The sequence below is a fragment of the Amyelois transitella genome, chromosome 8 (genome assembly GCF_032362555.1).
Source record: "Amyelois transitella isolate CPQ chromosome 8, ilAmyTran1.1, whole genome shotgun sequence".
NCBI classification, from domain to species: domain Eukaryota; kingdom Metazoa; phylum Arthropoda; class Insecta; order Lepidoptera; family Pyralidae; genus Amyelois; species Amyelois transitella.
Genome location: NC_083511.1, coordinates 7,823,514 through 8,276,272, shown reverse-complemented (window position 1 = coordinate 8,276,272; position 452,759 = coordinate 7,823,514). Strand labels below are relative to the sequence as shown.

The 452,759-nt window shown below is 34.4% G+C and overlaps 16 protein-coding genes and 1 long non-coding RNA gene across 29 annotated transcripts; 7 read left to right on the top strand and 10 right to left on the bottom strand.

Annotated features, from left to right (window-relative positions):
• Window positions 1-5,160: 5,160 nt before the first annotated feature.
• Window positions 5,161-40,188, bottom strand: LOC106136640 (monocarboxylate transporter 13). 6 transcript variants are annotated; one of them, XM_060945505.1, is made up of 15 exons: window positions 39,902-40,187; window positions 39,680-39,783; window positions 27,292-27,574; window positions 24,445-24,588; window positions 17,331-17,578; window positions 16,277-16,405; window positions 15,114-15,272; window positions 14,555-14,719; window positions 13,637-13,708; window positions 11,983-12,199; window positions 11,350-11,528; window positions 10,421-10,564; window positions 9,915-9,993; window positions 9,479-9,710; window positions 5,161-8,982 (listed from the first exon to the last, which is right to left on the bottom strand). In XM_060945505.1, exons 2-15 carry the CDS (start codon window positions 39,746-39,748, stop codon window positions 8,730-8,732), a joined length of 2,373 nt encoding a protein of 790 aa, XP_060801488.1. In that variant the 5' UTR covers window positions 39,749-39,783; window positions 39,902-40,187; the 3' UTR covers window positions 5,161-8,729. The 6 variants fall into 6 exon arrangements, with proteins under 6 accessions (XP_060801488.1, XP_060801489.1, XP_060801492.1 ...); XM_060945506.1 differs by having other exon boundaries at window positions 15,114-15,269; window positions 39,680-40,188; XM_060945509.1 differs by having other exon boundaries at window positions 13,637-13,706; window positions 14,568-14,719; window positions 15,114-15,269; window positions 39,680-40,188.
• A 3,688-nt stretch (window positions 40,189-43,876) lies between these two features.
• On the top strand, window positions 43,877-45,151 carry LOC106135203 (uncharacterized). Its single transcript, XM_013335443.2, has one exon. It carries the CDS (start codon window positions 43,877-43,879, stop codon window positions 45,149-45,151), a length of 1,275 nt encoding a protein of 424 aa, XP_013190897.2.
• Window positions 45,152-45,367: 216 nt separating this feature from the next.
• On the bottom strand, window positions 45,368-47,697 carry LOC106135195 (uncharacterized). Its single transcript, XM_013335431.2, has 5 exons — window positions 47,634-47,697; window positions 47,081-47,303; window positions 46,670-46,794; window positions 45,968-46,123; window positions 45,368-45,525 (listed from the first exon to the last, which is right to left on the bottom strand). Exons 1-5 carry the CDS (start codon window positions 47,695-47,697, stop codon window positions 45,368-45,370), a joined length of 726 nt encoding a protein of 241 aa, XP_013190885.2.
• Window positions 47,698-48,502: 805 nt separating this feature from the next.
• LOC106135184 (uncharacterized) lies at window positions 48,503-51,739 on the bottom strand. Its single transcript, XM_013335419.2, has 5 exons — window positions 51,650-51,739; window positions 50,294-50,492; window positions 49,714-49,940; window positions 49,019-49,237; window positions 48,503-48,804 (listed from the first exon to the last, which is right to left on the bottom strand). Exons 1-5 carry the CDS (start codon window positions 51,669-51,671, stop codon window positions 48,503-48,505), a joined length of 969 nt encoding a protein of 322 aa, XP_013190873.2. The 5' UTR covers window positions 51,672-51,739.
• A 2,315-nt stretch (window positions 51,740-54,054) lies between these two features.
• LOC132901997 (bifunctional endo-1,4-beta-xylanase XylA-like) lies at window positions 54,055-57,446 on the bottom strand. The gene is made up of 4 exons (XM_060945465.1): window positions 57,316-57,446; window positions 55,998-56,346; window positions 55,498-55,628; window positions 54,055-54,294 (listed from the first exon to the last, which is right to left on the bottom strand). The coding sequence occupies exons 1-4, from the start codon at window positions 57,344-57,346 to the stop codon at window positions 54,230-54,232; spliced, it is 576 nt and encodes a 191-aa protein (XP_060801448.1). The 5' UTR covers window positions 57,347-57,446; the 3' UTR covers window positions 54,055-54,229.
• Window positions 57,447-60,548: 3,102 nt separating this feature from the next.
• LOC132901985 (uncharacterized) lies at window positions 60,549-62,405 on the bottom strand. Its single transcript, XR_009656967.1, has 3 exons — window positions 62,280-62,405; window positions 60,918-60,978; window positions 60,549-60,635 (listed from the first exon to the last, which is right to left on the bottom strand). It is a non-coding gene; the product is annotated as an uncharacterized LOC132901985 (long non-coding RNA).
• Window positions 62,406-64,404: 1,999 nt separating this feature from the next.
• Window positions 64,405-74,696, top strand: LOC106135489 (uncharacterized). Its single transcript, XM_013335804.2, has 3 exons — window positions 64,405-64,657; window positions 72,758-73,024; window positions 73,518-74,696. Exons 1-3 carry the CDS (start codon window positions 64,615-64,617, stop codon window positions 73,547-73,549), a joined length of 342 nt encoding a protein of 113 aa, XP_013191258.1. The 5' UTR covers window positions 64,405-64,614; the 3' UTR covers window positions 73,550-74,696.
• A 1,204-nt stretch (window positions 74,697-75,900) lies between these two features.
• LOC106135847 (uncharacterized) lies at window positions 75,901-78,992 on the bottom strand. The gene is made up of 3 exons (XM_013336243.2): window positions 78,853-78,992; window positions 77,185-77,388; window positions 75,901-76,389 (listed from the first exon to the last, which is right to left on the bottom strand). Exons 1-3 carry the CDS (start codon window positions 78,875-78,877, stop codon window positions 76,331-76,333), a joined length of 288 nt encoding a protein of 95 aa, XP_013191697.2. The 5' UTR covers window positions 78,878-78,992; the 3' UTR covers window positions 75,901-76,330.
• A 1,669-nt stretch (window positions 78,993-80,661) lies between these two features.
• On the bottom strand, window positions 80,662-231,741 carry LOC106136502 (lysine-specific demethylase 3B). Of its 2 annotated transcripts, XM_013337073.2 has the most exons (17): window positions 231,475-231,741; window positions 200,981-201,130; window positions 199,476-199,589; window positions 190,607-190,828; window positions 187,692-187,776; window positions 186,053-186,120; window positions 162,796-162,904; window positions 125,187-125,228; window positions 97,851-98,325; window positions 89,112-89,313; window positions 86,326-88,470; window positions 85,909-86,056; window positions 85,042-85,172; window positions 84,389-84,474; window positions 83,507-83,720; window positions 82,720-83,241; window positions 80,662-82,330 (listed from the first exon to the last, which is right to left on the bottom strand). In XM_013337073.2, the coding sequence occupies exons 1-17, from the start codon at window positions 231,628-231,630 to the stop codon at window positions 81,293-81,295; spliced, it is 5,907 nt and encodes a 1,968-aa protein (XP_013192527.2). In that variant the 5' UTR covers window positions 231,631-231,741; the 3' UTR covers window positions 80,662-81,292. The 2 variants fall into 2 exon arrangements, with proteins under 2 accessions (XP_013192527.2, XP_060801625.1); XM_060945642.1 differs by lacking the exons at window positions 186,053-186,120; window positions 187,692-187,776; window positions 190,607-190,828; ... (1 more) ...; window positions 200,981-201,130; window positions 231,475-231,741 and adding an exon at window positions 177,856-177,888.
• LOC132902041 (putative nuclease HARBI1) lies at window positions 166,379-168,687 on the top strand. Its single transcript, XM_060945643.1, has 5 exons — window positions 166,379-166,982; window positions 167,064-167,260; window positions 167,339-167,471; window positions 167,640-167,772; window positions 168,269-168,687. The coding sequence occupies exons 1-5, from the start codon at window positions 166,752-166,754 to the stop codon at window positions 168,685-168,687; spliced, it is 1,113 nt and encodes a 370-aa protein (XP_060801626.1). The 5' UTR covers window positions 166,379-166,751.
• Window positions 168,212-171,092, bottom strand: LOC132902042 (myb-related transcription factor, partner of profilin-like). Of its 3 annotated transcripts, none has more exons than XM_060945646.1 (4): window positions 169,764-171,092; window positions 169,593-169,649; window positions 168,961-169,367; window positions 168,212-168,683 (listed from the first exon to the last, which is right to left on the bottom strand). In XM_060945646.1, the coding sequence occupies exons 1-4, from the start codon at window positions 170,037-170,039 to the stop codon at window positions 168,653-168,655; spliced, it is 771 nt and encodes a 256-aa protein (XP_060801629.1). In that variant the 5' UTR covers window positions 170,040-171,092; the 3' UTR covers window positions 168,212-168,652. The 3 variants fall into 3 exon arrangements, with proteins under 3 accessions (XP_060801629.1, XP_060801628.1, XP_060801627.1); XM_060945645.1 differs by having other exon boundaries at window positions 168,212-169,367; window positions 169,764-169,952; window positions 170,168-171,092; XM_060945644.1 differs by having other exon boundaries at window positions 168,212-169,367.
• Window positions 231,742-232,459: 718 nt separating the features above from the next.
• LOC106136746 (uncharacterized) lies at window positions 232,460-250,463 on the top strand. Of its 3 annotated transcripts, XM_060945378.1 has the most exons (8): window positions 232,460-232,626; window positions 240,081-240,153; window positions 240,820-241,017; window positions 241,783-241,896; window positions 244,366-244,508; window positions 245,040-245,153; window positions 245,691-245,844; window positions 247,315-250,463. In XM_060945378.1, exons 1-8 carry the CDS (start codon window positions 232,595-232,597, stop codon window positions 248,632-248,634), a joined length of 2,148 nt encoding a protein of 715 aa, XP_060801361.1. In that variant the 5' UTR covers window positions 232,460-232,594; the 3' UTR covers window positions 248,635-250,463. The 3 variants fall into 3 exon arrangements, with proteins under 3 accessions (XP_060801361.1, XP_060801360.1, XP_060801359.1); XM_060945377.1 differs by lacking the exons at window positions 232,460-232,626; window positions 240,081-240,153; window positions 240,820-241,017; window positions 241,783-241,896 and adding an exon at window positions 242,953-243,998 and having other exon boundaries at window positions 247,315-248,683; window positions 249,261-250,463; XM_060945376.1 differs by lacking the exons at window positions 232,460-232,626; window positions 240,081-240,153; window positions 240,820-241,017; window positions 241,783-241,896 and adding an exon at window positions 242,953-243,998.
• On the bottom strand, window positions 250,455-252,918 carry LOC106136738 (testis-expressed protein 10 homolog). Its single transcript, XM_013337379.2, has 2 exons — window positions 252,351-252,918; window positions 250,455-252,064 (listed from the first exon to the last, which is right to left on the bottom strand). Exons 1-2 carry the CDS (start codon window positions 252,708-252,710, stop codon window positions 250,490-250,492), a joined length of 1,935 nt encoding a protein of 644 aa, XP_013192833.2. The 5' UTR covers window positions 252,711-252,918; the 3' UTR covers window positions 250,455-250,489.
• Window positions 252,919-253,422: 504 nt separating this feature from the next.
• On the top strand, window positions 253,423-255,331 carry LOC106135409 (nucleolar protein 16). The gene is made up of 3 exons (XM_013335702.2): window positions 253,423-253,647; window positions 253,924-254,181; window positions 255,045-255,331. The coding sequence occupies exons 1-3, from the start codon at window positions 253,550-253,552 to the stop codon at window positions 255,286-255,288; spliced, it is 600 nt and encodes a 199-aa protein (XP_013191156.2). The 5' UTR covers window positions 253,423-253,549; the 3' UTR covers window positions 255,289-255,331.
• Window positions 255,332-255,769: 438 nt separating this feature from the next.
• Window positions 255,770-258,360, bottom strand: LOC106135395 (protein DPCD). Of its 2 annotated transcripts, none has more exons than XM_013335691.2 (4): window positions 258,095-258,360; window positions 257,623-257,911; window positions 257,153-257,389; window positions 255,770-255,890 (listed from the first exon to the last, which is right to left on the bottom strand). In XM_013335691.2, exons 2-4 carry the CDS (start codon window positions 257,893-257,895, stop codon window positions 255,786-255,788), a joined length of 615 nt encoding a protein of 204 aa, XP_013191145.2. In that variant the 5' UTR covers window positions 257,896-257,911; window positions 258,095-258,360; the 3' UTR covers window positions 255,770-255,785. The 2 variants fall into 2 exon arrangements, with proteins under 2 accessions (XP_013191145.2, XP_013191136.2); XM_013335682.2 differs by having other exon boundaries at window positions 257,623-257,998; window positions 258,095-258,358.
• A 301-nt stretch (window positions 258,361-258,661) lies between these two features.
• Window positions 258,662-320,151, top strand: LOC106135707 (RNA/RNP complex-1-interacting phosphatase). The gene is made up of 8 exons (XM_013336077.2): window positions 258,662-258,811; window positions 258,902-258,977; window positions 288,538-288,572; window positions 289,395-289,482; window positions 291,784-291,863; window positions 308,950-308,990; window positions 318,900-319,007; window positions 319,337-320,151. Exons 1-8 carry the CDS (start codon window positions 258,789-258,791, stop codon window positions 319,612-319,614), a joined length of 729 nt encoding a protein of 242 aa, XP_013191531.2. The 5' UTR covers window positions 258,662-258,788; the 3' UTR covers window positions 319,615-320,151.
• A 40,517-nt stretch (window positions 320,152-360,668) lies between these two features.
• LOC106137572 (uncharacterized) lies at window positions 360,669-452,062 on the top strand. Of its 2 annotated transcripts, XM_060945563.1 has the most exons (6): window positions 360,669-361,005; window positions 371,324-371,735; window positions 427,312-427,357; window positions 435,279-435,405; window positions 449,685-449,794; window positions 450,117-452,062. In XM_060945563.1, exons 2-6 carry the CDS (start codon window positions 371,632-371,634, stop codon window positions 450,483-450,485), a joined length of 756 nt encoding a protein of 251 aa, XP_060801546.1. In that variant the 5' UTR covers window positions 360,669-361,005; window positions 371,324-371,631; the 3' UTR covers window positions 450,486-452,062. The 2 variants fall into 2 exon arrangements, with proteins under 2 accessions (XP_060801546.1, XP_013193874.2); XM_013338420.2 differs by lacking the exons at window positions 360,669-361,005; window positions 371,324-371,735 and adding an exon at window positions 423,012-423,466.
• The last annotated feature ends 697 nt before the right edge of the window (window positions 452,063-452,759 follow it).

Below are 452,759 nucleotides of genomic sequence, written 5' to 3'. Positions count from 1 at the left end.
ATTGCGAAATATATAACTATTTGTGATTTATTATACGAATTAAGTATTTTACTCGGTATAAATGCAGTTTACTTTATCATTATAAAAGTATTTCTTTTAAAATCTCAGTTAATTGCTTCCTTTATTATGACTGATTTAATTCTAGGCTTTCAATATTATGAACAATCACTGCAGTGTTATACAAAAACGAAGGTTAATTATAGGCGAATAACTTTTAGTTAACGGGTTTTTCAAACGTTTCAGGAATTCGTCTGATGTAATACATTAACATGTTACATCACACATATGCGTCAGCGCAGCATCGTATGTCAATTAAGCAAATTTTATGCGAATTCATTGCTGTGTTAGTTGGATTTAGTGTATGGAATCAGTGTGTGGTTAATCAATGGAATGCGTGCGATGTGATGCGTCGGAGTTGGTCGCTCCGCGCGTGCGCATGCTCAGTTTCTTATTTCACCGACGACTGGTCGGTGCATTTTATCGGATGTGGAAGTGACACGCTTTATTGATGATATGAGATGTTATTTCGTAAATAAATTTTTATTTATTGCTTATATTATGATGATTTATTATGATAAGAACTGGTCGTAAACCTACTAGCGGACCCAAGGCTCCGATTGTAATGGCAGAGGGTGCAACTCTTAACACGGAAAGTTTTATATTTTCTTTTCAATGCTTAATGTGGAAAAATATTCTATAGGTACTGGAAAGCCAGCATTAATATATGGTACCAGTATTTTGAAGGACCACGGGTCACCAGTCCTTGTTTTTTGACTTGCCTGACCACATTAAACCTGAATGGTGTTCCGATATCCAAGCTGGTTTAAAATTCCAGTCAATAATATCTGATGCAGAATCTTATCCTCTGTAAATAAACTGCAAACTTTAATATCTAGTTTATCATATACAATAGTAAGTAATAAAGACAATAAGTATCTATTACTTTCAATCGAAAATACTTTAGTCAGATCAGGTCATCAGTATCCGAAACCGAAAGGAGTATAATAAGTATGCAGTGATCGTGACAAGTGGAAAGATGTAGTCTCTGCCTACCACTCCGGGAAAAAGGCGGAATTTGATGTATATATGTAAATACCCTTGTAAATGTGTGCAACAAGATTTGTCACTTTGGCTTAGTTAGTATTATAGAAGACAAAGCATAATCCCTGTGCTACTTCAGCATCGTTCACTTTAATCTTTCAAACCACCCCATTATTAAGTGCGATTATGCCATAATCGCCTTTCTTTGTGAACAATAATTATAGACCACATTTCTAACCTTTTTTTTTAATTTACTGCTCCAGACACCGAAGCAGTTGACGTAATTTCCAGCTTAAATTGCGAATTTTAGTATCATTGAATTTCGAGGAACAAAAAACTTAACCGTGGTTTTTGTAGCAGGAAACTTTATAATTAGTTGCGCTACAGTGATGACCGCGAATTCTCATGAATGCATAATATTACTTGCCTACCTACATTCCCACTACAATTATTTTGGTTTTTTCTCATATTATTTTCAAACAAACTTTCGCGTTTCTAATTGTAGTTCAGCCGCTAGGGTTTTTTATTTACTTATCTTCACAATTTGCCCGCTCTTTGACATTCTTAGTTGTCAGTCAGCATCATCCATAAATGTTAAGTCGTCCTTTTTTCAGGCATCCGTTTTCTGCTCGGGGCAGTAGGATTTATATTCTTATAATAAAGTATAAATATGCCGTGTGGTTCCCGCACTTTAGAATAGAATAATATCGTTCCCATGGATGTGACATAATGTCCAAGCAGCATGGGTCCAAGGCGACTAAGGGATAGGCTTATGAACTAAGTACGTGATGGGCTAGCATTAGCAATCTGTCACTATTTGAATCTCAATTCCATCATAAAGCCATACAGCTGAACGTAGCCTTTCAGTCTATCCGAAACTGTTGGCTCTGTCTGTCCCGCAAGGGATATAGACGTAACTATATGTATGTAATAAGACATATTTCAAACGTGTACCTATAGGTTAGGTATAGGTAGACTGGCATGTTTTAGTCGACATTTGCCATTGTGCTCGTGGTTTTTCCATGAATTAAGTTTGTTGATTTATCCTTTCCTCATCTCTAGTGTTGGGACTTAATCTTTATCGAAAACTAAAAACAATTTCTCGTATTTCAAAGAAATAATTAACACTGATATGATTTCTATGTATGTAATTTATTTTGAGGTTTCCTACTTTCCACAGATAGTTACGCCATATCCGTCTCCGTGTTCAATCTGGTACTATAAATTAGCTAAAATAAAGATAAGTAAAAATTATTATACATCGTTAAAAAACTAAGTAATTAAATTTTAAAAAAAGGAACTGTAGACTTTAACACCACAAGCTGTGACAAAAACTGTACGGAACTACACTGTTCAAACATGTTTTCCGGCCTGCCTTTGATTTGTTTTTAATCTTTTTTATATTTGACTGACAGATTTCCATCTAAAACTATCGAAAATATATGTGTGATACAGTTCGCACGAACACAAAATGCTTTGATTTGTTCGCCGTTCGTCATTGTTCCGTGACGGGCAAGGTCGGCTGATGTAATGCCGGCGCATGTTGCACCAGTACGGTCAACGACCTTGCATTAACGCGTGAACTATCGATATCGACATATAGTTCGTGCACATCACTAGACGTGAAAGATAGTTATTTAAAAAAAATAAATTAAATAAATTTTAAAGTTTATTTAGTTTGATCTTTACTTGGTATTTACGTAATGCCAGATAAGAGGCCACTGGAAAATGGAAAATCTCCGTAAATAGGCACCCATAGAATAGAAGCCTCCAATAATTGGTTAGCCCTAGTTCAAATTCATAAAACTTACTATTAAAGCAGTAGCATACAAAATCTCTATCGACATACACACAAATGATAAAAAGAAAATATTTGTAAGTATTTTTGTAAGATTGTATCGAATAAACATAAAAATTTCACGAAATTTGGCACAGATATAGAATATTTACCTTGGGAAGTGACATTTTTCTAGAATTACTTACGGGAGCGAAGCCCCGCGTAAAAGCTAGTACATGATAATTTTGCAAGCCACAGAACGAGCTCTTAAAAGGCATCGATAAATAAGTAATTATATCTTACTTCAACATCCTTCAATTGAGCACGTAACTATTTAGACTAAATATCCAATTAGAAGAACTACATTTAACGTTGACACTAATTCTATGTAGATATTTCGCTAATGCAGTGTGAAATCCCATACACGCAAATGATTACACCGTAGAAGGTACGTGCTATCCTATGAAAAATACTCGTTTTTAACCGCCCTAAAAAAGGTTTTCCGTTTAACAAGTATGTGTGTATGAAAGGATGTTTGTCCGCGACTATCTCGCATTTAGCTGAACCGATTTTGATGCGTTTTTCAGGCAAATGTTTGTTACACAAAGGAAAACAGGTTTAAAACATTTAAACGAAACTTCATTAAAAGACAATATCGATTGAACGCGGTTCTCTTTTTACAAAAGTTATCAATTCTCTTTTTACAATAGTTAGGTAGTAAATCAGTTTCAACATCCAATTCCTAATAAGCACAATGCTTAAAGGACCGAGTCTGCTTTCTGACTTTTCTACCTCCACTTTGTGCGACCTTCAGCATCCTCAGTAGGTTCCTAATAACCAATAAATATTTTACTAATGTTATGGACGCGAAAATTGTTGTCTCTTCACACTTTATCTGGCAATCTTAAAATTTCGTCATCGTCATACCTTTTACATAGCAAGGAGTAGGGGGAGTACGTAATATAAAGATAAAGATATACTCTTTCATTTCGGAAATAGCTTTGCAATAAAAGTCTTTTACTCGAGCATAGTTCCAGGTAAGTAAAATATAAATTAGTTTTCTTTCTTTTGCACTTTAAAATAAAAAAATGTTAACGTTTATGTTTTTTAAACTATTCAAGTAGGTATTTCAAGGTAGGAATGGCTAGACTTAGAGCTTCATAGTTAAGATTTCAAGGATAAAGAGCCACTGTGTTATTTATGACTAATCACCACATATTTTCAGACATTGAGACTATTAATTGAACTGCTGAACTTCTGATGTAACCCATATATTGCCAGGCGGATGCTATGACTTAAACTAGGGTCAATTTTTTTACGATATATATGTGACACTATAGCACAATCATTGTTCGTAAGTATATGCGCAAGCGCAACAATGAATTTGTTAATGAATAAAATATTTAATACTGACTTTTAGCCCGGTCTATACTACTACTACTATAATACTAATATATATATTTATATGTTTACGTTTAGACATATATATAATTTACGTGTATACATATATATACGTAAATATATAATTAACGTCTCTGTTCCCCACTAACCCATAATTTAGGGCTTTTCAAGGCAAGAGTGATTAGGCATTATTAGAGCTTACGAGCACCACCTTAGATTCAATCTTGCTCACCGTCCGGTAGATTAAGGCTACTGAAATTCCCAATAAAATGATTATCCTACCATTTCTCAAGGGTTTTAGTAGTTGTGTTGTTAAAAAGTCTTAATCTTTTCTTTTCAATCCAAAGTACTAACGAGGTAGGTAAGTAAATTGTCCTTTAAAAAAATTTGGACTGGAGGCAGGGCACGACATAGGCCAAGAAATACTATTCTAGTAAGTACTCGTCAATATAAACAATGTGCATTAATTAGTTCACATTTTTTATTTAAAATTTTTATTTTTTAATTGACGTCCAGTAAAAATGCTTCGGTGAAGTTTGTTCCGCCGCTTTTTATAACCTGCGCTTTGGAAGCGGTTCTTATTTTATGTAAGTACTCTTTTTTGAAAATAAATCTACCTATTTCTATTTGATGGCATCAAATTGTACTACGGGCGCTACCGTAAGTAACGTAGTAACCAGGTATAGCATGAGTAGCCTTTGCAGTGCAGTGACATCTAGCAGCGAATAGCAAAAATATAAATATGATTTCATTGTATTTAGACTAAAGTGAACAAAGTAAAAATGTTAACATAACTATTTACATTAAAATATTTTTTTGGAAATATTATATTAGGTCCTTAACTGGATAAACATGTAAATTTTCTGCTTTTATATTATGATGTATATACTGCACAATCTTATAAACTGTATGTGGTCGTGTCAAGAAAATAAAACCATTGATTTCAGTCATGATTATTTAATAAAATCTGTTATTTACAAAGTAATTTTCGGTGGACATGTTCAACATAAGCTTTCTTTGAGCGCAAGCGTTGCGTGCGCCGTGCGCTAGCGCATACCATGGAAAACTTCTAAATTACTAATTATTTTACACATTGCCTAATTATTTAAACAGCAACCTAAAAACTTAGGCCCCATAGACAAAAAGAAGAACAGAAAAATTAATTACTTAAAAACAAGATAGATACAAAAACAATACAGTAAATCCTTTCTTTTCAAGTATTTCAGTGAAATTATTTGTACTCATATTTGCGTGCTCATAAATCTTTAGGCAATGGAAAACAGCATTCATAATTCTTGTACAAACAAAAAATAAAAACAATACTTTGAGCCAATACTGAATACATAAAACCTTCATTTAGATCAAAGCGTATTTAATTTTTCGTTTTTAAAACAAATATACTTTAAAAAATTTAAGACCATCGCGGTCAGTTTGTTAAGATTAAATTATAATAATGATACATGATTCTCAAACCATTTTGAACTTTAATATTAACAATTAAACGTCCTGATTACATTGTATATAATCTGTTACAAATTCGCCACTCTCTTCGATATTTTAAACCTTAAAACATAATAACACGTTTGGTTTTTACATAAAGCTATAACAACAGTAACATTCATCCATAAGTTTTTGAATATTCTTAATACATTTCATAATTTTATACTGTTTACATGTAAACTTAATGAATACAATAATAATAGGCATATCATTATTAATAATAAAATACGAGTTGTTACAAACGAAATATTTTTAACGGTTTTTATTATCACATAATTCTCTTCTATCCTCACTTCATCTATACATTCATTATTTAAGCTTAAAACTAAATTATGCTTTTTATTGACAAAAATATCTATGACAAAAATATATTATTACCTATATTCTAAGTTTGTATATATACACCCTACCTGGCAAGTACAAGCCTAGATTTTCTACATAAAGGTGTTTTTGGTATTGAATGATGCACGTAAAATTGACTGCGTTGCATTACTCACATGTGTTTTTTTAACTTATTCAATATATTTACAAGTTGTTCATAGACGATGGCACACAAAGATTGGACCAAGGAAATATAACCAACCTGGAAACAGCAACCAACCACAAATGATCCATGACCACGACCACTCCGGCAGAAGTGTGTAAATGTTTTGAATGTGTCTAATACTGTGATACTGTCTAATGTTATTACATATCACACATTGTTTTACTCCACTTATCTTGGAAAGGGAGGCTGGTGTAACTGAGATGCAAGCGCTGCTCAGACACCAGTCTCTCATAATCTTAGTAAAAAATCATCGTACCATGTATACCTCAATGTATTAACATGATAAAATAATAATAATTATTATATTATTATACCTGAACCTCATTCTAATGATGTTATTAGGGACAGAATAGAAAATTTCTGTCTTTTTCTCAGTGGCCTATTTTGAAAGTTATGGAAAAAATAGGGTTGTTTTAGTCGTATTTTTTATTCTGATCTTGTTTTCTTGGTCTTGCAAGTTGGATATACTTCCGTGGGTTGAACGGTATGCCATTGCAGTTTGCCTAGTGAGACAAAAGTCTCAACAAATATTGATAAAACATCGAAAAGCAAACTATCATGACATACAACGTTATAATATATTTATCTCTCTCAAAACTGCAAGTAAAGCCAAGCTCGAGAAATTGATTCTGGAAAGATTTAAAAGGCTAAAGTACTACCGCTTGTCTAACTGATAAAACACAGTACAGATTGTTAAGAACGCAAGAGTTGACGTAAGTACAACATAAATTCTCTTTTCTATAAATTGTCATTTTAATAAAAGTAGAATGAAAATAAAACATTAATTAAGATAATAACTTTTGTGAAATCGGCTACTTAATTTTTTTTATTTATATAACAGTACACTCCAAGGAGCATAAGCTTTGACCTTATTTATCATTAATTTGAGGATATGGTTCTCACATCTCTCTTATAACAAGTTAAAAATGCCGATAGATGACATACTGAGGCACGTCTAATCGATGAAAATAGTTCAGGCCAAGAAAGCTTCTTGAAAAGGCAAAGGTCTAATTTATAACCGACGTCAAAACTTCAAATCCTATCTATTTATTCATTGTTTATTTACATCTGTGCAGTTATTATTAATTATTTACATAATTGATCGTAATTACAATAGAATTCTGGATTAGTTAAGTGTTAATTAAAATAAGTTCTCGTGAGTAAAATGTTAGTATACTTATTAAAAAGATAAATAGCTTAGTAGTCGTGTAGTAATACGGGCAATAAAGAATTGTGGTACTGGAAACCCAATACAAGAAACAGAAAACAATTAGAAATCAAAACGATCCTTGTTATTTTTGCATCTAAGTACTTACAGCCTATAAGTACTACAATTATTGCTAGATGTTTGGACATATTTGTATGTGTTACTTTCATTGAGTATATTAGCATTGAGTTGACACTAGCACCTCAACTATATATGGCACGTTAGAATCTTAACATTCCATTAGAAATGCAACGTGTGCTTATTGCTTGCAGTCAATTCCAAGACATTCCTATTTTAACTCATCACATTACGATCCTATGGTAACCTCCAGTCGTTTACTTTTAAAACTAAGTATTTATTATAGTTACCAAAAAGAGTAGGATTTTTACAAGTTCTGTACATTTCCATCAGAAAATATAATTTGTCATTTCCACGAAAAAATGCGTCTAAATGAGAAGTATAATAATTTCCGAGAAACCTTTGGAATATCGCTATCAAACTAATGAGATCGTGTTATTTATTTACTTTTTTGATAGCCAGTAATTATAAAGAGTTGTCGGAAATATTATAATTGTAAGGCTAAGCCACATTGGAAGATCATAGACATTCAGTGATAGAAACCGTTTGAGTACAAAATTGTATCATAGCAGAGGGTTAATAAATAAAACTACTTAAAATTAATTAATACAAATGTATACAATATACTTATAATTTTTATAGAGTACATTAGCAAAATCGCAGCATAGAAAGATTTTTTAAAAGGTCCATATATCAAAATGGTGGACTTTAATTAAAATTGTCACTTGTAAAACTAATTCAGTTTTTTCCTATTTTAAAAGTGAGCGATATTCGTGTTCTAGTTAAATAAAAGTGTAGCAAGACATGGCTGTTAAAGGCCGGTCAGCTTTTTGGGGTTTTTGCCTTTAAATATTTATTGGCATTTATTTTTACAATAAATTTAAAATCAAAATTAAAGAAAATGTCATACTAATACGGAGTTACATACTCCGCGCGGGCAAACATTGTACTTATTTTCAGATGTCCGATGTGTTTTGCATGTTAATTTGACATCATATCCTACCAATTGGGTATATTGTAAAATTTTTAAGAGTAACCGTCGGAGAGTGAGGGCTGCCACATTGATCTTACGATCCCAAAATACAACAACTCAACAGGGCATTATGGAAAGAATAAAGAGACTTACTTCTTGCTACTTTTAGAGCGCACTCTCCTCAAGACCCCACTGGTTCCCCCGCTCACAGCACGCTCTCCCTCTGCGACAGCTCGGCGGGCGAGGCGGGCGAGGCGGGGGAGGCGGACGAGGCGGGCGAGGCGGGCGAGGGCGGGTCGGAGGGCGAGGGCGCGGTGCGCACGATGGCGGGCGCGCGCGAGGCCAGGCGCGCGCCCATGGTGATGGGCGTGTCGTCGGGGTCCTCCTCCTCGCCCTCCTCCAGGTCCTCGTCGATGGGCGTCAGCACGTCCAGCGGCTGCTGGACCTCTTCCTGTTTCCTGTTGGGGTTCAACTTACGTTTACCACATAATATATTATATTTGTCTTATTATTGGTAGTGTGCTTATATGTGACACCGGAGGTCCCGAGTTCGAAACTCAGCTAGGGCATGATGAGAAACAATTTTTTTGGCTTCTAATTAACTTGAGTTTTAAATGTTCGTCTATATAAGTATTTATTGTAAAACCATATTCTAAACATTCGTGCAAAATATCTAATGACGTATCCATATGTGTAACATTTGTTTTATTTTATTAATGTTAAGTTTATACATTCAACACAAACTTTTTAATCACTAATCTTTTAAACATAAGCACTATAAGGGGCGTAATTGTAGCTGCTAAAAAGAAAGCCACAGCCATTAAAAGGAACAGGCGTATATTCTACTTCACATCACGCCTGCTAAACGCGTGCACACTATGGCGGCTGCGGTACAAAACAAGGTGAGAAAACAAAAGATATTAGTTAATTTATAAACACTGAAGATAAACTTACCTCTTAAACATAGGCGCTGCGAAAGACGTCAATGTGGCCGCCAAAAAGAAGGCAGCTGCCATATAAAACGAAGGGGCGTATGTTTTGGTTGCGTCGTACACCGCGCCCGCTAGAGGCGTGCCCACTATGGCGGCCGCGCCACGGAATAATATGAGAAGACCGAACGCGTTCGTTAATTTGTCTAGTCCTAGTAGGTCCACTAGAATGATGGACGTTAGAGAGATATAGCCGGCTGAAAAAGATATATAATCATCATTAATTCAATGAGAAAAAAAAACGGTAGCATGATTTCATGTTTTATCTGCGTATGTTTTTATATGCTAGGAACAAAGAATTCCAAACGATTTAATTTTTGTTTTTTTTTTCAAGTTTACAACTTAAGACGAGAAAATTAAATGTACATAATTACAAAGAGTTGAAGAATAAAAATACTTACAAATAGCTAATCCAAAGGCAATAGCCATTAACACGTAACAGGCATACGAAAAACAGAAAGGAGTAGACGCCACCGCTATCTGAAACGAGAAGCAAACACCAATAAGAACCAGAAATACGAAATAGACTTTGAGCCTATTTGTGAAATGTTTTAAAGATAAATTATAAATTGTATCAACTCATTCATATTACGTCTTTATTGATTTAGAAACCACGCATTACTAGAAGCTATTTTCCAACCTCCCAAAATTACAACAGTGCTCTGATTAGTAAGTTAACTATAATAACAAAAAGTTTGTGGAAATATTTCGACTAGAGACGACGAACTTTTTGTTAAAATACTATTTCAAACTTATTAATGAAGAAGTCCCGAAGCCGTCTTCAAATAGCCAGAGTGGCAAAATTGTACTAAGATGGCCCTAGTAGAAAGTTGGCGAAGACATAAAGAGGCTTATGCCTAACAGTGGATCGCAAGTGGTTGTTAATGACAAATGTAAGAGTACTAACCGTAGCGATAACCAGGCAAATATTGTTGAGCAGCAGTGTATCCATCCAAGGGAAGTCTGCGACCCATCCGCACGCGATTCTGCCCACCGTGTTGGTTATACCGATGATGGAGATCAGGAACGATGCTTGGCCCTGTTCAATTCCCTGTAAATACGAGATCAGGCACTTTATAAATAACAGTTCAAATCGAGAAAAATCAGGGCTTGATGTTGCCTGGCTATCACACAGTGAATGGACGCTACTAACTTACATTAAGGTTTTTCGATTAAGTGTGTTTAATCGCCTATTAGGTACGACATCTACAAGATATTGAGTAGACAACAAGTCGCTAGTAACTTTACCAAATACAAGTTAACTGACTCATTGATCAGCTCACAACCGAAACCATACTAAGGAAATTTTTTTAATAATCCCCACTAGAAGAGACAAGCCTTAACATTCATTTTGCAAAAAGTTATGGTAAATTCTTATAGTTCACTATCACTACATAGTAATAAAGCAAAATCGGTTCACGCGTCGGTTCGTCTGTATGCATGTATTTATACTTAGATTTTTAAAACTACACAACGGATTTTGATGCAGTTTTTTTTTATAGATGCTTAAGAGTAATTCAAGAAGACGGTTTATATGTATAAATTCTACCCGTGCGAAGCCGGGGCGGGTGGCTAGTTCAAAATACTGCCGTGGTATAACTAAAATGCCGTTATCTGACATCAAGATTTACACCTTTTTTACCAGTAAAATAAGAAAAAAAAATCTCTTTCGATCTGTATATACGACTTTTTGGTACCTTTAAGTCATAAATAGGCGTTCTTATTGATGAATGGAATCAATTTAAATTTTTACCGCAGTTTTTGACGTTTTACTTAAAACAAGGATTTGGTAGATAACGGCATTTTAGTTACACCAGGGCAGAATATAGATCTCACGTTAGCTTTAGCAGCGTCCACGAGGTACACGAACGGCACGTAGAGGCCGGCCATGCCGAACACGTTGGACACGCCGATCAGCATGAAGGCCGGGTCCCGCAGCAGGCTCACGTCCAACATCGAGGCCAGCGCGGACTTGAACGAGTTGGGGAGAGCGAGGCACGGGCAGAGGTCGTATTCTGAAGTTAGAAGAAAGCAATTATATTCTATGAACTAGGCAATGTATGAGCAGTGTTGTTTTGGTAAGTGTAAAGTGACTCCAATTCAGGTTTTGCTGGAGATGAATACAGGTAAAAAAGCATTAAGAAAGCATGCAGATTACTTAAAAACTACATGCAGACTGCGTTCTAAAATAACGAAAACTGTAATAATCATAGAAAGAAAGTAAGAGAAAATAAATATAGGTACATGCAAAGAGATTTTTAAGTACCCAAAAAGGTTTGACATCAATCTAAACTATACACATCGTTTAGTAGTTTTCTTTGAATATTTCATACTAACATTCCTATTCTCTCCAATATGCTTGCTCTATGGCAAGCTAAGCATGGAGTCCTGTTTCCTACCGGAACTTTTAACTCTTGTATTAAGGTAGATTTAGCACAAATCCTGGATAGGAGATAACTCAATACTCACGTTCCTGTCTCTCCAAGTCTCCCGTTTGCCTGCTCTGTGGCAAGCTAAGCACAGAGTTTCTGTATCCTTGTAAAGACTTCTGGCTCTGGTATTGAGGTAGATTTAGCACGGATCCCGAATAGAAGATGTCTTTCCTTGACATCGGCCGCACCATGCGCGGCGGCTCGCGGGGGCCGGCCACGGACAGTTTTGACGTCATCATACTTTCTGTGTCGCCCTGAAATTAAATATATATCGTAAATTAGAAGAAATTATGGGAGTTTTCGGAATACTTATTCGAGTATTTAAAGAAGGTGCAGGTTTGGGGAAAATAGCTTTAACTATAGTAAGTTTGCCTTCTCCATTTACATAATAACGACGTCCAACGAACTGTAGTGTATATCTTTTATAGGTTGACAACTCAGATTTCAAAACTTTCCAGTAACAGACTTTTTTTGTTGTTTACATAAACACAAAACATGTGTTGGCAAGCGCAGTACACTTTAGTATAAAAATACATTTCCTGTAAAAAAATATATCTTCTTTTCAAATCTACTAATTATTATCAGAAAAGACCTTGCACTAACATATTTAGATGTTAATTCCTTGAACAGATCAATATAGCACATTGCATTATGATCGCATTCGTGACAATTATTGGCGTTGAGCCCAGGGGAACCCTCACCAAAGTACGTGCTATATATTATAATAGAAAGTATATAAATTTAGCCCACATCTTTTAAGATCGTAAGCAGACAACTAACCGTAAAAATGTCAATATCATTCAATTTTCTCTTTAGGTCACTATGAGAGCTTTAAAGCCAGCGGTTTAAGATGTAAACGGTAATGCTGGATGAAGAGCTAATACTTTATACTAGATAGCCAGCATATATAATTAAAAAAATCATTTGTCTATCAGAAATACATAAAAATGTTTATATCATAATATTTAAATATTCTAAAAGATGAGATTAAATCATTTCCTTAAATAAAGGCCCGACTCTCAATCATTTATACCTAAACCGTGAGTCATCGCCAGCACAAAGCGTTAACAGCCGGTATAATGTGAAAAAATTTTAAATAACTGTGTCAGTGTCAGTGCACTGTTCAATTACATTATTCGCATAGTTTGTGTAAACAGGAACACGACAATCGCATTGGATATGAGCCAAATGGCCATTTGGCAGTTGATAGGGGTTCAAGGTGCCGGACACTTTTGCTTGTGGAATTACAATTAATTCATACAGAGTATACATAGGTACTACGTATATCACAGATTAGGTACAGTCAACTGTCTCTTATAGATTCGATAGCCTTATTCTAGAGTACCCCAAGTTAAGCAGATTGACCCTAGATTGATTTTTACAATCTGCGCGGGGAGAGAAACAGCAAGCACACTTAATTTTTACATCGCTGAACTAGTATTATTTCGATGTGTTGAGATTTTTTTGTTGTTCAATAATTTTATCTACGGAATGTAACATTCGATAAGTATTTTAATAGGTTACTGATATAACATGTCATTATAAACATCTATATTGAAACGGTAAGAAGTCATTAACAACGGGTAGTATCGCCACGCTGTCTGGTTTAAGACAAAGTACAATTTATCATTCCTTATTTATATCACTGTGGATTTCGTTAAAGACAGTTAAAGGACGAAACTGCTACTTACATCATTTCTAGCTTGACTATGTACTGATGTTTTGGACGTAGCTCTAATCGCTGCCAGGGACGGTTTAAATCTGTAAAAGAAATAGAAATAACAATATTATTACATGATGTACATACAAAACAAATTACAATAAATATTACATTACATCAATACCACGAGCAGCACCCAGGAAGCATGACTAGCATACAATCTCAGGAACGTACTTGTATTTTGTTTATAAATTAACTATCATTCATACTGGTGGCCAAATTGTGTGACTACGGATAGGTCGCCCATTTTACACATCAGTAGATATACATAAATATAGCCCACATCTTTTAGGGTTTAAGATACAGGTTCCGGCCTAGTTTGAGTCTCCAGGACTCAAGTTTTTGTAATTGTTTTCTCTTTTTTACTATTAATGTGTTATCTACTGTGTAACTTGTGGAGTTAAATAAAATATATTTGAATTTTGCAAATTTTGAATTGAATTTTAGATTGAGTTCAATACGCAAAACCCGTAATCCCGCGATTACCATAGAACAAACTTTATAAATGTTTTACTACGTTGCTTTACGAAGAACGGTACGGAAACATTTTTGGCAGCCCAGAAGCTTACTCTCTGAATCCAAAGGCTAAATAAAATATTCACAACCGTGACCTGACCATGCAGTATTACCACCACCTTACCAATCCCGCCATCACCAATATCAACCTATAAAGAAAACATTTCCACATATCACTGGCTGACCCATCTCCGGCGCTTTGTTCACGTATTCTATCGAAGAACGGAACAGTTCCATTCTTCAGCAGACCGGACTTACGCACAAAGCTGCAGACAAAATAGGATATTCTCAACCAAAGACCATGCAAAGATACCACCACCTTGCCAACCCCTGCATCACCATTGAAAATCCTGTAAAGAAAACATTTCTAACTATCATTGGCTGACCTATCTCCGGTGCTCTGTTTTCTTTGTCTGTCGAAGAACGGAACGGATCCATTCTTTGGCAGTCCAGGGGCTTGCGCGCTGAACGCCGGAGACGAAACGTTACGGGAAATATGCTGAGCCTGGGCTGCCGTCACTGCTGATCCGTTTTCACCCTGGAAAATGACAAATTGATTTGAATTCATCTTTCTGGATGAGCTGGGTCTTTTGGTAGAATTATGACGAGAAATATCCACTTGTTTCTTCTACAGTCTGTATTTTGATTTTTTTTTCGTGATTTTACATATGTATTCTTTCCACTCGTTTGTAAACACCACTAAGTAACTGAACCTTTGTAAAATGATATCTTTGTGGCAATGAGGTTATTTTTGTAGGTAGAAGAAGAAACAAAGCTTCAAATTGAGCGATTATCACATTTCCAGAGCGGATGGACCTAAAGATTCATGAGAACATGTATATTAGGACTAAATCTCATCACAAGTGAAACCAGTATCAAAAAACCCCAAGTTACAAACGAAAAATGTAGTGTAGTATCTGTAATAATCTTACCTTTTTGTGTCCATTCTCCTCCGGGATTTTAGCCTCTGTGATGGTGGGGAGTGTAGGCACGGTGGGTACGCCGTGCATGTTGGGTTGCGTGGGCACGCGGGCCAGGGCTTCGAGGTTCAGGGACGAGTGGACCCCAGGGTCTATGTTGAGCGGCGCCTGCTTAGAGTATTACTTGTTGGATTAGTGAAAAATATCTTCTCTACGGTGCTTAAGCAAGGCAGTGGTGTAACAATGAAAGGATAAATAAGTCTACAACAAAGCATAACTACAAAAAGCAAATTATAAAAAAAAATGACTATTAAAAACATATAATCTAAAAATCTATATCAACGTTAATAGGGGTAATTCCCACTAACAACTGTTTAATGTAGGTAAAATCTAATGGTGTAAATTGATATTATGGTAATTACCTTTGTAATTAATCAAAACCTTAGTACATTAGAAATATTAAAGTGTTCAATCTTTTAATATAAATAAAAAATACTGCAAGGCTTACAAAACCAAAATCTAACTAGCTTAAACTGTCCTACCTACGACTACAACTGACAAAGGGGTTATTTTTGTCGCATTCAAAACCACGTTAACATTACATAATAAGCCAATAAGCTATTCAAGTGCGACCGACATCGGATATTTCATCAGTAGCATATCTCTCCGATTTCCTACACAGATATAATGCCACAAGAAGCAGCTTCCATGAATCAGCCAAGCTTGGTTAAGTGTCTTAAGTGTTCATATCTATAGAAGCATAATGAGCGCGCATGATTGAGATTGTATAAATTAATCGACTGTAAATAAAGTGATTTACTTGAATTGAAAGATATTGACAGGGCGTTCAGTGTTAAACCAAGAAACTAAGTCACCCTGGTTTATCATCTACTCATTAAGACTAAACATTCTTGTAAACAAACGGACAACTTAAATTGCCTATAACGGTTCATCTCATAATAAATTAGAGATAGATTAAAAAAAAGTACTAACGTAGTAAAAGGCAAAGTCGCGAACATTGTTTGTCGTTTCACGAACACATATTACAGAAAATCAATACTACTTCGGAATTATAAATGAGTAGTCCCAACCATAGCAGATGAATGTGGTCTTGTAACATGCAGGACAAGTGCAAGAACTTTGAAACTTATAAATATCGGTACTCTATTTCTTACCTTCATTCTCTTCTCCATAGTGCCATCAGGTAATTGTACAACAAAGTAGGACCCGCCGATTGATCCCCTTTCCATTTGCAGTCTCTTTTCTTCAGCCATACGTTGCAGCAAAGGTTTTTCTCCTGACGTCTGAAAATTTGTTTAGTTAACTTCCAATTCTCTTAAAAGTTTATAAAATTTAAGAACCAAAATTCAAAGCATTTTGAGCAATATTAGTACACTAGCTGTGCCCGCGACTTCGTCCGCGTGGAAGTCGGGGGGACGGTCAGGCGGTCACGCGTACCTATTAGAAAGAACGCTGGTTTCGCCGTATTAAATGTTTCGCTGCAAATTGCTTATAACGACTATATCTCAAAACCTATTCGTCTGATTTATATACTGTGAATGGCAATTTTAGTCTACATGAAAAGCCGAAAGTAATAAACATATTTATTTGGATAAGGATTAATACTGAATTAAAGAAAATTGGTTTCAAAATAACTTATGTTTATAATGAAAAAATAATCTTAAAAAATGAACATAAAAGTGGTTATTGTAAGTAAACCTTAAGAGATAGATATATGCTCTCGCGGACTTTTTTGTGGCAAAAAATGAGTACTTCACATCTTTAGTACATTGTTTTACTATATCTTTGTTGGTTTGCGCAGCGTTCGCGTGGAAAGCTCGCAGATGGCCGACTCATTCAACTTTCACCTGCATTGTTGACGATTCCCGTAGGAAATCCGGGATAAAATGTAGCCTATAGCCTTCCTCGATAAATAGACTATCTAACAGTGAAAGAATTATTCAAATCGGTTCAGTAGTTTCTGAGATTAGCGCGTTTAAACAAACAAACAAACAAAACAAACTCTTCAGCTTTATAATATTAGTATAGATACATACATATAATCACGTCTATATCCCTTGCGGGGTAGATGTAGCCAACAGTCTCGAAAGTAAAATGAATATTTATCTTATTGTGTATAAAAGATAAACAAAAAATTTGAGCCGAAAATATCCTTAATTCACAATTTTAACACACATATGACTGATTAATACTATGTTCAAAACCCACCTTTGGATAGACCAATGGTCTCATAAGCGCTCCAAATATGACGCAGTTCAGAATCAGGCCGGCAAGAAGCAGATTTGCGCCTTGCCACGATCCGAACTGCTCTAAGAGATAAGAAGCCAGGGGCGCGAAGGTAAATGTGCCCACTCCTGACCCGCAGACGGCTATGCCGGTGGCGAGGGACCGGCGGGTCTCGAAGTAGTAACCCACAGCCACCACTGAAGGCAAATAGATCATACCGAACCCGATACCTGGAAAGATGTTCGTGATTGTAAATGCTGGTACAATAATCTGAATAGCGCATCTTTAAGGAGCAGCGAAAATATTTTTTTTCTCGAAAAACGAGGCAATTAGCTCCTATAGTTTTGTTTATATGAATAGGGGGTTATGTTGCTCTGCGATTATAAATAGAATACGTCTTCGATAGCACAGTAGTACTAGTTGTATCTGGTTAGGTGAAAACGTGTGGAAGTTTCCCACTAAGACGGTATTTTTTCATTAAATTTTTAACCAACAACGTTCAACTAAATTAATATCACGAAAAAATATTTAATGGATTTCAAATCCTAAACAAAAGGAAAATTGGATAACTTGTTTAAACCCAGTATGACTGCAGGTTAACCCTTCTCAATTTGCAAATGATTGGTATCGGACACGGGTTCATCCACCCCGGTCGATACGATCTGAATAAATCATATTACTGGGAAAACAATTACCTTCACAGTGGGTTTTTCCCAAATAAAAGTAAAATTGTTGAAAAGGTGAATTCCTTGTAAAATTGAGTAGAAAATACTCGTTTATACATTATCAAACGTTAATCGAATTGAAAATTCAAGAAAACACAAATTAGGAGCCCCAGTTCAATAGATCAAGCAGAGTTCTGATGCGGTGATAAGTCAATTTCTGAAATGCATAGGTCCTATTTCAGAAGCATATTTTTACTGGAAAGTCTATTTTATGCAAATACATATTATAACGTCTTACGGGGTAGATAGAGCCAACGGTCTTAAAATGACCAACAGGCCACGTATAGCTGTTTGGCTCTATAATGGAATTGATATTAAAATGGTGACAGGTTGCTAGTCCATCGCCTACAAGAAGAAGCCCAAGTTTATAACCCTATTCTTTACGAAAATTCATCTTTAATTAATAAAAAAAAAAATTGTTGTTACAGGAATTAGGCTTTACATATTAAATAGGATTTCACAACGAAATTGACACAGACACAGCGCCCCTCAGTCCCTATCATTTCGGAAGCATATCAAACGAGACTAAATTAGAGACATTTGGACAATGGCGGCCAATTCCGAAATATGTGTTAGAGTAGGTACACATCTAATAAGCGTAATTACATATTGTCACAATTCTATTCGCGGCCTCGGCATCAATCGCGGGCAAATTGCTGAAATCTTGTATGTACAATATTGTTATTACTCTGATCATGTCTATCAATCGTGAATACATCATTGAACTACGTAGTCGAATGCAAATCAATTTCTATATCAAAATATTTTCCATTATCGTAATAGGTGTCAATGTTTTGATAGCAATAAGTACCTGTGGCAATAACCTGTTCTCAAACCAATGTCATTTTAAGAATTAAGTACATAAGTATCTCTATAAACATACGTACTTTTATGAGTTATGTTATGCTATACTGTTTACCATCCACGTATCCACGTAAAATTTTGTTGTTTTTGATTATTTTTATGTTTTTGACGCAAATCTTTTTTTAAAACAACATTTACATTCTTGTTTACTTTGATTTCTTGAATATTTTTATCACCTTTTTTGTGATCATTTTGTAAACAAAAAGTTATGTATGAACTCCATGTAAAATAAACTAGCGCATATCAGACTATTTAAAATATAGTCACGTTTCATATTTGTTTTGTATACAAAACCTTACAAACATACACCACTGTAGGCGCACCTAAGCGCATCATATCGATTACAATACATGAACATACAACAAATTATGCGAAACTTGATATAGCGTGACTCAGTGTTTATAGGCGGCCCACAATCGGCATTTTGAACCACAAAGGAGCATATGCTGCTGGGTCATCGCACGACAAACAACTCATGCGTCATTTTCCGGCACATACTCCAATTCCAATTTTCTCTACAAACATTTAATCATAATACAATAACCCTAATAAATACATAAAATTTTGGCGCTAAGGAAATGAGTTTAGGTTCACGCGGTGATGAATGATAAAAAAAATCTGTTTAGTTTTCATTGATATTATCAATCAATCAATGAATGTGCTCCGAATCAATTAAAAAAAAAGTTACAAAAACAAAAGGCAATTTATCGTTAACAATATAATCAAACGAAATTAAATAAAACAAGGAAAACGTGAAACCGCCGCTGAAAAAGACAGCGTGACGATATTAGAACAATTTTTCTTTTTCAGTGGCAACATTTTTCGATGATTCAAATTATTCAAGAGGACGCAAATTGACCTAAATTCGGAAACAAAAGAATATTTCAATTACGATCGGAAGAATAGCTCCACAAGAGGTTAGCGTAATTCAAATCAATTATCCAGTATAATTTAAATATATTTGATGAGTAAGGAATCTATGAAAGAAAATTATAAAGATTAATTCAATTGAAAGTTAACTAAAACAAAAGTTTTCAGTAGGTAACCAAACCCCCGCCATGGCGCCGGCATACCGCATACACTTTAGAAGCAACCAAGCAAAATAAATATTCATACACGAATGAATACCCTTTACAAAGGCTGTGGCCCTCGAATATTTGACACGTGAAGGCACAAAATTTTTATGCATAATTATTTAACTTGGGTGTAAGTAATTTAGAAAGAATAATTATTTTAGTATGTATATAATTTAATTAAAAAAGAGAGTGATATTTCACAAATTTCATTTAATTAGATACGACTTAAATGATATTTGTGAAATATACTATTAAACATCAAATGTTTCACTATAATTTTCCTTATTGCGCGAAATGCTATTGCACCAAAACCATGAAGTTTTATGGAAGTTAAGTTTACAAAAACAAAATAGGTACCTAACAAGAACATACAACCGGCATCACAGTGCCCTATACAATTATTGTAAGTATTCGATTTCGACGCATAACATTTACAAAACATTGATATTAGTAATTTAAACAAATCGCTAATTCTCTATACGATGAGGTTCGTTGGTAAGTAATTAATTTGATTTTCGTATTTTGATTATTTTTAAATATTACTTAAGGTGAGAAAACCATATTCTGGCGTCCTTAGTGATTAATTATTTTCATCTGTGTCCGATCTGATATTTATAAAAAAGCTTTGTCAAATATTTAATCCAGATGCATATTCCTCTACAGCCAAGTGATTAAATCATTTGTATTAGTAATTTACAGTCAGGGAATAAAACAGAAATAGTCCATTTCTTCAAGCTAACGGGGGCGTAACGAACTAGCGTTCACGATTCGTCGACAACGACATTGAGAGTCTGTGATCTCAACTCCGCTGCCAAGTGGGATCAGTCAACAATCGGCCGACTCGCTAAACGATTGAGACATTTCAAATATTATGTAAACCACCGGAAACATAATTACATTACCTATGTCAGGATCTTTGAAATAAATAAAGACCGCGGTCTTTTTAAAGATACTTTGTTTCGGATCGGTCGCAGTTGTCCTTTTTCAGGGATATTAATAATCCTGTGGTAAAAGGCCAACAGAATTGTGGCTCTGAAAGAATTTATCAAACAGAGTCATCATTATGATATGACAGATCTAATACGGTTCTTTATAAGTCGGCAACCATCCTGAATGGCGCCGTAACGTCTGCAATCACTGGCAACCCGCCAGCCGTCCTGACTCCCCACGACCTTCGTGTCAACTTACACGGACAAAAAAACTTGGTAGCCAACTTAAGTGTCAAGGTGCTTACAATCTGAGCACTACCTACACCACATCGTCATCGTCATCAGATTAATCGTGTAATGTGTTTTTAAAATATATCATAAAAGTAAAATTGAAGACTGGACAATACAATATAGATGTTTTTGATAAGGAGAAAAGCTATTCTATTTATCCGGTAGACGGACAGATAATGTACTCCAAAAATACAATACAGTGAAAAATACTAATTTTAATGGATTTCATTATTTGAACTAAAACCTATGTTAGCATCAAATAATTTTGTATCCATTTGCAGAACGCATCCATTTCAAGGATGGATCAAACCCCAAAAAGAACAATAGACAATATACATACGTAAAGTTTAATCTCAGTTACATAAACTGCCTCTTGAATAGAGCGTGGAAACGTGAAGTAGAAAGCCCTTTATACTTCGTTCGCTATCATGGAAGGTCTATACCTTTTATAAGTGTCGTGTAGCTTCGTTTGCACGGTTGATTGTTGGCAAATATCCAATTTCACGCGAGGTTTGTTGCCACTGTTTCAAGGTTCACAAGAATATATAGGCGTCAATTATTACGAAGAGAACCACTTGCACTTTCTCTCTTCTTCTTATAGTGTCATCTTCTTACTAAGGTCTGCGATCGTCAATAAAACTGCACTCTCGAGATCGCTGCTCGGATTAAGGATGTACTGATGAGGAAACATGGGCGAAGATCAGGAAGCCAAGATCTCCCTCTACAGCCTGGTTTGCACTTTTTTTATATCTTTATTTTTTTAATCGTTTGATAAACATTCAGTCAACAGTTATTTTCCGATGATAAAACATACATTTGGATATTTATATGTCTGATAATTAAAACCATATGCCTTATTCATTCTTGATTTTTGTTACACAGAAGTAAAGCACAGCTATGTGTCTATTTTGTGGAACACCAAACGACGATATTAACAACATTCCTATTAAACTGTCGACACAACGCCAGGAATAGTTTTCACGCATGATTTGAAGGGCGCCGGCAAAAATATCACTTGTCCGGCTTTAATTGCTCCAAATGAAGCAATTACTGTAATAAATTAAACTGTGGTTGTACAATTAAGATGGAACACTAAAAAAGAGTATGAGATAACGCAATGTTTTTGTATTTTGCTTTTAAACTAAGTACATATGAAAAAATAAAGATCCGTCCTGGCCAAAAGTCAGGTCAAGAGTATAGGTAGGGTAAGAAGAGAATGATACTCGTAAATGTGGCTGAAGCGAAAGAAGTATCGTATTCAATAATCGTGGCAAGTGAAGGTCTCTGCTTACTGATAGGACTAACTTATAACTCTTAAAGAAAGTAATTTTGATTAGAAAATTCCTTCTACTACAATCTATTGAAGACAATGACTTTAATTAGTCTACATAGCACCAAGCACATGGTGCATACGTGCCCATAATGCTAATGCTACGACTATGAACCGAAGGACATAGTCACGGCGCCAAGCAGCCAATCCACATCTGTGCCATTGTGCCAAGGCCATTGCCAGACAGAACATTAACATACCGTACGCTGGCTCCTAGTTTTATGTGCCATGAGAATACCAAGCCAATTGACGTAGTTGCATACAATATTTATAATCATACAAAACTATGTCATACTGATACTGTAATAGTGTACTAGATCGTTGCATTTGTTGCAATAATACGGAGTATAAGCAAACATTAGATAAGTATTCTAACAAGTAAATAACTTCTTTGTTTAAAGAATAAACTTGAGAAATGTGCACTATAATGCTTGTAGCTTATTCCGTGGCAAGAAATACGATATCAATATAAAGTTGCATAATATACCAAGGAAAGCTGATAATCACAAGGTGAAAATGCTTACAATTCTGTTACCGCTGCGTTTTGCAATTATGTAACTAAATTAAAAGCAGCTTCTAACCCGTTACCAGAATTGATCAATAAAACCAAATCAAGGCGGAAATAACGAGTAAAATCGAGTTGTTTACACACTATAAATTGGGTCAGGGTATCCCAGCCAAGTTGAATTGACAGGCCACGTAAATACACACAGTTTTCACCAATGACATATTGTCGTGGGCTTGGGCTGGATACAGGCCAGTAAGAAAATTTCGTTTAAAAATCCATATCATCACTTGGCGACCGTATGTTTACACCGATGAATCAGAGTTGTTATTTATATGTAAGTATATTGGTTTCCAAACGATTCTCGGAAATATGTTCTAACACAAGCAGTAAACAAGAAATCTCAGGATCAATAATGGTTGTTTTCATATAAAACATACGATTTTCATACTCAATACTATGTCGAATTGCAGCCGTCTATATTTTTATATATTTACAGACTAGAACAATCTCCAACAAATTCCTACATGATACTTCACACAAGTTTACAATCTTATTCGAGGCGATGAGCTATTTGAATCTGAATTCTATCACATAAGACTGAAGCTGAATGAGCCTTTTCAGTCTTTTCGTGACTGTTGGCTCTGTCTACCTCGTAAAAGATTAAGGCATGATTATAGTATGTACTTAAGTTACAAACCCGTTAAAATGCTCAATTAAAATAGCACCAAGTTAATTATTAGTCGTATTAGTGCCCCAGAACGTAGTACGGATATATTCAATTGTATCGCTGGAATGCAAATAGAAGGGTAAATTGAACGATGTGGCGATTATTCCACTATTCGAGCAACATCATATGACCTCAATTCTCATGGTTATGTCCATCATGTTATGGTTATACTGGCTAATCCGACGACTGTTTGGAGAATCCGACATTGTCTCGCTCATTCTGTGACTCTGACATGTGACATCATTGGACAAATTAAACTGACAAATGAAAATTAAAATCGTTAAAACGACATTAACTAACTTTTATAGTTTGATATCACATACGTAAATATACATAAAATTTCATACACACGAATATCTTGAGAGGTAGACAAATCCAACAGTCACACAAAAGATGCGAAAGCGAAGTTCAGCTATCCATTGAATTAGATAAACAGTTTTTCAACAACAAAAAAATTAAACAGGAAAAGGTTAAAAATGAGTTCGGCGCACCCCAAGCCCCGAAACTTTGCAGTGGAGGTTGCAACCGGGTACACGCAAAGATAAGACAGAGGAAAAATTTATATATTATATTATTACACATTGACAGAGGCACAGATTGAGGTAGCCGCAAAGTAAGAATGTGAGAGAAATAAGGGTGTATTTACCTCCAAGCAGTCCATAAGTGATCATCATCATCGTAACGCTTTTGCTGTAAGACGACAGCACGAAAGCCACCGTCGCTATTATAGAACCGGCGATGCAGACCGCGCGACACCCAAACTTGTTGCATAGCGCCGACACTATTGGACCTGAAAACAAATTGTTAAGAATTAGGATAACAAAAACATTTAAACTGTCAAACTTGATAGTACCAAGCTTTATGTCCTTTCCCATAAAACTTTTAGTACTTAAGGATACAAAATTATTTTTAAAAAATCTTGGCCAAGGAGACGGACCAAATTTTAAAACAAACATTAAATATTGTGCAATGCTTAGATCCTTCTGAGAGTCGAAGGTAACTCAGTTCATAAAATACTAATTTATTATATTATTGATGCTCAATAACATGATTTCAAATAAGGTTTATGAATAGGCTATAACTTGATATATAATTAAAAACAATACCGTCGGCAACTGCCGACACAAAACAAACACAAACGCATCTTGGAAATATTTGATTTCTTAGTTCGGCTTCTCATCATAAGTTTTCAATCGTTCAGTACGAGTTCAGTACCGGGACTCAAGTCGAGTTCAGTAAGAGACCTTGTACTTAACTCAAATGAAAACCAGTCTTGTACTTGGTAACATTTGAATACTTGGTAACCAGCTCAAGGAGTCGTCCCATATCGGCATGCAAAATAACCTTAGAATATAATAATCATCTGAGTGTAATCAACATAGCGTGTTACACAACATTTATTTATTGTATGTTTTTAAATAATTTATTGATTTATGTGTAATTGTTCTATGTATAACTCTTAGCAAGAATAGTTGTATGGTTTATATGGTAAGTATTTATTGATTTATTTTCAAGCAATAAATTGTACTTCCAATGTTTGTTTTACCAAAATTTTCACGTTAGAAAATAGACAAAGAAAATTAAAAGCAACAGTTTTTTCATTAAAAAGAAATTTTTCTATACTAATTACAATAATTAAAGCATTTCTAAATATAAGGTTATTGTGTCGGGTCCCGTCCGGCATAGACTTGTGATAACATAGGGCTTTCTATGTATACGTACTCACTACATACATACCTAGTATCATGAAATAGTACTAGAAAGAAGCTAAAATCATTCCGTCAGAAACTTTTGCAACTCTTAGTTCTTTTTTTCGGTTCATTCCTACGGATTGACTTGGTGTTAATTACACTTGGAAATGAATTCTTTTAATATCAATATTATGGCGAAAATCTAAATTATTTCATGTGATTGTAGAAAACGTAACGAGCTATGGGAAATGCAAATATAAGTATAACAATGTAATCGTCGTGTAAATAAATTAGATTCAACTAATGGATAATTATTACATTTTCTGGTAATTAAAACGCAAATAAATGATAAGAAGGATTTATGAGATAATATTTTCCTTAGCAATACGATTTCTTATCACACTGAATACATATTTGAATCTTAATTCCATTCTTATCGCTATGGAAATCCAAAACAACTTGATTAAATTATTAGATAAAAACAATAAGCTTATATGTATAGAGTTTAAATATAACATACTAAAAATTATGAATGAAAGCATTTTAAGTCTCTTGAAAAGTTTTGCAAGTCACACATAAGATTTTACGTCTTTATCCTACGGTGTAAACATAACAAGGCTTGATTGTTGCCTTTATGATGAAATTGAATGAGAAAGTTCAATCCTGACATCTAGGCTCCCCATTGATTGCGCCTCCCTGAATACCGAAAACTAGATTGTTGTAAGATAAAAATATATAAATCAATATAATATTTTTTAGACGCCTGATTAAGCCGACAGTTTTTTTACTTTTTTACGATATAGAGTTAACAGGCGCAGTAGATAAATAAAAGCACATGAACCTTTTTTTTAATAAAAATTCCTACAGCGAGGTTACAATCTGCTAATATTGAGGCAGCAGGTAGATAAGCATTTATCTAGCAATACATTGTACTTGTATTCTACAATACTGGGCGTGATTTAATTCAAATTGAGTACCGATAATACATCATCCTACTCGTAATAACAACATAGGTATCATGTGTAGCATAATACGTCTATAAATTTTAGAACTAAATATCTATTTTTACATTATATTTCCTAATACTGTCAGTGCTTATTAATTTCGTTATACTGATTTCGTATAGTGTATCTTCTAATTTTTTTTATACTTGGTCTTTGTGCAGCAATGAACTTAGCACCTCTATTAATTACGCCCACTGCATGCTAGTTTTTACGACCTCATCAGATATTAATTTTCGCTTCATTGTTTCCCAGAACGAATATGCACAGCACAGTAAACATATGCAGTACATGCTAGTGACACATGACTATGTGCACAGGAGTAGACCACACGGCAACGTGACCTGAATTGACAGGAAATAGCCGTGTCCGATTAAGTCCGAAAACGTCAACCTGTTGCATCACGATCTTCATCAATACAACGTTAGCGGAACTGCACCATTTAGTTTGCTCATATTGGATAGGATCGTTATAAGCTGTTCAGCTATTGAGAAATTAGAATTGTAATTTTTTTTGTCGGGACGGTCTTATAAAGGTTTTCCGGTAAATAAGCTTGGGAAAAAATCCCAACTCGCCCTGACTACAGTGAGATACCTATTCTAAAACTAATGAATCTGCACTAATCAAATTATGATGTAAGTATATAGTATGTATTAACAAACTTTACGCTTTTAGTACATAAACTGATTTTATTTCGTTTGGGAAGTACAAATGTTTAGAAAAGTTCTTAAAACTTAAATCTAAACTGCCAGAATTTAACTGACAAAACAACAAAACAAATCATTAAAAAATTTCACTTACCAGCCGCCAAATACACTCCTGAAAGCAAACTGCCGACCCACGCAACAGTTCCTTTTCCCGCTCCAAAGTACACGACCAGTTCTGGCAGAAATATGCCAAAGGTGTACGCTATGCCGTCCACCACCAAGTTGCACATAAAGGAGGCGAAGACCACGACCCAACCATACCCTCCGTCGGGGGGTGGGGGCAGAGCCGTGTAGTCGTAAGCCTCGTCATCATCAGCGTCTCCTGCCCCTTCCGCTGTTAGTCTTGCTGCCTCTTCACATGATGTTTCGCTTTCGGTCTGAAACAATAAATATTGTTGAGTTAAAGGAAAACTTCCTCATGTACCTATACATAATCACGTCTTTATCCCATATGAGAGAGCTAACTTTTGAAAAGACGTGCAGATGTATGGTTAGATGTAAACAGATTCAATTCATCCATCTAACATTAAATTGATTTTAATAAAACCGTTTCTTCTCTTTCGTACCACCAACGTATCATCATTACTCATTTTAGCAAACTCGAACATCAGTCACTCTGGTAAACATGTCAACCAGACAAATGATATATCACGGTAACCCAATAGAATTTTCTTCGGAATGAAAATCAATACGTTTTTCATTATTCTCCTATCCCATAACTTGCTACACTCAATGCAAAATCTACTATGTAAATCAATCAATGTATGTATTACCACAAATATTATTTTGATCCAAATATAGTCTATCCGAATCATGGCCTCATTAAAACACAAACAGTAGCTCGGATTTATACCTCCATCAAAATTAACGTATCGTAAATTTAAAAGCGTTACGTCATCTGGTCATCTCGTTATTGTTTTTGCTATTTGACTGACTTTATCGTTACCATCGTAAAGTGTATTAATGTGTTCGATATTTTCCCTCTTAAGGACACTCAAGATATTATGACCATAAACCATGACAATTTCGGAGTATGCAATGTAATTATAAATAGTTTATGTGCATAATCAATCACGTGTAAACAAAATGATAGCTGCCGCGTTGACTGTATCATTTTTGAGACTTGTGACTCCTTGACCACTAAATCATTTATTCAAGTTATGAATTCGATATTAGATATTTGTCAAAAATTCGGTTGTCGTCGCGTAGACAGTAGAAATATTTCTGGCAGGTTTGTTGTGGAAAATAACAATCCACGATGTTTGTTTGCATTATAATATTCACGTGTCGCGGCATTAAATAACTACATTCTTACGTAAGCACTAGAACATTGTTTTATTTATGTGAAAGTTCCGAGTGCTAGGATATTTCGTAGTATATTTCCGTTTTAAACTAAACAGTCAAACTAAATATAAAAAGAAAATTCAGCATGTATTTAAACACAATAATTCTGCAAATTTCGAAACGAAATACATCCGTTTCTATGGTGCTATAAGTAATTTTTTTTTCAAATCCGGCCCAATCCAAAATCACGACAGACGTGTGGCTGTGCCTACGGTCGATTAAAGATTCAAACTATCTTGCGAACATTAAATTTCATGGTCATTGTCAAAGTCATTTGCGTCTGCTTGTACATAAATATACTATTGTATATTATTGTCAGATTAAATGATTCCAAGGTCGGGGTAACCAATTCTAAAGCACAATATTGTTTTATTATAGCGCATATTATGTGGTTAATTTATAACAATCAATTTTTGAAGACCTATCGAGACTAATTATTCTAATTTCATAAAACAACTTCATCTTCAGTTTGTTTGCCCCAAATATAAAATTGGCCGGTAGACACTTCGGACTTCTCATGCTTTTATTGTGTTAAATCATCTTTATTATGAGTAATAGTTAAATAGTAAGTAATTGTACTGTACGTGCATTAGTTAATTCTTTATTCAGGTGCCTATCTATTGCCAACATTTACATTTATATATGCCAGCATTTTGTGGAACACCCTTTGTTAGTATGCGCATACGCAACTCATTCATTTATCATCGCGTTTGCGTGGTGCATTTCTTTGTTTCCGTCATATGTCAATTGCCACGATATCAAACGCTCGCATTGTCGGCTCCACAATGAAATGTTCTATCATAGTGATATGCATGAACAAATTCTAAGGTTATCTATGAGTGCACCTAGTTACACAGACAATAGCATTATCAGACTTCTTGTAAGACATAAGTAACGAAAGTTATTTTATAGCATGACGTATAGTTAATTTTGAATATCAAGAAGACTTCTAAGTTGAAAGAGAACTTAAGTTTTTGTCAAAATATGTTTGAATTACTTGTGTTTGCACTAGCGGTTCACCCACGAACCTAAAATGGTTTGAAATTTTTATCCTCCGTTTAATTTCATGTTAACTAATGTACCAATAGTATATACCTAATGATGGAGACATCATAAACATTTTACATACATATTTATACATTTTACGTGCATAAAGTTTAAATAAATAAAACTTGCACTGCACAACCTCATATCGATCATATTATCTGATCTAGGGCAAGGTACCGATAATTCCGTTAATCTTAACAATATATGTGTTATCGACATAGTTACAACTTTTAATTCAACTTCAAATAAAATTATCTTCAAGGTCATTTTAACAAATGTTTGGCAGTCATTAATATGTAAGCTTTTTATTTATTTTTAATGCGGTTGGCACACAAACAGAAGTGCTAAAATGAGTGAAAATAATTGTGAATATTTATTTAGGTAACTAAGTCGAGAATTACAATATTAATTTTAAAGAGCTTAAATAATAATCTAATCAATTTCTATGAATGTAACTGAATCAGGGACTGGCTTCAAAATTACCTCAGGCTTGAATGTAAAATGAATCTGCGTCGGACTTCGGCCTAACATCGGCTTGTATCTGGGACAAGGTACCGATAATCCTATCAATTTACCTCTTATTCTTAATAGATATCGATGTAGCTAAATCTTTTGATTCGAAGCTCTTCGCATAATTGGACAATAATTTAATGTCTGCTTCAGATTTTGTACACTAAAATGTTCATATAACGAACTTAAATATTATACTATATTTACAGAGAATTTACTGACTACTCTTATATATAACTAAATAGACCCCAGGCCCCGGAGCATCACCTACAATGGAAGGTGAAAGATGGTCCGAAAAACTACTATTCTTTGGCAAAATTTCATCAAAATCAATGTATCATTTTGTTAACAAATGCGAAACGAGGTACTTTGTCCGTGATTAACGCGAAAAAATTCATTAAATTCTTGTTTCGTATAGAAAAACGAATTCGTGCTCAGGATCCTAAATTCACTTTGTACAAGAGGCGACCTTGCCACTGTTTACACTACAACAGCTCGCGCATAGTGATTTATTTTGTTAGCATAGTTTGTGTGCATAAAAATAACTTCCTTACTTCCCATCAACTAACTGTGATAAGATTTAGGAGCAGGTGATATGAGAAGATTTTATGTCTGTCTCTTTATGACATACTTTAAATATTACCGAAAGGAGGACGAAATCTTTGTAGATATTTCAACATCATAGCCAGTACTTTAATGTTCCGAGTGAAGTACAAAGGAACATTATAACAAGGAAACCTTTACTGACCTCAAATTAAACGGAATAATAAATTGAAACCTTAGAGAATTCTTAGTAAATACATTTTATGTTCTGTAAGCAATTTTACACGACGTTCCGCGTTATTGAATTACATTATGTATAGGAAATATTAACGTAGGAATGTCTACATGTATATATAAAATATGCTATAATAATTTCAAAAAGATTTCATATAAATGCTATCTTTAGAAGCAGCAGCACCAGCCAAGAAACGTGACAAAGAAAGCCGTTCAGTGAACTTTTGGTGTTGATTCATTTAAATAAATACACTTAAGGATATGCTGCGAAAAGACTGAAAAATAAAACGAAGTATGCCTTTATAACAACCGCAGGGTTATTGCCGCAGGGCGCAGGGTAACGACTTCTGTACGTACAAGACTTCTTTCCTGTCTGTCTGTTGCTCTTCGTCTGCCGAAGCGAGTAAGACCAAGAGCAGCAACAACCACAATCAGACAAATGTAGGTTGGTGAATAGTGACTATGAGGAGTAATCTGATGATTTTCGAAACGTTTTGTAAAAAAAATTAATATGAAGTACTACTTGATTTAAAAGCTCAACTGCCTTTTCAAAGTAGTTTTCACAATTTGACTCTCAATTCTATCATTAAGCCAAAAACTGATCGACGGCCTATCAGTCTTTTCAAGACTGAAGAGCTAATAGCTCTGTCTACCTCGCAAGAAATACAGACGTGATAATATGTATGTATGTAGTTTGCACAAAGGAAAGGGTCAGAGGCAAATATTTATTAGCCAAATGGTAACATCAGGACAACGTGGTGGCCTCGTGGTGCTCCGCACGTGATCTCGATTGCTGCTAATTGATTGGTGTCGCATGCTTCGGCGCTGTTTAAACTCTTGACTATGAATTTTTATATAGCCCTAAGATACCAATTGGTGTTTAAAACCAAATTTAGACACAAAACCCAACCAATAAACGTATAAAGAAAAGAAATCGAATACATACCGCCATGTGAAGATGTCTTTAAATAGACAGCACAGAAATACAGCCACTAAACTCGCAAAACGAACTATCAATGATAAAGCCAGTCAAAGACTTGAAGGTGCCAATTTGATAACATTATATCTTAATCTACTCTTGATACTCATTATTACATACTGAAGTGATAATGAAATCGATATATTAATTTTTATTATTCGATGCCTAATGCACGTACATAACTCCCATGTTGTACTGTCACAACGCACAGCATACTTGCTTATAACCACATATTAGTTACCAGTAAAAACCAAAACTGCCTGATATAACCATATCTTCACCACCAAAACTTTTCGTATATATAACAATGAATAAATGTTACTCCAGCAATAACTGTTAATGAAAATAAAATAAACCATTTATTTATTTAAAACGTGTAAAATTAGTAGTCTCACGTGTCCAGCAACGTTTACATAGAATAATGATTTACAACAGTTTGTTAAGGATTATAATTATGACTTGATCGAGACTATATAGTAGAGAATGGTATAAGATCGTCTTTTGATATTGTTCATAATGATGAAAAATTATTAGCGGAGTACATGCGTGGTGGTCAAATTTTCCCCGTGTCCCTTGTCATTATTTATTTTAGAAAATTAGCAGAAATGAATTAAAAAAAGAGGAACCAATCAAAAATATAAAAGATAATACAAATCTTCAAAACATTTCGAATTTTGTTAAAAAATTTCCTCCATTTAATGCGCACAACATAGAAAAAATTAAATAAATTAGTTACATTACATATAACCAACTAATTTATTCGTTTCATAAAATAATGATTAATAATATGATTTGCAAATAACTCTATAGGTAAGTATCGAACGAGGATAACGTTGCATAATGAAATTGCAATGAACATTGGCGTGATGCCCAATGTTATACGTTCGCTATTGAACGAATAGATTGTTGATATTACTAGGTTGAAATTTGCATTAAGAATAAAATTGTTAGCATGATCGGTCAAGTGCAATGTTATGTGCTTAGATTACCAATAAACTAAGACTTAATAAACCGCAACTTATTAGCTTATTCTTTTCGAGTAGAATTTTATTACGAAACTAGCTTTCCGCCCGCGGCTTCGCCCACGTGTAATTCGGTTATATATAGCGTTTTTTAATGATCTCGACAGGGCTTTTTCTTCCACAGGCTGAAATCTTGTTACAACTGGAATTAAATATAGCCTGTGTTACTCAGGGATGATGTAGCTTTCTAATGGTGAATGTTTGAAATCGATTCAAACATTCATTAGTTTCGAAGTTTATCGATTACATGTGTAAACAAACAAACATATAAAAAAATAGATTGTTCCTCTTTATAATATTAGTATACATACAAATCTATATAGAAAAAGTAAAGCGAGACAAAATCATAGCACGATCTATCTCGATGCCAACGCCATCTATCGAGCATCGAGACAACTCAACAAGAAAATAAAATTCGGGTGTTTTATTTATGCATACCGATTACGCCGAGATTTATGGACCGATTTACGTGATTCTTTTTTTGTTCGGTAGAGTATACTTTCAAGTTGGTCCCGTTGTTACCTAGTCAGGATCTGATGATGGTATTCCAGGGAAATCAAGGGCAAACCTCAAATTTACAGGCAATTACGTTTTTGACAATTTCATAGATCTGTTTAAGTATTTGCGTCTGATAGTCATCATCCCATGTGAATGAGCTGATGATGGAAGGTACAACTCCTCAACGGTTAGGAGTTGAAAGAAAATTCTTACGAAGTTATACGTACATGTGAGGCTATTAGGTTGACCTGATAATAAAAAGTAAATCTCATTAACGTTAAGAATTTAGGTGAAAATGGATGCAGACAAATTTCGTCTCTTCACTTGTTTCCTTTTAGCTGTTTGTATGGGTAGTGTTAACACAAAATAGGGATTTAAAGGCGTGATGTTATTAATGTTATGCATGTATGTACATAATTATGTATGTTATTATGTATGTTAAAGAGACGACTGAAAGTTGTCATACAAAATCTTTTTTTTAAAGATGGGAAATCATCAAATACCTCTCCCGCTCTGGGTGGAACGGAAGGGAGTGTCAGACTTTTACTGACTAAAACCCACCTCGTTCCTTCAGTTGCCCTTTGCGTTCCGGGGCCACGGTATCTCGTTAGAACTTTTCCGCAGCCCCGGCTCAGTTTATCCCGTTTCCCCCCCTTGGGGGTTGACATTTCAAAAATCCCTTCTTAGTGCTCACTTATGTTACTAAAGGAACCTCTGTTCAAAATCTCAGACTCCTATACCGAGCGGTTTCGGCTGTGCGTTAATAAATCAGTCACCCAATCGCACCCCTAAATCGCGATTGGAGGGTAGTTTGAAAAAACTTATAATGTCAAACATATTTACTTGCCTATGTACGTGTTCATGCCAAGTTTCAAGTTTATAAACCCAGGGAATAAGATTTTTCATAGAAACGTTTTTACCCCTTTTCCCCCCCTTGGGGGTTGAATTTCCAAAAATCCTTTCTTAGTGCTCCCCTACATATCCCAAGGAACCTACATTCCAAATTTCAGCTGTCTACGACCAGTAGTTTCGACTGTGCGTTGTCTGTCAGTCAGTCACTCAGTAACGGAAGAGTTTTATATATATAGATACACGAACAAAAGGTGTGCCATTTGGTTATGTTGTTATTGTTATGGATCTTTAAAGAGTAATCTATTCAAATAGATATAAATAAAAGATTGGTCACCTTATCAGTGTTATATTTTTAACGTATAATAGAAATAACCTAATTATTAAATTAAGATGCTTAATAGTTAACAAATAGGAAAAAAAAGGCAAAAAATATAAAATTTGCTAAAGATAATTTCATTGAATTTGAATCTGCGCTAAAAAAACATTTGATTAATTTATTATATTTATTTATTTTTTCAAGGGAACCAACACTACTGATACCGATTTAATTAGAATGCAAATAAGAGATGACATGATGACATCAGGTTCCCATGATTGTTATACGAGGCTTTGACACGTGCAAAATATTTACAGGCTTAGACACGTACAAAGGACCTTGGTATTATCTGGCGATGAATATTATACGGCAACCATATCCTTCCAAAGTTTTATTGATGCTATTATTACATCAAAATAATTTACTTCATTTTTGCTCAATAAATTCGTTGTCTCTGGTAATTTCACTATTCATTATTTAAGTGTCAATAATAAATATAGATAAATCTTCTTCTATTCCTTGTAGCAGCAACGATGATGTCGCCGCATGCCAATTTTATCTAGCATGTCAAATTAAAATTAAAAGCGACCGCAATCATAACAAATATTCACGAAATTTCATAAACAGTATCTGATGTTCAACACTTATCAGTCTAATCGTTCGTTTCAATATTTTCTTTAAGTTTGACTGTTCACTTTTCCATCTTTCTCCTTCGCATTATTTTTTTATTTGATCTTACTAGTATACTGAACTGACATCGTTCATTGTTATGATTATTCAGTGTTAGTATCTTATTTAAATGCTTTTAACCTTTTGTACTCGTATAGTGCTCTACGTATTGAGACCTCATCAAATATTTATCAAAATGTAATTATGCAGTGCAATGTGACATATTTAGTCGTGTCCTATTTTGCTGTTACCCAACAAACATTTGCAATTACATACATTTACACACTCACGTATACGGTACACGGAATACCCACGTAGACGGTATAATCACGTCTATATCCCTTGCGGGGTAGACAGAGCCAACAGTCCCGAAAGACTGAAAGACCACGCTCAGCTGTTGCAATTGCAATAAACTGAAAAATATACCTAATTAGTGCTAGGTACTGCTGTTGTCGTTACCTACTTAGACAAGTAGTTTTTATCATTATCAACACTCGATTTCTTTTAATCTCTTTACAGTTGCGCAATGAAAAATATTGCTGGGACACTCAAACAAACAAAATAAGTATCTTTGTACATTTTATCAAATACCTGAACAAAGTACCAGTCGTTATAAAGATAATTTATTATTTAAAACATTAGTAATAATAAACAATTTCCATACGAAACTAACATTTTTAAAGGTACAATTAATAAGCATCTATGCTGTATACAAGTTACGTACAACTTATTCCACAAAGAAAACCATTTAACTATCCTTTGGTTTTATATGGTGGTCAGAAGAAATCATAGGATCGGACAACCATATTCTCAGCAGACTTAAAAATGCTGTTTGGCAACCGCAAGTTCAGCTTATATTATTAAGGAGAGGGATGCTGATGATGTTTTTACATAGATGACAAATAAAAACCAAGCAAAAGAACAAAACAATCGTTTTTGTTTACATGACGAAATGACCACATTGGGAAACCACAAGAATTAACTATTTTTAACAGTTCAAATAGATGAATACTACATCCTTATACATAGTTGTTTATGTTTTGATGCATAATACTTGCAAATGACGCCGTATATTTTGATCCAATAAATTATGGTAGCTACTTGAATAAGGAAATAACAAAAGCAAGTAACTACCTTAGATTATTCGCGGTTACTTCCTGATAGAAAAAAAAACCCTTCGTACATAAAGTCAATGACACATATCCAATTTTAGCATCGATTTTGTTTAATAATTCAAACCCTATCGTGACTAAGTATAGCTATATCTACACGTACATTGTGTATCAATCATGCAATTAGGAACTATATACAATTGAAATAAAGTTAATATTCCGATGTTTACGGTCGAAAGAACCTTGAATATCAGTCCTCCACGAAGGTTCCAATACAGCCTTGTGCAGGACGGCCATTGTCAAAGACACTCCTATCTATTTGGAGTTGACGTGTTTTTGAAATATTCATTCTATCTCAGTGTTTATCACAACTGTAAGGGGCTTAGGAGATGCCAAGGTTGTCACTTCCATTTAATTACCTATCACACAAATGACAAAATGTGTTTACCTATCTAATAATCGTGTAACGTACGAAGTTACATTGATTGACAGGTATAAAAAAAAATAATACAACTTTCACTTTCGACGTTTCTTGTTCGAAAAACCATCAAAAGCAACCCATCGGCAGCTACCTACGTAAAATTTTTTTCACCATGATCAAAAAGTACCTACACCAACATTTTCAGTTTTTTTTAAAAAGAACTTATTTTGTACTTGGATTCACTAAAGAAAGGGAATCTTGTTACTTTACATACTATCCTAAGACTTAGCAAAGTTTTACGGTCGTGCTAATGAATGTAAAAAATACTCAATTTCTGACTGTTACCTACCTGTTCATTGCTTAATTACGTACCCTGAAAACTTCCATTCGGTATATATACATCTTGTCCTAAAATTTAATATTTACGATAATCTTATAAAAGAAGCGAATTTGAATAACTGGTTTTTATATTAATTCAGTACATTTTACGTAACAGTAAATTCTATAGGATAATGGTAACTGACTAACTTAATTCAGAATTATGTGTAAACATCAACTTCCTCATCAAGCCAGAGCCTACATACCTACTCTACTTTAATAGGCACTGTCAGGAAAAAGACCAATGACACTCATGATCAGAATATTTTGTATTGGTATTTACTCATAGTTTTAGCCGCTTTAAATTTTAATTCGTATTTAATACCAATTTGCTATTTAAAAAGATTTATTCATATTTTTCATTTTTTTTAACATTTGTTATTATGTGAATTTTAAAATGAAATAAAGAAACAGTAAGAAAATAATGCAGAACAATACAACTCATTTCAAAGGAAAAGAATTTGTAAACTTTCATGAGGAACACACATACCTAACTTCAAAATTAAAGCTAGAAGAGCTAAAGTCAATGTCAGGTCAATGATTCCTAATTATAAGAGATTTTAACCTAAATAATGGAATTTTCTTTTTTATTAGACAGACCTGTCAAAACGGCACTCGATACATTATGGTAATAATGTACATTGGTCTAAACTCTGTTGCAACTGGAGCAGAGGTCATTGATATCTAATTAGGTTCTAGTTTACTGTCGGCTCCTAAATATTACAGTTACTAAATAGTCTGCTAAACACATATTCATCAAATATTTATCCTCTGAGTAGACAAAGACTCGAAACTCATGAACAGAGCATGTAATTTCTTAAAAATTGTGGTTGTTTGCTCATTCCATTAATTAATTTTAGAATAGTTAGGGAACGAGCAAACCAACTTATCTAATGTTAATAAAGTAATTAATCTAATGTCAATAAATTAATTAATCTAATGTTAATAAATTAATTAATCTAATATTAATAAACTAATTAATCTAATGGTAATAAAGTGTGTGTGCCGTGGGGTTTCCAGCATTTTAGAATAGAACCACTCTTCAGGATGTTGTATGCCATACAACTGAATGTGGCCCTACACCCTTTGAGACTGTCAGCTTTGTCTACCCCAAAAGGGATATAGAGATGTATGTATGTATGTTAATAAAGTTTGTTGGGCCACAAGTCCAATATGGTTTTCCTTAATATTTATACAATAGGGGTACTATTATATGTAGGTCACATGCAATTTAAATTTACTTTAATTGTTTATTAAAATTAAACATAAATAAAATTACGTGCTAACATGATTAACAGAGCTTAATTTTTAAATAATAAAAGAAAGCACCAGCAGTAGGCACAATGAGTCAGATCCAGAATAAGTAGCTACCAAGGCATGTTTGTCACTTGTGTTGAAATACTGTCATCAAATGTTGACCACCAAACAGTTTGTGCCAATTATGGGGCTCGGAATATCTACTAGAGTAGATTGTTATGTTGGGAAATAATTTATCACTGTAGTACATATCTTGTACCTAATTTTAATGTTTTTTTTTGATGTTACGAGATTATAAAAAAAATATTAAGTTAGTGCTTATAAGAACCTACAAGAGAAATTATATTTTTTTATTTATATTTAGAATGTTCAGACAGGTAGTTCGCTATCTCAATATAACATTATATATCATACTGTTTATGGGTACAGATAAGACAGATTTATCAAACAAAATACTAGCACCAGATTATCATACCATAAAAGAATACTTGTTTTATCCTAAGTGTAAACTTTTTAAATATTTTTTTAAAGAACTAGTTTATTTCTGATGAAATAGTACTCTATACAAGATTTTCTTCATATACAATTTCTAATTTCCAAACATTTTGCATTTTGATGGCAAACAAATGAAAACAAGTGGATTCTGGATCAAAGTGATGTCACATCCTTATTTCAGTGACAATGGGATAATAAGGGTTTGTCATTAAACAATTGTTAAAAAGTTTATTCATCATCATGCTTCTTTTCCGAAGTGATAGACAGAGATTACATCTTTCCACTTGCAACCCTGCATACTCTTTTGCTTTATCTTTAAGAACTCAAAGCTCTTGACCTGACCTTTGTCAGGACAATTCCAAATTTCTCTAGGCTTTCTTTTCCAACATTCACTTAATTGGGTCTGATTGGTAAAAGGATGAGTCCACTTATTTTTGCATTGCTATTACTCTACTAGGGTAAAACAAAGGTGAGTTGTTGTTAATTATATACCCTTTGTTTACAAGAGTTAACTTTTATTTTAAGTTATTGTAGGTAGGAAGCTTTAGGTTAGTTTTCATAGATTTATATTTATTTTATTCATATATATTTTATTTATTAAAAATTAAATGTTCTTCTTTAATTGCAAGTTGCAGATACGTAATGTAAGACTAGGTTAACGAAATTAAAAGTAGGTACTTTTTGTTATATATATAAATCTACATAAGAACTAATTTTAAAGTTACTTGTACATAACCTCAAAATCATAAATTTTTTATTTTACATTATACATTTTCAGAAACAAATTTATCATATTTTTTCTTACCCGAGAATATGTTCTCAGACGACTTATCCGTGGATTAGAAGGAATATTATTCAGAGACACCTTCGACATCTTGAGTTTTTCACCACAGCTTTCAGAAGTTCACTCTAAACAAAATATAAATGTTTGTCACTGCACAGAAACTCATTCGAAAAAATATAATAAAATAAAACGACAATTTAGTTCTCGAAAAATATAATCGACAACTAAAATTTAAGAACTCACTTTATAGGACACTTTCAGCTAACAAAACAAAAGTTTAATTTTGTGAGTGCCCCAGAACTGTAATTTAACTATCCCATTTAACACCATGCATTGAAAATTATTAAAAACAATTGCAAAACAAGAGAATTTCCATAGGAAAAACTATTGCACACGAAGAAAAACTCTTTGTTATTTTTAATTTGACAGATGTTTCTGCAAAGCTGTGACGTTTTGTTTTACACACCGCGCACGCACGAAACAAACCACCCGTCGTGTTGTCAGACCGACAACTGAACAAACGCAACAAACCGGCAACGAAACGCACGCACGCAACCAATCAACGCTAAAGTTAGTCATTCACAAAAAAACGCAAAATGCGCGAAAATCAAATTGTTTGAAATTTTCGCAGCACGTCGCCTGATTGTTAGTTGCTTTTTTAGGACAAGCGGCAATACGGAATGTAGATGTAGTCTCCACATGGAGGAATTCTCGGGAAGATGTACTTACTATATATATATTTAGTCTGTATACTTTTAAATTGAAAACGACTAAACGACTCGACAAATAGTAAATAACATCAATACAGGAAATCGTGTTTTTTTTATTTCCACATTGCTAAACTGTCCATCCTGTTTTGAGAGGGATAGTGACAGTAATTTTATAGATATTAATAAAAAAGCCGACAGCGTCAATTTTCGAACTGATAAGGTCGCAGAATAAAAGCATGACGCACGCTCAGGGTTACACGGGTTCAAATCTTACCGGGGCCAAGTACGCACCAATGACTTTTCTGAGTTTGTTCGTTTGATTGCGAACTGCTACTCTTACGGTGAGGGAAAACATTATGTACCATATACAACTTAAATAATAATGTGCCGTGTGGTTCCCGGCTCAAATACAAAAAAGAATAGGACCACCATCCATCTCTTTCCCATGGATGTCGTAAAAGGCGACTAAGCGATAGGCTTACAAACTTGGGATTCTTTTTTAGGCGATGGGCATATGGGATAGCAACCTATCACTATTTGAATCTCAATTCTATCATTCCACCCTCTAGGCTCTGGCTCTGTCTACCCCGCAAGGGATATAGACGTGACCATATGTATGTATGTATAATAATGTTTTGAATCTTCGAAAAGGGTAGATGATAATAATGCCCGGACCTCAGTAGGTTAGATACAGTCAGATAGGTATATGCAGATCTTTCGTGGTTTTCTTATGACAAAACTGGATCAATACTTAAAAGTTTCCTTAATAATTATGAGTAAGCCAGAAGTGTTTTCTTTCAATCTAATTCGCAGAGAAATCAAATTTCAATCGAAGAACACAAGATATACCTCTTACTATATTGAAAATAAAATGTTATGTAATAAAACTATATCCTTTTTAAATTTCGAAGTAAGGGAACGACGGTTTACTTATTTAAAGCTATCAGTGTCCATCTTTCTGCACAAGCTCCTCATTTTCACATCGCTACATACTCGTCTCATTCAACTTACAAGAAATAAAACAAGTTCTTTGAATAAAACATCAAACCTGTTTAAAAAGAGAACATTCATTGAAACCGCTCACCAATGATCTTTCTGTAGGGTTGGTACGAATACGGGGTTCTTCGTCGTCGTCCGGGGTACACTCGGCGCCAGAAGTTTGGCCCATGGTGTCTCGTGGCCCGGTCGGCGAGGGCCGCCGTGAGCAGGCCGCGCAACGGTCGCGCGTCCACTGCTATCTACGCCAACGCAGCAACGGCACTTTCTTCAAACCTACGGCAATAGGGCTGCGACGATTGGGCTCGATAATGTCTTATTTGAAGCTGTCATAAACAACATCCTTTTCACTGTTTTGGTTTTGCTTCCAATTTAGTTAGTCTCAAATCACGGGTATACGGTAGGTTTCTCTTGAGTCGCGAGGGTATTTAATACCTATAAGCCTTTTCACTCATTTCGGTTATCGCTGCACCTATTAATTTATGTATATTGTTTATTTATTGTAGTTTTTATGTATCTTACTCACTATTATTTTATACGAGTATTATATATTTTGTGTAGATATAAATATATTTATTTAGTTTGACCCCACATAAAGCTCTCTGTCAGGCCCAATGGTTGACTGGTAGATAATCTTCTAGCATTAAGTCTGCCAATTGTGCTATACATTTGTATTTTGTACAATGAAGTTTAAATAAATAAATAAACATTTTAAATTACAGTTGAATTCGCTTCTTGACATGAAAGTAGTTGAATGAAGGCTGAAAGTTAAGTAGGTACACTATTTAGAGATTTATTAAAGATATCTTAATGTTTAAGTTTACTTGCTCATTGGCCCATTGATAAGTAGTAGATTGTAAGATTATCTCTCGTTCTCATTCCCCTAGTATAATGTTTTAAAAAAGTATCGACAATGCAAAATAGTAAGTTACGTACATCCCTAAAACAAATGGCGGTCGATACAACCCGGTATATACCAGGAGCGCAGGTCCGCTCCGCCGGCAGTCAGCTGGGACCGCTGACAGATGGTATCAAAACGAGGTCTCCACAAAGAGGGAGTAATCACCTGTATTGTTGAGTTGACAAACGTTGACCCTCGTAAGATATATGATAAGTGGTAGAATAATAATATATTATAATATTAATATTATTATTAATTAATATTAATATTAGTACCTACCTTATTCACTTTAACAAAGACTTTCAGTGAAAATGCAACGCGAAAGTTTAAAATCAGTCATGCCTTTCAGTATTAGACTTATAATGAAACAGTAGGAAAAGTTTGTCTATACATTGAAATAAAAACAATCGAGGTGATTAAGTAGGTAATTAGTAGGAATAAAATTTGAAAAGAAAAAATGCCTGTTTTGTTCTGTATCCTATCCTACTAATATTATAAATGCGAAAGTTTGTGAGTATGTCAGGATGTCAGTATGGATGTTTGTTGCTCTTTCCGCAAAAACTACTGAAGCGATTACGATGAGGTATGTATAAAGTGACCATACGTCCCGCTTTCGGCGGGATTGTCCCGCTTTCATGCTGTCTGTCCCGCTGTCCCCAGCGAGAGCAAAAATGTCCCGCTTTTGCAAGCAAACCAAATTTTTATACTTATTTTACATCAACATTGCACTCAAATCTCGCTGACGAGAACAGTCAGTCAAAAATACTAAATGTACAGACAAAATATTTTTACTGTTTTATTATATGTATAGATAATTATTTATAAATAACTTATATATTAAGTATATAGTACTTATATTTTTTTATTTACTTATATACAAAATTACCGCAAGGACGCTTTGCGCTCTGACGCAAAAAAAAAATGGTCACGTTAGGTGTGTAGCTAGCTGAAGACCCAGAATAACATATAGTATACTTATGTATACTTTTTATCCCGGAGTTCCGATGCGGACGAAGTCGCGGGCGGCCTCTATTTTTTTTATAAATGCAAATCTAAAAATAATATTATTTGTTCTAGGTATAGCTGTTATGCCTGCAAACCTTAGCTGGGAATCCAAGGCAACATGTTTATTTCGATATATACTCTTATTATTGTATTTATTAACTAACAATTTCTCTATTTTTAAAATAATTAAGACAGCATTATGTTAATGTGCATGGTTTCCAGAATAACTCCTGTGAATGTCGTGGAAGGCGTATAAGGGGCAATATACCTGAAGATCTTTTATTCGAGACCTGAATCTATATCTACTTATATCTAAATGATTCACCTTACAAACAAAAAATTAAAGAAAAAATTATCGGTTCACCGCCAAAATGACAGTATGTAAGTAGCAATAGTAGTTTCAAATAATACAATTTCGTTAGAGTGAATAACTAGGCCAAAGCTACAAATAAAAATACCTTATCAATATTTATATTCAAGTCAGCAGTGACATTTCATTCCAATAATGAATAATTAGAGTGATGGATTGTAATTCATTTATGTAATTGTCTAATCCAGTAAAGTGAACACAGTATTGACAATGTTCTTGTGCTGAAGTCAGCTACCATGTCTTCGATGATTATGACGAAGAACAAAGAAGAATCCGACAAAGTGTCAGCGAAGTCTGAGGACTCTGAAGAAAACGAAAATAAAAATAATAACAAAATTAATGACTTAATCCACACCATGCAACCAGTTTTGAGAGTAGAAAACTTTTTTGGAATATTTCGATTCAGAATAACTGCCGAAGAATTACTGCCAACGAACAAAAAAATGAAACTCATTAGCATATTAATGACGGTTGGGTATATTGCAATATTCTCCTTTCTCTTAAAACTACCTGCAGCTATTACAGGAACTGGAAAACTCGTTGATACTGTAGATGAAGTGCCGTCAATAGTGATATTGATTCAATACGTCACATCAGCAATCACCACATGTTTCCTTCTAACCAATAACAGTATTAACATCTTTACAGCATTCGCAAATATAGATTCTGCGCTGCATATTAATACTAGCGAAGATTTCTACAAAAATGCGCGTAAGAGGTCAGTCAGATACCTTGGTGCATTTACAGTGTATCATTTCTTTGTGACTCCTAGCGATCTTTCCACGGATGAAGAAATCACGTTCAGCAAACTAATTGTGATGCCGCTATACTACGAAGAGAATCTTGAAATTCTAGTTTTCTGCTTGATGATCAATATGCTAAAGTGCAGACTAACAGTTATAAATAATTATTTAGCTAAGTTTATAGATGAAAAAGAGAATACCAGAGCTGCAGTTTTCGTCGTCGGTGAACGCAAAACTAACGCTGATAATTGTTTTAATTTGATAGGCCGAATGTCTACAAAAAATATGAAGATACGCGATTTAGCTGCAACGTACGATATAATTGGCGAAACATGTTCGCTAATTAACCAAGTCTTTAACTACCAAATCTTCATGACACTGGTATCTACGTTCACTTACATAGTCATAACCATCTGGTCTTCTCTATATTACTTCCGAAGTAACGAAGCCATTTCAGGATCTATGATAACCATCATCATTTGGTGCATTACTGCGATTCTCAAAGTAGCTGTAATGTCTTTAGTATGTGAGAGGTTGCTTCTAACAAGAAATGACACTAAGATCTTGGTCAACAAAGTCATAATGGACTACGATCTCCCCAAGACGATGCGAGTTCAGGCCAAAGCATTCATGGACTTGATAGAGGCATGGCCGCTTCGTGTGTTTATCTACGACATGTTTTCAGTCGACATTACTCTAATGCTGAAATATATAAGTGTTGCAACTACGTATTTGATCGTAATAATTCAAGTCTCTCATTTCGCTTAAGATAGCAGTCTATACAGGACCTTAATCATATTAGGTAATTAAAATGTATAGTACTGAAGAAGCCTTCAGCTACACGTGTATTGTCGAGATATCATTATTTGCACATTAAATAAAAATGTCTTAATTTACATTGGTGTCAAAATTTTATTTAATAATCGTATAATATCGTATTATATTATGTGTACATAAAATCAAAATAAATAACATTTACATTTGTTAAAAATTTGCTTCAAGCAACTGGTCTTTAGGCACCACATTTAATAATCTTTCTACATTCGTAACGAACTTGGATACTCCAAATTGAACGAACGGGTCTCCGAATTCTTCAGCTACGACTCGCCAATTCTCATTCATAAATTGAAGAACAGCTTTTCCTGTAGACAGGACCATTTTTTGTAAGACTTATTTATAATAATATCGATGACTGATGAAATTATGTTGGTATATAAAGTGTTAACTTTTCCTATGTCCAGCAGCGGATTGCTTGCTGCCAAGAGAACAACTAGGTACGTATTTTTACCAAAAAGTAAAGAGTCAAATAGATAAGTTGCAAAACCCCAACGACTATAAAATGCGAGAGCTAGGTTGATAAAAAGGCGCACCTTGGGAGATACGCATGGAGATATAGGTTGAACTTTTCCCTAGTTAGGTGTTAGTGCCAAAGTTGCGGAGGCCAGATAGGAGTCGCTTCATGTAAAAACGTGACTTATCCAACACAAGATCATCGTAAAAAAGCGCACTCAGAAAGTTAGGGATGTAACCGGGACTAAAGTCAGGCATAAGGGAAGAATTCGAACCAAAAAATTAAATCCTTACCAGCTAAAGGGCTTCCTTTAAGCAAGTTTGTAAGGCTGTACGTGACGCGACCATCGTAGCTATGGTCCGTGGTAGAATTCTTCATCACGTAGAATTTGCGGCCGTTTGCATCTTCTCTGGTTCCCAGGGTCATGATGTTGTGGATTTTCAGATTCACTGAAATTAAAGACGGGCGTAAGATATGTATGTATGAATGTTGATGAAGCCAAAAAGAGTGCAAGAATTGTGGCAAGTCTCTGCATCCGGGAAAGTAGCGCGATTATGTATGTAAGATGTGGTGTGCCAATTGGTTCTCAGCAGTTTGAAATCTAAAAAATCTAAAAAAGGCAACCAAGGAAATGGCACATTCATAAATATAATTAAAGGGCGCTCAGGTGCTCCTCTCTAGAGTGTTGAGAATGTTACCGTAATGCTAGGAATACTCGTAAGACAAAGAGTTGTACGTATGTAAGATATGTACCTGTCAGGTAAATCGAAAACCAAATTAGTAACTACGTAAACCACATCATTGTGGCCAGACGTAGTGTTATAATTAATTCGACTTACAAAATTGGCGTTTCCTATTCTTTTCAAATTTGTTACGTAAAGCATGACAGTATTTAGATAAAGAGTGGACATTGCACGTTTCCATTGAATAAAATGTACTAAAAAAATTATATACCTACCTACTATATATAATGTCTGAGAAAATGTTCCACTTACTGCATTTGACCAACGCATCTCCATCTCCATCGAAAGAAAACATGAGCAAACGGCCTGTTGACTTGTATTTCCCTCTAAAGCTAATATTACAATGAAATTGTGTTTCTAAGGTATCGTCCACCATCCTGAAAATGAGTAATTTCGACTATTTTGTTGAATTACATTTACAAAATAAGTTTATCTCCTCCCTAAAAACTGAAGATATATCTTAAGTTTTTTTCTTAATTATATTGGCAGAATATGTTTTAATATCATCTACCCTCTATTGTATCGTATCTCTATCTTAACCTTAAACATTTATAGAAAAGTGTAATTAATTAATTCAAAAAGCCAGGGACAAATGTGGTTCATGTCATTAATGCTTCAATCCTCAATAACGCATAATCCTGGTTACTTAGGGTATTCCCTTACCTTGCATAATCGACGACGCATTTTCTGAGGCCCTTGGCGTGGCCTCGCTTTATATGGATTTGGGGCCCTCCTGCCAACAAAACCTCAAAATTTTCCATCGAGTAGGGATCTAGTATGTCCAGTCCATATTCATAGGATCCTTTAGTGAAGACTGGCATGGCGGCTTGGATGTGGGTAGCTAGACAATTTGCCGATTTGTCTTCGCATGGTCTATTGTCAAAAACTGGAAAAATAAAAGAAGATAAAAATGAGCAATGGAAATCATCCTTAATTTCGAATATAAAAATATAAAATTAATCAGTTACCCAATGTTTAATTAATAATATATGTAGTGGTAGTCAACCACTAAAAATCAATAGAACAAAATAAATTTAAAACGCTTGTCCTAATTATTATATAAACTTGTTTTTTTATTAAAATTGCAATAATAAAAGTTTCCATCCACAGTGGATATTTTTAGGACGGGTACTTATATACTACTAACTGAACCGAAAACAAACTAGAACAAAAGTTAGAATAAAATAATAATAAACATATACAATACAATACTTACATTTAGCATTTACACACGAACTTAAAACCTGTAGCATTGCAAGGGAAATTATAATTTTCGACATTTTGAACAGGGTGACGATACCTCTAACAGCCAACACTGAGAAGAAATGATGATCTGACAGTTAACGCACTAATGTTGTAATTATAAGGTACATAGGTACCTACCCTACACTTAAAGTAAAAAAAAATATCACTTTTTTTTATATATACGTATGGTATCTAATTATTATGCATTATGCAGAGCTATGTTGGTTTCAATAATAATACATACATACATATGGTCACGTCTATATCCCTTGCGGGGTAGACAGAGCCAACAGTCTTGAACAGACTGAATGGCCACGTTCAGCTATTTGGCTTAACGATAGAATCGAGATTCAACTAGTGACAGGTTGCTAGCCCATCGCCTAAAAAAGGATCCCAAATATGTAGCCTATCCCTTAGTCGCCTTTTACGACTTCCATGGGAAAGAGATGGAGTGGTCCTATTCTTTTTTGATATTGGTGCCGGGAACCACACGGCACTGCCGGGAACCACACGGCTTCAATAATAATTGATATTAATAAAAACAGTCTTGTCATTACCGTAGTGAATAATATCATAACACCTTATTTTCAGACTTGGCCTGACTATACTTAGATTTATTTTTGCATACCCTCTCAAATATTGTTAATTAACGGTACTTACGAACACAGTCATTTCTGTGCTTACGAACCTTGTGATATTTTCAGAGTAAAAACTGCTACTTCTTGTCCTGCTGTGGTAGGAGGAAATAAAAGGACTTACAAACAACTGTTTTTTGTTATTTTTAAAAAATTATGCAGATAAAATTTGTTAAAAATATTTATTAAAATGATACTAAGTAAATTAAACTATGACATCGATCATATCCTCAAATCGTTCATCTAAGCTAAAGTCGGGAATATTTTCAGTTGTTGTTGAACTGTTGTCCCCATTAAAAACTGCGGCCAAAAGGTCGGGATCAATAGTGTACTCTGTTGTTCTTCTGGATGAAGTGACAATTGGGTCTAAGGTAGAACTGATGACATTATTTGGTCTTTCAGTAGAAGTAGTGGTAGATGTTGAAGAACTGGCAGTAGCTGGTGTAATAGAAGAAGTAAAGATTTGGTCAGGAGGTGGACAACGCGATGCAAGCCGCTGTGACACAGCTGAAATAAATAAAAAATAACTTACACTCAATAAATATAAACTTATCAAAATTTGAAAATTGTTTTCATTGAGATGAGAAGGAGAAAAAAAAATATATTTTAAGACTTTTAAAACATTAATTCAATGTCTATGGTTAAAAATAATTGATTTTATGTTCTTTTGTACATGATACAATTCACAACCTATAAATAAAGAAGGTACACTACAACTTACGTTTGCCACAACTCTTTGCACATTCCAAACGCGATGGATTATTGTAAGTTATGTTATCTGTGCCACAAATAGGGTTGTACTCTGACGTCACGGGACAGGACCTCATGCACGTCGCCACAATCTGCGGCGACGGTGTCGGATTGGCTGCAGAAAGAGTTGGGACCGACGAGGATTCTGAATTGCTAGTAGGACATATTGATGGAATTTTTAATCCCACATCTGAAAAGTTAAATTATGATAATCATTTGTTCCGCCGCTTCTTCTACACATGCGCTTTGGAAGCGGTAGTAGTTATAATTAGATTTAAGTTATGTGACGTCAATAAGTGATACCTTGTATCCAATTTTGAAAATAAATCTATTCTATTCTATTGTTTTTTCATGCATTATGTTTTCTTAGCAGGAGAATATCGTGTGGTATGATTAATCGTTTGTATTGAATTGGAATAATTTTGATATTTCTTATAAAATTACATGTACATATCTTATAAGTTCATATATTATATACTTATCGAGTAAACAAAACAGATCTTGTCTATTTATTTCCAAGCTTTGCAACTATAAATATTAGATTCTCTAATGAAATATCGTTGATCTGAAGAGAGAACGACTTAACGCAAGAGAATCGTTTGAGCTATCATATGTCATCATCAGTTCATATCATTTAACTTTAAGCATCAAAGAAAAATTACCCACCAACTCCACAGGTCACAGCGCACTGTAAACGACCCGGGTTCCAATACGTGATACCATCTGTGCCGCACACAGGATTGTATTCTTGAGTGATTGGACACATTTTTAGGCAAAGGAGGACTTCAAGCGGAGAAGGAGTACTGCCAGAAGACGCTGCTCGGATAGACAGAGTAGATGTCCCTTGAGATTGGATTTTGGTGATGACCACGCTTCTTTCTGTTGTTGTCGATCTGTAATTAATTTAAATTATGTGACTTGAATAGATTTCCTCCCAATTTGCGGATTACCAGTAGTAGAAGTTACTTCAGATGCTAGATTTTTATTAACTTCGATCCATTACTAAATGATTTGGAAAAATGAAAAGAATAATTAGCTGGGTTTTATTGAGTGTAGCACATTTATTTGGTTATAGTTTGTATTGTTCAGAAAGAGCGTGATTCTGGTAAGATACAAAAGTAGATATCTACTAGATACTACCTTAACTACATATCAAACGTAAGATATACCTATGAGATCCATAAAGCAGATAAGCAAATAGTTAAAACGATCGTTAAGAACGCAAATATAAAGAATGTGTCCAAACCTTGTTAATCTGTCCTTATCATTCCACCCCATGCTTTCTTCAGAGCTACTATCTTCCCAGGAGTCCTTATCCCACCCTCCAGCACTGTGGCACCAGGTATTGTAGTTGAAGTTGTGGTGATTTCCCACGGGATAGTCGTAATCGTAGCCGCGCCATGTCCTGGCGGATCCTGTGTCTGTGTGACTGAGCGCGGCAACTACTATAAAAATCGTATCAAAATATTAGAAAATATGGAAAAATCCAACACAATAAGTTATGTCGCCTTCAGCTACAATAAAATGATAGAGTAGGTACGTCGAAAGACATAGGGTACTTTTCATCAATTAATATAAAACACGTACCTATATCCCGTTGGTTAATTGAATTTTAATTGCAATTATTGTTCTAGCTCGTGTCAAATCTTTTTATTAGCGAAAAATCTGATAAAATCTATCCTGAGGATTTAATAAAAGTACAGTAAATGTACAAATTTAGATAAAAATAATTACCTAATAGTACAAAAAAAATGTATGCATACAAAAGTAAACCTATCTAAGGCTTTGTTCTGGTCTAGTCTTTGACCTGCGGAGGCGACAATGGCTCTGGTTAAAAATCCGTAACCTTGTCAAATCACCTTCTTAGGTGGTCAAGTCTGGGATTATTTGAAAATTAAGTTCTCACAAACACCCCTGTTACAATTAAATTAATTCTTAATCATAAGGTGTGGTCATAAAAAATTAAATATTCCATCACGTTTCCTCAAGCACAGCACATTATTATGTTGGTTAGGTTAGAACATAGTTGATAAAACTCGTACGGTTGGTAATAAGTACTAAATAAAAATGATACGATTATGGGGATGATAATATTCAAGGAATGAATTTTTGATCTTTGACATTTTACTGTCGCCAAGAGATCATAAGGGTTAGATTCCTGGATCATAAATTAACTCCAGGTCCTCTGCATTTCTGAAACTTGACGCGCCACCAGTTCAAATTTCAGAGTAGTTAAGATGATGACTTATAAGAATATTCAATATTTGAACCTTACTGTTCAATCATATAGTCAAAGCGTTGGATTCGAGTGTCGCCCTCCTAGGAACCTTGAGGTCTATTTTTTACTACTTAGTGATTACTTACTTTTAGCAGATTGACAATATATTTTTATGCTTTTTTGCCACTAATCTAATTTTAAAAATCACATACGTTTTTTGGCTAAATTCTACTTAAGCTTTCACCCCAACTGATTGTGAATATAACCTTACTGCCTGATTTTATATATTGTTATTATTCCAAGAAAAAGTACAAACTTGGATGGTTTATCTGGCCTACTACAATATACGGCAATATACGGATCACTATTTAAGTAAGCACTTACCGACAAGCGCTAAATAATCCATATCTCGCTTTGAGTTGAACAACACAAACTTGTATGATAAAGGAAAACGCTACGTCTTAACCACCTCAGACCACATAAGGACACAAAATGACCAATATGTATACTAGCATCTCGAATATGTTTACAAAAATCTCCCCCCTCCTTGTTAACCCCGCAAATAACCCGTTTATTCTCGAGATGAATCAGATATATCAGTTTTATACCGTAATATGAATTTCTATGCAAAAATTTCGTGTGCAACATCAAAAAATAAAAGTGAAGACCTGAATTTCAGAAGGATGATACATACATATAATCACATCTATATACCTTACGGTGAAGACAGAGCCAACAGTCTCGCAAAGACTGAAAGACCATGTTTAACTGTATGGTAGAAGGATAATAATTACTTAACATATACATGTATTCATACACTCTCGCTTTCATAGCTATATATATATACTATGCTATATATCATACCTAATTTTACTATACAAGCATTCACAATTAAGTTTTATTAGATACTTATATTTTGTATTCTAATTATACGAGTACATTTAACTAATTGCTGAAAAAATAAACGAAAGCCCTACAATTTTTTACGGTGAATCCTCAAAATCTACCTTCTACTAACATTTATAAATTTATTCTTACAGGATAATAAGAAGTAAAAAAATAATCAATGGCCTATCCATTATGATTTTAAATGTGAAAATTATTCGAATTTACAAACTAATTATAATTAGTTTCAAATTTAGAGGTGGTTTCGTGAATCAGCGAATTGTATAAAATTTCGTAGAGCTTGTAATACAAGGAAATTTCGGAAACGATTAAAATCAAGAATCTTAAAATTATAAATATAAATGCGAAAGTACGTTTGTCTTTGTCTTTTCAAGCATTATCAACTGAACCAATATTCTTGATATTTCGTGAATATATAATTAAGAGTTTGAATAGAGACATATATCCTTACCTACCTACCTTACCTTTACCTTACGGTACCTTTAATTCCAATAAATACTATAGTTTCCATGGGATATACGAAAAATTTGTTTTGCAGGTGGCGCTAAAAAAGCACGGGGAAAGCTGCGGGTAAAAGCTAATTAAATTATGAAATTATTATGGACCGAAGTACAGGCAACAAATTACTCATCCTTTTTCCTTTATGTGTAGGTATGTTTATAAAAAAAATAAATAAATAGATACTTAGACCGATCGTTAAAGACAGGAATAACTAAGTTAATATCAGTTGCGAAACCTGTCTTCCACACACGCACACCCTTGAGAATTCCCACCGCTACTAGTTTATATCGTGTAAAAAATGAAACTGCATTTTAATTATCTACCTTGTTGAGTCAGAATGGTTCATGATGATTCAGAATGCTTCATGAAGTTCCATTTAGAACGGGTACTGTTTTAAATTTTGCACGATGAACAAATACATACATATCATCACGTCTTTAGCCCTTACAGGGAAGACAGAGCCAGCAGTCTTTTCAAGACTGGAATGCCACGTCTGTGTTACAGGTTGCTAGCCCACTGCCTTAATGAAGAATCCCTAGCTTGTAAGCCTTTCCTTGATTGACTTTTAAAATCTGCCCGGGAATTTAAATTTTAAAACAAATTAAAACTGAATTTGTTCACGTTATTATCGTTATAACATTTCTCTTACTTGATCAATTTTTTTAAAACTAAAACAGTTAATTAAATTTACTAAAATTGCATTCAGTGAAGCGATTCATATTAAGGAAATATTTATATTTAAATTTACAACTGACTAATTTTTGACCATTCGACTTAACTGATCTTCATTAGTATTATTAAAATCATCGCTTTTTTAAAAGAAATAGTTAAGAGTTTGATATACGAACAAAGTTGATATCCGCGCGTCATTGCTTGACTCTAGTTATGATAATAAAATGAAGTTTTTATTTGAGGAAAACGGTTTTAAAATTGAATAATAATCACGAAGTAAGGAATCATCAGTAAATATATGAAACTGAATGAATTAAGACTTATATTTATAGTAAGTCTGAATTAAGACTTATATTTATAATAAATCAAATTGAATAGTAAGTATGATTTAGTAAAATATACTTACGAATTAGAAAATAATGAAATTGAAGATATTTGAATTATATATAACGGTATGTTTGACGCAATGGTCATATCTTATATAGGTATAAACTTCTCGTGTCACCTATACAGTAATAAGGGTTGTCCACACTTAACATTTTTTTAACTAGAAATTACTTAAATGAATGAATGAAATGAATTAATTATTTATATGGCAAAACAACGTTTGCCGGGACAGCTAGTAATATATTATATATTTTTATTCTGATGTGGTAGTAATATTAGTCCGCTTCTGAGAGACATAAGGTTCAATTTTAAATAAATTTTAAAGCTATGCAAAACCAGCCGGCGCACAAATAATAAATAATTATCTCTTTTAAAACAAATGTTATATAAAAATAGAAAACCTTTCATTTACTCAGTCACATGTTTTATACAGTTTTTTTATATAAAAATTTACATTGCTCGAAGGACTTAATTAATTTAATTGACAAAGTTGATATTTCAGCTAGCAGGCGCCTGCGTGGTAGTAGTGGTGGGACAAGGTGATGACCGCAGGAGCGACACATCTGAAAATCATAAATTATATGTATTGTTACCAGTAGTTGTTAAAAATTGTTGGCCATGTATTGGTGGCCTAGGATCGTTTACTTTTTTAATACTTCATTCAGTATACAGTGAAGGGATAAACTTTTAAGATTCTATTAATTTCTATTATTCTAAATAAATAATACGTGAAACTGGAATCTCGCAGGATATGGTTCCTACGAATTGCTACTATTACGTTGTTACGTCTTATTGCCCAGGATCAAGGCTTTTTATAAAATAATTCTCTATTATACCAAATAACTGATCAAAACGGTATAAAGGCATCGGTGACGTCTATCCTTAAAAAAATTTGTAACATTAAATTTCATCGGGCATGTAATGTCTAAGTTTAATTTATGTACGGAAAACAGCACAGTAAAACTGTACATACATTAGAATTTAAACACTATTATTACGATATTAAGATCCAAGGTATTATCTTCGATTTGTTGTATGAAAATCAATAGCTTCTGCTTATGTTTATTAGCAAATTACAGGTTCCGCAAATGGGTTTATTTATTGCCAAGTCGTTCACATTGTGCCGCTGGCGTAGGTTTGCCCAGGAATTTTCCTTATATTTCAGAATTGTTTTATTTGTAGGTATATAATAATAAACAGATAAACTCTAGCGTTGTTTTTCTGTGATGTCATTACAAAACTAAATTTGAATGTAACTTAAAACTACCCGCATTGTTTTCATGAATAATCCCATGACCCAAACCATGCTGACTAACATATTTAGTCAAAACCTATCAACTGTCTTCTTTGATGTAATTTGGCAAAGACGGTTTATTACGTCCGCCAATGAAATATTTTGGATATTACCATGAAAGTGAGGCCCTGTACAAAGGCTTGTTTTCATTCTGCATGAGTTAGCCCCGGTTAAATACTCATATCTCTAGAGAGAAGGTCGAGGTGCGCCTTTTATCACGAAGCGATTCCCATCTGATCTCTGCAACCTTGAGAGGGAACCTTACTCATGTTAGATCATAGTACACAACCAGTTAGTTGCCTGAATGTGCAGGTGTCCTCACCATGTTATTTCGCACCGTAAGAGCAATGGTTTGTATTACTTTGCATTCAAACAAATGTACATGAATATCTCGGAAAAGAGTCTTTGGTACATGGCCAAGGTAAGCCCTATTACTAAGGTACTAAAGCTAGTATTTAAGGGTAATACTCACTGACACCGCACGCTTGCGCACACCCCAGCCGCCCAGGGTTGGTATATGTGACATTGTCAGTACCGCACACTGGATTATATTCTGGTGTCACCGGGCAGTTCCGCATGCACTCCTGCGCATTTGAACTTCCCCTGAAATTATGTTAAAAACATTTATATGAATTTTATGTTATGGAAGATTAAAAGTCCGTGACTTACTTACTGAGAATAAAAAGGAAAATATTTCAGACAAGTTAAATATAACTATTAGCAAATAAATGATAGAGTTGATGCGTTCTTGGATTTTCAGAAGCTGAAAATTTGTCGTTGTTTGTTGGAGATCTTATCGCAGTACAGGCATAATCTAATACTATTTCGTCACATTTAGTCTTAGACCGATTGTATTATATGTATTACTTGAATCATGCTATTAGGTAAATTAATCTTATTTAGGAATTAATCAAGCAAAAAGGGGCATTGTAATAACATATTCAAGTAAGAAGTGCTACGTAAATATGTTACCCATTTCCATTAGGCGCTTGAGTTGTAGTACTTTGAATCTGGTTTTGCCACGGGAACTGTCCCTGACCACCATTTTGATTTTGCCAAGGAAATTGTCCCTGTCCGCCGTTTTGGTTCTGACCACCATTTTGGTTTTGCCAAGGAAATTGACCACCACCATTTTGGTTCTGGTTTTGCCAGGGAAACCGCCCTCCACCGTTTTGATTTTGCCGAGGAAATTGGTTTTGGTTCTGCCACGGTCGTTGGTTTTGGCTGTCCCATCCATACCTATCATCTAGAGTGTCTTCGTTATTGTTTGATTGTCTTTTGTGCCTAAAAACCATTGCAAAGGCTGGACAGGCCACCGCCACTGTAAAAATAAAAATATTTTTTGTAAAAACAGTAATGATGAGGTATTCACAAAAACGTACCGTGAATGTCATTATGCGTCACCTTACTTAACCGGTTTATGATATTTACGATCAAGATCATATTGTACCAGACAAATGCATTATTTATTTCCTTCTTAACTAACTTCATTAACCTATGTTTAAGTTGTAAGGTTGTGGTTAACACGTAAGTGTGTAACGGGATTCCCAATTCCCAGTAGTTTGTTATTCGGTCATGGCCTATAAGGTCAAGATTCAAAGATAATAATTGTCTAGTTGTGTTTGTCACTTTTTTAAATAGATTCGATAATATTTATTTTAATGTGATCAGCATATATAGCTTTTTTTGCAGAATATATAACAAAGCTATTACATTGAGTTGTATAAGTCTTCCAAATGGGGTTCGGCTTCTAGTTGCATGATACTCGTATTTTAGATACTTCATTATTCTTCTTATAGATAAGTACTCTTCCTCCATGCTTTAGTCCCGATTGTATCCTCATCACACTGGAGAGGAACCCGGTATATGCCTTTGACCATGGATCCATGGTAAAGGTCAAGGTTTTTACACGAAGCGACTCCCATATGATCACCGCAACCTTTGCAGGTAACACGGATCCACCAAGGTAACACATCCAGAACTACGAAAATAGTCAATGGTACATAGCCGAGGTGGGATTCCAAAAAAAATCCGGTTAAAATACGTCATTCGACCACCGACGCTGTCTTTTTTATAGAAAAGTACGTAATCGTCTGAAAAACAACAATTAGTCTATAACGTTAAGCTAGTTTACCCTGGCACTACTCTCCACCAACGTTATTACCCGCGATCTCGGCTCCCGAAAACCCTGCTTAAAGGGATATATATTTGAAAATTATTTCGGTGAAATCCGCTCAATATCATCCGCATAGTATGAGTACCTAACCGTAAATAATGATAAACTACTCACCGACAAGAAACACTATGAATAATTTATTCATTGTTTACTAATAAATTAACTAAAAAAATATACAAAGTGAACACGCCGTGGTGTAGCTGTCAACTGGCCGGCCTCTGCTGCGTTTACGCTTTATAAACTCAATTCATGTGTCATTTTATCTTTTTTCGCCTCAATCGCAGACGTATATAGGGTTGTGTATTTACTTTTAATCATTCTTGTAAATCCCGCTGATCAATACTAAACGTAGAATAGAAGTCGTTAACCTTTTGCAATTAGCAACATCATTTTGATGTATCATAGTCGACGAGTTACAAGAACTGTCATGTTAAGAAAACCGGAGAAGTGCGAGCAGAGTCTCGCATGAAGTTCCGTAACATTTTATTTTTATTGAAATTTTTCCACATGTCATATACTAAATACTTGACCATCATCAAAACCAACACTCGTTTGAACTTTAATCAAATAACTGTTTAAGTCACCACTGTATCATTTAAATACCTCAATTTTTCAAAGAAAAAAGCATTTTAAAACGCTAGCAAAATAAGCAATAATAATAATGAATTATAATGAGTAAAGTCTATTTCTTTTATTCAACACTGACTTGAGTGTTTAAATTATATCTATAATTTAACTCCTCGATCATTAGGTATAACCAATTTTTTACCGATAGTTTGAGTTATGAGCTTATTTCAAGATCATCGCTGTAATAAGAATATTTATATACCCACCCAAATATTTATATGATAACATGTAGCTACACCCCTAATATTGCGTCGATAGTTTCCTTCCAACGGGATACAAATGGGATTCCCTACTTTATCTCGGAAATTTATTTATGAATTCTACTTATAAGCTAATTAAGTAAGCTTTGAACATACACACATACATATAGTCACGTCTATATCCCTTACGGGGTAGACAGAGCCAATAGTCCCGAAAAGACTGAATAGCCACGTTCAGCTGCTCGGCTTAATGATGGAATTCAGATCCAAATAGTGACAGGTTGCTAGCCCATCGCCTAAAAAAAGGATCGCAATTTTATAAGCCTATCCCTTAGTCGCCTTTTACGACATCCATGGGAAAGAGATAGAGTGGTCCTATTCTTTTTTGTTATGGTGCCGGGAACCACACGGCACCAATACAAAAAAAGCAAGTAAGCTTTATTTTTTTTTAATTAATTTACCTACTAACAATTTGTCTTTTTCTCTAGGCGATTATTACTACGTCACAAAGTATTAAGAACCAGAACACATAAAGCGGTCGTATTATGCCCTGCCGGAAACCACAAGAACTGCCGTATATTATCTATACTTCTTACTATTTAATATATAAATGTGAATGTTTATTTGTTAGAATATTTGTATTATTTGTTATGTACTCTTCGGCGCAAAAAATGGAACGGGTTGAAATAAAACCCTATAAGGCTCGTAGTTTTAATGACGCTCGAAGACCATGTATAACTGAATAGCGTTATTAAAATTCAGAAGACAGATTGCTAGCTCGCCTGAAGATTCCCTTTATAAGCCCTTCACTTGATTGACTTTAAAAATCTGCGCTTGAAGAGAAGCAGCTGACACTAACAATGTTTTTTATCGCTACCATAACAGCACAGAAGCTAGTTTATCACGTTATTTAATTAATCTTGTCTAGATTAACTGGACCTGAACTTGTTCCGATGTCGTCGTCCTCAAAGAACAGGTTCTTAAAGAAGACTTGTCAGGCTGGCTTTAGTCATAAATGTCGTCAATAATATGAGGGGAAAGATGCAAGACTAATTAAGGTTATGAAAAAGAAGGTATACCTAATACATTCATTATTCATGCAAGCTCGTCAGTTAAGGGTTCTCTTAACCTAACTTTGGCCAGGCGGTTTAATTAAGCCATATATCAGGTATACGGCTGATATATGGCTTAATCAAACCGCTTATTACACAAACTTGTATTAAAATAATATATGGATTTTTTGTCCTATTATAAAGGGATCTCCTTATACAGATTAATTGCAAATAATCCCAGATTATTTCAAAAAGTTGTGGGATTATTTTTTCAAGCAGACTTATTCCTCTCTGTCATTGCTTGTTGTCGAAAGATTAAATTTAGGTCACAATCGATCCAAAAATCAAACTATCTCTTACAGCGCCAGTTAATCCATTGCCATCAAAATTGGACTAAATATATTATTCAGATTTATATGTCCACCTCATTGCTTTTCTAAAACGTCCGTCATAGGAATGATGATCGCTGCCTGAGAAATAAGGCATAGCAAATAATGATATATGATACTTTGCCACTTTAAATAGGTTTATGTTCATTTTATTGAGTTCTTAGAATGAATAATACCTTAGTATTCTTTTTCTTATTATGTTCACAAATTTAAATGTTAAGATACGCTGGAACGGGGAAGTATTCGATGAAGGAACATGATCAAATAGAGGATGTCAAGAGTTTTTTTTTTACCAAATCTACATAGGTACCTATACAGTTTACTTACCTACATATGCTAACTAGAAGTACCTACACCCGCGGTCCTGACGTCAGGATGGCGTGTGTACCTATTTTATTTAAAATCTTTACTTAGAAGGAGGTACACGGATTTTTGGGAGAGGTACACTGAGGTACACATCAAGTACGTTTTTAATCCAAAAAAGATATTTAAATCCGTGAGGTACACCCGCGATTCTGACACACGCAAAAATTTGGCTTAAAAGGTGGATATTAACGTACCCCGTTTACTGCTTTTTGTAGCTTTTATATAAGTTATAAAAAAATCAAGCTAAAATTAATAGATTCTGCTATTTCTAAAATCATTTCGAAATTAAGAAACCCGATGAAAAATAAAAATGCACAATTATTTACTGTATATAATTATTATTTTTCTTATTCTCCTGGGCACGGGGGATCATGCAGATACTGCACATCTGAAATTAAAAAATGTGTATGTGCTAAAGAAATAACTACCTAATCGTCTGTCTATTAACTCTTTACTTTTTAGCCACTGATTTTAGTCGTCAAGTCTTTTTTTTTTTTTTGATGCTACTGATAAAAGTCTCCACTTATCTCCGCAACCTTTGCAGGGAAACCTACCCCTTATAGTACTGTGCCACCTTGTGGACGTCCCAAATTACTACATTGAAACTTCAGTTTTGACGAAAATATTTTGTGTCAAAACTTGAGCCAGCAATACGTCAACCGTATTGATACTGACCTACTCCACATATTTGAGCACACCGCAAGTGCCCAGCGCTCCAGTACCTCTTGTTGTCTGTGCCGCAAACTGGGTTGTATTCAGGGGTTCTTGGGCATATGCGAATACATCTTTCCAATTCGGTTCTACAATGACATAAGAATAATTGCATTAAGAACATTGACGGATATTTATAATCTGGTTTGGTGCATGCTTGTTTCGCAACTTAGTTGGTTCCCTTGTAAACATTCGGAAAAATATATTGCATGATTTGTCCTTCTAAATTTAATCCCAAATCGATCCAGAAGCTTTGAGTTTAAAGCAAATATAAATTTCACTTTACAAAATATATTAGATATTTAGAATTCCGAAAAGATATTCTTACGAGTCCCTTTTTATGAAAAAAAAATTGGAATATACAAACTTACTCGGAAAAAATTTAATTTTGTTCATTTATTTCAATTTGTGATTGTGCAATTCCACATACAGCTGTAAGGAAAATACATGATTTTAATTTGAAATCAAGTTTTATGTATAGTTTTAAAAACTACAAAACCTTTGTAGAGAGAGTAGATTGTGCCCTTGCGTTTCGTTTGGCTCTGGACTGCCCTGAACAGCAAATAATAGGCACGGGAGTGCCCACGGATCTATTAATGAAAATAATAATAGTTAATTTCCAAAATCCAATTACTTGTTCCAAAGAACAATTTTACAAAGTATTTGTAACCTTAAATTAAGTGTTAATAACTACTTGAAGTAGGTACTTCATAACATACGCATTAATAAAATCTAAGTAAGCACTTACCGAAAATCACAGTTATCATAATCAAGTAATTTTCCATTTCGCCGAGAAATTTGTAAAACGTATTATTTCTTTATACTATTTTATACAACTTACTTAAACTTAGTTAAGAATTACTACACATATTTTATTGTAAGAAAAGGTAGTACTGAATGTACTGTAGCTAAACTGGTTTATATATATACCTTTGGTTATAGATTCGAAAGCATTAAAATTGAAATATTATTACCATTTTCTTTGAAGGGTGATACATTACCAACGTACATGAGTCATTTAAATTTCCCTGTACTTATTTAATGGTTTTTATATGATTACGTATACTCGTGTAAGTGCGAAACAACTACTACAACGATGGAAAATGCTTGAATATCTACATTGAAATAAATGCAAATACTTTTTGTTTATGTTACTGAAAATCATTATTCTCCTAAAGATTTCCCGATTGCGTTGTCATGCCCGCGAAGGACCAAAATCCAGGACTGGGTAAATCAGATAATTAGGCGGAACAGCCCGAACAGGGGAATCTAATCTAGCATGGGTCATATTACGTTTCTAACTCGAGCGGCAGGACAAACTGAAGCTAGATTGCTAAAGCCTCCACCAAAGAAAGTCGAAATCGAAAGGTCAAGTGGCACCTGTATAAAAAATTGCAAGGTACCGTTCAAGTCCTATTACACCGATTAATACTTTTCTGAGTTTCAATTTCTAACGGTGGTAATCATCGTGAGGAGACCTGCACTAAGGTAACTAGATGTTCTGAAACTCTCTGCTTTTGCAGACCTTTCTAGGTGAGAACACAACCGGGATTAACGCCAAGAGGAAGTGGTTAAGTGCTCCAGCAGCTAATCTTCTGCAAATGAAGTAGTTACTTAACTACCTAAGTAGTTCTTCTTCTTCACCAATTCACACTTAAAACATTTATTTTACTGGAATAATTAATGTTGAAAAAGGGCAAACATACTTAAAATGGCCAAATACAAATACTTACATACGTACAAATACGTAAACACGCCTCTTTCTCGGAGGGGTAGGCACAGGCTACATTTTTCTTTCGTTTCAATCAAATTCATCCACTCTTCATTCAATTTCGACAGTTTAGTGTAATCTTATCCAGTTCATTCAATTTTGTCCCCGATTAAATTAAGGCACGTTCGTGTAGGCATAAATGCAAGATATTTAAACCATTTGCCCATTAACTACCAAAACTTATGAAAAATATTTTCATTTAACGTAGCAATCAGTATAGATAACAAGAGAATAACGACAATCAACACGATTTATCTCTTTTCGGTTCACATCAATGAAAACAATATCAGTTTTGTTATTAAAAGTTTATCTGGCTTCTTTCAAAATAAATGTGCATACCTATTGCACGTATCCATTTTGAATATAACGTTTAGTGAACATTGACTGATAGTATCTTTTTATTGATATATCTCTTTATCATCTTAACGTGTTAGGAAACATCCTCCACCACAATACTTCGGAATCCAAGCTCCGCCCTCACATCATTACTGTTAAAAAAACTAATTAATGTTAAAAAGCCTATTAGGGCCCCGTGTTTTTTATATCAACATATTTTTTTTAATCTGTCAAATTTTATAGTAGCACCTGATTACAGCGATATAACCAAATAATAAAAAATCAAAGATTGTGTACATTGCACACGCCACTTGAGGTAGCCATTAAATTACTAGTATCACATCGAAAATCAAATTTTTTACTATAGATTGCTACACACAGTAGCTTGCCGTAACTATGAAAATACTAATCGTAGCCATGTCGTAGCTTATTTCTAACTATAGGCGGCTACACACAGTAGGTCGTCGTAGCCATAAATACTAGTCGTAGCCACGTCGTAGCTAACTTCTGGCCATGCACTGCTACGCGCGATAGCGGTCGTAGCTATGAAAATACTAGTCATAGCCATGTCGTAGTTATATTTTTTTAAACATAGACTCATACTCACGGTAGCTAATCATAGGCATTAAATTCTAATCGTAGCTCTAAATTTTCAACCCTACTAGCATTATACACGATAGCTCGTTGTTTTAACTTTTTGGCGACATCGTTGCTCTTATTCACATATATACAGAGCAACTATACTATTATAAACTAATTTCTGACCATAGAGTGCTAAACACGATAGTTGGCGTAACCCTAATATATTGACTAGCACATTGACTGCATACTTAAATCATATAAGTTTAAACAGGCAAAATATTATTATTAGAAATTGTTAACAAACAATTACCTTGTTTCTATAACCAAATACATTTCTGTTAAATGTATTTATATTTCGGCTATCATATATGTGCGAAATCGTTATATAACTGGGTGGCGGTACATAGTTCACATCACTATCGCATCAGCCAGTAATAAAATCATGCTTTGTCTGTTAGTTATTTGTGGGTATAATGAGGCGATAGGTGTCCTGATTGCTATTCATAGATTTCTCATAATAACTAGGATAATGACCCCTGATAGTTTTATCTTCATTTAACATCTCCTGAGTGCGTTGCCGGTTGCAACTTTTTCTTCATAGATAGTTTTTTACTGTTGTCTGATGGGAAATGACGAAATCATATCTATTCAGCAGATTAGATTCAATACTTTTGGTTCTTATTTTTATGTTGACTGTTGCATTGCAACTTTTGGTACAAAAGAGAAAGTACTTTTTTAGTTTAATATCACTAATTATAACAAGTAAAGTTAACATTAATAAAAATAAAAATTAAAAATAGTTTAGTATATTGACTACAACATCGAATAGTACGAGGAAAGTATTATTACAAACAATTAGAATTAAAATTCGTTTTACTAGCCATAAAACTTTTTGAAAGATTATCTTCTTTAACTTTTATCATAGTTCGTTCAAACCAAATATTGAAATATTATATCACTATCATAATTCGGCATTTGATTCATATAATCAAAGGCAGTTAAATTTTAAGAAATCTGTTTTAATATCTGTGAAGCGAAAGAATAGCCGCTCTCATTTGAAAGTCGATGCTGTTATCACTATCGTCCTCCGGCCAAGTCAGAGGTTATCACTGCCTCCACCACACCACCCCTCCCCCGCGCCCCTCCCCTCGCTCTGGAGCACGCTCCAACCGTTTATGATGCACCAGTAAAACGATAAGCACAATACAATTAACATCAATTACAATATTAAAATTAAAAAATTGATTTGATTCGCTCGCCCGTTTCAAACGAAGAACAGATTGAAAATTATTATAGAGTAACAAACAGACTATAAAAACAGCTGTGAGTGGAAACAATTTTAGTGAATAAGTTTCGCATTTGGACTCAATTATTTGGAAATGTTAAGCGGGAAGATACTTTTGTGCGTTGTTATTTTAGCTGGTAAGCAATTATACTCATACCATCCTTATTAATATACTCATACCATCCTTATTAATATACTCATACCATCCTTATTAATATTTACAATTTATAATCAAAACTTTTTGGTCGGTTTAAATTGAAGCAACATTTAAAATTCGAGTTGAAAAGAAATGAAGCTTGAAATTTGGAGCGAGTTGAACTGTGAAATGCTCATTTTTTAAATTCGTTCTTGTAGCATTTTTATACGAAATATAATGTTATATGACAAATGTAAAGTTTATTTGTGCAGAGCTTTTAAGTCATGGTGAACTTAGAATAGGGAACGTTTAAGGAACGTCTAGTTATTTATTCTGTGGTGGAACGGAGGTCCACTTCGTCTACCATCAGGAATAAATTTTATTTTTTTATTTTATGGACATGCTAATAAACTATAATTTAATTAAATCATCTTAATCTTAACCTTTTTGAAAGACGTTAATAAATCAAATTTTTGGTCCTTGTGTGAGACATGTGGTCTATAATTCACTTTTAATTTTCTTTGAAAACTCAATCGGCACCATTTAGCGTTTATGATAAGTTATTACACTTAATTTTCATCTCCTAGAGAAGAAATACTTGCATGGCTTTCTCAGAAGCAAAATACATAATATCAAGGTGTATATGTCTTGGCACTCAGACTGTGATCTTCATCACACGTCCACCGACAAAATAGACAGTGCTTCTTGAAACAAACTTGATTATGATTTTTCTTACATACACATCACGTCTTTGTTTCTCGCATGGTGGACATTGCCTACATCGAAATGTCAAAGAGCCACGTGAAGCTGGATAGCTAAAACGTTTATTTTTTCTCTGTATGAAATTGAAAGCCTATGAAAAATTTACATAGGATACTATCACTACTAACTAACTAGTACACATCTCTAATAGATGTAATTCATACTCTCGACGAATCTTACCTGTGCCACAAACGTACATTACTCTGTTTACAAACCCTACCAGAAGATTTATGTACATACATAACGTCACCCTTGCGGGGTAGACAAAGCCAACAGTCTCAATAAACGACAACGTTTAGCTGCATGGTTTTATGATGAAATTGAGATTTATCATTCATTCATCAAATTAGTGACAGGTTGCCAGCCCATCATCTACAAGAAGAATTCCAAGTGTTTAAATCCCGCTCTTATTCGCCTTTTACGACATCCATAGGAAAGATTACATACTATTCTTAAGTGCCGAGAACTACCCACCTCCAGAGGATTTACACACAATAAAGTGCACAATTCTTATGCATGCAGACGGAACTCATATAAAATGTTGAAAAGCTGCAATTGTTATACAAAAACCATCTCACCTGATTTATTCAGTTTAATACAAATAAAATTTCGAAGAGCAAACACTTAATATTTATATTAAGATATTTGCATCTCCAATTGTTCAATAAGATAATGCCGTGCGTCACAAAAGTTGAAAACAAAGGCAGCAGGAGCAGGCCAAGAGTCCAGTCGTAAAATAAAGTGAATACAGATATAGATCTCCTATTTCACAGAAAGTGCGTTTTCTTAGACATACCTTAGTATCTGTTTAAGAGACTGAGTAATTGTTAGAACACTATCTGGATATAAACGTAAAAAAGAAAGAAAGAAAAATTATTTATTTGGCACATTTTAAAAAAACACATTGAAAATATGACAATTTACAATTATAAATGTACCAAAAAGGGTAAACCATAACTACTTACTCGTCAACGTGTTACAGATTTTAATTCCAATACCTTCTTATTAAATTAAATTATAATGATAAGTGATGAGCCCCTTCAGCGCATATTTTAAAATCATTTTACATCATTTACAAGGACCTCTTAACAAATTAACAGCACGTAAGTGAATAAAACTGTCATTCTGGCCTGGTCGCACTCTGTCTATATTTTATACAATTCTACTCAGCTGAATATCTGGAACATCAACACATTTAGCTTTCTGAGAGCTTGTAGACAGAATTAGTATTTCCGAGCTGGGGCACCTATTTTAATAAGAGTCTCTTACGCAGTCTCTCTTCTCTTGATTTAACTTTTGATCAATATGGTATTGCTTTCGGACCAGCTTAGAAACCAAATAAGAAAATTAAATTATAACTAATTAACTGGAAGTTGTAAAAAAATCACTTCTGTTCTAAGAAGAATCACTTCTGTAGTCTCATTGTTTGGTGGTTCAGCACATTAGACCGTTTGGCGTCTTGATCTGTGGGTTATCATCACACGCCCACTGCCGCGTATTTATAGCGGTGAGTAATCGATAGGACGGACAGACACCAAGACGACGATTCAATGAAGTTTCTCGATACACTTCGTTAGCTATGAAGAGAAAAAAAAGAAAGTTAAAGAGTTGAAACTGTGTTATATTTGAAGTTTGAAATAATAGTTCGTAATAGTCCAAATAGTTATGGATTGATTTAATGAAAATGAAAATATAATTCTCCTTAAACTTTTGACGATGACTTTCTTTGATGTACGGTCGCGTTCATAATTGCAGTCATAGTTCGCAAAACTTTATAGCTTGCACCGCTGCTATCACTCACACATTCACACAAATAACGCAATAAACAACAAGCGGTGAAACGTTGGGTAACGCGCCATCAAGAAGAGGGTAGTGTAAAAAGTCGACCGCGCAGCGACCGTCGTCCGCTAATAAATAATCAACACAGCGACAGCCACACAGTGGAGATCCATGGTGGAACAGTACGAAAATAATGGCTTCATACCGACCAGAATATTTGCGGAACAGTTCGACACATTAGTGGTTACTGTTCGTTGAGTTTGCATCGTGAGGGACTACACCACAGACAGCCAGCAAGAAAGCCGTATTTATCCGAAATAAATAAGCAAAGACGTTTAGAATTTGCTGGGCAGTATTTGGATTTTACCTGGAAAGAAGCGATATTTACGGACGAAAAGTTCGTTTATGTCATCACTACACGGTAGGCTTCATTTATGGCGAAGAAATGCAACTCGGTTGAAGAAAAAAATATTGTGCCAAATATGGAGTCTGGACACATATCTGTAAATATGTGGGGCTGGATGAGTGCTGCTGGACCTGGGGAACAGGTGTGGATAGCAGGACGCGCTACAGCTGCTCATTATGTGCAAGTGCTGGAAGAAACCATGTTACCAACTGTGCGGTATATTTATCCGATTGATGATATGCCAACAATATCATTTGTGTCCTGTGCATCGAGTCCATATAGTGCGTGAAAGATTCTGCCAGTTTATATTAAAACTACTAATTACTTAGATAGTATTTAAGGACAGCTTCAATATCTTTTCTTTATGAAAACGAATAATTAAGCTGTAACCTTAATAACAGGAGATAAGTAGATGATACAATTAGTGTAATATGCTGTATGTATAGCTTTATATAATCATCAATATGTAAACAAAACTACAGGTAAACTGTTTCAATAAAATTTACTAATTTTAATTATTGAATGTTTTATTTTCTCCCTCTTGTTTAATATTTCTTGCTGATTTCCGTGTTTGAAGACAACTTTCCGTGTTTGTAATTCTTAGATATCAGTTAGTTAGTCAGTCAGTTACTTAGTTCAAATGGCACCTTGAAACATTAAAAATTGTCAGTAACACAATTTTTTTTTTAATAGGCAGAAAAAATCCTTGAATAACTTCGAAATCCAAGTAACGCTAGTAACTAGAACAAGCGAGTGTGAGCAAGCGAGATTATCTAATATATCTTAGATCTCACTTGCTCACACAAGTAATAAAATTGCTACCCAATAACTTTCAAAGGAACCACTACCTATGTTAGGGTCGTGTGCAGATAAACTTTCAACCTTATTGAAATGTCATAAGTCTGGCAGTCGCAGGCTTCCCTCTATAGGCAAATGTTATGCAAATAATGAGAGACGACGATATCTCGATCGACAATTATCGGGCCCAGTTCGGCCATCGTTGATTACCGTCTCTTTCTGTTTTGTTATGTTATATGTCATAGAATAATAAACTGTTTTACTTGGTAATCATTGGTATTAAAGACCGTATTCATTTGATGGAATATTTATTCTTTTTAAATATGCATGTGTGTGTGTATCTATTGGATCCACAGTGCACGCTATTTTAACCCGTAAGAATTTTAAAACTATGACTGCAGATATGAACGCGATCGTACCTGTATTTAAAAAGCTAAGGCTGTCATAGCTGCTGCTGTCATCTCAGGCTGTATAGGGTTATTGGGACCAAATATGGCATTCATAAATCAAAATATGTAAAACTTGATTGCTACTTACTCAATTGACTGTTGCTTCATGTAAACGTCAGCCAAAACCCCTGAGCGTAGAAGTTGGAATTTGCCGTGTATATGTATACCTTGTTAAGGGTAGGGATAAGAGAACATTTTGAAATTCGCATGGAAACTGAAAAAAGCGGTATATTACGCGCACAAAGCGATGGTAAAAACTTATTATATATAACTATAAAACTCCTTACTACGGTACTTCAGAACCGTCTTGACATTTTATTCAGAAAAATAGAAAATTAATACTTAATTCTTTTTGATTCATTTGTCTTTCTCCGGATCTTTGCTTGACCCAAATATAACCTACATTTACATGTACAATTTCCACCAATCATTAGAATAAACATAGGAACGTGAACTAACAGAATATTATCACAAAACTAATATTATTTCGTAATATAGTCCAAATAGTTATGCACCATTTTGAAGCGTGGGAATACAATATGAATCATGGGATGTACGCTGATCTGACTTTTCTAGAAATAGGGCCAAATGACGCATTGGATGATAAAAAATAATATTATTTTATAACTGTGCTACTGCGCAGTTGGTAAGGTCAGCAGTCACTGCATTTGGTTCATCGTTAACATTATTTATAATAAAGTCAGCTAAGTGAACTACTTTATGATAGATAATTTCTTACAAGTACCTAGGTACAATGTATTTAATATTATCCATTCCAGAACTGAATAATAAATATATATTTACAAGCTTAGCCAAAAAAAGTAAAAAACCTCAAGGCACACGCCTAGGCATACGGTATTGTAGAAGAATTATTACTTCGGCCCTTTACCCAACTATAAAAGTTTAATAGATAGTTAATTTTCTGCTACCTCTGAAAATAATTAATGGTCTTCATGTTCTCTTCAAAGGGCAGACCGAGAATTGGCTTTATATTGCTTAAAGATAATATGAGTGATAAATTTTCTGAAAACGCCACAGGCCAGACAATGTGAAAAGACACAGACAAGACCCCAGGTCCCGAAGCACTGTGGTGGAAGTGGAAGGTGCGACTGGAAATGCGGGAAAGAGCGGGAGGGATTTCACTCTCCTCTCGGTTAGAGTTCAGAGGTCGAAGTTATGTAAAAGCCACATTTTGGTTTCTTGATGTTGGTTTTAGTAGATAATAATAAGTGATAGATATCAACGCCACACGATTTTCGTTCATTTTTCACAAGTTTTTTTAGACTTATCAACTTTATATTTATAATGTAAAAAGTAAACCTAAAAACATAACCCTGCCTAGTATACGTTGAGACAGACGAACACACCTACTACGTTGCAAATGTGTCCTACATCCGCCCTATGAATCTGATAGGTTAGGTAGGTATGCAATTTCAACATCAGGTCTGAATGTTTCGAATTAAATTAAATTTACATTCTAACATTCATATTCACAACTACATACAAGCACGTCACTTTCCCAAAAGAAAAATTAAGTATTAAATGGTAGACTTTCCGACTTGCCACGATCCGTATAGGTATACTTTTTTTCAGTTCAAATTTATTTCAAGATTTGAATATAAATATATTTTTCTTAATAATTCGTAATTTGCATGACCTTTAAAAGAACTCTCAAGTTTGCTTTACAACTTTAATTTAAAAAATAACTTTTATGAAAACTTTTTTCTTTGAAGATTCTCTTTCTTTCTAGCCAGCATTTTTAAATAAAAACATCACGCATCTTACACGTACATGTTCCAACGTATGTAAGGGAAATGAATGAGGTAGCATGCATTTATTTGTTTACAAACTAACTGTAGATACGATTGCAAATGCGTAATAAGGATGAGATCACAGGAAAATTTTAGGAAAATAAATAATACTGATTAGATTATAAGGGGTCGCGCACAGTGTCACAGAGTAATCTTGGTCTTGGTCAAAACAATAATGGAATAAAACAAGAAACAATTAAGCTACGTTTATGACCCCATTAATTAGCTTGGAGAATTTTATCAGGCGAAAGTGTCAAAGCGCATTGTTTTATCCGAAGGACTATATTTGCGATACTTTCTCCTCTATGACAATGTTTGTACTTACATAATTAAAAAATTATAACTGTGCGTAAAAATATGTGACAGACAGCCTACGTTGGTACTTTGGTTTTTACGAAAGCCTCCGCCGGGCCTAGTTAGTGTTGCCCAGTTAGTTGGGCAGGCCGGAGAAATCCTGGCTAGATGTCAAAGTTGAGAGATATTTAATGAAAAATGACCTATGAAAATTAACTATCTAATATAAATAAATAAATAATATAACTATCTGTTAAACTTTTATAGTTAGGTTAGGGGCCGAAGGAATATTTCTTCTACGTTTCATCTACCGTATACCTACCTAGGCGTGTGCCTTGGGGATTTTTTGTTTTTTTTTAGCTAAGCTTATAAATATGCACAATGCTTAAAAAGTCGTTTGTGTGTTGAAATATCTTTTTTCTCGTGCATTAAACATCTCCACATAACATATTATATACGAGTACCAAATAGTTCTTTAAAAAACTTGTTAAGTATTTCTCCATAAGTATCACCATAACCTTCTCTCATTTTGTAAGAGGACTAAAACAAATTTTTCAGCTATAACTTAGTATTATTAAACGAAGCGTCATTGAGAATTTTCAGGCCTTAAAACCAGTTCAAATCAGTACCACAAAGAAATTCATATAAAAATAATATTTATGTGTTATGTCTCGGTGATAAGATTTACAATCAATAAATTTTTTCGTAACTTCCGCCTAGAGATAGAGACCGTTCGTGTTTAAAACCAAGTAGCTTTAGACTACCTTTTTGGCCCGATTCCTCCTCTTGTTTCTTTCTGTGTTTTACTTACTTATATCTCTTATTCATAACTTTTGCCCAGAGTTCAAACAATTTTTTTTGTTTTTCGCGTAGGCAAATTAAGGCGTCATCAGTAAAAGTATCCTTTTATTTGAATACGGATAATAAACTGTAACTATTCAAAAAAACATCAAAATCTAGCAGTTCAAACAAGAAAACATAACAGACAGTCAGACTTTCGCAGTTTTTAATGGATATGCATTATTTCTTTATGTTTTTATATATATAATAAACTCAATAAGAAGCATCTAGATCCGCCACAGATGTGTTTTATTTACTGATCATTACCGCTGTAGATAATATCTTCAAGTGAAATTCATTAGATCATGACTGTTTAGAGTAATTTGCAGAATAACAAGTAACAAGCCGATTAATTTATTGTGATTATGGACTTATCTCTCGACCTTTGATATGCATCACGTGCTAACTAGCGTGGTGATCTTATACCAGTTATTCTTAAAATGCGTTTAAGTAAAATTAATTAATAAGCATTTTGATAACAACTACATAATCATAAAAATCGTCTGCTAATTTAGCTGTTGACACAGTTACACAAATGTAATTATTAAGTTTTATAGGAAATGAATCAAGATAACCGCTTTATTGGTCAGATTGATAAAATGTGATGTGTTAAGAGACTAATTAGACGTTAAAATAAAAGATGATTATGTTTAAAGTTAAATATAAATTTGAAACACATACGTTATTTGCGTCAGATATAGAGCATACAGATATCGCTAAATGCCATGTGATCTGAAAATTAAGACCTTTACTAAAACCCTATACTCCAACAATGAATATACTGTCCTAAGAATCTCCATCTTTTACTCAAGATTTAGAAATGCAGTAGGCAATGTACGTACCTACTACCAATGAGCCAGAGACATATCTCCTTCCCTGACTTACATACATATACATATATATATACATACTTACGCAGCCAAAAAAAACAAAAACAAAAAGAAAGCTTTTTTTAATTCCAGCGTTGCGGCATTCGCAGTCAGCCAGTATCCCGCTAATACCTTTCCAAGTGGGCGATGACAATGAGATCAGACACACTCCCCCCGAGATCAGGATACCGGTGGAGCTGATGAGGGCCCGGGTGCGGGAGGGGGTGCCCCTCCCCCTGTGCGTGGGGAGGTGTGTCTCTCCCCCCACAGGACCAGTCTGTGCGTTTGATGCGACGGGAACGGCCAGGACTTTCGCTACGTTGTGCGAGTTGGAAGCGGCATCGTGTCGTGAGAGCACATGTAAGTTCATGTGATTTTTTTTTCTTATCCTTTTTTAATATGAGGAAGTTTGCTACCCATCATGCAGCACCAGCAAGAATCAACGAAAGCTAGCGCAACTCATTCAGTGTGAACGCAGCTTAAAGGAAAAACCAAAGCAGCACCGGCTAGATACCTACTCGTGTTAATACTCGTTGTAGTTAGTACCAAGGTAGCAAAAATCATTCTGTGTTAATAACACGAAATCCCTATACTCACAGATCGAAGAGAAAATGCAAATAGAACAACACAATGATCATGAATACTTCCCGTGGAACATTTGAACAAAGCTATGAACGTGATATTGATATTTATTTAGGGTATTAGGTGTATTTTGGGGGTGGTGTATGAGTAAAGGAGAGCTCACCCATTCAGCAAATCAGGATCTTAGCAAAATTAGCAAAATTTTCTTCGTCACCATCTTAAGTTATTCAAAAATAACATTATAAAACAAATTTTGTTCTGCATTTTCCAGATTACGCCATCACGAGCTTGGGCGAATGCTGACTGCCAAGAAATTGAAGTAACTTATAAAATGCCTTAACAATAGTGTTAATAGGTACTCCCTAGTACAGGAAAATATGATCAACATTACTCGTAAATAACTTACAATTAATCTGAGCAATACATTAAACTCAAAGTCATTAGAACGACCTGCAAAGTTTAGAAAATTCAACCATATGCATTATTTTTCTACTGAGTATAAATAAATTCTAATTTTACTATATAAGTACGGATAGCAGCTTAGAAACCTGACCCTTGCATCATTTACTCATAGGTCAGTTTTAATGTTAACTGTATCTTAACTAAATGTAGGTAATAACTAAAACGAAATACCTAAGTACTAGACCGTAAGTACCTATAAACTATCGAAATTGTGTAAGAAAAAGTTTTTATTTAGTTTTAATGGTTCGGTAAAACAGTTCCTAAATTCCAAATTTTTTTCATAAAGTATGAACCGGATTTTCTTATTTATTTATGTTTCATTTCGGCACGTTTAAGTTGAAATTTGGTCCCGGGAAATTACAATAATTAAAGGAAATCACTCTCAATCATGTAAATATTCATAAAATCAATCGAGTAGTACTCGTAAACCTTTTCAATTTACTAAATGTTCAATTGTTTCGACAAGTTACAAAAATCTTTGCTTACTTAATAATCAAACTAAATAAATATTAAGAAAACTAAATATTTAACCATTTTGGGTTATTTTCACCAGTTAAACCCATTCGGATTACAAATACATTATTTTAAAGTAGGTAGTTATATAAAACCCCCTAATCAAAAACATATCAACATACCCAGTGTCATTCTCGCAATTATAAAAATAATTTGACGAAATTTTTGTCTACAAATACTGCTTCTGACGCAGTTGATTCAAAATTAGTTTCACGCAACCAACATTGCTGATCTTAAAAATGTCAATAAAAGCCAGGACTCAGTAATACATCTAATTTAGTGATTATTATTATTGTAGTTATGTCAATACGTAAAGGTAGTTGCGCAAACTTCTAACAATGTTAATTAAGTTTTCTGCTAAGTTTTAATCTTATTTATTGTACAAAGTACGAAAATTTTCATACCAGCTAATGGTATTGCTGTTGTTGTCATTATAAAGGACAAAATAGCTTAATAAAATATATTTTAAAACTTCTGAAGTTTTTTTATTGTTTCATTTTGTAAGACCTTTAGATATTATTTTGAATAATGCCCACCAACAGAGTGACGAGCGAATATTCATATTTCATGCAGTGAAATTATATACATTTCACATACAGTAACACATGTACTAATTCTGAATTATTTTTGAAATAAACTTATTATACTCAGCGATTAAAAATATATGTATGTTTACATACATTACTTTTATTTTTTTATTATTACTAAAACATGTGTCTTATCATCGGATTCCTTCTCGTTTAAGGTCTACTTTTAACTATTTTGTCAACGAAACCAGAGGATTTGGCCTACAATAACCCAGTATTAGAAGCACAACTTAGCTTATTATATTACATAGTACTAATATAACATATTACGTAACTCATTGCCTATTACAATACTCTTTCAATTGGCAGTGTCCGTTTTCTGCAGTTCTTCAACAAAGGCTTACTATAAACCACCGATGAAATAAAGTGTTTTGTCACACTATGCTTTCCAATAGAAACAATTGTATATCTATATCACTATCTTTGTCAAACACGTTAACTAGTTATTATCGTTCTACTACAACAATAATAGAGTAAGTTATCAACGTAGTAACATGTCATATACTTAGTAAATATAAATATTGTTAATAAATTCTAAATAGGACAACGAGAGCACTAAACGGACTTTAAATTGGGTTGGAGAGCATAGGTACTATGTAGGTATACTTTAATGTAGTATGTATTTATATCAGGTTCAGGTATATTTATGCTTTGTATTTTATTTTATACGTACTGCGCCAATCGCATTTCTATTCTTTAGTTTCCTCCCACCCTAAGATTAAATGGAAGAGATTGCTTTAGCGATAAGTCCGCCTTTGTAGCTCATAACTTGTATTTCTTTTATCTGTTTTTCTTTTTCTTTTGGTGCAATATAGAGTTTATCTATCTATCTACTTCGGCTCATTTTATAAAAAATACAATAATTTAAAATATGATTTGTTTGTACATATATGATTCATAAAGCATTATATACTTGGAATAATCCTTCTTTTAGACAATGGCTAGCAACATGTCACTGTTTTAATCTTAGAATTCAGCTAAACTTCCAACCTTTCGAAAGTTTTGGCTCTGTCTACTCCGTAAGGCATAGCATGATTCAGCAGACAGGAAACCTGTTAAAGCAAAAAAGGAAGTTAGGGAATATAAAAAGTAGACATAGCAAGCAGTTGTATTTCATATTAGGTAAATACACAAAGTTTGTAAACACAATAAAATTCCTATGGTAATGCTTACAGAAATATATTAAATGCAGTTTAATGCGATGTTGATGTCTAATAAATCACAGCATCTTTAAATGAGACATCCATTTAAAAGGCAAAAATTTTAGCTGTCCAAATTATTCGAATAATTAAAACTTATCTAACGAAATAATTGAAATTTATCTAACGAAAAAGCTTTGTTTGAAATGGAATACTTGTCTCAGTTCTATCATTAAGCTGAACTTTGCTTACCAATCTTTTTAAATTGTTAGCTCTAAAGTGTTTGTGTGTGTAAAGCTTTACAAGCAGTTTTATTTCAGGACAAAGATAAGTTTTATTAACATAAATGGACGAAATAAAAATGTCTTAAAATGTATATTTATTTAAGACAGACGAATGCCTTCCGCCCCTGGGCACTGGCCACTGCTGATCTTGTGGAGCGCTGAAAAATATAAAAGAAAAACATACGTATTTACAGTAAACACCTAAGTAGAAAATCGTACCTACTTAAGGTAAGTTTAACAGCCGCGTAGTTTACGGCAGTTAAGAATAAAGTCAGTATCTATTTTTGTGAATTCGAAGAAAACTAAAGGCGCAACAAAATATTCTAGTAACTCTAGTCTTAGGCTGTGTGCCTAGATTTCTTCATATCAGTAAGAAATTTATCCTCAAAAACACTCGTGTCTGCCTGTTTTGGTCATAGATATTATTACTAAACTCATATATAGTTTTTATGCCGCTTTGTTATGCACAAAAACAGTGAATTAGCACGCTTAAGTCAGTGTCCGGTTGAAACTACTCGTAGGAACAATGGAGGTCTGACTTGCGTCATGGCGTCACGCTGCCTGCTTTTACATAAATATTTTATAACTAAATTTGTTTCGTAGAATCATAGCCTTTTTTTATTGTCAGGTTTCCCCATTATATCACCGTGGTAATGGCTGTCGTCACACTCTCAATTAAATGTGAATGTTACAAAACTGGCGGTGGCATTCACGTGGCATTACTAAGAAATGATGTAAGTACATTCTTATTATGATAACTGTTTTATCTGTTATATTTCCATAATTTACTAAATGATTAAGTTATGAGACGGAATTTGCAAAAGTTCCCAGGTTATTCGATACTAAGTTGCTATAAACGCCAACAATGTCACCTGGATTTTCTCATATACTCGTAAGTAACTTCTGAGATGTTTCGTGCCGGTAAATGAAAATTGTTTAAAAATTTAACTCACAATCCTTATGTTCGCAGTTGTGGTTCTGCAAAACGCACTCATTGCCGAAAGACTTGGGTTTCTCTCCTTGCTTGCCGGCGCAGATCGGGTCCACCTTAATGTTGGCACAGTCCTTCATGCAGGCCTTCTTGCGAGCGAACTCGGCCTTCGCCTTCGCTATGTCGGACTTCTCTGGCCGGCAGGATACCGCCACAATCAATACAGCTGAAAATTGTAGAAAATTTCTTAACATTCTAAAAGCCACTATGCTTTACTGTAGAAAGACACCTGTAGAGAGCTATGACTCTAACAGCCGATAAAGATAAATTGAAATTCGGGATATGCAATGAGGAGAACGAAAAAAAAAGGAAAATTCCTGTTTTTCGAAACTTCTCAGCTTTATAATTGTTTTCATGAGAGCTATGGATAGAATTTGTTCATGAGTAGGACTATTCCCGCTATACATATATCATGGATATTAGTTATAAAAATGATGCTATCGATCGTCGAAATACATTTTTACGGTAGTTGCATGGAGGTTAATACAATGGACTGATATTCGATCTCATCGTAAGTACCTTGTTAGATACTGTTGCAGCTTTGGGTCTTCTTTGTAATAAAGACTGCCACAAAATTACATATTGCGTCTTATACATGCATAGCGTCAGCTTTGACGCTATGCATGTATAAGGTACGAACATTAAGTAGTATAAATCCGTGCTACAAGAGGTTTTTTTTTTAAATTTTAATATTCTTATAGTTACGCCGTTTAAATACATGTCAGTATAAAAAGTTATCCTTTAAATAATTCATTCCATATTTTCAATGATCAAAAAGCAGAGGTCACAAATCGTAGACTAGACTTCACCTAAGTCATATAACGGATGATGATTTTCCACTTAACTAGCCTTATCATATCTCATAAACAGTTTACGGAGCATTTACACAATAAAACCGCTCAAGCTAAGTGGCAATCCCACGTTATGGCCTTTACATAGGACATTAAGGCCTGAGACCTTACGAGGTAATTGCAGGAAGATGTAAACGGTGATTCATCATCATCTTATTTTTGTCACCGCTGTTTAATTTTCGGGGACAAGTTTTACTTTATATTGCTGGAGGCATTTCAGTTTAATTTTAACTTATTTAAAAGTACTTATATTGACCTTATTTTGTGAGACAATAAAAATATTTGCGTCTAAGTCTTCTTCTTCATTTAGCTAATAAAATCTGCAAATAGTAATACCGTTACCTAAACCTGTTTTGCTGTCTGCATACCTACTATCAATAAATGTTTTCTTTCTTATTTGTTATTTACTTTATTGCATTAATTTTCACATCCTTTACTTAATAGGATAGGCACATTGAGGTCATGTATTTATATAAGTAAACAATACTTGCATAGTTTCCTCAAAGGAAATATTATCTTATTGTTTCGCAGTAAATAAATAAGTTTTATACCTTGTGTACTCACCTCCAGTACCTACTTTCCTGGATTTAACTATCACGTTGCAATTATTTACTAACAAAGTTACATAAACACATCACTAATGATTCATCCATCATATTTTATCCTGTTTACTTCAAATTTGTGATCATTGGGTTGGTTTGGTTACTCATTTATTAATAAATATTGCAAAGGCAAATATTACTTATGTTTTTTTTTTAATAAATAAAACCTTAGCTTACCAAACAAAAATAACGTCGCCTTCATTATTTTAATTTTCACACAACGCGCGCACAATACAAGGCTGAATGGAGACTGGCAGTGAATATGGACACTGAACCTCTTTATAACGATGGAGTGGGGAGATCACAAGAGGATAATGGTCCAGATAGAACGTGTTTTATTTTTTATAACTTGCACTTTATTAAATCAAATAGGTAGGTTTTAATACGTACCTATACCAAAGTAAAAATTCCGTTGATAGAAGCTATGTTGGGTTCCGGCACGTAAGAAAAGGACCGCTCCTTTCTTTCCCATGGATTTCGTAAAAGGCGACTAAGGGAAAGGCTTGTAAACTTGTGATTCTTCTTTTAGGCGATGGGCTAGCAACCTGTCACTATTTGAATCTCATTTCATATTAATCCGAACAGCTGAACGTAGCCTTTCAGTCTTTTCTAGATTGTAGGCTCTGTCTACTCCACAAGGGGTATTAGACGTGATTATATGTATTTATGTATGTTATGAAAATACGTATGTAAGCAAGTATATACATATACTTTGGCACTAAATCGATAAAGTTTTATCTGCAGGTCATAACTCAACTGTTCAGGTCATTACTTCTGCAAGAATCAGCCCACTTTATCGTCACCAGAATAAATATTTCTTCAAATTATGCCTATTATACGTATAGCTTTTGACCGTAAAAGTTTAACCAAATCATTACCCACGTCATTTACGGTGTCACTTAGGTACATGATATGTATATTTATATAGCTCTGTATTTGGACATAGATATTTATCAGAAATTAATCACATTTACTTGAGACCGACAGAGCATATTTTTAAACTTTTATTAAAGTGTTACTCATTACCTAATGCTGAGTGATTTAATTTAAGGCTAAACCAGGTATTCCATACCTTATAATATTAATGTTTCCAACAAAATATTTTTATATCTGCTGAAAGCTTTTTAATGGCAAAAAAAATGGTTGACTATCGGAGAAAAGCAGTGAAGTTCTAATGGTTATTATTTTATTTAAGTCTACCTTGACCTGTTATATAGGTACTAAGTTCAACTCGAATATATCGAAAAACGGTCTAGACGCACTCTTTGATCCTCAGACCTTGATCAAATAGAGAACTTCCTGACGAGCAGACGAATTTACATTAATATGGAAGAAGGAGAAGCTATGGAAGTATGTAGGAATCGTGGTTGGTGTGAAGATGTAGTTTCTGCCTACCAGGAAAGAGGCGTGATTAATCTTTTTTAAATGAATTAATTTTGTGGTGAAAATTTTACTCAATTGTAACGCCACCTATCGTCTAGTAGCGAAACTTTTTTGTAAATACTTTACTAAAAATATCACAAACGGTAGGCTAGATGGCGTTAAGACACCATGGTTGATTAGCAACTGTTCGAATATATAAAAAGGCATCTATTAAATTAAGAGCTTTTTATTGTAGAAATTCAATTATTTTAGTATGGTCATATGGGTCTCTTTGAAGCCTGTCTGACTGCGGCCATGATACCTCACCGCCGGTGGTGATAGCTCTGTATGTGGGGTCAGATATACTCTATTGCAGGGTCAAACTGATCGAGTGGATTCGTTCGAGTTAACCAACCTAATAGAATCCACTAAGCATTCTTTTGTTATTACATTGACTTGACAGATCACCAACCCACTTTATATAGGATTGCTCGCAACGCAACGCATGCTATTTGCATTATCGACTGTATTTTTGTAGAATTTCACTAGTCTTCTAGAATTTCATTAAAAAATATTTGTTTGACCCAAATACCTACAGGGAAGGTAATTAATTAAAACCACAACTAATATAAACATCTTTTTTTATTCCAACTTATAACCATACATAATATACACAGTACAAAAAAAACTTGCTTTCATCTAATACAGCAATAAGGACAAAATTAAATTGTCACATATTTCAACTATCATTTGTAACATACTAACCAAATTGAGAAATCTAATATAGGAAAAACTTATCTACACGCCGTGTTTAATGTACAATGCTTCGAGCGAATACAATTTACTCAATACAATAACTTAAAGGTATACACTTCTTATTATATACTCGATGGAATTCGAATTAAAAATTTACACAATACATACATATCGCTATAACTACAGTAAGCTTTAAATAACCAGAAGAGTTTTTGTATCAATTAAGGAACATAAAACATATCCACATCTCAACGATATCACCATAATCAGACTAATTTACATTGCACATACTCCGATCGCGACCATCGGACCAAATCACATTTTGAGTACATTTACACACATAACTGGTACACAATCCACTCGGACGCTTAAAAATGGCATCTTATACACGAAACGGCGCACAGCGCGTATCACACTCGCTCTCAATCTTACGTTAAATGCGGAACTTAGCGAATAAGGTTACGTCGAGGTTGAGATCAAACGCCGGGAGAGGCTCTGCCTACTGAGGAGCGTCCAGCGCCTCCTCGAGGCAGCACAGGGAGTCCTTCACCGCGTGGTACACGATGTTCTTGATCTGCAGCTTGTCCTCCTTGTTGGAGTGCTGCCGCGACAGCCGCCGGAACTGCTGCGCCAGCTCAAAGCAGCGCGACACGTTCTCGGGCGACACGAAGTCCTCCGCCACCTTGATGCAGTCCAGCAGATTGCGCACCTGGTGCGGCGCGCCGGCCGGCACGAACACGGCGTCGCCCGGGCACTGCACGATGGCGTAGCCCTCCACGCCGTACTCGCGGTACAGGCGCTCGCGCAGCGCCGCGTCCAGGTACCACGTCTGGTCGTGCACGGGGTCGTGCTGCGCGCGCGGGCGGGCGCCGCGCTCCAGCTCGGCGCGCACGAGGAAGTCGCGGATCTTGTCCGCGTCCCGCGCCGCGTAGATGTGCCACAGCGCGGCCGGCGGCTTGACGCGCGCGCGCCGCCGCGACAGCACGTCCACGCCCGCCTCCTCCGCGGCGCGGGCGGCCTCGCGCGCGCGCTCGGGCGCGTCGCTGGGCGCGCTGGCGTGCACCATGACGTTGACGGCGTCGCTGACGTCGAGGTGCAGGTTGGTGGTGCCGCCCGCGCCGCCGTACGCGGTGTACATCTTGGGCCCGAGGTCGGGGCGCACGAAGCACTCGGGCAGGCGCGCGGCGAGGTTGAGCTTGCCGTTGCGCGAGGTGTACTCGCCGAGCGGGAGCGCGCGCATGAGATCCTCGAACCTCGCGGGAAGGAGTTCCGCGAAGTCTTCCCCGGGGGGCCAGTCTTTCAGTTTGAGCACCATGGGCGCGCCGCGCTCGTCGCGCAGCCGCTGCGCCGCGAGCTGGAAGCCGTCCCAGAACTTCCTGGCGGGCTGGTTGGGCACGACGAGGCCGGACGCGCAGTTCACCAGGTCCACTCGCGTGTCGCCGAAGTCGCGCGAAAAGCTCTCGGGACTCCAGAGGTCCTTATCTAAGATACTTGAAACATCTGAGACTAGAACTGGTTGGCCGCGTTTCCACTGGTCCTGTAACAACAGAAATAAACTGTTATATTTCCAATATTTCGACGCAGTTTGTTTAAATTTTGAATGTAGGCAACCTTCTTTAGGTACGCCATTGCAACTGTTGCCATGGTTTGTTGAGTTTTGGAAAAAATGTCAGAGATTGTATTTATTGTCAAATATCTTTCATTTCATTTCCATAATATAGTTCATTAAATTTCATTATTACTCTCCTCTGTTCTCCTTCTGTCTTCTGTAGTGAATAACTAACTTTGCAACTATACTTCCTACATTAAACATCTAAAAATTGTCAACGAGTTTTGAACATCGACAGATTTTTTTAAAATACAACTAAAGGTAATCTATAGGTAAAATACAAATAAAGATTTTTTTTAAATAAAACATATATTTACCTGGAATGGCTTATAGTTTCCAGGGTGGACGGGGTCAGTGAGATGCAACAGCTTGCCATCACACAGCCAGGCGTGGGGCACGTCTGGATACAACAACTTCGACTCCGTTAACGTCATAATTCTCACAGGAAGATCATCTCTTCCACTCCTGTCGTACCGCTTCACAACATTTGATAACGCAAACGGTTTCACATCCCCATCTTCGTCTTTCTTCTCATCAACTACACTTGAGATGACATCACTTAGGAAATCATTTCTACTCTTCTTTTGCTTTTTCTTAGGTTGCGTTTCACCTCCCTCAGGTGCTGGTCTTATTAATAATTCTCTTAGCGTAGAGAAAGATCCACCTTCTTCGGAATCTGAGGAACTGGAGTCGGTCTTGTCCTCCTTGGTATCGGTTTTGATCGGGACGTCCGTCAGCCAGCTAACGACAGAACTGGCAGTCTTGCCGTTCTCAGATTTGACGGGCGATGACCCATTCGTGGAGACGTTTTCTTCTTTGACGTCCTCTTTTTTGATATTCTGTAAAATAAATTAGATAAATTTTCACTGTAAATATTATCTTCTTCAAGGTTCTTTATAGTACTATATGACGGTCTCTGTGAACTTGGTTAACTGAATAGTCTTTATTTTTATAGAAAGTTATAGCAACATCTATAAAAGTGAAGGGGCGTGGATCAATCACGTAACAGTTCGGACCTTGGCTTTTAGCCAACAGAAGCTAGAGAGCTCGCGTTTTCTTTTTCTAACAGCGCACGTAACCGGAAGACTGATGGTGGAAATGTACCTTTTGCAAGAGCCTCTGAAGCAGATCCCGCGCCTTGCCCTTCATCGCGTCGTCCACCTTGGGCGCGGCGCCGCACGAGCACGCCGGCAGTTGCCAGACGGCGCGCGCGGCGTGCGCACGCGTCGCGGCGGCCGCGAGCGCGCCGCCCGCGGCTATCTGCGTGAGGAGTAGCCGCCGGGCGGGGTGGGCGCCGCCGGCCGTGCAAGTCAGCCAACTGAGGATATACAAAACATCAAAAAATTAATTAATTTTAGAATAAAATAAAACTCATAGGTACTACGTGGAGAAGAGATTTCCCAAAATGTTCGTTTCATAGCGTTGACAAACTCGAATGTAATTTATTGGAATATATTTATCAGTCTCCATATTCATATGTTTCTACTTCGCTATTTTAGATCCTCAAAACCATAATACGTAATCAAAAGTATAGATTTACACTACAGTAATAGGTAACTGTTAAATAAATTTCATAAAAATAGGATAGATCCTCTGTTTATTTAATGAATGACATATGTATTTCTACATTATCATTGTTTCTATGCTACATATAGTATAAATTCCAAGCGAAATGATATGATAACACATGATCCGGATCAATACACGTTTATCAGATTTCAAAACATAATCCTTCAAATAACACGCTATTTGCATTCACCTATCATACATAGTCCATGTGTCATCGATAAATCAAGTCATGACATAACTTATGAAAGAAAATATTATAAGTCTTTGTAGTATAGAAAAAACGTGAGCCAAACTATGGTATAAAACCTGAAATACCCACTACAGAATCGTTGTCATTGCTGTTCTAAGGAGTCTTCCCTGTGTGGGAACGCTACAGAGACCAAAACTAGGAAGATTTAATTTCAACACCAAACTCACCCAAACGAGTCCCTTTCGCCATTGGATGTGGAGTTGGTGTTACTCGTCTCGTTCGTAGAATTGGCCGACTCGCCGGACGTCCGCGACTGCAAACAAAGCACGGATTAGACATCAATATTCAACGCTCGCACTACCGCAAACTATTCCGAATTAAATATGTGCATAATATTTGCATTCGATAACAATGTAATAACAACAGCTGACAGGAATATTTAAGGTGAAAATTATAAATCAAATTTCCTTATTGTCTTATTGGAAAATATGAATCACAGCATAATCCTGGGAGTCATTTACTGAACTTTCCAGGAATCAAGCATTAATTATTCAGTGCAACGGCTTAACAAAAACAGTGAACAAAACTATGCAATCAGTAATATGAGTAACAAAAGAAATGCTTTATTTAAAACAGTAATGTTATCATGTAACTAGGCATCCAATTAGAAAAGGAATTTCTGGGAAGCCTCAGAGATCAACAAGTGCCTAATAAAACAAAGTGAGTGGGGACTTTGTTTTGCTTTGTCCGTCCATTTCAATCAACTCTCAAAACATTTAATGTATTTTCTAGCAGAACAATTTCGGAACCGTATAGAAATGGTGTATAGGGTTGTAAAGCTAAAGTGCTGAATAAATGAAAAATAGTGTTGGAAACATACCTTATAGCAATCCAAACAGACGACGAAGCCACACTTTCCACACGTCCAGTGGAAGTTGAAGAGCGTGGTCTCGCACACGTCGCAGATCTCTCGCACGCCTTGTACGACGCGTTTCCACGCGATCGTCTTATCTGTTCGGACAAAACGGCATTTAGTTTTCATCGTCTAGACTTGTTTATTGGGTAATAATTGGCAAATTGCGACATCTTTTGCACGGCCAAGAGAAGCACTACCAGCCTCGTCTTATCTGTTCGGACAATACGATACTTGTTTATCGACTAGTGTCTAGACTTGTTTATTGGGAATTAATAGGCGACTTTTGACACAAAGTAACGTGTGAGGGAAACTTTACAATGTTAAATAAACACTTTTGTGATAACTTTGCTGTTGATTTTAATAGTTGAATACTTAATACTTATTATTGATTAAATTTAATAAAAAATATTGATTCCTTTGTTTTTCAAGTATACAAAACAAAGTAATCGAAATGAGATTTCATATACATATTAAATGTATGTATTAACATTTTCGGCACGCCACATTTCAAAAATAAATTGTGACGCTTCCAATGCTAAGTCGATATACCCCCTCTATGCAGCTGATCAAACCTATTGAGGTTACCAACGGGAATCGGGGGTGAATTATTTATTAACATTGCCCTGTACACTCAAGTTTTCAAACAAATTTCCAAATGATGCATAAAAGAAAAGTATAACAATAAAGAGTGTGTTACGCTTACTTCTTATATCAGAAAATAAATTTTACAGTTTGTCATGCAGATTGTGAACTATTGGGCAAGCATCTGTCTCTTAAAAATTACTATTAAACAACAATTACTAATAAAAGAGCAATGATTATGAATCTTACCGTCATTTAAATGGTGTGACTCGGCGTCTTTCTCCTGTTGTAGCAGTTCACAGAACTGGTCCCCAATCTCCCTCAGTAGGAAGCAACTCATCTCTATATCTAACTCCGCCGCGCCGGCGGATGAAGACAGCCACAATTTTTTATCCTCCTGTAGACAAAACAGAACACCATTTTATATTTTAGGCGAAATCATATTATGTTGGAAGATGGATTTAAATCAATGGACTTACGAATATTTTACTACAAAATTTAGCCAATTGTATGCTGTGTTGGTCTTTCCAACTAACATAACAAATTACAGACTATAATCTTAGCTATTGGTGCCTAACCTACAACATCTACTGCAAGAGATGTAGTAACTCTACACTCCATAGAACTGAAACCAAGTAAAACTATAGATAAAAAAGTAGTACACACCTCATCAGCATCCTTATAAGGGTCCGAAAACCCGGCTAAAGCTAATTGCCTATTCTTGGCGTACTTCAGTCTTCGGAAAGCGTAGAAACGGCAGAAAATGTTGGGCATGTCCTTGTCGCGCTGCGCGGGAGACCAGCGGCACTCGCGGCATTTGGCCAGCCGCGGCGCCACCTCGAAGCACGGCCCGTTCTGCAGGAACGACTCGCTGGTGACGCGGGGCTGCGTGGCGGCCGGCGTTCTTCTGGGGGGATCCTCTTTCCGCCGCCCCCCGCGCCCGCCGCCGCCCCCGCGCGACCGGCGGCCTCGCGCGCGTCCTCCTGCACCGCGCTTACTTGACGTGCTGCCGCTCCCGCTGCCGCTACCTCCCGAATCAGAGTCTTTGTCGTCACTTTCTTTATCACTTTCACTACCGCTCTCTGACGCTTTTTTCTTCTTCGGCTCGTCGCCGGCTTTTCGCGCGACTATCCCCTTTTTCCGCTTAGCTTTAGGTGGTTTCCGCTTGGGTGGCGTCGCAGTTTCTCTATCCGAACTCGAGCTATCTTCTTCCGCGTCGTCGACTCGTCCATTCTCTTTGGGTTTTCGCGGTTTTGACGTCTTACGGGCGCCGCGCTGGATCGACTTGGCCGCCACGGGGACTACTATGTTCGAACTCGAATCGTCTGGTTCAGATACACGTGTTATCGTCATTGGAAGAGTAATGCAAGTTCCGCCACCCCCCGAACAGTCTCCTTCACCGATTGGCGCTGTCTCGTGTCTTTGTAGCCACGCTTTTTTGCCTAAATGTCTAACGGGCGCGGAGCCATCTCTCGGCGGCGTCGTTTTGGCAGGAGTTTCCCCGTCGGCCAGGGGCGTGACAGGCGGCGTGGCGGGCGGCGCGGGTGGCGTGGGCGCGGCGGGCACGGCGGCCGGGGACGGCGCCAGCGCGGGCGCAGGCGTGGCGGGCGCGGGGCTGGCGGCGGGCGTCACGTGCGGCGCGGGGGACGCGCCGGCCGCGCGCTCCGGCGTCTCCACGCTGCCGTCGGCCGAGGGCACGCGCACATCGCAGGGCGGGCCCGGCGCTTGCGGCGCGGGCTCGGAGCCGTGCGGCGTCCGGCCGACGCTGGCCGCGGCGGCTATGAGCGGCTCGGGCGCGGGCAGCTCCTCGAGCCGCCGCCGCTTGGCGTCCGCGTCGGCGGGCTCGAAGGGGTACCGGCGGCGCGGCGACAGGCGGTCGGGGTCGTCGCGCGCCACGCCGAGGTCCAGCGGCTGCGTCTGGCACGGCGAGGGCGCACCGGTGTCGCCGTGAGCGCGCGGCGGCGGTCGCGGCTCCGGCGTCCGGCAGTGCGCGACTGGCGGCGGCCTCGTCCTCGGCGCGGGCGAGTACGCGGACGGCGGAGGGTATGGCACCGGCGGCGGTTCCGTCTTTGGCATCTGCAGTTGGGGTTCGACGGCGACCGCGTAGTGCGCGGGACTAGGAGAATTGTTCGGTTTCCCGTAGAACTGCTGAGGCGCCGGGCTGGACACTTTCGGTTTGGCTTGCGGCGCGGCTTGGTAATACGCGGGCGAACGCTGCGGCGGTGGTGGTTGGTAGAGCCGCCTGTTGTTTTTGTCTTGAGCGGGCAGGGCGGCGTGCGGCGACGTCTGCAGTGCGGGGTGCGGGTGTGGGGGAGCGTGGGGAGACAATCCCGTCCGGTACGGCCGCGACGGAAGGTAATGGGGGGACGGTTCGCTCCTGGGTTTGCTAGGATAAGGATGCTTCTGCTCTAGGTGGATCTGTTTGGCGTCGTGTTTGACTATCACAGAATTTTTTTCGGGCACCAATGGCGGGGGAGCCGGGAGGTGTTGACCGTCTTTGAGTTTATCGTAAGATCTATAAGAATAGCCGCTGTATGGTGCGAAGTTGGGCTCGCCCTTTGGCAGAGAGGGATGTGAAGTCGGTTTATCGGATTTGGAAGAAATAGATAGCCGAGCATGAGGAGGGCAGTAGTCCGCAGATGAAGGCGCGGGCGCGCGGGGGGAGGGATGCGAGGGGTGCGCGGAGGGGTGTCCGGGGGGAGAGTAGTACGCGCGGTCCGGGGGCGGAGCGCGTAACCGCTCGTGCTCCGGGCCCGCGCTTCGACTAGGAGGTATGCTGTTCAGCAGGGACCATGATAAACTCCTCTCCCTCTGTAACAAAAAATAAACAGTTAAAGTATAATATTGAGTAAACATTTCATCAGTTGTTTTGGCTTCTATTTCTTGTTTACATCCATTAAGTTAAGGTTGACCACAAAACATAATTTTTCTGTGATTTCATTCTCATTTATGAATTATAAGTTTCTGAACGCAATTATAATTTTAATAACCATCATTAATTTTAGAATAATTTAATGCCCTGCTGAATGCCATTTTAATTCTAATTAAAAACGCCTTCATCCGCTGAATTATATAACAAGGTAAAAAATGGAGGAAATGACGTAATGTTATCAAAAATTAGTGATCATGAATGCATATTAAGCAACATCGTAACTTAAATTAATGGACTAATTTTGCACAACTAAAGAATTTTAAAAAGAAATTCCGACCAATCATAAATTGTCAATTTGTTGCTCAAGTCGAGTCAATCTCATTTCATTCATAGCGTAAGCTACGTCTTCGGAGCTATCTGTCGTTACTATTACGTATGGGATAATTAACTTGATTTGTATTTGTCTGTGTTTATTATATACATACATAAATCACGTCTTTATCCCCTACTGGGTAGACACAGCCAACATAAAATATTATGAATAAAGTTACTACTTATTATATAACGAATAAATATTAACCTTTTGGTTGGCAAGCCTAAACGACTCCTCGAAATGCCTCGACACTAGTTTGGACGCCGCATTCTCCTGTTCTCTCCTTTCCTTGTCTTCCCTCTCTTGCTTTTCCCTCTCCCTTTCTCTCTCTTGCTCTATCCGTTCTCTCTCCTTTCTTTCTTTTTGCTGTTTCTCCAGCATATCTCGTTGCTCCTGTTCCCTTCGTTCTCTGTAACAAAAAGAGACGCAAAACTAAGTTTAAATTTGAAATAAAGAATGTAACAATCATGAAAAACAGTGAAACGAAAATGAATGTTGTGTTTTAAATGAAGTAGTTAGGACTACATGGAGAACAGGGCAAAATTCGCAATATAATGACATAAAGAACGGATAAAAGCAGAAATTACATTAAAAAAATTAGATTAAAAGTCATTAATATTAATAGTCTCAAAAAAATCTAAGTGATGTTAATCAAAGAAAAATATGAATAAAACGTGTGGGAGGCAATTGCAAAGTCTTTGGAATGCGGATAAATTGGGTCAAGGCCATTGATTGCAAACATGAATAAATTGATGCTGGATCTGACCTTGTTTATGAATAAAAAAACCACATGCTTATGGAAAACTTGTGTTGGTAATTTTCCTTATTATTCAGGGCTACGTAGGTATATGGCTCCGATTCGATACAATTTTGAGACGTTCTATACATTCTCAAATAGAAAACAATGTATTCACAATGTATCAAAATGTTCAAACATATATATAGTTTAAATAATATGAAGACGCTATATATAAACATGTTTTAATAATCGAATAGGCGTGACCTGCTAATCAAAGTGCCAGTCACTATTAAATGTGAATAAACACACACGCTTATCTATCAGTCATGTTTCTAGAATACGGCGCAATATAAATTACGGAGATAAGTAATAAAACTATTATGCAGTATCAGCAGATAAGATTGTGAGTGAAAAACCAAGAACTCAAACAAAATTAAGATAAAGAAATATCTAAATACCTTTAAATAGATTAAACATCTGCAAGGATAATATAATTCTATGTTATCGTTGCAACATAAACCTAGCATTAAGGTCACGAACTATTATTGCAAAATTGTTAGTAGGTAATTATTATGAATCCACAAAACGTAGATTGTTACTGGATTACTGTTATAATAGTATAGTAATTACATATTACATTTTGTAAAACTATGTGCGATCAGGAAAAAAGGCGTGCGAGATCATATACATAAATTGTTTATATTACTAATGTAAATAATCCACAGAGTCATTAATTTCTGCAAAATAAAATTAAATTTCTGAACAGAACATAATATAGAAATAATTTAAAAACATAAAACAGTTCAGTACGTATACGTTTGACACTGCACAAAACATAGTAACACCAAGGACGCCGTTGTCACATAATTTCCAAAATTACAAACAAAATTACCTACCCAATATAATATCAATTTTGATGTCGTAATAGAAGTAACATTATGTAAAATTTTAACTTATACACGGGTTTAAAATCTTAATTATTAATACGTCAATCGATGTAAAATTGTTTCTCACTTGGCAAATATTTGACATGGTGTATCATAAACAGTAGAGTATGAAGAAAGAAAGATATAATGTATATTAGGCAAAGATCAACGCAGTAAATACAAAGTTTACTTGGATTAAAAAGAAACATTTAATGTATAGATACTTCAGAATAGGACCACTCGCACAGCATACTTTTGTTATAAATAAACTTAATGCATAATTGGTCAGCAGAGTAAAAGAAACCTACATTGAAATAAGAGGTAGTATAGTAAGTAGGTAGTCAAAGAACCAAATGGGTGGTACTGAGAGAAAATAGATTTTGAGACGGCAGGTGGATAAGGATTCAGAAATGAGAATAAAAAATAAGTTAATGGTTCTTGTCTGTTATCATTTAAATATGTCAAAAAATGTCAATAACTTTGAAAAAAAACTAAGGCAAGAAAAAAGTAAGAGTTTGACGTGTACAAATAAAAAGTAATAATAATTTCTCAAACAATAGACATAGAAAAGAAGACAGACGAAGTTTTACAATATTGTAAAATGAAGCACCAACAGTATATCTATACGCCTCATGCACATAATTTTGCCGATAGTGTGACAGTCGGCCACCATTACGTCATCGATACGTCATAGATTCCAAGTATCTGTCACTCACACATGCGTACAAAGCCGCCATTACTATGCTTTCGCTTTTTTTAAGCCGCACTCTGTCCAGCTTTTTTTGTACGTTTATTTATGCCTGCTGGAGGACAGGTTAACAAAAAAAAGATTTTCACTGTCAAGAATAACATATTTGGGAATAAAAAAAATTGTATTGTGTTAAGAAATCAATTGTCACTATTGTTATGCATACAATGGCTGCACGGCTTGGTCGCAGTGTTAATAATAACAACGACGTTTTGCATTTTATATGTAATAATAGTAATTTTTTGCCTGGTCTGGCTAGTAATAATAATGGTTATTTTACGTGTTGGATGTTGCACTGCCATTAATCTTTCCTACTGTTAAGATGCTTAACAATATGAATCATCTTCTTAATCTGTAGAGATTAAGATGATTCATGAAAATATGTTCTTGGTTTGCTTACATTCAATTCTCCGTAAACACTTTTTCGTACTACAACAATGACACAACACGATAACTTATCCACCAGCCTAGCACACTAATGAACTAAGCCAATAAAGGAAACTAGTTTATGTATTTTGATGGAATGTTGGCTTCATCCCGGTGAAACCGATAAAGTAATGTTGACTTTATCTTATCTATTCCGTAACTGTCAATTTTACTGTGTCATTTTACCAAACTGTTCACTGTTTAGTTTTTTTACAATGAAATCATCCATCATTGTATGTATGGGTAGGTACCCATACACACCAATAGGTATTGGTACAAACCTATATACGACCTACTAAATCAGAAAGAGTTCTAACTCAATGCTCTGTATAAATAAATAATTGGTTATGAAAGTGAAATTCAATATAATGTTATTCAGACATTTTCGCAATAGTATTTGATTCATACAAAGATTGTCGGTCAGCACTGTTGGCAATTTTCAGCACATTTTTGCTTTGTTGTGATCAAATTATTATTTACGTAATATTTCTGATGAACAAGCGCTTAGCATACTTTTGTTATAAATAAACTTGATGAATATGTATTTTAAAATCATTCTTTGATAGTAAGATCTTGATGGTCAGCCAAGTGAAGGAAGCAAAGCTCGTTTTTATTCCAAAATGGTGCGATATGTTCAGTACCTAAATTGAAATAAGAGGTAGTATGTTGTATTGGATTTCCCTATTTAGGATTGAGGTGAGTGGTACAAGTGTATTTCGATTTTCAGTCGAAAGGTGGAGGATTCAAAAATGAGATTGTTAAATTAAGTTAAAAGTACTGTTATCATTTAAACACGGAAAAAAATGACAACTTAGATCATAAAAAAAAGAACAAAGCATAAGTAACTGTTTGACGTGTAAAAATAATTTAATAATAATGACTCAAACCTGCTGGAGGACAGTTTAACAAAAATAGATTTTCACTGTCAAGAATAACATATTTTTGATTTAAAATATGTTTTGTTTAGAAATCTATTGTCACCATTGTTATGCATACAATGGCTGGCAGACAAACAGTGTTAATAATAACTACAAATTTTCGAAGTTTCTTCTACAGTGACTACACTAAGTTTTTAAGCACATCTAAGAATTAGAACTATGCAATATAAAGTAGTTTATTATCGTACTCTGAAATAAGTGTAAATAATACAAGTCAATTCATACCAAATAAAGCAATTACAAATGCTTTATGAATACTTAGACTTCTGTGACATTTAGGTCCAAAGTTTAAATATACTCGTAAAGTATCGTAGAAGACTACGAAGTTTTAAAACTATGCTGAATATTTTTTGAACGTATTAAATTCTGTAGGACTTTCAATTGATACTGTGATAAAATAATTGGATGTACCACATGATGTATACCCTACACTTGGCATAAACATCATTATTTTATGTCTTATGTCCCAGGGTCCTTCAAGATCGACCCAAAAATAATAGAACTGCCAGTTGGGCTTCATTTGTTCACATTATCCGTCACTTAAGAAGTTTTATATTCTTCTTAATTGCAAACCGAATAAAATAATTATTACAACAACAGGTATGTCCACAGCTGTTCGCGTTGAAATGGTTTTGTTTACAAGTCTGCAACCTCGTTATAGCCGGGTGGAATTAGGGTTACCAGGTGTATGCATAAAACCAGGCATAGTTCGGCTTTGATGGTTGGTTCTAAGTAAGACTCAACGTTGCTTTTTGATTATCTGTCCGGCCAAAATTTACTACTTGGCTCCAATTTTAGTAGTAAACCCTTTCAACCCTCATTTAAACATAGATTCGCAGATTTTTTTAAATAAAAGGCACCCAATAAAAAAAATCGTTCCGTCAAAGAAGACACTAAATGCATCCACTATTTCAAACAACGTTGGTTCTGTTTTCGAAGGACTTATACAATAACATGGTGGGTTTCGGGTTTTGGCGAGACTTTATTATACAAATGTTAAGCCATCTCGCAGGTATGTCCGACCATTGGGTATGGCAACCCTAGGTGGAATTGTGTCAGTAAAGCATGATACATTATGCCGGCCCATACCCGGTAGAACCAGTGGGCACCACATTATGAGGACTTAAAAGGAAGCCCACATACTATTAGCGTTAACAAACCGGTTCCAATAGAATGGGCATAATAGATCATCTGTCAGTGTGTTCAAACTGCTTTTCAAAATGTAATCGTTTCATAAATTTAATAAGATTAATTAAAATAGGTTGATTTTTGTGTCTGGTCATCACAAAATAAATACATATAACCATAAAGAAAATATATAAGTCATATGCATTCAAGGAAAAATTTACTAACAAGTCAGCTTATTATTTTTAGCATCATAATAATATGAATACCTAGTGCGTTAACATTATATTAACAATACCATTTTGCCTCTGTTTTACATAAAATTATCCTAATTATTATTAAAACCAGATAAAAATCGACATAATTAAGCAACTCAAATTAGCATTTAAAATAAGTGTGGATCTTGGGTATGGATTTGAATAGTATGAAATACATATTAATAAACTACGTGACCTTTGGTTCAGTCAAGGTCATATGATTATTCGGAATTTAAATTATGTAAAATGTCAGAATAGGTAGACTTTTGACAATTACAAACCTACTGACTGTGAAAAGTACATACATACATACATACATATAATCACGTCTATATCTCTTACGGGGTAGACAGAGCCAACAGTCCTGAGCGGACTGATAGGCCACGTTCAGCTATTTGGCTTTAAGATAGAATTGAGATTCGAATAGTGACAAGTTGCTAGCCTATCGCCTAAAAAAGAATCTCAAGTTTGTAAGCCTATCCCTTAGTCGCCTTTTACGACATCCATGGGAAAGAGATGGAGTGGTCCTATTCTTTTTTGTATTGGTGCCGGAAACCACACGGCACTGTGAAAAGTATGAAAGCAAAAAAGAAAAGTTAATCTAAAAGCAAGCAAAATAGCCAGTGAAAGTAAAAGCATCAATAAAACATTTAGCCAAGTGTACAAATAGGTAAGGAAAAAAAGTATGCAGGGATCTTGGCAAGTAGAAAGATGTTGTCTCTGCCTCCATCGGGATAGATGTGCGATTTTATGATTGTATACATCTATGTACAAAAAGGTAGCCTTGACGTCTGATGCATATTTGCCTAATTTAAAAAGTTGAAAAGCGAGCATTACTTGAGATCTGGATGTGGACAAAAGAGGCGTGATTTATGAATGTATTAAGTACCTTTTTATAAAAGAATAATAAATTTTAAGATAGTAGATATAGTAATATTACTTTGTTATTTAAAATTTATTGAAAGACTCGTGTTGATTCTGCAACACTATCACTAACGGAAAATGGTAAACGTAAAATAGTTATTTTTTAATATCTATAAAAGAAAAAAAAACAACTGATAGTAGTACGAAAATTGCTCTTCTAAATCATTCTTTTTACGAAAAAATTACGGTAATAAAATTTCAGAAAGTTGTAACCAATAAAGTAATTACGTAAAAATAACTATAAATAACTTTAATGATACTTAGCCTATATCGTTCAACTTTAATAGCCAATTATGAAGGTTAATTAATAGCCGCATTTATGTGTACTGTTAACTATGGCTTTTAATTATTATCATGATTAATAAGGAAATATTGTTTACATTTATAAACTTAGTTTAGTTTCTATCCTTTAAACTTTTGTTACACATACATATAATAGCAAATTATCTTAGAGTTATCAACAAAACAATATTCCTTAATGGCGAAAAATAATAATAAAATTTTTGAATTAATTAATTAAGTATTCAAGTGTCTGGCCACTTACATATCTAGTTGTATCTAAATTCAATAAAAAAACCTAAATATGCTTTTTATTTATGAGAACAATGTGATTTAGTGATTATACCCAACTAATTGAAACGATCAACAAAGAATAAACAATAAACATTCCACAAGACCTTAAACGTGGATGACCTTGAAGTGACATTTACTTCTTCAGACATATTAATCGCATCAATTTAAATGTAAATCGTTTTGAATCAACTTCCTACAAGATCCACATGACTCGAGGCTTGCACACAGACATCAAAGCGATGTGGATGTGACCTTGACCTGAACACGTGAAGTTGTTGGCGACCTCCGACTGTTTCTAACGTCGTGGACGGACGGTTATAAGGATAAATAGGATTTAGCAACTTGTCCAATTTTTACAAGATTTATTGGATATTTGGTTTTTATTGTTAGCTGTATACAGACAGAACAAAACAGTGTTCAATAGACTTCAAAACATTACTTAATACGTAAAATTAATAGAACTTTTTAGTTATCAAGGGGTAAGCCTGTAAAAAAAAATGTATCTAACCAATCGTTTGTATATGTATATGGAGTTATTTTTGACATAACACTACGTATTATAAAGTTAAGTTTACCTTTTTTATCTGTCTGTTTGTATGCGCTAATTTAAAAAAGAGGGTTTTCTGAGGAAAGATTTTATTTAAATGCTACCCGTGCGAAGCCAGGGCGGGTCGCTAGTTTTATACATATACATATATACAATGTTGCAGTAGACTCCAAACGATTCCACCGAGACTACCAACACACTATTGGCACATTTATATTTAACAGAATTGACTCCCAGATAATAAGATTTGTTTTTTATTTCATTGAAGTTTTAACGAGACCCGGGTATGACCTTTGTCCTGGAAATTAAAGGAAAAGGTGAGCACTAAAATATCATCAATATTGATCTGTTTTCGGCTTAATTCCCTCCGCCCACTTGATTCGCCCACGTGAAACAAAATTGGTGTACTTATTCTTGTAAATTAATACGTTCTTCTTCAAGGATTCTAATTCAAATGGAAATTATATGTCACTAGATGACAAAACTTGAATATTCATATACGTTATCCAATATTTATACATTAACCCAACTTATGAAAGGCAATGACATGTCAATTAATTAATCCGTAGCGAGATAAGAAGAAAATATAAGGGTAATAAATAAGAGGAAGTCTCTAATATGGTTTTTCGGGGTAAAGTTTAAAAGATATTTGGTTCCTTGGGCGTTGTTTCTAAAGCGTCATATTTCTAGCAATTCAGCAACACACTGCAAAGAAGTTTCGGATGGGCATGCCATACAATATTCGTAATCGATTCGTATACGAGTATAACTACTTTAATTGACTACCTACCATTTTCAACAAAGTACCTACATTATTTGTAAAGGGTACTTAACTATATTTACGCTCGGCTAATTTGGTTCGTGACCACTTTGGTCCCATGAATGGGAACGGTAAATGGATATTGTATTCAATTCAGTAGGTTTTTGTTCTGAGTAGTCACGCTATGGTCAAGGTCAGAAGAGATTCTCATATTTACGATATTAAAACATAATTACTTAACTAGTTATGTAAAAATATTATTTTACCACATTTAGATAAATACATTTCTGAATGACTTCTGAACATGCCAATCCAATAATTAATTCACGTTTGCATTTTCGATCGTTAAATAAATTGCATATATGTATGCCAACATATATAATGATATGTATAAATTTATTATTCAATCAATGCCCACTTACTACAAAGTGGTACGGTAAGAAATGTTTTTTTTAAATAATATTTTAATTAGGTATCGAACTAACGCTAATTATACATTGACATTACATATTTCATTAACGTTGTAATGAAACACGTTTTACGAAACTGTATTATTTATTATAACCAGTTTTTGCAAGTCAGTGGTTAACACTTAATTCGCTAATGGCATGTCATTACAGGCCCCTTTCAACGGAATTACATGACTCATTTTGTTTACTAACCAGTCTCTAAACTATGAGTCATAGTGGTATATAAATAGTTTGATTGAACATTTAAGACTCAAGTTTCCCTAAAACACATTAACAAAATAGTGCATTCTGTATCGGCTCGCCGTTCATAAAAAAACCGTATCATAACCGACATTTCCGAGTAAATAACTTATACGTTGGCCGAATCCCTGGTACTGAAACATGGTTGCGGAGGACTCAACTGAGAATTAAGAGAAGAAGAAACTTAGGTACAGATTTGATACCATCCTAATCAATAACTTAACAATTAACAAATGAATGAAAATCGGGCCGAAATTAATGATTTAGACTCACCGTAGCAGTCTTTCATGTCTCTCTCTATCGTAGGTCGCCGCCAGATAGTCATCGGCGATGGGATGATGCAAGGGCGCATGTAGCTGCGGTTGGTACCGCTGCTTCCACAGCAGCTCGTTGGCGTACAACGAGGGCGGCGGCGGGGGCAGGTGCAGCAGGGGCGGAGGGGGACCGCCGCCATACCCGTGCGCCATGCCGCGCCAATCGCGCTCTTCCACCGAACTCGCCGACCCGCCTGAGCGGACACCGCTCACTCCAGAATCGGACCTCTCGTCCGCATCGCGCGCGCACACTATCACACAGTCGTCCTCCTCGGAGGCCACGGCGCTGGCAACACCATCCGCGCCTGCACTCACTTCACTGCGCACTTCACCTTCACTGGCACACACTTCTGGCTTCACTTCCTCTTTTTTTACACACTTATTTTCGTCACTAACTTCGACATCACCACTCGCACTCACAACTACAGCAGCACCTGTAACAAAAGAGAAAGATTTTTATTTTTGGGATCAAAAACTGTAGTAGACGAATTTAACGTCTTGTAACAATCTATAAAATTAAAAAATACCCAATTCAGGGGCCTTCCCGAGGCTAGCCATTGATTTAAAGCAATCCCTCTGCCAGCTGAATATTACGAAGCTGACATCATTATTCAGACAGTATGCACGTTTGGGCTGATGCCAAGTTATAAGCTCATTCACACGGTGCCCCCGCTGCGTAAAAATATAAGTATGTATGTATACATAATATATATGGACGCTCCGCAGTCAGCTTTAAACAAGTCATCCAAGACCATTTAACACTGTCACTCACAATAAAACGACGTGAATTATGTGTTACATTATTGGAACAATACCAGCTTTAATCAACAAAACGAGAATAAAGCAAGATGTCACCAGCAATAAAGACGGCGGGTTTTGTTTTTTGACCTTGGCATTAATTAATGTTATCAGACTTTCGTGAGACGAAACTTAGGTATTAAGACGAAACTATTGCTTAGGCGGTGTGGTGTTAAATTGATTACCGCCAAAAATGGTTAGGAGTCAGAAAATAAATGTTAAAAAAATGTGTGTATGGGATCTGTAATGGTAAAGGTGTACTCTACCATCGTTGTGAATGACGTGTTGGACATTTTCCAACAACTCATCGCCAACACCGGATGATCGAGAATTTGGCGCGAAACCAGAAAAGAGGGCAATGCGACAAGCACACAAATATTGCGCGATTAATTTATTTATTTTTTGGAATATCTACTTCTTTATGGTCACAATCAAAATTACACTAAAATGATATATAAATAAGTCGTAAGACGTAGTAAAAGGATATGACGAATGAATTTTTCACAATGTTTATCAAGAGACCTTGTAACTCTGAAATTCGCAGTATGCGTAACCGTATCGATTTGGTAATCGATTGTTACACACTTTGGCGTTTAAAAGTACTTACCAATGCAGTACTAAAATACAGTAATGCTTCATTATCACTTTATGAATCGTTTATGGAGTTAAGACGCTGTAAGCACTTACATTTTAATTTGATATTGTTAAAGGAACGTCTACTTATAAACATAAAAATTAAGAAGCATTGGTAGACAAAGTAAAAATAATGATCTCGCTTAAATTGAGAATTGGAGACGACAATGACGCCTACACAAACGAGCGGGTCTGCGTGACAGACAAACAACAATGGAATTTTAATGTGCGGCCTGTTAACGAGGAGCATATTAACATAATTGCATAAATTATTATTCATATCATTATAAACTCAAAACAACGATTGCGAGCGACCGTTGTTCACCTGCGGGTTATTTATTTATTTGCGATATGCGATAAGTATCTTATTAGTGTTGCGATTGCGAAATAGTAAGTCAACTCAAAAAAATTTTTTTATGAGTTATGTTTCAGCGTTGGGATCATTTTTCTGGTTTGGTTAAGAAAAAATACCTAAAATAGTTATTTTATTTTGGGTCAAAAACGATGACACACCTTGTGAAAGTCAAATTTGTATGTTTGGTCTGACGATCTATAAATAATTTATGAAAGTATACAAAACAATATTGTCTACATGTACCCAAATAATTGCAAGTGAATCAAATGTAATGTATTGTAAACATTAGCAAAGGTTGTGAGTTGTAAGTTGAGATAAATACAAAATTTTCCGATACATTTCAGTAAACTGTACAGTAACTAGAAATTCAACAGGCTTTATCTCTAGATACAATGTTCAAAGAATACGTCCACGAAGAGAAAACAAACTCGTATCTCACAAACAAACGAGTATTGAGCGAATGTAAACAAAAGCCGCGAGACAATGCGACAGTGATCAGCGGGCGGGCACAATGGGGCAACAAATAACTCCATGGGGAAGTGCGGCAACAGCGTAGCCGTGACAGCGCTGATTGACAAGACAAACGTCGAGACGGAACCGGTGAGAGAGGTTTTCATTAGATAGAAAGGAAGGGAGGGCAAAAAGTTGACACGGAGAGTCGGCGAAGCGCGACGGGTGCTCCGCACGCCGAGCCCCGTAAATCCTGACCGAGACTGTCAGCTGCTGAATTATTCATAAAGGGCGGGCCGCCAGTAGCCGTTTCTGATGCTATGCGGTATGCGCCGACTGCACTCGCTCCGATCGAGTTAACACAGTCTATGTAAATTCCTGACGCAACTGTTAGTGGGTGAGTATTGTAGACGAATTACTAATTCGTAGAAACGATCCCTCGGCCAACTGTGCCAACAACCTTACTTATCGTGTGGAATATAAAACTGCAAACGCGTTGTTTTCAATATTTCATAGCAGCGAAATACTTTTTGTAAAGACGATCATTACGTGCGTTTAACAGACTGTTTTTTGTTGGAATATGGAATCGTCTGTTTAATGGGCGAGTCTTCGGATAACTATGTTAATCTCAAAAACTACATTTACTGAATCAATCTTAAATGTAATAAGTTCAGCAGTTACCTTAAAACAACAATGTGTCCGTTATATTGTGCTCCATTACTAAAGTCGGGGGTCAAGAGGTCGAAATAATCAAACCCATTTTGTTTGCTCAAAGAACTGGCTTTCGAAAGGAAGTGTAGTGTGCGCGTGACTAAAATCGATCAATCAGGGCATTCGAATATTCAACAAACTCACGAATATCGAGTGGTTTGTGCAGTAAAGCTTTGATAGGCCTTTTCGGCTTTCTCAAAATTATTTAATGGTAAGGAATAAATAAACTATTTCATAAAGAAATCGAAACAAATTATAATTTTATGAATAACCAGTTAACATTGTCCAAACGCGTTTGTCCACTGCTTATCTCGTTATAGCCAGTAGAGCGTGCCAAGCAACTCGCCAAGCGTGTAATGAAACACTTCCACTCCGACAATAACCGTTAATCGTTAAACCATTTAGCAATGACAAAGCTTTCTCTGTACAAGTTATAATCATCTCGTACGAGTCATGTGACGGCAACTAGTATCCGCTTGCGATTAATTGTATTGCGCAATGAAAGCCAGTACCACTGACAGTAATTAGGTACTGAAAACTGAACAGGTAGGTTTGCCACAAAACCGCACGCCTCGCTTTCTAGAGCGAGAAAATATTTTGCGAAATAAATTCACTTTTAAGTATATGAACATTGACAGATTCGCTTAGTAGGTAGGTATCTGCTACTTATTAGAAGAACATTATCTCATTTTAAGTTTCACTTTGACTTCTACATTACATAAATTATCAGAAAGTAATTAGTTGGGCAGGTAGATTAGGTAGGTACCTACTAATCTACGCACAATTCAAACCCGATTAGGTTACAGAAAATTCAATCCAATTAGGTACTATTAATATTCAATTTGTAAGAATTTCTATTAAGAACGTTCAAACTACATCGCTCGATCGAAACTACCTAGGTAGGTACTTACTTTAAAACCACACCCGTATTTTTTTTTTCCATTAAGGTAGGTAATACCTATTTAGCCTAAAGTAGCTGTATTTTACCTATATAGAAGATATCGATTATATAACCTTGTAAAATTGAATGGACTCTGACAAAAGATGATCAAATTGTTACAAGAACATTAGAAAACTACACGGGCGTCTTGAATAAAACAATGGACCCATAATTGTCATGTAGGTATGAAGACTGAATAACAAGGTAGCAATAGCATTGTTTGTTTCAAAGAGCTCATAGCAATCTTCCGATAACGGCTAATATTCTTATACGTAAGGAGATGTAAGGTCGGACAGTGCATTACATAAATTCAAATTCATGCAGAGCTAATTAGGTAGGTAAATTATTTTTTTATTACTTAGTTTAGTCTGCTTAACTAAAACTTTGTTTTATTTATAGTTAAACAATGTACATTATATATATTATACCTTAGATCACTTAGGTTTATACCTTTTTGTCTAGTACAAAAAGGTATAAACCTAAGTCAAATTTCCAATTATTAAGTGGGTCGGTTAAAATCACCAATTAAGAACTTGATAATAAATTGAATCTCGCTCACCTGCCTATCAGTTGCAATAATATTTCTTGGTACTTTACAACAACAGCATGGAGGAAACTTTCAACCACTTCTCACAAAAACTGCTTCGACACAATAAACTTCAACGTCGTATAAATGCACTATCACAGATCACAGGAAACTCCGGAGATCCACTTCAGTTTCAAATCCGATAGATGGTGTTCTTGACTGGCTTCGGGATAAATCGTATAATATTCACACACACGCCACACCAGTGGGCTATGATAATGTTGGTAGTATGATTTACGATTATATCAAATAGTTATGTCGCACCGACGAGGTGACGTGCGAAAGGTTCAATAACGCACAAAGAACTGAACGGCTGCGGGGAGTGAAGAGGCGGTCGAACGAAGGGGGGCGGGGGGAGGGGTGTTCCAGTCTCGCTACTCGCGAGCTCGACGACGACGACGCTGCAGCAACGTAGCAACAAGTGAACGGCAGCGCGGGGTTGAAGATAGCGGGAAGGGGGAATCAAAAAGACTTCCCCGTGTATAGAATTGAATAAGGCACCTGATGGCGAAGCAATCAAACCAACTAACTTCGACCCTCGTCTACCTACTCCTCAAACACGGCAGGATTGTTATTAAATTACAACAGGAAGGGCAGATGGTAATATCAATGTGACCGACACGCCATGCCGGTTACCATTACAATTAGGTACAACATCGATTGAATAAATTAATGTAAAATAGCGGGAGTGCTAAAAGTTTGCCGATACGATGTGATTGGCACATAAAAATCAATCATTAATTTTCATTAGTAGATAGAATATTTCCATAAATTAGTAAAACCTACTATCAAACGTAAAATTATGTTCCAATTTCTTATCCCAATTTTGTCTATGAATAGAAAAAATAAACAAATGCCGATCGTTGACCAACATACCAAAGCGGATACAACACGCTAACGATTTGGCACTGTGCCAACTATTCCGTGACAAGAGATTCGTTCTCAGTACAGCTTTATAAATAACACAAAGAATCATACAGCAAGTTTGCAGATCAGACATTCTGCATTTCGGAATCAATACGCAAAACGCTCGAAACTTAACGAGCATAAAAATGTGTAAAATGTACTTATATAGAGCATTGATGTAATGATTAGACAATCTTTACAAACTTTCAAAATCTTTTAGTTTGTTGTTTGCATAAAAACAATTAAGTCTGTGATAAAAATACTTTTAGTTATACGTGTACTCCTACAAAAGAGTACGACGAACGAATGCAAAAAAAAAAAACGAATTGTTCTTTTTTGTGAATTAGTTAAAGTACCTATTTCACAACGAGTAGATATCAGGTTTTTTGCATTGCTCCAACATGCGGGCGGATACCAACATAGACAAATAGACAGAACCGTGACAAAACCTGTTTGTGTTTTTTGTAAAAACAACCAAAGAGGTCACATACCTCGTTTTGGCCTTGTGCTAATCGAATTAGCGTTTACACGCCAATGAATAATGCTACGTAATTTGCTAATGCAAAACTAGGTAGCGGTTAGCAGTGCCTGCATTATTTTAACATCTTTAATTGTTTGAATAAAACTAAACGTATTAAAACAGTCTATTTCCATCACGCCAATCACAGAACACCGGTATGTATACTGTTAATAATCCCAAATATAACTGTACAAACAATGGAGCTCGTTATACTTGAAGATAAGGTAGATAGTGAAAGGTGGGGTTTTCTGATAAGGTGAGCAAACAGCAGTCGATAACCTGGTTGCAGGGTGATAACAGTGTTATCCGTCGGTTTGTTTAAACGATACACTAGTCATTCACGCAGTAGATAAATGGTAGGTATTTCGCCAGGAAATACAAAGTTTACACATTCCAACGATTTTTCATTGCTTTCACAGAAAAACGTTGTTCCGCGAATTCGGTGCCAACTATTTACAAACAAATATTTGTCTGAAATATCACCGCCCACAATGAATAAATTCACGTGGTACTTTAAGCCGTGTAATTATTTTTAAAGATATTGATGTTGATATCAGATTTATTACTGAAAGACTCAAAAGAATTCTTATACATTTATCAGCTTCCGTGTAATCTCAATTTCAATCATATCGAAGTATTGGACTGTTATGCCAGAAAGTTGAAAAATCCTGCAGAGAAGAAAGTGACCGAATAATTACACTAATGAACATAAAAAACTTGTTTTATTAATGAAATTACCTTAATGGAAACTATTAAATTAACGTTAATTAAATTAAAGCAAGAAATGGAATTAATATCAATAAAACAAAGATCACGGACATTGAAAATGAATAAACAGACAACATGAGCGGAGCGTAAGAGTACTTACCTTTGTGTGACACTGATAAGTTATCAAGCCGTTATCTCATCAACGAAACGCATTGTAGAAGTTGAAGATAAGATTTCAAGAGTGAAACGGACGGGATGGTATTTGCTTATACTCGTAGATACTTTAATGTTCTTGTGATTTCCGGAAAACGTGCCTCAAGGTACGTGGGAGAAAATTTATGTGAGGAGAAATACTGCCGCCTGGGGAAGGTATAACCCATATAAACGTCGTTCCATCTATATGGATGTGTTGACCTTGTGAAGTGATACAAATAAAGTTATTTGTACAAATGTTAATACGACTGTTAGGAGAAACTATTGCTGCATGTTTACTGGCTTTTGTCATTCTTCATGTCTGTATTATCAGTTGTTCGGTTTTCTGACGTCTTCAATGAAACCTTGTAGCTAAACATAATAATAATATTATAGGTTACATTGCTGTCGGCAGAGCAGTACCACTCGCTGAGAACAATGAGTTATTCATTCCTCGTTATCGATAGCTTACACAGCTGCGGCCGCGGGCCTCGCTCCTCGACAGCCTCAGATATTATTTATTACGATTAAATTAATTCGTCGTCCGGCCTGATGCAATAACTATGAATCATTGTGATATTTATGACGACGATGCGATAAAATTTTACAAGCAATCGTCATTCAAAACAGGTTTTCGAACGACAAAACATACACTTTCGTCTACTTCCTAAACAAGACCTCTCAAGATGATCAGATTGATAGAAAGAACATTGGCGCCGAACAGATTGCCGACTCGGGATGAGGCCGGGCAGCCGATCGCGATAGACTGTCAAAAACCACACGACGCAATAAATTGTCGTTTCTCGTAGAGCAAACATCGCCGTTTAGTCGCATTCATGCATAATTGATGAGGGTTCAGTTTAGAGCGAGCGCGTGGATTCCTGGCGGTCACGACTCGGTCGAGCCGAGCGCCTCCGGCAGCCATTTTGTGTAGCCTGCCTGCTCCGGGCGAGGCGCATCGTGAATATTAATTCAAACTTATGATATTACACTACTCCGAAACTCTCAGATAATAGCCTCAATTTACAAGACCTTCTTTTCTTTGCTGTACTCGCTTCCGCCGCGCTCGATCGACTGCACGTAACGATCGTGACACGATAACCATGCGGTCTTTGGTTCGGCACGCAACGCTCAATTAATGCAGAATGATCATCATTATTAGTTTCTATTGTTACCGCCCGAGTAAATAGAGCATTGCGGCGGTGTAATACATAATAAATTTAATAGTACAGTACAACGGTAACTCTCACGCACGTCTATTGTACCGTGTAAACGCAATCAAAGCCTTTTCTCTCGGAACGAGCGACTCATCGTTAATAAAGACGTTTCACAACAATTAGTAATGAGAGTACACCTCTTGAAAACAGAAATCTTGCATGATAAATTTCATAACATTTGCTTTGTATGTAATTAACCACATTTTAAAATTAATAAGGAGCCATTCATACCAAGCCGTAAATTATTATCGGAGCTAGAAAATAATCAAATACTGACAATTCGATTCACAACTAGCAAAATCGAATTTCAACTCTAATCGATAATGCGAAACTTCGTCAAAGTTCATTACGTTATAGTACGTTACTTAACGTTGCATTGCGTGGCATTTCATTCTTATTTACGGTGATAGGTTGCGGTCGGGGCCTACCCTAGGGCGGAGTGCTCATTATCGATGAAAGTCTACCGCCAGCGAATCGTAATAATGTGAAATGAAATACCGCACCCGTCTGCCGTAACCGCAGCTGAAATACCACTTACATGCTAACTCACTAGTAACCGTGAACTAATAAACCTTCCAAGACCGCAAAAGGTTTACAGGTTTTTAGAATAAAACAGGCACATATTTTTCTGCAGACAATTATTAAAAATATGTTGGTATCTAAACATTGTGTAACAACATTTCATGTTATTCTAATCAAGCTTATTCCCCAAGTAAGTTTTTTTTTTAAATTCATGTAAAATGTCAGTTTAAAACACAAGCTGTTCTAAGTAAGATCTGTTTAGTCGTAAGTGCAGACAGCTGCTAACGTCAGCCGTACTTCCTGTTCAGACACCCATTGTTACCAACCAACACTTTTTGTGTAATATTCACCTCGCGTGAATATTTGCTCAAACGCTTATATCCTATGACATAAAACCCACATGAATTCATACTCATGAGTTGTGTACTAAGGTTTTTTGTGACGCGTTGAGATCACAACTCTGCCAAATTTTAAGATGATTGACGTGACAGATAAAAGTGTAGTGTGTTTTAGACGTGATCTGATATTCTTGGCAACATTTCATGTTCAATAGTTTACAGATAGAGGCCAGATAAATGGATCGTCTCTTTACAATACTCGCAGTAGTAAAAATATCAACTTGGAGCGCTAAGCCCAAAAATTCCGTTAATTTTAGTAAGTTCATGTAAGTACCTACACAAAGATTAAGCAAAAACATTGTTCGTTTGAAAGTATCAGATTATCATGCTACAGATAAACATAACTCAGATCCTTGAAATAAAAACGCACACGTAAGTGAGAACGCGAGCATTCTTCATACTCAGTTTTTGCACATGTCCGATGATTAGCTCGAAACGCTGGGAACCCTGCGCCGTGAGATCGGAAAATCGTGCTTGCTCGCCACGAAGCTGCCGCCCCCTAGCGGTTAATTCGCTAATCAAATAGCACAATGACTCCATTGTTACCCAGGCATTTTTCACTTGTACTGTTTTCGATTGAATAGCAAACAATGACTTCCTGCCTCGCGACACAGCCTGGGAAACTCTTTCGCGCACACTATAGGAAAAGTTGGGTAAACATTGCGATTCATGTTTGACGGGAGAAATTACACAAACTCAAACTTTTCTTCTTCATTTTGTTTTATTAGTAAATAGTGACCAGACCCGACTTTACACGGGTAGCATTTATAGATATAAACTTTCCGCAGAACAACTTCCAACATTTTTAAAAGGAACAAAATCTGTCCGCTACTTACAGGGACAATAGGGGGACTTTATAATATATAGATTTAATTAAGAAATCACTGGTTAATCAAACTATCACACGAAAATTATCTCAGATAATGTGGAGTAGAAAATAGAAAGTGATAGTTACAGGTTTTGTTACACATGAATTTCCTTCGGAATCCATGATTCCTTTTTCATTATCATTTATTCTTTTCTTCCAATGAAACAGACAGATTTCTTTCAATAAAAGAGGGAACAACAAATAACACCACATGAAAGGATTTAGATTCACAAAATAGAAGATATATCGACAACCTATAAACGACGAAAGGCCGAATTCCCATTAACTACCTTCAATAAACATATATCAATATCAAACAAAAACTAATGTCATTATGTCGGCACACAGTCGTCCATCACGGTCCGACCGACCAAATCTCCCGTCCATATATAACGGGGGCTGTGGACCACCCTACCCACCCTGGCTTATTCAAAACAGGAGCATTAAGCCCTCACACCCATTAACGATCACATTCACAACAGGTTATCAAGTGTTCCTTGGAAAACCCTTGGGCATGTGCCAAATGCTTGCACTGGAACGGTACTATCTTACTTTCAAATCTATAACTTACTAGGTTACAAAATCTTTGACTATGATCTTCTTCGATTGTTTTTAAAAGAAACTGGAGCATTAAGCCCTCATACCCATTAACATTCACAACCGGTTGTCAAGTGTTCGGCAAACGAGTATTATCTGCCAAATGCTTGCATTGAAACTATCCTGCTTTCAAAGTTATAGATTTAGTGAAGTAGTAGCTAGATCACCAAATCTTTTACTATGATCATCTTTAATTCGTTTTAAAAAGATGGTGGTAAGCAAGGACTGTCTAGTCTAGGGCATATCTTTTGATAATATTGGACGAATGAGACTGAATTGAGATCGATTTCAATAAAAAATTCTACGTTCAAATTGCTGTTGTAGAATCTTCATCGTATATGTAGAGGCTAAAACTTACAAATAAATTAGGACCACAACCCTAGTTCTCAGAAGCGAATTTGTCATTGCATTATTCATTTATATTATGCAAATAAATGCACCAGACTACAGCGGAGATATACAAATCTTCTTAAAAAAACAAATCAATGGTCAAGTAGAATACTTAGAATAAGTTCCAACCCTAAACCTTGAATTGTAAAAGTATAAGAACTGTTTTAGTTATATTATTACCGTGTGAATTGATTGATTGATATAAAATACAAATAAACAATTGAGCGGCGGATGACCTCCAGACATTCTTAAAGGATCTAAATCATATCTTCATTAAATAATTGACGTATTTAAAAAATAATAGTTTATTAATTAGGTATGATCAGTCTTATGAGAGATATAATTCTACTTTACCGAAATAACTAATGCAGTATTGCCTAATGACCCGCACGATCTTAAATATGGAAGTGTACGAGACGGTAGGTAATAAAGCATAATGATACAATAAAAATATGCGTAAAAACAAAAGAAATTCCGGAACGTAGGGCGTTTAATTTTTCGAATTTCGAGCCTTTGAAAGATTATTGAACTGCGAGGAGTAGAGGGTGACAAGAGGAAAATGTCACAATTCAGGCGCATTCGAAAACGGGCGACGGGGTGGAAAGGGGTGGCCCCCACAAACCGCTCACAGCTTGTTTACGTTGTCACCCATGAATCGAGGTGAATCCGGGGGCGAAACTTTGATTAGTTATTCTTTTATTTATGATGACAAGAGGCTATTTATTGGAAAAGTCCAAGGGTGCAATCTACCCAAAACTTAACTTTGGAAGTTTCAACTTTACTTTCCGCGATAAATACTGTTCATGCTGCTGTAATAATGTCTTATCTACTATGGCCTACATAAAGGACAATGTTAGTTTGACAAGTTAAAACAGATAAGTTATCATAGTCGCAGCCGCCTTTATATCTTGTTAAGTGTTATCTCATAATTTATAGCACTGTCAAGGTATGTATAATATGTATTGCTATACGATTATTCTATTTTTAATTATTCAGTCACCGGATTTGTCTTATGTCGGATATTAAAGTCGGTATCGGTAATATAATAAGAGAATACATCTAATCCCGTTTGTAATTTAGCTCTCTTGATAGCGGTAAGGACTTCCGGGCCCGGGCGGTTGCCATGGCAGCGATAAATGAATAGGTACCGAGAAAAACATCCCTCATTTTATTTATTCCCACAGGGAGCACCCCAACAAGCAGCTGATTTCATTGAGCAATGAATTTGTTTGGCTTTGTAAGCGTGTCCTTTCATGGAACATCAAGGTGAAATTATTTATTTACAATATAAATGTCGTTGGCGAAGTTTCCACATTTCTGAGCTGTTTGAAATGATTCATTAAATATTATTTCAGTCTACATATGACTTATTTGAGATTATTTTAAATAATAATAAAACTAAACTTAACGTGTATTATTACAGTGTGTGTGTAGGTAATTTAACTAAAAGTCTATCAATAACAATTCTATGTCGACCATTTATTCCCGAAAATAAGGATTAAGCTTAAATAAATTTTGCTCGAAGTATATAAACAAACATTAATAATAAAAATATAAAGACGAGAATACAATTTAAACAAGCCTTTCGCAAAGTCGAGGGCTCACAAATGTTTTCGACAACCCTCCGTTATTATAGAAAGGAGGAAAAGACATTGATGTATATTACCAGGCGCTTCCGAGGAGGGGTATTACTCATGTTACTTGTATTCTTTGATTAATTAAATTGACCTATGTTAACAAATTTTGGATTTTCAGTGTCTAATTAACAGAGCCTTGAACACCTGAAGTCAAATTATTAAGTCAAACTTTTTAACTCTTTGTGGCGATTCGGTGTAGTGGAAAAAAATTCTCGCAGGCAATTTCTCTTTTTAGTATAGCACGGAATTTCATAATTATCTAAATGCGAAGCATACAAATACACAACCAAAAGCGCTAGTTACTTATATGGTTGGATAAAACTATCCGAATCTCGAATCGAATCCACGTTTTCATGTCAACATCACGTTTGGACGTTCCATTATCATCTACAATCACACACTTTGATTAAATAGACGTTTAATGTTGCTGAATTAGTTTTATATAGATTCATGTAAGAAAACCAATGTAAGCTACAAAAATTTATCGCGTAAGTGAACGCAGGATAAGCGTGACTCATTCCCCTAACGATATCGATAATCGACTGTTGAATTAAATTCATTATTTACGAACCAGTTACGTAAAATAATTGAACGGCTTAAATTCGATGTATGCCAATTTAAATGCCAGTGCAGTTAACGGCAAGGCCAGCGTTATCCGAGCTAAAATCGACACGTTTTATGTAGGCCAGCGAGGTAGCATAATAGCATTCCTTTAAATTTCCAGTAGCGCGATTTATCGTGATAGTTTCGTTTTCACGTTCGAATGGCTCCGTTGTTCGCGCTTTTATTCGACAATTCTGTTGTAATGGCGTCGCGTCGTGACCAGGAGATTTTTGATAGTTTAATAGGTCGCTTCCCATTGGATTCGCTGTCATGAATGCGGGAACGAGGTTTTGTATGTTTATCATGTTCGTGACTGCGTAACGTCCGCACACTAATCATCGGCGGGCGATCTATTGCGCAAGCCCCTGACAAACTTGAGCCACTTGGTTATTCAGACGTCGTCCGGCCTTTACTTTCTCAAACGCCACATCAATGTAATCGCAATCGCCACTTCGGACGTCGTGTTAGGTGAAACTAATATGGTCATTATAGATTAAGAACAGTTTGTATCAGTTACGTTATTCGCATCGGTAATTTTACCTATTTTTACTTTTGACACGAGGAAAGAGGTTTCTTTTATTTGTATATCAAACAAGGCCGAATAAAATGAAAAATGAATTGTTACAAGTATGTAAATAAAATGACATGAGTCGTCCCAAAAAGAAAACAAGTCATGTGAATATTGTTTGTGATTTCTTGGGTATAATACGATAAAAAAAGATTATATTGCTCAACCCGTAGAGAAATGGGAGATAGCTTTGACAAAATATAAATGCTGTGCCCCATACAATGTACAATGAAAACTGATTAAAGACCAGGCATTCGTGATGATCGTTGTAAATATCTACATAATTATACGGCAAAATACAATGTAGGTCGTTTATAACAATCGTCAGTTTACAAAATCGACGTTCCGAAAGCAAATTATATGAGTTAGTTTGCTGTTGGCCAATCGGTTCTAAATAAACCTACTGACATTTCGATGACCTCTGAACAGTTACTACTGTAGGTCTGGAATATTTAGATTTCTTGTTTAACATCTTTAATCATATTGTTATCAATTCCGAGGCATTAATTATTGCATTTATTGTAACTGAATTAAAAATATTGCTTATCTGTGGCAAACATTTAAAAAAAGTCTAATATTGGAGTTTCTAGAGGCACCAATCTAGTATTTTTCCATGACCTAAATGAAAACCAGTTTCATATACCTACATGTGGTATATTGCGTATTCCTAACATATAACAGCGTGTAATTACTAAGATTTATGACGTCAATATAAAGTAAGATTAAATGAATCAGAAGTAATATTATGAGGAAAATGGAGAAGCCACATCGCCTCGTTTGTCATTTTGCATTAAATGACATGACAAAAACAGGAAATCCAGTTCAGCTGGTCTGTCCTGTTAAAAGACGATTTGTCCTTTTTTCTTTTTTATGGTGTTAAGGATGAAAATATTTCCTGTTCAATGTATTCATTTCATCTGATTTTAATAAATTCTTTACAAATAATAAATACTAGCTTCGCTCCCATATGAAATCCCTGATAAAAGTCTATTCTATATCTGTACCTACCAAATTTCATGAAAATTAACTCAGTACTTTTTGTATTTATAATCTTTTCTCTTTATTATTAGTGTGGATCCAATTACTTTCGGATGCAACTATACTACGCGAAATAACTACCTACTCGTATCTCAACGCTATATAACATCCAGTCGCAAACGTAGTGCACATTTTACTAAGAACTTATCACATAGCATTGTTTTAAATAATGTATAGGTATAATAATACCAATCTGTAATTGTTTAAAATGTATTATCATCTATTGTTTTCATTGTTTGGACGTGAACGCGTTTATGTATGGTACACAAAGAATATAAATATTTAATTGTAGTACCATAACAATCAATTCTCTCTTCCGTAAGGTTATGTGTGTTATTATAACTGAGATTAAGTTTATGTTTTCGATTTGTGCCATAAAGAGAAGTTCTTATGACGACGTATTAATAAGTTTCAGTACTTAGTTATTCATTTTACAACGTTCTCTATCTCAAAGCCTGCCACACGATATTCTTCTTTTTCAACAAACTTTAAAGGTTTTGTAATTTATTATGCTTCTTGGAAAATCCAACTTCAACGATATCAGTGTTGCCAATTTTGATGCGATTATTCTTAAATTTATGTTAACGTCAAAAGTGGGTATCACGTTTCCTTAGACATCACATTAATTCGAACCGTGAGAAATCATACTTATACGGAGAAAAACTTTGCATAATTAATACGACATTTAAGAGTCTGCCCCTGCTTAGATGTCGTTTAATAATTCTGATATACAAGCAGTTTAGTTTACGATCCTGGTAGACTGGTTTTAGTTGCAGTGTTACCAGTTAGGACAGTTTTAATTAACGTACATCCGGCCAATCAGACTGAAATGTTCATATACTATACCGTTGTGATCGAAAGCAGGAGATACTAGTTTTTATGAGGTAACAACTATTTTAGATGTGATTTTTTTTTTGGATTTTCCTCAGCAGGTACTCGATTATTTTTTCTTGAAAATATATAAAATAATCAAAACGTATGGAATAACTCAGGAGTAAGTATTAACGTTAAATTACTCGGCACTCAGCAAACAATTGCATTATTACAAAATCCAATAATGTATCAAGTTTACGTTAAAATTGTTTACGGTGTAACAAGTTGAAGGAAATAGTTCGTGTCTGTTAATTTCATATTGCAAAACTTGATGTGTGTATTTATGAAACAACATCGAACCGTGTAATTGCATGCTAATGAATCAAAAGCCAGAAGTCATTGCCTTAGCAGCCGTGGGCGTTCGTAACTCATGCCTAATTAAATGTTGAGGTTCTTGACTCTAAGAAGGTGTTTACTAAGCTTATCTGTCAAAAAACTACAAACGTTTAAGGTATTTTCTACCCTAATAAAAGTCTTCTAAGGTTCTTCTTAATTTTTGTTATCATTTTCAGTTTTAAAGTCAGTTGGTAACTATATCTTGGCAATGCCTAGATAGTAATAGGACGTTGGCACACTTTCCACGAGCGTGGGTCGCTCATTATGTGCATGCCGCATTAGAGAGGATACAGTTACGTGCAATGAACGTTTCCTATACACCCGCATTGTCTTTATATTAATTATTGTTGTATTACGCAAGAGGGCATCATCACGAATCTATTTTGTCGGCCGGCACTCACTTGCCAAAAGCTATTAATTACGACCGAATAATAGAATATCTCGACGGCTAATCCCCCGGAGACGGTTACGGTTACCGACAACGTTGATTAATGTCTGCAGCGTTCGTTTAACTCTTTCTTTGTATGCGCTCTTCGGTTGTGTAAACGTGTACGCGAATAACCTTCTTTCGGGTCGCTCGACGGATTTAAATAGACTCGCATCCGTTGTACAAATAAATAAATTATACGCCTGTGATACGGCACAGATGCGCTCCGCTTGGGGCCTTGACGACTACGTGGCTGCTAAATGAAATGATCGTTTCAAGTGAAGCAATAACTTTAGCTGACCTTTAGCTTGAACTATTTAATATTGTAATACGGAAATTTTCGCCAATCAAAGTGGAACTTTCTTATCTTATCTTGCACTTGGTAATCGTTAGGCAAGGCGTACACAATAGAAAATGGAGATGGGGTCGTTCTGTTCTCACTGACATTGTGGTTTGTGAGTGGCGGCGGGCGTGCGAAGAATGCCAATGGAAACAACTGTTGGTTTCCTCGAACCGACACGCGTGACGAACCGAGAACCGGTTACACGACACCGCACAGAAACAATGCATTAGCAATGCTTTTCATTAATTTAGACTCGCATATTTTCGTCCGTAAAACACTGCAGTCTTGCGGCAGGTAACCCTGAGAAATGTGACCCGTCGGAAAACAATGAGACGTGCGGTGTACATGATAATTAACACTTTGCAGTCGTTATTGTAACCTGACATACATACTAATAAGTTTGTAACATCGTCGCTATTGCCTTGGAAGTGCATTGCATCCTGTTGGTTTTTACAAATTACGATATCGCACAGTGAGAAAGAAATCAATCTTTACGTGCGATAATATTAACTGTGAAAGCTATGTGAACAGCCGCGGCCTACAAAGTGTAGCATGAAAGGAAACTTGTTCAACAACACCACTCTTATTCAAATATACTAATACATAAATAACTTTACTCAAAGCTAAATAATGAAATTCAATTGGCAATATTAGCATCACATAGTTTTCGAACACTGCCCCGCATAGGTTGCGTGTATACAAATGTTTATAGGTCTATAACTTTATATATGACATCTACCTACTCGTATATACATTTACAGGCTTCAGTAGCTACAATAATTAAGTTATCTTATGGATGTTCTTACAAAGAGAATACTCATATGAATAGCCAATCTCCGCTTGTGTTAGAAATTCTTCATTGTAAGTCCAAAGGTGATAAAAATAGAAAAATAGTTCCCATATTGTTGGTTTGACAGATATAACAACTGGGAGTTATCTTGTGTGGAATAAACCGGTGCTCTATATGTTTATGTGAAATCAGAATAAAATATTGCAAGATATTGGCTTAAAGTAGAATGGGGTATCTTTTAACGAAAGAGAAGCGAAGGTCAACTAGGTAATTTAAGATAATCGATCGCTGACATTTAAATTATCATTATAAAGAGGAAATGATACTTTAATTGAATAAGTATTTTTCATGACGCATTTTGTATTGTTGAAATATGATAGCAGTGTGTTATTTCAATTATAAATATTTGTCATGGCAACAATGCCGGCTTGCGAAGTGCTAGGTTTGCTTTGCGAGTGTCACAGTCAATTGAGCAAACATTATTACGCAATGTATCGGCTCTGTACTGTCGACATTATCCACACACGCATGGTTAATCACATCAGGTCAGATGGAAAGATTTATTTAGGTAATTCTAATATACGTCCTAAAATTTACAAATCTAAACCCTTATATACTATAAACTGTCATTTTGAATTGTTGTTAATTTCGGAAAGTCTGTGCTACGGGCACTACATTAAAATATTAGGTCCATATTTAACACAAAATTCTGCCGTTGATAATAAACTTTAAAGTAATTATGTCATAACAGACTTTTGTAGGATAAATTAATGTACCGTATCATCAGCATTCGTGAAACGTTTCTTGTGCGTCACAAGCAGATTATTACAATTGGCATGAGCGAGGTTGGCGATTGTTTATTTGTAATCACCTCCGCGTCACCTCGGCCGGTCGGACACGCCGTCGCAGAGTTATAAATTAAGCGGACATAAAAGACATATGAGCGGGAATAAAATGAGATGTCGTATAGTGAAAAGTTTACGAGGGTCTCGCGAGCCGCCGTCTACGCACACCAGTTGGCGCGGGTTCAATTCCTGTTTGAAGTATTTTCGGAGCCACGCACGGTGCGCCAGTCGGCCTGTTTACAAATACTAGCGCACACTCGATTCGATTCCAAGGGATTTTGTAAATGCAGTGCCAAAATTATTTTGGCTCGTTCGTTGGATAGACCTACGACACTATTTCTCTGTCTTATTATCACAGAGCAGTGCTGTAATCATAAACATTCAAATTGAATGTTTATGATTACAGCACTGCTCTGTCCTTAAAATTTGTATTTCCTTAAAATTGTTATAATTTAATGACACGTGCTATTGGTTTGAAAATTATCAAGTTCATAACAAGTCTCGTTGAAAAACCTACTGAAGAAAAACACACACCAATATCGTATATTCAACATCAATAAATGTTAATCTTAGAATAGTAAAGCGTATACATATTACAGGTTCATATGTATAATAAATAATGTGATATGGAATGCGAATATGACACCAGATTTACATTACAGTTATGTTGATGCAAATAAAACAGTACATAAGCAGGAACGATTTAAAATTCAAACAGATATAAATAATTGATGAATCAGTTTCCTGTGCGATCGAGTTACGCGGAAGAAATTGAGCGAGACCACGGCAGGGTGCAACATCGATCGGTATCGATAAACAGACCGGTTCCAAGCCCATCACTATAGTCGTGGGAGACTAGAATTGAACAAAATACGGCGTGCAACCTCGCTCAAACAACTTCGACTGCGAGTATTTACGAGGAATGAAGAAAGGAATAAATTATGCTGTAGTATGGAGGATGAAAGGGCAAACACATGAAGCGACTCTACCTGCGCCGAAACGATCCTTTGAGCCGGCCGACCCGGGCGAGATCGCTAACAGGTTCCCGGAATGTGCTCAGGTTGTTAATAAAATTCCCGGCGTTGATATTATTCCGACGAACTGCTTCTTGGTATAACCAGTTTTTAATTATGTAATTCCATTAGACCAAATATTATCGGAGATAATGATACTTTGTCAAAATACAAAATATTCTTTAACTCGATACGATAAATCGATTACGAAATAGTCGACAAATGATACAAAAAATGTAAAACCTGTTTTGACCACATAAGCCATGTTTTAAATTAAATTTATGACCTGGCATTTAATAAATAATTACAGTCAAAATTACAGAGGAGAAAGAACGTGAGGCAGGCAAAAAAGAAAAGCAAAACCACAATACAAGTTTTACTAGTTCCTTTATAGCTTCGGCAAACACGTTTCACGAAGAGGCACGATTTGGTTCGTCGAATTGTGCTGTTGTTTTGTAGGAAAATAATAACTGCCATAATGAGGTTCAGGCTAAATTTGAATCAAATCGATCGTTTTAGAGTAGAAAGTCGCTTGATGAAGTTTTGCACAGTACGCATCTAAATATAGAAGTGAAGCAAAAAGACTTGAATCTCGTAAATATTTCGACATTTTTGCCTCAGGTTATGTTGCGTTTATTGAGTCTGCTCTTGATTGCTACGCTGAACGATTACCGGAGCATTGAACTTGGCAATTTAGACATTATAGAATTATGTTCTGATATTGTGCTGAATTTTTAGGTGGTGATATGATTTAGTTTCGGTTAGGTGACATTCAATATCCGGGTAATTATTGCTAGTAAGAAAAAAATATTTGTGAATAGTTCTGAAAAAAACATAATATCTATTAAATCATTATTTAAAACAACATCTTTATCGTCATTTGACTAAACACCACATTGTAGTTAGTCAATGGCAAACAGCTGTGGCTTTTTTTAACCTTGGAACCTGTATTCTAAGTGGCGACGATGATAACCCTCCACGGGTCGAGACATGTGTGCGATCAACGCAAAGCTCTATTTATAGCCAAGGACTCTAATATAAATCACACATGTTTATTATCAGGGCAGCGACCAAATTAAGCAGCAATTTTAGTGGTGGCTTGGGAATAGGAGGAGAAATAGAAGTGGCAATAAGGAGAAACAGGTCGAAAACAAAGTTACTAGTGTCGTGTCACAAAGAGGTCAGTGACTGCTCAGTGGGGTGGCGTGGTGGCGGGGGCGGAGGGTATAATAACAATTTTGAAAAGGAGCCCCAAACATCTGCCCCACATGTGCATTCCGTTTCATACAGAATAATGCAACTCGAGCGAGCAACCGCACCGATATGGCCGCTTTTTATGCCAGTAGCTTTTTGTTGCTTCACGCTTTGTGCTCGCGAGCTTTCAAACGGACAATAGCTTTTTTATTAGAAAGGAAATCAATACATTTGTGACGTTTAGATTTGAAGAGAACAATTCGGACGTGCACGGAGAGATTTACGATCGTGTTCCCTCATGCTTTCAGTATAAAACATCGCGTTTCTAATTGCACTTTCTCAATAAAGATCATCTGGTTATATTGGCAGAATATTATTTAAACACCTAAAGGTGACAAACTGTTTTTTTTTTGTTTATTATGAATTTAAGATACTTAATCCCCTTAGCTGTATTAGAAGCATCTTTTTTTATTAATTTAAGAAAAAGCTGTTCAACATTTGTTATTTATCGTAACATTTCTCGAAATTCTATTGAAATTCTGTGTCCCACTATTAGTCTAACTGTGACGTTTAAAATTAACAAGTTGGCGCGAAGTCACACAAATAGTCGAGTGGCAATCGATGCGGTTCTAGGAAGATCTGCAAACGTTGGCCGGACGCCAGAATCTCCACCTCCCGTGAGGGGGCACTTGTAACTTTGACGTCCGGTCAAAGCGAATGCTGACCGTGAATCATGTTGAGATTCACTCCGTTGGAGTTTTATTTTCATTTATAATTCGGACTGTTATCTGAACACGACCGTTTTTAGAAAATCTTTATGAGAATTTTCACTGACTAAAGATCGTAAATAATTATTCAAATCCGTGCCGAGATTTTCTTACACCCTCAAGATTTTCATTGCTTAGAAATTCGACTTAAATATGAACACAGATAGACACAGTCAAAATAAATACAATCCTCATGATTAAAACTAGCAACGTTGGGGCAGCACTACATGAGAGAAACACAGTCTACTCAAGAAACAGGTTCTCGTGTTAGTAAATCAGACATGAACATAGCAACGTTGACGTCGATAGTGCACCGCAGTGCTGGAAAGGCAAAGATCGTGTCTTCTGACCTTTGACTGACTACGCTCGGGGCCACAAACTCGTTCGAAGAACCCGTCATTATGGGACATGGTATTGGAAATTATGACCGTAGTTCTTATATCTCGATGGAAATTATCAAGTGTGAGCAAGTGTATGTTTACAAAACTGAGAGAAGAAAGAATTATTTATCATTGCATGTAAGTTGCTATGCTAATAATAAACTATTAATAAAAAATACTTTCATTAGTTGAATCTCAGTTCCATCATTGACGAACGTGGCCATTCTGTCCTTTAACTGTAATTGTATGTACATTTCGATGATTTGGACGCAGTACATAGATTTCGACATATCATGCCGTATTCAAAAATATATTACTCACAAAAGAACCTGTTTTCTTTGCGAAATATAATAATAGCAATAAAGGTAATCATATCAAAACCTGCAAGTAAACAACAAATATTATTTCAGAATTGTGATATCGTGATATCATCATCGTGATTTTGCAGATAATAAAATTCTAAATGGATGTCGTAATCATAAATCGGCGTCTGCGCAGACAGGGGTATCCGCGGGGTCACGGGGGACGAGGCGAAATCCCGTTAGGAGAAAGTAGCCGCCTACGCGAGCCTCACAGATCGTGACGGCTCGCCGGTCCAATGCGGCCATCTTGGACCATTCGATTTTATCGAACCACCCAACCTAATATGGGATCAACTAATGATGAAACAAACTCTAGTCCTCGTGCCTTTAAAGCGACGGGTAATACGAACGAGTATTTTAAAAGGATTTATTTTGGACGACTCAATGCCTCTCAAAACAAAATGATAAGGAAATCGAATGCCTAAGATGATAAAGAGACGATATCCTACTACTATTATAAAGGCGAAAGTTTGTATGGATGTATGGATGTTTGTTACTCTTTCACGTAAAAACTACTGAACCGATTACCATGAAATTTGGTATGTAGGTAGCTGAAGACCCAGAATAACACATAGGCTACTTTTTATCCCAGAGTTCCCGCGGGATTGATAGGGTTTCCATGCGGACGAAGTCGCGGGCGGCCTCTAGTATTACATAATCAATAAATTAACCTCGGATTGGGGTTTAAATTTATGGATTGGATAAAACTTTTGCAGTAAAAGACTAAAAAAAATAAGGTTCCTGAACATATTTTTACAAGTTTTTGAAGCAATACCTACACGATTTCTTATTTACACGACTGTGTTTGTTGACAGGTCGGAAAGTAAAGCTAAATAATTTATTCAATGTTTCTGGAGTAACTTTCACTTGTAGGTATCTCTGAAAATCAGCCATTTGTAAATGCGACTTGACAGCTTGTGTCAATCAATTTTCGTCACTGATTCTCGAGAAAGGTTATGTTAAAGAGATTACATAATTAAATTATAATAGACATGATAACAATAAGAAATATCACAATAAAAATTCGGTGATGTGTTGGTTACCTATTAAATTATGTGGTCAGTTGCATAAAAAAAGCGCATTTTGATACGAAACTTTATCTACGACGAATGATCGTACCAAGGGGTGGAAGACGTGTTCCGTCCCCCGTCGATCTGTGAATAATAACATAAATTTTAAAATCAATATAATAACGGCGTCAAAAAATGAATGTTTCATAACTAAATTACACGAGCCGACACTGGATGGAAAACGGAGAGCAGTCAAACCGGTCGTGGTCGGGGTTTGCAGGTGGCGCGCGCTTCACACCTAACTGACACTTCGAGAGGTGACCCTGAACAACTGCGTAAGGATCGTACACTCAAAAATGAATGTTACAATTCGACAGCTTACAATATAATACCTATAATAACTGAAAAGGTCACGCCAATTATCTCAGAAGTCAATAAGAACCCAAGAGATTAATCGACTGCCGCTTTCAATACGATTGAAGATATTATTCAATCGAATGTGCGTCAATGAATTACATTGGACGCTAATGTATTACTTCTTCTTGAGACAAAGACGACTGTTGCATAATTGCCTCAAAAATAACCTGTGTTAACTGAGGCATTAATTCAAAAACACGAGATGGTGTTTTTCCCTTATGTTTATCATTAAATATTCAATTCGACTCACAACACAAGGCATTATCATATAATCATTATTCAGTCACATGTACGATATCATATACTTGGCTCTTTTGTTTCGATTGACTATTCTGAATTGTTTGATTCTTTCGTTGGTATTCTTTCAGCTTCGATGTTATTCGTATGTCAGTTGAGTACTTATATATGCTTAATATATTGACGTCAAAGTTATAAAACTACATTTACATATTTGTGTAAATAATGCCGCATTATCGCAGTACACGTGTCTCACGAATGTTTCATCCGTTCTACTGTTATCAGTAGAACGCACAGTAATTTCAATATGTTCAACTAAAATTATTTTGTAACACGATTTAAGTGTTTGAGTGTTCACAAGGCAAGATTGTATGATAGAAAGTCGTGCAGAGTTGCAGTGGATTTGCGAACCGGTTGCCAGGGCCGCAGCATGTGAAACTTGGCCACGTTTTGCTATATCTACAAATATAATGTTATCTGTTTTTTGAAATATTACTTCAACAAAACGCCACATTTTATAATACGCCATACAAACCACATAGTTTACATATCTATGGTATCTCTCTATCAAACACATTTCTTAAACTCAGTATTCAAAATAACTATAGTTAGTCACTGATTAATATAATCACCAATGACGGAATTGATAAACACATTTTTAAAATATTTCTTGTTTTTGTCAACGCAAAATAATGTCTTGGAAAAATCAGAAGGTCATAACTACTTACTACTGTAGATTGCGAAGTTATTTTATCACTTGTATAATGTAAACAAAACTTCACTAATCGTTACTGTTTATCAACAGTCATTGAGACTAACGTAAGAATTTGTCCGGCTATTTATATCTATACAAATATGAAGAAACAATTTACATATTCAAGTCAGTGTTAAAATTAATAATCTTTTTTCAGATAAGAATGTAGTTCAAAGATAAACTTATCCAAACAATAACTTTATAAAATATAAACACAAATATCTTAAGGCAATTAAAATATTAATCCTCAAAGACACAACGTAAAATATACTAAACGTGTTCCCCAGGGATAACAGATTCTTTATATATTCAGTCAAATAGCTAATATAAAGAAAACGCAAAAGCGTTCAAAGCGGGACGTGGCCGAAATCTATTTAGAAACATAATGGCCGACCCAGACCCTTGTCCCAATGGGTCGAGATAACAAAAGGCAAGTTCGCTACAGATCCCACATACATTACCTCCATTATTATTACGTTTTATGGTAAAAAGATAACTATCAGAACCGGTTTTGTTACGAGGCGTTATGAAACGTTTCTAATGAATCCGCTGGCGAATAAGAAAAGTTGTCGGTGATCGAGCCGCGGTACTTTCACCGGAGTATCGTGCTCTTCACTGAACTGGTTGCGTCGAGACAAACACCGTATTACATTGGCTTCGTTCGATGATCGATATCACGGGCCTTTTGTTTTGTTTGTTTTTCTTGTTTAAGTTCATTTCTATGTAATATGCGGACTTTAAGTCTTTTCTAACAGGCAACCAAGCCACCTAGTGTAGTGATTTCTATAAGTATGAAATCATATTTTTAGTATAAGATTGTGCGAGGGCGTTTGCACTACGATGTCAAACAGTTTACATAGGTAGTAGTGACAAAAGCATTGTGTATTGGTATTATTTAATTAATTGTTGATTATTACATCTATTTACAGTACTGTTTTAATTAACCTTATTTTCTATAAATGTAAATTGAGTACAAGTAGATTAATAACCTGAATTCATCGTTAGTCAGGTTATGGATATAAATAATCGCTATGATACCGATGAGCGATGGCTCATAGCAATAAATATCTCGTAATTCTTGTTCTAGATTAATCATATCCGTTGGGCGATCATACTTTACGAGTATGTGTAAAGCAGATGTTTATATGAATACTGGTCGTAACAGCCGGCAATCACACGGAAAGCTAAACATGGAGGTATATCAAAGACCGGTCTGATATTAAAATGGTTTCGGGACATTATTATTTGCATTAATTACACATGTATGATGATGACGCACGCGCTACTCGCCCAGCTCTACCGGTTACTAATTCTGTAACGTTTTCCTTTTATTTATAGCTAAGATCAATATATTTTATTATGTTGTTGTTTGCGCAAGGCAAATCTTCAATGGCTTCATATAGACATATTTAGGTAAATAGTTCTGTCTTACTCTTAGAGCTCGGACTCTTTATTTGAACCAAGTTTCAAGTGGAACATTTTTGGGTTTGTGTATAAAGTCCTACTAATATTGACGGTCTGATTTGATTTTATATTATGTAACCCTATATGTTACCAGTTTCTAATAAATAATAATGAAGTAAAATAATTAACTTTGAAGCTAACTGAGACTTTGCAGCTAATAAGTTGAACGAAGCCCATTAGTTAGTCATTAGGCGTACAATGAAATATAAAAAGCAAAAACAACAAGTTATGATGCTAAAAATAAAGTGAATCATAAGGTTTCAAGTATAAACGTCTGTTGCGAACGAAAGTTTTAGCACGGTTTCGATTCCCCTCCTCCTTATAAAATCAAGAACAGAGATTTCTGTAGGTATTAAATTACTAAAGAAAATAAAGTCTTGCATCAATGGCAACTTAGTTATTTTAAGACCTCTCCATTGCGCTGTTAGTGTCAGAAGCTGAAACCTAAAGATAGGTATTATGTCTAACTAGAACATCAACAATTATTGCAGGACAGAATGATACGATTAATACATTCACATTTATCATAACGATTTTATTTATAACCGCAATAAGTGGACGGTTATTAATTAGGTTTGTGTAGACTCATACAAGGTCGCATTTTGCGCAGTTGTTGACAGAACAGACCTGAGCTATATATGAGTGAAAAAATATGATCAAAAATATAAATAAAAATCGGAAAACGGTATGTTTGACAGTCTACATACATGAGCTTTGAATAGGGATTTATGCAGAAACATCTATCGAAAACGATGTGACCCCGTTACATGTTGCCTAATTGAAATTCAGAGTAGCCAATGATAATAACAAATATATTGTCGTTCGCAGCGACCTCTGCCTTTTAAATCGAATGGTGTGATGCATAAACAGTAGTTATACATACACAGATGAGGGCTCGACAAACAAACATGCCTATTTGAATGTGAAATGAGAGGCGGTGATCTCAATTTTTCAATATAAACAAGTTTTAAGTAAGTACTTGTGGTGAAGCCTAAACTTTATTTAATGTAACGTCAGGTTACTCTTTAAACTTTTATTCACAAATACAATAGCCGTAACTTAAAGAAGCAATACCGTAACTGTTATAAGTATATTCTTTTTGATGTGTTTGTTATTGCACGATATAGTTCCTTCATAATATAAAATCGATTATTTGTTCATAATTGTGATATTTTCAGGAATAAATGGATTAACAGTTAAATACGATTCGTTCGTATATTCTTGTTCATCAAAATAAAATGATTAAAATACGAGTAAAGTATTTTAAATTCACCAGTGTATCCGAGTCCTTAGCAAAAGAAAATAAAAAAAAATCCGTTGCGTTAAAGATGGGGACAGGGGTACGCCCCAGTTATTTGGTATTGAAATATAGTACCGCGTTCAATATGAAACACAAACTGAATACATATCGAACGACAGGCAGGACGAATTGTAAAAACATTTTACCTTTTTTGTTAATCTCGCTGGATTCACGGCCGGGGGGTGAGCCTGTAACAACATACAGAGTTCGATTAATAAAAGCGTAGTGGATGAAAAAAATATCACGTTTCGTTTTTCATCAAAGGCATTTTAAAACATATTCTACTAGTTTTTGCACGGGACTACGCTCCCGTTTTACCCAAGAAGTGTTTGAGTTTATCTATCACAAAAAAAAAAGGATCTAAAATACTTAATTTGTCATTCGTATAAATATGGAAGAAATACCAATCGCTTGAATAACAGACCATATAAATAGACATCAAGTTGGCCACAAAAAAACTGGTTCAGCGATAATGGAAACCTCTGTCAAATTAAAGGTCAAATATATTGGGTGAATATTTTTAAAGCCGACGAGAATAGCAGGCCTGACCGGACCGAACTTATACTTACCCGTTCGTAAAAGGCATTCTGTATAAACAACATTTTTCTACTTGCGCGCCGTTTTCAACTAGTATAATTTTTTACTTGTTTTCATGCCTGACATTTTTTTATTAAGGACGATCAATTATTGTTGTCTAAAGTCCGTTATTCTACCAAAACAGTTATATAAGGCTCGTTTAATATTTTTGAAGATTTTTTAGCTGATGCTTCGTCATCGAACTGCATTATCTTTGTTTTTTTTATTCTTTATGCAAATATTATGATAGAGAAAAATAAAAAACAATTTTAATAGAGAAAGTTATCAAGTATATAATAATATAAAAGTAGGTGGACGTAATGCGGCTGTTAAATGCAACTGCAATGGCTGAATGCAGTCTGATACGGGATCGGTGTATCAATGCGGCAGGTGGGCTGTTCCCACCCGCATAGCAGCAGCTGGGGCAAGGAGGTTCACTAACCCTTCATACGAAGAAAATTATGGGGACTTGAAATGGCCACATTTATGAAAGCGTCAAATCGATTTATCGATAAAAGGTGATTCGAACACGTGTATTAGATGTAGATATTAATTATAAACCACATGATTCATCAAATATTTACCGGTAGATACGTAGGTATTAGTTCCAATTAAGTGCTAATAGTAAAAGACAATGTTTTTCGTTTCATAATTTTTGTTGGAAACGGAATTTACAGATCCGCGATTTATATGGATTATTATGTGTTAATACGCCACATAGGTAGTTTATATCGAGGTTGTTAACGTCAGTTTTATGCCCTTTCAGATTAGAACACCATATTTGGACGACAGATTTGCAATCTAAAATTTGCATTATACGTTATGTGGGGTTGAACAGTTAAGCTCGTATGATTATTATCATTGTGACATGTGTACACACACATTCACAATGATAATAATTGTTGCACACGCAACAGAACACAATAATGTTTAATTAAGTGAGGATTTAACCATTGCTAATTATTGATGGAATGTCTCATAATACAAATATATGTTTTGAAATCGTAAACATAACCTAATAATTATTAATTCTTCTTGCTTCGCATAGCAAACTACTGTAATGAACAAATTGTGAATGTCACAATAATTAATTAATAAAAAAATGTAGGTAAAACGAGGTAGTTATTAAAGTTACATAATAAAGATAAAAACAGATAAAACTAAAGAAAATTACTCAATACTTGTCGTAAAATCTACAACTTAGAAATCTTAAACAGCTTACTCTTTTACAACGATAATTACATCATAAACACCAACACCAAAATAGATTATCTAATAAAAAGCCCACAACAAAAGAAAACCAGTAGCAAAACTCTATTGTTTTTTTTAACTACAACACTCCGAAAAATTATAGCAGGCATTCCAGTTGTCATAAAAGTAGACGATCAAGTACAGGCAGTTCCCAAAGGGCGCAGGTGGAGGCTGGGTTATTAAGGGATTTCGTCTGTCACCTATCCAAATTATAAGGCGCATACAATGCACTGGCGTCATAATAAAACCATACGTATGACTATTACTATAGCCAGTCATCCCCTCATTTCCATGAATGTAAAAAAAAGTTTTTTTTCATGGGGACCGTGTGTATAAACTAGTTGACCTAAAATTTCAAGTGTGATTCATTAATTGTTATAAATTTATGTAGAAGGCGCTGGCAACAAGTCATATTTAATAATAAATGACATAGTCATGAACAATAACACCTTATTGGAAGCAAAACTAGCACGTCACTAATAAAATGAGCAAACGAGATGAATTTCTGAGTACAGTACTGACAATTTACAGCGTACACAAAGTAGGTAATGTAAAAATTCCGACGCCAGTCGTGAAGCATGTGAAAACCTGGATAAATAGGCTTAATAACCTAATCGCCTTTGCGGCCGTTGCACGCACGGTCTAATGACCACAGACTTAAACAAAAAGCCAGTCTTTCCTCTTGGAGTCCTTTCGTGGCAGGCATGCGGCCTAACCAGTTTCAGGCCCGTTTGGTCGTGAGAAATGAGGACTTGGGTGCCCGACATATGTTGCTCTAATGAGAAATATATTTTCATTAGAGACGCTCTAGGATTGCGATCTATTTACACCAACAAAACAACCTTATGACTAACACTTATATATATTTAGTCAGCGTAAACATCATCCATCCAATCACAAGGAAAATTTATTAACACGGTATTATGTAACGAAACGTACTTACATTTTTAGATTGGTATTCTTTACGACGATAAACCTTCACAGATAACTCTTTATCGCATCGGTCGTTTCCATTCAGATTCAAAGTACGTAAGATATCTCCCCAAGTGTAAAAATCAATTTAACATATAAATAACACGATTTTATCTACATTTTTTTAATCTTTGCTTATTTGACATTGCTATTATTATATTAAAGAAAGTAGGTATCAATTACTGATTTTCATATTAAACTTGTTTAATGTTTCGCTGACAAGTAATCAACCTGTATTGTCCAACTCTCCACAGCTTCCTCATCGACATGGGAGCCAATCAAGTATCGTTCATGTAAGTTGACTGATGTAACACCGGACAAAGACCAATCTCCTGCCATACACATACAATACATGGTGATTTGGAGAATATATTTTACCCGAGAAACAAGTAAGCCTTTTGATTCAAAAAGTTCTTTTCCACAAATGCTTGCGAATTACATAACACGAAACACCCGTGTAAAATGTAACACGCTCGAGTTACACGAGCGTGTAACCAAAGTCTGGAATGTAGCTGCATTGCAGAGATAAACGAAGGTATTCAATTGTAAACCCGAGTAAGTTCACACAACTACAACGTCATTACTGGGAACAACGGAGTCTGTATATCATCGCCCGGTCTATGTCATGTTTATCGTACTTCGGAAAATGAGCCGCATTTGGCACAGGTTGATGCTGTAAAACAAACAAATAATAAGTTGGAGCGGTCTGCGCCTTCATATGTTCTCTAAAAATAGGTGTGTTTTCATAAACCCGATATGAGAGTTTACGCAGAACTAGTCTCGGAATGAGGTCGGCGAGTTGGCATGCGATATTCCCCACAGCCGAATGTATGGAAGGTAATAAACAATGTGCTGGCTTGTTTACCGTGTAACAACGTATATCTACGTCAAAAACTACATTATTCAATTTTGAAAGCGATGGAAACACGAGGAATTATAAATTGATTTTGAACGGTTGATAATAAGTTAAAACAATAAAATCACTTAAGATAAATTCACTGTTATCCTACTCGATAATGAAGATAAGTGTGATAATGATAACAATAGTGACTGCAATGCAATAGGGTAACGTTACCCATAAAAGAACTTCTCCAGGAAAACTATATTTATCAAAATAATGTAAACATTACATTTTAAAGTTTAAACGACTAACTGACGGTAAAAAATACGACATGACGGATTAAAAAAGAAAATAGTCATTTTCTTTTCTTGACTTCACGAATTCAATGTTTGGATAAATTCTTTTCGAGCTATTAAACACAGCATAAGAAGTGAGGTCTCATTCACTAGAAAATAATTGATACCTCGTCGTATAATCGCGTTCACCAGTAGAACAGAAACCTTCACGGACGGTTGAGCAAAGAAGGAAACTATTGCAACTGAAACGAATTCGCAATTTTTTTATCGATCGTAAAAAGTAGCATAAAACATTAATCGATTGCAAGTATCCAGTTGAGAGATTCCTCTTTCGTACGGCGAATAAAAAACACATTAGAACGACAACTGTTGCGTCGCGGTCGTGGGATGAATAAAAAAGTTGAAATCGAGGTCACATTACTCTGTGTTAGTAAGCAGGGAGCGTGGCCGATACTCTCTTCATTAACACTGTGTTGTGGACGGTACAAGTGCAGTTTTAAGTTCTGAAATAACCAAGAGTTTCTTTATTCAGCTTACAATGTGACATTATTGTCATAAGGGAGTATCAGATTCTTTGCAATATGTATAGGTTTACATTTAGTTTTTCGGTGTAAAAACAATAGTTCAGTTGGTAAAATTTTCCTGACAGTAGTCCTGATTAATTATTTATTTTTCAAAATTGAGTTCCAATTAAAAGCCATCAATTATGTAGTAGAAGTTTGGTTTTCTGATACTTAATCTTTAAGTGATTCAGATTTATCTACGGGGAGAGAAACAGAACAAGACATTGAGAATCTATTACAATTGATAATATGGTCGGATCTTGACTGAATAATCCAGTATTGGCGTCAATTGTTCATTTCAAATTCATTGTATAAAACATAACGTGCTTGACGTCACATCTCATCACCAACCCGCTTGTATTTTGCTGTTGATAAACAGTTTGTACTAAAGAAACCCATAACAATGCCAATCTTCGCTGATTGTTTATAATTGCGAAACACACCGCAACCTGCGTCACGAACATGACCGGAATAATGTCATGAACTTGAACTGAAAACAAAAATCCAATTCTGTGCCCCGTCTCGGCAATGGAGGTCGTTAAAACCCACGCATTCTCTGCGTTCCCATGGCCATCGGAAACAATACCAAGATCGCGAGTGTCGAGCGCATAAAGCCGAGAACAATCGGCGTACTGGAAACAAGAGAACGATATAAATCAAGTTGAGCATTGCGTGCAACGGCCTGCTATAGATCCTCGCGTTTCTGCTCGCCTGCCCGAGCCGCTGTATAATTACCGAGTACTTTCGCCAACCAACGGCCCGACGACGCCATCTTGCTATTTATATTGCAAAATGGCCGACGGCGGGCACAGTCAGTTCCCATTTCTTTTATTATTAAAAAGGTCGATGCACGTGCTTTGAAACTGATGACAGACGTTGAAATCTAATAAAACCTGTCGTTTGCATTAATGAACCTAAGCAATGAACATGATCTTCGGAACCTGATATCCAAATGATTATAGACTGAAATAACATGCAAAACTAAGCGTTGTATAACATACATACATATAATCACGTCTATATCCTTTGCGGGGTAGACATAGCCAACAGTCTTGATAAATAAAATAATTTTAAAGAATTTCGGTATAGTATATGTACACATTTATCAATGTCAAATAAGGCGGATGGTTACTTCGGGGTCTAAACAATGTAGAAATAAGAATGTTAATCGATGAGCTGAGGTTGAGATTGGGATCTTTCAATTCGTGAGCGAGGCCTGTTTAATTTGCATTGAATAGCGGTAGCAGTTGGTTGCAATGTGTGTGAGCATTCGTGGAGGTCACCTTGACCACTCAAGTGGAGTTGTGTTTTTTTTAAATAGGACAACATAATACTATTAATTAAACATTAATAAAGAAATGATGAATAAAATCAGATGACTTAATAAGACAAAAATTTAATCAAGTTTGATGAAAAAAGAACGTCTACAAATGTTATTGTTATTAGTGTTTTCATAAATATTGAACTTGAATTACGACGCAATATTGTAAGTAGATGCAATGACTAGTAGCCAAATACATCAAAAACATATAAATTGCACAACGAATCATAGCACTAGAAACAAGCTGATAGCTTATCTCAGACAAGTGGGTCAAATGAATACGGCTGTTATAAATATGATATAGATAGATGGTATCATATCAACATAGGCATGCCAAAGCATTTGTCGCCGCGCCAGCGATAAACGCGCTTCGAATAATCCGTCAGTGATAACGTCACGTATAAAAATAGTAATTTAAAAATTCGTTGGAACTTCACTCGACTCGATTTCCTGTTCACACTTAAGTGATTCTACACAGGAAACCGAATTCGAGGATAATTTCAATGCAGATCTTGCAGGAGCGACGTTTAGTATTCAGATAGTTTTGCGGGCCAATGGCGAGCGGTTAGCATTCGGCTTAACGCCTTGAATATGTATGAAATGAGTACATAGTGCGAATTTTGAATGTGTGAGCCATGACACATATAAAATAAAAATATGGTAACATGTGAAAATTACCTATTTCATTCTACAATTTTATATAAATTGATATCCAAAATTTTCGTAAATTAAAGTTCTCTTCTAGACATTGATGTGCTGCATAGTTACCTACAGAAAAAATTGACAAACACGAGAAACATTCTACTCGAGCTATTATTACGCATCGTTAGTTGAACAGCAGTGAGCCATTTTCGTAATTTCCGCTCGGTAAATGTCCTCTAACATCAATGATTACCGCTGAGGCAATGGCCTCATTTCTAAGCACACTATTGACTAAAGACAATTAAATGAAGAATTCAGTAGACAATACCACGTTTTTGTTTGTAAACGATGACAAAAAAAGCAAATTATTAGGAATAACACGACGTTCCAAGAAAAGAGCATGACATCATAGCGTGCGAGTAGAATACAATGTGAATAGCCGTATTAATGGCTAATGGCGGAGAACAATGGTTTGATAACAAAAAAATGTATAAGATGTACGGCATAGATTAAATTAACTTGAGACATTGTGTCGCAGTAACGGTGTAAAAAGTAGAACTTAAGAGAAATTATAATGTGGTTGATGAATCATTAGCACTTGTACAAACAGATGTCGTGCAGGCATTGATTGGCTCATAAGTCTGGTTGCCCGCATGTCGTGTTCACGGATGCGTTGTTAACACATGTTATCTAATGGCTCCAACCCGACACGAGTGTGTTTAACGCCTATTAGGCATGCACAAAAATAACAAATAACAATAAAAAAATGGCTGCTAGAATGCTTAGTAGTCTAAATAATAATTAAATCCTTTGCTTTGATGTCATATCATAAACAACCATTTATTTAATTATCTATAGACAAACATAAAATTGACTTCAACCGGTTGTCGATTTATATATAAAATTCCATCGAAGAAATAAATTCTCAGAATTCGTTTAATAGCTGTTTCTCACATTTACACGTTTATTAACCTGTTGATGTTCTTGGAATTCATTCTTAATAAAAACAAGGTACTGTTTCTTTATAGATCTCTAATAATATAATAAAGGATAGGAAGGAATATCTTTTGATACCTTTTTATTTGTTATCGATAAACTAGAGTAGGTTCTTAATTCTGTAATTTGGTAAGAATTAAGAATCGTTTCAGCTTTCAATTTTCTGTAAGTACGAGTACCTACTTAGTTACACTTCTCTTTATGTGGTGTTTCATCCCTTTGCCCCCATTCATTTATCTCCAACTATAAGATAAACTGCAACAAAATCAGCTTAAAAATTGGCAAGGATATGATATTGCGAGTTCCATTTCGCAACATAGACGAAGCGAATGTCAGTTGGTATCATGTCGGCCGCCATCTTGTCCGCATGTGTGCGTGGCGCGGCGTGTCCGGGCGGCAACGCGCACGCCGCCGAGCGGAACCACTCATGCACACCACGTGGCATTCTGTTTGTGCAAGATTCCATTCCCAACGAGTATTGATTGCTCCGCACACCCTTCCATTGAATCCGCCCGTAAATCCAGGACAATAAAGTGGAGTATTTCATACAGAAAGTAGAAGTTATTAATTTATTTCGACTTAATACATAATTACATATTTTTTTTTAGTGGTGTGTAAACAAAGCATCAGTAGTAACTTTTCTAAGGAATATATAAGAAGTACCTATCCTATAAATGATAAAACAGTATATTAATACTACCTATTCAGACGACTACGTTATGTCGATTCACGTAATCTGAGAATAACATATATCTAATAGTCTGTTCTCCAGTTTCTCACAATTTCCTAGTATTCTATTGTTGACTTACTTCATAAATTCTCACATGCTATTCAGTTTTCGAAAGGACAACAGCTACACAACACATGTGTCTTACAATAAGCACCAATAAGTTTATATAATCAAACCATCAATCAATCAATACATTGTATGTAAATGTTACATCATTTATCGTATGATACTTAAAATACAACAAAAGTATTTGTTGCAAAGCAATACTGACTATATTGCAAATGATGAGAGTTAAGAGTATCAAAGTATTTGTTATTGGCAACCATAAAACGTTGCATGTGGGAGTAACTTGTAAAATTACTGTATTTTCGTGACAAACGTTTCCTCGCAGACCCATCACGCCATGCGTGACTCACAATTATACCTACATATTTCTTGCTTGTTATTATTACGTTACGCGTTGTTGCCTTGCCAGCTCTACGCACATCAGTGATTTTTGTCTCATCCGTAACAATCTATATTAATTTATTTTCCCTGCCTTCACAGAGACATTTTAATAAAGTTTTGACGGTTTAAATGAGGCTACGCCTTTAGACATTTGCTTCATACTCATGCAAATCCACTTAATCCGGGACTTCATACACAGCTTCTTCATTAACTTTAGGCCCTTTGCTTGTGAACATTAGTATGTGCGCCCTGTCTCGACAGCTAATAGGGTGGGGCGGGCTTCGGCATCAATCTCGTCGAGGCGAACCTAAAAAGGTGGGTTGCCGTTATGTAACTCACATAAACAGGCCCTCGGGCGAGCATACATAATGCAAAGAGTTTTTATCTCGACGTCTCGGTTCAGGCACGCATCAAGGTAGTTATTCTGTAGCCTTGCATGCAAATGTGGTTAACGACTCGGCTGCGTCCGTTAAATACTAATTATATCCAGCTTAAGCATTCCCTAAATTATGGCAAACGTAACTGCCACTTAGTTTTAAACTCATTGACGTAGTCTGGAAAGGTTATTAGTAAAAATGGTAATTTATATTCGCAGTTATAATAACATGAGTTTAAAAATAAAATAGAATATGTAAGATATAGCCAAAGCTATCGTTGCCATCACGTAATTCGTGAAATTTAAAGACAAAAAGTGTGTAAAAACTGTTTGGGCTGGCAAAAAATTAACGGCTACAAAACCTAGTAGAGTGAGATGGATGCATATAAATTTGCATTCAGTGATGTGAGATAGATAGATGTGCACGCCGTCCAGCCCGCCTTGCCTCTTTAGTCACGCGCGGTAAACCAGCGTTTCCATTTTTCGCGCTCTCGTCTGACCTCGTTGGTTTATCGCTATCATGTGGCTCAATAAATTGAATGGATTTGACTGGTCGAGTGGCGAATATGACACAGTTAGCAAACAAAACAACGAAAGATAAACTTTGAGCGTAATCGTAACATCGAAAGTAATAACTAATTTTTGCAACATATTTAAACTTTATTTGAGACGACTAATATAATACAAAGTTAGCACAGGGATATCACGAAGACAATTTGATATGTTTTAACTATTGCTTTTTTTGTCACTATAATGTTTATGCTTTTGATCAACTGCAGTCTATTTGACCTGGTTAATAATAAAGTTCGTAGTCAATTAACGAGGCAATAGTTTTGAACTTTCGACAGATGTGTGTAAACGAGCACAATTGCTCATGTGATGCTCACATAATAAGACGCTATTTTTAGACGTTAAAAGTGTACCATCACGATAGTCGTGACTGCGAGATGAAGAGCATAAATATTGATGGTTCAATTAGTACAAAAATGTTAAACAAATTTATCTTCAAAAGCTGTAAGATAATTGGAACAATTTCAAGGTCTATTGTATGCTGATATTTCAGAAAATTAGTTTCTCATGAAATGAAACTAAGTAGACGTTTCCGAGGCGAGTCAAGGTCGACAAAAACACGAACGATCCCAATAAAACTGCGATCACGATCCGTGACTTAGCTGCTCCGTGTTTCGTGTTCTCATGAACATTTTTACAATATACAAATTTTATTTGTAACTCCCTTTATTAGTAACATACCAATTACGATCCAAGTAATACGCGTAGACTATTGCTAAAAATGGTTCTTACTTCTTTTCTAATTAAGTTGGCCTAAATAAGCGAGAAAATAAAGTTCCGCACTTAATGTAACTACATCAAAAAATACATTTTTACTGAAACTTTTGTTAGTAGAACTAACTTCATATTTACCTTATTATGATACACACACAGAACTTCTGTGAACTCAGGTCGTTTGGAAAACAAAACTAACTTAAAGCAATGAATAAGAAGACACTATAAATTAACTCGGGTAATGTAATACAAAGTTTATTCGCAGCCAGACAGCAATTACGTCGAGAAGTTTAAGCGGTATTCACGAACACCAAAGAGATGGGAGGCTTCCCTCACCCCGCCCCCTCCCACAGCTTTCACCCCTTTGAAACGGTTCAAACTCGCGGCAGGGGGTAAAATTGACAAAGTTCTACCACCCTCGAGCTTCTATCCGATTATTTTGGAATCTTTCAGGGCTGCTAAACTTTCTTTGACACTCGAGCCTGAGATAAAAAAGTTTAATCTGTCAAGAGACTAATTGAATCTAATCCGAACTCATTACTCACTGTTTCAGAATTGTTTAAGTTGTTTAATAGTTTTCAATGTTGATTCAGCTAATTTTAAATTTTTATTGGCTGGTTATCATCGCGGATAGATGATGATTAAAATTGGTTTATTACAAGGACAGAATAATAAAATCATAAAGAAATATAGAGTCAAGTGTGTGCAATGCGAAATATATATTCTCATCTTAATACGTCCTTAATAATCCTATTTGGTCTATTATCTGAAATGTTAATATCAAAACAATTATAAGCGAACTGTTATTCGTTTATAACGCTATAAAGCAAAGATACCACTAACATAACTATTTTATATGATACTTAGTAGAAAAAGTCGCAGAGTATAGGCGAAAGTTATCCGAAGTCAGATACTTCCACAAACTTGGGAGTTCCGAAGTAGTGTCGGCAGAAACTTGGCTGCTTCAAAACTGTAATGGCTGAAGGAGATTATCTACAAGTTTGTCACTATTCGCAAGCTCCAGTAATGCGATCCTTAATTACTTTACCAACTTCATATTATCCGATTCAGGCGACGAATGAGTTAAATAATCGGTACTTTAGGTAAAATAAATAATAACAACCCTAATTAATTTAAACAACCGAGTTTGCTTTAATTTCGATCTCCAGAGAAATACCATAACAAACCGAATTACACAATTTTAAAAGTAAATTAAAAATAACTAAATGAAATATTTACAGAAATGATTGACGAGTAAAAATAACACCATTTAATTGGCAGCTGAAGTTGGCAGCGCGAACAATAGAGTGTAGGAACAAAGGAAAGTTCCGCAACAAGAAAGTTGAAACTTGAGAAAGGCTTGCAGCTCCTTGTGAAATTTAGGGTGTTACAAAAATATTTAACTTTGCAACAAAGGAAAAACTTCAGGTATGTTTAATGGAATTGCTAAATTTTTAAGCAACTAAAAAAAAGGTAATTTTTCTATTTCACGTCACGAAAATCACAACTCTTCTCTCTCGGATATAGGATTAAAAAAGATAATGGGATAAGTTATTTAGTACCCACTAGCACAAAAGTAAATTATAGTTTAAAAGTTTAAATAGTATTGAATTTTCTAAATAAATTCATGTAAAGTTCAACGCAACTGAGGAGAAAACATGATTTGCAATTGTTCAGACACTATATTAGAGCGTGAAGGTTAAATCGTTTGATATTATTGGACTGGAACATAATTTGGTGACAACAATGTTTAAAGAACAATTAATTCATTTATAGCAGACACGAGTCACAAATGAGAATGTACAGCAAAGATTAAATCGCCAAATAGTCTGTGTGTCATGTCATTTTGATCAGATAGACCTTTGACCTCTTAATAATCCACGTCGATCACGAAAAAGAACGTGACTAAAGTTTACAAACTAAATTCGGAATTCCGGAGATGTAGTCCGAGGGTCGAGGGTGAAACAATAACTGTAAATTAAGGCTGAAACTCATTACCCCAGGTCTCGCGTTGTTAGCATATAGGGCGCCACACGATCGAACTTTAATTGGTTCCGAGAAACTTCGGCTAAGGATAATATTATAAACTCAGACTTGTTTGAAGTTATTTCAGTTAACATAGCGAATTCGGTTTCCTTTCTGGTTTATATAGTAACATTACCACACTGTATTTATTCAGCTTGTTTGCACAAAAGTATATAACTTATTTTCTACTTACCTAAGTTTAAAAATCAAGAACTTAAATTTACTTCATTGTTAGTTTCTTGGTATTCAAATTGCCATTATAATCGTTATATATTCCAAATAATATTGATATTCAAGCTAACCGCTCGTGTAAGGTCAGCTCCAATGTATACATAATGTATCGGGGAAGTCATCAATCAATATTTGAATCAAACACTCAGAATTCGATTATGCGATTTATCGCATTACCGATTCTGGCGCGATTCCAATACAAATCAATGCAACTACGTGCTACATTCATTGTTATAATTTCAACGATAACTATAATGTTTGTACCTATCATTGTTTAATCGTATGCTTATCGGCGAGCATATTGGGAAATTTGATTGTGAAATAAAAACAAGAATTTTATCTTAATAAAATAACCGTTCAATGATAGCAATTAGTCATTTTAAAATCCGAGAAACAATATTTTAAAAATATTTTAGGACAAAACAATCATCATAAGATATTTAATATGAAGCATAAAACCTTTATGAGAAATTCTCATAAAATTATAAATTTCTGGAGTTCGTACGCCCTTGAAATGATGAACGAACATATTGCGAGTGTTTGGAAAGCGGCCAACCAATTTGCGAAGGCGCCTTCATTCGCTTGTACTTTAGAAGGTATAGCTATTATCAGTTGTAAAGTAGCACAATTATTGGGAAAAATATAAATGAGAGTGGCACTATACAGTATTGAGTCTCTTACTAATTTAAGGCCATCTAGCTCTGCTCATGAAAGAGATAAATACACCTACTGTCACTTACAAACGAGTCATATTAAAAACTGTTTTGATATTTAAATTTAGTTTGTAAACTCCAAACACAAGATATTTATACCATTTCGGTTAATTAACAACCACTCTTTAAAAATAGAAGAGTTCTCATAAACATAATAAAAAAAAATATTTAAAAAATTATTACGTACTTGTACTATACGGTCACCAGCCTCGATTGCCTCGCCTTGACCAATTTTGTGCCTTGAAAGATCGACGACATCCAAAGACGTCCCATGAACGAGCGACGGTAAACTACTTCATTTGCATAATGACTGTAACGAGACAGCGCAAAAAATACCATGTAAGCCTCGAATCCACCACTGTAGCAAGCTACGGCGGGATATGCCACGTACGGCTCCGGCTCAGTCTTGATGGAAATCAAAAAATGAATAAAATGAAAGTTAAGACATTCATATACATACATACACTTCACTGTATGCTAAATATCCCAAAAATTAAACATAACCAGATAGTATATTTAGGAAATGAACATCTACGAAAGTCACGAATAAAAAAGTATTTATCTAAGTTAAATGCGAAGAATATTTTTTCTTTATCTATCCATAAGCAAAAGCAACGGTTGCTTGAACAATTGATACAATACATTATAATTTTATTTATAAACTAAGCAGTCTCTTTTACTTCAGTTATGAACAAAATGCATACTAAATAGCTGGCTCCATGCTCGCAATGTGTTTCCAACTTTATACCTGCTATAAGATACCGCAAAAAACGATAATTTACTGCATCGTGGACGATAAATCATTGTGATAATGTGGACGTATTATGGGATTTGCGCAAACTTAAGATAATGCATTTCTTACTCACTGGTAATTACATATTTGACTATACTAACTAGATACTCCAATATTGGTAGAAGTCGATGGCTTGATAATAATAAACTATCAGCTTTCTTTCTTTGATTACAGTAAATCTTACTGTTTTAAGGTTGTATACACATAGGTCTACTCCTCGAGCTCTTTAATTTAAATCAACAATTTATTAACACGTTAATCCTAGCGAAGTTTACTGGGTCGAAACTCAAATACCATTGGAATATTATTATACCAGACAAACTGTCATTTGGCTCAGTTCCCACAATACCGAACTTGTATGCAAAGCAATCATTACATTTCTCAACACAAAATAGCATACTGTTAAGTTCTCAATTAATAGTGATGTAAATATTACAGGTTATAATATTTCCTTAAGAAGTGAAAGAATCTTTGTATTAAACAATTACTCAATATATACTCGTATAACACTTGAAATGTAGGTAGTCTCAAAGTTGTACATTTTCTAAATTTCACTACAAATGAGGACTCAAGGGAAGCCTTTAGCTTTTGAAGGGTAGAGATTAAAATACTCAAAACGGCTCAATCCAAGATAATATGACATGTTTCACGAATCGCGATATACTTTATAGCCAGGCTTTATTTTCTTATCGGTACTTTGTGATAATGTGTAAAATACTTTGTCTGCGGCGACTGTTATCATACTCTTGTTATCTCTAATGAAATTTTAAGTACATTCGTGTAATAATGTAAGTATGTGCTCAAGTAAACTATCAAAATTCCGTAACCTATATACGGCGCATTCTATTTTGATCTGAAATGAAATATTTCTAAAACAGTTTTTTTAGTTTCTTGGGCAAAAAATTAGTTAAGAGTATTTACAGTGAGGTCCATAGATTGTTGGCACAGAAAAATAAATACATATATCTTTATGTACTGAAATCGTAGAAAAGTAAAAGTCTTTAGGCAATAAATATAAATCAATTTTTAGTACAATGTCTTCCTCGACTTTGTTTGAAAAGCATGATTATACAATATGTTTATTATAAGATAAGATTACAGTATGTATAGGGTTCTGTTTCTGATGTTTTTTTAGATATCAAGGTATTTCAAATCCTGCGAACTACCTTGAGATAAGTGATATAGAATGGTAGTTGTTTCGACGAAAAAAAAATTAATTTCATTGCTATCTTATCTGCAGATTGTACGATTTGCAGACATCAATAAATTTTTGTGATAACATAATAAGGTGCAAACAAAGTATGTATTTATTTCTAAAACTGACAAAAACACTTTTGCTGTGCCACACGACAGAAGGTAAACTTGGCAAGAGTGATTAATAGAGATTAGAAAGACGGGCCATGAGAATTGACATTATGAATTTAAGGACTCTTCACGTTAAAAGACATTCTAGTTTTCTACTCTGCTTTTTCTCTTGATAAAGAAGTTCAAAGCTCCCCGTAAACAATCAACAAATTTAAGTAACTTTAAAAATACCTACGAGTTTAGTTCAAATGTGTGTTAAGTAAATGTTTATGTGATTGAAAATAATCATGTTTTTAATAGGCTTTATTTAAAGCTAATGAAATTATGGTTTTAAGTTATTACAAGAGTAATTGAAAATAATAAGACACTTTCAAAGTTACAGCTGCACCTGTTAATATGAAAAATACCCTATTACCGGCGTCGGTAAACTGGCGTAAATTTATTATTACATTGCTTCATTTCTTGGAAATATCGTTTAAGGCAAGGTAAATATATCGTGAACAAAATTAATGCAGAGTTCCTTTGAGGAAACAATGATATATTGTTGGTTAAGTGCTACATTACCATACATTTACATTGCATACAGCTTTGACCTTAGTGACCTTCCGTAACAGGTCAAGAATCATGTTGTTGCGGTAGATCCTGATTTATTTTTATAAAAAATACAAGGATCGTGGCAAGTGGAAAGATGTAATCTCTGCCTACCCTCTAGGAAAGAGGCGTGATTTTATGTAAGTATGATATGTAAGAAAATGCGCGTTTATCACGTTGCTCTAAACATGCGGTAGTAATCGGCCAACTGCGGTTAAAATTATATTCCACTGAATGTGCTTAAAATTTATAATTGTCGGTTTAGGCAAACGTAGGTGGCTGACACACATGGCTCACATTCATAAGTAGGCCTTAAAGACCTTCTAGGTGCAATATTACCCGAAGTAGCACATCTTTCAAATTCCAGAGTAGACGGTGATGTCATAATATACCAGTTAACCATGATCAGGTCATATGCCTCGATGGATAAGGCAGCCCCATGGGAAATCATGACCAGTTCGATTAACAACGAGAATACACCAGTGCTTATAGCACTTAAGTCATAAAAACACAATTATTGCTCATAATAAAACTATTTTATAGACAAATAATCATGCCTGTTTATGGGGATCAATGGGAGCCAAGAGTAGGTATTTTACTTGCTACAATTCTTACATTTCTCACTTTTACATGATGAGGAAAGCGTTTTAGATATACTTAGTAGATTTCTACAACTCGTTTTTTCCTTTCGGAGGAAATTTTCCAGAAAAATACCTTGGATAATTAACTTAATTAATTAACTTCAGTTTTCTATTCGACAGTCTTGATCGAGTCATCTTCCTTAAAACGATACCTACGATTGTATGACGCACTCGCTTACATAATGTATAGAATATCACGAGTTGCGAATCAGTGTTACTGTGCATAGTAAACATGCGCTTGTGGTAACAGCGTTGTTTTATAAACAGACTACATTTGTTGATAACGATTGTTGACTTTTAGTTTGTTATTTGCATTTTTAGTTACGGCTACTGTTGTATGGTATTACTTTTTTTTTCATTTTAAACTTTTTCCAATTCATCTGACGAGCTTTGTGTAAGATTCTTACTTGCATTGAAAGAACGCAGTAAAATATCATAAACGTAAATTTAAAACATCTGAGGTTTTGTTTACTACTTTGGACTGCTTATTTTCGTTTCCTCTTCATTTGTAAATAAAAACACAGGCAGTTATTCATCACCTTTCACCTGATTTGAAGCCGATGAACAGCAAGATCGTACATACCTGGAATAAAAGAGAAAAGAATTAGTATATAAAAAACCAAGACCCTTTGCACATACCTCTTATGACCACAATCTACCTATAAAGATGAGATATGTTACATATATTTACGACTTCCTACTTAACATACCTAGTGATAAACAAGAATCAAATGAGGAAAAATTTCTGGAATATTCCAAAAACATATACCGAAATTAATTTAAGATAACCTTTTAATAAGATAACCCTCGATATAAACAAGTAAAACTTTATTATTATTCACAGCATGAAGGTCGTAATTAATTTCAATTTCATTACATTCCTCATAATTTATTTTAGGTTTTATTACAAAGATAGCATGTTTATTATTAAATGCAAACAAATAAGACATACATATTATAATTCTGATAAATTATTTAAAAGGAGAATAAAGTAGGTACACGGCTTAGCAAAGATAAATAAAGCTATGGGAATATAAAGTTGAAGATTCCATGGTATCTTGGTTGAATTACTTGCACTGAAACTTATAGTACTATAGCAATTTTAACACATTCATGTCTTGATAAAAACGAAATTGAACACGGTACAAAACTGCGATAAAGACACAATGTCAACAGAAAAACAGCTGATAAAATTGTTCGAGTAAAAATATATCAGTTACGTGCATTATCTTAAACATCTGCTGGTGTCGTGACGATAAAATTACAAACACACTATACATACATACATGCCCTCATAATGTAACATATCAATATGGATATTTCTTATCTATTTACCTACGTGGGCGATATCTTTTATCAGACATATTTGCAACATTTATAGCAATATCGAATAAAGTACGCCTACTTATATTTCCTAAAATGGTTACATTGATATGATAAGAGTTATAACACACGCATGATGATGTTCATGTTATAAATGATTCCTTATTAATATGTGGCAAGTAGACATTGTCAACGAGTCGAACCAAGGGCGCGGAAGTCATACGTAATGCGACATTTACAAGAATATGTTCGCAGTTCTCACGAACGACATAAGACATTAATGATATAAACTGTAGGATATACCTATAAATCACAAATTGAAAGTTTACATAATGAGAAACATAAATTAATAGGTTGGTAAATCAGTGGCACTTTCATATGATCAACTTTCAAGTCAAATATATCGAGTAGGTACATATATTTTCAAAAGTTGTCATTTCAAGAAAAAATGTTGAAAGGAAACCAAAACGTAACTTTTATGAAAAAATCAAAATCTCAAAGATGTTCATTTTTAAATCGGAGAACCGCTAGGTACTAACATATAAAATACAGTGAACTCTCGTGGTATTTTTATGTGATAGATAGCCCTATTGTATCGAGCTGTGGAGATTGATGGTGTAATAATAGAAAGCATGTGTTACGCGCATTCTCCAAGTCTCGACGTGAACTTAATTGTTCTCGAAAATGCACACTCATCTCATATAACACCGGGGTATTTTGGCCCTTCAGCCGAACATAAAGAAAATACTCGACTTGCATGAAGTTTTTCAATTTAATAGATTGTCAAACGTTACCTATTTTTTTTTTCAGTATGGACATGTTCACAAAGCACCATTTTCTCAGAAATCGTTATAACTTGGCATATCTCTATATACTCTTTTGAATTATTAAATTGTACTCTAGTTACGCAATGAAAAGATTTCATATTTTTAGAACAAGGTGTGACGAGGGTACGACCTATCGATACGTTATTGTTCTGCTCTTTTCTCCTTAGAAACCATTTCTCGTTGTTGAGACCTTTCCCACTTTATAAATAAATTATTATTATTATTAACGGCTTTTTATTTTTCATGTGTTCAGTTACAAAAGTTAAAAAGAACTTGAAGTTGGTTAAATACTAGGGATAATCTGAAACATGGAATAAAACAATTTTGAAGCAAGTATTTTATAAAAATACGACCTCTCGAAGCAGAACCAGTTCCAACATAAAGAATGATTAACATACAAGGAATTGCAGTATAACGGGCAATTAATTAACGCGATGGCCGTCGGGTAAGTGACCCAGGAGCGGTCTTATTAGCCCACACAGCGGCCCACGATTTATGCGCCATTAGTATTCAAATTAGCGAAAGTTAATTCATTGTGTGCTCCGCCGATCTAACATGAAGACCGACATAAAGGTCGATCAGAATAAGGAAATCATTCTTCTTATTCTAAATCCATTATGGCAAAGATACATTTTCAATTTAATTTAATGACCTTTCTCGTACTAAAATGAGACATCTGCTGATTTAATGCGTGATACCTGGAATCCTTCGATTATATGTTTATACGAAATGGTGCCACGTATGTAAACAAAAACCGGAACTTGACGTGTTGCCAAATAAGCCGTTTGTTAACGCAATGTCTGCCATTTATAGAAATAGCAATGTAACAAAAACGTGTTATACCATTTAAGTTGAGAATACATTGACGTCGTTTGTAAAAACATTTACAAACGAGACGGGTGAAGAATTAAAAATAAACTTAAATCGGGCTTCCAGCTGTGTACGGGATCAAATGTCAGAATTCTTTATAAGATAAAGGTCGGGTGAGTGGAGTCAAAACAAGGTTTATCTTACTGGTCGCTGGAAGTCGGCCATCTGATCCGAGCTCTGCGGCGGCCACGACCTGGCGATCGTGCTATCACTCTGACAGGATGGCAAGGGTTCACTCGGGCCATGTTACTAAACAAACGTTTATAATACGAGCAATTAGAAAGACGAAACTGGAACACGCCTGTTGTCTTTCTAAGGATCGCGTTACATACTTCACGTCGTTAAGAAACCGGACGCTATGCTAATGTTCATTTTAATGGATTAGTGCCATTTTCTAACTAAATAATTAACATACTTATGAGCTAAATATAACTTTGATATACGACCGAAACTGGTTTTATAAAAACAAGATCCTTCATACATTATTATTTATTTTATTCATACTTAGTTTTGAGAAACAGAATATTTGTATTATGAGGTAATCATATAAGCATCCATTTACATAATATAGCGTGAGACTAATATAAAACAGGATAATTTATTCTAATTTTATGCCTATTATCTAATGTATTATCTTATTCTTCGAAAGAATTTGTTGTCATTTATCTAGATATTAAATATAGATTTCAGTATCGTACAAATTCTGATTTTGAATTCAATTTAACCAGAACCATTAAAAAAACAACAAAACACCGCAAAATTAATGGATCAACTTAACAATACCGGTGCTATAGACATAAATATCTTTTTATAAGTGCCTAAAGTTTCACCCTCCTATATTAGAATCCGAGGAAATAGCATTAAAAGTTGGCATTTCTTCAGAGGAGTTGGTCAAACTTGGCAGAGCCAGTTGTGGCAATATCGAACTAACTGAGATTTATATCCGCTTACAACTTTAACAACTGTCTCTGATGTTTTACTTGATTGGGAAACTTTTTAAATCTTCATTCAAAGAAGTTCAATCGGATGAATTTTACTTCTGTTCTGAAAAACTTAATTTCTAAACTCTAGCAATAACGTACTATAAATTTATTATTGCCTGTCATTAAATTTTTGCTACTTTATTTATTATAAACAGACAGACAACAATGCAAGTTACTAAGACTAAAAAGAGTCTAACTAAATGCTCAAGAGATACTGAAGCATGAGCAATTCATTTACACAGCTAACCCCACCATTGCTTAACCGTTACAATTTAATTATGTGACAAGTTAATTAGTTTCCTACACGTTAAGACTACTTTGTATTAACTTATGCAATTTTGTAACTTACTGAAATTTATGCTTATGTATTCCACGATTCTCACAAAATGGATTTAAAATAGCACATTACAGTCACGAATATACTTAACCACAAATGAATTGAAATACGTCATTGTTGCATTCTGACGTAGTTTTTGCTGATATTTCATAATTTCACACCAATACCCTGTATTTGTAAAAGTCTTATGTTTCATATTGGCTTATATTTCCCTTTATTTAACGTTCTAAACATTATTTTACCATCACGAAAATATAAATACATAATACATAAAATCATGCCACTTTCCTGGAGAAGTAGGCAGAAGCGACATCTTTCCACGTTAAAATACTTCTGTTGGTTTAGGGAAGATGAAAATAAATAAATTGAACCACAAATAACATAAGTAGGTAATATATCTATAAATTATATTAATTGATTCGGTCTAAGATTAGTATCACTTCCACACTAACAAATTGTCAACGAAACAGGTTATTCTGAACTCCGGTACCTCGAAACGAGGTCTGCGAAAGGCGATCGTTACTTATACATAAAACAATAAATATTATAACGGCTTCTTCCGACATTAAATAACGGTTATATTCTTGTTATATTCACATTAATGCGAGATTACGTCATAGTTTTAATGAGGTCAAGCGGAGTCGGAGGTCGCATGTTTTATCGAAAGCAGTTTATCAAGTTTGTGATATGCGTTTATGTTGAACATTATTCAATAGAAGCAATTGTTTGTTTATTTATCGCGTACTACTTGAATAACAATGGTATTTGTAGTGTAGGAGGAGGTGTGGTATTTAATCCCAATGCTCCATTTAATTTAAATCTGATAATAATTATAGTAACGCGCAACACTCTTTTATAAGAGCATATTCATTTTTATATTCTCAGCTAAGAATTTATAATTCAGGTTCTCTACAATGAGCATGTGTGAAGGTAATACTTAACGGCTGAAGTCAGGTGAATTTATCATATCCGTTACTACACAAAGTCATATCAAAATTACAACTGATACCCCATAGGCAGATCAGCAGGCTTTCATGTTCTTAATATTGGAGATTCAAATATTCTGAGGGCTCTTTCACACGCTCTGCTGACCTATAACTTTCAAACTAGAGTTACGTAAACTCCAGACAAAATAATAATAGATTTCCGATTCCAATTCTGTCGCACCCCGGCCATTTTCATCCATTGCCGTCCCATATTTCAACGACAGCCGGGATAAACAAAGACACATCGATTTCACAGAACCCTGTGATCCCGTAAGAGAACGAATTGTTTACATTTTTTTCGCAAATACAAAAACGCAGGTAGACACATGTGAGGGTCATATAAAAACGTTTCCAAAGAATTAAGGGGAATATTTTTTGTGAATCGACAAAAACTGTGCTCTCTGCCACGAAATGCTTTGTGAAGCATAATTATGAGCAAGAATAACTTCGGGAATATCTTTTGTTGCAAGAGGGGAGTTTTTCTAAGCGGGTAACGACCGCGGCAGGTGGTATATAAAATGGCGACTGATAAAACTGGAAAAAACTACAGCAAAAACGAAGCGGAGCCTCGGAGACGGTTGGCTCCCGGCAATGTCAAATAGAGGTCATACGAACGGCCAGAGAAACGTTTGATAGCTTTAAACATACACGTGTTTTGCTGCCTTTTCATTATTATAAACTATTCATGTTATGTATGTATATTACACCTTCAAGGTGAATGATAACAACTTATTTTATTGCACCATTAACGCAGTTTTCCTTCAGATACTCATTGCCAAAAGCAAACAAATAAAACAAAGTATTTTAATTGCCTCGTTTAATATACAGACTGTACAAAGCCTGGTCTTAAATGTGTGTCTCTAATCAATAATATCATGCAACATAATTGATGAATGTGTTCCTATGAAGAGTCGTACAACTAGGAGTACTTAAACATATTGATTTGAATAACAAAGATATAATCCATTAAACGCAGTTCCTGTAACGCTTGTTGAATGCTTCATGTTGGCGTGCATGTATTCCATTTGATAAATCGAGCGTGAACAATTACATCCATTATGGAATCTCACAGGAAAGTAAACGCGAGTTTCCAAGATCACTATCATATTCATAAATCGGATTTCACGCCACGTATGCCGGAGACACGTCCATACCCCGCACGCAATAAAGTTTAAAGGCCCCGGTCTTTGTATTCATCCGGTTGAGTCCATTAATATAATGAAGCCACAGCGCCAGCACATCACGTTCGTAACCGTGCCCACGTCCGCATGTGCTACAAAAGGAATGCTCAGTATTATTATTACGAGAAAAAACACTATATTTTTTTACATAGCCCGTCCAGGTAGCGCAACAAAAACAGGGGAGAGGCGGGGAAACCGGTCTGTTTGGAAAAAAACGCGTTGTAAAGACGAAGGCATAATTCATGCGGAGTCACGACCGCGAGCGGGCAGTGCGTGGTCTCGTCTAATGAGCCTTCAATCAAGGTCGACTCGGAGCATCGCGCCCACTAAAATAGATGCCATTAATCTCAACATAAATACTTTTACGATTGTAATTAAAACACCAAGACCGGAGCTATTTATGTGAATGTCGGTGATGTAATCAAGTTGAATAACCGAACAACATGGAAATGGTTATACCTGTGTAATGTTATGCTTATAATTTATTGAAACAAGTCAACTTGATAGCATTATAAAATAGGATTAAGATCGGGGTTCACATTTTAAGTTCTTGACATTTCGAGCCGTTTTTAATTTGATAACCCCATTTCATAGTTGAAAAATATGAACCGGGTTAGTATACACGTACTCAAATATCGGTTAGTCATTTTTGTAGCTACTAATCCTACGGACACTTTGGTTTTTACGTATACCTATGTCCTTCTTCAGTTTCTTATTATACTACTCTGTCAAGAAAGTAGCAGGAAAAGATCAATAATACACAAACTGTTTGTTATTCATCCAAATTTATTTTATCACCTTCAAAATATGCTCCTTTAGAAACGATACACTTACGCCAACGAATAATCCAATCATCAAAACATTTTTTAAACGCTGTTTCCGGAATTGATGTCAGTTCTCGCCGCGAATTCTCTTTTATGTCTTCTACCGATTGAAAACGGGTGCCACGAAGTGGTAATTTTAGTTTAGGAAAAAGAAAAAAGTCGGCTGGAGCCATATCTGGTGAATATGGTGGTTGCTCGATGGTATTTGTTGAGTGTTTGGTTAAAAATTCGTTCACAATGATGGCCTTGTGCGAAGGTGCATTATCATGGTGCAAAATCCAAGAATTTTCTTTCCACAAATCTGGCCTTTTTCGTCGGATTTGCTCTCTTAAACGCCGCATAACACTCAAATAATATTCCTTATTTACCGTTTGACCTTCCGGCAAGAATTCCGAGTGCACAACACCGCGATAGTCAAAGAAAACAGTCAACATGACTTTGACTTTTGAACGACTTTGGCGTGGTTTTTTCGGTTTCGGTTCAGTTGGAAGGCGCCACTCCGAAGCTTGTTGACTAGTTTGCATGTCAAACTCGTAAACCCACGTCTCGTCACCAGTAACAATGCGTTTCATGAATGTTGGGTCGGAATTGACTCGTTCTAGCATGTCCTCAGCGACTCTCATGCGATTGAGTTTTTGAAAAAAATTCAGGTCTTTTGGGACTAGCCGAGCGGCAACATGTTTCATACCCAAATTATTAGTTAAAATGGTACGGATCGACTCGTGAGATACAGAAAGTTCGGTGGCTATCTCTCTCAAAGTTGAATGAGGATTTTCAGTCACTATTTCCTTCACTTTTGCGATGTTAACTTCAGTTGCAGACGTTGATGGCCTACCAGAGCGAGGCAAATCTTCCATCACATCTCGACCGCTTTTGAACGCTTTGTACCACTCATAAGCACGAGTTTTTGATAAAGTCGATTCACCGTAAGCCTTCTGTAACATTTTCAGTGACTCCGAACACGATATTCCATTGGCAATGCAAAATTTAAGACAAACTCTTTGTTCGATGTTTTTATCCATTATGAAATTAGCAATACACACTAGATATGATATAACTAAAAATAGCACTGTATTTAATGTAAACAACAGATGCAACTCAAACTCCGCGTCAAAATGGAAAACAGTTGTGCCAATCTAACAACAACAAAAAAAAACAAAAATTTGAATTTGGAACCATAAATAAATAATCCATTCCCGATACTTTTCTGACTGAATGTATACATTTCAAGAAGATTGGTAGATAAGATACGAGACGAGAAACAAACAAACTTGAAAGTAAGTTTAATAGTATTAGGAGATTAATAATACCATAAGATAGAGACATAAAACTAATTCATTTGAATCAGGTATAAAATGCCACATACACAATTAGAACAATTGTGAAGAAGTAACGACACCAGTAGCTGAACTAGGTGGACTGTTAAGTAAAACCAGAAGTCTTAAAAGATAGTTATCACTTTTGAAGTTAGTAGTGCAATGGAAGATAATAACAATAAAGGCACATCGTGAGCAAAAGCTATTGTGTAAAGCTGAAAAACAAACATTTCTCATTAGGCGAGTAGCGCGAAGCAGCCATTGTTCTCTGAGAGGACATAACGGCCCGTGTCGGATTTACGTCAACGCTGGCATGGCGACCGGCGACCCCGGGAATACTGGCCGAAGAAACATTTTAGTTTCCGTTAAAAATTAAAGCAATCAGTCCTTGTAAAAAGAAGTATTGTTGAAATCCAAAATGTGTTTCATCAAACACCAGACAGATAAAAAAATTACAATGAAAAGAAATATCTGATACCCATCTTCAACAACTACACACCTAATTGGAATTTCATTGCACAAAAAGTGATTGACAGCTTAAAATTACACACCTACGTTATGTAATTTAATCTATCAGCCTACGGGCATAATGTTAACAACGAATGGAGTGGAACGGAGTCAACGGCCGGTGGACCTCGGACTAATTCGCGACATGAGATTGAATAATAAGTTGATTGCGAGCACGGCCCAAGGCCGGTCGCCATTGCGGCGCGTTGAGCGAGCGGCAGCCATTTTGCGTACCCACCCGACCCGCATTTACTGCAAAACGTATCCGTCTAATTTCATGGCAATTCATCATTTGTTTTACACTGTAGTGAGATTGCACCATCTGAACTTAATCCCCTTTAAATGTTCTAGCTTGATCCGTGCGCAATGTTAATGCAATACCAATTACTTAAATTATAAGATTCCATTTCAACTATGTACTACTATATTTATATCTATGTGCATAACATAACAATTAACTCGACCCGCTACGCATACTTTATAAATTTGCTGATATAGATACGAAATTTTATGAAAACGATTGCCATAAAATGGTAATTTGGTTCATTAGAAACAATTTACTGAGATAATGTGGTTTTATCTGTTTCTGACCATTTAGAGAGACATATTTTATTATATTTATAGAACTCCTAATAAAAATGCTGGCGACGACTCAAATAGTAATGAGAACTGTACGTGCAAGAACAATATTCTTATTTGACTTTTTTTGTGTTCTATAACTTTGCTACACGTCGCTTTTCATACAAGACTAACGCATGCAATAGTATGTGAGTAACGTAGTTAATCAGAAAATTATCATACGCCTGGGAGGCAACTTGTCACATAATTCATGGGTATAACTGTAAGAGCTAATGCTTGTAGCTAATATCGTCAAAAAAAAAAATAAGATTTAAATAAAGAAAGTTAAAGATTTAAAAAAATTATAAGAAGAATTTACTTATACCTTGAATAGATGCAATTGGTAGATGATTGATATGCTAGCATCAGATGCAGATGATTAATTGCCTTTTTATAAAAATAAAAATTGATATCATTCAAAATGTTTCCCAGATACTTGAAAAGTTGGAAATAATCATAATACAAAGCAATATTTTACCAAAATAGTAGTAGATACATGGTAATCAACATAATATAGGTAAGTAATTAAGAAATTGTATTCGTGCCGCTACAAAGTATTCCTTATTTCGACACTCAATATAGCCGATATGTTTACAACTATTAACAATTCTAATGCGCCCTTGTTCGAGTTTTCCCATTCACATTCAGTTTATAAATTAATGTAAATAGGTACTTACATCTTTCGTAACTTCTCGTGTTTGCCCCATGCGACTAGATAATAAGGTACCATATCTCTTGGATATTAACATGGTTGAATTAGCATAAAAATATTAATCATTCCGCCAACAGTGAGGCATATTAATGTTTAAATATTTTTAAAATCGAACTACCACTAAAACAAAATATTTCATGAAGAATAAGAATAACTCAAAGAATGGGACAGTCCTCAATTCATGTACTGCGATTAGTTAATAGGTACCTATTAACTAATCGCAAAAAACACACAAAACAAGATCAATACAGAAGTGAGAACTTCATAGAAGGTGATGTAACCAAAGCAGCCAAAATACAGATATTTAATTTGATTCTAATATCAGAAGTCTAAAGTATTATACTACGAAACTTATCCACGCGTGCTTCCACTTGTTAATAATCCCGGCAAAGGCGATTGAAGACAATGCGAGCCTAGTTTCCGCCGCTATTGTCCTCGTTTGTAACTTGATAGCCTTTGTAATTCGACACTGTTTTTGTTGCCCAGCGGATGTCTGTGTAGCGCGGTTAAGGAATTAAACATTACTCGTAGTATGGCAGATATTTAAAGAAGTTCATTGTTATTAAAACGTCAAAACAAATAAATTCAAGAATAATGTACTTACATACCTAATAATTTGTTTTGACAAAAGAAACAAATTCAAGGGCATCTATCTAGTAAACAAATATTATAAAGTAGTACATAAGATAATGGAGTAGTTAACATATTCACAAACAGAATCGTTAATAGCTGTGGCGCAAATGCATACGTCACAACTTGCAAAGTTTATTATCTCCGGTTTCTCAGACACCACACATAATAATCATGTGAATTGTAGGAACACAGCTATTTATTTATTTACTAGAGTAGTGCATAACAGACCATGAGCCTCAATCAACGCAACGATCAATTTAGCTACTGCTGATGTAACTGCCACGGTCTTTCAAATGAATGTATAACCGATCCTTTATGTAGCCCTTAACTGGTGCTGACATATTATCTACATTTTTTATTTGATATCAAATTAATAAAGCTCAAAATGAAGACGGATCAAAAAACCTTTAAAGACATTTAATCGCTTCGAAAATTACCGGTTCCGCCGCCAGGTTCTGGCAACGATCTCGATAAATTCTTCTAGGAACCGATTACACATCGACGGCAAAATTCCCTTTACGGACACCATGAATCTTCCCATTTACGGCGATTAGAAAGAGACGAATGCACGCGAGATTATCCAGATAGGGCCTGCCGCCTGCATGCCTCACCCTACTCGTATTTTATGGAGCTGCAGAACCGGTTTGAAGTGGAACCTGCCTACAGAGGGCAAACAAATGTCATAAACGAGAGTAGCAATCGATCTTTCAGTAAGCATCGCGTAGATATAACTACATATATAGTAACATCAATAAAGAAGCTAATACTTATTTACAATTTTCAGTGATTCTGGTGCAATTTTTTAATTAATTTTGAATATATGAATGTAAAGTAAATTAAAATTTGTAGTTTGACTGAATTTTCAAGCTTTTAAGACCTTTACGACTGCAAATGAGGTATACTAAAGATATTATTCTTACATAAACAAAATAATTACAATTTGCGCAACGATCAGCAATAAAGACAACGTGAAAGGCTTCTGAAATGAGTGAAAAAACAGTTAACATGAAACGTTAACAGTTAACGCCTTGAATAATAAAACACTGTGAATTTAAGTACATAGTTACTAAAAACTTCGTATTACATACAAACTCAAATGCAAGTAAAAAAGAAAGTGTTGCTAAATAAACATAGGTTAATGAAATGCGTACTTTAGGCCAAACTATCTTGTGTAGGACATAAAATTTCACATGGTGTCAAACGCGTGTCACCACCCACAGTTGATAAAAACAAGTTTGTCATTACCTAATCCGACAGAAAAACGAAGTTGAGAATGAATTATATTCAGATTTTATCCCGGAACCGTTCCTTTCTATGCTTCCTTTCAATAGTTGTTCAACTGGTCGTGTCCCTTTCTCAATAAACTTATAAATCGTTTACTATCTGTTCAATAAATTTCAAAAGAGGGCAAGATAAAGACGGATAGAATAGAGGCTATTACGACCGGCTGAGGTAATCGAGATTGTGGCACACGAGCGGGATGCAAGAACTCTGCACAAATTTAGAGAGATGAGATCTGTAGCTCTATGAAACGTTCTTTAAATAAGTTATAGGCTGCTCTTTGTGAATTTTAAACATAATTAAGCTAGCTAAATAAGAAATCAGACTCAATTTTTAGAAAAGCTCGATATTTCATTCCTAGGTCAAAAATTTCATGACTTGTTTTTTATATTTTCAATAGAATTTCTGCAGCGATCGAGAAGGAAGCAACACGGGGAATGGGAATGACTTTAATAATTTTCGAGTAGGTCTAAAAGAATAAAAACAGATTGGTTTTCACTGACAAGGATAAAAAAGATACTATTTTATGGGGAAAATTATTTAAATGAGGTATATAAATAGATGTTATAATATTTAAATTGCTTTGGGTTTGACTAAATCATCACTCAATTCAGGGCTCAATTATCGTAGTATTTCTCCGTACTTTAGTTATTTTGTAAGCAGTAGTTCAGATAACGGTACTCCGGGGTGAAAGTACACATAATAACGTAACGTCTCAAGTAAGTAAAAGATTTAATTTTGCTTTATGGTTACGACTCTTCTACTCTAGAATTACAGTAATTTGGTCGGCCACATAATTACATTGCTTTGATTGGTTAGGAGTGTTAGGATAGAGGATGTATTTATTATTTGATAATTATTTCACTTATTTTATTTATTTTGCCATATTGTGCATTAAGTAACATATTTTTATATAGAAATATCTTCTTTTTACGATTCTTAAATGGTTGATTAATTCACTATCATGTTCAGGATAAGAGAAAAGGTAAGAAATAAGTAAAAATAATAAACTTACTATATGAAATTTGTATCTCCTGCAGTGATGCTAATTAAAATCAAATAAAATGCAAAGCTCTCTAAATCATTTTTTATCGAATTTTAAATGACACAAATTAAGTAAATTTAGAACAAATAAAATATTCTAAACTAAAACATCTCATTGTAAACTTGAATTCATTTTAAAATTCTGAATACAAACAAAACGAAAACGTGTACAAGATCTCATAGAACAGGAAAAACAGGTTTGGCTAGTTTTAGACATTCACGTTTTCATACAAAATGGTCGAAAATATGCTAATTTCTGTTTATGCAGAGGATGAAAACGGTACCGTCGGCCATTTGCAATTCTACGCCGATGTTGTATAAAATAGAGACGATGCTATGAATATATAAATATCAGGCTTTGAATAGAAAATTTATTCGTGTCGCGTCTACGTAAAGTAAGCTGCAATAAGAACCTTTAGAAAATTGACCCGTGAATTACAATTTTAATCAATTTTACGTAATTACCACAATGAAAACTTTGCTCCTTTTTAAAAGACGTACCTTATGTTTAGAAATGATATTGTTCACACTTAACGGAAAAATGGAAAATGAAGATTAAAGTTAAAGTTTTTATATATGCATGGGAGCGAATCAATGATAATATTCTATTCATGCCATAGCAGGGCAAAACGTTTATTAAAATGTAGGTAAAAGATGACGTTAAAGACTGACCTCATAATTCAGGTCGCACTGACATAAAAATTACGAGAATGCGGTGGCAGTCGGTGCGCCTTGAAATATTTTAGTGAGAGCTCAATTAAAAATACGTGCATTATTTTAAGAATTACACAAGTTTATGTAGGTAGCTCCAGTGTTAGTGTTTTTTTAAGAAAGTAAAATCGGAATTTCTGATTTTACTTTATACGTAATTGCAAGCAAAACATAATTAAGTATATTATAACAAGCATAACGTTTAACATCTATAAGTAATTGTGTCTTTACTATCACGTCTTTACGAGCACGCGGTCTCGCCACAAAGTTCCACGCCCATTGTTCTTTACGTAACGTCGTACGTGGCAACGAGTTGTTGTGCTCACAGGTGTCGATTTCCCTGACTAATGGGAATGACTATTGTTTTTGTAATCTCGGTCGCTTGTGCTGTTCATTAAAATACTAATAAAATTATGAAAAATATTAGAATTTTTAAACATTTGTAAGTACAAAATAAACGTGACAAACATAAGTATTTTTACATATTTTACCATAGAATCTAAATAATAAAAGTCATGAAGAAGTGTTTACTTTTAATCCATCTACCACCACTCTTTTTAACTAGCAGGAAACTTACTTTCAGACACGTGTTCTTTAGTCGTAATACTGATTAGATATTAATACGAAGCACGTAACGCCATCTATCGACTGAACGTGCAATTAATTTACCACAATGATTAAAGTTTTTGAATAATTCAGTACAGTTACTTTAATCTTTTCATAAAGAGCAAGCCATAGAAGGCTATAAGACGGATGGACGATTATGTCAGTAAAAAAACAGACAAGGAAATTAATGGAAGCGATTAATCGTGAATCGTGATCAAGGTTACCGATGAAGTACACTCTATTCCAAATAAATGAACTTAAATAACAATCAGTCGTAAGGTTGCTTAATTAATTTGACGTGATTCACGCTCACGTTCATGTGTCACTGACCTTCACGATTACGGCACATGCACAAGATAATGAGGGCATAGAATAGATGATGATTTTTAAAAATCTTGTCTGCTCGTATAAATACTTTTTAACATACTATTGAATAAAATATAAGGCTATTTATATGATAAAATATAAAAAATATAACGTAAATCTAATAATATCGTCTGTGGCAGTAGGTGTGTATGTGTAATTGGCGATCAAATTCATAGGCAAAAAAGAGAATGATGTTTAAAATCTCTTTATACTTCTTAGACTTCTTAGACTTAGAATTTTCTCCTGTGTGATAATAACATAGCGTTAACCTTCTGCATTATCTGTATTTTTTGCACCCGGATACGAAGCATCACGTGTCAGTTGCAATTTTTCCACATCAAAACAAAGCTTGACTATTAAACTAATAAGAAAAACCAAATTAAAATGCTATATTTCCCCAAACAAAGTAATTAAAGGTAAACGTGTGTTACCGAGCCAAAGATTGGGGGGACATTAGTGCATTCCTGCACGATACTAAATGTGCTGTGTGCCGGCTGTGCGCCACGTTTCCCCAACCTCCCACGTTCCCCCTCCAAGCCCCGGGTGGCTCGGGGAATTCAGTTGCGTGCGTCGTCTTTCGTCGGCATGCAAATTTAATATTGTTATTTTTATTCCGACTTTACAAGGGCAGTGGGGAAATAAAGTATGATAAAGGTGCTTGATGTGTATAAATGAGCCTTTGCTTCCTGTGCACGTAGGTACATATATTTTGTACATACGTCTCATTTGCTTATGATCCCCTTTTTCTATGAATTTGCAGGTGTTGCGTTCAACAGGTGGGATAATAAAGATAATTTATAAATCGGTTTAATATTAAGTAGGTATTAATATTAAACAGATTAACAGATTAATATTGAACTCTTAAATGTATTTGTTTGTTTGTTTGGTGATTGTTTCTATTTTGTATTACCTTGATGTTGACGAAGCTGTTGTGAATATTTTGTAATATTTTGATAAATAAATGCTTTGTAGTAGGTATACAATATTGTCAACCAACTTAAAAAATTTGATTCTAATACGACGGACTTTGTATATGTTTTCAAATCAGAATTTTACGTTAACTTCAACGTTTTTTCTTGAGTAAAAAAGTGTAGCTATCGTACTATTTCAATGAGCTTAAATAAAATAAAAGTCTCATAACATGCGAAATGTATTATTCCTACTAGAAAAATATTTAACAAACACAAATAACTTTTACTGATCTTATTAGAATTCCTCTTATAAAAAAAGAAATTTATTTCCATCAATGTTCATTCTCTTTGACAAAACATGTATATCGAATGACAATGGAACTAAAATAAGAGCAATAAGGAAAACAGTGTCGAGTTCTTCTTGAACAGAAGACAGTCCTTGATGTCAGATTCGCTCACAATCACAACATACTGTATATTCATCGTGATTCTTAGAATTGGTACTTATTTAGAAAATTTTGACATAAATAGGACAATGAGAACAGTTTTGATTTTCTTCTGATTTTTGTCTTATATACTGAAGGCTGTCTCGTAAGCGAGGTGCCTTGACATTTGCTTCCATATCATTCAAACCACAGCCAAAGAATAGCACTGAGTCCGGGAATCAGGTCAGTCTTAAAACTTTTAACGAACACAATTTCTTTCGCATTTGTCTCTTACTCAGTTCCATACAATTTTAGTTAAATATTTTTTTATTGATCAAGTTATTATATTATTTTGCTGTCAGGTTGAAACACACCGATCTGAATATAACATTTCACAGTTCTGCTTCGATACTTTCATGGCAAACGACAAAGCTGTTAAATGATTACACTAGACCAAAAAATTCGAATGAAAATGCCATTCCACCTGATAAGATTCGCAATATCATTTTATCACCTAAGCAGGCCATATGTATGCACATAACTGGCGTTCAGTGCAGCATACATTTAGTAGTGAATATGTAAAGTTATGCTAACAACATGACGAGCAAGCAGAATTTGTGACGACCGTAACACAGGCAGTCGAAAGTTGGAATGAAGGATGGAAATTAGTTCAATTTAGATAAAAGGTTTTATTCCGATTTTATCGGTAATGAGAAATGTAATTTGTTGATGTTGACTTGTAAACTAGAATCTATTTAATTTTGTAGATTAATCACTAGCGACTTACTCATTCTACCTACTATTTAAAACTAAGTACTGTATAAAAGGTGGCACTTAGGTATTCGTCGAAGTATTTTGTGTGTACTAATAATATAAGAATACACACACTAGGTATAAATAAAACATATGAAGTAATAAAACATTTATATGAGGATAAATGGGATACGTAAAATTCTTTAAATTGAAATAAAGTGTGCCTAATCAGCTTATGCCTCAGACAAATAAAATCACGAGCACAGTATCTCAACATAGATTTTTTTTATCATAGACTAGATTTTTCACAATACGACCAATACAGAACATTTTAAGATATCTAAATGTTGCGTCATATACCTACATAAAAATCATAATAAGACAACATCATTCCGATTTCTATAGTCAAGACAAGTGAAAATACATGTCCACTACAAATGGTTTTAGAATCGAGCGATGGTAAACGCGAAACTAATTAAAAGCAAATTGTTAGGTAAACAGCGTCCGCGTCGCTTGCTGATCCAATATCCAAATACCGTTTGAACACAAAGGACTGTCGGCGCCACTCGCTTTGAGTAATACTACTGCCGACACTTCACCGACTACACCGAAACCACACCGACTACGCTGCTGTCGTGACGCTTTGTTAACCAGACGAGACCAGACGTTTCATAGTCGACAGTAATTGTAATAGGAAGTGCAGTTAAAGTGCGATTAAGAGGATAGACGATATATCCACTTACATGATTATGCAGTACATTATTAAGAATTATTAGTCTACGTCATATGTGAAACCATAATTTTCCAAGACAAATGAAATGCGTCTAGTTAATAAAGCAAATAATTTAGTGCGTTCGATAACAAGACACTTAAATTTATCAAGAGGTATACTTACTTCCGGGATTCTTTATAAGTAAATTAACATAAATACCAGAGTAATTGGGCAAAGATAATTAATGGGTTAAATGCTAAGCACAAATGTAGCAATTATACTCTTTGACCTTTAAACTTTCATACCCTACATGGCTTCTAAACGTGACTGCTAAAACAGTATTTGTAAAGAGTACAAAGCGGAAGAAAACATTTCCAATTACGTTAAACGGTATTGTTTACTGAAGAGTTACCAACCTTGGCAATAACTAGTTATGTATTCAAAAGTTGGTCCCACGCCGGCGCCGGGTCACCGGGTATTCAACGAAAGTGACCAAACTTCTAGCGATGAACAACAATGTTAAAGTTTCGACGATCCCAGCAATATTTGTTCCGAGCACTTCGGAGTGCTTGTTGGGAACTTCGAGCCAATATAAACTTATATAATCCTCAAATACATACACAATATTCACATACTTCGGGAAAAAGACGAGTACGAAAATATTTGTTTCTAAAAATAAAGTCGTCCCTCCCAACCCGAATTGTAATTCGAATGACGTGCAATTGCTGACACAAATTTTCACATAAGCAATAAATTTATTCAATATTTTATAGATATAAATATCCTAACTCAAAAATCAAGCCCTGAAGAAGCTAGCCAACATCGACCTTCAATCATAAATACATAACGGCAAAATATTAGATACCCAACAAGGAGACATTGAAGAAACCACAAATCTCGTTAGACAAAATTATGCAAACCGACCGGTGACTTGCTACTGTTTACAATTACAATATGAGATGCGAAAGTCGCCTCTTTTTCATGTAAATGTATTGGTGCCGGGGCCACGAAATTTAATATATTTAAGTATTTTGAATTATTCAGGGAATAATCAACTGCTATCTCATTCATAAAATAAGAGGAGAATACCTATTTAAATATGTATAGGGGTCGGGGAGCGCCAACGAAATTGGAAAATCGAAGCGGTTGAATGTAATTACGAATACGGTCCAAACGTGACCGTTTTCGAATATAATTTAAAGTGAAATACCAGCTAGTAACAGGCGACAAACAAGCAATATTTTATTTTCAAGGCATTCATCGATCAATTGATATTTTTCAAGAAAAAGACCTATGAGAGCAGTTAATATATCTTGTATGTCAAGGACATTAAATCGATGGATAGTGTTAGACGCTGGTGTTTATAAAAAATAAATTCTTACATTCTTCGTTTACAAATCAAAATTGCTGAAAGAAATAAAAGATAAAGGAAAACTTGGCAGCAACATTAAATATTAAAATTCATTTAAAGCATATATACACTTGCGGGTAGTATTTTACAAAAAGTACTTGCACAGTGTAGTTTTCTGTGATTTATATGACATGTATTTGAACGTGTGCTCGCCTACCCCCTACCACCCCGGTGGGGCCCGACCATTCCGTGACGTCACAATGCTGTCACATGCAGCTTCGCACGAAATGAAACCACGTTTTATCAGCTTTTATCGCAGACCTATTATTTCAGTCAAAGGGCTATAATACTATTTCTACAGCAGGAGCAGAAGTTTCTAGTGCGAATATGTATGAAATATTTTAATCAAGGCTGTAAGAAACTATATTGAACTTGTAACGTGAAGGATTCTCAAAGAAACATGAACTTGATCTGATTTAATCCTTGCCGAGAACGAGACATAATAAGTTCTTGGCGAACGAATTTTAAAATCCTCGACTTCACATCTAATAAAATAAACAAACATATTTAGAAATGTTATTATGAAAAAGCTAACAAAACTAACAAGGAGATCTCTATTTTTGTATCAAGTTTTACCCGCACAAAGCATACTTTATAAGCCAACATTCACAATATTGACCAAGGAAGGTCAAATATTTACATATTGCAGGGAATGTTATTGAACAATACGTTGAAAGCAGTCTCTTGAGATATAAATGAAACTGCGAGAAGACGTTACAGGAGCGTATAGGATCAGTTTTAACTCGTTTATGTAAAACTGGCTTTGTTCCAGCATTTCCAACTCAGTGGGCTATAGTACTGGGTTATGCACATCCGCAAGGCTATAAAAATTTAGTAACATGCACGTGGTATGATGTAAATCTCTCGACTCGCTTCAAGCGGGTGTTTGTACTAAACAGATTTACATATCATGCATAACAAGTGGAGATTTGGCACGTTCCGTACTGATAACAACATGTATCGATTCTGACAATATTCCACTCGTTTGATCAGATAATAAACCTATTGATACAAATTGTTGTATATAGTATGTTGCTTCAGAACACAATGTGGCGTAATGGAAATAACTTATAGAAGATAACTAAGTATAATGACAAATTATCTTTGAATGCAATGTAAAATTGGTTTTAAGTAGATGAAGTTGGTGTAGGGAATGGTTAAATGAAAATGTTTTCAATTTAATCTCACTGTAGAGACCGAACGTATTACCTGAATGCCTAGATCCTGAATCCCATCCCATTTAGCCGAAAGCCGAAACGACCCCGGCGGGCTTTAGACACTAATTCAAGTAAGTACTACGTACATTGGATTCCATCTCCGTTATAAACAGTAGATGGAACTAAGCGGGCGAGTAACATTCACGACTCGGAGGAAATTCTTCTGTATCAATCTAGAAGGTACGTCTATTCTAATGTCTTTTACTGCCAAGGGTAACTCATAGCTTTATACCAAAACCGGTGTATATTTTTACGAAGGACAAATATTTTGCAAGTTACTTTGTTTTAATTTTTCATCATCCTCCTTGAACCTCGTTTCGTCTTTAGCTATTTAAAGTAGACCCCGAAATATGCCTATGGCCACATAAAAAACACAACAAAGTTAACATCAGAAGAGATTACCACAAAAAAACGGATATTTCTTTAAGACGATGGGTTTGCAACCTTGAATCTCAATTCTATAATAAAGCCACACAGCTAAACGTGGCCTTTCAGTCTTTTCGAATCTGTCAGCACTGTCTATCCCGTAAGGGATCAAGACGTGATCATATGTATGTAATGCATAAATATTTCCTTCAGGGATCTGATGATTTGCTGCTTGACTTACCTTGTGGTTGTGGTGGTGGTTCTGCTGACGTGATCTGCCCGTTGCTTCTCACTGCTGCCTTCTTCCTGCCGGTGGTCGCTGGACTCTTGGTGCTCTCTCGCTCGACCCTCTGAAAGAAAAAAACAAATTATAATCAATACCTACAACTAAAGAAATTAGGCGACTAAAATATTAGGCAACGACATCACAGGATCATCAAGTTTGGCCAAAAAATTATCCCTAAAATATCTGTAACGATAACTTAATATCACCTGATAAATTCAGCCATCATTAATGCTACCTTATTCATTGCTATACTTAATATACATAATTATGATAAGCCAGTTCATAAAACAAGCAACATTTATATTTATGGAGGAAAAATAAAAGAGCATGATAACACGGAATCATTAAAAAGTAATTTAGGTCAGCGTCTAATCTTCGTCTCATTTTTGGGCGTAATCGGTGCAATAACCTCTTAAAGGCTAAACAGCGTTAATCGGGAGGATATTCGAACGTTAGAAGTAATCGTGTTACAAAGTGATCTTTGAAATGGGATTATTCAGTCGTGAAGCACTTAGGGTTACCAAACGTCAGACACAGTTTAGCTATATGGATTGCATGTCCCATCAAAATTTATGGTGCCGGTTCGTACGTCTTTTCATATTGCGGATTAAGAATCATGAGTGCCAATGGTTTAAGTTACAGCTGAAGAGTTTCATGTAAGAGATAAACAAATAAAACCTTCATTCCGTCAATTGAGTTTTTGCCATAAAATATCAACGTTCGAAAACGACAAAAACTCAACCGCATTGTAGTTCGGCCGTTTTACCCAAATGATTTTATTTATTTTCTATGGCATTTTTTCGCCATCGATTTTTCAATCGGCATGCGAGGTGGGAAATATTAGGCTAATCTCGCAGATTTATCCGGGCAATACGTTTAGCGACCTGACAACCCTATATCCACTTATTTCGGCTGACGAGGGCGATGGTCGATCCGAAAACGATGAGTCACGGCCGATCGTGGCCTGTGCTGAGTCACGTCTGCGTCGGCACGGTGCGGAGCGCGGACTCAGCAGCTCCCAGCTTACCTAGGATTGCCAGAACATTCGGAAATTTTGTAGACGATGCGTTTTTCTTTTTGATTATGCTGACTTATATGTACTTGGAATGTAAGAATATGATTCGCTTTGAGTAAAGTAAAATGTTCTTTAAACAAATATTTGGTAATTTTTTTCATCTTTGTAGGGACACCTGAAATTATTTGCATTTTCTTATTTTGTACGATATTCAGAATTCTCTTGATACACAATACACTTAATTGAATTTGAAAAATATTGTTTTATTTCTTGGATTTGCAAACTTAGTAACTCAAAACGTTACCATACCTAGGGCAATTGAAACCTTTACTGATTGATATTGGATAATGACAGGGCAGCTTTACCAACCATTTCTTATTCATTACCTTTGCCTTTCATTAGCGTCAGTTACAGCCGCGCGTGCAAAAACTTGATTCCATTTCGATTGATATATATTTTTACTACCTACTTAACTATGAAGAAAACTTTAATATTTCTGAAGAAATACTATGAGCGATTTGTCAATTTGGAATCAACAAAATTTTGCGGAAGATTTTTTTAAGAACAGCTAACGTCAATCAGCGGTGAAATATTAAGTATGAAAAGATTGTAAACAAAACATAATTGAAAATCGGACTTTTATTTAACATCACTTCGAGTATCTTTGATCTCAGTGAATGTGAGAAAATGTTGGCTCAGCTGACCGAATGTTGTCATAACACAAATTTACAGCAAAAACACGCGAAAGGGTGGGAGGGTTGAGGGTGTGGGGCGCAACTGGCAACACACTAAGTACTCGTGAAAAATGGGGCAATCGGGGAGCCGGGGGGTCTATTCGGGTGGAAAGTGGGGTCGGAGGGCCCATCGGTCTCGTGAACTGTTTAAATGTGCAGTATGCTGCGACAGCGTGCTGCGTCATCTTAGACTTAAAAATCGCCTCCAACAAAACTTACATAACGCATTGTTTAGAAATTTATTATTTTCGTGTGGCGCCGGCAATCAATTGGAAATGATTAACATTCACCAAAACAAACGTAAGTGTAGGAGTCGATAATAACCCTCGGTTCGGTTTAACTTTTATTTACTAAATATGAATAGAAAGTTCCAAAACGTTAATTAAAACTTTACATTTGTATTGCTCAGAATGAGGGAAAGCGGCGAGGCGGTGACTCACCGAGCAGGTTCACTTTGTTATTGACTTTGTTCTGCTCCGTTTCTGGTTTTATGTAATTTTAACGACGTTTCAAATTAAAACGATTATTTTTTGTATATTGCTACTGCCATATTTGACTACTACCATTCTGCTAGTGGATATAAGTTAAACACATATCGAAATACTTATTTAATTTATTTATTTCGTCCCTTTTGTTTGAATATACCAATATATCAAGAGATATCAACTAAAAGTTTTATTTTTAAGGGCTTACGCAGCACAATAACCTTATTAAGTTTCAGTCTATCGCTGGTCCTTGGAAACGTGGTAGGCAGATATTTTTTTTTAATTTATCCATTCCCTTTTATCTATAGAAATAAAATGTCTCCCCAGTAGTACGAGGTGACCACCAAAACTTTTTGTTTACATTACTGTTATTTACATTTCATTACGAATTCGTATAAATAAATTTTTCTGCGCATTGCAGCGTAAATATCATTATTGATATTGCCTTTTACAATTTCAATACATGTGTGATTCGCTGAAATTCTCTCTTTGTTTTTATTATTACACACAGACCGGAAATTGAAATGGCTGTACGTTAAAACTTTACATTTAATGAAATATTTGGAATATAATTAAACGTACACTGGAGCTTTAATTAAAATTAAATTGATAAGAAATACCCTTAACATTATGGTTTCGTTAAAAGTAAGAATGCTTTTAAGCGGTCATTAACAATCGCAAATAGAAAGTGTTATTGTGGAGAAAGTGCATGTGACCCCGCCGTGGAGATCTGGGCCACGGCTTCTTGCGCAAGAAGTGCACGCTTTGCATAGCCGTGCCGCTGCAACGCGTTATCATACAGCACGTGGAGGGAATACGAAGTGCGTCAAACGGTCCACTGCGCGTCTAATCGCTAATTGTGCGTTATTAGTAAACGCGTCTGTGGTGCGTCGGTTTTTGAACATCGGCAGCTAGTGGTGAGTACTTTTAATGTGAGTAAATTAGGTCTGTCTCTTCAGATTCAGAAAGTATTCGTTTGTAATACTAATAGTTTTCAAATTTTCTTCCCGAAAAGATACTACTCAAATCATGTCACTAGAGACTTTAGAGCCACCTCACTAATGTTTAAGGAGTAAAACAAAAAAGAGTACCACAAAAGGTTAACGAGTTTCCAACGATTAAATTCGTAAACAAGAAAAAGTTCAATCTAGAAAAATGTAAGACAACAGCAATGAGATAATACATGTAACATATAAGAAAAATCAAGAAAGAAAAGATCAGATCAAAGAGGTTATACCCGTAATAGGCGTTCCGAGATAGAGGTTCATTAAAGAAGACAGCAGGCTTACTATCATCTTTAAATGCGAGCCAGTTTAGGGCCTAAACTGATCTGCATCGCAAATTCGTACCACCACGTTAATTAAACGATCCAGTTTAGGTCTTCACCAAAACTGAGTCGCAATCCGATATCATTCACTCATTTTTGTATACAAAACCGTACCATAACGTGTGTTGAAAACCTAAACTGATACGCTTAGCTGTCAAAGTAAGCGATTCAAAAAAAGTTACTATTTCAGCAAGTCCAGTGGCTTATTGAAGTTATAAAATTGGGTAAAAAAATTGAAATACAGCTTTTTAAGGCGGAAATTATTCTTGATGTGTTATACAAGTGATATGTGAAGTAATTTTTGGCAATTAATATAGATTTTACGTACCTATTCATTTTATTATTTCAAGATGTGTGATGACGAGCTTGTGTTATTTGAGTTCCTAGAAAGCGATTATAATACTTCTTTGCGAAGACGAAGGCTCTTAGCTCGAAATCAGTTTAACCCCTTTGATTGGGAAGATACGGAGTTTATGAAACGATATCGACTGTCAAAAAATTTGGTAACGAAACTTTGTGAAGAGATTCGGCCTATGATGAACGTCCCTAAAAGAGCTACCGATTTATCTGTAGAGACAAAAGTAAGTGCCTGCTTATACCTTTACTTCGTAATTTACTTTTTGCAAGCAAATCAATAACAAAGGTAATCTATTTTGTTTTAGGTTTTAACTGCTTTATCTTTTTTTGCAACTGGTTCTTACCAGAGACCTATAGGTGATATAAGTGGGCATTCCTTGGCTCAACAAACTGTTTCAAAAGCAATTGCTCAGGTGACTGCATGCATTAACTCCATGGAAATGAGAGAAAAATATATAGTTTTCCCAAGAAGCCATGAAGACCGAAATAAAATAAGGGCAAGGTGACAAAACAGTATCCATATTTTTAATTTATTGATATTGGCAGATTCATACTATAATACATTTTTAAAATTTTCTAGATTTTATCAAAAATTTGGCATTCCTGGGGTTCTAGGGTGCATAGACTGCACACAAATAGCTATTATAAGACCTACAGAAAATGAAGAACGATATTTCTGTAGAAAACATTACCATTCATTGAATGTTCAGCTTGTAAGTACCTTTACAATCATCTGTTAATCATTTATTATACATACATACATTTAATCACATCTTTATCCCTAGTGGGGAAGTCAGAGCGACCAATATACCACCCTATAAATTCCATAAATTATTTTAAGCTTATTATTTAGTTGTAAGAATTGGCAATTGAAATTCTAGATTTGTGATGCAGATATGCAAATAACAAGCGTGGATGCTAGTTTTGGAGGGGCCACACATGATTCCTTCATATGGAATTCCCATCCCATTAAAAATCATTTGGAAAATTTGGATGAAACAACATGGTTATTAGGTAAGATGGTACATTGGTGTAAACTTAAATATATTTATTTTTCTATCATAAGCTTTAAAAGCACAGCCTTTGTATCAATGGTACGCTATAGCATACCATTATACAAAATGTATTATAATACATTTGCAATTTATTATTAAAATTAGATTGATTTTGATACTCAAGAAACTTTATTATTTGTCAGCTTTATTTTCCCCGATTGCAACATATTTATATACATTTCGAATTTTATATATGTACATGATATTAATAATAAAACTACTTTAGTGTAAAGTTTTAATTTATAAGCAAAAGACTTGCACAAAAGATGATTATAATAATATAAATTCATAATATGAATTCATATATTAAAATATCACATCTTTATCCTTTACGAAGCAGATAGTCTCCTTCCGAAAGGCTACATTTAACTGGGTGATTCGAAATTAAATAAATAAACAAAAGTAATAAAAATATATTATGAAGTATATTTATTACAAAAAAAATATTTTTACAGGTGATTCTGGCTATCCACTGAGGAAGTTTCTTATGACACCAGTGGTAAATGCTCTTCCTGAAACTCCGGAAGGCCACTACACTAATGTACATGTTCGAGCCAGGAATGTAATTGAGAGAACTATTGGCCTTCTAAAGTCACGCTTTCGTTGCCTCTTGGCCCACAGAGTTCTACACTATAAACCCCAAGTTGCTGCATCTATTGTTAATGCTTGTGTCATTTTACACAATATTTGCAATAAAGCAAACCTTCCAGCACCAGAAATAAGTGATGCAGACAGCTCTCAAGAAGCTCAAATGCAGCCTGCCAATCTTGCTGAAGATACTGTGAGTAGCAGCCAAAACAACCAAGCACTTCAACAGGGTGTAGCTATTCGAAATGATCTCATTCGTCGACTGTGGGATGTCCGGCGTTCCTGAAATGAAAGTTATTAAGTAAAAATTATAAATTATAATGTATATTAATGTTAATTAAAATTAATTAATACATAAGGTTTTAAGTCCACTTTTATTTTATTATTAGGATAAATTTTATGTTTCATTAGATTAAAATTTGTTAACTTTATATAGCATTGTTATAAAATTTAATTACATTTATAGTTTAGTACCCAATTTAGTAACTATTTAATTTCTGTTATTAAAGTGTGTTTTAGATTTAAATAAATACTGCAGTTAAAATATAAATATAAAAACCTAGATAGTAATATTTGTTTGATTTCTCGGATCTCCGCCACCAGTTGTCCCAAGAGATTAGTATTTCTTTCCTCTATTTCGGCTCTGCGGCTCGAGATTTCTATGAGAGATCGGCGAGCCGCCTCCTGGGACACGGGCGGGTCCCGTCGCAGCGCGCGGCGTGGGCGGCGGCGGCGCGGCGTAGAGCCGGCAGCCCGCGGAGAGCGGCGCGGCGTGCGCGGTGACCGCGCGGCAGGAGGCTGCACTTCCGTAGCCTGCGGCGCTGGCGGGGGCGTTAACATCCTCGACGGACCGGGCTGAGGTTCATTTCCTCCCCAGTATTCTAAAACACTTAGAGATCCTCCATCCTGCGCCTCGTCTTCATTGGGGAGATTCCGTTTGTCTTGTCCAAACTCTTGGGTAGCTTCCTGTAAGAAATATACTTAATTTATTTATTTTTAACTTAAAAATATATGTAACTAAATTCACATTAATTTATAAAAAGACAAATATATAATACCTTTTTTGTTTTTATGAATAAATTTAAACCTTTCAATGAAATTCATATTCATAAATCTAAAAAACGATGACTATATAAGACTTCATAATATGAAAATAAAATAATAATTAATTGAACAGTAAAAAGAACTTACTTCTATTGTTGGGGTTAAAATTCTATTCGAGGCAACTGGCTGAGGTTCTATTGGTTCCTGAAACGAAATTAAGTATTTTTAATTTTCATTTAGTTTTGACATTAAAAAAATTTATACATGCATAATTTACATAATATTTTTTATTAATTAGGACATTTTTATTGATCTTACCCTTTCAAAATTTGGTTGCACTCTAATTCCTGGCAGACCAGTGCCAAAATCCTGACCCACAATAAGCAAAAACTTCTCTTCTATTTCAGTAAGAGGCCTCACATTTGAAGGGCCCCCTCCAGTCAGTTGATGCGACGCTCTGACTAACGCAACATTCTTTTTTAATTTAGATTTATAATCATTCCAATACTGTAAAATACAAAAACTTAAGTAAAATTCCAATACAAATACAAAAATTTGAAAGTTGATGAAGTTATTAGGCTTTGTTACATGCATACGAGTACATATAACCGCGACTTTATCCCTTGTTTATAGGCAGAACCATGATATGATGTATGGATCAATAACAGAACGAAATTCAAATAATGATTACGTCTACAACATAAAAAGAAATGTTTACGTACTTTGCACCATCCTTTCCAATCTTTTGTTGCTCCATCACCGTGCGAGTTTAAATGCTGCGCTATCTCTTCCCACATTCTTTTTGAAAACTCCCTTGCTTGGGACGTTTTATTAAAGCCTGTAGCTAAGCACCTATTTTTATTTAAAAACTCCCATAGCTGCTCAAGCTGGCTGAAAGTAACTCTTCGAGTGTGGGAGACGCTATAAAAAAACAACCACTTAAAATAGTTTTGTTGAAAGAATAAGGTCCCATTCAAATTGACTAACACACTTGTTTATATTTAAAATGTATTCTAGACGATTAAAGTAGTAAAATAATTTACTTACGACATTATGATTTTGTAAAAATTATCCTTTTTTCACTTAAATAATATTCAAAAACACGCACATAAACAAACGAATCTGCCGCTACAGGTACTTATTACGAACCACTTAACTCGAAATCAAAGTACGTTCCGTTCCGAATTTGTGTACACATCATATTGCTTTAAACGTTTTAGTTAAAAACAGTCGTACATACTATTTAAATAAAATTTAGCTGTATTTTGAAGTTTTCACATAAACTTGGTAAATTGGTGCTAGTTTAGAATATATATTTTTGTATAAGTAACAAATAAATAAACATTCTTTGGCACAATATAATGAGAATTTCGTATAAGGGAACGCAAATCTAGTGACATTACCGAGCGAGATAAAATATTGAGAGATCGTATAGCTTGTTCTCTTTCTTTCGTCTGCCAGCAGCTGTCACCGGGGAGTGCGACTCAGAGACAACTTTTATTTTTTATTTGATTTCATTCGTTCACTAACGATTCAATTACGACTTTGTTTTAGTAAGGTGGTGGTATGAATTGAACGCGATTGATTTTAGGTTCCTAAACTGGATAGGTCTGTATTTGAATCGTTTTGTAATAGTTGATGGTAGGCCTGCAGTTTGATCTGTCACGCACAGACAACGATAAGGGTAAAAGGAAAGGGCTTGGGTAAACCCATGGAGGGTGAACAAACAACCCCGGTTTCATGATTGTTGTTCTTTTACGAGGATGTACACAGTATGGGACTATAAAATTGATAACAGTAGCACGAGAAATTATACTGAAGATAATAAAAGTTGAACATGAAAGAAAACTCAATAGTATTTTTCGAGTGTGTTTTTAAAGGCTCATTTCGCTTCTATAACATATACTTACAAACACGTAAATATGTAATGATCCTTCGAGACGGATCTACTAAAATTCAAGAAAATTTTATAGTTATGTCTAATAAAATGTGGGCGCTGTTTCTGAACTGATATACCCAAAGCTACGGTAAACTCAATCTCAGAGTTTTTAACTTTGTAGTGAAGTAACTGCCAAGTGCTTATTTTCGATCTGCTTACTACATGATTCACAAGCTCATACTGTTGACATTTCCCCATTAATTAAACGCCTACGCCGTCATCTCAATTTGACGACTAAGCTTATGTGTTCACAAGTCATCCATTTAGCTCGACGAAGCATAGTTAATTTTATTATGTTAACTTAACAACTTGTATAATAATTCATAACTTTACTCTTATAACATTATTGTATAACCTTGTAAATAGAGTGAAGATTGTGAGTAAAAATATAGGTATACCGGGACCAATTGGATTACGTGAATTTATGTTTTCTTAAATGATCCGGAAAAGACAATTCACACACTAGAATATTCTGCCAACCTTATAGTATGTTAAACCTAATAAGTGATTCCATAGAACACGCCACAATAGGTTTGTGTATCGAAGGCAGTACAAAGGACGACATCCAATGCTACCAGCCGCCTTGTTTGCGTAGTGAATAGTGTATCGATTCACCGCTAAATGCCTACTCTGTGTACAACTGCATATCATGTGCGACCACCGCCGTTCCATTTTGTCTGATTAATAGCGTATTCGTGTTTATTGGTTAATTAATTATGAGTTATTATTATCGGTAGTATTGACACAGATCTATATTCGGTTAATATTGAAATAAGCGTCATGAAATCCAAAACATAACTGATCTTTTCTTAATTTTATACTTGTTTGTTTTTGAAAAACATACAGTAATAATAAGTTGGAGTACGGTATATAATAAAATCACTTCATTTAAGGAAATATAATTGTTTTTATTAGAAAGAGAATCCCCGAGATAGAACTTATATTATAACCTAATAAAATTATCACATTACTCATATTACCGCAAAATAAACAACGAACAAGGAAACTGCTCATGTTATAGTTATAAATACAAAGTAACATCGAAGATAGAGTAGCTGCACATTAATTAGGTCAGCTTTTATCTCTGACCTCACAGGACTCGGTCTAATCTTTCCGTTATTTATCGTTACGACACATAATTAATATTATAGTATTTGTGTGTAACTAAAAACTATTTCGCGAGTTTTTGATCCTCTCAAGCCCATGGGAGCTTTCATAATTACCCATATGAACAAATATACATAAGTACATGTCCGCGGTAGGATTAGTACTATTAAGATTAGCAGGATCCTGTGCCTACCTTTATATCACGATCACGATTTACCGATGCTCGACTTTCGCTAAGGGACATTCGTTAATAAAAGTTACTATAGCTGAAAAAAAGTAACCAACAAGCAATACAACAGTTATTAACCTTTGATCTTTGGAACAAAATGTAATTTTATGTATTAGAGACATTCTATCTTAAGATGTCTCGAGTCTTTGGAATGAATATTTAATAAGAGTTTACCCAGTTACCTTAAAATAATATGTTCTATAAATAATAACTTTATGTATAATGTACATTATGTATGTATCTTATACATACAAAATTGTTTACATAGCCTAGAAACATCAAAGGAAATGGATCCTTTGAATTGGAATTAAAAGTACTTTTATTCCAAGAATTGAAAAGTAATTTTATTTCCTAAATGACAGTTTCTTAAAGAAGTAGAGATATTTTCTTGTTTCAGTGGAATTTATAAACAACATTTATACCTTTAAAATAATTTTACTTTTTATACTTTAATAATATTTTTAAGCCAGTTTCATTAAACATGTTGAACATTAACAAATATGTTTTAATTTGAACAATGTCTATGTAAAATTGTTAACGCATTTATAGGAATATTTAGGATTCACATAATTCTTTTGAAACAGCATTAACTCACTGACTAAACTATCTGACTGGTGCCTATCATGCATGACTGAATCAGTCAAGACTATAGCAATATGAAATAGAGCTCTATATTCATTTATGATTTTTTTACTGAGATTCAGATAAACACAGGTTGTTAGCAAATCGCCTAAAATTGGAATACCAAGTTCATTATAATAAACATCAAAGCGCTAATAGAAGTCATCAGTTGTCAATTACAACCCTAAACACAATTTTGCACAAGTTTCTATAATAAACGCGAACAGCGATAAATCTCCAAGGGCCGACGAGTGCCAATACTGAACTCATCAATTCCTGCCACGGGTAATGTATTACTAACATTATTGGTCGATCCGGAACTCCGGGGTGAATGGCCCATTCAGTGTAAGGGCTGATTTATTTAGATAGCGGCACTGGACTTGGCAAATAATGGGAATGTTTGCAGAGTCCTTCTCATGTCTAAACGTGAGTATTTTCTGTCTCAGAATCAAATACTTCGAAAATTAATCACAACAAATGTGTATACCAAACATGAGGCTGATAAAAATGATTTGTTTTAATTTTTTATTTTAACATTCATACTGGCATTTCATATCCAAGCCGCGCCTATTTTGGTATAATTATTTGTTCTAGATGGATGTTGACTTATTATGACCCAGTTATGCCCAAATAACTCAATGCCCAAAACATAGATATAAAATATTTAAAAGTACCTATGAAATTAAAAACACAAAATAATTACAAAGTGTTCGCGTGAATCTAAACTAAAAAAATACGATAAAATTTAAGTTTTAACTTTTTTATTCGCTGGCATTTCTATAGAACAAAGAGAGAGACATTAAAAACTATAAAAACGGCCCCAGAATATAATTGTAAAGGTGCTTTCATATCAGACAGCCGCCTTCCACAGGCCGATGCGTGCGCCGTGCACCGCGCACCATGCAGTTACGCAAGATAATGCATCGTTATGCAACTCGTTAGTGCACTGCAGGTAAATGCTAGCAGCCGTGAGCAGACGGGTTTTACTTACTATAGAACACTGCATGTCAAGCGCCGGGATTCGTTTTAATGTAAACTGCATATATGTATATCGAGCGAAGTAAAGTCACCTAAGGCGGCATAGTAAAGCATCGAGCGAGCATAATTATAATAACGGTTAAAATGTATGTTTTGATTACTGTCACCACGGTTAATCAACTTTCTTTGTTTAAATCTTCGAGTCTAGACTAAAATATGATTTCATATCATGCCAAACTTTCATAGGAAGGCTATAACACCTGTCAAAAAGCGGTCATTATAATCGTTACAAAATCAAAGTGATACAAAAGAACGGGTTGTTTTGTTATGCAGGCATCTGTACTTCGGTTCGCAGTTATCATGTATTCAGAGTTCGGTGCCTATACTAGTAAGACCGGTGCCTCTCCCAGCGACCGGTGGGAAACTGGTTGGTCAGCCTAGCCTATGCTGAGTACCGATATAACTAGATAAGGTATTACTGTAAGTATACTGCAACTAACGAGTGAGCCGATGTGATCTGCTGCAATTATAAGGTCTTATCGTGTGTGAAATGTTTAGAAATACATTTAAAATACCGAAAACTGGTCAGTGTGTAGTGATAAATCCAAAACAAAGCACAATGGCTACGGCTGCAACTGCCAACTACTAAGCAATAGGCAGTTACTCCTTCCTTTCTTCTTTCCTTGCAGTATCCACTTTTATCCCTCTGTTCATGCAAGCTCATAGGATGCTAGGATATATTACAATATTGTTACCTTATTCTTAACATTCGTTAGAATTATAAAAACGGGAACTTCACAAATTAGTCAAAAATAAAGAAAATTTAACAAATAAGAATAACGCGAATAAGCAATAAAATAGTTTCGGCAAATACACGAACGAGCGTCAAAATATAATAAAACTGGAATTTTTGGCCTAACGCCACAAGTCTTACAGAATTGGGTTTATAACATTTTTAAAGGTTTGTAATTGCCAAATGCATTAACCAATTAATTGCATTTCCTTTACATAAATTGTTACTTCCATTAACACCGATTTAAATGAAATGGGAATTCCTAATTAAGAGAAGTTATTAAGGTATTATCGTGTACGTTATACGATTAAATATTTTATTGTGAATTCAGTCAAGGATAGTGAAAAACGTTTCCCAATAACCGTTTTCAAGAGGTTAAAAACATTTGCTTTTGGCATACATGTGTGTATGTGTGTGTAATAATCATACCTATCTGTCAAATACTTGATTGAAAAATTTGTCATGGTATTGTTGGCGGAAAATTGACTTATATTTTACTTTATATAAAAAAATAGCATTTCAAGTATTCGCTGCCAACCCAACCCTTATACCTAATACTTGTATTTTATAAAGCACCATAGTTCATAAACACAGATTTGACGCAATGCACCATCATTATGTGTGTCCTTTTAGTCTTCAAATACATCGTTTCTAATAAAGTGGTTCGCATTGACCTTATCACACATAAGCGAGGCGATAATTAAAATTATACAAACCGCAAACAGGTACTTATAAGAGGTGTGTATTCATCATTAATAACTCCCACTGCACGCGTGACGTCAATAAGACGAGTTATTAAATCAAAACAAGTTGATTTGCATGATACCGCATCTCGATTGCATGCGATTATCGTAAATCGATCGTAATGGTACAGTACTGTACAAGACACGACCGCCGGAACTACGGGTATAGCTGCCTTAAAGCATAAATAAAAACCTGTCATAGATAATTATGATACTAGATATAAGTTGCAATGTAGTAACGCACACAAAAGAATTCACGTATCGATATCTAAAGTAACATATTCTATTGATCAGATCAGTTGCTTCATTCATTTAAAAGTTGAGCGATGACAAACAATAAAAACAAAGTAAGCTAAACTTGATCATCGTGAACCAGAGATTCTTTCTGTGCTAAAGTAATTTTGTGATCATAGTAAATTTATTCCGTCTCACGCTTTGACCCGGCGAACTGATGACTAAGGCATTTTACGAGTTCCTTTGTAAAAGAACAATTGAATTGAGATAATCTTCGCATTGTACTAACTCTTTCCGGAATCCATTGTCCAGCTATTATGACGCCTAACGTAATGTTGCGATAACAATATAAACAAGCCAAAACGCTGAACATAGGTAACAATACTTACCTATTCAATTTTATATGCAGATTAAATATTAGAGAATTAACATCTTACTATTGTAAGCTGTACTTACACTCGTGTGCTCTGAACATTTAAATGAAAGCATCCTCTCAATATTACGAGAGAACTCGGGCCAAAACGGTTCACGTAAACCTATCCTTCCGTGCTATATTTATTTGTTGTGGCCGGCCAGGTGAGATTTATTCACGTTTAGCTGCAACATGGTGCGGTGGGCGTACGTGGGCCGCCGCCCGGCTCAGAGGTAACTAACTATACGTGCGAGCCGCCTTTATGTTGTCGCGACTAGCATTCAAGTCCATATAGGGGAGTTTATTGCCATTTACGTATATAATTTCAAAAGGAATGCACAAATAACAATGCCTTGTATTGTATACGAGCACCTGCCGACTGCGGAGATTTACGAAAGAGTTAGGGCCTTTTGTGACACTGAAACTTTAGAAATGCATCATTGCGATTGTGAATTTGAAAAGAATGGTTAATCTGATGTTTATATCTCTATCGCACGAAACAATGGTCGAACAAAGAAGTTAAAAAAAATAAAAGCAAACAGTTTTGAGTCCAATGAGCTGTTTCCTTCCAAAGCGAAATAATAACAATAACAGCATGGCGGCGAGTACTACGTGTGGTGTTCGTCGATTAGTGATGCGCGCAACGCAACTGATCTAATTCCGGAGTTACGATTTCGTTTATCTGTCAGCGTTCTCCGAAAGAATCATAAACAGCTCGGAATTAACGGTCTGGTAAGCAACGTTGCATGTTCGGAGAGAAGGCAATGTATTCCACGCAGGTGAGACAGAGAGCTCTTATCGGGGTGTGGCTATCGCTACTTTATATGCACTGCCTGGATAGTTGCATGCGAGGGCATCTGCATATATATACGTGTATGTTAAGCTCGTGCTCATGCCATTATATGCTAATTAGCTTTCCGATGCATTATCACTGTTGCAGATCAGAACGTAATACTCTGATAAGACATAGATTAGACTTCCAATTAAATGCAACCAAATAGCTTTCATTACTTTATATAGACGATTTATCGATATTAGGCTTAGAACCGAAGTAGATTTATACTTTATTTATTCATTAAAAATACTGAGTACCAAGACGATTAAATGCTACTGAAGATATCATATACCACATTTTACCAAAGAAAAGAAAACAAAACACGAACAAAGCCTAATGCTATTTAGATACATGTAAGTAAGTAAGAATATTAGCTTTTTTATAAATAGGGAAGAAATAAATAAACAAAATCCATTAACCCAAAAGATATATAATTAAGAATAAAACATTAGGCAGGTGTCTCAAATAGAAAGGGTAAATAACGAAGCGTACTAATTAAGACTAATCATACGACAGTACCGGTGACGCTGAAGCCGGCGTCCGGTGCTCCACCGTGCACAATGGCCACAATCCACCAAAATCACTTCACGACGTCCGCGTACTAAGTACAATTCGAAAGAACATGTGACGCTAGTGCGGTGAAAGGTAAGATGCGTTCCGTAAACGGTTCCGAGTAACAAGTAACCGAGCGTTGTGTTGGCCGGCGCGGGAGAATGGCGCAAACTGGCGGCTGCGGGAGGGGCTCCCCTGCAGCCCCCGCCGCCCCCCTCGCCTCCGAGCATGGCATGGCCCGGCCACCAGACACGAGCTTGCATAATTAATTATACTTCACACACTGCGCCTTCCTTACATGCAAGGTCATTGTTTTTATGTTGCATATATATATTTGGAATGTCCGGTCCGATAAGTTGTTTATGAAGCTGTTATTGTGGTAAGGTCAAGATGATTATCATTAATTTGCTTAAACAATAGAGTGGATGTCAATCAAGTATTTTGAAAACTAATTTTCGTGAAACTAAAACAACGACAAAAAGTAAATGTTATGATTCAACTGTAGAAAATTATATATTCAAATTAATCTGTAATTTCGGTCAAAATGAATATTAACCTTCAAACAAAACAAGAATAAAGTAGTGAGTAGCACGTTAATATAGACCCTTTTGACGGTTGTAGGGTGGTGGGAGGGGTCGAGTGAGGGTGTTCGGTTTCCCGGGCGTGCCAGACGAATCCCGGTCCCGGACTTGTCGCGATCGATAACCGTATCCGCTGCACGGGAACTCACATTAACTAACTTGCTGGATAGAGGTGGAAAGTCGGCCGATGTTGTTACAAACTTTACCGATTACAGTTGCCCGAGAAACTCTCTTGTTATTCTAAATGAATCAACAACTCGGTATGGGGGGAGAGAAACAAACAATATTGACGCCCTTTCCGCTACTGCTTCCGAGAATGTTATCAACACAAGTCTGAGTTTGTCGAATACGTTTAAGGAATAATTAAAAGACATAGGATAAATACAAAGTAATTAAAAGTAAACTGATTGTATAGTTTGATCTTGTTACTGCTATTATATGTTGTGTCTATTCTTTTGTTGTAAAAAGAACTTAGGAAAAGCGAATCAAATTCAAGGTTAGCCTTGTCGAAGGCCAAGGTCTTCTTATGCGCTTCAATATGAGTTTCAATTGTACTCTGACTTTATCTTACAAAAGATTTATCCGACAGTGTAATAACAAGGCCTCGAACATTAATACCTTGAGTAATAATCTTGTTACAACATAGAAAGTAATTACGATTTGAAACTAAGAATTTTGGCGTAAGATCAAAAGATATTTCATGCTCGCGTAATACATAATTAATTTGCACAATAATATATTTTGTTTATATATATGAAACAGGAGTTCTACTTCGTATTTGGATTTAATTAAAATATCGATTTACTTAGAAATTACAATGCTTTTAATGAAAAAGATGATAGTAAAATTATAAATAATAAAACAGAGGTTTATCTGTATATAGTTCTAAAATTAGAAGTCTCTATTGATCACAACGAAGATACGATTACGAGTAGGTTACATAACAGTAGTCAGTAACAGTCGGCCTCTTGATTACTCAACTACGGCTATAACTCATAGATGACGTCTACGCGCGTGTGATAAGGAAACAAATGGCAGATGACGAGCATTAATCATCATTACATTGTCAACGGGGTGACCCCGATCATGTGTTCCCGACCGAAATGCACGAATTCAGTTGGAGACCTCAATTTCAGCTCTTATGTGAGCTGAATAATTTTTAAGTGAGTATTATTAATTTATCGTGGTTTGGTAAGACATATTTGAAGAATTGTTATGCTAATTCTGGTAAACTTGTAGTCTTACTTAATCTTCTATCTCAGAGATTTGTAATTGTAAGGCATATTTTTTTGTTTTCATAAGATTTAAAGGAACTACCGAATATTTCATGTCGTTCAAAAAAATTCTTTCCTTTTCTGGAATGTCTATGATCTGAAAAAGAAATTTTGTTTGAATGTTTAGGTGGAATTCATAAAAAGTGTGACGCTGCAGCAAATCCCACCGTAATAGGAAAAGTTTCAATCGATTCACTGGCACGAGCAACTCTCACGGCGAAATAGGCACTATTATGAGAACCTGATTCGCTTCTTGAATTTTCTATCACATGCTCGGATCCGCTTGTCTCCGAGGATTTTTTTTTAAGTTAGATGATGTATTTTTTCAATATCGGGCGTTTCGGTTTAAGGTTTATTTCACAATCTTTGCCTTTACTATAATTTAAAAAACAACGTAATTGACTGACTGATCTTTGAACACAGTTTAATTGTTTAAAAATTACTATTTGAAACACACCTTAAGCTAGACAATTATATACATATATCTTAATATGTGCTTCAGCGGTTTATTATATAGATATAAAATTATGAAAACCTATAACAATTTACTAGAATATTTCGAGAAGCTTTTATGTTTATAAACAGCGAGTCTAAAAATGCTAGTTTATATGAATTGGTCAGAGGTGGCGAGTTCCCGCTGGCAGCCAGCCAACGCGAATGGTTCTGAATGTTACCCAAACTATGCAATGCGATACGTTGCATTGCTCATGTTTCAGTTTCAAAGTTATTTAGATGATGTTGGTTATTTTCAGATAAGTTATCATTGCATTATCATAAAAAATCTATCACGGCAGATAAATTTGAATAATCTTACTATTTTGACTTTTTTGATCAATATAGACAAAGCTATCGATTGAAATACAAATTCTGCCTTTACTTTGTAAGCCAGACCATCAAGTCACCCACCAAATTCGTTCTTGACTTAAAAATTAAAGTAGCTTTTGAGCGATAATTTTTATACAAAATAAATCGCTTTGCTTCAACGCATTTCATACGCGTACACTCATTACGTAACGTACGTAATAACAGTAGGATTTATGAGAATTGTGAAGACGTTCTCGAGATTTCCCATCTCCTTTAATTTCCTTGCTTTGCATGTAATCTTCAATCTCCCAACCACAAACTCCATTATGGAGGTCTGTGTATTCAAATAAATTCCGTAGAATGATATGCTGTTAGTATAGCAATGTTTACAAAATAGGCCACCCTGACTCGTGAGTCCTATGTAGACGTACTTAGGAACTATAGACTTTGTTCTGGTTGTAGGTATTAATCCTTGCCTCACAACAAAGTAATGCAGAGTCGCAGAACCAAGCAAAGGAGTCAAAATAATACATACTACACTTGCTATAAGCGGACGTTAGAAGATTCCGACGATCATGGAATAGTCAATTACGAGCAGCACAGTTATTAATGAGCAATTACAGAATTTTAGGAGTACACCTTATTTGCATTTGAGCCTAAAAAGGATTTAAGTTGGTCAACAAGCCATGGATGATGCATGGTGTATTGTTTTCATGATCACACTCAACTCTTGATGAGTTTCTTTCGAGACGATTATTTAGTTAGTAATAAATGATTCTCAATCTCTAAGAATTACATTACGTGCATTAAAATAAATTTTATGATTCTATTATTACTTCCCATTTTATGGAACCGTTAAAGAGTTTATATTTCAAGAAATACGAGTGGGCGCCTAAACAAATTAAATATGTCACATTAAACATAAATAATGTCGTTGACTTAATAATAATAATCGTTATCTGAGAACAGATATTTATTACTCATAAACATCCGTTTTAATCGGGTTTTATAATAGACGCAAGTTCTATTAACACAGATTTAAGTGTGGAAATCAGGAAATCAATTCGGATAATAGTACGAATTACACACATTAACTTGAGTGTTAAGTAGTTAAATGTTTTATGATCCTATGATTTATTCATTGGATAATAATTGATTTTTAGTTACACAATATGTTTCGTCACATTATTCTTGAAAAGGTATCCCCAACTTATGAGCTTCATTAAAATGTTATAAGAAAGTATCCAAAACACGTTTCGTCCAAAAACACCTAATGTATGCCGTATCATTATGCCGTGTGGATCCCAGCACCAATAGAAAAAAAGAATACGATTACTTCATCTCTTTCCCAAAGATGTCGTAAAAGGCGACTAAGTGATAAGCATCCTGTCACATGTCACTGTTATATTATATTATATCATACAATTATAATAATTGAAGAAACAATTACTACGGAACAAATTAAACTTTCTGCAATTACTGTTTTTATTATTGACAACGCAATCTAATTTTGGAACTAGACGTAAAACCACTTTAAATAAAATGACCGTTCACTTTACTAAAGTCAATATAACATATAAAAAGCAGCTTAGTAATAACAGTTTCACGATCACAGTGCACCTGCACGCTATGACCGCTCTAGCAATCTGAATCCAATTCTAAGTGCAGTTTGTAAAGTCTCATTTAGAACTACTTCAGCATGTTAGTTGGGGACACGAGTAAGGACTACAGTTTAGCATTCCACTCACAGACCGACAGAGAAGGGGCTATGACGGCACAGCCGGAGGGAAAAGCGAGGATAGTACCGGGGTATACTTTTCGAATCGATAGTCTAAGAGCATTCATAATGCTTCTGATATCCTCGTGGCACGCGTGGATTCCATAAGATGAATTGTTTATGGATTCTAAAAACTCAACTGAATAGGGTCTGGGAATCAGACAAATTACTAAAGAGAAAATTTGCTCCCCTCAACTCTGTCAAATCGACGAAGTGTTCGCGTAATAGCATTACTTGCAGGATTTGCATGGAGTCGGGTGTTCGTTCATTTATAATTGGTAGAGGTAGAGGAATGCGCTTTAATGGAGCACAATTTGCGTCTTTATGTATCTCAAACTTGATTTCCGTTGGCTATGCAAATCCGCTATTGTTTTGAACATTGTAGACGGGCAAAGTAGACGTGACTTGAATAATTTACGTCATAATGTTGAAATACAATACTTTTAGACTCAAATAATGGTGGCATCTTTGCTAAAAAAATATGTTGTGAACAAAATGTGTTCTTTCTGTCATGTCAAAATATATTTTGGCATCTAAATCTTTATTTCAAGCCTTAGTATATAATATCTAAATGTCCTTTATTATTTCCTCCTTATTCTTTCTCCGCAATATCACTTGATGAAAGCTAGTATTCAATAAAGACAATGCAAATACCGCAGCTTATCAACGATCTTAACTCTATCGCAGCAATTAATATCACTGAACAGAAGATGGGGTGTTCATTAATGAGCAGAATTTCCTAACAAAGCCCAATTGATTTACGAGTTGCGTGTCCAGATTGGAGCAGCAAACATGGCCATCTGAGTTATAGGCGAGGGTGCCGCGCGCATACGTATGAGGGCAGCAGCGGCCATTTCATGCCGGCGCGTGACAAACATGACCAATGGCCTGTGCGCCGCTAAATCTTTGGCTGCCACAGCAAAAATGCACACGACAGTTATTTCAATGGATGTACTCGTTTTTATTATTTACGACCATAAAAAGTGGTTAAAAGGGTAGGGTTAAATCTATGTGAAAGTAAGTATTAAAGTAATGTAGAAACATAGATAGTTATTAAGATCAGCCAAAATGTTATCATCTTTACTTTCGAATCCTATAAATATGTTTCCTTAAATCTATTCCTATTGACCTAAATAACTCTTAGCTTTCGTTGAGGACTCCACACTTCCCATTTAAATACAACAAAATCTTTTAAATTTCATACACGTTACGAAAATTGGTAGTGACATCACAAAGAGCCAGGGAAAATACACGTGGAACGTACTTTAAAACCTTGACTAACGTCCAATTTAAGAGGACCTACTGTTCACCCCTAGTTAATACTAGATCTTAAAATATGCGGTCGTTTGCGAGATACCCAGAGTTCTTGTATAATTGGCTGTGAAAGCATTACATCACCCTAGGGCCATCATGGGCAGTAACGACGTTCTACTTTCTTTGTCTTCGTTTTGCGTAGAATGGTATAATCTACAACCTTTGTTCTTGTTATAATTGGGTCGTTAGACATTTTTGACCTATATTAAGTATCAAAGATTATAAAAAATACAGATGTTTTTCTGCTAATTGTAATGTAATTTTGATAATAATGCTTTTAAGATTATACAATATCTTAAATAATCTTATTGAGACGCAAAATATCTACTTATACTATCTTATTTAAATTAAAAAGATTATGTCACTTATAGCTTTGTTCTCATGTTTCTAATCTTAAACAGATAAGATTAAAAATAATTTCACTATTATGATAATGCAACATTCTCTAGTGTTGACAAATGACAAAGATAATTAATAAACGCCCGCCGTAACAGCGTTGCGGCGTTAAAAGCTTGACGTATATTTATTCTTGTGCCTGTCATTTGTCTTGTTATAAAGAAAAATTAATAAAAAAAGGAAGCGGCGGAGCTCATCTAAGTATTTAAAAAAATTTATGAATCGTTGTAAGAATTATTTCTTAAAATTTGTTTTTCTAGTTTATTTTAATACAAGACCGATATTATAAGAACACTTAAGTAGCAAAGCTCTTTAATAATCCCTATTACTCGTATTGGGAATTATTTTGCTTCTAAAGTGTAATTTTGTAATAAGATATTCAAGAGTAATTTCATCTTCTAAGATTCAAGGTTCTTACGAAGCCTTGAGCCGTAGCCTTTAGACAAAAGTTCTAAAATAGACTATTTAATTTATTTTTTCGTTCCAGAGCTTCAGGCTTTAAGAGCAAAAAAAGCCCTTTAAAGATTTACCCCTCGAGAAATAGAACATAATATAAAATACATTTTTATGTTATACATCGCTCCCACGGGATAAGGCGCCCTTTGAAATATAGACAACACGGAGATCTACTATGTCTTAGTAATATCTTCATAAAAAAGTAAAAAAATTTAATGTAAATTTCATTTATCCGTTAGAATAAGAAGATATGGAAATAATAACTAAATAAACGTTAGTATTAAACTTTATATTGTCACATCAAAGTTCACTGCTACACCTCCTACAAAACAGGACTGAATGAAAGCGGGTTTGTACAAAACATCATAAATTATATTTATCTCAACCGATTTTTTTATCGTTATGGTCTCGACCAAGTTTCTGGTAATTGCCTTTTATCTGAGCACGATCGCAGTAGCACTTGTGTGTTTAATGGGCTAAAACTAAAAGCTAATTATCTCCCACACTTGTAACTTTGCCGATCTAAATTAGAATTGCGGGTGAAGTTGTGAAGCTATGTATGTATATGTTGGGAAGGAACGCTCCGACTGCGTCCAACTCAAACATCCCACGATTAACATTAGTTTAAAACAATGCCGGTGGATCCAAACTAAGTTCATAGTGTTTCTATTCCAATATTCAAATGAGTTCAGTGGCACAGAAACTCTAACGTTTAGTTAGCAGCACGTGAAACCTTAATAGAGAAGCTAGAGAGAAAATAAGTGACTTCGTTTACATATTCGGATTTTTTAAGTAACTTTTGACATCTATGCGAAAACAGGGAAACCTTTGTTTTCTTTTGATCTGGGTTTTTTAAGGAAAATTTTCTTCAGTCTCAAAAAACATACATGTAAAATTACAGTAAACCAAGAAAGTGCCTTCAGAATTTCATGAAATTTTCTTTAGTTGCTATCCCAATTACTGTTTAACGTTAGACACAATTTTTATCCGACATAGGTACTTAGTAAAGTTTTTGTTTTTATTTGTTCAACTCGTTTCAGGCAAAACAAGCGTTCATATTTTCTTATAGAATAATAGTTTATGGCAAGTTCAGTGTAGACTTGATCCTTTAGCACTAAAATAATGAATCCTCTATTAGTCATTGCCGTATTTAGCTGAACCCGGGCTGGGTTCAGGATAAAGTTGGCGTATGCGTCAACAGGCGCCGCGTCCGTCGCGACATGGCCAGGAATAGACAAACTAAAAAAGTATTACCAGGTACTTACACAACTTTAATGTATTGTAATGAATGAAGCAATATCCATACTTATATTGTACTTACATGTGAAAGTGTGTATGTTTGTCCGTCTTTCACGTCAAAACTACTAGATAAAGACTACTATCTTCTTGGTTAGGGCAAAAGTATGTTTTTAAGTTAATAAGTAGTAAAAATACCGTTATTATTTATAAAGACTTTATACAATATCATTTCCTTATAAAGTCCTTTGAAATATGGAATTCATTAAATAAGTCATCCATAAACTTAGAGAAAATGTTTATGTTAAATTAAAAGGTAAACTTACTTGAAGGTTCGAGCGAGATCGTCGCGGCATCACGCCCACCACTTCTCCCCTCATTATAGATTCAATAACTGTAAAAAGAAACAAGAAATAAGTTGAATTCACCTTTGGCATATTCTTAATTTCTAAAATAAAGAATAATAAGTTGGAAATATGTAAAAATAGGTAAAACACGGGCTTACGAGTGGTTATTACCGCCATGAATTAACTACAGCATAACTTGCCCTTTTTTTAGTTCCTACAATTACCGATCAGAACATGTTTGCTCGCGGAAAAAGGACAAAACGTCATGCTACGGAAAATCTAAGTATTATCATTATCGGAGAAGAAGGAGACTTGCATTGCCACAGTGCGTATGAAGTTGATCTCAAGTTAGTTTCAAAGGTATACAAAAGTGAAACCTTTTTAATTTGAGCTTCTAATATAAAAATAACACTTTGTAATGAGAAAAATAAAAAGAAGCAAGTAGGCGTAATCTTGACTTCCTTTCTTTGGAAATTACGCGGGCGTAAACATGATATAGCCAACAAAAGAAATTTATTCTTTTATTGAAAAATATTGTAGCTACAACACATTCATATTTTGTTCTCTCTGAGTAGGATATTTTTCTAAGAATCACTGTATGATGTATATAAGAATATGTAAATTAGGTACGTCGCTAGGGATTTTTCCTTTGTAGTGACGTAATCATATGGCTTCAATCCAATTACTGGTAAGGTGGCGGCCGTTATCCGCTATCATTATAATTATATTATAACGTTATTTATAATGTATTGTAGATATTACATAATAGCTATGATATCGACACAATAGATCTATTATACTTTCACATCAAAGAACAACTGATTGCCCCGGGCGAATCAATACGGGCTGAATAGCTGAGGGCTTCAACGTTTTGTTGAATTGCTATTGGCTTCAACAATTAATTGATGAGTTTTATATTCAGCTTTATATTATGATGAGAAAATAAAAAAAAATCGTTGGAATGACATCTAAACATCATGAAGAAGGATCAATAACAATTATTTTATTATGTACCTGCAGTCAATTTAAAATGCCATATGCACCTATTCTAAACGATTTCATAAAATATTTAAACACACCGGGCTGCAAATTTACAAGACACAAAATTTGATCAACACACTGATATTTTATTAAAAATAATTTTCTTTATCATAATTATGTAGCTTAACCTGATAACAGACTATTTATAACAAAGATACACCCGCAGATGGGCATAGTATGATAACCCGTGCATTACATAAGTCCATTGTTCGCGTACTGCTATCGTAATTAATCATACCCCTTTGTTTGGTTGTATAACCAGCGGCCGAGACGCGATTGCTATAACTGGATAAATTATGAATGCTAACAATACACAATAACTAAACTGAACCCAATTGATGTCCGTAGTACCTAATATATCTCTATTTTTAGTTCATTTGAATAAACGGTCAATACTCAAGGACAGTTGGTTACATGGTCAAACTATCGAAAAAATATTGGCGCGCTGGGAATTGAACACAAAACCTTCAAAGAAGTGAGTAAAGTAAGTAAGCGTGCTTATAATTACGCTTCAAATCTAAAGTAGTTACAACAATTGACTATTAATATATTTGAAGTAGTTTAAAACAACAATTACCTCCATCTCCGAGGAGCCTCATCTGCACCAGGGAGGGATCCTCGCTATGTTCCTCCAGTACAGTGTCATCCGTCACTGTCAGTTCCTGCGAAGAAAATATTTTGTTAAGATATCGCAACAAATCCCACAGTATTAAGTGATTTAACAAAGTTGAGTCTCATTTTCAAAATTTCGACGAAACACGTGTTCATGCAGACGAAAATAGCAGAGCCTCTCGATAACAAACAAATGTTAATAAATTGAATGAGTCGCAAAAATTCAAATATTCTCCATTCAGAAGCAACAAAAAGATAAATTATAAATGAGTTTCGCGAACAACAAAGTCCAATTAAGTTACCAATTCCTTCAAGGAGAAATAACATTCTGGCAGGTGTTTTATATTCCGTAACAAACAGGATTCCGTAAATTCTCATCTAAACTTTCTCACGACCGCTTATAGAACGGTAAACAGCCGTATCTGTTTTATGTTGTTCGCGCGGAAAATGCCTATGAATTTAAAACACGTCAGCCGCAATGTTGATATACAAAGAAGCATTAGATTGGGAAGAATTTCGATCATGGCCGGTTGATTTTTTTTATTTGTTGATTTAATGACTGACATAACTTTAGTAGGTTAATAAACGTTAATACATTTAATCGTTAAATTACATTTGCCAGACTGCTTATAAATCAAACCACAATTTGATACAAATATAATAGTTTCACCACATGATGTATATATTTAACGATGCATGCGACCATGACCTAATTGGAACAAACACCGCGAACGTGGAACAAACAACTCTTTCTGACAACTTCGTCTAAGCGTCTATAAACATGTCGCCGAGCAAGACGAAGTTGCGAACTTGCAAGAAACAAAGAGGAAACTTTAAGAAAGTTGGCAAAACCAGGAAAGGAGGGGTTACTCAAAACTTTGACGTCTAGTAATACGAACCTCAAGTTTTCCACTCGCTAATTCGCAGTATAAATTTGTTTAACGTCTCAACTTTTTAACTGTAATTACTTAGCAAAGTTCCGGATAGATTGGAGCACTCAACTCTGATGAAGTTTGATGAGTAATTGAAATTATTCTTGTTGCGAAGTGGCTTATACGTTCGGCAACGTTATCTGAAAGGGCAGTGTATTTAAGCCGTGTATATCTGAAATTACGTCTAGTCAGACTTCATTGTGAATATCTCGACAACTTCTGGACCGTTTTGATGCACTACGAACTGAACAATTATATTGACAAATTCCACTTACATTTTAAATTTCATTAAAATCAGACCAAAGAAAGTTTTCGCGTTACATAAATAACGTTTTATATAAATACAAAAATGTATTAATTGCCCTAAATTGATTATGAGACCTCACTTGCTTCTCTAGCTCGGTCAATTATTTCCTAATTAACTATAGTAAGTAGTTTTTTACAGAAACCCAAAATAATTAAATGATTTATCCAATCAATAAAGTAAGAATGTGTTTTAATTCATAATTTTAGTTAAAAATCTTGGCTTCTTCAAACTGAGCTTATAAACTTCAATACAATTCACTGAAAGTGCAAATGGCACGTCAAAAGCAATTCGAAATTTCGTTGTTTCATTGTACCTTTCGATACAAAACGTCGCAACAGGCGTTCTCAAAGGAAAAGATGAAAGAAAAACAATAAACTGTTTCAATAACGAAAAACAACAAAGTTTGTTTAGACGAGTTGGCGGGGTGTAGACTGCAAGGGTGGCGGCGCTTGGGGAGATATAACTTTAACGTTATCGGCATAATGTTAAGTCAACATTTGCTTGTTAATACGAAAATTTTATAGTCTGTCTACATATGTATATTAAGACTAGGCCATATTGAGAATTTTTGGTATTCATAATAATTTAAGCATAAATATTCCTTATCAAGACATATGTAGGTGACATAACTAATTTCACCACAACAAATCTACAGTATTTTGTTATGAGAGCAAAAAATTAATGACCACTGGCAATACAGGCACAGGACACCAACCAAAACCGGGCCTATTCAATATAATTTCGATTCGAGAACTGGTCCCATAAACATAAATCGACTGAGCCATTACGCTTTTTAGGATACAATTAATAAAATCGACGACAGGTGGAAAGTTCAGAATTCCTTTTTGGTTACACGCCGTGTGTAGCGTCGTCTGACAAGTTTCCATGTGAGATCAGTGCGAGCTATTAACAAGACTGGTACATGCCCTTATAAATCCCTTCGTTACCGCGTCGGATGCCAAAGCGTTCAATACACCAAACAGGTTTTCTCCAGAACTTCCCGCTTCGGAACGATGTTGTAGAATGCCTGTACAGTTATTTGTTACGCCCCATCGTTTTTAATGGACACTATGATAATCTCTTGGAACTGTTGAAAGCTTGATATATAAAGTAGCTCATTCTAGAAACGTCGATCTATAATAAGGGAATAAATTCGCGGATGAGAAAGAATAGGTTGGTAAAAAATAATTTCATGGTTATGGCATCAACTGAGTAATATGTCATCGCAATAAAAAAATTGAAATCAGACATTGAATACGTATTTACATTACGGATTCATTTATTCATTCAATGCAACTTATTCCATTATTATAAAAACTTACTCATTAAACTTACATACTTAAAGATTCTATTTCTATTTCCGGTTGGACTGAAGTTCTCTTCGTCAAGTTCAACTAAACTTAAACCGAACAAGACCATTTAACAAAGTAAGCCAAATGTTCTTAACTTCAAAGTTGGTCATCAATATAGAGTATTTATTTCAGTACGAGATTTACTCTTGCATCTACATAGCTGCTCGATCATTATATAAAACTAGTTACATATTTCCCTACTTAAGTTATTTTCCTATGAAATTTCTTCAGTTTGAGGCGGTCAGAGCGTGGGCGTACTCTAGTTATATTAGTTTTTTCTTGCACTTACACCAGTATGTTCATTGACGCCGACGATGACAGCCGTGTACCATTGTGTGGCGCCAGCTGCCCGGTACACCTGGGCGCGGCACCCCCCCAGCACAGAAGGTGTGGTGGTCAGGATCCGCTGCCCGTCCTGGACGCTCCGCCATTCCCCAGCCTCGGTGGACAGCGCTGTCAGCGTCGCAGGATCGGCTCCCGCGTCAGCACCAGCGAGGCGGCCATCCCATTCCTGAAACAAAATTATTAAGTGACTTTTAGTGTTACCCACATGAAATAGTATTTAGGCAACATACGTTTTCCGAAATAAATTATGACAGTTGATGAATATAATGTAGGTGACGAGGTACGGAGGGATCATGGCAAAGGAAAAGTACGTCTTTGCATGTTTGTGAATTATGCAGATAGCTTCCTTTATCTGTTATAGCCCTTGCTCTCCTTCATAGAAGATTAACAACATGGATTCATCTGAGCAGACCCTTTTCAAACAGCAATCTAATTTGAATCGTCAGCATGAGAAACCTAAAAAACTAAACAAGTATTTAAAATTGCTGCAGTAGCAGAGAATCAATATGGATAGTTACTAAAACTGTTTCTCCCAAAGTTTTGACAGCAAACGTTTATGCAAATATTTGTGTCTGCTTTCGGTTAAATATTTTTCACGTTGAGATTGGAAATAAATCGATTCTTTTTGCAAGCCAGAAAAGAAGACGCAGTAGGTAACGAAGTCATTGAACCAGATAGGACTGAAAGTTTTTGTAAACGTTAAGCATTAGTGACAGCTGTTCTCGATTCAACAATTTTCAGGCTCGATTTAAACATAATAGACAAGGCAACCGTTAAAATATAACGATATTCTTTACTTGAAAACCAAAACATTTCTTAAATCTCTCTTTAACCTTGTCTTATCAAATCAAATCATCGCATAATGTTGCATCTTACTTTTTCTACTTCTAAAACATCAGAGTCGTAGTACATGCAAATCATAAATTCCCAGCCAATATTTCTACACCGTCCAGTCAGAATTCAACTCAATTATTATTTTTAAGACTTCAACTTCAGAAACATCTGCAACACGATCATTAATTTACTTGCAAGAGAACGCATCTTCATCATTTGTTGGTGAATTCAAGTACACCATAATCATAAATACTGCAATTAAAACAGTGCTCGATCGTTAGCTTTACGGCCTCGTATCGTATCACGTGTAAACACACGCCCTACATACTCAAACACCACCACAAATCTAAATTAGCAGTACGGGCACGTATATCGTATTAAGTGTAGTAATAACTCACTAACTATACATACATATATGTGGGTATGCACGGTGCATGCACACGAATGCACTAGTTTATATGTCAATGTTACAGCCGCGCACACATAGGCTGTGTATACATGTGCACACACCTGTGCTCTCATGCATACGGGCTTTGCCCAGCGAGCGACAGACGGTATCCGGTGCGTTGAACCCGCCCCCTCTCCCTTCTTACCCCCACTTGCTATACAATAGCTATTGCTGTAGTATCCGCCTATTTGCCAAACGCTATTGGATCATTCAGGGTCACCAGCTTGTTTGAACAACTGGTTTTTGCAATGGAACACGCCACTTACAAATAATTAAAACAGAAGTAACAGACGTTAAACAAATTGCGTCTAAAAGATTCCAAAAGGAAATATTATTAAACAGAAAGTAGAGCGTAAATCATTTAAACAGAAAACGCTTAATTAGAAAGCTATAAAGTAGCGTAAGTAAATGCCTAAGCAGTCTGGAAGTCTATAAATAGCCGAGTAAGGATCCGTATAAAATAAGTTTACAAAGAAATATGATAATGTTAAAAGTTCTCCAACGAATTAAGTAAGAATGGTACAGAAAAAAAGGACGACCTTAATGCTTAAAAAAATGCAATTTGTAATAAATCTCATCAGTTACAAGGCTTCTGATAAGATACCATCATAAACAGACACGTATTTCTTTGTATTGCGGATACACTGTCATTGAATTATATTACAAAGCGCAAAGCATAATTCAACGTTGACTGTTTGCCGTTCTTGAAGCATGAATCATAATCTCACAGCGACTATTCGTATGATAAATATGACCCCTTCTGCGCTCCAAATACCAATGAATTTATCGTTTATCAAGTTGAAGACATGGCAAATTTGCAAGACTCCTAAATCAAATCGGAATTAACTGCGATTTGCGACTTGAAAAAGCACACAAGTGACAATCGCCTCAGACATATACTGCATTTTTCAAATAAAATACACTTGGATAGTAGAAACAAAAATTTTCTTAAGTCTTGGTGTTGCAGAAGTAGCGAAACAAGGAAACAAAGATTGCGTTTTGCCCTTTTACAATATTTCACGGCCAGACAATTTTCTGTAGGCGTGAATCGTAATCGCTAGTCCACATTTGTTAGAAGTCACGCTCCGTTGAGCGGAGAGAAGACTCACAGTGACTCAGCCCAACGTTACGCAACGTGGCTTACTCTGTACTGTTTATACCGTCTGGTTGCTCTATTTGGTGAGATTACGACGTGATTAATACGAGGTCGTGGCCTAAAGAGAAGCGCGCGGATCACGAGATTATATTCGGAGTGATGGATATGCCTGAGTCGCTTTGACGTTTACAATTTCTCAGATCCAGCTCTATTTCGCAATAGGACGCGGTCGTAAACTGTCAATTACTAACGTGTTTACGATTGGACGGCGTCGTAAAGAGGATTGCGTTTTTGTAATGTCCATTTGGAGCGTAAAGATAGATAGGGGCATAGCCCGGCAGCCCCGACAGAACTTTGTGAGAAAAGTTATTACAGAATAGATAGGATGATAGTATCGTAGTGCGCAGTGGTGGTAGTGCACCAGCTAGCAACCAGGAAACCATTAAGGCTGGCACACATTCGCTCTCACCACTCTCATTCAATTTCCTGTCGCCGCCGGCTCGTTGCCGATTAGATACTGACAACCAACACAGGTCTATCATGAACTTTTGCCTTTGTTTAACTGAGTTTCAGTTTTGATCTCTAGTGTTTATGGATGATATTGTTTGAACACGCGGACCGCGGACGATCATCGACATTACTCAATGAAGGTTAACAGAATTAAAACTAAGATTGTTCAACCTTCAGTTTCACAAACTAAAATGACAATTATAAAAAGATAAGACGAGTTCTCATTGTCCAAAAAAAAATGAAACCACTGAACATTTTTTAATTTAAACTTTACATATAAAACGAACTCGTACTTAGACAAACTCTGGGACTAATACAATTAAAATTAAAATGAACAATGATATATATGTATATATATATATAACATAAACGCGATTGAAACTTATATCAAACAATGGTCAAGATTTTCACATAGTTAAAGTGTTTAACACAACCTGAGTGTTTAATATGTAAATATATTTATTTATGTATTGTATTCATTGTGAAACCTATTTTAGCTGAACATGTCTTTAAAGTAAGCAAAACAAGTGCAGATCCTTCGCGAGTTGCAAACAACAAGTCGGAATTACGAGATTACGAGACGAGAGTAATAAAACTAAAAAGAAGAGTTAAAAAATCAGCTAGAAACGGTAGCTTTATGGCTTATGGCTGAGAGGTAGAAAGCGATAAACAAAGGGATTTAAAATCCCTAGACAATGCAGTGGAGCCCTATCCATCAGATATGAAAGGTCTGGCTGAACGCCCCCGGGAAGAAAATGCCAACGCGTAAATAGCGGGCATAAATTGGGCTTTTGTTGGTGGCTACGAGTTACAATCTACCGCAACAGAGATATATTGCTAGGGAATGGAAACTATGTAGCAGGAGGAAATTTTTGATAAGAACAATGTTATACTTGATATAAAATCCTTGTTATTTCCATATACATATTTGTAATTGCTCTTTACCATTGACCAAGATTTAGTTTATGTGGGAATTTTAGTAAGATTGCTTTGAAAAACATTGTATTTCCGTAAAATTCCGTTCACGAACATTTTAAAACTTTAAAGAAAAATGAGCCACAAAACCAAATTTATTGTTAACAATTTTATGACCACTGGTTAGTGGACCACTAGATATTGCATTGTTAATGTAATGTATATAGTAATGTAAATGCAATGTATATAACTTTACGATAGACAAACATACTCAACCAGAACAAAAATCACAAAGTACTGTCTCTCATAGCTCAACCTAGTATTGTTTGTTGTATCTGTTTTCATTTAAAAATAAATATAGTAAGCATACCATATTTTCAAATAACTAGAAACAATAGCAGCTCTTAACTTCATAATAACTAACAGCAGCTGCTAGGAATTGTTCTTCAGTTTTCCTCCTAAAAGCAAAGTTATTAAAATGTTGTTGTAAATAACGTTTATTTACTCAAGCTTTATACCAAATTCGGCACAATAAAACACAGGGCGTAAACAAAACGAATAATATCTCTATCGTTATGACGGTCCGTGTACTCATAAGTATAAATAACTTTCCCCGTGGGAGACAAGGGTTAAAATAGGTATTTGAGTCCCTATATAATTTGGGATGGAAAGTCAACTCTGTTTTAGCACCGAGGAAAGTGCTATTAAAAACAATTTTCACAGCCCAGACCTGAAATTCACGATAGATTACTTCGAACTTAAAATTCTATCAGTAATTTAGGTAGTAACAGTGTAGATGACATAATACAATTTGTTCACGAATTGCACGTCAATAATAGGTAGGTTACCACTTAACCACATATTTCAACAACGTTTCCGCCACTCCAGTCAAAATTGGCGGTCCTTCACTTTCCAGTCCAACAGAGTCCATTGCATCATCGGCTCATGTAAATGACAATCGGTTCGCTCAAAGGGCCGCTGACTCAAAGGATGGAAACATACGTTCCTATACACGGAATGCTGTTTCAGTCGTTCCTTTGATTAAACACAAACCATGCATTGCTTTGGCTGCAGGATATTGAACGCTGTTTTCGGCAAAGTGCTTAGATAGCGTCTATGACGAGAATATGTATGTATTTACACACATGCGTATGAACACGATATGACAAATGTGATGATGAAAAACATAAACTTTCTCTAGTTAAAGTTACTTTCTAATATTATGATCGATCTCATGACGCTAGGTTTAAAGCAATTCATATCTGAAACTTGATCTCTACCTGTACTCCCTTGTTTGGAACACATATTTTCACATATATCTATATATTAAAAATTCACATATGTGCCTATATATTAAAAATTTCAAAGGACTCAATGACAAAAGAATGAATACCTATAAATTCATTGATTTTGTTCTGCCCATGAGGGTTTTATTCATAACGGGGAAAGGCCTTTATATTGTTAAAATATTACATGCGTTGAAACATGTTCAGTACGAGATCCCTAAGGAATACGAATTCATGAATTCCCGGCACGTTCATATTCAATCTATGTCAGAGCAAGACGCGGCACTCAAGATAAAATTTAAAGGAATCTTCCAGCCACTAAGGAAATGTTTTAAAACTATGTTCGCAAAAACCACTAGGGATTTCAGCAGTTTCAAAGTTTGAAATGCATATTTCATAAGGATATTTTTTGTTGCTTATTTTATAATATAGTAGTAGTTTACTCATAGAGCTTTGCTTAACTGGTAACGAGCAAAGAGTAAAAACTTACTTGCCAATGTTGCCAAATATTCTACCATCGAGCTCGAAAATAACTTAATAAATTGGGTTGGGCTATTTCAATGTGAACTATAAATAGTGTTTCCAACTTTCGCAGTACACCCGGGAGATCCCGGAAACAATATTTATTCTCTCTACTTCACGTCCCGACCCGCAATAAGTGAACACACACTAAAACAATGTCTTACTTAAGAAAAATAAATAAAATTACGGTATTATCTTATTTCTAACATTAGACCTTTCCATAAATATAATATAATATAATATAATTCTTCCTTCGATTATCAACAAAACCGTCCAAATGACTTTGAACGTTACCTTTGCCTTTACATACAGCAAAACACGCACACAATACTTTCAACTGATAAAAGATGAATTTGATAAGAACAAAATCAAACAAACAAACCCAAACAAAAGATCCGTACGGTTCATAGATCAATAGGGGAGACATAAAAGCGACAGTCCACACATTTCAGTGTCCCTGAAATAAAGAGCCGATCAAAGGAACATTGTTGGAACACGCGCCTATCAACCCATCCCGGGGGAGGCCGGGGTGGGCCGGACAGAGTAACCGACTGAAACAAACTTTACTCGTTTAAATTTTGCGGCAACAACTCGGTTGCGTACCGCGATAGAGTTAAGAAATTTAAGTCATATTGCCGGTTAGTTGATTCTGTTTTTATAAAACTGTTTGCACTTAAAGTGGTTTCTGACTCGTGCTCGTGCTTTAGTTTGGCTAGACTCTTTTCTATGCACTGGCGTATACAATCATACACAGTTTAAACTTTTTGTAAATTAATTTAATTAATTAAAAGAGGAAACTAAATAACTGTCATAATCATAACTTGCGGAATGACGTACCTACTAACAACTTGTTTGCGAATAATATATTTTATCTTATCATTCTTTCTTTATCTAAACCAGAAAACATTAACATTAACAACTCAAATTTCAAAGAGCATATCTAATTGCCGACCCGCCAACGCAGGCTACAAGGTTATTTAAAATTGAATGAAATATTGGGTGCTCATTATCATAATTGTTTAAATGTATGTTAATATGATAAACAAAGTTCTTAGATACTTAGTCAAAACAAAGGACACGTGTATACAAAGTCTGTTTTAATAGTGAACCGTGTTATAAAATGTAATTCACAACATATTCCTTTAAATTTTCCATATCATACCATCCAAAAAATATTTGACACAAAGTCGAACCAACAACCTTGAGGTGTCCCAAGAGTACCTATCTACTAATATAAAAGAAATAATCAAAATCAAAAGATTTATTTTCATACGAAAAGCATAATTAAATCTTAAAATTGACGAGCGATTCGAAAATCAAATCTATATAGTCGAATTGCGATCATAAAAGCGGCTTTGAGCGGTTGGCAATCAATCATGTTTCCACGAGGTGGCCGGGCTAACCGAAAATAGCACGACACTACCACCAGCCACCACCTGTCTCGGAATATGTATATAATGTAGGGGGAGTGGGGGGCGAGCGAGGAAAATCAATAAAGCGGGCGCGAGCATCAAAACATACCGCGTCCCGCTCCCGCCCCGTCTCCCGGGGAAACCCACCCTTGTTTGGCAGACGCCGGCCTTGATATCCCCATCTCTCCTCCCTGGCATTTGGATAAACACTAGCATCGTTAAATTCCAAATTGGGTCGCGTATGTCTTCTTTTCGCGAACTTCTTTCCAATATTTGAGACTTCTTTTGAAGTAACTTAAAATTGTATTACTTTCTCTACCACAGTAGGTATGGTAACTAAGTTCTTCGACTTGCTATAACTTATTTTAATATTAATGAATGTTATTTTTTAGCAAGCCTAGCCCTTTGTAATGGAGGAGCTGACGGTATTGCAAATTTCCTTTGTGTAGTTCTATGTAGCTCTTCAGCTACAAAAATACCTATTGAGTTTAATCAGAATTTTATTATTAGAAGTTATTCACTTTACATTAATGACATATTTAACCCTTATTAGTTTCAAACGGCTGGTGATGGAATTTAGATTCACATTCACATAACATCAGTCAAAAGTTACTATAAGCTGAATATTTAAAGAATAAACCCTAGTTTATAGCCTTTTCCTTGATTAATAGAGTGTTTTTTTTTGGTAAATTATGGTGGTTTCCTCGCAAATTGTGCACGATTCGGTGAACAGAGCCCGGCGCGTCACGTTCGCAGCGTCATGTTGCCTTCATTTCTCGTATCAAAGGCAAGATTTCTGAACATAAAGTGCCAGTCACGTTCAGAATAGACTGTTAATATTAGAGAATATTTGGGCATTTACAACTTTTAACATGCTTAGAGAGAATACAGACATTTTTAAGCTTCGCAAATCTTTCTTCTGGTCTTTTCTTATTTTGAAAATCCCTGAACGTGCTTTCAACAGACGTAAGTTCAAATAGCAGTGATAAAAGAAGTTCTACGTACGAATAACAGTAAAAGAATATTTTCATGACCCAATCCATTTTTCAGAAGATAACAAATAAACAAACAATCGAAGTTAAATAAAATTACCTTATTTATGATATTGATATAGGTAAAGAGACAAGAGATTTCATAGCTGAGCAAACGATCATTCTACAATTAACTTTTTTGCTACTCGTAAGAAATAACAGTAGCAATTAAAATCATCATCACGTGATCACAAAGAAACAACTATTACAACATAACCGCGTGTTAATGAATACAACGGAAGTATTTACATATACATATTTAATTAAATGTATAATATTATTTAACGAAATGTTTTAAAAGAGTTTCACAGAAAATTTACGTGAAGTATTACCTGTTAGGTATAAAAAATTCACATTTTTTTAAGACAAATTTACAGATATTTTTCTGTAGAGCGTTGCTGGCACTTATATGCGCACGGGTTTGAATCTTAAATGCGTTTAAATAACCAGAAGTTACAAGTGACAGGTAATAATTATACCTATCTTTCAAATTCATCTTCGTCGGTATAGGGTTTCTTTGACCAGCCCCAGCCCAACGCAATTTTTATCACGCAAAAAACTATTGCTGTCCCGTTTCACGTCATAATGAAAAGCGAAACAGTTATAACTTTCATAAACGCGCGATAACAACGGCGTCGCGCGAGCCATGCTACGGGGGTTAAACGTCTCAAGGTCACAATTTCAACTTCATCCACTTTTTTCCTTCTCCCTGAATACGAAAATGCCTACCAGGAGAAATTTAATCTGAAATAGCCTCACCTGAAACGGCTGAAGGTTGGCGTAGTCCATGAACTGCAGCTGCTTGTCGTGAAGGAATTCCACAGGCTGGGCGTCCGCCGGCAGCGTCAGGTCGGCTGCCAGCGGGGAAAACGTCTGCGGAAACATTATCACATAATTTATAGCAACAACAACCAAGTTGTAAAGGTGGCAACCTATCGCTTTAAATAAGAATAGTCTAGTCGCTATTTGAATCTAAATACTACCATTGAGCCATAGAGCTGACCGTGGCCTCCCATTCTTTTTGAGATTGTTGGCTCCGTCTACCCCGTAATGGATAATGACGTGATGTGAGTGTGTGTGTGTGTATAATTTTACTATACCCCTAAGCTCGTACAGAAGACTTTGACAATATTTGACACTCGATATTTTAGGTCTCCCAGGAGACAACGCCGTGCGATTGAGATTCGAACATGAGGTAGTTAGAGCATAAAGTTTTAGGCATGAGATGAGAAGCTGAAATTTGACATTTAAATATAGAGTCGTAAACCGTTCACAAGTAGCAGGCATGCTTGAATAATCCGTTGTCACATGTCAACGGCTGCTTTTTTATGAATTTCATTATTCGGAGCTAGAGATGTAATAGTTGTTGCAAACTTAATTTGCTGGTAGAATCAGTAAATAGTCAGTCATCTTTGCCATTGAATAATTAAAAAGAGGGGCATTGCACCCGTAAAGATAAACCAAACACGAAAATAAAACTTTTCTTATTGTGCAGTATAAAAGTCGTCCCACGTGCCTTCTCTGACCTCTTTGCCCGTGTGTGCACGCCAGTATCTTTTGCATTCAGGTCACGTTTTGTCCCAACTGAGGTCGCATAGCAATTTTGCCATGATATATGTGATGAGACCTGAGAGATATGTGTCATGCTGCGAAAGCCAGTTTACGAAAATGCGTCTCAATCATCGTGGGATTGACGCGATGACAAAGCGGATAAAAGGATCGCGTAGTCAGCCTTATTGCCATGAAGATCCCAAGTATAGTATGAGGAAATAACATTGGTGTTAATGATATGGATTCATTGCATGCTTAATACCATCCGTGGCGGGGATGCCTGTATTGCTTATGCATCATGTAAAAAGATTTGTGTTTGATATCGTTAAAGTACCCACAAGGATCTGATACATACATACTTATAATCACGTCTTTATACCTTGCGAGGTAGGCAGAGCCAACAGTTTTGTAAGACTGATAGGCCACCTTCAGATGTTTGGCTTAATGATAGTTGTGAAGTAATTTTTGAAACGATAAGTATTACTGTTATACATTATAGGCATCGCTTTTGTACTAAGTTTACTAAGTAATTATAATACTGCTGATTTTATACTTCCTTGAGTAATAACATAGATACCATGAAATTGCTCGAGATCATGTCTCGAGCAACCCTCTAATATTCTTATTCTTTCATTTTGAACCTACTAGCGCCATCTCTTAATATCTTTAAAAAATACCCAAATATAAAGACAATCGAAATGATTATAACTTACCAATGCAGGCCATTTTACTTCTTTCCCCTCATGCGTTCTAGGAGCCCACACTAAAGTTCTTTCCACCAAAAACACACGAAACGTCCGACGCGAATATACTGCCACCCATTCACGACGCTGCCAGTCAACACCATCGTATTCTACTAAAACCTGAAACAACAGAAATTAATGTTAAATTTCATCTAAACAACCAAATAAATAAGCTACATAATATTATTCAATTTATTTAGTTTTTATTTTCAGAAAAGATGTTATGATAATACTAGCGCCATCTATGGGGCAATAGCTGAACTTTTTCTTATACTTCAGAACGAGATATCACAATACAATGATTTCGGACTTCCACCGCTAGATGGCGGAACTTGTATTACAGCACGATAGTAAATAATGCGGAAGCCCCGCCCGAAGTAAAATGTACCTATTACCTACTATGTTTTCGTCCTTCACCACTAGTGTAGAAAAGAGACGAGCATATATGAAAAAAAGAGAAGACAACAATAACAAATGGCTTTCCTTCTCGTAAAATACTCGGTATCTGTATCACAGAAAAACGCATACATACGTAACCTACGTAGTAAGTTAAGAGTAGGAAATAATGAAAATGTACCTTTACAATGTGGTGGATGTGTCTAATAACATCAAGGTAGATTACTTGGACAACATTGTTAAAAGAACAACGAAAATAATGTGCCTACATCAGTACGAAGGTACTTACTACGTTAGGTACGAAAATCAGAAATTATCCAAAACATCCATTCGATAATATCTGATTGTCTAACATGACACTCTGGTAAAGTTATTTATTGAGCAGTTAGTGTCAAAGGTATTATTTTAAATAACATTTTGGTAGAAATTGGCTGCGATATGTGAACATTCCTTTTCTGTACAGCTAAGGACATCACAGCCGTTCCATGAACAGATGAAGTTTTATATAAGAAGAGTTTAGATCTTAGATAAAGGTATAAACAAGTTTAAGGATGTAATTCATTATAAGTTTATCAGTATTCATTCATACACTCAAACTTTCGAATAAGTTTACACTACGGAAAAAACAGGGACCATCTTTTGATGATTACCTATTTTGTGACGACATTTTCCTACAAATTATGATCAACGAGCAAATTTAAATGGAACAAGCAGTAAATACTCATTACTCCGAGCCTATATGAGTACAATTAGCCTAAGGCCTAGCGTGCGTGTCCCACTTTCGGTGAAGCCCTACCGCCATCGCCGGCCTTCGCTCTCAACACATACTGCACGGTAAGATGTGTGTCGCTGTTTCCATTATTCTGTTGTCTAACTTTTTTTAATTACTACAAGGTCAGTTAAATAGTCAGTTAGAAAATGCCAGCTAAGTATCTGTTCAAGATAAGTGGGATACAGCTTCGTGGGAGAAAGTGTTGCACGTCTTAGTACATGCCTGACCACGACTACTCGTCGTCTTTGTTGTATGCTCTTGGCAAATCAAGAACTGATTGTCTTATCGTAAATTAATATATTGCATGCAATTGCCTAAATACGCATTGCTTTCAATTCAATGTATATGACACATATAGACGATTCTACGTTCACTTACCAGAGTAATTATACAATACAATAAGTAAAATAATTTAAATAAAAATTACTAAATAATTTAAATAAAAAATACAAAAAAATTTAAAAGTACCTACCAAATTACTAGAACGCTTTTACAAATAATTAAGCTCTTTTAAAGTTGGTTCTTTACTTTCCTACATTTTTACGAGTAAAGTAGTAGTATCCTAGTATCGTGCAGTAGGTACTGCACTAACCTTACATGTACTTGAGGTTGTACACACGAGATAAATGCTTCTGCAAATTATCTACATAACATACAACATGTTTATACATATAGTTAACATTCTTAACATGTAATGCACTAATGGGTTGGATGGTTGCCATGGCATAAACAATCTTATTTATCTAGCCATTTTGTTTGCATCAATCATGACTACCGGTTTGTACATACATCTAATTTGGTACTTTTAGTTGTATGACTGTGACTGACCATACTTGTTGCAAAACTAAATATCGTGCAATAAAATTTCCCGCCGAGTGCGTCTGCCTGTTCATAGAAGCTCAAAAACTTCAGGATAATTTTTGCCAAAGATAATTAAGTTCATTTATTAATGCGAATAATAAATTATGTAATTCCGACATCACGATAGGTAAGCATATGTACTGTACTATACAAACTGTATTGTAAAATGGTCGATTCTGATATTGTCATAATCATAAGTTAATGATATGATTACGCCGGTTTTGGAAGCGGTTCATTAATTTTAAGGTAAAACGGCTATGAAAATGTTTAGTAAACTAGGTTTAAATTTAATTTTAAATTAACACACATACATACACGTATCACGGGTATTTGTCTTATGCAGTAGACGGATACAATAGGTTTAAAAGACTCGAAGACGACGTTCAGCAATCAAACTAAATGGAATAGAAATTCAAATAGGTTTCTATAGCCCATCGCCTCAAAGAAAAGTTCATATAGCCCTAAAATGTATTAATCCATACAAAAATTTGCAGAACCAACTTCTCGTTTTATATCAGTCTGCACGTCTGCATGTAAATCAGATGCAATGAAAATAGCATCGAAAGTTTACGAGTGGCGATCATGCAGTAGAGCATAAACAAACACAGCTTCAACCTGCATTTCGAGTGCAATGCAAAGCTGCACTGTCTGTATGTATGTTTTGTGTACACCGTAAACAATGTGTGTAGCGATTTCCAAACTGTTGAGATGTGGATAGCCGCAGGGAACGCTAGAATGGCTGCAGCAAAAATAACAATGAAGTTATGTACGACATTTGTCTCGTCTTCTCTTTCTCTCTCGTTGATACTGCATATATTTTGCCTTTTTTATCTTTTTACCCGACCGCGACATAAGAAGGTTTTCCTCTGCTAATAACCTCGTAGAAAGAAATAGATGAATTCCTATTATTCCCTTATTCCTATGTCAAAAATTCAGTTTAAAGGTACACCTTAACCTATGAGATGTGGAAGCTATCTGCCTAATGCTTCGTAAAATTGGCGTGGTTTTATGTATACTTATGTCTTGTCATGTCCAATGGGCAAAAATATCAAAGACGAGTACGTTAAATCGATATTCTGTTTGGCAAATAAAGCTTTAAAATAAATAAAAAGTAATGATGCTTAAAATCTCTCAAAAGAATAGATCTCGAATCGAGTGGGAAGAGAGACGCGGGAAACGAGTGCTTTATTATTAGACGAGTACCTTCGTCAAGGTTGCGAAACTAGGGCGAACTCGAAAGATTATACTATGCTTACGTAGCTAGTTACAATTGCATCTGTTAAATAATTATGCTGCCATTTAGGTTATATAAACTGCATATTGTGTTGTTGTATTCAATACGATGAGAAGCAATACTGAAATAAAATCCAGGGGAACATAGGTAGTGGCATTTTCCCGCGATATTGGTACAAATGGAATCTTGAATGGATGGGCAAGTAATTAGGTATTTCAGTTGGAAACAGCAGCGTTTCAGGATGAAAATAGCCATTACCTAGAAATCCGGCTTTTCTAGCCAAGACAAAAAATTAGACGTCATCAAATTATTTCACTATTACTTTCAAAGACATCAGATAGGCATTTTAAATTAAATTTTTGAGATCTTTTATTTTGTGCAACACTTTCGTCGCTTTCGGCAGGAGGCATGTACATATATTGTATAACTAATCAAAGCACGTGAAACTATGACTGTGTTCTATGCCTTTGTTATACGAGAAATTTTTTTCGTTCCTTTATAACGGAACCATAAAAAGAATAAGAATCCGACATGAAACTGGCAGCCGACAAACTTATTTCCCGCCAAATAAAAAAGTATAGCAAGCACGCGCGTACCGGAGCACTCCCCAGCGAGAGAACCCTCGCAGCAGCCGCCGGGTTCAGTAGGTCAATGAACGCAAAGACAGACGCGGCCAGGCGGCCGGACCTGTCGCGCGATCAGTTGCAAAACCAACGACCTTGGCGCATGCCACGAGCGAAAGAGGGGAATCGCCGAATTGTATGCGTCGAGTGAAGCACACTTAAGCATAAAGGGATAGTTTATATATTCATGTTGTCTTTATAGAATTCTTAAGCTACTACAGGGGAGAGAGAAGAAATACAATAAAATTTTTGCTCCTACTTCTGTTAACCGACAATTGACGGTGTAACTTTTATGTGATCAAGGAGAAAGCGTCCATTACAAATGCAAATTGGCCTTGCTGATTCTGAAAGATCAATCTAAGTATAGCCTATACGAGGTGTTAAACAGCCAGTATGGAAATTGAGGTTTCATTGAAAATATTGTACTAGTTAACGATTAGACACCTATTTTTATGTTATTATGATAATTAATTACTTTTAAGTTCATTGTCAAATATGTATATGATTAACAACGAAAGAAGATTAATGGATTAGATATGTTTTAAGATCAGGTTGGATAGAAATTTCTATTTCAAATTTAATTTTTTTCTGATTAAAATGTGGTTAGATAACAATAACGATCTAAATTTGCCATATTGGATTCGTTTCAAAACCAAATACGGACCTACTTATAACTACAAGATATCATATAAATAATCTATACTAATATTATAAAGCTGAAGAGTTTGTTTGTTTGAACGCGCTAATCTCAGGAACTACTGGTTCGAATTGAAATATTCTTTTTGGGTTGAATAGACCATTTATCGAAGAAGGATTTAGGCTTTTATTACACCACGCTGCAACATTTAGGAGCGAAAAAATAATGGAAAATGTTAAAAAAAAACGGGGAAAATATTTATCCTTGAGGGCTTGAATGATGCTCAAAATAACTATTCCACGCGGACGAAGTCACGGGCACAGCTAGTATAAATAATATCGAAGACTGCGCACAGTACGTTCCTGACCTTTGTAATCGCTGCCAGTTTATCACATAATAGGTCTACGACTCCTAATCATCGAATGAATGACATTTCATGGACATTTCGTTGGTCATGTTTGGTACAATGCGTAGACATAGGCACATGAAATTACTGTTGAAACTACTGTGAGTGAGCACACTATACCTACGGTAATATCAAAAGATACGCAATATAGATATAAAAAGAAGCAACACAAATATCTAAATGTATAACAGAAGACACTGACTGATTGAATGACTGACATATCAACGTACAGCCCAAAACATAGGGTCTAGAGAATTGAAATTTCGCATGCAACCTACCTGCCTACCTACCTTATGTAGCTAGGGGTGCACTTAAAGAGGATTTCCCGACAATACCGCGGAAATGGAAATAAGCGGGACTTTCGTAGGCGGGCGTAGTCTAAGTGAATAATCTGTATCATTCTTCTTAAAAATTTATTGTTTTTCAGAACTTTCAATAAACAACTGCAATGATAAAATTTTACCGAATAAAAATTATATTATAACTGATTATGCTAAAAACATGTATCATTTTTATTACGCAAGAAGAAATATCAACCTGTGAAAACCACGTAATCAACATTCACAAAAGACAGGTTTCACAAACTTTCATACTGTCATAGGATGTGCCAAGCTGTACAATAATTATTTTACAAAGCAAGGTAGATCGCACCCGGTTTCAGTTGATCGTTCAGTGTTCTGTGGTTGTTCATCACAGTCGTATTTATATTAAGGCCCGGGGCTTCGCAATTTGAAATTAACGCTACTATTCCTCTGAGATAATAAAATGACGACGGGAATATTATAATGAATGCCTCTCTAGTAACGTTGGTGCTTCCATGATACTCTGTTTCTTGTTAACTTTGAAGTGTGTTGCTAAATGCTTATTTAATGACGGGTTTCATTCGTAAGTAAAAGGGAAGAAATTAATACTTATTCTACGACATTCATTATGGTATTCATCGAAAGATTCTCGTAAAAACGTCGTATCTTATAAGCACCACACCATCACAATTAGGTAATCTTCGCTTAAATGATATCTAAACGCATATTTGGCGAAAATTACACGCGGTCGTAATCTCCGCATAGCGTGAGAAGATCAGATAAAATTTACATCACAATATCGCAAAAATCGCGGTTTCACGGCCATGACCTTGCTCATAGTGTACCAGAAGATTGTACAAGACTACGTTATGAAACGTAGGCGGAATGTGATTATAGGCTTGCTAATTACGCTGCTAAGAGCCACATTTGTTATTTAGAACATAATTATTCGTAGAACGTAACTTGATGTGTAAAGGCGCTGACTGAGAAGTTAGTCTTTATAGGTCACTAGCTGTGCCCGCGACTTCGTCCGCGTGGAATAGTTATTTTGGGCATCATATTTATTTTTGCAAACATCCTCCTCGGCTTTATCAATTATAGCTGCTAATTGTTATGCGACTTGGCGACGACTTGGCCCACATCATTACCCGCGACGGAACGGAGATCGTATAGTGAGATGAGAGGCCTTTGCCCAGTAGTGGGATCTTACAGGCTGATACTTTAAAATAGTCAGGCGGTCACGCGTATTAGAAAGAACGCTGGTTCGCCGTATTAAATGTTTCGCTGCAAATTGCTTATAACGACTATATCTCAAAACCTATTCGTCTGATTTATATACTGTAAATGGCAATTTTAGTCTACATGAAAAGCCGAAAGTAATAAACATATTTATTTGGATAAGGATTAATACTGAATTAAAGAAAATTGGTTTCAAAATAACTTATGTTTATAATGAAAAAATAATCTTCAAAAATGAACATAAAAGTGGTTATTGTAAGTAAACCTTAAGAGATAGACATATGCTCTCGCGGACTTTTTTGTGGCAAAAAATGAGTACTTCACATCTTTAGTACATTGTTTTACTATATCTTTGTTGGTTTGCGCAGCGTTCGCGTGGAAAGCTCGCAGATGGCCGACTCATTCAACTTTTACCTGCATTGTTGACGTTTCCCGTAGGAAATCCGGGATAAAATGTAGCCTATAGCCTTCCTCGATAAATAGACTATCTAACAGTGAAAGAATTATTCAAATCGGTTCAGTAGTTTCTGAGATTAGCGCGTTTAAACAAACAAACAAAACAAACTCTTCAGCTTTATAATAGTATAGTATAGATTGAAAAATCATAATTAGCTGGTACCTGATGCATTGAGAAAATGGGAAGTCAAGATTTGTCTGGTATATTTATATTCTGTGTCTGTACGTCGAATAACATATGTATGATAATGGTAAAAATAACTAAGTAAAAATCAACTATTACAATGAGAGCAGTTCGTGAATTTGTTGTACATAAAATCCTTAGATTTATTTCGCTTCTTACTTGCCAGTATGACACAAGAACACATCCTTTAATTATTCAGAATCTCAACCAGGTAAACCAATGACAATAAATCTTCTTGTGACTGTGATGAATACATTTTATTATGAGTGATACCAGAAACCGCATTTGCTGACGTTGCATGTAACATAAAATCATGCTTCTTTCCGCTGCCTACCAGAAAACATCCTCCCACTGGCCTCGATCCCTGCATACTCTACATTCATAACTTTCTGCATTCAAGTTTGGTAATTTACGTTGCAACTGCAAATAAATATAGCGTCATGTACTAAGAATGAGACACGTGAGACCGCGATTTATAATTTGGATCGGCTTCAAAAATATCACAATTGTGAAGGACTACTTTAACGTCAGCCAATACGAGGAACTCGTACATATAGGTATTATTGTTTTATTTATATACTTACACAGAAAATACAAGTAAATAAATTCACAGCCTTGTCTTCAGAGGACGCCGTCTCGCCAATAAGTTTTCATGAAAAGATTGATGTATTGTGATGAAACAAAAGAATGCAGGGATTGAGACAAGTTGAAAGGTGTAGTCTCTGCCTACTCCTCCGGGAAAGAGGCGTGATTTTATTCATGTAGTTGGTGCGTACAAGGTCTGACTGAATCTAACCTTGCTGGCACTGACCGACCTTCCATCGATCCATATTCAATGAACACATGCGAGCCGAGACGCAGAATGTCAAAACAAACCGGATATATCAGGTTTTTCATTTCACACCTATTTATTTGCATTACTATACTTTTTTGTTTTAATTTATAGTACTATGTATAATGTGACATCTGTGCCGTGATATTCATACATACATATGAACACCTCTATATCCCTTGCGGGGTAGACAGAGCCAACAGTCTTGAAATGACTGATAGGCCACGAAGAGATGGAATATTCCTATTCTAGTTTCTATTGGTTCATTCATATGAAGTAAACATAAACTCTTATCTCATTTTTATGTTGTTCATAGTACGGCTTACGTGGTAAATATAAAGTGGATTTTGGCGGCGATATCAGAATAATGGCATGGGTCAGATGACTGGCGTAGAAATAGGGTGGTCAAAATGTCAAAAAAACGAGGTGGTGTGACGATGTGGCAAGAGCCCAGGAAAACTGTAAGAATTTGACCTTGGTTCTCTATCCAGGGCCTTTGCCCAGCAGTGGGATAGCATTATATCAATTTTATTACTAAGAAAAATACGTAACTAAATAGAAGTGGGTTAGGTTTAATATATAATAACGCTGGCCCAAACTGACATAAAAGTTTGGATCTGGCAATTTTTTCGCCAACTCAAACTTTCTCAAACAACAACGTTGAGGAGACAACAAAAGAATATGTTTGTAATCAATTCGTCTCATTCCGCATAATAAAACTTTTCTTCAAAATCGTCTACGTAAAGCATTCATCCGCTAATGGCTGCAGACGGCAATCGGTCTGCGAGACAACGACATTATCTTGGAATCCTACAGCTTACGAGCTTCTTCTGTTTTAAGGTTTCGTGTAAAAAAAAAGAAAGGAATTCAGTTGTCTCTATCGACATACATTGTGTCTAAAAAGGTAAGTTATACCCGAAAAAAATCTTAAGCTGCTATATAGAACAAGATTATTTATTTGGTTGTTTAAGTAGTATGCCTGGATACCCATATCTAAATTGTTGGTATAGAATCAATCATCAAAATTAATGTGATTTCTTATACGTCATCTAATGCGAGTGGCTTTAAATTTGGTTGTCATATAAAATTTAATTTGTTCTGTCACTTGTCGTCTTTTTGGTATCACAGCAATGTAAATTTACTGCTTAGCTGACTTCGATCATTAATAGAAGTATCGCATCGAAACGACTGTGTCTGTAAAAATTTAATACAGAATTATCAGGAAACCAGCACTTATCCAGTTTGTTCGTCGAAATAGCAAGACCCCACTTATAATACGCCTTCTGATGTAGTTCATAAAGCGGACTGATAATGCAAAGTCCTGTGGGATAGGGGTCGGGGAGGAACGGGGGAACATATACAAGAAGTTGCAAACATTACTCGCGAAACTCACTCAGGGTGAAGGAATTATTGTTAACAAGCATAATGAACTAAAATTTAAATACCTACAGGGTTTTACATTATACATTTTCAATAGTGATTTTGTTAATGGTAACACGGTTTTGCTGACATTGCTGACGAATCTGGTCCGCCTATTTGAGCCACAGAACTCTTTAATTATTCTTCTTCTAAAGAGAGTGTTCCTCTCTTTTCAGATCTTTCACTATCATTTTGATACACAATTAGTTGTGTAATGCCAAATAAATTTAGCTCAACTTACATACCGATTCCCTTTGCATGTTTTAACACTCAAGATAAAAATAATGAATTTCCGTCCGATCCACATTCAGGAAAATAATTTCAATATTCCTTAAACTCCCGGGACGCTAAAACACTTCTTGCCACCCTCCGCTCCCGGCTATCCGGGCTTCACTTCCTTACGGTCGTTCCCTTTAATGCCTATCCCTAAAACCCCGGTAGACGCCACGGTGTTACGCTATTCTCCACAGGATAAATTAGTTCCGGAGACGCAGATACCGTGAAAATACCTTACAGAGGAGCTGTACTGTTTTGGTATATAATGTTTTTGTTCAGCACTGCTTTCTTTTAAACTTTAAACCATAAAAATATTCCTTCTATTTTAATAACATAAGATTTTAATATCATGTAGGTACCTTTATCAACATCTGAATGAGATTTCAAGTGCATCAAATACTTTCAAATACCCATACATACAGGTAATATTCGTATCAAAGCAACAAAATGTTTTTACCTTCCCTTGGAACTGTAAATAAGATCCATTTACGAAATATTTAAGACTAATCTTCCAAATAAACGAAGTGGCATCAGAGCTTGGCGAAGTGAGGCTTTTCTTAGTCTGTTTTACTACAAATTTATGAAATATCCTACATTCCCAACTCGACGAACCAACCGGTTCACACAAAAAATATACGACAAATAAAAGGAGACGAACGCTAAAATCTATTTAGTTCAAAAAAGACTGAAACGTTGAAAATTGTATTGTACAATGTCCAGACGACAGCAGCATAGCAATTAGAAAACTGAGACTCCAACTTCAGAATTCTTTGAAAAGGCGTTAATTTGCAGACACGGTTAATTAGTGGTCCGGTTGAAACAGAATAGATATTTAGTCTAGATAGGTCCATTGACGTATATTTTAAAACAAAGGCGTTAAAATACCATCGGTTTGACCAATTATATTCACAATGAATGAATGAATGCTCTGAATTTGAGAAAGTAATCATAACTCAGAACAAAACTGCCTACCCCTTCAGGAACGAGGCGTGATTTTATGAGTACGTATATGAACGAGGGAATTGTGTATGTATACATTTTACCACAAAATAAAAAGTCCTTGGATCGATTCTAAATTTCTGAATAAACAAACCATTCGAAGTTCTGAAGCCTCAAGACCTTTGTATATTTCAGCATCTTACTGAAGTGAAATTAAAGCAAATATTATGTCATGGCGTAAGGAGGCTGGTTGGCTAATGAATTATTCACTCGGAGTTACTCCGAATGAAAAATGACCGGAATACTAAAGTTCCAAACTATTTACATAGGATAATTATAATCTTGTTTGAGGTGAAGCATTGCGACTGCTAGGTAACACGAGGTAACCAAAAATGAAAATTTACGATGACTCAGTGACAATGTTCTCACCAATATTGGTCTTTTGAAGATTTTTTTTTCTATCATAATGTCAATGTCCACATAACAAATGTATAAAAATACTGTTACACCATATTGTTGTGACACTACCTGACCTCAAAATCGCACATGAATAGACGTGCATTGACTTTTTTGTATTACATATTCATTGTCTGTGAAGGCGCTATTAAATTTTATAGATCACTTTTCTAATGCCAAATGGCATTGTTAACATGTTCACGAAGTCTGCATGAACATTATAATTTGCGTACATGTGTGTCGGCCAGAGCTATATCTTTCAACACGAAAGGTGTTGTAGGTGTAAAATTTCATACAACGTAGTTTTGCTTTTATTTCCATAGAAAACAATGGATTTTGACGAAATTCAAATTTAAGAAAATAACGTGGCTGCAATAAAGTGAAATACGAGTAAAAGTGTCACACACTTAAAAAGACCGAAAGATTCACATCACAAAATATGGAATAAATACACTGAACTTTGCCTATATTTACAAAAACTTAGATTCTCTCCCAAACATGTTATACGAAAAAAGTTGAAATTATTTTTAATCTGAATATGACCGACCATTCATTAAAATTTTACAAGCCTTGAACGAAACCATTATCACGAACGAAAGTAAGCATATGTAATCAATTAAACGACATCGTATCTAAGAAAGCCTTGATCTCCTCTTATCTTGGTTCGCTTTTCATCATGACTAAACTCGACCCAATAGTACAAAGCCAGCGCAGTCTCCCCTAGGGCTCGTCCCAATTTCATCCCTCCGCATTTTGACCTAGTTTTGACAGCGGCTCTCATTTGCCACCGTAGTAGGTTTAAAATGGGGTTGCATGTAATCGCCTTCTAGCCCCATATTTGGAGGAGTTCAATCCGCTGAAAATGTTCCATCTCCCTCCCACGGTTACGGTGAACTGTGAATAGAATTCACCTGACCTAAATACTTGTTCATGAGTTAGACGCTGGGAGAGATTTGGTAAATGAGATGATTTGTATGGTACTATTGCGATGTGATCTGTGCTGTGAATGCTAACGACCGGATTGGGGGAGCACTGGTCTTCTTATCAATCTTACTTATGTATTGTAGAGTGACTTATATAAGTCTATGGACTACAGTTATATATTATATCCGTACAGCTGAATGTGGACTGTCCACATTCAAGTGAGATTATTGGCTCTTTCTTCCCCACAAGAGAAAAGAGATGATATTGTATGAAGGATATATTATTAAGTATATTCATATATATTTTTCTCAGACAAACAGTCTAATGGCGTGTTTTATTACTACCATTCACAGAAATGGCTGTGGTTGGCAGGTGACGTTTGAAAAGGGTTACTTGTGGGGAAAATAAATATGTAAATTATTCAACAGTGCTTAAGAAAAACATTTTCACATGGGTGCTATCAGTTAAACATTTTTGGTAAATTATCTATACAGATATAAAGTAGAATTTTTTTATCGAATAAGAACAAAACATGAACACTTGTGGGTATATCTTCCCACACAGTTACGCAACACAGAATACAAGAATTTACGTCATTTAATGGATACGACGAATACAAATACGGAGACTCATTTGAATTTCGGGGCTAACTATATCTGGACACGGTCACTGTTACTATTTCTATTTTTACTAAATTTAATACACTAAATACGGAATAAACGATAAGAAAATTATTATCATAACAAAATTTTTGTACATTGTTTACAATTAATGACATACTTTAATTCAATATAGGGTCATAGTCATAGCACAAAATACTAATTTTGGCAGGGATATCTAATCTAGGCCTGCTTTATCCAGGTTCAGGCCCTTCATAATTTTATCAATATTTTTTTTTGTATAAAAATCATTCAAATCTCGATTTTTTTTCCTAAGTACGTGGTTATATGTAACAGGTACATTTTTCTAATGTGACAAACATTCGAGGTCCTTGCAGGTTCAACGACCGCGTAACAGCAAAACTTGTCAATGTCGATGTCGCAAGTCTGAACAAGGCCACGCTGTTTTGGAGATAGATAGTTGAACAAGAGCAAATTATACAATTACAGCCACAAGTTTCATAAAAAGTGTAGCTTTTTATGAACGAGAACGAAAATGATATTCATTTTTCATAGTTTAACAATTTAGTTACGATAAACGACGATTGTAGTTTATTGAATAGTGGAATATAGTAAAACTTGAAAAAAGAATTGCGTAATAATATTGTCAAACGAAATAGCAAGGCGAAATGTAAAATAATTTTGACAGATCTCACGCCAGCTACTTCAAAACGATATAATTGTTCACTTCGCACAACTTGGGTAATTGTACATTCATTACTAACTAGACGGCTCACCTTTGAAGAGAGCTGTCTCAAAATCAAAATAAATTATATATTCGCGGAGGATAGCCAAGTTTCTACATTCTAGAAAGATTTGCAACTTTGTTGACAGATTAATGTAAAACGTGTCGCAATGGCTGAAACACCGTTATTCCCTATATTTATAACATTATAGCGCAAAAAACAATGTTAACAAATAGGGAGCTAGTGAATTTTTAATTAGATGAGTGATGAGAGAGAGAGAGGCTCTTAAGAAGTGTAGTGTGTATGTAGTAGGCACTTTTAGTTACAAACAACTCTCTTATCCAAATCATCCCCCTGGTCTTCAACCAGGTTTTATTAACTGGGACCTTATAACTGACGAGTCAAATACATTTGACATTTGATAGCTTGTTTGAGACTAAATTGGCGTTGTTCTAAAAGCCTGTTCTACAACAATTTTCCTTGTATACTGACCATTCCTTGACCTCGATGTCCGTTCGTGGCAAGGAGCATTGTAGACTATACTTAAAGTAAGAAGGTAATGGCAATTATTTTAATCTCGCATATCGTTAGAATGCAGTTAAGTATGTATGCGGGAATATAGGTAGAATAATCTTATCAATTTCATATAAACAATATTAGATATGGGCGTAATAGTACACTTGCTTAGTAAAAAAAAAAAATCAGTTCATGAATGAGGTGACAATAAGTGACAATTACACAAAAGCAAGCTGATTAAACCTTCTTATTTATGAACTCGATCAAAAGTAGCTTAGTAGCTTTTATTACGATAATTGTGCTTTTCTACCACAAATTCCGATTTGAACTATAGTTTTTACATAACGGAAATAAAACGATAAATTGTGAAAGTGAAGCCCTATTTCGGAGGACGGAGCGCGACCACTCCGACCGGTTTCGGTAGTTGAACTCGGCACCGGCTGTGTTTCACAACACTACCACCGTGGTACCAAGAGATGTTTATGCCAGTTTTGTACAACAAACTGGTATTGCTTACTACAATCTACCTTGCATTTTTAGTAACAAAACACCGCTTTGTTGGCCCTAGTGCGTTATGGATGCGATTTCTCGAAAGCCTTAAATATTTTAAAATATTTGTACAAAATATAACAACTACTACTAGAGTTTGAATGAAAATATTCCTAGATCTTATAAAAATTCAATCAAGAGACATAATAATACATAACAGTGCGGAGTTTTAGCAAGGCAACTGAAAGAAATGTCAGTTATTATCATAATCTAACCAACTGAACTATTGATAAACTAGGGTTAATTTCATTGTTAAATGTCCTTCCAAGCTCCGGCATTTCGTTTAGACAGCCCATGGTACGAGTATTTTTAATTAAAACAATTATTTACAGTTTAACAATGCCCTTTAAGTTTATTGCAATTTACCACTTACCATTCGTCATTATTATTATCATTGGCAATTCTTAGTGATAAACATAATTGACCTTTATATACGTAACGGATATAATTATTTACAGTTGTAATTTGAAATAGTTATTTTAATACTTTCTCTTTATGAGGTAAGTAGAACATACATATTTTAATGAAAAATTTTAACTGAAAATTTTCTGCAACGCTTCCAGAAGAGTAGAATTAAATAATTAATATTTTTAATAAAGAACTAACCAGTGAATGTAAAATCCCCTAAGTTGATTTGTGTAACTGGTAATGTTTATTCTAATTTGTAGTCCATGTAAGATTTATGAAAAACATGACACTTGAATTTGAGACAATCAACAATCCGATATGATTGGAAAGCTGTTAAGCTATTAATCGTCAATTAATAGACTATTACGAGTATTATTTCCTAGCTCAATCTATAACAGATAAAAGTTGTGTCCGATTAATTTAATAGCTAACATTAATAATAGTTTACTCGGAATCACAATTACTGAAAAAAATGAATGTTTCGTATTGAGAAAAGGTTAAGCTTATAAAAATACCCGAAATTTATGATCAAAGAAAAAGACATATTTTGTGCCATTGTGAAAACATTTAAGTTATATTTAGTGCCAGTTACTCCTCTGACAAACAGTTCTATTGTTTGTTGAAATAAGAGGTTGATAAAAACACACACAATCAAACATAGAATGCGACATAAATATCATCTTATAATAGCACTAGAGATGCCTTGTCGTTGTCATAAATACGTAACATTATTTGCCACATAGTGATAGACCGAAGGTGGACAGAGGTTAAAATGCAATAGGAAAATAATTACAGGATATTGTCATGTCTGGGTCACCACAAGGAGGCAACTGGGACAAGCCACGAAATGAAGATTGGCATGAATGAAAAGTATTTTGTAATCATATAAAACTTTGAATTTTGCACACACAAACGTGATTAACGAAATATGGATGACACTGGTTTTATTAAGTATTACACGTCAGCTCTAGCCAGAGTCATTTCAAGGTTAGAATTATCGTTCGAGAATCTGTGAATGAATTATGTACTAAGGCTGTCATGGCTTTGTAGAAAAACTCAATGACTCAGTTAGTGATGAAATATCTCAACTGTAAAAACAAAAAAAAAAAAAGTTTAATACCGGTGTTCACGAATACTATTAAACTTTAATGTCAATGCTTAAATAATGAGTTACCGATAAGTATAATCTTGAACTCGCTCACGATATAGTTCTTCCATTTTATGCAACTAAAGATTATTGATAAAATTTTGTTATGATCATGAATTATTTACCTTAATTTTGTTATAGATAAATGGTGTTATTGTCCAATTTATCTCAACCATTTGTAAAAAAAGGCCCTGTTATAAGAGGTCCGTGCATGCCAGTGAAAGATGTCGACTTTATGACGAGGATTCGAAGCACGTCTAAAGGCACGTCGTGAATCCTCAAAGGCTCGTGTCGGTCAGCAAATTTAATTAGTCTGAGGTTAGCCCAGCCGAACATTGCCGTTATTTTCGTCATCAGACACACGCGGTGCCTGGTGCTAGTATGAATCTGAGAGTGGTTTCGCTTCTGGTAATGTCAACAGATTAAAACTTTTATTGGGAACGTAAAGTTACAAATTAAATTATAATAATATCATGGGAAAAATAATAAAGAAAAACTTAACCGGATTTTAATATATATAAATTCAGGTTCTTTTCTCAAGGACACATTTGGTAGGTGGCCGGTAATTTTAATAAATTTAACATTTTTTAATAAAGACTTACATTCACACGTTTTATTAAAAAAATAATTGTTTAATCATAGAAAATCATAATCAGTGATGATGGTATTATCTTAACTGATATAATATATTACAAATAATAAGTGCCACTGTGAAGACCTATGATAAGATAAAATCATTTATACTTATTGCTTTAAGATTTATAACATTATACTGGTTATAATTGTTTAAAATATTATTGTTTGTAAATACGATTCAACATTTAATTAATTTACCGTTTTCTAAGAGAGTTATTTTGATAATTAAAAAACTTCCCATAAAGGTCTAAACTACATTTTGAAATGTCAATGACTAAATACAATGAACAAAATGAACATGACCGCAAATTAGATAATATTATTTTTGTTGGCAATTCAAAAACCAGAATCTAACTGCGCAGAGTGTTGTGAAACAAAGTCGAGACACGAGAAACCTTTGGCTGCCTTCGTGAACCACTCACCAGCCAAGGCTATCGGTCACGGCTGGTCATGGTGCTATATTGTTTACAATTTTGGGCGAAATAATCTAAAGGCAATAAGGAAAATATCACCAATCGCATATGCTACTTAAACAGTGGATTCATTAGGGCTAAGAATTTTGAGAGCAACGTCAATGCCAAGTTATCATACTCTCATAATGTTCCAAAATGTATGGAAAAAAGTTCTTTTCTAGCCTTGGATCGGACTATCTTGATTACTTTTTCTCTCATTAGTGGTTGAAAAACTTTTCCAATGATAAGCTCAAATGCGATTCGTATTTATTATTAATCGTTTCTAATATTTCAGAACCACAACCACACACCAAATATAGGTATTGGAGACCTAAATTTGACCTGAAACTTAAATAAATCGGCTAATATTTCAGAAACACGGGAGTTTGCAAGTTTCGAAACTCTAATCCCCTGAAGAACGATGGATCAATATGCCGCAGTTAATAATTAAACATGACGACCCTGCTACCTGAAACGAAGAGTTTATGTTCATGTTTAACATTTTCCGTCCGAAATGAGTACACCTACGTAAAAATAGAGTGAAAACGAAATGCTTTCGTCAATGCTAACAGGTTGTTCGACGCATCGCTGGTATAAATAACAGTTAATTTCTCGTGACACGCTCCGTTACTCCGGCTCGCGTGCGTTGGCCACCGTCTTCCTGGTTAACGTCCATAGATTCTTCGCGTTCCGTTTTACGATCCTAAATATTGTGTTGCTTATTTGAAACAATGGCTATATAAATCCGCACGCCGCCGTCTCCGACAATATTACTGCTATACACAATGAAAAACATCAAAGATGTTTAATCTAATCTTCTACTTGTGTTTTACCGTCTTGTTTCTTTGGTTTATAACATCACACATTCATGTTGAACTACAGATTCCTGTTAAACTCCTATCACTAAAGCATATTATCACATAATTTTAGACGGAACAATTTGCGACATAAATGTCTTCTTGTTTTGGTATTGGCTTGATATATTTTTAGACTATAGCGTTCAAAGTCCACAACATACTGTGGTAGAAACCATTAACTTATTTAAAAAAAAATGCCAATAACAAAAATAGCTTTACACGAACAAGGGCTGAGATGAATATTGATACCAATATTCTTGTAGATATTACGCAACCACACAACATGAATGCAGGGCGAACTAGGCACGAACGGAAGAACCGCGGTGCGTGACCGGCCGACGGGCTGTCCTCGCTCCGTTCTCCTGAATATAAAGTAAATCGATTGCCTCAGTGACTTCATTTATCAGGGATTGGCTTCAAATCATTTACCATTCAATGATTTAATTACAATGATTTTTAACAGAATAATGCATCTTGACAAAGTTACCATTACTAACAGCAGTTAAGAAAACTAGCTATCTACTGAATTATTCAATGTTTCCAGCTATGTTAAAGGCACCGTTTTTGTTAACCGTACTAACCGCATTGGCAGAAAAAATATCAATGATGAAGAATCTGTTGGACCTAACACAATTTGTTCCTACAGCTATTTATAGATACACAATCAATACATGCACAGGGCACAGGATATACTGACATGATACGAAATAATCATTATGCGTAGTTCAAAGTACACTGTTGCAATGCAAATAAGAAGAAGAAAAATGGTGTACGTTTGCGTTGTATTGTAGTACCTACGGGCTAAAACAAGACAGGTACAAAGAACAATGGAACTATGACTACGTAAAATAACTAAAAATTTAAATAGAAAAGAGTTATGGTTATTCGTGTAGGGTTTATTTGGCAATGTGTATCTGCTGAGAGCGAATTATCCAGGCCAGTGCAATTTGGGCGTAAGCTATTTTCAATCTTCCTCGTGCTGCAGATTCCTGACGCGTGAGACGCTCCGAGAAACATCTGTCCAACTCACTCACACATTCCATTATAAATACATTCCAGTGAGCATTGATTTCAAGTTAATTTTATAATGCGGTATGTTTAAATTTGTATACTTGAAGGTGGACATTAAGAAAAACTTATTTAAATCAAATTATAGTTATCATGATGTTATACAACGTTTGTGTGATTAAAATTTTCACTCTGATGTGTAACAAACAATTAATAATAAAATGTCTTTGAGGTATGCCTAAAATTAGAAAACCGCTTGGAATTGAAAACAGATAGATTTTATAGATTATTGTAAAACAATGTACTAAATGACGGTGTATATTATTACTGTACTCAATATGACTCACAAGTGGGACTTATAATATACAGGCTTATGCAGGCTTGCAAAAATATATTCCTGGTAACAAAGAAAACAGCACATTCAAGCAAATTAACGACTTCACTACAACCGCAATTTCATAAAAGCCATTTTGGATAATTTCAAAATACAAATGCTGCTATAAATGTACCCACAAGTGTTGCACTTAAGACAATTGGTTATATAAAACAGGGTGCAAGTTTGTACGAGTGATAACGACGAGGAGCGGGAAAAATTAATTAATCTTGATGATGATTCTCCGTAACGTCGAAACTAGTTTGTCGTGTCTTGAGTAACACAATGGAATTGTAAAGTGAACTCATTAACTGATATTGAACAATGCTTGCTATTTGTCTTCTTATAAATTTAAAGCAAAATTTTGTTTGATAACTAAACAGCCTTTCTGAACTTTACCAAGATTACCCCATCAATCCTTCTTTGTTCTACCACGACTGATTAAAATAAATCAAGGAAATGGTATAAAGAAGAGCCGGATTAGAATAGTAGGTACAACTTACGATATTGGAATATTGCCAGATAGAAATGTCGTACTTTATCGCGACTTGATAATCTCAATAAAGATAAGACTATATCACAGGCTCGTAACCTAATATAACAAACCAAAGATACCTAACAACTATTTACTTACATAACTAAACGAGTAGGTAAATAGTACAAAGATAAATAAGAGTAAATAACTTAAGTGGTGGAACAATGCTCTTATGATGTATTATTGAATTTATGTAAAATTATGGCAAAATTGTGTTTCTTTTTTATATGTTTTATAATAAAATTTGTAATTTTATTTTTATTAATCAAAATAAATACAACCTCGTCCTAAAAATTGTAATAAACACGGCCGTAACTGCAACCGAATCATATCAGATTTTCGATACATAAATCTATGGTAATGGTAATTTAAGCAGACATATGAGAGAAAGTGTTTCCTTAGCTATTTCCTCATCCATTTACTAGTTTTCCATATCCGTTTCACTCGTAGCTACCAGAGTCGAACAAATAATCTCGAATATCACGAATAATATTTAAAAAACTAAAAATACAACTTGCAGTTGACAATACAAAAGAACAAAATACAGAGCTTATACCAAGTAAAAACAGAAGTGCACCATCAATAAGTTATGAGAACGGGTTTATTATTTTGGTCGATGGCACTGAGGGGCCGCGCAGGTTGCGAAGGGCCGAGGTCGAGCCTACAGCCTTAGTTGTTGTCATTGTAATTGATTGTAGTGATGGCGGCAATAAAAATGTTGATCTTACTGACTATGCAATGTATGATTATTGTATCTCTTTTTTCAACACCACCCTTAACTTTTATTTACGTTCGAATCGACAGGTTAACAACAGTTAACGCTACTTATGTGCCATTCAGAAATGGTTAATTTCAATTCAGTAGACTAACTGAAGCTAGATAATATTAAAATGGACTTGCAAAATCAGGTTTTGTTGATGTCTTGAAAAGTTTAGCTTTTTTGACAGAATTTTCGAGAAATGCTGAATATACTATGGTATATTATTAGTTTATATATCTTTACAAATGCTGCTTTTGTACCTAATTAGGTACGATAAATTATCAAGATCAAATGTGAATGATACTATAACTTCATTTAAACTGCTTATGTAGCAACAGTTATTACTTTTTGTTATCAATTAATTGACTTACTTATGTAAATTTATCTTAATAAGTAGTATTTATCAAGTTTTACTTTTATATAATTTTACTAATGGATAAAATAAAGTTATCCCGTTACTAATGTTCTATCCTTGATCCTCATCCTTGCTTGTGGTGTGGTGTGAAAAGGATCACTTTATCCCCTTCTTTGGACGTCTTAACAGGGGTTAAAGAAAAAAACAATAAAAAATGTTCTTATGCTTAGAAAATATCCTAAGGAATTCAGTGTCAGGCATTCGATAGGTACCTCCGTAGTAATTCTAAATGTTTTGCAATAATGTTAAGTCTAAGGACTTAGTTTAACTTTACCACATTAGATCTTATGTCGTTAACTTATGAAAATGGTTAAACTGGTGAAGAGAAGAGCTTGTCGTCTGCTTATAGTAGACGAAATCTTATGGATTCAACATCAAATAATATAACTCTTTAGTACAGTTTAGTACAGTAAGATACGAAATTTACATGAGAATAAGGTTATAACTGAGAGTAAAGTGTTATAGTAATCTCGCAAGTGCGCCCATGGACGCCTGAGGCGAAAACATTAATCGTCTAGGTAAACTCGTTCCATGGTGGTTTCTAGAAGTAGATAAACTGGTCGCAGGGCAGATGGAAAGCATCCTACGCACTGGTCATTTTCACCGTCAAGTAGATAAAACTGTTACACAAGTCAGAAACATTTGTTAGAAAGTGTTGAATAAAAAATACCAATAAGAAGTCTGTCTGTATTGGCCCGATATCGAAGACTTTTTACTTACGTAAAAAAAGATTTCGTAATAACAATTTTTAATAACGTATTAATTAATGAACAATCCTTGATTAATCTATCGCTATCACACTATTGATGATAACGATAAAGGACAAGCAATCAAAAAATAAATAGACTTGTCATTAGTAATTAATAGGCAAGTCGTAAAGATATTCCAAAGGCTAGTATTTTTTTATTGTTTCTCGTATATGGAATAACGAAAGCAGTCATCAATAGGTTAAAACCAAACCTACAAAAATTTCACGATCCCGCTTTCTCGCGGCCCTGCGCGTTGATAAGTGGCCTAAGGGCTCCCCCCGCGCGCCGCCGACCTACTTACACCCCGCTAGCGATCTTTGTGCTGTGCTCTGTGCTACATGGTGCTTGCACAACTGTAATATCAGCTGTACGATAGGAAAGATTTCAACGCCTCCAACTAGGTATTTACTCCATTTTTATACAATACAACCAGTTTAAATTACGCAGTTGGCCACGATTAATTACATGTCTTTGAAGTCGAAATCGACGTAAAATACTTTAGCTGGTATCATAAATCTTTATCATCCAGTATATGTCATAAAACATCTAAACAAATATATTTTATTTAGATTTATGGGACTATCTTATCTAATAAAAAAACATAACGACCTACCGAGTCACCTGACGGCACGATTGGACCTTATAATGATTACTAAATAATTCCATGAATATTCAAGGTTATTATGGTTACATTCATTAACAACTCCAGCGTTAACTAGTTCGAATTAATTTTGAAAGATTTTATTAGAAGGTTTTTGGTCCAATTTTAGGCCGCTCCTGCCATAAGAACTAACTAGATGGTGTGGCTGATTAGACTATGCTTGTATAACTAGATTTTCCATTTACACTGTAACAATAACCCCTAAAATCTACCTAGCTAGTACTGTGGAAAGTGTAGACTTTACGAGATAAATAGTGTAACAGTATGTCTCATGCCACATTACGTGTTTTACAATACACTCAGTAATTGCGGCGTAAATTGAACGAGCTCGGAGTTACGCCACGAATATTCTCAGGCCCAAAGACCTTCGCAAGGTCGTTCTCTAATGGATATTTTAGTACCCAACTTTTTCCCCGCGGGTTACCTTCCGCTTCCTAGTTATCTTTTGATTGCGCAGTCACGAAGCTGCCATGTGCACAATTAAACCATTAAATCGAGGTAGTAGATTGTATTTGAGAATCTGTTAAACTGCACTTTGAAATTGACAAAAACAAATTAAAGATTTAGTTAATCTCAGTGTAAGTGAATCTTTCATAAAAAATACTATAAAAATTCGTTAATTCAAGCCAGTGTGTAGGTTAAAGGCACAGTTAATAATATTGTTGTAATTTTACTATATTATATTTCATTTCTACTTAATTTTAAGTAACGGTCTAATCTAGTGGAGAGCTTAAGACTTCTTAGAAATGTTCTTAATTAACTTTTTTTTGTTATCTCAATACCATTCATTTCATCCCAAAGAACCGCTAAGTCGAACCGGTCTCAGTTCAATTTATCATCGAATGACCTATTAATCGAACATCTGCAGTCCAATTGCCCTGTTTACCAGCACTTGAGTCTAGCCATTTAATTGAGTTGTAAGTAATAATCGATTAACATATTTACAACAAGATTACATGAAAGTACGAAGGAGGTATTTGTTGCATAGTATGCAAGGCAAGGCAAGTCAAAATCCTACAAATACAAATATCGTTTATTCAGAATGTGTTTACAAAAGTTTGTTGTGCTGACCCCCTTTAAAAGTTTCCCTGTGGTATGGGAGTCAGGCTTCTTCCGATTGTCAGTTCGGAAGAACAACTTGGTAGAACATTTTTGTTCTACCATAGCTACAGGAAGACTTGAAATAACTAGTGGCTGAACCGTCAATACATGACAATGTGTTATAGTTCTTTTTGAAGCAGGATTCGGAACCATGTGAGCCAATTTATTGAAGTCGGAAGAAAAGGGTGAAATAAACACACGGTGCCAAAAAGGAATAGGATGTTTCGGGAGATTTATGGTTGTGGACGAGGCGAATAAAGTGTTAAAGCCAAGGACGAGGAAATTGTATCCTCGACATATCTTTGCGGAAGTACGCCATTTGATACATGGTAAAAATGAACTAGATTATGCGGTTTTTAAAATAAAGAGTCAAAGAAACTTTTTGAGTTAATAAAACCATGGCCGGGTTAAAGAGTATGGCGAGTGGGATAGACCAGACCAAAATACTATGGTCTATATGGATGTCATGTTTGTGAAAGGCAAAACTGCAAAATTTCGTTCCAAATATAATTGGAAGCGAAATTAGAATGTGCATTTAAGACGGAAACGTTTGCATGCTAAACACAGCAACATTTGGAGCTGTGAACAAAAGTAATTAAATAGCACACATCCTTACTTCGGCACCCAGTACATGTCAATCTCGATTAGTTATATCGATATTGAGTTATACTTGCACGAATAATTCGGGCATGTCGGTCGTCACACCGGTTTGGTAAGTTGCCATGAGTTTGGATTCAATATTATAAATTGAAGCTAATTTATCATTGTTAAATACTGACCGAATCTGAAGCTGGACAGTGTATTTTTGCTGCGAATCCAGCCCATTAAAAGAACTCAGACGTTTGGAAGAATTTCATCAGTTTTAAAATGAAATAAGTAAACTGGAACAAATATGTGTACACTATTCAGACGCTTCAAGTCTCTGGCACTCAGTGGGAGAGGTGTACAGCCCAAAGATACGTCATCTATTTATAAACCAGCTATGTTGCGAAGCGCATCGCCGAGCCGCGAGTCTTTGTTGCAGGGCTCGATTTTTTTTGTTCTTATTGCATTATAATGGCCAGTTCCGTGATTACGTTTGATTCTATGGATTTGTTTATCACCATTCATTCACTCATCTTGTCTCGTGGAAAAGTTATCACATAACGATTACAATGAAAAATAAAAATTGAATACGCCGATAGTTACTTCTGTCTAATTCAGCATACTAAACAATGGTATATTTTTAGTCACTAAACGATTCAGCTTGGCCTCGTATTGATTATCGAATCTATGAATTTAGAATAAGGTAAAAGCGAAAAGCTTAGTTCTAAAATAGATCACATTTCTATTCATACCAAGCTCCAAATTTGACTTCATGCCAATCAAAATAGTTCTTATACAGAAAAGCACCTCAGTTTAAAAATGTGCAAGGACACAAATTTCAACAGAAATTTCCATTGGCATTGATTACTGCATTGAATTTGTCATCAAGTGAAGTGAGTGAAGTGTAATTTTAAGTGCTTACGATGCAATGCGGAATTTTGTAGCTCTGCAGTTCACAAATAGCTATTACCAGCAGCCTCAGCACAAAACTTTGCCCCGATAGATGTAATAACTAACTAAGTACTTATAGGAATATTGGAAACATTCCAACCGGAGCGAAAATAAACGTCATTGAGGTGTCGGGACACCTCTTGATTTCAAATCAAAATTGCTGTTTGCGTAATCAACTGATTCTTTGGACCACGTAAAGGTTAAATTACAAATAGTTATTAAAGACATAATTCATAACGCGTTACATATGATTAGTATTTTGAATCAACATAAATGTATAAAAATAACCCACCACACACCAAGATGAGATATAAATCATTCTGTCGAACACATACGGAACCTTTCACGTACATGCAGAATATGCATAAGATTAGAGAAAGTTAGTTCTCTAGAATAACGTTGCAATCGCCGCTGACACCATTTTACAGCTGTTGTTTTAACTATTCATTTGGCCTACAACAGTTAACAATAAAATGAAAAAGTTCAAAGTGCCTCTAACACTGAGAAATGATGAGGTTTCACTATTATTGAATGTTACATGTGGAATGTAAAGGAATTAGGGCTACATGTCCTCATGTTAAGTTAAGTTGCAGTTATTATTTTATTCGGTGGACTCGAATGTTTTAAGACAAATTCAGGAAATAAACATGAACTCTGGCACGTAAGCCCATGAGTTCACTACCAAGATTATTATCTATTTACCAACGGCGATTGTCTTAAAACAGGTACAAAACCAACCGCAGTCAACAGTCAGAGCCGGTTTTTTAATGTCCACCTGTTTTATGAGGCTATGACGAAATAGGTAACATATTTTTTTAATGCTTGTATTGCAATTGATCCCTTCCTTTGAATTAAGAATAAATAGTAGGTACTATACGCCGCACTCCTCGGTTCTCCTTTTTTAGAACCGAATTTTGTGTTATGTCTTTAGTATATTTAGTGTGTTTAATTTATGTTGTCCTATAATATTTCGAGGAAAGGAACAGAAAATCAAAAGGAATCATTTTCTTTTTACTGCAGAATATTCTTACATTTTCATAAATTTATTAGTTATTCTCCTAATGAATTTGTGTCAATCAACTGCAAATTTATGTAAAAGATAATACTTGTACTTTGTAAATATTACTTGACTTAGTTAGAATAAATTTATTCAGGAGGCGCATAGTAGAATAATTTATGAAATGTTAACAACCTACTTGGTAACCGCCCCGTAGGAAGACCAACAAATGGCCACAGTAATGTAATCTAACTATGGTGGCCCACCTCCAGGCGGGAATATATTGGACGCCAGCGGCTTCCAAATTTAACAAGACTATGTGAGACTTTAGCGAATGACCTTTAAACTAAAGAGAAACCCGGAAGTAGTGACAATCTCTGAAGGCGAACCCTGAGCCTAAAGTCGGAGGGTGGAACTGGAAATTCAGAAAGATAGACAATGTGTGTAGCCCTTATGTGTGAGACGACAGCCAGCGTACTGACTCTGTTCTGTATTATTAGATGTGAGTTATCTAGTTTAAGTGCTAACTGCTGCTTTTAAGGTGAGGGAAAACATCGTGAGGAAACCTGCACATTGAGGCAACTGAATGTGTAACCATTATCTAAAACGAGTTAGGTTCCCCTGCAAAGGATGCGGAGTTCAGATTGGAGAAGAATAGTGTAAAAACCTGAGTCACCAGCTTCAGCACCTCAGGCTTCTTTCCAGAAAGGTGAGGATTTAACCGGGACTAACAAGCAATAGGAAGGATGGTCACGTACAACAGAAGTGAGTCACTGAGCGCAATAACTTACCCAATCCAGGCTAGACCAAATGTGTTTCCAAGGCTCCTCCATCATCTTGGCGTCCGAAATTCCTGATTGGGACAAATTTCGGACGCCAAGATGATGACAATCCTATGGCAATCAAAACTTACTAACTCGATACATTATTTGTCTGTTTAGTTTGGGGCAAAGCCCGCTTTCGGAAACGATGCGTACGGCGGCGGCGTCAGTCGGTGCATCGAACGCGGTGAGAGCGCGGTCGTTCACCCGAGCCGCCATGTGCACTGTTCACTTTTGTACTAATCGCAATAGATTTCATAAACTAGCTTTGTGCCGTGGTTCTTCATGCCATGAGTACGACCAGGCACAGCTACAACCGGTGGCTACCCACAAGAATTAGGATACAAATAAGATTTTTGTCTCGAACTTATTAACTCGCTTATCGCAATAACTCATAGCCCGAACTTTGATATGGTTACCTACAAAATAATAATTTTGAGTTTTGACTATTTATTTGCGACATCATATCGACACACTACTTATTGATAATTTTTTTCCTGAGCTCATGTTCCTTACGTTTTCTGTTTGGTTTGTGCCTACCTTAGAGATATTAACAATTTTATCAGTTGTCAAAAGTGGATATATATATTCTTGATCTTTATATACTATTTGTCGGAACTAATACCACTACCTTTCTAATATATTATTATATTCTTGGAGGTTTATTTATATAATAAATACTTATAAAAATAAACCTCCAAGACCCAGGCCAATCAGAAAAAGTTATTTTCTCATCATGCCCTGAACGGGATTCGAACCCGGATACCCGAACCCGGAACATATACGAAATTGATTATAGAAATAATACCAGCTTAATCGTTCGCATATAAATAAAGTACCTATTTTAAAATAATTAACTGATCACAGTTCGTTCGTGTTGATGTTAACTTTTTTGTCTGTCGATCAAATAAAAAGGTAATTTCTTGCCAAGGCAGTCATTGTTTTGCAGAAATTCAATTGGCTAGGCTAGCAGACTAGATCTAGCCTTGGCACGACTAGTCCTAGGTAAACTGAGTTGGTATGTACTTAGCACGGTCTGTACATTTTCTAGGCATTGTTCGAGACAATGTACAAAGGGAATTATTATTAGGTAATGCAGAGGAATAGTTAAGTACCTTCTCATAAACTTAACTGACTAAAAAAACAGAACATGAATTTAAGTCCTTTCTGGTGTTAAAGTTTGGTATTACTTACGTTTCACATTTTAATTAAAATCAGTTTACAATAACTTCGTCTCGAGAAAAGGTACTGTGGACTGCGAGGAGTGTAAGAGGTTATCATACCTAGATATAATAACAAAAACAACTGAATATCTTGTAACAATAACGTCATCTTATGTAATCAGTCACATGCATTGTTTGATAGATAGCAGAGAGTGAGCACATAGATTTCACTGTACTTTTCCTCATATAGAGAGTACGCGGTGCATTTTCTCTAAAATTGTGATGAGTAAAAATAAAGCGGGAAGAAATGATCCTTAGCAGGATGGATACGGAACACCATTGGCTTACAGAAAGAGAAATGAATATTATGGTATACGCAAGTTACTTGGACGGCTCACGAAGATAATTAAAATAGAGTAATATAGCATCTTTATCAAAAATACAGTAGAAATTTTTACTTTTTAAGGAAGTGTTACCGTAGTAGTGTTTTTCCTCAACTTGTTTCTCCTGTACTTCACCTTTGAGACAACATACCATGTATCTAAGTACCATTTTTTGCAAGTAATATTAATTAGTATGAACCACACGTTTTGTCCTTGTCTACCAACAATGACCTATAAAGACGAAATTGGGCTGAACCCGTGCCCGAAATTCATATCTAGAGAGCAAGGGACTGTAAGGATGCAAATCCATAGCTGCGTTTAGATGCAAATCCATAACGGCATAGCTACGTCAGATGATGTCAAAATATCAAGTGGATGTTATTGTGAATATTATTTTACTAAACGGAGGTAGAAAACGTGCAGTTTAAGACGGGCGGAGCAAAAAGGAACATTGGCAAAGAAATCTTAACAATATAACGACAGTAGTCTTCTTTATCCAAGTCGAATAGTACCTTCTTTTTATTGATTGCGAGTTATGACTGTTTTACTTTGTTGTATTTGTTTTCAATGTAGAAACGCATAGTTATCCGTGGGAGTCGTAGTAGATGTTTCCGCCTACATTTTCATAGTCGAGTATTATTAGTAAACATAACGCAAGTGCGCAGCATTGGATTGGCACCTTAAATAGGCCCCAGGCTACGAGCCGTTTTCACTGCCCGGATTTCTCACCCCCTCACGTCCCTCCCTACTGTTTTTTGTACGTTATAATTATGTATGTTCGTCAGGGCACAATAACGAGGCGGTGCTTTTTATTTTTACCACCTGCTTTAAAATAACTTGATAGGTAATTTTAGTAAGTTTAACGAAGTCATTAATTTCTTTGCTTCTGTTTCCTCTTGATAGTAACAGAATCCCGGACCTCTTATTGATTTAGAAGATTTCTTCAACCAATATTTTCCCATTTGCTTACAGACATAACAGAGAGTGAGAACTTACTCACTTGTAGGAAATGGAAGATATTTAGGCAAGCTGAAGGAAGAGTTGCGATAATCTGTAGGTAGGTCTACCTTACTATACTATAGCAAAGATTACTCATTAGTTCATATAAGCATATCAATAAATCTTATATCTTACGGTAGGAAACAACGGACCTCCCTAGGCCCCAGTGCAACTCTGTAACTGTGCACACGCAAATTGAGAAGGAGAGATTCATATAAAATAAACAAAAGAGAATATACCACAGAAAGAAGGTAGGTATAACAAGTGTAACTATTGCTTACAATAACTACCTACCTATAGGTGCGAGTAATACATCGTTAGGTGTGTTTGTAGGTAGCTAATTACGTATCGATTACGTTTCCAAAAAGGTAGGTAAGTTATTATTAAATAATGTCTATGATGATTATGATGATTTCTTTTTTACGTTTTTATAAAAGTAGGTACCATTTGATTAGTGATGATTTTCCCAAGACTGGTGAGTGTCGGTTGTCGAATCGGTAAGGTTCAAATGGCACCTCGGCCATGTACCAATGACTATTTTAGAACTTATGTACATACATTAGTTTCATTACTAACACTAACCGATGTTCTTACGATGAGGGATAACATCTTGAGATCATCGGGAATTTGCACATTCAGGCAACTGGGTGTGTAACCATGATCGATCCAATACGGGTTAGGTTCCCCTGCAAAGGTTGCGAAGGTCAGATGGGAGTCGCTTCGTGTAAAAATGTGACTTACCCAATCCAGGATCCATGGTTAAAGGTAGCATTGCCGGGCGTCCGGATTCTTTCGAACATAGGTAGGCTTTTGATTGCGTGTCCGGCCAAAAAACTGGTGTTCGGCTTTTCTGGAGTTTCTTAGGCTTTTAACATTTTCCGAACGAGCCTTTTTATCCGACCAAAAGCAGGCGACGAAATAAAAAAAGTTTGATATAACATACAATTTTCTTATCATACCTACCTTTAAATAAAATATAAAAAGTTTTAAAGTTTTATTAAGGTAAAGGAACGTCACCTGCCACCCACTTTAAGTAAAATACGTATTTGAATAAATAAGTAAAATAAGATAAATTATGTTTAACTATTTAGAATTACCTGAAGCTCCTTATTCTTGTTATCTTTGAGCGAGGCTGCCCTGATAACACCAGCTTTCCATCCCCATTCGGAAACTTTATTCACGTTAATTTTAGTTACACCACTCACAGAGAGAAATCGTTTGCCAACTAAATCTTCACGGTATTTATATGCCATAACGAACTACACAATCACATTATTCACTTCAAAAACTACACAAACGTCAAAAAACTCTGCGCTCGAACGCAATACACGTCACACTCGCTGTTGAGCGAAGGGAAACTACGTGGAAAACAAAAACACAACCACGGAACGTATTTCATATCCAGCCGATTTAAGTAGTCGTTTGCAACCAAACGTCAAACAAGTCCAAGTAGCCTTTTAAAATCTGCAGCCTAACAGAGTACATAGTTATTATAGTACCAAATTTAAGAGCGTACTTGATACAGCCAGTAGAAGCAGGTTGTTAGGTATTCCGAAATAGACGTATTTCTATGCTTTCAATGGATAACGTGAACAACGTAGACGTAGATTGCGTAAAAGATTCTTATTAGTTACTTTATAAACTCATAGATGGCAGTACAAAATCATAACATTCTAGGTCCTCGTTACGAAACTAATTTTGAGAATCTTGATGAATAGTGCGACAAATTACGAACTATGATAGGTAAATTAATAAATAAAATGCAAATGGAAACAATTCGTCTTTATTTACATTTTCGTATGTTGCAAGAAGTTCCTTACATTGATTACAGAATCTTATCCAACGTGCAAACGAAGGTCAGCATTTTTACAAATTATCTTGTGTCTGTATTTTAAAATATTTTTTTCACATCTTACATTTATTTTTACATCTTGAAGTTTAATAAATTAAGTACCTAGGTATTACTTTTTAAAATACAATCGTGACACTGAAAATAATTCAGCTATTCGACAATAGATGGCGCTTTTCCTTTTCTTTTCATGCCACATGCCATACCACAGTTGACATTGACAGGTTGGCCATATTGATTTCAAGGGTCACGTGATCAAAACATCAGTTTTATTCAATATGGCGGTCAAGACTTTTTGCTGAACGGTTGTGTTTTGTCATGTTTACTTTTGTGATTATTTGAAGTGGATTTTTCATGTGAATACTAATATGATATCGGCGATTATCTCGCGGTTGGTTATGTGAGTTTTGCACTGGTTTCTTTTTTGCACTAAGTTCAATTAATTTTATTGTGACGTTTCAGCCAATTTATTTTTACATCTATTCGATCCTTCCTTTGTTCAGATCTGAACAATATTCGAGGCAATATGCAATTACATAAAAATGGCGTGCTAAATAATAAAATTTAATTATTTCTGCTCTTACATCAAGCTCCTTGCATTGTATCTTGCTTAAATTTTTTTGTTGACATTTACGTCTACTTTCATCATCACCAAATCCAATCCACTCATCGTACTTTGTTTGTCCTTGGTTTTGAAACGTAGCAATTTCACGTTTTAATAATTGCTGTGTTTGATCCTTTTTAGGACATTTTCCATCCATTCCTCCATTTCTTCTCACTAGAATCTACAATTCGTCCGTAACTACCCAAGAGATTCCACAATAATTTTGTTGGTATGTCTATGTACCTATCTGAAATAATATTTGTTGCATTAATTATATTAATAATTTAGGTAAACTCAGAGCTGTGAAAGACTGGTTGTGATCAATAAAATAAATTAGATAAGCACTAAGAAGTGACTTTGTCTTTAAAAACCAGTAACACTTCATAACATCCAGTTTTACAAATGGCTACTAGTATTTTAGTAACAATCAAATAAGGTATTCTCCCTTATTCTTCTCCGTCATATGCCATATCATTAATTGTAAACTCTGCAGATCTCTCGAATTATCTTTCTTTGACATAAAGTTTAGCGCTGCTGTATCCTTAAACTTTCAGCTAATAATTGGATTGTAGTTTATCCAATAAACTTACAATACCGTTCAATGCCCCCGTCCCGGCCCGCCCCAGCTTCGCATGGATAGCATTCATAGATATAAACCTACCTCAGAAAACCTTTCCAACATTTTAAACAAGAACAAAATCCGTCTTTACAGATTAGCACATACATACAGACAGAAAATGTTTGTTTTTTATAATATAATATTTAGTGATTAAGTTAGTTGTCATATTTTATTACAAAATGGTTTACATAAAGTAAAAAATAAAACAAATGAAAGGGACCAGTGAGAAACATTTCAAACAAAAGAAAAAAAATTGGATGGGCTTACATTTGTGATGATTTCTAGGAAGAAATGTGTTAGTTATTTGTCAAAGAAATGTTAGGTTGTTATTTGTGCTAAATCATTGAGTTCTTAAAGTTTGTTATTTTATTATGTGATAGTTGTTGTGTAGTATGAGATTTTGAGTTTATTATTATATTTTATTTTTGTTTTTAGTACAGAGAATTAGACTCTACTTTGCATCTACCTTTAGAAATAGAAATTCATAAAAATTGTGGAAAATATCTATTTGCAAGAGCAAAGCCATGGGGAAAGCTATAATAATTTACATAAATAATTTTAGGTGCTTGTGTCTTCTAGTCAAACATTTTTATTCACACTTCTAATGCTGGCACATTTCCAATCATTTTTGACTTTGGGATGTTCCATTCTAATATTTGGCACACCAGCAATTATTCTTTTATTCACTCTCAGACAGTTTCCAACTTTCTTGAAGAGCAGATTGTTCTTGTATAATTTATAATTAAACATTGACTAGTGAAAAATTAGAAATAATACAAAATCATATTCCCTGGCGCTACCAAGATCGCTAAGCACAAGTATTCCAACAAGAATACATGAGTGCAGTCATATTTTGAAACATCTCCAGTGGCGTATCTAACAAAGCAACTTGTTAGCCGCGGAATTCGTCATCATCTGTGTCAGGGCATCCCTGTACTGCCGGGTGCTATTTCGGTAAGCCTCGGCCGTTCGCCTCTGGGGTGCAGCAAGCTTTAGTCGAACTCAGAAGCGCTTTCCGCCTGCGCCCGCGACGTTTTCTATGCAACAAGTGAAGTGCGTTGACACCTAACTGTAGTGTGATTCATTTACGGACTTTTTTTATTGGACCTCGTTTATCGAAGTGATAAGTTCCGAGTGCGCTATATCTACCAGCTACACGTGTGTGCGCTTGTATACCTTGACTCCGACACATTATGGTCTTATTGAAATCACTCGTCTTGCCTTTTTAAGCGCAGCCTTGCCTGCATTACGTGTACCTTTACCCAGTTTTACGGGTGACATTGTTAATATTTAAAATGTCTTATCGTACGAAAATCGATATTCGAATAACGATATATTACGAAGATCATGTTGTAGTTATTTATATATAAGTGGTATGTAATTTTTTTGCCGTTGCTTTATTATTATAGAAAAGTCTATTCATGCAATTGTCTTATTTTATTTAACCTTTAACCAGAATCATAAATGAGCATGTCGAATATCACCAAACAAAATATTTATATAAAATACAAAACCACTTTTTAGAATTTAAGTCTATTCAAGGTTAGTAGGTACCTACCTTTATCTAATTCAGCAATATGAATCATGTTTAGTTTTTGAAAGTTGTAATGATGTAGCAGCACGGGCAGCAATGTAGGGTACACAATACGAAAATAACTATGGCATAATTAGCGCAATGGCTACTGAACGTGTGAACTGGATGTACAGTGGCATGCATTATATTCCCTTGATAAACAAGGGTCTCCGTCATACCAAACCCACGAATTTTGAACATTGCGGTGCAAAGTCATACCCAAGTTCTTTGTCTTGTAAACTGTTCAAGTTCCGGTGATTAATCTGTCAAACTTGCTGAGACTGTTTCCGCCGAGACGCTCCCATATTTGTCTATCTATATGGCTGTGGGCGGACAATTTGATCCTATCTTCTATTTGTTTGTCTTAGAAACATCATTTGCACTTCACGGTTACGTTCACCGAGACTAAAGACAATCAAGGGCCTTGACGAATTCGTTTTACCCCGATTTCTAATGGCCTCACTGTGCAGTAACAGTAGTTAGGGTAGGTTAAACTTTAACAAATTTGCTGTTTCTTGCTTGTCTTTTTCTCTAGAATAAATATTACCTTCATCACTATCCCCCTGACTCTTTCCCGAACGAATTTTCTCTGAGGAGTCGGGATACCATCTGATATCTTCGGTCCAGAAGTACGAAATACTGAGTGACTACCGTCACGTCTGAACTTTGCCTAACCCAGTTTGGATCATTGGCAGTAAATATAATATTATCAAGGATGTTAAATAAGTGAACGCCTTGCTATAAAAACCACGTCTATTTGTGCGTCTGCTTTGAAATTTAAATGAGCAGTTGGATGCACGCTTGACCGCATATTGCAATGTGTTGAATAGGAAGTAACGTTTTGTTGTTTGGCTAGTTATAGTTATTGGTATCAATAGTTTTATGTGTATGATGCATTATTACTCTTCGCCGTGGGACGTGTGCTTTAACCTAACTTGTCAAGTAATGTGAATACTATATGAAAAGTGATATTTTCATTTGAAAGTCTTACTGATTTGCGTGTTTGTGCCATATTAAGAAAATCCCAAAATGTCTATATGTGTATGACCCTTCATCTCTATAAATATTCTTTTATTGTTTACGGTCACTTTGCTGGTCTTATTCATATTTAATTCATCTATTCTGAATTTCGTTTTAAGACTAAACAGGTAATTAATTTCTATACATGTTCTGCTGCTCGTTTCATCGACCTTAAGGATAGAGAATGAAGAGGCGGCACGATGCACGCTTCGGGCCATATTTGGCGTGTAGCAGTACTCAGTCGTTCAGAATGAATCCATAATGTTCATTGTCGGTGAAGCCGGATGCCTCAGTAACGTACACGGAATTTAGGTTAATTTTATATATTTATAAATAAGAATATTTAATAATATGTACTATATAGATTTTGGTTTGACTTCTACAGCAATTTTTATACCCTTTTCATTTTGGGCGCCCATTGCATAAAGAATGATTTATTCTGATAAGTTCCTTTAAACTCCTCAAAACATTTCAATTAGAAAACTCGTTACGTAGTCATTAGAAATAATCGCACTCGTAGTTGTTTTGACATGTGCGTGACTCATGCAAGATCACAATGGTTATCCTTTTGAAGCTCATCCCGAGATGGTTTAAATTTTATTCCTAGATGCCCAATTAAACATTAATGAGCATTTTAATTAAAAAAAAAAAACATTAAAGTTCTAAATCATACTACATAGCTACCACCTGTGTATGTTTTCATTTATAAGTTTGATTTACCTAAAAAAACGCCACATGACGCATTAAGCAATTGTGTAAAGTGACATTGTGAACAGATGAACAAAATGTGCCTGACCCCAATAACAGCTGGTAGGTCATCTACTATGCATTAGCTCTCAACTCCAAAACAAAGGATTCTTGGATGAGTCTTCAGGATGCACAATGCAAATGCATGAACTGTATGCAGGTACTTGACCTACACGATATGCTATCGCCGCGGGGGAGATATGTATTTTTGTAATGTAAGCCTACATGCGTCTATAGTTATAAGAAACCATTTTATGAGCCTATGATTTATTTGCTTTGGCAGCAAGAACATCGGATGGGATATCGACCCCAAAAAAAAAATCACTAAAGGTGTAGAACGTGGCAATAAATTTTGTTACTCACGAAGTAAGGATAGTCTTAAGTTTCATTCCTTCGTGCTTACATTTTACCATTTTCTACGTATGGTAGACAAGCTATTACTGTCGTCATATAAAGGCATATTTTTCATTGGTGGTTTTAAATTTCGACGTAAATGACATCATTTGCTCAACCCACGTAACATTTATGAATTCGTTGTAAAAGTTTCGAAGTATTTTTGACTTGATAAATTATGGCCATTATTTAGAAAGTGGGTTATGTTGAAAGGAAATCAGTAATATTTTTATACTAAGTATTGATCCTGGTGTTAAATGATTGAAGTTGGTAAATCAATACACTGAACTTTGTTTACGGTCCGATGAGTTTTACGCCTCATTTCACATTAGTAACTTGCGTCACTATACCGGTACTTGTAATAATTGTTTATCATTGTGTGTTTTAAAATAATGATCTCCGGAGGGTTTCATAATTTTGGCGCTTAATTGTTGACCTCTAAAATTTTTGTTTTCATAAAATACGTGTGGCGTTCTTCTCAAGGTAGTCCTTGATCCCTTCCTTTGTCCTTCCAACTAGAACCTGTAAAAGTCACGTTCTACATTACCCTTTACGACCGGACTGACGTCATTGCTGAAATTTTCATAAACAAATGTCTAATCTGGGACCATTTCACTTATTTGGAGCATATGGATCGTGTTTCTTTGCCTATTTATTTTGAGATTTGGCTATAGGCGGTTGTGAAATCAACGTACACGCATGTTCGTTCCGCAAGATGTTCTCATTTCGTGTCCAGGCGTTCCACTTGGCGTGATATTAAGCAGGTATCGTCACTGATATTCCGGTTAATTGATTTTAAGTCGCAAAGTCGGCGAAATATGGTTAGGCTGGGTCTTAGAAGATACTGATAGAATGACCAAGTCCACCAAATCTTCAGTACTCTAAATATGGGGGAAACGAGTATGTAGAGCAATTCAAAAGATTTACATACATATAAATTGCCTTAGCAATTGAAGTTGTAATAATTTCGATAAGGTTATATTAATAACTATCATATATGGGCATTCTTTTTCAATTATTCGTAAAGCGATTTTACAAGCAGTACCTTCACCTGTAGCAAAGCAAAACGCAACTGTTAAAATAAACAAGTTATTGACAAAGCTAATAATATATTTCTCTTTTATGAAGACAATGTCCATTCGTCCACGATTTAAGAGATCTATATTTGTAAATTGACGTCCGGTGAAAATGCTATCTAATGTCTATATGCAAAAAAAATCTATTCTATCTCTACTAATCAAAAAATCTTTATTGTTCGAAAGTAACCATTTTCCTCGTGGACCAACTGGTCGTCTATGCAGCCTTTTTGTTTCTGTATAGTACATACCTAGAATAGATATACATACAATAAGAATGCAATTGGCTTGTTTATTTTTAAAGTCGTCCAGCGTAGCTAGATTCCATGTCTGGGCAGCTGTTGCTGTCTGTATAACTAGATTCAAGGAGAGGGGTAGAGCATTTTAAATTGGCGATGGTTAAACGATGTCGTCTGCCATTTATAATTTATCATTCGTTGAAGAACTGCTTTGGTTGTTTCTTACTTCAGGATTTAAAAAGAATAACAAACGTATTTGGCGTTCGTCTATTCCTCATCACTTTATATTGAGGAATCTTCAATCGATAAATTTATATTTCATATACGACAAAAAATTTCATTTTTTCGACTGTAGTTTCACGCTTGTATTCTGTATCTAATTCCACCTTCTATTTGGAAAAGCCGGAATAGAGCATTCCATTTTTTCTTTTGTTGTCCGATTCAGTATTTAGTGGTAACTCGTTATATTGTCACGGACTCTTGCACTTTACCGGACTGTGCACATATAGAATGAAATTTATCGGATAATATTATTTTCCAGACTGAATTGTCGGCTACCAGGTTAGCTTAATGCTTTGTTGAGGCATTTATGCAGTTTCTAAATACTTATCAAACTGAGAATCAATCTTCTTCCTCCTGGCTTTAGTCCCGGTTGCATCCTCACAACTCTGAAGAGGAGCCCGGGGTACGCCTTTGACCATGGATCCTGGATTCCGTGAGTCAGGTTTTTACACAAAGCAATTTCCATCTGACTTCCGCAACCTTTGCAGATAAACCTAACCCGCATTGGATCGATCATGGTTACAGATCCAGTTGCCTGAATGTACTGGTTTCCTCACGATATTTTCCCTCACTGTAGGAGCATCTAATATAATATAATTTTCGTAACTATTCAGAATTGATTTAGCGATAGTCCAGTGATCATTAGCATGTAAAACAATAAGTAGTTTGTTATTCAAATGTGTATATCTCTAATGTGTTAATAGCCACGTATCTAATCGCAACAATCAGTGTGCTCACTGAACACCGTTATTGATTCACAATTTAGAATACAGAATCACGCCAATCATCCAGATACATCTTAACTCAGTCTCATCAATTATACTACAAGCGAGTGCACGTGTATGCAAAACAATACAGCGCACTTGGACGGACAATGTTATGAGTAGTTAAACAAATCGCCAAATCTCATGATGTTCCGTATCCATGGAGTCGGGTCGCAAGCGTTACCGTGACGACAACTATCGCCTACCACCGCTTAGTCTCAGCTTGTCCAGCGTCCGACTCATTGTCAACCAGTTGGAGGCTGAATACGCACGTGTCTCTAACAAAATCCAAGAAACCAGCGGCAGCGAAATCGTCAAATACGATCCTAACATCGATGAAGGCTACGACGATTACGATGACTCCCTTCTTGAACACCCGAGAGGACGAGTCTGGAATCGGTTCGCAGTGAATATATGGATCGCCCTTAGCAAATGCATCCCCAGTGTTAGCTTGGGGAACTTTGGTGTCCTAGCCGTGACGACTGGAATATTCGCCCCCAGAATGATCTCTTATTTGGTCGTGTATCCGTTTTGCAGATTGGTATTCGGGACCCTCTACCCGGCTTACGCATCATACAAAGCTGTACGGACGAAGAACTTGAAAGAATACGTGAGTGTTTATTCCTTTATTTGTATTTGTTGGGTGAAAGGAATGTTTTCAATGTCATATTGAATTGGATTTAAAAGTAATGGTCAGTTAGATTAGATGTGGCCTTGTTACGGGTGCATGCTCAAGTTGTTTGAAACGCTTCAGTTCCCGTGTGTCCTTTACCTTGTTCCCGACTTCCTACGGCTAATTGGTGGAGCGTGCTTCGTGCTCGTGCTCATATTGTTTTGTGCTCATCTTTTGTTTCATGTGTAAATGAATGTACTTACAATTGTTCATTGTTATTGTTGAATACTTACGGTATTTCCTCCTCCAAAGCATAGAGGTTTTCTATTTCGAGGCGTTTTACTGCATTTAGATTTTGCGTTTTTATTTTTTATTTACATTTACATACATTATCCTGTTATCGTTATCTTTATGTCAATAGACTTGTCTGACTCACATTTTTTTAACTCAATATATTATAAGTAACTCAGAAAATATATAATTTGGTTCCTCTTTCATAATCTGGTAAATACAAATAAAACCTACTTTACCAATTTAATGACTGGAACGCCATTGAAATTTAGTATGCACCTACATTACCCACCTTATTATGATTCAAAGACTTTAAAGAAGTAGATATGTAACAGAATATATATTATAATTTATGTTTAATACAATTTCCAGGTAAAATGGATGATGTACTGGATAGTTTTCGCCCTGTTCACATGCACAGAGACGTTCACCGACGTGTTTCTGTCGTGGTTCCCCTTCTACTACGAAGTAAAGATAGTGCTAGTCCTGTGGCTCCTGTCGCCTGCTACGAAGGGATCTTCCATTTTGTACAGGAAGTTTGTGCATCCAGCTTTATGCAGAAGGGAACAGGTATGTATTGGCTTGATATAACTGTTATCTGCGAATTGCTACGTGTAAGAGTCGTCATGGTATTACATCAGGTGTTATAGTTACAAAAAAAAAAAACATATTGTATCAAGGAAAGGGAAGGTAGAGATATCTTGCCACTTGCCACGATCACTGCATACTTCTTTTGCTTCATCTACTTCAAAACATGATTGATGAATAATCGTCTATTGAGTATTGAGGTATGAATGTGAAGTAACTTCACTCGCCTACAAGAAAGGTTAAACAAGAGTTTATATTTAGTGGATGAAACTCTATGCAACGTATGCAAATGCCATTTATTGAAATCACACACACCCACATTCTACATAATATGTCTATTATTTGTTTTTCGGAAAATTTGGTTCAGTCTTTATACATAGCGAAATTTATCTTTGGCGTTGTTTTGGCGACGTACCAAAATGATCTTATGTCACTACTGTTACAATGTGTGACGGTTTGTTTTAACAGGAGATTAATGTGTTGAGAGACAGATATGTATTCAAATTGCTGGGTTTTAAATACATTGATGATGCTTTGTGTGGACAGAAAGACAAAAATGAAAACAATAACTTAATGAAAACAATTACTTTTTTCTACTACCAGAACGCGGTTTAATGTAATCAAGTGTTAGTAAATAAGGTTAGATTAGAACCTGTTAGATTTAAGTAATTCGACCAATATTTTTAAATACCTACTTAATCATAAAGAAATATATTGATATTAACATAATGTTTTTGCAAATTTCAGGAAATAGATGAGTACATAGCGAAGGCCAAAGACCAGGGTTATCACACTGTGCTGAATTTGGGCACGAAAGGAGTCAACTATGCTACCACCGTCATTATGCAGACTGCCATAAAGGTAAGCAGATACAACTCTATATGGACCAAACCTTTAATAGCATGCACAGTTAAAATAATACAAATAAAGACTTTATGTTTAGCCTTTTAATATATTAAAGGTTTTCGTGGAAACAGTTTTAAAATTGGAATTTGGATGGTTTTTGGCATATAACATTTAACAAAATACAAATTCACGAGTTCCATATTTTAATTAGATTTATATCATGTGTTAATGAGTCAACGAATGAACTAAGTATATTTTTATCAGTATTCCATGTAAATACTCAAGTAAATGATGAATTTTCGTTGTCTCGTTATTTTTTTGTTGTCGTTTTATGATTTATTTTTGGCATTGTTTACCGAACACTAAGACGAAGGTGTGGCATGTTTGATCACAAAACCTGTTTATAACAAGTGCGTATTTTTTTGCAAATATCTGCTTTCACAAAGTGCTAATTTTTCACCGCTTTGTATCCATAGCAAATCTGTTAGAAACAGTCTAAAAGCACTTATCACAAACAAGCGAACAAACAAAACCATCCGCTATGTTTTGTCAACAAGCATGGCCACGTCGGAGAACATTTTGAAATTCCTCACATTTTTTTACACCGCCGCTAATTTATTTTCTTTTTAATTTTATTAACACGCTTTTTTAATTTCTCCCCTTCCCCACCTGTCTTTTCCAAAATATCCTTTCTTGAACCACGCAGAACCTCAATTTGCCAACGCCCGAGCAAGACAAGAACGTTCGGGGCAGACGAGCCATAGCCGATCGTGACGTCACGGATGGCTATCAAGACATGTACGACGATTTGGAATACCAGCAAGGTGGAGAGAACCTCCCAGGAATCGTAGAGATAGTCGAACTAGACAACGATGCTCCTATTCAAGATGTCAGTGGCGATGGTGATGTCAATGACCCCGATTTCGTACCCGGCGCGGCTCGTAGCCGAGGCCAGGTCTTGAGAAAGCGTAATGTTGGGAAGGAAAAAGAAAAGAAGCCCCGTAGCAGGTCTAGGGGGCGCAAGACCAGAAGTCAATCTGCCAAAAGCAAAGAAGTGATGGTCGACTAATAGGCGATTTCAATAATTAAACTGTGATCTTTAGATGGTTTAGGGAAACTACTTTCGCATTGGACTCGTAATTTTCAGTATATCCGTAATTTCCGACGGTTTTATTTTTTATGTTTTGTACTTTCTTGCCATAATACTGGCTATATATATCTTTTGATACCAAAGTTTTCTTACCTTTTTCGATTTAAATCCATCCATATGCATCACATTTAAAAATATATCTTAATATCATATCCTCTTTGTTTTGCTGTTTGTTCCTGAAACGCGCACAATCTTAGTATTGTAATATTCCTGTAAAATATGAAAGTATTTTTGCACTTGTAAGTCAAGGTTTCTAGACAGCGGGCGAAAAAGGTTAGATTTTTTAGTTGCGAAACAATACAACGACTAACTATTTCGCTTGAATTTTCGTCCATTTTTAGAATTTGTGTCATTACAATACATTTAGGTACTAATGTGTTATTTAGGTACTTTATTTTTGTCCAATATTTGTTGCAATCGTATGAGTTGCTCAACGAGCAATTTCAATTAAAAAAAGTGATCACGTCTTTGATTTATTTTTTTCCTCGCCTATTTATTTATTTAAACTTGTGCACGTTAAATGTGCAAAAGATGGATTTTATGCCATAAGGCATTTTCTGCCAGTGGAACCTACACTGATATCTTCGCGTGCTTTTAGGAAATGTATACTATCAGAACATTTATTTTTTGCCTTTATCAATATTTTTTATCTTTCAATTATTTTACTGATCACAACTTGATTTACAAGTGTGCGAACCTTCACATAGCATGACGTGTTATTCAAAGATTTAGTAAATGTTTAGATATAAATATTGTGAGCTTGTATGTTTTGTGAAGCGCGTTAGGCGCTTTAGTTTTAAACGTGTGACTGACTTAGCTTAATTCATTTTGTATTTTAAAATAAACAGTAAAAATAATGCGTACATTTTCATTTATAAATAGTGCAGCTTAAGCGACAGGCTTAGGTGTCTAATGCATGCTTTACCTGACAAAGCTTATTGTAACAGTCACAAAACTGCTGATTTGTGTAAGTATATATTTCTTTTAATTTTTATTTTAGTTTCGTTTTATGACTCTATAGAGAAAGTGGTCTACTACGTAGTAACGCCGTATCTAAGTGTGACCGAAGGAAATATTAATTTAAAGAAAATTTTGTTTAAAAGCTATTTCTCATTAGATGTATATTCTCAACACGTTGCGACCGTTTTAATTATCAACTAAGTCTATTACGATTTGATTATTCATCGTAATTGAACGTTTTTTTGCCAGATTACGGTCAAAATCATTAACGCTTAGCAAGTTTATAAAATTACATTTCTTTCTGTGATGTCTATTCAAATAATTATTCAAACATCGAACGAATAGGTATTTTAATTATTTGAAACTCTATACAGGGCGGCGGAGGTCTAGTCCAACAGTTGCGCAAGAGTTACAGTCTGTCAGACCTGACGGAGTGCGATCCAAGAGAGGAGAGAGGAACAGACGAGGCTGATGACGTGTTGGGAGAACCAAGACTTGTACGACGGGGCGTTAAGAGGTACTTACATATATATATATATAATCCGCGTCTTTATGCCTTTAGGGGTAGACAGAGTAGAAACAGCCTGTTTTACTTTGTTACCAGATCCTTAGAAGCTTGCACTAGATGAATATGTCTATTCCCTTAGTCGCCTTTTACGACTTCGGGACCGATATTGACTAAAAATTTAACATGGAGATAAAAAGACCTTCAAGGAAAAATGGGAATTTACCGTGGAGCTGCGGTTTACAGTTTGTGTATACAGTACCTGGTTCAATTTTAAATTCTTGTCTACATGATGGGCGATTCGCGAGTAAATAAAAAGAAAGGGTTTTTTTGTTATCGAAGGGCAAATCCTCTTTATGGACAACCTCCCGGTCTTCAGCCGGAAGAGTGTAGGACTCCCGGCACCATATATGCCAGCCTACTAAAACCCCTACGTTGCGCCCTTCCTTTAAAGGGCATCATTGAAGACTTGTACATGCTATCTCTTTCCAAGCTTCGTCCGGTCCAAATTCAGTTATAAATAAGATAACATTTTCTTTACAGTGGGCCCCGTCGCAGTGCTTCTGAATCCAATAGCCGTTCACCAATGTACTTCCCGGAGGTGGATGTGGACGTAAGGACCACCAGGTCCAGTAGAACTGATGAGCCAGATTTCAGGTATGCACCAAATTTTGATTATTATTTTATATCTACGTGGGTAGGAAGTAGGTATCACCTAATAATCGTAAACGAAGTGAAGACAGCAATATGAATCCTTGAAAAAATCTGCTAGATTTTTGTCTGAGGCTTGGGAGCGACCCAAGAAAATATATTGGTAAAAGTAGACTTTGAAGTAAGATAACAGTCCATCTCTTTACAAAATTTTATCATAATTCCTTTCGTAGTTCCAAAGTTTTTCTCTTTGCAATACTTATATGGAAATATTGTCAAAATTTTAATCTCGTCTCGAAAAAAAAATCGTGACAAAACCTGCACATTCAGGCAACTGGATGTGTAACAATGAATCTAATACGGGTAAGGTTTATCTGCAAATGTTGCGGAGGTGAGATGGAAGTCGCTTCGAGTAAAAACTTGTCTCACCCAATCTAGGATCCATGATAAAGGCATACCCCGGGCTCCTCTCCAGAGAGGTGAGAATGCAAAGAGACTAAAAACAGAGGGACGAAGTAATTGAGGACAATAATTGTATTCCAGCCACATAAAATCCAGCGAAGACATAAGCTCCGGGTACTCGAGCGCCGACAACTCGGCGTCGCTGACTCGCGCGGGCTCGGTCGGCGCGGCGCGAGCTCGCTCCCGCACCGCCCGCACCACGGTCACCACGATCAAACGACCGCAAGCCGCAGAGGTCTGGTAACTTTGTATTGTTTGGGAGCGTTATCATCATTATCATAGCTAGTTTTTCAATAGGTGGTACAGTATTTATGATACTACTAGTATACTGAAGTCTAATTTTTGTATGGCGCGAAAATATTTGAGCATATCAGCCTATCGGAGCGCGCCATTTGAACCCGTGAAAAGAAACTGTCCGCAACGTGCGAGATAGCAAGATTTTGTTTGCTTTTAATTAACTTGTAATAAGGTCGTTTTTTATTGAGTTTAATTCGGCAGTAGGTTGCGCTATTCTGTGCTGTCGAATATTGTCGATGCCGGTGTATGCAGTGTAGGCAGCCAACAATTTTGAAAATACTGATAGGCCTCGTTCAGCTGTATCCAGTGTAGCAGCAAAAATCCACCATTGACACTACTTTTGTCTTTGGCCCTATTTTTTTTTTTCTTTCGAATATATTTATTTATTTATCATTCTTACACTATCATTACAGGATAGCCCAGTGCTATAGTATAGCTTTATAAACTTAAATCTGGTAACTAATTATCGTTAATGATATAAGTATGAATTCACTAAGAGTGCAAAAAAAAAAGTTTATCTCCACCAGCGTACGCGCCAGTTGCGACTCCCGCAGCAAATTATTTGCCTATTGAAAAACTAGCTCTTACAGACGTCTGAAAAAGATTAAACCTGTCACAAACTACAGCCTGTAAAATATAATTTCATTTGTATGTTAATCAGTTTTGAAAAATATGTAACATGACAGTAATTTTTTTTATGATTTCACCAAGTGCTATTTTGTAGTATAGGTACCTACTATTTAAATGAATATAATATAGATATACCAACAATGATTTAAAACATTACAACTTCAGATTATAACGTTAAATATTTACACTAAATTATAATTATAAGCATTTTATGCTCGTAGAAATATAGAATCATTATTTTCTGACGGGATTGAAATTCTATAAGGAAATGATGTGGTGTTAATGCTTGCAGAAAGTTATTTAATTGTTTCATATATTCAATATTATATATAAGACGATATGTTGGGTTGATCAAAATATATATTGTCGGTGGTATAAAGATGTTTCAGGGTAAGATTGGTGCTGGATTGGATGAAAAATCATAAAAAAGAATAAAAGAATTTTTACAAAATTTAAGAAAAGGAAAGTAGCGTATTGTTGGAATGGAGTGCTCAATTAAAAAAATAAGTTATTTCTTGTAACTCTATAACAGTGCAAAATTTTAGTATTCACATTTATAATAATCAGTTTCTTTATAATCATAAACAATATTGGTGGTGGTAAAACATCTTACTGATATATTTGCAATGTGTAGAATTTGTATTTATAAATCACTCACAAAATCTTATTGCTAGGTTTCCTAGTGCATTTAAATTTTATATTGCATTTATTAGGTTATTTTCTTTTTAATAGGTAGGTTACCTTTTCTGATTTAGACTTAAGCCGTTTTTATTTAAAGGATGACGAAGTTATCATCGAGGAGCTACACGACGACGATACTTTTGAATTTGCGAATATGCCCCCGCTCGTAAATGTCCCTTCTCCTCTCTTTCTATCCCACTCTGATCCCCCTTTCTTATACCAATATATAGGAGATCAAATTAAAATAATTCAAGTGCTAGGTGATTTACCTCTTAGTTTGAATTCTAACAAACAAACTAACAATACAGATCAGTGGGACCAAAATGTCGCGGCGCATGAAACTACGACTCAACGAGAATCAATAGAAAAAGAAAATATTAAGATTGATAATGTACAGAAAGAACCAAAACAGGATGTTGAAATCACTGCAACTATTATTCAAACAGAACATTTAAAAGAAGATATTAATATTGCTAATATTATTGAAAGCCCAGTACTTGAAGTTACAGATAGAGAGATAGAAATTCAAATGGTCAAAAATAATGACAAATTTGTTGAAGCAACGAAAACACATGATCTTGGTAAAAAAAGTGAAAAAAATTCAACTTGTTCGATTGATGAAGAGAAGATATCACAGCTCCCCAATGCTAAAAAAGAAGAATCATTAGAAACTACGAGTCTAGATACGTCAATTAATGAAAATGATTCCGCGGAAAGTGATGACGAAGCTTCATTCGGAACACCAGATAATTCTCCAAAGAGCAAAAGAAAAGCAACTAAGGGTAAATATGGTAAGGCTAAGGCACCTCCTCCACCGCCTCAAATAGAAGAACATAATGAGATTAAAGAGGGCGAAGAGAAAATTCCTATAAGTACAACTTCTCAAGAAAGTTTGATTGATATAATTAACAGGCTACCTGAAAATGCTTTAATGGAATCGGGAATGTCTAAAAGCCTTCAAGTAATTAATCCAATAGCAGAAAAGAAAAGGCGACACAAAGCGAAATCGCCAGCTAGGATACCTAAAGCGCAGAGTTCTGGTATCGGAAAATTATTGCAGTTGCCGACTAAATTAGCTTTTTGGCAAAAATCTGATGAGAAGGCAAAGTCCGATGGGTTATCAACGTCATCTGAAGATCATAGCAGAAGATCTTCGACTGTTGATCGAATAGCTAAGGATGAGTTTCAAAGTTGTTATGATATCAATAAAATTGTAAAAACAGATCATATTGAAGATGACCAAATAAGTTTCAAAGACGCAACAGATTTTGATAACGAGACGATATCACAAAATATAATTGAAAAGAGTGATGCACTGCAGAAACTTATTGAAGCAAAGTTAGAAAGTCATCCAGAATATAAATTTGTCCCATTGCATGAGGAAATACCGACCACTTCGAAAAGCACAGACGTGTGAAGCCTTTCCATAGTCCCGAGTCCTTTTATAGAAAGCAGAAGGCGAAATAGTATGTTGATGGTTTCTATTACTTGTGCTGTCCTTTTGTAATTTGATGAAGCTCTTCCATTATAATCGCAATGCCGCTGTACTGTTACTTACAAATTAATATTGTTATTGCTGATTTATATTTTCCCTATTTATAACCCTATTAACATTTTGTAATATTTGATACTTTGTTTACTAATTTTGTTAATATTATTTATTTGTAGTGTGATGTGTGCTATTTGTGTTATATATATAATAGTCGATTTGTTATTTATTGATTTTTATTTCCTTGATATTTTTTTCAATTTAATAACTAAATAAATATGCTGACTACTAAAAATAAAACTCGTACCGTGCTGTCCTTTACTATATAAAATATAACACTACTTATATAAATGCATGGACAAAACCATGAAATAAGCCATATCAGTCACGATATTTCTTTGAAAATCCTTGTTTACTACTTAATGAAATTAGTTTAAAACAGCGGGTCGGCTAGTGTTTGCTATTTAAAATGCGTGGCAGTTAGTGATATGTCTGATATAGATGCTTATGCTTTTTTTTTCAATTAGTTTTCAACTTTTTAATTTTATTTTCAGGCTATGCTGTCGGCCTCGGCTACAATACCGCGCGCAAAAAAATCTAATAAACGGAAAACACAATAAACATAAATGACTATGTAAATATCATAATAAAAATTCTGCATGCCTACCCATTCCATGTAACAATGCTTAAAACTTTTCTATCGTTATAAATCAATTTGAACTTAAAACGTGGTTATTTTAAATTTATCAAAGTGTGTACAGCTGTACCTATCTATCTACGCCATTCTAAATTCTATTTGACGGGAATATCGAAGAAATTTGTGTTTATTTTATGAATCGTATCAATTCGACGTTATTATTTGAGCCAAAATTTGCCAAAAGTGCGACTGCACAACGTTAGATGAAATATTTTTATTGATAAGTAGTTGTATTTGTTAAACTTAGTTGGAAGAAGAAACTAGTCCCTAATACTTAGTTACTATGAATATATAGCTTCAATGAGGCTTCATATCGAATTTGAAAGAATGGAATGCATGGTCTGATTCAGTATGATAATAATGTAGACTGCATTGTAAGTGTTGTACATAAACGCGCATTGGTCATAAGAAGCAATACTAAATTGAATTTGTTCAACTTCAGATAAAAAAATATTTGTTATCCACTTATTGAATTTATATGAAATGTAACTATAATAATGGTTTTATGAAAACTTGTATGGATATCGTTTTATCTATAAAAAATCCATTATTACATACAATTTGCTCATGCTTAATATTTATACCATAAGTTATATTAGACTAAAAATGTTATGGTATAATTTCTATAGTAGCTTGAATGCTGCTTTGAACTTAGTTCATTCGTTTGTGGTTAAATTATTGCAATGTTAGTAGCCATTAAATTGTGATAATGTTACCAAACTCACAAAATGTAGGGTAATTAAAGAATATCAAGAAGGCAGAAGTGAACATATTATATTGATGTTGTGTTAGATAAAATCTCCTTCATGTCGTCTGGTTCCTCAATTTAAGTTCCTTGACGTTTTATACTTTGAAAAACATAATAATTATTATTAATTTGGTGCATACAGTATATGCAGTAGATACACTTCTTAATTATATATATAATGGGATGTAATAGCATTTTATACTGATTTGAAGTTACCCTTTGTGTACCTATTGTTTCATACATTTACTGCTTGGGTTACATTTGTATCTACTTTGTGTTTGAGTTTATTGAAACAAATAAATATTTAAATTATGACATGTTTTTATTTACAATAACTTTTACAAAATACCTCCAGTTCTTAACCTTAATGTATCAAAGATATACTTGCCGTAATCACTTTTGTACTTGTTATCTAGTAATTGTTTTTCCAATAAAGTAAGTGATTCATCATCCCAACATTTAATCCAATAAAGTATGGAAAAAAGTTTATGATAGCTACTTGTATCATTTGTGTAATCAGAAACCTTAATTAAAGGTAGATTTTCAATAATTTGAACCAACTTTGACTTAACAACTGCATTAAATATTTTGTTATTACGTATTGAAAACAAGTGAATTATATTAATTGTCTGAATTGAAATAGATTCTTCCAATAAAATAGCAGGCAAATTCTTGAGCCATGTTTCATAAGAATCACAAGAATGAAAATGGGTCAATTTTTCATTTAGAGCTATCTTACACAACAGTGTGAAAATGTTCTGTTTGAAATTATGGGATACATTTTGACTGAAATAAGTTGCTATTAATTTCTCGAAAAGAACACCTAAAATAGAAAAGTTTTTAGCCCAGCCATCACAGGTAAATATGGTTTCCAAAATCATAACTACATAATTATGTATCAAATCGTTGGTATTGTGGCTGAAAGTCTTCTCAATGTAATTTAAAGTTGACAAGATATCATTTTTTTGATTTTTCACATGAATACTTGGATTCAAAACCACAAATAAATAACAAATTTCTAAATTTTGAGCCACTAGCTTTGGGTCAGATATTTCATCTTCAAAGGGTAGATCATTATTAGCTTTCTTTTGTTTAGATCTTATATTAGTAACATATGGAAACGCCTCCATAAAATTTTGGTTAAATTGGTGCTTGTATTTTTGAATAAAATAAAATTGAAATTTAGAGCTAGGATTCTTTTTGTTTTGGTACTGTACAAGATCCCAAATCAATGAAAACACATTCAAAACATGTTTTAATAAAGAAGCAGCATCTTCATTGATTATTGTCTCAATGTTTTTCTCAGAATTAGCTTTTGGGCAAACCTCCAGCCAAGTTTCAAAGAGCAGCGGTACTAATGTATCTATATATTCTTTGAATTTCTCAACTTCGTCCACAACAAGCACATTTTCTGAATGTTTTGCAGAAAAGCATGAAATGCAGCAAACAGAAATGTAGTTAGGGTTAAATAGTGAAAAGTTGTTTTGTGTATTGCTATCATATGTTTTTGTTATTTCAATTTGCGACTTATCCTTTTTACCAGTGGTGTTATGATTTATAAATATTTTAAGATAGTCTTTTAAGCGATGTAGGACTTTAACTCTCCATTTAACACTTGTGATCTTGCTACCAAGGTTAACTGTCAATGTTCTTCCAGGCTTAGAATCAACTCTTAACTTTGATATCATATCTAGGAAATTGGGCACAATTTTATGGAAGTCTTCTGCCACCTTTTGTGGTGTATATTGAACAAGTAAATCAAGGAACAACAATGAATCTTCCTGTATCCTGTTATCTATATGGGTCATAGCACTTCTGAGGTATGTTGACATGATGTCAAAGAAAGGCTCAATTTTTTCTATATTTGTCTTCATCAATATTGAATGAAGAACCTTGAAGGATTCATGTCTTATCTGAAATCAATAAATAATATTAAAATCTATTCTTTTAAGCTACAAACTAAATAACTCTTAATATATTTATAATGACAGTTATCCAGTTGAACTGGCTCAATTGGGGTGAGGATGTGATAAATATATAAAGTATCCAATTTCTTGGAATAAATAATATAGCTCCTTTACATTTAAAGCATTTTACTGGCACTATTGTCATAGCTAACCAATCAGACAGGTATTATAGAAGCATGTAATCATTCCACCTCCTTTATTAAATTTATTTTAATAAATGAAGTTCACATACCACTTTTTCTATATTCAGAACCAATGGAGATACTCCTAGAACAAGTTGTCCAAGGTTTTGGTCCAATACTTCAGGGTGTATAGTTACAAGCTCTTTTAGTCCATCCAAGGCATCTGTACGAGAATTAGTGTTGAAATGATTTAAGCGAGATAAGAGTTCTTTTATATTAAGCTTTCTAGCGGACAGTGCTTCAGATACGCCATGCTTTTTCAATTGTTCCTTAATAACAATCTTTTTAATCTTGAAATTTGTTTTTGTTACATTTGTGCCTTTCGGTAAATCCTTTTTAGCTTTTAGTTTTGTTTTGCTTTTCTCGGATTTTAAGAATTTTTGATGTCTAGTGGCTCCTGTTTTAGGCATGGTTAACAATGCTTTATTTGAGGTGGCTCTTACTAATATTAAACCTACAATTTACGGATCTCGGAAGTGAACAATTATTTACATAAGGTAGTTTATTTAATTAATTTATTATTACTCCTTAACATAATTAAAAAAAATAGCAGAGCCATCAAAAACAACATAACCTATAAGGGAGAAAGACACACCGGCCAAGCAAGGCCAACAGTTCAGCCGACATGGCAGTGACACTTGACAATGACAGCAATATACATCCCATCATTTTATTACGGCCCTGGATGCCATCAATACTTGCCAAATTAATTTGTGGCCTATCAATGTAATATTACCATAGAAATAATAATTAGCCCGCGTGCCAATGTTAAGACTTATGTCTCTTAACTTGGCATAGTATAACTACGCTGAAACTGCTTTTATATTGCAATGAGATCTCAATCTTTAATAAAAATTAAAAATATTTTGAATTGCTTCTTATGTCTTCTTCTTATTCATCTGATAAAATTCTATCTTTTTTTAATTAAATTGATAAATTGTTGCCTTCGACAACTTTTTATGTACATATTACACCCAGAAAGACTCAGGAGTTTTAAGTTTGGCACGCTGGCCACCCCTATAGCCTTAATCCATCATCATGAGCGAGCAACTTTAATCTTTGATACTGCCTACCCTAACCAAACGATGAATAATAAATTACATACAATAGGAATTTTGTTTGCTTTCCGTTTCCGCGTGGAAAAAAAAACAAGAACTTCATAATTTCACGTGTTTTGGTAGTGCTTATTTTGCACAGCACAGAATTAAACTGAATTAATATTTTTCTACAAATATCAGAGTAAAACAATATGAAAATTAAAAAGCAACATCGTAAAAAGAAATATCTTCATAAGTTAAATCGTAAAAGAATGCATAAAAAGCAGGAGAATACGGGTGAAGTACTATGGTAAATTTCTCATATTCCCGATTTTATTTCCTCTTCTCGTGTTTGTTTATAGTCTAGCTGGTTACTTCATGATATAGGTGTGGTAATAATCACAGTGTCTTTCGATTATTACTCATTGCACACAATATTGCTTTTGTTATTTTATATTGATTTAATGAAGCGAAAGAAGTATGTTGGGACTGTGGCGAGTGGCAAGATGTAGTCTCTGCCTACCCTTCCGCGAAAGATGCGTGATTTTACGTATATTGTAACTAAACAGACATTTTATCTTTTCAGTAAAGTTATTAAAGAATCATGGGATCACAGAAAGTCTTCTTATCGCAATCTCAGAGACATGGGACTAGCAACAGATCCAAACAAAACAATAAAGATACCAAACTTTAAGCAACAACAACTTAAAAGAGCCAAGCAAATGGTCAACGAAGGGGAATCAGAATCCGAAGAGGAACAGAATATTGAAGAACAACCAATTAAGGGCCATGTTGTTGGATTATTAGAGAAGGAGTCAAAAGCACCTAGAAAACGGAGATTTATGTAAGTATAATAATGAGGATGGAGCGAAAGAAATATGCAGGGATTGTGGCAAGCAGAAAGACGTAGTCTTTGCTTACCTCTAGGAAAGAGCCATGATTTTTGTATGATGATAAAATAAGTTTTCATGTAGATAACCATTACAATTCTCACTACTTCATTCAGTGACTTGTTTCTTGTGTATATTTTTCTGAAAAGTATGCTTTTGAATATGTTTTGAGATTCGTGGTTTAAAGCATTTTAGAATGGGACCACTCCCAAGATCCTCCTTCTTTCCCATGGACTTCAGTAATAAGCACATTCAGTATTGTGCTGAGTTATGTGGGAAAGCAATTACTGGCATCCCCATGCAGATTTTTTCTTTAGAGGCCGAATTTCAAAGGCTAATGCCTTTGACTAGCTTTTCCAATCTGCATGCAAATAAGTCACATTCTGAACTCTATTTGGGTTTGAAACTTGGCTAGGACATGATGAGGATGGCCTGGGTTTTGGATGTTTATATAATAAGTATTTATTATATAGTATCGTTGAGTTAGTATGTCTTTACACAAGTCTCGAACTTACTTCGAGGCTAACTCAATCTGTGAAATTTGTCATGTATATATTTATTAATTTCATCATTAAGTCATCCAGTTTAACATGGCAGTGCAGTCTTTTTGAGACTAGGCTCTGACTACCCCATATACTTTGTTTGGGCTGTGCTGTACTGTGATTCGGTATAGATCTGCAATATTACAGCTGTTTAAGTTAACTGCAATCTATTAAAATCCAAGATTTAGTAAAAAGAAAAAGTTGCCTGAGCAAAATTTTTAAATATTGTTTTATACCAAGTACCTATGAAAATTTTATTTTTATATAAATTACAGGTTACCAAAGGGTCAAGTAGAATTTATAACATATTTATTAGACAAATATGGTCATGACTACAAAGCCATGGAGAGGGACAAAAAGAACTACTATCAGGAAACTTGGAAACAACTGAGACAAAAAATCAAGACATTTATGGGCATACCTAAACAATATGGTGAATATTTACAATCCAGAGGGAAGTTAGAGGAAGATGAAGAAGAATTAAAGAAACAAGCTAAAGCATTAGTTATGGATGATTGATGTGAATGGTTTTTATAGTTATAAGTTTTAAATAAATGATTAAGAAAAATATGTCTTTTGATTTCTGCAAGGAAGGAAATGGTTTTTGAAAATAGTCATTTCCTTGTAATATTATAAAGATTATGGGAGTATAGTTAAATATAATATTTTTGCACCACCTTTAAAACAAAGAATGCGGGGTTCAACTGTATTAAAGATTTATAGCTGTATATCAGATGAATTATGATTCAAATGTCATATAACTTTGTTATTCGAATTTGTATTGTTATATTATGTTGCAAAGTTGAAAAACAATGACAGATAATGTAGACATACACAAAGTTATAAAAATTGTTACATAATCTTTATGCACCTGAATGCACCAAAAACTACTGAATGGATGTCCATGAAACTTTACCATAATATAGCTTAGACATAAGAATGCACACATTAGAACAGTATTTTGATAATAAGAAGTTGAATTAATTTCTAAACCAAACTCTTTAAAGTAAACATATTTATTGTGCTTTGCAATCATTAGGTACATCTTTGATAGGTTTCACCTTCTTGAGTTCCTCAAACCATTCCTTATCCATGTCTAGTAGTTGCTGTGGCTTCTTATACTGAAACATACAAAAAAAAATTAAAGTTAATTTATTTTTTTAAAAGTATATAGGCAATAATGGAGAAAGAAATGACAGCATGTAATATTTTGATTGGAGGAGAAAAAGTGGAGCAAGTGAAAGAGTTTGTATATCTAGGATCAAAGTTTACATCAGATGGCAAGTATGATAGTGATATTGAAAGGAGAGTGAACGCGGGGAACATGGTGAATGGAGCTTTGCATGCCTTTATGAGCAGTCAGAAACTATCCAAAAAGGCTCGACTGGCTGTGCACAGGGGCGTGTTGGTCCCGACATTAATGTATGGGAGTGAAAGTTGGGTATGGCAAAAGAAGCATGAAAGCAGAATAAATGCAGTGGAAATGAGAGCGTTAAGGAGTATGATGGGTGTGAAATTGAGTGACAGGATAAGGAACAGCGTGATAAGGGAATGTTGTGATGTGAAAGAAGATGTAGTTACAGGAATAGAAAAGGGTATGTTAAGATGGTTCGGTCATGTGGAGAGGATGAATGAAAGCAGGTTGACTAAGCAGATATACAAGGAGAGTGTGGAGGGAAAGGTCGAAGTGGGAAGACCTAGACGAACGTATCTTGATCAAATTAAGGACGTCCTGGTAAAGGGTCAGGTCAAAAGTACCCGAAACCGCCGAGCTTGTATGAAGAGAGTTATGAATGTGGACGAAGCGAAAGAAGTATGCAGAGATCGTGGCAAGTGGAAAGAGGTAGTCTCTGCCTACCCCTCCGGGAAAGAGGCGTGATTTTATGTATGTATGTATATAGGCAATTCAATTTTTGTTGAACCCAGCACTTCAGTATATGTTGACCGGACATATACTTCTCTCAATACCATGGATGTCACGTGATTAAATATCTGGTTATCTGTTAATGGTTAATATAATGTATATTAACCATTAACATACATACATACATAAAATACACCTCTTTCCTGAAGGTGTACACATAGACCACATCCTTCCACTTGTCATGATCCCTGCTGCTTTCTTTTGCTTCATTCATAACTCTCTTCATGCAAGGTCATCAGTTTTGGTATTAACAATTTAGGTATGTACTATTAACATTAAAATCTAGTTAAAACTGTTCCTTTGTTCAGATTGGATATTGTGTTTTCAGACAACCAACAGTAACTTTTCTACAATAACATGATGTTTTAGAGAAATCAAAGCTTTGATGTCATCAACTAAGGTATGCAATACTATTTATTTTATTGAAGAATTTTAAAAAGTTCTAAAGCAAATTCATACCATAATAATTAATGTGTTAAACTGATGTGTAGACTGAATATTGGCCTGCTCTAAAGGCTGGCCCAATCTTGCTATTTCAGGCACTTGAAGCTTTTTGAAATATTTTTTGTTGGTAGTCCTTACAATGATGCACTTCTCATCGTTGTTTGCGCTTATGGAATATGTTTCTAAAGGATATGGCAGATTTCGTATCCTCCATTCTAGGTTTACTCTTGTGTTTCTTCTTGTTAAAATTGGCTGAAATAAATTAATTTTGGACTAAATGTTTTTTTTTTTATTGGATTCAATTCAGTAGTGGATTAATTGAAAAATAGAAAGGATAAAAAAAATAATAAAAGGAATAAGGGGCAAGATAATAAACCCTTATAAATTAGCAGTAATGTTTTTATTAAATAATTTAACCAGTTAAAACTTGTAATAAAAATAATTATTAAAGAAATCAATGATTAGATTATACATATATATTGTACCTGATCTTGACTTTCAATGATTTCTGCTGTTTCTGTATTAGGTGTTGCATCAGGAATAGGATCTCCAACTTCCACCTCCCACTTTCCTTCACCACCAAGCTTGCCTTTAACTTTCCAAGCTCTTCGTAGTAACACTTCAGTGTCAGTATTATATTCCTCTACCATTTCTCTACCATCCTCAAACTTGTAATGAACCTTCTTTATCTTGTCTTCTTTTAGGCAGGATTTCTCTGCCCCCATAAGAGATTTGTACCAAATCGTGTTTTTGAACATTTTGCACTCGCCGATACTGTTTAAAGTCGATATTTTTTTACTCACAAATATGTTGCTAATATCTACGGATTCGATCAAACTCGATCTTCTTTTCATTCCGTTGCTATGGATACAAATAAATAGAAAACTGAATGTGAAACTAATTTTTACGAGAAAATTAACTCTAAGCAGGAAATATACGAAACCATGATGAACTTACTTGCTTCAGTATGATTTCTAGGTTTCTTTCTTAATTACTTTTTTATTCTAAAATTTATTTTTATTTTGTATCAATGTAATTTACAATTTTTAAGTTATTTGTAGGTATGTATTTTTTAGGATAACCTTAGCAAAGTTTGTTTGTTGCATAAACTAAATAGATAGATAAACTACGGTTTGTTTACTATCGATGGTTTACTAGGTATAAGTTATGTAGGTAGTTAGTTTTATTTGAAAAATTAATTTAAATGTTCTATTTTTTATATTGTCAGAGTTATAAAACCTTCATTGATAAAACCGTAGTATATATACGAAGCATTATATCCCAAGATTCAAACTAACATGTGCTTGCTAATAAAAACATAAAACCGTATAAACATAACTATAATTAATTTTATGAGCACAATTTAATAAGTTTAATGTAAATTAAAATTAAAGTACATAAGTTAGACCATAAATCAAGTATCTAAAGAAACATCGTAATTACAGCTGTACAACTACTTCTTTTCCTTGCTCCATGATCCAAAGATACTATAATAGTGAGACTATCACTGTCACTTAGATTGGACAGTTGACGTTTGCATGTAAATAAAATATATTTGAGGTTATTACAAATTGAAAATCTATATTTTTCACACATTATTCCATTTGTTTCGCATTATTGATCATTTAATTTTATATCGAGGTTTTACATTATGCCACCGAGCATACCTGATAGGTATTTCCGAAATTAAATTTATTATAACAATCGTATTAGTGTACATATATTGTTTACATTATAAATCTAATGTTTTATTTTGCTTTTCAGGTGGATTCCATACAAACCATGTGGGAACGTAATCAACGGTACTAGAATAATATGCTTCAAAGTCCCCTTACGAAAGGTCTGTCTCTTATAATACTTTGAGCAAATTATATCATAAAATCATACTTACTGAAGTCTTTAGGCAATAGAGAATCTCTAAGTTTATTTTTGCGTATTTCTGCGATTTTGGCAAAATTTTAATTGCTCATGAAAATTGAAAGAAAGAAAGAAAGAAAAATCTTTATTTGGCGCAAGATGTAACATAACATTAATTGGTTCAGTGATTAAACTGTGCAGAGGTAACAAACTGAATTATGTACTTTAACATTTATGATATGGAATAATATACCGATGTATTAAAATGTGTAAAGAAATATTAATGCAGTAATTATCATTTCTAATTTTGATTTGATAAATTACTGAGCCTAGGTTGGGGTAAGTCTATATATTTGAACACATTAACCCAGAACAATGGCAACACAACCTGGACTACTTACTATGATCAAGAAATGGTCATAGATTGTGATATCTGGAAGATATAGTACCTTTATGAGTATATTATTTTTTAATTTAGGTGCCTTAATTTAAACTCAATAGCAAGGCCAAAGCACTGGCAGAGCTGTATTTTTTTATTATTTTCAATCATCTATTTCTTTGATTAAAATCATGCAATGTTGCAAAGAAACAACAAAAACCTGTGTATGGAATGCTACCCTTAATTTATTTTTAAGGAACTCCTAATATTTATAATTACTCCTAACTCCATCTATAATATTTTTCACGGCATTGAAACATCTGTAGATCTTAAAAAAGAAGGTGATAAATGTTTTGGTCTGACGCCCATAGATGTCACTACTCATAGCTTAAATCTACTGTAAAGTTATTTGGCTCTTTTAAGTTCTCTCTAGTTTCGAGTTTCTGAATTCAATTATGCTTAAGATTAAATAGATTAAGTTTAAATAGATTTTTGATAGAACTTTTTACTAAACCACGTAAAATCTTCCCTACTCCTGGATCCTGGATCCGTCACCTCCCAGATAGATTTGGAGCAAACGCCTGAAGGACGACCAGCCTCTTTTTACTTTCTTCCGCCCCCGTAGCATGGCAAGCGCGACGCTGTTTTTATCGCGCGAAAAACATTGCTGTTTCGCTTTTTATTATGACTTGAAACGGGACAGTTAGTTTTTCACGCGATAAAAACGGCGTAGTGCGTGCAATGCATGGCTTAGTACCGCACCTCTCTGGAACCATACGGAAAAAAGTTCGATTTGTGTATCCATCATGTCAGCATATAAACTTGCCATTGATGAAATACGTAGGCATATGTTTTTAATGCAGACGCATTTGCACCTGCACAGCAAACGCTGAGCCGACAATGAAATGCATTATTGGTCCACAAGTGTAGGCACAATGCATGTTTGTATAACTGTGCGTGGCCTGGGCGTTCACTTGGCACACAGTTAGAAGGTAAACAGTCCTCACGATTTGTGTTAATTTGTTCTTCGTCTGCGACTTGCATGGACCGATATCAGAAGTGGGATATTAAGTAATGATTTCATTGACAAGTGGGTTGGTAGCCAATTAGATGCACGGAGAGACCCCCAGCGGATAAAGCGCACTCTTTTTACTGGAGTTTGTAAGATTTACCCGATTGCATAAAGAGGGACGTATAATAGAACGAACTATAACTATGTTCGTATGTATTAAAGTATCATTCTTATAATAATAATATAATACTTCTGTTGTTATTCTTATGGGTTTGTCTGAATTAAAACCTGGCCTGAGAATTTCATTAAGAAGCGATTAATTAAGAGGCTGTATTTGAAGCTCCGCGTTCATGAATTGCAATGCTAGTCGAGTATTCCATCCAAATGTCAAGAATACTCTACGTGCCTTAGCCTTCAGCGCTTTCGGATTACCCCTACTATTTGATAGATCCCATTAAATAGATTTTGAAATATTTAAAAACAGTATGTGTTTCCCGGTATTTCAAAAATATTCGGTCTAAGTTACTTTTACAAAGAAGGCTATGTGCGGGTTACGCATTGGTTTATTAACTTTATTATTCGTAGCTTAGACCCCATTGCTGATTAAGGATAAATATTTACTGAGCAGTTCTTGAAGATTTAAAATTCGTCTAGCAGTTTTTGCTCATAGGAGGAACACAGATACTTATAAATTTTCCCATTTATTATAATTTTTGCCCGAGTTTTCGCCCTCATAGAAATTTTATAGTACATTTTTGACGGTTTGCCTGGGGTAATTAACCATACTTATTATGACAGATTTCTGCATTTTAAATATAAGATAGAATGATGAAGATAATGAACTTCACGTTATTAAGTAAAACTTAGCTTCCAATAAGTTGGTTTGCGTATCTATTAAGAATATTTTAGAGTAAAAGTCGGCACTTTTCATTTTATCACAAAATTTTCACCACGACAATTATTCAAAGCTTAACGCTTAACTTTAAAAGCTCTTTAAAATTGTCACGTAATAAACAATTGCGTTTGCATATAAACGTTAAGGTTTATCTACTAAACGTTCTATGTGTTTCAAGCTTTTGGTCAGTTAATCGCCTTTATTTATTTTTTCTTGTGCCTCAAAGGCACTGTTTCATGTAAAGGATGACTATGTATATCAATCGTGTAAAGGTTCCGTTTTTTTATTCTGAATTCCAAAAAGATAAACTGGCGCCTGTCTTATAAACAAGCCTAAAGATAATTCAAGTATATAGCAACTTAGAACGTAATTGTTCTTAAAGTGGCGACCTTAATCGCTCACAAGTATACCCTTTATTTGCTCAGCCGCGTGTCAAAATATTTGTTCTATATGAAAAGAACAGTCCCGACTTCGAATAGGCTAATCCCGTATTTGATAAAGCAGCGGGTGCCACAGTACGGCTTATTCGTTTTATCTGTACATCTTTTCATTTTTTCTTCATAAACCGCTCCTTTTATACGGTTTCTGGTTTGATTCAAATTTTTTATTCAACGGGATTTGACCATAAATTTGGATAGTTTTGTTCTGTTTGAATTATAAAGGGATATTACCTTAATGGCAGTCGGTAGGTGTAATTTGATACATCTCGTAGCTCAGTATTTTCTTTATTATGATCGAGTATTGGGCTTTGCTTCTGAGTTTTTTTTTATCACGCTCATTCCTTTCCCAAGTTTAATCTCTATATATGTCCTTAGGCTTTTCGGCAACTGTTTTTATCCTTTTCAATACCTTATTGTTCAATATTTTAGGGTTTTATTATAATTATGATGAATGTTGACAGTTTAGAGGGCGGTGGGCCAGGCCAGGTGGCATGGCAGTTTTTGCGCGTCGTCTCGTCCGTTTCTTTGTAAGCTCATTGTGATATTTGTCCATGGTGACTATAACATCCCACGTGCCAATGTAACTTATCCACTTAATATGAAACGGAAATTTGAATTCCAAGTGTGTTACGTGTCTTCAGTATTGCGCATCAAGTACACGTTTGAACGTAAGTACATACTTTGTAACAATAAACCTTTTTCTTGATGTTTTGACTTTCATCGGCGAAAGCGATGTGTTTCACAGATGCCAGATATATCGAGTTAACATATCAATCGGTTAAACCCTTCGAAGAAATAACAATATTTTCATTTGGCACGGCATTTTTACCACGTCACCTCTAGTTGATCGCAATTGGTGTAATGACTGTGATATATGTTTTCATTATGCACACACACGCGGACATTCTTATTATTTCCCATACATAATGTTACAAACGACAGACATTTCTTATTGTGCTTGATATTTTTATTTGTTGTGACCCCTTTAAAAGCTTAACCAGTGACAAACGATGCTGCGATTCTTTAGCTTTTATTTGTACGACGACAAAGACATCTAGTGTCTTCGGGTTTATGAATGTGTGACATTACAACATCTCGCCGGCGAAGGACCTCCATAATGCTTTTAATACCCCGAGTCCTCTAGAAAATACGAAGGCAACAGTTTTTAGAGTTTAATGTTATCGAAAGAAATTTAAGTGTAATTGTTTAGACTTTTAGATTATATTATAGCTTATACGGATACGTTATCGATTCGTCTCAAATTTAAATATGTAATGTGTGGTCTTAAATATTTGAAGGAATGTTATGGGTTTTTTCTTTTTCTACAGCAAGATCGGTTAAAATAAAGGAATATCGTGTGAAAAGGATCCTGTATTGTCTTTCATTCTCACTATTATGACAGGATGCCATAACCAGACATGATTATTACAAAGGATCGATTACACCTTCGAATTATGTATTTTTTCTGTGTCATTGGTAAAATGTGGTATAACCACAATTTTTTTGAGACATCGGAGGAATTCATACTGGCTGCTCCTTTTATCTTAAATTTTGAAGTTGAATGAAATTTTGTCTAGTTCAAAGTGTTTAACCCAGTTTATAGCCCTGTGATTGGATTAAAACGCTTCATTTATACATTTTATAGCGCAATGCACTTCAGTATCGGCGTGGAAATCTGAAGCGGGAGTGGTATTGCATTTCTCTGGCCATAAGGCTGAATAAAAAAGTCATAAACTGATGACAGGCTTGGGAATACGGGGTTGTTATGTAGGTCGATATCGGGCAGACATTTTATTGAGCCGACAACAGCGACCGCCCCAACATTGCACTTATCGTTTATCGGCTTGTAATGATATAATGTTACATGGTCGTAAAATTCAAAATAAAATCTAGTCGGAACTTGCGCGCCCTATTCGAATAACCTCGTTCTCGCATCGTGTTTGAATATTCATTAAGGCGTAAAGGATCCCGTAATTAATAAAAAACCCGATTGACCGTCAGTAACGTTGAATCGGACCGACTTTTATCATTCAGCGTCGGTCTGATGGACATCTTATAACGGTATCCTTTGAAAACTCGTTCACTATGGGCCTTTTGTTAAAAATATCGAAAGATGTCAAGGAACTGGCCCTTCAGTTCTCAGCTACGTCTGTATGACTACTGCTTAGATTGACGTAAATCATGAGCATCACAAGGCCTTGTGGACAAAAGGACTTTCTAATTCAGCTTGCTGCCATTGTCCGATGGTATCGTTAGGTCGCGTTGCACCGGTATGCTTGGACCGCACAATCGCTTGGCATTGTACGCGAAATTACACCTCAATTATCCGCAGAAACTTACAAAAAACCCCAGACTTATCCTTTGTATTCTAGCAAAGGGAGGGTAATAATTTATTCGCTGTCTGGCTTCCGCGTGGCGTCAAACGGTGGGTTTGGAGGGTAGAAACCATCTGTTTAGCGTAATGTTATTAGAAATTTAAAATTTATTGCGATGCGATGGCCACAAATTTTCATTGATGACTTCTTGTTCGAGTTTCTGCGTGGAGTCTTCCGATTAAAATTATGTCTATATTTTAATAGTAACAAGACATTTGTTCTATCAAAATTAGGAACGTTACTAAAATTCCAAGAAGAGTTTCCACATAGTAAATAATAATATATGTGGTGGTAGTCTGTCCAGTGTAGGACCCACCTAACAAATATCTATTGCGCCTCGTGGTAATTGGTAATTAGTGTCGATGTGTTAAAATCGAGTTCGCCGCTGAGTCGATTAACATCGTATTGATTGCGTCTCTGATACCGGTGGGCAGTGTTAATGTCCGCCCGTTTAGCAAACTGTTTGATCTTATAATAGCCATTTCAATTTGGGAACACTTTGTTTTTATGCTATATGCATTTTCGGTGTGATAATTCGTAAGCTAAACACAAGTCCCTAGATGCGACTCCGTCACGCTTGCTATCGCGTCAAACGTGTTTTATTGTTTGGTGAAGTGTTGTCATCGTTTCATTTTTGTTCCTTGTGTTGTATTATTTTTTTTCTTGAATGGAATCATTACGGTGATGTCACCGACGGTTTCTGGACACGATAATCGTGATGGTAACGCCCGTCTGCTATTACCATGTTAAGTTATGAGCTCACTTAATTTTTTGAGATGATTATTAGTCATTGTAAAGTAGGGGTTGACATTAAGCCGTCTGTGATAAATTGATATATGATTATTAGTTTAATTAATTGACAGTGTGGCCACGAATTATCATTTCGCTGATGGTTTATGAAGAGGGAGAACTCCGGCGGTGTTCGGAGGCTGTCTGATCAATGCCAGTTGATTGCCAATTTGCCCCGTGATATATCGCCGATTGCTGCGTTTAATTGTCTCCTCTCGCAACGAAGGGTGCGAGATTGCACGGTTTATATATTACTTCATTTCTTCTGATAAACCCAGTAAGTTTAAAGGAGTTCATTCTTTTAGAATTCTTGCTTAATTTTTTTAATATAGATAGATTCAGCGTTAAAAATATTTTAGCTGAGTTATTATACCATGAAAATAGACAAAAGGTCAACCACGTGAAGAAGTAGTAAAGACGCTAGTTCATTACTCTTGCGATCAGATTACCAACTCTCTAAAAACTTATCTAAGACGGAATGTTTTTTATTTAAAAATTTACTTTATTAGTTAATTAATGCAGGAAAAGAACAGGCTTTCAAGAACCAGAAAAATCAGAAACCAATTTTCTATAATGCCAATTTTAAAAACCTAATAACATACAGTATCTTCAAATCCATTATGTTTATTATTATCTCTTACGTTTATTTATCACTCAAAACTTGATTTCACAGTTTTCTTAACCTTTTGAATCAAACCAGTAATTTTAACACAATGAATCATTTACATTGGTAAAAAATATGGTCAGTTCAATCGAAGTTATCGTTTGCCGCTACGTTCGTCTTCATAGCCGCAACTGCATTTATTATATCTATCCATATTCCTAATACATATTCCAATCCAAGTTCTTAATTTTGTCCAAATTCTTAATTTTATTCATTTTTTTTTATTAATATTGCTCATAATGCAGCCGTGGGCTGCGGGTGGCGCATTTTATGCGCCTCTCAATCAGTGATGGTAGTGCGCACGCGCTACGAATTATTATTGACGCTATTTGTCGCAATATCTCGCCTCGAAGTATATTCTACTGCGCCTGGGCAGCTTTTTAGACCACCGAAGATGACCCATTTCACTGAATAGCTTTAATTTTATGCTTGCCATATTAGGGTTAATAAAAAAGAGAGTTAAGTAACGTTTTAGGAAGCATGTGCGGTATTTTTAAGTAGGTACTTGTAATTGAATGATTTTTATGAGCACTTCAAGGAAAAATTATCATGCGTATTAAAAAAGCCTATTTTTGGACTTTTAAGATAACAAACATCAATATAGAAGCTAAAAAATGTTTTCTTCATTTTGTATGTATGTACAATTATACTCGTATATAATGTACTGTAATGATGTATAATGTACAACATGACTATTTTACATCTTGTGTTATAATTCGTAAAAAACTATAGCCCGCGACAGTGGCGCCTTCAGTCCCTTGATTTCACCCGTATCAATTACGCAGATCAAGCGATAAGCCTGCGATAAATTATCGTGAGTTTACGATAACATCTACACCCGATTGGGCACCCGGCCCTATGGAATTTTCGTTTATTGTCGATGATTTACTGAAGGGTCATGAAGACTTGAGGCTACGGTTTATGAAAGGGCTCATATTAAAAGAATAATGTTAATTCCAACAAAATTCTGATCAGTATATAGGTATCATACCTTAAAACTGCAATAATATTTAGTGTTTTTTTTTATTTTTTAGAATTTTTGATCTTAATGGTTTAGTAGGTTTCGAAACCGGAACCCTTCTGTCACAAGATAAGCACTCAATCGCTACGGCTGCTATGTATATGTAGAAAGTTACGAAATTAAATATGGCCTCGTAAAATTTTTAAATCATCACCAACATGAACCAAACCATGTTAAATCCCGTTCGTAAACCACTAATTCTAATAAAAATTCGTGGTTGAAACCATAATTAGCAAATACGGAAAAACCAATACCCTAATTACTGAAGCAAAATTATGTTACATCATGAATCCTCGATCCCACTACTAATCTAAAGGCAGATGGGCATGGACACGTGTGTCTGTTGAGAGTACAGCTTATTTGTTTATAAAGCCGAGACCACACAGTAAGCAGGCAATCATACGAGCATCGCTCACCCCGTTTCCACTCTGTAATCACGGCATCATTACCTGTAATGACGTGTTAACGCTGCTTTATGGGAATGCCAAACATGACGTTCACATTTCGGTCATTTACATTTGTTTGTCTACTATCTTCGTCTTGTTTGCTCTCTCCTAAAACAGAGGGCGGCGTTCCGGCCAGCCACCGCGCCGGTGTGCTTGCTTTTTAAGTGCAACTTGATTTTGGGTCATGTTTGGAATTTGTACTGTCGCTTCTGCCTTTGTCTTCAAATTACCCGTAAGTGCCTGTTCTGAACTAGATATCATTCAAATCCCAAGTTGATTGAGGTTGAATAATTTATTATGTGTATTATCAACATCATAAATAGTTATCTTGAATCAATGTAGAATTTAACAACTTTTGTGCTTTGTTTAATTAAAAACTGTGATTAATATGAGACACTTTTTCTCAGATGAAAATATTTTGAGATTGGTCTTAGTAGAACAATCTGTAGGGGTATACCTAAAACACTATTCTACAAAATGCCATGATGATGATGAAATTCATAGAATCAATTAACTTGGGAAACTAAACCAATATCTCGAGGGTGCTACAGAGGTTTCTACGTTACGACAACAATTATAGTTTATCTTTGTTAAATAAATAAGGTTATTGATGTGTTTATAACGCTAAATAAATAAGTTTATTTTTGCTTATTGCCCTCATTATCTCTTGCTCGAATATGATTATTGGCATTTAATAAGTTTTATAAATCTTAAACTCGCAAATCAAAAGTGTATGTACCGTTAGTTACGCTACATCATTTTGCTAGATGTAATTTTTAGCTAGGTATTTCTTGCTTTTAATTATTTTTAGTAACACAGTATTTACAGTTTTTTATTGGGACATAGAAGTTTCAATTTATACGTGTTTAAAATACTTCCAATTACTAAATATATTTTTGGTACTTAGTTAATGTGTACAAAAATAAGACTAGTTTGGAACACCCACGGTTCTATACCTTCTTACTGGTGTTAATATGTTCCTGTTGATTTTATACTTTTACCAATTTCTTATAATTCCAAAACTAGCAATTATGTTCTCTATTTCTTAACATGTAAGAGTGGATTCGATAGCAAAAAATTATGTATACAGAAGTACGTCCGCAAGCCGAGTCTAATTCACACTATGTATTTAGCTGAACTTTGTGAAACACAACAAAGATGTAATGATGACTGTGGTAATGCATTTTTTTCGTGTACTTAAAGACAGTCGCCACAATGCACATGTTAATCAAATTATCAGTGCAGACTTCCGCGTTATTATTTAAAACTGGTTTATGTGTGCCCAAGATACTACAACTATAATCTCTACTGTAGAGAAAATATTATCAAAATAAAGATGTTAAAATAAAAAATCACAGTAACGAATTCATGAAGAAACGTCGGCGGCTTCGTAAAACAGTATAGTCACGCGGCAAATATCTTTAGAGCTGATAATAGTCAGTGGTCACGAACATGCTGCATTTTGTCCGAGGCGCCGGCAGTTATTCTTTCCCGCTGTGACTTGATACCCCTTCCAGTTTATGTTGGCGCGTTTAAACTACCTCAGTGGTTGGAATCACAACCGAGATCAACAGTTTTGATTAATTTGCAGAGATCCTTTGAAATGGTCGCGTATGCCTTAGGATGTAAAGGTTCGCCGATTTAATTCACACCCGCGGTTTCTCTGTCCCCTTCTCGTTATAAATCAAACGCAGGTATGACTGCGTCTGGTGCAGTCATGTGTGTATGCTGCGGGGGAGATTTGCAGACTCCTTTCGTTTCTACTGATTTTAGCCTTGTCATATACAGCAATAAGCTTGCTGACATGATATTTGTTGCATAATGTATTGAAACAAAAATTATATTAACCCTTCGTGGGATTTTTATATCGTAAATAACTATTGATATTATTTATAGACAACAGAAATGGTATAGCTAATGATCTAGGCAACGCGACAAACTATAAATAAAAGATTAAATGTAATAAAGATTTCATTTCTTTACATTTTATAAAATACCGTGACAAATTTTCAATAGTTTGTTTTCATAAGCACACGTTTGATTATTTTTTATGAAGAACTGAATTACATATGACACTCGGATAATAAATTATTGGATTAACGAATACCGTTACTAGTTATAATAGTTCAAAAACTTTTTATTTGTGTTAGTTTTGTAAGTTGCATTGATGGTGATAGTTTGCAATAGATTAAGCAATAGCTTAGAATATTCAGACTATATAAGAGTACCCTCAGGGTCTTTCAAGTGTCGGACGAACGAGCTCTGATTTGACAATGATGTCGCTAGTCAGTCATAGGTTGTGCCTTCTATCTGTCAAATTATGAACCCTTCTCACGTGTGACACCAGCATTTGTTTAGCCGCAGCTGCGGTGCCGACAACATATTTATTGTGCTCATTAACCTTCAAGAACGCTATTTAATTGTCGGCCGTTTTTTATTCACTTCACCTCTGACCCGACCGGGACTTATTGCTCCCCGGCGTCGCTTTGAAAGCGAGAATGGGCTGTTATTTATTATGCCGAGACGGGGATGCGTGTCGCTTCTATCTTTGTGGCGCTTGTGGTCGTCGCTATGATTTATAAGATGACTGCAACTCGGCCAGCCTTGGCCCTCGTATTGTTCGCAGAAACCAGTTGAGATCAAAGCTTGGTGAATAAGGAACATCGCCTAGAAGAAATGTCTTTGAGCGCTTTGACTCATTAAAACGCAGTACTTTAGAAATCGGTGTCAAAAAAATTTTGGTATTCAAAGTACAGCAGTCTTTTTTAAAGTATACCTGTTTAAAGTTGATTATGATGATGAAAGTAATTTTAAGCTTATAAGTACAAAATCATTTTACAAATTTCTAAATTTTGTATTCCAATGTAGAGGAAGCGGTTTATTCATACCAACTGATGTTTGTATTCAGATAATCAAATCCGAGTATTATAATGCGATGGATTATTGCTCTGGTAATATGAAATAAATTTGTATTAACGATGTTGTCAAATGGCTTACAATTTCTCACGCAGTGAGAGTCTGTACTCGTGGGGGTCTAATATCTGTTTCTAATAATCGGTACCGTTTATAAAAAAATGTACAACTCGTTTATTGAATAAGCCCTTTACGCTATTTTCAATTTACGTTTATTACGGTGTATAACGATTTATACTCACAAGTACAAGTAAAGTTTTTAAATTATGCCTATTCAAAAATTCATGAAGATTTTAGTACCTTAATTTTTGGCTCTGAAAGCTTACCGCTATATTTTAACTGCTTCACTGTCCAGATGAATAACTGCAATCGTGAAGGCGCAACCGGATGACAAATGATCTATCGTTCGCTTAACATTGTATTACGAGGCATTCCTATCGCAATGAAAATGTCGCTACTATTGTTCCGAGGCTTTCTATCAGAGTAGTTTGAGTGCGCTTTTGACATCTTCATACGGTGTATCAGCAACAGTAAATTGTGGTATCATGTCGGTACCGTCCACGTCGTCGTCGGTATGGAACCGTTTATTGATTGGTATCGTAGTTTGTCCGCTGTTCACTTTGAATAAAATTCGAATTATAATTAATCACAGTTGGTCTGCGTGGGAGTGCGTCGCGCCGCCGCCGTCGATCTATCATATTTTGTGATAACGCCACTGGGACGCGTCTTGTAAACGTATTGAGACGATCGGATATTCGAGTTTGGGGCTCAGCTATGCGACAATAGTTTGATGCAATGGAATTCAGCTTTATGTATGCATTATGCCATTTCATATGCACTCCTTAATCATATACGAGATATTAATTATATTGGAATGATTTATAAGAAGCTATAGCCGTTTGTTATTTAAATAATCTGTGTTGATGTACATTACAAAACATACATGCTAATGAGATCTATTTAGTTAAACCTTAACAATAGTGAAAACGTAGTTGTGAGCACGTTCGGTAAGAGAGAAAGGTGTCAACTTAGCAAGCAGTAGAATAGTTATTGCTTGAAATACATTAACTGTAGAATTAGCTTAGATTCTTATTGAATAAAACAATTGATTTTAGAGGATATAAACTCAATGTTAAATTTCTTTCAATTTTCCAGTCGTCGGCGTTTACCTTTATAAGACGACACTCTTGATGTCAACAATAAAATTTGATCATAAACTTTCGATCGCACCCTTTGAGAGGTCCTATGCAATCTCGCCGCTCAATTTTATTTCCAACTAGCTTTTGCCCGCGGCTTCGCCTACGTTAATTTCGCTTCCATAAAAAGATTGCTTAGATTAAGAGCCTTGCATTGACATAAACTAATATTATGCAAAAAAATAGATGTGCCTACGTGAGTGCGTGTTTGAGGATGCTATTCAATCATGCAAATTCAACTGGATAGATTTTGATGAAACTTACGTACACGGGAAGAATAATGCCTGGAATAGAACATAACTTATTTTTCCTACAAAAGCAAAGTCCCGGGGGCGCAGCTGTTAAAAAACGAATAAATTCTAAAGACAAAAAAAGGTAAGTATAATAATGGAAGTAAGTACTGGCGAAACTAAAATTACTTAATTAAAACTTAATTAATTAAAAATTTTGCCGGCGGCTACAATCGTGTTATTTCTTAAATTCTCATGAGGCGCCATCTCGTATCGGGTGGTCAAAAAATAAATACCTAAACCACTGGAACTAAATCAATAAACAAAGCATAATGAATTAAATCAATAAAATGCTATTTTTTTTAATCATTATCATCATTTTTCATTATAATAAACATAAGAATTAATTATTTATGGTGCCGTGTGGTTCCCGGCACCAACACAAAAAAGAATAGGACCACTCCAGCTCTTTTCCATGGATGTCGTAAAAGGCGACTAAGGGATAGGCTTACAAACTTGGGATTCTTTTTTAGGCGTTGGGTTAACAACCTGTCACTATTTGAATCTCAATTCTATCATTAAGCCAAATAGCTGAACGTGGCCATTCAGCCTTTTTAAGACTGTTGGCTCTGTCTACCCCGCAAGGGATATAGACGTGACCATATGTATGTATGTATGTATAATTATTTATAGCTTTTTATATCGATTCAAATCAAAAATGACGAAGTTCCATACAAACTTGCACCCCCTATTTCATCCCCTTGGGATAGAATTTCAGGATAAAAAGTAGCCTATATTCTAATCCAGGTTACTAACTATATCTGTGCCGAATTTCGTTCAGATCCGTTCGGTAGATTTTGCGTGATGCGCGTACAAACATACAGACAGACAGACGGACAGACAGACAGACAGACAGACAGACAAAAATTCTAAAAAAAATTGTTTTGGCTTCTATTGACCCTAAAAAGACCCCTTATAATTTTTTTTCTTAAATATCTTCAATGTACAGACAAAGTTGAGTTACAGTTTTATTATATGTATGGATAGCAGCGTAAATAGACAGGCGGGTAGATGTAAACGAGAGACACCCCACGGCTCTCTAGGAGGCTCCTGTCAATTGAATTTGTCTGCAAGCGCGCCGTGCATTAATAGCGTACTAAACTACCTTCAATACTATTATTGATATTTTCATAAAGCCAGATATCCATTGTGTAGTGAAGACGCTTAGTACGTATCTAGTTTTACTTGATTCTGGTTATGGTATTTGATATTTTATGCCGTCTCTGGGCGTGACGGCAATACCGTCTGAGTTTTATTACTGCTGTAAGATTTGATCATTTAAATCTTTTGGCTTCCGGTGTTAATATAGTGACTCTTTACTGGTGTACGTTTCATGAAATTTCTTTTTATTAAGATTTATAACACTTTCACGTTCTTGATCGATATCGAATGCGTTGCGTCATATCATGAATGATACACAGGTGAGTTAGACGTAATATCAATTGAATTCCGTATTAATAGGAGAGAGAAAGTGATGACACATAGTCGTGTAATCTTATAGATTACTAGAGGCCGCCCGCGACTTCGTCCGCATGGAAACCCTATCAATCCCGCGGGAACTCTGGGATAAAAAGTAGCCTATGTGTTATTCTGGGTCTTCAGCTACCTACATACCAAATTTCATGGTAATCGGTTCAGTAGTTTTTGCGTGAAAGAGTAACAAACATCCATACATCCATACAAACTTTCGCCTTTATAATAGTAGTAGGATAGGATTAAAACTCGATCAATTTCACGATGTGTGCGAGTTACTTTAATATTATTCCTACTAATATTATAAACGCAAAAGTAAATTTATTTGTTTGTAACCTATTCACGGGTCATATCTTCTGAATTAATCTTTATGAAATATCATGTACTTATATTTCACTTACATTTAAGAGTCTGGAGAAGGACATAGGGTACTCTTTATCCCGGTAAAAACTATAGTTCCCGTGGGATGTGGCGACTAATTCGTTGATTTTTGTAAAAGGCGCTAATTTCGTCGCTTTTTCATAGATAGCGTTAAATTCGTCGCTTTTTGCAGATGGCGCTAAATTTACTCGAGCGAAGCTGCGAGTAAAACCTTGTAGATTATATTTTTAAATGTCAATGGGAGCAGACGGCTGACCAGACCAACTTGTGTCTTTATCATAATTTCTTAAATTATCTGCAAAGTGCTACAAAAAGCTTGTACGTTTAAAAACCCGACGTTCTGTTTAACTCTACATCTTTGTCAAAATGCATTCAATATAAATTTTGTATACACATCATTATTTTGCAGTGTACCAGGCTTTTTCTTCGTCAGTTCCCACGTTTGTGTCGCTTAATCATGTCGTCTGCGCCTAATATTACACTGTAATGTGTTTATTAATTCCATTTAATGGCGCACCATTTAACATACAATCTTCATACAATGTGCAGCGCTGTCCGTTTTGCGTGCTAGCGTCTCGTGGATCTTACTTATAAACGCTTTAAGCTCTTTGAAATGTACGACTGTATTCAAAGTAGTAAAACTTAATTGCCATAGACAAAATGCATGTTCAGTTTGTTTTACCACTGCTTAGTATAAAGACATTCAAAGTCAAAGCAAAAGTAAAAGGCTACTAAGGGAAATGCAAATAAACCTTAAATTTTTCTTGTGGGCGATGGGCAACCTGTTACTATTTGAATCTCAATTTAATATGACAAAAAACGACACGAATTCAAAATGCATATCCAAAACCAATTAAAGAATTACAAGTGATAATTAGAAGTATTTCTAGATATAAGGTTACATTGCTACCATTACATAGTATAAAACATAGTCAGTTAACGCTTCCTGTTCCTATATAAAACGCGCTTTAAACTACCAAATGTATTTTTTGGGGGTTCCTATAATAGATGACGTGGTTCAGTGCAGGGGTACTCGTTCCAGGTTGATCATGGTTACATGGTTACATCCCACTTTTCAGAATTTGCAGATTTCTCACGATGTTAACCCCCACTATCTTAATTTTTTACTTATTATATTTCCAAATCATTCTAAAATATTGGCTACATAGATCGAAAATGTGAAAATATTTCTATTAATTTTAACTGTCGGCTGTCTGTTTTGCTCCGATCCGCGTTTTTGTGTACTCACTTTTGTTTTGTTGATTCAGCGAAGGATGTTCTCCACCAGAACCAAGAAATTTTCATAATAAATATTATGCTAAAAATACACTTCCACTCTACCTCTAATACTCATTGAACATGACAACTGAAGGCGCTTAGCTCTATAATAGTCTTGTTCTCCAGTGGATGGCGTCTTTAAGGACAATTATTGGTTTGCACACGTTTTAACACGATATCGTTTCCTCTCAGCATTAACATTTGTTAATGCTGAGAGGAAACGATATCGTGTTAAGTACGTAATAGACGGTTTAAGAGATCCAGTGAGTTGTTATTGTAATGAGTTTATTTGCATTCGTTTTATTGTTAGGAATTTGATTATCTTGTATCTAGATGCCAGGTAGGCAATATAAATTATTTTTTCAAATAAATTATTAATATTTAATCAATATTTGTATTGGTATCGCTCTTTTCATTAATAATGTCATCTTTTCATGTGCTTTCTTTGAATTTTATATGTATTTTTATACCTCTATGGTATATGCAATATTAATAACTACATAAAATAATATGTATATGATTAATTGCTATCATTTTCTTAAAATCCTAATAAGAAAACGAAGCGTTTAACTGCGTTTATGCTGCTATTATGTCAACACGGTTCTCTTAAACACCTTCCATAACTTTTGGATCGAAAGTGTTTGATAAATCTACCCATGTCTTCATTACCAAATGTGATCTACGTCCCTCATTAGCTACCTCTAAATAAGATATCATCTGGTGATTAACGGCATCATTGCTCGATTATTTTATTACATTCCAACATTAATGGCCTACACATTTAACGTTCCCATTTAAAACGTTATTGTACGGAAACAGTTATGCACTTGCTATTCCTGTTATTACACTATTGACGAATCCGTTAAAATGTTGTTAGCAGTTGTTCGCGAGATACCTAGTAATAATAGAAGCGTTTCCTAGCATATGAAAATTAATAAGGCTAAAGAATGTTAACTTGTAAATGTGAACATTTTCTGTCCGTAAATTATTTTCTAATTGAAAATTAATGGAGAGCGTTTGGAACACGTATTAAATAACCTGCGAGTGCTTGTTGGGATTTTAATGGCGCTTTTGGGGACACAAAAATTGATAGTTCCATTTGGTTGTTTTCGTTAGTGAGTCGTTAGTGTCACTGGCTTGCAGCGATGCAAATTAAGATGTTCTTTCGGAATCCGCTTTTGATTTACGACCTTATAATGCGAATGTACGAGGTGGGTCTACTTGCTAACGTATGCGTATTACGTTGTATTAATGGAATAGACTTAAGAACTATCAATGTTTGTACAATTTTACTGTGTGTGATGTTTTTTGATGGTTGTAATTAGGTATGAATATGATTCCCATCAACATGGGGCGTTAATACATTTTGTATGTATTTAGTTTTTGCGACATTCACCATTTCGCAAAAAAAGTATTCGCGGCGAATATCTAGTTAGTATATAAAATACATTTATTAAAATTTTATACCCCCGTTGTAAACCCCCGTTATTTTTATCCTGGCTGAGGGTGCTTTTAATGTAGGTACCTACCTAATAATTCCTTAACCTGTATTTTATGTTAACTTATTCCAAGTTTACGATTACAGCAAGGCTAAACATTTTGCCGATTGCTCAACTCCGAATATTACAAAAGTTTTATTATCACTATAATTTACCGATTTAACAATCTTTATATATGCCATATCGTAAAATTACTGCGTGTTTCGGAATGTGAATAAAGAATTTTTTCGAATATTAATTGTAATTTGGCAGCTAATGTTTAACCTTTGCGTTGATTGAACATCGTCGTCACATAATTAATTAATTTACGAATATTTTATGGCACTAATATATTATTTGATGCTATTTATTTTATTGCTTTATTCATACTTACAGTTTTAGTAAGGTTGGAAAAGCTTTAGCTGTATAAATCATAGATACTGACTTAAATTATGTTCACAGTAAGGCGTTATTGCTTAATCATTTAAATAAGGCTAATGATGTTTCTTGTTCCACGTCGGAAAGATTCATAAGCTGATCGATGGAAACATGTGAATTCGTTCATGATGAGAATTCCAAATTTTTGTATCGCGAAGGTTATCATTAAATCTTCATATAGATGTCATGATATCTTAATTGCATTAGGCACGTTGCTGTATGTAGTATATTTTATCTTTAGGTTTGACTTTATAGAGGTCTCTCTATATCTCGAAGGGTCAAAGCATCTTATTAATCGTTCACGCGAATGCTTTTCCTTCGACACTTATCTTTTAATTCAATTTACACACGTACACGCTTGTTGATCGGCAATTTATCGCCAGTATCATACAAAGATCTTAATATCTCCATTGTCGGTCCCAATATACATTAAAGCGCGTGTTTATTATTCTCTCTATAAATAAATTTTAAATTATTTTACTCTCTTTATCTGTTGTTTTTTTTTATTCATTGACATCAACTATTGTACTGTTTAAAAATACTCGTAGTATTTGCTTTTTTGCTGGTTTGGTAAATAGTGTATGCAAACTCGTTAATTTCCCTCCCCGCGGGAATTGAGGGTTATTGTCTCTTAAGTGTACCCCTAGACACATGCCTAATTTGTAACCTCTCCCAGCGGTTTGAGCTGTTCGTTGATATGTATTCAATCAGCGAGTCAATGTCCTCTTTTTATTGTTGTTTTAGATTGTTTATTTATCTATTTATCATAGAAAAGCTTTAATACCAACACTAGCTGGTCTTGGAGGGCTACGTTAATAGAGAGGTGTGTCGGCACGCCCAGAAGGCGACGTGCGACTGCGCAACCCGCTGTTGGTCTGCGCTCAAGTACAGTTTCATTATAATGAGATTAAACTTTACTTACCAACACGAATGTTCGACTTTATGTGCGAAATCTGATAATGGTTAGTTCTGTATTCAATGTTGAATGTTATTTCTTTGTTCAACAGTCAGGGCTAAAAGCAGTACAATGCGTTTTTATACCTAAATGGGATTTCTTTCTCGTTACTTTTAATACTTTATGGATTAAAATTTAATTTTGGTATGTTTGACTTACATATACATATAATAGTTGTTTATTATATTACCATCAATTTTGCTGCACATTGTCACAATACTTAACCACCTACATAATTTTTAATTGATATTATCTTGTAGCAGTTTCCACAATGATGTATTAATGTTAAGCCTTTTTGATAAGTAAAATACATCACATATTTAAGGTGATATATTTAAATCAATCAAATTGAAATTAAATATTTTTTTATAGTTTTCAATTAGCATTCCGTCTTTCCGAGACTTGTCTTCAGAGACTCCTTGTATTCTTCGGCCACATAATATTATCTCGGTGCGACATTGATCTGAAAAGCTTATTTTGTTCGGTCATGTTTGACAAGGTGGACGGACATGTCAGGACGGTGACGCGTACCCACTTCTAGAAGGCCAAGGAACACGCGCAAGAAAGAACGACCTGGAGTGCCTTCGTATGAAGAGAAGTTTATGGTAGTCACGACCCTCAGTCGTAGAGAATCAACACAGAAGAGAAGAATTAGCATTCCACTTAAGATGATATCTACGCGTCACAAACTATAAAAGAAAGTCCAATTGTTAACCTCCTTAATTTTTGAAGACAGTTAAAAGTCGCTATGATTTTATTGAAAAAATAGACCTTAAATAAAAACAATCAGAGAGTACAAAATATCTGCGGCTATAGTTTGAAGTCTTATAGAGAAAATGATTTTTATTTTAGTGCAATATCCATTTACCATCGGATTACGAATCGCCAGTGTCAGAGCGGCTCTTCTCACGAATTTCGCGGCGCCTCGCGTGGGCGGCCTATCGTACTTCGCCATCGCACGTCTCACGAAACACCTTACCACCACAAACAAATCGTCCCCAAACTCTTATTGATTCCCACATAAAGCTCAAAATCATAAAACTCACCCGAAATTTACCGTTGTCATAACAATACTACGGCCCTTTGTTGCCTAGTGCGTCTAATTAGTCAGACTGTTTAGTACTTTACTCGCCGCAGGCCTACATTAACTACGGACCATTCAGTGTGAAATGATGTGATTTGTTGAGCTATGTTAAGCGCATTATGAACACTTTACTAAATTAATTTTGAAATTCCGTTAAACTTTTGTCTACCATAACAAGGACTTTGACATTGCGATTATGATTTCAGCAAATCAGTGAAGGTTTGTTATGGATGAAGTGTTTATATCATTATAATATTTTACTTCGATATGGTTTGTCTGGAATAGCACATATAGTAGTGAGTGAGGCGCCATCAATACGCCTACAGTATATATTCGCGTTACATTAGCCGTCTGGTCCGAAGAGATGTCGTATTTCAAGAGTCGTGTCCAGATTCATCTCTACTTATTCATACCAATATCACATATTCTTGGGCGACATTAAAACTCTTTGTACAATGTTTTTGTGCATAACCACATTGTCAGCAGATATGAAAGCGAATATTTTTCTGAATTTATTATACAACTTCGGTTTTGTCTTCCAATAGCTGTCTATATGATATATTTTCCTTAAAGCGTCCTTTCAAGTCTTTACTTGGTAAACAGAGTCGCGTCTCTTGTTTGTCGACTGTTTGGTATTGGTTGGATATTGGCGTCGTTGGTGTTTAGACTGTGTAATATTATCTGCTTTTATAAAACACTTAAAATGTGAATCAACAGTCATATTAACAATGGAATGGCCGCCGGCTCACCAACTAAAGGCATCGGAGAGATACTGAATCAAAAAAGTGACCTATATGACTTGGCGTCTGTTTGGCGCCACTGGTGAAAATCTGAATCATGCAACCGTTACTTCGATTTCAATTTCAGAATATTTTGGTCGCTCGAGCACTTTTTTTTTGAGGAAAAGGGTTTAGGTAGGTATCATATATCACTGTTGAATTGTATTGTGCTACCGTTTTGTCGCTATGAGCGATTTATCTCCAATAAATTTATCGCTCAATCAACGTCGACGTTCGCGCACGCCGCGCCGCCGCTGATTGGATTTCTTCATAATTACATCTTTTGACATGTACGCGCCAAGTTTCGTACCTTACAAGCCGCCAGGCCATGAGATCGTGGGAGCACCGTGTAATCAGCTTTCTTAGCAGTCTTGTTTTGATTTGGGCTTACAGAATTAAACCAAAAAAGAGCATTTTGCTCACACCAAATGCAAATAGACCGACCTAGCTTTTATTTTCTAAGTTATACTCTACTTCTCTTTGGGTAAGCCTCACTCTCTCACTAAATCGAACTGAAATTATTGGCAGATAACTCGTAATACCTACCAAAATTAGCGTATCGAAAATGCAGTTTATTTTTGGAAAAGCACTTAAATCATGCATACCGTGAATAACAAGCGTAATGAAGGATGAATATTCCGAGGCTCGCATTTAAACGTCCAGTTGTCATACATTTTGGTAAATCACGCTGCTCGCTGACATAATCACATTACGCACTTATCAGCGAAACGTGGAACAGGACATAAAGTTTCTGAATGCAGTGACCCTCCACTGAACGTAGGTAACAATAATTGTGAAGATAGCCATATATGCCGCAGTAGCGATATTTGTCAGTTCTTTTTAACTTTTAAAAGGTCGGCAAAAATGTATTGGAATTCCACACAGCATTCCAATCAAAAAGATATAGGATGATTTTAATCTTATTAATTGCAAAAAAACTCCTTTAGAAGCTATTTAATATTTAATTAAGATTAAATATGCAAAGACAACATATTTTCACTTGCTAGTTAAGTGCTCTTACAAATCAGGGAAGAGGTTTAATTGGGGAAGGCTTATATCTATAAACGCTACCCGTGCGAAGCCGGGGCAGGTCGCTCGTTTACAAAATTTCTATTATTACCTATAATGTTCTGCTTCGATTTGACATTTGATACAAATATTTATATTTTATAATTGTTCTGTTATATTAGTTACATAAATTTATAACCATTTCAATGCTATTAAGAGCACGTCGTCCACGGTGGGCATCAGAAATAGTTTTGAATTTCTGACGCAGACAGGGACGCGCTATCATCGCTTGTAATTGCTGTAATAACGAGTATGATTCAGTAGGAAATTGTTCCTCAGTTCGTCCGGTCTGGCTGGTTTGGGTTCATACGTTAGGGCACTAAGCGGAGCGAATTCGGGATATTTTGGCAATATAATATGTACCCACTGATAGGTTTTGAAGAAGAAACGAAGATGATATAAATTAAGGCTTTTATAGATTTGATATTTATTAAGTTGAACTACATTTAACTGATATCAGTTAACAGCAATACATGGAAAGTTTAGATTTATATTACTTTTATTTAAAATGATATTATAGCACACCAGACATTGGCCGTTCATGGCTGTTTTCCTGAAAACACCGCTGGTCGCAACTTAGAAGAGATTTGATTGGAAAAATTTTCGTTTTTTTTACACGAGTGGCATTTATTATATTAGTTGGATCATTTTTTCTTATTGATCAAGCCTTGCATCAAATTTCTCATCACCATAACCGAGGTCTTAGATTTTTATGATTGCGCCGTCAGCGTCATAGCGAACAAACAGGTGTAATTTCTCGACTAACACCGCCACACCCCCTAGATGAGGTGCGACAACGCATTCAATAATAAATCTTAGAACAGCGATGTGTTATTGAAATAAAGAATTTTTATTTTGTTTAAACTCATTGAACAATAATGACATAAAAATAGTAATCAAAAGTATAAACTTGAAATAGATAACTATTTCAAGCATCGATTTCAAGCACCTGTTAAAGTAGGTAGTCTGCACAATGTTCTCGTTCCTCTTAGCTTTAGTCCCTGACATACGCCTCACCATTCTGGACACAACGAGGCCGGAGTGCACGTTTTGACAATGAGCCTGGATTGGGCAATCCAGATTTTGACATAACACAATTAAACGGAAAGTTACTGTTACACGTTATGTTGTATCGTGATAGGAACTAGGTATCTTAAATTATTATAATAGATACATAATATTTTCAAAAATAGTATTGTGATTAGTGATGACTAGTATAATTCAAGATTGGAAATAAATAATCAATAAAGCAGAGTCTGATTGTTTTCCATTCAATTTACCAAATTATAATTCGCACCTCAGTGTGATCGACGTCTTTCACGAATAGGATATAATGGAACCTACAAATATTAATAAAGTGTGAAGTTCTATATATTACGATAGCATTATTTAAAGTTAAAGCACTTTAAAAGCCATCATAAATAGTAAATTAAACATCCGTTACAACTTTTTAGAATGTAAAAATAGATATAGTTTCATGATTATATTGATAGAATATTTCAGGAAACTAGTTTTTACGCACTCCTTCGCCCGCGCAATTTTAACGCCACTTACAAAAGGTTTTTTGCAATTTCCATGGCAACTTTAATTTTTACCGGGATGAAAAATACCTTATGTCCTTCTCCATATTACTCTTAATTATTTCAAGAAGATTGGTAAGTACAGTAGATAACGTGTGAAGAGAACTTATTTTCACATTTATAAGTTGGCATACGCGCAAAAGTAAATTGTACGTTTTCTGGAAAGTGTTGAAATCTCATATAAGTATACATAAATTAATAATAGTAATTATATTTAGTAAAACTTAAGTATACCTTCTTCGTCTTGTAAGGGAGCAGCCCGGTGTCTCCCGATGATGTCAATCCAGGAGTCAGGTTATCATATGTTGCGACACACGTTTACGTCTATGACGATGCTAACAGCCAAATCTAATCCAGGTTAGATCACGGTTGTTAGTGAAAGTTGCTTGTTTCTTTGGGTGCCGCTGGGAAGAGATGGAAGTGTCTCAAGTGAAATGGTTTAACGAAAAAATATTCTGATCTAATGAGAGAAAAGTCGACATCAAATAATTGTTTATTATTGACAGAAAAAAATATTTTATTGCAACAAAGCCTAAAACCTCCTTCTTGCAGTGCAGATGCAGATGTGCCACTACAGTACTCCCTCACCAGCGAAGCGTAACGCAGGTTTGGAAACGCTTCATTTCTGAAAATAGTATTTTACAGTCCCAGTCCCACATTTATATTTTTATATCTTTGTCTGTATTCAAATTATAAACGGACCCAAAATTAAGCTCGACCCAAAAAAAGTTTAATTTCGCAACACCTGAAAGCGATATGAGTGGGTGACCATCAAGTATTTTCTTGAAATTCAGTTATTGTTAAATTGGATGCGATTGCGATCGCATAAATTATTGTTTAATTTTAAGTAAAAAATATTTAATTGGGTGTTTAATTTTGGTTAGAAGTACATTTTATTTAAACAGTATATTTCTTTGGTGATACAGCCTGTTACTATTTGAATCTCAATGCCCATCATTGTGCCATAAAGCTGAACGTGGCCTTTCAGTATTTTAGAGACTATTTATATGCCTCTGTTTACCCGTAAGAGATTAAGACGTGATTATATTTATGGAAATGTCCAATCTAGTTTTATAGATTTTACCATTGGCATTGTTACTGAGATTTCTTAACTGGGACCTTCAATTGCTTTCAAATATTGATAATAGTAGACACTTGCTTACTTTTTGTCCTACCAAGTCCTGAGCAAGTTGTCACCCCAGCTATCAGCAGCACCCATCAAACCACCCAGCTCGGGCCGAGCTGTATTTCGGTGGTGGTCGCAATTAGACGCGATAAATGCTACCCGACATTCGATACATCGGATCCCAGTCGATTAAACGAAACACTCACGGAATCCGATTTTAACAGGCAGTTTCTTTTACTTGTTTATGTAACACCTTCAATGGTATCTCGATGTGATTACATGCGATTCATTCGTATACCTATCAGTTAAGCTTACGGAATTGAGTTACGGTTAACGAAAGCGTTAATTGGCCATTAAATGCAATTTATGTTCATGGTTGTTTAAGAAGATATCTTGTGTACCTTTGTCAATGTCCAGGTTTTTTGTGTTTTTACCACACGTATATTTATGTTTTTGATAACTGCTCTGATTTTTGTTGTTCTTTCAATCTGCAGTTTCAAGCTTTTCCAAACACACCCGTATGGTAGGAACGAATAAAACAAACAAAACTTTTAATGTTGACAAAACCCGCATAATTTAACCAACCAGCCATATTTTAACTATTTTGACATCAGTGCCATAGTCGTTAATCAATTACAACGTGTTAGTTTTATGTCTCACTTACAATAGCCAATCAAAGCCCTTAGGATCTTGGTTAATACTGCAGCAGAGATCAATAAGAAAGGGCTAGAGGCACTTAAATATTAAATTTTCATGGGTTATTGTTTGATTAGAACTAAATAAGTGAAAAATGGGGATATTATAATACTATATGCTTGTGCATCGCTTAATACATTTTTTTTTCAAATTTCCAAATGTAAATCCTTGGTCAACAAAGAAATCGAAATAATATAAGTTCGATTCTATTAGTCCGATTTTTTGATTCAGAAAGTGTCACCAATTAAAGGTCACAAGGGGGATAAAAATCCGGAACATCCCGTTTACGGTTCGGATGCCTTTACTAGCCAGTAACCGACGCTCTAAGTTTTATCTAAAACTGCTATGTGGAAATAATAGAATGTTCGTTAAGAGGTAACAAATTTGAATGAGAAACTCCACCCTTTTTGGATCTACCTTGGCAGTGGCGCGATGTCACAACCGTTGGAGATTGCTTGTTACGATCGCGATAACAATACGAAGAGCTCCACCATTACAAGGCGACAAAACCCTAATATCAATAGAACACAATAGGAACAATAGTTGCCCTCTGTCAATTATGCCATCATTACCATTGGAATAAACGACGTAACGGATCAAATGATTGTCGAAAAACAACACGATGACAATGCAAAGCATCACATAGCATAGCTTAAAAATCCAGAGAAAAATAAATCTTAATCTCAAAAGAATAAAATCCCAAATTTACTTTAAAATGCCTAAGTGATCTTGCATATTTGACTTGTCGAAACAGTTACCCTATAAATGATTTATTAGACCGGCGGTGCCGTTTAAAATTTTGTCACTTAACAATGTACAATGAATCGGAATAATTAAAATGTTGCACGCCCGTTAATATTCTATATGAATATTTTAGAATATTATCAAAGGTAATTATTACTTCTTATGAAATCTGTTAGGAATCTAGTTTAAGCTGTCATACCGGTTTGATGCATTTAAAGTTTAAAGAGGTAAGTTTTATAAATAAATACACAGATATCATATGTTTTATCTTCATAAATAGTTATAAGTAATTCATTGTGAAATGCTAACAAATTATTTTTTACCATTTGTTCCGGTTCAATCGTTTTTTGGGTATAATTATTATAGTAAACAGTTTTGGTATAAGATGCTCGAATGACTATGGGTCATTTGGAGAAAGTGACCAAAGTTATTTGGTGTTGTGATCTCGATAAGCGGTTACAAGACCATTTCTGTAGACTCGTAAATTCTATTCCTCTCGACCAGATTTGTTCTCACAACACAAAATGTAATTTAATACTCGAAACATGACGTTGACTCACCAATACATTCGATTTGCGTAACACCCTTGTCTAGTTTGTTAAGACAAGGCTTATTCAGTTGAACTTATTTGTCTCGAAAATGTTTCTATAGTCAGTTTATCTTTAAGTGTGAGGTTTGCTATTTACTAGACGGTCTTCATCATTATTTTACATATTTAGATCTTTATCGCATGATATGCGAATGTACTCGTTATATTAATTGAATCCTTATTGATTGTAACAATCGGTTCAATATCGCTAAACTGCTGGTGGAATCCGATTTGCGATTATTTGATCCCAGCATTTGTCAAATATGATCGGGGCGTGCAAAGGTGTTATTCGTTTTGTCGACACGCGATCGTGCGATAACTCAGAAGCTTGCCACTTGTAATTTGATGGGAGGTCCAGAGCTTTACCGATTCGTTTTTTATGCGCTTCGCTTTTTGTATAACCGAGCTAAACTGATTTAAATCCTTTAGTCGTTTTATTATTTTTTACATCTCGTTTAAATTGATATCGCAGATTATACATGTAACAGTCTCTTTTTATGCAGATGTCACTTGGAGATATCTTTTTATGTATGACAGATTTTGATTTATCTGGTCTTTAAGAATTTCACATGATCGTTTATGTAATTAATGATCGTTAAACGATTCACTCAGCCGTCCTTGTACGTACATAATATGATGATGAAAATGCAACAGCATCCTTACAGGTGATATATAACCCTGAGTTTGCTCATACTTGCGTCGTAAAAATGACAATCTTACATTTATTGTTGTGTACGACACGTGTAAATAATGTGACGTTTCATTTCGCTTGTATGGATTTTGTCAGCAGGCAATCGACGATTTATTAAATCGCTTTGTTGATTATTTTATTGACGATTTCTTCCTTGTACGATAAAAACTGTCAACGCAGAGAAATTTCAATAAATATGGAATTAAAAAAAAAATATTCTGTATAAGCGGTGTATAATTTAGCTGATTCCCGGATCAGGTGATTTTGAAAGATGCTTTGGTTGGCAGAGAGCAGAGACTTTTGTTTTCACTGTACCTAGTCTACAAAGCGTGTACCTACCATAATCTAAAAGAAAATGAGAATGACAAAAGGTCTACAATGAAACTACAATCAAATATGTAATAAAACATATATGTGCTATTGATAGCCTAATTTGTTCGACAATATCGATAAACTTCGACTATTACATCTAGACTGTTACTGTTTCATTCGGGATTAATAAGGAGCGTCGATATGATCCCCGTAGGCTATTATTTGTTTCACCTACTGCAACAAATGAAAATTTTGTAGGGATAGCAAAAATGTTATATGTCGATGCTTACTTCAGCTTTACGTTAGTGCTTTCCTTTTAACTTCAGTTGTTTTTTTAATAGGGTGTATTTATTAATGTGGTAATGTGGTGGTGGGTTTTAATGCGACTTGGTTGCCTGTCACTGGCGTAGGCCTTATATGTTTATATATTTATAAAATATAGTATCGTTGGGATAGGATCCCACACCACAAGTCACTTAACTTACTTTGGTGCTAGCTCTATCTGTGTGATTTGTCCCGTCTAAATATTATTTATTATTTTTTTAAAAATTATGGGTTTTATTTTTGTTGGCGGTTCTTCTGTCCTATCATCTTTTATCAAATCCCAGAGTAACTACTACCTTTAATTTCACCTTGGAACTGACATACATATGTCGTGAAAATATTCTTTTATTTTGTTGGCTTTACGCAGTTGGAGTACCAATAATATTGGCGCGTATCAGTGTGTGCAGTTTCGACTTGTGATTGAGAGTTACGATTGTCATTAATATCGTAATGGAATCGATTTATGATCACGGTTCAACTCCTTTGGTTTTATTGCATCGTCCAATATGTATTTAATACCAGATATATTTGAAAAGCATGCCAATTTGTTGTGTAGTTACATACTTACTAGGATTAAGTATCGCTTTAAGATTTTTTTTTAATGAATATAGTTTTTTAACGCTTATTGTAAGTAAATTATGTTTGTTGGAATGAAATAATAATAAGGAAAATTTTATTGCGGATGGTCCGAACTCATTCCGTCGTTTTTTTTTTTCATTCATTACTAATTTTGTTTCATGTCCCAAACATTTTTAATTTTTTTAGAACTCCATGTTCCATTAAATTTTGATGATAAGATAACATTTCGGAATATTACATATAAACATAAAATATATAAAATCACGTATTTATCCCTTAACAAAAATATTGTACTCATAAAACCGTCATTGCTTTAAAAGTCGTCGGTGTGCCTGCTTGCAACTTTTTTCATTTCTCTCCTTAATTTTAATTGGTTATATGAAACGTTAATCAAAGAGATATCAAGTAGCAAGTCCTGATATTTATGCACATTTCTCAGTATCATAACTGCAGGTATTTATTTAAATCGGTCTTTTAAGTTATAAAGGCCACCGGCGAATCCAAATTGAAAATTAACCCCCTTTAGACACACCTCCTGGCGCTCCAATATTTCGTTTTATCTTTTTTTACCATGTCAACACCGTCGATAAATTACGGCCAATCTAACAACCTATTATTATGGGGACTGACATTTTTATTTAGTGTAATTTTTGGAAATTGAAAATTTCACCCAAATTCTTGGCCTGCGGTGAAACGAAATGGCTTTTTGAGATTTATGTTTTAGCGATTTCAAATATTATATTCAAACACTTATTCATTGTTAAATCTGGTTGTTATAATTATAAGTTATTCATCTTGATGTTGTCGTAATTCCTGAACTTGTTTAATTTTCATGTCACATTAAAAATGGTTTTCCGATCATGTTCCTTCCTGAGAAGTGACCCTGCATTCAAAGATGTTACATTATGGTGTCGGTAGCCTTTACCATAATATTTTGTCTACGTCGGCAATTTTTTTCAATAAATCAAACAAAATAATCTAATGAAAGGCACATCGGCGTGTTCAAAACTTGATCATGTCAGATGACTTCGAGGTCGTTGACACCGGTCAGGTAGGCCTGTAATGATTGATCTGTCCCCTTATCACTGCACTGTCGCCTGCCGGCTTTCTCAAAGACGCATTGTCTCTGACCACAGGTCCGTATACTAATGGTACAACCAATTTACCCCAGCTTTGGTACCACATGGTAAATTAATTTTGCCTCGATTAACATTTACCTAATCGTGGACTTTATGAAGTACCTAATAAAATCTTTGAGGTTAAAGGAAGTAGTACTTACATAAATGTTAGTTTAGGTTGAGAGATTGCTTTTCTTTAGGATTAAGAGTAGTCAGAAGTTGAAGAAAAAGGCTTGACTTGTGCACACTCGGGTATATATATTTTAAAGAGTACAATCTGTGTTAAATTGAAGATTCAGCAAAGAAAGTACGCAAGGTGCAGGGATCGTAGAAAGTTGAGAGATGTATCAGTTAGAATAAAACACACTATACCTACGAACGAATGACAACTAGTTGATACTGATTTTATGATACTTTTCTCTTGTTTCAGGATGTTCAGGTTGGCAATCGAGATATAACTGAAATGTAAGTTCTATATGAGACTACTAATCACTACATAGTATAAAACAAAGTCGCTATTTTAGTCTGTTTGTCTGTATGCTTAAATCTTTAAAATTACGCAACGGATTTTGATGCGTTTTTTTGTATCAGGTAGAGTGATTCAAGAGGAATGTTTTTATGTATAATAACATTTATAATTTTGCACCCGTGCGAAGCCGGGGCGGGTCGCTAGTATTTAATAAAATTAAGAAAGTTTATAAGGATGGTGACGTACGGATGTATAGACTAGACAGTTACTTCAGCTTAATGAGCGCACGGAATTTGATACCTACGTAAGAAATATATTCCACATTAGGTATATGGAAATTATTGACCGGAAATTCCCATGGTAGTGAAACTCCGGGTAAAAACTAGTATGACGATGTATTTTATTTGGGCATAATAATGCTCATATTTCATTCTTTTGAGTAAGCATTAGTGAAAGTGTGGGTGAAATAAACAGTACCTATAAGTAAGCGGCTGTTGTAAAGGAAGGATCAATTTTACGCATATCTGCTTATACAATGTAGTGATTCAATTCAATTTTAATCTTAATGCCTATTGTAAAAAAACATAACTTTGAAAATGAGGTTTTTAAAGTCTTGAGTGATCTCAGGACATATTTTAATTTAAAACCTGACAGTGCACTATGACCCGGCGACCTCCCATCTTCTCAGTGAATATGGCATTGCAATTGATATGGATGCGAATAAGAATAATTATTTTACTAAATCCAGTCATTGCCATTGTTGAGTGTTCTTTTTTATGGATTTTGGTTTATTGTTTGATTGTTCTTGTTGCTTTCAGATGGGATGTCCCAGCTTTGTTACAAACTGTGCCTAATTTGGGAGCGGTGATCGACCTCACTAATACAAGCCGCTATTACAATCCAAGGGTAAGTATGATTGCTATTTTTCTTTTGTTTGTTCATATAGAGTTAAAAAGCGTGACGTCTGGCTTTTCGTACCAACAAAAATTTGCCTATACGCAATAGATTTTTATTTGATTTGTATTGCTCTTGTTATGTTATGGTTTATAAGTTCATACAAATTTTACAAATATATATTGCTTAACCACGACAACAAATCTTAGTGTAATTATGGGATGTAAGAAAACGTCAGTCAGAATATTTCTTGCAAGCGTTTCAGACAATGTGAATGGTTTTTCTCACTAGCTGTTAGAAATACATTCACATACCAAAGTCACATACCAAAACACGCGTCTCAGACTCGTAAATATTCCTCGGAGGTTTGTTACTAATAATGAAAACTACAAAACATATGTTGAAACTAAGGTTGAGTCGAAGATAGTGTTGTAATCACAAGTTATTTTGACTATTCATAAGAGAAGATAACAGATATTTTTAAAGTCCATGTGACGGTGAATAGAATATCAGCAATTTGAAGCTTTCAGATACTAATTATAATACATTTTGCATCGAAAATTTTTGTGCATTAACCAGTTTAACATTAGCCTTGCCATGACCTAATGCCTAGTTGATCAAAAACGATATGAGCATACGAAACCAATAGAAATTTCATGACACGTGTGGTACGGCGGTACATCACTAGTAAAGATCGGTATAATTCTTAGTTGTAGGGATAACGTCTTTAGGATACTCAGCTAGTGCGTTGGAAAGCAATAAAGTTACGCTTAGTTTTACGATTCAAAGTCACATTTTCCAGTACGATGCTTTGTTCGTGCGTACGTCTGATTGCCTTGCATTCATCTTGAAGCATAATCCGATCGTAAAATTAGGTTTTCATGGAGAGCCGCGACCGCGCGCCGGCGCAGAGAATAGGCCGATGCCGATTCGGCTGCTGAATTTATCAATTTCATTTTGTATAACTATTGCAATATTGTTACATTATTTCGTTCATAAGAGTCTAGGAAGTTCTAAGGCGTATTTGTTAACCTGTAAAATTGAATATCAATATACAATAAATACTCTATAGCTTTTCTTAATACCTACTTATTTTAGTAAGGTTTATCAAACAATCGAATGTAAAAATAAAATAATCGATATATTTTATAGTGCACGTAAAAGGAGGCGCCACCAAACTTTATGCTTATGTAAATGATTTAATGTATAGGTTATAAAGTATGTGAACATGGATTAAAAAAATTAACGTTTGAACAGTTAAATTATTATCGTGTTGATATTTCTATCACATGATTATTTGATCAATCTGACAAGACGCCAGTTTCTGTGACAGCTAGTGACGTACGTGACACGCGCTCGTGTCAACGCCACGTCGATATGTCGACATCAATGTCGATGATATTACTACAATGCTTGTATTAAAATACTCTTAATATATACCTATACAAAAAAAAATAAGTTTTATGTTCAGTATTCGTTTTTGCAGAAAAAACTTATTTAAAGAAAACATTAAATATCTAAATAAATAAGGGTATCAGTATTCGTTTTTGCAGAAAAAACTTATTTAAAGAAAACATTAAATATCTAAATAAATAAGGGTTGATAATTTTTCTTATATTTCAATTAAAATTTAGTATGTTAATATTTGCAACCGGAACAAATGTGTCTCATCCAACTGTAAAAAGCAAAAAATAAACCCACAATGTCGACGTTGTAGTGCTGCTGCGTCAGAATTAAACCGATTAACAAAATTTATAATCTACTATCAAATGCAGCGGTTCAATGATTTGTTCAATGATTTCACCACCTCGTGTTCCGTACATAATCTTATTGAGACTTGTCATCGCCCGACATCGGGATTACCACTCAATTATTTCGTTTACTCTTCACTATTTCACGCTCTAATTATTCTCGATCTCAAATAAAATAACATTATCATTAATAACTCGTTTTGATATAGATGTTGAATTATTTGAAGTACTTTGAAGTATCTGTTACTTCTAAATTTAAATCTTGTTTCGCTTTCTTTTGTGAACTGTCAAAGATGTTGCTTCGTAATATAACGTACTGGTTTTGGGAGTTATTCAGCTATAAGCTGAATTTTCTTACTTAGTTTTTATATAAATTAAATTTAGTCGTTTAAAGGAAATCTGTGTTTTAATATTTGGCATCTATATTGTCCGCAAACTTCAGTATTTAAACACTGTCAATGTCAATGTCTTGATGGCCACTACGTTAGATTTATTTAGATAGAAATTATACACTCATTTTTGTAGTATGCTTACACTACTACGTCTCGTTTTATTGTTATAGGAGTTGCAGGCAGCCGGAGTGCTCTACAAGAAAATTTTAATGCCAGGACGAATAATACCGCCGGAAAATAAAGTATATGAGTAAGTTATAGTTGAAATTATATTTTCTTAAAAATATACTCAGCAAAGTATGCAACCAAATGAAAATGTATGGAAATACTACTGAAGTATACAATTTAAATATATACCATTCAATGTTTGAAAATGAACATGCTACAGATCTTCTGCTCGGGCGAGCAAAGACGCGTAGTGGTATTCACATGGGCAGGCAATTAATCGCACGTGAACTTGATGAACAATGTGTATCATTTGGGCATATAAAGGCTTAGTCAAATTTAAACAACCCATTTCAAGGCTATAAAACATACATAATTAAATATGAATTGTTAAATGATCGGAAAGAATAATTTTGCGTCCAATTGTTTATTTTTAGCCATTTTGTCAATTTGTTAAATCCGAAGTGACGATTATTCCCCATATTGAGTTTAAGTTAAGGAAAAACTAACATACGACCTCACGTAGAAAGTGCCATAATCATGAATACGTGATTATTATGTGGCAGGTGGTGACTCGCCACTCACTAAATGGGCCCCTCAAATCAGTCACCATGATTGGCAACAAAGGGGCAACATCGGCGTGGGTGGCTAAGGATGTCGAGAGGTGAGACTGCGGGGCGTGAAATCCTGGTGATCCAGTCAGGCACCCCCGGCGTTATGACATTTTACACTTCCATCCTTCGAGCGTATAGCTCTCGCGACTCCACTCTGACCGGCCGGTTAAGGCAAGCCAGAGGTAGGGGTCCTGTCCCTCATCGGTTTCCACTCCGACCTTGGCGAAGGAAGATCGGAGGCGAGGAACAGGGGCCTCCCCTGGGAGCACTCAGGTCCGTGGGGTCGCTACTCCCCAACAGCTCGCCACAAGCTGCCCTGCGGAGTATTATTATTATTATTATGTTGGTACATGTAAAATGTGCACGGGCCCATAGGGACCCGGTCATTTGGGAGGCGTTCATGGGGCCGAAGCCAACATGAAGAGGCCCTTTGGTACCTTTTGTTCTAGAGTGAGATGGCTGCAGCTGTGGAGATCTGTCCCTTGATGAACCATTGGGATACACCAACGGACAGCCCTCCCCAACTGCCAAACTATTGCCAGGTAGGGATTTACTTAGTCTGGGTCATGCGGATGGGATGCTAGTGGATTGGATTACTGGGCTATGGAGTGAGATACGGACATCTGCCTCGAAAATCTCTCACGAAATTTTGATTAGGCAGATGGTGACTCGCTGCTCATTGGCTATACAGCAGCCTGTGGGCACCCTAAATAAGCCACCATGCGGCGGCCAGGGCGCAACACGTTAAAAGCAGCTATAGGATGCCGAGAGGTGCGGCCCCGGTTTCACGAGCACGAGGTATGACCCCGTGCTGGTTTCCCCGCTATTACGCCATTACGTGCAATACACTTCCATCCTGGAGCATAGGATCTGCTCTTGCGACTCCACTCTGGCCGGCCGACTAAGACAAGCCAGAGGCGGGGAAAGTGTTACTGTGTGTATGTGTGTGTATGGCGCATGTCTGTATGTTCCCCAGGAGGTAGGGTCCGTGGTGTCGCCACTCACCAACGGCTTCGCCACAAGCCGCCTCGCGGAGACTGACTGCACTGGGAAGGAAACCCTTCCACAGAGGGCGATGGGGTCGTCACGTCCCTACGCCTTTATTATTATTATTATTTCTTATTTTATTTGTTTTTCTCCTAAAGATAATTTTAGGGATTTTACTGTTAACGCGGGCTTGTGGCCAAACGCAAACAGTTCAAGTTTAGAAGAATTTTTTTTTTTTTTTTAAGATTCGGAAGAGAGAAATTTACGGACAGTGCGGCACGTATTTAGTATTACTGCTTTTTGCATGAGAATGAAGGTGAGTGGGTGTATATCTAGTGTTTTTAAGCTAGCGTGTAAAGATTGAGGTATGACTCCTGTAGAAGAAATGACGATAGGGACTGTTTTTACTGTATCTACACGCCACTGACTTTTAAGTTCTATAGCAAGGTCTGTATATTTTGTTATTTTTTCTGTATGAGTAGATGAAAGATTGTGTGTGTTTGGAATTGCTACATCAATTAAATATACTATTTTCTTAGTTTTATCATAAAGTGTTATGTCTGGTCTATTATGATGTACGGTCTTGTCTGTTAGTATGGTCCTGTCCCAATACAGCTTGCACTCAGGGGAATCCAGAATAACTTGAGGTTTGTATTTATAGTAAGCAGTTTTTTGTGTGATCAGTTTATGCTTATCTGCAAGGTATTGATGGATAATGGCTGCAACCTGATCATGGCGATGTTTGTAATCCGTTTGTGAAATCGATCTACATGCGCTAGTGATATGCTGGATTGTTTCTGGACTACTATGACAGTGGCGGCAAAAGTCATTTTGTAAATCTTTTATAATATATTTCCTGTAATTTTTTGTATCTATCACTTGATCCTGTATAGCCAACATAAATCCTTCCGTTTCAGGGAACAGCTCTCCTCGCTTGAGCCAGGCGTTTGACGCAGCTTTGTCAACATTTGGGTGGATCAAGTCAAGGCGATGTCTACCATGAAGGGATTTTTGGCTCCAACATTCTATTTTTTGTTGAGTTGTGGTTATGGATTCGTTTTTCTGTTTTGTAGGATCTGTCAAATTGAGGGGTGTATATTTTTTATCTGCCTGAACGATTGACATATGTAAAGACGATTGTTGTGAGTGGTGAAAGAAGAACGACCGTAATGATGTAATTTGTTTGTTATGTAAGTTTTGTATGTCAATTAATCCTCTTCCTCCTTCGTGTTTGGGTAAAGTCAGTCTTTGAATACATGATCTAGGATGATGTTTTCGGTACTTAGTCATGAGTGTATTGATGGTACGTTGAAGATTTTTGAGGTCACTTTGTGACCAATTTATAATTCCAAAGGAATAGGTAAGAATCGGTACAGCGAATGTGTTTATTGCTTTGATTGTGTTGCGTGCGTTAAGGTGTGTGTTAAGTATTTTATGCAATCGTGTTCTAAATTCATTCATTAGTTTCTGTTTTGTTTCTTTTTGATGTATCTGGCGACTTTGTTGGTATCCTAAATATTTATAGCCTACTATTTGATCTAAAGGTTCTATAAGTTCGTTATTCTGCAGTGTATATGAATTATTTTCAATTTTCCCTTTGTTAACAGATTGAATTGAACATTTATCTATACCAAATTCCATACAAATATCACATGAAAATTTTTCTGTAATATCAGTCAAAGTGTTTAGTTCTTCTAGTGATTGGCCAAAAAGTTTAATGTCATCCATATACATTAAGTGGGAAAGAATGTGGTGATCGCTATCAGTTTGAATTTTAAACCCTTTTTCAGAATTTTTAAGCAAATTAGAAAGAGGATTAAGTGCCAGGCAAAACCACAAGGGACTCAGCGCATCTCCTTGGAATATCCCTCTACGTATGTGATTATTATTATAGTAAATTTTTTATGTAATAGACATAAGTATTTTTTAATTAGGTTATTCGCGGAAGGATATAAACATATGTACCTGTAGTGCTTATAAATATATATGTATATATACTAGATTAATTCCAATCCATAAGAATTTGATCGATCTTGAATTGAATTTTTTTAACAGCTCTACCCTAATTTCAACGATTTGTATAGTACAATTTTATATAGTTTCGCGTCATCAGAAACAGCCCGGCTATCTATCAGAGACGCGAGCGGCGTGTTATCGTTTTGCACTAGCGGCTGATTTTAATTTGAATCGTCGAATTGGCGCCATTCGTAGGCCGAATATGGGTAATGTTATAAATCTTGCGGCGAGGCGTGGGTGAGGCGCGCCTCGGGCCGCGGCGCTGCTGTGCTGGGCTCAAGCCGGGTACACGAGTGTCTGTTCTGTGTGTGGTATTTGATTCAGCTATTTATTGCTTGCTCTCAATGGTCTTTAATACTTAGGTTTGTCATAAATAGTCCGAAAATACAAGTAACCTGTTAGTACACTATTCTGCAGTCTCAATTTACAAATATAGGTAGTCTCCATTTTCAACTGTTCCAGTTAACTTTCGACTCGGTAATTTTTTTTTTTCTGAATTCAAAGTTTCGGTTACAATTTGTAAGCGTGAATTTTGTCCAAATTAACTTAAAACATTTAATTAAATAATAAACAGTGACCATTGTACTTATAATTGGTGAAACACAAATTATGATAATAAAGTATTTGACGACTTATCAGGATTTGTCACTGTCATTTGGTGCAACCCACTCTTAGTCTCAGTTTAAATTGAATTATTATTGCTCGAAAAGTAAAATAAAATTTGTTAGAAATTAACTGTTTGAACTTAATGTCGCTTTATTTGGCTGACTACAAAATTTTAGATTAAGTGGCAATTGTGTACGTAACTCCATATTCTGGTAATCGAAAGTCGACATTCAATTGAACTCTGTCGCATGCGCTCGCGCATCTACGGGCTTGCTTGCGACTGCCCAGCGGCGGCGTGTTGAACAGAAATTATCGATAATATCGAGTGTACAGAAGGTTTATTGCAAGGTCTATGCGAGGTGACTTATAAGTGTTAATATTAATTTCTTAACATGGCTGGTTTCCAGAAAGAACTGGATTCACTTCTCTGTCGTTAGACGAGCCGAATCAGGGTCGGGGTGCATCCTTTCTTGACTTCCTAAAAAATCTTTTAAATGTCCCTTTACATCTGTATAACATTTTTGTTGTGTACCTGTACACTATATATTTTGTAGCAAATGTCATTTCTGTAAAGAAAATTTATTTTATAATCCGACGGTTTAAACAGTGCCGCTGTGAGCCCACGCACTCTTTCGGAATTCGAAAGGCATTTGTCGCTTGATTCGTGTTCTCGTGTGTAACAGTTGTTGCGACGAAAACAGACTAAACTTTATTAAGTCATAAATTCTGAATTTTCGAACTCTATAAAACTTAACTGTAACACGTGAAAGAAATAATATAAATTAAAGAAAATTATCATGTTGTAAGCACACAGATAAAAATGTGAACATTTTGACTATTTAACAGGTTGACTTAGCCAATATATTGTGGATTGGAAATGTTCGAAGGGAAGATCTTAATGTATAACCAGGGATGTTCTGGCCAAGGGAAAAATCTAAGAGTGCATGAAAAGAGTGACGAATGTGGATGAAGTGAAATATTTATGCAGGGATCGTGGCAAGTGGAACAGTAGTCTCTGCCTACTTTCGAGAAAAAGCGTTATTTTTATGTTTAAAATCTATTCAGACTTACTAACTTGTAAGTAGAAGCGTATCGTATCGTTCATCACATCGCATATTAGTTACACAGATTAGACGATATTGTAGTCCGAGAGCTAACAACGAGATTATCTCGATCATTTGTCTGGGCTTTTGTTGCGATGCGTCCGTCCGCTGTCTTCGCCATAAATAACCATCGGCATTGCTGACATTGCTCGCTCCTGTTACAGAATAAATAATGTACGGAAGGATGGCTTTCGGTTTTTATTAGTTCCGTTCAAGATACATTTGTAAAATTAGAAATTATATCTTGATGCTTTTAATGGCCCGAGTCTAATTTAGAGTATTTTTCTTCTTTAAATTGTCCAACAGAACTATTATTAACAGAACCTAGTTTTTAGCAGGCAATTTCTATTCGTTTTTAAACGTGAACAAATTTGAATAGGCGCGGTTAATAATTTTGATGCAATTCACGCCTTTTTCACCTTGAATAGTAATAACAATGTTTTTACTCAATCATTGTAATTGAAGATTGGCACACCTATTCCTGTAGAGTTGTAGGGCTAGTTTTATATTAATTTAATAGATTTATTCATTTAAAAGGTTTTCTCTGTATCCTTGTTATTTTACGAACCAGTTATCGCGGCCGGCTCTCGCATCTGTTTGACAGTGGGGTTAGACAAATGAACCACCCGGATTGCTACTTAGAACTGTGGAATTAATGACAGGTATACGTTTAGTATGGCTTTACTAATTGGAGAACACGACTATTCATTTATACGATTGATCTGTGGGGAAATTCTAAGAAATAGAGAAGTACTTATATAAAATGGTAAATACATACACAAACACGTATTTATCCCCTAACGGGGTATAGAGGGCCGAGGGGTCTCGAAAAGGTTGTAAGGCCACGTTTAACTAAATGGCTTAATGACAGAATTGAGATGATATTGACAGCGTGTGTTAGTCCGTCGCTCAAAAGAGCTTTTGAAATTAAATGGAAGCCCAAACAAATACCTTACATTTACGTTTCGTGCCTCCTCCCTGAGAAGTAGGAAGGAACGACATATTCTCATCACGATCCCTGCTCTACAATCTTTCGTTTCATTCACATTCATCAGCCATTTTATGCGAGCTTACTTTAACATAAGGGTATTCTTGCTTTTGCTTAATTATTTGTACTCTACTTGCAATTGAAATTATTGTTTATACTTATACGATTATCACATCATTTGTTACCTGTTACAATCGTTTACGTGTATGGTCAACTCTGACCTTAGAGATGAAGATCAGAGCCAATAACAACATACGCGTGCCTGCACGTCCATTTATCACATTTTAGAGTTCCGTATCATCCTTACTAATATGCTTAAGAGAGATTCGTATATTTAAATTTCTGTTTATTACTGATTTCATGCTCGTCTGGTAGTCAATAAAAATATATAGCTGCTTCTTTTCCTGCTCAGATTTTAAAAGTCCATCTAGGCGAATGCTTATAAATTCGCAATTATTAATTTACTTTCTTTTAATCTCAATTTCATCACTAGATTTCTTACAAAGGTGTCTGTCGAGTCTTGTTACGTTTGGCTTTGTGTAAGGAATGAAGACGTCAAAAACTCTGCGTCAAAGTACCAACTATACTTTGAAATTACTATTCTTTCTAAAAAAATTTTTTATTTTTTTCACTGTGAAATATATTAAATAGCTACTTTTATTTTAACAGAATCCACCCTCATGGGGTGGCGCTCGCACTTGACCAACTTTTTCTTGTAATCATGTTAACAATCATGTCATTACAATGCTCGTGTAGGGACCTCCACGTCAATAAATTGTGACCACCGCCGTGTCAGGATTAATAGACTTTTACTGTTCAAGCTCAAAAGGATTTTATTTTGTTGTCAACTAGTTTTTTAGTCTCGCATGCTTGAAATATGTCGATAGGATTGGCTAAGTAAACTTTTTCAGTACAATCTTGCTATTTACTGAAATAAAAATAATGGTGAAATAATTTTCACTAAGTTTTAATCATATAACTTAAATTATATTTTTTAGCAGCACTGCTATTATATAAATCACTGTCCTACGATATGACTTTAACACTGAGTTAATGTTTTATTTTTAGAAAATACCATACTATATATGTAATTATAGCATTCTTACATTATGCGATGCAGCTTGCTTCTATGGTCTCGGATCTAATGTCAGATGTATTCAAATAAAAATGAAATCGAGGATTACGAAACGGTTTTGAATTTGTCAGAAAAACATTAGCGTAGTAATCGTCTTATTGATACTCAGTAAATTCCTTTTTTGACAAAATATTGATGTGATGGATTCCGTAACATACAGACTTGCCAAATCCGCTTTTGAGTGTTTTTTTACATCATTTTTTGTTTGTGATTATATTAGCGCATGATTGAGAGTTATCTCGAGACAATTTGACATTGTATTAAGTCATTTCTTATTTTAAGGCATTTATTCAGTGTTTAGACGCCGGGAAAACCTTAAAAAAACGTTGTTTTGACTTTGAGACGGCCTAATTGCCAGTAGTGACGTCACCGTTGCGTGACTACTTGAAACTTCGTACCTCAAAGGTATTTTTCTACGGACATACTTATTCAGCAAATATACGGAGCTGGTTAAAAAAATATTCGAAAGATCTAAACGTATGCATAGATATAGTCACGTCTATATCTCTTGTAGACTCGACAGAGCCAATAGTCTTGAAAAGACTGATAGGCCACGTTTAGCTACTTGGCTTAATGATAGAATTGACATTCAAATAGTGACAGGTTGTTAGCCCATCGCCTGAAAGAAGAATGCCAAGTTTATAAGCCTATCCCTTAGTCGCCTTTTACGACATCCATGGGAACGAAATAGAGTGGTCCTATTATTTTATTTATTGGTGCCGGAAACCATACGGCACGTAAACGTATTGCAGTACTTTTTAACACATTCCTGTTAAAGCCAATAACATACCTTTAAGAATGTGTTGACATTCAAGTAACATTAAACCCATCTTCAAACAAGCACTTAAAGGATCTCTGCTTCTTAAATTTATTGATCCGCCTGCTGCATTAGTATCTATTGTTAATCCTTTATCTATCGGAGGTGTAAAACTTTTGTTTGTCCAACGAGTAAATCGTTAGATAGGATAGTTCCGAGTGATAACAAACACATAAATAGCCCGATCTCCGGCCATTGTCCTAATATACTGTCAGAAAGCCATCCTACTTATATTCTCTCCGGATATTTTTCCCAACTTCGGCACTGTGATGTATAATGTTGGCCTAAAAGGTTCTAACAATTTAGGATTTAGTAGGTCTTAATTTACCGCCTAAGTTATTAGGCTTCTTGAGTTAGTGTGTACTAATCGAAGTTTGGACATTTTGGAGGATAAAACTAGAAAAGTTTTCAAGATAGGTTGGTATCAGGCCTTCGATCGTAGTAGATTAACAGCAGTAGGCCAGCTGTTAATTTACTGTGTGTGATAAATAAAGATACACATTTGCATCAAAATATGATAAGTTGTACATTTAATGGCATACGATTGTTAACAATATCATAAATAAATTAAAATGAAGATGTTATTTGATCAGAGATAATAACCCACTTGCGTTATTGCAAAAGAAATATATTTTCTATGTGTAATAAAATAATCATAATCGTGCCTATTATGATATTTATGAAGTATTCTGTTTCGTTGTATAAGTTAATAATATGAATTCTGTCGAACAACGAAATAAATTGTTGGTTTCCGATAATGTTCGTAATAACATGCCTATTACCAGTTGTTCTACCAATTTATTTGATGTAATAGCTTATGTACCCGATAATACAGTTTTATTTCATCAAAACTGAATTAAAATCATCGTTGGACCACCAGGGTATAATTGAGACATTGGAGCTGGTGCAACTCTCAGTACATTTAGGTATTATTATGTCTAGTACTATCATTATAATGACTTTTACTTATCGCATAATTTGCTTTCGAAATTTGGTTGCGGACTTAATTAAATTCGGTTACGAAACAAGAGCATAGGCATGATATGATTAGAGCATGATCTTTGTAATAAACCTGTCTAATTACTGGCTTACGGCATTTCGGTAACTGGTTTCTAGTCTCTTAGAAATTATGTTCACTTTGCATATTACAGCAAGTTACTATGTGAGTTACTAACATTGATCAAGAAGAAATAATTTCTTTGTAGTAATCGTATATTGTGATGTACGATTACAAAGTAATATAAGCATTACTTCATAAGCATACTAATACTATTATATTTCAGGGGCTAGTTAATAATTTTTGTGTCCTCGTTATTTGTCTTGGAATATTTATGAAAGCATTCAATATAGGTGCAATTAAATTATATTTACATGCATAGACTGTAGATTATCTTGATGGTCATTACTCTTTATATATTTATACCAAAAAATAACTGATTCATAACGATGATGCGGTGATGTTGACTGTTTTTATCGTTCTGAACATATAACCGAGTACTACGGACATGGAGGGCAAATTGATTGTAATTATCTCTATTTACAGTTTCCACGGAAAATATTAAGCCTTTTAGGAGATGACTCTCTTAGTCAGAGCATAGTCATTGTTTCTATAAAATCCGCCATTCGTGTGTCACAGGCGTCATTTAATGTTAATTAAAATTAACACGAAGTGCCACCTGCGCGACAATAAAATCATTAGTACACATATATAATAGCCTTCATTATTTAAAATGATTTCTTTTTATGAATCTTTTATTGTAAAATTCTCTTTACAGATCTCTTTGGAGATAAGAATGGGAGAAGTTCAGTTGATCTTAGCGTAGTCCAAGTACAGTGTCCGCCGCTAAGCACCGGCCCGGGTTCGCTTTTCTTTCATACATATATACATTTAAACACATCTATATCCCTAGACAGAGCCAACAGTCTTAAAAATACTGATATGCCACGTTCAGCTGTTTGGCTTAACGAAATAATTCAGTTTCAAAAAGTGACAGGTTGATAGCCCATCGCCTAAAAGAAGAATCCCAAGTTTATAAGCCTATGCCTTAGTCGCTTTTGACGACATCCATGAGAACGAGATGGTGTGGTCTTATTCTTTTTTTTATTGGTGCCGGGAGCCACACGGTACGCTGTTCTTTCATAATGTATAAAATATTAATCCATGTAGGTTTTGTGTGTAATATTGATGTATTATTGAAATGCTGGTTACAAACATTTGGTACTCCTAATATCACACTTCCGCGGTTGTTTATATTTAGTAGTTATGAGTAATTTGTTTTTCACACTAAGTTTTTGAGGGGCACGTGTTGTCTAGACGTTTCGAAAATAATCTATTTGACATATGTTCCCTGTGATCCATATTGGTTTCAAAATTGTAAATCACAAAATTATTTTATTAAACCTGTAGCAACAGCGACATTTTCCGAATTCAACAAGAGTGGAGTATTGGTTTCGTAATTTAAAACGGGTTGATTTTTTCTTATTTCTTTTTATTTGTTTAAAAAGCAGTTTATATTCGTCAAGTTTTACACTTAATTTATTTTAAATTATTTTAAAACAATATAATTTGTTGATGTGTCTTCCCGACACTAATATATAAAATAATAGGACGACGTAAAAGGCGGCTAAGGTATAGGCTGATATAGGTATATCTAGATTTGTCAAGTTAAACACTTTCCTGATATTCCACTAAGTAGACAAATTCAACTACTTTTCTGATATTCCACTAAATGTGAAAAAGAAAATTTTAGGTTAATTTCTATAAGGAGCACGTGTTTTGATCCAAAATGAATGTGTACTTACTCATACGTATATGAGTCATCGGTATGGGAGTCGGTCTAGTACCATTATAAATGGGATGTCTGGCATAGGTACTCAAATTTCATAGATGGTATTAGTTGTTCCATGAATTAAAATAAGTAATTGGTATGACTAATGTCGTTGTTATTTTACTGAGTAATGCTAAAAGGTATTTAAAACTTTCGCAGTGCTCCAGTATTAGGCCTTTATAATTACGAGTACATATATTGTATCACACAAAGAAAAAAAATTTAGTATTTATTTAAAAACTATCCTTTTGTATAACTACGTAAGGTTTTGATTTGCTTATCTTTCTTTTGAAGAATCTTGAATTTTCTTCCTTGCCTCGAATTCTACATAAATACTCGTATACAGCCAAAGATAATTTGATGGTCAGACCGGGTGACATCCCGAAAACTTTTCCGACGTAAACATTGAGAGAATGGGGTGAGATAGCTTTCTGTTGATTGAATGAGTGTAGTTTTAACATTCGGGTGGTAAGGAATACCGTTTCTACATTATTGGCGCAGGGTCACAAGTGAATTTATTAGCCTCTTTACTGTAACTAGAGCATCGTGTTCTTCTTTTGCCGAAGTCATGTACATTAGTTTGAAAAATGTATAAGTTTGTATGTCTACTAATACATAATAAATGTTTGCAACATCCGAAAGGGTAAATATGAAGATCTGTTATACATAATATTTAAGACCTTGTTGTACTCATATTATGCAAATAAAAGTTTGAAATTGAATTATGTACTAACGATGCTTTGACGATGAGGGAAAATATCGTGAGGATACCTTTGATAACCATGATCCAATACGGTTTAGATTCTCCTGCAAAGGTTGCGGAGGTCAGATGGGAGTCGCTTCGTGTAAAAACTTTTATTTACGTAAAAAATGACATATATTTTGTGGCTCTGTTACAGTCTGTTAAAGATTTTACGTTGTAAATTCTCGTTGTCGATTAAACTCGAAGGGTTCCAGAAATATTTTCTTTGCCTATATCGCAATCTTTTCCCACTCTTTACGTGGGGCCGATACTTTTGTTAGATTTTCACCAATCGCTTCTGTCACTTGCCATCTCACTAGTGATTTCTCTGTGTCTAAACACCGTCGCCTAGGATGACCTGATGAGAGTCACCGCTGAAGCTGTTAAAATGGCATGCTTTTAATATTATAGTGGAAACATTCGATTATCGTGGGAGGGATTGTCGACACGCTTATAATAAGACTAGTCATTCCAGAAATGTTATCATTATCTTAATATTATATTTTTTTATTGATCGATATGTAGTCGAACTCTCATTTACAAAAAAATATTCCGATGCTAGAAATCTGTAAAGTCGTATAATTGTAGCAATATCTCGACATAACATCTCTTCATATCGCATGAATTTGTATCTGTCGTCCATAAAGTCTAAGTAACTAGCGGTTTCTAATTCACAGCGACAGTTCCCCAGCTCCCAGACTATAAAACAACTGGAACAGTTCATTTGCTATGTCATAACTAGGTTTAATACACCCGATGACTTGTTATGTCGCCAGGAATTGCCCGTAAATTATAGGTGAAGTTGATGTGTTCAATTATGGTCGTAACTACGGAGATTACATTTGAATATATTGATTTATTAGATAATTGTGCAATTTTTTGTCCGATAAACCGGCATAATATTTTTTAAGTTTATCTAGACTTTGTTGAATTTTAAATTTAGTAAAATTATAGTACTGTGCTTATCTGAAAGAAAACTTGGTGGATTCTATTTTAATAAGCGTTGATTATATGTTACCCTTTGTAAATTATTTGTCACTCTGTTTCATTGTGTTGAATAATATTTATGAAAAAAAGAAAGTGGAGTGTGGAGTAAGAATAACTAATACAAAATGTTTATGTGAAGTATTAATTAATTTAGCAATATGAAGAAACCAGATTGTCTCTATTCATGTAATGTAAGAATACATTCCATATACAGTTATCCTGCCACACAACAAAGAAGATAAAACTTTTTTTATAGGATATATTTTTCAAAGAGGTATTTTGTCCACGTTTAACCTTCTGACCCGCGGATGTGTCGACACGTGACGGTCCTACGATCCTGCGCCATGGGAAACTCCTCAGCCCTTATCTGTGGTTGTATCAAAGTGTCGCCTATTATCTCTGCCTGGAGTTTCGGTGCTTGTAGGGTACGTAACGAGCCCTCCATGATGGATGCGCTTGCGTCCACTATGTGAGGTCCGTATTGTGAAAGCGTGTACCTTAAATTCAAGTTTGATCGAGACTCAATTCATATATAATATTGTGATATTGGTATTTATAGTATTTATTTAACCGATTTAACTTAGTATTTCATTAATCTTATTATAATTAATATTCATAGTCTCATAATCGATATAGTTCCATTTAGATTACCTACTTTTTTAAATAAGGATCCAATCTTTATATATAGATCGAGAACTACATCGAGAATCAGAAAAGTTCAAACTTGAAATTAAATAATAAGCCATTACTGTTAAGTACATAGTTAAAGTTAAATAAATGTCGGAATTAATTTGCAAACAGATAATTTCACGTTTTATATGCACATTTTATAGTCGTACATCGTCAAGCTCAATAATGGTCTTGTAAATTTGATATTTTATGAACGACAAAGTTATGAGCTTACTCCTTCAACATTGAAAATCATTGACGGTATCAACCATATTTTTTTTGTTGTAAATATTTTTTTCTCCTCCTGGCCTTCATTCCGTTCACATCTTTGTGTCCAGGGTGCGTCTTTTGACCATGATAATAGATTGGGCAAGTTAGGTTTTACGCAAAACGAGTACCGTCTAACCTCCGCAACCTTCGTAGGAAACCTAAGCGATATTGGATCATAGTAAAAAGCTGCACTGCGGGAATGTTTATTCCCTTAGTTGCCTTTTTTGTATTTTTTTTTATGTTATATAAAGAAGTATTCTAAGCATATTATACTTAGAAAACATCGGTTCAACGGTAGCATTTTCTGTAACTATGAGGAAGGATAGAAATAATTGCAGCTTTAACTCCTAGCTATAAATTAGGGATCATACAGAGAAATTAATGTTTAAAATATCTTTTCCATATTTAAACAACACAAATAGTATAAAATTTATGAAAGACTGAAACAGAACGTTAATTTAAAAAAATATATTTCCAAGCAAAATAAAGGTAAATGAGAATTTTGATGGTGAGATTGAAATGTTAAAGACGTTTTATGAAAAAACATTAATAATCAGCTATTTCTGTCTAACTGCTAAACTCCAGAAATAAATAATCAAATAGAGTTGTTTCTGTGCTTTCCGTGTTATGTGGAAGGTCTATAATAATTGCGGCTATAGGTCCTTCCCTATAAATATTGCCGTACTTTAAGGCCGCCGCACGCAGCACGGCACGGCTCTCGGTGCCGCATGAAAAATATCCGGATTATAACTACGGAGCGGGGCGATCCAACGCGGCGATAACGTTCCATATAAATTATCGTACAAACGCAAGACGCTACTAATATTAAATAAGAAAGCATGTAATTCACGTCCCCCGATACGCCGCCGGAGCAATAAAATACACAATTTTGACAGATTTTAAATAATGACGTCCGTGTGTCCAGGAAATGCTTAGAAAGTTTGACCGGAGCCTGTTCCAAACTCGACCGGTGCTCATGTTGACCTTGCGAATGATATATTCGAGTTGTTTGTGCATTCCGTGTACAATTTACAAGTTATCAAAGAAAACTATACATGGGAAAATTATGCTGGACGGCGACTAGAAAGTTTGCAACGTAAAAATGTATTTCATAAATTATACTGGTAAAATTGTTGCTGGCCATTATTTACCGTACACTATGTTATAATTTTGATGATATTTCTAAATATCTATTAACAAAAGGAAATTATAGAAAGACATGCGTGTGGCCTACAAATGTTATGTTAAGCTGTTTGGATGAAATGTTCTTTTATTTTAAATAACCGGGAGAAGAAAGCCATAAAAGGTGAGAATGTAATCGCAAATATGCTATGATGAGAAATGTGTGTATTTTAACTATATTCTTCTTCTTCCTCCTGGCTTTAGTCCTGGTTGCATCCTTACCTCTCACCTCACGCGGTTCCCTGAATCTGACAAAATAGTCATTGGTACATGGCCGCGGTGAGATTTGAACCTGTGCCTTTCTGCGCATCACGCATTTTAACCGAGCACCCTACAGATTCGACCACTGATGCTCATTTTAACTATATTCTATTTATTCTTAACAGCATATGTACTCAATGATACATTTAAATCAAAGAACAGCTACCTCTCCAACATTCGTGACAATATACAATACTTATTCTAATAAAACCAATTCCTATATATGTCCTTTAACAAAAATTTGTTTAAAATTGATTCTGTCGTAAGATTAATAAGTTACGTGTAAAACGTATAATTGTATAAGCGGCAAATTTATGATCACAATGACATAGAGACCTACAAATTATTCAGTATTCATAATATACAATATTTTTATAGGTTTTGTGATGAACCCAATTTCGATATAATGGAACTTCCATAAATTTTATATGACTCGATTGAGTATTTTATTTGGGAAAGTAGTAGATCGTCACGCTATGGTTTTACAGTAAGAAAGCGATAAAGTAAAAATTTATGGAGCTCCTTTCATAGCCATTTAATGTTTAAGTACTAACAGTGAATTGATATATTGGCTGTCCTTCAATCACCTGTCGTCGACATCTGATTTATAACACTTTTAACTAACTTATTTTATTTCCAACTAATGTAAAAGAACTTAAACAAAGCTAACAAGCGGAATTGCGTAATACAGCATGGTGAAATAAGAACACAGTTTCACAATTTTGTGAATTTAAATTTTATCGTTTGTAGATTAATTGACGTTTGTGGAAAACCCAAAAGACTATGGCCTTAAAAAAAAGCCATTGAGATATTCCATGAATTTGGTGAATCGTGACTTTATGCATAATTAAAATGTTTACACGCTGGCGCCACACGTCGTCGCGTACAGTTTCACAAACTTTGTTAGAATAACGTACAAGTTCCTAGGAAACACTTAGATGCATCTTCTATTTGTCTTAAATAGCTGCTTTTGTTGAAATACCTTGACGTCTTTAATTTTAAATTACTAAAAAAAACCTTTTTCTGTCCTACTGCACCTTGACGTTTACGATCGTGTTGGTTTTTATGGGAGTCGTATTGAAATCACATTTACTGCCACTGTTTTCTATAAATCAAATCTTCAATGGAGATTATTGGTTAAGATTTGAATAATTTACTAAAACCGCTCTAAGCAAAGTCTCATTTGCACCGTTTTAGATGCTAATATAAATGATGATGATGGACTGAATTGTAAATTTTGTTTGAATACAACTGGTTACGTTGCCCGCAGGAGGCGACCTACTATGGTGCTGGCGCCTAGTGACAGCTAAATGACCATATTTTACATGACAAGTGTTGATCATACCTCAAAGCAGCCCCTCTTTAATATTGAAAGTTTAGAATTCCGTCTTTTTGATAACAAACATTTACAATAGAGATCGTTAGACCACCCTTGCAAGTTATTTAAGAAGATATTCCGAAGACGCCGCCGGCGCTCCCTCGCGGTGGATATTAAAAGGCACCTGTTATGATGGAAACAAACATATTTCACGAACTGTAGGCCGCTAGTCGGCAGAAACTCCTTGTTATTTTAAGACGCCCACAAAATCCACAGATCATGCGGTTTTAGGTGTAAAAAAATCGATTAAAGTATGGCGACATGCTGCGATCGACACATGATAATATTTCATCTCCAACGTGACGGGTGCCGTAGATTTTTGTAAAATTCAATTTATGGCGAGATAACTGTTCCTATCTTTTATATCGTCTTTAAACTTTTTATGAATTCAGAGCTATGCACCGGATATATCGGAATGTTATAACACGATCAAAGTTAATAAATAAATTTATTGTTAATAAGTATAGGTTTATTTTCAGGAATATTTAATTATTTAATAGAATTTTTCAAATAACTTTTTGTTGAAGTGGCGTCAGCGTACGTGGGCCTAAATAAACGGTTTTATTGATTCATTTTGTTTATTTCCAGATTTATGGACACCATTGACGAGTTCCTGGGAAAAAATCGCGGTGAGTCAAAAATCATATTTGCCTGTTGTGTTAACGCTCTTGATTGACTCTTCTGCCAAGTCTTATGACGGATCAAAGACAAAATTCACATCGTACTGCCACTATACAGTATAGGGCAAACTTACGTATATAGTAATTGGCGCATACCTGTTTCGTTTGTTTATCCAAATGAATGGTGTTTTCGTCTTGGTGAAGACAAGTATGGGTGTGCTATTAGTTTATGCTCTCGTCTCACTGTAGACCAAGATAAGTAGGTCACATTCATCGTGTCGTTGGAGCTTTTAAAGTCGCATCGCGTGGGCGGACTTATGGCGAGGTGTTAATGCACACACACATTGCCTAATTGTATTACTTTACGAGGCAACCATAAAAGTATCATTACTGTGTCTCAGACTCTAATCGCTATTCTTTTGTGTTAGACGCAATAAATTATAGAAAAGCGCAGGCGCCGGTGAAAATACCTTTGTGCAATTAAAGAGTTGTAAATGAGGACTTTAAAATCATTTTGACAAGCAGTGTAAAAGATATAAGATAATTTAAGTCAAATGCATCTCAATTTGCAGTAACTATATAAGTAGATGCATCAATAGAAAGGTGCATTCTTATCAGGGACGTTGGATACAACATACGATTTCAATTAAAGACCGCTTCGATTTTAACGAGGAATGTGTGATGTGACCGTTTATATAAGATCTACCGCTATTTGCTTCAATTGGTTCAAAAGCTTAAATAATTTAGTATTAAAAGGGTCAGGATATAATGGTTCATCAATAACTCATAGCAGTCAAAACTAGTAAGTTGAGTCCACACGCCCGACATTATCGGCAGCTACACATTTAATTACATTGACACAAATCGTGGTTATCGTTGAACTTCTCACGGTATCCAACTCAATATACGAATGTTCATTAAGTTCTAATTACGAATGGGCGCGCTTGTTTGTCTTGATCACCAAAACTTGCTTTATTAGATTACGTGGGCAGTTTCAATTAATTGTCAGTATAGAATCATTTGATTACTTAACAAATTAAGTATGGAAGGAATTCACCTTCTCACAACAGATGATTGTAAACAAAAGTAAAACTTTTATTTACTATGAATTTGGGCTGTTTTTATACAATAAAATTTGTTGCCAAAATGTATTGTAAATGCTGGAAGCTATGTCCAGCCGACTTAGCTTGGGGAAACTGTAAGCGTACATAATACTATTAGATTTTTTTTCTTAAATCATGGCATACGAGGACGGCCGGATGATATTTAGATAAATAAGTATAAATATTTGTTAAGTACACATGCTCAATTTTTTATTCAGTAGACCAGTGGCGGGAAAGTAGCAAAAAAGACATGTACATAGAGAAAAACCCTAAACTTACCCACAAAAACGTCAAGTTTTTGTGGGTAAGTTTTTATAATTACAATAATTTTTATTTTCTTGACTTTCTGCTTGTATAGTTTCTATGATTTGAAGCATGCTTCTTGTATATTAGTCGGCGTTTTCATCAGTAACGGGCGGTTATCAGTGTCCATAAGTAGATTTGAGGAGTTAATGACTGGTTCGCCATAGTTAGTACCGGACCTTTGGAAATAGGTCGTTAGAAGTAGAAGAATCCGCTGCAAATAAATGCGAATGTTGTTGTTAAGATCTTGTAATTTTTTGGCTTTTTAAGTGTTCCGATTTGAAAAACAATGGTTCTGACAATATCAACTAATGGATAATTATTTTTGTGTCACAGTATCGCTAAACAAATAATAAGACGACTATTATGAATTATTATATTATTTTTGATATAATATATAAAAATCGACGTATAATTAATAGTTTATTTAAAATTACAGAAAGCGGTTTTAACTCCTTTTCGAATAGATAAATTGATAAAGTATGATATAATGATCAGGTATAAGCGGAAGATGTGAAGGCGTCCTTTTATCCCTCGCAATGCTGCATGGGTAAAGAGGTTTACTTTCTTTGAAATATCTTTACAAGATAACATATAAGCTTTCAGTCAACTTCAAACTACGCGAGTGGTTTCCAGATGACAATGACTACTTAAAATATAAACTGTTTAAGTTAATTTTTCTTTCTACAATGTACCAGAGGATGTAGAATCCAGAAGTATGTCGTAATTTGTGCGACAAAGAAAATCCTTAGTTTTATGGTGTTTTGTAATGAAATTATATTTCTTAAAAGCGTTGTAAAATCCTCAGCAATTGATGTCTTGTTGTTGAACTTGTTGTAAGTACTTTGAAATATTTGCATTTGTCAGCACAAGTCTACAATATTTTAACACGTATTCATATACTATTTCATAAACTGTCTAGCTTTAGCTACTTGGTCATAAAATGACAAACCTATTATTGGCGCAGGGTTTTTGTTTTGAAATATCGTAGTATGTAGCGAGCAACATACTATCTTCACTAAGTTTATTCATTGTATGCAAAAATAGATACGAAAATTACTGTTTTATTATTTTACTTCTTTTATTCACAGATTATATATTTTTTTCGTTAATAATAATTGCATAATCTGTATATGCATAATATATAACTTTGTAATTTTCTTTAAAACACATATGATATTATAAATACAATTTCTGCAAACGTGATATTCAAAATTTTAAATATATTTTTGTACGATTTGTCTATAAAGCTAATAAAAAGTTTATTTCAGAAGTACCGGTAAATACTAGTACTTCTACAATGCACTGTTAGACCGAACTATAGTCGGCTAATTTCACAAGACAGTCGGCTAATGTCAAAAGATTGTTGTCTGATAATGACATCCATAAATGTATTCAAACTTGGTGTTCCCTTGTCAAGCTTATTGAAGAATTTCTACTCAAGCAAAATACTTGGCTAATTTTATTCTCATTACAATTTAATTGCTACCACATCAATATGAACATACACGTCTTGTAAGTCCGAGTATTTGAAGGTTTTGAAATAACTCGTGCGAATCTTTAGCAATGTACTTTACAACCATGCTGGCGATCAAGCTATGCATATGTATAAATTTTGTAAAGATAAGGTATATTGCTTCTAAATCTAATTTGATTTTTTTTTTAAAAGAATATCGTTTTTGAATTCCAATATTTGAAAATGCGTGTAGATTTCCTTATGTGGTCTATGGGTATACTAACATTGGATTTCACAAAATTCCCGCGAGAACGGTAGTAAACGGGATTTTTCGTTTACATGGATGAAAATCGTTACGTCAATATAATCGTACCTAACTATAGTTACTATATTTTGGACAAATCTCAGTTTAACTTTAAGCAAAGTTCTGTTGTTACGAATTTTCAAATTGCTGTATTTATTTCTAGTGTTGCCAGCATTTTATTTATATATTTATAGTGAATAGGGTAACTCGTACTGAATGATGCTTTCAGCTTAAACATGATACTTTTATTTAATCTGTGGTTATGGGAGTAAAGAGGTTCCATTCGTAGCACTGCATTCTCTTGGAAATGTAAAGAAATTTACTATCAAAAGTGGACGTTTTTGTATTTCTCACACATAACCTTTACCAAAAAATGGTTAAGAGAAATAACTTTGTTAGATCATAATTTGTGTTGCGAAACTTTCAATTAATTGTTGAGGTGGGGTCGTCTGGTAGTCACAGAAGATGTCGCATCATCATTCCTCGATGTTATTTGTGTTGATTGATTGTTCTCCGGTCACAGACAGATGACTTGCCACTTGTGTGATTTATTGATTTTAACACTATGTAATTAATTTTGAGAAATCAATACAATAATTGTTGAAAAAGGCACATCAGAAATGAAGATATTTTACAAATTGTTTAATTACTGCCTTGGTAATTTAAAAGCAGTACATACTTATAAATATACGTTCGTTTTTAATAGTTATTTTAGGTTAAAATAATTCTTGGACTTAGACTGTAAAACAAAACAGTAAATTTTTATATAGCTCTTCTTATTACTTGTATATGACATTCATATATATGACTCAAAGTTTAAACTTCAAAGGCAACCCAATAGAAGTCACAATCTTTGAAATTATTTAGCTGACGTCAAAGAAATGACTTTGTTCAAATTTAGTTCTCAAGTTGTTCCTAATGTAGTCTCGAAATAAAATTCAGAAGGGTAACTTCAGCATACGATATCACATGGTGGTGATTTTTTTTCTTTCCAAATCGTAAGCAGGTAAAGTGTGAACAGGTTAAATAAATATACTTAAAAATAAACCCATGTTTAATATAAGTTGGAACATGGTTTTTAGGTTAAACAAGTGAATTTGGTTGTGGTTTATGACACAAATTATACCGCATAGACTCTAGAGAATACTCATAGAGAATGCGACTCGTATTAAAGAATTCTATTTGAAAGAATTGATCAGTTAGATATCAATTCTTTCAAATAGAATTTTTTCATTATGCGACACAGTTAGAAGTCAAAATTCTTTTTTTTTTTTATAAAATATATAATTGAGTTAGCCTCGAAGTAAGTTCGAAACTTGTGTTACGAGATACTAACACAACGATACTATATTAATTTTATAATAAATACTTATATATATAAACATCCAAGACCCAGGCCAATCAGAAAAAGTTCTTTTCTCATCATGCCCTGGCTGGGATTCGAACCCGGGACCTCCGGTGTCACAGACAAGCGTACAACCGCTGCGCCACAGAGGCCGTCTTTGTTTGCAACTTTCACATTATGTTTAAAAGTATGAAGTTGAGCTTCTGTGTTTATTATGTGTTGTGAGTACTAGTGCCTCCACTGCAGTTTTCATCTGAGTACAGATAGTAAACAAAGTTGCACTTTTGAACTTTCGGACATTCCCAGTGACTAATGCCTTTAGATGTCTGACATTGTATTTATGAAGTGATAACGTTTTTAGTTCTAAATAATGGCTTTTATTGTTGATATTGTCTGTTAACTTTTGTCGCAAATTATCTTCTTCAAAAGTTGTGAGTTTAGAAATTATTGCTCTGTTTGTGTGGCTATTAAATTTTATTTTTCAGCTTTCTATTTTTATCTCAAACTGATCTTCCTACAATTGATGATTCTGATACCTATAGTGAAGATCTTAAATTCTTATCTATATAATGCTCAAACAGGTGTAACATATTAGAAATTCTTGAGCTGCTAACATTCAGAGGTTATAAAAATACCAGACGGTGCGGTGGAACTCGCGATTGCAACAATTAATAATCCTAAACATACTAATCAGTCATTTGATCATTTAACTCGGCCCACGCATGGCGCCGCACTGATGCAACATACGCTAAGTGATGTGAACAATGTAGATCTACTCCATCTCATAGTCATTGTTGTGTGTCTGTGTACTGATAAGTAATTTTGAAGGATTTGAATTATCTGCGAAAAGTTCTAATTTGTAGTGCACTTTTTCAGATAAAAACTAGCTTAAGAAGTAGATCGCGACTTTTCTCAGTTTTGTTATAATTGTTTTGAACATGTATTGTTTGTTCGTGAATTTTATTAACTCAATCATACTAATACGAATTTAAAGGCCAAAAAAAGAAATGGACTCTTTTTCTTTGGGAAGAACTGCTCTTAGAATTATTGTCTGGAGAAGAGATACCCAAGTCATCACCCAGCTTGCTTTCAATATAGCTTCCTTCTGGTATTGTTCTTTAAATGTGCGCCATTTTTTAATTTCTATTGCTTTTCTAGTTTTGGCTCGTCATTGAACTGACGATTGTGTGTGGCTATCTCCATATAAACCGATTACGATGTAAAGGGGTCGGGCGTAGGCGAATGTATCGATATCGAGTGTTGTGCACAATGAGGCGACTATCGACAATCGATCCGCTGGCAACACGATGTGCGTGCATCTATTGAGCTATGCGACCTGCGTGACGTAGCGTAGTGCAATGTGTAGAGTTAATTATTCTTTAGACAATCCCATTTTTATTATAACAAGTCAATTTGTTTTTGCAAAATCGTTATCATTAAGATGAAATTTAATTAAATAAAATGAGAGGCATCTTTTTATTAGAAGAAATATCTATTTAAGTAAATTTAATTGAAATAACGTAATCTTTAACGTGAATTAAGATTAGACACGTGATATGTTAAACGCGCTTGTAAAACATCTTTTAGAGATCAAACCACTTTAGTACACAAAAACGTTTTAGCATTAATTTACGTCATGGCGTTTAAGATATTTAAACATTTTTTTCATATCAACTTGTCAAAATAATACAAATAGATCACAACAATCGTGACTAAACTGTAAGGTGTTCACATCATATCCAGAATTAACCACCAATTCTGAGTAAATAAATATGATAACACAAAATTATATAGTTTATTGATTTAATTTCTATTCTACACATATGTGACTTCTACGAATTTATAGATCTGTTTAGAGCCCTTGTATTACGCAATGATATTATTCATCACGCATATCACTATTACAATTATGTAACGCCTTCTTTTGATACCTTTTGTCTGTTTGTCTGGGCTTGCTGGTTCAGTTACCAGTGTTATGTTTATTTTCTATCTAGTTTATTACATGAAGTTACTCGTACATTGACGCACGCTAGCTATGCTAATAACTTGTGAGTAGGGTAACCAGAAGCAGAAAAATACTCGAAACCGACGAGCATTGCGACTTGCATGAATATACTTATGAATGTGAATGAAGCGAAAGAAGTATGGATTATATTATATATCGATTATATAAGCAGGTATTATGGCAAGTGGAAATATGTAGTCTCTGCCTACCCCTCCCGAAAAGAGGCGTGATTTTATGATGTGAAAAATTATCAAGATAAAAATTAAAGTAATTTGTTTTAAAAATAAATAATATGAAAATGCTAATTTCTAAGTCTCTGCGAGATGAGACAAAAAATTTGAGAAAACAGCATTTATATGTAAACAAAAAATTTGTCATATTGTTACCCTACATATGTAAAGTTGCGAGAGTATTAACTTATTGTATTCTTGAATTTCCATTTGAAATAGAATGTTTCGACGTAGATACTTTAGTGCCGTACTTAGAAATCGTAATTTTGTCATTCGGTGAAGTTTACATCGATATGCGTTGCGGGTGAAATCTATTAGCGAACGTTTAGGCCACATACATTTACGTTTGAATAGCGGAACATGAGTTTTGAATGTTGTAATCGGATCGGATAATCCAATGAGAATCGGCTAGACTTGCTGAAGGTATGCAGCAATGGCCAAACCTATGCTGGGGATTTAATAAAAAAATTCTTGATACTTCAAAGCTGGCATCTTTCCCGGAAGGTAAGGCGGAGATTTTCCACTTGCCATGATTCTGTAATAGTTCTTTCGTTTCATCCACATTCACAGATCTGTTTTTGGGTATAATTGACCTGGCCAGGACTTTCCCGATTTACATATATACTTATATCAAATCACGTCTATCCCTAAGTATCCCTTGCGGGGTAGACAGAGCTAACAGGCTTGAAAATACTGATAAGCCACGTTCAGCTGTTTGACTTAATGATAGAATTGAGATTCAAACAGTGACAAGTTACTAGCCCATCGCCTAAAAGAAGAATCCTAATATATATCCTATCCCTTAGTCGCCTTTCCCGATTTAATTCTTAATGAATTTAAAATTGAAATAAATCCACTGTAGAACAAAACAAATCAAACACATTGCTTAGGTTCTATTAAGCTAACATTATATTAAAAAAAAAATTAAACGAAATAAAAGCCCTAAAGCCATCATCGACCGAAGTTCTACTTAATTTTAATATTAAGTTAACGATAAAGGTTAAAAAGTAACAGTTGTCACGACCGGCCAGATGAATGAGTTCAATCATTCAAAACTACATACAAACACATACAATTATCTTCGTATTGTTTGTTTCTGTAATTGAAAGCTCGCTCACTCGTTAATGAAGTTGCAACAGAGCCTCATTTGATGGATTATTGTAAAGGTATACTCACATGGAGATGCTTGCTCTCATATGAAGAGTATCTAGAGCTTTTCTTTTGAGTGGCACAAGATTAACGCGAAAATAGGGTAGTAAAAGTTTTTTGCCAGTTTCGTTCGTCTTTTATTATTTAGTTTACTTAAAATGTATGAAAAAAATTAAACCAACAGAACCACGCAGGGATCGTGGCACGTGCTCTTCCTACCCCTGTTGGAAAAAGTACATTTATTATGTAGAAAGTAAAGATTTTATGCCGATTAAGAATAAATATTATTATTCATTCATATGAATGAATCACGTCTATATCCCTTGCGGGGTTGACAGAGCCCGCAGTCTTGAAAGACTGATAGAAAACGTTTAGCTGTTAAGCCTATCCCTTAGTCGCCTTTTACGAGATCCATGGGAAAGAGATAAAGTGGTCCTATTCTTTTTTATATTGGTGCCAGGAACCACGTGGCACGAATATCATATATAAATATATGATAAATAATTTAATCAATGCCAATGATGGGCTCCGTGTAAGTTATCTGTAAATTAATTTTTTTTTGTCCATCGCAGCATGTTGCTATGAATTTGCATGGATAATGCCTTGAACACCATTACCTCTCGCTTTAGACTCTGTGGGAATTTCGTGTCGACAGTGTACTTTTATTTTATTTGGTTTTTTGTCTCGTGCTTAAGAATTGATGTTCGTAGCATTTACTATAATAATTTCATGAGTCATCGTTTGTGTTAGTTTGTAAAATTAACAATTCAGTCTAGAAACAAATAAGTTGGTGCAAGAAAGTAGATTTAGGAGATTATTCTTCCCGCGCGATCCTTTTAGGGGATGTGTCCCTAAGCTAACAGTGCCTTTCGTGTTTCTTGTGATTATTAGTTCTGTCCATCATTTAAGGGATGAAGCAATGATATGTATGACTGTAGGTACTTAAGTCGTGCGGTTACGTAGTTTTAAAAGACCCCACACGTGCCTTTACTGCCTCAAAGGTCTTCCTGAGGAAGTGTCAAACCGCGGCCACGACTTCCTCCACCCCGCCGCCCCCTCTAGGGGGTGAAGGGTGGGAGTCAACGACCTAAAGTCGATGTTTGTGATGCTTTGAGGACACAAACATAATTTTTCATTAATTTTTTGCGTACCGTTTCATTTGCAACATTCGTTTTTATAAATGTTTGTCAAGTTCTTGAATTCATTATTATCAACGTTGAATGTTGTAACCATAGAAAAATTCTAATCAATGTAGGATTATTGGAATGCGTTCAATTTATATTAGGTACACGGAAGTTTGTTACTTGTGCATGATTATTTTAATTTTTTAATACTCTGGGGAAGGTCCTTTGATCATGTCACTTGTTTATCCTGAATGAATAAGTGATATTTTAATTTCTTTTCCATTCATTCATAGGCATAGCTTTTGTATGGCAAGTACATAATAGTAGTTATTACCGTTGACCGTTCTTAGAATTTAAGCAGGTTTAAGTAGATGTGTTGTCTTCTGGAAACAATATCTTATGTGGTATAAAATACAGTTATGCAATTTTGTGTTACTAAATCAAATAGATATAGGAATCGTAAAAGATGTCGTATAGAATGAATTGTCTCATATATCGGTTATTAAACTGAACATAATATTTTTATGTTTAATTAAAACGAATAACCATCTATTCTCCGAAAGTAATCTTACTTTAGGTAATAACTTTCTCAAAGACATTGGCAGCGACTACGTCTTTCCTCTCTACTCGATCGTTTCACAATTATTTTCCTTCATCCATGTTAATATTTAAACTTTATAGAACATAAAATAAAGGACTAGCAAAAGGTGGACTTGATGCCATAAGGCATTTTCGGCCAGTGGAACCTTTAGACCCATGCATTATTATGTTTCTCAATAGAATTAATATTTTAACATATACAAGATCCTTATAATAACGAATTATGCCTAAAATGTACTGTATTTAAGCAAATTAATGATTTAACGTAAACCTATAAACAACCATGTTGTTTGTTTCAGATTTCGTGGTCGGCGTGCACTGCACTCACGGACTGAACCGCACGGGGTACATGGTGTGTCGGTATATGCGCGATCGCCTACATATTGCCGCCAAAAAAGCTATAAAAGGTAAGTAAAGCAAATTAAAACACGGATTTAGGATCATTTAGGAAATTATGAACAACGTTGGCTAGATAGAATACCTAAGGGAAAAATGCAATGTGATGCTTTCATATTGATGATGTTTGAATAAACAGCTTTGATTTAATTTACGCTCTTTACAGTAAAAAGAAAATAATATGGAACATGTATGGGTGTATTTATATGGAAAGTCCTTATTTCATCGTTCCTATTGTCTCTTATACCCTTGCGAGGTTAAGTTGTACTTATCATTAAATAAAGGAAAGTTGTTCATGTCATGGGTCTTTATAAATTACAGAATATTTACTTTATTTCAGATTTCGAAAAAGCTCGCGGGTATCAAATTGAAAGAGACAACTATATAGCAGACCTCCTGGGGAAAACGCCTCCTCAGCCAGACATAGGGAATGAAACCACAATAAGACCGCATAATGATAGAAGAGACAGTATGACTTATAGATCTCCACTAGCAGAATATGAACACGGTGAGAGTAGTAGAGGCTACGGTAAAAATAGTTCAAGATACGGACGAAGTAGTAGAAGAGACGAAAGGCGCGGCTCAGAAAGTTCATATGATTATAAGTACGATTATTAATTTATTAATATTTGCAAAGACTGAGACATTTACTGAGTGTTTAAGAAGTGACATAATAAAATTATAATGACGTTTCACAAAATGTGAATACAACAGTAAAGACATACGCTCAGCGGTAAATTTCGTTCTTGTGAATAGATAAATCTGACCGATAGTATTTTTTGATAATTTTTGTTTATTTATTTTACTTTTTTTTGACAACACATGTGGTATTAATTTTAGAATAGCGTTTACCGAAATCTTCGGCTGTTATTATCTGACTCTTTAAGACAACTTGTTTTGGTATATTACTTTTTTTCTGTCCTTTGTTGCATCATATTATTTTTTTCAATGTCTTCGTTAAAATTCTCTCAGTGTTTAAATATTGAATAGCTTAATGTGGCCTTCTTTTGGGACTTTTGTGACTTACGGCTCTGTCTAAAAAGTAAGGGATAAAGATGTATATTTGTGAAAAAAATATTGTTATTTATTATACATATTATAAAATAACAGACGACGTGTGTTCCAAATAATATTGCATGTAATAAAAATTTTCAATTTTTAAATGTTTTTATTACTTTACCCATAATAAACATCTTCCCATAAAAAACCCTTACTAATATTTCAAACATTCAAGTTCCTCTAGTACTTCCGCGTCAGTCGTATAATTGATTTGTATGAAAATTGCAGAGATAGACTAGTCATTTCGAAAAAAGGATGAAAGTTTTCCATTCGGGCTAAGCTAAAAGCAATATCGAATCACAACTATCAAGTGATCATAAAATCAAAACAAAAGAAGGCCTTTTTCCCAGGCCAGGGGTAGGCAGATACTACATCTTTCAACTTCAATTAGATTAGTGATATGGTTTCAGAAATTCAAGTTTCAGTGTGACACGGGGCACCTAAACATTACATGCTGGAAATCGTTAAAAAGCTCTACGTATTCCGTAAGTCACAAGACAGTGAACATATGAGGTATGTAAGACTCCCAGGGTTCATCATACGTCTGCCCTAGCATGTACTTTCGGTTTTTTATTATCATAGATTCATCTTCATGTTCTTCAGACGCAAGAATGATCTACTGCCCGGTGGCACCATGTGAACAGGTCTAATTATGGTGAAATTGGTAGGGTCACGTAGGAGACGCCGCGTGTCTGATGTTATCACCTTAGGTTGATTTCAGAATGACGCCGCCGAGACGCACCGTTTTTGGTGCAAAGTCGAATAAGTTATAAGCGTGCCGACAGGGTTTGGTTTTTTGGTAACTATAAGTACATTTGTGGGGGTTACAATTTTTTGTCTTTAACCCATGGTTATTATTAATAATAATGAATATTTCGGACCGTTGATATGCTGTTGAGGTACAGGCGCTTCGTAACGTCGCATTGAAACTGTATTACTACGAAGCGCGGCTATCAATCGTAGTGTTAGAAATGCGCGCGCGTCTGTACAGCGCGGTTCAAACGCTTGTTTGTGAAATCAGCCTTATGATCGGTGCGATGACTGACGCATAGATGCGCCGGTTTTCACGTGACGCATAGGATTTTAGAGGAATTTTGCCCACAAATAGCTTTTGAGATACAACGTGCTGGTATATTGTCTTTATTTCTAAAAATACCAAAGCTTAACTGGAAGACAATTGTAAACGTACCTATAAGTTTTGAGCGCAAAGCCAAAGATTGAGTTTTTACTGGTACATTTGTGGTTTTACAATTTTAGTTCTTCACTCTCTATTACTATAAATGCACTGAATTTGTAAGAAGTAACTAAACAGATAACGTGATAGATAAAAACTTGTATAATAACTTAGGTTATTATAGGCCCGATGAAGACTAATGCAGATAACGTCGAGAGCAATGCATTCCACCTATTATTCTATGTAGACTCTTAGTACTGAAACTTTGGTAGACCCATGGGTTAATGGAAGACTAGCTTATCAATGTAAGTAGGTGGAAAAGTAAATAAAAAAATAATTCGTCTTTAAACTATCAAATCACATTCATTAGTAATCAGCCTCATTAGTTCCGTTTTACGACAACATACTCTTACTCGTAAACACGATATAATCAAAACAATTTGTGTACTTGTTTTTTGTGCAATAAAATTTATTTCTCTTCATGAGAATGCCCTTAAGATTTATCTGAGTTTACGAAACCATTCGTGCAGGAATCTGGATTACGCATTATGATAATTTGTCGTAAATTAGATATAAAATTAAATTGGCCTGATTTTTGTATACGTGAGTGAGAGATCTTTAGCTACATATCTAGATAGAACAATTTTGTTGGCTGCATCCGACGAAACTAATTTAACGCTTATAGGTGTAGGGTTACACTACCAACAATGTTCAGAGAGAGAGAGAGAGAGAGAAAGAGAGAGCAATAAATGGGCAGACAAGCAGTTTTCCAAGAGTCTAGACTCTAGAGTCGAGAGAGAATAGATGAGAGAGCTACAGGATTTCTGTCAACACCGTATAGATAAAAACCGGCGTTAAAATCATAAAATTTGAAAAAGAAATCGATAGTGTAAATGAAAGTTTTATTCCAAATTTCTATGTTAACTTCTATAGTGTCTTTCCAAGGAAGTGTTTGCATTTTCGATATATCCCGGGAGTCGCGGTTGTACCGCCTCGGGTAGTATCTGATTTATTCGTCGATACGTTCGGTAGCTTTCTCGAGGCGTCGACTATATTACGCTATTGTTTGCCTCCGGCGAAGATTGCAAGTGCTTGGTATAATTTACTTGTAACCATCGTGTATTTTGTGAGTATTCGTTTATAGGTGTCGCACGCGAGACGTCCTGCTGTTATATTTCGCTGAGCGGTAAAAATTACGCGATTTAGTTTAAATAAATGTATATGGCAATTCAGCTTATAAATTGAAAGAAAATGGCGTTGATGTTTCAAAAACAAGAAAAGAAAAAAAAGACGGGTAGTCTTTGCCGGAAAAAAGGCGTGATTATATGAATGTATCTATGTGTTTCAAAATCTATGCGACTAAGTGAAACGATACTCGTATCTTTATAAGAAGAGTGTGTCGGTATGTTAAGTATCAAAAAGCTTTTTTTTTGGTGAAAACAGTTCGAATCTCAACAATTTTTGGAAACAGTTAAATGACTCCAGGAACAAACGAGATTGATGAGTAACAAAGTTATCTGTTACGACGTAAATTAAGTCCGCTTTGTTACCTCCTAATAAAAATTAACATCTTAACCGTATTATCTCATATTTTTGTTTCGGATCTTAACTACCTGGCTTCCGTCAAGGCGTATATCTTAAGGTCCTTTTGAGTGACGTGGACGATTTAATTTATGTCCATTACTTTGGTTTTAATGCGATCGTTTCGGGTGCTAGTCGGTGACGCTTCGGGCGCCACTTTGATCCTTATCTGAATTGGCTGCAGAGTATAAGAATCTGTCTTATATGTCTTCTCTAGAGTTATTGACGAGGATAATACTTACTATATTATTAGTATTATTTATTTATGTTCATCAAGGGAAAAAATAAGAGTAGAACTTAAACTATAGAGAAATTTAGTACAACGGCACTACTTATTTCTAGAAAAATTTCTTCCAGTAGACTCACGACTGACAGACATTGCTTGTTGTACACACATGTTCTTCGACATAAAAGAAATTTGAATACTAATTATTTGGATTTCTGAGGGTGTAGAGAGGATATTTAGTGTATACTTATACGAAGGTAACCTAAATGTTTCAGTGCAGTAGAGAGCTAATATAATAATTTATTACAATAATTATATATAAAGATTTGTCCATATGTCCAAAAGTATATTTATAAAATTTCTTATAAGACACAAGGAAGTATATTTAACTACGAAACAGATTATTCAAGATGATACAGCGGCGGCGTCTGTAGGTCAGTTACATTGTAAACATTTTGGTGATCTGTGAAATTGATATAAGTGTACAATGTTGAATGAATTATTACGAAAAAAGTTCCGCTATGTTCTTCGTTATATTTAATGTGATGTTTTTATTTGATTGCTGTAGTTTTTCACGAAATTATGCTTAAGGAGATAAGGTGTTGAATATAAATTGAATAATATGTATACAAATAAAAATTATAATTTTTAAGTTCAAATCAGAGCTATCTACAATCAATATGCTTAATATTAAGTTACATTTGCTTATTTATCTTTAATTGTTAATTTAGTCTTTTTGATTTTTTTGCGATAAGTATACTAATTAAAAAGTTTTGGGAAGGACTAGAAGATTTCGGAATGTTAGAATGCGAGACACCATAAATATTCATACAAATATAGAACGAATTTGCTTCCCTTCTATGGAAACCAACTGTTCTATATAAAAGCAAATACCGTTAGAGCCTAAAGGGATACGCATTCAAATATAAAAAAAAAGTTATAACAGGTTTATTTTTGGTAGGTTGTTGGTACAATAATTAAAGGTTTCATTCAAACTGCAATAAAACCATTAAATAAGAACGTTTGTGATGAATAAATGATACTGAGTTATAATTAAAGTATCCCATACAATATATAGGAGCATTACTCTCGGGGTCCTATTATCGAAACGATAATTCAATCGAGCGATATCGTCCGCCTCAGGCTCTGCTTCTGAGGTCGTACCCGCATTTGAGTAACGTGTAATATGATTGTACCCTTTTATGCGAACATGCCATTGACATGAAGTAGTTTTGGAACGAAATTTGTATTATTGATTCACTTAATATCATTAACATATTTTTGCACGAAATTTTAAGACCAAGTTTTTAAAACTGTAAGAAACAGATGTTTCTGTGATTTTTGGGACTTGGTTCGCAATTTATCGCGTGTTTACGGGAGCGAGCGGGTATAAGTTAACCCAATGGAAATAAGAGATCAGAATTAATTAAACAGAGCTTGATATGCCGTTTTACATCACAACAAGTTTGTAAGTTTTTTAGCTTGTTAGAAAGCTTTTCAGTTCGAATCTCCACCGACCTGTCAAAGCTTTCATAATAAAATCAAATGAGACAATTTGATTAATTTTATGAAGTCGCCGCCGAGAGCCATTAATTACCGACTACTAATTAAGAGATCTTTACGATGCCTGCTTTGATATTTAGATAAGAGAAATTCTGAATTATCACAGTTTTACTGCCGACTTATGTGGCCTAAGTTGTGTCTATGTAAGGTCGTAAATTACGACCAGAATGATTAATGTTTTGAGCAAATTTTCCATACGTACCGTTCTTTGAGATATTTTCGGCGGTAAGTTTAGATGGGGTTCTTTACATTTTTCATTATTTATTTTAATTGATGCAGGTTCATTGTTTAGTGAGGGAAAATATCGTGAGGAACCTGCACATTCAGCAACTAGATGTGTAACCATGGATCCAATACGGGTTAGGTTTACTTGCAAGGGTCGCGGAGGTCGGATATGGGAGTCGCTTCGTGTAAAACCCTGACTTACCCAATCTAGGATCCATGGTCAACGCATACCCCGGGCTCCTCTCCAGAGAGGTGAGAATGCAACCGGTTCTATAGCCAGGTGGAAGCACACTCGGTCTGCGTTTTATATCTAAAATTTTCTACCTGGAAATGTCAAAAATAAATATTTGGACTCGGTATCAATAACCCACATAAAATTTCTGCTTAATTCAAATTTTTACTTACTGAGTTTAGGGGAAAAGCAATGGGCGCTAAAGTATCAATTATTCGCACACTATAGTACCTTCTACTTACTACGGTAAGCAAAACTAATGGCCGTCGTACAGATACCAGCAACAATGTAGAAGTAATTAGTAACTAAAGTATGTTTTCGAACATGGCGTCTCCTTGTTTGTCCTGCCCATAGAGCAGAGGACGAATTCTTCGAGACACTTGTCTCAAGAGCCCTTAAGCTGTAGTCTCTATAAGCAGAAATAGAATACTAATGGTCTAGCGTAAGTGTTGTTTGGGATTGTTTACTACGACACTGTGGTGTCATTTAAAAGACTTTTTATGATTTAAGATTGAGCTAGCCCCAAAGTAAGTAACAGACTTGTAATATGGGAAAGTATCTCAACGATATTATACAAGTCTGTCAAACGCGCCAAACAGGCCGTCGTCATTTGGAAATATTGAATCCTTTGTAAAGATGATAAAGTACACTATTATTAAAAAGAGCCTTAGTTTTCGTATCAAATTATTCAAGGACTTTATCGATAGTACGGCAGGAAGCGATTTATTAAAGTTTGATCGTTCGATTACAGTTCGTATAAAAAATATCGAACGCATGCTCATTGGTAGACAGTACCAATTTTATTCTTATTTTTATTAAAACATGTCACTTTCTTAGTCGTTTCTTAGTGAGAGTGTCCATCGGAGATTACGGAAAATGATAGCCAGGCAGGTGTGATGTTTTGTTATCGCAGCAAGTACATAAGTGAAAAAATTCTAAGTCTAATATAAAAATTTAAATATCCATTTTCTTTTTATAGTGATTGTTTCTGTTGTCAATTAACTCATTGATGCAATTAAGAAAATTATTTGCTCTATACAGTAAAAAATCGAATACTTTTATAGAACAAAATAGGCAGACCACCAAGTAAGTTGCATAAGGTATTTAAGCTGTTAGGATTGTAAATCAACAATCAATATAAATGTGAATAAAACGCTTGAATTTCAATTCACCAACAGTAACGGATCGTTCAAATCAATATTATAGTAGTAATAAAACGCTAATCTTTTAAGCCGGTTCTTTTACGGTAATCTTATTAATAGACTTGTAAATACGTTACAAATATGGTATCCATATCAACGGTCAAATAAAACATATCTCATACAGAGCTGCGGCAAATTAATAACGATTCTACAGAAGTATAGCTTATGGCCAATACGCACGTACTTACCTTGTGCCAGTCGAGGACATTCTGGGGAACGGTCAGGCCAAAAATAATCTAAGCCTAGAAGAAAAAAATGAAGGTGAAAGAATTAAGAGAATGTATGCAGGCACTGTGTTTTTAGTATTTGATTTAAAATTAAGGTGTTACTGGCTATAAAAGTATCTCGTTCTTTCGTTAAGTTTCTGTTCTTTGTTAAATCTTTATACACGGTGAAAATAAATAAATAATTTCGTTTTTGAAGTGTTTAAGTATAAGTCAAAAAAAATCTGGCGAAAATTGTTTTATTTAGGAATCGATGGCGCCTTATGAATTTCAATAAAAAGGATGAAAGTATCAGCCATAAATTTCATTTGCAGACAACGAAATCCAATTTAATATTTCTATACACTCCATACTTTTTATTCTATGTTGTTGGGGATTCACGATAAGTATAATGTATAGGTAATTATGCTGTAATATATTAAGCATCGATGTATTCTGTGGCTCATTAATGGGTCATCTTTCTTACTTTTCGGATTTGTTGGGCCCCGTTTTTATTTATATGGGAGAGATTAGTGTAAGGGGTACACACGCATATTGTTGAAACGTTCAGGTTTCCGTTCAGCTTTCTGTGTGTCATTTATAAAAATTTTGGAATTTGCATTTGATAATCCGAGAAAATATTTTGATTATACCAGTTGAATATTTTGACCTTCCTCAAATACCAAAAGATTTTTAAACAACAACATCGATTTCAACACTTTTGTTGCTGTTTGATTGAATTTTTAAGTAATAATCACCTTTTGTTAATTCTCAGTTTCAATCAATTGGAATTATGATTCGAACGATCCGTTACTGTTGGTGAATTGAAATTCAAGCGTTTTATTCACATTTATATTGATTGTTGATTTACAATCCTAACAGCTTAAATACCTTATGCAACTTACTTGGTGGTCTGCCTATTTTGTTCTATAAAAAGTATTCGAGTTTTTCTCGACATCGATTTCAACACTTTTGTTGCTGTTTGATTAAATTTTTAGGTAATAATCACCTTTTGTTAATTCTCAGTTTCAATCAATTGGAATTATGATTCCAATTGATTGAAACTGAGAATTAACAAAAGGTGATTATTACCTAAAAATTCAATCAAACAGCATATAACGAAACCTTAGTTTATCTACTTTGACTCTTACCATTTCTTGTTTGGTTACGTATATCCATTGAGAAGAGAAATTCCCACGATAATTTTTCTTTAAAATTACAAATATATTTATTTCGCCTACAGATTCATCTAAAACTTTAAGATTATGCGCATACGAGATAGTTTCGATCGATTGTTGTCAAGAAGTGTGGTACAAAGTTGTGGTATTAAACAGTTTGTGGTGTTTTCGAATCAAAGTGATCGGTTGCGTCTCTGACCGCAAGTTTACGAGTTGCCGGAATTGCTTGGCGAAACTGCAAGCGGATTTTGACATCAATGCCGCCCTGAACTGACTGATATCCTATTCGTGATGCCATAAAACAATGATGACTTCTGGCGTAATGGTCATCGCGAGTTGGCTACTTTGGAGGTCCTGTGGATCGGGTCCCTAAAAAATCGTAGTGTGCTGATATGGTGTCGATAGAATATCAGTGGAATAATTTGTCGTTTGGCAGTAAGTAATGGTAATTCTACACCAAATGTAAAAAAATATACCACTGGAACTTTATTGAGACTATATACCATATCAATCATATAATCTTATGATATCTAAACACTATCATTAAATTTATTTTTAAACTTATTAAAAAAAAGTAAATCTAAGACACACAGCCTCAGCCTTTTCAAGACTGTTGACTCTGTCTACCTCGCAAGGAATATAGATATCTCCTTGAATATTACTGACCATTTAGATTTAATTTTCCTTACTTATCCTTATTTATTTATTATATTCTAGCTATGTTATGAAAATTGCGGGTGGTAATATTACTATCTCTGTATCCACTTGACACTTGATGATTTGACATTAAATCATAATTAAATTATTGAACTTAGTCTCAAGCTACAATCCCTCGCCAAGATACTTTTTGACTTTATTTTGACAATATAAAGATATATTTTTTACAGCATATGGACAGAGGATCAATTTAAAGTTGGCAATTAGCAGACTCCAACAATAATGTTGAAATATGCCTGTGTCTACTTAACTTCTTCATTTGAGAATTGGATCCCTGCCATATTGCTTTTACAGAGCCCGTATTAAATATTGGAGTGTTCGATATGGAATGCTTTTCCGATTCATATCCCTCGGTATTTGTTTTAAATCGTGCGTGGATAATGTTTGCGTAAAGTAGAGGTTATTATTGTCTGAGCTCGAGGTAAAAGGCACAACCAAAAATTATGTATTTTGATTTCATATGACTTTCTATATTATTTTTGTCAAGTATAAGCTATATGAAAAATCATTATGCAATATTACTTGCATTTTGACTATAACTAAATACACAAGAAAAAAGGTAAAATGATGAAAATTTTGAAAGTTGACGTTAGGTGGACTGTCGTAAAAACTATGTCAAAATAGTTTCAGATATGTAATCAAGATGTAAAGTTTACATATATACATATAATCACGTTCATATCCCTTGCGGGATAGACAGAATCAATAGTCTGAAAAGACATATTCGTTTGGCTTAATGATAGAATTAAAATTCAAATAGTGACAGGTTTCTAGCCTAAAAGAAGAATCTCAGGTTTATAAGCCTATCCTATATCTTAGTCGTCTTTTACGACATCCATGGGAATGTGATTGACTGGTCCTTTTTTTTTGTTAAAGCCGAGAAGCACACTGCACATTTTCTTATATCCAGTTATTTAGTCATACGTTATACCTCTGCGACCCACTCGATCGAGATAAAGAGTAAAACTATTTCGATTTTAAACTGAATTTCATTTGTCAAATATGTGTCAAGTTTGCGTCACGGATGAAATGAAAAGAAGCAACTCGTTATATAAGCCGTTAATCCAGCCTTCTGGCGGCGGGAGCGGAAGACGACGTTGGCACAGCCTCCCCGCGAGACGGGCACATGCACCAGGAACACGGAATTGCATCGCGACGGTCGTTACTCATTTCAGTCTGAGGCAAGTTGCGGCTAATTTGGGAATCGGCAATTCAACATTTCAAAATTCTAATCTTTACATTACGTGATTTATTTTTTGGGTTAACAATATTGGCTGACGTTGAAGATATTTATTACTTTAAACTAAGTTTAGTGTCGCTTGCAGAAATGAAACCGTCGTCTTCCTGGCGTCAAACCTGGTAACATCCTCATCTCTATAGAGAGGAGTAAGGAGTGCTTTTGACCATGATCCTGTATTGGGTAAATTAGGTTCTTAAATGAAGATATGACCTCTCGTACATGAACTCTGCAACCTTTGCAGGGGGGAACTTCACACATATCAGATCATAGTAAATTCACTATATGAATGCGCCTACGTACTACTAAGGACTTACATCCATGAAAAAGAGATGGAGTAGTCTTATTCTAAAGTACCATAAACCATACGGTACAAAATTGTTTTGCACAAGTTTTTAATAATAATTTATGAAAATATGGGCATAAAGGTGTACAAATTTCAAAAATGTACTAAATTCTCAATAGTATATCAAAATGTCAATATATATCGAAAGATTTCAAAGTGAGAACTTGGGAATCGTCCCAGACGAAATTCATAAAAAGTGACTTACTCGAATTTCGCTCTAATCCCGAAGATCCAGCGGCTTCCATTTGACGCTTCAGCGAAATCATATATAGTAGGTACTATGTACTAACTTGCCACTTCATAAATTCTTCCACCATTTATAAGTCCAAAAAATTGTAGCTATAAACCTGAGTAACAAACAAAATGATTTTCAGAACACTAAATTAATGGTTAAGTATTGAACAAAATTATCATTGTTTTCAACCAACCGTGGTTGAAAACAATGATAATCTTGTTCAATACTTTGTATTAATATCTTGTTCTATATCTTAAAATTTTAATTGCTTAACGTTTATATAAATACTTACCTGACTTGATTAATACACCTTAGTAAGTTGTGGTTTCGGGATTAGAATGTATAATATTCACTATCACATGAGAGTAAAGCTTGTTTTACATCCGCTCTTCTATATATCTGAACGGTAGATGGGTAGACAGAGCCAATGGTCACAAAAACTGAATATGATGGTGCTGTGATTCAGATTTGGTAGCAGGTTAAATAATTTCACATGAATCAACATTTTTATTCTCTTTTGGATATTTCTAAAATATCCGCGATTCCCATACAACTGCAACACACCAAACATTAAATGTAATTGTCGTATACCGCAACATATTCCCAAGTTTTATTGCCCATATCAAGTTTGTTTTGTATTGTCATCCACATTACAGAGCTATATGAACTACATTTAGATAGCTGAGAGTTTGTGGTTATTAATTTTGTATTGTGCTGTAGCAAGTTAAGTGTATAGTGTCCCAAATTATGTGTCATAATGTCATAAAATATCATTTTGGCATTCAAAGCTAGACCTTTAAGACCTTTGGTATAATGATGTTGTATAAAAGGCTATTAGGTATTTTGTATTTATTACTACAGAGTAAAGAAAAAAAAATTAGAAATACTTATTACCACATAATAAAAAGAGTTTTAACGATTAAGTTCGGTGCGGCGATTCACAACACTTTGAAAAGACATGTTTCATAAAGGCTTTCCACAAGTACTATGTCGGAACCGTAGAAATCTGAATAATATATGATTATATTATTCCTATAAATTTCTGTGGTCGTTTGCAAACGAATTTCGGGAAAGATGGTTAAAATAATAAAATAGAAAGACATATGCCATCAAAGTTCGGGAATTGCCCCATAGTTCTGGGGCCAGATTTACTGCCGCGAAATGTATTTAATGTAAGAAAAACTTTGTTCCAACATTCCTGCTTGCCTTTCGAGTGAGCTGCTAATCGTTGTGCGTATGCGCCATCACGAAGTTAAAATTCGGGCGACTAAAACTACGCTTCTGGATGACATGATGTGACGCGTTAAGTGATCAATAGATATCAATTCGGATTCGTAGATAGAATAATGTACGACCTTATAAACTGGATCTACCTAAATCGAGAGAGATTTTTTCCCTTGCCTTCCCTTTTTTAAGGTACGCATAAGTAGGTACTTGCGTGCTGTAAATGCAGCCATTTCTAAATGAAAACTCTTAATTTTTAATATTGTAGATGTGTTGTGGGCTGATGATTTAAGATCAAATCTTTTCATTATAATAATCCTCTCATATTTATAAAATATAGCAAAATAAATTATTTTCCATATCACGACATTTTAGTCAGCTGACGTTTTGTACTCATTCGTGGAGAACGCTAAGATGAATCTGTGGAGAATCGGCCCCGTGTCATTTGCATACATTCCATTTTACGACTCCCGCAAATAATTAGCATAACGCGCTTTATTGCGAAAATGGGCGTTTCGCGAATTACTCCGGGATATTTGCTGTGTGCTAAGTGTGATCAATCGTATGTGAATGGAATTTAATTAACGGTGAAAGGCAGATTCCATGGGATTTTGTTTATTTATGTACTTACACAAAAGAACATACAGGAGCATTAAAACATGAAGTATAAAAGAGCTACCTATTTCAAAATAAATCTCTTTCAGTAAACCCTAAGAGCAGAGATAAATATTAGAGCAGTTTGGCGTGTGCATACATATGAAGAATAAGAGAATAAGAAGTTGGTTTTATCTACTAAATATCCATGATCTTTTAAATTTACCTATAAATTTAAAAAATGTTCTTATCAAATCAGTAAATAGCAGCACGTGAGCAATGGTATGGTACCATCCTTCGAATTTGCAATATCTTATACGATGCTTGAAAATACTCGTACCCCGAAGCCATTATCTATTTACGAATTTTTGTAATCAATTTTAATTGGATTACTTTTGTCAATTATTATTTTAGCTGACGACAAAAATTTAAGACATAGTAAAATTTTCAAAGACCAGAAATTACACGATTAAATAGGCCGATTTTGTAAATGTTCCAACCTGTATTACAGTGTCGGTGTAGTTTTGCGAGCTAGAACAATCCGAAGAGCGACTTTCTACTAGTTTGTCTGTCTCGAGTGATGAAACGTAGATTTATAATCTGTTTTCACCATAAAGTACGTCAGCGCCATTTTATGTGTTTTCACATCGGTTCTTTGAATGCGGAAATTTAATATTTGCCATGTCAACTTCTGTCTGGGAAGAAATATCAAAGAACATTTCTCAATACAAATTATTCGATTTCATCAAAATAAGACTATTTTTTAATACGTATTTTCGAAATAGCTTTTGTCATTGAAAATGTAGTGAAATCTATTCTATTACATTTGTACTGAATAAACTTTACGACTTCGCGGGTAAGTACATAATATATGTATGTATATTATTTCGCAGTAGAACTTACATTTATAACAATTCTAACTACCAATTTCTATAATCTTTTAAATATTAGAATAATGTAATATTTCTACTATGCTATAGATCTTGAAAGAGTTATGCTATGCTACAGAACTTCGAGTCTTGTGGCGTGTCTTGGTATGTCTAAGTGATAAATATGTAATGTGTTTAAGTAACAAAATACCTGACTTTATAAAATCTTATTTAACTTTATGGTATACAGAACCAAGAGAATGAAGTCGTTATTCCACAGTCTAAATAAAAGATCTCGAAGTGTTTGGTCATTGTCGGTGGGTGCGCCCGCGCCGTCAAAGCGCATAAAAAAAGACCTTACCTGCTGGACACCTTCCGAGAATGTGAAATTGTAAACTCAAACACGCAAGTAGCCGACATTTGAAATTATATGAGGCTAAATAAACGTCCATATAGTGTTATCTTACTTCATAAGGCGTCGCTAGTTGAACGGTTAAGGTGCCCATGTAAGTGTTCGATATAAAGGTTCAAATGATATTGCCGCCATATACAAACGGTTCTTTGATTAGTTTCATTGCTGACTGCTGTGCCTACGCGGAGAGAAACCAGCACAATTTGGCAACTATAGGTATATTACATACATGTGTAATGTAACCATAAGTAGATAATGGATGTCACATATTTTTTACAGATTGCTGTGGTCTATTACCACACTTGCCTACTCCTTATTTTAATTTAATTCCTATTTTAGGTACCACAGTTTTAAAGACAAATAATTTAATTTCATATTAATTTAAGTTCAGACACACTTACAACATTGAGGTCATTTATTTCTAGCTTAAAAATGGACTGTTTTATTCTTTTACTAATAGTCATCATCACTTTTTTTTAAATCCGGTTCTATTCAAGTCATCACGTCAATGACGTCACAGCGTGGCTAATCCTGCGCAAGTGGACATCTCAACAAAGGATCCCAAAGGATTTGAATATAATGGGCGCCAAAAACCGGTAGAGTATGAATGAATCTTTGGGGCCCGTTATTTGGCAGGTTGTCCATTTAGACCGTTGGTTTACTACTAGAGAGATAAGTTAATACTGTAAGTACAGTTCATCTGTGTTAATATAGAAGGCATTGTGCGTGGCCAGACAATTGAAAATTATTCGTGTAACAGCGCACCCAAACTATAAACTATGTTCAGTTAGTTTAGTTAGTTATAAAGATTCAAATTTTAGTAGTGACCTACCGCAGAAATTCGCATAACTTTTGTGAACTTATCTATGCAAATGCAAACATTGATTACTTTTTTAAATAATTGTTTATAAAAAAAGAGAAGGATTCCTTTTGATCCTAACTCATGGTCTATACTTATTAAATAAATGATAATAAGCCAATTGTATGGATGATGATTAAGGGATTTTCATTGTAAGGCAGAGTATATCATGTAAAAAGGTCTTGTATATGTTGAACTACCGATGCGAAACCGGGGCATATCACTACTGTTAGAAAAAAATTGTACAAGAAACCTAATCAATTAATCATACTATAAATAACCTCCTTTGTAGTCTAATCAGATGCGTTATGTGATTACTTAGCTTATTATAACTTGCCCGAAAATAGTGGGGGTGGAACTGGGATGGTGGGGGTAAGTGGGGGGTTAGTGCCGTCAATGGAAAGTGTGGCAAGACTAGCAGCCAAGCCGACGCCACGGCGCCGAGCTACGTCATACGTATACAGCGTGGGCGGGAAAAACAATATGAAATAGTTTCAGATTATTTTTGAGTTTCTGTAAGATTTGTTTGAGGTTGTATGTTCAGTTGAATACGACTTAGTAAAGGTGTGATAAAGGAAGATTATTTAATACCTTACCTTGTAGGTTTCCTTCTGTTAAGATTGGGGTTGGGAAAGCCGGGCGACGTATACGTTATTAATATCAAGAATGTTACGTACACTTCTCCAAGAACCAATTATTAAAATTACAATATGAACTTATACAATATCAACTAAACGTAGAATACCTATTTAAAGAATTTTTTATTTTGCCTATTGCTTAAACTAAATAATTTAAACGAAATACAAATAGGATTTTACCAAAATGAATTACTCCCGAAAATTTTACATTAACTAACATTTCAAATTTACCAACTAGATATTTGGTTATTTACTGAATTATTCTTGAAATTCTATTAAGTAACACTGCCAAATCCAATTGTAAAGATTCACGGAAAATATTGCTCCCAAAAACTAAAATATTATCCAATGACCTTTAAACAACAAAACGCAAAATATCTGGTCACCGAAGATAATTCCTTAAAGCTTTTAAAATTGCTATACAAATAAAGATTCACCCGAAAACTAACATACCAAGATGACCTTTAACCTACTGAATGCAGGATATCTGGTCAAATGTGACATGAAGGAGATAAAACACAACACGCTGTAGAAGCTTGCCAAGATACGCCCACGCGCGTGGGCGGTTGTGGTAGTTCGTAGTGTATTAATTCAGCTTAGTCACTGAAAGTATGAAGACGCTGGAGCGACCTTGATGACGTATTACTTTATATAACAGTTTTATTCTAATACAGTAACCTAAGTTATTAAAACAACGTGATGTCTGGACTGGCAGGAGACGTTTGCTAAGCAGTAGCAAAAAAAAAATATTTAGAGAAGAATTTTCATTATAAACCTGGCTTGCGCCAGTCATTTTCGTGATATTTTATATATTACGATTATATTAAAAAATCACGACACAACTTTGTAACTTTTAGAAGTTAGACGATGACGAGAAGATATCATAGCAGGACTCCGTGGTCTCTTATTGCTTAAAACTTTTCAGGAGGGTCACTATAAACTTATGCTAATTAAGCATTAATTATATTTTGTACATCATAAATTGGTACCGTTAAAAATTAAATCTTTTTCATTTTGTTAGTTAACAATAAACCACCAGTATAAATTGAATTCTTTAAATTTGTGATTGCATAAGAAAAAATAAAATAAATTAATTTTATTATTAAGTACTTTACTTTGTATTTGAGTGGCCTTGACTTTTGCCTTTATTTTACGACATACGCGTGGTTATACTACTAACATATTATGATATTTTTTCCAAAGATTTATAGTGATTACGCGTATGTCGGCTCGTAAACTGCTAGTTGTACATTATTAATGAAATACTCTGTGATTTTATTGTTCAATAAACATTTTACTGATGTGTTCGCATCTTTTTCTTGTATGTATCCGCCATCTTGCGCGCAAGCTACATGGGCTAATGAAATCGTATGTAGGTTCGTTGATTTATGTGAGGAAACCACTGCCAAATAACTTTATTATTTTTGCGGTGTAGGCCGTTCTATCTATCCGAAATTTCTCGCCGTGCACGTGTAAATATAGCAATTTTGTCCGCCGAAGATTTACAGCTGGTTCTACTGGAAACATGTTAAAATTTTTATGATTGTACGGGGTTATAGGATGCATTTAAGTTTACCAGTTGTCTTTTTGTTGTTACTAAATTATCGCTACCATATTGTGACCAAACCGGACACACACAGCGCCAAACATACCCGTTCCATTCTCCCATTTTTTTTCAAGTTTTAGGCTGATTTTTATATGAACCTCATTGCATCAAAATCAATAGCCTATTTCGCACGCATTTTATAATTCATTTTATAAAATGCGTGCCTTGCCACCTTACATCGATTAAAATAACATACCTACTTATTCCCGAAAAAAAACAATTTTATATCAAAGAAATAACATAAAAGTAACTAATGTCAGAATGACGAGACAAAGAACATCTGGTAGAAATATACGTCAGTAATGCTCATAACAGTATACAGTGAGTTGTAACGTTATTTTTTTCACCCTTAACCTTTGATGATTGGGCTTAAATCGGCCCACGCGTCTACAGATCTTTGGCCGCCATCCAGAAGCTTCCCGTTCATGTTTTTAACATTAATGGTATCTTAATATTGAGAAATTTTCATTAAGTTATTTGTTTCAAAGTTCATTCAAATTGAATAGAAGAAGATGAGGTGTCAGCGTGGTATAGTTTATTCTTTTATGCCCACCTTTTGGTACAAATATCGTGCCATGATTTTACTTAGCGGTTTCATCGTATCGTCATAATATTATACATATATTCAAGTGGAAGAAACATTCACACGTATCGGATCTTTATGGCTGCGTTCCTTACGGGCTAGAGACAACCAATAGTCATAATAGTGTAATAGAAAGTCATGTCTAGTTGGAGGGTTTAATGATGGAATTGTAATCTTATGAGGTCACTACCGCAATGCCTTAAAAATGAATCTCAATTAGATAAGCCTTTCTTTGCTTATGTCAAATGAAGTCTTGCTTTAAACAATCATTTTCAAGAGGATTTGTTCCAAATAGAACAACGATGGTAAATAACCCAAGTAATGCCTTACTACTACCACTTTGTTACTACTTTACTACGCTATGAAGAATATTACATTGTGTGGGTAAAATCTCATTTTCAATTCCGTGACCTAAATATTTGCTATAACAGCAAATATTGCTTTTATACTCGTATGAAATTTTTCATGTTTATCAAACTTTTTCAGAGGACGGAGTGATTAAAACTTAATACTTGCACCAAACACAGGTTTTTTGTAAACTTAGATCCTGGTAACCCTTAGGTTCATGAAAAATATTGTAAATTTTTTTTAAATTTTTGACTCAGATTTAGAACTTCTTTTAAGTAAGAGTAATTTTAATTTTGATGGTTTAGAAAGAAAGAAAGCATAAAAAGAACACTCTTACTCTAGCCGATTTTGGCTCTAGAAATAAAGAGCTTGCAAATGAGATGACTGAATTTAATTTCACCTTTGACCTTTTGGAGCAGTTTTTCGCGCCACATTTTTGGCGTGTTGCCAAGTTTTCTGACGCAAACACGGTTCTCTAGTGATATTTTAATTTTCATCTAAGTAACATAAGGTTAAGATTTACCTACTGACCCCGTAGCATGGCACGCGCGACTCCGTTTTTATCGCGCGAAAAGCTATTGCTGTCTCGTTTCCTGTCATAATTAAAACTGAAATCCCTGTGTGTAGTCAGAGCGTAAAAACTAAAAGCCCCTACATATATATTGTGTGTGTGTGTTACGTTATAACATATTTATTTTTAACCATAGTAAATAAGTCAAAGAAAAATCAAATTAAATTGGGATTCGTTTTTAGGCTATAGGCTAGCGGTCTGTAAGTATTTGAATTTCAATTTCATCATTAAACTACACAGCTGAACGTGGCCTTCCAGTCTTTTCGAGATGATTTTCGCTCTCTAACCCGTATGGGGTAAATATATGAATTCATAAATAAAAGACAACAGCAAAAGTCCCAGTTAGCAAATGAACCGGTGAGTTGCGAACTCATCGGCCGCGAATTCAATTATTATTCCTCGCCGTCGGGAAATGAGAACTGTATCGAAACGACTTTTATTACTTTTTGAAAGAAATCAGTGACTATGCACTTTTCCTTCATAACGTTCATTCAGACGATTCATAACAGTGGTATGTTGGAACCTCTTTGTTTTTAAAAACTGACCCTAATGAGGTTTTAATTTCATTTAGCTTTTGTTTGTTACTGGTATTATTTGAAAAGAAATCTAATAACGAATTGGTTTGATTTATTATTTTTGTTATTTGCTGAATTCTGTATTATATTAATTCCGATTTCGTGTTCTATCCTGATCTGATTACTTATTGAACTAGGACCTTTAGTTCAGAGTATAAAAGTAACTACAGAGTCAAATAGTCGTTAAAGGTTACCTATATTATCTTCTGCTTTTTCTTCGGCATATATTCGCCCACTGCTGGGCACATGCCCCTCCAATATCTTTCAACCTAGATCTATCAAAGGTTTTTCTGGTCGATGTTATTCCGGCATGGTTTTTAAGGCGTGGGACCAGCGGGCTATAAGCACCAATACTATATTCATATCTAAACCACCAAAATTGTAAGAACCGCATATTTTACAACCAAACTTTCGCAGTATTTTCACAGTGACATATCAAAAATAAATTTATGGGAAATGCTGTTTTATCACCTCTAGCACAAACAAGCATTTGTTGTGAAAGTTTCCTTACTCGAGTCCTGGGAATCCTGTTATTGAACAAGAAAGTGGCTTTTTAGGATTATAAATTGTAGCAATCCCATTTTTAAACTCTGAAAGTATATTGTGTGTCATGAGCTTTATGTTTACAGCGATTTCAATGAATTATAGTATCCAATATGAGATCACTGGGGGTATGTTGAATAGTAAATACATAGATAGCGGCTTTTATGTATGTTTTATTTATAAACTGCTTCTCTTCATGCATATTGTAAAAGTCAATTAAGGGAAAAGTTAATAAACTTGGTATTCTTTTGGGCGATGGGCTAGCAACCTGTCACTGTTTGGGTTTGGCCTTTGAGTCTCTTCTTGTTGACTCTGTCTATTCCGTAAGGGATAAAGACGTGATTAAATGTATGTTTATTTTTCCGATCGATTATATAAATTTGTACCGGCTGCTGCTCTTACCTCTAAATCTCCCAAACTAAATCTACTTCAGAGGTCCACCTTTGACCAAAATTCAGGGACATGGAGAGGTCATGTAAAGACAAGAAAGCTAATGCGGTGTAAAATATCTACGTTTCTATCCCCTCACTTATTTGCCTCATTGTGGAATTGTGCAGGTTTCACAAAATATTTTTCGTCACCATAAGCGAGTCGGTATTTCCTTTAATAAAGTGATTCATTCGCCATAAATCCCATTGATTTACTTTTTTGACCTTCAATAGTATCTGTATAAAACAACTACATAATTCAAATTAAAAGTTACCGTTATAATGATATTCATCGAAATTTCCGTAAAGATGTTAAATTAGTGAAGAGGTTAAGAGATTAACAAGTTATCGATTAAAATTTTCATCAAACCTTATTATGTATTCATTGTTATTCAAATCGATATGGTATGCATTATTAGATTAATGATTATTTTATTACGAGATATCATGTGTTGGAATATATCGACAGTTTTAAGTAGGGTCAGCTTATTTTATTCCTTTAATGATTTTGATTGGAAGTCATTTGAATTTTTTGTCATAATTGTTTGGGGAGAAATGGTATAATTTCTTTAATTTATTTTTACCTTCATATCTTTATAGATAAACTGTAAAATTGTCTGCATTTTTTCGATGCAAAATTCAGAATCAGAAGAAATAAATCTGCCAACGACCGACAAAAGCGATTGGATCTCAAGTTCAGAAGCCATAACATATGTACATATGTGTATAATCACTTCGATATTCCTTGTGATAATGACTTCGATACCCCTTGCGGGGTAGACAAAGACAATAGTTTTGAAAACACTGATAAACCACGTTCAGTTGTTTAGCTTAATGATAGAGTTGAGAGATTAAAATGGTGACAGGTTGCTAGATCATCGCCTAAGAGTAGAATCCCAAGTCTTAAATCCTATTCTTTAATCGCCTTTTACGACTTCCATGGGAAAGAGATGAAATGGTCCTATTCTTTTTTCTATTGGTACCGGAAACGTCACGCCAATAATGTTTCCACTATATCAAAGTGCTAGTTAATCATCACTTTATAAATCAATATATTAAAACAATTGCGTTACTACAGGACGTAGGAAGATAACATTTGCCACCTTGAGAAGATATTCCATACTTCCTACAGGGACAGGAATGAAACAAGATTTCCGTAATGAACGCCGAGCATAAACTAGTATTGACATAACTAATTTTTTTCTAACACTTTTTAAGCGTTCAACTAACCCTTCTTTCGGCGGTCACGTTAAAAAAAAGTGAAAACCACATTTCAGTACAAGTCGTGTAGTCTGCCGCAACGTGTAAGTTGAAAGGCGGCCGCGTTTTCATCACCTCGCATCAAATTGTCGAGGAAACAGATTGATACCTTCCAGCGAAGAAAAGCAAAGTACGCGTAGTAAACTTACTACAGTGTTTCAGAACTATGGAAATTACTTTTTTATTCATTTATTTGCATATTGATATGCAAATAAAATTTAAATTGGAACCTAACTCATTTAGTGGTTACCCATTCAGTTGTCTAAATGTGCAGGTTTTCGTACGATATTTTCCCTCAACATAAAGCGTCAGTTGGCAATTAAACGAATGTACTACAGTAATATACCAATTTAATGAAAATGAAGGATCAAAGCATCAACGACGCAAAACTGGCTGTCCTCTTTTATGTGGACTTATATACATTATTATTATCTACTGATTTTACCTAAACTTTGGCGTTGCATTATACAGGTATTAAACGCGCACTTACCGTACCTTTACTTTATCTCGGATGTTTCGAATCATGTTATGACTCGGTGACCACGGATACGTAGATATAGTCAACAGTCTTGACAAGAATGAAAGGCCACGTTGTGCTGTATGTGTAACAATTTATATCAGAAAAGAGGCATTAACCGCAGTAGGTATTTAACAGGTGTTTCTGTTTCCATTTTATTTTGCGACCCCACATACCAGCCCGACTTCTTTGATTGATCTCTGCGGTCGCCGCGTTAAATTTTTATGTCGCCAATCAATCAATTTTAATTCAACACTGTTCGCGTGTTTACATGCGGACTGTTATCATTTACAGTATTTGTTAATTGGGACATTTTATAGGCGGGTCCAGGATGTGTTTTCTCTAGACGATGAGCTAGGCTGTCAATATCTCTAAATATCAAGTCTTGAGACTTTAAGCTATATCTATTTAGAGTCTAGTGAAGAATATACTTTTAATAATAAAACTATAGTTCCTGTGGTATTTGCGAAAATCCTGTATTCTTTTGTAGGTGGCGCTAAATTTACGCGGGCGAAGTTGCGTAAAAGCTAGTTGTAATATATTGCTTAGTGTTTTAATATACTAAGCAGTACCTTAAACGAAGAAATTTAACTGTTATGTTACTGCAATTGTATAGTTTAAAATTCAAATTAAATGCCTAATAATAGTAAAGAGACTGCGATTATTTGGCAAATAAACGAGTCATAAATCTAACAAATAACTGTAGTTGTCAAGGAAGTTGATCCAGTTTGACTACTCATTAGTTTTTGTCAATCTTTTTTGTCGGTTTCATGTTTGCATTTAAATTTTTTGCCCTCAATGATCTTTAATGATATTGAAATAATGGTTTATTAGTTTTTTATAGCCTTCAGCTCGGTTTCCTCAGTTCCCAGACCTTGATTTGTCCAGATGTTCAGTTTGAAAAGGAGTTACGATTGAGTAATTATTTTGGAGTAGATTTATATTTGAAAACGTACAAATATTTACAATGTATGTATATTTGTGGAAGCTTTATCTAAAAGGTATAAATGTAATTTGTACCAGGTGAAATTGTGGGTTTAAAAATAATCTCATTAATTTTAGAACATTCATTATTATTTTTAAAATATTTAAGTTGATTTCGATACATACGAAATAAAAATAATAGAATTTCCAACAATTACTCTGAAATAATTGCAGAAGATACTTGATAACAGGCAAAAGTCAAAGGCAAACCCCAAGTTCCTCTCCAGAGTGGTGAGGATGCGATCAGGACTAAAGCTAGGAGGCAGAAGGAGTTGATATCAGGCAAGCAGTTGACCGCAAAAATTTTAAAACCTTTACATACTCGTATGCCATGCAATATTCTGATACATTGTTTAACAGTATATACGTATGTAAAGTATTATTGTGCAATTTTTGTATGCTTTAAATCCAAGCGCTGTGAATGCAATGAAAACAATATCTTCAGTACCTGTAGTGTAGGTAGGTACCTATATTTATTTGTGATAAATCTCTCATTACGCCGTAGTTTTGATTTATATGTATTTAGGTTACTAAAGTTCAGTTAAATCACCTGCTTAAGTTTTCGTAGCTCAGTGTTACAGATTAGCCAGTAACGCAGCGGCACGCTGTCTGGCGAATTAGTTTTTTTTATATGATTACAGTACAATGTGCCAGATTTTTTGCCAGCCAGTACAAAGACGGTAATTGATGGACCATAAGATGACTAACCTGCGAATAATTAATTATATGAATACTTTTGTTTGTATTGTGTCAGTTTTTTTTTGTATAACGCTGAGTCGCTGACAATTAAGGCGGTGTTGGTTAGTTGTCTAGAGAGTAACGATGCAATTAGCATCGACTCCTAGAGGTTAAATTGTTCTCGATTATAACATTCATTCAATGTTATCACTATCAAACCGTAACAAGTTGGTAAATTTCCGGTTATGCTAAAAAAGCGTTGTACCACTTAATAATTTTTACCTGTTATTGTTTACACAGATATTGTTACGTTAAGTAAGGCTATTGTGCGATTCTGTGCTAGACATTCTCAAGTGCAAGAAGAAGGAATTATTTATCAAATTTATCAACATTCTGTAGTTGATATGGTTGGTATTACTTAAGTGATATGACGATTAGAAAAAACGTTTAATCAATTGAAAAAAGTTCCTTTTGATGAATTATTTTAAACTTTTGTTCGCAAAACTGAATTTTATGTTTATTAGTTTACGTTATAAATTGACTTAACTAACAAATATACGTCAGAAATGTAGGTAGAAATGGCAACGGGCACTTCAAGTTTCCTTGCCTTTGCTAATTGATGGCTAATTTTGTTTTACAACCACATTTACGGCAGTACATTATTTTGTGTGTTTTGTTCGCTCGTCTGAGAACACCTTGAAATATGCAGAAATTAATGTTACTTAATGTGTATTTTGTAGAGAAAATTATGTATTTAGCCATTTCTTTTAAGTAAAGTGATGTATCCATGTACTTTAAATAGTATAACTTAATAAAATGAATACGTAATAAAAAAAAACATTCTTAAAAATGTTTATAAAAACATTTTTTTAGCTTCATAAGCATGTATACTTTAATTAATAATTAATAAGAATAATGGGCCTAACTCGGGTGTTTCTCTGAAAAGAAAAAGATGATAAGCTTAATTTATCATTGCATCATTGTAATTGTATGGGAATAGCGGATTTTGTAGGAAAAAACCTGTCACTAATTCTTAATCTCAGTCCATCATATTAAGCTAAAAGTTCTCTTGGACTTTTGCGACTATTGGCTCTGCTATTGACCCCGCAAGCAATAAAGATGATAAGTCATTCACTCATGCAGCAAATTTAGTTATACGCGGTAACTGTAGCAGAAGCTCGGTTTTTCAAAAAATCATTAATTATCCTTCAACCAATAACTATTATTGATTAATGTCATTTAATTAACACGAAAATATAAATAAATGATGACAGACGGCAAAGAATAGCCATAAATAATAGTTATAGAATATCTTTAACGAATAAACTATTCAGTTGGAAAATTTAATAAATTGGATATGGACGGGCAGTAGATTGACCACAATAAAATGCGAGTTACTATAGCTTTGACACCTTTTGTGGAAATAATCGATGGTAATACGATTTATGACGCGATCTCATGGACACGTGGCAAAAAAAATCCCTTTCAAATATCAAGGCAGATGGTGAAAGTCGAATTACTTATCAAATAAATTTGTTGTAATTCACAATGGGTCTCTCTCCCTTTATCCCTTATTTTGGTATTTAGTTTTGTAATAATGGTTGGCAACTGTCGTATTATATGAATGATCTTTTTATAATGAAACTTATTTGCAAACGAAAACAGATTATATGTCCTGAGTGTTAAGTGCTAGTTTGGATTGTCTCCTAAAAGTATGATTTACACATTCACGTGAAATTTTGTCCATTCCGTGTCAAATTAAGTCGTCGATTCTGGACGGAAATGGAGCAATTCAATGTGAATTTATACGCTTCCTATTTATTTAGGGTGTTTGGTCATTTAGTTGATGACGGTTTATCGCGGGGAGTGAGTGATGGATATATCGATGTAGGTAAATCGATTCGCTATACATTCGCGGATTTGTCGGTCTGGGAGGTCTGATCGTACCCTAACGGTAATTGGCTAAGTAAACCTTTTTTCTAATCTTTAATTTAGCTTTTTGTATTATATTTCCTAAAAGATACAATAATAACAGTTTTAATATAACTTTCGGAGGAAAATAAACTAATTAAAACGAAGCCGCGCAAAAGTTATATACTTCAAACCCGCCTAAAGCCTTAAGCAGTACTGAAAAATACATAACCTTTCTTCTCGGAAAAGTGGACTACCTGTATGACTTGTGAGGTACGAGCGAAACGACGGGAAAACCTAGTTAAAAATAAAAACATTGTTTTGTATTAAATAAACAAATGCCTGAAACATTTCAGACTAAACATAACCATATCAGATTCTCCTACTCCAATAAGCAGATAATATCATTTGCGTAGTTCACTGAATACATTCCGAGATATCGATCTAATTATGTTCGATTAACACGTATTTGATAACCATAATGACTGCTCAGGGGATTACCTGAACTTTGATTGTCTATAATTGGGTCAGTCAAGGGCCACTTATGTAAAATATGCGATTGGAATGAGGACATAGATATTGAATATCTATGAATTGCATTATTTCATGTTTTGTGATGTTACATCACAGGCAAACCTCAAAAGTTGATATAAGTATATAAATTTATTAGTAAGTACTAATGCCGTGTGGTTCCCGGCAGTGCCGGCACCTATATAAAAAATAATAGGACCACTCCATCTCTTTCCCATGGTTGTCGTAAAAGGCGACTAAGGGATAGGCTTACAAACTTGGGATTCTTTTTTAGGCAATGGCTAGCAACCTGTCACTATTTGAATATCAATTCTAACATTAAGCCAAATAGCTGAACGTGGCTATTCAAGACTATTGGGATATAGACGTGACCATACTGACCATATGTATGTATGTAGTAAGTACTAGCTTAGTTTTTAGTAATCTGAATAGAATAGTCCCTGAAAGTATGAATTTTTCTATAGACCCTGGTCCTTCAAGGCATTCTCTATAAAATGACGAATTTAATACATTTCCGGTAACATACATATATGTATATCACGTCTTTATTTCTTACGGCGTAGACAAAGCTAAAAGCTTCAAATAAATAGCCATATTCAGCTGAATTGTTTTATGGTGGAATTGAGATTCAGTTACAGGTTGCAAGCAAAGTAGGATCCTAAGTTCATTACTCTTTCCCTTATTTGGCTTTTACAATTTGCACGAAATAAGAAGCTTCTGGCATACACTATGTTTTTTTCTTGCAAGCCAACCAGCATGGAAGCTGTATTTTTTACTTACACATATATATGTGTGTGTATGTATATACATAGAGCCAACAGTCTTAAAAATATTAATAGGCCCCGTTCAGCTCTGTGGCTTAATAATAGAATTGAGATTCAAATAGTCACAGGTTGCTAGCCTATCGCCTAAAAAAGAATCCCAAGTTTTATAAACTAATCCTTAGTCGCCTTTCGACATCCTTAGGAAAGAGATGGTGTGATCTTATTCTTTTTTGTATAGGTGTCAGAATACTAACACGCCCACATAAAACAACTTTCCTTGCACAGTGAATGAATGTTCAGGCCTTTTTCACCTTAGTCTAATAATACAAACTTAGACGAACATTGGCGGGTCAGAAGTGCCCTCTAGTGAACACAACGAGCTTTTAAATACAATATAGTGATGTGACTGCTCCGTTGGACACTTGAGGTTAGGTTACCGTGACTATGGAGTATAGGAGTATTGTTAAATTTAAATATTAGTTATATTTTTATAGTAGTATAGTAATAGTATATATTATAGCAAAAATAAAAAATGCGTGCTTATTTTGAATTTGATATTAAATTCATATTTTTAATTGAAATTAAAACAAAGATGGTTTAAGTTAGATTATCTACATTAAATTTAACGACATTAAACCTATGAGTTTTATTTTAAGTACTAGTTACGTGCCTAGAACTGCATAAATTTCAAGGATATATTTCTCGTACAAAATAAATACCTATACTTATTTTTAGCCAAGCAAGGATAGTTTAATTAATTAATGAGGATCTAGACCCTTGCACAGGCTACTATCCAAAGGTGTGAGAATGATGAGATGGGATGATTTATCATCGAACCACAATATTGTCATGTGAACTTACGAGCATTAAATAAATCTCGTGACATCGATATCAATTAACGTCACTGTTTTATATTAAAAAAAATTAAGTCTAAAGTTTAGGTGGTTGCCCTCGGTGAAGACGGCGTACTAGACATTCTTTGTCGGTTAAGGGTTTTCCAGAGAAACAGCTTCGGCGCCATTTCCGAGGACAATTTGTAAGGAAATGTGTGAACATCGCGATAAACACCGTATGCGATTGTGTGGAAATGAATATTTTATGGCCTCTTTGATGGAATTGTAATAACAGTATCGAAAGTAGCAACATGGCTGTTCTATTCGTCGTTTTTGTAATCTTCTATTCAGTTGAATCTTTCGAGTTATACTTGATATTTTTGATAACGCAAAGTTTTGGCGCAATTAAGCTTATTCAATGTTAATTGATTAACAATGTTTTGTTTTATTTTTAGTTATTTTATCAAATATATAATAAATAAATATATAATAGCCGAAGAAATCAATTTATTAAAATTAGGAACTTAATGTCTTAACATATTTTGCATTGATGTTTAACTATATGCTCAGATTTAAAGGAAAAATATAAGTGCTACTTTATACGTCGCAAAATTTTTCGACGTTGGTTCTGCGTTAACCCCGACTCGCTTTACAAATGTTTAAAGGCACTTCTACACTAAACACTAGTTTAGTGCCTAGTGTAGAGCCATGGACATTATAAGGTTGAGGCAGGACGGGCCATGGCCGTCGCAATTGAATCGGTAGGTCGCTGTCTATGATTTTAATAATATATGTTTTATAATTGGTTATAAAAAGTGATTGAAAACCATACATCATAGGCAATCCATGTACTTTTGAATCCGAACCGTACATAATCCTTTCTACGCCCTTGTGTAGTTCTTGCTTTTGTTGCTTCCTACGAATTTTACGTTGCCGGAAACTATGCAGCTTAATTAAATTAATTGAAGTATGTATAACTTATGATTACGATTGCAAAATAGGAAGTTTGCTTTGTGATAACGACGCAGTATGTAATAAACTATTTAAAGTAATGCAGCGGCTATCAAAATAAACAGATTATGTGATAATCGCGTCGATATGAATCGAGGACATTTCCTTTTTTTCTTTTATCATGAAGCGAGGAAAATTTATTGACGTATTAGCGGAAGTGGATTAATACAGTAATATTTGCTAAGTAAAAGGATTATTACTTATCAATAAGGCTCAGTTTCAAATGTGGATTATCAAAATGCTTTAGGAGTGTTATGTTTTTAAACAATACAATAAATATAACTTTTTTATATAAAAAAAAACAAAGTATGAAAAAGTATTAAGTACCTTAACATATTTAAGGAACTTACATATTTAAGAAACTTACCTTCAAGCATTAAATGCAAAAAGCATTCTTGAAATGTATCGATATGACTCGATCTTTTTGCGAAGCTTCAAAATTAATGAAACTATTTTGTACAACACAATTGCGATGGAAAGTAAAGAAATCAGATTACTTCTATTTCGTCAAGATTAAAGACATTCGGTTAAATTTTGTAGATAAAACATAGAATTTGGACTTTGGCTTTGGACAAGCAAGAAGATTGCGTATAATATTTTCGATTCTATAACTTATGTCCCAATGTTTCTTAAAAGCTTTTTCATTTTATCAGCCAAGAAACATAACCATTATCAGTTGTTAAGTACTTCTTTGATTTCGTAAACATTGTTTTACCTTCCGGTTCATACAACCTTAACGCGACTTTATATATTTATAGTAAACAAACATGGCCGCAAAATAAACAATATAAAATTTTCACCTTCGTAGGTTAAACGCCCAGAAATAAAAATATTTAATGTGTCGTGTCAAGGCTTATCGAAAACTGAGAAGATTTTGGTGTTTAATTATCTTAACAGAGTTGATTCGCTTATGGAGCTGACATTGCAATTCGGACACTATGGACAGGAATCTGTCAAGCCTTGGTGTATATGTGGTACCGACAGCATGGGCTCCTTCGGCCTTCGAAACAGAAAAACGAAGTCACATCAAATTTAGTTACTAGTTAGGTAAAGATTTCATTTCTAAAATAGAGGATTTTCCTGCAACATCTTTTCTCCAATAGGTTTTGATCGGGAGAAATCAGATGGAAAAAGAGAAAAATTTAAAAAAATCGTGGTACCATGGCGCGCAAATGAGATTAAAATAATTAATTTAATCATATCTACATATTAATTCCTTGCGTAAAATTCTCTGACATTTTATTTGTATACAATTAGTGTGTGCAACTGTTATGTGACTTTGTCGAAGCAAACACTGAGAGTCAACACTTGATGGAGCGATGACTTGGCGTGGACGCCGCGTGGACGTCGCCTTGAACTGGACAGACAGACATACCTGTTTTGTTATTTTGTTATGTTTGACTTTTGTGCTGGTGTCGGTGGAATTTTTTGTAGAAATCGAAAGTTTCGATTTGATATTGTATTTGTAAGTGGCTTTGGGATTAGCGACCACGCTTTGGGTGGATTGGCGATATGCGATATGATATTGGTTTACAATTTTTCAAATTGTATTTAATTTTGATAAATAACTTGCAAGGCTCAATGGCTCAATCAATCAAATATACTTCAGGTGAAGAAGGATCTAAGCGGAAAACTAGGTATGTTTAAAAATACGGCTAGCATTTTACAGCTATTTTAGTGAATTAATATGTTGTTATTTACTATTTCATAAATAAATATTATAAAACAGTAAATAACAACACACGCATATCTAATTTAACAAATTCGACATGTTTATGTGATAACGGTTATATTTGACAACACAAAAAATATATTTCAAGACGAATTTCCCACAAAAAAATCTAATAAATCCACCGCGCCGATATCTTACTGAAATAAGCCAATATTATTCATCGGTATCTGTATCTATAGGAATATATCACGAGATAAACGTAAACAAATATGAATAAAGTTAAAGCAAATTACATATTTATTGAAAAATTATGTGCGTTTGTTTGGTACCGTGGTGATAATGCTCTTGTAATCAGTAGATTACGCCCACTGGCGTCCCATCGGTTTGATTCTCCACATCAGATATTTTGGGGACACTTGACATGCGTCTATGAAGTACATAAAAATAATATAGCGTCAGTTTATGGAGTCATTAAATGGGTAAATGGGAGTTTAAGTCAAAAATACTAGAGTGTTTCATAATGGTAGTAAGTGAATGTTTTTAATTTATATATTCGGCGCGAAATTTATATATTTAATTTATATTCCTACGAAAAATTAATGAATTAGTAACGTCAAGCTTATTTTTGTTTTTAGACGTAGATTTTAAAGATGTTCGTTTTACTAGCACCGATTATGAAAACCTAGATTTATTTTTGAAGTACCCATAGACACCCCAAAATAGTTAAATGTTTCTTCACATTACAGAAGCAAGTATAGTGTGAAGACAACTCATATCTTGTATCATGAATCTTTTACGATGATACTAGATACGAGTCATAGTTATCTTTGTATTCCATCCACTGATTTCGAAACTTCTTTATTTCTCGTATAAATTGTGAAAGTAATTAAATAACAATTCAAATTACATTGATAAACGATTTATTCAGCACTAAATCGTGGGCCTGCTTCGGTGCGACAGCCACCATAGAATAAATTATTGTATATATATTATACATTTTATATTGTTTTATTGGTACGAAAGTTCGTGAGTTTCCTATATTACCATTATATTGGTGGTCGAAGGCGATCGGTGGCGCAATGTGTGACGGCAATCGGCTTAAAATTTATGTCAATAATTACCAGTCAAGATTATGTGGTTAGAAATTAATAATAAAATGAGCGTTACAAAAATTATGTTTAATCATTGCTTGTCGAACACTGCTGCTTGTGACTTGAGACAACTACCTGTGTGTACCAAATTTAAGCGAAATGTTATTATTTAGAAAGTTTTCATCTGATATGATTATAACTAACGAGAGTCAGGAAAAAGATGATTTATTTTCTATAACGAAATGTTACATCATTCTTTATGATTCATCCTTATGTTTTCGTTCAATATTTCTCTTTAGGCGGATAACTACTATAATTATATAGGAAGACCAACCGTAACATTAACTACACTTGCAGTATTGGACTCGATTACAATGTAAAATCATTTAATTTTTTAATCTTATAATAACCATGACACCGAATTTCTATACGATCATTGTTACAATATCGTTTCCCAATCGATGCGCTTGCAGCTTTTCGTTTTGAGATTTTATTTACAAACGCTATAAATATATAATTTACTGCCTGATAAGTATTACTATCGTTCATTTGCTCTATTCGAACAGAAATTTATTTCCAATGCCCGTTTGTAATATGATTTGAATGGACATTAAATTAAATAATGATTAAAATTTTATTGTTCATAATAAAATAATGAAGAATTTGGGAATATTTGTGTTGTAAGGCAGCGTGTGCGTGAATGGTGTTCGTTTTCAAACTCTTCTAGTGTCACATTTATGTAATTGTGTTTGTATTTTTCTTTTTAATTTTAAAATATGATTAGGCATTGGTTAGGACTAAGTGTTGTAACAGTTTCAGAAAGTATCATTGTTTAACCAAAACACTCGTACAAGATTTCGTTATCATTAAAAAATTCACTAAAACAAACATTTCCGTAGTTATTCATAATAAAGTAAATCGTTCAAGAAAAAACAAGCAAATATTTCCATAGTCATGTGAAATATCATACTGGAACAATGTATGTTATGTGAAGATTAAACAAAATTACAAGGTGTTTGCAAAAAGATTCCCCGTACGTCAGGTGTCATGTACATTTGATGGCCGTAATACAACTCCTCCCACCTAGAATTAAGGGGATTCCATATAAAAATACTTTAAAATGAGCGACTCATTGGAATTTCTTTTATGTCGTTGTTTCACGGCCGCGTCGTTTGGTCAATCAACGCTTGTGTAAGAAGTGTGAGAAAGTTGACATTCCGTTTTATGTACTGATATTGATAAGATATAAAAACGTTGTGACGAATGCTTAAGTTATACTGAGTAGTTTACAGTAGAGAAGAATAAGACAACTCAAGGCCTTCCCGGAGTAGTTTGACAAATCGTGCAAAAATACCATGAGATTTATTTCTCCTGCGGAAATCTCTTGCTTCTCTACCCTCATTGCTTTTGTTACAGATTTTGGACTTAACTCTTTTCATGCATGCAAGGAATCTTTAGTAGCGGCTACCACCTAACAATTTCAGATAGGGAATATTTTTGTTGTAAGAAAAAGTTTTAAATTATTAAAGTACATACAGGGATTTTACACACTATTTTTGGTTCCAAATATTGTATTTATTATTCCCATAACAATATGAAACTTTTCAAAAAACGCAATTTGGCTTGAAACTGTCTTTTAAATATTGACTACAAAATTAATGACATAAAACTACATCGAATCAAAAGGGCACAAAAAATATTATACTTAAATAAATAAGTAAAACTAGCAATGAGTAAAAAAAAGTTGCCAATTCATGTTTTCTAATACAGGGAGTCGCAACTTGGTATTCAAATTGTGACCCCTGGCTTATGTTAATCCAATGTTAATGCCAATTAGATGGTTAACAATGGCCGTTGTAAAAACGTTATGGCTCCATCTCAGACCGGTTCTAGGCCACAATGTGTTTTCTCATTTCGTACGAGGGTGCCGCGCTTTTTAATTAAATTTTAATCAAAGTATATTTACCATTTTGCCATTCGTGCAATTTTAGAGAACAATTGAAAACGTGGTTATGTTAAAAAATCGTGACTTAGTAATTATATTTTTTTATTTTATTAAACGGTGGCATCGCAGAAGTCAATTTCATAAAACATCCAATCAACAATGTGGAATCAGTATCAATCAACCCATTCATGATTGTCAAAATAAAGAGCTTTAAAATATTAAAAAAAGAAAACATTATTGGCATGGAATACAATAGCGCGAAAGTTCAATAATTTGTAGGTATTCTTTAGAAAAAAAAGTGTAAAATGTTTTCAATACAAACTTGCGACATGGGGGGTGACATCAATCAAAATTGTTCAATAATGCCCCTATTGTGGTGAATTCTGTTGAATCGATAGATATCGTGGGGAGGAAACAAAAACCGGTGTAGCTTCCGATTGTACCCTTCGGCTTCCGCGACTTCTTTGAATTTTGTTGCAAAATTTTTTACTGTGAATGTGGACGAAGGGAAAAAAGTATGCAGGAATCGTGGCAAGTGGAAAGACGTTACCTCTTCGGGAAAGAGGCGTGATTTTATGTTATGTTAAATTTTTTAGAAGAATATAGACTTTTGCAACTGATAGCAATTTGCAAGATGTTAAAACACTGTATTAAACAAGTATTAAATTTTCCCGCTTTAGTTATATACGACAAACATAAATAAATATTTTTTATAATGATGTTTTATTTAATAAATGTATGAGTTTATAATTAGTGATTGATTTTATTCCGTAAAAACGGAGCTATTTATTATGAGCAAATGATATATTATTTTTAAAAACTACATACATACATCATATAATCACGTCTTCATTCCTTACGGGGATTGAAAGACCTTGTTCAGCTATATGGTATAAACATAGAGTATACGCGAAAAAAGTATAGCTGACGTACCGAAATAAAATTTAAATTTGTAAAAAAATATAGAACATAGATAAAGATAAACACCGATCATTCAATATTCTTTAAGCTATTATTTAAATTAATGCACCGCAACATGATACGTCTTTAATCAGCTGTTTAATCGAAGAAGCCACATTCAAATTGAAAATGCGGTCCAATAAAATATTTTACATAATTATCCTCTCCGACTGATTGGGAAATGTACATATTAATTGCTTTACATACAAATTCATTTATAATTCCATTTGTTAACTCCAGCTCGGTCGTTTGTCCGATGATACCGGTAAATGACATGTTTCCACCATCAGACTCGAGATCACAATCTTCAATTAATTAAACAGATAACATCAAATATCTTGTAATTACGAGGTGCACTACAAAAAGGATAAAAAACAAAGCCATTTCGTATAACTAGTATGGCTTGTCAACATCTTTAACTACTCGAATAAAAATATTCTAATAAAAATACCAATTAAAATGTTTTCCGTTCTTACTAGTGTTTAAAACTACTTCGGGAAAATGACTGAACTTCTGTGGTATTCTTTTATTCTGTCTGGTAATGACATCTATAGAAAATTAAGATGATTCTGTCTCGCCTCGGTTACCTGCGGCACATACTAAATCTGATATAATCTGAAAATATTTTTTTAGTTCATTCATTGTGTTTGCAATAATTTAAGTATTCCTTGATTGTATTGTATGTCTATGTTTTTTAGTTGTTTTTACAAAAATATCTAATTATAATTTCAATCAATTTGGCAATAATTTGTAAATAGATATACTTATATATGGGCTCTGTCTAGCCGACAAAGACGTGATATAATAAAGTGTTAAATTGCATACCAATCCGTATCTGTAACCTAATAACAATACTAAAGAAGCAGCTGTAAATCATTTTTTATTCGTCGATTCTCGATAATGACACGATATTCGCATGAGTTTAGTAATCGATTTGTTTTGCATCGTGTCACGAGGGATGGGTCGGCGCACGCGCACGTCACCCTTTCGCTAAGGGATTTGGGGCGTGAATTGAAGATGAATAAATTAATATTGGGCTTAGAATTTGTAAGTACGCAGCTGCCAGTGTAGCTATGGCACAGAATTAACAAAATAATTCCTCCTCCTCCTGGCTAGTTAGTAGCTAATCCCGGTAACATCTACACCAATTTGGAGCACAAAATGTTTTTCGCGTATAGGAAATTTGTTTATACTCAGACTGATTGCAAGATCAGCATATAAAAACAAGTACTAAAAGTTCAAATAGAATTAATGTAAGAATGCTAATAAAGCCGGATCAAAAACTCTGCTCGACTATGGATGATATTGTGCTTATTAAATGTACTCATATGTATAATATATTATATATACATGCATCATAAACCTGTCACTATTTGAATCTCAATTCTATCATTAAGCCAAATAGCTGAGCGTGGCCTATCGGTATTTTCAAGACTGTTGGCTCTGTCTACCCCACAAGGGATATAGACGTGACCATATTGTGTTGTTTTGTATGTTTTAATCTTATGGTGCAATAAAGAGTTTTATGTATCTATCTATATATGTATGTTTGTATGTATGTATGCATCATACCTCAAATCGGGGTAGCCAGAGACTAAAAATTTCCAAGATATCTGCATAATTGTATGTGGAATAATGTGGATAGTTCAGAATAATAAAGGTATATACCTAAACTAACTGCGCTGGTTTGAGAAATAAGATGGTACTTATGTATGACGTGACGTTAACCAAAGCAATAATTGTTTGCAAAATAGCACTATTAGAGGTTTAAAGTCAACTGGCAGTTGTAAACAAAACAAAAGATCGTTAACATTAGACAATTATTTTGTACATATTTTAAAGTTATATTAGTACAGAAACAAAATAGGTAATTTAGTTGTCGGCTCTGCAGAGAAATTACTCATATTTTGTACACTTCTACAGCAAAGATTTATTTTCCATGAGTTTGTCATGACAATGACGAAACTAAGTGAAATAGAATAATTTCTAATAGCTTCCTAAACCACAAACGGCCATATGTAATTTATGCAATACTTAAGCATTATTTTACAGTTAGTCTTCGGCTGGATAAGAGTTTTGTGATAACAGTAATTGTACAATATTTATTAAGATTTCAGTCTTTATAATTAAGTATACGTGAAAAGAGTAAATTATCTTAAAAGGCTTAGGACACTTTAATTTGCAAATTATTTTAATTATTCATCATTTCCTTGGTTTACTTAAAGATAAATATTACATTCATAGTAGATAAAACACCCAAACCATAGAGCAAAATTTATTTATACTACATCACTGAGGCAGCAAATTCCAATGTTTAACTATTTAAAGATTAAATCAAATCGCTGTCCGCTTGTGTTTTATTCCCTTAGCCCTATTAAACTATGCAATATTTTTTGTTCAAATATTTGCCAAAGCCGTAACTTATAACTTTATTGGCCATATAAAATGCAGTTGATTTTGGCGCAAGGGACAACCGTGAACAGGTTGTAAATAATAAGCGAATGATCTTTATCGGAAAGATCTGTAAACGGCTGCCGTTGGCCGGGTATCGGATTTCTGTTTATCGCCGACTCTAGTACTCAGAAGCTATCACTAGGGCTACTACTTTCAAGTTATTTAGTAGATTTAAGGAAAGATTTGAGACAAATTCCAACGACAAAGTTGTTAGTTTTGCATTTTGTAAATGTAATGTTTAATAAAATTCATAAAAGAATTTTTAAGCTTTCATAAAATTGTGTATAAATAAATGAAATCAATCAAGTTTGTCATGCTTCTACGAGGTGTAAATAAAAAATTGGCTTGGAGTAGCTACTAATAAAAAATTCTGAGATTTTTTATTGTCCTTCATACCATACGTATATTTCATATTTTATACCTACAGCTTATTTAACTTACTTTGTTCTGATACGGTATCTTCATAACTATTACACTTACATTGACTGAAGGGAATCAAACTAAGGAAATTTAACTTAAAGTAGGCAGGCGCCAGCAACGGCCCTTTTTGCCCACTGTGGGTAATACTGTGGGTAATAAAGCAAACGAATGAATGAAAGATTTATGCGAATGAACTCAACGTACACAAGCTTTTAAAATACATAACGGTCCCTTAGCTATTTTTTGTACGTTTATTTTTCAGCCAGGAGATGCGTCGCTGTCCAGACTTCTTGCTGCACAGGTCATTCCATTTTTTTTAAACTGTTTTAGCAACCCTGACTCCAAGTGAGATGTCCGTGAGATCAGGCGATAGTCACGATAACCAGTAGGTATTCCGACCTTAGCTTCATTATCAAACTTGTCTGTTTAGAAATAGCATTTGTAGCACGGTCTATTCAAAAATGCATATTCACAGGTTTTAAACTGGTTTAAGAATGTTTTATTTCCTTCTTAATCAGGTACTGAAGATAAGGAAATCATTTCATTCTATAGTTATCATCCTGTATATATATATCTATCCTGAATATTATATTATATTCCGCGTTTTATCATAGTTTAGTTTATTTTGAAAATCAGTATGAAGTTAATAAATTGCCCTTTTAAAGATAGTATTTGCACCAGTTCTCATAAATCTAATCTAAGCTATCTGAAAGTATTTTTTCATAATTTGCTTGTCTGCATAAATAAATGTCTTTATTATTATTTTTTATTCCAATTTGATTTGGAAATTACTCAATATTTTATTTATGATTAACGTTGCCATTTAATGGCGTAATTTATTAATTGATACCTATTAAGATTAATGCAAACCACAAAAGTATAGCACCATAAAAATATCATTGCGTAGAACATTCCACTATTTGATGAAACCGCTTCTTGCGCATCATTCGATTGGAAATTTCTGTAAAAAATTCACTTTAAAGTTTGATGAATTGTCCATTACGATCTTATTATGAAATAAAACTAAAAAAAAAACAAAGGAAACACGAAAAGTTTGCTCGCAGAAGTTCGCGCAGAATGTAGAAAGTAAAGAAGTTAAAGCCTATTTACCTCGATGTTAGTTCCAACAAAGGAAGTATAAAAATTTATTTTTTGTACAAAGTAGCGAGGCGTGCAGTGGATTGACATCAAAACAGGAGGTCTCCTGTACCTTTTCAAGGCCAACTATTGACTTAAGACAGAATTCTATTGTGTGTGTGCTTAAGTTTTATTCAAAGAACTGTCCATTCATGTTGTTTGAAGCTACGGGGGAAAGTTAAAATATTGCATTGAGTTATTTGCGTTTTGAGGAAAATATAACTTTTTGAACAATTATATGAAACTGATATTATGCCAAATATTGACTTACTATAACACATTATGTCAGCTGTAAAATTCCATTAATATTCTTATATATGCGATTATTATAATGCGAAAGTTTGCATTTTTGTTACTTTTAATAGTAGATAGATTTGGGTGAAGCTGAATTTTATAGTTTTATCAGTATAACTCAAAGGCTACAATTTTCACGCTACTAAGTTAAAATAAATACAAAATTTGAAATAGTACATTCGTTAAATATACTTTGAAACAATTTTATTATGACTAAAAACTGACAGCAGGGAAAAGACGGATTTGGCAAAGTAATCTATTTAAGGGTACAATAGAAAATATAGATGTTTGAGTCTGATATGATTAATCAGCTAGGGTGAAAATGTACCAGATTAAATAAGAGATTTAGCCCCGCCTGGGGGCTGAATGTAATATTTAAGGGTGAAACTTAGTACCGCAAAAAACAATTTTAGCCATTACTTGTGTTTTAAAATTTTTAATTTTGTTTTGTACGAGATAAAACTATTTGCGCAGAACAAAATATACATTCATAATATTATAAATGTTTGTTTGTCTATATGTCTGTGACCCTTCATGGACTTAAACGCTAGATCTATTTTTTATAAAAACGTGTTAGTTTATTTGCCGAAGTTTAAAATAGTCTTCATTTTGAAATAAAAATCTGGTAATTTCTCTAGTAAATTTTTTGAACTCTGTAAAAAACCCAGTTTTGACCTTGGCTTCTTTGGTATCGAATTTTGTTTCTTTGATATCAACAGAAAAAGATAATTCAGTCCTATTCTATCTTGTTTATGACGTTTGACATGTTCGTGAATGCATCTTTATTATTGGGGCTTGGAGATATCTAAATTACTAGTAAGAATAGTATTAGTTCGACCTCAAACATTGTTTTCACCTATTTCGTGAGTTTCGTTACACCTGATTTATAGATTTTATATTCTCAATCGCTGAAATGATACCATTACACGACCATTGCAGCTTTAAACACGAGTCCTGGCTATTTCATTTTATTAACCATAAATAAACAGTCGTGTTATCGGGCCGCAATAACCCAGTTGCGGAACTTCCAGGAGACAGGATCCGGCAGGAACAGGACTACAGGATAGTTTACAACTGTTCACTGTGTGTCAGGGCTTTATAGTACTCTATATTTATTGTTAGGGTGCGGTCACATGTAGGAGTAACTGTGATACGACAACTTTTGTCTAAGGAGATGGTTATCTATCCGAATTTCATTGAATTAAAATCAAAATGTAATGAAAAATTTTTTTCCCAAAATCGTTTCCCAAATATTTTTGTCTTTATACTCAATTGTAAATAAAAAAATTAATATTTTGAACTAGGAAAAGAGCTGAATAACCACTCCATATATTTCCGATGGATGTCGTAAAAGACAACTAGGCTAATAAACTTGGGATTATTGTATGCGATGGGCTAGCAAACTGTCGCTATTTTAATCTCTATTAACTAAGTAAACCATACAGCTGAACGTTCCTTTCGGTCTTTTCAAGACAGTCGGTTCTGTCTATCCCGCTATAGATAGATATAGTCGTAATAATATGTATGTATGTATAAAAATAAGTACCTTAATCCTAGTAAATATTTGTTGAATTTTTTGTATGAAAAACAATTTTAATCATATGTAATATAAATGAAAAATACAATGTAGACTTTAAACTAATTGGTGACGGGCCGACAAGGACGCGCTTTGATTAGCCCAATTATTCATCAATTAATTTATTTGTAAAATAGTCGAGGCAGTTAATAATTATTATCTCCTGCGGTTTGCGGCTTATTCATACGAATTCAGGGAAACCGCTAAAATAAACTATTGTTTCTCATTTCAACAACTAAGTACGTATTTAAAGAAATTAGTTGTTTAGTTGCGGCTTATTTAATTTAAAACAATGAATAATACAAACCCTATGTTCTTTAATTTGTAAGGTTGACTTTTGTTGATTCATTTTCCGTACGGATTCTTTTGACTTTGTGGTCCAGTAAAATCTTAGTTTATTTTGTTTTTATTATTCGCATTAAAAAAATGAGGCTTTCAATCTCTTGTCAGATAAGATAATTGCAGGCTTAGGTAGGAATGTTTAACCTAGATTCCTATTTGCAGATCCGTTAATTTGATTAAAAGTAAAAAGTTCTTAATTTTAAGCAAATATAATTTGTATTAATGATTAAGTTTGTAGTTGATTTATAATGTCAGTTTATTAAAAGCTTTTATTTTGTAAAAAAAAATATATTAAATATTTTACTTTTGTTTTTTTGTTGTAAATAGTTTGTAGTAATCTAACTTATCTCTAGTTTTTTTGCTAATGTGCATACCTACTTACTACATTAACCTATCAATTTTGAATAGAGTCACTGAATCTGCCATGCAATTTTGCAAGTGTAACCAATCCATTTCGATGACAACGCACTTCCGATTCCAACAGTAAATTTGAATATATGTATTTGTAATAACAATACACTAACGTTTACGGTTCAACAATAGAAATACGATCGAGCAAAAATTTCCGTGTCAACAATATTCATTCATTCATTCTTGCAACCCTATAATAACAACTAGTTTGTCGACTAATCTAAAACATGATAGAAAATTTATTTTTTTTGATCATTGTCAGTACAAAATGCTGGCCAGTACAGTCGGATGACTAAAAAAAATTTTTAATAGATTTAAAAATATAGTGTATATTAACAATGTTCCTGGATGCGTCACTCGTCGCCAGAGCTGTAGGGCGACCGGTCGGGGCGAAAGTCGGTATCGGCCACACAGTTGGACCGCCGCGCCACCACGCCACAGTCTCATCTAAGCCACAGCTATGCGCACATCCTCCCCATAATAGCCGAAATTTCACATTCGAATTCCCGAATCTCGCGCGACTACGCGACGCGAACTTTATATTTCGTACACGTAATACATTCGATTTTTAAACCTTAGAACAATTATTTTTTGAAATTTGAAACTGTTCTGGAAAACTTGCAGTTGGCGGCAAACGGTAAAGTTGTGTGTTGGTGTCTTAAAAGTGCGTTTAGACTTTGAGAGCTTTTTTAATTTTTATTTGTGTTTATCGGTGTACCGAAACATTATGTGAAGTGTTATTTATTTTGTGCTCATTTTCATTTGGATTTTTATTTGCTCCGGAATTTTGGTTGGTTATTTTACATGACTTTTTGTTATTTTTTTTTGTTTTTAGGCTTAGAAATTATTTAGTTCTTTTTTGATTATGCTGATTATAATATTTTTATTTTTAAGTATTTAGATGTGTGTTTAATTGTCCAAGAATTTACTTAAATAATAGCAACTAAACTACCTATTAATACAGAATCGTCATAATTTTTTTAAACTATGATTATGTCAACGTGTCAAAATATCGAGTCTTCTCGATAGTTAATCCCGTCGACTATAATCGAGCAAGTGATCTTTCGGTCAATCAATTCCGTCGTCAATCTGAGCATTAACGGTGCGCGGCGGCACTTAGAAAATGTTTACTGCGCTCACCTAATGATTGATTTCTAATACTCTGCACGTAATAAAATTAATCTTATAATCGAAAATTTTACATTGAAGTCGAAATTTAATCTATTTTATTGGACTACACTTTGTCTTTATAATAAGATAAACGTATTTACAATCTTTTAGGAAGCACATTTGGTTAAATTTTTAAGATTTGTTTTCACTTTTGATGGTTGATTTTAATACCCTTGAATAAGCGCGTTAAATAATTTTATTTACTACTTTGAAATAACTTTATATATATTTGTAGTTTAGTTAGTATTCGTAAAATAAATTGTCACTTTTTATTGCGCACGACATCGGCACCTTAAAAAAAATGAAATATTTGAAGCTTTTTAAAAATTGTGCACGTAACAGAATTAAGATTTTTTTTTGGTAATCTTACTAAATGTATTATACAAAATATATTAGCTTATGTTTAAATTTAAATTACCAGATACACATTTTTTAGGTACGAGGTATATTAAGGTATTATTTAGGTACGAGTAAATTTATTATCGATTATAGTTGTTTTCTGCGTAACTCTTCTTTTTTTTTTGGTTGAATATTTCGAAAGTACGAAGATATTCTATTTAGCATCTGTTGCCTGCCATTTAAATTGGTCCCTCTAGTACAGGCTCTTCTTCTACCGATCCCTCGTTTTGTCAGTTGATCTTCTCTTGTCATCACCCCACATACACATCAACTTCAACATAATTTAGATACGCATTGCGGATTAAATAATGAAATTTTGCCATGAAAAATTCAAAAAGTTTAGTTATGATTAAAAATTACAAGACATATGTACATAATGATAAATCACGTCTTTAACCGTTGCGGGGTGGACAGAGCCAAAGGTCTTGAAATGATTGTAAGGCGGCGTTCGCCAAGATATGGCGTAATGATGGAATTGAGTTTTAAAAAGTGACTGGTTGCAATAGCCCGTCTGCAAGAAGAATCCCAAATTTATTAGCTTTTCTTCTACTCGCCTTCTTCGACATCCATGGAAAAGATTTGAAGTAGTCCAATAATAAAGTGCTAGGAATCACACGGCACTAACTGGAACAAAATGACAAACTTAATTTTTTTTTTAAATTAATTATTCAGCTTTAATTTCGTTCTAGCTTTTGCTTGAGACTTCTTGAATTTCAGGGAACATATGCATTACTTCACGTAGGTAACCCATATTTCAACAAAATTTCATTCAAAACAATTTAAAAGCGATAATTAAATTTTCAAAACAGATTGTGTCACAAACAGTTAGTTAAAACATGCGCATATCGAGTTCACAGTAAACAGATATATTCGATTTGTGAGCAAGTAATCGGCCACTCGGTAGGCCTGATAATAATAATGTCAAACAGAGCCGCGGTATAAGTGCAGTTGTTCGATATCGAGCTTTTAGCGATACATGTTTCTGTCGAAAAATATAATAACAAAATTAACTTTATAGCATATGTATTTATGTAACTTGAGATTTAATTGGGATGAAAAATAACTTTTTATTTTAATCCGAATTGTGTCATAGGTTTAACAAATAAATTTGGCCTGCGAGTCTTTTTTCCTAGTTCAATTATGAGTTCATTTTACTAGTTTTACCCAATTCTATCATCAAGCCAAAAAACTGAACTTGGCCTATCAGTCTTTTCAAGAGTGCTGGCTTTGTCTACCCCGCAAGGGATATAGACGTGAATATATGTATGTATTTAACTCGTTGGAACTATGGTTTCATGAACTAAAAAATATTGTTTCGTTGATTGATTTTAAAAACTTCTCCTTTTATCTCTTCCATGTCGATATGGTTAACTTTTTATTTATGTAATAAAACTATCTAAAAAACTAAATTAATACAAGTGGATGTGTGCCACGCAACAAAAAAAAAATCTATTCAAGTAGACTAAAAGTAGAGAATTATTTATTGTCATTTTCATAATTTAAAACATTTCATTAATTGATTCGCATTATCACTTTTTCACTCACCGAAATATTACTGTATCATTAAAATTAAATGATTTCGATCCCACTCCAAAATCTGTCTACCAATTACTAAATGACGTTTACGTTATAACGCACTCGACATATTTTTTATCCTGACAGTATCCCGAAATGCTGCGCAGGGAAAATCCCGTTTTGGAACGTCCTTTTTATAAGTCACAGAAAGACAGACGTTACATTTTATATATGTGGAATTGTGGAGACAGTCGTTTAGGACTTGCGTACTCAACAGTTCTGTATACGTAGGGATGTCCCTTATTCCTATGCTTTTTTTAAATATGTGATATGTTTATGGTATATATTATAAAATTTGTAAAAAAAAACCAGATAAAGAATTAAATGTGGAATCATAACTTTTAATTCATTGTCATAAGGTCAACATTTTTTTTTGCTTTTAATAAACAGATGTTCATTCATCCAATGCTAAAATATAAATAGAAGACGTAATGAATTTTGTCATTTAAAACTGATATTTCTTTGAACGAAAAGTAGAAGAAATATACATATTTATGCACAATGCCTGGTCCAAAACTGCCGAGCTTGAATGTGGATGAAGCGAAGGTAGAATGCAGAGATCGTGGCAAGTGGAAAGATGTAGTCTCTACCTACCCCTCCGGGAAAAAGGCGTGATTTTATGTATGTATGTATGACATACATACATAAGTATGCCTGGTCTATCACTCACTTGAAATCGTCATTATATTGTCTTACGAAATCATGAAAGTTTGCGAAAGTAATAACAATATTGCCACTAAATCTGTACAATCTAACCAAAAGTTCTCAGCAAACACTGAAATTCTACGAGTCATCATACAATATCAAAGTAAGCCAGTGTTTGTATGCGACATAAAGTTTCCACAATCGGCAACCCTGTCTGGCGCCGCAGACAAATGTTTTGATCGGGAAGTTTCCCGGAAATATTCCCGGGCTATTTTTAACCGTCGTTACGTTAAGTGTTCAAAGTTTGACACATTGTTTTGAGTCAGCCACGGAGACATTTTAACAATGGCTGTTTTGGTAGATAACGTGATGAAAAATATATTTTTCTCGATTTTCGATATTTCTCTTAGAAACTGGTCGAGATAAAAATAATTGGGTGTTTCGAAACTTGTATGGGTTGGTATACTTATTTTAAACATTGACTGCGTCATACCAAGGATATTTTTCCTGTTATGATATCAATAAATAAAAACCATAAGATTTTGTAAAAAGACAAGTAAAAAGATAACATATTTATAGTGACTCGCATCGTATTTGCCAAACGCAAGAATTCCAAGAAAAATAACGTGAATTCACTTTTATTAGTTTAGTAACACGCTACTAAAACCATAAAACTGATTTCAACTATAAAATTTATTCCCCAAATTGATGACGTAATAAATTTAAGTTAAAAATGTCTGCACAGATACTAGCATTAAACATGTTTGCACATATATCCCTGGAATGGTGTTATTGACTTAGAATAACTTGGGAATAACAACCTCTACTGCACTTTGGGAATGCAACTTGCGAAGTAAGGGTATAAACAGTCTTGCATAATATGAGCGCTTCCGAATCGCAGGAACCGTTTTAGTGAAATTTTGTTGACTAAGATTTCACCGTTTTTCAATGTTTTCGCAAATGTGGTTAAACTGATATTCCTTTTTTATCTACGATTAAATGTAATGCCTTTTCACGTTAAACGATTATCATCCCCTCACTTTTAATTGAAAATTAAAAATTATGCCAGAATATAAATGAATTTCCGATTCACGCGATGCGATGATTAAATTACATTGTTGGTTGGTTGCGTTTTACCGTGAGACTGTATAAGGACTCTTTAGAAAGATAGGGTTAGATTAATAAACTTAAATTATGTAAATTGACATCACAATTCATGTCTTGCCATGATGTAGTATCCTGAAGTCTGATGGCAATCGACCATAATTCGATAATTCATAATCTTGCCAATACATTATGTCCTAATTCAGCAGGGAATGCCGGGATCAGCGCTTTGTATGTAAACCTTATTTATTACATTGAATTGACTGAATACCACTAAACTAGCTTCCTGCTAGAAAATTTATGTGACCAGTCCGTAGACTAGGTTAAGGGTCTTCCATCTTTGGAAGTTTACAAATCAAGTCTTATTTAACTTTCGCGTGTGTAATTCTCTCTCTTATCTCTACGTGTTCCCGGTTGCATTCTTCTCTCTGTTTGCTGACTTTTCTCTCTCCACTTGGTCCGGTATTCCTGAGTAAAGTACAATGTCTCGCATATTATCTTTTGCGTCGTCCAGCCATCTCTTCGGCCTGCCCCTTTTACCTGGGCCCGGCGGAGGCGGCATGATCAGGCATCTGTTCCCCAAGTATTCTACAGGTTTCCGCAAAACGTGTGCAATTATTTCCTTTTAATGTTGGTCTGACAGCGGAGAACAGTATCTTGCTCTAAAATATTCTTTTCTCTTGTTTTTCATAAATTTATATAAGGGAACCAAGATCATCTGCATTATCTTCAACCACTTTACAATTTTCATCTTGACTACTTTTCTAGAGCCTTAATTATGGGTATGTTTCATGATAACATACTCTAAGTTAATTCCATCTTTGAGCCGTTCATCTGAACGTGGCCTTTCAGTCTTTTCAAGTCTTTGGAATCTGTCTACCCCGCAAGGGATATTTATATAGGGATATACCGATAGGGACTATAGTATGTATGTATGTCAGTAAGTTACTCGTAATATTTCTTTACATTTTATATTCGCATTATAAAATGCCTTAATACGTATATTGAAATAAATTTCGTTGAAATCAAACACAATAAGTATTATAGTATATTATTTTGTATTGTGACAGTTCTACGTAAACGCAGGAAGTCCTGGTTAGGGGTCCATCGTTTTGGGTTATGTATTTATTGTTTGTTTCCTCTTGGTATTTTGGTTGATACTTTTTTCACACAAAAGATATTCCTCGAGTTTTTAATAAATGTATTCCACAAGATATAATTTTAATATTATAATTTATTGTACAACAAAAACACAAAATGAAAATACGTATATATAAATAAGAGAACAAATTTATTTCCCCCTTCAAATACTAAGCCTGTATGCCATTTAAGTTTTACAAGTGCTTAAATATTTTAATGAATCGATCATTTGGATTAAATTAGTTACTCATCAAATAATAATGTCGACTGTTGAGCTGTCGAAAATTTTATGAATATTTTAAGTGATATATATAAACAAGCAACAACATATCACCAAGACGGGCAGTACGGATTAATACTTTTTAACCGTAAACAACAAACCCATAAAATTTTTACAGAAGTAACATCTTTTACAGTCCACTGTAATATTAGTTTTTTAGTAAACAGCTAACGTTAAAGAAATGTTACATTTTATAGTCTCTTAGTAAACATATCTAATTGTCTCAGCTTGCTTGCCCCACATGTTATTTTTCTGTATGAATCAAGGTTTTATAAATCCTCCTTTCTTTGTCAAAGGGAAGGCAAATTTCAAAGTAAAATACGCGATCTATGCTTTTGCCTTCATAGTAAAAAGCAAAGTCGCTTCCCATGGTTATATTTTTAAAACGACACATCGGATTTTAATGCAATTTTTGTTATAGATAGTGTGATCAAGAGGAGGTTTTGTATTTGTATTGATGCTACCCTAGCGAAGCCAGGGCGGGTCGCTAGTATTTTTATAATTTAGAAAAGGGATCAATCGCTGTCTATTTTCCTGTGCATACATATCGCTGTAATATAAAGTTCTAGAATAAGTCAACAAGTTGTCTCCTTCACGACGTATTCTTCTGTATTTTTTTTATTCTGTGCAACAAGTTTTCGTCGCGATCTCTCTAGTGCAAAATGTTCACGAGCTCTGATTTACGTTCAGTTAGAAAATTTTCGAATAACTAAATGGATGGTTGTTTTCAGTATTTTCGACGTAACGTTCTATGATGTTAGGAAGCATTATCGAAATGTGAACTGTCTAGACATTGTTTAACCGAATTGTATCTTAATACTATTTGATTGAATTAACGATATGGTATATATTTTATTTAGGTCTTGTTATTTTTGTATTATAAATGAAATTTTATCGAATAAACGTCCACCGCGCAATATTTGTTTGTTATATGTATTTTTATTATATTTTGTTTTGAAAAATTGAGTTACAACAACAACGAAATTTTTTTCATGGCTATCAATGTATTTAATATATCTAATATTTATGACGAAAAAGAAAATATGTATGTGTAATTTATTTGTGTCTTTTCCATAATTTTATAAACTTGATAATCTTGCAGTTAGTAAACAGTTCTTCCAGCTTGAAAACTAAGAATTGAAACGACAAAATTTTATTTTAAAGGATGACCTGTTAAAAACTTTAAAGGTACTGTAGAAACTGAAGGTATAGTTATTACAACATTTTGTTATAAAATGTGTACCTATTGCATATGATTGGAAAATTTTTGCAAAACATGCAAGAAATTTTCCTACAACAATATTTAAATAACATTATGATTCGCGACCTTACCTTCAATATTATTGGAGGGTTATATGTCCTTATGTTGAATCAATACCAACCTTGAGGTAAGCCTGCTAATTAGAGACTGCTATATAATATACTATGTCAAGTTTGTTTTGAACAGATTTATTATATTTTTTATTAATTTTTTATTATTTATTAACCGTTATATCAGGGTTTCTGGTTTTTTAAGTATTTATAATGAACATTTTGGCGGCAATGTTTGTTCAACGTAAGCAATATCAAAAATGAATGCCCTTGATCAATGAATTAGGTACTTTCTTACTGTCCGTCAAATCGTATAAAAAAATTGTGTAGAAAATTGTGTTGTATAAAAAAACAAGCGAGTTTGTTATCATGATAGTATTGAATAATTTAAATAATTCCTATTTTGGTAATATAACGCTATTTCACCATAAGTTATTGTTTTATTAGTAAGTTGATCATTTTGTACAAAATACAATAATAACATTTTAAATTAAGAAGTAAAGGTATTTTCATAGGTCAAAAGCCAACTAGGCTTTTCCATCCTTTTTATGTTTATTTGGGTTGTTGGTAATGAGGTCATAATTTGAAATAGTTGTCAAATTAAAACTACATATTTTTACCTAAAAAATATGTGAGTCATATTTTGTCATGAACCCAAATATTTATTCAATCATATTTTAAATTCGGCAATAAAATAAACATAAAAGTTACCACCCGCTGTTAGTTTAAATATTGGCGAATTTAACCAATGATGAGTTGGGGTCTATTCTTGAACAAAAATCGCCTCACAATTTGACCATCATTAAAATCAGGATATTTCTCTCCACTTGTTAAAAGAAATTTACACCAATTTATGTTAAACCTAGTATTATCAAAGATATATTATGAAAGAAAATACTCGTAATTAACGTATGAAAGCCAATTAATTAAAGAGGGGCCATTCCATTTTTGAAGAAAAATATTAAGAAATCATTTATAACCTAATACTATCATCAAGTTTTAGCAGTAAAAAATAACAATAAATTTGTTTTTAATGAAGATCACTTCAAATTAAAACAAACGCGTGAAGTGAGTTCGCTTCTAACGAAATGTGAAATTTGAATCAGAATCTGACACCACTTACAAATATCAGTCTGTTACGTAACCATGGGTGGTAAAACAGTGGCATTTTGCTAATATAAGCAAATTGTATTATAAATACCTTAATACTACATGTAATATTTATATTTAATTTATTTATATTAATTTGACGGTTTTACGATGTTGTATTCCACGTTCTTTACTACGTTTCAATGCCACGGATTGAAGAAATAATGAGCCGCAAAACATTTGTTTTAAGCTCTTAAAATATAAGATACTCGTATAAAAAATTAATGAGAAATTAGCTAAACAGGGAATAGTAACGTTACGATATTTTTAAGAAAAACATATTTATTTATGATGAAAGACATTGCAGTTCATCCATTACATATTATATGTGTAATAAATGTATCTGTATATTTAATTATAAATTATTATCATGTTGTATTTGTCTTCCTATATACTTAACATGCGTCACGTGTTAAATGTCTTTTCGAGTCATTTAAATTAGCTTTAATATAACCTAGTGCTTACCGACGTTTTCAAATAAGCAAACATTAAAGATCGCAACAACTAAATAAACGCAACAACAATACGAAAGAAAGTAACTATGTTGCTTCGTAGACCGCTACGCGCGTAGTAATCGTTAGCAAACAACGAGAAACTCAAACCGTGTGGTCTACAGCACTGGTGTGGCGCGCACACGATATTGAATTCACTAGATGTGATAAATAGAGAACTGGCTGGTTAGAACTTTATATTACGCGCGTAGTAATTGTAAACGACAAATGTTTCTGTAAAAGCCGTGAAATTTTTAAAAAAGCAGTGAAATCTTTAAAAAGCAGTGACGTACTGTTATAGCCTTCTTCCTTACCGTAGCAACGTACGTACCTTATGTTTTTATTTGATTAGCGAAGGAACATCCCGTTAGATATTTTCTTTTTTTATACATGATATGTAGTAATATGGTAGTACACCTACCATATTGCTTAGTGTGACCTTTTTGCGCGTAAAAAGAAATGGATTCCGAAATAAAATGTGTCAGTATGGTAAGCATGCTACCTTAGGCCATCAGTCATTATACTATTAATGATTCCGAGTATTCACACACAACGTGAGAACAGCCTTAATTGATTTTAATACAAAAACCATCAACCTTCCTTGCAGACAGAATAAGGCTATGTTTTCTAACTCATCAGTCTTGGATATATCAAAAATAATCAAGTAAGGTCTTGTGAGTAAGTGTAGTTAAACATGTCGATTGGACATTTAACAGATTTATATCTAATAGAAGAAATAAAAACATACAATTTTAACTGCATACGTAGAAAATATGTAATACAAATAACATAACGTATTAAAGCTGCGTGTGGCTGTTATTCCTCTTCTAGTTAAACAATTTTTGTGGTTTCAACTTCAAACCGAAGTCAGGTACTTGGGATCCGCACACAGGACCTTCACCTTTATTTATGCACACTCAGACAGAAATCACCCTTTGCGTCGCCCGCTCGATGCATGGGAACCAAGAAAGCATTCAAAATGATTTATTGTAAATGGTTTTCTACTTTGTTGGCTAAAATAATAACCCCTGCGCCCGGATTGGTGTTCTAAATTCGACGTTTTATTGTTCCTCCATTCCTTTTGCTCGCCGATACTCACATTCCGAAAAATTTAATTTGTAATCTTTTGTTGGCCATTAGCTGGTGTGATTGAATGAGTCAGCGATATGCTAACTACTATGAGAAAAGATATACGATGTTTAATTAGTGCAAAACCTTTACGGCAAAACGTCAGTTGTAAAAGTTTCGAAATGAATGAGACATTGACGATGCAAATAAAAACGTTAAATGCACAGTAGAGTTGCGGGTGGCTTTGTGTGCGTGTACAATAGCCCTTCCAAGCAATTGACGCTTAACTTCGGAGGTGTCATGAGAATTAGTGGACCATTATAGCTCCATAGAAAACGTTATGGTCAAGCAGAAAGCAGATAACAATAATTAGTTCGGACGCAACAAAAAGTGACATAAATCCCGCATAATAAGTTGTGAGCAGTGCAAAAAAAGCAGTTTACCTGAACGGGTGCTTTTTTGCAGAGTGACGGAGCGAGCGTGGACCGATATAATAAACACCTCAATTCCTGGCACGGCATTGTTTAATGATTTTTCTGTTGTGATATTGCACAATCCCCTCTTGGCTCGTTTTTTCGTCCACAACTTGCGAGAAAAATAAAAGTTTTTGTATGTCCTGGTAGCATTTAAACAAAAGGGACTGGGGTCGTGTGAAGGTGTGATTTATTTATGACTTTAAGAGCCTTCTCATGACCGACTTTGGGTGGTTTCTACGGCGTTTGAGTTAATCTTATTTGTGTTATCAAATATTTAACGTTATATTTCTTTTGTTTCAGGAAAAATATGGGAACGAAGTGTTTGAGCGGCACGTCGTTAAACTTTTGAACTAAATTTTTGATACGACTGCTTTTTATAAACCGTTATATGAACGAAGATGCTGGGGTGTGCTCTAAGGAGAGTTGCCTCAGTCGTCTATACGCTAAAGGTCATCAGTTTTAGCTCGGCTGTCGACAGCCGGTGCTTAGATAAGTAGATTAGATTACAATCGGCCATCTTTCAAAAACTTTGCAACTAGTCAAGACAATTTAGTTACCATAGTAAAAGAGCGCGGGTCTAGGAGTCCTGGAAGAGCCACTGCGGTGGTATGCTTTATATTGCCTCTTGGATCGACTGTGCGCTGACTGGTCGCTACGTCACGTGGCTTCCCGGCGCGCGACTGCAGTGCTGGATGCTACTAACTGTATACACGTAAGTAACATTTTTATATAAATTTATCAAATTGGAATATTGTAATCTATTAATCCGATTTTCATTTACGACTTCGTCCGCCAAAAATGAGGAACCACTTTTAAATTCTGGTGGGAATTTTAGGAAATTCTCTTTTAACGCTTTCTTTGACCATATAATTTTTAACCCAGATATAATTTTTTAGTCACTCAGTTTTTATTTTACGCGAATGGAGTCGCGGGTATATTCATGTCGTGTAATAATCTATATTGTCCGTAACTTAGTATCTGATGTAATTTTAAATCTGAGATCAAAATTATAAACCACACCATATCGTTGATAATTAGGTGATGTAGTAAGTAATTATAATATAATTAGGACATATTCATGATATTGAATTTCATTTCAAATTACTGTCAAATTTATAAGCTTTATCTTTATTTAAATTAAAGTTATGATACTTTGTTTTTTACTAATATTAAAAACGCAGCATTCAAGTAAATTGAATTACGGTACATTGCGATAAAATAAAAAAAAAAATGTAATTTAATCGTGATGTGTTTATGGGACATTTGTTAAATTTCGTTGCAATTTCGTTTTAAAATTCCAATCATATATGAAGAAGAATTGTTGCCCTTTTTGATAAAAGGTCGCGTCTTATTGTAGGCAGAAGAAGAAGCATGAAAGAGTAAGCACAATACTGGACCAGTTACCTATACATCATGATCAGAATGAGATGAGGTAGTTTCAAAAACATACATTTCGAGAATGCATATATTAAGAAGCAGACAGAGCGAGCAGTCTAGTAGGAATTGAGATTCAGATAGTGACAGGTTGCTTGCCCATCACCTGATAGAAGAATATCAAATTTACGAGCTCTTTAATGAGTTTTAGTTTTACAAAATTGGCAGGCATAACTTAAAATTTCTCTTCGCTACAAGATGGGAAACTTGCATTAGACGAATATGTTTATTCCCTTCGAATTAGCTTCAAATAGGTTGGAAATATTTGAGGACACGACCTTTTCCACTTCATGCTCATCAACAACATCAATGTAAAGGACATAAAACGTTGTTCCGTTAAATTCTTCAAGTAGCCTGGGAGTGGCAGTTAGCATTCGATTTACGACGCAGTTTTCATTACCTGTTTCTATGTATTACTTTTTACAATTGAACTGAAAAACTTGGTGATGGATGTTGTTAACTACTTTTGAATTTGGTGTGTTATATTGTGTTGCGGTTCATTGTCTTAATATTTTGTCGATGATTTTTTTCGGTTCGACATGTTACCAATGTTATAGAGTTTTAATGAAGTTCAGTAAGTACTACTAGAACTTTAAAAAGAAGAATATGACATTCGTAAAGAACCACTGTCACTTTATATAAATCTCAATTCTATTAAGCCAAGCAGCTGAAAGTGACCTGTCAGTATTTTGAAGACTGTTGGCTGTGTCTACCCCGCAAGGTATATAGACATGATTATACGTATGTATGTAAAAAACCAGCGAGCAATCTGCGAACACGCAAAGAGGAAAGAAATATTCGTATAGTTAGTTTATTTCAAAGTTATAATATAATGTAGTTATGTACTTAAACAAATTTTCTAAATGAGTTCAGGCGAAAATTTCCTTGTTAAATTAAACATTCTATGGTTATAACTTGTAACCTATAAGTATTGAATTTGTGTGAATTCTTTAGATCAATTTGAACTAATTATTTCTTTCGGTTACACTGTTCCGCTGTTTGATAAAATATAAATTAAACTGGGAGATATCGAAACGTTCATAAATTTTCATCGACAGATTAGAGTAAGTGCTTTTAGATAATAGAAGATAACAAGTTCGTTGACACACGTGTTGACTTCATTTCATGGAAATTGAGCTACTTTTTCTAATTATTTTTTTAACCAGCTTCTGTGGGCTTCACTCCAATAAGAATAAATGTATCTCGGTTTTCATACAATAAATACGATCCACGATGAGCTAGTAACCTGTCACTGTTTGAATCTCAATTCCATCATACAGCTGTACGTGGTATTTTATCTTTTCGAGAGTGTTGGCCCCGTCTACCCCGTAAGGGATAAAGAAATGATTATATGTATGTATTCACGATAAAAACGAACGTTTATAGTAAAGAATTTAAGGCAGGCAGCTGAACAGTAAAGTGTTACTAAGTATTTTCACCGCATGTAGTAGATGCATTTTTTGCAGAAAATATAAGGTTTTAATTTAGCTGTTTTAATGCTTACAGCAAAAAGTTTTAATGCTTACGGCAACACATTCGGTTGAATAGATTTGTAATTTAATACAATAAATGACAGTTTCCTTACCATTTAACAAAGGGGTTTCATTTGGTTAAATTCATTACTTACATTTGCTTTTCAAGTTAGTTCATTTAATATGTCTAATTAATACTTTGACTGTACTGAGATTTCAAGGAAACTGCGTTATAAATTCATTCCATAGTCAAAAAATAAGCCCAACGTGATATACCAGTTAATTAAGTGTACATTTAGTCTGGCAACAACATGAAATATTTGCGAAGTTAGTTTGTCAAAAAACCTCACGACGATGTGTTAAATTGCTCGGAATGTCACATTATTTGATGTTAAACAGATAATTGCTTTTATATTACGTTTTATTACATTTGTATATGTCATTTGTTTTATTACTATTGAGACAGGGCTCTTGATTGATGTATTCATAAAATAATTAATTAAGGATTTTGGGCTTGGAATTCTGCTTTTAGTCAATGACTAGCAAATTCTGTGAACTATGCAGCTAAACATTACCTTCGAATTTTCTGATTATTCGTTCAGCTTTGCCGTTACAGATTGACACGTGTATGTATGTAAAAAGCTTCGTATAATTAATTTAGAATTCAGCATTTTATCTAAAGAGGAGCAATATAGACGACTATATTACCCTTGGCCAATCTGATATTACGCCCACCAGATATATTCAACTTGCGCCAAATTTGGAGACAATAGTTAATTAATAAGGCTTGTCTGGGTCGATGCATTGCTAATTCATAAAGCACGCCTTTTATTATGTTAATTATGAGATTTACATACATTTAGAGTTTTTTTGGACTCTCTAAAAACAACAGTTTATATAGATATAAAATGTTCTACAGTTATAAAGTACTAGCTTTGATAAACGATTCTGTAATTCCGATTATTCACACGTCGAATTGTTTTATTTTGATTTTTCGAGCTGTGTACAAACAAAGACATTATTATTTATTTATTTTTATAGATTTATGTACACCAAGGAAAAAGAAGAGCATAGAATAGAGAAATACTTTACACTACTTACTTCTAAAGAAACTTCTTCCAGTAGGCCCACGACAGGAAAATAGATTAGATACTAAGGTAGCTGTCTTTATTAGGTATTTCATAAATAATCTTTTTCCATTGGGTAACCTACATCTTAAAAGATTTGGTAATATACTGTTGAAGCAATGATATTGCGTACTGCAATTATGCATAACTTTTGTCAGTGTAGTGCAACCATGACATGTGTTTAGTAAGAGTATCGTTAGTTCGCGAATTGCATGTAAAATATAGTTTTTTTTTTCGTAACATAAACATTCTAAATAATTATTGGCTTAAACTCCCGACATTATTTGTTAAAAAAATATAGGCATTCAATTCGGGCTTCCCCGTTGCCAAACGATTTTAATATTATTGATTTATTTTTCTCATAATAAAGCTACCATCAGCACTTATTTTTAATACATACAAATAGGCAAATCTGTGAAAATAAATAAATATTCTTTGCTCTAGAAATTTAAGCCCAGGAAGTGTGGATCACTCTGGAACAAATATTGCCATTTTTAAATGAACAACGTAAACGTGACTTTAAGTTTCTATTATTTTCTTTAATTAATGAAACTTTAGTTCAAAAAATAACGTTAGAAACTTTGTATAAATTAAATATATATATAATTTTTATAGTTTATAAAAAAATAAAACTTTGAATTAATATTACATGAATTGTAAAAAATATAGCCCTCGGGAAGTGTCAACAGCCATTCAGCCAACCCTTGCGATGATCGAGGACCCTCACTTCCACAGCATGATAGCTCACACTTGACCGTTTCAACGGCATAAATATTCGCATTTTTAATTTTTATGTGACCTAGTTCCTTTATATTACATATAGCGGAAAATACTCTTAAAAGTAGAGAGGTTTCAGTTCTGTTATGAAGAGAGTTATATCGTCGCAAGTAGAAAGATGTAGTCTCTGCCTACCCCTTCGGGAAAGAGGCGTATATTTATGTATGTTTGTACTTTTGCCGTTTTTATAGTTTTTTAGTTTTACTCAGTCTGCTTGCTTCTAACTAAAGATTCCGATTTCTGATTATATTTAATTGATCCATTCTCAAAGAATTAAATTGAAATATCGAGTGGATTAACCACGAAGCGTTAAAATAATTTTCGCACTTAAATAATTAAAAAAATCAAAAAATAACTTATTTGAAAGACTTAAAATATTATATTCTTTGCAGTGTGTCAATAGCCTTACGTACCAAAACAGTAGTGTGTGGGCTGTTATTGTTTGTATCAGATTCAGGGGCCAGCCTCGTGTTACCTATATGTTACAACACGTCTAGACGTCGAAAGGCAGACATTTTTTATTTCAGCTACTGTGGGAGTTAGACTTAAAGGCCTATTCAGATGTAAGCAGAAAGTTATCACTAGGCGAGTTGTGGGTTGGCAGACATGGCATATTGTGCAACGAAATTGTTTGAATTCTTCATAATGACATCTAACTAATTTTTTATTTTATTTTCTAAAGGATGTTAATATTTTCAGGAAATTGATAAATTATTCGATCTGAAAAAAGCAATTATTGTGTTAGTTTTGAAGTTTGGCTGTCGGAATAAAGCCAACTAAGTATCGTAAAGTTTTTAAAAATAATAAATTTCTTCATATTTCTGAAGGAGTAATGTATGTACTCGTATATCTAAATAGGCCTTAAAAATATTAATTAATTCAGTGTTAGCAAATTGTACAAGTGTTCGACGTATTTATTTTTGTTCAAAGGAGTGACAAAAACTATGTATGTTTAATTCAATCAATCGCCATTTTTAAGAGGTATCCTTATTTTTTTATACGAGTTTATTTTTACACTAGTACAAGTTACAAGTTGCAAGCAAAAGTACTCTTGCCTTTTTATAACATAACATTTGTTGCAACACTTTAATCATGTGAACTGGACTTAGAAACCTTAACTGATAAAACAGATACAGAGTATCTCATGAATACTATTATTATAAAAAAAATCACCTATTATCAAACGGTACAGATCTGCTCATTCGGTTGAATGCCATTGACACTGCTCCTTTTGTGAGTGGTATCAACACGTGCTGCTCAAATATGGATACCAATTATAAAAGCGTTAAGGCAAAGAATATATACTAAAGTGAGGTACGAATGATAGATATTTTCTGTTTAAGAAGTAAAAAGTATAACTATATACTTAGTAATGAGAAATATGCCCCTTGCACAAAGGAAGAAAATGAATAATAAAAGAGGTATTTTTTGAAAGATAAAGTATTAGCTAGGAGTTAACGAAGAATGTTTTTTGGATGTTAAGAGTCTATGAAAGCCAGTTTGAGATTGGTATGAACGAAGTGTCGATTATTTTGTACCTACCAAGTTTTTTCTAAGAAAAGACGTAAGACGTGAATATACTTCACGTATAAAAATTTTGTTGAGAATAATTAGCATATGTGAGTATGCCATATAAAATTATTATATAAAAAGTCAGTACAAATGTAAAATGTTATACTAATGCGATTGTAAGTACGTGTTAAAAGTTATAAACAGTTATTAAATGGAACTTTAGAAAAAAAAAAACGTATAGGTAAGTCAATTACGAAAACACGTTACAAAAAATATATGTAAGTTTTCCTTATTGAACTCAAATGATTGCCCAATGCCAAGCACTTCACCTTAACAAGTATCTTCAATTGAATCTTTTCGAGTGTCACTATGGTTCTATAATACTAATGGGTGGATTAGTTTTCTTTGCTGATTGTGATCAAAGACGTTTATAGTACAGCCGTTAGCTATGTGCGTGTTTCCATGATTCATTATTAATTCTTCCTCTTAAGTTTACAGGTTAAATTTTTTTTATATATAGTTTTATTAAGATTCGATGGGATAAAAGAAATAAAGAAATCTCAGCCATTCCCATTATTGCAAACCTTTTTGTAATATTTCCTTTTTGCTGAATTGAATAGAATATTACAAAAACGAAGTCTCTTTTGTAAATCAAAAAGAAAAGTAATGTAACAATAAATATGGAGCGTAAATAGGTTTCTTTGTAAGATAGAATCTCGAAACAATAAAATATTTTAATTTCACTATATAGGTACTATTTTATCAGGTGCCAAATTTAAAATTTGCAATGGAAACGTTCTCTACATTAACATTACAGTGGCGCGCGTAGACACTGAATACATTCATACTATTAAAATTCATAATGGAGCTCTGATTATTGTAGTGCTAATGTATTTAATTATGATTTGTTTGGTCTAATACGCCTCGTGGGTAGAAAGTTGTCTTCATTATAACACCTATGAGAGTAAGATGTAACAATGCAAGGATTTTACCCACTAGTGGGGTTGACATGACAAAGACATTATAGAGCAATGATGATAGATTGAATAGAGTTATGTTAATTTAAATAGAAAGTGTTTTAGGAAATAGGGGCATTCTGGTCGATATCACTATGATTGTTTTTGTTAACTTTGTAAAATGAAAATGTAAGTGATATTTATTTATGTGTGTTATTGTTGCGGATTTACTTACTTTAAAACTTCCCTTTTATTTAAAAGTAAATCGGCAGCTAAACTGATATGTTTGAATTAAAATAGCTGTACTATTAAAAGTAAGTTTGACAGTGATCGTTCAAGAATATTCATAATTGTTATTGTAACTTTAAATAGAATACTAGTACCTACCACCAAACCAACCGCATAGCGCATAAATTATAAACATAGGCAACTGGAGTACTCTTTGTTAAGTTGTCAAAGTATAGGTGCAGTCCAATATTATTTTCACGTACCAAACAATTGCCACCCGTACGGCCATACAGTTAAGAATACTAGGAAATGGACAGTATAAATTAACAATTGCGTTAGGAAAGCGACTTTTACTTCGATTCGGGCGTGGGAGGCTTTATTTGGAACGAGAAGGACTGAATTTTTTAAACCATACTTGCTTGATGTATGGCTTTAAGTATTTTTAAAGTAACTATTTTTTAAATAAAATGTTGATATATGAGTTTCCTGATAAAAGTTTTGATTCAAATCGTGTTATGTTGTTATGACTGGGCCGCCTTCGGAGCATAAAATAATTTGTGCTCTTTTTTGGTTGCAATTTAAATTTGTAATTTCTGACTTGTGCCCTTAAGATCATGTTCTCTTTAGAGTAGAAACCAAAAACGTTAGAATGAAGAAAAGAAAATATTTCTAGTTGCAATTCCCTGCTGTTGTTTGATTGAGGCTACTGAATAAAGTTTCATGACTGCGCCGGGGTAAATCTGGAGGTCAACGATCTGGCGAGGGCAAGCAAATTTAGTTCGACCTAATTTCCTTTTCGGAACTTAAAATAACTGAAGTAAATGAATTTATAACGTCTGGTTAAAAAGATGATGATGAAGGGAAAGAGATTTAACTAGACATTATAAATTTAAACTTTATGGATCATTTGAATTACTTCATTAGATTATTATAAGTAGTGAAAATAAACTTTGTATTGTGTAACTTAACTTATTGACTGAAGGTGACAAAAATAACTTTTTTATTTATTTTTTATGCCACAAACTTTTATTTTACTGATTAATTAAACAATCTTGTACTTATTTGATCACGGTTCCTAATTTCGCAATACATAAAAAGAAATATGATGCGGCGCTTCTTCTTTCTGGTTAAAACGCCACCTATATAGTAACTAATTATGTCACTCGAACCTTACTTCCTTACAAGTAGCAACTTCCTGGAAATACAGATAAAAAATCAATAGATTTGAACCCTTCAATGGCTTCCCCACTCGAACACGTGAGGGGTCCACCTGACCCCAAAAACTTGGGGTCGAAACCGGATCGTCGCTAATTAATTTACAGTCACGCATTCGTATTTGATTCGTATGTAAATTTTAGGGACACTACAAACTGTACAAACTGGTACACGTTGAGCTTGGATGCTCGTAGATCTGGCTTGTTCAACGTAGAAAACATGCCTCTTTTTTAAGAGAGACTACTTTTTTAAATTTACCACGACTACTGCATTCTTATTAACTTAACAAACATACATCAAACTTTTAATGCGATGTCTTAGTGAATTGTAACATAATTTTCCGTCTTCCTAGTATCTGGTATTGCTGCTCTTGATGCCACTTACGCTCGCCAAGTCTGTGCTAACTCTAATGTATGCTGATTCCCAGAAACATCGTTGTATATTTCAGAGATCATAGTTTGTTGACTGACAAATATTTAATTTTAACCGTGGCTAGGCTTGCGTGCGGTCGCTAGTTACATATTACGGCTGTGCGGGAAATGACCCACCGCATAAATTATTTAAGAACCCTTCAAATCTTAAAATTTGCCACAGTGTTAGGCCTCATGATATTTAAAACTTACCGCTAGTTGTATTATATATTAACAATGACTGCTTTCTTTAGTCATTTACTTTTCGTGGTCTCATTTACTCATTTTTCTTAAACTCGATCGCATGCTTAATTAGAATAACTAGCGCCTTTTAAATTACAGAGTAGTCTAAAGACTTCTTATCTTCCATCTCTTGATAACACTTTCCGTAATATGTACTAACCTTAATGGCGAAATCGTTTGGTTTTAATTTCGTGTACGCGTCAGAATAGCTCCATGTCGGTGCTTTTGATGCGCTCGTCCAATATGCGTAATTGTGGGTTCACTGCTTAAATGTCTGGCGTAAGTTAGAAGCGGTTACCAAAAATATATTTATCTACGAAATGAGATTACTGATGATTTAAAAAAAATGTTTGTATTAAGTTACATCGTCGCATTCAGACAGTCAGTGAAATGGAATATTGCTGTATCCTTAATCTTCATTATCATTAGAAAATACGGCTTTAAAGTACGTTTTTCGATTTATTAATACTCAGCTTGTTACGGAAAGGAATTTCTCTAGAAATAAGTAATGCCTTTGTAAAAAGTTTATCCCTGGCTTTAGAATAGTTTTTTCTTGTTGTTTACAAAAATACAAGATACTGTGGTACTATTTGAAACAATTACTGACCTTTAAAGCAGAAAACCTCTGTACTCGTATGATTGATCAAACAATTTCCAGACTATTTAATATGTTTCCCCTTCAATACCCATAGCGAGGAAACGAAATAGCCATCTTTTTCCGAGAATTATGCGAACCGGGCCGTAAAGCGTCTCATGCAATTTTGATACACGAATGATATTGTAATAGGTCACGATATTCTATTTGCCATTACTTTAAATAAGTCTAAGATTTTTTTGACATCGTCAAGCTAGGTATTGTTAAACGATGAAAACTTTAGATTTTTTAAAATAAATATTTAACCAGTATCTTTCTTAGTTGACCGACCAGCAGTGTGTGTTGTTTATATGAAAAATAAAGATTTATTATTGGCAAGTTAATTTAAATGCTGTAGCCCAAATGTAGCTGAACGACGCGTCAGGTTTAGATTTGGACCATTATTAATGCTCATATTTTACTTGGCTCAAGTGTTTTTAATGAATAGGTATTACATTAACTCGGAGGCTGGATTTTATACCTTAAACTGTTGATGTCTTATTACGCCGTCGATGTGGCGTCTCGATTATGCGTAAAATATATTCAGTGTAAAAAATTTTAATTACTTCTCTTTTATATCATTTTTCTGAAAACAAAGTAGACAAAGCATAAAATATTCTTTTCTGTTATGTTCCTTTTTTGATGCTGTCATTTTGAAAGTACATATTAATAGTGCGCCTTATTGATAAATAAATAAACCAGCGTGGTGCTGTCGCCCATGTAAATTAACATTCAGAAAATTATAACTTCAACGTACCAAGGAAGTGAGAGGCAGGTTGAAAAAATAAAAAATAAAGTTCTAGGCGTATCGTATTCTTTGTAGTTTTTTATATGTTTACATTTTTATTGATAAATCTCTCACAATAGAGGCATTGTCGGTCCAATAAAAAGAAGTGATCGATTGAGAGGCGTACATCCGTTTTTATTTTTAATAAAATCCAAGTGGCCAGTTTTTTGGGGCGTAAAGAATGCGATTCATAAATTACTTACCGATTAAGGTAACACGTTATTAGTTGTCAAGGGATAGTTAGAATCAGGAAAAATGGTCGATAGAAAGCTTTATGAACATGTGAAACATAATTATAGAGTGTTGTATTCGATTAATTGATTAATTTCAAAGGCGGCTTCTATACTTTCGGCTTTTACGAAATATGACACAATTTATGGCCTTTGTAATAATCTAGCATTAGGTTTTCGGAGCATAACGATTGGTCCTGATTTTCCATATATCATATTACTGGATGACGTTACATATTTTACTGGTTTTATATAAGCATTGCTTATTAATCATGCGGGAAACACTATTTTTCTTTTGTCTTCTCTCCCGTGGGAGTTTCTTAAAGATTTTCCGTCCCCGACCAACATTACTACGTCGATTCGCTACAAGTTCTCTTCAGTGTTACTTAAGTTCTTTATTATTGTAAATGTGAAAAAAGTAAACGTTACACCATTTATTTATTAAGTATTTTATTAGAAGATGGAAAGCTAGATTTTTTTATTTATCTGTTGCCGATATGCTTTTCATGTAAATCAACCCTTAGTTTATAAACTAATGCAGTTTATTACTACGTGTTAATATTAAATTCTACTTTTATTACCTACGTCTCAGTTTAACTAACGTAATATGTCCATCGTAAAACATGGCCAATGAGCATCTAAATTTTTAGATAAACAACATGTGTAATTGCCACTTAAAAGCTATAAAACCAATATCTGCATATTGATGTGTCATACATATGGGAATCACAGCGTGTATTTATCTTTTTAATGAAATAGAAGTACTGACGTCCGTCATACCTATATGTGGTGTAAAAGCTTAGAAAGTAAACATTAAAATAATAAAACATTTAGTGTATTCATAAATCGATTCGGCTTATTAATAAAGGATGTAACATAGGGTCACAAAAAAATGAACGTCCATATTCAGTGCGCATCAGACAGGACAAGTGCTGAGTAGATCAAAAAACATTTTACGATTATTAAACCTTACGATTGACAACCGGGAAGGCATTCTTGTCGTTCCCATATTTTTATTGCGTGTAAACCCGTCGGCGCTTTTTTATATCATCTCTTCTAAGTGACATAAATTCTAATACAAAGTCCATTTGTGTATCTCGGACGTCTTAAAAGGTATGGGGATAATCGTTTTTCTGCTTTTTACAAGGAACTCATTTCAATTATCGGTCGATTTGATGGGTATAAAACGAATGGTATGTGTCGTGAAGACGGCGCCCAGCCGGGTCGGTAGGGCGTCACGTGTGTTCTTCCTCAATATATATTTTTTTTCATATCGACGACGCTAATTTAATTATGGAATCTCATGCTTTTTTATTTTTAATGTCTCACGCACCTGTGTCCTGCCAGTATTCATAATTTTCATTGCATTGTAACGGCGCTTTGTCGGAATCCTATTAATTAATAGAAATACGGGCTGTTTTGAAGTAATCTTCTTGTTTCTCTTTCTGACATATGCGTATAAATTATACATATCCTGATAAAATAACTTAGTGTTTTTCAAAATGTATCTATTTCCGAATTTGGTAAACTTGTATTAATGAACTAAAATATCAAGCTTTAGACTTTATTCTTTAGACTTCTAAGAATAGAGAGAAAAGAAATAAAAATATCAATAAAATCGAATTCCTCTCATTAAAATCTAATTTATCTGTAATGAAATACAAACCTATCAGTCATTTAATACTTAGAAAGTTTTATCTCGGACTCTATCAATGAATGGTACAGATGAAGGTATTTTAAATCTACGTGTAGGTGTAGCTTTGACGTAGGTTCTGGAGATATTAAATTAGTGGAAGGACTTTGACGAGTTGACAAATGAACCGTATTTATACTAATGCCGCCCAAGGAGGTGTTAAATGATAGAGTTGATTATTAGGATTGTATCTTTTTTATTACGGGTCATTACAGGAGCGAAAGATTTTTATGAGAAAAAGTAATAATGTATGACATGTTTAGTTTTAAATATTTTTTTGGTTTTTTCCTTAAAATCTAATTGTAATACTGTATCGGTGCTAAAACGTATAATATTCACAGTAACCTACTAAATTCAAGTATATGGAAGGAAAGCAATTTGCTTATTTTATATGATTTCTACATTAAAGTCTAACGTAGCCAGTAATAATAGGGAAAATACTTTTTATTTCAAAAATGTATTCCAAGAACTAGATAAAAATATCAGTTGCCACCTCCAAAATAATCCTCACTTGTGAAAAGCCATGACAAATGTCGGAGTGACAGTCATAGATAGGCGATGGGGACAGGACTTTTTTACTTGATTGTATTTTATTTAGAGGCGCAATGTCTTGTTGCACCATGAATCTTACTCGACCACTGATTAACTAAGTACAGAACGGATATAGGACCTCACGCCAGATGTAGATTTATTTAAAAACTAGCTTTTGCCCGCGGCTTCGCCTACGTTAATTTCGCTTCCATAAAAAGATTGCTTAGATTAAGAGCCTTGCATTGACATAAACTAATATTATGCAAAAAAATAGATGTGCCTACGTGAGTGCGTGTTTGAGGATGCTATTCAATCATGCAAATTCAACTGGATAGATTTTGATGAAACTTACGTACACGGGAAGAATAATGCCTGGAATAGAACATAATTTATTTTTCCTACAAAAGCAAAGTCCCGGGGGCGCAGCTGTTAAAAAACGAATAAATTCTAAAGACAAAAAAAGGTAAGTATAATAATGGAAGTAAGTACTGGCGAAACTAAAATTACTCAATTAAAACTTAATTAATTAAAAATTTTGCCGGCGGCTACAATCGTGTTATTTCTTAAATTCTCATGAGGCGCCATCTCGTATCGGATGGTCAAAAAATAAATACCTAAACCACGGGAACTAAATCAATAAACAAAGCATAATGAATTAAATCAATAAAATGCTATTTTTTTAATCATTATCATCATTTTTCATTATAATAAACATAAGAATTAATTATTTATGGTGCCGTGTGGTTCCCGGCACCAACACAAAAAAGAATAGGACCACTCCAGTCCTTTTCCATGGATGTCGTAAAAGGCGACTAAGGGATAGGCTTACAAACTTGGGATTCTTTTTTAGGCGTTGGGTTAGCAACCTGTCACTATTTGAATCTCAATTCTATCATTAAGCCAAATAGCTGAACGTGGCCATTCAGCCTTTTTAAGACTGTTGGCTCTGTCTACCCCGCAAGGGATATAGACGTGACCATATGTATGTATGTATGTATGTATAATTATTTATAGCTTTTTATATCGATTCAAATCAAAAATGACGAAGTTCCATACAAACTTGCACCACCTATTTCATCCCCTTGGGATAGAATTTCAGGATAAAAAGTAGCCTATATTCTAATCCAGGTTACTAACTATATCTGTGCCGAATTTCGTTCAGATCCGTTCGGTAGATTTTGCGTGATGCGCGTACAAACATACAGACAGACAGACGGACAGACAGACAGACAAAAATTCTAAAAAAATTTGTTTTGGCTTCTATTAACCCTAAAAAGACCCCTTATAATTTTTTTTCTTAAATATCTTCAATGTACAGACAAAGTTGAGTTACAGTTTTATTATATGTATGGAAAAATATATAAAATTGTGGATATTCTCACAGCAGCAAAAACCCTTACATAAGTGAAGTTGCTTTTAACCGACTTCGCGCGAAGAAAACCAGCTTTTTTCTCAAGAATCAACCAATATAGTTACGGGATTTTGTTTGTGTGTTGCAATTACCTTTGCCTTTTTAAAAAGAAGGAAAGTTATTGTCACGCAAATTTTTTTAACTTTACACAAAAATAATGCGCTCTGTATTGCGATGAAATATTATTCGCAACGGAAATTTCATATCTCTTAAATAAAACAGTGGACAGACTAGAAACAAATAAAATAAATCAAGAGAAAGCACGTGAATCCAATATATCACTCAAAGATTCACCATCAAATTGGGACTTTCGAGTGGAATGCAAGATGGATGGCACCTCCTAATATTATAACAAGGCGATTCATCAAGAATGTGTCAATTACGTTCTAGAAGCGATCTTGGAGAATGTCCAATTTAATTAGAATTTATTCAGCGTCTCTTTGAACTGGATTACACGTTTGTTCCGTTCGAAAGTTCCGAGTGTAGGCCGTGACGATTATATCAAAACATCGGTAATTAGCAGTAATAAAAATCAGGTTTTGACATTCAATATCTCTATTAGATAAGGTGTGTAATTGTAATGAAATAAAATAAAAGGATTTTTTTTCTGCTTTAAAGAATATCCTAAGTATTGACTAATTAACTGAGTGACAAATTAACGCACAGCCCGGAAATATACATATGTCAAAAGATATGCAATTTGCCATGAGAGTAGGTTCTTTATAGAGTTCACTATGGGTGAATTTCACAAAATTCCTGCGGAAAGGATAATTGATAGAATTTCACATTTACTCGGGAGGAGCCGCGGACTTCATTAGTTGATCTATAGTAATTTATCGTCGAAAAAAAATTTCGAACAAATTGTTTTTGGTGCGGATGCTCACTATTAAATAATCAAATTTGTAAATATTCTTTGCAATCTCGATGATCCTCTCGTTGATCTAAAGTGTAACCAATGATGCTGGCATTTCAACAGTGTTCCGCAATCTCCATCCTGTTATCATCAATTTAATTACTCGTATTTACAAGCCATCATTTGGCAAATTATGTAAACTACAGAAACTACACTTCAAGTAGTTTAAATAAGTAAACTTATGACTTGTAAAGTTTGCGTCGCTGCGATTATGTGAAATTTGAATTAGCAATTAGATTAAAATATAGTAAGCGTTTGTTTATTTACGTATATTGTTTGTTTGTAATATCTTTATTTCATACTAGCTGTGCCTGCGACTTCGTCCGCGTGGAATAGTTATTTTGGGCATCATTGAAGCCCTCAAGGATGCTCCTTCCACGATTTTTTTCACATTTTCCAATATTTCTTCGCTCCTAATAGTTTAATAGTTGCATCTAGACGTTATATAGCCTAAAGCCTTCCTCGATAAATGGTCTATTCTATACAAAAATAATCTTTCAAATCGAACCAGTAGTTCTTGAGATTAGCACATTAAAAAAAACAAACAAACTCTTCAGTTTTATAATATTAGTATAGTCCGTCAAGTAGTTTTTGTTTCTATAAAGAACATACAGACAGACAGACAGACAGACAGACAGACAGACAGACAAAAATTTTACTGATTGCATTTTTGGCATCAGTATCGATCACTTATCACCCCCTGATAGTTATTTTGAAAATATATTCCATGTACAGAATTGACCTCTCTACAGATTTATTATAAGTATAGATAGATAAATTTACACAATAACAAGAAAATAGTACATAGTCATAAAAAAAAACAATTTTTTAGTCTTCAGCGAAAAGGATTTTACATACATACATATCATCACGGCTATATCCCTAGCGGGGTAGACGTTTTAGCTTAATGATAGAATTGAGATTCAAATTGTGACAGGTTGATAGCCAATCGCCTAAAAGAAGAGTCCCGAGTTTATGAACCAATCCCTTAGTCGCCTTTTATGACATCCACGGGGAAGAGATGGAGTATTCCTGTTATTTTTTCTAATAGTGCCGGAAACCACACGGCACGGCACGGAAAAGGATTTCGATAAGAATATAAGTTTGTTGAATGCTAAGCTTGAGTTTTGATAATTACTTTGCAATTTTCATTCTGTAAAACGCTTTATGATATAACGAAAAAAGTTATTTGTTATATAAATAAAAAAAAACTTAAAAATCAGTCAATTTTCGTGATTTTTTTTGTGTAGGTAGCTATTAAGCCTATATAGCAACATGCAGAGTACAATTACAATTAATGACGGCCTCTGTGGCGCAGCGGTAGTGCGCTTGCCTGTGACATCGGAGGTCCCGAGTTCGAATCCCGGCCAGGGCATGATGAGAAACGAACTTTCTCTGATTGGCCTGGGTCTTGGATGTTAATCTATATAAGTATTTATTATAATATATAGTATCGTTGAGTTAGTATTTCGTAACACAACTTACTTACTACGAGGCTAACTCAATCTGTGTAATTTGTCCCGTATTTATTTAATTTATACAATAACAAGATAACTTTTTGTATCACCATGAGAAACTCGCGAACTCTAACTATTTTTAACATACACGTGGTAACTATCTGTACCCTGGTTATTCTACAAATTTGGTTAGTTACTTAAAATTAACCACCGAGTAATTATTACTTTCATCAATACACTTCCATATGACTGTTATTTAACTGTCAGTGTGAAGTTGTAACTTGTAACTGGGTGTAATTTAGGGTGAGACCGTGAAGTATTAGGTGATTTAATCGTAAAAAGTGTTATTTGCATACGATAGTAGTATTTATTATGTATATTGAAATCTGGATACGTTGTGCATCCGTGCAATTAAATTTAAGTATTTTGTTTTCTAAGCTAAAGCCTTAAATTTTCAAATTTGAGACGTTCTAGCAAAATGTCAGGTCAAGAGTACCCACCCGAAACCGGCGAGCTAACATGAAGAGAGTTATGAATGTAGATGAAGCAAAATAAGAATGCATGGATCGTGGCAAGTGGAAAGATTCTGATGTGGTCTCTGTCTACCCCTCCGGGAAAGAGACGTGATTTATGCATGTATGTATGTAAAAGTTTTAAGCCTATATTTTTGCTGATGCTAAAGCGTTCGAATAAAAATCTTGATTTAAAGTTCCTGTTGGAGCTTGTGTTTGATCTCGGGATATTATGGGGTTTTTATATCCATTCACAACATACAAAAATAACGCACAGACAACGCATTTAAGTTAGTTTAGATATACATATAATGTTTATATTAATTTACATAGTTCATTAATAATCATATAATTATATTTACATTAATTATATAATGGAACTAATTCCACCAGCAAGAGTTAGCTCTTAAATTTAAGACGAAGAAGAAACAGTATTGAAGCATGGTTATCGTAACATTCCCTTAAATACGTGACGAATTGAAAATCCTTTGAAAGCTTTCTCATTAGCTCCGGCTCTGCCAAGTTTACTTATTCACATTCTTTTCTTCCGCACACCTGTTGCACTGTTTGCTTAACCTTTTGATTGTTCATTACATTTGAATATTGCATTATTAATACCCTTGCTTCACGTAACTTGTAACTACCTCATCGCCGGTAAGTCAATAAAACACAAATAATGTAGAAAGTTACTTCAGGTACCTTTATTACAATGTAATAACACCATTTTTCTATGTTAGTCGGTTACAGAAGAGAGAATATAGCAGACTATGGCACATATGCTAACTTCTCTTCCCGCACAGAATGTGGAAGTCAATCAAGGGAGACGCTTTTATACTTGGAATTTGCAGTTTTCATTTTTAAGAAACGAAACTAAATATAAATAAAAACGTGTTTATTTTTTTAACAACTGTCCCATACAAATTAATTGATCATGTGATTGGTATTAAGTTTGAGAAAGTAATTAACCCTATAGATAAACATGTTCAAGGCACATTAGAAAAAGTTCGTTTTCATCCTGAACTGACTGACTGATGACCGAAGATCGAACCCAGATCCATGGTTCACAGGCAACATTACCTCTGCGCTAAACAGGCTGACAGAAGTATTACCTGTGCGTGTTGTACTTTAATTTGTATTAAGGTTATTTTCCAGGCTATACTAAAACCCTGACCTGGTTTTAGGACTCACGTTTCTATTTATCTAGATTCTTGATCTAACTACAGCTAGGCTTTATCGCAGCGGTGGATCTCTAAGGCTTTACGTAACTTCAAGTTCAGGCGGTTTTCATCGATTTTCGTAACTGTAAAAATTACCTTGTTCAGATAATTAATATATTTAACTTGTTACTACTGAAGGTGTTGTCTTTGACTCCGCTCGATTTTCAATCGGGCAGACTTCAGTAACGCAGTTTAACAAAATACAAAAAATTGTCACAAAAAAATAGATATTTTACACTATATCTTATTTGCGTGGTAGTAAATATCTTTAGATCTTTGAATAACTCAACTGATGTTAAGCTATATATGTATCTTATTTATAACAGCAATTTGATTAAATATAACATAAATCGATGATGCAATATAAATAAATGGCTTATTTATATTACCAGATTCAGATAAGTAACAAGACCACCTAGGAAATATATATATTGAACATCGTACTCACTTAAAAGAGATTAGGCATTCTACTACCTTCTGAATAAAGTCAGTTGCAAAATAATATGATACGAGTTTACGTATCTATTAATTAGTTCTACACTATCGCTTAAGTAAAAGAACATGCATTTGCATGTCTGTTTTAATAATCAGTATCAGTTGGCAATATTATCTTATCTTACAGGGAAAAAATACGAGCAAGTTACGTCTCACTTAACCTGTAAGACTAGAAACCAATTAGTAAGGACCATAGATGTCGTGTAGCGAAGATAATGCATAAATTCTTTTGTACAAATAGCATCGCATTATGTATTTGACCTTCTATTTATTTTTAGTGTCACGAGACCTGCATGTTTTATATCACTTTGTCCATGTTCACTTTTTTAATTTTACTACACGAACACTTTTCCCATTCGACCTATGGGTTAGTTAATTTAAATGAATGCTCATAACTTGCAAAAAATTCTAAGGATGTTTTTAAGCTAATATCCACCATTAACTTTTTCACTTTCCCTTAAGGACCCTGGGATGAAAACTAAAAAAAAAGTATTATTTGATGTATAATGTACTACTTAACAATTAACTTATACCATGTATGTGACGGAGAATTAGAATAAGCGAGCTTGAATACCGTATCTATATTTTAGGTGTTCTCTGTCAGTACTCGCTTTCTTAACGACATAATATTGTCAATACTTAATTTGTAATCGGAATGCAAGCAAAAGTGTCGCATTGAATGATAATAAAATACTTGGTTTATTGTCTTGGAGCCTACAATTAAAGCGAGTGAGCAGGCTTTTTGTCGATTATAAAAAATAATTGTAAAAATTTGTGCAAGTATTAACTTTATGATGTTAATGTTTAAATGTCTGCATTGAGTTTTTATTTCAATAATTTCTGCCTTAATTGCTTTTTAAAGTTTTAATGTATGTATTATGAAATATTTCCACAATATAAAGACTTTTTTTAAATTACATAGTGTAGAAATGAGTATTCCCATTTTCAATAAAACATAAGAAAAAAATATGGGACGTTCTGGCGAAATGTCAGGTCAAGAGTACTCGAAACCAACAAGCTTGTATTAGGAGACATAATAATACGAGTATAATGTGGATGAAGCAAAATACTTAAGTACGCAGGGATCGTGGAAAGTGAAAAGATCTCTATTCTATCATAACACAATAGACTATTTCAAAACGTCTATTTTAACGGTCCTCATACGCTACAAATAAAAATATAACAGATTAATTATTTGTCACTACACTAGTAGGTATAAGTGACGATGTAAAACTATTCATCTAGATGTTACACTGTAGCAAAATGGATTGCAATGAAAAGGAAAGGAGTCAGGATATAACACCAATCAAATTAATATCGCAACGATGGTAGTAAATTGATAACGCACAATTTGAAAGCTTAAACGCACCTGCGACACGACGCGATGCGACTATCGATAATGTTGAATTTATTGCTAATAAACATAAATAGTAGTTGCAATTTTGAGACGTGAGACAATGTGCGGTTTTTGTCGAGCACGGTGTAAATTTTCTTTATTCAAATCCAGTTGTAAAGCATCATCCATCCTACTTATAAGAGTGTCTGTTCTTTTTCTTCCTCGTGGCTTTAGTCTCGATGAGATTCGAACCGTAGCCTTTATGCGCAACCGCGTTTTAACCAGGCACATTACCGATACGGCCAATGATGCTCTAAATAAACGTATGTTTTCTCTATTTCCCTTTTTTAACTTGGTCTAGTATAATGTTATTGCGACTGGTTAGGTCGCGTCACAAGTGCATTTAAAGCTTCTTCCGTCATAATTTAGGAAGTTTACAGAAACAGATTAAAGCGTCCTATTCCTGGAGCAGGACCTATATGAGACAGACCGAAGAAGATATTCAAATTTCCGTCCCAAGTCATTAAAAATCATGTTGCCATTAAAAGCATATTAGCATCTCGCTGGGCGGTTGACGGGCCAACAAATGATCGTAGTAATGAAGAATCATGGACCGCTATTATGGTAGCATTCAATTTGTTATAACAAATCAACCGTTCGATTGTCTAAGAAGCCATTAATGATATTAATACAGTAACAGTTCCTTGTACTGAGATACCGATATACAAGGCTTTGTTAAGTTAAAACAAATGCCACGGTCCCATCGAGGCAGTATGTGTTAATCTATAAAAATTTAAAAACAAATGTGCTCTTGACCTGATGAGGATAAATTAAAAAAACTGATAAAGAAAAGCGATAAGTGAAAAGGCCACAAACGAGATGAAAGACGACATGAAGAGAAAGGCGGGCGTAAATTTGACCTTAACTGCCCAATCTAGGAAAGAGTATCGGGAACTGAAGGAGACACTAGATATCTGGGCAAACAACTCATTAGATGATTTTTTTTTTCATTGGAATGAAGTGGAGAATTAATATTTTTTATTTTTTATACAGATAGTTATAGAAACTGAGTTTTCATTGGTGGGATACTAACACAACGTTGACATAGAAAGCTGTTTCACGTGACTTTGCTCTGGATCAAATAATTTTATGTTTGTACGTGCCGCCATCTACGATAAACATCTAATACCGCTTCGTTACAAAGCTGAACGATTTACACAGCTTTACCTAATTTTACGATTATATCGTGCTTTCGCGTTTTCAATTCTAATATTTATGGTACTGCCAGTATTTCTGTGACAATTCTTCCGATAAAAAAGTCTCGAACTAGATAATCGATTGCTATTATTTATGGGCGACGGAAGATCACAAACATTGATTTTAATTTCAGCGTTTCATGTCGCATAAAACAGAAATAGAATGTTAATATAAAAGTTTTAAAGAGCAGAACGTCTTTTCTAACTATACCTCACTATTTATTTTTTTAATGTATTTAAGGTAGCTTTCGTCGTTCGTACTTGTGAATCACGAACACGATTGTCAGCTGAATTTCTTACGAAATACATATTCATGATAATTTTCAGTCTGAAAATATACTTAAGCATTATTTTGATGTGGATTAATAGGATATTCGGGAAAGTATTTTAATTTCATAAGAACATCGAATTAAAAAAAATCTATTAGGAATGGTAATTTTTTATTGATTTAGAAACAAAGGTTAAACAAATTTGAGTACCTACTAGAAATATGCGGAAATAAGCAATCAATATTGAAATCGATAATGATCACGCGTCAAACAAATGATTATGAAACTAATATGAGCATAGAGTTAAGATAGCTTTCTGTGTATGGAAGAGCGCGTGTAATTGAGTGAGAATTTACCATTAGGTGTTTTAATAGCTTTGATCGCTAATCTTACAAACGTTAGATCTAAATAGACCATTGACAATATATCGGTGTCGATCTATTTTTACTGACAAAGAAGTCATCATTATAGTTAATAAGTAATTTGGGCGACTAAACCCAACAATTCATAAAACCGCTTATATTCAAGAAGGAAATCCCTTGGGGGTCGAACTTAATTGATGTCTGGTTTATGTAAAATCAAAGAAATTTATAATATTCGTGCTTGATCGATTGATCACACCAATTGATCTTACGCTTTTCCTATTATGCGCGCTCTAGAAAATAGTCACTCAAACAAAGTGAGTTCCTTTGGCATCGGTCACGATTTGACAGACAGGGTACTCATTACTATTATTTATTTTATTTTAAACTGTTTTACCTTTAGAGGCGCCAGACCTGCCAATATTGATGCTATTACGTAACTTGAAACAATATAAAACGTGTAAGGTTTTTTCATAGGTAGTTCTATACGGAAATATAGTATGAGTGCTTTATATCGATTATTGTGGGGTGGGCTCTAGTTTGGTCATAGAGATTAATGAAAGTAGTTTGACTCAGAAAATATACGAGTTTAGTGTAAAAGGTACCCTAATCCTACGATCCTGCATGAACAAAGTTATGAATGTGTATGAAACGAAAGAATTATGCGGGGATCGTGGCAAGTAAGAAGATGTAGTCTTTGCTTACCCCTCCAGGAAAGAGGTGAGATTTTATGTTTGTATGTTTGTATATATATGTAAATAATAACGATGAAAGGGGAAGCCGAAGATCTAAGGTCAAGAGTGCTCTAAACTGAGGAGCTTTCATGATGAATGTGGATGTAGTAAAATCAGTATACTAATCCCCCTGCAAATGTTGCTGAGATCAATTGCTTCGTGTAAAAACTTCATTTACCCTGTCCAGGATTCTAGTGATAGACGCACCGCGGGTTCCTCTCCAGAGCGGTGAAGACTAATCTGAGGGGTTAGTGCAAGTTTAATCCATAAACGAGTCGAATTTGTATGTGATTTAATCAGCGCCTCTAGTGGTAACGCGATATCACTAATACTACACCATACAAATTCGCGATTACTTACTAGACGCGTTTGATCGAAGAATCACACACTGATCTACGGAGGATAATGTATGTATCAACAATGGTTCATAGGTTTTTGTTAATGTGCATACTAATACAAATCAAAACAAAAAATCTTTCAAGAGAATTTATAGTAACATTACGTGATGCGTTTTCTCCAATTCTATATTAGAAATAATTAGTCAGCTTTCATCATCGATTTCCATTATCGATTATTATTTGAGTTATAATAAGAAATTTGAAATCAGCACCTGTAGAGATAAGCAATTTATATTTAAATTTGAAATTTCACATTTTGCCGTTGTTGTTCAAACACAAAATAATAGTTTGAAGTTAAACTTATTAATTACCTTTTAATTTTATCAATCTTATATCCTTATCGATTGTAAGGGACTTCAAATTATTATAAGTGACATCGCCAAATTTTGTCACACCAATACGTTATTAAAAATATTATTCCATCGATTAACTTTGTGCTCGTAGAAATCTACTTGACATATCCATTTGTTTTGGTTCTCCACAATGAAACACTCCGCATATTCACATTATAATTGGCGTCCTTTAAAAGAGTAAATACATGTAATTTATCTTTTTACAAGGAGGTTAAAAGAAGGCTTGAAAGGGAGATTATCCTGGTACAATAGCTTATAATAAGATGTTGGACGTTTTACTTTCACAATAAATCTCTTTTGTGCATTTCAAGAAACGGTTATTGCTTCCGAAGAAAGAAGTTATTGAGACCATAATGAAGATATTTTGAAATGCAATACGTATTTCTAAAGGATATTGCTGTGAGACTTGGTGCCAAAATTTTAAAACACATTTCATTTTAAACCTATTGCTAAGGACGGAGCGATCGAAATTGCTTGATATAAAATATAATTTTAAAATATGTATGCAAGTAATGAGTACACTCAATTACACTTATTTATTGATGTCTCTATATGTTAAATGGAAAGTTGGCAATAATTGTGAGAATGTAAAGGAGTTGTAATATAAATAAGCAAATTGTAACATTACAACCAGGAATATTGGTTTTAAAGTAGTAAACTCACTTTGTTTCGTGTATTTGAGCATTATTTTCTATGATATATTGGCGCACACTAGACCCTGTGTAACTGAGAATATGCAAAGACGTGAAGGAAAAATTTGACACTTACCAGAAAAAAAAGACACGCGAGATGGCATTTCAAGTGTAAACAATTTTAAGCCTTTTTCACAAAGAGCAATGACTTAGATCTTTGACTATTATGTTAAGCCAGTTCCCAGCCTAGAATTGAAACGTCTGCGCTTACCATACCATTATGTGATCCTAACTGTCGAGTTTCTGTGAAAATAGCCGTCACAGTGGCTTTGAAATGTGTATAGAGCGAACCTATTCTTACGCAGAAGTAAATAAGCCTCGACCACAGAATTAAAAGCCATATTCTAACCATTGAAATCGAAATAATTTAAGTTATATTATTCCATGTTACTTATGTATAAAATTGACTTTTATCTAAAAGCTTAAAGGCTCCTCTGCCGAACTATTTTCAGATAGGGTTAATACAAAGTATACTTACAGTAAGCATGTTATATAGTTTTTGGTTACGAAACAGTAGTACCTAAAGTCATCGTATAATTTCATGATTGCGAAATTTAGTCTGTTCATGTTATATAAAGGTTTCAATTAGAAACGTGAGTCTTTAGTATTGCGTTACTTCTCTAGTATTTCGCGTGTGTGCAGATTGCTAATTATTTCACTTATAACTGTTTTCGTATTGTTCTTAATTAATACGAAGATGTTTATCGATGAAAAGTTTATATAACTTAAAATTCTTCTTTTGGACGATAAGTACCTGCCACTATCTCAGAATTTTAATCAATTCAATCGAAAGTACCCTCGAGATTTACTTTTCGCTTTGTCTACTCCGTAACTTCGACCATTCAATGCGCCAGCGCAATTCTATATAATCTTGGGCTAGTCTTACTCCCTCGCTTTAACCTCTCAGAGAAATAGTTCCCAGCAATAACCACCAGTGTGGCTCCAAATAAACGGTTTCTCATGCTAAAGTATTTAGAGGTAGCGGTGGGCGTTCACACCATCATAACATTTTGGCCATAAATCGTGTGGTTCGGCGCCGCTCCTACCGACATTAAATCTTCATTCAAAGATTTTTATCGTTCGCGAAAACTTTATTACTCCAACTATTCCGACTGCACACAGGGTATTCATATTATCTTGACAGGATAATAATTTTCTAAGTAGGTTCAGTTATGTCCATTTTGTTGCAAGGAATATATGTGGAAACATAAATTTAAGGAGATTCTTTGTTGGGCACCGTATTCTTCTTTTGAGATGAAGGCATTTTTGTCATTGCTAGTTTTAATAATTCTCAACCATTATGTAGACATAAATTTTGGTTAAAGCTAAAAATAAAGATATTATAAGGTTGTCAATCACCATACCCCATAAATGTTGAAATTTGTTGCCGTAACTTTACGATAATATTCGATGCACATCTTCATCGCATCGATTAATCAGCCCTAGTTCATCGTCGTTGGCTCGTCTAATGATACAGCCTCAAAAGTGTCCTCTTATCATAATGAAATCTTAATCGATCTGACTATGAAGCAATTTTAATTGTAATGTTTTGCATAAAACGATTTAGGGTAAGCTCACAGTTATTCTTGTCACAAAGTGAAGAATATAAATCGTAGCTTTAGCTAGACTATAGTCTATGTTGATTTTGTTCTTTATTTAAAGAGGTCGATTCCGTTATTAAGCTACAAAAATGATTACCATTCTAAATTACAACAAATGCACAATGCAACACAGTATAGGTACTTATAAATACCTATACATTAAGTAGAGCGCGATTCGTCTCGGCTCGATCAGAGGTGCCTTAGTATAAATTGTAAGCGTAGTGGCGACGATGGTTGTGCTCAGCGCAACAGACACAAAATGTCACTTGGCAACTTCTTGAACAATATTTATTCAATGGCACGTCTTGAAAAGACGTTCTTGAACCTCTCACGCCAGGAAATGGTTAATGGCATTCAGTTCTAACACTCACAATCAACTGCCCAGTACAATTGATGAGTACGTTAATTTCCCCTTATGTTTATGTTACGGTGATCAATTAACTATACAAAAAAACGCGGACAAATTATTGCGGCGTCTGGCAAAGACGTTGGATAAAAAACTCGATACAGTTAAAGTGTGATTGATGGTCGCCCTGTTCGCGGACGGCCGTAATTGAATTATGATACCAAATTAATTTTTTGTTCGCACTGTCACCCGTAGTGCAGTTTTAGCTAGCCACATTGAAGGCGCGGAAGCGATTGTGAACTTCGAAGGTGACTGCTTCATAGGTTCGACTGGTTGGACTGCAAGTTATGACTATACGACAGATTTTTATAACCTTAACGTATTCCCTGTTTGCAATTTTTAATGTAATTGTCTCTTTTAAGTTAGGCTAAGGCTTCATCTTCTTTTGACATCTCTAAGTAAAAAGAGAGTTGTGTCTCGTTAACTTTATTTCTCTAAATGGAATCTCTAGTTAAGTCTCGTTGGATTCCTTCCTGCTTTATGAGTCGAAATCAAGAATTAATACTTATATAAAAATCGCTATCGTTACTGAAAATTTGTAAGAGTCAGACTAAAATTTGATATATAGATTTTATAGGAAGTAAATGATAAGTAAAAATTAATTATTATTTATTTCCTTTTTCATATTAGGGAAATAAATAATTATGGCGCGACCGAAATCGCTCCGCACTTCCAATGTGAGCTGCTGCTGAATGGCTTGAAGTTGAATTTGAAGGAATTTCGTATCGCGTCTCCCTCGTTGACGTCGGAAGTTTGAAAGGGCGGATTCCATTTGATCATTAATTTGCCCCGCATCAGTACCGAACCGGCCGATATGCAAAACAATCGAGATAGCGCCAAGACTGCTCAGACGTCTGAGACACACAGGGAGAAATGGGATGTGCCGCGTGGTTTCGGGGACTATAGAATAGAACTCCATTTCTTTCCCATGCATGTCTTGAAAGGCGACTAAGGGACGGATAACAAACTTGGGGTTTTCTTGTAGGCGGTAAGCTAGCAACCTGGCATTATTTGAATCTCAATTCTATCATAAAGCATACAGCTGAAGCTTTTCTCTTTCCAAACTGTCTACCCTGCAAGGGATAAAAAATGATTATATGTATGTATTAAACAATCAGTGTGAGGGCCCTTTGCCGCCTACATTAGTCGCCTCGGCTGCCCACGGCGCAGTCGAGTGCACTTGTGTTCTTATTAAAAACAATTCCATTCTCGTGCTGTCGTATTAATTATACCTACAAAGTGAAAAGTACCGTATTACTTATTATTTCTACCAAATTATATATTACCTATTATATTATTTAAAAGGGGGCACTGAATGAAATATTAACATAGTCTAAATCGCTGGGTCTAGAGATAGGCATTAAGAATTCTTATGTACTACCTAGGGATGCAGATTAAGAGTGTTTATGGGTGTACTTTGTCAAAAAATAAATAATAAAGAAACGAGATTGCACATCACAGCACAGCATGTTAAAATAAATAAGAAAGATAGCCAAAGTACGTGATTGCACATCGCACTATGTTTCAAGTCTGGGTGTCTATTGAATGTCATGTAGGTAATTAATTACTTGGATATCAATATACGAGTAGTAAGTATAGTGCAATGTTTACATCATATTTCGTCGCTTTTGCAACGTACTGCGTGTTCATGGAAATTTGACTTCGGAAAATCGATACTTTATAAGTATGTACTGCACTATGTTTGTCTATGAGATATTTTGCTGATTATAAATGTATTTACTAACAATTTATTTATGTGAGTACAGGGGTTCCCCGATCACTCTGTTTTTATATGTCATCGATTGAATCTATTAAATTATCGTCCTATGAACTGATTACAATATTATCGTATGCTGAAATCAAATTATTTTATTATTTATATCGTAACAAATTGAGTTTTAAGGCATCGTAAACTTTATTTAGCGATGTTTTTTCCAGTAATGTACGCGTACTATAATTTCACACCTTTTTACCGACTTGGATAAATTGTATGATACAAGAATAGAAATTCTTTAAGAAGTCAATCAAATTTTAGAGGCAGATTGGCGTATCGCAGACAATGTAAACTATTTGCTACGACTTTTCCCGGTATTAGAGTAAATATTTTTACAAAGAGTTTTTCATGCACTTCAAATGTCACTTACAAACATGATCTTTCCTCAGACCCCTAGCTAGTATGAAGCCAGCTGAGAATGCAAGTAGAAACATGTATTATTCAGATTCTGATAGTGATAGGATGCAAGACCATCGGCGAAAAGAACAACTCCAAGATTTCTAGTATAAAAGCCCTTTCCTTGACGGATCTTGATACAATCTACGCGGGAAGAGAAACTATCACCCAGTATGTTTTTTATTTATTTATTTGAATCTTTATTGAGCCTACATGAGTAAGTATATTTTCTACCAGTTCCGCATACAAATTTTCACTAGTTGATTGTGTTTAATTCTATATTTAAAAATAGTTGCCCTATGTGCCCTAACCCTAAGCCAAAAAGCGGCGATATTCAAAGCATTGAAGCCACCAGTGGCGCCGCACTATTTAAGCTATAAACAAGAAGCACTGAATTATGTACTAGGCTAGATCCGTGTATTTTATCGCAGTATTTATGAGTTTGATGATACCTTGGTTACGTTGTAAACGTGACTATAAGCGGTAATGAATATATTAAGTTTTTACTCGAATTTAATACGATGTGGCTGGTATTATGATGTAAAATGCCAGTTAGTTGACTATGCTTTAACATTGTGTTGTAAAGCTGATATATGAAACTATTAATTTTAATGAAGATATCACCATACAGGAGGAATGTAGTTCCTTGTCATAAGCTGACTTGATAGATTTATATCTAAGGATTGCCATGTTAATTTTTCCATTTACATAGTAAAAAATACAAACATATATGGGGTCTATAGCCCTTACGGGTAGGCAGAGCTACAGTCTCGAAAATATAAGTAAATTAATGGGATCGTTATTGGTCTTGGTATACCCGAAGTCGCATGAAAAATATTAGCTATCACGATATTTTTTGATTTATACCGAAAAAAGTTTACCATTAAAAATAGGCTCATTGGTATTCACAATGATACGAGAATTGTATTCACATCGGTATGCCCGCGACGCTGTATCGATTTAGAACAGATATCAATTTGTAGTTAACGATGCGTATAGAATGATAATGTACACAATCGTGGTATTGGAAGAATTGAAATGTCGTTTCTTGCCAAAATTTAATTACAAATTCAGATTATTCATTTTAAATGTTATCTATCACATAAACAATTCTTCTTAATTCAAAATGCTTTACTAGCTGCCGGTTCGAAAGTGCCAAATGAATTTCTAAACTATTCATTTTGGTTTTTATTGGTCAATCTGAATAATAACAATGTAATTTCTATATTATATTTGGCAAGTGAATATGCAATGTACCTGTAGAAATTATGTTTGAAAATATAAAAAAAAACCTTTTTTGAAATCGACTGTTGCAAAAAACGTGACGATATTAAATAAATTAACATACATATATTTCAAAACCATATTGTTTGCTGGCGCCTACATTTTTGATTTCACAACACGCGTAGCGTGATAGTTCATGCAAACAGTTTGGATTTTCCAAATATCACCAAAGTAATACTACTACGTGACTCAGGGAGTTTTATTGGACAATTACGGCTTTTTGGTAATTTGAAAAGCGATTGTTTTTTTTTACAAAACATTGTCTTTGAAATGAAATGAATTTCCTTATCATATGTCAGTCATTTTGTTATTATATTTCAGTTATCTTTATTTTTATCTGTACTGGATAACTACTTATACACAAACAAACTTTCATCAGCACAGCACAGAACAAAATAGTAAGCACATAACTTTTTGCACAATGTAACACAACTCAGTTTCCTTATTTTTCTGACAAACTATATCAAAATATAAACATCTAAATTGGTATCAACTATTTTAATAATCAGTACTTGTTTCAAATTTCAAGGAAATGCATATTTTCAGCTTTGTTTAAATAGACAAGTCAATCAAACTTTTCCTTATTATTCATAAACTACTTGTATAATACCAGATTGTACTTTGATGTGCTATGAAGCTCAACCCAGGGTTTCGAGCACATTAAATCCTACGCAGTTATAGAGCGACCTTATACCGCCTCGTGTCCCAGTTCATAAAAATCTCAAAAAAAATAATAAACTTATAATAAATGCAAACGAGTATATAAATTATACAAAATAATATTAAACCGTATTTAGAGAATCAATAACAATATAGAACAAGAACAACACCACTAAAATGGAAGTTACGGAACGCTTTTATTTTTTGAAAAAAATTTCACAATATGCGATATTCTTTTGCACGCTTCATCGAAAAATATGTAATATTTATATTTTAAAGAAAATATATCCTCCAATATGGTGTAGTGTATTCATATAATATTCAATTCTGACTTTAATCATTATATTAAATGAAAAACTTTGCAGAAAAATGATAATTTATGCATTGTATCAGCCAATGCAACGAAATACTGGGTATCCACAACACAGGGAATCTTGTATGAAGCTCAGAGAAATTAGTTTTTCGATTTTTCTATAATTATTAAAAAAATATCGTACATGAACTTATTAAAGCTGTTGCTCTGTCTCAAAAATCAATTACTATACAACTAACGTAAATCTTGACGAGGATTCACATAAAATCAATATAATTGAGCGGAACGATATAAAGTATAGGTTGTAAATTTGCCAATTTACATACATTTTCGTCTATACTGCTTTGATTGTCTACGATTTTTTGCCACCCATACAGGTACAACTTGGCGTCAACGATGAAGTAGACGTCATAAATTGTTTGGGTGTTTGAAAATTTGAATTTATGGCCCTAAAATCAATTGTGTATATATTAGTTCCGTCATGTAAACACGAGGTCATTGAGAGGTGTGTTTTCCAAGTATTTTCTTGTGTGGGCTGTGGGCGTCATATTTTCCAGAGAATTTGATTCTGAGTTGTTAGTATCACGTAACCATGTTTTCTGTATAAATGTGGTTTGTCAGATCAAAAATAAATTATTTTTCTTTAATAAATTATCAACTTTTTTTATACATATAAATGATCATCACGTTGTTGATTTGAAAAAACTATATATAATCACAATTTGTTTGTGATTGACGTGCAGTATTCGTATACCTTTAAAGAACTATGTCTCGCCCCTGCAATGCGAATGTTTTCTACATAACCAGTAAAGGTTTTGCTAGTGCCTTGATCTAAGAATATTTTCGATCAGTACTAGCAATGTTAGTAAATTTTGTTCTTAGTTTTTTTACTCGAAATTTCAAAGGTCACATATAAACTAGTATTATCTCGAAATACCGAAATAAAACAATAAAGAAACTAATGAAAATTCCATAAAACTAGCTTATGTCGCCTACTAGTCTTGCCATTAACATAAATAAACAGTAAATTATTGTTTCGACAAATAGTTATTAGGTATACTAGATAAACATCTTGGGAATTTGCGGTAATATGTCAAATAAAATGTAATTAATTGTCTACACCTTTATTTCTCTCACGGATTAGCAATTTTAATGAGATCTCGCTTTGGTTCGGTGACACTGTTTTTGGTAATAACTTCTTAATTACACCATAGAATTGTAACTACAAATCGGGTTTGGTTTCAAAGCTTTAAGATGTGTGTATAGAGTGAATCTACATTTAAATGTCGAAACTAGTGCCGTGATACAGTTCCATAATAGAGCTATTGTGGTCTAAGGGTGCACAGAGCAATTCCCCAAATGCTCGTGTGAACAGCGTTTTACGCGGGAAAAGTTGCTCTAGTACAGTATAAATTGAAGGTTGATTTATTGAATTGGTAAGTTTCATAGATAAGATTAAAGTTTTCATTGATTATTTTGATTCAAAGTTTTATTGAGCGCTGCAGTAAGGTTTCCGAGGAAGAAGAATATTCTATAACTTCAAGTTTCAGTAGTTAAATTTGATGTAATGCAAATGTGCATTCTATCACGTATTTTTGAAATTTTAACTAATCTTGTTCAAAATGAAACAATACTTGACGAATAAACAATCTTTGTGAGACACAAGCGCTGTGATGACAATGATTGCAAAACGTATGTATGGCACTCACTAAAATGACCATCACACACTTGTTGGTGAAAATATAAAAGCATAAACAATGTTCCCAAACAATATGCTTTCTCACAATAGACAATAACTTTTTAAGACTAAGAATGGTGCTAACAGAAAGCGCATCTTAGCTGCGCAGGCGTAAATTCGACATAATATTTATCTTTTTTCTTTTTCAACTAAAACTAGTTCGTTGACACATATTTGAGACCAAATCTAGGTTGAGGCCAAAGAAAGTGACATCGAAGGGCTTCGATGTGAAATTTATTTTGTAACGCATTGTTGCATTTCTGTTTGGAAATTGAAATTTGCATTAAGTTACGATATCTAATTCTTTTGTAGTTAATATATGGCAGAGACGTGTTGAGAAACTGATGAAAATTAAATTTATGAGATTTATCAATGTTGTTTTGACTATGACAAATAACTATTACAAAGGTAATCAATTAACCATAAAAGACATTGTATTTATATTTGTCACTCAATTTCTATAAGCATTAAAGAAAATACATGTCATGTTCTTCTATCCAACGGTATTTCCCGACAAATGTGCAGTTTCCTTCAGGTGAAATTGAATTACCATATACGCGTGGACACGTCATGTCGCCAAGACAAGTCACCAACACAGACAAGTCTATTGGTCAAGGTTTCCAATGAATATTCAATTCGTTGCTTCAACAACATTCTTCTAATCAAAGGTGCACCGAGTTTGCGCATAGCCTACGGTGTTATAAGTGCTATAATATCTTGTTGTATTGTAATAAGTAATGAGGTAAATAAAGGGTCATTTGACATTGGCTCGGCTTTAGCTTGCTTTAAGATTTTCATTTCATTAGGACTTTTCTTTTAAAGTTTCCAGTATCACTTATATAGCTCTTCAACAGGATTTGCGTTTATTAACACCGATGACATAATATTTAAAGTAAAAAGATGGTTTAATACATAATTCTAATCTTGTATGAATTCTGATTAAAATTAATCTATCGATCACCTTTAATCTCAAATCTAGCAAATTCCTAGAAATACTAGGTCAGCGAGTAAAAGTTGACGTCAAGCGGTCTGCGCAAAATTTACTATATACTTCAAATTCTACGAAGCATGATCCATCATGATACGAGATTATCTTACATTATTATGTTGATATTAGCTGGAGTCTGATAATTTGATCGAAACGTTTGGTATCTCTAAAAATAAACGGAAAATGGATTTCTTGTCTTTCGTCTTATGTTTTTATTGCCTAAGTATTGTGATATAAATACAATATTTTATTTATTTAATTATACAACCTTTGCCGTGCATACTTTACAAGACATGACGTAGTGCATTAAGTCATTCAGAAAATGAAGTGAAAAATTAAATATTTTGTTTTGTAAAGTCAACTGAATAAATACGAATTAATTAGTGAAGAGCCCGTGACACAGATGTGGGTGATCTGGGTTGTGGTAACTCGATGTGGTCACTCGATTAATCCAATTAATTGAAGCCATTGTAAAGTTGGACGATCAAATCGATAGTATCGATACCTGATTGTTATCGCCCATTTGTATTCATAAGTATTTATATGCAAATGGAAAAGTGAATTATTTGATAGTGAAGTGATTTGATTGAAAGTAGATTTTATTTTTTTATAGTACTGAGATAGTTAAAACTCGCAAAATTTGTTAAATAAAAGTAGATTTTTTAAAAAGAAAAGATTTCTGTTATTGTTTGAAACAAATGAAGTTAAAAACTATTGGACAAAAATTTCAGGAGTAATATAGCGGTTACTATTTTCTTTTTAATAGGAGCGAACATCAATTTTTTAAAACATAAACGTATTATTTTTCTACTGTGAAAGTGCCTATTTAAACCATTTTTGAGTGATAGAGATCAATAGAATTGGACTCCATAATGTATTCTGAAACTGAATTGTCCCATCATTGACCCGTATGAACAATATGTACTAGATTTGAACGTAATCTTCAACGTTTTTGCCCATTTATTAGAGCTACTTATAGATCTAAATACATTGTAATCAAATACTTTATGTTAAATTGATTTTTAATATAAAAATACAGTTACTTATTATTTTGATGTTCAAATGAATTTATTTTTCTTTATTTAAAGTATAGCTCTATTTCTTTATTTGTATCTTTAACTCCCTAATGGACAAAAACTTCCCCTTTGATCGTCTACAAATGACCATCGAAAATATAATTTTATCATTCACTGAGAAAGATAACATAAATAATATTAAGATAAAAGAAGTAAGTAACTAGTTTTTGTTTATAATTTTTTATGTAGAATGCTTTTTGAGACATATTTAAATTTTTTCACCTATAGGCAGTCCAGCATAGGTACTGTTACAAGTCCTTACCATCTACGAACTCAAGTGTCGTGATTGTATATGCACCCCAGAAATGTTTCTGTCACTAATTGATGGTTTTCCTCTAAACAATTATCTGCTGAATTAATGATCGGTTTCTCCTCACTTTGAAAAATTTTCGTATTTTTTGTTATTATTTTTCTTTGTCTGTGTTGGTTTTGTCTTTGTCTTGTTACTGCAGTATGTGGTTATCCTTATTTTGACTATTGATCAAAATAGATTCTAGATATGTATTTTGTGTGTCGTTTTTCTTTTCTGGTAATCCATATAGAAGAAAAATATAAGTAATAGTTAAAGAAGTTCACTTCTTTAACTATTACTTATATTTTTCTTGGGATTAGTCCTAGTGGCATACTAATTTCTCTAGAGAGGAGCCGGTGTCCAACTATGGCCTAGATCCTTCGTGATTCCTACAGATCCATGAGGATTGGGTAAGTCAGGTCATTGGTACATGACCTACCTATACATTACGAATTGATATAACGCTTGTTTGTCCATTATTTTTAAGACTGTAATGTATTCAAATTTGTTTTGATGTATCTAGGTAATATACGTCACAGTTTAAAAATAAGTGACCTACATATATTACGTAGAATTCAGTGAATTACAAAGGATGAACGACATAATGACAAACATAGTTGTAATCAATGGGACAAAAACTTCATTTGTGGCAGTTCCCCGAAGCTTATCGCGACAGAAAGTTTGATGCCCGTTTTCTAAGTAATTTTTGATGATTATTCTTATTCTAGGCCATGAGATTTTAAATTAAAGCTTCTTGTTGATTTTAAATGTTTCGATTGTAATTTCAATAAGGTAACATTGTTTTGAAAACAAACAAAATAACGTGATACTGAAATTCATTCTTTAGCATAATTTGTATAACATCCATTACCTAAATTATATATGGTATCTTATGTAGTGTATCACATATATTTCAATGTAGGTAATCATTATTAAAAATACATGAACGAGTACATCAACCAACTCTATGAGTATTTGCTTATTGTAATATGTACATTTTAGTAGGCCATATACGGTGAACTGGAATGTGCGGTATACGGTTAATCCCCAATGAGATTTGACCTGTTGGTTTTGGTGTAAACATTAGTATATTATACTTAAACATAAAGGATTTGCAATTCTGGTTTGAATTGAAAAACATTGCCAAACCTATTTATTTTGGATGAAACAAAAGAAGTATGCAGGGATCGTGGAAGTGGATAGATGCATTCTCTGCTAACCCTTCCGGTTAAGGGGAAATTACGTAAATTAATTTTCTATATGTCCAAAAGGCACAGAGACAAACAGTTATTTTATGTAGGTAGGCATTGACGGTATATGAAGGTATTCCAGGTAGTTTATGATCATTAGGACATAGATAAGCTAGACACAGAGACAAAGGGAAGAAGATTTAATTAGAACGGAATAGAAAATACTCGTACTTCAGTTGACTGACTTAATTCACGTCAGTCATACTTTGACCGAGCCGTGTGGTTTCCGGCACCAATAAAAAAAAGAATAGGACCACTCCATCTCGTTCCCATGGAGGTCGTAAAAGGCGACTAAGGGATAGGCTTGTAGACTTGGGATTCTTCTTTTAGGGCGACAGGCTAACAACCTGTCACTATTTGAATCTCAATTCCATCATAGAGCCGAGCAGCTGAGCGTGGCCTATAAGTCTTTTCAGGACTGTTGGCTCTGTCTGCCCCGCAAGGGACGTGATTTTATGTATGTATGTATACTTCGACAGGCCACAACGACGAAGTCATAATCTTGAAGAATTTAATGGTATGCATGCGTTTGACCTTTGTGAAATGAGGCAAGAAATTCAATTCTTAGAACATAACCAATAATCGTATTGATTTTAAATACAAGTAGTACCAGTTGTGATTCTAGTTTAAACTCAATTTCAAATAATCTAAGACTGTATATAATATACTAGCTTTTGCCCGCGGCTTCGCCCGCGAAAATGTATTTATATTATAAGGATACGCCATAAAATTTCACCCATTTTTTTATCCCGTATCGTGCGGGGCTGTTTTATGTTTATATTTGGTTTAAATTCATATGGCTTCTCCCGTCTTTTCCCGTCTCTTCTCGTTCTGTTCCGTCCCGTCCCAACCTGTTGTGTCCCGTCCTGCCCCGTCCAGTCCTATCCTGTCCCATCCCATCCTATTTAGTGCCATCCTGCTTTCCGCAACTGATACGTATTTTTTACTAACCAATATTTAAGACTTCTCGCACTTCGACACCTATCACTATCAAATCTAATCAACAAATCAAAAATTAACTGAAATAGAGAGTAAAATAAGTTAAATAAGTCAAGTTAAAAGTTAATGAATCAAACGAATAATAATTTCAAATCAAAATATTTGTAGTGTGTAATATGTAGTTTCGCGTATGTCCGCTAGGGGCGCTGCTAAAATTATACGATAAATTAAAATATTTTACGCTACCTAGCTAAAGGACGGTAACGAAACCATAGCGCGATCTATCTCGATGCCAACGCCATCTATCGAGCATCGAGACAACTCGTGATAGTTAATAGAAAATAAAATTCGGGTGTTTTATTTATGCATACCGATTACGCCGAGATTTATGGACCGATTTACGTGATTCTTTTTTTGTTCGGTAGAGTATACTTTCAAGTTGGTCCCGTTGTTACCTAGTTAGGATCTGATGATGGTATTCCAGGGAAATCAAGGGCAAACCTCAAATTTACAGGCAATTACGTTTTTGACAATTTCATAGATCTGTTTAAGTATTTGCGTCTGATAGTCATCATCCCATGTGAATGAGCTGATGATGGAAGGTACAACTCCTCAACGGTTAGGAGTTGAAAGAAAATTCTTACGAAGTTATGTGAGGCTATTAGGTTGACCTGATAATAAAAAGTAAATCTCATTAACGTTAAGAATTTAGGTGAAAATGGATGCGGACAAATTTCGTAGCTGTTTGTATGGGTAGTGTTAACACAAAATAGGGATTTAAAGGCGTGATGTTATTAATGTTATGCATGTATGTACATAATTATGTATGTTATTATGTATGTTAAAGAGACGACTGAAAGTTGTCATACAAAGTCTTTTTTTTTAAGGATGGGAAATCATCAAATGACCTCTCCCGCTCTGGGTGGAACGGAAGGGAGTGTCAGACTTTTACTGACTAAAACCCACCTCGTTCCTTCAGTTGCCCTTTGCGTTCCGGGGCCACGGTATCTCGTTAGAACTTTCCCGCAGCCCCGGCTCAGTTTATCCCGTTTCCCCCCCTTGGGGGTTGACATTTCAAAAATCCCTTCTTAGTGCTCACTTATGTTACTAAAGGAACCTCTGTTCAAAATCTCAGACTCCTATACCGAGCGGTTTCGGCTGTGCGTTAATAAATCAGTCACCCAATCGCACCCCCTAAATCACGATTGGAGGGTAGTTTGAAAAAACTTATAATGTCAAACATATTTACTTGCCTATGTACGTGTTCATGCCAAGTTTCAAGTTTATAAACCCAAGGAATAAGATTTTTCATAGAAACGTTTTTACCCCTTTTCCCCCCCTTGGGGGTTGAATTTCCAAAAATCCTTTCTTAGTGCTCCCCTACATATCCCAAGGAACCTACATTCCAAATTTCAGCTGTCTACGACCAGTAGTTTCGACTGTGCGTTGTCTGTCAGTCAGTCACTCAGTAACGGAAGAGTTTTATATATATAGATTCCTAATTCAGATCTATCATATTCCTTGTAATCATATAATTGTAAGCTATTAAAGTTAAGGGTTAATGAAAAGTTCCTTGAGATTTTCTATCTTAATTCCATGCTATCTAGTGACTATGGGCTCAATGACTATGTTTGTTGTTAAGAAAACCATACTTTTTTGATTTCTTTTACTGTTAGTTGTGTAATTCGTAAAGCACGTGTTTTTAACAAATTTAACGGAGCAATTTCGTCTTAAGCTAGTAGTTATGTCATGTGCCTGTTAAAATATTATAAAGTTTCAATTAAGTAACGTGCTTATAAACTTAAGTCATATTTTAAGGAGTATCCGAGTAGGTACACTTTATGCCCCTTTTAAAAAATAGTTTCATCAATCTTACATCGTAATAAGACCCAGTTTTTACAATTCCATGTTATATAGCGTTTGTAGACAAGCTCTTACACATGAGTAGTGTACACACATAACTGTTTCCTCATATAAGATTCATCTCCTCTGCGGTTTTCATTAGAGATCTCATTGTAATCGCGCTGGCGTGCGGTCGTCGTTGTCATCATAATAACCATATTTTCTACTTTTGATATTCCGAGCCTTGATGCTGTCAGTTGAACGGTCTTTGCACACACGTTCCTGCGTTGCCTAGAAGGTTTGATGTATCTAAATGTCCTTGATATGCACTTTATTCACGTTAAACTGTTTAACTTTTATTCAAATTACTTAAAATACAAATTATTCACGTTAAACTGTTTTACTTTTATTCATATTATTAAAATTAAAAATCAAATAAAAGCCCTCCTAGAAATGCCAATGTTTATTCGTTTTGGAAAGGATCATACCTAAAAATAATTTCATTTCATTTACTTCTTAATAAATTTACAGTAAAAAAGTAACATTATAAATTACAATTATGCTTCGGCTTTCTATAAATAAAATTTGACAAACGTGACATAGAAACAGAATATTCATAACCTATATTTTCTGTATAGAACAAAAATCCAATAGAAGTTGAACAGGCGTGCGGCTGCATTAATTACTTCACTTCTAAATATTTTCTAAGAATTCAAGCCTACATATTTTTCATAAGCTTGACATCAATGCGAGTATGATTACTCGATTTGATTTAAAATATGTATGACTTTATCATGCAACTGTGCTAAAGCATTTGATCAAAGAATTTTACGATGAAGTCTTACTCATAGACGTGATTATTAGCTGGAATCGATTTGTGTGATAATTTATCGCCCGTTGATTTAGAAATCTTCATCAAACAGATTAAACATTGTAAATTTCCGATATTAAAGGAGGTTTTTGTTATAAGACACAAAATCTATTAAAAAATACGAGACATCTAAACTTCTTAAATTGCAAAGTGTGTTTTTGAATAAATGTTTGCAGAATTATCGTGTTTGACTTTAAACGTTTTACTTGAATGCCAACGGACTTTAAGATTAAAAGGTGCTAATGCAATTTATAAAGGATTTCCATTATTGTTTTTTTTTTAACTTTAACACCTCAGTAGAATGCATTTTTAAGTGATATTTAATTTTGCATGCTTTTTATGATTAGTTACGTTTATTGTGTTTTGCTTATTAATTAATGTAGTGCCCACGATGTGACCCTTGTTGTTATGGTGGTGTTTATAACACAAGACACATAAAAACCTGACTTCATTAGAAAAAAGTATTATAAAATTAGTTTGTTTGGATTTATTCATAAAAGTTCATCAAAATCAGTCCAGATATTAAGCCGTTATTGTAGACCAGATATACATACAGACAGAATTTCGTAATTATAACTTTGAGTATAAAATCGGGTCACCTTCCTAAGATTTGACTGGAACAATTGTCAAATCAAAAGTATATTTTGAGTATATGCAAGTTTTGAATGACTCTTGATGATCAGCCGTGAAGGAAAACTATGAACACGGAAACAACTAAATTTGTATAGCACTTTGCATAATTGGCTTCCTAGCAGCAGCATCTTGTGGTTTTCCACGAAATCCTGTTAAATATATAGTGTTTTATCTAATCTTAAAATTATTTTTGTAAATAGAACGATTCTATTTCTTTGTTCTTCGTAAGTAAGCTTTAATTTCCTCATGATCTTTGCCGTTTTCTTGGTTCCATGTTCTTTGCTTTAACAGCATTTGTAATTGACAGATCTGACGATTTTCAATAACTTCTGAACTCTAACAACATTTATTTCTTTTATTCCTGGTTAGTATTATACCTCATAAGTGAAAGTCACTTCAGAAAAGCCCGGGTCTTTTATATGGCCTAAAGTATTTGCATCACAGAGTAGTCAAAACACAGACTATACCAGTCAGAGCCGATTTTTAAGAAAATCACATACTTACATTTAATCACGTCTATATCCCTTGAGGGGTAGACGGAGCTAACAGTCTTCAATAGACCACGTTTAGCTGTTTGGCTTAATGATAGAATTAAGAGCTCATCGCCTAGAAGACGAATCACAAGTATATATGCCTAAGGAAAGAGAAAGAGTGGTCCTATTCTTTTCCCATAAGTGAAAAAAACCATAAATGGCAATGAGAAAACAACAGAGAATGCAAAATAAAAGTAAACAAGTTCGGAAGAACAGTTGAAATACTAGAAGATGGATAAATTAATAGAAAGAAAAGAAGGAAGTAACCTTAAGTATACCCACTAACACAATTAAGTATTTATAATAAGTCTTTTACTTCCTGATGAGTCCGCCATTGCGTTCCGTTAGATACAAAATTCTTTTTTTGTACAATAAAATTTAAAATTGTAATAAAATTTGATTTTATATAATTTTTTAAAATTGTACATGCATTTAAAGTATTTAATACTGTTAAGACAGCTTTGCCTCCGTTCTCCTTTACTGCACAATTTGCACAGTCTTGCGTGGCACGCAGTCCACAAACATTGGTTAGCGGTCAGCACCCAACACGGAATTTGACTTAGCACTGATCTAAGGGACCTGTGTCAATATGGCGAAAAAGGAAGACTGCTTCTTCTCAAAATCTGCTAATTTAAACTATTTACTTTGTGTACAATTACATTGTGGGATGTATTTGTATTAAGTTTAAGTAATTTAGGTGTCTAAATATTATCGGTAAATTTTAAATTAAGAACATAATGTAAAATTAAAAAGAAATATATGCTGACATAAAGTTTTTCTAAATTTGCTTGTTGTGTATAGACCCTTATAACAAAAACTTGCCTTTAAAACTGGCCAGTACGCTAATACAGAGTTTCTTTTAAAACCCCGGAAACCTTTCTTAACTACTTTTTCAAGATCATGTTAACATTGTTTTTGTCAATGGCCTTGTTAGTTTGTTGACTAATGTATTAACCAAACTTCATAAGTGTTTTTGTGGTTCAGAATCCGCTCTTGACCGAGTGAGGGGTTCGGTTATTTCATTAACCTCAAAAGCTAATGAAGTTATCATCTAGCGAATAGCAATGAGAATGAGCCATTGCTGTGACTAATCCAGTTTGTAGCTGTATTCGAATTACTATTTTGAGGTTTCAATTATGGAGTTTGAGATGAAAATTATTGATGAAAAGAATAATGTTAGAAACAACAAGCTCTAGATAAGGGCTTTATATAATCACCTTCTATTAGTCACGAATACATCATCTCTTGGAAGAAGGTAGGGGATAGTCTGAGCCCACAATCCTGGAGTGGATGAGTAAGATTATTATGACCCTGCAGTGGAATTAAACCAATCACGGTTACACATCCAGTTGCATCTTGGAGTCTTAACTAATAGTAACTCATATCCTTAAAAAGATTCGACGACATAATTTTTTGTCATCGGGAGATCACGCTACGCGAATTTTCGCGAACGCTTGAGAGCAATAGATTATGTAGTCAACAGTTTCGGACTATGAATATACAAGGTTTTCCACGACATTTTTCCTCACCATCGATGACATCTTTTTATCGTCCCACATTAATTGTTGGCTGATATTGGTCTTAACGATAAATCAGACTGCTTATTTCAGCACACTAATCCTATGACTAAATCTAGCTTAGGTAATGCATTCGTCAGTGTTCGATAACGATTCACGTTTCGTAATTTTTTGTGCCTACAGAACTTTTTTAGGGATCCTTATATTTTTAGTCTCACTAATATACGATATAGGGTTAGGTGGAAAAATAAATAAATAAGTAAAACGTTTCGCTCTCGCAATAGGGAGAGTAATAATTTATTTAAACTTTGATGAGATTTTTTTATTCCTACAGACTTTAATTTCATATACTGCATCATGGTATCCTATAATCCTATCTACAGGCCACATACAGTATTGTTAAAAAACTGTTTTTAATTCAATTTATTGTAGGAACCCTTTAATGTCTTTGTTACCTTTAAAATGTGGATGATTAATGGAAAAAGCATTTTCCCATTGCATCGCAATTATTAAAGTGGTTGGTTCGTGCACTATCTTATCAACCGGTGTTCTCTGTCTGAACTCAAAGTTATCTTTTATCGATGTATTGATTAATTTCTTATCGGTAATCATATCAATATGCTCATTTATACCTGGCGCCAATGGAGCATTATCTGTCTTTAGCATACTTTTAAATAAATATAATAAATTTATAAAATTTATTGGAAGGATTTATTAATTTTTAATATTAAGCTTATAAGAATATTTCATTTTCATTTTTAATAAGTAAAAACATATTTTAAATAAGCTTTTGTAAGTAGTAATCAAAACAAATAAAGCAGTAAATACAATAAGTATCCGTAAATGTATCAACTACTGGTCCTACAGTATCTTCATTAAGGACCCGTTATGATAACAGAATGAAAATAAACCACTTGAACATGACTTTTAAAAGTATCAATTTATTATTGCATAAACTCTTTCATAGCATAATAAACAGCACAGCCTATTAAATTACATTCGAAAACGTTTGTACTACTGAAGAGTGGAACTGACTTATATATGAAAATTAATTCAGCTATGGCATAGAGAAGTGCATTTGACAAGATGTAGCGTGATGTCACCTATTGACAAGTCAATGAACCTGATCTCATTTAACTTGATGATTGCTCTACTGAAATCTGTGATTCTTTGTTCTTTCTGAAATTGAATATAACGAAGATTTTTTTTTACTTTTTATATAAATTTTACCTAGTTTGTTGCCAGATAGATATAATGAGAACATGTTCTTAAAATAAGGCACAAGCCCACTTTTTACTTTAGTTAATCTTTTTTTGAGCTACAATAACGTTTGAAAAATTGTCATTTTGTCTAAAACTCCTCTTTTTTTATACATAGTTTTAAATTACACCCCTCAGCCTAAAACCCTATAACGTTTGGAAACTAAATATTCCCTTAAAATTATTTGTAAGGATTCCGTACGCTTTATTCCAATTTGCATCAACTGCGTTGCCTTTGCATTTTTGTAATTTTTATTGTATTGGGATTAGGCTAAAAGCTGGTTTCAGTTATTGGTCTTATTATTAGTATTCACATATGTTTATGAGTTGTATTCTGCTTCAAGATTAGTGTCAAAGAGGTTATAATCACTACATTTTAGTTTGTGTTAGCAAAGGCCATCATATCATATATACTACAATATATTTATATAACACGGATACACCAAATTTATTTATAGTTTAAGTATGTAAAATAAGACACAGAAATGTCACTAAGAAAAACAAAATTGCATAAAAAATCTCCACTGTCACTAATATTTTGTTTGATATATATCTATTTTGGCAGGATGTTCCATTGAAAATTGATATTAAACATGTCAATAAAATAAGCTTTAAAACTTGAGAATCTTCTTAATCGATAGATTAGCAACCTGGCACAACTGAACATTATTGTGGCTTTTGACTCTCTCTAACCCGTAAGGGGAACTGTCTAATATATATTTAAGATTTATAAGATAGTTCATTAAATAGATATTGTGAAAAGTCATGAAAAATATAAGAAACATGAAATGTCAGATGTATCTAAAAACATGCTAAATATGATTATGTACGGCTAGTCTACCGTCAACATTCCATTAATATGTACATATAAAGTTTACTTGTGCTGTTTGTCGATTGGCGCCTCTGATATGTAACTGTACGATGGACAAACAAGATGCCTATACGTTCATGTAGCTAGTTTTAGCACTTACAACACGGATAATCCACACTCTATCGTTATTTTGGGGCTATTTATTTACCGCTCATTTAGATTTTCTTAGTTTTTTATTTTCATCATGCGTCAATTTATACTGATGTGGCTTTTGACAATTCGTGATCTCGTATCGGTATACATTAACTAATACATCCTTCGTAGCTTTGCTTCGGGGCCTGGGGTCGGCCGCCTATATTAGGATTAGAAAAGTCAAGTCTTTAAATTTGTATTAAATGCATAGTTCGTTTAAAATTAATAATAAATTATTAAGTACTTTACTACTTTTTTATTTATTGTACCTACAAGAACAAGTTTCAATATATTCTTAATAGTATACAAAAACTAACTACGTCATATTTACGATCTAAAACCCCCGTTCTTTAACTAATCTCATAAAATTTCATTATACTGCAACTTTTAAGTAAATGTATAAGAGATTGCGAAGATAACATATTTTTTTTTACCGCAAACCATCTTTTTTTTGTGTAAGATCAATATTTCTCTAGACATGATGCAAATAATATCAAAGGCGTGAAGATACGTTAGTGATCTTTGTAGAATTAAGTCGATTCTTGTCACTAATCAGAAGTGCATATATTTCATTTCGAATACCATAGGTGGTCTGCATGCTCGATTAGTACTCTGAAGAATTCATTACTCTTTTCAAAAAATTCTTTATTTAGAAGCACACAGATTTAAAGAAAAGTTTTTATTCTTTTAAATTTTTTCGGTTATTATAATAATATCTATCGATTTTGCCTAGAAGGGCATTTTACAAAATTCAAAATATTTGAAAAAACATTTGGGAATTATGTGCAGAATTTCAAGTTCTTTACCATATTACAGCCTACTTACAGTCTTACAATAATTGCATTTGTATTCTACAGGAAAAAAATAACTTATTTAGATTACCTCATAATGAAAAGAGAAAATGATTATTTTAATCCACCACTATTCCTTGTAACTCTGACATCACCCCGATGTCACGGTTTAATAATTACATTTTATCTTAATTTCCGATTTCGGCGAATTATTTAAAAGGAAAACGTGAATAAGTGAGTTTCCGGATAAAACCAAAAGGTCGATTTCTAAATTGCCACATTGGGTTCTCAGAAAAATTTAAACATCACTTTGAATATTAAAAGCAATAACAAAGATATACAACAATTAAAAAAAATACCTTTATTTTCTTAAGATCTATTTTTTTTGTGATTTTTTTTTCTACTGCGTTAAATAAATGTTAAGTGGTTAATGAAAAACCACTATTGATTTTCATCAGCAACGGTTTATATGTACATTTGTAGGTAGTGAATAAGAATGAGGATTAAGCCATAACGGTAAAGAAGATTACAATGTACTCGTATTAGACTGGAAATAAAATCGATAATATTAACTATGGATTAACATGTGAGACCTGAGTAGCGTAACTCGTTTGAGTTTTCAATGAATTATAACGATTAACGATTTTTGACAGTTAAATAATAGTCACTATTAATTGGTGTTTATAGTACAAAGTTCATTAAGCAGAAGTATGACACTTCTTTTATTATTTATTTACTTTACACACGTGCCTACGCATTGACAAACACAGACTAATATCACCTAAGATGGATTGTATGTCTTACGCCAATAAAAATATAATACAAAATTGAGTGCAATATTCTTGAAAATTTTTCCAAAGTTCGTAGTGCGGTCTTGACCTAAGAGCTACGAAAGGCGTGATCAAATCAATCACACCGTTGCGTCACTAATACAATATTGTTGTAAAAAATATCAAGAATTTCCGCATTCACAAATTTGAGGATGTCACTTGGAGATGTTTTTTGCGTAATATTCTAAAGGTTATTTGTATTTTAGTCAATACCTGAGACGAGTATAATATCTACCAAATTGACATTGATATAAGTATTCTGATATTTTACGCTTAAAAACATAATTCGTATAAAATAAACAATTTAAATTATTTATAGGAGTTAAATACTAAAATATTTTCATTTATAAAAGATGCATTTAAATAATAAAGGGTTCGTCGTTACTTCAACTGTATAGTTAGTGGAAAATTCTAAAGAAATTTTGTAAAGATACTTCCTTACATACCTATAACTTTCCACAATGGATTTCATAATAAATCAACCTTTATTTGACTAAATAATACCTTACGTAAACTGACAGGTCCATAACTTACACTTTGCGGGCAATAAAGATACACAAACAAAATATAGAAGCAATATTAAATCATCTGGAATAATGAAGTAATCACCATAACACAATATATGAGACATCACAATAGCTATTGTCATATGGACGTCGAAAATGTCACCTCTAAAACGCCTCGTTTCCTAACTCGATGTTATTTAAGGCATGATGACCACGGCTTCGAACAAAGTACTATAGTCATCAATATTTATGCTAACATTACTTAGTTTCCTAATATTTTGTTGTAAACACTTGCAACTATAATTTGAAACTAGGTATTCAGCAATATAGTTGTGGCACTCAGCGTCGATGATTTAAGTGTTATAACTTAGGTGTTAAATCAATACACATTGTTATCTATGCTAAATGTACTTGATTTGTCATTGTCTGCGTTGATTCGTTGAGTCTAGTTCATTGAATTACAAAGTAGTTATGTTAAAAAAAAAGTATAAGCATCATGTTAAAATTATTTTTTTCATATAGATGCTACATTTCATTTCTTTTTTTCTTCTTAATACTATACCTACCTAGTGAGGATATTCTGTAGGGTTCAAAATATAGCCAGAATATTTTAGGCAACGTTCGGAACATAAATTTTCAGAATAGACGGTTGTCTCTTCAAAAACTTTGTTGGGGCAGTAAAAGTGGAATGAGACATAAGGTCTGGCCCGAGGTCCCGTCCATTTTATTAGTAAAACACCCGCTAAGTTAGGTTAGGTTAAGTACCAAGGTGTCTTCGTATGCTTATTTACTGCATGTTCTCTGATTATACCTTGTTGTAAGTTTACGGTCTGATACGGTTGTTAGGTGTCGATATGTTTTTATTTTTCCTACTTTTATAGGCTTTAGAATTTTTTTAAAGAAAACATTACTTTTTGATTTTTTTTTTGTAGTTTTTCGTGACGGGTCGACTGGAGGAGATTTCTATTGAAATAAGTTGCTTGCTTCTGTATATAGTTTTGTGTACATAAATAAATAAGTCAGTAAATATTTTTTAAATTCTTTTTCCTAAAGGTAACTTTAATAAAAGTGAGATTTTTTTTGAGAATTCTACTTGCGGTATTATTTCTTACAAAAGGTTATTAAAAAAATCTTCTTATTCTTTAACTTTTTACTATGTTAAATAAACCTAGCCGCATATATACTAGATATTACTGTATTTTATAAGACGATCTTCGCTTACACCAACATAATACGACGTCCATTGTTTATGAAGCTGTATTTTTTGCCGTTGAAAGTTAATAACAAATTCAAACATGTCCGTTGAAAGTTGTCGCCATAAATGTCCGGTGTCCACATATAATGGAGTTGCATATTCCTCGCCTCGCTAAGTGTTTTTTTGCGAGTCTATTCAAGAATTTTCAAAGGAGAGAGCGGTGGCAATTCTGCCAAAACAATAATGAACATAGTTTTAACCGTACCTGCTAATTAATTATATTGTGTGTAAGTATCCAGAAACGTCACATGTATTATTATATACATAGTTCGACGTAATAAAAGTTGAATTTGTTAAATAATGTATTAAAAAATACTTGTATTTCAAGCATGTTGGTTGCGATCTCAACTGGCAACACCCAATTAAGGCTAAACACGATGAAATTGTTAATGAAAGGTTAATTCAAATTGAGATATTTCTGAATTAATTCGAATTAGATTTTTTTTTCATAATAAATATGATATAAAAATGAATGTTGCAGAATCGCCCAGCCGCCCCCTGAGTACTTATCGTTACAGTAAATAAAGGAAATTGTCGAGCATAAAAAGGTCACCATTTGTGGAGACGATCAAGCGGTCACTCTTAAGTGGTCAAGGCTGAATGACAAAAACAATAGGTACTTTTGTACCGCGGCTTTGTCCTATAAGAAGGAAATAGGAAATTCCTACAACTAGAAGCTATTGAAGTAGGTCAATACAGTTCAATGGTCATTATACGTGATGGAACTATGGAATGGTTTATATTTTACTCTACGAGTTTCGTAAAGTATACACATAGGTACTTATACTTACAGACTACACAATGTACATACATATACATATATATATGTATGTACAGTGTGGGGTAGACAGATCCAACAGTCTTGAAAAGATTGATAGGCCACGTTCAGCTTTTTGGCTCGATAGTAGAATTGACATTCGAATAGTGACAGATTGCTAGCCCATCGCCTAAAAGAACAATCCCAAGTTTATAAACCTATCCCTTAGTAACTATCTTTTTTTATAAGTGCCGGGAACCACACGGCACATACAGACAGACAGTGTCCTTATAGAAAATTAGATTTTTTTCATGTTAGTACATACATTTGGTGATTCCGCCATTATTTTAATCTGGCGAATCATTATTTTTTCATTCATTTACGAACCGTACCGTACCCGTGAATATACATACAAACAAACGCCTTCCGGAGATATACAACACAGACAGACACTACATTTTTCCAGTTACTACGATCCCTGCAATGCATACGTTTATAGCTTAATCCAATTTGTGTTCGCTTAAATTTACATTATTAAGCCATAGTTTCGACTTAGACAAGTCTATCAAAACTTCGGGAATATAAATTTAAACTTTGTCAATAAAAATTTGTGGAATGTTATATAGTACAATACGTACCTATATTGTCTCACGAATGACATTCAAAAATATAATCTAGGGGCCTACAAGGGAAATAAGCTACTGGGCTAGCTTCGGTTTTTCCCCAAGTTTATATCGAATGTTTATTCACTTAATTCTCTATTTAAATTATGGCTGTGGTTTTGGGAAACAGTCTTTTGTCTCATATCTATTGAAAGAAAATGACAATAACTTGCTTGATCGTACTTTTATAAGGTAAAAAAAGTCCCGTGAATATGCATAACGAAATGCACGTATAAATGTACGTAGTTTTGGTGAAGTTGAAATGTAAATTTAAAGGTTATTTTTCTCATATTTAATTTGTATAGCTTTCAAAGTAATATTTTGATAAATCTTAGCATGGTCTTATAATTTTTCGAAAAAGCGACGAGTGAACCTATTATATTTTTTAGTCTTGATGCTCAATAAAGTCTTGCGCTATGGCAAATTTCATTAAACTCAGTCTTTATATTTTCTAGTTTATTCAATACACCTAAATGAAAGCTAAATATTTATACTTTATAATTTAATTATTAACAAAAATTTTCATCACTATTTTTGATTATCATAAAACTCTCAATATACACGTTACACCTATATCACTACTTTAAGGGTTGCCTATACATTTTCAAGTTAAGTTCATTTCATTTGATCTTCAGTCTAGACATACAATGTCCAAGTTTTATCTAAGTAACTATGCAAACATGAATATAATCATGTCAATTAAACAATGACATAATTTTGACCATCCAACACCAGCTCGGTAGGTATGCAAAACGCAAATAAAAACACATTTACAAGGTAAGTTAATGTTATACACGAAATGCGGAATGTACGTCATATTAACATTTTGTCAATTAATGTACTGCAATAGAGTAGGATACTTTATTCGTTGGAATTTATGTCGATTGCATATTGACTTTATATTGATTTGAATACATTGATTTTTAACCTTTTACCCATAGAATTATTGCACTATGGTCTTATGGTGGTACGTGGTGATACTTTTGTTTATTAATTAGTGTAGTAATTTAAAAGTATTATAGCCTATTTAATAATTGTAAGTATTTTGGTAAAAAAAATGTTATTACAACATTGAAAATTATACTTACAACTCAGATTATATTTTAATAAATAATATAACTTCCCTAAGAAATAACAATAACACTTTCAATATATACTTTCTTTTCAAAATGCTTTTTCACCTTTCTTTATTTTATATAGATTATATAGATGCGTCTAACAATAGGTCGTATTTAACACAAAACGTTTATTAAATAATTTTAGTTGAGTAAATAATAGTTGTTGTTACATATGCTACGTATAAAATAAAATAAATAATTATTGAATATTTGAATTAAAATCAAGTTAAAATCTGTTTAAGGTTCGGATATTTAAATTAATTAGTCTATCCTTCTTAACAAGACACAAAAGGAGTATGTGGCTAGCTGAGAAATAAATATTGATTTTGAAAGTTCGTACTTACAATCTCATAGGTAACTTATGATCTTTCATTTGTGACAACTCTATATAAGCATTTATTTTTAAAAAACTTATAAATTATAAGAATGTGATTACTTTAAAAGAAAATTATTCCCACTTAATGCATGGGAGTACGCAGGTGTACAATTCTCAATAATGCATAGTACAAAAGAAATATTATGCAAAATGACTCCTATTATGGCGCGCTAACGAAGGACTGTTGGTAAGCAAAAATGAGTACGGCAGGTACAACTGCAATGACCTATTTTGATAAAGCCATGCACAGATTACGCACAGGTTGTAAAACATTACTCAGGCGATAATGTGATGGCCGTCTTAGCATTTTCAGGGTGACGATTGGAGTCTTTAATAACATCAATTAAAAATCTTGTTAATTAAGAAGTTAAGAAAAATTAAGGATCTTTGCATAAAAATATGCAAAAAATTGCGTTCAAACTCCGCCGAAACAAATTCTCTCTGCAAATATTGCACATTCGTATTGACACCTTTAAGAACCCTAGCAATGTTCTTTTTCAAATAGTACCTAACCCATAAAAATACCTACGTAAGTGAAAACTTTGTAAGGTCACCGACAAAGCATCGCGTGCACACCCGCTCAGCTCACTCACACGAACAAAAAAGTTTAGCTTATAAGTTTATAATCAAACGAGGTTTTTATCTCGTAGTCGTTGCCCGCACGTCGCGCGGTGAGCATGTCCCACAGCGCTGAAACCTCACGAGTACGCGCGTAAAAAACATCCAGGACAACGAGACATGAATTTTAAAAATAAAACAAGGAAACCTCCTAAGTTCAAAGGGTTCTAAATAAAAAGAGTTCCGTTCTAAAATTATGCGCGGGCATCGTCGTTTCTATTCGGAAAATTATGAAAGTGATGTGAAAATATTGGTGTTTGTACATTCTGAGTTTTCATGGCTTTTTTTTTCTAGTGACTACAAAAGCGATTGTTAGCGTTAGAGCTGCATTCAAGCATATTTTCAGTGTTTTGTTCCTTTGAATGCGGTGTGTTTTGAAAATTTATTACATAAAAGTGGATTGTTCAGTTTTTGTAAAGGAAAAGCGGCAGGGAAATTCAGTTAGATGTGTGTTCAACATTATATACAACGGGACACAACATGACGGCAAAGTTCGGCTATGTAAGTTCTACATGGTTATTTTAATAGATTTATTACATTTATTGACAACAATGAATTATAAAAGTTATCGACACGCGTTACAACTTCATTAACTTTAATAAAAAAAGGGGTTCTTAGTTTGTCGTATATATATCCAAGCTATTATCTTAGTGCTATAAATGGTAGATATATTTGTTATGAATGGAAATTTATATTTTGAAGTATTTAGATATATGATTACAAAGATAAAGTAAGTCTTAAGATATAGGTAGTGTTGGTCTCTATGTACTGATATTTACAATGATCTATAGTGAAATTGTAATTTGTTTGGTGTCTGGAAAATAAGGTAATGATATTAAATTAAAAACAATTTATAATGTAATCATCACAATAAACTTAAATTAAAATTAAATCAAAATTGAATATTTTCTTGCTTTCCGTATAAAGTAGGTACGCATGTATATATATTAAGATGTGTACGCATGTACACATCTTAATATATATTTTACAGATATGACCGAATTTTTTTATTGTTTTATTTCTTTATTTTTTAATCGTCTTATATTTTTCTATGTGTATTTAAAAATTTTGAAAGAAACTTAATTATTTTTAGATATTTTCCTTTTTTACATAGATACATTATGAAATTGAACTTAAAATAAAATTTTTGTGTATGTATGGTAAAACAGTCAAGATTTATGAAATACATTGACAGGCAGTACATATAGCAGTGGTTAATGAACCTATATCCACACGAACTTCTTTTATAACCTAAAGAAAAAATATATTATATATGGACACCGAAAATAAAAAAATTTACTTAATCTCAATTTCATTACTTTCATTAAGTTATTAAGCGAAAATGTGGCCTTCTTCTAGTTTTGTAAGACACTAGGCTCTGTCTACCTCATATAGAATAAGAAGTGATATCTATAAATTATGTATGTAATATAATTTTACCATCATTATAATTTTTTTTCATACAAATAATTTGATATTTAATAGAAATATTATATAATGCGTTCTTTATATTTTTATTAATCGATATTGTGACTTCAATAATGTTATTTCATAACAAGGTTATTGGGAAAGTTCCCATTGCTTAAACATTATATCTATTTGCTTAACACATCAGCACTTTATGTATTTGCGAAGTATTATTACTAATAAACATATTTTCATGTTTTCCTTTAAGTATATACATGTATTGATTAGGTAAAGTTCTAAATATAAGGTAGCCTTGAAATGAAAATAACAAATAGTTTCTTTGGCTGGACTTAATGGAATAATTACTGGATGTAATTTCTGCATATCCCTCCGAGAAAAAGCTGTAATTTTATGTATGTCGGTATTCTTTAACTACACAAATATAAAAAAATTATGATCTTGTACTCGCAACGAAAATAATGATTGTTTTAGCTATGCTAAGTAGATGCACTTCAATTCTCAATCTATATATTTTTGTCGCGTATATATTTATTCATATTTACCTTAGGTTTAATTAATGCCACACGTATTTATCATTATTGTTCCTTTATGTGTTTAATCACTTGACTAGCGATAACATCGGACTTTGATATCGAATGTCCTACCACCGTCTAGCCTGCAATAAGTTGATAAATTAGCATCGAGATGGTCATGATTGGAATTCGATATTGTGACACTCTTCATAAACATTCTAAAACATAGTATGCGTCAGTTGCACCCCTTCCGCGCAGATTGTAAAAGTTACATCCATATACTACCCTCCATATGCTAACTACTACCCTTGCAGGGTAGACAGAGCTAACAGTCTTGGGAAGACTGAAAGGCCACGTTCAGCTGTATGGCTTAATAATGGAATAAGATTCAAATAGTGACAGGTTACTAGCCTATAGCCCACAAGAAACATATTTAAATTATAACACACGTACATTACATCCCATCTATACCCCTTGCTAGGTAGACAGAGCCGACAGACTTGAAAAGACTGTGGCAGGTTACTTAAAATTGTTATCATTACATTTATTCAGTTTTATCTACAAAAACATACTTATTTGTTGAAAAGACGTAGGTTTATTGTGTGAGGAGTACTCAGTATAGCCAAATTCGATCAGTACTCATATTCGTGATCACTAGGATCACATTAGCATAAAAAAACTATAATTATCTTCAAATCCTATGAATTATAGTGGAATAAATCTATGATTATGTCTTAATATTGAAACGTTTCTTCATTACCTTTGGCTTAGTTTCGAAATGAAATAATAGATGTTTTGTAAACGTTTGATTATAAATATTAGAGAATTATTTATGTATGCAAAGTACTTACTATTTAGCAGGGAAATTTGAGGACTATTTTACAAGTTACTAAGATCATAATTGCTTGGTGTCTAAAATCACGCATGTCATATCAAATACTTAGCATTACATCTGCGATTACTATTGATTATACAATAATCAAATGGTCTTAAAAGTCTTTTTTGTTCGTGGCATGACATAATTCTGTGATAATACTTAATTGTCAAAAAAAAAAATTTTGAATTTTATTTTATTAAGTACATAACTTAATTGGCAAGTACTGTATGAAGTTACCCCAGAGATGTTTATCCCTTTGTTGCTGACTCAAATGTTCTCATTATATTTTTATTATTACCAATTTAATAAATTTTTAGGATGGGATTATGTTTACCTGCCCAGTAAACCGGAAGAAAAAAGTATAAAAGCAAACTTTGTTACATAAAAATAATCACGTCTATATGCCTTTCGGGGTAGACAGAGCCAACAGTCTTGAGAAGAGATGTTTGGCTTAATGATAGAATTGAGATTCAAATAGTGACAGCTTGCTAGCCCATCGCCTAAAAGGAGAATCCGAAGTTAATAAGCCTATCCCTTGGTCGCTATTTGTGACATCCATGGGTACCAGATGGAGTGGTTTTACTCTTTTTTTATTGGTGCCGGGAACCATACGGCACTATTTATACTCGTAAAGGCACTATTTATTTCTGAAGATGTTTTTAACAGAAACCCGCGTCATTGGGATGATACACATAGTAAAAAATATATTATCCTACAATAAGATGAAATAACGATGTAATATTTTTATAATATTAATTAATTTTATTTCTAAAGCTCTCAAGATAAGTGAACAACGCCAAATGTAAATGTAAACAGTCCAGATTTTTTTATTTATTAACTACTTATTAAGCTGACAAACTGGTATGCGGTTCTCGTGATGGAAAGAATACAACAGTTTTGACGTGAGCAAATATTTATCATTGTTCTATTAAACACACACTAGTTCCAGGTTTCTTAACATATTTAATAAAAAATGTCATATTCAACTTTAATGATTAAAATATAAAGTGGAAATTTGAAGAAGATGCAAAAGATGCGATATTTGTCTTGCTTTATAGTTAGTTGATCGTACAATATTGGTGTGGTCAATCAACTATGTTTTCATACAACATAAATGAACTTAAGCATATTGACGCTTTCCATTTTAAAGAAATCATATCGAACTCAAGGAGATTTAGTATTTTCTTTTTATATAGTTTTGTAAACATTTTGGAGACTTAGCATTCGACTTTTGAAACTTTCAATCATTTTTCATTACCTACCTTATCGAATATGCATAAAAAGAGTAATGAGTGTGAAGGAAGCAGGATAGGTCTGTAAAGATCGTAGCAAATTAAAATCCATAGTCTCTGCCATTGGGAAACAGACGTGATGTGTTTATGTATGTACCTTATACCCGTTATTACTATTAACTCGGAGCAAGAAAAATTGATCGCGACAGACCGAAGAATAATGTTAGGTGCATAAATTTAATAATTATATTAATTGAATTTTATCAGTACAATATATAATTTTTTTTTTCTTTTCAGGTTACCACAGCTTGCCGTCTCTGCAAAGATATTGTGCCTCCTGATGGTAAGTATTATTATTATTTTTGAAAAAAAACACATACTCAGAATTATTTTAAGTGATTACCGACCCCTCACCGTCTGAATTTCAATGCCATCCAGCTGGCCATGGCGTATTGGAATTTTCTTGAATGTTGGCTCTGTCTACCCCAAAAGTCATTAAGATGTAAAATATCGACGAGCTTGCACGAAGAGAGCTGTGAGTGCGCATGAAGGTGAATAAACGAATTGTGCACAATTCACGACCATGACAAGTGGAAACTGCTTGCTCTTAAGAGGCGTGATTTTTAGGTATAGGTATGAAAATATTGGGAACTTAAATATTTGCTCTAAAAATATTTCGAAAATATTAACTTTTTATGGACTTTTAATCCATAGTACTTAAGATAACACATCTGGCGTTTCTTCCATTTTTTTATTTATATACTTGAAATGAGGTAATGCAACATAACATATATGTACATTTACTTCCGCTCAGGTCGCTGGAAAATAATAGGCTTATTTTATCATGGCGTTAATTAACGATTTAAGGTTTAGAAAATGTAAAAAAATAAAACCAAATAGACAGAAAACGACATTTATGCAACACCACTGTTATTAATGATTTCAACTGTATACCTACTAGCGAATCGCCAGGAAGAATCACAATACATTGTAACTATTATATGTAAGGGTTATATAATATATACCTACTATATATTACTAACAAAATTCTTGCACATCATATATCAAACATTTTTACGATCTTATTTTATGTTTGTATGCTGATATAATTTATCAGCACGAGAAAAAAAAACAGACAATTACTTCCACATATCAACTGAAATTTAGTATTTATTTTATCTTTGTAATATCACTTGATACTTCGTGACGTGTTTTTGTAGAGTCATTATATTATATCTTCAAGAAACGCGTAATATATTTTTGAATTAATATATTTTTTTATAAATAAATATTCTGACTAAAATCAGTACATCATCTATTTCAAGTTACTTTTGTATAATTTATTTTAGTCACTTGACGACGTTACAATTTTATATAATTTTGTATATTATTTATCATACACCCTTCGAATGTGTTAGTTTATGTACTAGTTTTTAGGTGAAGGTGAATGACTTATGTAATATATATATTAACGCACAGCCGATAATATCCAACACCGCCGAAAGAAGGAATACAGAAAGCTAATAATGTATGAAAACTAAAATGAAGTCTCTATTAGTGATTCAAAGAAGACATTAAAAATCATAGAATAGAATTTTATTAAAAACAATCAACTTCTGAAGAAACACAATATATTTTTTAATCAAAGGTTAAAATATATATTTTTTATAGAAGTCAAAAAAATAAGATAATGTATATTTGAATTTAATTACAAATTATCGGCAACATTAGAAGATTTTAAAGCTAATAAAATATTTCCTGTTCATTTTAAGATTGAAAAGTATGGTTATAATGCTAATGTTACAAAAGGGAAAAATATTTGTTTTTTGGTGTTAAATCGGAGTATTCTTTAAAGGCAAAAAATAAAAACGAGTATATTTTCTTACATACATACATACATAAAAGTCGTCTAGGTCTTCCCACTCCGACCATTCCCTCCACACTCTCTTTTCTTAGAAACTGAAAAAATATAAATTTTTACGTCTTTCTGCTGAAAAATATATTTTTAAATTAATTTATATCTATAAGAACATAAAGCAAATGAAATAACAGATGTCTTTATCAATTAGTTTTAATATTATCCATTTAAAACTTATTTTTTTTTAATGTATTTTCTAGACATATTTTAAAATTATTTCCATTAATTTCAGTACCTAAAGAAATATACTAAACTTACATATATCTTGTTACAGGGTTTGCATATAATATATTATTTGCCATAAGATTTCAGTAAAAAAAAACCCAACAAAATGTCGTCTGACAGGTCGACGCGATTATCGTTATGTTGTACGAGACATGTCATTTAGCACTTTTTGCCAACATGCCACCCATAACGTTTCAATTATGTGTATGTTTTTTGTTATATTCGGCACAATTTCTAGACGAGGCCATGTATATAATGTTATAAAAAATCGTTGGTAACCTCTATTTAGTCAAAAGTTTACAAAATAAACTAAACACCTATAGCAAATCAGTCTGTTTTAGCACTTGATCAGAGTGCAACATACATATGCAGACAAGTATGTCTGCAAGTAGCACTAGCTTTTTCGCATGTAGCTAGAATGAACCTCTTGATTTTTTAAAGTGTATGTGTGAATGAATGTGAATTGAAAACGATGCTACAATTTCGATGCGTGTAATAATCAAAAACCTACTTTATTAGCATGACCATTGGCTCCTATTATCTTGACGGGTGTTATCAGCCGCGTGTGTGGCCAGCCTAATCCGTCGAAGGTAAACTGATAAGGCTACTGTTAACTGGACGTCAAGATCGCAGTAAAATTAGGCTATCTCACACTGACATAATTATGAGGAAGTTGATATGCGGTGTCTCTTATAATTGACATTGTTTATGTGTATTTGTTTATTGTGCCAAAATGCTGCGATTATTGAACGGTTTTAATGAGAAAAGTAAAAGAAACAACGAGTTTAGTTTTTAACCGAAGCTACTTCAGTGGAGGAATTTTGAAATAAAAGGTATCATGTGTTATGCTAGAATTGAATTGGCCAGGTAAATGACAAACATGGATTTTGTAGGAGTTTCTGAGAGACAGCAGTCTTTCTAGTAGCAAACTATAACTACGAATCCATGATTTGAAACCAAAAATATGAGAGTGTAATCGTGAAGTCGCTGTAATTAAAGTGATAGCATTATGATAAGAAAATTAGCAATGCTAAAACAAATATAAGTACAAATTCTATTTGCTATAATACTTCAAACTGATAACCGAATAACAAAATCGCATAAGCAGCGGGCGCCGATCTAATTGAATCGATAGCGATGTTTAAGTGGTGTGAAAATTTCCAACACGCTTCACATGCTTTTGATATGGGCCAAATACCTTAATCCTTTGTACCTTTTTGTAACTAAATAAATATATGTATAAATTATATTGGTCCTCTTCTTTTGTGCGTAAATATTGTAAAGGATATATTTGTGACTGATACTACGCCATCATACTAAAATGATTTCGTTGTTTTACTCATAGTTCACGGATTCTGTTAGCATTCGTTATACAGTTTTTTTTTTACTTTTTTTCATAATGTCACGTTCTTATCCCTAACGACGTATACAGACTTCATAGTATCGCAAATAATTTATTCACTACTTCATCGCTCAGTGATATAATTGAGATCCTGATATCAAGATCGTGGTTACAGGCGGACCCCGGACCCCTTGACTTCGAAAAAGAGAGACTAATCTCAGGAGCCTGATTACCCACAGTTGAAAAAAATCGAAATAAAACTTAACATAAATATACGAAATACGATATCGATTGCATCGGTGAGGCCTCTCAAGAATACGTCAAAAATTATAGACTGGTCCATTAATGAAATCAGCATTTCAAATTGATATTTATTTGTTAGTAAGTAGTCCTCCGGGAAAGAGGCGTGATTTTATGTATGTATGTAAAAAGTAGGCAAAAAAATTTTACTATAAAATTTTAGGTATGATGATAACATTACGGATAAACCGTATTGTTGGAGATATATGTTGAATGTCAAATGAGTTTGCTTGGATTCAAAGAGATAAGTTGATGACACGAGGAATTCTGACCTCCAAACGCCAGATAATAGCAATTATAAAAAATATTTAATAAATTACAAAGAATAATTGTTTCTGATTACAATGTCGTCCAATTCCGGATAACTGAAATGTTCTTGATTTCCATTTGATATCGTTAATCATAATATACCACCCCAAAAATATTTTTTTTTATCACATCCTTAAAACTTTAAAATATATGGCTTTCAAAACTTAGTAGGTACTTATTTCATAAATTTGTGAAGCCAGCGGACATCAAACCAATTTCTTAAAAAAACCAGACAGGCGCACTACTAACTAGGGAGTAATTTTAATTGAAAAAGTATTGATACGGGCTCATAGAAATCAAAATATTTTAATTTTTCTGTAGCCATAATTATATCCGCTGAAAACATAACATACATACATACATAAAATCACGCCGTTTTTCCGGAGGGATATGCAGAGACTACCTCTTTCCACTTGCCACGATCTCTAACAAACATAACATACTTTTATATTAATTTGCTGTGGACGACCCTTTATCTCCTTAATGTGTTATTGATACTACAACCTGATCTGGGATGTGCAGTGCAAGGTATAAAACTAACTAGAAGATTATTATAATTATACTTGAACTAATTGAGATAATGTTCAAGATTTTAATTCAATAGAGTAAGTTATAAATAATGTTTATATTATTTATGTATCTGACTAGTTGTAAATATTTGCATATTTTACCATTTCATTTAAAACAAATAGCCTTTACACCGAAAATATAAAAGAGAAAGAATGTTCATTAGCATAATTAAGTTGGTTTCGTAAGCGCCATCTCATTTTGTGTATCACTTGTTTTGACATGCAATAATATTTATCAAGTTTTATATTATCTTAATTGTATATTACGAAACATGCGGCGTTCTGACTGCTACATTGGGTGAATTTATGATAATGGCGTTTGGGAACATTAAGGTGACCTCTGTACTTAACAATCAGAGTCTCTGTTAACCCTTATACGGGTAAAGACGTGACAATATTGACACTGTGGAAAAACAGGTTTCTGAAAATTTTTAAATAACTGTAGTGGTGATAACAGATAATTGTCAAAAAAGAAAAATTGTTATTTTGGTACAAAATACAAAGAACATTAAAAATATGACAATTTACACATTTAAAGATCACAGTTCTAGTGAAGATGGGTTGCAAGGCGGTAAACAGTAACTCGTTAACGCTTTGATGAGTGAAGAGAATTGATAAAAATTTATAAGTAGGAACCAGGACGATGTAAAGTAAATTTTTTATCCCGAAGTTACTTCACCGGCAAAAAGCCGCAAAAACAAGTTTGTAATAAAAGATAATATATTGATTAAATTAAACAAATGATAGATACGTGTATAAAGACTATAATTATAACAGTGCCAATGATAAATATCGGGCAGTTTTAAACAAATAAATGCAATAATGTCCCTCAATCACAAGGCAAAATCGTATTGTTTACAAAAAGTTGTCGTGAAATGCAATATGGCTGAATAGTGACCACGTCGCGGTAGCCTATGCTTTCCCACCTGAATATGACACCGGCCATCCAGCTACAGTAAGTCCTACAACAATCACAGATAAATATTAAAAATTAACTTTTGTTGACAACGTTATAGGATTTAAAATGGACTACACAGTAGCCCGAACCCTCAGTCTGATGGATTAGCTGAGCACGGCTGACCCATTAAAACGATCGATTGTTTCCTTATTGTGGTGCTTGTAGCGTTTGTTCTAACAATTACAAAAGTCAATATTGCGAAAAATTTCTTAGAAGACGTAATGTTGGTATTGTAAATCAAAAAAAATGTGATTGCTGTCAAATTAATTTCTACTAATGAATCTGTCGAGTCTATTAAGTAATCCTTTAATGTGTGTATTAAGGTTAATGAATAAATCCACAGTCGTGAAGTTCATAGGGTCATTGTAGATAGGGTGTTGATCAATATCTGCGTAATGAGGTGTCGGTATACAACTGGCGCCATTAAAACCTCGGTGAAAGTACGGTAATAGAATAAGGAAACTAATTTAAAGTATTCAACATAGCCGGGGTGAGATAGAATTTCACTGATATAGACCACACAAAAGCTACATGAAATGTTGTGGCATTTTAGGGCTCTGATTGTAAAAGAGAACTAATACGGCGTACTTGATGAATGATGCAATATATGAGTAAGTCGTTAAAACTAAAATCGTTAGTCTTTCATGTTTAAACATTAAAAAAGTAGACAGAGAAGTGAAATATTTTAACCAAGCAGTGTTCAAACATAATTGAAATTATAATAAAAGATTTTGAGCGCCTCTATGATCTGCTTAGCTTTCCTGAAAAGGGATGAAGCAAATGAAGTATGCTTGAATCGCATTAAATAGTAAGCATACATACACACATACATACATATGATCACGTCTATATCCCTTGCGGGGTAGACAGAGCCAACAGTCTTGAAAAGACTGAATGGCCACGTTCAGCTATTTGGCTTAATGATAGAACCGAGATTCAAATAGTGACAGGTTGCTAGCCCATCGCCTAAAAGAGGAATCCTAAGTTTATAAGCCTATCCCTTAGTCGCCTTTTACGACATCCATGGGAAAGAGATGGAGTGGTCCTATTCTTTTTTGTAATAGTGCCGGGAACCACACGGCACAAAATTAAATAGTAAGATGAAATATTAATCAAATTTGAAATTCCTGTTTCTTTAAAACACTTCCTAATAATCGTGAACCATGTCTTTTGAATTTTACACATTCAATTAATAAGTATTTGAAATATTTTGTTCAACATTTAGAATGTAAGTGTGATCGTAAAATTAACTAATGAAATTGACGGACATGAGGTCGTATCCTGAACTTTGTGTTTTATGAATCAGTTTTCTTTAAACTTAACGGTTTTATGGTTTTTGAGATATGGTGTTTATTTAAAAACATTTTCCGTTATCGTACATATACGTAATATATACGTAAGTAAAGTTATTTTTAAATTCACCGTATGATTGAGTACTGACGACGTACAGCCAATACTTCTGGGTTTATGAGCCTGAAGATTGGCAGAAGATGATCTTTAGAAGATATTATGGAGCACTCGTGGAGGATATACTACAAATTCTTAAGGGGACCTCCCTCTTAGAGAAACTGTGGGATAATTTATAGATAACCATATCCGTCGTTCACACGTATTTTCGTAATAAACATTATTAAATTTGCATTGGAAATCCATTTAAGACTTTAATTTTAACACTTGTCAAGTAATCTAAGCGATAAGAGGCACCGGAAGAGTGCTATCAAAACGTTTTCCAATGACTTACTACTTTTTGGCGCGAAATGTGTATTCGTCGTATTATAAACAGTCGCACGTTTTCTAAAAAGTTCACTAGTAACGTATGAATGGTTTCGAACTGTCGGCATTCAGGCTTTTGTTCGTGTCAAAAAAAGAAATCCTTGGTAATAAGCCGTGATGACATTCGAACCTGTAATATTATTTATTTAGTTATATCCAGTAAAAAGGTAAACTTTTTGAGTCGTATACCTATAAAAACCACTCGGCGACCGATATGTACTAGTAAAGAATACTGTGATGTTAAGATCAATTTCTTTAACACTCAAAGCTGAATTTACAAAATCATTAGACCAATATCAGCTCATCAAGGATATTAGGCCGCCGGTATAGCCAAGACTGATCGAGTACATCTTGATAAGTTTTCAAGCGATAACGATATATTTGGACTCAAATTTGAAGAAAGTGATTTCTTGATATGTTACTCGTATAATTTATATTTTTGTCTCCGTTGCGCCATTTACAGCAATGATTTGGCCCCGTAATTCGTCTTTCGACATTTCTCTCCATTTTGTCTGGTTTTCGATAAAAATTGGTTGGCATGTCTATGGCATGTCCTTATCTGAAGATGCAGATTTTTCGATATTCCCACGAAAGCGGAGTTTAACGGAATATTTGAGATTTTCTTTTAATTTTTCTTAAATTCCCTCACCGTATCTCTCTTCCCCGATACATACTCGTACAACTTAGGGATTTTCAAGCAAAAATTAAATAGGCACTATTTGAACTTGCGTGCACCACCTTTGGCCTCATCTTGCTTACTTCCAGGTAGATTGAGGACAAACGCATTCAAATATATTATAAAAATCAAAATTAAAGGGCATAGCCTTGGGGTACTCTAGTTAGATACTAAATATTGAATCCTTATTTCAGGTGGTGATCTGCGGTGCGGTGCCATCGATGGTCCGGTCGGTTCGCCTCTACAGCCAGTGTTCACACCTGTACGTCAACGTGTTCCCAAACGGCACTGTCATGGCTCGCTCCGGTGGAAACGAACAGCGTAAGTTTTCTATTATATTGTTTAATTTTGACTTTACTAAATGGTGCATAGCACATGAAGAATTATATTCTCTCATCATGTTCGCATATTTTACTTACTACTTTTCTCAAATGAAGAAGAGAAGTAACTGGCGAACATTCCGTTATTTCATGCTCTCCGACGATTTTTTCAATATAATGAGATTCTATCGGCCATTGGTTGAACCACAATCCAAAATAGTCTGGCATAGGTTGTGAAGGTCGTGAAGGTGTGAAGCATGTGGTCTAAATATGTGGTCTCTGATGTGATCATGAAAGATCTATTACGAAAATTGTGAAAACTCTGGAGTTTTAAGCTATAACTGTTGGACTTATCAACCTTCACGAAACTTACGCAATGTTGGTAGTAATCCAGAACTCCTTACAAACGTAGTACAACATACCATACAGTAATCGCTGGCTGGTAGCTAAACGTGAGAAACTATAGGAATATGTCAATACTTGAAGGGTCAACGGCCAGTGGCAACAGGTAATGTTGACCGGTGTAGGAACGAGCAGGGTCAACATTAGTGACGAAGTCGGGAACTGATGCGAAGTGAGCCGTTATTAATTTGATTAGAAGCGCATATATATTTTTTTTTTAAATCTATTATTATTATATATCTTTTATTTCGATCTTTGTAAAATCTTTTTTGATAAATTATAATTTTAACTAATTTATGACATTTTGATATCAAGGCAAAACATATAATTTTTTTTATAAATAAAGCTACCTAATTCACTTTAGATTTCATCTATTTTTTGCAGTTTTATTATAACAATTTTATTATAGTTCTACGAAAATTATTTAAATTTTCAATGAAATCTTTTCTAAAAGGTACAGAAATAATCGAAGCGCAATTATTGCGGTAATATTATTGCCATAACATACGACCGCATATTATAATTAAATTAGTTCTAGCCTTGCACATATGATTGATTGCACAAATAAAATGTATTGACCGTGCGGCGCTCTTCGGCGTGATTAGGCGTTTTGGTGAGTGTTTGATAATGTAAGTCGCATCACACAATGTCAACACGGTACACTATTTTTGTCGAGAAGCTAATAGAAAAAAAGCTGTTACTAAAAAAATGAGTTAATTGTCAAGGAAACGAAGATATTTTGCAAGGGAACTAGCTACTAGTAAGCTCAGGGTAATTCCAATTTAATATAATTCGTTCATTTTAGTATCATTAAATCAGCACTCAATATCAGTAAATTCGTTTAGAAACACAAATAGCATTTAACGGTTTGATCTTAGGAAAGCGTAACTTAAAAAAAGGCTGCCTGACTGATAAGCTAAAACTCCTTTGCATTTAGTTAGCTACAATTCTAATAACGCCATTCAATGTATGTCAACTTGGAGTGGTACAATAACACCGACGTCTGCCGTCCAAACAGTGATAATACTTGAGATAGACCCTGTCAACTGGTTTATTTTTATTCAACAGTGTGCACAAGTACATGCTTATTTGCGGCTACGATAAATCCTAAGGTTTTTGCTCGTTTTGTGACAAGACTTTGCTATTAACTCATTGTGTCCATTTTTTTGTCTTATATCGAAAATCCGAGATATTTCGAGAAATCACGAATCTGCTGGTCCTACTTATTTTAGAAGTGAGCAAATTTATCTAAAAGAAACATTTTTAATTATTTAGATACAACTTTATTTTACAAAAATATCACACAACTGTAACTGAATTTGGCTTAGGTTCGATTACCAAATAGAAAGTTAATAGATGAGTTCAGCTTTATTTGCAGTTAAATCAGTCGAATGTCACAAAAAGAAGTTAAGTAAGTCTTGCTTTATGAATATTTATATCTAGCTGCTGGCAAAAGTACCTCTTAATCTATTATTGGATTTGCCTTCCAATATTTGTCACATCCGACTTTCTAATTTAATTACCTAGGATTTAATTCAGAAGAGCAAATACAGTCAGAAACTCTTATGAAATTTTTATAGCGCCACTTTTTTCCGCGAATATTACGTGAGCGAAAGCTAATCTATTCGCGAATATGTAATAACATTCTTACTGTCAAATTACTCAATATTTGTTTTCTTGTAAAAGCACGCAAGTGCGCAACTTTAGCGCAGTCACTTGTTTAAATAAAGCGGACTTTCGCCTTTCTTTTTGCGGACGTTTGTAGATCAAATAGAGTACAGAAGTTTGCCTTCTTATGCCAACGTAAATATAATGTGTAGTTCCTAAAACAGCTTGGCGTAATTATTAGTGTAACTGCGATAAACGTGCAAAAATTCATAGAACAAAAAAATTACTGATTGAAGTGTATGCTGACTAACAAATGCCATGCCGGTTAGAATGACTGTAGTTGGTAATTTAATAAGAAAGCTTAAGATATTCTGGCCCAATCTTATCTTCTCCTGGTGTTTATCCCGTTCACATCCACCAACATACTAGGGACAAAGAAATAAATATCTTATTTATCTGTTTATTTTATACATGTTGTACAGATTTGGTAAAAAAGTAGCAAACTCAGGCTTATACTTACTCATTTAATTGAAAAATACAAAAGATGTTCTTCATCTTTAAATATTTAACGTTTATTTCTACACTTTCGTTGTTTTCAGTTGTGGTTTACTCAAGAATTATCGCGTGTACTTTTACGAGTGCAAAGACCAAGCGCATATCAACATATATGCGATTTAAAAACTGCGTTTGTGTTTTTCTTTATTAACAAAAATACTTGGGATGAGTACACTGACTTTACTAAATAAAATTGACAGCTGACGCAAAATACTACGTTTCACGATTTCTTAAAAAATAATACTGATTCAGCTTTACTTTGAGAGTGTGTTACGAATCGAAATCATTTGTCATATTTTTACAGTGAAATAATCCATTCAATTGTTCTCTTCCTTAAATTCCATGTATATCTTAGTTATATGAATTAGGACCTTATTTTGTACGATAAAAGATATATCTTTATAAAAATTAAGCTGCATACGTGCGAATCAATATTGAGATTCATATTACGTCTAACACGTTTCGTCTTATGACCCAGTAAAGTGAACTGTGCGTATCAGCATTAGGACACGTAATTAATTACTAAGATACAGTAATTTACATACATTATTGCGCTAAATTGTTGAAATAATTTATTATACCTATCTTTTTGCTACAAGTTAACGATATTAATAATTACCTAGATGAGGGCTACGGATATTAGATTTCCTGATTGCATTATTATTAGATATGGTTTTAAATCCATTCAAAAACTGCATTCGTTTGTGTTTACAATAACAATAAAATTCTTTTTAAAAAGTAATAACGACAATTTCTATAATCGACGAGTTTCACTTTATCTCTGTATATTCCCAAAAACAAAAAATACATATTATAGACACTTTCTATAAATAAATTAACATTGAACGGGAAGCCATTAATCGAATAAGAACAATAATCGCGTGAGAATAAACATTTATTTGTTACGAGAAAAATAATCACTTGACCCGTGTTAGCACACGTGTTAGTTGGGAAGCAATAAAAGAAACTTACACGGCCAATATTAAATTTAACGATTTAATATTGCATCACCAATCAAACGTGATCTCTAGTACACATACCGATATTACTACATACTTAACATGCTACAGCTCTTTCTAATTTGGTAAGATAATATATCTTCGGTCTTGTTGCTCCGCCTACCACCGAATAACGTGAAATATGTGACGCTTTTTAATTAAAATTAGATTTAAAAGTGCTGATAACCAAAATTTAATTATTTACAACTTAGAAATATTACTGGTTGAAAATAACGGGAGCGATGCAAGCCGCAGGGTTATTATTTAAAAATGGTCTTCATATTTCATGCTAATCGAATTCCAAAATGGAGACATCATACATACCTATATTCCTTAAAAAAAATTGTATAATAAATCTTGGTAATCTAATCAATCACGGGACGATCTAGTTTGAAATTTTAGATTTAACTTTTGTGCTGAAACAATTTTTTTACTTAATATTTCGTAAGCATGTGACTTCTGCCAATAAAAACACAACACACTTGAGTTAAACTTTTCGTAAATTTTGTTTTTGTACAAATTCAATGGAAGAGCGTTTGTCGGAACGAAAATTATATAGAATAAAATGACGTAGGCGGTGCGGCGCCTTCCTAAATTAAGTTGTTATGCCTTAAACACAATAATGATGACCCACAAGGCCCTCCGATTCGCAAAAAACGGTATACCACACGCATTCACCCTTATTAATTTAATTTAATAGGTTATAAAAGTAATAGAGCAATTTGTGGAATGAAATTCCCGTTTTTTGTTTGATCCTTGGAATAAAATTCGATTGTTTGTCAAGGAGTATAGATTTTTCGAAATTCTTCAAACTGTTTACGATTGATTTTGTAGCTTTTTTGCTTCTTATTGATATAAGTGACAGGTATTTATAAAACGACGGCGTGATGACATTTTTGTTTTGAGATTTATTTTATAAACATGACCTGCAGATTTTTAGGAGTGTTGTTTTTTTGTATGTATGTCTAGTAAAAACGTGCTTTAATAATTTAGCAAGTTTTATATCATCAGAATTAGCAAATATTTATAGTTGTTTATAGGATTGTTTGACTCAATACCAATAAAACAAACAACATTTCATTGAGTCGTAAATTCCAATACAAGATTAAAATCTGCGTCAAATTAAAACATTCCATTACATTGTATTCACAATAACACAAAAATCATGATAGCTAAACAAACAGACAAATGTTTTATCAATTTAATTGTTATTATTTTAACATCTGTTTCGCTAGTTGGGTGGTCTAACTTGTCGCGAATAAAAAATACGCACGTTTAGCAAACACTCCTTTTACTTTGTAGCTCAGCGATTTTGTTTATATAAACAGAGTCTTAACACATTTCTTTTGTGACTTCGAAAGGCTACAGGTATTTTTCTTTGTACTGTTGGCTTAAATATTTCATTTAAACACCTTCATAAATGTGGATTGTAAGAAACACTGTGCTATTGTAGAACATTATTCCAGCGGTGCTATTCACTTTCAAGAAATTTCTCTCATCGTCTCTATTAGGGTTGACCGTAACGATAGAGAAAGAGGGAATATTCCGTCCCAAGTAATTGTGATTTTATGTTCATATGTAGGTTACATGAAGTACTAACTTTTACAATTGTTTATTAAATATCTGTTTATCACGTAAAACAATTCCATTGGTCATTTTATCTTTATTATCTCACAATGATGTCCGCGTTTTATCGACGCATTTGACCCTATTTCGATCGACGAATTTCTTAATCATATCACCCGATAAGCGACGAATACATAGCTCCTATTTCTAATATTATTAGAACTCAATATCGGCTGGCTGGGATGTGACACAGTTTTAGTACTTCACCTACTTTAGGCCTGAAAACGCATCTTTGAATGGTAATCTAGACACGTGTCTCTTGAGTTATCGCGAAACTATTCGTTTTTCGACCGAGTTTCTTCATCAAAGGTATGAGGAAATAATAAAAGGACTTGAATTTTCCCGAAGCTTTTTCAATACATTTTTTTGGTATATAATATTGGATGCATTATATTTACAAATAATCCTTTAGACACTATTAACGATGATGCATTGTTTTGTCTTCTACTTTATTCTGAGAACCATACCGTGGTTTTTATAGCTAAATTTAGATCTATCTTTCTAATAACTAAACTGTCGTTGCATAGGAATCGTACTTTACACGCGCATTTATATTGACAAAGTTCCTCCGTAGCGTTACAGCGGCCGTGGTCACAGAATGATTACTATAGGAAACATAAGAATGATTACTATAGGAAACATACCTTGTAAAAGCTAGATTCCTGAGTTCTATTAATTTATTGAATATTAGGTATTCAGATGAGCAATAATATTGACTAGCGTCAGGAAACCGTGTCAATGCCACAGTCTGTGGTCATTGCAGTAACTCGATACCGCACTATACGAGTACATCTCATGATGTGATGGATCAAGGAACACTATGCTTTGGTTACCTTGTTGTTGAATAGTTACGTAATTATAGGAGGCTTAAACTAATTCACACAATGTCAACTAACGTCTGTGTTTCATCTTTGCGTGTTTCCGGCTGCACTCTCCACTGCTACGCTTCGGAGCCCGGGGTTCGAAATAAATAGAAATTTACGCTGACAATTACCATAAATGCTAGCTCTTAAGTTCGAGGTTTGTGATAATACCTCACAATGTCTAACTGAAGTTCAACTCAAGGATACTATTTTAATAAAACGAGATATAAATACAATTAATTTCCCAAAGTGTCATACGGATGCAGAAATAATATTATTCGGATATATTTTTATACGACGCAAATAAAATTTCGTGTTAAAAATTAAAATGGTTTACATCAACACACTTCCGCACTTAAATTGAAATTGTTTAACACGAGTGTAGTATTTTATTTAACCAACACTGCCTCTCGAAGCTGTCACATCACCGTGTATGCAAGCAACATTGATAAGGAAAAGATGAGCCTTAGGTACTAGGAACACATAAAACATCTAGAATGCTAACCGGCAATAATAAAGAAACATGCACTTGATGGAGCCATCCTATTTTATGACGATAATTTTATTGACTTCATTGTTAGAAATGAGTTTTATTTAATAATATTGTGTTTATGCTTTTAATTGAGATAATTGCATGTTTAATCGATCAAGATAATAAATATTTGAATTGATATAGGAAGATGTTTTTGAATGTATCAAAGAACTGTTATTGACTTAAGTTGAAAATACGATTGATTAAAGTAAATCTTTCACTAAGTGAATATGAGTTGACTACAAACGTATATTAAAAATTATTCAGGTTTATTTTCTAAAATGAAAAACCAATTATTAATTCAATTTATTCAATTATACTTGTATCACGTAACTACAATAATAGGTAATCAAACTGTCCAATAATAAACTTTTAAATAAGCTAATAAATCTCCAGAAATAAGTAGATACATATTTGTGTTGCACCATTAAGTTTTTTTATAGGTATATTATGTCAATATATACCTATAAAATGTCGTTAACATATTCGTAGGCACCTTGCAATTCACACTACGATTAAATGAATATTGTGATATTTTCGCAAAATAATTACACTATGTATGATTATCATAAAAACTATCAAAAGTTTTTCCGCCTCTTCAGTTTTTCTGTAAATCTTTACGGCATCCACTAATTGGGAGACGCGGCATGTCTTTACTTCTGTTATTTGGTCAGATTACAGCAGTTCAAGTCGTAACGGGTAATCCTCGTTTACAGCTTATGTGCGTTTTCTGTCGCCGGCTCCAAGGCGCTGCTTCGGTGCACGTTTCCATTAGACATACTTTTTTTTCGTGACATGACTATCTTACGATGGCAAGCGAAAAGATGTAGTTTCTAGATAGAGACTACATCCTTTCCCCTCTTTCCTTTAGTGGTAGAAACCATTATAAGAAAGAGGCGAGATCATTATGTATAAAAGATGTGTTATTTTTACATAAGATTTCTAAGGTTTAGTATTTTTTTTTCTAAAACACATACATCTTTCTTATTTGCTAAACTGCGGGGGTGTTTGTCGGCTAATTGTAAATCTCGTGTCTAAAATACTTAACTATCAGCTATTATCCATATAATATTGTCTGTGTATAATAAAACAGTACAAATTGCGAGTGTACATAAAATACATTTTCATAATACAATAATAGCTGGGGCGATGCAATGACATACCTACATACGATAACATAACCAAACGATTAACTGATTGAAATCACTCTTTTTGTAATTTCGCTTGCGCTGACATTTCGTCAAGATGTTCCCAGTTTGATCAAGATACGTTCTTTGCCTTACCTTTCTAACGTTCTCATTCACTACCCATAACAATAAGTAACAAAATAAAGAAATAAAATTTCTCGTTTAACAATGCGAACACACCGGCTACCAAGGAAGCTGTTAGATCTTGAATTTCCCGGCAAATACCTACCTACCGCAGCGCCATCCCGCCTTATCCCGATTACAGCTTATCCCGCATTTACTCTTGTAAACATTGTCGTCTCCACTACTATCTTAATGCTACGTACGTAGATTATTTGGTTTAAGCATCTCGTTAGGAATTGAGAAATATATTAGACTTTGGGATTTGACATTACAATCTACTTGATAAAACTTCAATAATACAATATACTCTAGAGTTAGTGAGTACTACCAGACTATGTACCTACGGTCTAAACTTTGAGGCAGCTGAAATATATGCATACATGCAATGTATGTTTTTCAGTAAAATATGGTCTTTTATAGAATGATAATTAGGCAGATACTTTTTGTTTTACACGGACGGAGCATTAGGCTCAAACTAGTTTTTTCGTATATGTTCAGCCTTACTTTATAAGTCATTGCCAACGTGCACGGTTATCGTGATGTGTGACGCAAATTACGTAAATCTATGTCATTAAAATGTTTGCTCTGTGATTGGTGGATGCAAGGACAACGATAACGGCTGTTTTTTTAAGCACGAGACAATTAGCTCTCTTTTGTTTCTTTGTACAAAGTCAAAGGTTGTGTTTATAAATTGAATTGATAGAAATTTTCAATATTCTTATTAGCTTAATAGCTTCAGCGTGGGGCTTCAATCGGCGGGAATCCAAAAAAGTAGCCTATGTTACTCCCGATAGTCTATTCTATATCTGTGTAATTTAACACATCATTCAAATCGGTCCAGCGTTTTATCCGTGAAAGCGAAACAGACAGACAGACTTTCGCATTTATAATGTTAGTAAGAGATATAGATGTAGGGTATGTGGACATATTTTTGATTGCCTTTTATAATTAATTATTTATAATTAATGAGACATTTTATAATGGCGAAATATTTTTTTAATAAATAAAATCCAAACTCACATAGCTAAATGGACAATATTTACCCAGCTAAAATAAATTAAAATTATTATGTAATTACAAACTTTATCTAGTAAATACGGGTTTAATATCTATAATTTTAGTTTATCTCCATAAATATCTACTATATAATTTATAATCGTTTAATCCTTTAAACTAAGCAAATATTTTACAACTTACGAAATGTAATGGTATTCAAATTATTTGAAAACTCTTTAATATTTCATGCTTCTGTCATTTGAAATATGGTACCAAAAAAGAATTAAACTGATTGACTTTGGCTCAATGTAAGTTAGAAACTTGTGCTACGAGATACTATAACTCTATGATACTATATCTATGTAATTTGTCTTGTGTATATTTATTTATTTAAATATTTTCTATAAACCTGACCGTAGATCCACCCTGGGATTTTAGAAGGTAGGTTCAAAGTCAAGAATCTCTATTTATAAGTTGACGTTCGGTGAAAATGCTGCAGTGTAGTTTGTTCTACACCTGCGAAAATTGTATGCTTTGAAAGCGATAGTAGATAATATTATACTTAAGTTATTTTGACGGCAACAAGCGATACCTCGTTTACTATTTTAAAATTAAATCTATTTCTATAAGAACCCGACAACTGCGCCAAACAAATGGCAATATGACAAAAACTATTATGCATTTGTAATACTTAAAAATATATTGTGACGTATCAGAAATGTAGTAATTAATAATTCATGAGTAGGTTAGGTACGTGATAGAATTTAGTGTACGTTCTGAGTCAAAATATGTTATACAAATCTATATATATAAAAGAAAGTCGTGTTAGTTACACCACTTATAACTCAAGAACGGCAGAACAGATTTGGCTGAAAAATGGTAGGGAGGTAGCTTAGAGCCAGGAGACGGACATAGGATACTTTTTATCCCGTTCGACAGCGTTCCCGTGTGACTTGACATGAAACGTCAGTCACTATAAAACGTGGTATAACAAAAAAGAATCAGACTTGGAATAACAAAACGCAAATGACAGCTATGTAATTGACGTAAAATGACAGCTATGTAATGGATGACACGTTTGGATGTAAATTTGTATGAAATTTCGTCAATTTTAACGTTGGGCACATGAAATTTTAGAATGTATGAAATAATCATTAAAACATTGGAATTTAAAAACTGCATCTCAAGGGCGAAAAATAAGGGTTGGAAGTTTGTATGAAACTTCGTTTTTTGATAGGTGTCGATGTGCGAGAAGTCTTAAATATTGGTTAGTAAAAAATACGTATCAGTTGCGGAAAGCAGGATGGCACTAAATAGGATGGGATGGGACAGGATAGGACTGGACGGGGCAGGACGGGACACAACAGGTTGGGACGGGACGGAACAGAACGAGAAGAGACGGGACAAGACGGGAGAAGCCATATGAATTTAAACCAAATATAAACTTAAAACAGTCCCGTACGATACATACATAAAATCACGCCTCTTTCCCGGAGGGGTAGGCAGAGACTACCTCTTTCCACTTGCCACGATCCCTGCATACTTCTTTTGCTTCATCCACATTCATAACTCTCTTCATGCAAGCTCGGCGGTTTCGGGTACTTTTGACCTGACACTTTACCAGGACGTCCTTAATTAAAACATGGGTGAAATTTTATGGCGTATCCTTATAATCTAAAATACATTTGCGCGGGCGAAGCCACGGGCAAAAGCTAGTTGCTTCATAAATTAAGACGTATGACGTCGACACTTCAAAATATTCTATTCACGGTGAGTGTGACTCGATTTTAAAATTAATGGAAATTGCGTGAAGCTGTTTTTCAATCGTCGATTTTTTTGGTATGTTAATGTTTTGAGTATTTTTAATTTATTACTAATTAAATAAAAAAAAACTATAATTAATATTTATACGAAGAAAGACATAAGGTACTTTTCACGCGGACGAAACCGCGGGTGAAAGCTGGTATCAACATATTTCCTTGAATGTTTTTACATTGACGTCCGGTTTTTTGTAAATTTGAAAATTGATGTTCGGTGAAAATGCTGCAGTGTAGTTTATTCCGCCGCTTCTTCTATACATGCGCTTTGGAAGCGTTAGTAAATATAATAAGACTTAAGTTCTCTCGGAAAATATTTTTTTTATTCTAATAAAAAAAACCTCCGTGATACATATACTTGAAGTATAGTTCATAATAAGAAGTTAATGCTTCTTCTTAGGTATAGTTGAAGAGTGACACTTCAACTATACCTAGACTCAAGTTTATCGTATTATGTACTTACAAATTATCATATTTCATTAGAACTATCATCATTACTATGATAAACAAGCATTCCTTTAGATACTGACCGCGCTGAGTTTAATACCTGATAATTGTACACATGGGATTAGGTCAGATTTCACGTGGACTTTTTTCCATAATAATGTGATAAAGCGAAAAGATTTTTATTTTTAGTTACAAATAAACTCAGTGCCGTATGGTTCCCGGCACCAATATAAAACATTATTGGACCACTCCATCTATTTCCCATGGATGTCGTAAGAGACGACTAAGGGATATGCTTATAAACTTGGAATTCTTTTTATTAGCAACCTGTCACTATTTAAATCTCAATCCTATCATTAAGCCTAACAGCTGGATGTGACCGGTCAGTCTTTCAAGACTGCTGGCTCTCTCTACCCCGCAGGGGATATAGGCGTTATTATGTGGATGGATGGATGGAATAAACTCGAAAACTAGGGATTCTTATGAAGATCAATACACAAATGGGCAAAAACTTTAGCGGTAACGTAGGCTATATATCTACTTAATATAACACAATTTTCGATAAAAAATAATCAATTATTTTATTTTATAAAAGCACAGCTTTCAAAATAAAGGCTTTGTATATCCCATGAAGGATAAAGACTTGATACCGTTGTAATAAAATATACATTATTTTTATTATTTTCTGCAGTGTTTTAACTTTTCACCGGCTGAGAAAATGAATTTTTCTGGAGATAATCAGATAAGCCGTTATCAGCAGCCTTATCGGGCAATGACCTTACTAGCTGCCCACTCACGATGTCGGTTGACATGCGGCAAATGTTTGCAAATCTTTCCTACCATAATATTATCAACCACGCCCCTTTTTGTAGGGACATTTTCGCTACCTAAACCGCTTTTCGCAGGGTCTAATTCAACCTCGGCCATGAACCAGTGACTATTGTATTTGATGTGTATCCATGAGTGATCCAATACGGGTTATGTTCTTTGCAAAGTCTGCAGAGGTTACATGGGAGTCACTCCGTGTAAAAACCTGACTTACACAATCCAGGATCAATGGCATATTCGGACTCCTCTCTAGAGAAGTGATTTTAGAAGTATGTAATACCCATATGTGCATAATGTCATTGATTTGAAGTCAATATTCGAATCTCAATTATCTGAACGTGGCCTATCAGTCTTAACAAGACTGTTGGCTCTGTCTACCCCGCAAGGGATATAAACATGATTATATGAATGTAGGTACATATTATGTTGAAGTCAATTCGATACATAGCATGTAGGTTTAATTCGTCCATATGAAGTTATTTACTACTCGCTAAATAGAAGAGAGAATTAGTTTATTTGCTTTAATATAAGTGACAACATATTGAATTCTGTATTTTTATACTTACTAAATTTTTTCAATATCACGGCACTAAAAAGATAGTATTTTTCTTAAGAATCACGGTAATGACGGTCTTTACACCGGATCATGAATATAGGTTATGTTATGTTACATAATTTTCCCACCCTAAATGCAAAGAATTGCATAGCTGTAAATTTATAGAGGTATGTCAAACAAAAGTGAAATTTCATGTGGCGGCTTCTCTTCAAAGAGAAACGTTAGCGGCTCAAGATTATGTTGTCTTTACAAAATTAGCCTTCGCCTATTACAAGGTGGGGCAATATTTGTGCACTTGGACAGTTTCGAAATTTTTGATAGTTTGCTGGTTATATTGCGACTGAGTATCAAAGTTTCTTCAGTTTCAACTTGTCTGATCATTTTGATCGATTTTCTGGCCGCGTTTAAAAACGTGTGCACAAGAATTTATACAAAATAATGTTTAAAAACAATGCCACTATAGGTTTAGCCATACTAAAACACCAACAGTGGCATCCCCTCTTTTGTGAATTTCGATAATTCGCTGATTTTTTAATTAAAAAGTAATTCTAGGTGTATATAAAAGGGAATTACAAAGGACGTCGAAAAATTATGAAAACATATCAAGAATCACATAGGTACTAAAATTATGAAACTAAACTGTGCTATCGGAAGATATCTTCTATCACTTTCACACACTCTCACTCACTTATCATCGAAATTATAACAATTTATGTCGTGTCGAATGCCGAAGCGGTTTTTTTTAATGTTAATTGAAATGACATGGCCAGTGCCATAGGCTTGTACGGCGTTTTATTAATACTTTTTATTCGTGTCCCATCGTGTAGTTATTGGATTTCTTACATATCGAACTTTCCTATTTTACGTTTATTAGTAGCATGAGTTTACATGTAGAATGTTGAGTAACTATTTGAATATTTGAGAGTGAAAGAGATAGAAGCCAAAGAAAAAAATAAACCAAATGAATACATTTAGGTTAGTGTTAAAATTTTCTTTTGCACTGTGGTTAGATATTTATATGAAAATAGTTGTTTTCTCTATGTGTCTTCTTCATTTGGTATACAAAATAATCTGTAAATCTAATTTTGAAGTCCACGGAATGTTAAAGAATCAGAATGACGCATGTGAGCCGACCACACTCTCCGAAGTATTGAATGTCTAGCCTGCAGCAATAGGTTAATATTTATCGACATTTTATTTTTACTTTATTAGTGTTCAAATATCATTAACGATTATTTCATCGCACCTCTATTTGTCTCTCTCTAACACATTAGTAATTGAATTTATTTCGATTGGAGCGCTGGCGGCGTGGTTTTAAACGGTCAAGTATGCACCCCAGGTGAAAAAATTACCATAAGCGGGAGTAATAATAAGAAATTCTTTGGATATTTACTTTCTATTTATTAATCTTTACGCTTATGAGTTAATTAATTCATATGTTAGCCCAGGAGGTCGAAGAAAGTAGGAAGATAGGCGAGCGCCCGCGCATTATGTCGATGTTAGTAGAGAAATACTTTAATTTTTAAATTTTCTTTCCATCGGTATATGGTTTTGTGCACACACAGTATAAAACATTAAAATGAAATTATAAAATGTTGTGTTTAGATATTTTCTTGCACATTGCTAGATTATTCTCTCACTTATAACGATGTATTTACCAGCAGTAGCAGTTGTACCCTTCGATAACCATTACATTTCTTCTATTAATTAAAAGAATAATTATTTGATTTGTATTGTTACAGCGAATCTCACCATCAGCACCCGAGGGTTCAGCCTGGAGCTGCTCATCCACTCCCCTGTTCAAGACATGTACCTGTGTTTCAACCGATCCAAATTAGTCGGCAGGCGATTGGTGAGTACCTATTGGAAAACGAGTTTTCTGTCTTTTGTTATAATGAAAGTTTCATAGCTGGTCTATGAAACTTTCATTATCAAGTGGTTTGGTTTACAATAACTACAGTTTCAGTTTTAAATTTTCGATATTTTCACTTGTTATATGAAGTCAAATTCTTGAAACAACTTTGACGTGTTTTTATTATTAGGTATTATTTCGAGAAAGCGACATGGAACTGTGTAAATAATGTCGAAGCATTAATCATAACTACCCAAAAGACGCTATTACGAAAGTAATGAATTCTACAAACAGCTTGTTAATGAGAGGAATTTGTTCACAGACACGTTTCCAAGCGGAGAGACAGCCCAACTGCCTCTTCAAAGAAGAATTTGTCAACGGCTACAATCGATATCACCTAATGAAGAACCAAGATCGATACATAGGCTTCAACAGACGAGGCTTACAACTGCGGCGCGGGAAGAGTCGCTTCCCAGAGAGGGCACACAAGTGCTTCGACTTCATGAAGGTGGGCCGTGGTGACGACTTCAACCTGGATAGGCACAACACAATGATCGCAGGGGATCTCCCAAAATGGCGTCCGCAACGACGTCTCCGGCCAGCTCCGCAGAACTCGATCAAGCCTCCGTGCCATGGGGTACGCCACCACCACGGCAGGTATCAGAGGCGAAGGAACTGTGACGGAACGTAGGCATCTTGACGCCATTTTAGCAGCTCATTCACGCTTCAACGCTTCGCGCGTTCCGTTGCCAGCTGTAGAACTTTGTGAGTGGACAGAGTATTAGTCAACTATCGCAGTATTATAACAGTGACGAGGACTGGTAGGTTAGGTGGGCCGCCGTGGGCGCGGCGTCACAAACGGCGCATGAATGGTAGCTAATGCGGGGGAGCAAACATTTGAATGGGGAGAAAAAGTCGAGTCGGTGTTCGGACCTGTGAAATTCCATAAGGCCGTGTAACATCGTGGCACTCGTTTGCTCTTGTGCCTGCGGTCGGATCGTGCTCTAAAAGGAAAAATGTTTCTGTGGAACGAGCAAATAGTAGTCTCCAGTCACGAGTCTTCCGATAGACCACCGCTGAATTTGGTGCTTGGACGAGACGAGTCGGGGGCGGCGTCCACCCGGCACGCCACGAGGAGTATGACGTCATTATTTTCGTAACCCTCATTGCTCCGGCTAGCTCGCCATAAGTGTTGCAAAAACGCCTTTACGTCAATTCTCAGTGTGTTATTATTTAAAATGCTTTACTGTTAAATTAAGTGCGGATCATGTTATTATGCTTGTAAATATAATAAAAATAATAATTGTGTTTACTTATTTATCAAAAAAGTTAATCAAAAATTTGTAAACGTAGATGTTAGTTGTAAAATTGTATTAAAAATGTTTTGTATTTAATTATGGGTATTTAATCTATCCGACCAACCGCTCTCTTGTGATAAGCCACAGTCGATGTAACCTAGATTTCTCTAGATTTCTTTATCTTCACGTACTGAATTACATACCTTTAAACGTATGGCATTTTATTTCTGTTTATGAATTTGATTGTATGATTTGAAAGTTTGTACATATTATTTTAAGTGTCGAGGGAGTGATAGGTTTTTGAATCTCTATGTCGCTAATCGGATTATACTGAACAATTCTTATCTAATAACAATTTACGGTTTATATAACAATGCAATTCTGTTAAGTTATAGGACCTATTCTTCGTTGTTCGTAACCGTACCTACAAAGTAAATAGTGGACATTATTGTATTAATATATGAATAAGATCTGTGCCATAGTGTGGTGGCAGTGTGCGGCTCACGTTCGCATTGTGTCTAGTGTGTTAAGTTCATGCCTGTAAACTACAAGTAGATAAAATGGTTAAGAAAAATGACCGAGATAGAAAATGTATGTATTTAGTTTGTTTTTCTTTTTTCAACAAACTTAAATATTATTTTGATTCATATAAATTATTTATTATTCTAAATTTTAATCGAATTTGTACAATTTTTCTTTTTAAATTATTGAACTGTATCAAAAGATTTACATCACCAATCAGCATGTCAATGTAATAGGCATTTTAAAGCATTCCTCAAATATTCCATTCATAGAAGACAGATGTATGACATTCCAAACAATATGTAAAATAAAAATATGCGCTTAAAATACATAATAAATTTTGTTTAATAGCGTGGCACTGTCTATTGTATTACTGTGTCTAATTATAAGTATTCTGATGCTGAACGAAATCGTATAATGCTAAGAAAATTACGAAATTAAATATTTAACTCGCTTCTTGTGTTTTATTATACTTATTTGTTTTTCAGCACTTTGAGTTTTCACTTCTAGTATAATTTTTTTATTTTCTATTGTCTGCTCTTATGTAAGCAGACATAAACATATTACGTCGTAGGTCACATAATACTGAGTAAAATGCGTATTTTCGCATGTGTAATCCTTGTTTTGATTTATTCTTTTAGTTATCAATTCAAAGAAAGTAATAATTTAACTAATGAGAAGTTCTCCAAAGATTCAAAAAGACCCACTTGCGACTAGTAATTTTTAATTACAAATCTCCATGTCATTTAGTACCAATCACAGCTTGTTTCTTCTCTTGAAAAACGTTAAATTTTATTTCTGATAAAATTGTTTACCCAAAAAAGTAGCTTGCCACTTGCGGCCACAAAAAAAGGCGATATTTCCAACAAACGTGCCGGAAGAGGGCGTTTGCGGGTGAAACGTAACAAAATGGACAAACAGGGTAAAGTGGGCCTAGCCGGGAACGCAGCCACGGCGGTGATGCGCGTGCGAGCATCGATTAGCACCTTCACCTGCCCGGGATGTACAGAGTAGGGTAGATACAGAGGGAGTATCGAAATTGGTAAAGAATAGTGGGTATAAGGGAGAAATGAAATTTATTTTGGTATAATTAGAAGAATAAGTATCCTGCCAAACGTATAACTTGGCAAGGCATAGAGAAACGG

Excerpts from the sequence above, each read along its gene's own strand:
- LOC132901997 (XM_060945465.1), bottom strand. The coding sequence starts at position 57,346 with ATGAATAAATTATTCATAGTGTTTCTTGTCG. Across the intron at positions 56,347-57,315 it reads ATTCATAGTGTTTCTTGTCG|TGGCGGTGGCCTGTCCAGCC; the intron begins GTGAGTAGTTTA and ends TTATTTTTACAG. Across the intron at positions 55,629-55,997 it reads CAAGCGCCTAATGGAAATGG|GGGAAGTTCAAATGCGCAGG; the intron begins GTAACATATTTA and ends ACATAATTTCAG.
- LOC106135195 (XM_013335431.2), bottom strand. The coding sequence starts at position 47,697 with ATGTCGAAAATTATAATTTCCCTTGCAATGCTACAGGTTTTAAGTTCG. Across the intron at positions 47,304-47,633 it reads TTCGTGTGTAAATGCTAAAT|TTTTTGACAATAGACCATGC; the intron begins GTAAGTATTGTA and ends TTATTTTTCCAG. Across the intron at positions 46,795-47,080 it reads TGCGTCGTCGATTATGCAAG|GATGGTGGACGATACCTTAG; the intron begins GTAAGGGAATAC and ends ACTCATTTTCAG.
- LOC106135409 (XM_013335702.2), top strand. The coding sequence starts at position 253,550 with ATGAAAATTAAAAAGCAACATCGTAAAAAGAAATATCTTCATAAGTTA. Across the intron at positions 253,648-253,923 it reads AATACGGGTGAAGTACTATG|TAAAGTTATTAAAGAATCAT; the intron begins GTAAATTTCTCA and ends TTATCTTTTCAG. Across the intron at positions 254,182-255,044 it reads CCTAGAAAACGGAGATTTAT|GTTACCAAAGGGTCAAGTAG; the intron begins GTAAGTATAATA and ends TATAAATTACAG.
- LOC132902042 (XM_060945644.1), bottom strand. The coding sequence starts at position 170,039 with ATGCATGTAACAAAGCCTAATAACTTCATCAACTTTCAAATTTTTGTA. Across the intron at positions 169,650-169,763 it reads TGCAACCAAATTTTGAAAGG|GAACCAATAGAACCTCAGCC; the intron begins GTAAGATCAATA and ends ATTTCGTTTCAG. Across the intron at positions 169,368-169,592 it reads TTTTAACCCCAACAATAGAA|GAAGCTACCCAAGAGTTTGG; the intron begins GTAAGTTCTTTT and ends TATTTCTTACAG.
- LOC106135847 (XM_013336243.2), bottom strand. The coding sequence starts at position 78,877 with ATGAAGGCGACGTTATTTTTGTTTG. Across the intron at positions 77,389-78,852 it reads GGCGACGTTATTTTTGTTTG|CTGTATTGATTGTGGCGGTA; the intron begins GTAAGCTAAGGT and ends TACAATTTTCAG. Across the intron at positions 76,390-77,184 it reads CAACTGCGAACATAAGGATT|CGCTCCACAAGATCAGCAGT; the intron begins GTGAGTTAAATT and ends TATATTTTTCAG.
- LOC106135489 (XM_013335804.2), top strand. The coding sequence starts at position 64,615 with ATGTTAAGCGGGAAGATACTTTTGTGCGTTGTTATTTTAGCTG. Across the intron at positions 64,658-72,757 it reads GTGCGTTGTTATTTTAGCTG|CGTTGCGGCATTCGCAGTCA; the intron begins GTAAGCAATTAT and ends TTTTAATTCCAG. Across the intron at positions 73,025-73,517 it reads ATCGTGTCGTGAGAGCACAT|ATTACGCCATCACGAGCTTG; the intron begins GTAAGTTCATGT and ends TGCATTTTCCAG.
- LOC106136746 (XM_060945378.1), top strand. The coding sequence starts at position 232,595 with ATGATATCGGCGATTATCTCGCGGTTGGTTAT. Across the intron at positions 245,154-245,690 it reads ACTGATGAGCCAGATTTCAG|CCACATAAAATCCAGCGAAG; the intron begins GTATGCACCAAA and ends ATTGTATTCCAG. Across the intron at positions 245,845-247,314 it reads AACGACCGCAAGCCGCAGAG|GATGACGAAGTTATCATCGA; the intron begins GTCTGGTAACTT and ends TTTTATTTAAAG.
- LOC106137572 (XM_060945563.1), top strand. The coding sequence starts at position 371,632 with ATGCTTTATATTGCCTCTTGGATCGACTGTGCGCTGACTGGTCGCTAC. Across the intron at positions 371,736-427,311 it reads ATGCTACTAACTGTATACAC|GTTACCACAGCTTGCCGTCT; the intron begins GTAAGTAACATT and ends TTTTCTTTTCAG. Across the intron at positions 435,406-449,684 it reads CTCCGGTGGAAACGAACAGC|CGAATCTCACCATCAGCACC; the intron begins GTAAGTTTTCTA and ends GTATTGTTACAG.
- LOC106136738 (XM_013337379.2), bottom strand. The coding sequence starts at position 252,710 with ATGCCTAAAACAGGAGCCACTAGACATCAAAAATTCTTAAAATCCGAG. Across the intron at positions 252,065-252,350 it reads TTCTGAATATAGAAAAAGTG|ATAAGACATGAATCCTTCAA; the intron begins GTATGTGAACTT and ends TATTGATTTCAG.
- LOC132902041 (XM_060945643.1), top strand. The coding sequence starts at position 166,752 with ATGTGTGATGACGAGCTTGTGTTATTTGAGTTCCTAGAAAGCGATTAT. Across the intron at positions 167,261-167,338 it reads CGAAATAAAATAAGGGCAAG|ATTTTATCAAAAATTTGGCA; the intron begins GTGACAAAACAG and ends AAAATTTTCTAG. Across the intron at positions 167,773-168,268 it reads TGAAACAACATGGTTATTAG|GTGATTCTGGCTATCCACTG; the intron begins GTAAGATGGTAC and ends ATATTTTTACAG.
- LOC106135184 (XM_013335419.2), bottom strand. The coding sequence starts at position 51,671 with ATGGATTATTTAGCGCTTGTCG. Across the intron at positions 49,941-50,293 it reads GATAAGGACAGATTAACAAG|ATCGACAACAACAGAAAGAA; the intron begins GTTTGGACACAT and ends AATTAATTACAG. Across the intron at positions 49,238-49,713 it reads CGCTGTGACCTGTGGAGTTG|ATGTGGGATTAAAAATTCCA; the intron begins GTGGGTAATTTT and ends TTAACTTTTCAG.
- LOC106135203 (XM_013335443.2), top strand. The coding sequence starts at position 43,877 with ATGTCTTCGATGATTATGACGAAGAACAAAGAAGAATCCGACAAAGTG.
- LOC106136502 (XM_013337073.2), bottom strand. The coding sequence starts at position 231,630 with ATGGCATATAAATACCGTGAAGATTTAGTTGGCAAACGATTTCTCTCT. Across the intron at positions 98,326-125,186 it reads CAGCGAGATTAACAAAAAAG|GTGCTGCTGTAGTTGTGAGT; the intron begins GTAAAATGTTTT and ends CTTTTGTTACAG. Across the intron at positions 82,331-82,719 it reads GAAACTATAAGCCATTCCAG|GACCAGTGGAAACGCGGCCA; the intron begins GTAAATATATGT and ends CTGTTGTTACAG.
- LOC106135395 (XM_013335682.2), bottom strand. The coding sequence starts at position 257,991 with ATGAAAAGAAGATCGAGTTTGATCGAATCCGTAGATATTAGCAACATA. Across the intron at positions 257,390-257,622 it reads TCATTGAAAGTCAAGATCAG|CCAATTTTAACAAGAAGAAA; the intron begins GTACAATATATA and ends AATTTATTTCAG. Across the intron at positions 255,891-257,152 it reads TTAACACATTAATTATTATG|TATAAGAAGCCACAGCAACT; the intron begins GTATGAATTTGC and ends TGTATGTTTCAG.
- LOC106135707 (XM_013336077.2), top strand. The coding sequence starts at position 258,789 with ATGCCACCGAGCATACCTGATAG. Across the intron at positions 308,991-318,899 it reads GTTCCTGGGAAAAAATCGCG|ATTTCGTGGTCGGCGTGCAC; the intron begins GTGAGTCAAAAA and ends TGTTTGTTTCAG. Across the intron at positions 319,008-319,336 it reads CGCCAAAAAAGCTATAAAAG|ATTTCGAAAAAGCTCGCGGG; the intron begins GTAAGTAAAGCA and ends ACTTTATTTCAG.
- LOC106136640 (XM_060945503.1), bottom strand. The coding sequence starts at position 39,748 with ATGTCGAAGGTGTCTCTGAATAATATTCCTTCTAATCCACGGATAAGT. Across the intron at positions 13,709-14,554 it reads GAGATAGGTCAGCCAATGAT|AGATTTAAACCGTCCCTGGC; the intron begins AGTTAGAAATGT and ends TATTTCTTTTAC. Across the intron at positions 9,711-9,914 it reads TGCCTTTGGATTAGCTATTT|CCGGCTATATCTCTCTAACG; the intron begins GTAAGTATTTTT and ends TATCTTTTTCAG.